Here is a 484,744-nt window from a genome sequence, read left to right as displayed (position 1 = left end):
ATCACCACCCCTGGTGCACTCTTAGGCTCCCAGGACCTATAATATGCCCACAGACAGTGGGCTTCAGTATGCATTTGTTCAGTGAATGAATGAATGAATGAATGCATGCACGCATGTGTACATGAACAAATTGCAGGCAGATCTATAAAGCAGCCGTAAAAACAAGGCCCACTGTTTCCGCAAGGAAAACAGTCTGGGCTGAAAAGAAATCACATGTTAAATAATATATTGGTAAAATGAGTGTTCCAGAACAGGTACCATTCTGAGAACATTTGGCCTGGAGAAGAGGACATTTCCGCCTTCGCAGATGGAACAGTTGTCCTGTAGAGCAAACACTAGACTAACCCGTGTGGCACACAGGGCAGTGTGACGGCCACGGGTGGGGATTACAGAAAGGCAGTCTTCAACCCAATCCAAGAAGAAGGCTGGAACACTGAGTGCTGCCTGGGGTGATAGTGCCACAAGAGACGTGAGTTCTGGACGGCATCACTCGTCAGCCTGCAGCAGGGGCGCTCCCGCGCCTTTGTGGTTTTGGACCTCACAGCCCTCATCTGGCAGCTGGACAGTCTATGATGCTGGAGGGCAGATGCAGGCAGATGGTGGAGGAACCACGACAAGTCACCCAGCCAGGGGCCAGAGCCATGGGCCAGAGAAGAGTGCTAGCCAGGTCCAGGTTCTGCTGCAAAACCCGGCAGAGAGAGGGGTCTGTCCCCATTCCAGCAGGGACTGAGAGGAGAGCCTGTGCCAGCCGTGCCTGGGGCCCCGAGCCCGAGGCAGGATTCAGAAAGGAGGAGGGAGGTGGTCTGCAACAACAAGACTTTCCTGGTTCCTCCTTTATTTGTGAACTCCATGTCCCACACCTCTCTGCCCAGACCTGAGCCTACCTATTGTCCCCTTAGCCCCAAGCCCCAGCGCCTAGAACCCCAGCTGCCACCTCCCCTTCCCTGTTCAGAAGCCTTCTAGAGGAGTCACAGAAGGTATCAAAGTGCTGCTCTGTGTCTCCTCCCCTCCTAGATGCTCTCTGTCAATGCCACCGTTTCCTAAAGTGGGATTTCAGGACTGCCTGGATTAGAGGCTCCAGAAGAACTCATCAACATGCTGATTTCTTCCCCATCCCCAACCCCACCCCCCAGACCCATTACTAATCAAAATCTCAGAAGGTGAAACTTGGGAATCTACACTGTCGACCATCCCCTCTCCCCACTCCAGGGGGTTGGAAGGTTATATGTACTAAAATTTGGAAGCCATAGGAGCCTGTACCCACCTGGGTGAGCTCACTAACTTGATCGGCGCACCTGGGCTAAAGGGAGAGGATTAGCAAGCTTCCATCCCAGGGGTGCGCCGCCCCTGCTGCACGCTGGCGTCACCTGGAGAGTGTTTAGATGCTGATGCCTGGGCTGCACCCCCAAGACATCCTGATTTACCCAGTCTGGGGTGGAGCTCGGGCACCACCAGGAGGTTTGTAAAGCTCTCAGGTGATGCTAATGTGCAGCCGAGTTGAGGATCACTGAGCTCCCTCCCCAGGTAACTGGGGTGTGCTGATCAGGAGACTTCGAGAGGCGTCACAGAAGATGCCACCTGCTAAAGGTGCCACCTGATGAAGGTGCACATGTACTCTCACCCAGAGGAAGGACTCTAAGGGGGACTTCCACATGGAGAGGAGAGGGTGGCTCAGGGACAGATGGAGAAGGACATCAGAGCTGCAATCTGCTCTCATCCCTTCCCTGAAGCCTGGGGCAGCTTTGTCCTGCCCTGCTCTTTGGAGCCACCCCAAGTCCCCACCAGGGGAAGGCATTTCTGGCCCGAAGCGTCATCACCCAGGAAAGATCAACTTCACCTCCTCCCCTGTTCTGCTGAGGAACAGCGCTCGAGTCAGCGCAAAGTCTGCATGAGGAATAGGAGCGAAGTTTAATTGTGGGTGACACGCGCCCCCTGCTGGCAGCATGTGGTTTGACTTCTTGTTAATTCTACATTTGGATTCTTCAGAAGACCTTAAAGATTACTGGGAAATTTCTAGGGAAATATCATTTTGCGTGAGGATCCATTCAGAGGAAAAATAAAACAAAGTACCCATTTTGCATGAGGGCCCATTCAGAGAAAAAACAATAAAATGTTTATTGGAATATTTTTTCAAAAAATTGAAATCAAGGTAATTTTAGAGACTCCCATGGCATTAAAACACAATGATTAAGAGAGCAGGGTCTGGAGCAACAGCAAGTGTTGACGGGAACATGGAGCAACTAGAATTCTTGTACTTCTGGTGGCAGTGTAAAATGGTACAGCCACTTTGGAAAAGAGTCCGGCACTTTCTCATAAAGCTAACCATACGTTTTCCCACACAACCCACAAATTCCACTCCTGGGTATTTACCTAAGAAAAATGAAAACATATGTCCACACAAAAGCTGCATGTGAACGTTCGTAGAAGCTTTATTCAAAATAGCCAGAAACTAGAAGCAACTCAGATGCCCATCAACTGGCCAATGGATGAACACATTGAGGTGCATCTTTGTGATGGAATGCTACTCAGCCATAAAAAAGAATGAAGTAGTGGTACATGTTATGACAGGGATGAACCTAAAAAGCATTATGCAAAGTGACATACTGTCTGATTACACTTGGGCAACATTCTAGAAGATATAAGACCAGACCAGCGGCCATAGGGCTGGGCATGGCGGGAGGGCACTGACCATAAGGGAGCACGAGGAGGCAGTGCCTTGCCTCAGGCCTCCACCATGTCTCTCCTGCTGACCCACCTCATCCACTGGCTTTCCATTTCCCTGTGAGAGCCTATCTGGGTCAGGCCCACACTGCAGACCTGACACTGACCTGACCCCCACCCCAGGATCTTTGGTGCGAGGATGCCGCACATGACTGGCTGGGGAAGGGTTCTCAGGGCACGCTTTGTAGACCCACTTCTCATCCCAGGCGGGGCCAAGGTCAGTGCCATCCAATCCTCCAGTCCAGGCTAGGCAGGAGGCCCTGAACTGTGTAGGGTGGTCACACACCCTAATTGATAAAGCTGACACGTGGATTCCCATCAGTTTCTTGATAAAAACAACAAAGGGCAGACAAGGTAATTATTGGGATCCCAAACCTCTGGTAATAGAAAAAGACCCATTTATCCCATTGACCATTTGCACGTGTGCACATGCGCTTACACACAAAATTATCTCCTTGCAAATGGTCTCCTCTCCCTTCAAGTGCATGCTCCTGCTGCTGAGTGAATTCCCCTGAAGCTCGCCTTTCGGTATGTCACTCTCCACTTCAAACACCGTCACTTACACCTCAGTGCAAACAAATGTTATCAGCCAGGATCCTGGATCACAAGCAACAGAAACTAACACTGGCTAGTTTAAGTAGGAAACATATTTATTTAAAGTTCATGTCACGGGTGGAAGGGATCTCAGAATTTCTGAGAAGACTAAGAACTATGCTTAGGGGCTGCACACTCGAAAGGATGCCTGGAATTGGGCTTGTCTGGTGAGGACCCCACTGCCACCAGCACTGGGCCTGGACATGCAGTTTGGCACCAAGCTTCAGCACTGGCTGCCGCTGCCCCTGCTGATGCCACCCTCATCAGAATGGACTCCGCTGCCTTCTGCCCATTCAGAGTCTGGGGCTTGTGCATCTGATTGGCTGAGCCTCAGTCATGTGCTCACATCTTGCTGCAAAGCAGGCTGGGAAAGTATTTGGCATTTTCAACTCTTACATTGGGAGCTATGCTCGGTTGCCAATAGAATGACAAACGTCCCTGATGCTAACAGAACTCAAGCTCCTCCAGCCGACCTTGGAGGCCCTCTGTAATCTGACCCAACCTCCCCTGTAGGAAATCCACACTGTAGTTAAACTGAGGAAGTCTCTGTTTTTTGTTTTTTTTTTTTAAAGAATGGCACCCGAGCTAACAACTGTTGCCGATCTTTTTCTTTTCTACTTTTTCTCCCCAAAATTCCCCCAGTACATAGTTGTATATTTTTTTTTAGTTGTGGGTCCTTCTAGTCGTGGCTGTGGATGCTGCATCAGCATGGTCTGACAAGCGGTGCCATGTCTGCCCGGTCCCATGTCTGGGATCTGAACCGGTGAAACCCTGGGGTGCCAAAGCGGAGCGCACGAACTTAACCACGCGGCCACAGGGCCGGCCCCAAGTCTCTGTTTTCTAAACACGCCTGGTGCTTTCCTCCTGCAAGCCTTAGTTCACTCTGACATTAGAGCTGGAGTGTGCATTCTTGAACTAGCCAGCTACTGCTACATAACAAGCAGCCACAGAAATCTCGGCGGCATGAGCCTTATTTCTCATGTCTGGGGCTCAACTGGCAGTGCTGCATCAAGCTACAGGACGGCTGCACGTGGCTGGGACAGCTCTGTGCTACATGGGTTCACTCTGGGGCCAGGTGGAAGGAGCAGCAGCTGCCCAGGGAAAGCTCTTCTCGTGGCCGTGGCAGAAGGGCAAGGAGGGTGGTCCTGGCCGTGCAGCTCCTTTGAGGCCTTCACTTCCATCACGTCTGCTAACATCCTTCTGCCAAGCAAAGCCACACACATGACTGAGCCCAGAGTCAGGGGCTGTAAAGGTATAGAGCAAAGGGTGTGGACACAGCAAGCGGTGAAGAACTGGAACCAATGATTCAATCTACCTGGATGACTTATCCCTCCCACCAGCCTGCGGTTCCTTCTGAGTCGGTCCTCTGTATCCCCAATGTCCAGGAGAGTGTGACTGTGACTCTCAAGAAATGTCAAGTGAATGAGCAAACTACTGGTGTGTGTGTGGTGGGAGAGGGGGCCTACGTAAGTGCCAAGAATATGAGGACGTGTCCTGACAGCTCTGGCTTCCACCTGCGGCCTGCCACCCACCAGTTTCTCCCCCAAGGTAACCAGCTGGTCTGGCATCTCAAAATGAGCTACCTCCTATTCTGGGAGCAGGGGGGTGATGCAGTGTTGTGAGGTTGGTGGCTTTCCTGTTTCATTGAAATGTTAGTGCCCACAGCCATTTCAGGCAAACCTTCTCCCTGGTTCCAGCTACCTGGGGTATTAGAAACAGCACACTTCCACCACTTCTGTCCCCTCCAATCCACTCTGCTCAGAGCAGCCAGAGGGATTTTACTTAAAAATAAATCAGATCATGTCACTCGCCAGCGTATATGCTCCAGCGGCTTCCTATGCCCTTGGAATAAAATCCTGACCCCCTCCTCAAGGCCCACGGGCTCTCACTTCCTCATCCTCTCTCCTCCTTCCCCATTCTCCAGCGACCTGGCTCCAACCCACCCCCATTTCCAACCAACCCTACTCCTCTTCCTGTCCAGATCAGAAAGCACACACACACCCCGTGGTCAAGGGCAAAACCCCTCACACCACATCTTTGGAGTCAGACCCCTCCTCTCTCTCCCCAGTGTCACTACCTTTGCTCCCCACCTTCTTCCTCTCACTGGGACCAAACCCCCTAGTTTGATGCCCAGCAAATATCCATCATCCTCACTGCACTCCTGCCAGCATCACTTTTTCAGAAAATTCATGCGGACACATTATTCCCTTGTTGCCCCGTCTCCTAGAAACCAAATTACCAATTCCTTGGCCCCATTTACAAGGGCTCCCCAAAATCTTGTGCCGTCTACTACTCCAGCCTGCTCCCAGTCCCCCGCACCCCACCCCACCCCGCCTGGCCACACTCACAAACTCCTTCATTCCTTGCTGACTTTCACACTCACACCCATCTCTGATGCCCTGCCCCTTCTCTGACTGGCAAGCCCCGATGCGTCATCAGGATCTGGTCCCTGGTCCCTTCTGTAAACCCCGCCTCCCTTTGCTCTTCTCTGGGTTATTGCACTCGGCTCACTGTTTTGTAATTAATTCTGTACAAGCAGGACTCGTGGCTGTGATAAAAAGCACCTTTCTTTGTGCTTGGTAAGGACAATCCTTCCCTTGACATTAAGATAAAATCTTGCACAGACCCTTGACTTTCCTGGTCACTAGCAGATCACTATAAGTGACAAACCCTGTCTCACGTCAGTAACCAGAACTGTGCGGTCCACCATGCAGTCTTCACGGAACTCAGACTTCTCCACTCCTCTCCCTGAGCCAGGCTGAGCTGCTGTCTATGGGGGAGGGGGCATCACATTCTGTCCTGCTCACCTCCTCCCTCCCTTTCTTGGATCTGAAGGTCTGACCCACCCCCCCATCCCACCCCACTGCAGGGTTAGGCCTCTCAGATGTTTAAGGCCCATGGGAACCTGTGTGGGTTTGCTCCCGGGCCCTACTCTGACTGGGCTCCCTTGACAGGGCCATGCCTCTCCTTCGAACGGACAGTTCCTAATCCAGCCTCAACTTCTGCCCCAGTGGTACACCTCACAGCCTCTTGCTGCCAAGGTCCCCTCGCCCTGGCACACCAGCCTCGTCAACAGAAATCCCTTCCTAAATGACCTCTGGCTGACCTTCCTACTACACATCCATCCCACCAGGAATCCATTGGAACTTTCCCAACTCAGCCCGATTCTGCTGCCCTGGGCCACTCTAGCTTCTCCAGGCCAGAGCGGGGCTCCAGTGCCCTGTGCCCCAACTGCAGGGAGTCCATAGCATGGCCTCTCGGTGGCTCCATGGAAGCCCATCCCACCAAGCCTGGGGTCAGGAGGTAGCACTGACCCCCATCCCACCCCTCTTCCTTGAGAATGGGGCTCACAGTTCTCTGCACTGCAAATCCTTTTCAGAAATAACTATTCCAGGCCAGCCTGGTGGAGCAGTAGTTAAGTTCGCATGCTCTGCTTTGACGGCCCAGGGTTCGTGGCTTCGGATCCTGGGCGTGGCCTACATACCGCTCATCAAATCATTCTGTGGCAGCATCCCACATAGAAAATAGAGGAAGATTGGCACAGATGTTAGCTCAGGGACAGTCTTCCTCAAGCAAAAAGAGGAAGATTGGCAATAGAGGTTAGCTCAGGGCCAATCTTCCTCACCAAAAAAAATAATCAACTATTCTATTAACTCTCTGCCACCTCTTTCACATCTTCAGTCTGCATGAAGGGCCCAAGAGCAGTTTACCTGGTTTTTAGCTAATTTATCTGAAAATTTTGTACATGGTCTAGTGCCTCCCTTGGGAAGCAGCCTCCTCTGTGGCTTGGTGCCTTGTTTGAAACCTCCGATTTCATATTTTCTGACCTCCACCAAGCAACCCCATCCTCAGGGCCAGGCTGGTGTCTCAGCCTTCTGCGCCTCTGCTGAGAAAGCGTCACCCTTGACACCTCCTTCCCTCCACCCCCAACACCCACCCAATACACGTCTGGGTCTGCTTTCTTGTCTGCTTATTCTGTTTATCTCCTCTGGAGCTCTCAACTCTGTCCCTTTGCTCCTTCGCCCCTGCACCCCCTGCCCCAGTCCTCATCACCATAAGTAGCCTCCTAACTGCTCCCCAGCGAGTCCACACTCCACGTCACAGCCAAGGGAGCTTTTTCAATGAAAACCTGACCGTGTCCTCTTCCTCCTTAAAATCCTTCAAGGGCGCCCCTATTCTCTTAGAATCAAAATCAACACCATTAACCCGGCCCCCCTCTTCCGCACAGGGTCTTGCTCCCATCCAGCCCTCCAGATCTATCCCCCACCATGTTGCCCCTCCCTTCCCTGGCAACAGCCTCTGTCTGGGATCCCAGGCTCTCTCCCCACACAGGGCCCTCTGCCTGGACATGCTTCCCCCATACCTCCACCCCTACCTTCACCTGGTTAACCTGTGCTCATCCCTCAGCTCTCATCTCAATGGTCTCTTCCTCAGAGGAGTGCTCCTTGGTGATCAACCTCAGGTCAGGGCAACCCACTGAGCCTCTCACAGCACTTATCTGCTCCTTTGTAGCAGTTTCTGATTAAACATTGAGCCATGATTTTTTTCTTTTTTTCTGTGAGGAAGATTGTCCCTGAGCTAACATCTGTTCTAATCTTCCTCTATTTTACATTTGGGACTCCGCCACAGCATGGCTTGATGAGCGGTGTGTAGGTCACACCCAGGATCCGAACCCACAAACTCCAGGCCATCGAAGCAGAGCGCACAAACTTAACTACTATGCAACCAGGCCAGCCCCAAGAGAAAGATGATTTTTTTTGGTGAGGAAGATTATCCCTGAGCTAACATCTGTGCCAATCTTCCTCTATTTTTTATGTGGGACACCACCACAGAATGGCTTGATGAGAAATGTATAGGTCTGTGCCTGGGACCAGAACCTGTGTACCTGGGGCCACTGAAGCAGAGCATGTGAATATAGCCACTATGCCACTGGGCAGGCCCCGAGCTGTGAAATTTTTTGATTACCTCTGTTTCTCTGGCCAGACTCTATGTCTTGTGAGAGGAGAGGCAGCGTATGCTTTGCTCATCCTTGTATTCCCAGCTCCCCAGATAGCCTGGTCCAAAGTCGGGGTTCAAGAAATACTTGTTGAACGAATGAATGAAGGGACAAATAGTGTGCATCTGCTAAGTGTTTATTAAATAAGTAAATGAAATACATTCAACTTCTGTCCTCCAGCTCATGGATACATTCATTCATTCATTCAAAATATCTATGGAAGTCCTCCTTCCCTGACCCTCAGCTATTTTTCCTGCAGTGATAAACTGGAACGCAATGCCTAGGTCCCAGGGCTGACCCTCGAACAGCATCCACAGGCCCCACAGTTACTTACTTAAGTGCCTGGCATTGTACAATTGTAATCAGGAAACGTCTTACAGCTGGTACTGAAATTTTCGAGGGTGGAAGGTGAGCCGAGATCCGGGCTCCCCTCCAGCAGGAGACCAAGCACACAGAGAACGCTTAAACTGCTCCAAAGAGAAAATGACAGACATGTGTTCTCCGTGGAGAGGGAGCTGGGGAGATGAGAACATGGAGGCAAGAAGGGCGATGAAGAGGGGAAGCCAGAGAGGCAGGCTGAGGCTAGGGCCACGGGGAGGCCACGGTGGGAGGTTGGCCAGGGGTTGGGCTGTCCAAGGACACGTCAGCCCGGAACACCAAACGTTCTGTTTGAGGTTGCTCATTTGGAAGTGATTTCCATCCCTTTCCCATCTCCTCCCAACATACTCTGGCATGCATTATGTGATCATCGATATCAAGGAAAGGGCCGCACCTAGTATCTGGGCGGTGGAGAGACATAAGACAGAAATGTGCTCCAAAGCGGCAATTTGAAGGCAGAGCGATCATGAAAACATCCCTGGGAATTTGCAGAAATCACAGGCAAGACTTTGGACTTCCCCACGGCACAGATTGAGGGCACCTAAGCCGTCTTAGCTACAGCTCCTGGGGCGGGCAGGCCCCAACCAGGGGTGGCTTGTGCATGAATTAAAAAAAAGGTTTTTTACGTAATCCTATTTTAAATAGAAAATTAGCATTGAAAAAACTTTTTTGTTTTGTGTTTATTTTAAATAAGAGGCTAATTAGTGCTCAGAGGCCTTGGATATGACTCTGGACCTTGACAGAGCTACTTTGCTTAAAGAGAGGCAGGTCTGTGTGGCTAATTGAGCCTGTTTCCGGGTAGGAACACATCTCAAACCCCACCTGCTCCTGCAGCCCTCCAGCCTTCAGGGGCCCTCCCCACCCCCATGAGCCTGTGGTCCCCTCTCCACATCCTCCCACACCCTGTGCACTGCCAATTCAGCACTCCACTAGATGTGGTCTGCATCTGGTCTCTGAGCCCTTCCTGCGAGCCACCTGCCTCCCTGCTTAGACTGTCACTCCTGCCGGACACAGACAGGCCTCTTGATCCTCACGTACCCCCGACACTGCCCAAAGATATGCCCAGGATGGCCGTGCGTTCCTCGAAAGACCTGGTGGCTTCCCCACATCGGGCTGTGCTGCGTCAGCCTCATCCGGCCCAATCCCCAAACACAAACACACACATGCCCACGTCCAAAGAGTTTGCTAGATGAACCATTCAACTGGTTTTATTGGGTGGAAATTGAGGGCTTTTCAAACACAGTGACAGATACAAATTACCCTGATTATGTTCTTAGGCATAAGTCACAGTTATCACTTCAGAATCACTCAAGGACAACCACACACAGGCTCGAATTATGCCGCAGGAGTTTGTATGAACCCTCCTCCCAGAACAACACTGCATGAACATACGATAAGGGCTGCAGCCCCACCTCCCCACACACACTCTTGGGAATGGTACAGAGCATCTCTCTCCAGGACGAAGGGAGGGAACAAATCAACAGAGCAAGAGAGGGATTTTTTTAAGCAATGCCCCAGCTCCACACACAGATAGAGTTTGTCCACATCCCAGCAAATGACATCTCGGTCTCCCTTTTCTTCTCCAGTGGGAAAGGCTCTACAGAGCGCAGTGCAGCGTGATTCAGCTCTTGGCAGAGGAAAGCAAGGGAGGGACGGGGCCGAGGAGCACCCGGACGTCATGACCATGTGCACTCCATCTTCACACATAGGAGGCCACTGAGGGATGAGTCAGTGCCACCAACCCATCAGGTACAAACTCCGCTGGCTGCCTTCACGTGAGCCCCTCCTGGAAACTGACATCAAGCCTGGTTGAAGCCACATGCAGGCGCAGGGCAGTGGGCACGTGGCTGCTGGGCAAAAGGTTTCTACAGTTCCTCTGCTGACGCCCACTGTCCGTCCTGTCTTCACTTTGGGAGCAAGGTGGCATGAGATTGACTCCAAACTGCAGCACTGAACAACCCACTGTATGCTCATTGAGTTAAAGTGTTAGTTCCAAAAAAAAATACATATACACATATTTCACAGTTCAAACAATACAGCTTTGAAGAAGAGTTATGGCTTTCTGAAGGGAGGTCAGTCCTGAAAGGGAGTCCGCAGGCCACCGAGCCCCCACCGCATTCTTAAAATGTGTGTGCAGAGTGTGGGAGCCCCAGGGAGGACCAGCTGCCCCACAAAGTGGCCTTGGGCAGAGGGACTTGTTCAGAAGCCAGCCACAGTGGGGGCCGAGGGTTCTGCTGGAGAAGATGCAGGAGGGCTGACTCCCAGGTAGGCTGTCAGGAGCTGCCACTGGGGAACCCACCAGCCTCCTCCCCAAGGGCCACAGCACCAGGGGGCTGGCATCACCAGGCCTGATGCCAACTCCCTCCACGCTCCCACTTTGCTCAGGCCTGTGGCCTTGGGTGACTCTCTGCCAAGTACAACTGCTTCCCCTCCCGCCCCACCAGGGACAGCCACCCAAGGCTGCTGGCTTTCGGTGCCCAGGGCCTGGGGCCCAGAGAGGAATGAATACCAACAGGCCCTTCCACACAGATGCTAGGCAGGGCGTGAGGCCAGGAGTAAAGCCCAGGCCTGGACCAGATTCCAAACAGCCCAACCACCATAGAGGGAAGAAAACAGAAGGGTCTCGGTGGCTCGAGCAGGACACTGGCCACCTCCCCTGCCCCCCGGGGAAGCATAGGCACCCAACCCCAGAGCTCCACGACCAACCCCGTGTGACCTGAGGCACACCACTGTCACCTTTCTGGCCCTCAGTCAAGTAGAGATGCCACCACCTGCCCCACCCTCCTCGTAGGGATACAGTGAGGCTGGGGGAGAAAATGGATGGTGAAGGTGTTTAGAAGGTAGAAGTATTTCCTGCAGGGGAAAGAAAGTCGTATCCTTAAATTCACAAATAAACTTAGGCCTGAGTACTGAGGGGCCGGCTCCAGCCCCCACGGAGGTCCCAATCCCCCCTCCCACGTGCCATAAGGAGGCCACAGGTGGAGGAAGGATGCAGAAAGGTTCCCCTGTCACCTCCATTGACCAGGCTGCACGTTCCTTTTAAGGTAGGAAGGGAGAAGGGGCACTTCCCCCTCCTCCTGTCTTTTTTCTCGGGGGAGGGGGGTAGCCAGAGAGAATCCCCAAAGCCAGAGGGAAAATGCAAGGCCAAAAGAGGGAGGTCACCCATCTCATTCATCCGGCATCAGCAGACACGAACTCTCTCACCCTCCTGAACTTCAAGATAATGGAGGGAGTCTTTTAAGCACCAAGATTTCTATGAAGGTCTTTTAAGTGTTTAGGGATGGAAATAATGCTCAAGGGGCTGAGATGCTCCTCTGGCTTCTCACACAGAACAGTGAACGCTGTTGGAGGGTTTTCGTACCTCTGTACGGCTGTGCACAGGGCAGGGTGAACTGACTTGAAATGCTTTGTTGAGACCTCGGCGTTGTTTGCCCCTCCACTAAACTATTTGCTCCTCCACTAAACGGCTCCAGATCACTTGGTGTTTTCTGAGATAGTTTTGGTCTTTTTAATGCCATTACTATTAGGCTATTAGCTGCCACTTCTTGCTCTATCTAGCACCTGTTATCAGTCTCTTAGTTTGCTTTATTATTAGGAACCAGAACCAAGTTCACTAGAATTAACTTTAAAATTAAAGTGACCACCGTGAGGGATCTGCTCTCAGCAAAATGTTTGGCCTTTGATACAGAGCTTTATAGCATCTATTTCAGGGGCTCAAAATTAATTTTCCTTCACCTGAGTCCCCAGCTCCCCCGGGGCTGAATGAACTTGCTGGATAAGTGGTCCTGGGAAGTGAGGGGTGCTCTGACCTTGTTTCGGTAAAATAGTAACGATTTTCTCCTTTATCAAGCCAAGATGTTCAGGGGTTCTTATAAACTTTGCGGCTGAATGCGTGATTCTGAGCTGCCGTGGGAATAAAGTTCTCACTGGGAACACACTTCTGGGGCGTCTTCAGAGGGAAGGGGCAGAGGATTTGCCTCCAGTTGGAGAGAGAAGAGATTGAGGCTGGAACCAGGTACTAACTAGCTGGTTTCAACGTGAGCCTTTTCCAAAGCAAGGTGGGAAAGGAGGGAAGTGTCGTCACAGGACCAGCATCAGCCTCGCTTGGGAGCTGGTGAGAAAGGTTCCACGCCAGGTTCACCAAATCAAAGATGGCGGGTGGGGTCCAGAATCAATGAGCTATCCCAGAGATGCGGACGCAGGTTCAAGTCTGAGAACTGCCGACCTAGAAGAGCGGGTCTCAACCTTGGATGCATGTTCGAATCACCCAGAGTTTGAAAAACCCTAATACCCGGGTCATACCTCAGACAAGCCAGGTCAGAACCTCTAGGGGTGGGGTCCAGGCACAAGGATTTCTTAAACCTCTTCAGATGACTCCAATGTGCAGCCTCAGGGCAATGAGTTGCAAGCAGTGTGCAAAGAACCACTTAAGGAGATTCTTAAAATAAGGATACAGGGCCCCAGCCCCAGGCCAACTGAGTCCGATCCCCTGGGAAAGTGAGGACCTAGCATGGGGGTTATTTTACAAAGATCCCCCGGTGACTCTAACATGCACACAGTGTTGAGAACCACAATTCTAGAAGAAATCAAACTTTTACCCCAAAGCTGAGCAAGTCATTTAGTTGAAGTAAATGAGTTACTTGGTTGCCAAGGGAACCATCCCCTGACTGGAAAGAGAGAGACAGTTACTTTTCTGGCTTTTGTGCCAAGAGCTAAGTCATGGTAATATATATTTCTCTCTTTCTCTTTTTTCTGAAATGAAAAACAGATGGTTCACAGAACAGACTACGCAGGGGAAATATGTAAAGACTTATAAAAGATGGGCAGGACTGCTGCCTCTCGGGGCACTGGCTGGCCAGGAGAGCTGAGCCCAGCTAGCAAAGCAAGACCAGGTCCGCTCTGGCCCGCAGCAAAGGGGCCAAGGTCGCCAGAAGCCAGGGACGGACCAAGGGCCCAGGACAACTGCTCCAGACAAAAACTAAAATCACAATTCTACTATAGGGACACTGAAAACAGTTAATGTCCTTTGAGAACAGCCTGTACATAAGTGATTCTATATGAAATAAGCCAGTCACAGAAAAATAGGTACTGTATGATTCCATATATATGAGGTACCCAGAATGGTCAAATCCACAGAGACAGAAAGTAGGACGGTGGTTGCCAGGTATGGGTGGAGGGGGAAGCGGGGAGTTGTCCTTTTAATGGGTATAGAGTTTTAGTTTTGCAAGATGAAAACGGTTCTGGAAAACTGGTTGCACAACAATGTGAATGTACCTAACACCACTGAACTGTACACTTAAAAAGGGTTAAGATGGTAAATTTTATGTGTATTTTGCCACAATTAAAAATAGAAAAAAAAAAACAGAATCTCTGAGTGTTGAGGCCTAAACAGATTTTGTAAATGTTAGAGATTCCTGAGCAGTTAATTTTTGTCGCTAGTTTAATAGCGGGTTATATTTTATATTCTTATTTATAGAAAACCCAGAAATTGGGTTATGTGCCAGATTCTTGTTTTCACTCCTTTCTCGCTTGAGGCTCTAGTCTGAATTTCAGGCCAGACATCACCACTCGCCTGGCAGCAGCCACTGAACCGCAGGCAGTGACGAGCGCGGCTCTCAGGCGGATGCGTGCTCCAGGACCACCCGGGGATGGCGCGCCTGCTGGTTCCAAGTCCAGAGGCTGGGGTTTAACAAGCTCCCCGGGATTCTGACACAGGGATCTACGGTCCACCCTTTAAAGACCACACCGCTTTATCAGGATGCCTCGGAGGACGCACTCAACCTCTACACACTGGCCTGGCTTGACCAGAGCTCCAAAGAACAAGGGAAGGCACACTCTGGCCATCGGCACACCCCTAGCCTGGCCTCTTCTGGCCCCTAAGCCACAACCAGCCTCCTGCGGGAGAGGTGCCCTGGCTGTAGTAAGAGAGGCCAAGGTGTGTGGTGAACTCAGAGCAGCACCATCCCCTCCCCACAAGGAAAGACCCCCCCCCCACCCAAGCTCCTGGCCTTCCACTGGGCATCTGGAGCAGATACCTTGCAAAGCTCAGCTCATCCGTTTCCCAGCCAATAAATACAGCATCTTCCACTTGTTTTTGTGACACTCTTGATAAGTCCCTGATATACTGCTACCCAGCCTGCAGCTCAGCACAGCAATACAAGATCCTGACGAATCTATATTGTTTTGAGGAAAGGAAGAAAAAAGGAAACCTTTCCCTGTTTTGTTTAAACTACAGAAAGAGGGTTGTTAGCGGGCAAGAAGCAGATACACGATGACAGTAGGGGGCGACTGGGGAGATAATGGGGGGAAACATAAGGGTATCAGAGACTGCGTGATGCAGCCAGCCAGACACCAGCCAGCCAGCCACAGAGCCCCAAGCCCCCTAAGGACAGGCAGGGGAGTCTTCACATAGTTCAGTGCTTCCCACATGGAAGATACTAGGCAAAAAAATAATCAACGGAGGACTCTCTTAAGCTAACAATTTCCCCAGGGTGTTACTCGGTTTATTAATGGGGTCTTCTGAACCGCTGGAGCCCACCAGGTAACCAGAGACCCCATTGCTATAGTAAACACGTGGCTCTGTGCCAGTGCTGGGGCACAAAGATAAGCCAGATACGGTGCTTTCCCTCAGTGAAAGGATGGACCCTCGGCCAAGGACACAGGGATGCCCATGTGTGAGCAATGAGGACGTCTCGACAGAAGTCAGTGATGGGTGCTACAGAAGCACAGAGGAGAGACTGCCCAGCCCAGGTTCACGGAGGGGAGGACACAGGGGCCAAACCTGACATCATCTGCAAAAGTGATAGGATGAAGGGGAGGAGAGAGGGAGGCAGGAGTAGGGGGCCATTCCAGACATTTCCACCAGCTTGTGCAAAGGCACAGCACCTGGAGGAGGATGAGGGGGCGGGGAGGTGGCAGGAGGGTCTCTTGGAAGGTGAGTGAGTCAGCTTGAGACATGCCTGCACGTCTGGGCAAGGCATCTAGACTATATGGTACAGATGGGCAATGGGCTCCTCCAAAGGTGTTTCCAGAAGGCAATTCTCTGGAAGCAGAAAGATCAGTCAGAAGGACCTGAGTTTAGGGCAGTGGGGATGCAGGTAGGGAATGGATTCAAGGGATATTTATGAGTCTGAATTAACGAGATTTGGTGCACAAATGGACATAGAAGGTGAAGAGGAGGAAGAGCCGAGCGTGACCCAGGTTTTGGGCTGAGAGGCCAGCGGTGCAATAGAGCCATCCACTGGGGGATGATGGGGGAGGGGGAGGGCAGAGGGAAGCTGCGCTCATTGGGTGTCTAGGATGTGCCAGGCACTGTGCAACCTTATCTCACTTAACCCTCGCCACAGCTGGTGGGGCTGGCACCCTGGCCTCACTCCTCAGATGATAAATCAGAGCCTCCAGGGGCTCTGGCAGCTCCCCCAAGGTCACCCAACTAGTTAGCGGCAGAAGGCAACTCTGAGTCCAGATTGTCCTTTTAACTCTACCAGTTGAGGACATGCTGAGGTTTGAGATGCTGTGCAGGTATAGGGTCCAGGAGGCCACCGTGAGCACGCTTCTGATGCTCCAAGGGAGAAGTGGCCTGCAGGTAAGGGGTTTAGATGCAAGGACAGGAGATATTTGAGGCTGTGATTAGATGAGATTTCTGCAGGAAGACTCCTAGAAAGAGAAGAGAACCCTGAGGAAGCTTCACAGAAGATGAATCAATTAAAGAGCCCGAGCAGGAGCATTCAGAGATAGGAGGCAAGTCGGGAGACGGTGGTTCGTTAGGAAACAAAAGAGGAGAGGACTCAAAAAGACCAGCAAGGTCACTCCCGTCACACGTCACAGGGATGTCAAGGATGAGGCCTGAGAAGTGTCCACTGCTTTGGCACAACCATCTTTCTCCTGCCCACCTTCAGAATTCAGGATTGACTCCTGCATGCCCTTGTCCACCTCACCCCATAATCGTCCCAGAGCTGGGACTTCCCAGCTCTCAGCACAGCTCCTATGTGCGCCTGTGGGACTGTTGGTTCAGTGTCTGGACACGCCCACCGCACCGCGAGCGCCAGGAGGACGCGGGCTACCTTGTGCTCATCACTAGTTCCCCCGCACCTAGCACAATGCCTGGCACAGGAGGAGAGCTCAATAAATATGTGTTGAACGCCTGGCTGAAGCCAGCTCTGTGCTCTCCCTCAACTGTCAGGAAACGCTGCCCCTGCCTCCTCCCCACGCTCAGCAAAGTCAAGGGCGATGAGATGCCCGTTCTCTGCGACACCAGGCGATCAGCGAGCACAGTTGCCGCAGCGGCATTGCTGAACCATCTCAGAGGCTGCATCTGACCTTGAGCCACCTTCCTTTCTGCTTGGCTAAGCACTGAGTCGTTTACTTGTTTTTGCTGCCTTTCAACCCTGGAGCAGTGGGTTTAGCACAGATGAAGACACGACGGCTGTTTTTTTTTGTGGGGAATCTATTTCCCTTAAATAAGAACTTAACTGGTAGTCTGCACTGCGTGGCGGGATGGTGACTGGGACTGCGAGGGACATGGTGGCAGCTTCTTGAGTCAATGCCCAGGTCTCTCTGAGCCTTTGAAAAAAGTTCTTCCTACAAACATTGGCTGCAGGAGCAAGGGAGCCTGGAAGTCAGGAGACTTCTGAGTCCCACTTGAGGCACTAGCTGGCCACGTGGCCTTGGGCAAGTCACTCAGCATGTTGTCATTTAACATGTACCCTTTCTGGGCATCTCTCCTCACCTGCAAAATGCGGAGATGGCCTCAGCTCCCCTCCAGTGCCAGAAGGGCACACATTCTACTGCGGGTGGGTTAGTGCTGCTCCCAGGGTGGGGTTGGGGGAGGACAAGCAGAGACTGCCTCCTGGACCCATGACAGCCTCCTAGAGCACTTGTCCCTAGAGCAGGGCCCCGCACCACCCTGCAGCGGCATCTCGGTCAGGATCCCTCTTGTTCCAGCCCTGGCGATGCTGGCTAGGAAGCAGCCAAGACAGAGGCTTGGAGCACGGGCTTTGGCGTTCTACAGACCCGGTGCAGTCTCTCCGTTGGGTGCCTGACCCTGGGCAATCACTCTGAGCCTCAGTCTCCTCACTTGGCCAGTGGGAGCTTTCTTACCTAAGGGGTCTTGTGATGACTACAGGAGATAATGCCAAGAAAGTGCTCAGTGTAGGGCCTGACACAGAATGAGAGTGTGTAAATCTTAGCTATTATAATAAATATTATTTATGGCTTAGATTCATACATCATGAATGCCTCAAAAAAATTTAGAAATTATAGAGACCCTAGAGATCTTTGCTAAGCTTCTAGTTGTAGAGATGAGGAAGCTGAGACCCTAAGGCAGAGGAAGGACTTGTCTTAAGGCCGGTAGGCAGACATAGGACCATGAGTCAGGAGTCCCAACTCCTACATGGGATGGATCCTTAGGCTCCATCCCAGCTCTTACGAGGGCCCTGGTTGGGGCAGATGCCTTCTCATGACACCCTCAGCCGTGAGAACCCTGAGGGCTGACTTAGCAAGGATCCTGTCCCCAACCACTGCCCCACCTGGAACGTAAACATCACCCAGAGGGCTTCCGGTAGAGGGGTCTGTCCACAGCAGCCACTCATTAGAGCCCCAGGCATGACTCGACCCAGGTCACCTCCCTGTTCTGGGCCTGTTTCCTTAAGTGTGACAAAATGGTCTTTAAGAGCCTTCCAGTTCTGGTATTCCATGGTCTCAAGAACTGGGTTCAATGAACCACAAATGGCTGGAAACCTCAGTTAACTAGAATCTTCCCCAGAAGCTCTTAGGACAAACAGGCAGAGCCCAAGAAAGCATAACCATCCGCAGTCCTTGCATACTTTTTCCTATTTTACCAAGTACTTGAGCCTATTTTGTCTCATTGGTTGCTTTCCTGCTCTTACAGACAAGCAGACTGAGACTCAGAGCAGCCTCAGGTTTTCCTAGTTGATATCAGGGCTCAGAGCAAAGGTGAAAGGTCAGCAGCTAGAACAGTGTTGTGCATGGAACACACATTCCTTAACAACCCACCAACATGAACCACAAATCAAGACGAAGAGGTTTTGCTAAGACAGGAGCCTGGGATGGGGAGCCCGGAGGCCGGGGACAGCACTCTCCTCTGTCTGTCGCTGGCTGGGGCTGTTGCTCTGCCTGTAAAGAGGTGATGGGATGGAAGTCCCCGCCCCCTGTTGTCCTCTCACAGTTCCTCCTCCTCCTCAGACCACCCAGCATGGGGGGCTGGAGTCTGTTTATGGTCAGCCCTCCACCCCGAGAAGACAGAGATTCTGCCTTTATTTGTCATCATGTCCCAGAGAAAAGCAGAAAAGGCTTCTGGAAATGTTTAAGAGAAGGACGGAAGAAAGGAGGGAGGGAAGAAGGGAGGGAGGGAAGAAAGGAGGGAAGGAGGGAGAGAGGGGACAGGAGGGGGCCAAAAGCCCTCCAGCAGAACATTCTATGATTCCACAAACCTAAGTTCTAAGGCAATTCACCATCAGGGTCTCTTAGGCACAGCCGCATTAATGGTGGAACCACCACGGGGGAAGCAAAGAGAATGAATGTCAGACGTGAAATGACATGTTAACCCATCAGCCTCGCTGAAATGACAGCTAACTTCCCAAAGTGCAGGCCTATGGGTCCACATGTTCAAGGCCGCCAGGCTGTGCCATGTGGGAAGTCCTGCCTTTCCAGCTGAACCCTCCGTGATGCTGGTGTCAGAGGCCATGAGGCGCTTCTATCTGCTACGCTCACCAGTTACATGTCAGCACTTTCCAGCCCGGAGCCTTACGGTTCCAATTCAGGAACACGACAGAGCAGGATTCTGCAGAGTTCAGGAACATAGAGGGGAACAGATCTTATAAATAACTCCTGGTTAAAACAGCTGAAAATAAGGAGACAGAAAAGGAAGCAAATCGCTAAGCACTTATTCAGTCAATAACATTGGCTTGAAAACCTTAGTGCAAATGGCTGGTCAGGTTTATTTCCTTCTCATCAGAAGATCAAATGCAGGATTGAACCTGGAGGCACCAAGACTGTGTGTCTGAGGATGTATTTGGAGGGTGTGGCTCTCCTCAGCTGATGGTCTCTCAGGGAAGATCCTACCACACAGGCCTTGCATTCGATCTCACTGCATCACTTAACAGACTCCGTCAGTTGGAGTGACCTTGGTCAATAAGTCCCTGGACCTCTCTGAGCCACTCCAGGAAGGTCTGGCTGCTGGCTTGGCCTCTAAGCTTTGAGATTCTAGATAGCAATTCATGGCTGAGGCCTCGGAAGAAACTCAGGAATCCAAAAGTCTGAATTAAATATTGACCATGCTCACAGGTTTGGTCTCCCTCTTTTCCATTCTCTGTAGGGCCTTCCTTTAGCTGCGACAAGGCCGTTACAGTTTGTGCTCTCTGGGATGCTAAAATTGAGTGGAAATGTGCTTTATTCACTTGCAATCCCCAGGGCTCAGATCGTGAGGCGTGGGCCAGCAGCATGCTACCTGTGGGCAGGGCAGAGACACAGGGCCCAGGCTGAGGCTCAGGACGCCTAGCGCAGAGCTCACTCTGCCCCAGCCGGATTCCTGCCTCCCGGCCCACAGGACCCAAGTACGGAACTGAACTACGGAGGGAGTGACAGCCTTACCGCCCGGCCCTGGCACTGCCGGGCGCAACAGTGAGAGGAGGAGAGAGGTTCTGTCTGCCGAGCACGGCTGGCCGCCCCGCCGCCCTCAGCAACAGCTGCAGGTGCCCGTGTGCACGCGGAGGATGCCGCGGCTGTGCAGGTGCAGGAAGTTGAAGATCTCCGAGGGCATGGCGTGGAAGCCCGGGCGGGGCTTGACGTTGTCATAGTAGTGGTGGGTGATGTAGAGGCCCGAGGGGTTCATGGGGAAGGCCCAGAAGCCGAACAGGTGCACCTCCTCGCAAAGCTCGAGGGCCGCCGTGGCCAGGATGAGGCCGGTGCTGATGCGCTTGGCGCGCACGCCCAGGCTGAGCCAGTAGCGCGACACGTTGACCAGGTACTGCGGGTGGAAGTAGTAGACGGCCTGCGGCGACTCAAAGTCGTCGAGCACGTACTTGACGCGGATGGACACGTCGGTGTTGCGCGTGTTGTAGAAGGCTGGCAGCAGCACCGACGCGTTCTCATATACCTGCAGCACGCGGTAGAACGGCCGCCGCCACTTCTCCAGCTTGTGGAACCTGCCGAGGGGCGGGGGCGCGAGTGAGAGGGTCGGCCGTCCTGCCCCGGGCTCTGTGCCCTCACTTCCCCCACCCCCCTACCCTAGGCTCTTTCCACTGGACACAGGGGACTCCTGTCACCTCAGCAGGTGAACGTCCCGCCTTCCTGGGGACCGTTAAATTTTTCTAAGAGGGTGTGGGAGAATGCAGTCTGGACCCAAAGGGACAAATATCTAGTGTGAGGTTGCAGGGGGAGGGCAGTGCTTAACCCAAAAGGTTGAGGGTGGACCAGGGTGGGCTCGGACGGGAGTGGCCAGGGAGTGAGGGCTTTCACCTGTACTGTCTTCCCCAAGATCCCCAATGAAGGACACCAAACACAGCTGCCTGTCCTCCCAGCCGTTCCTTCCCCCAGCCTCTCACTCACCTTCTTCTAAACAGCCCTCCGGTGGGCTCCTCTCATACCTGTCTGAATGCTCCTTCACTCCGCTGACTCTGGAAATGCTCCCTGGCATCTGACCCAACCTAACAACTCCCCTCCTGTCCTCTCCTGCGGTGCCCTCTCTTACCCTTCATCTGACCTGGAGGTGTGACTATGCCAGGGTTGGAGTTTTAACACATTAACCCCCTCCGCTGGGGCCTCGCAGACAGACTCTGGGAGGAGAGCCAGGGGCGGTGAGATCTTTGCATGCAGCTTCTCCCCAGTGCTGCCTGGACACACCCCTTAGGGAGCTGCCTGCCAGTCACACTCTAGAAAGCTCTCTGGTCCATCTCTAGTAAAGACAGTCTAGACCAGCGTTGTCCAAAAGAAATATAACGCAGGCCACATATGTAGTTTTAAATGTTCTAGTAGGCACATTTAAATAAGTAAAAAGAAATGGGTGAAATTAATTTTTATAATATATTTTATTTAACCTGATATACCCAAAATACTATCATTTATTTCATGTAATCAATATAAAAAATTAATGAGATATGGTTTATCCTCTTTTTCATATTAAGTCTTTGAAATCGGGTGTGCATTTTACGATTATAGACAGCACATCTCAATCTGGATACCCACATTGCCAATGCCCAGGAGACACATGTGATGAATGGCTACCATATTGAACAGCCTAGGTCTAGAAAGAGGGCCACTGACCTCTCTGTGATGATGCTGGGGTTCACAGTGACCACATCCGTCTTCACCCCGACATCCATGGTGTACTTCTCCGAGATGGGGGGTAGATTGCATCTGCAAAAGAGGCAAGGCAGCCTGACTGCATGTGGTGAGTCATTCTAGATGGAGCTGGGGAGTGGGCAAGGGTGAGGGTGCAGGGAGGGAAGGGATGGTGACCATTTGAGCAGAGGGATACAGAGGAAGCCAGCTGGGTTCTCTATGGCCTGAGCATGGAGGGGCAAGTTCGACCCCTTCCCCCACCAACCCTCAGTGGCCCAATGATTGTGGATCCGTGACCCATGAGATCCCATTGCAGCCTCAGCCCAAGTCTCTTGGCTTTAGGCTCTTATTTTCAACTCATCTTCTTTATCCAGGCTAAAGATGTAAGCAAGGATCCCCAAAGAGATAAGACGGGGCTCTACATAAGGAAGAAGAAATACAGGGACCAGTCTCTAGCTTAGTTAAACAGGGTGAAGTCAATACTGGTCAGCCATGAGCTGTCCTAGTTCCAAGCACTGCTTCTGGAAGGGTAGAACCCAACCAGGAAAGTGGCCACCCAGACATTCTCACCAACAGACCTGCACGGCCCCTGCGAGTCCTCAGGGTCTTCACATCTGTTATGTCATTTGCTCTCTACACACTTCCCATTCTGCAGATGTGGAGACTGAGGACCTGAGAGGTTCAACCACTTGCCCAAAGGGACAGGGCTGGAGAGGAAGGGACAATCCAGAGCCTGAGGGTCTGCAGGGGTGGGGAGTGGGGGACTGATCACTTGAAGGGCAGCATTAGGGCGGGGGGATGGGGCACCCCTTGGGGGAGGGGCACGGAGGAAGAGGGCCATGGGGGCAGAAGCGGCAGGTGCAGACCCACGGCGATTCTTTTACCGGAAGACAAAGTCGGCGCTGTTGATCTCCCTCCCGCAGCGACTGTTCTTCAGGATGCCCCCGTTGCCCACCACCGCACACTTCTTAAACTGGGACCGGTAGTAGGGCATGTCCTGGGGAGACAGGAGCACAGCTGTCAGAGGCAGTGCCACCCCAGCCTTCACCTGGTGCTCTCACCTCCATCCCCATGTCCACCTCTACTCCTCACGGCCCCCTGAGACAGCCTTGTAGGGAATGTGGGAGAAAAGTGGTTATTCCACTTTGCAGATGAGAAGAGAGGTCGAAAGACTTGTTCTCAGTTCCAGAGGCAATTACAAATGAGCTGGAACAGAAGCCCCGTCTCCACAGCCTTGTTCAATAAGCCCTGGGATGCCTTAGGTTCCCAGTAAGAAGAGTACAGGTCATGGCTAGCCCTGCTTGCACTGAAGCCCTCGGTTGTCCCAATTCTGGAAGCTCAGCTTCTTATGACTTCTGGTGTGCCTTTTTTAATGGTTAATGCAGATGTTCCGGGGAATGACAGCAGCAGAGATGGGGACAGGGCCACCCAGGACCAGGGCCCTAAATCTGGCCCTCACCGCTTTCAGCTCAGGGTGAGGTGTGGACCCTCTTCTCCTCCACAGGGAGGACACAGGCCTGGGACAGAAAGGTCATATGGACTGGGACAGGTGCCAGGACTTGGCAGCAATAGGGACAAGAGGCTGGGGGTGAGCAAGCAAGGCCACGTCAGGGGAGCAGTGAGAGGCGAGGACTTGGGGTCTCTGCAGAGAACGAGCTCTGAGTGCAGGGGAGCCAGCACTTACCCTGTGTGCTGATGGCATTCGAGAGAGCACCCAGGTGGCCACCTCACAGTGCTTTGTCTTTGTCAACCTTGGCTGGTGGGGTTACCTTGGTCTAGGCCCTGGCTGCCCACAGAGGCTCCCTGGGCATGCTTTCCAGGGGACCACAGGCAAGTTGGCAGGAAAGAGCAAATACTGGCTTGAGAGTTAGGAGACTTGGTTCCACCATGTCCCTATTCTCGGTCATAATCCCCTCCTAGGCAACCCACAGCAGGTGGAGCTGGGCAGCCACACGCACAGGACAGGAGCACAGACTTGGAGTCAAGGGTAGGGTGACCAAACATCCTGGTTTGCCCAGGTCTGGGGGACTTCACCCAGGATGCAGGACTCAAATTTGGTCAAACTGGGAAAGTCTGGGGCAAACCAGGACTGGGCACACTAGTCAAAAGACCCAAGTTTAACGCTGGTTTCCCCCTGTAATGGGGTGACAAGTTTTTTGAGCTCTCAGTGACTCGGTTTTTCCATCTGTAAAATTAGGAATAGTGACATGTGCGTGTCAACGAGAGGGTGTGAAGCAGTTTCTCAAGCTGGCACTATTGACATTTTGGACTAGATCATTCCTTGTCGTTGGGGGCTATCCTATACACTGTAGAATGTTTAGCAGCATCTTTGGCCTCTCCCCACTTGATGCCAAGAGTACGCCTCAGTCATGACAACAAAAATGTCTCCAGACATTGATAAATGTCTGCAAACAGCCCCTGGTTGAGAAGCACTGGTGTAAATGAAAAGCAGATCCAGTGCAGTGCTAGGCCCAGAGGTGTCTCAGCGCAGGGGACCAGGTGGTTACTAGATGGCCCGAAGGTCCCTCCCATCTCTGACACCCAGGAGGCCGCTGGGCATCTCTCCTCCCAGTGCACAGCAGCTGGCTAGCTCTGCACGAGAGCTGTCCCCATCAGCGCCTCAGGCTTCTCATGGGACCAACTGCCAGACGGAGTCTCATGGAAAATCACACCACGATGGGATCCTCAGGAAGCAGGCTACATCTGAAGGAGACGCTGCATCCATCTGTGGAGAATGTCCTTCTTCAGGGCCCATTTTCCCTGGAGGGACAGGCCCCGGGGCCACGACAGGGAGAGCAAGGGTGTCTCACGGCCAGTGGGGGAAACTAGACTGTTTGACTTTTACCACAGAAAGAAAAAAAACCAAAGTCACCCTTGAGAGCTCATCAAAGGCTTTTTCTATTCTGTTTCCCAAACTTCTGTAAATCAAAAACTACCTGGGGTACCTTCTGAAAATATACATTCCTGGGATCTACCCCAGAACCACAGACTCCGAACCTCTGGAATTGGGGTAGGAGACCGAGAAGCTGTACTTTTCACAAACCCAGAGAAACACTCAACTTTAGGGAGATTTGGGAAATACTTCTATGTCATATGCTCTAATTCAGGGGGTGGCAAATTACGGCCCACAGGCCACATCTGACGGGCTGCCTGTTTCTGTACAGCACGCAAGCTAAGAGTGGATTTTATATTTGTACATGCTTGGAAAAAAATCAAAAGAATATTTCGTGACATGTAAAAATTATATAAAATTCAAATTTCAGTGTCTAATAGGAACTAAACTGGGAACAGCCACACTCATTTGTTTATGCGTGTCTAAGGCTGCTTTGTGCTAGAAGGATGAGGGTGAGTAGTTGTGATAGAGACCATATGGCCTGCAGAGCCTAAAATATGTGCTCTCTGGCCTTTCCGGAGTACATTGGCAACCCCAGCTCTAATTCCTTGGTTCTCCGCGGTCCATACCCACAGCCCTCCTTGGACCCATATGTCATATCTGAGCTATGTGTACCCACTGGCAGTACCTGCGTGAAATGTAAGTTCACCCTCTGTCACCAGCCTCATGTTCCAGGCCTTGCAATACCTGCCTCGGAGACATGGCTCGTGTCCCATCGTCCTCCAGCACTGTGACGTGGGAGAGCATGTTTGAGAGCTCCCCACCTTCAGCTCCTCCCCAGGATGCCCCAGGATGCCCAGTCTCACCAGCACATTCTGGTGCGAGTACCAGAACACAGGGAAACCCAGGGCTTCGTTTCCTTGGCACTCCCTGGAGAAGCAGGGCAGCCCAGACCCTCAGATTTCATCCAGAAAGACCTGAACATGCCCCCGCTCAGAATTTCTACACACTGGACCCCCTAAGTCCTGCCCTGGGCCGGCTCTCTCCAGGAGGTGGTTGTGACCACATCCCACGGAGCCTTCCTCCCCTTCAGATGGCAACCATCAGGATCAGCTGAAAATGCAGGCTCCAGGGCTCCTCTCTGAGAGTCTGACGCAGCCACCAGGCCAGAAGTGAGTGCGTGTGCCTGAGCCTCAGTGATCTGAGCAGTTTGCTCATGCGGATCAGTTGCTCTGTGGTCCCTGTGACCAGGAAGCCGCCATGCTGGCCCTGAATGAACAGCCTACCTCCAGACTTCTTATATGTGACAGGAAAAGAATAAACGTCTATTTTCTTTAAGTCTCCGATATTTTAGATTTTCTGTTATAGGCAGCCAAACATATTCCCAGTCTAAAACCCAGTGTTAGAGACAGAGAGATGAGCCCTTGAAGGACATAATAATTGCCCAAGGTCATCCAATACGAGATCAATCTTTCGGTGCCTTGCTTTGTATTGGTTTGTGACTTCTTGTGCACACATTCTTTGCACATGTTTTTGCTCTTGTGCCTCCCCTGGGAGGGGGATAAACGCTTAATCACCCTCCCAGATAGCTTCAGGATGTCCTCTGCAAGCAATGCAATAACCAAAATTTTACAACCACTTTCTTGCCAAAAGCCATTCAAATACTAGCCAGTTGGCATTCACTGTGCTAGAAAGAACCCTAGGAACCCCAGAGGACAGTCTACTGAGCCTAAAAGAATAGCTAACCAGGGCCAGGACACCTGTGTGCAGAGGACACAGCGCAGTGATGCCAAATCCACGGGCATGGCCACAGAGGGCCACACTGGGTCAGCCCCACCGCCCCACCGAGACCGCCCTGCCCAAAGCGGCACCTTGGGAAACATGCGGAAGATCTCCTGGTTGATGTGGTAGATGCCGCTGGTGTCCACCTCGTACTTGAGCTTCGTCCCCAGGGGAGTGTTCTTCTGGGTGGTGAAGAGGAAGGAGGGGGCGTTACAGCACCTGGACAGAGTGGACCTGCAGGGCAGGAGACAGACGGGGAGAGACTGGTGACACCGGGCAGAGCAAAGCCTCTCAACAAGCAGAGGGGTCATGGAACCGAGGCCCCTAGGGGAGACCAGGGAACACCGTCCCCTCCCACTACCCCTAGGCACCCCCACTCCTCTGCTCATGCTGTCCCCTCCCCCTTTGCCCGCCCAATGCCCGGGCCTTTCCTCCTCTGCTGACACTGACCTCTCAGGGTCTAGCCAGGTTTCTCTCCTGAGCTCCCAGCCACCCCAGCCCCACCGATCACACTGGCCTCTGAAGGCCGGGAGCACAGACTGGGTCCCACCCGCTTCATCATCTGCCAACTCCCGCCCTGCCTGAATGAAAGCCCCTTGATGGCAGGGACCATGCCTCTCCTGGTCCCACACAATGTCAGTCACATGCACAAGTCTGTTTAACAAGCAGGTCCCCGCAAATTGTGGGATGAATAGCCCTCATTCAGGCTTTCCTCAGGATCTGCTAAGCATTCTACTACTTCCTGGAAACACGCTGTTTATCCAGCCCCGATGGAAATCCAGCAGGATGCAGAGTTCTTGCTTCGACTCAGCCCCCATGTTAGACTCTGACAGGCATCTACCCTGTCTGACGGGGTCACAAAACCAAGACACAAACGGTCAACAAAAACGTGCAATACTTCAATCATTTAGAAACTGTCTTAGGAATAGTGTAGGGTCAGAAGAAATAGGGATGGTGAGTTGATACTGAATGGCTTCCTACAGAAAGTGGAATCTAGCTTCCAAAAGAAATTTCCAGGAATTCATTATTTAAATCAGTAAAAAGATCCCTGTGGATGTCACTCACGAAAACACTCAAACATGAGCTACAGAAGGGTTAAAGCTCAGATGGTGCAAGCAGGCTTTAAAAAATATCTCCGAGAGAGAATGTGGCCGATGAGGCAGGCTTGGGAGTCAGCCAGGCCAACGAGCCTGACTTTTCTCTTCTCTGCAGCTGGGGTTCCACCCAGCAGTGCATTCTCCATGGCGTGCCGGCCAGGCTTGGTGATGGGCTCGGATCCTGGGGACCCAAAGCCATATGCCGTGGCTTCAGAGGACCTGGACTTGACAAAGGATGCAAACTGCCATCCTCTCATGTCAGGGCTTTGTGCCCATGAGGATCCACTTTCTCCAAAAACAGCAGCAGTGGGCTGAGTGCACAGTGGCCTTCTTTCCTCAACATCGTCTCCCAGCACAGTCACATCCAGTGTCCAGGTGGCCCTGGGAGGAATGGAACCTTCTCTGTGAAGCCCAGATGATGACCACTATCAAAGGCTGAAGAGGAGCTTTCTAGAAAGTTCACACCCAAAGTCTGGGATGGAAACTTGGCCTGCCAACTGTGGCAAGAGGACTGAGTTCTAGTTTCTGCTCTGTCCCCACCAGCCATGGGGCTCTGAGCAGGTCTCTTCCCCTCTCTGGGCCTCAGTTTCCTCACCTGTAGAATGCAGGTTTGGCTCCTCCACCTCTGACCCTCTGTAATTCTGTGACTCCAAGTTGCCAAAGCCAGGAAGGTTTTACAAATTATCTTTTATGACTTAATCTCTTACAGGGACCTCACTGGAGAGCTTAGCTGGCTGCTGGTCCCAGAAAGTGGTCTTTCCTGTGGATGGTTTCAGAATGTGACTGAGGCTTCCCAGAGGGGAGGCCAGAAGCCCGGCCAGGCAGGGGTCATGGGTCAGCATCACAAATTAGTAACTGGTCCATTTAGCTTTGCTGGTCCAGAAACTCAATCTTGTCAATCCACTGGAGAAAACCCCATTGAGGGAGACTGACTTATACTAGCCAAGCTCACAAGTGACTGATATATAAGCCAGAATGCCAATGTGTCTATTTGTAAGCAGGAAGGTGGCGGAATACTTCAGTTACAGGATTCCTTTCCTGTCACTGGAATACTCCTCCCTGTCTTCTGGCACGCTCTTCCACCCCATCCCACATCACTGCACCAGGTTCTTGAGAACCCGAATTAAGAATCTCATCATTGTTCAATGAACTAGTAATAAGAACAAAGGCAGGCAACCGACTAGCCTTAAAGGTCTTTCCATTTAGAGCTGACCTGATGTCAGCTCCCTTTCCCACACCTGAAACCGCTCCCAACCTCCACCCCCAGCTCCAGAAGGGTCTCCGCAAGCCCAAAGCCTCTCCCCCCGAGAGTGCTCACTGATCCCTGCCAAAGGCTCCCACCCTCATCCCTGTTTTCTCTTGCCACGTCATCTTCCTGTTGCTTCATTATTTCCTTATATACGTGAACCCCACCGATAAGGCCTCTCTCCAGCTCTCGGCCTGGACAACATCCTCTTGCGTCTCACTGACCTCGTCCATGCCGAGTGTCTGTCAGCCTCAGTGCGCTCAGGCCCCACGGGCCCCCAGGGGCATCTGCTGCACAGCCCCCACGGTGACACTCCTAAGGGGCGGATTCAGGGCTGCACTTGCCGCACAGATCTTGGACCTCTTCCCGCTCTTCCAGCACTTTGCTCAAGTTCACGTTCTACTTTTATGACAGATGGGTCTCTGCAAACTACTGTCAGGCCGTAGGTGGGTTTCCACAGTCTCACAGAGGCCTCTGGTTTGGGGCTGCTGGCACCTGCTCTTCAGGGGTCATCACCTTAAACACTCACATTTCTAAAAATGTACTTACTTTGGATGAAAGAGTAAAGAAGATGTGGTATACATATACAATGGAATACTACTCAGCCATAAAGAAGATGAAATCTTGCCATTTGCGACATGGGTGGACCTTGAGGGTGTTACGCTAAGCAAAATCAGTCAGATGGAGAAAGACAAATACTGTATGATCCCCCTCATGTGTGGAAGATAAACAAACAAACACAGAATAGACTGGTGGTTACCAGAGGGGAAGTGTGCAGGGGGAGAGCAAAAGGGGTAAAGGGGCGCATGTCTACGGTGACAGAGGGCAACTAGACTTTTGGTGGTAAACACACGGCAGTCTATACAGAAGTCAAAATATGATGATGTACACCTGAGACTTATATAATGTTATAAACCAATGTGACCTCAACAAAATAAATAAATACATAAAAATAAAAATAAAAACGTAGCACTTAAATCTATTACTCGGTCTCTAGACTCGGCCTGGAATTGCAGCAAACCGGAACAAATGACTAATGAAGAAAATACAAAATCCTTAGTGTGATTTGCTTTTCACAGCCTCCCGGGCAGGATTCCTTCAGGCTGAGAGCGCCCCAGTACATTTAAACTATGACCTGACTTGCCAAAATCCAGTTTACCCACACATTCCCAAGAGCCTACGAATTTCATTAAATAGGGTCTACCTGCACTAAATAATACCATAAACTCAGAGAATTTTAGAGATGGAGAGGACCCTCCGGTTCACCATTAATCAAAAAGAATTTCTGGGCTTCTGCTAGCTGCTTAGCTCTCAAAGACAGGAGAACTTTAACATACAGCTGTTGCTTCTTGGGCAAAAAATAATCTGCAGCAGGGCTCAAACATCCATATAGGCTGCAAGACCCCAAGTGGCCCGAGAAGGAAGGAGAGGGCTGCTGAGTGAGAGCCGCTGCCCCAGTGGTGGGCAGGGGAACGGGGTGAGACCATGCAAGGTGCTCCAGGTGCCTTAACATGCACAGACCTGCAGGAGACCTTGAGTCAATCACTGTTATGAGTCTCAGTCAACCTCAAATGTACTGGAGATGACACCACCAACCTTGCAAGGCTGCTGCAAGGACTAAGGGCGAGAAAGTAGGGGACAGCACCTAGCAGGTGCCACCTCAGCCTGTAGACTGAGCCAACACCTCCCCACGGCCCAGATGCCAAAGCCCAATTGGAACCAGCTCCTGGGAAGATGCGCCTAGGGGCTGGGCCTGGCAGGACAAGGAGGATCTGAAGAGGCGGCAAGAGGAGAACCCCACGAGTAGAAGGGCTGGGAAGGACAGACGTATCGCAGGTACTTGAACTGGTTGGCTTCAGAGATGTTCATCGCCCATTTGCACATCTGGAGGCTCTTCCACCTGTCGAACAGCTCCGACTGCTTCACCCTGTGGGAGGGGAAGACAGAAGAGTGCATGAAAGGCCAAGCTGGACTAGGTGTCCTCATTCCCAAACATGCTCCCGTCCTGCTCCCCCATATGCCAAATCCTGGGCTGGTCCTTTGTATTTTCTTATTTTCTATATTCTTGATGCTCTCACACCTGGGGCCTTGCTAATTCCTAGAGATAGCAAACAACTCTTCTGCAAGCACACCTTTCACAGGCAAGCCAACCAATTCAGAGGCCATGCTCTCAACCTCCTTTAACAACTGAGCCACTAGCCCCTGCCCTCCTCATCACACAACTAGGGGCAGTCCCTATGTCCCAGAGCCCTCCAAAATTATTCATCCCAACCAATCCTAAGCCTGTCTGCCCTGCTTTTCCCATTCCTTCCCACAAAAACCATAATAGAAGGCTCTCGCCTGTGCTTTTTTCTCCTCCTGGCCATCCCTGGTGCTTCCCCGTGTGGCCCTGCCTGGCCTGCCATGCCTCCTGTCTCTAGGGATCTGTGAGTATAAGAACTTCTTCCTTCTTGATATCATTTCTGTGTCTGTGCGTCTCACCATATCTGATTAAAACAAATCCCGGGTACACTTTAAAACATTCTTCCTCGCACGCCCACCGCCAAGGGCCTGCACAGTTCCCCCAGGAGCATCTGTCTATAAAGGGCGTGAGATCACTTCCCTAATGGGCTCATTGCAAGGGCACACCCTTCTCTGCTGCTAAAATGACAATTTCATATAGTTTAACCAAATTTTCTTTTGAAAAAGGGAGAACTCACAGTCACATATATTTGGAGAAAGCTGGGTTTAATAAAGTTAAGTGTTTTTCTTTACTGCAGAATTTCTCAGATCCTTTAGTATGTTCTCATATATTGTGAATTTCCAAGAAAGGATATCATATGCGTCATTTCCCAAAGGTATTGGATCATGGAACCCTTTCTCCATTGAATAGTTCATCAGACTGGGGTTCCTCGGAAACACAGGGAAATGCTGGACAGATCAGAATTTCCTTAAAGGACAGCCATGACTTCTCTCTCTTGACCACCCACAGTCCCCACCCCAGGGCCCAGCATTCTGTAACTGTGTAGGGTCACCTAGCTGTGGACCAGTTCAGAAGCTGGCTGGTCTTGGGCGCTGGGGCAGAGAGCAGCCCTTTAAAGAAGGTCATGAATGGGGAAGTGACCAGCCCCCAGGAGCTGAGCGTTATCAAAAACTATTATAACAATGGTTCTTACTCTGGATCCACTGAAGGGCTTAAGGGAACCCATGACTCTCAGAATTACAGGCAAAATCTCAAGTCTATCCACCCATGTGCACATCTTGGGGAGAATCTGAAGTTTTCATCAACTTCCCAAAGGCCTCCATGCTTCCAAAAAAAAGGTAAATACTCACTTAACTGTAAGGTAAAAACTAGGTTCATTCTGCAGAGCTGAGTCCCTGTGTTTAATTGGAGGGGAAAATAGTTGTTCCCAAACAGGGCAAGCCTCACCTCTGGAGGGAACACAGGACTGGTGTGGGAGGGCTGATTGCAGGAAGAGTCATACAGGACAGCGACTAAGTACATAGATTTTGGAAGCAGAGGGGAACTTGGGCCTTAGACCCAGTTCAGACACCTCCTAACTATGGGACCTGCTTGGCAGCTTTAAAGAGCTGGAAGGAGCCCTCCTCTCATCCTCACCCTTCGTCCTGGCTTTCCCAAACCTCCCACAGCAGCTCTCACCTCTCGAGCTCCCGTCACATGGAAGGAGAGGTGGCGTTCCACAGCAGGGCCCAGCTAACCCACCCCTTCCCTCCTCTGTTCCCTGCAACCCACAGGCCCCTGGAGCAGCACCCCACATGGCCAATGCTCAAACACCTCCTGGAAACACAGCCCTGGTAATACTGCAGGCCGGGCCCCAAGTTCGACTGTTACCAGTGTCTGGGTCACACACTGGACCAAGTTCGGGGCCTGGACACCCAGCATTGAATCCTGGCTCCAGCCCCAACTTGCAATGTGACCTTGAACAAGTCATTTAATCTCTCTGAGATCAGCTGCTTTATCTGTAAGATGGATACAATAACCTCTGCCTGCCAATCCCAAAGGTTGTCAGAAAGATCCAAAGAGATAGTATGTGTAAAAATATTTTACATTTTATAAATAGCTCTACAAATGCAGAGATCATCTTTAAAGATGAAGGGTTGACCCCAGACACTTATCTCCTTTCTCCCAAGATACCACTAACATTCCAGAAGAGGAATAAAAAAGGTATAAACCTACCAGCTGAAGAGAATGATGGGGGTGGGGGGGTCTCAGTGGAAGAGAGATTTCAACAAGTGTGTGGAAGGAGGGGGAGTGACAGAAGGAGGGATGACACGGCCCAGAGATAGAGCCGATCTGCATGGAAAATGTTAAAGGGGGGTGGAGGGTGGGGAAGGGACCTGGTGCTGAAAATGAGGATCAGTTTCAAGTCCATATCCAGAAGGGTCGAGCCCACCCCTTGAGCCAAATATATAAGCAGCCAAATATTTAACGTCCAGCAGAGGGAGAAGAAGGATTCAGTGAGACCTTCAGTTCTTCCTGCCTAAAAGAATTATCATCCCCAGTGAAAAGATCTGGGCATTCTAGCAGAAAAAGGGCCAGCAGCATGTTGAACAACCACTCTCAAGGAAGGCCTGCAGGCAGAGAGTTTCTATCAGCTTTGTATTGTTTAAATTTAAATAGATAGGATAGATAATCAAGGATCACCTGGCCAACCTGAAGGAAACAGACCAGGATAAACCATCAGACAAAATGACCACAGAGAAAACTATTGGAGGAACAAAATAGAACTTGAAAATATTCTACTTAGTGACCCCAGAGATAGTCAAGAAGCCATGACATCCTTAAAATAAGAAGAGACTGCTCTGAGAACAAAGAAAGAGCTCTGGGGGCAGGGGGGAAGTTCATGAGGAGCTGGAAGATAAAGTTAAGGAATTTTCTCAAAGAGTAGAAGCAAAGGACAAAGAGAGAGAAAAGATGAGACTAAAAGATATGAGTGCTAGAGGAGCGATCCAGCAGATCCAGTATACAACTCTTAAATGTACTAGAAAGAGAAGTTGAGAAAAATGGAGAGGAGGAAGTATAAAGAAATGCAAGAGTGAGTTCAAGACTTTGAACATGAGCCCCAGATTGAGAGGTCCTGAGGCACACCAGGGGGACATTTCAGAACTGTCATGATCTGAAAAGACTGCAGAAAGACAAAAACAGGTCACATCTAAGGAACAAGTAGAATCCTACTCATATAGCCCTGGACGCTAGAAGATGATGCAGAAGGTATTCAGCATTCCAGGGCAAAATGATTTTCACTTAAAATACCAACCCCACCAAACCAACAAACAAGTATAAGGGAAGAATTAAGTCATTTAGACACAGAAGGACTCAAAATCTTATCTCCTACCCATCATTTTGGGGGAATTTACTTGAAGATAGGTGGAAGCAAAATGAAGGAGTAAACCAAAAAAGAAGCAGCTATGGGTTCTAGCAGAGGTGAATCTGACTTAAGGAGCAGAGACGGAGGGCCAGGACAACGGCATGCGACCCACCAAGATGGTAGCCTGTCCAGGTTGGAGCAAGAGGATGACGGGAAACTCGTGGGGGAAATGCCTGGTCGACGGGGACGCAGGAAAAAAATAGGACATCATAGAGATAAAGTTTAATGAGAAAAAGATGTCTAGAAGCTCCAGAAAAAAAAATTACAAGAAAGGAGATGGAATCATTATTTTCTGATCTTCAAATTTTAGAGTAACCTATAGAGAAAACCCAAGAAAGACTTGCTATGCTTACAAATAGAATAATGCCAATGTTATCAGCCTTGACGTTTTAGAAGTAAACTCATGGATCACTGAAGCCAGAAGCTGGAACTAAAAGGTTGGAGTAATTTTAATAGCCTCATTTTACAAACCACAGGGTCAAGAGATACTGCCCATATTTGGCAGAACAAGACATAGGTTACTCAGGCAATCTATAGATACAGTCACTGAAAATAGCAATACCCCTCAACCGGGAAAAGTAGGGAGGGGAATGGCTATGGTAGAGGGAGTTGAATCCTCACTCGCAAAAGCAGAATGTCGGTGAACACTGTGTGAAAGCGGGAAGTCTAGAAACAGCAGCATGTGTGTGCTACTGAGATGTATGGAGGTACTCACCAGAGGAAACAGCTAATAGTTGAAAGGAGCAGGGCTGGGGGAGAAGGTGTGGGCAGGCGACTACTGCTTTTTATTAACGTCAGGGATACGTTCTGAGAAATGCATTGTTAAGCGATTTCATCATTGTGCGAACATCATAGTGTGCACTTACACAAACCTAGATGCTGTAGCCTACTACACACTAGGCTCTATGGTACTTATCTTATACGACCACCTTGGTATATGCCGTCCACCGTTGACTGAAACGTCATTATGTGGTGTTTGACTATATCATAAGCTTTTGTGGTCTACTTGATTTTTCTAGCCATGTGCAAGAGATGGTAACAAATTACCCTTCTTCTTTCTCCTTTTTCTTCCGTGGCCTCCTGTTTCCACCCAGGTCTCATCCACTTCCTCCATCCATTCATTCATTTAACAAAAGCATCCTGAAACTGTGCAGGGTGAGACTCTGGGACTCAGAGATGCCCGGGAATGAAGGGGCCTCCCAGCCTGGTGAGCACAGCCCAGCCGGCCTGGAGCCCAGCCTCTCTCCTAGTCTCAATGCCAGGCTCGGTGCATGGTTCTCTGCCCCAGAAAGACGGGGAAGGGATGGCAGGAGAGGCCCCGGGTGTGAGCACAGGTAGCAAGTGGGTTAAAAATAGAGGCTCTAGAATGATTAAAATTAAGCATAAATAAATTTGTTAAGCATTAGTGACAATGCGTTTTCATAACAAATCATCATAGAGTAATTCCTCATGTATCTGACATTGTCAGAGAAGGAGGCTTTTTCCATGTGGGCATTTTCTGCCCGACCGATCTTTACCACTGATTTGAGCATTTTGGATCAGAATCATTCCCAGATGAATAACACACCTCCCTATGTCCTCAGACAGAATGCCAGCTGACATCCGTGAGCCTGAAGGGCCTTGGGGCACATCCGTCCAGCCCCCTCCATTCACAGATGGGGATTTAACCTTTTCCTGATGACAGAGTCTCCAGCATGAGCACTGCTCACAGCTCTGGGCCGGAGCACAGCAAAGTCCACAGATGCCCAGGTGGTGTCAGAACCACTCAGATCAGAGGCCGGCCTCTGGGCTCTCTGATTTCAGCCCTGGAGGACCGAATGACCCTCAGCTTGAGGACTCACAAAAAAGGCACTGGGCTCGCCACTCCCGATGACCCACTAGGCTCACATGCCGATGCCCCGTAAGCAGGTCCAGCTTTTCCTCTCCTCTCAGACCCCCAACACCACCACTGCCCAGACTCCCATGGCCTGGGGACCACAGGGAGGGCCAGTGCCATGGAAGAGACAGGGTGGTGCAAGGCCCAGAAGTCACAGCAGGAATGGTTACTCAGCTCAGGAGCCCAGAGGGGCTGCCTGAAAGGCAGAGATGAGAACTAAAGACAAACATGCAGATGACCAAATGCCACCAACACGAGTGGGACAAGGGACAAAGGGTGGGCACAGATCATGGGGAAATATGAGGTTCTCCATCCCACCCCGCAATGTTTGTGATTAGGGCCCAGGTAATTTCTAACTTCATCCCTAAATGGAAGCTGTGATAGGGACTATTATGGGCTGAACTGTGGGTCCCTCAACATTCATAGGTTGAAGTCCTAACCCCCAATATCTCAGAAGGTGACTGTATTTGGAGAGCAGGTCTTTAAGGAGGTAGTCAAGATAAAATGACATCCTTAGAAGGGCTCTAATCCAATATGACTGATATCCTTATAACAAGAGGAAATTAGGACACAGACAGGTGCAGAAGGAAGTCCGCATGAAGGCAGATGGAGAAGGCAGCCGTCTGCAAGGCAAGGAGAGAGGCCTCAGGAGAAACCAACCTGCCGGCTCCTTCATCTCAGACTGCCAGCCTCTGGGAACTCTGAGAAAATAAAGTTCTGTTGTGTAAGTCCCCAGTCCGTGGTCCTCTGTCATGGCAGCCCTAGCAAACTAGCATAGGGACTAACACTGACATACAGAAAACACGTGCGTGGAGGTATGGGCAGGTACAAAGAAGGATGCCCTGTTTACGGCATCGCTCAGATCTTCCTGTCTAGACCTGGAAGTAACCATGGAGAAGCTATGTGCATTTTATAATTTGAAAAACTCTAAGGTATATGCTCAACGAGCATGCTCCGGCTTTCCACAGTGACACATGTAAGGGCCTGAGATCTTTGAATCCTGAGAAAAGATCAAGGCTGTCTGCTTATGAGCTTATGAATCTGGCTCCTGCCTGAGGTCCAGGTGGCCATCTTCATCACTAAGTCATAACTCCTCAGCGGAGTGTATGAAACTCCTGTCGCGTCACACCCTCCCACCACCACCCGCTTACAGCCCACCCACAGGTCCCCAGTGCCCTCAGATAAAGATAAAATCTATGGCCTGTCTGCACTGCAAGCCCACCACGTCTGGCCCTTGCCTGTCCCTCTAGCAACATGGCTTCTGTGTCCCTCTTCACGCTGGCATTCAAGCTGCCCTGGCCCTCAGAGCCTGGACACAGCAGGCTCCCCCCTGGCTCAGGGCCTTTGCACAAACTGTTCCCTCAGTCTGGGATCCTCCTAGCCTAGTTAACTCCTACGGCCCTTCAGATGGAGCTCCAGCATCCCTTCCTCAGAGGAGCCGTGCCTGACAACCCCTCCCCACCCCAGCCCTCGCGAAGGTCCCTGTCATCCCCTTGTCTCCACAGGGTGACTGGTTATTACTGTCCGCCTCCCGCGCTGGGCTGTAAGCTCCACGAGGGCTGAACGACGGTGTGTGCTCAGCCAGGGTTGGGCGGGGTTGGCGGGAGGGTGCGCTGTCCCACGTGTTTATCTCCAGACAACGTACAGAGACCCTGGGTCAGGACAGGGACCCCAAACAACGCAGCTAACCCTAGCTGGACATAGGTCTTATCCTTAGGGCTGTCCTGCAGCTGCTAAGCTTACAGATCTGAATGACAGCCCAGCAAAACTGCCGCTGCTGGTTCCAGAAAGGAAAGAACAGAGAAGGAAGGAGGGGAGGGAGGCATATCAGTATTTATTGAGCACCTGTTGTGCGTGCTGGTATGGATGTAGACTAGTGGGCTATCTGCTTTCACATACGCTATTGGAGCTAGTCTTTATGGCAACACTTAAAAGCTAGGTAATAGTGCCCCCATTTTTATAAAAAAGGAAAGGCTCAGAGAGGTTAAGCAATTAGGACAAAGATACAGAGCTGGTAAAGCCCAGAGTCAGCTGCGGATCCCAGGTTTGCCTGACTCCAAGGCCCACACTACCTGGAAATCATGCCAAATGTCTAAAGGAGCAACGGCTCCTGCCTGTGGGCCATGGACAGTGGTCCCAGGATCATGTCAGGGGCCCATGGACCCACGTGAGCACCCAAAACGGCCCGACCCTGAATAAGCTCTATTTCTTCCATATCTAGATATAACTGTTTTCAAATAAACACACGTTTTGTCATGATTAATACAACACAAATTCCTCTGAATGGGTTTCCTGAATTCCTGCCAGTCCTATGAGGGAGGGAAAGCTGGGGTAGGCGCACACACAGCTCGTAATGCACTCTTCCTCCCACAGACTGTAAAAGAGCCATAGGTGATATGATGCTGAGTGGGGAGGGGTGAGCACAGTGCTATTTGTGCAAAAAAAAAAAAAAAAAAAAAGTGGGGCCAGCCCCAGGGCATAGTGGTTAAGTTCTTGTGCTCTGCTTTGCTGGGCCCACATTCGTGGGTTCAGATCCCGGGTGTAGACCTACACCCATCAGCCACGCTGTGGCAGCAATCCACATACAAAATAGAGGAAGACTGGCATAGATGTTAGCTCAGGGCTAATTTTCCTTAAGCAAAAAAAGAGGAGGATTGGCAACTGACGTTAGCTCAGGGCGAATCTTCCTCAGCAAAAAAAAAAAAGTAAGGAATAGCCATACAAGGGTGCTGGCTTACGCATGGAGTCTCTGGAAGGATGCACGAGGATAGATCAGCTGCCTCTGAGAAGAAGTGGGGGGCTGTGGGAGGGGAATTTTCACTGTACACTTTTTTGTACCACTTGAATGTTGTATCATTTAAATAATTTATAAATTTTATTAAAAATTTACAAATTTTTAATGAATAACATTTTTAAAAGCGCATAGCAAGAGGATAGCGCTTAACCCTCAGCTGAAGTACTAAATTTCAGGTGAGATGCTCCTGTGCCCTCTTGGATTTCTGTACAAGAGGAACCCAGTGATGACTATCGCAGAGACTGGTAATTGAGCTGGGGGCTGAAATGCCCAGTCAGCAGAGGGGACCTTGCAAATCTGGCCCTTTTTCACAAAACACGCACAATCATCCTGCTCCAGCCCTCCAGGGCTTTCCAAATGCCAGGGCCCCGGGGGAAGCAGACCTAATTCTTGCTCTATCGGGATCCACCACGCTTTCCGTTTCCTTCTGCGCTGCCCCACCGGGTCCCCGCCCTGCCCAAGAGGACATGCACCACTGTGCACCCAGCCCCCAGCACCCACCCCAGCCACACTCACATGGACAGCACCTTCACTTCCAGGATTTCGTGCCTCAGCTCCAGGCATCTTGTGGAGTTGTATTCAAAGGGGCCCTCGTAAAAATCAAAGTACCTGGGAATCAACAGGGACAGAGGTTACTAGGCAGAGAAGCTGGCCGGACTTTCGGGAGCCTGCGAGGGCCCTTTGGAGGATCTGTTCTGGTCAAGTTAATAGAGCAAACCAGCCCTACCCCAGCAGATGACCTGGTGGGGGCTCTGGGACCGCTGTGGCCCTCTGGCTCCATCACTGGGGGCCACTTACCCACAGCACCCCACTACCCTGGGAGTGTAAGCCTTTACGGGGTGTGAACCATTTCAGCAAATCATGACATTCAGAAGAGGTCTGGTTCCAAGTTGGCGGCCGCGAAGGAGAGGGAAGGAGGAGGACCACCCCCCCCCACCTCCGTGCACGTTCCGGCTCTCGCTCTTCCCATGATCAGAGTCACCGAGGAGGCCGCCCTGGGAGTCGGGCAGTGGGGCGGCTGCCTTCAGCCGGTCCTGCCCTCTCCTGCCCTCTCCTCCTATCTCCTCCTCTTGGGAAAGCATCACACAGTGACAGCCACAAGCATAGCTGAGATTTCTACCGCTTCTCCTTCTGTACAAGCATTTCCATTTCCATTAGCTCCCCGGATCCTCATGCTCGCGCTGTGACTAGGTGAGACTGACATTTCCTTTGCCCCATTTGGCAGCTGAGAAAACTCAGGCTAAACTGATGGAGCTCCAGGTCACACTGTCAATGTAGGGCAGGGCCGGCTCGGTCCAGGTCCCGCTGCAGAGGAGCCCAAGCCCTTTCCCACTTCAGGGTCACTTCTGCAGCTCCATGCAGAAGAACAATACCAATTTCAGCCAACGCTTGCTGAGCCCTCACCACGGGCGAAGCACTTGACGTGGATGCCTTCACTTTTAATCTTTATAACCAGCCTACAAGGAAAGTGATCGTCATCGGCACCAGAACAGGTCCGGGAGTTAACTCACTTGCCCAGAGCCATACAGATGGCAGGTGGCAGAGCTGGGACGTGAACCTGCACATTGACTCAAGGCTGCTCTTGTCCACTCACTTACAAGAACAGCTGGCCTCCCACAGCCACATCTGACAGTTCGTACCAGCCTGGGGAAGGAGGAGCATCTGCCTGACTGGGAGGGTGGGTGGAGGGCTCCCTCAGACATAAAACACAGCAGTTCACGGCTGGGCTTGGGCACAGAGGTAGCGGGGGGCTTCCCAGGGCAGGAGCCAGGGGCACCCTCTCCTCACAGCCTCATTTTCTGGAGCTTGTTCGAAAGAGCCTGGGGCACACGAAGCTGGGAGGGTTGGATCCCATGACAGCCTCAACACCAGAGAATCAAGAAGCCTGCAGAGTCAAACCACCCCAAACTTGGGGTCATTGGCCTCGCGACAGATAGCCCTGGAGAATCTGAAGGGGGAGTGGCACCCTGCGAGTCATGACCAAGGATTCAAAATAAAGTCATTCCTCAAGCATTTCCCAGAAACCTTCCCCCAACGCGGTAGCAGCCCCTTCCCGTGAATTCTCACATGCCTGCCTTCATGTACAAACTCAAGTATGTGCTGCTTTAGAAACACAAAGACATTTTACCCAATAAATTGGCTGCTGTTAAAATATTTGTATTTTAAATAAACTTTTAAATTTCATGTTTAATACTTTTTTAAAACATTTTATTTATAAATATTTATTCTTAATAATTTTAACATAACATAATAGCTAATCTTTAAAGTATTGTAATTATATATTTAGGTAATTTGAAATAATATTTCAAAATATTAAAACATTTAAACAAGTTGGCTCCTATTTACAAAATAAGTTGGCTCCTTGTTCTTGTGTCACAAAAGAATTGAAATGGAGTTAATAAGAACTAGGCATTGAAGATCCCCAAAATATCACTGTCACCTTTTTCCCTATTCCCCTTGTGCTTTGGAACGCCTTTCTCTGTCTTTTTCACCTGGCAAACTCCTATTTGATCCTTCAGTACCTAGCTCAAATGCCTTCACTTCTGGGAAGTCTTCTCTGACCCCAACCTCAAGAGTCCCTCTGAACACTAGGTCTTAATTAGAGCAAATAATATTGCATTATAACAGTCTGTTTATATACCTGTCTCCCCTTCTAAACTGTGAGTATCTCAAACACAGCCACTCTCCCTTTGTTCTATCTGTACCTTCTCTTCCACAGAAGCTGGGAAGCTAAAACCTACATTTCCCAGACTCCCTTGCAGCTAGGGTTCTGGATGCAACTTAGGTTGAACCAGTCAGAAGCATTTGCATGAGACTTTGATTCAGAGCTGTGTTATAGAAGAAGAATGACAAGGCTTAAGGCATTGTTTTGCTGGTACAGAATGTGGCAGAGGTGGCATGACTCTTGGAAACTGCAGTGGTGGCAGCACCTTCCTGATGATATCAGAGGCAGAAGTGTTCACAGTGACCTCACTTCACAAGGCAGATGGGGGAGGTGTTCCTGGAAGCTCAGCCTAGGGTCTTTCTTCAACTTTCCGAAAGATTCTGAGCTAGCAGTACCTTTAATAAATCCCCTTCTGCTTTAACTAGCTAAAGTGGATTCTTTTATCTGCAGCTAGGAACAAGGGTCACCCTGGGGCCCCCCAAAAACCCCACGAGCTTGGCTCTAACTCATGTCGTTTTCCAGTCACACAACAGTGAGTGAGGTCTGGTGTCTTATCACAGAGATCATCTTTTGCAACCAGAATTTAAGCCCTTTGGAATCCACTGGGTCATCTGAAGCCATGACCTCAGGCTGCAACCAAGAAAAGCTCCAGATTCAAATGCTGCCAGAGAGAATTAGGAGAAGCCTTATCCTAGAGTTCTCAGGGAGTGGGGAGACTAGCAGACACACCTCAGATGTGCCTCTAAACCAGCTGTGTGACTTTGGGTAAATCACTTCCCCTCTCTGGGCCCCTTCTGTCTCCTCCTTGAAACAATCTGTTTGAACTAGGTGACATCTAAAGGCCCACCCAGCACTAAAATACAATCCCAAGGTTCCCTCAGGGCTTCCCACTGACTACCCAAGCCAGAAGGACACCATGAATTAATGATCCACAGCAAACAGAAGGAAGAAACTCTCAAAGGAAGTTAAAACCAAGCAGCACCTCCCTTCGATCAGCCAGCCCTCCACTGCCTCTGCAAGGCTGTCCCTGCCTTACCTCCGCCAGCCTCCACTCGGTCTGCCTTTCTCCTGAATCCCCAGCATCCCTCATATACCCTACTAGGCAGGACAGCGATTCCAGATGGCCCTGTGCTGTGTGTTTGGTGGCCATCATGTAGAGAGGCTTCCAGAACTGGGTTGACATCCCTTCTCTGCCCCTCATTAGCCACCTTAGGCCCATGATTTTTCTGAGCTTTAGTTTCCTCATCTGTAAAATCAGCATTAAAAAAGTAGTCCGTGTGAGACAGGGCTGAGACAGGATATTGATGAGAATTTCGGGGAAAGCACTAGCCCAGTGCCTGGCACACAGGAAGTGCCCAAGAAACGTTCATTCCCTTTTTTCCCCTTTCTCCTGTCATCAAAGGGCAAGAGCTGCCAGCAGATGCCCAGCGAGTCAGAGACTTGCTTACAGTCCCTCAGCTGGTTGCTGGCAGAGCTGAGTCAGCGATGAATAACTCAGGAAGTTTCTCCACCATCTGGATCGGCTGGCATCCTCCTTCTGCTACTATTAGTAAACCTCTCCCCTGCCACAATGTGATAAAGCCCACGCTGAGTTCTGCTCGGATGTGGGGATGTCCTTGATCACGTATCTCTGCTGCAGCTCCGTGGATTAACTGTGTGTTTCTGACGTTTTGACATCTGGGGCCTTGCTGACCCTGGAGAGACTGCCCCTCCCAGGGCTGGCCCATTCCAGAGATGGTAAATGACTCACTGGCCTGCGAGCACACCCTTCATATGCAAACCAACCAATCCAGAGCTTCCATTCCACCACCACCACCTCCTCGCACACTCAGGGCCACTCTCCCCATCCCTAATCACCCTAGGGCCAAGTGCAAGAAAACTAGGGACAGTTCCCACGCCCCAGAGTCCACTGAAATTATTCAAACGAGCCCCACCCAAGCCTGTTCACCTGCCACACCCATTCCTTCCACAGAAACCACAGTAAAGGCTCTTGCCCACCTTTCTCCTTTGCTCCCTCCACCTCCTGACCAACTCTGGTGCTTCCCCATGTGGCCCTAAAGAACACGGTGTGCCTCCTGTTTCTAGGGATCTGGGAGAATGAAAAGTCCTTCCTTCATGACAGGCATCTCCACGTCTGTGTGTCTTACTATACCTGATTATAAGAAATCCCAGGCACCCTGAAAACACTCCACATGGTACTTCAGTCAAGTCATCAAAACTGCTCCATGCCTGGGTCGAAAGCTTCAGTTTTCCCATCTGAAAACGGAGCTCGTAGCCCTTGCTTCCTTCTCCCTTCCTACTTGGGCTTTGCTTTTTTGGGCTGTACTCTCCATGTAGGTCTCTAGAGATGACTGACTTGAGGAAATAAGATTGCAAGAAGCACTGCCACACTGGGTCACCTCTAGATTCTGCTTCTGACAGGATGCCCAAGGACCGCAGCCTAGAAGAAGCCATGGAAATCCCTGCTTGGTCTGGATATAGACCATTATGCAGACATCAAAAATGATGCTTAAGTTTTTGTGCGTAATGACATGGGAAAATGCTCACAAGATAATGTTGAGCGGAAAATGCAAGTGACAAAACTGATCCCCCCCAAAATTATATATACGTACATGGATGCACGGAAAATGAGAAAGACTGTGACGAAACATTCATAGTGCAATTCTCTGAGTAATGGGATTATGATTTTAAAAACACTTTTCTGTATTTTTATAAGTTTTCTGTGATAGAGTCATGATTCCTTTACTATTGGAAATCACTAATAAATGCTCTTTTATTTTAAGTCACAGATCTCTCTCTCAATAGCTCAAGCTTCCCTTTAACCTGCTAGAAGATTGCCAGAAGCAATTTCTCCAACCTCCTTAATTCTGTGAGCTTTTCAAGGTGAGTTAGCCACTGTCTCTTCTTTCAATTCTGGAAAGATTATCTCTACCCAGCTCAAAGGGGAAGGGACCTTGGCTTCATGTTCAGGCATCTCACAGGTATAAATAGTTTCAGCTGGTCAGATCAGAAGCCCGGCTCATCTCAGATGCCACTTGACTTCCGGCAGCGGGGTCTGATGCTGGCGCCAGGCTGCACCCATCCTGCCTGCTGTCTCTGTGCCGTCAGGGACTGTGGAGGGCAGGGCGGGGCAGTCCTGGCAGCCTGATCAGCAGGTAACGGCCTCCACTAAGTGAAAAGACAAACACAGAAGTGACCGCGATGGTCCTGAACATCAGTTCCCCTCCTCCCACCCAGACTTGGGCTCTAGCTCTGCAGGCTGAGGAGACTACGTTTCAGGATGCCCGGGGGCTGGTGTGCAGAGAGTCAGGCTCTGTCATTCCTACCAGGCTTTCCCCACGAGCCTGCCCCACAGAGGCCTCCCCTGTTGTCCTGAAGACCCCATGGTCTTCCTTGGGGGGCACAGCACTTTGAGCCCGGGGCAGCCACTGGCTGGTACCAGATGAAACCCATGCACTCAGCTTTCTATCTAACAGGCCCCTTCCTCCCTAGGCGCTGATGGTGTTCAAGAGAACAGAAGCCTAGGGAGGTCCCTGTATCACGCCGGAGCATGCCTGTTAGGGCCTCACCAGCCCCCAGAAGCAGGGAGTTGCCCCAGCTCAGCCTGGGCTCCTGTCAAGCCTGGGGCAGAGAACCACAGAGTGGCTTATTTATTCCACACTGGGAAGGAACCCAGTGTGGCTATGGCACCTCTGTGCAAATTAGGAAGAAGCACCTTTTCTCCAGATGAATTAAGCCACATCGAGGTACATGGCTTATCAAGTGAGAGTGAGCTGGATTTCAGCCCCTCTTGAGCCCTTGGCTGGGTATCTTTGGTCAGTGCCCACCCTAGACATCCATATATGGCAGCCTGATACTAGACTTTTTAACTTTGTCTTGCTTAAGCCTCTCAACAGCCCTATGAGGCAGGCATTATGTCCCTGTTTTATACCTGAGACAGATGGCAAGAAGTAAAGTAACTTGTCCAAAGTCACTCAGCTAGTAGATGCTGGCCCCGGAAAGGGAACCTCAGGCTGGTACGAGCCCGGAACCCATGTTCTTAGTCACTTCAGCACACTCCCTCTCCCTGACTCTGACAAGCCTTGGTCATGGGGGGCAGGAGGGCGAGCGCTTCTCACTGAGCAGCCCCTCCCCCATCCAAGGCCGCCAGCCCTTCAGTGAGCTCAGCGCTATTTCTAGAGCCAGAACAGCTGCCACCTCGAGACAGCACACTATGAGAGCAAAGGCACAGGAATCAGAGTCTGAAAACCGCGGCCTGACAATTCAAAGGACTGGAGTGTCTTCCCAAAGAGGTGCGGAGACAGGCAGGAGGGGCTCGGTGGCAAACAACAGCAGGTCACAGCCATTGGGGGGACATACTGCCCCTCCCCGGTGGCCGAGAGATCTGGCTCGGACCCCTGCCTGGACCACAGCCCTCTCTGGGCCACGGTCTCCTCATCTGTCCCCAGGAATCCCCAGAGCTGTTTGGAGATATCACAACTGAAAGCTAAAAAGCCTGACGTTCTCAGTGCCTCCCTTGATAGTCTCGTGATTGATCTGCTCCCAGCGTAGACATCACTGGAGTGTCATGGGGTGGGGGTTGGGGGGTCAGGGGCAAACCCTAATGCGAGATCCACTCCTCCTTCCCCTACAGCAGTTCTGCATGGCCCCGGATGCAGTGTCCCGACATTCCCTGCAAGAGGACACATGTGGTGGCCTTATTTCTGGGCCAGACCAGGGAGCCCTGCCAAGCTCCCCTTGTAAAATTCAGTTCAACAGCCTGGAATGCCTCCAGGTGTCTGAGCACCGGTCAGTCTTCCACACTCGTGTCGTCCCTACTGCTCCTGGGGGGAGTGCCACCCCCCCCAGGTGCCCACGCCAAGAGCTGCATCCTAGTAGCTTCCTCCTGCTTCATCTCCTACCCAATCTTGCTTCTTCCAATTCCTTAGGAGGACTCCCCTCCATCCTTGTGCCAGGGATGTGTGTCGGTCTTCTTTTCCAATTCGCTCTTCTTAGCCTCTGTCTGGAATACTCTTCCTGGCTGAGTCTTCCTAGTTACTACCTGCTCATTCATCAGAGGTGAGCCCAAGGGCCAGCTTCCTTTGGCAGCCATCCCTGCCCTCCTTCCTCCACGCCCACAGCCCCAGGGAACACCTCCAGCCCAGTCCTGTGACACTGGATCACGCGCAACTCCTCCACTGCCTCGCTGTGCCCTCAACGCAGGGCTGTTTTCCTCTTTCATTCACCACAGATTTACTGATCCACTACTCTGTGCCAGGTACAGTTTTAGGCCAGGATACAGTGATGACCAAGCCAGACAAAATCTCCACCCTCATGGCCTTCCACGAGAGGAGACAAATAAAATATTAATTCAACAGAGTGCCAAGTAGCAATGAGCTCTGTAAAAGGTAAGGCAGGACAGGGGATGGAGGGTGCCTGGAAGAGTGGGGGAGGGGTCAAGGAAGACCTCTGTGAACAGAAGGCATGAATAGAGGGATGGAGCCCTCTACAGATGTGCAGGAAGAACATTCTACAGAGGGAACCGTGAATAAATGCAAATGTTCTGAGGAAAGAAAAAGCCTATGAGCTGCAGGGACAGCAGCCAATGGGCCCGGGGGGGGGGGGGGGTGTTGGTGGGAAGTGAGAGGATCGAGGTCAGAGAGGTGAGCAGTGCCAGGTCAAGCTGGCCTGTGGGCCACCCAATACAGCGGAGCATTGAAGCAGGGGAATAACAGCATCTGATTTAAAAGTTCCCTCTAGCTGCTGTAGGGAGAACGGCTTGTAAAGAGGGAGAGAAACACGGACACAGGAGACTATCACCATGTGAAAAGATGGTGGATTGTACCACATGGGAGCAAAGGAGGTGGGGAGGAGACAGACCCAGGAAATAGGTTAGGGCTAGAAGCAGCAGGACATGCTGATGCTAGGATTTAGAAAGTGAAAGAGAAAGAGAGAAATCAATGGTAACTCCTAGGATTTGGGCTTGGACAACTAGTTGGATCATGGAGCGTTTAAGGAGGTGAGAATGAAGGAGACGAACAGGTTTGGGTGTAAATCGGAGGTTCTTAGGCCATGGTAAGCTTGCAATGACTTTCGACATCCAAGAGGCGAGAACAGGTAGGCAGTTAGATACACACATGAAGCCCAGTGCAGAGGTCCAGGCTAGAGATACACATTCCAGTCAAGGGAGAAAGGACTCGAGGAGGTCCCCAGGAGAGACAGCACACAGAGGAGAGAAGAGGGCAGAGGACGAGCCTGTGGTCAGCTCTGACATTCAGATGGTGGCAGGGGAGAAGGAGTCAGCAGAGGAAGGTCTGTGGCTGGGAGGAAAACCCAGAGAGCCCCATGACGCAGACGCCGAGAGCAGAGACGGTTTCCAGGACAGAGGGTCAGCACTGTCCAAGGTCAAGGAGGTCAAGGAAGAGGAGGATGGAGATGGCCACACTGATCTAGCAACTAGGAGGTCTTCGGTGATCTTGACAAGAGCAGAGTCAAGGAGTGGGAAGGCAGAAGCCCCACTGGCATGGGTTGAGGCGAGACCAGAAGTGGGAGATGCTGGAGACGGTGACTGTGGAAATCTCAACGTGAAGGAGTGCTGAGTGAGCACAGTGGACTGAATGTCTGTGTCCCCCCCAGATTCACGTGCTGAAATCCTAACCCCCAATGTGACAGCATCTGGAGGGGGCGCCTTCAGGAAGTGATTAGATCATGAGCGTGGAGTCCTCATGAATGGGATTAGTGCCTTTATGAAAAGGACCCCAGAGAGCTCCCTCACCCTCCTTCCACCATGTGAGGACACAGCAAGACAATGACAGTCTGCAACTGGAAGCGGGCTGTCACCACAACTATGCTGGCACCCTGATCTCGGACTTGCAGCCTCCAGAACTATGAGAAATAGCCTGTTGTTTGTAAGCCTCTGGGTCTGTGGTACTTTGTTACAGCATCTGCACCATCTGAGGCAGCGAGCGTATAAAGACTCGGTCCTGGGTGGCGGGGAGAGAAGAGGATTCCTTGACACGTGAGGAACAGCTGGAGGAAGGAGGAACAGACTTAAGTGTTCTGTGAGGCTCCAAAAGGCAAACCTGGGAGCCCCAGTTGAGTGTGAGGGAGGGAAGGTTTATACACGGCCCAAGGAGGCCCTTGTTGGGGAGGAGGTCTCTTTACGAGGCTCGGTGAGCCCCATAGTCCACTGCCCCAGCACAGTCTTCACAGCCATCCAGGAAGGAGGTGTGGGCTGTGCATGGCTACAAGGAATGGAAATTGGGGGCAGCCTCAGGTGCCTTATCTGCTGGGTGTCCCCTAAACTGCTTATCAGGTGGATGCTTGGTCCTCCCAGCCTGACTCCAGGCCCCTTTTCTTTCCATCCTCCATTTCTTTTCCATCTGGGGAGCTGACCTGGGGTGAGGAAAGGGTGAGGCCCTGACAGGTGCCAATGATCGTCTGATCTGCAAACGAGGCCCGGAGAGGGAATGCCTCCTACCCAGGAGGTCCACTCCAGGACCCCATCAGTGACTGAACAAGGTGGGGGTTCTACAGATGAGGAAACTGAGGCACAGAAAGGTTCATGTAAGTGGTTATTTGCCCAGGAGACTCAATTCAGACCCAACTAAGGGCCTCAAAGCTCAGGGACCAGGGGAGTTCGGGGACCGATGCCATCTGAGGAATCTGAGGGCATCAACAACCCCGCCCACGGACAGCCTCCTCCGTCTGTCCGAGAGGGCCACGTCAGGTGCGTGGGAGGAGAGGCGGAAGCCATGCCATCTTTGTTTTGTTTTTCCAGCACCCGGTCCAGAACAGTCTGCCAAACCTGACTCTCCAAATTCTTCCCAGCTGGAAGGAGCCCAAGAGCTTCATCCCCTTTTTTTTTTGTCCTTTTCTGCAGGAGTGAACAGTGACCAGAAGGTTTATGCTAAGCCAGCCCACACACACAAGGCAGGCGTGCAGACCCACTGCCACCCCGGCCCTCAGCAGCTGTCACCACGCCTCAATGTCCACCATGGTAAAGTCTGTCCCTTGGGGTTACCTTGCCCCCGGGCTCCTCTTGGAAATGCAGAATCCCCAGGAGCAGGTGGAAGGAAGATTTTCTCAGGGATCACAATCAGGAAGGCCCTAAACACTGGGGCTGAGGGGGGGACACAGAAGATAAAAAGTGGGCAAGAGATAGGAGAGGGGGAGAGAAGAGACCATCTTGCCTAGAATATGCACCTAATTACCTACTTAAATCAATATGGCCATGTTATTATGGCCTCACAGCTAGGAGCAGAGGTCAGGAATAGATGGCATGAGAGGACGTGGGAGGGGAAGCTGAGGACACCCAACCTAACCCTGGATGATCTGTCCACAGCCCAGCAGGAATCCTTGTGGCCAGCACAGCCCATTCGTGCTGGGACTCCAGAATCACACTGAATGAGGTGTGTTCCAGCTCCACCCCTCACCAGCCGGAAGTGGTGACTCAGTGTCCTTGTCTGTATAATGGGGGCAACGACAGCAGCCACCTCCAAGGCTTGAGGGTGAGGATTAAATGCAGCAATACACGTCAGGTGCCCAGCAGAGTGCCTGGCACACAGTCAGCCCCCAAGAGCGCTCAGCCATGGGCATCGCGCATCGAGATCCCAGCCAAGTCTCGCCCCTCCACGGAAGCGCCTCTGACTCCTACACTGAGCTCTGCAAGCACTCGCCATCTGTATCACACGATTTATTACCTAATTATACACTGTCTTGAAACAATTAGGGAACAATTCAATACAGCATAATAAAGTGCTAAATTGAATTCAGTCAAGTTCCTTCCAGCTCTGCACTATGACGATTCCAAACCCCATCTTGCACAGTGCATGCTAGACGCACACACAGATCTCAGCCAGAGAGAAGGGCTCTGGCCCAGGCCCTCCACGCTCACTCAGCTCACTCTTCTGTGCAGCCAAGAAGCTCCTGTGTCATCAGCGAGGGGTTTGCTCTTTCTCCTGTGGCTGCTGCCACCCTCCCACCCGGGAAGTCCCCTGCACCCCAACCTGGAGCCCAGCAGCACAGGGAGACAGCCGTCCCAGGAACAAGTAGTTCAGGTGGGTGGCAGCCTGGGCCAGCTCTGCTCTAGATAGCTGAGTGTCTTTGCACACCGCCTCTTGCCATCCCATCCCAGACTGGGAGGGCCAAGGCTGTGCAGAGCCTCAGACACGGAGCCAATGAGGTCAGCCAGCCAGGCCACCTGTGGGCTGTGTCTGAAGCTAGAGGGTCTGGAGGACCCTGAAGATGCATGCACGGGTGGTCCAGCCCAGGGCTTGAGATTTGAGGAATACCTGAGCAAACCACAGAAAGGTTTATGTGCACTTGCTGGAGAGTTCTCTGTGTGTAAAGACAGAAAGAGCCTTTGGCCAGACACTTCCTACAGAACAGAGAGTTAAAGGGGCTATCAGGGAAAGCTTCAAGGAGGAGTTGGGGTGGGAGGTGGATACTGGCAGGAGGACAAGGACTTGGACGCGGAGCAGGATCAGGCTGGCAGAAGCTGAGTGAAGCCCTTCGTGCTGTGGCTGCGGGCCAGGCTGAGGGTCGGTGCCTGGGGACTCCTGCCTCAGCTGCCCTCAGCCCCTGTGACCGGGGGGCCTTTCCCTGGGACGTCGTGAGGCCGTGAACGCAGCACTGCCCACCCGCAGGATCAAGACCACCAGGGGTGGTGCTGACCCCCACAGCCCCACTGCCCCACTGTGGTCACTGGGCGGGCAGGTGGCTGGGCCAGGCCAGAGGGGTCGAGCACTGAGCTGGCCACAGAGGACAAGTGTTCTCCCTCCCTCTCCTCCCCATCTACCCTGCCCAGAACTGCAAGGCTCTGTGGGGAGGGTTTGCAGTCAGTCGGTTATTACAGAAGTACATAATCTGCCTCCACTGCCTTCTCTCTACTTATCCACCCCCTCCCCGCTCTTCAGTCTCCCTTTTCCCACTCTTCTACCCAGAACTCTCAGACCACCCTGCTACCTGCTCTTCTCAAGAGAGAATTCTGTGATCATTCCAAACTGTGAACGAGTTTATGATTCCAAAGTGTTTCCCTTTTCTGGGGATCAATTTCCAAGGACAGTGCCAAGAGAGGACAAGGTTTAATCCAAAGGAATAAATCTCTAAGGGGGAATTCAGGGACACTGACCTTTGCTTTCTTACCAATAGCCTTTACTGTGTCCCTGCTTAATTCATTCTTTTATTCAGTTAACATTTACTGAGCACCTACTTCGTGCCACACTACTACCACTTCCTGCTTGTTCAAAGCACCCACTTAAGTAGAAGCTGATTTAAAATTATTCCTATCTACTCATTAAAGCAGTTCCCTTGAGGATGCTTATGGGACAACATTTTTAGACCTAGACTTGAAATTAACAAAGCTATATGTCCATGTATATTTTATAACACACACACTTTCCAACTTGGCCTGGACTTCCCCCAGCTCACATCCAACGAGAAGACCTGACCACAGCCTTTATGAGCACGATCTGGCCCGGGTTTCCTTTGCGGTCCTGTTTGGAGTTTTCCAGACCTATCATTTGGACCTGCTCCTTCTCCTTGTGGCTCCGGGTTGAGTAGACAATTTGAGTCATTTGCTTTTATTGCCCCTCTTTATCCTCTGGTTATATATGGCACCTCCTGATTTCCCTTCCAATGCTGTTAACAATAAATGATAACAGGTTGTACCACACTCCAACACACCCCACAACTATAGATAGCAAAACATGCCCCACGCTGAATCATCCAGCAGGTGAGCAACACCCCGAAGCTCGTCACGTATTCCAGGCACAGAGAGGCGTCCACTGGGATGGTGACTTTCACTCTGCAGAGCACTTTCCGTGGCATCCTTGTTACACCCTCCCCCAACTCCTGTAAATCTGCTGCCAGGAGCTGTCCTACCTAAAGAAGGCTGAGGTGAAAAATCTCCAACATACGGATCAGTTATAACTATATTAACCATTATTTCCCACATGTGGGAACTACACACATTGTGGTTCCTCACGTATATGGGTACTTTTGGGGCCAACCAGAAATTGGGATCTAAAATTGGAATTGTCCCAGAAAAACTTGAGATGTGTGGTCATCACCTTTTTTTCTGGGACTAAGGGAGTTCTTGGTCAAATGGCAGCTCCCCAGAAGGAAATCAACTCAGCTGGTGATGGCGTTGAACAAAGGCTGCCTTAATTCCAAACCAAACTGACAGAGGCCAGCAGTGTCTCTGCCCACGACGGACCCCTGCTGACCTGTCGGGGGAAGGGGAGGCTGGCCTGAGTCACTGAGAGAGGGAGAGAGGAAGGGAAAATAAAGGGAAGGGAGACAAGAGAGGGAGGACGAGGGAGGGAAGTGGAGGAGAGAGGCCAGAACTGGGGACAGAGAAAGAAAAGTAGACCAAGAAAGGGTGGCAGGAAGAAAGGGAGAGAAGAGGTGGGGCGAGAGAGGCAGAGAAATTAGAGACAAAATTGTGGAAAGAGAGAGGAAAGAGAAAAGCTGCTGGCAGTAGAAACAGTTAGAAATGGAACTTGTGCAGTGGTCTCAGGCCAGGGTTGCCTGCCCAGAAATGGCCTCCCAGGGGCCTGTCCCGTCTTGCTTAGTTGATTAGCATTTCCTGGCCAAAACCTCTCAGTTACCTAGAACACCCCCCATCTGGGTGGGCGGGTCACTTGGCAAAAGGGCCAACATAGGAGGCTCAACATATGGAACAGACAGATTGGACTCCACACTCTCCCTGGGTGACACCCCAGGGGCCACACGGCTGGCCAGGGTTTCCACCGCACATAGATGGAAAGAACTATGCTTTTAAAAGGCCAGAATAAGACCCTGACCCCTGAGGCCTCACCCCACACTCCAAGGCCTGTCTGGGTTTCTGACATGGGAGCCACATCTTTTCTTTTTCAAAGCATTGAACAAAATCACATGTATTGGTGGACCCTGAAAAACACGTTTACTTCTCCTCTGTGGGATCAATTTAATGTTTTGGTGTCAAAACTAACAGCAATGAAAACTTGGGCCTCTTTCCCAAGGAAATAGATCTGAGAGTTAGCTCATATTTAGAAAAGCAAAAATTAAGGAACCAGTTTTTGGAACCCATCTGGCCACACCCAGCTCCAAGCAGACAGAACATTCTGCCTTGCCCCAAAAGTCCCCCACAATGCCCTCCCAGCAATGACTGTCCTTGTCTGAGAATAGTCCATTTTCGTTCATTCAACAAATATTTACTGAACTCCTACTCCTGAACATATAAAGTGTCCTTAATTACTGATTTTAGCTCCAAACACTATAGCAGACCAAGAAGAAACAACCACATGATTGTACGAAAGTCAAATCTCTTGGAAACGGTTCTTCCCAGCCAAAGTAAGCCTTGCCTGTGGGCAGAGTAGGAGCTGCCTGAGCAGTGGGATTGCAGAGGAGCAGGGAGCCCACGCCCAACACCCGCCCCCATGCCACCCGCCTCCGATGCCACCCACCCCCCGATGCTACCGCCCCCCCACACCTACACACTTGCGGGCTGAGATCCGAAATCCCTACAGTAGGAATGGAGCTAATGCCCCTACCTCAAATGGAGGCTTGAGACCCAGACTCCCCGCCTCCCTCAACCCCCACCCCCCACAGAGAGGGGTCAGTGAGTCCCTACTTTGTTGTGGCTGGGTCCCATCCCTCACCTCTCATGTCAAAGGAGATAAGTGGGATCCCAAAATGCAGTGAGTTCTGAGCCACTATGTGGAGCCTGCTTCTTCCCTGAGGGCAGCTCTGGGAGTGAGCCATGGGGCAAGGGCTGCAGGGTCACCCCAGGATGGGCTTCCTCCCTCCCTGGTCATTCGCCGGGGTCTGTACCTGGAGCTGCTGGAGTCACTGCCGCTCTGCACTCCTGGGTCGTCCGTGACATTAAAGAGCCCCGTCCAATTGGCCAGCTGGTCGCCACTCTGCCAACCAAACTGGAGGCCTCTGGCAAGAGAACGAGGCAGTCGGTACTCAACGCTCACGTGCTAGGTTCGGTCCGTCACCAGAGAGCCACGTTCTATCGTTGTGCCAAGTGACACATCCACCTCAATCACGCATTTAGTGCAGACGAAGGTGACATACAACCATGAGGATGAAGGTAATAAACCGGGCCCTTTACAACGTTCTCTGCTCATCCACATCCACCCCCTCATTTTGCTTTTCCCGCAGGCTGAGGTCATACTTGTACACCCAGGGAAACTGAGGCTTGGTGAGATCCAGGTCTTCTACCTCCTATGTGGCACATCCCTCAGTTCCCGCCTTAAAGACTCAGACAGACGAGTCATCGCCCGGCGGCACTTTGCGGTCCTCAGAGGCCCAGACACATGCAAAGCTTTGAAGGAAATCTAGTTTTCCCACACCTAAGGACCCTCCTCCTGGTTTAAGATGATGGACTCAACACACGTGGTTATGTCCGCTCCCTCCCCAAACTGACTGAAATGACAGCAAAGGAATAAGGGCAGAGCACGGGGAGGAAGAATAGGAGGGGGCTGGCGACAACATTCTGGAAGATGAAAAGCAGATGGGTAATTGCCTTAGACCAGAGAGAGTAGAATCCTGTCTACCTGTAAGAAGCAAATCTATCTGCCAGGCGCAGCTCAGGAAAGGTCAGGAATGGCGGGTACCTGGGACCACGGAAGGCAGGAGCACAAAATGGAGCTAGAAGCAGGAGGATTGTTCTAGGTTTGTATAAGGAGCAGTTTGACAGGCCCCCAACACACACACACCCAGGTCCCCATCCTTAAGGCCAAGCATTCTGGGCACTGCCCCCCACCACCGCCCAGCCCACAGATGTTAGGAGGTTCGCTCTGTGGGGTGTTGACCCAAAGAAGGTCTGCACGGTTGTCCTCATATATACAGAGACACTAAACTGAAAACAGCCGAGTTGACCTGAAAGTCAGCTTCCTGGGTGCACATGGCTTCAGAATGCTGGTCCCACCCATCGTGCCCTGCGGGATTGGCTAGGGAAGGGTTTCATTGGGGGCCGGATCACTGTTTGTTGTGGGGCTGTCCCGCGCACTGCGGGATGTGGAGCAGCATCCCGGGCCTCTACCTTCGAGATGCCAGTAGCACGTCATCTCCCACCCTCCCGCTGTGATGATCAAAAAAGGCTCCAGACACTGCCAGGTGTCCCCTGGGCAGCAAAATCTCCCCACTTAGGATGGAAGCACTGTTGTTAGACAATGCCCATTGCACAGAGCTCCAAGGAACCTTCTAGAGACTGGCTTACCCTTAAATATGAATGAGCCGTTAAAGACCCCTGACATGTAAGAAAAGCTTTAACTTGAAAGGCAGAGAATAAAACAAACGGGATAAAAAGGAACTCAGGGGAAAAGAGACAGATGAAAGGAAAAAAAATTTTAATAAAACCCTCATAATAAATAGCCTCTAAGCTAAGGGAACGGGACAGCGATGGTTGTCTGGCCCACCCATATCTGCCACAAAGGAGCTGAGGGACCTTCGGCAAGTCTCCACAACTCTCTGTTCCCATCTTTCAAGTGAGGAGAACTGGCCCATGTCTCGAGAGTCCTTGACTGAGAGGATCATGAGCTGAGCTGGCTCCTCGATGCCCACCCACCTCCCGCCTGGGAAGTCCAGATCACCTCCCAGGCCTGTGAGCCTGAGTTCCAGCCAGACTGGGCTGAGGAGGCCCCTTAGGGCCCATCTAGCCGAAGGCTGCTCACATGAGGTGCTTGATCGATGCTTTGCTGAGTGACCCTGATTCTCTTCTCACACTCTCCAGGCTCCATGGCAGAGGGGAGCTGGCCCAGGAGAGGAAGAGGCACAACTCACAGGACAGAGCCTGAAGCCAGAGCCAAATGTGTCCATTTCTTAGTCCATTCAGAAAACAGCAAGGCCCTTGCTTCCTCCTCCCTTTTTGTCCCATAGTCCTACGCTTTTTCCACAAAAAAAAAAAAAAAGACTTTTCCATTATCCAATATTTTTAATATTATTAGAGCTGCTGCCTTTGCTGTAGATCATTTAGCGATGAAGTTTTTATATAACACAAATCATGGACTATAGTAAAATGAAGGGGCTTGCCTAAAGAATCTCTGAGATCCTCTCCCATTTTGATTAAAGATCCAAAGTCACAGATTTCTAACATGGGACTTGTGGCACTGGAAGAGGCCAATAGAGATGATTTTATAGGGGTGCAGGGTGGTGGCTGCGTCTGGAGCTCTCCATTCACAGTGTGTGGGTAACTGCACCACCTGCCATTGCATATGGTGGGCCTGGGGACAGGCGTCAGCAAGTGCCCACTCAGATGTGGGAATCACCAGGCAGGTTGAGCCAAAGAGGCTGAATCTGTGGGTGTGGGGCACTGGGCACTGTGGACGCTTGGGTTTCCTCAAGAGCCAGAGCCCAGGACTCCAGGCACAGAGTGGGGCTCAGCGTGCAGCCCAGATCACCAGAGGACTGGCCAGGGGCCTCAGGATGAAATGGCATCTGCCTCCCATCCTCACAAGCCCCCTCCGAGGAAGGTCATGTGTCAGGCGGTGGCCTCCTCGGGCTCTGCAGGGGAGACTGAAGCCGCTGTCATTCCTACATTCTTCAGGTCAGTAGAGGACAGGAGGGCAGCCACCTCCTAGCTGTTTCCAGATCTTCATGCATTCCCTGCCCAGCCAGCCTGAACAGGGCCATCAGAGGGAGCTTCCTAAGAAGCATGCCAGTAACATCCCTCCTCTGCTTCAGAACCTTCCAAGAATCCCCAATGCCAAAGGACAAGGTTCCAAACCCTCAGCTCAGAGGCCCTTCCAGCAGCTGCCTGCAGCTCTGCCAGCACCCCAATGCAAACATCTGCTCCGTGAGCCACTGTGGCATTTCGACTCTCCCACCTTAGCTCTTAGCATTCCCACTCCCCTCACCCCATGCCCCCACTCACCTAAATCCCACCCAACCTTAAAGGCCAGCTAAAGTGCCTTCTCTCCCCTGAGCCCCCTGGGCCCGCTGCCTCGGAACCAAGTTAGAACTCTTCTCATAACTGCTCTGGCACAGCTCATTCTGCCCTGAGTCCCTGGTCTCCTTTGCCTACCTCTCTGTGAGTGTGTCATCCCTACCCACTTATAGTGCTCTCTAGAGAAGCAGCATATCTAAACCTGAGACAAAATTGCCTCACCCAACGTCCTTTAAGCAAGTGGAGTGAGGAAAAGGGGCTGACTCGGGCGCCTTTAGGTTCCAGAACTCTGGGATCCCCCCCTCCCCAGGGTCCCCCTTGAGGAAAATTAGAGCAGGAGGTTTTTGCTGTCCCAGGAAAGAGGCAGAAACAGGAGACAGGGCAGCTGGGCACACCCTGCAGATTGCTCACTGGGTCAAACCCTCCTAGGATGGGAGAACGGGTTGTGGACACAGAGCTATTCCCAAACTCTCACCCCAAGAGATGAGTTTCAGGATACAGAATTCTAGGAATGTTAGTAATGGGCACAGGGCAGGGAGGGGTGTGACGTGAAGGGCAACAGGGGCCTCTCCCTGCCCCCAAAATATCTTACCCATGATCTGTTACTCATACCTCCCAAAGAACGGCATTCTTTCAACCAACAGTTATACATGGTCTTCTTTAGGGCTAGCGGACTCTGCAGTCCTGAGGGCTCAAGAACTGACAGTCTGTTCATCTAAAATGGCCACTTGTGCCACAGGGGAGGCGGTGAGCACTGGCCAGGGGGTCTGAAGTGGCCTGGGGTGGGGTGTGAGGAGCCAGAAAAAGCAGAGAGCCAGAGGAGGCCAGGCCGAGGCTGGACTAGGTAGGGCTCCTCTCAGAAACTGCCAGTCCTCACTGAGGAGCCAGTGGTCCCCACTTGCTGAGCAGCCTTTGGGAGATTTCAGGCCGCAGCACCAGTTTGATGAGGGAGAAATTTCTGGATAAGTAGGCGTTCCCAGTGCCTCTCAGTCAGATGCGCCTGCAGCTGCCACATCCCTTTAACACTGGCCCAAAGGTGGCCACTTTCTCCAGAGCCTTCATAACCACACAGGCGGGTGCCTCCTCCCCAGCAGCACCTGTCTGCAAAGATTCCCCGATAGACAACCCCTCTCCCCAGAGCCTACATTCCACCATTCACTGCGTCACTCCTGGCATGTCACCTCCTGAAGCCTCAGTTTCCTCACCTGTCAAAGGAGAGGAACAACCTTTGACGTAAGGATATACACAGTGCACAAAAGCAGACCTATAAATGCTAACCAACGTATAAAAGCTTAAATCTAATAATATACAATTTCAAGGCATGTAACTCAATGTTCTCTTCCAAGAAGATAAGGACACAGTCGGCGGACAAGGTGAGCAGTCTTACTTTCCACTTCCACACCCTTTTGTGCTTTTTGAATCTTATACATGCATACACTACCTTTTCAAAAAATAATCATAAGAAAATTTTGGTGTGGGTTTAATCTCACTAGTAACAAAAGACATGCAAATGAAAGTAATGTAATCCTTATTTTTTAACCTATCAAGTTGACAAAATATGTCTAATGCTAATGCCTTGGGCTGGTCATTGGTGTCAAGCGCCTTTCTGGATGAGAATTTGGAACCACTGTGGTGGTACCAAACAATGGGTGGGTATGTGACTCCAAACATCATATCTATGAAGTCATTTTAAATGACATGGGGAAATCATTAACTTAAAGCAAAAAAAAAAAAAATTAGAATATATGTGTAAGTTCACTATGATTTTATTTCTTTAAAAAAATGCTTACAGCGGCTGGCCCAGTGGCACAGCAGTTAAGTTCGCATGTTCCGCTTCTCAGTAGCCCGGGGTTCGCCGGTTCGGATCCCGGGTACAGACAAGGCACCACTTGGCACGCCATGCTGTGGGAGGCGTCCCACATATAAAGTAGAGGAAGATGACGCAGATGTTGGCTCATGGCCAGGCTTCCTCAGCAAAAAAGAGGAGAACTGGCAGTAGTTAGCTCAGGGCTAATCTTCCTCAAAAAAAAAAATGCTTACAGGAAAACCTGGGAGAAAACACACCCAAAAGCGAATATCTCTCTGAGAGTGGTATAATGAGGGATTTTTTCCCTGCTTCTTTGTAGTTGGCTGTCCTCTCTAAAGCTTTACACGTATCATTGATTATACACGTATTACACGCATTAATGAACATGTACTATTTTTACAATCACATAAAAAATAGGAACAATCTAGCCTCAAAGCAACACAACAATAAAATAATCACAGACAACTTTATATACTGTTTGGAGAAGCATTAGCAAGTCCTCAGTATGGACCTACTGATGGACCAAATGATTCTTGAACTTTCTCAAGTAAGAAGATACTAGATGCAAAAGCCTCTGGTAACTCTGCAGGCTGCACAAACAGGAGGGATGGCGAGGATGGCAGCTGGTATCAAGACAAAAGGGAAACATGAGGAGGAGAAGAAGGCCAGGGCAGGTTTTCACAGTGAGATCTGAGGGGTGGAGTTGTTCCATAGGTTTTCACACCCTTGTCCCCAGTAACTGCTGCCACCCAAGCACCTCCAGGTGCTACTGACCTGCTGTGTGAGTCACCCAGACTGCAGCCCCCTCTCCTCCCCTAACCCCATGTGGAGGACGGGGACCCTAAGTAGCTGCAGCAGCTGGGCTGAAAGCCCTTCTTGACTCAAGTCTTGACCAAGAACAAAGCCAAACCCACCTCTTTTCCTTGAGTCAACTCCGTCTCAAGCCAGTGGGCCACCAAGAACAGGTGCCCTTACCTTCCCGATAGATCCCGCCCTGGCCATGAGAAGCCACTCTCATTCTATGATATTAACCTCTAAAGTCAGGCATGGTCCCATAAGGCCTCTACTGTCCCTCAACAAGTCATCACCTTCACTCTCCTTGGACCACTTAGACTGTAACACACCCTGGCTAAAACATCCAATAAAAATCCAATTAAAAAAGCATACATTAATACTTTATGTTCCCACAAAGCGCTTCACTTCCTCCAGGGAGCAAAGTCAAGCCTCTGGGGCCCAGAGAATGAGTGGAATGGAGGCAGCAAGAACTGGGGGTGTATGCTCTGCCTGCCAGGGCAGGTGCCCTGAGCTCCAGCCCACTGTCGCCATATGGGAAGGTAGACCCTGTGTTGCTGCTCTGTTCATTTTTCCAAGAGATGCTGGAAATCCAGACTTTTATTTTTAATTTTCTAATTTTTAAGTGCCGCCCATTAATTCAAACTTGAAACCCTGTACAGACCAAATACTCAATGCTGCAGGCTGCATGCAGCCTGGGGACCCCCAGTGGCAGCCCCGACTGAGATCATCTTACTCGATCCTGACCCTAGTCCTGTGAGGGAGGCCAAGCAGGGATCATCCACCACAGCGGAGGAAAGTGAGGCACAGAGCGGGAAGCTCCCACTCAGCCAGCTGTTGGCACAGCTAAGCCTGGAACCCAGGAGTCCTGACTCCAGTTCAGTCCTCTTGCCACCAAAGTTATGGATCCCATCTGTCGAGCCAACTGTGCACAACACATCTTGGGGTGGTCCATCTTGGGGGCTGGGTCAGCAACCCTCAGCCTTTTGCCTCATGCACTATAGACGTGCTCCCCATCGCAAAGGCACCCACAGAGGCAGCCGAAGTGAGAGCAATTCCAGAGCCCAGCCTGTAAACACCTCTTTCCCTCTCAGGTGACATGGCATATAACAGGAATGCAAATGACTGAGCTGCTATTCTTACAAGGATAACCTTGAGTCTGCTCTATTTGAAAAAACATAATAAAAGAAGAAAATCATTCACAAAACATCAGTGCTTAACTCTCCTGGGAGGATGATCTATTGAATTATTCATTTTTATTTCCCTCCCCCATTCCAAGAAGGTAGCTTGGCTTTTTTAGCCTCTTACTGTAGGGCCATGTGGGTTGTGGGGGCAGAAATCTTCGCAGTTCACTGAGGAAATTGTGCTAGGCTATCCTGGAGGAAGCGGGAGCGCCCTGGGGTCTGGGAAGGGATGTGCAAGTGGTGAGACCATGGCTGAGCAGATTCCTCAAGTCCAGGAAGCCCACTGTGGTGGTTTGCGGTTCCTCCTCCATGTCCTCCCTCTAAATGGACAGCAGGGCTGCAGAAAGCTCGCCAGTTGGGGCACCGCGGGAGCTGGACCCAGGGCTCCAGAAGCCTCCAGGGAGCAGGGAGCAGATTGGCTGGGGCGGGGTAGCTGGGGGAGTGCCCCCAACTCCTGTTCTATATAAGCCTCCAGGACCTTCACACAATCCTGGGCGAGTGGACGGAAGGCAACTCAATTGATAGACTCAATTTCCCACCACCTGGTGGATAAGGTTGATTCTTTTGCTTAATTAAAAGAAAATGAGGAAGTCAGCCATTTCTTTCACACCAAGCTTGTGAAATGAAATGTACAACCACTCGTCATTATTCGTCAGCAAATCACTTGCATTGTACCTCACAGCTGACTGAGGACATCTTTCCTTTATCAATTCATGCTATCTTTATTTTATTAAATATATGCATGCACATCCAATATTTATTTCATTATGTTATTCTATTCTTATCAAACAGCCATGCCAGGCTGCGTGCTGGGCTTCAACAGCGAACAAACCAGGAAAGGCCTTGCCTCAACGACACCTAATTTCTACCAGAAGGAGACAGATACAACAATGAACTCATAGGGACACAATATGCAAAGTGTCAGATGGTCAAAATGCTGTGAGAAAAAATAAAGGGAGGCGAGGGGGATAAGAATTTGGGTGGGTACGGCGTGCTGGTCCACAGAGGGGCTTCTCTCTGACAAGGTGACATCTGAGCAGGACAAGAAGTGGGTGATGAGGGGGCAGGTGGATCCTGGGCAAGAATGATCCAGGGGGGACCAGCACCTGCAGTGGCCCCGAGGCGTGAGTATGATGACTTCTTCTAGGGCTGGCTGGGTGGTCCATGCAGCTGGGGCCGAGTGAGCCAGGGGCAGGTGGCAGGTAATGTGGCATGAGTTCAGAGAAGCAGCGCCACCTCTCTTGGGTCCCTCAAAGCCATCTAGGAGGGAGGTCGGCCCAATGTCATCTTCTGAGGAGCAAAGGACTCAGCTGGGTCGCCTGGGAGTCCCTGAGCTAGGACCTTCCCGGGGTGTCCAGACTGCCCTCCTCCTCCCACAGTCCTCTGCCCTGCCCAGGTCCACATAAGGAGCCAGGGTGGGCAGTTAGGAAAGGCCTCCCAGAGAAGGTGCCCCCTTCCCGCCCAGATCAAAGCGGAAATGCCTGCTAGCTGGGAAGCCCTTTCAGCGGGATTAATGGGCACAACTACCAGGTTCCACGTTCCTCCTTGCCTGCCCTCGTTCCTGACTCACTAGTGACTCCCGTTATTTCCTGTGAAGCGCCAGACGGTAACGTTCCCCCCAGCGGAACCGCAGGGGGAAAGGGAGGTGGGTTCATTCCCCAGGGTTTGCCTGTGGGGCCTTTCATTTGGGGCAACAGAAAAGATGCTGCAGGTGGGAGCATCCCGAGGGAGGAGAGGAGTTTGGGGGGCTCCCCAGTCTAGCCCCCCCATGCTCTCCTCTCTCAGAGGGGAAAAGGGAGCGGGTGGCAGGCACTCAAATGGGTGGGGAAATCTATGGGTGGCAGAGGGTTGGCCCTGTTGAGAGCCCCCAGGCCTGGGACCCAGAGTCCCAGTGAGCAGAGGGAGCCTCCTGGATTCCAAGGCTGTCCACGGTTCTGCGGAGGTCACTAGCTAAGGAGTGGCTGGGGCAGGACCCAGAGGGGTCCAAGTACTGGCAGTACCAAGGCAAGGGCAGGAGAGGGTGCACACAGGGGCACCCGGCCATCGGAGGGGTCCAGAGAGAAACCAGACAAGCTCTAGGCACAGCTCTGAGACCACCTCACGGCCCCAGCCTCTGCACTGCAGGGGAGCCCGGGGCCCCCAGGCCGACCTCCAAATGGTCCTGCTGCCTAGCCTGGCATTCCAGACCTCCACTGCCTACCCTACCTTACCTCAGCACTAGGCCCAACAAGTGGGGACCTCAGGCCACCCAATAATGTCATGCCTCTTCCAACTACTCTTCATTAAATATTTGGTCAACATTTATATCAAGGAGGGGCTGCCTGCAGGAGCCTAGGGTAGCAGGGGAGCATGAGGGTACACACACTTTCCAGCTCTCCTCTAGCACTCAGGCCCCAAGCAGTGCACCCCAGCAAACAGAATGGGGACCCCTTCCTTCTTGGAGGGCAGTGAGTGATGTGGACATGGGTAGCAGTCCCCCAAAATACTCATCCCAGCATTCATTGCAACCGCTCTCGGTCAAGAGCTCCCACTCATTCTATTCTCTCCAACTTATCACATGTCTCTATTCTGCGTGTGCACGTGTGCCAAGGTTAGTCCCCACACTCTCCCTCAAGCCTTCAGAACCCAGTCCAGCTGAATTTCTCCAACCATTTCATTCCTGCCCTGGCCTTTGAGTGGCTAGTTCCTCTCACTGTTATGGGTTGAACTGTCTCCCCTGCAAAAGTCATATGTTGAAGTCCCAACTCCCAGCATATGTGACAGTGACCTTATTTGGAAATAGGGTCTTTACAGATGTAATTAGCCAAGATGAGGTCATATTGGAGTCGAGTGAGCCCCTAGTCTTATATGACTGATGTCCTTATAAAAAGGGAAAATTTGGGGCCAGCCCAGTAGCATAGTGGTTAAGTTCGTGTGCTGTGCTTTGGTGGCCCAGGGTTCATGGGTTCGGTTCCCAGGCACAGACCTACACACGGCTCATGGAGCCATGCCATGGTGGCATCCCACATACAAAATAAAAGGAAGATTGGCACAGATGTTAGGTCAGGGCCAATCTTCCTCAAGCAAAAAGAGGAAGATTTGCAACAGATGTTAGGTCAGGGCCAATCTTCCTCCCCCCAAATAAAAAAAAAATTAGAATAAATATAAAATATATTTTTGAAAAAAAAAGGGTGGGGGGAATTTGGACACAGACACATACCCAGGGAGAAGATAAAGGCATGTGAAGATGAAGGCAGAGATCTGTAAGGCAAGGAACACCAAAGATGAGGAGCAAACCACCAGCAGCTAGGGCAGAGGCATGGAACAGATTCTCCCTCACAGCCTCAGAAGGAACCAACCCTGCTGACACCTTGATCTTGGACTCCCAGCCTCCAGAACTGTGCAGCAGTAACTTTCTGTCGTTTCAGCCCCCAATCTGTGGTGCTTTGCTAGAGCAGTCCTAGCAAACTGATGCACCTGGAGTTGTCTCTTTAATCCTCTAGGGCAAAATCTTACTTTTCCTTCAAGACTCCACTTAAATCCTCACCCTTGTCCAGTGGTTCCCAAACTTGACTCTGTGGAACCCTGGGGCACCCTTTGAGCCTCTGCAGAGGAAGGGGGAGAAATGGTACAGGGTGGGGTTGAGGGAGAGGGAGCCAAGTGGGGAGGACCAGAGCCTTTACCCTGCTTCAAACGAGTAACCTTCTTTCTCGGTTTAAGACACACCTTTCTATTCAGTCCTAGGCCATAGCGATCTCTCTGTCTCAGCACTCCAGCCCATTGGCACTTAGTGTACTGGAGAGTTTGTAAACTTTTCACGTGTACTGGGTCCCTCTCCTCTGATGGCCCCTTGAGAGCAAAGCTGTTTCATACATCTTGGTAACCAGCGGTAGAGCTGTGCCATCCAACAGAAATATACCAGGAGCGACATACATAATTTACAATGTTCTAGAAGCCATATCATAAAAAAATAAAAACACGTAATAAAATCACACAGAACTAAATACACACAGACACACAAATGAGTGCATGAAAAACTGGGGAAATCTGATTAAGGTTGATGGATTGTATCAATGTTAATTTCCTGGTCGTGATGTTGGACTGCAGTTTTGCAAGATGTTACCACTTGGGGAAAGAGGAGAAGGTATACAGGTTCCCTCTGTATCATTTCTTACAACTGTGTGTGAATCTACATTTCTCAAAATAAAAAGTTTCTGAAGAAGTCAAAACAAACAGGGGAAATTAATTTTAATAATATATTTTTATTTAACCTAATATATCCAAAATATTATCATTTCAAAATGTAAAAACATAATGAGATATGCTATATATATATATATGTATATTTGTATTATGTCTTCGAATCTAGTGTGTATTTTGTACTTACAGACAGCACATCTCAGTTTAGACTAACCACACTTCCAGTGCTCAGGAGCTATAATGGCCAGTGGCTACTACAGTGGACACCACAGGTCTAGTGCATAAAGGGCACTCAGTCTATGCTTGCTGGATGAACGAATGAGTGAATGAAGGAGTGAGTGAGTCAATGAATGAACCAATTCATCAACCTGAACCAAGAAGGCAGAATGGCACTTCACTAGCTAGTGGGCCCTGGGTGGGGCCACAGTGTGGACATCAGCTCTGCAGGCACTGGTGTGGGACGGGGACCCAGAGCAGTGAGCTTGCATCAAAAGGACAGCAACATAGCCTGACAGGGAAGAAAGAGAAAACACTTGGAAATCCTTGCCTCCTTTAAGGCTTCTTTTGGAGGTGTGGTTTATTTTCAGGGAAGTTGCAACGGTGATCCTGGGAAACATGGATCCCTGGACCGATCTTGCAGGGGAGTGAGGGGGAGGCTGGGGCTTCGTTTGGTCAGAGACGGCATAGGCAGCGCCAATCAACAGGATCTCAGGCTGGAGTGAGTATGGATGTACTTTATTCTCCCAATAACCCTAGCACCCTCTATGCGTGGCATCCAACTCACATCTCCTGGCTTACCTGCCTCGTTTCCGTACGCTACGATCCAGGGGTTCTGCAGGACCTGTGGCCCCCTCTCAAAGGAGGCTGGCAAAGCCAGGCCCAAGCCATTCTCCTGAAGGGCTGGCCCCTGTGACCCACATCCTCAGAGCTGGGAGAGAGAAGAGCCATCTGGGCCACCCGTTCACATTGCATAAGAATATCTGAGACCAGAGAGGCCACTGGTCTCACAGAGCACTAGGGAATAAAAAGAAATTGAAAAGCCTTCGATGGCTTCCATCACCTGCTCCTCCAGCCTCAACACCCAAGCCTGTCCCCTGGATTCCCCCCAAATCCAGTCTCTGACACCCACTAGTTCTCTGAAGCCCACGTCAGATCACCCCTGGCTACTCACCACGCTGACGGCTGTCTCCTTAGAAACCTACAAGGTCACAGTCTATGCCACATGATTGCGAATTTATTCATACACTGTCTTACATATTTTTTGTCTTTTAAGTGTTTTGTAAGTTGCTCAAGGACATGTACCATACCTAATAATTCTTTAGTAACATCTCCTCTGCCCCAGCACAAAGCTGAATGAGTGTCTAATGGATGTTCATTGGTTGTTAGGAAAAAGTTTCAGGATTTGTATGCATCCGTGTATTCAACAGTTAATGTCAGGCACCGTGCTAGGTCCTGCCTGGGAATTCAGAGATGAATAAAACATCTGTTGAGTTGGCCCCGTGGTTGAGTGGCCTAGTGGTCAAGTTTGGCATGCTCCACTTCAGCGGCCCTGGCTCAGATCCTGGGCGTGTACCTATACACCATTTGTTGGTGGCCACACTATGGTGGTGACTCACATAGAAAACAGAGGAAGACTGGCATAGATGTTAACTCAGGGCAAATCTTCCTCAAGCAAAAAGAGGAAGATTAGCAACAGATGTTAGCTCAGGGTGAATCTTTCTCAGCAAAAAAGAAAACTGAGCCTGCCTGGTGGTGTAGTGGTTAAGTTTGCATGCTCCGCTTTGGTAGCCTGGGGTTGGCCAGTTCGGATCCCAGGCACACACTGCTTATCAAGCCATGCTGTGGCAGGCATCCCACATACAAAATAGAGGAAGATGAGCACAGATGTTCGTTCAGGGCCAATCTTCCTCAGCAAAAAAAAAAAGGACTATTGGTGGCAGATGTTACCTCAGGGCTAATCTGCCTCAAAGAAAAAAAAAATCTCTTACAGGGGTCTTACAAGCTGTGTGATCTTACACAAGTTACCCTCTCTGAGTGAGTATTAAATGAGCATGATTATATCTGTTTAACAGGACCAACGTGAGGATTATTTCATTTAAATTAGGAGAAATTAGATCCTCTAAGAGGTAAAATTTTCCTGGGAAGTACAAATGTCAAAAAGAAAAGGACTGGAGAGAGAGATGGGCAAAGGAGAAGAATGAGAGGGCAGCACTGTGTCCCTGAGGGACATCTGGGGAAGCGACAGGATGCTAACTTCTACCACCTAGTGCAGGCTGGGCAGCCAGCAGACCAGGGCCAGGACTAGGGTGAGGCAAGAAGGTGCCCAGGCCACAAAATTGAGGGTGGCCCCTCTCTCAGGCTCATGCAAGTGCAAGGTCGACACCTGAGAGGGAGGCCCCTTAAATTTTGTCCCCTGGATGCCTTGTTTGCCTCACCCTAGTCCCAGCCCTGCAGGAGGTGCTCGGCGAATACCTGCTCTGATCAGCAAAACTGTAGGTGTTCTGCCAGCATAGCACACACCCCCAGCGGCGGTCAGCGCAGCTCCTTCCTCCTCTCTAGGGCACCCTCCGCCTCCGCCCCATCCCACTAGGCACCCTCCCCCTCCAGAACCACCCCCTGGATAGATCCTCCAGTCCCCATGGTCCCCACCTCCTGGGGCTGTGCCTGTTTCTCTGGGCAGTTGAACAAGAGGCTTTGTCCCCCGGGTAGGGGGAGAGTTGGCTCCTCAACGAGCGCCTTCCAATCACACTTCGGATACAGCACAAAGTCAGGCTGTACTTTTCCTTGACCCAGTTTCATAGTCTCGAGTCTCAGGCCTGCACCAGCCACATGCAGGCAGCCCAGATCTGGATCCTCGAGGCTCAGGAGAGAGGCGGGCTGGAAGGAAGACAGAGGAGAGGAGAGTCCTCTCTACACAGGGCAGGACAAAACAGGCCCGGCGCCAGCTCCTGGCCGCTGTCCAGTCACAGAAAGCAACAGGACAGCGCTGGGCAGAACGTGCTGAGTACAAACAGCACAGCGCTGTGCATTCAGAGCAGGGGGAGAACACAGGGTGGAGAGTGGAAGGAGAAGCAGGATTTGGACTGGCAAAGAGGCAGCAGGAAGGCATGGCAGGTGGAGACACAGTGTGGGGAAAGGCACAGAGTCAGGGCAGACCTGATGTGTGTAAAAGTCCCTGGGTGGACCAGAGTGGGGCTTCAGGCACAGACTGATCCTAGGGGGTGAGACTTTTGTTTGGGGAAGGGGTTAGGGATGGAGACCTTCAAGGTCTTTCATTTCTGGCAAAACAGCAGACTAAAAATCCCTCTGTGGCAGGTGCCCCTTCAGGAAGGAAGGGTTTCTTCCCCACCTGCTGGGGATGCCAAGAGTTGACAGCCCCCCGACTCTCAGTCCCCTCTGGGAATTGCCTCAGGTGAGCAGAGCTGACTTGACCATGATTACATCCTCGTCCAGAGGCAGCCCACAGCCAACGACCGAAAATTCAACACAGAGGTATAAAGGCCGGCATTCTCACCCCTGAGGAGGCCTTAACTCAGGGCAACTCTCCAGGGCGCCCTCTAGGGTTGGCTCAGGCCTTCTCTGGACTGCACTGCAGCTCACTTTCTCCCTCAGCTCAATCTTACTTCTCCCGTCTTCAGGTATCGATACCAAGAACACATCTTCATAAACATCCTGCGCTCTAATCTCTGGCTCAGAATCTGCTTTCCAGGGAACCCAATCTGCAACATCTCTCTCTACAAAACACTAAAACAATGATTAAAATATGTATAAAATGCCTTCTAAAATGGACACGTGAGCTGGCAAGGAAAGAAGGAGTAGATGAGTTCTAAAGCCAGCAGCTGCCCTAAGGGCATCGGCCAAACCCCATGGATCACACTTCCCTTGTAAGGGCCACAGGGCCTACCCAAGGTGGAGGGTCTCATGAGGGTCTCCTCCTAAAGCCAGGAAAACACAAATAATCCCAAAAGCAGGACAGGAGAAAAAGCAGGATACATAAAAAACACAAAATATCATGGTAGAAACAAATCCTTATTCCCCAGTAATCACAATAAATGTAGATCCGCTAAACTTTCCAGGTAAAAGACAGAGATTGTCAAACTAAATATAAAAACTGTAACTATACACTAGCGACATAGACATGGAATCAAAAGTCATGGAAAGGTTGAAAGAAAGGATAGAGACAGTGATGACAAGCAAATACTTACCAAATGAAAGCTGTCTCACTATATTAATATCAGACAAAATAGACTTTAAGGCTCAAAGTATTACTAGAAATAAAGTCACTACATTATAACAAAAGATTCAGTTCACTAGGAAGATGATACACCTAAACTACTATGCATCTAATAACATCATTTCAATATGCATACAGTAAAAGTTGATAAGGAGAAACTGATAAATCCACTATCATGGAGAAAGATTTCAACACACATATTTTAGAAACTGATAGATCAAGCAGACTAAAAAATAAATCAACAAGAATACAGATGATTGAAGAATATAAAACCTCCTTATTTATTTATTTTTAAAGATTGGCACCTGAGCTAACATCTGTTGCTATTATTCTTTTTTTTTCTTCTTCTCCCCAAAGCCCCCCAGTACACACTTGTATAGTCTAGTTGTGAGTGCTTCTGATTGTGCTATGGGGGATGCCACCTCAGCATGGCCTGATGAGCGGTGCTGGGTCCACGCCCAGCATCTGAACCAGTGAAACCCTGGGCTGCCAAAGCAGAGCCCGCGAACTTAACCATTCGGACACGGGGCCAGCCCCCACTTTACTGAACATACATGTAAGAATACTGCATCTAATAATGAGAGAATCCCATTTTTTTTCAAGTATACACATAATACTCATGAAAATCAACCACATACTGGACCACAACGCAAATCTCAATAAATTTCAAGGAATCAACATCAAAGATACCACGTTCTCTTACCACAATGCATTTGAGTTAAAAATTCAAAAAAGTCAGTAAAAAAAGAAAGTATTTGGAAATTTTAAAACATTTCTAAATTTATGAGCAAAAAAAATAAACCATGACAGAAATTAGAAAATACTTGGAATTCAAGTAAAAAAAAATACTTCTGGTAGTACCTAGATGTATGACCTTAAACAAACTATTTAACCTCACTGTGCCTTAGTTCCCTCATCTATAAAATGAGAATAGTAATAGTATCTATTACTCGTTGTTAGAATTCAGTAAGGTAATAGATAAAGCACTTGGATGAGTACCTGGCACACAGTAAATGAGGTACAATTCTGAGTTGTTATCATCATCATCATTACCATCATCCCAAAACGTAAGGGATACAACCAGAGAAGCATTTAGAGGAAACTTCATAACCTTAAAGTTTACATTAGAAAACAAAAGAGACTGAAAATTAAAGAGATAAGTATCTAACTGAAGAAGTTAGAAAAAGAATCCTAAGAATAAAACCAAAGCATAAAAATTAATGAAATAGAAAGCAAAAATACAAGAGAAAAATGAACCGTCAAAAGCTGGTCATTTAATAAATAGCATTCAAAAATAGAAAAAAGAAACAAATAAACAATGTTAGGAATAAAAAAGGGGCCAAAACTCTAGATGTCATAGAGAATATTATGAACTTTGTATGAGTAAATCTGAAATTTTTCAAAAAATTTCTATAAAAATATAATTTGCCAAAATTAATTGAAGAAATAAAAAAAACCTAAATAATCTTTAACCATTAAAGAAATGCAATTAGTAACCTCAAGTCTGCCCACAAGGAAAACATTAGGTACAGATGGCTGTACAGGTGAGCTCTACCAAACTTTCATGGAATAGATGATCTCAAACTTGCATGAACCGTTCCAGAGAGTAACTAAGGAGGGAACATTCCCAACTCATTTTACAAGACTGGTTTTAAAACTAGACAAAGACAGCATTAAAAAAAGAAAATTACATGCCATTATCACTTAACAACATGAGATACGACATCCTAATTAACAATATTAGTCAACAAAATCTCACATCACGTAAAATAAATATCATGAACAAGCTGAGTTTATCCCTAAAATTATGTTTAATTACTATTAATGTAATTTACCACATCAAAAGATCAAAAGAGAAAAAGTACATGTTATCCAACAGATGTAGAAAAATCACTTGATAAAGTTAATACCCAAACACAATAAAACAACACAACAAAGCAAAACATTACAAGCACAGTCTACAAGGGAACTTTCTTTACCTATTAGGGGATAGCTACAAAAACAAACAAAAACCAAGCAGATACACTCAATGGTGACATTTTACCACCATTCCCTTTAAAATCAGGATTAATCACACCATATACAAAAATTAACTCAAAATGTATCAAAGACCTCAACACAAAAGCTAAAACTATAAAACTCTTAGAAGAAAACATACGGGTAAATCTTTGTGACACTGGACATTGGTCACAGGCAATGGTTTCTTACATATGATACCTAAAGCACAAGCAAACAACAACAACAGAAAACAGATGGATTAGAGCTCATCAAACCTGAAAACTTTCATGCTTCAAAGAACATCAAGAAAGTGAAAAGACAGCCCAAAAAAAGAGAGAAATGTTTTTCAAATCATGTATCTGATAAGGGACTTATATTTGGAATCTATAAAGAACTCTCACAACTCAATAATAAAAAGACAAATCATCCAATTTAAAAATGGGCAAAGGATCTGAATGGACATTTCTCCAAAGAATATATACAAATGGCCAATAATAAGCACACAAAAGGATGTGCTTCGGGGAAATGCAAACTGAAACCCACAATGAAATACCACTTCAAAACCACTATGATGACTATGATCAAAGACAGATAATAACGAGTGTTTTCAAGAATGTGGTGAAATTGGAATCCTTATACACTGCTGGAGGGAATGTAAAATGGTGTAACCATTTTGGAAAACAGTCTGGGAATTCCTCAAATGGTAAAACATAGACTTACCACATGACCCAGCAATTCCACTTGGTGGTATATTCCCAAGAGAAATAAAAACACATGTCCATACAAAAACTTGTACACAAATGCTGACCGCAGCCTTATTCATAATAGCAAAAGTATGGAAAGAACCCAATTCTATCAGCTGAATAATAGATAAATAAAATGTGGTATATGCATAAATGTATTATTATTCATCAATGAAAAGAAATGAAGTACTGACACATGCTACAACATGGATGAATCTCGAAAACATTATGCTTAGTGAATGATGCCAGTCACACAGGACCACATATTGTATGATTCCATTTATACGAAATGTCCAGAATAGACAAATCTATAGAGACAGAAAGTAGATTAGTGTATTTGTTGGTTCCTAGAGCTGGGAAGAATAGGAGCACTAGGGGGTGACGGCTAAGGGGTATAGGGTTTCTTTTTGGGGGTAAGGAAAATGTTCTAAAATTGATTGTGGTGATGGATGCATAACTGTGTGAATATACCAAAAGCTGTTTAATTGCACACTTCAAATGTATAAATTTTATGAATTTATGAATGGGTGGAATTTATGGGTGAATTATATTTTGATAAAGCTGTTTTTTAAAAAAAATTTAAGAAAGAAAAAAATCAGGATTATGGCTAGGATATTCAATATCACATTTTAATTGAATATTATATCAAAGGTCCTAGCCACCCCAATAAGACAAGAAAAATAAATTAAGGTATAAGGGTTGTAATGAAAGAAAGGAAAATGTCTGTGTAGAAATCCCAGAAGACTCTACAGATAAATTATTATTATTATGTTTATTATCAAGGTTGCTGATTATAAAATCAATATACAAAAAAAATCAAATTTATTCCTATATACTAGCCACAAATGGTTAGAAAATAAAATTTTAAAAAAGATACTTTTTACAATAGCAGTAAAAACCATGCAGCTAGAAATCAATCTAACAAAAATGTTCAAATTCTTCATGGAGAATTATAAAGCTCCACTGAAGGACATTAAAGGAGGACACACAAGGCCTATGACTATCTGGTCTTCCTCTGAGATTAAGTTTAAAAGCCACATTGAGACCAGATTATAAAAAATCTACAATGTCCTTTCTACTTTCCAAAAAAAAATTGCTCTTTCCCTCTCTGTTAAAGTATAAGTACTTGAAGTCCTTAACACTCTGGGGATGTGAGCTTATATGAAGATTTTAGCACAAAGGGGATGTGGGGCAGCAGAGAGCTTAAAGGAAGAGGAGACAATTTCCAAGCCCCTCATTCTAGAATAGCCTTCTTTTGACCCTGTCTCCCTCACGCTCCCCAAAACCATCCTTGCCTCTGTTGCTAAACCCAGGTAGCCCTTTCCTACCTGATCCCTCTGCAGTGCATGTCACAGTTGACCACTCTCTGCCTGGCAGCCTTATCCCTTGGTTTTCTTAGCACCTCTCTCTCCTCGTTCTCCTCCACCTCTCTGTAGCCTCAGTTTCCAGAGCCAGGTCTGCTCTCTCAGCCCCTTAGGTGCAGGCATCCCTCCGGGCTATCCTCCGTGCCCCTGCCCATCAGCATCTTCCACTGCGCTCTCTCCCGGGTGATTTCATCCAATTCCATCATACAGACCAGTGTTTTTCTAACTAAGGGTTTCAACCCTAAATCAATTCACTAGTTTGCCCCCACATTTTTTTTCTTTAACTTGTTTTATGTAGTAAAATATGCATAACATAAAATTTACCATTTTAACCATTTTTTAAATTTATTTTTTATTCTTCCTTCTTCTCTCCAAAGGCCCCCAGTACATAGTTGTGTGTTTTAGTTGTGGGTCCTTCTAGTTGTGGCATGTGGGATGCTGCCTCAACATGGCTTGATGAGCAGTGTTAGGTCTGCACCCAGGATCCGAACTGGTGAAACCCTGGGCCCCCAGAAGCAGAGCACGTGAACTTAGGCACTCGGCCACGGGCCGGCCCCTTAACCTTTTTAAGTATACAGTTCAGTGGCATTAAGAACATCCACTTTGTTGTGCAACCATCACCACTCTCTATTTCCAAAACTTTTTCATCTTCCCAAACTGCAACTCTGTACCCATTAAATTCTAACTCCCTATTCCCCTCAGTCTGCCCCCTCCAACTACTGGCAACCACCGTTCTACTTTGTGTCTCTATGAATTTGACCACTCTAGGTACCTCATGTAAGTGGAACCATACAATATTTGTCCTTTCCTGCCTGGCTTATTTCACTTCGTATAATGCCTTCAAGGTTCATTCATGTTGTAGCATGCATCAGAATCTCCTTCCTTTTTAAGGCTGAATTTATTTTTTAAATGAAGTAGAAGAGAATTTTTTTAATGCAGTAGAATACAAAATATTAAAGCACATTTCGCGTAATAAGGCCAAATATTTTTTCACAAAATACTGGCTTCAGATGGATGTGTATGTGAGTGTGTTCTAGATCCCTGGGTATAACATATTTCTTACTGTGGATAATGCTCATAAAACTTGGGAAAACACTGGTTTTGATGGTTGTTGACTCCAAAACCTCCATGGCTCGCCTGATTCTTCTCCACCCACAGTTCCGGAGCTCCTTTCCAATGAGCTTCTGGATAGCTCCAAGAGGACTGCCTTGCAGCGTCTGAGCAGATCTAGACTCAAACTTGTTACCCTCTTTCCTCCAGACATGCTCCTTCTTGTTTGTTTCCTACTTAGTTCTCCATAACCTGGCCCTGCCCGCCTCCCCCCACCCCCAGCTGTATAGCTGTAATACACAGCTTATGCAGAATTACACAACTGTCCCCTGCACTTTTCAGTTCTTGTTCAGGCTGTTTCATCCCCCTTCCTTCCACCTCCCCATGCCTATGGGTCACTCCCCTTCCCTTAAGACCCCCTTCAAATGCCTCCATGCACCTTGGAGACATCCTGGTTCACTATGACTGCCTCCTCATCCTTAGAGTCCCTCTTCCACATGTCCAGTGGCGCTTACGTATGCGTTGCATGGCTTTCTGTCTTCCCAACAGACTGCGAGCATGGGCCCAGGGACCACGGACTGTGTGCATCTTGCATACCATTGTCCTCAGCACTTAGTACGGTGTTCAGCATATAGTAAATCTTCATTAAGTATTTATTCAATCAAGAACAGACAAGGGAGCCAAGAAACATCAAGAGCAAATTTCACAGCTTTGTTTCTTGCTTTTCCTCCTAATCCACATAGTGTGCACTATCTCCAGCAGAGACACTGACCAACACAGGTGTTTGCAAGACAGATCCCCGGAGTTCTGATGGGCCTTCTGGAAGCGCCCACTGTACAGCACAGGGAGAGGTCAGGGGCCCAAAGAAAGAATGCACATTGACTCACATCCCCCACTTCCTTCTGGTGCCATCTGTCCCTAATTCTCACTGGAATAGCTTGCCATCTTTGTGCCCCCGAGCTCTTCATCTGGTGGTAAAAATGAAGGCTTTGCTGAGAACATCAACTCAGCTCAGCACAGAAGCAGAGAACGGCAGCCCCAAGCTCTGCAGTGCATCTGCCCCCTGCCCAGCTTCTCCTCACTTTTCACCAGGCTGTGACAATAGCCCCTCAGCCCCTCCCCGTCCCTAACCCTCCCTTACAAGGCCCAGACAACCTTCCTTCCTAGTGGCTTTTCTTATGTCACTACTCCGCTCAAGGACCACATGTGGCTCCCTATCGCCTAATGAACCAAGTTCAAACTGTCCTTCCCAAGCCACAATCCACAAAGCACTCCACTGCAGCCACTGACCCAGCATTACATCTGTCCCCCTTCTTCCCTGTATTCCCCCTTACACCAGTTGGATCCATTTCTTCACTGTCTCTTCCAATTATTATCCCTGTGAGCATGCACACAAGCACGCACGCACACACACACACACACACACACACACAACCACCTTCCATCTTTTCTTCATTATCCAATATTTATGGAGAACTTAGTATGTACCAGGCACCACATTTGGAGCTCAGGGTGCATCTGGGAACAAAAGAGAGTGAATCCTACCTGATGGAGCTTTCGGGCTACAGCAGGTCTTCTCTTGGTCAGCACTACTGACACTGTGGGCTGCATCACTCTTTGTTGGGGAAGGCAAGTATGCATCGCAGGATCTTTAGCAGCATCCCTGGCCTCTTCCCACTAGATGCCAGAGTACTCTCCTCTCCCAAATGTGACAACCAAATATGTCTCCGGACATTACCTGTGGGGCAACTTTGCCCTCGAGGGAGCTTGTTACAAATCACCTGGGGAGCTTGTTAAAAAGACAGGTTACTGGATCCCTCCCCCAGAGGGGGCCTAGGAATCTGCATTTTAATGGCCATGTAGGTGATTCTGACGCAGGCTGCCCCAAGACCTCTGCTTGAGGAACACTCAAGTGTTGGGTGTTTCTAGACAGGAGAGAGATCAATAACCACATCAAGTCAGTTCATTACAATTATGATATGTTGAGGAAACAAGTTAGGTGAACAGCCGCTATGGGTGCACCAACGTGGCAGCCGCAACCTGGTTCAAGGTCAGGGCAGGCTCCAGGAAGAACCAACCAATGGTTAAGCCAAGTGCTGCGGCTGGGTAGGGTCAGACATGGGAGAGGTGAGAGCAGGCGGGGCCACATCTCTGCACCTTCACTCCTGCCCTCTTTTTTTTTTTTTTAATTTTTTTTTCTTTCTGCTTTTTCTCCCCAAATCTCCCCAGCACATAGCTGTATATTTTAGTTGTGGGTCCTTCTAGTTGTGGCACATGGGACGCCTCCTCCGCGTGGTCTGACAAGCAGTGCCATGTCTGCACCCAGAATCCAAACCAGCGAAACCCCGGGCCGCCGCAGCGAAGCGTGCGAACTTAACCACTGGGCCACGGGGCCGGCACCCCCCAACTCCCCTCACTCCTGCCCTCTTCAGTTCTGCATGCGCACTTCTCCTCCACCTTCTCCACCTCTCCAAATCTTAGCCTGCCTTCCGTGGCCCACTCACTTCTAGGGCCACTTCCAGGTTCCACCTCCTCCAGGCAGTCTTCCCTGACTACTCCAGTCCAGTGGTGCCTCCCTCCTCAGTCATTTAAACACTTCCTTCCTAACTATCTCATTGGTGGCCATTTTGTTTCCCCAAACAGACTTCAAGCCCTGTGAACACCTGGACCATATCATCTTCTTTACAGACCCCACGGCGCCCTTCTAGGATCAGGTATATACAAGTTTTGCTTGCTCGATTGGATTAACTGAGTCTCTGGAGAGAGGCCTGTGAGGTGGCACCTTAGGGGGTCAGGGTGTCTGTCTGGGGGAGGATGGGAAGCAACTGGTATGCCTGCTGAACTCCAGCCAGCTAGCCAGGGAGGGCCTGCCAGAACAAGCAGGTAGCAGTGGAGCTGGCATTTGCCATGGGCACTGATACTCTCCCACTGTTGACAAGGCCACAGGGAACCTGCAGCCCCAGCAGCTCTGGGTTGGTGCCAGCAGGGGGCAGGAACCCAGAGCCACCCCGATGAGAAGCAAGTGCAGCAGGCGGAGGCCGGCCGGGCTGCAGCAGGCCCGTCTGGGGCCCAGCTGTCCTGCACAGGATCCTCTTGGGGGGCCACAGTAACCAAAAGGAGAGGCAGGCCCAGTGAGTCCCAGCAAGCCAGGCGACTCCCTGAAAATGTCCTTTAAAGCCACCAGCACAATGCAGAGCTCACCAGCTGCCTTCAACCAGGGAAGAACGCTGTCTGGGAAGGTCAGGAGCAGATGCTGGCTGGAAACCAATGTCCCAGACAAGGGGCCTTACACTCCCCAGCTCTCGGACAGGGAGGGGAAATAGCCTAACTGCTTGGCTTTCTTCCTACAAGCGCAAGTCCCAGCAGCCATCCTCACCCTCCCACCCCGTGTGCAGCCCAGACTCGGGGCACAAGGGACTGACATGCAACCCAAAGGACGAAAAGAGAGCAACTGTTTTATCACTGGGAAGTTTAGAGAAGAGGATGGGATGTTTATACCGCCAGAGTGGCATTTGGTGTTCCATCAGCCTGGGGGGAGGGGCGAGCGCAGAGAGACAATGGCAGCAAAGAAAAAACCTCCGGCAGCACGGAGAGGGGGCTCTTTCCAAAAGAGGCTCCGATATGGGAGTCTCTTAGGGCACAGCTCTCCCCACGCCCTGAAACCAGGCCGAGGAACCCAAAACGTTTCTCCTCAGCCAGCGGAGCGGGCAAAAGGAAACGGATGGCATTTCGGTTTATTTTCCGCACACACAGGGGCTGAGGATGTGCCTGAGTTTCTGAGCGACACCTCCTACTGCTCTTTCTCTTAATGGAGTTAGACCGTGTTTAGGGCGCGGGGAGAGCGCAATGAGGGGAGGCTTAACTTTTGCAGCGGCTCTGACCTGAGCAAGGATGAGAAAGAACCATGCTTCAGAAGGGGTCAGGCTGTGATTTTCACAGATCCAGTGGTTACTGGTTTACAAGAATTCACTACCCCTGTCGCATCATTCTAGCCCACTATCTGCACCACCTAACCCGACGCTCCTGGGGAAAAAAAAATATATGCTTTTTCCCCCAAGGGACCCCACAAAAGTTCAGGGGTCACAAGGGAATCCTATTCGGCTTTGAGCCCTCCACCCCCGGGAGCCTCCCCCCCAACCAAATGGCCATGGCACTGTAGATTTGGGGTCACCGATCTGCCCCCTGAGGCCGCTCGGGGCATTCAAATGGATTTATGGTCAACTTGGCCGCTCGGAATTCCAACCTGTCCCCCATTTTTCACAGCAGAGCAAAGTTGTCGGGCCCCTCTGGCCCGCGCTGGGCAGGCGCTCTCCTCCGGCTGGGAGGAGGGATAGATGCGCTTCCGAGCGCCGTGACCCAAACCTAATACGGTGGTGCTCGGAGCGACGCGCACAGCCCCCCGTCACTCACCCCGGAGACGCACGGGCCGATGCTGCGGCCGCCTCCCGGGGGCTCGCCCGCGGGCTCCGCGCACCCCCAGCGGCGCTCGGACTTTCTTACCTCTTGATGTAGTTTCTTCCATACAGGATCTGTTGCAGCAAGGTCACCAAGGCGAATGCGCAGATGAAGATGAAAAGCAAAGTTCGGTTCCCCAACAAATCCCGGTTTGCCGAGGGGTCCGCGTAGCGCATCCTGGCGGCCGCTCGCGCACTGCGGGGCGCGGCGGGCGCCGGACGCCTGGGGGCCCCCGCAATGACGCGGGGGGCTCCGGGGCCCCTGGGGGCGCGCAGCCAACCAGGCGCCTCTCCGCGCGGTCAGGCGGGCGGGGGACTTCGCCGGGCAAAGTTTGTGGCTGGCGCGGCGGGCGCAGCGGGCATCCGAGCGTCGCCGCGCCGGCGGGCAGAGCAGGGCCGGCCGCAAGGAACTCGGCCGCGGCCCCGGGCCTATCCTCCGGACGCCTTTACCTCCGGGCGCCTGTGCCCGGCATCCGCCGATTTCCCTGCGGAGGGGCGACGCCAGGTGCCCCGAGAGCCGGGCGGCCCCTCCCGCCGAGGAGGCGGCCAATGGGGAGCGGGGCCCCCGCGCCGTCCGCCCGTGCGCCCGAGAGCGCCGCGCACCGCCCCCTCCGGTCGGGCTTCGGCTCGCGGTCGGCGGGGAGGTGCCCTGCCGAGCGGGCCTCGTCCGAGGGCCGGGCCCGCAGCGAGGGAGCGCGAAGGTTGGCTTTCAGTTCTGCAGATGGGAGGTGGGGGACAAAACACCAGGACAGTCTGGCTAATGACAGGAGGGCGATGGAGAGGGGGAGGGGTGGAGCGGAAAACGCCGGGTTTGAATCGTGGAATTAAAAAAGGAGGCAGGAAAGGGAAATCGCGGCTGCGGAGCTGGGCTTGCTGGAGGGGAGTATTTGCATGCGGAGCTCAGGGCACTGAGTCACCGCCGTGGCCGCGTCCTCGCGTCTCCGGGAGGTTTCTCCGGAGAAAGCGGAGCAAGGTCAGCCGGGCAGCTCTTCAAGGACGACGCGCGCCACTCCTGCATGCTGATGGCCTGCGGGGCTGCCCGTCCGCGCCCCGGGGGCCCAACACGGCAGGGAGGTGCTCTCTCTCTCCGCCACGGGCCTCCTCCCCCTCCCCAACTGCAGCTCGCGGCTGTTCGTCAAAGCCCTTGTTGTCACTGAGACACTGGGACCTTGTCTCATCCTTGGAATCACTCGTAAATCTTAGGTCAGGCAGCTGGCCGCCTTCGGGTACCGCGGACCCCCAAAGCTTTAGTAAGTCGCTAAGTCTAGAAAGGTTTGTGCTTCAAGAGTGCACACCAGGGAATATAAACACAGAAATGCAACGCCAAGGTCGGGCCTCTTCAGAAATCCCAACCCCTAAATGTGCTCCCCCTTTCCTCCCACACCCCCCAACCCCCGCCCCGCGAGCCAAGCGACGGCCCTGTCGTCCTCACACCGCCGAGTCTCAGGACGCTTGTGAGTCACGTGCCGGCGGCGATCCCCACTGAGCCATCACTGGATGATTCTAGGGCGCCCCTTCCCAGGGCGCTCCAGCCGCTCAAGGAGGTTCGTGAGTCAGGTCAGGGATTCAGCTCAGAACTTAACAGAAACTCGAATCGCAGCAAGAAAAAGAACTTTATTGGGGAAGCGCCCAGACCCCAATACCCTGGCCTTGACGTTTTGCTCTTTGAACTGGAATGACCAAAGAAGGCACGGCTACATCTCATCATTAGGGGTCCACCAATAGCCTGGAATAGTTGTGTTAATGCACATGGTGGAAGGGGACCTGTGCTATCTATAGTTGATGTATGAAATAAATATTATCCACGAGGTCGCAGGTAGGCTTTTTAACCAAGTAAAGAAATAGCACATAAACATTTAGGTGGCACATTATGATAATAATACCCATATTTTTTTGGTGTCTTACACATGGGAAGTGCTTGCTCTTTCATATATGAATGAATAAGAGCCTCCTGGCCTCTGGCTAACCCATTTTACAATCCAAAGGCTCAAATCTCTAGTTACCCAAAGTAACTCGCTTAGCAAGAAGTCTTTGGAATCAGAGATGTGGCTGTTTCTCCCATACGTACAGGCAGGGCCGGCTTCCTGGGAGTGGGACCAGTGCCTGCCCCCGGGCCCCACCTTTGGCTTAATCTTCCACTCTTGCTGTCTTCTGACTGTGAATAATTTTTGAACAAGGAGGCCCTGTACTTCACTTTGCACTGGGTTACACAAATTGTGTATCGGCTCCTGCACACAGGTCCAAGCTGACAGATAGTAACCTTTCACCCAGTTGGCCCTCACCTGCGGAGTCCACGAGGTACCATCTTCATCACTGCAGGCAAGTTGCTCTCTTGTCTCCTTTCTTATTCTCCACCTCCATCAGGTACCCACCCTGATAGCTGTCTTTGGATGCATACTTCCTTGGAAAAATAGAACGAATCTATTATAAATTACTAAATCCAAATTATTCTAAAAATATACAGCTTGCTGAGTTTTCACAAGCCAAACACATCCGTGTAACCAGCGCACAGATCAAGAAACAGAAACATTATCAGCCCCCAAAACCCCTCTCCTTTCCATACTGTGTTCTCAAGAGTAATTACTATTCTCACCTCTAACACCAAAGATCGGTGCTTCCCGATCTTGTATTTTATACAAATGGAATCACACATTATGTATTCTTTCATGTCTGACTTCTTTCGCTCACCGTTGGTTGTGAGATTCATGTGTGTCATTGGGCGTGGTGGGCAGAATTCTGAGATGGCTCCTAAGATTCCTCATCCTCACTGGTACACACACCTTCTCCCAGTTATTCAGTCACACATTGGTGCAGGTGCTGCCGTAAAAGGATTTGCAGGTAGACTCAAGACCCCAATCAGTTGGCTTTAAGAGAGGGAGACTGTTCTTAGTGGGCCTGATCGCATGAGCCCTTAGAAGGAACTGGGCGCTTCCTGGCAAAAGTGATTTGAAGTATGAGAGGGACTGACACCAGGGAAGTTCTTCATCATTAGCTTTGAAGACAGAGGGGTCCACGTGGCAAGAGGTGTGGACGGCTTCCAGGAGTGGAGATTGGCTCCTGGCACACGGGTAGCAAGGAAACGGGGGACCTCAGTCCTCCAATCACACAGAAGACCCTGAATTCTGCCAACAACCGGAATGGACTTGGAAAGGATCCTGAGCTCCGGCCGCCTACATCGTCACTTTAGCCTGTGAGGCCCTTGGGAGAGAACCCAGGTATCCCGTGCCCAGATTTAAGACCTACACAGCTGTGAGCTGGTAAGTGTGTGTTGTTTTGTGCTCAGTTGGTGCTAATTTATTTCACAGTGATAGAAAACCAATCCCTTGCGTGTTGTAGTTTAGAGAGTGGATGCTTTATGGATGTGGTTGTAGTTTGTTCCAGGCTGTATAGTATGCCGTTGTTGGACTGTAGCACAACTTATTTATCCATCTTACTGTTGATGGACATCTGGGCAGTTGCCGCTGTGAACCTTCCAGTGCTTGTCTTTCATGAATACAAGCATGCATCTCCGCCAGTATCGGTATTCAGAGGTGGAATTACTGGGTCATAGAGTGTACCTATATTCAGTTTTAGCAACTACTGCCAAACAGTTATTTTTTCATAGGTATTTTATTCAGACTTGCCATGACCTAATAAGGCATTGGTCCCCACCCTAGCTGACACTAACATTAACTGGCTAATCTAAGCAAAAAGCCCGCTGAGCCAAGAGCCAAAATAGTTGAGGGAAAGTAAAGCTTTACACCCTGGCCACTGACTCTCCTCGATGGCCAGGTCACCTCATGAATTAGCAGTGAGGCAGACTGAGGCTGACGTGAGCCACAGTGAGAGCTCTGTGGCAGGATTCTAGGTGGGATGTACTGGATCACCTGATGCTCTGCAAATGATCAGCCCTAGTCCAGTGCGCCTCTGCTGACACTGCTTCTTTAATCCTAATGGTGTTTTAAGTCTGACTGCCTTCACAGCACGTTAAAGTGTCTTTGACATACACACGAACGCAAGCATCTGTGGTGGAGTCAGAGATGGAAGATCTTGAAACATGGAGGTCTGCGGACCCTGTCGTTGCTATTAATATGCATCTCGATTCCATTTTAAGCCGAATTGATATTCCGATTGTAGAGTTGCGGCAAACACTCAGAAGGCCTTGCAAACAAAAGAGGAAACACATGGATAACTGATCACGCTGCCAGATTCAGCAAACACCATTTTTATATCCTAATTGCCAGAAATGGGGACAGCTGCATCATTGTTTAAAACACACACTCACGCACAATTAAGCCAAGAACAAATGTCAACACTGGCACGATCTGCTAAATTACTGATAACTGATGGGCATTACTCATGCTGGGAGCATTGTCTCCGCTATCAAATGGAAAGATGCATTTTTAAAAAAAGACCTTAGAGGTTTCTACTGGTTTAAGAAAACCGAGTTTTGGATCATACAGCACAACTGCAACCTGCCAGATTATGTAAGTGACATTCCACCCATGCGTTCGAGGAGTTTGTGATAAGTACATGCTGTTCTGGTGCCTCTTTATATTTGTGTTAACAAGGCAGGCTTCAAGAGGCTGATTCTTGGTTTGGGGATGTTCTGTCTGTGGTGAGGGTGTCTTGTGGTCCCTGAGCAGAAATGCCCAGTGGAGACCTTGTAATCCAGAGACCCAGGGTTTGCCAGTGCGTGGTCAGCTGCAGATGCTGGACTCTACTTCATCTGTCTTGTTTTCAATTAATTATTTTTATAGAATAGAACTATAATTTAAACCCCTTGTTCTGTCCCCTTATGAAGCATGAGCTGTGTTCTAAATAACTTATTACATAATCTTGAACGTAGTTATGAAGTCGCCTTTTGGCCTTTACATCTCCAACCTGAGAAACGTCCTCCTTCTGTCTTAGCACCACCTCCCAGGCATTCCTCTCCTGCATTTGCCCCAGTTTATCCAGTTGGTTTCAAAGGGTAGAGACATTATTATTATTATTATTAATCTATAGTGGTTTGTGCATCCAATGCAACACAGTGCAGAAAGATTCATTTCTACTTTGGGTATGTCATACTCCCAGAGAAATCCAGAAACAGCTCCACTGTTCATAATAAGGTCACTCAGAACACATTTAGATGACATGGTGGCCAAAATGGACCTGGGATCTCTTTGCTCACCTTAAAGGCCGGGCCCTGCAGTAGAAACCCTGGGATCAGGCTCTGCTTTGAGGAAGAGCACTGACAAGTGCCGCTGAGAAATGTTTTTCATTTCCAATCCAGTGCAGGCCCCTGCACATGTTTTGTTGGTGGTCTGTATCATGCTAGGATTTCAAAAGAATGCCCTATAAATAAAGCTGCTTAGAAATGTTTAATGTTCCTTAGATGCCTGAGAAGAGAAAAGGGATGAGTGTTCCACTATGATCATCCTCTTCTAAAGCACCAGAGTCCCAATCCTAATGCCATGGCCACAGCATGTGTCATTGAACCGCTGTCCTAGGTTCTAAAAGCTCCAGGCATTCGGTAGCCACGGCAGGAGTGTCTACTCTGTGCTAGGTATTGCGTGAGATGACAGGGAAACGAGGACCAGTAATTCAGAGTCCGTGCCCTTATGGGAGTTTACATTGCAGTAAGAAAGACAGACAATACTCAATATTAGGATAAGTGTGACTCTAACCCAAATTGGACGTGGCAGGGGTGGGGAGGTGGGCAGGGAATTCACCTGCGGAATAGCAAGGCAGGTGTCCAGAGGAGGTGGTATTTGACCTGAATTGTGACAAGTAAGGTGGGTCAGCCAGGTAAAGGAGTGGGACGAGGGGTGCTGGACAGAGGAAGCAATGTGGGCAAAGGCTGGCACCGGGAATGGGGCACAGTCAGCTCAGTGTGGCTGCACAGATGAGGCTGGGTGGGTGGGCAGAGCCAGAGCGTAGGGAGTTGGGATTTTATCCGTGGAACCATTGCAAGATTTTAAGTAGGGAAATGATATGATCAGATTTGCATTTTAGACAAATCAACCTGTGGGTTGGTGGAGAACAGTTTGAGGGAGAAACGGCATGGATATGACAGCTTATCTGTCTTTTCTCTGACAGCATCAGACCCCCCACACATACCCCACTGATCTCTCATTATTGTACCAACTTGAGAATGAATTCTCTACCTCCCTCCAGGGCAGTAGGCAAGGAGTAGAGGCATAGGATTACTGTGTTATGAAAGCTGTCACTGTGTTAACTGCTTCATCATCAGTTCATTTGATATTCATGGAAGTCGTTTAAGCGTGATGAAGCCTGGTCCACTGCACACTGGTACCGTCTCAAGGCTTGTCTCTGGTACAGTCTTTTTGCTGCTTTCTCTCTGCTCCACAGGTTGCTGGTGCAAAAACACTCTCTTCCTCCCCCCTTTTAAAATCCTGCTCCTTGGAAAGACTCTGAAAGCTTTCATTTATATCCTAGGGTTCGTGCTAGAGAGACATTTAACCTGAAGCGTCATTTGTGCCTGTAATAAAGGTGATGTCCCACTTAGAACTGCACTCAGAACAGTGTAAAGAAACCTACAGGTGACCAACACCTTAACCACATCCTCAAACGTTTCCAATGCAGGCTAATGGGGAGTGGTTTTCTGGAGGAATACCTATCTGATATCATAATAGGAATTCGTGGAAGTAGGATTCATTTTAAAGAAAATTTCTTGTCATCCAATGATGTCAATACTCATATACGAAAAACAACAGGATTGATGTGTTCTGCCTGAACACAGATCATCGTCCATGAGTGTAGTCACCAATACGACAGCCTAGCCTTGCTATGTTGTAGGTTTGCCCAGATTGTCATTACTCCAGGCCAAGTAGACAGTGCTGTACACCACGGGTCAGCAAACTTTTTCTGAAAGAGCCAGATAGTAAATTCTGTGGCTTTGTGAGCCATATAATTTTGGTTGCATACAACTCCATTGTTGCAGTGTGAAAGTACAACACAGAAATGAATGAGCGTGACCAGAGTTAGCCCACAGGCTATAGTTTGCTCCCCCTGGTCCACACTGTGTGATATGCAGAGCCCCATGCAAAAAGTCCTACCCCACTGACCTAAAGAATCACCATAAAAGGCATTCCTCTGTGTTCAGACATTATATCTACAAAGGCCTGATAAATTATAACGTTAATCCCTTATCCACCATCAACATGTTAGCACAGATTCATTTATCCTTGCAGTGCAGCCTGGAGATCACAGGGTGACATTTCCATGCATAAAGTACCCTCGAACTTTGACCAGCTGTCTCATAAATACATGCCCCTGGTCACCGGGAACTACTGAGCATGTATATGGGTTGCTTGGTGAGACTCCATCTCACTTCTGGAAACAACAAAGTCTTGTGGCCGGAGATCAGTGTGTCAGCTAAGACCTTTCGACTAAAGTAACAGGAACCATGGAGAAATTTATTATCCCACATTTCAGAAAAGCTATGGGTGGAGTGTGCTCCACAATTGGCTACTCAGTATTTCTAGAACCCAGATTCTTTCCATCCTCTGCTCTGCCATCTAAAGTATAGGCTTCTTCCTAAGAGTGGCTATCCTCATGGTCATATATGATGGCTGCCAGCAGTAATTGGGACAATAGCAGGAGAGAGAAAGAGAAAGACGCTCTCCTCCAACCTGGGACCAATAATAATCACCAGAGGGATGCCATGCACTGATTGGCTTACGCCTGGGTCCCTGAACCAATCACTGACAAGGGGATGGTATTATCATAGTTGGCTTAGTCTACTAAGAACTCTCCCCAGGAGCTGGGGTCAATTCCAGAAACCACATTGCTGCTACACAGATGGAGATGGAATGGATGTTGGAGAGTCAACCCCCATGCCACTATCATCAAGAGCAGCAATTTTTTTTTCCACTTATGTTTCCCCTTTCCTCCTTTTAATGGAACTGTTGCTGTGATCAAGTAGAATTGATGGCAGAGAAACAAGAGAGAGGTGAGATGTGCCCCTCCACCATCCCAGAAATGTTGTTTCAGAACCATGTACAGCATCATCCATGGCCCTGTCTCCTGCCCATCCCACCCCCAACACACACACACACACGTTACTGGTTACTGGTGCTAGCACCTATGACCATAATCACCAAGCTCATAGTAAAGAAAGAAGCCTGGCAACAGGTCAGCCAACTTACAAGTATGGAAACGTTATGTCTGATGTCTAAATGCCTTGGTGTTTGGCTGCAAAGGCTGTGACAGGTGGAGAAAGCAGCTGACAGTGTCCTGGAGTGTGGGAGATGCTATAGGATGACGACAACGGGCAGTCAGAAAGAGATAAGTTTAGGGCACAGCTCTGCAAGTTCAGGAAAGACTCCTCCCTTCTCTGACCCACTGGCGTCCTCACATGTAAACAGAAAAATACAACACCTATCCCTCAAAGTAGGAGTTTGTGAAGATTTGATGTAAAAAGGTAAGAGCATTTTTGTGAACTACAAAGCTATACAACTCTAGGTAAACAACATGGTTTACTATGGCCTGAGACAGAGGGAGAGATTTCACAAATGCCGAGTCTCGACAAATTTGTGAAGGGGGTCAGGAATCCTCAGGGCTTCCCTCTGCCCCCATCAGCACTTGGCTATTCCAAGTGCCCAGGACTGTCTGGCCAGGACTCTCCAGCATCCCCACTTAGGCCCAGACCACGATCTGCCCCCTTCACTCACCTCCCACCAAAACTCACCCACCTTGACTCTCACTATGTGTCTCCTCAACACGCGCCTGAAGCTAACCTGAGGAAGCATGGATTAGTGGATAGAGCACAGTTTTGGAGTCAGAAACCTGAATTCTAGGTCTGGCTTTGCCACTAACTGCCCATCTGAATTCCAGCTTCATTAACCTATTGGCAACCTTTGACCTTTAGCCTATAAAATAAAAGAGAGGTGTGGTTTTTAAAACTTTTTCCAGCATCTAAACCCTGGCTTCGATGACAAGGGTGCCCCGTGTCCTCCATCTTCCTCTGTGCCCCTCTCAGCCTCAGTGGCAGCCCGTAGGCACCATCATGCAAGGGTTTGCTGAAGCACAGTTTGAAAAACGCTGGGCTAAATGATCCCCCAAAGTCCCAGTCATCTTTACAATTCTTTAGCTCAGTCTCTATTCTAAGACAAATGACTGCACGCTAATGCGGGAGGTAACGTAACATAGTACCCCTACCTAGAATCATTTGTATTTGAGTAGGATTCTCAGAGGAGTATAATCTTATGAATTGATATATAAAGATGGAATTTCAGGCACCACGTATGTGAAAGAAGTAGTTGGGAGACTCTCTGAATCCCCTAAAATCATACGACTTGGATTATCCATCCAGCTTTCACATAGGGCCTCATCTTTTGAGGCTGTTCATGGCATTTTTCAGGATGGTGAGTATCTCCTGGGCTCCCCAGTTTAAGGCCTGTCAAAGGGTGGTTTCCTATCAGATCTTTGGTTAACCATGAGGCCCAAGGAGGACAAGGAAAGGGCATCATGTCTTCCATGGGGGGAATATGAGTTAGAATGAGGCTCAACTCTGAGGGACAGGAATCCCCAAAATAACAAGACTTAATAACGATACATATGTTTTGTCTATTATATAACAGACATTCAGAGGTAAGCAATCCAAGGCTAGGAGAATGGCTCCATTCAAAAAAATCTTTGAAGATCCAGGCTCCTTCTAGCTCATTACTGTAACATTCCAAGGATGTAGCTCTTGTCCTCACATTCCAAGGTGGACACTAAGGCTCCAGCCATCATATCTAAGGTCCAGTTAACAAGATGGAGGAAGAGATAAAGAAAGGTAAGTCTTTCTCCCTTTAAGGACGTTTGTCAAAGTGTCACCTAACACTTCTGTTTACATCTCACTGGCTAAGCTGAGTCATGTAGTCAACCTAAATGCAAGGGAGGTTGAACAAAAGTCTTCTAGCTGGGCAGGAGAAGGAAGGAGGACCTCTGACCAATGGTGGGTTCCATGTCAGGAGCTAGTCAGCCACGAGGAGGGCTCAACAACTCCCAGGATTTCAGTTCTTGGATCCATACGTTGACCCAGACTCTTGGGAATTTTACCTGGATATCTTCAGCTTCTTAAACATAACTTCTAATGTCATTTGAATAGAGGCAGATGAGAGCTGCATAAGTAATAGTGAGTATGAACTTTAAAAATACATTTGTACTCAATCCCTGGATGCCACAGAGTTCCTATTTTCTTCCTAACCTTTTTAAAAAGTATAACATATTACAGAAAAGTGCACAGACCATGGTGTACAGCTCCACCCATCACCACAAAGTGAAGACACCCATGTAACTACCACTGAGGAAAACAGAAAGAAAGAAAGCAGCCCCAGAGCGTGCCTTGTGCTCCTCCCAATCTACTGTGCCATCTGGAAGCCTTTTCTTTTCTCCACTTTGCTTCCAGCTCTGTCCCAGCCCCATCTTCTCTTCTGCTCACTCACTTCCCAGTCCCCTGGGGGTGGTGACTTTTTGAGGCCCTCTTGCCCTCCGGCACAGTGGAAACATCGTGACCTTTGGAGTCACACTTCACAAGATCTGGATCTCAGCCCCTCTGCTCACTGGCTCCATGAATCCGGGCAAGAGACGTACCTCTCTGGTCCCTACCCCAGCACTGTCATGAGTACTGGCCGCCTGCCAGGTGCTCATACAGAGTGGCCCATATGACGATTACTGCCTTTTCATTTTTATTCTTTTGCTTGGGCCTTTTAAAATCTCTGTGATGCAACACTCATTGTTTCCATTCACAGACTGACACCATGATGCCCATGGAGGCAAAAGGACTTGCCCAGCATCACACAGTGGGGCTGCGGCAGAGCGAACACTAGGCCCTGGCTCTGAGGTTGGGCCAGCGCATGACCTAGAGCTGCAGCCCAGGGGTGCTGAAACCAGGGCCCAGCGGGGAGGGCAGGGTTTCGGACTTGCCTGTGGTCCCATGGCCATCCAGATGTTCGTTTGGCCCATGGGTGCCTGGTTCTTTAACAGATTCACTGTCATCCTCACTAATGCTTGTCGCAGCTTTGCCAGAAGGTTTCCTAAACAGACACACAAATGCCAACCTTATGACACTTACTAATAAAAACTCCCTCTGCAGGATTGGGTTCCAGTGGTGCCTAAGAATAACCACAGACACCAATGAGTAAATAGCTGGCCGTGCAAAGGGTGTGTGGGACCCTCCAGGACCAGATAGAATGTGGTGCATTCGAGGCCAAGGCAGCGTCTGCAGCCAGGGCAGGAACAGGGCCTGGAGCTGGCAAACAGGGCACCTGGCGGGACAAGGAGGGCAGTGAACCGGAGTCAGGCCCTGTCCTAGCTGCGTTGGCAAACTGGGGCAGTTCATGCCATCATCCAACAAATGCTGTTGGACAATGATGCTGGCACAGGTGCTGGGTGACACATGGGTATGTGTGGTTTAGGGGTTCAGAGGAAAACTCCTCACCCCTTCCTAAGATGTTCCGACATTTATTTAGAAGGGGGTGGGTCCTTATATTGGAAACATAAGACCAACTAGCAAGTCACCCTAGGAGAGGAGGCCTAGGGACGTGTCCAGAGGGATGTACCGAGGACCAGGATGAGAGCCTTCCCTGAGAGGTGGTGTGGCAAACCCTGTGGTCTCTCCTTGTCCACTCTGGAAGGCTCTCCTCATCATCTGCGCTCCTCATCTTGTTCCGCTCTGCCACAGCTCCTTACCTTCTCCACGAAGCTCTGTGAGACAGCATCATCAACAGTGTTGGACACTGTATGCAGGCGTTGTTCACAGTGCTTCCCTGCTGTTAATTCATTTAATCTTCCTGGTCTTATGAGCAGGAACTATTACCATGCCCACACACTGAGGCACAAAAAGTTGGTAACTTGTCCGAGGTGACACAGCTGGTAAGAGGTGGAAAGGGGATCGGAACCCAGGCCACGTGGTTCCAGAGCCCACTCTTCTTCAGCTTCGGCTGAAATCTAACCCCTGCTGCAGGTGCAGGTTCCCTAGACTCCTGAGTGGTCTTCCCAGCCCTTGGAACGCAGGCCCAGGGGCAGGGTCTGTGGCTCAGCATCTGGGATGGGGGCTCACTGCCTTCCCGCTCACCTCACCTCCTGCCACCATGCTGGGGAGTTTGGACGTCCATCCAGAAGACGCAGCCAGCCACCAGCTCATGGGCCTCACCTCCCTGTGCTTGCACGCTGCTCCTCGCACGGCCCCCAGGGCAGCACAGGGCAGACATGTGGGCATGCTGAAAGCTTGGGCCCGCAAGTCACAGCCTGAGTTCGAACGCCAACCCCACCAGTCACCTGTTTTGTCCCTTCAGATAAGTTCTTGACCTCTCTGAGCCTCAGTTTCTTTATTTATGAAATAGGCTAATAGAAGAAACTGCCTTCCAGAGTCATGGTGAGGAGCAAGAGTAGGTAGTCTATTACTTTAAAGGGAGCCAGTGGCATAGGGAGCAATCAGGAAATGTTAGCACTTACTACGACCACATCTTGTCAAGCAAACTCTGAAACCACAAAATTGGAAATTCCACTCTCTAACCATGACTTAGAGATCTTCTGCCCCCACTAACCTACTCTGCTGTGTTAGTACTCCAAGGGCTGCAGTCCCCATTCTCTGGTGTATCAGCCACCTTCTGGCTTCTCGTCCTTTCCTACTTTGTTAAGACCCCATGGTCAATCCCCTTACTGATATTCTTATAATTATCCACAATTTCCCTGCACTGGGTCTGTGTCTGCTAGGATTGGGTTCCATGGCATATAATAGAAAACTCAAAGTAACAGTTCTTAAAATCATTAGAGTTTATTTCTCTCCCACATAAAAGAAGTCCGGAGGTGGTTAGCCCAGGGGGAATGGTGGCTCTGAGTGCATCAGGGACCCATGCTCCTCCTCTCTTGCTGTTCACTCATTTTTAGCACATCGCCTCATAGTCCATGATGGCTGTTTGAGCTCCAGCCATGGTGTCTACCTTCCAGCATCACAGAGGAGGGAAGAACAAAAGGGAGAGCTCCAGCAGTCTATCCTCCTATTCTGGAGCCTTGCCTTCCAACATCTTTCTCCTACATCTCATCGGCCAGAACCCAGTCACAGAGCCACATCTAGTGGCTGCTAACTTCCTGTCCCAAATAGAGAAGAGGGGAGGACAGTCATGCTGCTGTACCTGCCTGGCCAATCCACAGCCAGTGATGACTTCACCATCCACTTCTGCTTCCAGGCAGCCCCCACTGCTAAAGAAAATAACACGATCATGCTGGCACGCAACTCTGCAGACTTGTGGCTTCCAGCCACTGAGCCCCCACACGCCTGGACCAGGCCTCTTCCTCCCTTTTGCATGCCCCATGGCAGTTATTCCAAGTATTCAACCACTTTCCTCAAACACTCTTCCCACCCCTACCCCCTCCCTCCCTCCCTCTCATCTGTCTTTAGACTTCCCTTTCATTTCACTGAAGCTGCTCGCAAGCAGGGGTTGACTGCTGTCCTCTCTCCCCTGAATCCCACAATAATACTCCACACAGAGCTGAGCACACAATCAACAGAAATAAACGGATGAGAGCTAAGGTGCTAATAACTAACAGCTTTGGCTATACTCTGCGCCCAGGCAATTCATTTTTAACCAGAGCGTCAATGCTTCACTCCAAAGAGGCTCCTGGGGGAATGGAAAGTCCCAGGCAGGCTGGCTAGGGGTGGTTTCAGGGACAGTGGCCCCCGCAGCAATCCATCCTCACGGCAGCTGATGGGCCTCAGACCGGAAGGCAGTTCCCCCTGAAGAAAGCTCAGCATCGTTTGGCTCCATCAGCCCCATCTTACGCCAGTTCCCACGGGCACTGGGCACACCATCCGCCTCCAAAAAGAAGAAAAATGACTCAGGAGAGAATGCTAGTATTTTCCACGTTAAGGGGACGGGGTCCATATTCTTACCAAAAACGTCCCTTTGCATTCCTGGCTGCTTCTGTGGAACAGTCTGGGTGCGAATGTCCCCGGGTATAGAGGTGGCTACCCCACTCTTCAATAAACGGAGGGGAAGCGAAAGAAGAGCTGGCAATGAAGGCCCACCGACCCCTTCCTGCACAAAGCCTTGGGGGGCTGCCCTCTGAGGGCTCTTGCTGGTCCTCAGGGCCCCCGTGGGTGGCATCCACCCTCCTCCGCTCCAGGGGGACGGACGCCGGCTCGGGTCAGGAAATCGCTCAGGAGCTAAGCGGTTCCTACTTAGTGTGAAAAGTCTAACTTAGAGGTTGCTATAAAAAGGAGCAAAAATAACAGATGTGCCTCTTCGTCTGTCTTTATGTTCCCTGTTTCATTTATCACACACATCTTGCAATAGCTACTCATTTTCACATTTTCCTCAGTCACTTCCTCCCTCCAACGTGAATTACTTAAAATAACCACCGCCACTCAGGGTCAGCCTCATAGCCATGCAGAGTGGGCAGCTGCTCCCGGAGTAGGACTGTGCCCGGAAGAAGCCTCAGGTGACCCCTTCCCTGTCACCATGCCTACAGACTCTCCAGCTTGTCAGCAACACCACAGCCTGTCCTTCCACAGCCAGAGTGGAGCTGAGTGAGGAGGCCTGAAAAATTTCCTGAGGACAACGTTGGGTAGGAGGGCAAGAGAAAACAGAAAACAGGCCACCTGGTGTGGAAGGAGCGCTGGGTTCTGATCCAATATATGCTGTCAGTATGCTGTGTGGCCAAGGGCAAGTTGCTTCCCCTCTCTGGGTCTCAGATGCCTCATCTGTAAAATAAGGCTGTATAAGGGCCCTTCTCCTGCTGGGTCCATGCTGGGAGCCTCTCCAACATTCTTTCCTGCCTCCTAAATCTCTCTCTCCACTCTATTCCCCGCCAGCTAGGCTTGCTGATGTCTTAGCCACCTACTTACGTCGTGCCTGGTCTCATGTCGCAGACTCTGGACTGTTGTTCCAGCCGGCCCTGTCAGCCCCTACAGTTTCTTCCCCACACTGCCACCTTCTCAACACTGACCTCATGTACTGTTTAACATCCAGCTTCATTCACAAATATTCATTGAGCACCCATAGGTGCCAAGTGCTGTCCTGGGAGCTCCCAGTACCCTTCAAGCAGCAGTAAACTTTCAAGAATCGTTCAATCATCACCTCCCCTGAAAGCCTTTGCCACTCCTCTCCCTCGTGCCCCACTGCAGGCGAACTCACTGCCTCCTGCTCTGTGTGCAAGCTGCTATCCTGGACCAGACTGAGGCAGCTGAGAACAGGAGCCCCTTCTCCTTCATTGCTGTATCACCAACGGGCATACCCAGGGAAGTTGGGGTTAGTTAATGTTCGCTGAGTGTGAGGCCTAATTTTATGAGTCAACTTGGCTAGGCCGTGGTACCCAGACATTTGATCAAACGCTATTCTACATGTTCCAGTGAAGGTGTTTTTTAGATGAGATTGTTTAACTCAAAGTAAACTTTGAGTAAAGCAGGTTACTCTTCATAATGTGGGTGGGCCTCATCCAATCAGTTGAAGACCCTAAGAGGAAAGAGACTGATCTTCCCTGAGGAAGAGGGAATTCTGCCTCCGGACTGCCTTTGGACTTGAGCTGCAACATTACCTCCTCCCTAGGTCTCCAGCCTAGCGCACTGCTCTGCAGATTTTGGACTGGCCAACCCCCACATTCATGAGAGCTGGTTCCTTAAACTCTCTCTCTATACACACATACACCCTATTGCTTTGGTTTCTCTGGAGAACGCTGACTAATACACTGAGTAGTTCTATCAGCTACCCCACCACACACACACACACACACACACACACACTTATCTGATACTTGTGGCTAGAGAAGGTGGAGGAGGAGGAGGAAGAGAAATGGATAGCTTTTTCATATGCTTATTAGCCATTTTTATGTCTTCCTTTATGAAGAGCCTATTGAGATCTTTTGTCCTTTTCAGAATGCTGTTTTTTTTTTTTATTGATTTGCAGGAAGTTTTTAAAATATATTTTGGATACATGTCCTTTGTTAGATTGGTAGCTTGTGAATATTTTCCCCAGGAATGTGATTGTGTTTTCACTTTTTTTTTTTTTGGTGAGGAAGATTGGCCCTGAGCGAACATCTGTGCCAATCTTCCTCTACTTTCTATGTGGGACACCGCCACAGCATGGCTTGATGAGCAGTGCATAGGTCCGTGCCTGGGATCTGAACTAGTGAATCCTGGAGGAGAGCACATGAACTTAACCACTACCCAACTAGGCCGGCCCCTGTTTTCACTGAATGTTGTCTTTTGATTATTAGAAATTTTTAATTTTGATGAAGTCAAATATATCAATGTTTTTCTTTCAGATCAGGGACTTTTGGTTCTAAGAATTCTTTTCCCACTCCAAGATTACAAAGGTATTTCCCTTCGTTTTCTTCTAGAAGCTTTATAGATTTTTGCATTTAAATTTATGATCCATGTCAAATTAATCTTTGTGTATGGTATGAGTTAGAGGTCAGGGTTCATTTCTGTTCCATGAAGACATTCAGTTCTTTCAATACCATTTATTGAAAAAGACATTCCTTTTCCCCGTTGAAATGCATTAGCACTTTTGAAAATCAAATTATACCTTATGTATGGGTTTACTTCTGGATTTGATATTCTATTCCATCGATCTATTAAATTATCCATATGCCAATAACATATTGTCTTATATTTTGTAACTTGACAGTATATCTTGAAATCTGGCAGCATAAATCCTCCAACTTCAATCTTTAAGATTGTTTTGCTTATTCGAGGTCCTTTTGCAATTTCATACATTTTAGAATCAGCTTATCAATGTCGACCAAACGTCAGATGGGATTATAATTGGGATGTCATCTTAACAGTGGGACATCTGAACTATTAAGTCTGCTAATCTGTGAACATAAAGCGCATCTCCGTTTCTTCATACCTTACTGATTTTCTCTCAGCAATGTTTGCTAGTTTTCAGCACAGAGGCCTGCCACATCTTTTGTTAAATTTCTTCCTAGGTATTTTATGTTTTGTTTTATGTTCTTGTAAATGGCGTTTTAAAAATAGACTCTATTTTTTAATAACAGTTTTTGATTTAAAGAAAAATTATGAAGATAGTACAGAGAGTTCCTATATACCCACCATCCGTTTCCCCTTTTGTCAACAACTTACATTAGTATGGTGCGTTTGTCACAATTAGTGAACCAATATTGATGCACTGCTGTTAACTAGAGTCCAGAGTTTATTCAGATTTTCTTAGTTTTTACCTAAAGTCCTTTTTTTGTTCCAGGACCCCATCCAGGTGCCACATTACATTTAGTCGCCACATCTCCTTAGGCTTCTCTTTGCTGTGACAGTTTCTTAGACTTTGTTTGTGATGACCTTGACAGTTTTGAAGACTACTGGTCAGGTATTTTGCAGGATGCCCCTCAATTGAGTTGTCTGTTTTTCTTGTGATTAGACTGGGGTTATGTGTTTTGGCAAGAAGACCACAGATGTAAAGTGCCATTTTCATCATATCCTATCAAGGTCACATACTATCAACCCGAACAATCACTGTTGATTTTGACCTTGATCACTTGGCTGAGGTACTGTGTGTTGGGCTTCTCCACTGCAAAGTTACTTTTTTCCCTGGAATAAATCCCACTTGATCATGGTGTATGATCTTTTTAATGTATTGTTGTACTCGACTTGCTAGTATTTTGTTGAGGATTTTTGCATCACTGTTCATCAGTGATACCGGCCTTTCTTTTTTTGTGTTGTCCTTGTCTGGTTTTGGTATCAGGGTAATGTTGGCCTCATAGAATGAGTTAGGAAGCCTCCCCTCCTCTTCAATTTTTTTGGAAGAGTTTGAGAAGGATAGGTATTAAATCTTCTTTGAATGTTTGGTAGAATTCACCATGGAAGCCATCTGGTCCTGGACTTTCTTTTTTTTTTTTTCTTAAAGATTGGCACCTAGGCTAACAACTGTTGCCAATCTTCTTTTTTTTTTTTTTTTTTTTTTAAGGATTGACACCTGGACTAACAACTGTTGCCTATCTTTTTTTTTTTCTGCTTTATCTCCCCAAACCCCCCCCTGTACACAGTTGTATATCTTAGTTGTAGGTCCTTCTAGTTGTGGGATGTGGGACGCCACCTCAACGTGGCCTGACGAGCGGTGCCACGTCCATGCCCAGGATCCGAACCCTGGGCTGCTGCAGCGGAGCATGCGAGTTTAACCACTCGGCCACGGAGCCGGCCCCTGGACTTTCATTTTTGGGGAGGTTTTTGATTACTGTTTCGATCTCCTTAATGGTAATTGGTCTATTCAAATTCTCTATTTCTTCTTGATTCAGTTTTGGAAGGTTGTTTGATTCTAAGAATTTATCCATTTCTTCTAGATTATCCAATTTTTTGGCATATAGTTTTTTGTAGTATTCTCTTATAATTTTGTATTTCTGAGGTGTCCATTGTAATTCTCCTCTTTCATTTCTGGTTTTATTTTGAGCCTTCATGTTTTTTTTTTCTTGATAAGTCTAGCTAAAGATTTCTCAAGTTCATTTATCTTTTCAAAGAACCAGCTCTTAGTTTCATTATTATTTTCTTTTCCTTTTTTTTTTTTAGTCTCTATTTCATTTATTTCTGCTCTGATTTTTATTATTTCCTTCCTTCTACTGACTTGGGTCTTTGTTTATTCTTTTTTCAGTTCCTTTAGGTGCACTTTTAGGTTGTCTATTTGGGATTTTTCTTCTTTGTTGAGGTAGGCCTGTATTGCTATAAACTTCCCTCTTAGAACCACTTTTGCTGTATCCTATAAATTTTGGCATGTTGTATTTTCATTTTCCTTTGTCTGCAGGTATTTTTTTATTTCTCCTTTGATTTCTTCATTGGTCTAATAGTTGTTCAGTAGCAGTTTGTTTAATCTCCACATACTTGTGGCTTTTCCAATTTTCTTCTTGTAGTTGATTTCTAGTTTCATACCATTGTGGTCAGAAAAGATGCTTGGTATTGTTTCAGTCTTCTTAAATTTATTGAGACTTGTTTTGTGGCCTAAAATGTGATCTGTCCTGGAGAATGTTCCATGTGTACTTGAAAAGAATGTGTATTCTGTGGTTTTGGGATGGAATGTTCTGTATGTATCTACTAAGCCCATCTGGTCCACTGTGTCATTTAAGGTCAATGTTTCCTTATTAATCTTCAGTTTGGATGTTCTATCCATTAGTGTAAGTGGAATGTTAAAATAAACAGTGTTACTATTTCTCCTTTTATGTCTGTTAATAATTGCTTTATATATATATATATATGTGCTCCTATGTTGGGTGCATGGATATTTACAAGTGTTATATCCTCATGTTGTATTGTTCCCTTTCTCATTATATAGTGTCCTTCTTTGTCTCTTGTTACAGTTTTTGTTTTAAAGTCTATTTCTTCTGATATAAGTATTGCTACCCCAGCTTTCTTTTCTTTGCCATTTGCATGGAGTATCTTTTTCCATTCTTTCACTTTCAGTTTGTGAAGGTCTTTGGGTCTGAAGTGTGTCTCTTGTATGCAGATGTTGGTGTACTTGATGTTGTCCCAGAAATCCCTTAGTCTGTTCTTGTTCTTTTTAATTCTTTTTTATCTGTTCAGCTCAATTGATTTCCTCTAGTCTTTTGTCCAGCTCGATGATCCATTCTTCTGTATCATCTACTCTGCTGCTGAGTCCCTATAGTGAATTTTTCATTTCCATTATTGTATTTTCCACTTCTGATTGGTTTTTTTTTAATATTTTCCAGTTCTTTGTTGAAGTTCTCACTGAATTCATCTATTCTTCTCCCAAGATAAGGGAGCATTCTTATGACTATTAGTTTATATTCTTTATCAGGTAGATTGTTTATTTCTGTTTCATTTAGTTCTTTTTCTGAGGATTTGTCCTTTTTCCTTACTTGAAACATACTCCTTTGTCGCCTCATTTTTTGCCTCTTTTCTGTGCTTATATCTATGTATTAAGTAGGTCAGCTATGCCTCTTAGCTTTGGAGAGGTGGCCTTATATAAGAGATGCCTTCTGAGGCCCAACAGTCTATTTCCCTCTTGTCATCAGTTCCAAATATTCCAGGTGTGTCCCCTGTGTGGGCTACGTGTGTCCTTCTGTTATGACAGGTTGCTCTTGCTGCAGTTGCACAGGGAGGCTAAGCTGTCCCCCTGGCTGGCTGGTTGTAATACTCAGCTGTGTGCAGCTACTATGGTCCCTTCAGTCACTTTATCAGGTGTGGGGAGCTCCAGCACAGTTGGCTTCAAAGTCTAATAGTACATTCCTGCTGCAGTTTTTCTGCAATGAGTAGTCTCCTAGTGTGGCTGGTTGCTAGGCTCAGGGGCCCACAATTGCTGTAGGCCTCTGGCCTGTAAGGCTGTTGTCAGCTATCTCAGGAGTGCAGCTGAATAAGGCCTGCCCCAGACATGGGAGCACCCCATTGTTTCAGACTTTGAAAGGTGGGGCCGATCCCCTGTGTGGCTGTTTGAGAAGTACAAGTCTGTTTCAGCTGACAAGCCCCACCACCTGCAGGCCCACACACCCTGTTAATGCAGTCCTGTCCCGTGTGCATGCCCTGACCAACTGAAGTGGACCCCCTCACCCCTCTACAGAGACCCCACCCACTCTGCCTATGCAGACCCACAAGTTGCCTGAGGGCTTGCTGTTGGGTGGGGCCAGTCCTTATGGTGGGCTACCTGCCTGGGCTGAGCTGGATGAAATCAGTGCTCTAGTGGCTGGGGCAGACACGTGTGCTAACAGGCCAGGGGAAGAACTCCAATGGTGTCTGCCAGGGTCTGTGTCAGCCCACCTGTACTAGGTCACAGTAATGGCTGTCACCAATGTCTCAGTCCCAGGGGAGGTGGTCCCAGCCTGTAGAGGTCTGGCCTCTCACTGAGATGTGCTCAGAGCCTATCAAGTCAGCCTCTTTTCACCAAAGGACTGTGCACCTTTCTTTCTGGTGATTTTAGGTTGCTTTCCGAAATGGATGAATTTGTACATGGGTCCTTTAGGAGCAGGCTTTTCTTTCCCCTTATGTTTGATAGCTTTTCTGGGGCTATTCTTTGTTGTAGTTAATAGCCAGCAAAGCCAGATTTATGACACTTGTCTCAGTTGTGCTGAGTCCAAAAGCTGCTTATTGCGGCAAAGCTCTCCTGCTCAGATCCCCTGCTCCTCCAGGGAAAGCTTCATAACTTAAGATCGCTCCTGGCTGTGAAGTGCCATGGCTAGAATGTGGCTTATTCCTCTCCAGGAAGGAATTTCTGCCTCTTCCACCTCAGTCAGCACTGTCCCTTGTTGTGGGGGTTCTTTTTATCAAGTTTTCAGTTGTCTCCCAGGGGTAATTTTTCCAAGGGCAGTTGTAAATTTGTTGTGTCCATGGGAGGAGGTGAGTTCAGAGTCCTCCTGTGCCGCCATCTTCCCAGTGTTCCCCAATGCATTTTTGACTTATGATATTTTCAACCTGCAGTGGGTTTATCAGAACGTAACCCCACCATAAATCAAGGAAGATCTGTATTATTTGCCATCTGTGTATCATCTTTGGTGAGGTGTCTGTTTATGCCTTTTGCTCATTTTTAATTGAGTTGTCTGCTTTCTTATTAAGTTTTAAGAGTTTTTTTTTGTATATTTAGAATAACAATCCTTCATTAGATATGCCTTTTGCTCCTTTGTCAAAGATCAGTTGACTGTATTTATGTGGGTCTATTTCTGGGCTCTCTATTCTGTTCCATTGATCTATTTGTCTATTCTTTTGCCAGTACCACACTGTATTGATTACTGTAGCTTTATAATAAGTTTTGAAGTCAGGCAGTCTTCTGGTTTTGTTCTTCTCCGTCAATACTGTGATGGCAGTATTGTATTCTGGGTCTTTTGTCTCTCCATATAAATTTATGAATCAGTTTGTCAATATCAAAAAAAAAAAATAACTTGCTAAGACTTTGATCGAGATTGCATTAAATCTATAGATCAAGTTGGGAAGAACTGACATCTTAACAATATTAAGTATTCCTATCCTATGAAGTTGGAATATCTCCCCATTTATTTAGGTTTTTCTTTGATTTCTTTCCTCAAAGTCTTGTCATGTTTCCTCACATAGATCTTGTACATATTTTATTAGATTTATACCTAAGTATTTCATTTTTAGGGGTGCTAAAACACTTTCAAAGTATATTGTTTAATTTCTAATTTTTGGATTTTCTAGTTATGTTATTATTATTGATTTTCTAGTTAAATTCCATTGTGATAAAAGAAGAACTCTGGATGAATTCAAGATTTTGAAGTTTACTAAGATTTGTTTTGTAGCTCAGTATATCATCTATATTGGTAAATATTTCATGTTTACTTGAAAATAATGTATATTCTACAGTTGTAAGTTGTAGGGTTCCATAAATGTAGATTAAGCTTCCTAACAGTGTTGTCCAAATTTTCTATATTCTTATTTTTTGTATTCTTGTCCTAACACAGAAGGGAGTGTGTTAAAATTGCTAGCTATGATCGTGGATTTGTCTATGTCTCCTTTTAGTTATGTCAATTCTTCACATATTTGCAGTTATTACATGCATACATATTCAAGAATGTTACATCTTCCTGATGAATTGACTCATTTAATAGTGTAAAATGTTCCTGTTTATCTCTGGTAGTAATGCTTTTCTTAAAGTCTACTCTGTTTGATATTAATATAGTAGTACCAGCTTTTCCTTTTGTTAGTGTTTGCACAATATAGCCTCTTTCATTCTTTTACTTTCAACCTTAATCTGCCCTTACATATAAAGTATGTCTCCTTAAACAGCATACAGTTGGATCTTGTTTCTTTATCCAGTATAACAATCTCTGTCTGTTAATTAGTGTGTCTAGCACATTTATAGTTTATATAATTACAGATATGGTTGAGTTTAAACCTATGATATTGCTATTTCTTTTCTTTTTTTCCCCCACTCAGTTTTATTCATTTTCACATCTTTTCCTATCTTAGTTGGATAAAGTATTTTTAGTATTCAATTTTGGTTTGCCTATTGAATTTTTAACTATACTTCTTTTTAAAAATTTTTCAGTGGGATAAAATATGCATCTTTATCTTATCACAATGCATTCTGTATTAATATTATAGCACTTTATATATAATCAAAAACAGTATAATTCCACTTGTCCCTCTCTATTCATTTGTGCTATTGTTGTCATAGACATATGTTGTTAGACATATGTCTACATGTGATTAATTCCATATGATATTTTTGTTTAAAACAGTCAATTATCTTTTATAAAAATTAAGAAAAAAAGGTGTTTAAATTTACCCATATATTTCTTTCTTCATCTGAATTTTCATTTGGCATCATTTTCCTTCAGTCTGAAGAATGTCCTTTAGCATTTCTTGAAATATGTGTCTGCTGGTGACAAGTTGTCTCAGCTTTTGATTGTCTGGAGATTGTTTCATTTCACCTTTATCTTTGAAGATACTGTTACTGGATACAGAATTCCTTTGACAGTGTTTTTCTCTCAGCACTTTAAATGTGTCATTCCATTGTCTAATGGCTCCCATTGTTTCTAATGAAAAGTCAGTCATCTTTCCTAGCATTGTTTCCTTGTACATAAAGTATATTTTTTCCTCTGATTGTCTTTAAGATTTTCTTTTTAGCTTTTTAAATTTTTTTTTAGCAGTTTGATTATTATGATATGCCTAAGTGTGATTTAATTTGCATTTATTCTGCTTGGGGATTTGCTAAGCTTATTGGATCATCAAATTTGGAAAATGTTTGTTTTTTTCTTAAAGGGTTATTTTCTGCCTCCTTCTCTTCTCTCCTCCCTGGACCCAAATTACATGTATGTTAGAATACTCAATGCCTGATGTTGTCCAACATGTCTCTGTTTCTTTGTGTTCTCTTCCTCTCTCATTCTTTATTCTCTTTGTGTTTCAGTTTGGATACTTTCAATGGATCTGTCTTTAAGTTAATTAATCCTTTTTCTGCTGTGTCTAGTCTTCTCTTAAGCTCACCCAATGAATTCTTCATTTCAGATATTACACTTGGTTCATTCTACAATTTCCATTTGGGTTCTTTTTAGAGTTTCTGTTTATTTGCTGAAATTCTCTATCTTTTCATCCATTCTGTCTATCTTTTTCTCTAAATCCTTTCATATATTTACGTTTTTAAAGTATTTGTTTGCTAAATCCAACATCTAGGTTATCTAAGATCTGCTTCTATTAACTTTTTAATTTAAGGTCGCATATTCCTTCTTCTTCCATTATTTCATTTTTTTTATTATATGCCAGATATTGTATATGCAAGTCCAGTATAGCCTAAAGTAGATAATAGTTTTCTCAGAAAAAGCTTGACTTTTCCTCTGTCCTGCAGCAAGGGTGAGGGCCTGAGTTATTTAATCTATCATGAATTTACCTGAATGGGTACTTGGTTACTGCTTCAGTTAGCTTCAGGTTATCTCTGGCTTCAAAGTCTGAAGGAGAGACCAGGCCCTCTCTCATCAGGCTAGGTGATCTCACCACCATGAGCCTACAAGATCTCTCTTGGCTTTGAAGCCCAGACTCTAGCTTCCTATGCCACTGCTTATTCAGAAAAGTCTCCCTGGGGAAAACAGTTCTCTATTTGAGACTCACCTAGATTCCAATATGCCAAGCTACCCAACATGTAGCTATTATTACAAAAGTTTTCTCCCCTATGACAGGCTCCATAGGGGAGCCTTTCTCCATCCAAGAATCATAGCATCCATTAGTCTCTGCTCAACTAGAAAAGTATCCTTTCCCCTCTTACATGTGTTTGTGTCAACACTTCTCCAGTGGCTTTCAAAACAATTATGATTTTAAAATTTATCCAGCATTGTCTCATGATTATGGCAGGAGCAATGGTCTTCAGCAGCCTTTTGCATCTAACCAGAAGTGGAAATTCTGCTTCACATATCTTGATGCTATGTTCTTAGGTACATATAAATTTATGATTGTCATATTCCCTTATATCATTTTTCAAATGTCCCCCTTTTTTGTAGTAATACTTCTTGTCTTAAAGTCTACTTTGATATTTTGCTTTCAACTTTTTTCTGTTCTTATATTTAAAGTGGTCTTTAGAAGTAGCATATTGCTAGTTTTTTCCAGTGTGACGATGTTTTATTTGAATTGCTTACTCCTTTTCTGTTTAATGTAGGTATATAGTTTACTAGCTTTTTATACATTCTTTCATTATTTTTATTTACCTTGATATTATAATATGTATCCTTGATTTATTACCGTATAACTTAAGTTAGTAATTTTATTGCTTCTCTCTTACCTGCAAGTTCCAGTAGCACCTGAAACTCACTTTCAATGGTGAGTTTCTCATTTACTTCTATCTTTGTGCGGTTGTCTGTTTCTCCATGAAATCATTAAAACCTTGAGGGAAGCGTTTTTTTAAATCTCTGTATGAGACCCAGCACCATGCATACAGTAGGTGCTCAATAAAATGATGGCTGAAGAAGAAACTTTGCTCACGAAGAAAAATGAAGTTTCTATAATCCGAGGCTACACTACATTTTTCTTGCTCAGCTCACTTCAGCCCACAGTTCTCTCTGTACACAAGCAGATAGAGAGATAATGACAACAAGAGACCACTACAAAATTGCGAAGTCCCCAGAGTCTTCTGCATACCTGCCCTCCCTTCCCTATGACCTTGACCCACTCAGTGGCCACCATGGTTTCCGCATCTTTTTGCTTGGTAGCTATCCATAGAAGAATGCATTCACATATGCTTGGAGAGGAGCTTATTCTCACTAATGCTTGCCAGTTTCTTATGTCCTGAAAGGATTTTTCTCTTGTGAAAGAAATGAGGGGCATTAAGAAGTACAGTCATGCATCACATAATGATGGGGCTATGTTCTGAAAGATGCGTTGTTAAGTGATTTCATTGTTGTGTGTACATCATAGACTGCACTTACACAAACTTAGATGGCATAGCCTACTATACACCTAGGCTCTATGGTACTGATCTTATGCGACCACTGTTGTTTATGCAGTTCCTCCTTCACCAAAACATTATGTGGCACATGACTGTAGATGAAGAAGGTCCTAAGGGGACCTTGCTCTGAAATCATGCCATGCCTAACACTAGTCCTGAGGGAGTATGGGGCAAGGTCTGTGTCTGCTCCCTGAGAAATGTGGGAGAGGTTGTCTGTGTGTGTGTGTGTGTGTGTGTGTGTGTGTGTGAGAGAGAGAGAGAGAGAGAGAGGAGAAATGAGACAGACATCAGGTAAGAGAATACTATTCATAGTAAATAGATTAGAGTGTTTACACAGTGAGAAGAGAAAAAAATTTTTAATGTGAGTTGTCAATATAAAAATAATATTAATTGCAGTTACTTAAAAGAACTGCTTGCCATTTCTAGCAAATTATCATGTGGCATGATAATAAGTACATAAGTTAGTGATTTTCAGACTGTTCTTCAAAACCATAGGTTTCTATGGCAATGCTTCCAGAGACAGGCTCCAGGGCCCCATCCATTGCACTTGGCCACTCTTCTTCATCTACCTATAAGATTTAATTTGAAAGAAAAAGTTTCAACAAAGATAAGGAAAAGAGGATAAGGACCAGGGGCAAAGAATTTGCAAACTCTTGACACGAAAGATTAAATCTAGGTTAGATGTAAACTTGTGACTTTGATTAAACTTTTTTCTCCAATTCTGAAAAAGAAGCACAATAAGAGGGAAAAACTTGACCAGATGTTAAAACATTATAAAACCTCAATAATTAAAACAGTATGGTAGTGGGGCTGGCCCCGTGGCAAAGTGGTTAAGTTCACGCGCTCTGCTTCGGTGGCCCAGGGTTTCGCCGGTTCGAATCCTGGGCGCAGATATGGCACCGCTCATCAAGCCATGCTGAGGCAGCATCCCACACATCATAACTAGAAGGACCCACAACTAAAAATACACAACTATGTACTGGAGAGCTTTGGGAGGAAAAGGAAAAATAAAATCTTAATAGAAAAAAAATTTTAAAAAAACACAGTATGGTAGTGATACTTGAATGGATAGGTTGCTAATAGAACAGAATAGAAAGTACAGAAATAGACCAAAACATGCACAGCAATTTGGTAAACAATGAAGATGTCTTAAAGTTAAAAGAAAACAGCTGGATTATGAAATGATCCGTGACAGGGAAACAAATGAGAAATCTCCCAAATTCTTGGAGGAGGCAGGCTCTGAATGGGGTCTTTCCTTTTTCTCCTTCTACCCATGGTTTTCAGTTTGCCTGAGCTACAGTAAAATACAGCACTCGCTGTAATCATGTGTTCCTTTCTAAACTCAGACAGTTTGGGGCAACTGGACAGCAGACTGAGTTCCCACTACATTGAGCCTCTGTTCACCAAAAGCTCTTCAAAGCCCCTGCACTCTGGCGCTCCTGCCTCAGGCTCTGCGTCCCTCCCACTGTGGCTAGCTCTTCCTCCCCAGTGATGCAGAGAACCTTCAGAGGCTCGACGCCCTTCCCAACCCTCTCCCAGGCCAAGGCCGGACACACATTCAAGAGGAAAGCAGCTCTACATGTGGCTGCCACTCCGCCTGGCTCCTAGCCCCTGAATTCTGATTGGCCTGGGGTGCGGCTTGGGCATCACGGAGTTTTAAAACTCCCCAGGTGTTTTGAATGTGTCGCTAAGGTTGAGAGTTAAATTGTAAGGTATCTTTCTTTCCATAAACGTTGGTAAATCATTCTCTGATGATGCATGATTGAATAGGAAAATATAAGTAAAAGTGCTTTCAAGCTACAGTGCTACCTAAGTGTTATCCATTAGCATCATCAGAACCTTCGGTGGGGGACAACAGGGTGAGTGTGACGAGGCTCTCTCTCTCAGGATGATCACAGTTTAGCTGCTATTTAGTGGCACATTTGTGCTGGGGAGCAGGGGGAGGCCTTTTGTTACAAATGTTGACTTCAGACTGATGCAGCGCCTCCGTGTTTTTTCTAATAGCTCTATTGCAGCAAAACACATAAGCTGTCGCTGGTCTCTCGTGGGCATTCCTAAGTGAGCAGGTTTCATGAGCAAAGAAGCGTCCTTGCTGCCTAGCCTGAGTCAGAAGTTTGTCATTGTTTCCTTCTCCACAACCCTCTCTCCCCAGTAAGCACAGGGAGACTGTCTGTGAATGGCCACCCTTTCCATTTCTGTATCTTAATGTTAAGAACACTGCTCAGCTGCTTACATTGCCTTGTGAGTCACCTTTCAAAAATATTTTTTTGTAGCCAACTTTGTTATATGTTGTAATTTTCTGCACTTTGTATTAACCTTTTACTAGTTTAAACCTGGCTTATTTTAAAATATAAGCACTATACACTTATTTTTATTCATTAGTTCATATATCAGTGTTTTTTTAGGTAGCTTCATCATAACACTAGCCTTTAGTATCCACAGTTTGTTTCATTTACCCATTAAATGCAAATAAACCAGTGTTCAATGATGGCTGAATTTTATGTTTCAATCTTGTTTTCTAAATAATTTTGGTAAAAAACTACCACATATGCTAAATGAAGTAGGAATTTGGATGTGAATTTTACAAAATTCGTTCTATTAGTAATAAGGAAGTTTCCTGATTTGTTGCTTTATCAGTGATCCCTCACTTTGCCCTCTGATTCTAAGTGGTCCTGGGTCATAGCTAATCTGAAGATTTGGACTCCAGGGGCGAGGGGCCTCAAGGAGGAAGTTTTGCAGACCTCCTGCTGTGGGCTGAATGTACCCCTCCCCAAATTCATATGTTGAAACCTAGCTCTCAATGGAATGGCTTTGGGAGGTGATTAGGTCATGAGGGTGGGACCCTCAGGCATGGGATTAGCGACTTTATAAGGGGATGAAGAGAGCAGAGCTCTCTCTTTCACCGCATGAGGATACAATGAGAAGTCAGTGTCTGCAACCCAGAAGCGGGCCCTCACCAGACCCCCACCGTGTTGGCACATTGATCTCAGATTTCCAGCCTCCAGAACGGTGAGAAACAAATTTCTGTTGTTTATAAGCCGCCCAGTCTATGGCACTTTGTTAAATCAGCCCAAACAGACTAAGACACCTAAGTTCTCCTGCGCCAGGATGTCAGTTTTGAGACAGTGACTGTGTTTCTTATTTGTGCAGTATTATGCTTGATTCTCCCTAACAGGACCCTCACAATCTGAGCAGGGGTCAGTGCAGGGTCTTCTCAGGTGCTCCCATCAAAACGCAGCTCCATGCTGGGTGCAGGGTAGAGTATCGGCACATAATTCTTGAACTCAGAGGAGGCTTTACTGTGAAGCAGCAGCTTACACTCCAGGGCCCCTTCAAAGGCCCCAGGAGGGCCCTAGCAATGTGGTCACCTGGTCATACGTAGGTTAAATTTGCAGATAATGCAACATATGCAATTACAAATGCACCATATGTTTTTTTAAAAATGGGAATAGTGAAAAATACAATATCACAATTACGTGTTTTTCAAGCACAAACCTGTTGTGGTACTACAAATAGTGGGTACATCTGTGAAATTGCATGCTTTATGCATCCCAACTATCAGCAATAAACAAATTCTAATCAACTTTTCTAGAAAACTGAATTATCTTTCTCTTCCTTCTATAAAAAATATTATAAAATATGAAGAGGTAATCAAATAATATGCAGTAATGTAGGAACAACGCTTTATAGAGGTATGTCAGACTATTAGTTAATAAAAACTATTTTTTCTGGACTTTTTGTGGTATTTGTCAGTGTGCAGTAAAGGGTTAAGTCAACAGGCTCAGCGGGTTTAAAGTCTGCACATTCCAAAGAAAGGAGGAGCCCTTGAGTGGCTCCTGGGAGATAACTTCTGAGCCCTTGGCCTATCCTGATAAGAGTTTGGGGGTTTTTTATGCCTGAGGCCTTGGGCCACATTGTATCTGTTTGACCAGATAGTTTGTGCTAACAATGAGTATGATGTGAATACCTGTTTTTGTATGCCCAATGCCCTAGGCCACGCTCTATCACTTTGACCTTGGGGGTGCTGGAGGCTGAGAAGGCTGCATGCTTCTATGACTGACCCTCCAGTGAAAACTCTACACATCAAGTCATTTGGTTGGTAACACTTGGCATATGTTGACACACATCGTTGCTGGGAGAATTAAGTGCTGTTCATGCACTTAAGTAGAAGTAGGAGCCCATACAGGGTCTCTCCTAGACTTTGCCCTAGGGGCCTTTCCCCTTTGCTGATTTTAATCTGAATCCTTTCACTGTAATAAACCATGACCAAGCACTTTACATAAGAGTTTTACAGTCCTTCGAGCTTATCATTGAGCCTAAGGGTAGTCTTGGGGACTCCCCAACACAGGCAGCTTTAAAATCTTTAAATTGCTATGATCTTTTTCATTCTCAGTAAATACTTACTTTCATACCTAACCTAATATCATATTTCTAATACTGTATTTTCCTAAAAAGGGACCCCAAAATTGTACAATTTCCAAACTCCACATAACCTGGATCTACCCTTGCTTGGCCCCTGTCCTCTCACTTCTTGGGCCTTTTCACGTGGAAATATCCTCACATGAGCTGAGTTGGCTGAGCCATCCACCTGAAAATTGCCTTCTTCCTTTGGTTCTCTGCCAGAACTTTGCCTCCCTTCTCTGAGGCAGAATAGTGACTCCGTCCCAAGTGCCCAGAAAACTTCATACAGAACTTTGTTGTAGCACCTATCACATAATGCAATTACTTACATCACAGATGCAGGTGTGTCTGCCCTGCTGGACCAGGCAAAGAGTGCCTCTAGCATCTTTATTTCCTTAGGAAGGGGAGACAGAAAGGTTGAGGCATCTGGCAGAGGCAACATGGTGAATTAGCAAGAATCTGTGTTTATCACCAGACAGACCTTGAGGCCACTGTTTACTAGCTCTGAAATGCTGGGAAAGTTTACCTCTGGGTGCTTAAGCCGCCTTGATGTAAAGTAGGTGAAATACCACTTGCCTTTAAAGGTTTTGAGGACTACGTGAGAAGATGTAGGTGAAAAGACTTGGCTAGCAATTTGAGTAAGGGGCTGGGATTAGGTGCCCTGAATTTGAACCTCATTTTCCTCACCTGCTAGCTGTGTGCAAGTTCTTTCACCTCACCTCCTCAATTTCTCCATTGTGTAATGGAGACAACAGTACCTCCCTCGTAAGGTTCACTGTGATGATTAAATGAGCTAACCAGTGTCTGGCACATAGCAAGGGGTCAATAAATGTTAGCTATTATTAGTCACTCGATGAAGGCTAATTCCTTTGTGTTTTGTGGCAGACATAGCAAAAATGAATCTGTTCATAGATGCAAGCATTTGTGTTTATTTCCTGTAAATAAATATAATCCTGCTATGAGGCCGGCCCCGTGGCTGAGTGGTTAAGTTCGTGTGCTCTGCTGCAGGTGGCCTAGTGTTTCATGGGTTCGAATCCTGGACACGGACATGGCATGGCTCATCGAGCCACGCTGAGGCGGCAACCCACATGCCACAACTAGAAGGACCCACAACTAAGAATATACAACTACTTACTGGGGGGCTTTGGGGAGAAAAAGGAAAAAAAATAAAAATCTTTAAATATAATCCTGCTTGTACTTCCACCACCACCTTGAACCCACGGAGCAGGCAGGTAATTTAGCCTCAGGCCTATGAAGAGCTTCCCCAACTCATACCCAAGAGGTGCTGGGGCCAGAGAGGTCCCACGTGGTGGTCATGGGCTCCTGCGGATTCTGCGAAGCGCTTTGGCTGCCCCTGGCAGTTCCACCCTACCACTTGGGCAGCAGCCATGGAGGGGTACCAGGTCGCTGTTAGAAAGCCACTGTCCTCTCTCCAAGTCTCAGAAGATTGTCTTAGTCTGGGTGGAGCATCCCTCCCTCTCCAAACTCTGCAAGGACCTGCAGCAATATTCCCTCAAAGGGCTGAAGGGCGAGTGCTGGGCAGCCAGGAAGGCCAGGGTGGCTTTCTAACTTAGCACCAGAGCCCCAAGGCTGGTACCCACTGGGGTGAACAGCTACACTGGGATGTAAGGGGAAGATGGAGTGAGTGAGAAGGAAAAGGAACCAGAGCCTCAATGTTCATTTCTCCTGCTACCCCTATTTTTGACTGCTGCATGCTTTCAATTGAGGCTAGGATTCTCTCACATAGACAGAAGCCTGGGAATAATTAACCCTCTACAGGCAGGTGACTGAGCCTCAGTGAGCTACAATTCCCTACAGGCCTATAGGTTCATTCACCTACTCATTCATTCCAGATAATTATCCTACTTCCAGGCACTCAGGTTCATAGCCCTGGTTGCACCTTAGAACCCCTCCCTCTCCCTCCCATGCTCAGAGCTTTTAAAAAGTGCCCATGCCAGACCCCCATCCTCCAGAAATCAACTTACTTGGTCTCAGGTGGGGCCCAGTCATAGGTTAAGTTTTAAAGCTTTCCAAGGGACTCTGATGTGCAGCCAGGGCTGGGACCCGCTGGATTACAGCTTGTGGATGTTGACAAAATGAAGCTACACTGTCCTTTGCAGACACCTGCCACTACCTCCTAAGCCTTATACACGATGGTTACTGCTCCTCCCAGAGACATGGGGGCCTGATGGGAAAGGTCTTGGGTTGGAAGTCAGTTTGGAGTCCTAACTGTTTGATCTTTGGTGAACAAACAGCTGTGGCTTCGTTTCCCTTTGGAAAATTAGAGAGAAAGAGAAAAGACTTCTGCTCTGTATTCCTCATAGGATTATGGGATATAGCTCTTTGAGGAAAAAAGTTACATAAAAGGCTATTTTTTAATATCCCTAATAAAGTCAGAACCCTAATAGAGGCAATGTTTTTATATCTCTTCTCCTCTTCAGAGCTTTGCAGTACTTTTGCCTCTAAGTTCCGAGGAGGACTTCAAAGAAAGAAATTGGTGGAGGTATTGCCAAATTAATAAGACCAATAAAATGTAAGCCTGGTACTAGTTACAAAGTAAGAAAAATGTAATAGGTTTATTATATGCAAAATATGTCCAATTAGAAAATATACTAAAGATCATTCAGTATTTTATCAGCTTGTATTGCTTCACTATGGTTTTTTTTTTTTTTTTTACTTTGCTTGCATTTGTGGTCCTCCTCCTAGGAAAAAAATGTTAATATTTGGGTTTAATTACAAGCTTGGCAAATGGAAGCCATTTATTCCAACCTGAGATTTAATAATTGGATAATTTTTGACCATTTCCACAAATTGAAAGGGAGTGGAATAATAGTACTTAATGAGACCTGGGTATTGCTCTGACAGCTTTGCATGTATTTTAATCCTCAAAAATGACAAACCCAAAAGGAAAGTACTCTTATCCTCTTTGTTTTACACAAGAGGAAACTGGACTGTAGAGTACGTAAGCAACTTTCCAGATCACACAAGTGGTAAATGGTAGAGACGGCGGCAGAATTCGAACTGAGGCAATCCAGCCCTGGAGCCCACACTCTTAACCACTGCAACAGGATCCTGCTAGACTTTGTTCAATTCCGAGTGACAGGGAATGTGTGATTTGGCTCCCATTGTGGTTCTTCTCCCTCCAGAAACCTCATCCCAAACCACGGAACATGCACCTTCTTTGTGCTCTGTTGGTATCAAAGAATATTGCCCCTCAACTACTACTAACAACACTACTAATAGCTGTAGGCATGTCCTGTACGAATTATTCAGCAATTATTCATTGAATGCTTATCAAAGCACTGAGGGTAAAAGAGCAAAGGAGGCAAGGTTCTTGCTTGCAAGAGGTTTACCTTCTGGTGAGAGAGACGGATAAGTAGACAGTCGTCTGTCCTGGGCTGCAGGATAATTGCTACAGTGGAGGGAAGCACAGGGTGCTAGGAGAGCTCCTCAGAGAGGGATGCACCCCAAGTTGGGAAGGCAGGGATTGTTGGAGAAGGTTTCCTGAAGAAGTGGCCCTTAACTTTGGTTGCATATTAGGAACACTTGAATATTTAAAAGATTGCCCAGCCCAGGCCACAGCCCAGGCTAATTCAATCAGAATCTCTTGGGCATTTTTTGAAAAGCCCCTAAAACAGCAATCTCTGAAAGAAGATCATTAACCTCCCCTGGGAACATCGTAGAAATCCCACCCCAGATCACCTAAATCAGCCCTCTAGGGGATTCTAACACAAACTCAAGTTTGAGCAGTGGTTCTCAAACCAGTAGGCATCAGAATGCCCGTGGAGGGCTCCTTAAAACACGATTGCTGGATACAGAGCATCAGAGGCCCAGATGGCTGAGCCTCACCCCCAGAGTCTTTGGTTCAGTGGGTCTGAACCAAAAAGTTGCATTTCTGACAAATTCCCAGAGTGCACACTTAGAGAACCATTGCCCTAGAGGAAGGGATGGCCAACCTGGAATCTGGAGGGTGAGAGTTAGCAAGGTGAAGAAGCGTGTGGGAGTGGGATGAAAATATTTTTCTATTTATTTCTACTCTTATTTTTTTCCTTCTATTTTTTTTGACTTATGATGTTACTCTTACTCTAACTTAATATGGATGTTTATCTCATCTGTTTCCAGCCTACCTTTTCTATTTTGCATGGAAAGATTCACCCTGAGCTAACATCTGTTGCCAATCTTCCTCTTTATATATTTTTCCCTCCCCAAAGCCCCAGTACACTGTTGTATATCCTAGTTGTAGGTCCTTCTAGTTCTTCCATGTGAGCCATTGCCACAGCATGGCAAGTGACATACAGGTGGTGTGGTTCCGCGATGGGGAAGCAAACCTGGGCTGCCAAAGCAGTGAGTGCCAATCTTTAACCACTAGCCATCAGGGCATGCTCCAGCTAGCTTTTCTAACACACATCTTTGAGGCTATAAACTTCCCTCTAAGTATTAGTCTAGCTGCATCTCAAAGGTTTTGATATATTGTGTTTCACCGTCATTCAATCCTAAATACTTTCTAATTTCCAATACAATTTCTTCTTGAATTCATGAGTTATTTAGAAGAATGTTTCTTAATTTCCAGACATGGAATTTTTTGAACAATCATTTTATCACTGATTTGTAGCTTAATTGCATTGTGGTCAAAGAACATACTTCTGTATTTCAACCCTTTGAAATTTGAAATTTATGGCCTAGTATTTGACAAATTTTTATGAAATGTCCCACCTGGGCTCAAAAGGAACGTGCCTTCTACAGTTGTTTGATGTAGTGTTCTATATATGTCCATTAAATCAAGTTGGTCAGAGTTCTTTAATTATGTACATTTCTAATTTTTTTATATGTATGTTTGATCCATTACAAAGAGAAGTATGTTACTATTTCCTGCAATGACTGGATTTTTTATTCTCCATGCAGTTCTAACATTTTCTGCAATATATATTTTGGCTTTGTTACTAGGTGCATATAACTTTCAAATTGCTGTAGCTAATAATTTTGTGGCTGTTTTGATATTAACACAGCTACATCAAAATTCTCTGGGTTAGAATTTGCCTGGTATGCCTTTTGCTATCTTTTTAAGTTCAACATTTCTTCACTCTTGTGTATCAAGTGTCTTTTGTAAACAGCATATTCTTTGATATCTGACTATCTTTGTCATATAAGTGGAGGATTTAGTTCATTTTCACCTAAATTTTTTTTTTGAGGAAGATTAGCCCTAACATCTACTGCCAATCTTTTTTTTTTTTTTTTTTTTTGCTGAAGACAACTGGCCCTGAGCTAACATCTGTGCCCATCTTCCTCTACTTTTTATATGTGGGATGCCTACCACAGCATGGCTTGACAAGCAGTGCATAGGTCTGCACCTGGGATCTGAACTGGTGAACCCTGGGCTGCCAAAGCATAACGTGCGAACTTAACCGCCACACCACCGGGTAGGCCCCTCACTGTCACTTAATTTTTGAGATCTGTGGATTTACATCAACTGTTTTATTTTTTGCTTTTCATTTATCCCAAGGTTTCAATGTTTCTATCTCTATCCTTTGCATCTATCATTTGAATTATTTGTTTTCAGCCCACTTATTTCCCTACCAGACTGGAAGTTGTTCAGTCTATCTCAAATGTTTTTTAGCAGTTATTCTAATAATGACAACATAAAATCCAAAGTAGATTGATATCTTTACCCTCTTCTTTACCAATAAAATGTCTCTTCACCACTTCCTACCCACTCATATGCTACTGACATGATTTTCATTCTTCTTTTTTTCTTTTTAAAATCACACAATTGTTAATTTACTTAGTCAACATTTGCTAATCAGGCACTTTCTGTGGTCTTTATTCTATCTCACATCTGAGCTCTTCCATGTAGGGTTTCTTCCTTCTATCCTATCTCATTTATATGTTCTTTTAGTGACGGTCTATTGGTGGCAAACTTCTGTTTTTGTTTAAATGAAAATATATTTATTTTACTCTCATACTTGAAAGATATTTTCACTTGGTACTGAGATCTAGGTTATTTTTCTTCCAGTGTCCATTTTTGGCTTGCATTGCTGCTGATGAGAAAGCATCTGTCAGTTTAACTGTCAACATCTGAAGATGTCTATTTTCTCTTTGATTTTATTAGTTTTCTCTTTTTGGCGTTCTGAAGTCTCACTCTGATATGTCAAGTGAATTTCTTATTTCTGTTTGTAATTTATTACCCTCCTGAATCTGTGCTATGATATCTTTCATCAGTTCTGAAAATTTCTCAGCCATGATCTCTTTGAGTATTGTCTCTTTCCCATTCTTTCTCTTCTTTTCTTATGGGACTCCAATTAGGAATATATTAGACTTTCTCACTCAATCACCCATGTCTCATAACCTCTCCTTTATATTTTCCATCTCATCGTATTTCTGAGTGGCATTTTAATTAATTTCTTCTAATTTACCCTGAAATTCCTTGTTATTCAAAGTGTGGTCCTTGAACCAGGAGAATACTTCTCACCTCTGAGCTTCTTAGAAATGCAGAGTGTCAGGCCCCACTCTACACCTGCAGAATTAGAATCTGCCTTTTAATATCACCCCCAGGTAATTTGCATGCACATTAAAATTTGCAAAGCACTTACCTAGTTCATTAATTGTCAGAGATGTCTCTAATCTGCAGCTAAACTTGTCTATAGAGTTTTCAATTTCAATTATTATATTTTCATTTCTACAAGTTCCACTTGGTACCTTTTAGTATTTGGTTGGATACACTTTATAATTCCTCATTCCTTGCATATACTTTTCAATCTTGTCTTTTATTTCACTAAATAAGCTAAGATGCTCATTTTATAGTCTCTGATAATTTCATTGTCTGAAGTCCATGAAGGTCTGTTTTTGTTTGTTGTTTCACTGGTTCTCCCTCTTGATGCACTGTAAACAGTGTAGTTTTTTGTTTTGCTTTGAGAAGCTCATTTACTTTGGAACTTTGTGTGTGTGGAAATTTTTTGCAATCTGGGGTGAAGTGAGTTATTCCAGAGAGAATTTGCATTTACATCTGCCAGGCACTGTGGGGCACTACCATGCAAATTCTCAACTTGAAGTTTCTGACAAACCATCCAATACTCTGCATTCAAGCTGCAAGACTGTGTGAAGGCTTGTGGTCCCCAATGTTTAGCAGTAATTTCCCCCCTTAGCTAATGCTAAAGTTCCTTGCATTTCCCTGGCAGAGTGGGGTTATTTCTACTTTGTCTTTATACTGAGGGCACAGCCTTTTGGGCTCTCTTTCTATGGGGAGATCACGTATTAGGATAACTTGGGAAGACTCTGAGATTTTCCTACTATCTTCACACCCCAGAGCCTGTGAAAAAAAAAGTCAAGTTCAGCAGGTTCGACAAATAGCCTGAAGTTGAAGCCAGCTGCAGCCATGCTCTGCTTTACTCTCTGGATCCCCTGACTTTTATTCAACTTATTCCTGAGAATTTCTTGATTTTCTGCTAGCTAATCAAAGCTTTAAAGCTTTTTATTTTCAAATATATATTTTTAAACCTAGGATTCTTGTTTGTTTTAGCAGGAGCTACCAACCTGGGTAGGGAGCTGTTTGAAACTAGCCAACTGGACAACAGCCAGTGTTGTCAGCCAGTGCTTTTCAAACTGGTGCTTGACGCTGTTTACTGTGTTAGGAAATCAATGTAGTGGTCATAATCAGCATTTTAAAATAATAGAAATAGGTAGTAGAAGTATCTATTGAAATAAATAGTAGGATAGAATACAAAATATCTACATGCAGCCCACAGACTCTTTGTGCAGCCCATGGTCTCTTTGCAAGAACTAGACTTGTTCCAATTTAATGTGTCAGGAAATTAATGTAGTGGGTCACAATCAGCATTTAAAAAAATAGATATTAGAAGTATCTACTGAAATAGATATTAGAATAGAAAATACCTAAATGAGAGGGCCCATGGACTCTCTGCAAGAACCAGACGTGTCTCAATAAACACTACAGCCAACTGAGACAAACAGTATAGGAAAAATAGTGAAGGGTATATGATAAATATATGATATGGAAGGAATAGGTGATTTCAACTTTTTGTACAATGGTGTTCCATTTGATCTTCTGGCTTTCAAAGGTCAATTTCCTAATGGGAAGGTAATTGCTGTACTATTTGAACTTTATGTTAACACAGTTTGTAGTTAGTTACGCTAAATGCATAAAAATATAATCCACTGTTGGTAAACATGTCAACACTCTGACAGTTTCAATGCTGATGAGTTTGTTTTTCAGAAAGAATATCATCAAGTATAGCATTTTCAAGTTGAAAGCAAGACTTAAAAGTTATCACTCTTTCATATTTCCTAACATCATTGGGAATGTGCATGTTTTATGATGACATTTTGAATGAAATAAAATTGGAGATAGTTATTATATCTCATTTCTCTGTCACAAACTTTTAATCATTACATTCTAGGAGAGAAATCTGAAACATTAAGAAAAATTTTAGTGACTTCCCTTCTACCCAGGAAGGGACTGGATTTATCCTTCTGCCTGCAACAATCAAAATATCCAAAATATACATGAAACAATTACTTCTAAGATACTGGACATCAGGCAACAAAGGACAGTGATGCCTTGTTGGGAAAAATGGGAAACAAATGAGGTGAGCCCTACAATTGCCCCAGCGTACTGCCTTGAGAGTTTCTAAGCTGCTGCACGGAGAACCCAGGCAGAGCCCAGCAGATCTCCCAGATTGAGGAAATGGAGCTGAGAATCCAGAGAGACCAGGTGGTGAGAATTTACAGGACAGAGTACCAGAGACAAACAGCTAAAGAGAGAAGGACCCCCTCAGGAATTCATCACAGTGGTTATCAATAAATACATGTGAGGAAATTATCTGAGGTTGAGGAAAGAACCATCTAAAAGAATTAGAGGGAACAATCTCTAGAACTCACATAGGGCCAGGAATAGCGCCCATCCCCAATAGCCAGAGTGTAAAACCTCATAATTCAAGGAGGATTGGGTACAATAACCAGGAAGGCCTTGGCTCAGTAGTGGGGAATAGTTATTCCTAGAGAGAGCACTGTTCTAGAGGTACCTAAAAAATCATAAAAGCAAGACCTGAAAGGATCAAATGTTTCTGAGTAACATAACTGCATCCCAGAACAATGCTCAATTATATTCATAGGAATACAAATATATCCAGCACCTGACAAGGTAAAATTTACAATGCCTGGCATCTAAACAAAGATTGCCAAGCATACAAAGAAGCAGGAAAACAAGACCCATAATGAGGAGAAATATCAGTCAATCAAAACCAAACCAGAACTGACCCAGATGTTAGAATTCACTGATAAGGACAGTAAAACAGTTACTATAGCGTTATTCCATATGTTCAAAAAATCAAATAGCAACTTGGAAGATACCAAAAATAGACCCCAGATGAATTTCTAGAGATGAAAAATATGCTGAATGAAATTACCAGATAATTAGTCATGCTGTATTTAAATGTTAATGGAGTCATATGCTTTTTAGACACATAAAGACAAATATCATTTCTTGAAACTTTTCTTTAAAAAAATATAGTGTATATTGAGATATATTGTAAAATATATTTCTTACTATGGTCTCAGTTGAAAGTTTTAGAATCACTAATGTAAGACATTGTAGGTCAGAGTAAAACATTGCAATTTACCCTGAGTGAGCCAGGGAAACATTAAGGAGAAGAGCAGATACAGGATGAGATTTGTTTAAAGAAGACAAACTTGTGCTGTGAGAAATAGCTATATAGAGGCAAGAATGAAGACGGCAAGACATGTTTCCTCCAGTTACAACAGTCCAAGTAAGAGAAGACACACGTGTAACATGACTCCCCTTGCAGCCAAACCACGTAATAACCTGCTGAGATAGAATGAGGATTTCCTCCAGAATTAAAAATCTGGGCTTCTGTATCCCAAACATACAAATCCTATGAATGACAGAGACAGCTAGTCAGCTCTGAAAATATGTAGTTTCTCCAAATCATTACATAAATCATCAAGAAACCAGTCTTAGTTCATATGCCACATCTTAAAAATTTTATTGAGGTCATAATAGTTTATAACATTGTGAAATTTCAGTTGTACATTATTATTTGTCAGTAACCATATAAATGTGCCCCTTTACCCTTTATGCTCACCCCCCAACCCCCTTCCTCTCTGGTAACTACTAATCTGTTCTCTTTGTCCATGTGTTTGTCTGTATTCCACATAAGAATGAAATCATACGGTGTTTGGCTTTCTCTGTCTGGTTTATTTTGTTTAACATAATACCCTCAAAGTCCATCCATGTTGTTGTGAATGGGATGATTTTGTCTTTTTTCATGGCTGAGTAGTATTCCATGGTATATATATAACACATCTTCTTTATCCAGTAATCAGTCTATGGGCACTTGGGTTGCATCCACGTCTTGGTTATTGTGAATAATGCTGCAGTGAACATAGGGGTGCATAAGTCTCTGAATTGCTGATTTCAAGTTCTTTGGATAAATACCCAGTAGTGTGGGAGATACCTGGGTTGTATGGTATTACTATTTTTAACTTTTTGAGAAATCTCCAAACTTCTTTCCATAATGGCTGCACCAGTTTGCATTCCTACCAGCAGTATATGATGGTTCCCTTTTCTAAACATCCTCTCCAACATTTGTTGTTTTTTGTCTTGGTGATTATAACCATTCTAATGGGTGTAGGGTGATATCTTAGTGTAGTTTGTTGTTTTCTAGTTTGTTTGTTCATTTGCTTTTGGTGAGGAAGACTGCCCCTGAGCTAACATCTGTTGCCAATCTTCCTCTTTTTGCTTGAGGAAGACTGTCCCTGAGCTAACATCTGTGCCAGTCTTCCTCTGTTTTGTATGAGGGACACCACCACAGCATGGCTTAATGAGTAGTGAATAGGTCTGTGCCTGGGATCCAAACCTGTGAACCCAGGGCTGCTGAAGCAGAGCGTGAGAAATTAACCACATGCCACTGGGCCAGCTCCATTAGTGTAGTTTTGATTTGCATTTCCCTGATGATTAGTGATGTTGAACATTTTTTCATGTGCCTCTTGGCCATCTGTAATATCTTCTTTGGAAAAATATCTGTTCATATCCTCTGCCCATTTTTTGATTGGTTTGTTTGTGTTTTTGTTGTTGAGTTGTGTGAGTTCATCATATATTTTGGAGATTAACCCCTTGTCAGATATATGACTTGCAAATATTTTCTCCCAGTTCTTGGGTGGTGTTTTTGTTTTGTTCCTTGTTTCCTTTGCCTTGCAGAGGCTCTTTATTCTGACGAAGCCCCACTTGTTTATTTTTTCTTTTGTTTCCCTCGCCCAAGGAGATGTGGTACTCGAAAAGATCCTTCTAAGAATGATGTCAAAGAGAGTACTGCCTATATTTTCTTCCAAGAGTTTTATGGTTTCAGGTCTTACCTACAAGTCTTTGACCGATTTTGAATTAATTTTTCTGTACAGTGAAAGATAATGGTCTCCTTTCATTCTTTTGCATGTGGCTGTCCAGTTTTTCTAACACCATTTATTGAAAAGACTCTCCTTTCTCCATTGTATGTTCTTAGCTCCTTTGTCAAAGATAAGCTGTAGATGTATGGTTTTATTTCTGAGCTTTCAATTGTGTTCCATTGACCTGTGTGTCTGTTTTTGTACCAGTACCATGCTGTTTTGATTACTATAGCTTTGTAGTATATTTTGAAGTCAGGGATTGTATTGTCCCCACCTTTGTTCTTTTTTCTCAGGATTGCTTTAGCTATTTGGGGTCTTTTGTTGCCCCATACGAATTGTAGGATTCTTTGTTCTATTTTCCTGAAGAATGTCATTGGGATTCTGATTGGGATTGTATTGAATCTGTAGATTGCTTTAGGTAGCATGAACATTTTAACTATATGTATTCTTCCAATCTATTTGAATGGAATATGTTTCCATTTCTTTATGTCATCACTGATTTCTTTCAATAATGTCTTCTAGTTTTCATTGTATAAGTCTTACACTTCCTTGGTTAAGTTTATTTCTAGGTATTTTATCCTTTTTGTTGTGATGGTAAATGGGATTGTATTCCTGAGTTTTCTTTCTCTTAGTGCATTATTGGAGTATAGAAATGCAACTGATATTTTAAGTTGATTTTGTAGCCTGCAACTTTGCTATAGTTGTTGATTATTTCCAATAGTTTCTCAATGGATTCTTTACAGTTTTCTATATATAAAATCATGTTATCGGGGCCAGCCTGGTGGTACAGTGGTTAAGTGCACACATTCCACTTCGGTGGCCTGGGGTTCACCGGTTCGGATCCCGGGTACAGATGTGGCACCACATGGCAAGCCATGCTGTGGTAGGCATCCCACATATAAAGTAAAGAAAGATGGGCATGGATGTTGGTTCAGGGCCAGTCTTCCTCATAAAAAAGAGGAGGATTGGCAGGTGTTAGCTCAGGGCTAATCTTCCTCAAAGGAAAAAAAAAAATCATGTTGTCTCCAAACAGTGAGTTTCACTTCTTCATTGCCTATTTGGATTCCTTTTATTTCTTTTTCTTGCCTAATTGCTCTGGCCAAAACCTCCAGTACTATGTTGAATAAGAGTGGTGAGAGTCAGCACCCTTGTCTTGTTCCAGTTCTCAGAGGAGTGGCTTTCAGTTTTTCCCCACTGAGTGTGATGTTGGCTGTGGGTTTCTCATATATGGCCTTTATTATGTTACTTTCCTTCTATACCCATTTTTATTGAGAGTTTTTATCATAAATGGATGTTGGATCTTGTCAAATGCTTTCTCTGCATCTATCCTGTGATTTTTATTCCTCATTTTGTTAATGTGGTGTATCACATTGATTTGTAGATGTTGAATCATCCCTACGTCCCTATCAAGTATAGATCCCACTTCATCATGGTGTATGATCCTTTTAATAAATTGCTGTATTTGGTTTGCCAATATTTTGTTGAGGATTTTTACATCTATGTTCATCAGCAATATTGGCCTGTGATTTTCCTTCTTTGTGTTGTCCTTGTCTAGCTTTGCAATCAGAGTGATGTTGGCCTCGTAACGTGTCAGGAAGCGTTCTATCTTCTTCAACTTTTTGGAATAGTTTGAGAAAGATAGGTATTAAATCTTCTTTCAATGTTTGGAAGAATTTTCCAGAGAAGTCATCTGGTTCTGGACTTTTCTCTTTTGGGAGGTTTTTGATTACTCTTTCAATCTCCTTCCTTGTGATTGACTCTTCAGATTCTCTATTTCTTCTTCTTTTTTTTTTTTTAAGATTTTATTTTTCCTTTTTCTCCCAAGGCCCCCCGGTACATAGTTGTGTATTTTTTTAGTTGTGGGTCCTTCTAGTTGTGGCATGTGGGACACCACCTCAGCGTGGCCTGACGAGCGGTGCCATCTCCACACCCAGGATTCGAACCAGTGAAACCCTGGGCCACTGAAGCAGAGCGCACGAACCCAACCACTTGGCCACAGGGCCGGCCCCTCTCTTTCTTCTTGATTCAGTTTTGGAAGGTTGTATGACTCTAAGAATTTGCCTGTTCCTTCCAGAGTGTCCAATTTATTGGCATATAGTTTTTCATGGTATTCTCTTATAATCCTTTGTATTTCTGTGGTATCTGTTGTAATTTTTCCTCTTCCTTTTCTAATTTATTTGAGCCTTCTCTCTTTTTGTTCTTAGTGAGTTCTGCTAAGGGTTTATCAATTTTTTTAATCTTCTCAAAGAACAAGCTCTTAGTTTCATTCATCCTTTTTACTGCTTTTTTGGTTTCAACTTCAATTTCAACCTCAATTTATTGAGGCTTGCCTTGTTGCCCAACATATAGTCTGTCCTTGAGAACGTTCCATGCGCACTTGAGCAGAATGTATGTTCTGCTGGTTTTGGATGCAGTGTTGCATATATATTTATTTAGCCCATCTGGTCTAGTGTTTCATTTAACTCCACTATTTCCTTGTTAACTTTCTGTCTGGATGATCTATCCATTGATGTAAGTGGGGTATTAAGATCCCCTACTATTATTGTGTTTTTGTTAATATCTCCTTTTAGGTTTGTTAATAGTTGCTTTATGCACTTTGGTGCCCCTGTGATGAGTGCATATATATTTATGTGTTATGTCTTCTTGGTGGAGTGTCCCTTTTATCATTATATACTGCCCCTCTTTGTCTCTCATTGCCTGTTTTGTCTTGAAGTCTACTTTGTCTCATATAAGTATGGCAACACCTGCTTTCTTTTGTTTGCCATTAGCTTGGAGTATCATTTTCAATCCCTTCACTCTGAGCCTGTCTTCAGAGCTCAGATTTGTTTCCTGGAGACATCATATTGTTAGGTCTTGTTTTTTGATCCATCCAGCCAATCTGTGTCTTTTGACTGGAGAATTCAATCCATTTACATTTAGAGTGATTATTGATATATGATGGCTTAATGCTGCTATCTTATCACTCATTTTCTGGTGGTTCTGTATTTCCCTTGTTTCTCATCTTGTGTATTTTGGACTTCAAATTCAGTTTGGTAGTCCTCTATGATGGTTCTCTCAGTTTTCTCTTTATCATTTGTGTCTCTGTTCTGATCATCGGTTTAGTGGTTACCATATCTGTATAAAAAATCTTGTAGATGAGATAGTCCATTTTCTGTTAGCCTCTTATTTTCTCAGTCTAAGCTGATTCCATTCCTTTCCTTTTCCCCTTCTAAGTTATTGTTGTCACAACTTATTCCATCTTGTGTTGTGAGTTTCTGGTTTAAATGACAAGATTATAGTTACTTTTGATTTCTTCCTTCCCTCTATCTGTAATGTTATAATTAAGTATTTGCTAACTGTTCTGATAGAGAGCTGCAATTTCGTGGTTTTGTCTGCCTATTTGTCTCCTTGCTCAAGGCTTTGTATGCCCTTTCTTTTTTGTTAGGTTTCAGGGCTTCTTAATCATTTCTTGTGCAGGGGTCTTGTGGTGATGAAATACCTCATCTTTTGTTTGTCTGGGAAAGTTTTTATTTCTCCATCATATCTCTAGGATATTTTCACTGGATAGAGTATTGTTGTCTGAAAGATTTTGTCCTTCAGAATTTTGAGTATCTCACTCCACTCTCTGCTAGCCTGTTAAGGTTTGTGGTGAAAATTCTGCTGAAAGCTTGCTGTGGGTACCCTTGTAAGTTATTTTCTTCTGCCTTGCTGTTCTTAATATTTTTTCTTTGTCATTGATTTTTGACAGTTTTACTACTATATACCGTAGCAAAGGTCTTTTTACATTGATATAATTGGGAGTTATATTAGCTTCTTTTACCTGTATTTCCAGCTCCTCCCCCAGGTTTGGGAAGTTCTCTACTTTTATTTCTTTGAACAAGCTTTCTGCTCCTTTCTTCCTCCCTTCTCCCTCTGGAATACCTATAATCTTTAAGTTGCATTTCTTCATTGAGTCAGATATTTTTTGGAGAATTTCTTCATTTCTTTTTAATCTTAGCTCTCTCTCTTCCATCTGAAGCATTTCTGTTTCTGTCTTCCAGATTGCTAATTCTGTCCTCCATAATATCAGCTCTGTTATCCAAGGACTCTAGATTTTTCTTTATCTCATTCACTATTTTTCATCTCCAACATTTCTGCTTGGTTTTTCTTTATAGTTTCAATTTGTTTTGTGAAGAATTCCCTCTGTTCATTAAGTTTGTTCCTGATTTCATTAAACTATCCTTATTTTCTTGTAACTTGTTGAGTTTCTTTATGATAGCTATTTTGAATTGTCATTTAGATTGTAAATTTCTGTGCCTTCAGGATTGATTGGCTGGGTGCTTGCCATTTTCCTTCTGGTCTGGAATATTAATATATTTCTTCATATTATTTGATGGGGTAGATTTGTGCCTTCACATAGTAAGAGTACCTGGTCTCAGATTCCACCTGCCACCACTGGCAGGGGAGGGGAGCAGGGAGTCAGGAGCTGTGTATACTGAGTCCGCCACCATCCCTAGTCTGTGCCTGCCCTTTGGAATCCATGCTGACACAGCCCATCTGTGATTGCCTTCTCACAGCTGCTGCTTTACTAAAGTATGCTCAGGCACTCTGGCAGGTGTCTCTTGCTTTGGCCGACCAGCCAAGCTGGTGTGCCAGGCAGGGGGAGGGGCACTTTCTTTTGTGTGCGCAGTCCTGGCAGTGTTCTTCCTCTGACATCACTATCTGCCCTCTTGGGGTGCTGGCTTGATGAAGACACTCCTGCAATAGCTTAGCCTCCTCTGTGTGGAGCTTTCACACAGGCTGTGAGGGAACTTTAAGAGTGAAGGCATTCCTTCAGAAAGCCGCCCATCCCTGCTCATTTCTCAGAGCTGCACATGATCCTGCACCCTAGATCACTGGTTGGGAAGGGAGATGAGGTCCCCTTACCTCTTGCCACTTCCTCCCAGGGGGGCCAGCACCTCCACCTTCAGATGTATGGCTGCGTGGATCTCTCAGATGTCTTTTGTGTTGTGTGAATGTCCTCTGTTGGTTTATGAATGTCCTTTTTGTCGTACCTTAGGGAGAAGAGTCTGAGGGAAGAGCACACTTGGCCAGGATGTTGATGTCCACATATTTTTTTTTTAAATCAAAGTTTACTTTTAACTTTATCTTTTAAAATAAGTAATACATTCACAGTTCAAAGTTCAAAAGATACAAAAAGATGCACATTAACAAAACTGCTTCCTCACTTCTCCCAGCCACCCAGCCTTATCTTTACATGTCTACCATGTAAATGGAGTGCTTCACTCCCTCATTAGTTCTCTCTGCTTTTTGCTAGAGGTAGGTGAATTTTCAGATAGACTTGAAGGACAAAAATGACAATTTCACAACATCCGTGATGATAGGAGCACTAGTGAAGGGGTATTTGTTTAATGACAGACACCAAACCAGATTCAAGAAGCTCTGAGAATACCACGCAGGATAAATACTAAAAAAAATCTACACTTAGGCATATCATATTCAAACTGCCAAAAATCAAAGACAAAGAGGAAATCTTGAAAGAAGCCAAAGGAAAAAGAAAATCTCACCTAGAGAAGCCAGGATAAGAATTACATTGGACTTCTGTTCAGAAACCATGTAAGCAATGAATAGAGTGAAATATATAAAGTGTTGGGGAATAAAACCCCCACTGACCTAGAATTCTCTATCTAGCAAAATTATCCTTCAAAAGTGAAGGAGAAATAAGGTCTTCCTCAGACAAAGAAAAATAAATGGAATTAGTTGACACTAGACCTGCCTTGCAAAAAATGTTAAAAGAAATTCTTCAGAAAGAAGGAAAATTGTATAGGTCAGGACCTCAGATCTGCATAAAGAAAGGAAGAACATTAGAGAAGGAATAAATGAAGGTAACATAAAATCTTTTGTTTTTCTTATTCTTATTGAATAGTATGTTCAAACTATAACAGCAACAAAATATTCAGTGATTATAGCTTACGGATAAGTTAAATGAATAACAGCAATACCATAAGGGGTGGAGGGAGGAATTGGGAATATTCTGTTATAAAATTCTTACATTGCCCATGCCGTGGTGTGTTATTTCAAAGAGGACATGGATTAGTTTATACATGTATATTGCAAACTCAAGGGCAATCACTAAAAAAAAGTTTAAAAAACCCAAAAGTATAATTGATATGCTAAGAAGAAAACAATGGAATCATATAAAATGCTCAATTAAAGCTACAGTAGACAGAAAAAGAGTAAAGGAAAAAACAAAGAACATGGCCAACAAATAGAAAACAGAAAAAAAGTATGGAATATATTAACCCACCTATATCAATAATCAATTTGAATGTCAATGGTGTAAATACACCAAGTAAAGACAGATGCTGTCAGAGTGGATCAAAAACAAAACCAAACCATATGTTGTCTATAAGAAACACACTTAAACATAAAGACACGGATAATGAAAAGTAAAGGAATGGAGAAAGATGTACCAGATGCTAACACTAATCAAAGAAAGCTGGAATAGCTATATTAATTTCAGACAAAGCAGACTTCAGAGAAAGGAAAATTATCAGGGATAAAGAGGAGCATTACACGAATTAAAAGGGTCAATTCTTCAAGAAGATATAGCAATCCTTAATGTGTTATGTACCTAACAGCCTGTCAATATATTTGAGGCAAACCTGATAGAATTTCAAGAAGAAAGAGACACATCCACTATATGGCTGGAGATTTCAACACCTCTCTATTAGTAATGGACAGATCCAGCAGGTACAAAATCAGTAAGGACATAGTGAAACTGTACAGCACCATCAATCAACTGGATCTAATTGACATCTATAGGATACTTCCTCCAACAACGCCAGACACATTCTTCTGAAGCTCACATAGAATATTTATCCAGACAGACCACATTCTGGGCCATAAAACACACCTTAACAAGTTTAAAAGAACAAAAAACATATAAGGTATGTTCTCAGACCACAACAGAATTAAACTACAAATCAGTAACAAAAAGATAGCAGAAAACCCCAAAATACTGGGAGATTAAACAACACACTTCTAAATAACACGAGTCAAAATACGTTCCAAAGAAATTTTAAAATATTTTTAATGAAATGAAAATGAGAATATCCCTTATCAAAATATGTGGGATGTAGCGAAAGCAAAGCTTAGAGGAAAATTTATACCACTCAAAGCATATATTAGAAAAGAAGAGTATCTAAAATCAATAATCTAAGCTTTCAACTTTGGTAAACTAGAAAAGGAAGAGCAAATTAAATACAAAGTAGAAGAAAAGAAAAGAAAAATTAGAGAAGAAATCAATGAAATTAACAAGATATCAGTAGAGAAAACCAATGAAACAAAAAAAAAAATCAGTAAAATTGATAAATCTTGGGGGCCAGCCCCATGGCTGTGTGGTTAAGTTCATGTGCTCCACTTTGGCAGCCCAGGATTTCGCCAGTGCAGATCCTGGGCATGGACCTAGCACTGCTCATCAGGCTATGCTGAGCCAGTGTCCCACATAGCACAACTAGAAGGAGCTGCAACTAGAATATACAACTAGGTACTGGAGAGCTTTGGGGAGAAGAAGAAAGGAAAGAAAATAAAAGAAGATTGGCAACAGATGTTAGCTCAGGTGCCAATTTAAAAAAAAAAAAAGGAAACTAAAAGAAAATTGATAAACCTATAGCCAGGCTAATTAAGAAAAAAAGAGAAGATGAACAACTAATATCAGAAATGAAAGAGGGGTCATCACTACTGATCCCATGAATATTAGCTGGATATTAAAGGAGCACTATGAACAACTCCATGCCGACAAATTTGGTAACCTACATGAAATGGACCAACTCTTTGAAAGACATAAACTACCACAATTCACACAAGAAGAAATAGATCATCTGAATAGGCCTATATCTACAAAAATTGAGTCAATAATTATTAACCTTCCCAAACAGAAAGCACCAGGCCCAGATGGCAGAAATTATACTAATTCTCTACAAACACTTACCCAAAACAGAAGCAGGTGGGATATTTCCTAACTTATTCTATGAGGTCAGTATTACTCTAATACCAAAACCAGATAAAGACATTACAAGAAAACTATAGACCAACATCTCTCATGAACATAGACGCAAAAATCCTTAACTAAGTATCAGCAAATCAAATCCAACAACGTATAAAAAGAATTACACACCACAACCAAGTGAGATTTATTGAGGTATCCACAGCTAGTTCAACATTGAAAAATCAATGAAAGTAATCCATCACATTAATAGGCTAAAGAAGAAAAATCACATCAATAGATACAGAAAAAGCATTTGACTGACTCCAACACCCATTCATGGGAAAATCACTCAGCAAACAGGGAATAGAGAGGAACTTCCTCAAACTGATAAAGAACATTTACTAAAAAAATACAGCTAACATCACACTTAGTGGTGAGTAACTTGAAGCTTTCCACTAAGATCAGGAATAAGGCAAGGACGTCACCTCTCACCACTCTCATTCAGTATTGTACTAGAAGTCCCAGCTAATGCAATAAGACCATAAGCGTATACAGATTGGGAAGGAAGAAATAAAACTGTCTTTGTTTGCAGGTGACAAGATTGTACAGAAAATCCCAAAGAATGGAGAAAAAAACCTCCTGGAATTAAGAAGTGATTATAGGAAGGTTGCAGGATACAAGGTTAATATACAAAAGTCAATTGCTTTCTTATATACCAGCAAGGAACAAAGGGAATTTGAAAGAAAAAAAAACACAATACCATTTACAGTAGCATCAAAAGAAAAAATTAAATATTTAGGTATAAATCTAACAAATTATATACAAGACCCATATGAGGAAAATTACAAAACCCTGATGAACAAAAATCAAAGAAGATAAATGGATAGATATTCCATGTTCATGGATAGGAATACTTTATATTCCTAAGATGTCTGTTTTTTCCAACTTGATCTCTAGACTCAACATAATCACAATCAAAATTTCAGCAAGTAATTTTTTGGATAGTGACAAACTCATTCTAAAGTTTACACAGAGAGGCAAGGGACCCAGAATAGCCAACACGATAGTGAAGGAGAAGAACAAAGACTTCACGACCTAATATAAACCCACAGTAATCAAGACAATGTGGTATTGGCAAGAGCAAAATAGGTCAAAGGAACAGAACAGGGAGCCCAGATACAGACCCACATGAATAAAGTCAACTGATCTTTGTCAAAGGAGCAAAAGCAATTCAATGGAGAAAAGATAATCTTTTCAACAAACAGTGCCAGAACAACTAGACATCCACGTGAAAAAAAAAAAAAAAAGAATCTAGACACAGCCTTAAACCCTTCACAAAAATTAACAGAAAATGGATTACAGACCTAAATGTAAAATGCAAAAGTATAAATCTCCTAGAATATAGGAGAAAATCTAAATGATGCTGGGTAAGGCAATTACTTTTTAGATACAACACCAAAAGCATGATCCATGAAAGAAAAAATTGCTAAGTTAGACTTCATTAAAATTAAAAACTGCTCTGCAAATGAGACTGTCAAGAGAATGAGAAGACAAGCCATAGACTGGGAGAAAATATTTACAATATACATATCTGATAAAGGACTGCATTCCAAAATATACAAACTCTTAAAACTCAATAATAAGAAAATGAACCGAATTAAAAATGAGCAAAATATCTGAACAGACATCTCACCAAAGATACACAGATGGCAAATAAGAATATGATACTCAACATTGTTCATCATCAGGGAATTGCAAATTAAAACAATGAGACACTGCTATACACCTATTAGAATAGATAAAATCCAAAACACTGACAATATCAAATGCTGACAAAGATGTGGAGCAACAGGACTTGAATTCACTGCTGGTGGAAATGCAAAATGACACAGACTCTTGCAGGCAGTTTAGCAACTTCTTACAAAACTAAATATACTCTTACCATAGTATAGAGGAACCTTAAATGCATATTATTACATGAAAGAAGCCAATCTGAAAAGACTACATACAATATGATCCCAACTACATGACATTTTGGAAAAGGCAAAACTATGGAGACAGTGAAAAGATCAGGTTGCGATGGGTTGAGGGGTGGTGGAGGGAGGGATGAAGTGGAACACAGAGGACTTTTAGAGCAGTAAAAATATTCTGTATGATACTATCATGATGGATACATATCATTATAGATTTGTCCAAACCTGTAGAATGTACTACACCAAGAGTGAACACTAACGTAAACTATGGACTTTGCATGATTATACTGTGTCAATGTAGGAAATGAACCTACATGTACGTCAATTATAACAAATGTACCACTTTGGTGGGGGATGTTGATAATGGGGAAGGTTATGCAAGTGTAGGGGCAGGGGGTATATGGGAAATCCCTGTACCTTCCCCTTAATTTTCCTATGAACCTAAAACTGCTCTAAAAAAATTAAGTCTAAAAAAAAATTGAGCAAAGGATCTGAACAGACACTTCTCCAAAGATACACAAATAACCAATTAGCACATGAAAAGATGGTTGACATCACTAATCATTAATCTAAATCAAAAACATAATCAGATAACATTTCAAACAGACTATGATGGCTACAATTAAAAGAAAGATAAATAATAAAAAAAAAACCAACATTGGTGAGGATGTGAAGAAATTGGAGCCCTGATACATTGTTGGTGGGAATTTAAAATGGTACAGCCACTTTGGAAAACAGTCTGGTAATTTCTCAAAGTGTTAAACATGCAGTTATCTTATGGCCCTGCATTTCCACTCCTAAGTATATACCCAAGAGAAATGAAATTATGTCTCTATATGAATACTTGTACACGAATGCTCATAGCAGTATTACAGTAGCCAAAAGGTGAAAACAACCCAAATGTTTATCAACTGGTGGATGGACGAGTATCATATATCTATATAGTGGAATATTATTTGGCCATAAAAAGGAATAAAGTACTGACATATGCCACAACGTGGATGAACCTTAAAAACAGGCTAACGGAAAGAAGCCAGTGACAAAAGACAACGTATCATATGATTTAAGTTTATATGAAATGCCTAGAATAGGCAAATATACAGACAGAAAGTAAACTAGTTGTTGCCTAGTGGTGGGGAGTGTGATAGATGGGGGAAATGCAGGTGACTGCTAATGGATATGGAGTTGTATGCATAAATTCAATCAAATATGATGTTTCTGAAATTAAAGTTTTTTAATAGCTACTTAATTTTTACATCAGGAGTTTTCAATTCCACTGACCACTCTCTTCTTGAAATACTTATTCTTTTGGCCTCTGTGATACCATTCCTGCTTTCCCTTCTATCTCAGCTATTCCTTCTCAATCTCCTTGTATTCCTTTTCTAGCTCTCTTCTTTTCTCACTCATTGATTTCTCCAGACAAGCCCTTCCATTTTCATGGTTTCAGTACTGCCCCTGTGTTGTAGGATAAGCCTGGAGCTGGTCTGATGGCTTGTGGGCATGACTTCCAGAGACATCAGGTTAACGTTCCATTTCCAAAGTACTGAGCCCAGTAATGACTCAGGTCAAGTTGTTTGCCTTGAGAGACTGAGGATCAGAAGTTAGAATGTTTACGCCTACAACTGTATTGTATAATTCAGTGTGGTGTACCTGACTCAGATGGAGTGGTCCTCACTATACAGAGTACATTACATGCGGAATTTCCAGTCTTACATATACAGTAGGCTGGGACTACAAGGGGTCACTTAGGTTTTCAGGTTTAATACAACGCTTGTTCACACATTATCATCCCCACTGTGTAATGCCCTACCAATGCCCCATTCTAAGCCCTTGCCCAGAAAGACTCGTGTCTAGGTCAGTGTGCTGACTTCCTCCCTACTCTCCAGCACCTTTCATTTCTACCACCTGCCCCAAACATGCACATCCTCTTGTTTTCCTCTCTTGGTGAATGCCTGCTGCTCAGGTATTAAATGATTTCCACAGTCAGCGTAAGTCAAATACAGTTACCCACCATTTCTTTGTTCACAAGTATTTATTGAGCACCTACTATGCACCACACACCATGTCAGGCTCTGGGATGCAAGTGAAGTAAGATCACCCCTGCCCTCGTGGAGCTTACAATCTAGTAGAGGAGACAGACAATACATAGTGAACCAATACATAAAATAAACACAGGTTGTAATAAGTGCCATATAGGATATAAACTGGGCGATGTGATCAGGATAGTTAGGAAACACTACTTTTTAGATAGAATGATCAGAGAAGGCCTCTCTGAGAAAGCAGTTAAAAGCTGAGATTGAAGCCTGGCTCCCCACTTACAAACTGCATGACCTTAAGCAAGTCACTTACCCTCTCAGAATCTGCTTCCTCATTTGTAAAATGGAAATACTCATACCAAACTCAACAAATGCTCATTACTGTTAATGATCATGAAAACTCTTCAATGCCTCTCACTGCTTTACAGGGCCCTTCATGATCTCTTATATAGTTCTCTTACTATTCCTTAGCAAATTTCCAGCTATTCTGAACATTTTCAGTCCTCATTTTGACAAACTTCCAATCAACACTCATGTTCCTACTTTTATGTTACTTCCATGAAATCTGTTAGTTGCCTCATCTGTGTTCCTGTCGCACCCTGTACTTCACCTTTTACCACTGCATTGTAATCTCCCTCTTTTACTCATTTGTATATTCTCCTGGAGTACAACTTTGGTGGAGGTATACAGCAATCTATCTTGTGTTCCGAGTGCCTGATAAAATGCCTGGCATGTAATAGGATCTCAAATATTTGACGACTGAGACTGTAAGCCAAAAGCAGCAGTAGAGAGGTGAAAGACGTGGAGGAAAGGAAAAGTGTGGTGGAGGAACGTCTTGAAGATGACAGGAGGAAACAGGAGTCAAAGGCCCACCTCAGCCTCTGAGACTGGAATTAAGAAGGAAGGATGAAGGGGGGCATAGGTGGAGAGAAATCACGCTGATGTACTCAATCTTCTGATTGAAGTAGGAAGCAAGATTACCTGCTGAGAAGGGTGTGATTTGAAAAGGAGTGGTAATATTTGTAATAATTGATGAGAATAGGCCAAAGAACCACATGATATTAGGTCAAGAGAGTGACAGGTGACTTGGAGGACATGTTTAAGGCTGTGATAATGAAGGAGCAGTGTTAAGTGGGACAGGCAGTATAGAGAAAACAGAAGTGGTGAGACAGTGGTAGGGAGTTTCAGTGGAAGAAAATGTTGGTGAGGTAACCAAAAATCGCACAGGCTAGACTGTTAGATGGGTCATCCATGAGAATGTTGAAGATGTTGAGAACAGCTACAGAATTAGAGATGGTAAGGAACGCTGTGAGTCACAAAGTGAAGCCTTCGCAAATCAAAGGGAGTGATCAACAGGTTACTTGATAAGAGCAGAGGCAGCTGACAGTAATACCCTCCTGTCAGGAGAAATTATTTAGAAATTACAATAGAGAGAAAGGGCAACTACCACCTCTTGAGATATGTGGAATGTGGACACAGCTCACACTGGTGGGAGCTGAGGGTATGGCAGGACTTCAGGTAACAGCCAAATTTGTTATGGCAAGGCAGTGAAGAGAAAAATCAAAAGAAAAGGTTGAGGGGTAGTGGAGCATGGTTTTGGGAGGAGAGACGGAGGGTGGGCAACTGGGAGTGGCTAAACTATACAGAAAGGAGACAAGTGAAGGTTAAAATGGAGAACAAGGGAATTTTGCATTTCTTGAAAGACAGCAGAAAAACAAGGATGAGCTTCATGGACACTTCCTTTCTGCTTAACATCAAACTCTTTACTGTCTTCACTAAATGACTAACCTCTATCCTAACTGCCTCCTGTCTCTGTAAACAGCACCATTATATCCTGGTTACCCAGGCTTGAGAAATGGACTCAGCCCTTACTCCTATATCCATTCAAACACTGAATCTTCAGTCTTCCTTTGAAATGGCTCCAATATTCACTCCTTCCTTATTCCTGTGGCCATGAGCTGAAATCAGTTCTCATCATTTTATGTCTAGATTCCCATATCAGTCTCCTCTTTAGTTTAAACTTCTGTTAAGTCAGAGAGCTTTTCAGGTAGGTCTGTTTTCAGACTCTCAAGTCCACTGTGAAACTTATCTGTTTCTTCATTTGTAAAACTGGGACAATACCACTTTCCTTTGACAGGCTGTCATAACGAATGAGACATTTTTGTAAAGTTCGTAGCACAATGACTGTTAACAGGGAAGAATTCTTGATTTTTGAAAACTTGATTATAAGCCCTTTGAAGTCTGGGACCAGATCTTTTATAATACTCCATCCCACATTCACTTACAAAACATACTGAGTATCTCTGGAGTAGTTTGATGAAGGCCAAAATGAGGCATATTCTATTTTATAGCACAGCAACATTCTTCTTCACTTGAAATACTTAAGCTTAGACGACACAAAATAAAGGAAGCTTTAAAAGCCATTCAGAAATAAAAAGCAGTCTGGGAAATAATGACTGTGGTATACCAATCAAGAAAATAGCACCTTGAACATCTGAAGACAGCAGTCTGTGTTTCTTTCCCCACAGCTGCCCTTAGAACACCAAGATCTGATGGGAAAGAGAATACCACCAACATAAACAGGCAAAGCTTGGCCCTGCTTTTGTTGTTTTAGCCTTACCACTTTTCCAGTTTCGGTTGGACTGCCTTTGGCTCACGAGATGCTACTGGCTTTGGGGAGCTCAGAAAGGCCAAAATGGAGCCTACAGGAAGAGGAAAAAAAAGAGAGCTGGCTACTAAGGGCTAGCCCTAGGCACAAATGGTTTAAAAAAAAAAGGGGTCAAGATTTTCTAACTAAAAATGGAAAATGTAGTCTGACGATGGGCTACTTCACAGTGCAAGTAAAACTATATGAAAAATCATTTAGCTATCCATATGTAGAAGTTTCTGGAACATGTCAGGTAGATATTTGAAAGTGAGACAGCCCAGGAAAATCTCTGCCAATTATCTCCAAACCAGCCCAGCTCACCAGGGTCAGCAGGGCAGAGGGTCTTTAGTGCAGATGGCTGCACAGAAATAAATGGTGCATATTCTATGAAAATATGGTCAGACCGTTGTTCTTATACCAAATTGTTGGATTATAAATTAGTAAAACCACTTGGACAAGTGGTATGAATCAAGAACTACAAAAGTAGTCCTTTCTTTGACCCAAAAATTCCACCTCTAGGAATTTATCCTAAGGAAACAATTTATGCACAAAGACATTCACTGTAACAATATGAGATGCAATCTAAAATGTCCAATGCGGAAAGATGACACAAAGCACAGCACATCCATAAAAATGGAACATAATGTAATTAATAAAGGCTGACATAGTTTGTAATGACATGGAATAATGCCTATAAATTGAGGGGAAAAACTCAAGATACAAATTATACTGAAAATGAATGAAACTGTAAAAACTCGCACAAGTAGCAGAGACTGGCAAGAAATATGCAAAAATATTAAAGTGGTTTTTTTCCCTGTGTGATAGAATTAGAGGCAATTATTTTTCTTTATACTTTTCTGTATTATCTAAATTTTCCACAATGAGCATGTTTTACTGACATAAACAAAAAACATTATTGAATCAGGCAAGCATCAAAGAAGAATGGGCATTTTTACATAGCTTTATTTGTTTCTACTAGGAACTGAAGTGTCGTTCCTAATAACAAAAAAAGGGGTCTTATAAACCAGTCATTTACTTGACAGGTGGATCAGACTCTTAAAAAGGCAGAGAAATTCTTAAATTCTTTTCCACAAGTTTCACCATATTCATGTAGAATTGTAGCAGAAAAGATGGTGACTCAGGTTGAATCATCAATCATTGATCTAAATCACAACTCCAAGCTGCCACACCACATGGATCCAGGGCCAGAAAATACAATGTGAGACCCAAGTTTAAATGGCATACCATTCTACATTTTCCAAGACAAAAAAATTAGGAAAATAAAAGTGCTTACTAAAAGAAAAAAGAAAAAGTGAAGTGCCTTTTTTTTTTTATACCACTTGGGGGCTGGAGAGAAATGAAATGTATACCTGAGAATTAAACTAATGCTTTGTAAAAATTGACTTTACTTAAAAAGACAAAATGTAACTCATGAATACTTTATTGGCAGAAGAAAAACAGACAACTTGGTTGCTAAATGACAAGTGTCCAGGACTGGTCCGAACCCAGAATGTCTGAAAGGTCTCAATCTCAAAGTCAGCACAGTCTCTGTTGAACACCACTTCACCTAAAATCCAACATTTTACCTTTCTTCAAATTTCTTAAGATTCTAACCTAGGGAAACTTGTTTTATACCAAAAGTTACGGATCAACTTATTTGGAGTATCTGTCACCTAACCATGGTATTTTCATTCTAGCTTTCCTGAAACACATTATCAGATAAATGCTCCATAACCTAAATTTACCTCTACTGTTTCATTTGGAGTTTATAATTATCCTATGATAGATGCCAAATATTTATACCTTCTGGGCAGAAATGGAAATAAAATCCTAAAGTGGCTCACCTAAGGGCCAGAACGTTAGTGAATGTAAGCAGACTGTAGGGGTAAAGCTATATTCAGCACCAATTACATTGTTGAGTTACCAAAGCAAGAAAAGCCCTCAACATTTCCATATGAATAAAGATGAAAATCTGGGTTGGCTAAGCGTTTATAAGAGACTAGTAACTGCAGTTCCTTTCCTTAAACAAGATATTCCATATAATCACCCGTTCGCTGACATCTAAATAACAGTTAAGATGACCTCCTCCTGAAACTGCATTATACCTGATTAAGTAGAAATATGGGCTAGTAAAATAAACTGCTAAAAAGTGAGGATCTTGGTAAAAACATTTAGTGACCGTACTGAAAAAAGGATAATGGCTTAATACTCATGCTGTTATCCTAAGGCCAAAGCCATAAAGAAAAGTACTCACTTTCAAAGATACATATACAACGTAAGCCCCAATTTTAAGATTATAAACTGAAAAATGTCGTTTTTAAAATGTTAGTAACCTCTATGAGATAAATTAAAAACTTACATGTAATTTCAGTGTAAAGCACCAAAAATGAACACTAAAACGGTTCACACAGAATAGTGAAAAGGAAACAAAGCACAACTATAAAAGCACAGACATACTGGTTACAAAAACCAAGTAAGTAAACTAATTTCTATTAATATTTTCATTTACCTTATAAAACTCTGTTGGTTAAACTGGGGGGGGGGGGGAGTCTCTGAGAATCTAAAGGGTAACAAAATGATAAATATACACCATTTCTTTATTAACAAATTATACCACACAAATCAGGTTACTTTTTCTATCTGATTACAGAGTTAACTGAAATTGCATCTGTATTTAGAGCAGCAACATAAAATTTTACTAGGAAGAAATTCTTTATCTCCTGGACCAAAGGTCTGTAACATGAACTGGAAATCTAATGACTAAGAAGGTAAAACTATGGTCTAACTACTGTGAGAAGATTCAGGTTGGTTTTCCACGTTTTAATAATCAGCAGCTCTCCAAAAGGGATAAATACGTCAAGGGGATGATGTAGAAAATCACAAAGTTAAATTGACACAAAGGGAGCACAGAGGCCATGAAAACTTGAGAAGGCATAAAAAACTTAAGCAGTGACGAGTCAGCCCCCTGGAGGTGCAGCAACCCTGAAGCAAGGAGTCCCGATTCTAACTGAAATTGGTAGAGTCTTCATGCGGGCACTTCAGTTTGAGAAATCAGTCATTTAGAAAAAAGGTTTTATTTTTAAAGTAGACACGGCTTAGGGAGAGACAGCTAGACATTAAGGAAGTATTAACTTCTTGAGAACTCAAAAATTATTTAGGAAGCCAAATGAAGCAAAGGAAAATATAAAATTTGGGCGAAAATGTTTCTCTAAGGGTAAAACTCAGTTTCCTGAGGGATTTAAAATCAAGGAACAGAGTGGTTTTCAAAATGGGCTTCAGGCCCATCCTCCTCAACCTTTCCTTACTTAAATACAAAGATTTTCTATTTCTGTTTTGTCTTTTGTGGGTTCAGGAAAGACTTCCTTTTAAAAAAAGAAAAAGAAATGTGATGCTGTCTCCACCCCTTGCTATTGTTTGTTTTTTCTTTAAGTTTGAAGATCATTACTGTGAGGCAGAAATTGAGAAATATGATCAGAGATCTAAAATGTATTTTGTCAATGTTACTAAAATCTGAAAAGTTTCAACTAAGACTTGTATATTATTCTTTAAAATAAATGAGCAAAAGAAGTTCGTAGGAAGAAACTAAACTTTGTTATTCCCACCTCCCCTAAATCTGTTCTTCCATTGCCTCCATCTCTCAATATTTTGGACAGTGCAAACAAAATTCTAAGGAACATCTCAGTCACACCTTACTCCAAAAAACATTTCATTCAACGGCTGCATAGAACTTCTTTTATGAGAAGGCAAGCCCCAAATTTACAGAAATCTCTAGAATGAGAATGTACAATTACCAAATATAATACACATTATGTCAGGGCAGAAACTGCATAGTGTTCTTCAACGTCATCACTAATAAAGAGCAGCCAAATCCCACAACTTCACTCTGCATTCATTAGCAAACAACGTCAAAGTGTAAATGACAACCAGGGAAAAATGCTTAACACAAAGGCCATTTTCTTTGATGGAATCAAGAAGAAAAGTGGAACCCAAGCTTTGGCCACATATCAAGATTTCATTACTTCAACAAAACAGAACAAATCTCCGTGGAAAGGACCCATTCAACAAACACTTCTTTCCATATATTTTTCCTTCACATCAGGTTAAAACAGAAGTTGCTATCATTTTAGAATCACTGCTTACATCTTTTTTTAATTAGAAAAAAGTTTACTTGAATATTAAAGTTTACTTGAATATTTACATAACTTTATTGCTGTTTATTACAACAAAAAAATTTTAACTTGTAGAATCCATCCAGTAACATATGAACTTGAAATCCACCTCTTAAGAAGATACAGTTATGGGTGAAAGTATCTGACGTTCAGAGTACAGCATGAATAAGAAAAATCCTTGCATGTCATTTGGTTCTTGCTGTAGTCATCTGTGTTCATCTCTCAGAAAGCAAAAGAATCCATTTGACGTTTCAATAAATATCAAAGTAATTGTTACCAAAAAAATAGTTTCCACGGACCAGAGATCCAAGAAAGAGCAGTTTTGATGATTCCTAGAATCGAGTAAGTCCTCCTTTAGTCCAATGAGATGATGTCAGGAATGTTACTTCCACTGCTGGTTATGACCCCTGTCTCACTCCTGCTGCTGGAGGAACTAACATGAGTACTGCTTTCATGGGGGCTGGTGGTGGTGACAGACGTACTGCTTGCTGTTAAGGGTGAGGTGAGACTATCCAAAAACATAGGAGGACAGTACTGCTTGAAACAAACAATGATGCCGATGAGGAACTGGCTACATGATTTTAAATAGAGACTAGAAATTGTTAGATATGCACAAGTGACAGCCACATATTTAAATTCCAGTGGGATTTAAAGATTTCTCAAAATTCACATCTTTAGATGGAAGGTGGCATGAATTTAGCTATTTTACATTATTTAGTGAATGCAACATATCCTTCATTCTCTCAAAACTTGTAGAATTTGTGTGTTGACCAAATACACAGGTACGAGTACAAAAATGTCAATAATAACTGAAGTTATTTAATAGTAAATATTGGCCCCACAATTATGACTCATAATCTCAAAAAGAATTTGCTCACTAAATATATTTACACAAAGTTTAAATCACACTATAAAAAGTTTACTTATTTTTAATAGTATTAAACAAAAATGCTAATGCAAAATTCAGCAATTCTTTCAAAATTTAGTATCAATCAGACTCTTTAGGAATGTTAAAAGACTGATCAGCTGAATAACAGCGTTTGACTCCTTTGTATGTACAGAAATAATCCTTGCATAATTAGAAGGATAGTATTCATTCTAAAATAGAGACTACATGGTAGCTAACTACCACAGGATGTTCAGAACAAAGAATTCTCTCATGTAATCACAAAATTTTGGAATAAATCTTAAAAGAGATTGAATCTAATCTTCCTTGTGATGCTCGCTTGACACCCTACTCCAAGAGTTCATATTTCAAGTTTCCTTACCATCTTGGTTGCTAAGTCCCAAACAAATTCAAACCTAAGTTTAATACTCTAATATTGACTAAGAGTAGAAGAGAGAGACAAGAGCTAAAAGCTTTATTTTATATCACTGTAGAATATTTTCTGTGAGAAACAACTGCACTGACTTTAGTAAAATAAGTGAGGTCCAGTATATAATGCAAGAGATGTCCTAAGTTTGTCTTTAGATTGACTGTATGAAAGAAGATCAGGAAGGATATCCAATCAATAGTATCAATTCTGTATATCAGTCAGCCTATCCTTAGAGACACTAAGTTACAGAACAGGAATTTAAAACTGAAGCTGTTTAGACTACATGAGCTTCAAAAAGATCATAAAATGGAAACGACAGCCCCAGGTTTAAGCTGCCGTCAAGGGAAAAGCAACAACTAAAATTCAGGCTGCCTTTTAAAAAAGTAATTTAACGTTTGGGATGGACAACTATCTTGGTTCATCAACTCAATGAACGCCATGCAAAGATCTTCCAGGGACACTGGTTAAGGGGGAGAAGGAATAGTTCTTAAAGAGCTTCTAAGGAGCTCTAAAGATAGTTGAATTGTCAGGTATTAAACTTCTTTAAAATCAAATCAATTTCCAACTTTCCACTAAAATTGGGAAAAGAACCTGGAAAAAGGCCCAGAAACTTCCATTTTGTTTTTGCTACCTCTCAGGCAGTGTTCACTACTAGTAGTAAAAGTATTCTTGTTCATTTATAAATGGATGCTAGCTACTATAGCCCTGCTATCAAAGACTCTATGCCTTGAGTTCTTCTAATACTCAAGTTGCAGCCATTTTACCTCTATGTATGCTTTATGTGTAACTGGCACATATCTGCACAAGGGATTAAGGGGGCAATATGGAGGTAAAGTAGAAGAAATCTAAGGATTCTAAGGAAAACTGAAGGCACAGCCTCACCCTTCTTACTGGCTGATCAAATAACTTGGCCTGACACTAAGCATGCCAAATAGGACTATGAAATCAAAATCCTCTAGGTTCCAAAACTTTTTTTTGAAAAGGATAATTCACATGAAAATCAGAATACTTTAAGCCTGAAAAATCCATTTTCTAGAAAAATATATGGATACTTTTGTTATAGAATCTATTGATGTAACAGAGTCAATTCAGGGTGAGAAGAAATTCCTCATTCTGCACATTACCTTGGGCCCAAATTCCCAGTGCTGTTTGTGTGATCGGACAGCGTATTGAAACAGGAGGCTGATACAAGATCTGTGCTTAGCTGATTCTGAGCAGCAAATGAAGCAGTGGTCCATGGTTCTTCCTCTCTCCCTCCCTACTCTCTACTCTCTTTCTGCTTCACTCTCCCATTACAGTTTTCCCATGCCTCTTCCTCCTCTACTCTGCCTCTTCTATAAGCCTGTCAGTGGAGTCCATGCTCACTGCAAGGTCTTCTTGTTGAGACTCTGGGATACTAGAGTTTCTTATCTCTGACAGAAAAAAACCAGGAATGATTGGTCTATACGCAACTTTAGATTGGGGCACCCCCAAAATGTGCATCTGACTGCCTTTAAAAACAAGGAAGAATCAAGCTAATGATTTAAGTCTGTTTAATCAGCTTCAGCTATTTTCTACGTATAGAACAAGTGTTTTACAAATTATCTTTGTAAAGTTTTAACTGCCAGCCATCTAACACTGCTTTCCCTCATTTTAATCACTCAAATGCTTGTAAAAAATGCCAACTAATTATTAAACTAAATAAAATATAATTAAAAACTCAGGTTTTGAGGCCAAAATATCGTACACTGAAAAACAGCAACTTTATTCCTCCATATAAAATTGTGAAATATTTATATAGTACTTCCTTTCCATCAATTTTAGTAACTGAGAATTGACTGTCCTGATTTTATGCAACTGGTCATTTTTAGATAGTATGACATAACCAATAATCAAATACAAATTAGTTGCTTAAATTCAGGATACATACCTGGGGATCAACTGGAATAAGGGAAAGAAAATCCAAACCTAAAACAAAAATGCTTTGTTAATAGTTGTCTCATATTTTGGAGACAAGAATTATTTCCCAAAATCACTTTGTATTTATCATAAGTCATAAAACATTTGGGGTAAGTCCTTACCATTCTGCCAAAGAGAAGTTCTATATCATAATCAGTCATATTTAATGTGCGTAAAACCCCAACATGAACAGATTCCCTGACAAAACAATTGGAAAAACCACCTCCCACCAACTCAGAGGAAGCAGTCCAAAAATTTCCAGATAAGTAGGACTAGTCCAAACAAACTTTTCCCCTTCATCGCTTAACAGAATGAGAAGCAATAAAAATGATGAGATAATGATCTGGATTCAGACCATTAAAAAAACATACTTAGGCTCTTAAGATACTTCACATTTATTTTTAAGAAATACACTACATTGAGCTTCATCTAAAATATTACTTCTTAAACAAATGTCTATTTCATGGATAGCTCTGTCCCTCTGCTCCCACATCAAGAATACACAGTCCAATGCTCTGCACAAAGCAAGCAGTTGGTAATTGCTGCTAACAAGCTAAATTTTATCAAGGTTTACTGGGTTATAAGCTAATGTAGTTTTCTAAACCAAAGATCTAGGACTCTCTAATTATGCTTTAGAAACAGGAATGTGTAAAACATTGCCCAGTAATACCATCTGAAGGATGAAAGTTCTAACAATTTTCAGGTCTGAAAAGTCTAGCAATAAATTTCAAAGTCTGTTCCCCTAGATCTCTCTGTTTGACTAAATTTCAAAACAATAAAAAAAGTCACACACCAAACAGGCCAATTTCTACTCAATCCTATGAAGTTTTATATGCTGGCATTCAATGTCATCTCAAATATAACAATCATACAGAATGAAGTCTGATACTAGACTGTTACTCAAAACAGAGAATATGAGTGGGGATATTTAAAATATTTAATAACCAGTATGAATAATTTATAACTCAAAAATTTAAAGTATATTCATTCCCTTATAATCTCTAAATAAGGGTATGATAAAAATTCTTATCAAGTGATACAAGCTGTAGCACCAGTCATTTGAGAGAAATCATTCAATTTCTAAAGCATTTTTTAAAACTGTTGATATTATTTTTCATTTTATATGCCTGTCACTAGCTATATGATACAACAGTTTGAGCTAACACTGGACAAAGGGAATCACAACAAACTCTTTCAAAGACTTCTCCATTAAGCTGATAATCAGTAGATGACATATCTCAGAGTTTCTCTTCACATTAATAGCATTGTTCAGTAAATCCTCTCTCTGCTTCTGATGAAGAGTAATTCAAAATTTGTCTCCTTATAATACTTTTTGAGAGTTTTCTATACTCAACATTTCTATTATTAAGTCACAAAAATAGTTTATTAGCTTGTCTTTAATTGGCTTAATTTTATTAACTTTGTTTTACTTGAAATGGTATATTTTTCTTTTTTAATAGCTATGCTTTTTATAGTTTATTTAATATGTTCAATAACTTTAAACATCTGTTGAATCACTCAGTCCATTTGAATAACTGAAACTTTTTAAATAAAGGTAAACAAAGTATTGATATGCCTGTTGCAATATTGTGTATTGAAGCCAAAACACTCAAAAATGCTCATTTTCTAAATATTTAACGATTCCCATCTCATAACTTCAATTTAAATAAACACACAGGCTTGATATAATTTTCAAACTGCTTTTACAGCTCTAGCACTGGAGGCTGCCCATCAAGGTGCAAAAACTATATTTTCATTATTTCAATTCCCAGCTCTTCAGATGTACTGTAAGTAATTCTCTTTGATTATAATTTCATGTGTCAGGAGATATACAGTCTATTGAGAAGAGATTTAAGAGATTTACTTGATCTATATCTTTTGACACCTCATCCAGGGATAACTGAATATGGTGACTTACACAATGCATAAAAAAATACCTAGAAATTTTTCTATATTTTCAGTTAAAACTCTAGAGTGTCTCCCTAGCATCACACAGATGCTGTCCATACAAAATCCAACAAGTTTTTAATGTAAAATATTTCTCACTGAAACCATTTTTTCTCAAACACTAACAGTGAAGTTTGATATAATATTTCAGATGTTATTGCTTCTAATAAAAATCTTTAAACTATTATCAAAGTCTTGCATTATACACTTTAGACTATTAAAACTCTTATATGATTCATGAATAGCGATTAAAATGTTACTGCCTTGTTTTATAAGTTTAGCAAAGTGCTGTTTTCTTATTTCACCATAAGTTTCAATTGCAATGATATGTGGTATTGATATATTTTATGCCCTCCTTAGTATTTTGTGGTTGGAAATTCTCAATTATTTTTAAAACTCAGGTAGTGTTAAAAATTCTGATGATACATTCTAAATGTTTTTGTTTTATTAACACTGATAAAATTGTAGTTTTTAGATTTTAAACACTTCTTTATGTGAAATTGACTCATTTAGTTTTTTCCTTACTAATAACAACACATTTTCCTTACTTGAGCCATGAACTTTAACAAAACATGATTGTAACACGATTAAATATGTAAATATTTAGCACTTCCAAATTTTAATGACACAACTTTTGAGCACCATTCGCACCTGACAATATGGCACTAGCAATAATAAGGCAGTCATATTTTTTCTTGAAATAATCAAGCTGTTTTCCATTCCATAAATATAAATTATTTTTTTATTTTGTATTCATTGTTGCACAGTATCAGAAGATGTTCCCAGCTGCAGTTCATTATTAATATCATTTCTTCTTTGTTCTCCTGCAGATTCAGAAGATTCATGTTTATGATGTTTAAAAGGAATGTTAAGAAATGTATTAAAACTTTGTCATCTCTCCATTCTTGGTGCTCTATTTAATATTTTATTATAAAGTATTAAACTTATAAATACCAAAACTGTACAGTATGGTTAATTACATAAAAATTATGCACAAAAATAAAACCAAAGTAATTAATAATTACAAAAGAGCACATTAACAATAAAACCAAAGTAAAAACTAAACTATTTGGATGTAGTAACTGCTACATAATTCATAGATGATGATAAACTGCTAATTCTTCTAAAGTACAACAGATCCTATTCTGTTCAGTTTATCAACTGGTAAGAAAGCATTTCAACATTTTAATAACCAGTATCACCATGGTTTATATAGGCTAAATATCAGCCATGGATATCAGTCTTATTTCCTTAATACGAGGTTGAAATGTATTTTACCAAATACACGGTTAACATATTTTTACATTTTTCTCTAATCTGCACATTTTATAAATAGTCTCACTTTATGCCAAATTTATGAAATAATCGAAGTTCTCACAAATTAAAAATTCATCTAGACTCACATAACTTGAAAACAGAGCAAATGATTTGTAAATTATGTCTATGCTATTAATAATGGCCAGGGTCACTTTAACAAACAGAATTTCATTATCTTTTTTTCAGGATTTTTAATTCAAGGTCTTTAGGAAACAAGTCCTTCTGGAATGCTTGTTTAAAACACATACTAAGATGACATGGACACTCTTCAACTTCACTTACAACTAGCCAAAATTAAAGCGAAACATAGCAGTTTGGAATTAAGAATCTCCAAGTTTCCATCTTTGTTATAGACCATGAAACCTCACCTGTACCTTAGCATCAAGCTTTGTACACAATAAATACTTTAAAACTGGTGCTAGATAGGTTTACAAACAATTTTTTAAACTCTAATTGCCAAGGTACGTACAGAGTTAGCATATTATTCTTAGTCTTTTTTTTTTCCATTAAGTTTTATTCAAATAATCTGAACAAATTCTAAGTGGCAAATTACACTAGGTCAGATAATACAACTATCAAATGTTTCAACAACACAAATTTTGCCCAAGAGAATAAATACTGTGCTTAAAATAAAGAACTCACTAAGAGGAGTAAGAAGAAAAAATAGGTGTAAATTAACTTCATAAACCTAGAAAAGAAAATTAACAACAGAAGGAGAGAATAAAAGGGCCCTTGAGAGAGAAGGAAGTCATGAATGTAAGAGACACTGCTTCTAACTTGCTCAAATTTGATTGATAAAAAAATGTCTGCAACAACAATAGCTATGGAGAGAGGGATACAAGAGTGAGGGGAGAAACAAGTTTACATTGGGGGCTGGCCCAGTGGCATAGCAGTTAAGTTTGCATGCTCTGCTTCGGTGGCCCAGGGTTGACCAGTTCAGATCCTAGGCGCAGACCTATGCACTGCTCATCAAGCCATGCCATGGCAGGTGTCCCACACATAAAATAGAGGAAGATGGGCACAGATGTTAACTCAGGGTCAATCTTCCTCAGGAAAAAGAGGAGGATTGGCAACAGATGTTAGACCAGAGCTAATCTTCCTCACCAAAGAAAAAAAGTTTACATTGTATAATATGGTCTTGGTTGCATAAATCTTGGTACTAAGGTAATACAAAAGCAGGCTTGAATTTTTTAAATGTTGAGCTAATATGCATATAAAAGATATCCCTAAATATTAAGCAGTACTCTAGGGAAACAGCTGTCAGATCCTACCTTTACAAGGGAACGAAATCCACAGGTAAAGCTGGTAGGCAATACTGACCCTACAATATACCAGTATATTCTGAAGTTCTGATGGGCTACTAAGAAGAGTATGAAAAACTACTCTCTCTAACCTGTGAAGCTTCTATGATAAGTAAGAAACGGTCTCTGAGTAGAAACTCTCTATGAGGGAGAATAAACTATAAAATTTTCCTACTATCTGACTATATTTCCTATCATCAGGATTCTATAGATTGCTCTCTAGTCAAAATGATAGGAATTGAATGTGATGTATTAAAACAGATACTACCTTTACAGGAAGCCTTCAAATTTTCTTAGCATTTCTATTTGAAATTTTAAAACTATTTTTGCTCTATGGATTCAAATTAAAAATAAATAATAAAACTTGGTAGAAACAAAACAAAACAAAAAACTCTTCACATACCTGGCAAATCTGATGACATGCTTGATATTGGCGTGTGGTGGAATGGTACTGAGTAGTCTGTTAATGAAGGCGGAATAGCAGCAGGATCAACCGAAGTCACACTGGGCACCCTTACAGAAGATGGCTGATACATGAGAACCCTGTTTTAAATAGCATGGGAAATTACAAATAATCTGGCTGTTAGTTCACAGGAGAGAAGGGCGGCACTGCTGGGCATTCTCAGTCGCAAGATTGCTAAGTTTCAACACAACTATATGGCAGCTACTCACTACACAGTACTCCACTCTACTCTCCTCTTTCATAACAGTCTTCATTTTAACATGAACGTATGTTGACTCTCAACTGCAGCTGTGACATAAGAGCAAGTTGGCATTAAAACATAATGTACAGTACTGAAGTAATACATAAAACTTTCATCCACAAATAGAAATGTACTTTACAAGTGCTTTGAATAATGTATGTGTAACATATATGTGGATATTAGTAATTTTATCTATAAATAAATTTAGAAATAGAGGACTCCTAAGATTTGATTTAAATCAGGACACCTTTATGAGTGAAGCTACTTACTATAACTTAACCAGAATTTCTTCTATTCTAACTTGAATTGTGTTAATTATTAGCAACCTCATCTGGGAATCACCTGAGCAAAGAAAGCCAATCCTAAAGCCAGCCAACCTGAAGATAATCAGCAGCAATCAGAAATCAGAATAACTACTCAAGATTTAAGATATAATATCCAGAAATAACACACCGGCTACCATGAGACGATCTACTCTTCTAATAGGAGTTTATGACTTTGAAATTAGCTGGTCATGCTACTAAACATACAAATTAAACACAGTTAAATACTTTATAATTGGTATTATATATATATACACAGTGCATACAATTATAACTTTATAATTTCAAGAAGCAGTATAATAAACATTTTTGAAAAAGTTCAGGCATAAAGATGATTTTGCATTCTTCCTATTTAACCTTCATTTTCTCTTAGCCCAAGGTAAACAGTTAGAACTTCACAAGAAAAACATCTTGAATTTATACAAGAAATAAGCAATGTTATGGACCCTATGGCTGACAGTGGCCATCTTTTGTTTGACATCTTAGCAGGGCCACAGTGGTCCCAGCTGCTGTCTGAGCTTCACGATGCCACCCAAGGACAAGAAGAAGAACATAAATGCCAGAAAGCTGGCCAAGAAAGATGAAGACCACGCGAAGACATCCTGGGGTAAGGCCAAAAAGAAGTGGTCCAAAGCCAAAGTTTGAGACAAGCTCAATAACCTAGTCTTGTTTGACAAAGCCACATATGCAAAACTCTGTAAGGAAGTTCCTAACTATAGGTTTATAACCTCAGCTGTTGTCTCTAAGAGACTGAAGATTCCCAGTTCCCTGACAAGGGTAGCCCTTCAGGAGCTCCTTAGTGAAGGACTCATTAAAGTGGTTTCAAAGCACAGAGCTCAGATAATTTACACCAAAAGGGCAGAAATGTCCCAGCTACTAGTAAAGACGCATGAGCAGGTCCCACCAACTGTACGTTTTGAAAAATAAAACTTTATTAAGTTAAAAAAAAGGGGGGCAGGGACATGGAGACATTAAGGTTAGCATCTCAAAGGGCTGACAGTAAACTACTGTAAGCTTAATGAGACAGGCACAGAATTCGGTAGCTGGATGGGACCATTAGAAAGATAAGAAAGTGAAACCGACAGAAACTTAAAGACAGACGATGGTCACAAAGCTAGACTGAGATGACAACTAGGACTTCTAGAGGTACTTTCCCTTGGTTCAAACACTTCCTCTTATTGCTCAGATTATTAAATACTAGTAATAAGAAATGATGACACAGTTGCATGACACTCTTCATACTCTAAATAACTGACAAACTGTTTCATACACTTTAAATCTCAAACCACTTAATCACAACTTCTTAAGACACTGGAGTTCTTCTAAAACTAGTTTGCATTATGACATGAGGATCTGGTCTAGCTGTTATTCTGTACTATTTGTCAAAAATATGGATGTCAGGGGCCAGCCCTGTGACTGAGTAGTTAAAGTTTCTCAAGGACCACTTCGGCGGCCTGGGATGGGGGATTCAGATCCTGATTACAGACCTACTCTGCTCATCAGCCATGCTGTGGAGGCATCCCACCAACAAAAAACAGGAAGACTGGCACAGATGTTAGCTCAGGGTGAATCTTCTCATAAAAAAAAAATATATAGATGTCACCAGAAATATGGAAAACAAAGTCATCTTGAGAGTTAGCAACTGTCTTAGTCTCAGAAAACTAAATAAATAACATAGGTCAGAGTTGAAAAATTTTAAAACCTGAACCATTTAGGAGGCATAGGAAATATAACATGCTTTAGACAATAACATAAGCCTAGTATTTCAAAACATATTTTCTAGAGGAAGATGAAGAGGGAAGGAAGTCATCTTCCACAGAGCAACCTGTCTAGCTTACAATCAGGAGGATGTTTCTTGGCCTTCCATGTTACCTAGAGACCTGAAACCACAAGCAGGAGGAGCAACGTTAGAAAAGGCAGACTCCAGAGGGGCAAAGAGAAAACCTGGGATGAGATCAAATGAGTTACATTGTATTAAAGCATATCTTTTTCTGGAGTTTTGAAAACAATAGTCCTCTCCAGGGATGACAGTAGAAGAATGGGAAATCACCAAAAGTGTTTTCAAATTACACATGATCCTACTTCTCACACAGGAATGCATATCAGAAATTAGGAAAGGGGCAAAGGCGGTAAGAAGGAGAAAGAGATTGGTGTGTTAGTGCTGAGGAGGGGGTTAAAAAAGTGGCTCTGTTTTTGTGTTTTTTTTTTTTTTTTAAAGATCGGCACCTGAGCTAACAACTTTGCCAATCTTTTTTTTTTTTTCCTTCTGCTTTATCTCCCCAAACCACCCCCCCCCCCCCCACCCAACCCCGTCCCGGTACATAGTTGTATACCTTAGTTGCATGTCCTTCTAGCTGTGTCATGTGGGACGCCACCTCAACGTGGCCTGACGAGCACTGCCATGTCCACGCCCAGGATCTGAACCAGGGAAACCCTGGGCCGCCACAGCGGAGAGCGCGAACTTAACCATGTGGCCACGGGGCTGGCCCCAAGGTTTTTTTTTTTTCCTTTTGCTTCCTCACAGCATTAACATCTTAATCATGTTTTTTAAAAAATCTAAGATGCAAGCTTCTGAAGACATATATATATACACACACACACACTATATATACACAAACATACATATATGATTTCATTTATTTTAAAAAATTCCTACTTAAAAGTACATTTAATCTATCTTTTTTCCTCTGACACCAAAGAAACTAAAAGAAAAATTTCAGGTTCACAAGAAAGAAACAATGCCAGCCTTCCTCCTGTTTCCCCATCTCTTCCTTTGATATCTCACAGGAGATTTTCTTTTGTCTTGATCTTGAATTGACCCTTCAATGTGGATCACATTTATAGGAAACAATAACAAGACTCACTTTCCTCTCCTGGCCACTTTCCTTACATCTGTACAGGAGTCAGGTCACTGTTCAACACGCTGTCTGTCATCATAGTAACAGATATCTAATTATTGCATATGTTCTGTTCTCATAACATTAAATTAAATAACTATTCCTTGTCTCTCCAATACAAAATGGTGACCATCACAACATGTGAAAACGGTAAAGTCCAATGAGGGTACAAATTATTAAATCAACATATAAAATCTCAGCAAAACATCTGAAAAACCAACTATTTAGGGTAGATTAATTTCTATTACCTGAACTTTGCAACCATTAACACAAATGCAACTTTAAATAGAATGAGTGAAATTAAACATTTGTTAGAATTATCAAACCATGTACTGGTAGCAGATTTTTGTTTTAACCAGAACCTTCACAAGGATCACATTCAGAAAGGTAAAATGAATCTAATGCCCATGCAAAAAATAGATCTATTTATAGATACGGAATAACAGGGACCATGGAGAAACGTAAATGTCTGATGGCTATGTCTGATGGAACTGTATGTATAAAAATGTGATGCTATAAAGTAATACAAGTTTTTAAAAAGCTTTTAACATTTGTTACTGCCTCCTCATAGGATTGAGAAATACACAAACAGGCAGACAGATACATTATGCATATGCACATATATATTTTTAACTTTTATAGCTTCATCCATAATATCACAGCATAAAAGTAAATTGCTGGTATTAGTATTAATAAATACTAATTAATTAATACTATTTACTACTTAGTATTAATATAGCAAGTATTAGTATTCTAGACTGTGTACTGGATTACTGAATTCATCTTAGTTGGCTCACACTTAGACATCTGGAAATGAGTTAACAATCCAATAACTTGAACTTTTACCCATAAACCTGAAATTCATTGTGTACTCCCACTTTACGATCATAAAAATATTTTTTAAAAGATTCAATTTTGCTACCAATTCCTAATGATTCTTAATCTAGAGAAATACATATTTTTCTCTATTCTTTCTTTCCCATCTTTAGAATACCTCCTTATTAATGACAAAGCAGTCATTCAATTTCCAGTGAATGGAGTAGGGGCATAATATTTACAATTGTCTTTCAATGTAGAAAAATATCTTAGATGAAAGTGCCAGCTTCTTCTGATAGGTACTATATGACTGCACTTAAAGACTAGAATAGGTATACAAGGAAAGGGGCTAGAAAGAGTACCATCAAAATGTTAACAGTGGTTACCTCTAGGCAGAATGCTTTTTACTTCTTGGTGCTTTATAAAATTGCTTCTAACAATAATTTTTACTAAAACAATACCTCTTGAAAAATAACTGTTCACATAATTTCTGGACAGTTACAGTAGTTTTCCTGGTTTCTGATTCTCTATTCTTTCTCATTTGCTTACTATCATTGACCAAGAAGTCCTACGACAAACTTACACAGCAGAGGAAAACCATAAAAATTCTAGATGCTGAGCCACAAGAGAGGATATGAAAAGGATGACCAGGAACAAAACCACAAAAGTTTAAGAGTTGAAAAAGGTTACAGAGATGATATAACCACAGCATAAGTCTCCACTATGACACTGTGACAGATGTCACACACTCTACCTTAACACAGAAAGTGTAATTTCAGCACTAGACATCAACTTTCTTAGTGTTCATAAACCTCAAATGGAACACGTTTCCATGTATCTTTCCTGCTTTGGTCTTAGATCTACCAAATGTTGTAACAAAGGATAAACTTAATCCAGTTAATCACAATGACTCCCTTTTAAGAACTACAAGATAACTACACCTTATATTCTCTTCTCCTGGCTTAACAGCTTCCATCCTGAGAGCCATTCACCCATCATGCTACAGTTTCCACTATTCACCATCCTGTTCCCCTCCTCTGGCTGCACTCATTTGTTTATACCCTTCTTGATGACCAGCACTAAGTAAAATGGTATAAGTGAAAGTCATCTAGCCCAAAATGTGACAAAACTGGCATGGTATGTTTTCCAGACACTATGCTTCTTTTATTAATGGAGACTAAGAACAAATCAGCTTAAGTGGTAAAGTCTTCAAACCATTAAGTGAATTCTAACATTTCAGAGAGTTTCTATCAGGAATGGCTATTAATTTACTGAATGCTTTTCCAGCATCTATTAAGATGACTACATAGTATTCCTTATGACAAGATCCATTTCATTAATATATTTCCTAATAATAAAGCATTCCTGGATAAACCCTACTTGGTGGTAATGAATGCCCTTTTAATATATAATTAAATAATTTCCTAATATTGAATTCAGAATTTTCATTTATCTTCCCACATTAGCCTATTTCATAAAGATTTTTCTGTATGACTGTTAACATATAAATCTACTTTGGGTATTAAGAGTTATATTGATTTCACAAAATGAGCTTGGTAGCTAACTTTTTAAACAAAAATTTTCATATGTTGCTGGTTTAGTCACTAATATCCAGCTGATGGTTACAATATTAATTTTTATTTTCTTTTTAACCTAGATGAGGAGTCTTGCATCTATCTCTATGGTAGCTGACCACAGGTATGAACTATCCTCTGCATATTGAAGCCATTTCAGATTCTGTCACCCCATGTACATGCCATTCTTCCAGTTTCATGTCTTCATCAAGTACTGATAAAATGTGCTAAAGGACAGATAGAGGGTGGTTCCTTATGGCATGCCACAAGAGACACCCTCCAAGACCACATCAATCCATAAGTTAGCATCACTATGCACAACCATTCAACCTGGCATGAATCCATCTAACTATAATACTGTGCAACTGATGTTTTCCAAGCATATTCTATAGGATATTATTAGAGAGTAAAATCTGGAAACACCACATCTAAGTATTCATTCTCATGATTCTCCACTCCGGTCAACATTCCAAAATTATAATTTCATTTTTTATCATTTAAATTCTAGACATGCCAAACAAATTGTCTGAAAGGAGCAATAAATGATCAGCATTCCAGAAAAAAACCCACTTGCAATACTTTTTGCATTTTCTGTTCCACCAAAAAAAGGTCTCATTCTGATTAAATGGATAAAAGAAAATATACACCCTTACTATTATGTGTAAATCATATCTAAAAATATAAATATTTTAACAGTGAAGAAGGCAACACAAAAGTTTTAATTCTCCTGGTTTCAAAAGTAACTATAAAAAAAGAATGTGACAGAAGTGCACTGACAGTATAATTCCATTTATATAAAATGTCTAGAACTTGGAAATTTCTAAACATGAAAAGAAGATCAATGGTTGCCTAGATCTGGGTGTGAATGGGGATTAAGTGCAAATGAACACGAGAGAAGTTTACTGGATGTTGGAAATATTCTACAACCGAATTTGTGATGATGACTGTACAAACTCAATAAATTTACTAAAATCACTGAATTGTGCAAGTGAATACTTAAGATGGGAGAATTTTATGGTATACAAATTATACCCCAATAAAACCATTAGAAGAAATAAAGTGCAGTGAGAAGCCAAAAAATCAAGACTGGCACACTCAAGTTTAAAAGAATGTGTTCACAGAATGCCAGATAAACCTCTGGTCCTTTCTTGCAGGTTCCAAAATCTCCAAGAAGCACCTATTGCTAAATACTCAAACCTGTCATTTACTATAGTTCAGCAATGCCTCTGCCAGATGAACCATAAACAATACATGCCAGAATGCATTTACTTGCCCATATTTTGCCCTGGAGAGGGTGAGAGGGGAAGGCAATCAATCTTTATTGAGAAACTAACATGTGCCCAACACTGAGGCTAAGCTCTTTTCATTATCTTATTGAAACCTGAAAATAATCTTATGAGGTAGGCATTACTTAACCCCATTTTACAGAACAGAAAAAGGAGGTTCAAACAAGTCCATCCAAGATCACAGAATGAGTAAGTAATGGTGTCAAAATTGGAATCCACAGTTGTTGGATTCCCAACTCTACACTCCATTACACCACGCTTCCTCATGTTGGTCTGTGATGACAAATTTCCTCCTTTCAGATGGGTTCAAGAAAATGACAAAAAGTATCAAATATGAAATAAATACTTAGACATGAGATCTTAACTCTCACTTCCCAAAGATGGGAGTATTTTCTTGATCAAAATTTGCTTTCCCATAACACTGCGCTCACCTGAAAATATTTCAACTGAACAAAGGCAAATAAAAATAGCCTTCTAGAGTTATGCAACTCTCAGAGACATTTACAAACCTATCCCAAGAACAGTTAGTCACAAGGGTAATAAACAATAGTGAACTATAAATTAACAAACCCTTTGGTTGGGCTGCTTTGTGTTTCTGACATAAAGATGCATTTCCTTTTGGCAGGAGGGTCTTCCTCTTCATCAGAAGAGCTTTCTATCGTTAGGTCAATAACATCCACTTTCTTCTTGCTTGCCTCACTGGCTACAGTTACTGAACAAGGCTTACTGAGGACACTTGAACCTGCATATAAGAACAAAAGGAAAATTTAAAAACCAAAGGTATAACATAAATAAACTCAAGCCACAAGAGCGTTAAATGTGTAGCATACCTGGGAGAATACACAGCCAGTAAAGCGACATACTCTGTCCCATGGACAGAGACCAACTCCCTAACCCCAGATATCTGTCTGTAAAATGACTGCTTACCTGGGGAGGAAAGATGAGCTCTACGCCTTGACAGAGGTTCAAAGGCCTCCTTCAGACAGCATGCTCTTAGTCATCTCCCCAGTACTGCCAATCAATTTGCGCAGATCCTGCTGCTCACGCTGTCTCCCCAGGTAAGCAGTCATTTTACAGACAGACTTCTGGAGTTAGGGGGCTGGTCTCTGGCCACGGACAAGAGTATGTGGCTTCACTGGCTGTGTATTCTCAAGGACGTGTGGCAGCATTAAGTCAAAATCAGATAATTAGATTCTAGCAAAGGAATCGTGTTTATATCAAAGAGTGTATAGGCTCTTCATCATAAGCCAGAACTTCATCATATGTTAACTCACCATTTCAGAGAAACTATATTATGCCCTGCAATCTATTTAGCAAAAAATGAATGCTAGTTGATAATGGAAAACCAGCAGCAACTAATCAATTAAGTCACTGTTTTTCTCAAAGATGAGGGAAATCTTAAATCATTCCACCAGGAGGTTCAGTAACAGTCACAGAAGAATAATTAATATTGACATAAATCCTTTACTTTTTCCTCTCTTCTTACTCTGAACATTTATTATTCATTACATTATTAGAATATCAAATATAGTCACCACAGAACGCAAATGCAGTGAGTGGACTATGTCAAATAAAAAGAAACCTTAAGTTCACACTTAAGGGTTTAAATTACTCAAACTGCCGTGGAGTTTCGCCACTCAGTTTGGACAGGTGCAAAGAGTTGAAGGCTGAGTCGTACATCTCAGGTCACCAAGGCAATGGTCAAATTCCTTCCCACAAAGAATGGCAACAGTTTGTGTACCACTTTTTTTAGCAACTAACATGTGACACCCCCCGCCCCCCCATTAATGGAGGATGCAGGTTCTCTAGCCACACCTCCACTTGGGGATCCTAAGTACAGGAACTCCAAAAACAATTCTGAAAAACCGCCTATAGAAATGTCATTTATAACTTTTCATTTTGTAACAAACACCATATATTAAAATGATCCTAGGTGACTGTTTCATTTACTTTACATATGTAAAACATACTGTGAAAAGGCTAATTATAGGAGGGTATAAACTTTAGCACATCTCTTATGGAAAGAATCAGTTGGGGGAAATTACACATGTAACAGATGATCAAATGATAAAGTCAGAAAACTGAGAATCAAATATAGTCCTAGTGGCCAAGGTTACTGAGAAAGACAATGCTGCATTAGTTCACTGCTAGCTATGCTCTCTGCTGCCACTCTGCACATACTTTCTATTTTTGTACACGGTTGGCTGGATACTTTCATAGCTTCTTTCTTCGGTCTCATTGGACACCAAGAACCATCTTCTTGGAATTTGATCTCATCCACATCAGAACAGTCATTGAGAATTTCCATAAAAAGCCTATAAAGCAATTAAGAAGTGCATAAATGTAGTCAATGGCTTTGTTAATAGGTGAAATAACAGTAATACACATTACCTTGGAGACAAAGTAATGCTACCTGACTTTTTTGTTTGTTTTGGCATTTCAATACTTCACACCTTACAATAACTATTATATTCTCTTCAGCCTAGGTTTTAACAGGCAACAAAAAAGTTACTTAGTGAGTATCATCTAAAAAGTCAGTGGCTAAACAGAAATAGAAACAGAGCCTCCTAGCTGAGATAGGCAATGAAGAACCACCTCTAACACACCACATAAAACAAACATAAGCAAACATAAAGGTTATTGTAGAAAAATGATTTATAAGTTATCAATGAAAAAGAATCATAGGGGTGGGGAAGGGAGGGAAGAATAGGGACAGAAAAGAAGTCTTAATAAATTTACAATAACTCAGAGCATATAAATTATGTTCTATGACCAAAAAGAAATTAAATTTGAAATCATCAGAAAAATATCTGAAAAATCCACAAATATTTGGAAACTAAACCAAATAATCTATGAAACAAAGAAAACAGAAGAGCAGAAATTAGAAAAGTATTCTGAACTGAATGAAAATGAAAATATAATAAAATTTGTGGAATGTAGCTAATGTAGTATTTAGATGAAAATTTACAGCAGTACTCTTCCTATATTAGAAAGACACAAATCAATAACCTCAGCTTCTAGCTAAATGAAACTGGAAAAAGAAAATCAAATTAAAGTGAAAGCAGACAAGAAAAGGAAAATAAGAAAGAATAGATATCAATGAAATAGAAAAAAATCAATGAAACCAGAAAGCTGATACTCTAAGATCAGTAAAATTGACAACCTTCTAGTCAGACTTAAGTTCACTCAAAAAGTAATAGAGAGGAGTGACATCAGCATCATGGTGGAGTGAGCTCTTCCCTTAGACTCTCCCCCCTAAGATACAACAAAAAGGATACCCATAAACCAACAGAGGACATTCACACAACACAACAGATGTCTGAGAGATACACACCGCCATATGTCTGAAGGTGGAGGTGGTGGACCCCCCGGGAGGCAGTGGAAGGAGTGCTGGAAGGTGGAATCCGCAATCAGATACTACTACTATGTGAAGACACAAATCCACCCAATCAAACAGTATCAAGATGTATATTAACACTCCAGACCAGAAGGAAAATGACAAGCACCTAGAAATCAACCCTGAAGGCAGAGAAATCTATCTACAATCTAAACGACAGAGAATTCAAAATAGCTATCAAAGAAAAACTCAATGAGTTACACAACTCAGGAAGACAGTTCAATGAAATTGGGAAGAAAATTAATGAACAGAGGGAATTCTTCACAAGAGATGGAAACCATTAAAAAAAAAATCAGACATGGTGGAGATGAAAAACACAATGAATGAGATAAAGAAAAATCTAGAGTCTTTGAATAACAGAGCTTATATTATGGAGGAGAGAATTAGCAAATGAAAGGACAGAAATATAGAAATGCTTCAGATGGAGGAGGAGCGAAAACTAAGACTAAAAAGAAATGAAGAAATTCTCCAAGAAATATCCAACTCAATTAGGAAATGCAACATAAGGATTATAGGTATTCCAGATGGAGAAGAAAGAGGTGCACAGAGCTTGGTCAAAGAAATAATAGTTGAAAACTTCCCAAGCCTGGAGAAGGAGCTGGAATTACAAGAAAAGAAGCTAATAGAATTCCTAATTATATCAATGTAAAAAAACCATCTTCAAGGCATACATTTGTAAAACTGGCAAAAGTCAACAACAAAGAACAAGTATTAAGGGCAGCAAGGCAGAAGAAAATACCTACAAAGAAAACTGTGTCAGGCTTTCAGCAGATTTCTCAGCAGAAACTTACAGGCAAGGACAGGGTAGAATGATATACTCAAAATTCTGAAAGACAAAACTTTCAGCCAACAATACTCTATCCAGAAAAAATATCCTTCACATATGATGGAGAAATAAAACCTTTCCCAGATTAAAGCTGAGGGAGCTCATTGCCACAAAACCCTCACACAGGAAATGATAAAGAAGGCCCTCATACCTGGAAAAAGAAAAAAGAAAAAGTATACAATGCCTTGAGCAAGGAGATAAACAGGCAGACAAAATCAGAAAATTGCAGCTCTTTAACAGAACATTAGTTAACAATTATAACACTAAAGATAGAGGGAAAGAAAACATCAAATATAATCATAATCATTTTAACCACAAACTCACAACACAAAGCACAGTAAGTTGTGACAACAATAACGTAGACAGGGATGAGGAAAGGGATGGAACCTGCTTAGACTAAGGAAATAAGAGCTATCAGAAAACGGACTATCTCATCTACGAGATTTTTTTATACAAACCTCATGGTAACCACTAAAGCAATAATCAGAAGAGAGACACAAACGATAAATAAAGAGAAAACCATCATGGAAAACTATGGAACTGAATTGACAGTCCAAAGTACATGGAACGAGAAACAAGGGAAATACAGAATAACTACAAAACGAGTGATAAAATGGCAGCGTTAAGCTGTCACATATCAATAATCACTCTAAATGTAAATAGACTGAATTCTCCTATCAAAAGACATAGAGTGGCTGGAGGGACTGAAAAACAAGATGCAACAATATCCTGCCTCCAGGAAACATTTCTCAGCTCTAAACACAAGCACAGGCTCACAGTTAAGGGACTGAAAATGATACTCTAAGCTAACGGCAAACAAAAGAAAGCAGGTGTTGCCATACTTATTTCAGACAAAGCAAACTTCAAGATAAAACAAGCAAGGAGAGACAAAGAGGGACAGTATATAATGATAAAAGGGACACTCCGCTAAGGAGACATAAGACTTAGAAATTTATATGCACCTAACACAGGAACACCAAAGTACATAAAGCAACTATTAAAAGGACATATTAACAGCAACATAGTAATAGTAGGGGACCTTAACACCCCACTTACATCAATGGATAGATCATCCGGACAGAAAGTCAACAAGCAAATAGTGGAATTAAATGAAACACTAGACCAGAAGAGGTTTATATCGAACACTCCATCCAAAAACAGCAGAATACACATTCTTTTCAAGTGCACATGGAAAATTCTCAAGGACAGACCACAGGTTGGGAAACAAGGCAAGCCTCCTAACTTTAGGAAGACTGAAATCATACCACGCCTCTTTTCTGACCATAACGCTATGAAACTAGAATCAACTACAAGAAAAAAGCTGAGAAAGTGACTAATATGTAGAGACTAAACAACATGCTACTCAAAAACCAACGGATCACTGAAGAAATTAAAGGAGAAATCAAAAATTATCTGGAGACGAAAATGAAAATACACCATATCAACTCATATGGGATGCAGGAAAAGTGGTCGTAAGATGAAAATTGATGGCAATACAGGCTCACATTAACAAACAAGAAAAACCTCAAATAAGCAATCAAACTATACCTAACAGAACTAGAAAAAGAACAAACAAAGCCCAAAGTCAGCAGAAGGAGAGAAATAATGAAAATTAGAGCAGAAATAAATGAAATTGAAACCAAAACAACAGTAGGAAGGATCAATGAAACTAACAGCTTGTTCCTTGAGAAGATTAACAAAACTGACAACACTTAGCTAGACTATGAAAAAAACAGAGAAGGCTCAAATAAATAAAATTAGAAATGAAAGAGAAGAAATTATAAGGGATACCACAGAAATACAATGGATTACAAGAGAATACTATGAAAAACTATATGCCAAAAATCGGACAATCTAGCAGAAGTGGATAAATTCTTAGACTCTACAACCTGCCAAAACTGAATCAAGAAGAAATAGAGAATCTGAGTAGCCCAATCACAAGTAAAGAGACTGAAAGAATAATCAAAAACCTCCCAAAAAAGAAACAGTTAATCTGAGGAATTCTATGTCTATTAAAGAAATTGAATTTGTAGCTAAAAACTTTACCACAAAGAAAACTCCAGGCTCAAATGTCTTCACTAGAGAATTCTACCAAATATTTGAGGAGCTTTATCACTCTTCCCAACTCACTGTGTAAGGCCAGCATTACTCCGATATGAAAACCAGACAAAGACATTACAAGAAAACAATAGATAATATCCCTCAAGTATTTAGAAACCAAACAATAAATCTAAAAGTTAACAAATCATGAACAAGTGGGATTTATCCCCAGAATGCAAGGTTAGTTTAGTATTGGAAAGTCAATCAATGTAAAACCCCATGGTACCAGACTAGACAGTGCAAAATGGCAGGACAAAAAAATAAAAGGCATCCAGTTTACAAAGGAAGTAGTAAAACTGTCTTTATTTACAAACAACATTAGTGTCCATTAGAATATCCAATGTAATCTACTATAAAGCTACTAGAACTACAAATTGACCTTAGTAAGGTTTCAAGATATGAGAGCAATATATAAAAAACTATATTTCGGGGCCAGCCTGGTGGCACAGTGGTTAAGTGTGCACATTCTGCTTCTCGGCGGCCCAGGGTTCGCCACTTCGGATCCCGGGTGTGGACATGGCACCGCTTGACAAAAGCCATGCTGTGGTAAGCATCCCACATATAAAGTAGAGGAAGATGGGCATGGCTGTTAGCTCAGGGCCAGTCTTCCTTAGCAAAAAGAGGAGGATTGGCAGCAGATGTTAGCTCAGGGCTAATTTTCCTCAAAAAAACAAAGAAACAAAAAACTATATTTCTATATACTAGCAACAACCAGAATTTTTTTTTAAATACCACATCAAAAGTATGAAATGCTTAGGGATAAATGTGACACAAGGCATATGAGACCTATATACGGAAAATCACAAAACATTACTAAGACATAACTAGAGATAAATCATGTTAATGGATCAGAAGACTCAATATTTTTAAGTCACTCTTAACTGATGTATAGATTCAACATGATACAAATAAAAATCCCAGCAGATGTTTTTCTACTTGACACGCTGACTCTAAAATTTGCATTGAGAAGCAAAAGATCTATAACAGCCAAAATAACTGTGAAAAAGAGCAAAGTTTGCAGAGGCACATTACACTGATTTGCAGACAGTGCAGTACTGACATAAATATAGACAAGTCCATGGAACAAAACAGAGTTCAGAGATAAATCCACACATACATGGCCAAGTGATTTTTGAAAAAGGTGCAAAGGCAATTCAATGACGAATAATAATCTTTTCAACAAGTGGGGTGAAACAACTGCATAGCCATATGCCAAAAAAAATCCACCTTGGCTCTTACTTTGTTCCATATACAAAAATTAACTTGATATGGATAATAGACCTAAATATAAAATTAAATCATAAAACTCCTAAGAGAAGCATAGAGAAAATCTTTGTGACCTTGGGTAAGGGAAAAATGTCTTAATATCGAAAGCATAATCCTTCAAAGAAACCCTTGATAAATTAGGCCTTCATCTAAATTAAGAACTTCTGCTCTTTGAAAGACACTATCAAGAGACTGAAAAGAAGAATGGCAGAAAATATTTGCAAATCACACATCTGATAACAGACTTGTATCCAGAATATATAAAGAATTATCAAAACTCAATAATATGAAAACAAACAATCCAATTTAAAAATGAGCAAAAGCTTAAACAGTTACTTTACCAAAGAAGATACACAGATGGTGAGTAAACACACAGACAGATGCTCAATATAATTAGTCATAAAGAAAATGCAAATTAAATCCACAGTGGGGTACTGCTATATACCAGCAAAATGTCTAAAATTACAAAGACTATACCAAATGTTGCTGAGAATGTGGAGCAACTGGAACTCTCATATACTGCTAGTGGGAATATAAAATAGTACAACCACTTTAGAAAACAGTTTGGTAACTTCTTTAAAAATTAAGCATACACATTGCCATGTGATCAGGGATTCCACTCCTAGGTACTGACCCAATGAAAACATCAGTCCACACAAAGACGTGGACATGAATGTTCACAGTAGCTTTATTTGCAGAAGCCCCAAACCAGAAACAATCCATTAACAAGTGAACTGATACACTGCGGTATATCTATACAATGGAATGCTATTTGGCAATAAAAATGAACTATTGGTATATGTAGCAATGTGGATGAATCTCAAAATAAGTATGCTGAATAAAATAAGCTAGACATACTTCATGATTCCATTCATATAAAATTGTAGAAAATCCAAACTAATCTACAGAAACAGAAAGTATATAAACAGTATTTGCCTAAAGACATAGTGGGAGGGAGAGATTAGAAAGAAACATGGAAAAACTCGGAGAGTGATAAATATGTTCATTATCTTGATTGTCTTGATCATTTCACAGGGGTATATATAGGTCAAAATGTATCAAATTGTACACTTTTCATATAGGCAGTTCCTAAACCTCATTAAAGCTGATAAAAATGAGTAAAAAGGGAAAAAAAAGCCTCCTTCATCAGAAGATGTAATACTTTAAATATGTTTATTTTCCCTAATTGTACTGAAAACGTTAACATAATTCCAATCAAAAACCAAACAGGATTGCTTTGTGTAATTTGAGAACTCTTTTATTCTGCCAGAGTAAACGTTAATAATGGCAAAACAAATTGTGAAAATAATCAAGAAATGCTGAAACATATGGCTTAAGCGATATTAACACATAACAGAAATCCAATAATTAAAATAGTTTTGTACTGGCCGCCTAATGCTTTGATCAACAGAGCAAACAGCAGTTCAGAAATTAACACTAGTATATGTAAGAATGTATTAAATGACGGAGGCAGTATCTTAAGTCCACAGGACAGATTAGTCTAGATATTGGTGAGACTACTGACTAACAATCAGCATGGTAGGGTAGGGTGACCCTACTTTAATGGGATCACCTACTCCCACCCTAAAGTTTCTTCCTCCTCCTCAATTTTCCTCACATAGCTCCATTCTTTACCTTTATAAGTACTTAACACTTAATATGTAATTCTTACTGTCTCTCACACTAGAAGTGCTCTGTTCACCACTTTAGACCCAGTATCTGACACACAGCAGGTGTTTAATAAGTATTATGTTGAATAAATTCATGAAGGAATGCATGATGGAATGAAGAACTGCACAACTAAAAGGAAAGAAAAAAAAAAACCATAAAAATACCTGACAAAAACAAGTGAATGTTCACATAAAATCTCTGGGACTTTCCAAACACATTAAAGACAGAAATCCAAAATGAAAAGACAGAGTTTTCGAAATAAAAATTTAAAGTTTTTGAATGAAAAAAGTCACAATAAATACAATTAGAAGGCAAACTAGGAAAATATATTTGGCACATGTGGACAGAGAAATTAACATCCTCAATATATACGACCACTTATGAATTAGTAAGAAAAAGACGAACCACCACAAAGAAAAATGAAAAAAAGAACACTCGGAGGCAATTTGTGAAAAGTTATTGTGACAACCAATATATGGATGAAGATTGTTTGATAACTCTTGTAATAGAAAAAACAGAAATCAGAACAGTAAGAAACCTTTCCAACTAGGAAATTGGTAAAGGTATTTTAAAAATAAGATTTAATACGATATATATGGTTGGTAAGAAGACAGAGAAGTGGGCTTCTAATACACTACTAGCAGAACAGTGAAGTGACCTGGTAGAGAGTAAAACAGTTTACTCCTTCTGGGAAGCATCTTTATAATAAATAGCAAAAGCCTTAAAATTATATATTCTCTTCGATTCAGCATTTCAATTTCTAAGAACTTTAAGAAAAAATCCATAGACATACACACACACACAAAACGCTTCAAAAATGTTCATATCACAAGGCAACTTAAAATAGAAAACGTAGAAGCAGACAATATAGGCAATAATAGAAAAAACATTTAAACAATTAGTAGTATACCCATATAATGGATATCAAGTATTTAGGAAACACATTCTAAAATATTAATGGACAAAGGAGTATGACATAAGCTACTTACTCTCCAAGAGTTCAAAAGAATTCTGAAAATAGTCATAATTATCATCTCTTTCTCTCTACACATACATGCACAAGCCAAAAATGTGTATACACATATATATTAAGAGGGAGTGTGATAAAACAAACATGGCAGAATGTCATCAACTGATGCATCTGAGTCAGAGTTACACAGGAGGCTCTTGGTGCTACTGTTGCAACTTCTATGGAAGTTTGAAATTATTTTAAAATGTTAAAAAGATTTAAAAAGTAAAAACCGGGGGCTGGCCCCGTGGCCTAGTGGTTAAGTTCGCGCCCTCCGCAGCAGGCGGCCCAGTGTTTCGTTAGTTCGAATCCTGGGCGCTGACGTGGCACTGCTCATCAGATCACGCTGAGGCAGCGTCCCACATGCCACAACTAGAAGAACCCACAACGAAGAATACACAACTATGTACCGGGGGGCTTTGGGGAGAAAAAGGAAAAAATAAAATCTTTAAAAAATAAATAAAAAGTAAAAACTCAGTTAAGTTTATAGAGAAAACTGAAAGTCCCATTCACTCTTCATTGCCTCATTCCTCTCTACACAGTAATACTTTTAAAACTTAGGGGAAAAAATGCTGTAAAACTATCTTTAAAGATCTAGGATATTTTTCAGTCTATAGTGAGCGAAAATCATATGCACATAAAAATCATTATGTAAAGTATGAGTTCAATCTTTTTACATCAATAACAAAGACATCACTATACGATGTAATGTTGATGATTTTATATTAATCTTTTCATTAATTGTATTTTCTAAATCTTACAGTGGTGCATAGACGATATATGCATTTTTTTAAAGCGTTATCCAAAAGAAAAGGTACCTCGTTTAGTGATAATTAGTTCATATTATTTTCTAAATTCTGAAATATGCAATATAAGATAATGCTTAAGAGTTTGCGGTCCACAGTCAGAAAAATCTGGGCGTGAATTCCAACTTTGAACTTACCGGCTTCGAAACACAACTCTACCTACCCTACCTCCTGTTGTGTGTTTTTATACAAACCCTAGTTGCTCCTTACAAAGTTCTATGTAAGCAAAATGACATCTCTAAGTGGACTTTCCCCTCTTCCCTATGGGCTATGAAATATGATCTATGAGAGCACAAAGAAAAGGAAGCTACACACTCTCTTGTCCCCAACAAAAATCATATTATAAAGACAAAAGGGCCACTAACCACAGTTTAAAAACAAGATTGAGAACAATTAAGCATAAAGCAGAAAACACAAATATCTAGACTTTAAGCTACAGTAGACTTTTTCTAAGGTTGTGCTGAATGGAGACACAGCTAATAGCTAGGTTGGGATATACTTACCCATCTAGAATTAGACTTTCATAGGCAGCTTTTTTGTCACACACAGGACAAATCCAGGTGGGCTTCTTCTCATTCATTTGCAGATAAAGGGCAGCATCAAAACACTGTAGATGTGTACAAGTCACTGCACGACACGGGATTGTCAGCCTCATCTTCCCTAACTACAGGACAGGGACAACAACATGGGAAACCACTTCAGAAAGAAGAACAAAGCCGCAAAGTGAACAGCCAGTCATCAAAGTCTGGAGAAGTCACACAAGATTAAAACGAAAAAGACATTCAAACCAGAATTTACTTCCATCAAGACCACTATGTATTTTATTTGTATTCATTGATTGCCCTAAGATTTTTAAGAGACCATCTCAGTTCTTGAAAATAGGTAACACATAAATTCAGACAGAAAAAGATAAATATACAATGAAAACATATCTCCTCACTTGTTCCCCTATTTAGAGGGAACCACTGCTGTCCATCTCTTCCACGTCCTCTCACGCATAATCAAATGTGTATTTTAAAAAACACGTTCCGACTAATGGCAGCACACAATATACACACAATTCTGCACCTTTTGTGACAAAATATAACTTGGTGATTATTTCACATGTACCAAAACATAAAGAGCTATTATGATATGAAGGTATCATGATTGATATGAAAGATTATTTACGTAACCAGTACCCTTCCTAGCGATGGACATTTAAATTCTTTCTAATCTTTTATTACAAATAATGCTGCAATAAATATCTATAGGACAAATTCCCAGAAGTGAAATTTTTGGGTCAAAGGTTTCGAAAGTGCATCTGTGATTTTTGTGACATTGACAATCTATCTTCCACAGAGGATATCTACTGATTTATGCATATACATGCATTAATGTGCTTGGTTACCCTCGACCCTGTCAATATAGTGCTACTGAATTCTTTCATCTCTGCCAATCTGATAAACACCCCATTACAGTTGTGATCTACATTTCTCTTATTATAAATAAAGCTGAGCCTCTTTTTTTTCACTTCTAAGAGTCATCTGTGTTTCCAAGAACTGTCTGTTCATAACCTTTTCTCATTTTCCATTTGGGTATTAATCTTAAGTACCTATTTATGGGAGCTCTATATTAATGAGCCTCGTGCATGCACGTTATACTAATTGCAAATATATTTTTCACTTATAAAAATTTTTCACTTTTCTATAACCACGTGTCAATGACTCAATATACTTTTGTGTAACTAAGGTCCTCTGCTTCAATTCTTATTCCAGTTGACGGAGGTATACTAACATCAAAACACACGCAATAGCCAGATTAGATCAGCCCACAGCTTCCTGGATAGCATTTCAAACCTCTCTTATATGTCCTTTACAGAAAAAAATCTTGGTTTATAACCAGCTCTGCCATAGAAAATCTGTTTCTCCCACTAGACTCTAAACTCCTCAAGGACAAGGCCTAGGTCGCTCTTCACCACTGTAATCCAAGTGTTACAGCACAGTACTTAGCATGCAGCATGTGCTCAGTATTTCTTGACCAGACAGCAGAATGAATGGAGAGACTGGAAAAGAGGCAAAAAGAAAGGAAGGGAAGTGGGAAGGACTTCTTCATATGCACTATAAAGTCTTTAGAATTAACAGAAAACTTGTAACAGTTAACTCTGCCTGAGGGGTAGGAATTTAGGATATTACTTTTTTTCCTTTTGGTTTACCTGTAATTTCTTTCTTCTAAAATGAATATTTGGTTATTTTGTAATTTAAAAAGAAAATAATTTAGCCAATTCATCATCATAGCAGTAATTAACACTTACATGGTTCTACCTACATGCAAAGCACAATGCTGAGTACTTTACATTAATGCTAGTAACACTTTACATTTAAACCTAACAACTGCACTATACAGAAGATATACGTTATCACCTCCCTTTTATACATGAGGAAACTGAGGCACAAAGAAGCTAAGTAACTTGACTAACATTACAAAGTCAGAAAGTGGCAGAGACAATATTTGAACTACGAAGCTCTGGCTCTAGGGTCCATACTCTTATCACTGAGCTATACCGCCTCTGCCTACGTGTCGAACTAGGTTTCTAAAAGGACCTTAGAAGTTATAGTGATTTATGCAAGTATCCAGCACAATATAACTCATTATTTAAGACAGACAAAAAAGTAAGAATGGAACCTGAAGCAACTTCTCTTCTTGCAATATTTGCTTCTATATTTTCCCTACCTTCAATAACAAATCATCCCTTAAGTAATGCAGACTTGTACAGTGTGCTGACTTTTATATAAACTTCATATAACTCTCATAACAACTCTACGACTCCAGAAGGACTACTCTCTATATTTCTACTTTTGAAATGAAGATGCTAAGGCTACAAGAGGCTAAAAACAACACACTCACTGAGATACAGCTGGTGGAGCTATAACACAAATCCAAATGTTTTTCACTTTCATGAGAACGCTCCTAGTTTTGTAACGTTATACCCGGTGCTAGTTTTTGGTCTTAATTCCCTACCTTTTCCTATTTGCTAAGAGTTTTTGTTCTATTAGGAATGGATAATGACTAAATACCTATTCGGCACCTAATGAGATGATCACGGGGGTTCCCCCCCTTTTAATTATTAATATAAAGTTTTAATACATTTTCTAAAGTCACACTATACTTGCATTATCCCTCTGTTACGACATATTAATCTTTTAAAATAGTACTGGGGGGCCGGCCCAGTGGCACAGCAGTTAAGTGTGCACGTTCCACATCTCGGTGGCCTGGGGTTCGCTGTTTCGGATCCTGGGTGCGGACATGGCACTGCTTGACAAAAGCCATGCTGTGGTAGGCGTCCCACATATAGAGTAGAGGAAGATGGGGGTGGATGTTAGCTCAGGGCCAGTATTCCTCAGCAAAAAGAGGAGGATTGGTAGTAGTTAGCTCAGGGCTAATCTTCCTCAAAAAAAATATATATATAGTACTGGATTTTACCGGCTGGTGCTTTATTTAGCAATTTTCCATCACTGCTTTTTTACACAATCAGTGTTTGGAAACAACCCAAATAATCACTAAAAAAGGGTGAATAAATAAGTTACATTGAACCCTTCAACAAAATGCCTACAATGATAAAAATAAGATAGATCTACATACATTAATACATTTAAGATATACTGTTAATTTAAAAAACAGTAAACCACAGAACAGTATATACAGCACAATACAATTTTTTCCTATAAGCACACATATGATTACGAATATAGAGTCAAATCTAAAAGATAAATCATACTATTAGTAATAATGTTACTAAAATGTTTCTAGAATAACAGACCTTAATTTAAATTTTTACTTTTGTTTCTTTTCTACTGAACAATTTTATAATAAAGTAGGTATTGTCAATTTTTGTAATTTGTTTCTTTAAAATAATGCTCTAACTCAGCCTACTATGGTTTTCTTAGGCTACTAGTTCTCAAACTTTTGGTTTCAGAATCCCTTTACATTCTTAAAGACTGAGAACCTAAAATAGGTTTTATGAATGTAGGCTGTATTTATCAGTATTTGCTGTATTAGAAATTAAAACAGACACTTTTAAAACAAAAGAATACACAAGTACCCATTCCATCAGCCATCAGAACAATGACATCACCATCTGTCAGGTAATCCCTGTTAAACATCACTGGCTACTCATGAGAGAATGAGGGCAAAAAAAGGAGAAACTGTGTTCTAGTAGGATTATAAAAATAGTTTTCACTTCATGGATCTCTTCCAAGAGTCTCAGGGACTCCCAGGTATTTCTGAGCCACACTCTGCAAACTGTTGCTTTTTTCTTCTTCTTCTATGCTATTTTCAGCTCTCCTGTCACTGCCTCAGAATTTCCACAGCATACAGAAATGACAACATTCAGGAATACAAAAGTTGCTGATCCTAAATTTAATCCTACTCTACTGTCTTAGAAGAATTAACGAGCATTTCCCAAATTAAGAAGGCACTTATTTCTAACTGGCAAATCTGATCAATTTCCTAATACTTATTATGGCATGTTAATTTGAATGTGCTAAAATCGATTTAGTCAGATGGTGGTGCTGTTTTGAAACATATCATTTTTATGAATGAAATGATGTCTAACCAATACACTTGTTTTTATTAAAATGTTAAGCAGGTAGTATCTAAATGGATTTTCACTTCAATGTAGACTAATTAGTATCTATCTAAATTAAGAGTTTATAAGTAAAAATGGCACAAATCAGTGGTTCTAAATTATTATTAGCCACAGAACCCCTCCTGACCCCCTTTTTAAAACATATTAGTCAGAATCGTAAGAGAAAAAATGAAACCTAGGTCCCTTTTCTAACCCTGGTCACCCAGCCATCCTCTGGAGGACAGACTGAAAATCACCAGCTGATATCACCAAAATACAACTCCTGTGTAAAATCCCGATGCTGTGTTTAGAAATAGAATTCTGCACACTTAATCAGATGCCTCTTCAACAAGTGCTGTAAAATCACCTTTCTTAGGTCCCAAGAACAGAGGCTTCGGACTGTGCTCCCTAACGAGACTCAGGTCTACTCTAAATCATTTCACAAACATGTTGTGAAATAAGATCATTTCTTTCACCACCATAAGCTATCATTTTCTCTCACTTTTGCCTAATAAACCCAAAGTTCATCTCTTATCCTTCCAAGTGCCAATCATCCATTTTTTTTTTCTCCATTTCCTATCACCGCACCAGATTCTGTGTTATTTCCAGTCAGCTGGCTGTACTTCCATTCTGCTTTCTTCAACTGACACTAGTACGGTCTCTTCCTCAAAAACTATTTTCATCACCTAACATCTGTCCTCCATCCATTAGATTTGATCAAAATACCTGTTTACTTTTCTAATTAACATGCATCATATTCTAGAGATACCCAACCTTATGTTAACACTACTATAGCCCAAAGAGCACCATTCATTCTTGTCTTAGAAAGTGCTCTGAGTACACCTGACATTTATAATGTTATAAACCAATGTTACTTCAATAAAAAACAAACAAAAAATCTTTGTGTTATCTATCATTGTCTTTCTTTCCATCCATCACCAACTTACTTCCAAAAAAAAAGGAAAGAAAGAAAGTGCTCTGAAAAAATCAGGTAGGATGAATACTAAAGAAAAACTCAAAGACAGTCTCAGAAACAGACCTGTTATCACTGGTAAGGCAGAGAATGAAAATATTTAACGAACTTAAAATAGGATCTTGTAGGGGCTGGCCCAGTGGTGGAACAGTTGAGTTCATGTGCTCCTGTTTTGGGGACCGGGATTTGCCAGTTCAGATCCCAGGTGCAGACGTACGCACCGCTCATCAAGCCATGCTGTGGCAGGTTACCCACATATAAAGTAGAGGAAGATGGGCACAGATGTTAGCTCAGGGCCAATCTTCCTCAGCAAAAAGAGAAGGATTGGCAGTGGATGTTAGCTCAGGGCTAATCTTCCTCAAAAAAAAAAAAAAAAAAAAAAGATCTTGTTACTTCATTTTGTCAAATAAGTGAAATGTTAATTTTCTTAAAACTGTCAATTTTATTAAAATTGTCACATTTAAAAGGAACTGCTCCCTATTCTTATATAGAAGCAATCCTAACCATTCTGATATACCACTTAAAATATTTTTAAAGTCGGGGAATCCATTAGTATGTTTAGCCATTGTGTTTTGTTTTGGTTGTTCTCATGTAGAATGGTACAGTGGTTGAAGAAAAAAAAGAGGTCCAAGAAAATAAGATTTACAGAAAATGGCACTGTGCAACTATAGAACTCCTCAGGTAAATTGTGTAGAAGCACTTTCTTCCTAACAGAATAGTCTGACATACTAAAACATGAAAAGTAACATGAGTTCCCCTCCCATACAGTGACTGTGACTAGAATATAGCTGGCAAATTAACATTTGCTGAATATACTAGGGGTTAAACCACAAGAAAGTGTCACTATCTGTTTTTGACCAACAAAATGGCAATTTCATGTATTTCAATTTAACACATGAAAGGGAGGAAAAAGGTAATGTGAAGACACTCAAAGAACTCACGCCTGAAGGTCTGCTCACAGCTTGTGAGCAGAGGGGGTCCTGGGTGCAAACATCCGCCCTCTTGGGCTCTGCCATGACCTCAGGGCATTCATGTCCTCCCCTGCTGAGACTGCAGACCTTCTCTCTGGGTTTGATAACCACAGGTTCCCAATTTCTAAACAGTCCCAATTTCATGTCATTCTATTCCTTTTCAATAAAGGTAAGTTAAAGTTAATAATGATAAAATATAAAGCTTCAGAAAGAAATCCATCTGCACTTTCTGGGGTGATAAGAAAGGTGGACTTATAACCAGGATATTTATCTTTTAGCCCAATCTGGCAATAATGTTATCCTGTTAAGAGAACTGGAATAATGTAAGAAGAGCAAAATTCTTATCCTTGTCCTCCTACTAACTAACTGTGAGATTTCAGTTAACCAGTCTCTTTCAGTGTCCGCGTTTCCTCATCTGCAAAATAGGAACTCCTCCTCCATACAGGTTTGCTAAGACAGTTAAATAAGGAGCATAAAGTAAGAACTCAACAAATTATTCCTTTCTCTCTCTGACACCAATCTCTCTCCATTTAAAAAACTGTTTATTTCTCACAATGGTGGCTGGTCACCAAATGCCTGCAAAGTACATCACAAACTCCTGATTCATAAAGTTCCTCTCATCTACAAAGGGTCCCCTCCAACGCTACTGATTTCAAAGCCTTCATGCACTATTCCTGACCTCTCCTGCCTCTTCTTTAGTACTCCAACAGCATGATTCTATGTGGTAAGTAGAGTCTGCTGCTTTTTCATGAGACTTAGTTTTACCTCTCAAACTAGATTATTAACTTTCTGACAACTTCTTATCAAGTCTTTAGTATTTTCTCCCACAATTAGCTCAGTACCAAACACACAGGAGGATCTCAGAGTTGCTGACTGATTTCTCCCCCCAGTCTCTATGTAAGGAGATATAAAATAAACATTACTGTGCAATTTAAAAGTACATTACAAACAGATTAAGGTATCTCACACATTTTAACTCATTTAACCAAAACCATCAACTAGCATTTATTAGGTCCTAGTAACGTTATTGTTATTTTTCAATACCGTTTATATTCTGATAAAAGGAGCCAACTCTCAATACATGTTTATTATGAGCTGTGGATTACTTATAGCAGTGACTGTGACAGATTACTCTGAACCTAAAGCTCTCTTTCCACTTCGATACAGTATCCTTTTAGGTCTCTTCTCAGTTAATCATTGCCTGAAGAATGTTTGCATTCTTTGGAATTACAATGCTTAATCATGAAGATTCCTTAATGGGAAAACAACAAAAGTTCAGAATTCTATCATAATATCCCCTTCATTCCCCACACTTACTTCTGTAGGAAAATTATTAATTTATAAAAAGTAAAACGTCCCAGAACGCTGTGTGGCTTTACTTACAGGGCACATCAAGGATACCCGAAGGCTAGTCGTGGCAATTTCACTATCAGGATCTGCAGTAAGTTTTTCTTTAACTTTAAAAAGAAGGAAAAATGATAATAAAAAATGTTTTTAATTAATTGTGACATCTGAACAGAATTATAAAATATATATCATCTTATTTAAAATGTCCCAAACACTTTGAATAGCACAAGAAACTACAAAAACAAAATGTTAAGTATTAATGTATTGAAAACATAATCATACTTCCACAATTAGGTTAAAGAATTACCAACTTGCATACTCTAGATGACACATGTTTAACTGAATTTTTAAATTTTCTTTTTAAAAGTAAAATTGCAGGTAAGGAAGAGTTTCAAAACAGAAAACTGTTTAAAGAACAATACAACAATTAGGAAAGGAATTGGAAGGCAGCAGTGCTCTGAGCTTGAGTACTTTCCTAAAACACAATCATGACTTTTTACTAGGGAGTACTGATGTGTCCAACAACTGTTAAATTTGCAAGTAGAAAAGGTAAAGATGTTCATACTCCCTTTGACAAGTGAAAACTACTACGGATGTGGTGTTATGTCTGTGATTTCATTCACCAGGTAGTGTACACAAGTTACTGCATATACAAGCTAATAAATATATACATCTCCTTCAGACGCCTGATTCTCATCTTACAGGGAGAATGGGACTGGAACTGGAGACAGCAGAACCAGAGCAGGGCAAGAAAAATTAGGGAAGAGCTTCCCTGGCTTTCAGCTCCAGGCAGGAAGATCACTACTGTGCTGTTTGAGGAGATTAGAAATGGTATGAGTATAAGAGACAAAATACCATTTCAATAGCCCTACTTGGCTCCCTTTCCAATCTATGGATCCTTTTCTCTTTTCTGGTTCAATCAGTGGTATGGCAGGTAACTAGGGGAAAAAAATATTCTCTTTCTCAGAAAAATGTCTTGTTCAATTAAATTCAGTAACTGATCTGAATTATTTACAGTTTGGGTCAGACTTTTTTCTCTACCTATTACTATACATTACAAAAGCAAAAGTGCAAAATAAAACATCTCAGAAGGCAAATATTATTGATAGGTATCAATATTTCTTTTGCAAAAAGAGCCTCTTATTTATATTTTTTAAAATGTACATTCTATTCCACACTGGAGGTTTTGAAGACTTGCAGTCCTTTTCTCAAGTCAATATATGCATCATAACTACCACCAAGCTGACATTTACGTAAGTTTTCACGAAGAGGCCAAAAATTAGACTAGTTGGGATTTAAAATTGATGCTCTTGGGAGTGGTTTTTAAGAGAAGGGTTTTTCAATTTACAGAGCTCCATTCTTAAGATTATTTTTAAACTCAAAATTCATTTTAGGTTTCTAATAATTGTTTCCAAATTGTTCCTGTGTTGATTGATGTACATGTGAGGCTTTTTCATTAGAGCATCTCATATGCTCAGTCTTACAAACATTACTTACTTAGTGCTCTGGAATGATCAGGGTTTCTAATACCTTTCATTTTTAATCTCTGCAATAACATGGCTGATGTGAGCTGTCGTACAAGATATACAGACATGGAGTAATTCTACAAAGAAAGATAATCTGTGTTAAAGACAAGAGATAATAGTCTCTGTTTATATAAAATACTTGTCTAAGAAACTCTGGTTTCTACAAATGACGTTCAAAATAACTTCCACAGGAAGGTCAATGACTGGGAAGGGAACAAAATCAATTCAGCTACTTTAGGGCAAATAACAGCTCAATCATATTAAACACATTTCTCAATCACATATCACTCTAAAACATCCATGTGAAAGACAACATAAGTTAGATCAGTGGTTTTCAAAAAGTGTTTCTAATTTAGCAAAACTGGTACATTAGGGGCCACCACAGTAGGAATGAGAACATACCCTTCCACGCCCACTTTTAACTAGAATTGTTCTGTTTTCATGTAACGTGGCTCTCACAATATTTTCATTGAAAAATGGGTTCCACTGCAGAAACCAAGTTCAAACACCAGTGGGCGGAACTAACACTTCAAATCCAGAGTTCTGAAGTTCTAATTCTGGGAAAAGAGACCACCTACTACACGGCCTTGAGCAAATCATTCAAATGAACCCAAAATCAGTTTTCTTCTGAGAAAACTTCAAGAAATTAACTCCTGTTCCCAAATGGGCATTTTACAGGGGAAGGGAGAGCTACTGTAATATGTAAGACACATGAAGAAATGATAAAAATCAAAAAGACAAGGCCAGGAAATAATAATGTCCAATCCTGTACCTCTTGGATCTGGCACAAAGAAAACTTCGTTAGCTATTTACAGAGCTATGAAGAGATGAAATATAATTTTACCTAAATGCTAAAACTCTGTCTTACCATTTCACTACGTATATTCATTCAATCAATCTACAATAAACAAAATACTTTTAACAGTTGCCAAACCAAATATTTTAAACACTGTTTTTTAATGTCCTGCAACAGTCCTTTTAAATATCTGAATATCCAACATATTGTGCAAATTTTAAGTCAACTAATCATTTTAATTACAAGGAAAGAAAACTATTCACATTATGTGGCAAAAAAACTAACAAGTCTTCAATGTCTACAATCACTTAATCAAAAATCTGTAAGATATACTCTTCTGTTCAAATTCCTCATGAAACTTTAAAAAATTAATACTTGCTCATTTAAAACGTCCCTTACATTTGTATACAAGACCCACTCTCAAGATTATACTTATTCTTTATAGAAAGTAGGCTTCAGAGAATTAAGCAACTTTGCCACAAACACACAATGGTCAACCTGGGACTAAGCCCAGATTTTCTGAATCCTTATCCAATGCTTTACCACTGCACATTCAGTTCATGCAAATACTGCATAGTGCCCTATGATAATACCAACAAGTTATAGCAAAAATTCAGAAATGAGTGCTCAAGAGAACAATAATCAAAGAAACTAATATTGTTATGGTCCAAAGATTAACACAAAAATATTCTTCTTTATGTCCAGCTCTGCAATTACGTTGGTGATCAAACCAAAAATTCCCTACTACAAAGGTATGTCTCAAACTCTCCATCCACAGAACAAGAATATTATCCTTTATTTCTATGAAATAGCAACATTAAAAGTTGATGTTCATAAATTAACTGGAATCTCCTGCCTTTCTATTATTTCAGTTATATAAGTAGTTCTAAAATGAAAATGCCTTGTTGCATTAATCACTAGTTCACAACTGCTGATGTTGAGACTAAGAATCAGCAGAAAGCCAGGTTCAGCAACCTGCAGGTATAGAGGAAATAATATAATTCTAAGGACATATTTTCACACAAGATGCCCATATGTTATCTGAAGTATCAGCTGTTTATGTAAAGGCTGGAACAGATTATTTCTTATCACAACCTGAGTACATTTAACCATTTTTCCTAAAACAGAATAATGCTTTCTCTCTTCCTCTTCATAAATACATAACATCACTAAAGTTTCCAGTTTCTTAAACTACTACTTAAACAAACATATAAACACCATTGTGATTAAATCATTACCTTCAGAAATATTGTAATTATACTTATTTCCTTTCCAGGAAAATAAAGAGATGACATTCAGAAAACTAAGCTTAAAGCTTTCAACCTTAAGAATCTCCACACCTTTAACCCAAAATGAAAATTACCACTTTTCAGAGATTACCACCAGAAAACTGAACAAGTTGGAGCTAGTAGCCTAAGAAAAACAAAATAAATCAACTCCTAGCAGGATCACTTTCCTGCTACCCAGAGGAGAGAATCTTTACCTTTCCAATTTCTGATGCCCAAGAAATGGAAATCTGGTTTGGCACAGCTGAAGATAACCTAACCAAAGAAGTAATATTCAAAGGGCGTCCCGGGCGCTTCTGTTCAATCCCGTTTTTAGGTGGTGGTGCGTAGCCCTATAACCATAAGAAAAGCAATAATTTTAAATTCTCTGTAGGGGATTAAATATTTCTCCAAGATCTCGCCTAATTTCAGTTACACTAAGTTACTTTTATTTTATCCTGGAAGTCACATAATCCTCATCTTAAGGTCACCAATACAAAAGAGGAAAATGACCTTTTCAAAAAGTTAGAAAATACACGTTCAGAAAAGTACAAAAGAAATAAATCCATGTTTCATCATTAAAATTAAAGATGCTGACACCCTGTCATATTGGTTATGAGTCATCTTCCTTTTTATAGGAAATCAGGCTTTACAGATAAAGCTGCACCTCTTTGTACTGATTCATCTTAGGAGCTCCCATTCAACATGCATTCAAATACCAGTGGTGGGAAGTGGGAGGACAAACTTTGGGAATTAAAAAAAAGAACAAATTAATGAATTTCAACAGGATTATTAAAAACTTGTGAGTAATAAAAATGCTCTCCACTGCCTTCTGAGTAGAACAGAGACTGTCATCTTTAAAGATATTACGTTACGTCATGTTAACATCTTTAAAGCTGTCATGTTATATTAACAAACAGGAATAATCAATATTTCAATTGGCATTAAATTACCTTGATGGCTATAATAATACCACTATTTATGCTGTATTTCACTTTTTGCCTACTCATCAAGTATTTGTTTTAAAAATAGCAAATGTACTCATTTTTGATTCACAGTACTTCCAATTCCCAATTACCACACTGTTCAGTTTGTGATTTTCAAAACAAAAATAATACATTTTCTAGAAAATTAAACTTTCTTAGCTGCAAAAACATCTATATATTGAAAAGGAGACACCATATTTCACTGAATCTAAGATGCCATTGATATAATTTAACTACACACCACTGAAAAGAAAAAAACACTTAAATAAACGATACAACCTAGTGGATCGTTACTTATTTCTGCATACATAGCAAGGAAATGTAAGCAAAATGAATCGGCTAACATATTCCTTTGGAATATTCAGGAGAATCTCCTGAATCACTTTTCACTTAATCATCAACGTATATTCTCCATATGATACTCTCCTATATGCCACCAAGAGCTCTGGAGATGAAAGTATTTCTTAAAATTGTATTCTATTCCACATTAATCAGATTTCCTTACAAGTCCCTGATACCCTTAAACTGCATGTGTTGATGTTGATACACTGTGGATCTAATGAGAATTTATTGATCAAAGGTTTTCCAACAACAGCCAGGATTTCAAGGTTCTTAAATCATCTGTTGACTGAAAAACTGAGGAAGCACAGCTAACCAGCCATGCCATGGGAATACTATCAAGGTTGTACAAGCATAGGCAATGACAATACATCATAGCTGCCATCTGGTCATCAGCAACTGTAAGACACATCCGGGTTTTAGAAATACTAAAATATGTACCTTGTTTCGAAACAATGAAATACAGTATTGGTGGTATTACACAGCAGAGGTAAAGAACATATTCTGTCTATCACAACTAGGGAACATTCTCCACTGCCTTGTAAGAGGTTGGAATAGTAATTTAAAGTGGGAATCCACATGATAATTTGTCATCTACAACTTGCAACAAAGCTTTGAAAATCATTAAAAACAGTTTGACCAGGGGAGAAGACACTTAAGTAACTTCCATTATAATAGAGAAAAGGGAAATGAGTGGAGGAGAGAATGTGTATGGAGGAGGGTTATGTCCATGTAAAGTTGTTCAAGTGAAATAAAAACAAGCAAAAAAACTCATTAAAAGAGTCCTCCTATAAAGACTCTAGGAACGTGTTCAATGAGAAACAAGCACAAGGAATATCAAAACCAACATCTGAGTAATTTTGAATGAAATGTTTTTTGCCTGTTTTGTTTTGTCTGTTTGGAGCCTGGAAGATAATTCTGTCTTCTGGTATGTCCACTGGGAGGTTAACCAGATAAAAACAATGGCACAGCCAGAGTCTGCCAAAATGATAAAAATAACTCATGAACTAGATAAATGGGAACTCTGTAAACTGGCATTTGAGATGCCAAGCAACAATGTTTTAAGATAGTTTGACATAGAAAGAGAGCAAAAGGAGGGGAGCAACAACAGTGAGTATAAGAATATAAGCAACTCAAAATCAAGTATGGTATGAGTCCTAATCTCCAAAAGTATTTTAAATCTATTTTCTACCCTACTTGGCTAGTTTGGTTTCATTGGTAATTCTGAGTTATCTGTTAACTTGAATCCTCCTTCTGACCATCAGCATCACCTCCACTCAATCATCAATTACCTGGTTATTGAGAATAAGATATAAGTGGAATTTCACAAAATTAAAATGCTTAGCCTACACATATTTCTAACAATTTCCTATATCTAATGCAAAAATAAAGTTCATTTGACAAAGGACCTCTGGAGCAAATCTAAAATCTTTGTGAATAAAGGCTGTTGGAGTGCACCAGCCTTAACTTAACATTTTAATAAAAACTATACTCTAAGAACCTTTTGTTATATGCTATGATGACATTCTATCCTACTTGTAATTGTGACAAAAGTTGATGCTGTTGTTCCTTTAACATTTCCCAAATTTACTAATTACCACTACTACTTGAATATTACCAATATAGATCTACTTTTTATACTTTGTATTATGAAAATTTTCAAATATACACAAAAATAGAGAGAACAATAAATACCTACCAACCAGCTTCAATAATTATCAAAAAGTTGCTAATCTTGCTTCATTTGCCTCCGGCCCTACCCTCAGCCTACCCAAAATACACACCCCACTCACATACACGTTTACTTTTACCCTTAGTTTTTAAATGCAAATTGGAGACATGCCATTTGACCCACACATACTTTTTATATGCATCTTTAATAAGACCTTTGTTTAAAAAAACAGTATCACAAGAGGTGACATCAGCAACATCGTGGAGTGAGCTGTTCCCTTTGTCTTTCCCGCTTCGAACTACAACTAAAGGGACATTCATTGATCAGCAGAGGATACCCACACAGCACATCAGGGGGCCTGAGAGACCTGCACAGCTCTATGTTAGAAAGTGGATGGACTACCACCGGGGAGGTGGTGGAGATAAGTGACTACTCTCTGGCCCCCCGGCAGCACCGTAGATGTGTGAGAATGCTCTCCAGGCTGGAGCACCGACAGCACCACTGTGGCCCCAAGGGTAGGAATGTGCCTTGGCACAACTGCAGGAACAGGTGACAGCAGCCCTAAGCCCCAGAGTGATTGCTTTCTCATCTAGTGGGAGAACCCACAATACCACTGCAGTCCCCAAGGAGTGGCCCAAGCTCAGACCCAGGGAGGAGGCCCCACTCACCAAGCACAATGGCTGGTGCAGCCTAGGAGGAGACAGCGGTGGATCTGCACACCAGAACAAACAACTTCCCAGCTGCCACGAATGCCCATAGTACTGTGGCAGCCCTGAAGGTGGGAGCACGTTTAGGCAGGACTGTGGGAACAAGGAGCAGCAGCCAAGAGACCCCACTTGATCGCTTTCACACACAGTGGGAGAGCCCACACTACCATCGCGGTCCCGGAGAGTAGCTCTGGGTCAGACCCAGTGGGGAGGCCTGCCCACCAAGCACAACACCTGGTGCAACCTAGAAGGAGATGGCAGTGGTTCTGTGGGCCCAGGCAAATGAGTTACCAGCTGTCACAAATACCCATAGTACTGCTGAAGCCCTGAAGGGACAAGCGTGTCTCTCTGGGACTGTGGGAGAAGGCAGTGGCAGCCTGAGCCCCCGTGTGATCACTTTCCCATTCAGTGAAAGAGCCTACAGGGACACTGCAGTACCAAGGAGTGGCTCAGGCTCAGACAGGCACAGGTAACAGGGATCGAGGTGGGCTCAGAATACACAGCTCCTGCCCCTGACACTCCCAGTGGCAGCAAGTGGAATCTGTGCCCAGATACTATCACTATGTGAAGGCACAGATCCACCCATCAAATAGTATAAAGAAATATATTAATACTCCAGAAGAAAACATTCCAACAACCAGAAATCAATCATGAAGGCACAGAAATCTACAATCTAAAGGACAGAGAAATCAGGGGCCAGCCCCGGGGGCTCAGCAGTTAAGTGTGCACGTTCCACTTCGTTGGCTCAGGGTTTGCTGGTTCGAATCCCAGGTGTGGACATGGCACTGCTTGGCAAGCCATGCTGTGGTAGGTGTCCACATATAAAGTAGAGGAAGATGGGCATGGATGTTAGCTCAGGGCCAGTCTTCCTCAGCAAAAAGAGGATCGGCAGTGGATGTTAGCTCAGGGCTAATCATACTCAAAAAAATAATAAAATAAAGGACAGAGAAATCAAAATAGCTATCACAACAAAGCTCAACAAGTTCAGAGAACTTAGACAGTTCAATGAAATCATGAACAAAATTAATGAAGAGGGAATTCTTTAAAACAGAGATTGAAACTACAAGAAAAATCAATCAAATGTTGGAGATGAAAAACACAGTCAATGAAATAAAGAAAAATCTAGAGTCCTTAAATAAGAGAGCTGATATTACGGAGGACAGAATTAGCAATTTAGAGGACAGGACTACAGAAATGCTTCAGATGGAGGAAGAGACAGAACTAAGACTAAAAAGAAATGAAGAAATATCCGACTCAATTAGGAAATGCAACATATGGATTATAGGTATTCCAGAGCGAGAAGAGAGGAAGAAAGGAGAAGAGAGCTTGTTCAAAGAAATAATACCTGAGAACTTCCCAAACCTGGGGAAGGAGTGAGAATTACAGGTAAAAGTAGCTAACAGAACTCCTAATTACATCAATGTAAAAAGACTCTTTCCAAGGCATATATTGGTAAAACTGAAAAAGTCAATGAGAAAAAAATATTAAGGGCAGTGGGCAGAAGAAAATAACCTACAAAGGAATCCTATTCAGGCTTTTGGCGGATTTCTCAACAGAAACCTTACAGGACAGGAGAGAGTGGAATGATATATTCAAAATTCTGAAAGTCAAACTCTTTCAGCCAACAATACTCTATCCAGCAAAAATATCCTTCAGATATGATGGAGAAATAAAAACTTTCCCAGATAAAGAAAAGATGAGAGAGTTCATCACCACAAAACCCCCCTACAAGAAATGATCAAGAAGGACCTCATAACTGAAAAAAAACAAAGAAAGGGTATACAAAGCCTTGGGCAAGGAGATAAAGAGGCAGACAAAAACAGAAACTGCAACTCACTATCAGAACAGATTAGCAAACACTTAATTATAACATTAAATAAAGGGAAGAAAAACATCAATAAATATAACCACTTCATTTTAACCACAAACTCACAAAACCAAACAGAATAAGTTGTGATAACATTAACTTAGACAGGAAAGAGGAAAGGGATGGAACCTGCTTAGGCTAAGGAAATAAGAGTCTGTCAGAAAATGGACTATTTCATCTACAAGATCTTTTATACAAACCTCACAGTAACCTCTAAACAAAAAATCAGACCAGAGGCACAAATGATAAATACTGAGAAAATATCATAGACAGCCACCAAACTGAACTGGCAGTCCAAAATACACAGGATGAGAAACAAGTGAAATATAGAACAACCAGAAAACAACTGATAAAATGGCAGCATTAAGCCATTGTATATCAATAATCATTCTAAAAATAAATGGACTGAATTCTCCAATCAAAAGACAGAGAGTGGCTAGATGGATCAAAAAAAAGACCCAATATGATGCCTCCAGGAAACACATCTCAGCTCTAAAGACAAACACAGGCTTAGAGTGAAGGGAGTGAAAATGATAATCCAAGCTAATGGCAAACAAAAGAAAGCAGATGCTGCCATACTTATATCAGACAAAGCAAACTTCAAGATAAAACAGGCAATGAGAGACAAAGAGGGGCAGTATATAATGATAAAAGGGACACTCCACCAAGAGGACATAAGACTTATAAATATATATGCACCCAACACAGGAGAAACAAAGTACATAAATCAACTATTAATCGACCCAAAAGGAGATATTAACAGCAACACAATAATAGTAGGGGACCTTAACACTCCACTTTCATCAATGGATAGATCAACCATACAGAAAGTCAACACAGAATAGCAGAACTAAGTGAAAAATTATACCAGACTTAATAGACATATAAAAAACACTCCATCCAAAATCAGCAAAATACACATTCTTCTCAAGTGCACATGGAAAATTCTCAAAGATAGACTATATGCTGGGAAAGAAGGCAAGCCTCATAAATTTAAGAAGACTGAAATCATACCAAGCCTCTTTTCCGACCATAACGCTATGAAACTAGAAATCAATTACAAGAAAAAAGCTGGGGAAGTGACAAATGTGGAGACTAAACAACATGCTATTAAACAACCAATGGATCATTCAAGAAATTAAAGGAGAAATCAAAAAAATATCTGGAGACAAACAAAAATGAAAATACAACATATCAACTCATATGGGATACAGCAAAAGCAGTCCATAGAGGGAAATTCATAGCAATTCAAGCCCACCTTAACAAACAAGAAAAATCTCAAATACACAACCTTAAACTACACCTAACAGAAGTAGAAAAAGAAGAAAAAACAAAGCCCAAAGTCAGCAGGAGGAGGGAAATAAAATTAGAGCAGAAATAAATGAAACTGAAACCAAAACAACAGTAGAAAGGATCAATGAAACTAAGCTGGTTCTTTGAGAAGATAAACAAAATTGACAAACCTTTAAGCAGACTCACTATGAAACAAAAGAGAAGATTCAAATAAGTAAAATTAGAAATGAAAGAGGAGAAACTGCAATAGATACCAAAGAAACACAAAAGATTGATTATAAGAGAACAGCATGAAAAACTATATGTCAACAAACTGGACAGTCTAGAAGAAACGGATAAATTCTTAAACTTACACAACCTTCCAAAACTGAACCAAAAAGAAACAGAGAATTTGAATAGACGAATCACAAATAAAGAGATTGAAACAGAAATTGAAAACCTCCCCAAAAATAAAAGTCCAGGACCAGATGGCTTCTCTGGAGAATTACACCAAACATTCAAAGAAGACTTAGTACCTACCCTTCTCAAACTATTCCTAAAAATTGAAGAAGACAGAACACTTCCTAACACATTTTACAAAGCCAACACCACCCTGATCCCAAAGCCAGACAAGGACAACACAAAGAAGGAAAATCACAGGCAAATATTGCTGATGAACATAGATGCAGAAATCCTCAAAATACTGCAAACCAAACAGCAATACATCAAGAGGATCATACGCCATGAACAAGTAGATTTATACCAGGGATGCAGGGATGGCTGAACATCCCTGCAGGGTTGTTAATATGATACACCACACTAACAAAATGAAGAATAAAAACCACATGATCATCTCAATAGACACTGAGAAAGCATTTGACAAGATCCAACACCCATTTACGACAAAAACTCTCAATAAAATGGGTAGAGAAGGAAGTACCTCAACATAAAAAAGCCATATATGACAGACCCACAGCCAACATCATACTCAATGGGGAAAAGCTGAAAGCCATCCCTCTGAGAACCAGAACAAGAAAAGGATGCACACCCTCGCCACTCTTATTCAACATAGTACTGGAGGTGTTGGCCACAGCAATTAGGCAAGACAGAAAAATAAATGGTATCCAAATTGGCAAGGAAGAAGTAAAATTCTGTTTGCAGACAACATGATTTTATATATAAAAAACCCTAAAGAATCTACTGGGAAACTATTAGAAATAATCATCAACTACAGCAAAGTTGCAGGATACAAAATCAACTTAAAAAATCAGTTGCATTTCTACACTCTAATAATGAACTAACCAAAAGAGAACTCAAGAATACAATCTCATTTACAATCACAACAAAAGAATACAATGTCTAGGAATAAATTTAAAAAAGGAGGTGAAAGACCTATACAATGAAAACTGTAAGATATTATTGAAAGAAATCAATGATGACATAAAGAACTGGAAAGATATTCCATGCACATGGATTGGAAGGATAAACATAGTTAAAATGTCTATACTACCTAAAGCAATGTACAGATTCAATGCAATGCCAATCAGAATCCCAACGACATTCTTCACAGAAACAGAACAAAGAATCCTAAAATTCTTATGGGGCAACAAAGACCCCAAATAGCTAAAGCAATCCTGAGAAAAAAGAACAAAGCTGGAGGCATCATAATCCCTGACTTCAAAATATACTACAAAGCTACAGTAATCAAAACAGCACAGTACTGGTACAAAAACAGACACACAGATCAATGGAACAGAATTGAAAGCTCGGAAATAAACCCATACATCTACTGACAGCCAGTTTCTGACAAAGGAGCTAAGAACATACAATGGAGAAATGAAAGTCTCTTCAATAAACAGTGTTGGGAAAAATGGACAGTCACATGTGAAAGAATGAAAGTAGACCATTATCTTTTGCCACACACAAAAATTAACTCAAAATGGATTAAAGATTGGAAGGTAAGACATGAAACTATAAAACTCCTAGAAGAAAATACAGGCAGTACACTCTCTGACACTGGTCTTTGAAAGATCTTTTCAAATACCATGTCTACTCAGGGAAGGTAAACAAAAGAAATAATAAACGAGTGGGACTTCATCAGACTAAAGAGCTTCTGCAAGGCAAAGAATACCCGGAACAAAACAAAAAGACAACCCACCCAGTGGGGGAAAATATTTGCAAATCATATATCTGACAAGGGGTTAATCTCCAAAATATATAAACAACTAATACAACAACAACAAAACAAACAACCCAATCAAAGAATGGGCAGAGGATACGAACAGACATTTTTCCAAAGAAGATATACAGATGGCTAACAGGCAAATGATAAGATGTTCAACATCATTAATCATCAGGGAAATGCAAATCAAAGCTACATTAAAATATCACCTTACACCCATTAGAATGGCTATAATTACCAAGACGAAAAACAACAAATGTTGCAAAAGATGTGGAGAAAAGGGAACCCTTATACACTGCTGGTGGGACTACAAACTGGTGCAGCCACTATGGAAAACAGTATGGAGATTTCTCAAAAAACTAAAAATAGCAATACCATATGACCCAGCTATTCCACTACTGGGTATTCATCCAAAGAACTTGAAATCAACAATTCAAAGAGACTTATGCACCTCTATATTCACTGCAGCATTATTTACAACAGCCAAGATGTGGAAGCAACCCAAGTGCCCATCAACTGATGAATGGCTACAGAAGATGTGGTGTGTGTATATATATATATATATATATACACAATGGAATACTCCTCAGCCATAAAAAAAGACAAAATTGTCCCATTTGCAACAACATGGATGGACCATGACGGTATTATGTTAAGCGAAATAAGCCAGACAGAGAAAGACAAACACCATATGATTTTACTCATATGTGGAAGATAAACAAACAAATGGACAGAGCCTAGATTAGTGGTTACCAGAGGGGAAGGGGAGGTGGGAGGCAGGCATAAGGGGTAAAGGGGCCCACATATATGGTGACTGACAAATAATCGTGTACAACTGAAATGTCACTTATGAACTATTATGACCTAATAATAAAAGAAAAATAACTAGAAAACAAAACCAAACAAAAAAGTATCACAATCTTACAAAATTAGCCGTAATTTTTAAAAAACTAATATCCAGTTTATATTCAAATTTCCTAACTACCTTACAGATGTCATATATCTTTTTATTACTAAAAATTTCAAATATAAAGAGAAGTACAATAAACTCCCATATACCCATCATCCAGTTCAATATTTTATTTACTCATAAACAGCCTTTACCCACTCTACCCCACCCCATGCCAGATTATTTTAAAGCAAATCCCAGACATATCTTTTTAACTTTTTATTGAGATTATAATAGTTTACAACCTTGTGAAATTTCAGTTGTACATTATTGTCAGTCATGTTGTAGGTGCACCACTTCACCCTTTGTGCCCACCCCCCACCCCGACATACCTTTTTTATCCATATACAGTTTGGTATTTTAAAAATGTCCTTTCACAGTTTGAATCAGAATCCAAAACTACAGCCTGATATTGTCCTTAGTTATGCCTCTGAACTCTTCTTCATTCTATAAACCTGCCCCCACCTCCCACCCCCCCACACACCCTTTTTCTTTTCCAATGCTATTGTTCTGTTGGAGCTACCAGGACTTTTGACCTGAAGAATGACTTCATCTTCTGAATTGGATAGATTGCTTCCTCATAGTAAGTTTTGTTGCTCATTCTCCCATATGTTTTAAACTAGTTATTAGTTGTACAGGCTTGACAAGACTCAGGTTCTAATCTTCAAACACAAAAATTTCCTAGGGAACATTACATACTTCCTATTGTACCACATTACGGGACACATAATGTTTGACCCATTTTCAGTGGTATCAAGATTGATCACGGGGCCGGCCCGGTGGCGCAGCGGTTAAGTTCATATGTTTCGCTTCTCGGTGGCCTGGGGTTCGCCGGTTCAGATCCTGGGTGTGGACACGGCACTGCTTGGCAAAAAAACATGCTGTGGTAGGCGTCCCACGTATAAAGCAGAGGAAGATGGGCATGGATGTTAGCTCAGGGCCAGTCTTCCTCAGCAAAAAGAGGGGGATTGGCAGTAGTTAGCTCAGGGCTAATCTTCCTCAAAAAAAAAAAAGATTGATCACGAGTTCAGCTGATATCAGCCTGATCCTTTTACCATAAAGTTCCCCATCAAGCTGTGACCTGATGGTTTTAGCATCCACTGATGATGGTTACCGAGATCCATTACGATTACGGATTGCAAAAATTACTTTGGTGTTGATTATTACTACGATGATTACATAGATCCATTACACGATTATGAGCTGAAATGTTTCCATAAAGAAGAACTTGACCACGTCAACATTTGGTTACCCTGAAATGAATGATTCTCTCCCTTTATTAATTTTCAAAGTAATGAATTGGTGCAATCTCCAGTAGTTTATTTTAGCATAATTATAAACTCACTTACATATTTGATGATTTTGAGTCCACTGCAGTAGTATTTTTTTAGATGCCAAAATTATCCCATCTTAGGCCAAGGGAGCTCGAGTGTGTGCGCACATGCACACGCCTGTGTCTATGTGTCTAAAAGAAAACCCTGACTTTACTTCAGTCCAGATTTACTCTGAGGCAGTCCACTGGTAAGACTAATACACAGCATCAGGAAACAGAAATCCATGAACTCAGAAACAGTATTTATTAGGATAACGAAGCTAGTACTGGTAAGTCTTCTGGCTGCACCAAGAGGGACTACTTGGAGATTTCCTGCCAGCTGAACTGTAGCACATATCCTCTCCTCTCTTTAGAATCTTTACAAGAAAATACTCCTCTCTGTCAACCCACTTCCACCACCCACCCCCCACCCTAGAATCTTACAGCTCCAGAGGTTTACAGAAATTTCTCACAATCTGTTTAAAAAGAAAAATAGTTCAGCCTCTCAAATAACTCTCTAAGCAAAGAGGTTCTTTCTTTTTTCCTTTTCTGCCCATAAAAAACATGGAATTTTCTCAGCTGGCTGTCAGTCTGTACACTGGCAGCCCTTGGAGTCAACAAGGGGGGCGGGAGGGGGGAAGGTGGGACAATAGTCTCTGAGGCAGTTTTGCTTGTGTCTGTCCATATATCATTCTGCAAGTCCGGCTATGAGCTGCTTACTATCATCCCCACATCAAGGGACTATGGAAAGTCAAGGCATGAAGGTGTCTTATAAAACTCATCATCTCAATGTGGGTAAAACAGTACATAAACTGTTTTCATCACTATCCAACCCTTAAGAATCCAGAACACGTTGCTATTATCAAAGTAATACCATTCCCATTTAGTTTACTCTTTGTACATGCAGTATAGTGGCCAAGTACCATGGTTCCATATGATTGGATACTGCAATAAGGTCACATACATAGGGACTTGTTCCAGGACATGAATTCGAATATATTCAGAACGCCAATGGGAAATTCCACGACAGTGTCAAGTTTATTCTCCAGGTTCTGTCGAGCCATAAATGAAGATCACGGGCAAGGACCACATGTCAAACTTCTCTGTGACTTGCTGATGCTTCTTAGAATTGGAAACAGTCCCTAAGGATCTCCATGGTGGTAAAGAGCTCAATATATTTACTCCCAGAGGGTCACTGGAGTTTATTCACATGATTCTCATAAACCTGCTTTATGCAGTAAAGGCTCCATATTTCATTACCCCAATCAATAGTAACTGTGGATCAAGTGGTAATTTAAGAAGTTTTCCATCAGTTGCATATAAACTTACGTCAGTTGTTCCATAAGAGTTCACAGCACTGAAGGTAAAAAGCCTCTTTGGAAAGACTGGTATTTGATCTTTGGGATGGCCCTACCAGGGTCAGGCAAGTCCCCCTCTGCCCTCATCATTTTCTGATTTTGAAATCTGTCTTTGCCTTTGTCCTAACGCTCCATCTGTTCACTTCCTTCATAAGTGTCCCTGGGGCCACTGGAGGCCCCTGGCTCCAGAGGTGAGTACCAGACTCAGCAGATAAAGGGTGTTTCACGTAGTAGCTGGTGTGTTCATGAACAGCCTAGTATAAGTACTCAAGGGTTAGCTGGTGCTTTGGGACAGAAACCAGCAGTGACTGTCTGAGTAACAACGTCCCAGAGAATGTGCTCAACCGGAGAATCTCCTCTCTCTTCAAAAGGACTGGAAGAGTGACAAATTCAGAGCTATCCACAGTGGTGCTACAGATCTCATGGACAAAGATATAACATGATACTGACTGGTCCATTCAGAAAATTTTGTGGAAATTGTGTATGTACACATCGGTAATCACCACAGTTTCTGCAGCAATACCAGAGAGTTTTGGTAGAGCCTCACACATTGCAGACACAGCCCTCATCACTGGCAGTCACATGACACTGGCCTAGTATTCAAGATGGGTCTGCAGACAGCAAGAAGATCTTCATAGTTAGATCTTTCTTCAAGGACAGTTAAATAGCAATGAGAGTCAAAGGTCAAAGAAATCTTAGCACATCTGGACAAAGAAAAGTGGATATAAAAGGCCACGGAAAGTGTGCACAGAGTAATTCCGTAATCTGATTTTCCCAGGTTTCCTTTGCCACACATCTGGCCACCCACTGGTATCGTTCAGCTCCAAGTAAGGCTACTTCTTCCCTTGGTTCAGACCTTTGTGTGATCCATCCAGATAAAGGACAGCTCCTGAGAATCAATTCTTGCTGGTAGCCAAAAATTTAAGAGGCAAAATGTCCCACGTGGGTTTTGAACATCCACAGGGCCATGTAAGCACTCCTCCCAATAATATCTATTCTGTCTCTGCAATTTCCTCTTTCATCCCCAGAGGACTACTCAAATGATTTCAGCCCCACAGACATCTTTCAAAAAGGGTTAGAGAGTGGTGCAGTTTTCTTCAACCCTTACAAAATTCATGAAATAGGTATTTCTCAGGTCTCTAAGTACACAGGCTGTGTAGGAGACAAATGGGACTTCTGAAAACCAAGTCAGAGCTCTGACTACAAGGGTTGACTTTGGCCATGGGTTCTTTTCACTTTGGGGTTCAATTACAACCACATGGCTCTGGTAGAGCCCAGAGTCCTAAACTATGTTGTCTGACTTGCTGCACCGCTCAGAGGTATTGCTCATATACTCATTCCAGAGCCAAGTCTCACGCTCAGCAGGGATACTAAACAGCTTCTCCATCTCCTTTTCAAGAGCCATAACAGTGTCTGCTTTGCTGAAACGGCAACTTAGCACACTGGTGGAATCACTGTTCTCACAGTACTTCAGTTAAATACACCATCACTTTGTCGTGTCTGACAGGCCATTCTCTACTACTTTTTTTGATTATGACTTTGCTGGCCTTCTACACAACTATACCAATTTAGTGGCTTATTCCAAGCCTAAGCAGAGGCAGATATATAACCCAGTTCAACAATTAAGTGTTACTTTAAGATCTAACAGGATTTGAAGAATCCAGGGCTATCTATCAGGCCAGAAACAGAAACCACACACCAGGTGCTGATGTCCATACAATGCTTCACTGCTTAAACAACAGGTTGTCAATCAAATACCACTGCATCCATCCCCCAGGTGTGTGCATCTAGGCCCTAGCTTGGAATCCTTGACCTCCATGTCCAGTCGCTCTCAGCAGTCTCTGCCTTTCACCATTTCATCCATGGCCCAGGCCCTGCTAATTCAGACAACAACCACAACATGCTGCCCTATATATCCAAGTCCTGCTCCTGTGCCATTTGATATGATCCCAAGAGTCTTCCACAGGTTCCCTGCTTTCTGACAGAAGATGTTCCAGGCTCATCTTTTCCATCTCCCCCAGACCTGGAATTAGCCATTTCTCCATGGAATCACAAATCTCTTTAGTGGAAAACAATATTTAATCTGGATGCTAGGACTGCTCATTGGTACTGAGCTGCCACTGTTTCTAAACCTTGTTAGTATTTATACTAAATTTACACGCAAGCCTGGTGAATAAAAAGCAACTTACAGGCAAAGGAAACAGCTTCCCATTTACTTTTATACATAGACTATTGGGATAGTTATCTTCTTGAGGGCAACTCGTCTCTGCCAGGCAAAGTCTGCATTGAAGAAGAAAAAAGAAATCATTATTAAACAGTGTACTCAAAAATTGCTTATATATTTGAAAATTCAAGACTATATGCATGTAGTCAGCAAGTAAAAAATTAAGGTAATAGAAAATTTCAAACTTGCCTCAGCTGAACTTGGACTGTGTAATCTCTCCTACCACCTGGCAAAAAATCCCTGTCAGAAAGAGAAAGAAATTAGGTTAAGAAGGCACAATGAGAATTCACAGGAATATTCTCACCAGAAAAAAGCATTATTTGTATTTTTATTCTTACTTCTTTAAAGATGAACACTAGTCTACCAATAGCACAAGCCTTAACCAAAACACTGTAATGACGATAACCCTCATTTACTCAATGTTTAGTCATGTCCTTACAGATATTTCAAAGTTTGTTTTTTTTTTTTTTTTTTTTGAGGAAGATTAGCCCTGAGCTAACTGCTGCCAATCCTCTTTTCACTGAGGAAGACTGGCCCCAAACTAACATCCATGCCCATCTTCCTCTACTTTATATGTGGGACACCTACCACAGCATGGTGTGCCAAGCGGTGCCATGTCCGCACCCGGGATCTGAACTGGCGAACCCCGGGCCACTGAAGCGGAACGTGCGCACTTAACCACTGCACCACTGGGCCGGCCCTCAAAGTATTTTCAGTACAATATTGGGAACTTTCACGAGACAATATTCATTTCAATGGGTAACAAATTTGTTTCACATGAAAAGAAGCATCTTAGGGTCTAAAAGAGTTTATAATAAATTAATTTGCTTGCTTATGGTGGTTCTTAACCTTGGCTGAGCATTCTAATCACTTGCAATTTTTCTTTAAATATAAGGTCCATTCACCAGATATTCTTATTGGTCTAGAGTGCAGCCTGAGCATTAGACTTTACAGCTACTCAAGTGATTCTATTACAGAACCAGGATAAAGAACTAGTGCCTAGAGTCTCAATATCTCTATACCATAGCAACTTCATAATTATGTATCCAATTAAGGACAAAGAATCTCTTAGAATTTCTAGATGAGAACCTAATAGAGTCCCATATAAAATATCTTTGGCAGTGAAATTTCCAAATCCTTGCCACTCAAAATAGAGTCCACAGTGAAGCAGTGTTGTTATTGTTGGGAGCTTGTTAGAAATGCAGAATCTCAGGCCCCATCCCAGACTACAGAATTAAAATCTGCATTTTAGCAAGATTCCCAGGTGACATATATGCACATCATGGTATAAAAGTATTATCCTTAGCCATTATAATAAATCTTGGACTTGTCAGAGAAAAGATTAGAGACTAGTCCTTTCTTGAGAGTACCTTTAGCCCTCATCTTGCTTTAACTAAGTCAGTCTTCTGTTTCCAGTTCTCGATGTTCAGCAGAAGGGAGTAAAGAATAGCAGTGACCAGCTTGAGCTCTAGAGTCCCAGCTGTATGACCTTGGGCAAACTACTTAACCTTCCTGTACCTCAGTTTTTACATCTGTCAAAGATGGAAAATGACTGCACCTACGTTATGGAGTTGTTGTGATGATTAAACATGTTAAATACATGAAAAGTGCCTGGATATAAGAAGTGTTCAACAAGTGTGAGCAGCTGGCTGCTATTATTGTTAACTCTGCTCTCACTGTTTTCCTTGCCAGTAGTAGTCTCCACCCTTCTCAAATGTCTACTCAAAACATCCCAATATCCTAGACAACACTTACCACTTGCAAGTAACCCATATCATTCCACTCAGTAAAATCAAGAAACATTTCAGTCTGGTCCCCAGAGCTTCAAAGGCAACTAAGACACAATATTTACTCTCAAAAGTCTTATAGGGGGGCTGGCCCCGTGGCCGAGTGGTTAAGTTCGCGCACTCCGCTGCAGGCGGCCCAGTGTTTCGTTGGTTCGAATCCTGGGCGCGGACATGGCACTGCTCATCAAGCCACGCTGAGGCAGCGTCCCACATGCCACAACTAGAAGGACCCACAACGAAGAATATACAAAACAACTATGTACGGGGGGCTTTGGGGAGAAAAAGGAAAAAATAAAATCTTAAAAAAAAAAAAAAAGTCTTATAGGCTAGTAGGTAAAAGATTTATACAACTAACATAAAATGTGGTAACTGCTATAGTATATTATGAAAAATAAGTGCTACAGAAAAAAGGGAAATTTAATTTTATCTTGAAAGTTCAAGCTATTTATCACAATTAGTCCAATCAAATTAGAACACAGGGTTTGTACAGCACTGGTTCTTTCTATTTCTACTTCGAGAGAGACACTTCCATCAGTAACAGAGGCTTCACTAGTGCCGTGATTCTAAACAAAAGGAAAGAGTGAGGATCAACCAGAGATACATAGCAGACTCTTGTTAGGTTGGGGAAATTACTTTGAAAAAAGAGAAATGAGAAAAGACAAACCTAGAAAAATAGATAGGAACATGTTATAAAGGGCTTTGAATAGCTAAAGATTTACACTTTATTCTAGTAAGAGAAATTAACATAAATTGGGAAATGCAATGTGCTAAGTATCTAAACAAACATTATGAATAATGACTAACCATCTTCTGACATTCCTTTTCCTCCAGTCACTGTTCTAGGAACTTTCACATGTTGCTCTCATTCATCCATCAGACATAAAGTAGGCATTTACTATATGCCAGGCACTGTGACAGGCTTTGAGAATATACAAGTGAGTAGGAGATGTTGCTTTCATCAAAAAGTTTGTAAATGCAAGTAGTCAAATAAATGCAACAATGCTCTGATAGAAAATAAGTACAGAGTACAGTGAGAGACAAAGGGTGTATTCGGGGAAATCTGAAAAGGCACCACAGAAGAGGTAAGACTTGATCTGGCCCTTAAAACATGACTAGGTTTGCCAAGCAAAGGAGGAAGGAGGAAGATGTGCGAAGATACAGAGCTGTGAAAGCCTAGTCAGAGTACAGGCTGCTGGGGAAGAGTGACAGGAGATGAGACAATAAAAAAGATGAGTAGAGCAAGATGTGGAAGAGAATTGCCAGGCAATGGAGAGTGGACTTCATGAGGTATCACCACAGGGTTTTTAAGCACAAGAGAGAAAAAACTAAATGGGCTTTAGAAAGACCACACAGTCAGCTGGGAGAGTTAGGAGACCATTACAATAGTATAGGCAAAAAATGAGGGCTTGAAAGCTATTTAAACGTGAATATCAGTGAATGATATTTAGGCACAAAAACTGAGAGCACTCAATGACTGACTAGATACAAGAAGGTAGGACAAGGCAAGGGGAGCATCTAGGATAGTGCCTAGGTTTTGGAATGGTGCAGGTGGAATGGTGATGCTACTCAACCAGGATAAGAGGAGACAGAGCAAGTTAGGGCATTCAATTCCCTCAACCACTGAGTGAGGTGGTGCTTATTTTTCAAATTTTACACACTGAGTAAATAAAATTCAATGGGCTTTACTACCTTACCCAGGGGCATATGGACCTGAGTGGTTGAGCCAGAATTCACATTCCAGTTGGTATTATTCTAAAGACCATGCTAGCTCCCTCAAAGATAGTTGCATCAAGTTTTAAATCTTGAGATATAAAAGAAGAATCAGTGGCATGCAGCAAACTGACGGGATGTGGTAGATGAAGTGTGGAATAATACGAAGAGGCAGGATAATACGTCCAGGCAAATCCCATGTCATCAATGAAATAAGCAATAGGAAGAAATATACCAAGCAAATACCTCCCTGAGGCCAGTTTATTTTTCAACTTTGCACCCCTGGTGGCTGGAACATTGTCTGTACTATAGTAGATAGTCAATAAATATATTCTGTGAGACTAAATGAATAAAAGACAAGCAAGTTAAGGAGGAAGCCAAGTTCAGTTCTGGATGTGCTGTGTTTGATGTGCCTGTGGGTCCTCAAAGTAGAGGCAGTGAGAAAGGACTCCAGAGGAAAGTCTTGGTGATTTTGCAGCCACAAATATAAAAATAAAGCACATTCACAGATACTATCACAGAGTAGTGAGAAGAGAATCACAGATTGATTCTTGGGAACAGGTAAGAGAAGTCAGTGTGAGAAACTGAGAGCATGATTACAGAGGCAGTAGTGCCAAATGGAAGGGGTAGTGATAAAACCAAGAAGAAAGCTGAACTCACTGATCAGTCTTCACAAGGTATAATAAAAAGAACAAAACCACCCAAACATCCATGTAGCCAAGCCTCTAGTTTAGACCTTACTACCATTACAGGCAAGGGAGAGAAGCTGGATGCACAGCAGTGGTTCTCAAATTTGCTGCAAACTGGAAACAAGTGGGGAGCTCTAAAAACTGCTACTGTTTGGCTTCCATCCTCAGAGATTCTAATTTAATTACTATGAATGAAACCTGGGTATTTGGATGCTTAAAAGCTCCCCAGCTGATTTTAGTATGTGGCAAAGTTTGAGAACCATGGGAACAGAAGTTAAATGACACCACAAGAAGTGAAATCATCAAAATCTAGAATGCATAATATGCTACACAGTCAAATGAACCACTTTTTCCAAAGCAAGTGGTAGCAAGTATTATAAGAGGAACTGCTTAGAGAAGTGATCAATTCCAGAACTGGGGCAGAGAAATTACAAGATGAGCCTTGAGCATCTTGTGGTGCCAAAAAGTAAAGCAGTGCTCAGAAATGGATGGTGATGTATCAAAAGAGCATATGAGGGGCTGGCCCCATGGCCTAGTGGCTGAGTTGAGCGCATTCCACTTTGGGCATGGACCTACACCACTCAACGGCTGCCATGATGTGGCCGCAACCCATGTACAAAATAGAGAAAGACTTGCTCAGATGTTAGCTCAGGGCAAATCTTCCTCAAGCAAAAAGAAGGAAAATTGGCAACAGATGTTAGCTCAGGGCAAATCTTCCTCAGCGGAAAAAAAAGGGGGGGCTTAGGGGGCACAGGAGCTAACCTGAAAGAACGTCCGATGGCCAAAGGTGGAACAGTTTGAGCAACAATATAAATTGCTATAGCAATGGATTACCCAGAGAACTCAACAGCCCACATGGATACAAATAAATAATTGAATAAATAAACAGGGGAGGAAGGGACAGCTCTTCCGTACAAAAGAATAACTCCAATGTGAAAAAGAATATGGATAACAGAAAATCACACAACTAGAACACAAGAGTGATTATGATGAAGTAATCGCTGAAGGCAAGATCCATGAGTGAACACTTAATTGGTGGGCAAAACTTTGAAGAGAAACAGAATATGTACCTAGTTTCAAAGTATCTCCCTCAAGATATCTATTAATAACAAAGGAAAAAGTCAACTTTACACTACAGAAATCTAGTAGACAGTACCTTACCCAAGTGATCAAGGCTGACATCATCAAAAATAAGATCTATCAACATCATGTAGCCCCTGATATGATACACTGAGAAGGGCATATAACTTGAGGTATTCTTGCCAAAAATGCATTACCTCAATCTAATCAAGATAAAATATCAGAGAAACCCAAACTGAGGGACATTCTACAAAATATCTGACCAGTATTCTTCAAAAGTATCAAAAGTTATGAAAGACAAGTAGAACCTAAGAAACTGTCACAGACTGAAAGAGACTAAAATGACACAACAAATGTGATTTGGGATCTTGGACTGGATCAAGACAGAAGTTCATTAGCAGAAAATCTGCTGAAATCCAAATAAAGTCTGTAGTTTAGTATACAGTATTGTACCAAGGTGAATTTCCTGGTGTTGGTAATTGCACTATGGTTATGCAAGATGTTAATATCAAGGGAAGCTAGGTGAAAAGCAAATCTACTATTTCTACAACTTTTCTATAAATCTGTAATTACTTCAAAGTTAAAAAGTTTTTTAAAAATCTTGAGACAAAAGTCAAAAGTAATACATAGGTCATGTTTGAATACTGAAACAACTGAGAATATCTAAATATGGACATTGTTTTATATCAAGGAATTATTAATTTTTTAGTGTGATTATGTTAAAAATTAATTAGAGATGCACCTGGAGGTATTTCTGGGTGAAATTATATGATGCTTGTGATTTGCTTTAAAATATTTCAGGAAAAAAGTGTTGGGGGGGGTCACATACAGACTGTAAACACGTTGGTAATTACTGAAGCTAGGCAACGAGTACCAAATTTTTACTTCTACTTATTAGGAAGAAGGAGATTTTTCATTATTTGATTACACAACTCTGAAAAGGCTGGGGTTTGTATGTACATGTATATGTGTGTTTTATTTTGTTTTTTTGGGAAGGATGACTGCAAACAACCTTACTTTTATAGTTAATTTATTTTAAGTGTTTTTATCGTAGTTAAATATACATTAGATAAAATTTATCACATAAACTGTTTTTAAGTGTATAGCTCTGTGGCATTAAGCACATTCACACTGCTGTGCAACCATCACCACTACCCATCTCCAGACATGATTAAAATTTTTAATTGAAAGCAATTATTTAAATTTTAGTCATTCATTTTTTGACTAGTTAATACACTCAGAGTTCAAACTTCAAAAAGATACAAAAAAGAATATAAAGTGAAAAGACTCCCCCAACTCTGACCCCAACCACCCAATTCCCCTCTCCAGAGGCAGCTAATCCTATCTGTCCAGACATATTTTATGCACTTAAGCAAATTACACACACACACATTTATATACCTTTTTAAGGCAACTGGTAGCATATTATTCATAATTCTGTGCCTTGCTTTGTTCACCTAAAAATATATCTTGAAACCTGTATCTTTAAATCTACTTACTCTAAATAATCTTCTTCCTTCAAAGGCCCACCCAATACCCTAGTGAAGCTTTCCCAGACTGCCGAGGTTAATAGTAATCTCCTCCTATAAATCAGCTCTTACTTGTCGTTACTGAATTGGCTCTTTTCATAACACCATGCAATGCCAATGATCACTGTATGCATATGAGCTGGTTCAGTGCAACTTGTAGAAAGGGGTCTTGTCATATAATATAGTGCTTTGTGCCCAATAAACATTTCGTAAACTTTCATCTCAAGCAAAGGATCATCACTGAATAACAAACAAAACTTAAGATTAATGATATGGTTTTAGATATAAAATTTTTAATTTATTCTATTTATTTGTTATTTGGTTTATTACTATCCCCAAGATTGAAAGTACTTCCAATTTACAAAGACTCACTGCAATGTCGTGGACATGAACTACATCAAGCTACATTCATTTTACTTCTTTGACAATTTCCTCCTCTAAATTTTCTCTATTTTTTCTGAAAGCCCAATTATTTGGCTATTGGGTCTTTTGGACTAATCCTTGTACTGTCTTTTTTCTCTTAATCTCATTTTTCAACTTTCTCTTTTTACCCCTTGTGGGAGAGCCAGTCTATTTATGCACTACTCTTTAAGAGCTGAGATTTTACAGGGTCAGATTATAAAGTCATTTTGAGATTTTAAGAGAGCTCTCTCTATATAGATATTATTAAGAGCGATCAGTGAAAAAACCTATGGCTGCATCCCAGACTCCTCCATATAACAAGAGTGCATCTTCAAGACGTCACGGTGTTTAAAAGAGACATGAAGCCCAAAACTTTGAATCCACCATCTTGGGAGACTGACAGTGCACATGAACATATTAAAGACGGAAAACTCTGGCTGTAAAAACCTTATGTAACTAATGTTGAATACAGAATTTTGAAAACAGCTGCAGAATCCTTATTTTTTAAAAACTCACATTAATATCTGAGATGAGCGTTCCAACAAACAGTGGATAGAAGGCAAAAGACCTCTCATCTGCTGAACCCTTTGTTCTACTTTTAACTCTACAATCCCGGAAAATCATTCAACCTCCAGATTCAACCTTCTTGTGTTAAATCTTTACGAATCAGTTTTAAAGAGCCATATAAGTAATATATTATTAATACTAAAGGTGACTATTTTTTAATTGGAAAAGTATACACCACAAATTTCCTTCTCTTTCCTCTTACATCTCTCAATTCATTTGCTCTTTATAAATCTGTATACGTTAAGCTTCTCCTATTTTTCTAAACAGCAAAGCTAAGAGTACCTTCCACTATTTTTTTCTTCTTCACTTTTTGGGGGTGAAGATTGGCCCTGAGCTAATATCCATGCCAATCTTCCTCCATTTTACTACGAGGGACGCCACCACAGTGTGGCTCGACAAGCAGTGTGTAGGTCCATGCCTGGGTTCCGAAACTGCAAACCCCAGGCCGCCAAAGCAGAGTGCACGAAGGTAACCACTACACCACCGGGCTGGCCCTCCATAACTGTTTTAATATTTCTACTAATTTTTTGGTCCAGGTGACAATACAGCTCATAACAGTCCTAGTTTATGATCTTATCCTAGAAAAATTATTAATAATGTCTACTTTCACTCTAAAATTGCCTCAGTTTTGATGATAAAGTATATGGTCATCCTATCTTTGGGTTGTTATCACAAATTCTTTTTTATGTTGCTAAATTTGAAATAAAAATTTCATTTAAAAAAAGTTATTGCCAAATGTGACAAAAAGTAATTCAAAAGGTACTCTGGGGTTTTATTCAAAGGTTAAAATCTTTTCCTAATACAGAGTATTTATTAAATATTTAACCTTAGTCAAAGTATACTACACTTTCTTAAGGAGAAATAGTCCAACTGTTACGGACTGAACTGTGCCCCCTAAAAACTCATATGTTGAACCCTTATCCCCAATGAGACTATATGTGGAGACGGGGAATTTACAGAGGCAATTAAGATTAAATGAGGTCATAAGGGTGCAGCCCTAATCCAATTTGACTGGTGTCCTTACAAGAAGAGGAGGAGACACCAAGGACGCACAGGCACACAAAGGAAAGGCCATGAGAGCACACAGAAAGAAGGCAGCCATCTGTAAGCCAAGGAGAGGCCTCAGCAGAAACCAAATCCACTGACTCTTAATTTTGGACTTCAAGCCTCATGAAATGTGAGAAAATAAATTTCTGTCGTTTAAACCACTCAGTCTGTGGTACCTTGTCATGGAGCCCTAGCAAACTAATACACCAACATTCACTGAGAAATATATTCCAAACATTCCTCTTACCTGGATATACATATCTCTCTAACTTGTTGAGGTGTCAGAGCAAAAATAAAAAACTTCTCTTGAAATCGTTGAATACTGCTTTGAACTGGGGAGAAAAAAAAAGAAAGATAATATTCCAATAACAAATTTAAGAATATAAGATTTATTATATCTTATATCAAGATCTGCAGTAACCAGGCACTTCCAATAAAGACTGTGCCAAATTCTGAAATTTTTGTGGTAAAAATACTCCAAAATAAAGTAGTACTAAACTCTATTCTTTTTGGAATCATGAAAGTAAAGTGACTCTACAGCAGGTTCAATTTTAAGCATTTATCATTCTTTATTCTAACACGCTAATTATAATATAGCCAAAATATAACACAACCCTCCAAAACTACATTTCATCCTTGACTACAGTATCAGCTACTGAAAATCTGAGGAAGCCAAAAACTCCCACCAGGAGAACGTTATCCAAGATTCATGTGTCTTTTTTGTTTGTTTTCTTGGTTGTGTTTTGTTTTCAATATTTATATTCAATTACACAGAGTATATAAGAGGAAATGTAAAACTTCTAAGTTGAGTTATTAAGATAGATAGAAATTTTGTTGTTGGTCAAGGTGATTCCGACTCCTAGCGCCCCTGTGCACAGCAGAGGGACAGGACTCTGCCTGGTCTTTTTCCGGCATCCTCTCACCTTCTGGCGCTCTACCAGCCAATGCTCCACTCCTATTCATAGAGTTTTCACGGCAAATTTTTTGGGAAGTAGGTGGGCCAGGTCCTTCTTCTTTGTCTTAGTCTGGAAGCTCTGCTGAAACCTGTCCACCATGAGGACCCCTGCGGGTATTTGAAATACTGGTGGCGTAGCATAGCTTTCAGCATGACAGCAACACACAGCCGCCACAGTATGACAACCGACAGACAGGTGGTATGGTTCCCTGACTCAGAAACGAAGCCAGGCCGTGGCAGTGAGAGCTGAGAGCACCAGATCTTAATCCCTAGACCACCAGAGCTGGCTACATAGTAATTATTTGCATACAATAGATTATCTAGTTAAAAAAAGATTACCTAAGGAAGTCATCCTTCTTAACCATATTATTAAAAATTGAAATGTATTCACTTCACAAAGAACTAACAGATTTACAGTGATGCAATACTCAATGGCGTTCTAGTGCTCATTAAAACAAAAGCTAATACAGAGGCTTCAAGCCTTCTGCTTCCTAACAAGTACTGCAACCACACGCAAGAGGACACAAAATGGCTCTTGTGTGTGTTACCAAACACAGTTTTCCCAATGCATAAAGTTAAATAACAAGATGCCAGTTGAATAATGTCAGAGGCCTTCAATCCACAAGTCACACCAAATAAGAAAAATATTAACTCATTGGGTAAAATACTTTTCTTTAAGCATAGCATTTATTGTAAGAATTAGGTTTCTAGCAATCATGTCATAAAGCGGTTCATATTTTCCCAGAACATTTAAACGTAGGGAGGGATGCTGTTTATGATGAAGGCCTAAAAATCAAACAAAACTACAAGTTGTAAACATAACTATGGGGCATAAAACACAAACACATAACTACAGTAGGAAGTCTCTCCATATCTTCAATTCCTCTTCACTCCAACTCTTCCTTGTGCAGATTCTACTTTCCACTTCTCCATCCATGGCTAAGGTCACCAACAACCTCTTAACTATCAAATTCAATAACCTATATTTTGAGATTAGAGGTGAACACACTGCATTTTCAATCTTAATTAACAGTATGAGCACCCAGTCTCTCCAGCGAGAAATTTCAAAAGGTCTAACACAGGTACAAATAAAGCCCCAGAAGGATGGAGCATTGAAAAAAAAAAAAAAAACTTGCAGAAATAACGAAAGAATATTCCATAACTTTGATGGAGGGGGGACAAACCCTTACAGATCAAACACCAAGCAAAATGAATACAAAGAAAACTACCTAGTCACATCAAAATCAAACTAATGTACTGAAAACTAATGATGACTAAAAAAATCTTAAAAGCAGTCACAGAAAAAAGAAACATTACATACAAGAGAACAAGAATACGAATAAAGGCTGACTTCTCATCAGAGGCAATCTAGGCCAGAAGTCATCTTAAAAGTAGTGAAAGGAAAAAAGTGCCAACTGAAAATTCAATATCCTTCAAAAATAGGGTGAAATAAAGACTTCTTTACTCCTCAATTAAAATAGGAATAACACTTTGCTCATCTGCCTTTTAAAGGCTGTTTTGTGAATCAAATGCAGTAACATACATGAAAGCATTCTAAAAACAATAAGGCACTACACATAAGTAATACATTTTGAATTTCAGAAGTCCTGCACAAAAGTCTCTGCTTTCTAAGAGACAGCAAAATTTCAGAAAAAGAGGGAAAAAGAAATCCAGCCCAACAGACGCATTTTCCAAATTATTTAATAACAACGACTTTTTCTTGGTAATATATTTAAGTAGAAAATATTTTCATATGCCTAAATGTTAAATATTTTAGTAAAATATGAAACCTCCCAAGTCCTTCCAGCCCAGGAAGTATTATATTGACAACTTTTGATAAACTGGTTTATATTTAGTCAAGAATGTTTCCTAGCAGTGAGTGCTTATAAAATGGCTCACTCAGGGAGGAGATAAACCAAGAGGTTTTATAGGCAGCTTTGTGGATTACCATGTTTCAGTCTAGCTAATCTACCAACAAAATAATTCATAAAGTAACAATGAATAAATCAGTTTATTACATTGCATTATCTAAGATCTCTACCCTGAGCTATTTGGTGCCCCATCACCCATCAATTAATTGTATCATCATCACCAATCAAAGACTACTCTTACAGTATTCCTTTTCCCATTGCATCCCTGCATCAAAAACAAGGGGCGGGGGGGATGACCCTCAAACATGTATAAACAAAAATACACCAAAACTAATATTCTTATAGTTATAATAGAAGAAATAAACATAAGTTCTGTTTTATATTAGGAAACTAGCTCATTTTTGATAACTTGTTTCTTAACACATTTGGAACTAAGAGGCACACACAGTGCTTTCAAAACACTTGACTGAATAATTCTATATTCCAATATTCAATTGTTTACAAATATAGTTATCATTGAACATTGCTTTACATGTACTTTTTTAAATGACAATCCTCCTATACGCACACCAAAAGTTTTCTAATTTAATGAGATTTACACAGAATGTAACAAACGCGTCATTTTTAAAGTTTTACCTATACAGAAACCATCACTATATTAATAATCATCAGTGATGTTTATTACCAAAATACTTTCTCCCCTATATAACAGCTGCGAAGATCATTTCGGGAGGGCAGAGTAGTGAGGTTTCACCCTTCTTGTAAAACAGTCACTTTAATTCAGAATTATGAAAGAGAATAGTTACCAATTGTCCAATCACTAGAAATCATTCATTTCCTTTACCTGAGTCCTCTTCTTCCTCCTCTATATCCAGTTAGTCATTAAGTGCTGTTTTCTAAAATTTTCTTATAGCCTGCTTCCTCTCCAGTTTTACTACTACCATCCTACTCACAACCAATTACCACTTTGTGCAAATGAAATAGCAACTCTGCCTCTCTGTCAGTCTCCCAACAGGATACAAGCGCAGAGCTGGTCATTCTTAGCACCACTTTCAGCACCATTCCTCTGCTCAAAAATGCTCAGCAGTTGGGGCCAGCCCTGTAGCAGAATGGTTAAGTTTGCGCACCTCGCTGCAGGCAGCCCAGTGTTTCATCAGTTTGAATCCTGGGCACGGACATGGTACCGCTCATCAAGCCACGGTGAGGCAGCATCCCTCATGCCACAACTAGAAGGACTGACAATTAAGAATATACAACTATGTACTGGGGAGCTTTGGAGAGAAAAAGGAAAAAAATAAAATCTTAAAAAAAAAATGCTCAGCAGTGTCCCATCTCTGAATGAAGCCAAGTCTAAACTCCTTTATCTCTAAGAGCCTCCATAACAATCGCCTCGCCTCTTTCCTAGCAAACCTACATTTCCAATGTCTCCCCAAGTCTTACTTAATTCAAAGTAGTTTCTTCACTGTCAGGCTTGATGAGCATGGCTTGATGAGTACTGCTAGGTCCATGCCCAGGATCTGAACTGGCAAACCCCAGGCCGCCGAAACCGAGTGCATGAACTTAACCACTCGGCCACGGGGCCGGCCCTTCAAGAAGTCTTTACTGACTTCCCTATTCAATAGGCCAATATGATATTTGAGTTTTATAGTGCTTCATCATACAAGCATATACCTGAATGTTACTTTTCTCCCATGTTAACATTATCTCACCAACTAGATAACAAACTTCCTAAGCCCATTCCATACTTCTGACTTCTCCACAATTAGACTACATAACCATATCCAAATTAAATCCTCATTATATACTTGTTAACTGAGTTAACAGAAATGATGCATACAGTGTCTGAATTTATCCAAATTCTTTAGAAGTGAAATATTTTAACGACTTTACATTAATGTGCATATCATTTTAAATCTGTTTAATTGTACCCAGAGGCTTAATGAGTATTTCCTAATATTCAGGAATTTAAGAATATAAAAAGATGTTGACTCACTAATTTTTCACCTTTCAGATTAGCAAAGATTAAAAGATCAAAAATACAATGCTGACGAGGATGTAGGGAAAATAATACATTCATCCACTATTGGAGTATAAAGTGGCACAACACTTTTGAAGCAACTGCCAAAACTCCCTCCAAAAGTTGAATATCAAAAATATTAAATGCTTATACTCTTTGACACAACTTCAAATCTAGGCATTTATACTTCATAAATTTGTACACAAGTGTTGAGAAACACATATGCAAAAAGGCTCACAGCAGCAATGTCTGTAAGACTAAGAATAATGCCTGACACATGCTATACAGTAAAATACTTCTGAATAAATAATAAAAACCTGAAAATGTACATCAACAGAATATTGGTTAAGTTATGGTATATCTACAAAATAACAGATCTACTGTAATCTACACATCTACAATACATTTCCAAGAAAGACTGTTATGGTACAAAACTCCAGGGGGCGCTATTGACAGAGGATACAAGTAGAGTAGTGTCCTCTCTCAGCAGAAATGTGGCACAGTGGCTCTGCAGTTGGAAAATGCTGTTTTTAATGGAGAAGAGAAAAAAGATGACATGGCATATGCAGAGAAACAGTTAACTACTGATATGACTAGCTGCGTGATACGAGAGAGTATGAGGGGCTTTTTCTGTTATATTCCTATGATGTTTAAATTTTCAAATACTAGCATAAATTACTTTTGTAATTTGAAGAGCACAATGAAGAAATTTTAAAGAATCAAAGGCTCAAAATACTTTGAAGTAATTTAAAAAATACCAAACAGCTAGACGTATCAATATACAGATGCTTATAAACAGAGTAAACAGAGAGCTAGTCACAGAAGAATGTATATAGTATACACCATTACAGAAATTTCAAAAGCAAGCCAATTAAACATTATTTTTTTTATACATATAAAATAAGCAAAGGAGAGGAACACAAAATTCAGGACAGTGATTTAACTCAGAAAGGAAAGGCAAGGAGATGGCTTAAAAGATAATGGCAACATTCCTTTTTTAAAAATTGGGTAGTGGTTTCACAGCTGTTCATTTCATTGATATTCTTTATAACTTAACATTCTATATTTATTCCTTTGAAAAGACTGAATATACAAAAAAAATTTTCAAATAGAAAATTCCCCAAGTATTTCACCTTCAAAAGAAATTATCTGAAAAAAGAAAAGAAGAAAATTGAAAATAAGAGAAAAAGACTGCCTGTGAGAGCAAATCAGAATAGCTATTTAAGGAAGGAGACCAGAGATTTTTGTTAGTTTGTTTTTAGACTAGGGGATGACCCATTTGTTACAGTAAACCCTTAGCTACAGAGAACCTCATGCCTTCTGGATGCCACAGTTTGTCATTTTAAATGCTAAAATATTTTTATTTTAACCATTTTGAATAGAAATAATTCCAAACTGAAAAACTATCCAATAATGCATGTTCTTAAACAGAATATACTCACCGTGGTGTTTTCTGGTTGGCTCGTTTTAGCATCAACACATGCGCGATGCTGTAACAGGGACTCCCTCAATACTAAAGGGCTATTGGTTTCAATATCCCAAGAGGTTTTGGAATAACAGATTTTGACCTGTTGTGTCTGTTCTTTTCTACAACTCTTCCAGTCTCTCCCATGAAGTCAATTAATTCCTGCTCAATAATATGTTGATGGCTTAGCAATCATCTAATCAACTGTATATAAAAATCGAGAATACACAGACTGGCTTGCAGACGTCAAGAACATGTGCTTTGAAATACGGACTTGATATCTTCTTTGACTCCTAAGGATTTTTAATTCTCATTTCCCAAATGTAAACAAGTTTCTCCATAGCAGTGTTTCAAATTAAATAGATTTTTCCAGGATTTTTATTTTCAACATCATAAAAACCATATCATTAAAAATTAAGGCATCTTCTGAATATCATTACATTGCTTTAGACATTTTGACACTAAAATTTTTCAAAGGTCATTACAGGAAATGATCAATTTTTTTCCACTTTTATCTGGCAGACTATATAGTACTATGTTGATTTTTTAACTTTCTACTTCAAAGTCTAAAAAGCACATTACTTAAATTACCGTTTTATCAATCAGACATAAGACTATATACATTAAGAAAATTCTTTTCTTTTCTCTTTAGGGAAGGCAGGATAAGGAAATGTTTAAGCCTTGTTTTAAAACAAGAATCAGTTATAAAGTTTATAAAAACAATGACAGGCGGGACTCCTAAAAAAACATATGAATAGTTTTTAGCTCAGGGGTCAAAAGCTGTTTTATAAGCCCTTAGGTTATACATATTTCTTACATTCTAATTTAAACTATGAGCAAAAGGCAGGTTTTTCTTAGTCACTCTTCAACACAAAATATCTATGGCATTATTTTACCTAAGCCAAATGAGACAAAAAGCTTTATTTTAGTAAACTTATAAAAAGCTTATACTTTCCTTTAACTTTGAGGTTAACGAAAAAGAAACTCTATGAGGAATACAGAAAAGCAAGAAAATTCCTATTTCTATTTCTGAACAAATAGGAAAGCAAGGAAAGAAAAAAGCACAAAGCCTCTCCAGGGTTTACCCCTCATCATACCACTGATGCTAATGAGTAGAGAAAACACTGCTGCATCTTCTCTCAGTCTCCAGTCTTCTTTCCAGCATTCAACCATGTCTCTGAAACATCTTCAACTGTAACCACACCCCACAGGCCCTCTTCTCTTCTCAGTCCCACCCCAACCATGCTCCTGAGGAGTCCCATGAGGTAGGGTCACCTAAGCACATCACCAGTCTGAATCTTTCTCAAAATACACACAAAGAAACTTGCAATAATTGCTGAGAAAGAAGTATGTGAATGAGTCATGATACTGTGCATTGGTATAAACCAAAAACTACGACAAGGGGAGAAATAAAAAAATTAATTATGGGGAACATTTTAACCAGATAAACCCGAACTTGTGAAAAATCAGTTAAAGATGAAAGTAAAATCATAAAAGAAAAGCAACTGAGTAATAAACATTTTAAATGTTTGCATCTGTTATTAATTTTAAAAATGAAAAATCTAAACAAGATACAAGTTTACACCTATCAAAAAATCCACAAAGATTTGTTTTTAATAACACCTAATAAAGGCAGGAAGTAAAGTGCAGTGAGAGACATTCACTCACTCTGTGTAATTTAAACTGGCACAGCTCTTCTGGAAACTAATTTAGCAATATGTTATCAAGAGTCTAAAACGTTCTTATTTTTTGATGCCATAATTCTACTCATAGGACTCTGTACAAATAATAAAATGTGAGCAAACACAGCATCCTTATTTCAGAATGACATACTCTACCTGCCTGGCTCAGTATTGCTAAATAAAAACAAAGCCAGGAGAAAGGGCCTGGGAAAAGCAGAGCCACCTTGTCAGCCACCAATCACACCATACTGATCCCATCAACTAGCCCTGTACCTCAAAATTTCCTTTTGACTCAACTAAGATGTACTGTGGTATAATCCTATACAAAAGGGGGAAAAAGCACATTGATACAGTTAGTTTTTTCAAATGACTTGAAAGAAAAAGGGTTTTCCCAGGATGGAAAAAAAAAATAATCTCCCAGATGAACAAACTTTTACTTAGGCTGATGACTTCTGTGTTGTAATGACAATTTATTACTGCCTAATGAAATTACTTACAGAAGTACTTGGATTTTTGATGACATAAATTGTCTGGGAAATGGCATTTCATAATTAAAGCCACACATATCAACTCTTAGTAATATGATAAAATTTATTAAATTTTCAGAGAAGTTGATGGATATTAAACAAAAGCTAAAAAATGTGTTAAACTCCCTGCACCACTTCATAAAAAAACTAAGTATAAAAGGTTTCTTTTAGTTTAAAAGCTATGTTACATATAAACTAAGTCTCTTTGTAAAAATATCAAAAAACAGAATCACACACAATAAGATTTCTGCCTGTTCCTATACACACAGAACCAATTTGAGTTCTACGCCATAAAAAGAGCACTCAAATGATGAATTAACAGTTTTATATTAGATTTCAGGCATAGTTGCCAATATGTTTTTATCAATTTAAACATTTGGCATTAATACCTCAATTTTATAATATTAACAGCAAAGCATTAATCAATAGTTGAAGGCCTCTTGCTTTATTTACTCCCTTGTCCAGAAGAAAGTGATTTCTCCAACACTTACCTAAACTTGTGGGCTTGATGAGAACATCAAGGACATCATAAAAGGGCAAGTTTTTTAACTGCACATCAGGATGGACAGGAGGAATTGGGGGAGATGGCTGCTGCATCTCAAATGTGGGCTTAGTATCTTGAAGCAGCACAGAACCAACAGGAGAGGACGGTGAGTGAGGTGTAACTGAAGTGGAAGGCAACGAGTGGATTCCAGCCACGGCCAAGTCAGGTTCTACAGGTGACGAGCTACCATCCAAATTGAAAACTGATGATTTGATTGTGGATAAATCAGACAGTCCTTCAAGAGTCCTTGGGTATCGGCGTCTATACAATTCTCGGATTTTAATCTGAACTGCAGGGCTGCAGCCACTCTTCAACAAATGCAACGCCCTCATCAGGAGGTCATGTTTGCGTCCACTTTTATTCCGTCCAGCGAAGCCTAGTAACACTTGTAGTTCAGAAACCCTAAAACTAGAAACCATATTCTAAAAGGAAAGGGAAAAAAAAAGGACATAAGCCAGTAGTCACCCTCAAGTATACAAAAACCCTATCTAAAATATACTGTAAAATCTGGTTTTTCCAGCAATCTATCAACTGGCATGTGCTAGTAACAGCATTTTCACATACCACTTAGAATCATTCCTGTTTACACAGGGAGCCCCCTCCCAAATTACATTCAAGTTATGATGTTATATTTTGTCCTCTTAATTTTGGCAATCTACAATCTATTAGTTTCTATTAACCACCTCATTATCTGACTGAGCTCAAGAGTAAAGCCATATTTGCTTTACAAATATGAAATTTATAACCAATGAAAATGTTCCTTTTCAAAACTAAGTTCTACCAACACATAATGTAATGTCTGTTACAATATTATCATCAATTAACCAAGCAAAAAATTAGATTTAGCCACGCTGTATGTGTAACTTCTGATGCTTAGTAAACCTACAAAATGAAGAAAGAATTGTCATCCAAAATCCAATGAATTTTTCACCCCATCTCAAATACTAAGGAACAGACAACGCAAGAAAATAAGGATATTTTTAAATATTAAAGCTAAAAAACACATACATCTTATTTAGCAAGCTTCTAACATGAATGAAATTCCCAGCTGAGTATCCAAGGAGAAAAAGACCTTTGAAGAGCAAGGAAATGGGTGGTCATAAATCTTAAAGGGCATGATTCCCTCCACAGCACTCTAACAACTTGTTCTTGGGTATACGATGAAGGTTATAAAGCAGTTCCTGCTTCATACCACACCATCTATTTACTCAACAGAACCTACTAAATACTTTTAAACACTTACTGCCTCATAAATCCACCTACTTAGTGATTTTCAGGCAACTGTGAACTCGGAGGTAAAGTACTCTTGGGTCAGATTTACTCATACACTCGTGAACCATCTGGCCAGAAAAAGGAGTAAGATCTGGAGCAGACCAAAATCTCTTTCAGAAATGGACCCTAATGAAACTTTTCCCACAGTGCTGCACCCTCCACCACTACCTGGGATTCCTTCTCAACCTGGCAGGTATGCAGTGGCAACACCTACAGCTAGCACTGATTCATAATAATTCCTCTGTTCTGCACTTTTAAGTCTCATGATAGCCCAGAAGTAAATCTTTAAAACTCTGCTTGCCTTTTTTTTTTTTTATGCTGAGGAAGATCTGCCCTGAGCTAACATCCGTTGCCAATCTTCCTCTTTCATTGCTTGAGGAAGATTAGCCTTGAGCTAACACCTGTGCAAATCTTCCTCTATTTTTTTTTTTGTACGTGGGACACCACCACAGCATGGCTGGTGAGTGGATTAGGTCTGTGCCCAGGATCCAAACCCGTGAACCTGTGCCACCAAAGTGGAGCGCATAGAACTTTAACCACTTAGCCTTGGGGCCAGGCCCCTGCTTGCCTTTTAAATAGTGTCGGAACAATACTTGCCGGTTTCCTAAAATGCAAACAAATTTAAATATATCAAAGTAATCTGCATATAAAAGCTGTACCATAATTCTAGTTCATATACTAAATGTCTCCATATTTCATATTGTACAAGTCAGAGAATATTAAAGTTGTAATCCTTGCAACCATTTTTTACACTCTCGATCAGTGCTGTCAAATAGAACTAGGAACTATATATATAATTCTAAATCTTCTAGTAGCCATACTAAAATAAAATTTCAATTAATTTTGATAATATGCTTTATTTAACTCAATAAATCAAAAGTATTATGTCAAGATGTAATCAATTTTTGTGACTTAAAAATAATTTTTTTAAGTGTCGAGATATTTTTGCATACTAAGTCTCAATATCCAGTGTGTATTTTACACTTACAGCACATCCCAATTTGGACTAACACTGCACAGTGCAGCTCTAAATCACACTCCAACAGCAACAAATATCACAATGCCATGGCCATCATACTTCAACTTGCTTCATTTCCTCCATATGTGAAGATGATGATTTATCTATCTTACCCTATGCAATGGACAACAAAGATGGAAAACAAGAAAATTCTTGGCCTACCTCATGACACACCAGCTACAGTTTACTCAAGGTTTCATGCATTAAAAAACTATGATGGGGCAGGACCAAGATGGCGGAGTGAGCGGTCTTGTCTCTCCCCCGTCAAATCCACAACTAATTGGACATTCACCGATTAACAAAGGATATCCAGATAGCATCTCAAGATGCCTAAGAGTTTTGTGCTACTATACAACGGAAGGCGGACGGAATTCCCTCCGGGAGGAGGTGGAAATAGGTGAAAACTCTCTGACCCCTGACCCCCGACCCCCGGACAGCCTAGTTCCTGCAGGAGGCTCTCTTCCAGCGGACTCCCCCATAGCATCGCCACACACCAAGGGCAGGAGTGTGCACTCACCAGCGGAGTGATGGTGGAAACAGGTGACAACAGCCGTACGCAAGCCCCCTGCGATTACACCTAAGCCCAGGCAGAATCCCCAGGGTCCCACACCCAGTGGCAGGGAAGGCCTCCGCTCGCCATTAGTAGGGAGGCCCCGCCCAGAATCCAGAATAAAGGGAAGCTCCCAGCGGGCAGATTCCCTGGCTGGCACCAGACCACAAGCTGCTGCCGGGTTCACAAGTCTCCAACGCACGGGTTGGTGCAGGGGGTGCCCAGACTTCCCGTAGACGTGCTTGGGGACACGATTGGAGCTCCAGCACCTGGCTCTGCGGCCCGGGGAGAGGCTCCAGGGTCCCACACCACCCACGGCAGGGAAAGCCTCTGCTCACCATTAGCTGGAAGGCCCCTCCCAGAATCCAGAACAAAGGGAAGCTCCTGGTGGGCGGATTCCCCAATACGGCATCAGACTGCAAGCTGCTGCTGGGCCCAGGGTCTCCAGAGCACAGGTTGGTGCAGGGGGTGCCCGGACTTCCCATAGACGTGCTTGGGGACACGGTTGGAGGCCCAGCGCCCGGCTCTGCGGCCCAGGGGGAGGCTCCGGGGTCCCGCACCTCCCCGGCACGGACAGCCTCTGCTCGCCATTAGCAGGGAGCCCCCGCCCAGCATTCGGAACACCAGGAAGCTCCCTAGAGCAGAATTCCCCACAAGGCAGCAGCTTACAAGCCAGCACCAGGCCCACGGACTCTGGCCATGTCCCAGATGAGGTAAACAGCTCCCAGAGATCCTGTGAGAGTGGAGTGGGGCACAGTGGAGCTCCAGTGAAACGGCTACATAGCCCAGGGGGGAACTCCAGGTTCCTACAGCAGCCTCAGCGAAAGCCTCTGCACAGCACTAGTGGAGAGGTCCCAACTGGCAATCGCAAGGCGGGAAGGCCCTGGCGCAAAAGTAGCACAGCTAGGTGAGCTAACGACAGACTGCAGAAGATACCCATAGCTCTGCTGGGACCTATAGTGGACAAGTGTGATCTTGTGGGCTCTGTTAGGGACAAAGCGGCAATTATAGGTGATCCTGCTACTGGCTGCTGGGAAAGCCCACAACACTGCTGCAGACCACAAGGAGGGAGCGCGTCCAAGTGGGCTGCAATAGTAGGCACCAGCAGCCTGAGGCCCCCTTGCGATTGCCCCCACAACCAACGAGGGACCCCACAGGACCACTGCGACTATGAGGAGGGGTCCAGGTCCAGTCAGTAACAGCTGACAGGGTTCCTGGTTGGTGCAGTCTAAACAGGTGCCCTCCCCCACACCAGTCGCAACAAGTGGAAGCAGTGACTAAACTCTATCTCTATGCGGAGGCACAAATCCACGCAAGCAGTATGAAAAAATATATTAAATCTCCAGAACAGAAGGAAAATGATAAGCACCCAGAAAACAATCCCAAAGACAATGAAATCTATAACCTAAATGACGACGATTTCAAAACTGCCATTCTTAAAAAACTCAACGAGTCAAAAGAGAATTCAGATAGACAACTCAATGAGTTCAGGAGCTATGTCACAAAAGAGCTTGACACTATAAAGAAGAACCAATTAGAAATACTGGAGATGAAGAACACAATGGAGGAGATTAAGAAAAATCTGGACTCTCTGAACAGTAGGGTCGATAATACGGAGGACAGAATTAGCAATTTGGAGGATAGGAATACAGAAATGCTGCAGACAGAGGAGGAGAGAGAACTAAGAGTAAAAAGAAACGAAGAAACTCTCTGAGAATTATCCAACTCAATTAGGAGATGCAACATAAGGATTATAGGTATACCAGAGGGAGAAGAGAAGGAGAAGGGGGCAGAAGGCCTATTCAAAGAAATAATAGCTGAGAACTTTCCAAACTTGGGAAGAGAGATGGAAGTTCATGTGACAGAAGCCAATAGATCTCCAAACTTTATTAACGCAAGAAGACCAACCCCAAGGCATATAGTAGGAAAACTAGCAAAAGTCAACGACAAAGAGAAAATACTAAGGGCAGCCAGGCAGAAGAAAATAACTTACAAAGGAAACCCCATAAGGCTATCAGCAGACTTCTCAGGAGAGAACTTACAGGCTAGAAGAGATTGGAATGAAATATTCAAAACTCTGAAGGACAAATACCTGCAGCCAAGAATACTCTACCCAGCAAAAATATCCTTCAAATACGATGGAGAAACAAAAACTTTCCCAGATAAACAAAAGTTAAGGGACTTCATCGCCACAAAACCTCCTCTTCAAGAAATGCTCAGGAAGAACCTCATTCCTGAAAAATCAAAAAAAGGAAGGGGGCTGCAAAATCCAGAAGAAAGAAGATAAGCAGAAGAACAATAACACAAAGTAACAGCTCTCCATCAGGACAAAATGCAAAAGAACCGGAAAACAAGTGATAAAATGGCAAGAGTAGGCCCCCACGTTTCAATAATCACTCTAAACGTGAATGGATTGAACTCTCCAATCAAAAAGCACAGAGTGGCAGGATGGATCAAAGAACAAGATCCAACAATATGCTGCCTCCAGGAAACGCACCTCAGCCCCAAAGACACACAGACTCAAAGTGAAGGGATGGAAGACAATACTCCAAGCTAATAATGAACAAAAGAAAGCAGGTATTGCCATACTTATATCAGACAAAGTAGACTTCAAAGCAAAACAGATAAAGAAAGACAAAGAGGTGCAGTATATAATGATAAAAGGGACGCTCCACTAAGATGACATAACACTTATAAATATATATGCACCTAACACAGGAGCACCAAAATTCATAAAGAAACTATTAACAAAACTAAAAGGAGACATCAACAGCAATACAATAATAGTAGGGGACCTCAACACCCCATTAACACAATGGACAGATCATCCAGACAGAAAATCAACAAGGAAATTATAGAATTAAATATAAAATTAGATCAGACGGACCTAATAGATATATATAGGACACTTCATCCAAAAACAGAAGGTTACACATTCTTCTCAAGCACGCATGGAACATTCTCAAGGATAGACCATATCTTGAGAAACAAAGCAAGCATCAATAAGTTCAAGAGGGTTGAAATAATATCAAGCATCTTTTTCTGATCATAATGCTATGAAACTAAAAATCAACTACAAGAATAACGCTGGGAAAGGGCCAAAAACGTGGAGACTAAACAACGTGCTACTAAACAAACAATGGATTATTGAAGAAATTAAAGAAGAAATCAAATATTATCTGGAGACAAATGAAAATGAAAACACACCATACCAAATTATTTGGGAAGCAGCAAAGGCAGTCCTAAGAGGGAAATTCATTGCAATACAGGCTCACCTCAATAAGCAAGAAAAATCCTACATAAATAACCTCAAACGACACCTAACGGAATTAGACAAAGAAGAACAAACAAAGCCGAAAGTTAGTAGAAGGAGGGAAATAATAAAAATTACAGCAGAAATAAATGATATTGAAACAAAAAAGACAGTAGAAAGGATCAATGAAACAAAGAGTTGGTTCTTCGAAAAAAATTAACAAAATCAACAAACCCTTAGCCAGACTCACTAAAAAAAAAAGAAAGAAGTCTCAAATAAATAAAATTAGAAATGAGAGAGGAGAAATCACAACAGATACCGAAGAAATACAAAGGATCATAAGAGAATACTATGAAAAACTATATGCCAACAAATTGAACAACCTAGAAGAAATGGATAAATTCCTAGACTCATACATCCTACCCAAACTGAATCAGGAAGAATTAGAGAATGTGAATAGACCAATCACAAGTAAAGAAATAGAAACAGTAATCAAAAACCACCCCAAAAATAAGAGTCCAGGGCCAGACGGCTTCTCTGGAAAATTCTACCAAACATTCAAAGAAGATTTAATACCTATCCTTCTCAAACTATTCCAGAAAATAGAGGAAAATGGAGCACTCCCTAATACATTCTATGAAGCCAACATCACCCTGATCCCCAAACCTGACAAGGACAACACAAATAACGAAAACTACAGGCCAATATCACTGATGAACATAGATGTGAAAATCCTCAACAAAATTTTGGCAAACCGAATACAGCAATACATGAAAAAGATTATACACCATGATCAAGTGGGATTTATACCAGGGACACAGGGATGGTTCAACATCCACAAGTCAATCAGCGTGATTCACTACATTAACAAAATGAAAAACAAAAACCACATGGTCATCTCAACAGATGCAGAGAAAGCATTCGACAAGATCCAACATCCATTGATGATAAAAACCCTCAATAAAATAGGTATAGAAGGAAAGCACCTCAACATAATAAAGGACATATATGACAAACCCACAGCCAACATCATACTCAGTGGACAAAAACTGAAACCCATCCCTCTCAGAACAAGAACAAGAGAAGGGTGCCCACTTTCACCACTCTTATTCAACATAGTACTGGAGGTTTTGGCCAGAGAAATTTGGCAGGAAAAAGAAATAAAAGGAATCCAAATAGGCAACGAAGAAGTAAAACTCTCGCTGTTTGCAGATGACATGATCTTATATATAGAAAACCCCAAAGAATCCATTGGAAAACTATTAGAAACAATCAACAACTACAGCAAAGTTGCAGGGTATAAAACCAACATACATAAATCAGTAGCATTTCTATATGCTAACAATGAACTAACAGAAAAAGATCTCAAGAACTCAATCCCATGCACAATCATAACAAAAAGAATAAAATACCTTGGGATAAATTTAACCAAGGAAGTGAAAGATCTATACAACGAAAACTACAAGACCTTCTTGAAAGAAATCGACGACGACATAAAGAGATGGAAAGACATTCCATGCACATGGACTGGAAGAATAAACATAGTTAAAATGTCCATACTACCTAAAGCAATCTACAGATTCAACACTATCCCAATCAGAATTCCAATGTCATTCTTTACAGAAATTGAACAAAGAATCCTAAAATTCATATTGGGCAACAAAAGACCCCGAATTGCTAAAGCAATCCTGAGAAAGAAGAACAAAGCTGGAGGCATCATAATCCCTGACTTCAAAACATACTACAAAGCTACAGTAATCAAATCAGCATGGTACTGGTACAAAAACAGATGCACAGATCAATGGAACAGAATTGAAAGCCCAGAAATAAAACCACACATCTATGGACAGCTAATCTTCGACAAAGGAGCTGAGGGCCTACAATGGAGGAAAGAAAGTCTCTTCAACAAATGGTGCTGGGAAAACTGGACAGCCACATGTAAAAGAATGAAAATTGACCATTCTTTTTCACCATTCACTAAAATAAACTCAAAATGGATCAAAGACCTAAAGATTAGGCCTGAAACAATAAGTCTTCCAGAAGAGAATATCGGCAGTACACTCTTTGACATCAGCTTCAAAAGAATCTTTTCGGACACCATAACCCCTCACATGAGAGAAACAAAAGAAAGAATAAACAAATGGGACTTCATCAGACTAAAGAGCTTCTTCAAGGCAAGGGAAAACAGGTTTGAAACAAAAAAAACAGCCCACTAATTGGGAAAAAATATTCACAAGTTATTTATCAGACAAATGGTTAATCTCCATAATATACAAAGAACTCACACAACTCAACAATAAAAAATCAAAGAACCCAATTACAAAATGGGCAGGGGACATGAACAGACATTTCTCCAAAGAAGATATACAAATGGCCAATAGACACATGAAAAGATGCTCATCATCACTAATCATCAGGGAAATGCAAATCAAAACTACACTAAGATATCACCTTACACCTGTCAGAATGGCAAAAACATCCAAAACCAAGAGTGACAAATGTTGGAGAGCCTGTGGTGAAAAGGGAACCCTCATACACTGTTGGTGGGAATGCAAACTGGTGCAGCCACTATGGAAAACAGTATGGAGATTCCTCAAAAAGTTAAGAATAGAAATACCTTATGACCCAGCCACCCCACTACTGGGTATCTATCCTAAGAACCTGAAATCAGCAATTCCAAAAGTTCCATGCACCCCTATGTTCACCGCAGCATTATTCACAATAGCCAACTCATGGAACCAACCTAAGTGCCCAGCAACTGATGACTGGATAAAGAAGATGTGGTATATATATATACAATGGAATACTACTCAGCCATAAAAAAGGACAAAGTCGTCCCATTCACAACAACATGGACAGACCTTGAGGGTATTATGTTGAGTGAAATACGCCAGACAGAGAAAGACGAACTCTGTATGACTCCACTCATAGGTGGTAGTTAACATATGGACAAAGAGAACTGATGGGTGGTTGCAAGGGGACGGGGGGGGGAGGGCACTAGGGGTGAAGTGGTGTACCTACAACAAGACTAATAATGATGTACAACTGTAATTTCACAAGGATGTTAACTTTCATAACCTTAATAAAAAATAAATAAATAAAAATGTAAAATATAAAGTCAAAATAAAAAGGATGTGAAAAAAAAAACTATAATAGCTTTTCAAGAAGTATCTTTCTAAGCAAGAAATTCAGTGCATCTTTCCCCAAGTCCCTGATCCTAATAAATACCTCAACTGAAGTTTGCTTACTTACAGTAGCATAAGCAACACTAAATCATGCAGAATACTAACACCAACAAAGACAGTCAGACACATATAAGATACCTCTGAGGCTTTCTAAAGAAATCCAACTAACTTAGAATTCATTACTGTGCTTCCCTCCTTCCTCTTATTTTCAGGTATTTCCCATTTTAAGGAAACTTATTTTACAGAAATGACAAGAGAACACAAAGTAACCCTAAAGCTGGCTGTCAAAAAGGAATTTCGAGCCAGCCCTGACAGCCTAGTGATTAAGTTCAACGTTCTCTGGGTTCAGTTCCCAGGTGTGGAACCACACCACTGTCAGTAGCCATGCTGTGGCAGCAGTTCACATAGATGAGAACTACAAGGACCTACAACAAGAATATACAACTATGTACTGGGGCTCTGGCGAAGGGGAAAAAAAAGAGAGAGAGAAGAAGATTGGCAACAGATGTTAGCTCAGGGTGAATCGTTCCCAGCAGGAAAAAAAAAAAAGGAATTTCTGGCAAGTCTCATATCACTTATTTCCAATGGTAACTTTATTTGGCAAAAAATGCTAATGCAATTGGTTCTATTAGCTATTGTAAATATAAAAGCAAAAGGAAGAAAGATAAAGGCTTGGAACTATGAATGTGGAATCATGAGTTTCTGAAGCAAAAAAGAAATCATCAGGTTTGGGAAAGAGCACAGGATACAACAGCAAACAGGTCAGTCTTTGCACTGCAAAATGCTGCAAAAATAAAGGACTGCCAAGCCCTGGCCCAAAGATGATGGCTTTGAGAGTCAATGGTGTGCTGTGGAAAACTTTACAACAGCAATCAGTAGTTGTATGTATGTCCTAGCACCAAGACCTCACGACATCAGCAAAGCCATTTCATTCCTCTGGTCATCAACTTCTATTTAAAAACAAACAACAAAAATTCCCCTCTATTTAGCATTTATTATTAAGATAGTCTCTAACGAGCTTACTAAGCCAAATTCTTGGCAAACCTTGCTAGGTACCATTTCTTCTTAAAGTGATGCCTATTTTTTTTAACTCAGTCTTCAACCAAGTTTCAGCTATTACCACGTAAGGTGAGCCTGCTATGAATACTACCAAGAATGATTTCAGCTATTGCTCTCCACCAACCTCTTAAGGCTACATCTTCAGTATAATTTTTTTTCAAGTAGGTTTTATCTAGCCCATCCTACCGTTAAATAAATTTTACTAAGCCTTCAAAGAAAAGACGGAATTTTGTTCCTTAAACTGTTAAGAGAATAAAAGCCATAAAGTCATATATGTTAGAAGACAAACATTAAAAAAAACCTGTTGAACACAAAACACAAAGTTTTTAAAATACGCAAATGATTACTTTCAAACTTCAACAGGGAATCCACTCATCCAACCAAAATTTTAGGCAAAAGCATAATGAATCAGGAGCCTAGTATATCACCTCCTCTTTCTCATTTCCCAATATGGACCGTAAGAAGTCTTTTTCTAACACATCAATGTTTCTTGTGAGTATATTACAAAAGCCCTCAATGTACCCAAATATAGTTTAATCTAGGAAAATAAAAATGGTGTAACATAAACTCAGTATATTATTTGGTTAAGATGATCTGTATCCTTAAGTCACATATTTAAATATTTATGGATAAAGTTATACACTATATGGGGTTTCCTTTAAAATCATTTGGGGGATCCCAAATAGCCAAAGCAATCTTGAGAAAAAAAAAGTTACAGGGATCATGCTCCCTGATTTCAAATTATATTACAGAGCTATAGTATCAAAACAGTAAGGTATCTGCAGAAAAAGAGACACACAGATCAATGGAACAAAATAGAGAGCCCAGAAATAAACCCATACACATATGGTCAATTAATTTACAATAAAAGAGCCAAGAATATACAACGGGAAAAGGACAGTCTCTTCAATAATGGTGCTGGAAAAACTGGACAACCACATGCAAAAGAATGAGACAGGACCACTGTCTTACATCATACACAAAAATTAACTAAAAATGGATGCAAGACTAGAATGGTAAGACCTGAAACCATAAACTCCTAGAGAAAACATAGGCAGTAAACTCTTCGACACAGGTCTTGGCGATTATTTTTTCAGTCTGACACCAAAAGCAAAAGCAACAAAAGCAAAAAACCAAGTTGGGACCAAATAAAACTAAAAAGCTTCTGCACAGCAAAGGAAACCATCAGCAAAATGAAAAGGCAACCTACTGACTGGGAGAAAACATGTGTAATTCATCTGTTAAGGGGTTCATATCCAAAATACATAAAGAACTCATATAATTGAATAGCATAAAACCAAACAATCCAAATAAAAAATGGGCAGAAGATCTAAACAGACATTTTTCCAAAGAATACACCCAGATGGCCAATGGGTACATGAAAAAATGCTCAACATCTCTAACCATCAGAGAAATGCAAATCAAAACCACAATAAGATATCATGTCACATCTGTTGGAATGTCTATTATCAAAAACACAAGAAATAACAAGTGTTGGCAAGGATATGGAGAAAAGGGAACCCTTTTGCACTGCTGGTGGGAATGTAATTTGTGCAGCCACTATGGGAACTGAACGGAGGTTCCTCAAAAAATTAAAAATAGAACTACCATATGACCCAGCAATTCTGCTTCTGGGTATTTATCTGAAGAAAACAAAAAACACTAACTTGAATAGATATATGCACTCCTATGTTCACTGCAATATTATTTACAATAACTAAGATATGGAAACAACCTAAGTGTCCATCAATGAAAGAATGGATAAAGAAGCTGTGAGATACACACATACACACACACACACACACACACACACACACACACACACACAGAATGGAATATTATTCAGCCATAAACAAAATGAAATGTTGCCACTTGTGGCAAAATGGATGGACCTCAAGGACATTACACTAAGTGAAATAAGTCAGTCAGAGAAAAACAAATACCATACGATCTCACTTATATGTGGAAGCTAAAAACAAAACCAAGAAAGATACAGAGAATCGACTGATAGTTTGGGGGGGGCCTGTTGGGGGGTAGGGAAAATGGTTGAAGGGAGTCAAAAGGTATAAACTTCCAGTTATAAAATGAGAAAGTCATGGGGATATAATGTACAGCACTATGACTATAGTTAATAATACTGTACTGCATATTTGAAAGTTGCTGACAGATTGATCTTAAAAGTTCTCATCAAAGGAAAAAAAATTCTTTGTAACTATGTAAAGTGACGGATGTTAATTAGACTTATTGTGGTGATCATTATGCAATATATACAAATATTGAATCATCACATTGTACACCTGAAACTAACATAACGTCAATTATACTTCAATTAAAAAAATAATAAAAAATAAAATATTTGAAATGAAAAAAAATCATTTGCGGGCAGTGAGTAGGGACATACATGAAAAAAGATCAGAGCTGGTAACTGCTGAAGCTGAGTATTGGGTACATGGGGAATTCTCTACCTTTGTAAGTCTAAGAATGTTTCCATGATTAAGAAGTTTGTTCAAATAGGGGAAACTAGTTGTGGGGTATATGGCAACTCTCTGTATTATCTTCCCATCTTCACTATAAACCTAAAAGTAGTCTATATTTAATTAACCAAAAATGCTCATTTGAAGGTAGGGAAAAAGATATTACAGCCTAAATACCATTTCCCACAAAAGGAACTCAGGCTCCTTGAGGAAACGACTAATTGCTCAAGTCTGGAGTAGAAAATGCACAAGATGAGCCTAGAACGTTCTTCATACCAGAAAGCAAAGAAGTTATCAAAGACTACTTCTTGTCAGAAAGACACAGAAAACAACCCAATAGCCCAAGACAAGACAATGTGAGCATTAAAAAGAACAATAATTACATCGAATTCAAACACAGCAAATATATTAAAAAATCATTTGTTCATGATTCTTAAAAAACAACTCCCTGATCTCCTTTAGAGGATACTGGGGAAGCAACTCACTATTAGTCTGAAAATTGATAAAGAAAAGAAAACAATACAAAAAGACTTATTGGTTCAGCCATATGATTACCTGGATAAACTTTAGAAGGGCATTTGATAAAATCCTATCCATTCCTGATAAAATCTCTCAATCAACAGGAATAGAAAGAAACTCAGCTAACATGATAAAGGGTATCTATCAGAAATCAATAGCAAATATCATACTTAAAGATGAAACAGCATATCATAAAGACCCATAAAATATATATTGTTTTGTCATTCCAAACTTCCCAAAGAATCTAGGCAGTAAAAATTTAAAAAGTTAACATTTGTAATTTACAAATAACAGGACTTTCTACATTGGAAATATAAGAGAATCAACTGAAAATTAGACCTAATAATAGTAAGTCAACAAAAGTTGAATTTTCTATACATTAAATAATTTTGAAATTACTGACAAGAAAAACAATATTTAAAAAAGTAATTTAAGTAACATAAAAATATAAAATGCAAAGGGATAAATTAAAAAATTTTGCAAGAGCTACATTAAAAAATCAGAGGACATAAAAGAACACGAATAAATTAAAGAAGATATCATATACGTTACTAGATAAAAACAGTAAATGCTGAAAAGATGTCAAATATCCCCAACTTAAGTTATAAACAAAATTCCAATGAATGGCTAATGAGTTAGCGAGCTTCACAGATGAAAACTTATAAAAAAGAATTAAACAAAATATATAATGTGGCAGCTGGTGACAAATACAATGGACAAAAATAAAGACAGAAAAGGAAACAGGGAGTGAAAAGGTGGAGGACTCGCAATTTTAAAGAGGGAAGATCTCACTGAGAAAGTAACTGAATAAGTAAGCGAAGGAGTAAGAAAGCACCCAATGGACATCTGAGGCAAAGCATTCCAAGGCAGAGGACAAAGCAGGTACAAAAGTCCTGGGGAAGAAAGCATGCCTAACACACTGAAGGAACAGTACAAGACCCATGACTGCTGAACCAGAGCACTCTAGAGAAATGAGTACCACGATAACAGAATGATGAGCAAAGACAATGACAAACCTGGCGAGGGAGGTGATTAGCCTATACAAACACTTCCTGTAAAAACTATAACATGAAACTGGTGAGGCTAAGAAAAAACAGAATAAAAATGCTAGGCAACAATGGCATGCACATAAGTTGGCAGGGCAGAGCAGTTTAAAGTATTCTACAAGTGAGAAAGGAAAAGATAATTTTAGATTTACATACATGAACTAAAATTTTAAGAGAAAATTCAAGAAAACTTCAAGAGCCTGTGAGAAAGCAAAAAAAGGTAAATAATTTCACAACTACTAAAATGGGGAGAGCATGAGAAAGAGAAGGAAAAAAAATCAACCCAAGAGGTGGCAAGAAAACAGATGGGGAGAAAAAACAAAGAAAAAGTAGAATAGCACAAAATGAAGGGGTAGAAATAAATGCAAATATATCCATAATCCTAACAAATAAAAATAAACTCTCCAATTAAAAGTGAAAGATTAGGGGATATCACTACAGAAACTGCAGGCACCAAAGATAATATGGGAATACTAAGAACAATTCTACACACATGAATTTGGCAACTCAGATGAAAAGGACCAATTCCTTGAAAAATACAAACTACCAAAACTCACTCAATACGAAACAGCTAATTTGAATAGCCCTCTAACTACTCAGGAAATTTAATTTATAATTTTAAAACTCCCAAAAAAAAGTATTACCAGGGCCAGATAATTTTACTGGAGAATTCTACCCAACATTTAAAGAAGAATTAACACCAACTCTACATAACCTCTTCCAGAAAATAGATGATGAGAGAATACTTCCAAATTAATTTTATGAAGCTAGTACAAGCCTGATACCAAAAACAAACACAGTACAAAAAATAAAACTACAAACCAATATCCCTCACAAATATATATGCTAAAATACTTAACAAAATATTAGTAAAAAGAATTCACCTATGTACAAAAAGAATTGTACACCATAACAAGTGAGGTTCACTCCAGGGATGCAAGGCTGGTGCAACGTCTGAAATCAATGTAGTACACACCTCATTAATAGATTAAAAAAAAAATCACATGATCATATCAATCAATGCAGAAAAAGCATTTGACAAATTCAGCACCTACTCCTGATAAAAATTCTCAGAAAAAGAGAAATAGAGGAGAACCTCCTCAACTTAATAGAAAGCACCTATAAAAAAAACTAGAGCTAACATTATACTTAATGGTAAAACACCGAATGCTTCCCCCTAAGATTGGGAATGAGGCAAAGATGTCTACTGTCACCCCTCTTAATCAGCATAGTGCTGGAAGTTCTAGCTAGTGGAAAGAAAGAAAAGGAAACAAAAGGCAGACACGTTGGAAACAAAAAAATACAACTGCCTGTATTTGCAGATACCAAGGAATCAACTCGTAGAAACTCCTAGAAAACAACTCCTAGAACTAACAACTGAATTCAGCAAGGTCGCAGGATACAAGACCAATACACAAATACCAATCACATCTCTATATACCAACAACATGTGGCCATAAGTTAAAAACACAACTCTGAAGAAAATGAAAATATGTATGTTTAATAATATAACAAAACACACACAGGACTTGTTATGCTGAAAACTACAAAATACTAATGAAAGAAGTCTAAGAAGATCTAAACAAATGGATTCTTCATCATTTGGAAGACTGAGCAAAGTAACACCATCAATTTTCCCTACACTGATATACAGATTTAACACAATTCCTACCCAAATCCCACCAAGACTTTTTATAGATATAGGTAAGATATCTCTAAAATTTATATGGAAAGGCAAAGGAACTAGACGAGCTAAAACAATTTTGGAAAAAAATAGAGAGGAATCGGTCTATCCCATTTCACAACCTGGCTGAATAATCAAGCTTCTGTGGTATAAGCAGAGAAACAGACACACAGGTCAATGGAACAGAATGGAGAACCCAAAAATAAACTTACACAAATACAAATAGTTTTTTTTTTTTCTTTTTTTGAGGAAGATTAGCCCTGAGCTACCATCTGCCACCAATCTTCCTCTTTTTTGCTGAGGAAGATGCCCATCTTTCTCTACTTTATGTGTGGGACACCTGCCACAGCATGGCTTGACAAGCAGTGCATATGTCCGCACTTGGGATCCAAACCGGCAAACCCTGGGGCACCAAAGCCGAACGTGCGAACTTAACTGCTGTGCCACTGGGCCAGCTCCTATACCCAAATAGTTTTTGACAAAGGTGCAAAAGTAACTCAGTGGAGGAAAGACAGACTTTCAAAAAATGGTGCCGGAGCAACAGCACATCTGTAACAAAAAAATGAACTTCCATCTAAGTCTCACATAGTATACAAAAATTAACTCGAGGGGCTAGCCCCGTGGCCAAATGGTTAAGTTTGTACACTCTGTTTTTTGGCAGCCAAGGGTTTCACCAGTTCGGACCCTGGGCACAGACATGGCACTGCTCCTCGGGCCATGCTGAGACAGCGTCTCACATAGCACAACCAGAGGCATTTACAACTAAAATATACAACTATGTACTGAGGGGATTTGGGAAGAAAAAAACAAAATAAAAAATGAAGATTGGCAACAGTTGTTAGTTCAGGTGCCAATCTTTAAAAAAAAAAATTAACTCGAAATGGACCACAGACTTAAATGTTAGAATAAAGCTACAAAAACTTTTAGGAAAAAACACACGTGAAAATCTTCAGGATCGAAGGCTAGGCAGAGTTCCTAGACTTGACACTCAAAGCAAGACTCACAAAAGGAACAAGGTTGTAATCTATCATAACATTAATAATAATAAAAAAAAAAAGACTCACAAAAGGAAAAATGATAGATTGGGCTTCACCAAAGTTCAAAACTTTTGCTCTGCAAGACCCTATTAAAAGGATGAAAAGGCAATCAATAGGCTTGGAGAAAATATTTGCAAACCACATATCCAACGAAGGACTAGTATCTAGAATATATCAAGAACTCTCAAAACTCAACAGAAAAAAAATCCAACTATAAAAAAGAAGAGAGGACACGAAGAGACATTCATCAATGGGATATAGACACGAAAAATAAGCATGTGAAAATATGTTCAGTATCATTAGCCACTAGGAGAATGCAAATTAAAACCTCACTGAGATATCACTAGATACATACCAGAATGGCTAAAATGAAAAACAGTGATAACACCAAATGCTGGCGAGGATGCAGAGAAACTGGATCACTCCATACATTGTTGGTAGGGATGTAAAATGGTACAGCCACTCTGGAAAACAGTGTGCAAGTTCTTAAAAACTATATAAAATAACCATACAACCCAGCAATTGTACTCCTGGGCATTTGTCCCAGAGAAATGAAAACACATGTTCACACAAAAAAACCAATGCACAAATCTTTATAGCACTTTTATTCATAATAGCCAAAAACTGTCAATAATCCGTATGTCTTTCAACAGGCAAATGGTTAAAAAAATTCATACCATGGAATACTCTCCTCAGTAAAAAGGGATGAACTATTAATGAATTTCCAGAAAATTCTGCTGAGTGAAAAAAATCAAATCCAAAAGGTAACATACTCTACGATGTCCTTTATATAACATTCTTGAAAAGACAAAATCATAAAAATGAAGAACAGGTGGCTGGGTCCCAGAGATTAAGAGGAAGGGAAGGCAGTGGGTATGGCTATAAAAACGACAATATCAGAGATCTTTGTTGTGATGGAAATGGTCTGTATCTCAATTGTTTCAATGTCAATATCCTGGTTGTGAGATTGTACTAGTTTTGCAAGATTTTTCCCACTAGGGGAAATTGAGTAAAGAGTACATGGGATGTCTCCGTACTATTTCTTTGAACTGTGAGTGAATTGACAATTATCTTAATAAAAAGTTTAATTTAAAATTATAAGACCAAGACTATCGGAGATTAAATTTTTTTAAATCCAATAGCAATGACAGTCACAAGAGAGAAAATTAAAACAAAAGAACACAAAAATGTAGGCGAAGGGGGAATTTTAAAAACTAGGCAAAATTCGGGCCAGCCCCAATGGTCTAGCAGTTAGGTTAGGCATGCTCTGCTTTGGCAGCTCAGGTTCAGTTTCCAGGCACAGAGCTACACCACTCATCAATGGCCAATGCTGGTGGTAGCTCACAAACAAAACAAGAGGAAGACTGGCAACAGATGTTAGCTCAGGCTGAATCTTCCTCAGCAAAAAAATTTTTTTAAATAAAAACCAGGCAAAAATAGCTGATCAAAAGAAAAATAGTATAGGTACATATGTATTATATACTAATACAAAGAGCATTACTAGACATAAAGTGTCACTACACAGTAAAAGTTTCAACTCAACAGGAAAATATAATAAATTTAAACTTTCATATACTAGTAACAATTTAAAAATGTATTTTAAAACTTGAGAGCCAGCCCCAGTGGCCTAGTGGTTAAATTCAGTGTACTCCACTTCAGTCACCCAGGTTCAGCTCCCAGGCATGGACCTACACCACTCTGTTAACAGCCATGCTGTGCTGGTGGCCCATGTACTAAAAAATACAAGAAGATTGGCATGAACGTTAGCTCAGGGCAAAGCTTCCTCAGCCAAAAAAAAAAAAAAAAAAATTGATATAACTACAAGGAAAAAGTGAAAAAAAAAAAACCTTTCCACTAAAAAAACATCTGCTCTCTAAAAATATAAAGATATAGGGGCTGGCCCCGTGGCCAAGTGGTTGGGTCCGTGCGCTCCGCTGCAGGCAGCCCAGTGTTTCGTTGGTTCGAATCCTGGGCACGGACATGGCACTGCTCATCGGACCACGCTGAGGCAGCGTCCCACATGCCACAACTGGAGGAACCCACAACGAAGAATACACAACTATGTACCGGGGGGATTTGGCGAGAAAAAGGAAAAAAAAAAAAATATATAAAGATATAAAACGTGAACATCAGAATTAACAAGCCTAACTACTGGACGTATATAAAACTTTGTGCCAACAACTGGAAAATACCCATTCTCTTAAGTGCAAACAAAAATTATAAAAACTGACCACAGTCTCAACAAATTTCAAAGGACGGCTATCACACAAATCATGCTGCCTAACCACAACACAATTACAAATCAGTAACTAAAGGAACTCCCATATGTTTGGAAACAAAAACTTTTAAATAACTCATAAATTAAAGAATTCACAGAGGAAAATAGAAAAATACTCATAAGTGGAAAATATTGAAAATCAAAACTCATGTGATTCAGGGAAAATAATACACAGAAGTTTACAGTCTTAAATGCCTTATGCTGAAAATTAATAAGCAAGGCATCCAACTTAAGAAATTAGGAAAAGAATAGAAATAAACCCAAAGGAAGCATAATGAAAGAAATGAAGAGCAGAAATTAATGAAATGGGGGAAGGATACATTAAAGAGCATAAAAAGACAAAAACTTGATTCTTATAAAAGTCTTTAAAAATTGGCAAACTTTTAGCTTTTAAAACCGATCAAGAAAAAGGCAGTAAAAAAAAAGATAAAAGAGACATGAACCACAGGTACTACAAAATTAGAGATTAACAACTTAATGCCATCAATTCAAACACGTGGATGAAATGGACAACTTTCTATAAGTATAACCTACCTAGTCTGAAAACTGAAAATATGAACAATCGAATAACCAAAGCAGTGGTTAAGAAGTGTTCCTCAAAGAAAACACCAGTAACAATTTCACAAGGAAGTTCTACCAAACACTTAAGAAACAGATCATTCTAATTTACATAAACTCTTTCAGAAAGAGGAAAAATACGTTTAAAAAAAATTATAGATCAGTATTACTCATTATGAGAGGCAAAAATTCTAAGTTGACTATCTTCAAACTAAGTGCAATAGTGAAAAAAAGAGACAGACAGATCAGGGTTGACTTTATACTTGGAACACAAGGTTGGTTTAAATATTAGAAAATCACTGTATTTCACCATATTAACAAGTTCAGATGAAAAACATATGATCCTCTCAAAAGATGTAGAAAAAGCTTTTCATAAAATTCAACATCCATTCATGATTTTTTCTAATTAACATACTAGTAAAAGAAAGGAACATCCTTAACCTGAAAAGATTATCTACAATAAACCTACAGCAAGCATCATACTTAACTGTGAAACTCTGAAAGCATTCCCTTTAAAATCAGGAACAAGATCAGGATGCCCCCATCATCGCTTCTATTCAACATTGTACTGGAGATCCTAGCCAGCACATTAAGACAAGAAAAAGAAAGAAAAAAAAAAAGCATAAGAATTGGAAAGGAGGAAACAAAGAGGTCATTATTCACAGACAGGTGTCTCTACAGAAAAAATCCAAAAGAATTCTACAGATAATTTATCACAATGAGGAGTATAGCAAGGTTGTTATACAAAGTCAAATTGTACTTCTATACACTAGCAAGGTAGAAAATATAATTATAAAAAGATACCATTTCTGATATGAAATAAGGTACTTAAATACTTGCAATAGTTTAGTTGAAAATTATAAAATTTTATTGAAAGACATTGTAAAAAGACCTAAATAAACAGAGATTACAGTGTTTATGGTTAAGAAAACTTAATAACAAAATGTTAGTTCTCTCCAAACTGGTTTATAGATTCAATGCATTTCCCACCAAAATTCCAAAAGGTTGTATGTGTTATCTACATAACTTAGAAAGATGATTCTAAAATTATATGGACGAGCAAACAGCCAAGTTCCTTGAAGAACTACAAGGCAGGAGGACTTGGCCTACTTCGATGTCCCTCAATGACTGACTAGACCATTTCAGACCAATCCTCCCTGTGACAACTTAAAAAACTAAGCACAATATAAAAACATCTGTCTGAAGGCATGAAGCACTACAAAGGCAGCAAGGACCTGAGAGACCAAGACTGTGGAAAGAAGCAAAGCCTGGAAAGTGGAATCCAACATTTGATGCCTCTTTTCCCCTAGAGATATGTGTCAATGGGTAAAGGGCAATGGAGAGGTTGAGAAGTCTTACAGGGCTGGGAAAACGAGAAGATATCTGCAAAATATAACCTGCCAGAGCTGGTATCCAGGATATATAATAACCTCCTAAAAATCAGTATGAAAAAGACAGACAGCCCAATATAAAAATGGGCAAAAAACTTGGCTAGACACGTCACGGATGATATACAAATAGCCAATAAGTACATTAAAAGCGGCTCAACATCATTACTCATTAGAGGAATGCAAATTAAAACCACTAAACGTGCACCAAAATGTCTAAAATTAGAAGGATGGACAAGAAAGGACACAAAACAACTGGAACTCTATTATTTTGCTAGTGGAAGAGAATGAACCAACTGCAATGACACACAATATGGATGAATCCCACGAACAAAATCAAGAAGAAACAAAGTCAGACACAAAATACATATATACTACACAGTTCCATTTATATGAGGTTCGAAAAACAGGCAAAACTAATCTAAGACATTCAAGTCAAGCCAGAAGGTATCTTTGAGGCAAAGGAGGTTAGTCACTGGGAGGAGACTCAAGGGGAGTCCCTAGGGTGCTGGTGATGTTCTACTTCCTGACCTGCATATGGTTATATTGAGAAAATTCATCCAGCTAGACTCTCATGATCTGTGTATTTTCTAAATGTAGGCCCTATATCAAAACAAGTTTGTTTTTATGTAAGTTGTTACAAAGTTACAGTAATCAAAACAGACTAGAATCCAGAAAATATAGATAGATCCAATTGCAGAACTATTACAAGTCAGTAAGAAAATTTGTTTTAAACCTAGTCCAAACATGGGCAAAAGACGTGAACAGAATCTCAAAAGAGGGAAGAACATGTTAGGTTGCACAGTAAAAGACGTTCAAACTCATTAGGCAAAAGGAAAAAACTAAAAACAAAAAGGTGTTATTCTATAGGCACTGGCAAAAGGTTTTAAAGTCTGATAAAAGCATTAGTAAGAAAGCTAAGCAACGAAAACTTCCGCATTGCTGGAGGGGGCAAATAGTGATACCACCCTCTTTGGAAAATATCTGACTATCCACTACTGCTGAAGATGCACACGTCCTAAAATCCCAGCAATTCTACTCCAATAATTTCTACCATGAAATATACAGGTATTCACACTAAATGAGATAAAAAAAATTACAAATAGTGTCACAACAGTGCAGGTTAAGTTTTTTCACAAAGTAAACTTGCTGATAATTTTTTTTTTTTTTTTTTGCATTTTCAGAGCTTTTGGATTTCAAAAGTGTGAATAAGGAATCTGGGGATCTATAACAGAACAAAAAAATGGAAACTACATTTCCAACAAGAGAATGAATAAACTGGTATTCATATAATGGAAAATCAAAACTGATGATTAAAAAAAAAACCCAAATACATACATTAGTATTCCATTTTCCAGAAACTTTAAAACACATAAAAATTTTTATGTATTTAATGTGAGATAGACAGACATACACACACATTATTAAATATCCATATAATGTAAGGGAGATCAGGAAAGGGCACCCTGCTGACCTAATGTAATGAACTATTTCTCAACTTGGGTGGTAGGTACACGCATGTTTGTTTATCTATACTTCACCTATTATAAATAATCTTCTGTACCTATTAAATAACTTCACTATTTAAAAAATAAAAACTTAGTCAGGGCCAGCCCTGTGGCCTAGTGGTTGAGTTTGGCACACTCCACTTTGGCAGCCCAGGTTTGGTTCCCAGGTGCAGACCTACACCACTTGTTGGCGGCCATGCGGTAGCAGCAACCCATACGTAAAACAAAGGAAGACTGGCACAGATGTTAGCTCAGGGCAAATCTTCCTCAAGCAAAAAGAGGAAGATTGGCAACACATGTTAGCTCAGGGTGAATCTTCCTCAGGATAAATAAATAAATAAAAAGAAAAAGTTAGTATGGTATACCCAAATGCATAAACCACTATTACAATAACTAATTTTGAGAACTTTCTCAAGAGAACTTTATGAAGGAATTAGCATCCTCAGGGAGTTCAAAGTATTTTCCCCCATAAATCAAAGACAGCTGCTATTAAAAAAAGAAAGGAAAAAGAAAAAGAGGACAAACTTCTTATAAATTAAAAATATAATTACTGAAGGGGCTGGCCCCATGGCCGAGTGGTTAAGTTCGTGTGCTCCGCTGCAGGCGGCCCAGTGTTCCGTTAGTTTGAATCCTGGGTGCGGACATGGCACTGCTCATCAAACCACACTGAGGCAGCGTCCCACATGCCACAACTAGAAGGACCCACAACGAAGAATATACAACTATGTACCGGGGGGCTTTGGGGAGAAAAAGGAAAAAAATAAAAAAATCTTAAAAAAAAATATATAATTACTGAAATAAATTCTATAGAAGAATTCAAAGTCAAGGAAATCTTCCAGAGTGTAAACAAATAAAAGGTCAACTCAAGGAGTCCAACATTCACCTGTCAAGAGTCTCAGAGAAAACAGACAAGAAGGGAAAGAAATTATCAAAGAAAAAAATAGTAATTCCCCAGACCTAATGAGTCTTAGAACTGAAAAGGTACCCACTAGGAGGAATGAAAAAGGGCTATGCCTAGATATATTTCACAATACCAAAGATAAAGAGATCACCATAAGGATTGTAAACAAGGTTTCTACAAAAGGATAACCATCAGATTTGCAATGGACCTCTATTACTGGATGTTTTAAATTCCTAGAGCCAAGTTTTCAAAGTTCTAAGGGAAAAACTATATTATTAATTTATAATTCTATATCTAAACTTCCACTCAGAAACAATGACAAGCCATTTTCAAATATTCAAGAAATTAGAGTATTTATCACCAGTATATCCCTAAAACAATTGCTGAAGATTATATTCTAGTAAAATCAAAAAGGAATTATAAAAGAGAAAGACATGGGATCCAAATAACAACAGACCTAACCCAGGAGTGCAATGTAAAGTAATCCCAGGATGACAGCTGTATAGCAGATCAAGCAAGCAAGCTGCCCAAATTAGAAAAGGAGGTTGAGACCTCCAGAAAGCCAATCTTCAAGACAAGCTGAATGGTTACAAGATGGGAGCACAGAACATATTGTACTATTAAATGTTAAACAATTTCCATGAGCGCTCCTCACTCAAGCAGGGCTTTGATAGATATCTCCTCTAAGGAGCACAAGTTTAAATCACAGAAGTTCTTGCACAGCTCCACACTACTTAGTTCTACAGTGACTAATACTTATAATACAGCCTACACATTACAAAGGCTGGTTATTAGGACTCAATTTCTAGAGCCTTCCTGCAGAAGCACAGAAAAGTTTAGAAGAGTTATAAATCATAATATAAATGCTATCAATCTTGACAATGTAATAAAAAATGAAGGCTGGAAGGAGAGGAACGGTGGAAGTAGGAGAAACAAAGGGAAGTGGATGGGTATTAAATCCTTCTCTGAAAGACTGGGAACTGAAGAGATATTGACTAAAATTAAGGGGCTGGCCCAGGGGCATAGTGGTTAAGTTCGCATGCTCCAGTGGCCCGAGGTTTGTTGGTTCAGACCCCGGGCACAGACCAACACACTACACATCAGGCCACACTGTGGCAGTGTCCCACATACAAAACAGAGGAAGACCGGCACAGATGTTAACTCAAGGACAACCTTCCTCAAGCAAAAAGAGGAAGATTGGCAACAGATGTTAGCTCGGGGACAATATTCCTCACAAAAATATAAGTAAGTAAAATAAAATTAATAGATCATGAAACAGAAATTTAACTATTACAGAAATAATAAGAATAGCAGAATTAGGAATGAAAATGTAACTGGTAGAAATCAAAGTGCTAGGACAGGTGGAAACTGTTAACGAGCTAAATTTCTTATCTACTAGAGAGTCAAGCAACAGATAGTATTTGGAGATGAAAGAAAAATCAAGACGTAGAAAGATATGTGGTATTTTTGAGTTTGGGAATTAACCTAAAAAACCGTTAAAAAAAGAAAGTTAAAGACAGTTATATTAGGAGTGGGACTTAATGGGAAAGAAGGACTTTTCAAATTTTTCTGCACTGTCACTATAAGTATTGCTTTCATTTAAAAAAAACAAGCAACGGAAATAAGTGAATAAAAAATGTTATTCAAACCATTTTCTTGGTTAAAGAAAAGGTCAAATAACTTGTCCAAGGTCATATAGTCGATACCACGTATCCCCAATGTTAATATCAAAAAAACACACCTTCTGTGACATAATCAAGATCTGCTTTTACTGACCTGTATGAATTACCAAATGGAGAGCTCTGAATGTCTACATTAAGCTTATATTGTTCTCTACAAACTCACAGAAAGTCTTGATTCAAATCATTTTCCAAAAAAACTCTAGAAAAAAGGCCATGTTATTGTGGGTTCAAAATGAACATTCACAGAAAATAGTTTGGACTATGATACCAACTGATTCCACATATTACTTTCACTTCAATTCAATTGTGCCATTTCTTAAACTCAGGGACCTGAATAAAAACCAAGTAACTATCAAGACAACTAAATGGGGAAAGAATTGTCTCTTCAACAAATAGTGCTGGGAAACCTGAATACCCACATGCCAAAGAAGCTGGATCCCTATTTCACACCATAAACAAAAATTAACTCAAAATGGATCAATGACCTAAAGGTAAAAACTAAAACTATAAACTCCTAGATAAAAACAGGTATAAATCTTTATGACATTGGATTAGCCAATGGTTTCTTGGACTTGACATCAAAATCACAAGAAACAAAAGAAAAATCAGATAAATTAAACTTCGTCAAAATTAAAAACTTCTGTGCTTCAAAGTACACTATCAAGAAAACGAAAAAACAGTCCACAAAAAGGAAGAAATATTTGCAAACCATCTATCTGATAAAGAACTTGTATCTAGAATACATAAAGAACCTAAACTTAATAATAAAAAAGAAACGAATTAAAAAATGGACAAAAGGTTTAAATAGACATTTCTCCAAAGATTTACAAATGGCCAATAAGGACATAAGAAGATGCTCAACATCATTAATCCACAGGGAAATGTAAATCAAAACCACAATGACATACCACTTTACACTCATGAGGGAGAGGATGTGGAGAAATCAGAATCCTTATACACTGCTGGTAGGAATGTAAATGTCGTAGTACTTTTGGAAAACAGTTCAGCAGTTCCTCAAAAACTTAAACAGAGAGTTATCACATGACTCAGCAATTCCACTCCTATGTATCTACCCAAGAGAACTGAAAACATATGTCCACACAAAAACTATACACTTATAGATGAATGCTCACACTAGTCAAAAAGTGGAAACAAACCAAATGTACATAAATTCACCAATGAAGGGGGCCAGCCCTGTGGCCCAGTGGTTAAGTTCATGCACCCCGCTTTGGTGGCCCGCAGTTTCACCAGTTTAGATCCTGGGCACGGACGTAGCACCGCTCATCAAGCCACGGCGAGGCAGTGTCCCACACAGCACAACCAGAAGGACCTACAACTAGAATATACAACTACATACTGGGGGGTTTTGGGGAGAAGAAGAAGAGAAAAAAAGAAAAAGATTGGCAACAGATGTTGGATCAGGTGCCAATCTTAAAAAAGAAAATTCATGAGTGGATAAACAAAATGTGGTAGGTATATTCCATACAATAGAATATTATTCAGTCATAAAAAGGAATGAAGTACTGATACATGCTACAACGTGAATGAATCTTGAAAAAGTTACGTTAAATGAAAGAAGCCAGATGCAAAAGGTCACATGTATAATTCTATTTCTATTAAATGTACAAAACAGGCAAATCCATAGAGACAGAAAACAGATTAGTGGATGCTGAGGGCTAGAGAAAAGAGGGAATAGGGAGTGACTGCTAAAGGGTAGGAGGTTTCTTCTGGGGTGATGAAAATGTTCTGGAATTAGATGGTTGCACAACTTTGTGAATAGATCGAGATCACTGAACTGAACACTTTAAAAGGCTGAGTTTTATGGTATGTAAATTATCTCTCAATAAAAAAGATTAAAAGTAGACAAAAAAAAAAATAGACTAGCTTAGATCCAATCCAGAAAAACAAAGGCAAAAATGCTGAGAAAAGAGAAATATCTGGAGAATACTATAGATAGAAAAACATCAGCTTTATCAGAAAAGATATTCATGTTTACCAGAGGAAGGGTAGAGACCTAAGGAGCAAACAAATGCAAAGGTGACTACTATAGCTAAGAATATCTTGCTTTACTATTAAAATTTATCTATTTCATTTTAAATTAAATACTTAGTTTTGAATGTGCTATCATAGACATGATCTCAAGTGAAGTCTTCCTGGAAATTTCAGTTGTGTCCACTAATAATAGTTTTGAATCACATGGTAGATTCTATTACATCTATCGTATCTATTAACCTACTTCTTGGCCCAATAGTTGGGGCGTAGGAGGGATAAGGACCTCTAGCCTAAATCCCCCATTAACTTCCCATTCTCCCTCTGCATGCCAACAGCACCTGAAGCTACCAGGACGGCAAGTCCTGTTAAGTGTAAGGAATCAAACACTCAAGCCTTCTACATAGAATACTGTTAGAGAATTACCTGAGCCTCTCAATATAAAAAGTTAAGAAAGTTATAATCACTGGCTCTTTCACTACCCCAAATATACACCAGACTCTTGCACTCACATTCACACTCGTTCCCTGACACACAGAGATAATAAACTCAGTGCACAAAAGGAACGGGATGAGGAATACAGGAGAGGATTCTTCAAAAAAAAAAAAAGAATGTTACTACAATAGATGCCCTCCTCCACCCCAACACTTGAGTGGAGAGAAGCAGGGAGAGTGGCTTAACCAGGTTAAATTGTAGCACGGACCTTTTTAAGAAGGACTGCACCAGCAGCCCAGAGTATGGAATTATCCAACCAGAGAAGAATGGGGTAAAAAAGCTGCTCTGGCTGAGGAAGAGATGAGGGACTTCAGAACCCCAACTATTCTGCCTCTTCTCCATCCCTGCGTTTGGCTTCACTAGAGACTATTTTGAAGAGAGAAAGCAGGCCAGTAGTAACAGAGGTCCAGACCATCAGATCTTATAAGCTTGTCCCAGGTTAACTGACAACTAGTTAGTTAATTCACAAACTCCTACCAACATAAATGCCGTAAGCAAGCAACTGGTGAATTGAATTATTTCTTCCCTCACACCTAGAAAGCTTCTAACACATGACGCATTATGATAATCATCTTTGACTGTACAGCCCACAATTTCCCTTCAGAGATGTTGCCCCTTCCTTTCCCTCAAGCTATCAGGATGATTTCATGAGTCAGGTTTGTGTGATGTGACTCTAACCTCCTGGCTATAGATGATTAGAAAAGAACTGGACCCTCACGGGAACTGGAAGAAAGAACTGGAAGAAAGGTGTGCTAGGATTCTACGGGTCACTTGAACTGAAAGCAGCCAAGTGTAGGGTTGCCATAATCGGCTAGGAGCGGACAAGATCTCTGCTACTGGCTCACACAGCAGTCTCAAAAACTGAAACTGTCAGGCCTCTTAAGATACTACAGGAGTTGCCTCATCAAATCACCCCCTCCCCCAAGCCTAAAAAGCAAAGGCACAGGAGTCACTAAAGAACAGTGAGGATGATCTTTCCCAAATTCCCAACCTCCAGTCCAGAAGAAGGCAGCACCAGCCAAAAGTGACCTGCTCTGATTATACATGCCCCTAAGGAGTGGCCCTGAATGACAACAAAGATAATGGAAATCTTCCCAGCAATATCAGTAGCCAAATCCGTGGCATCGGTCGGCTGACCATTACCTTTACAGCCAAGAAGTTAGCCAACAAACTAACACCCAAGATTTTTCCTCATCCTTTAACTTACTTTACTATCACTACGACCACCAGAATACATTCTGAAGTGAGATCACTTGGAAAGCCCTAGATGTTTCTTCCCGTTTTCCTCCTCTCTAATCAGATTTTTAGTCAGTTGTCCTGTTTTCCCCCAATATTATATGTCACCTAAGAAAGACGCTGGTTATTTATCATTCAATTTAGTCCACAGATGGCTAGGAGCCCACCTGGGCCAGATGGAAACTGAAAACACCAGTACAGCTCAGACTCTGAAAAGCACTGACTCTAAAGCTAGATGGTCAAAGTCTCAGGTCTTCCGGGCCCAGCTGTGTGATATAGGTCTGGTTACTTCATCTCTCAGTACCTCAATTTCTTCATAGAATTGTTGTGAGAACTAAATAAGTATATATATGAAGTGCTTAGACCAGAGTCAGGCATGTAATAAGGACTACATTATAATGGGTATCTGCCATCATCATTACTATCATCATCATTGTTTGCAATGGGGGGAGAGAGACAGTTCATCTTAAAATGTAAAAGATGCTCCTGAGCAGCTAAGGCAGAGACCGGGGTGGATAACTCTTGCAGCATCTACACAGCCCATACCCTCCCCTCCTCTGAAAACTCTTCCCAGTTAGTCTCTGTTGGTCACCTAATGTGAACTGTGGGGGGAGGGGGCCATCTTCTATCAAGTGCAGAGAGAAAGCAAAGACAGCTGATTTTCAGAAAGATATGATGAAGCTGACCCACAAAACAAAATGGAGGCGGGCAGAGAGGGAGAGATGGGGGCTAGACCAAAAAGAGAGGAAAAAGAAAAAGAGAGGAAACTAAAGGTTTCCAATCACTTTCCAGTTCCTGCTTCCACTCCAACCTAAACATCGTCCTTTCTGCCCCATACCAGTAAACACGTCCGCTTTTTGTTAAGCTTTGACCAACAAAATTTACAAAAGTCTAATACAGGTCTTGGGAAAGTTTTCATCAATAAAAAATCTTAGAAGAGGAAAAGTTGTGTTCATCTGTTACTACACAAAAATTAAAATGACATTGCAGGTAAAAATAAATTTAACTTCAAACTTCAGTCTTCTCAAGCTACCCTAAACCTAATGCATGAATTTATACAGGTGAGGCTTGGGCCTGGTTGCCTCTAAAGCTCCACAGGTGTTAAAAGCTCTATAGCTGGGGCTCTGAGATATTAAAAGCCTCACACTTATCAATATGAACACCCTTTACCTACTATCATGGTTCTCTTATTACACTAGTATAGGGCATAAAATGCATAATATATTTTTCTCTTTACTGGGAATTAACTCTTTTTGAAACAGGAGGGAAAATAGCAGGCATTAAGCAAACTATGCAACAATCTCCCTTTAGATCAGAATCATGAATATGTTCTTTTGCTGATGTCCACCATACCTGCCAAGTAACCTGCCAACATTCGTCCCCCACCCGGGCCCTCGCCGAAAATCAATAACATACAAAACTGTATCTTTTACCGGATTCCTCTTCCTCCTTATTCGGAAAAGCTAACCCTAACATTATACGTCTATGTTGTGCAAATTGGTTGCGGTTAATTTCAAGTTCACATTCATCTCTACTTTTTCTTTTTTTTTAAATCACAGTTTCTGTCTTTTAGGATCCCATTTACGTCGCCAGTAATTCAGCGACCCATAAAAAATAAATCCGGCTCGTTTATCACAGTTTTGTTTCAGTTGAGGACTCTGAAGGTTATCAGCCGGGGGAAAAATATCTTTTCCGTTCTACCCCCAGCACACCCATTTCAAACTTCCACTGTACAGAGGCATCAACAACAAAGTTGTGACCTTGTTCGAAGGCTAGGAAGAAAAAGGTTTTTCCTCAAGAGCAAAACGAGTTCACAAACCTCCTGACAACACGGACTTTGCGGATTTCTCGCCACGGCACTGAGAAAATGTCAAGGTGTGAGGCCGATTATCGAAGGCAGGGTCCCCAAAGACCACGCTTCTCTCCAAGATGCTGAGGAGGAAGCGCTGCCCGAGGAAGGGGCCTTTCTCCTGACAGGTCGGACTAACCGGCAGCATCAGCCATGGAGCAGAGAGAATTCCTAAACGCAACTTCACATTTCAGAAAACAGTCTCGCACCAAGTCAGGAGCATGTAGACTTCGGAGTCGCCACAGACACGTAGACCCCTCGCGAAGGCGGAGGAGCAAAGGCTGCTTCCCACCTCAGCTCTTAAAATAAACGGGGAAGACGGGTCCCCACGAGCCGCCCCCCCTCCCCGAGGGCGGCCCCGGCCCCTCGCGCCAGGTGTGCGGACCCCGCCGGCCGGACCCACCGGCCGCCGCGCCCGGGCCCAGGCCCGCCTCCGCCGCCCCGCCCGCCGGCGCCCGCTCGGACGCGGGCCGGGGCTCGGGGCTCCGCCAACCGGTCCCCGGGAAACAAGAAGGTGGCGGCCGGCGACGTTGCGGCTTCCCCGTCTCCCCTCCCCTCCCCCGCGGCCTCCGCTCTCCACTCCCGCGCCCCCGCTTACCCTCAACTCCTCGAAATCCGCCATTTTATACCACCCGCGGGCGCCGCCGCCGCCACAGCACCCCCTCCCGCTGCCGCCAAGGACGCCGCCGCCACCACGGCCGCCGCCGCCTCCAGCACCATCCTGCACTGGGCGCCGCTAAAGACGCCGCGGCCGCCGCCGCTGCCGCCGGGCCCGTCACGTGACCGGCGCGGGAGCTCCACCCCCGGCGCGCGCGGCCCCGCCCACGCGCCCCCCCCCCCCGCCCACGCGCCCCGCCACCTTCCGCCCGCGGCTTCCGTCCGCGCTCCCGGCGCGCGGCGTGAGTGTCGCCTGGGCTTCCCGCTCTCTCCCGCCGCCCAGCCCGGCGCCGTGCCCTCCGCTGTCCCCCGTGCTGCCTGCAGTCCCCGGCGCCGAGGCTCGGCCCGGCTCCCTGAAGCGGCGTCGCGATGGCAGCGTTCCCGGCGGCCCTGAGGGGGAGGCAGGCCCGGGGGAGCGGCGGAGAGGAAGAGGGGGGCCGGGACCCGTGACAGGAACGTTTCGGGAAAATTCTTACGGTGCCCTTCCCCGCTGTGGCTGTGGACGGAGGAAGCAGCCGCAAATAAAAGCATCCCCCGCGGCAGTTGGGGCGGAACAATCTAGATGTGGGTGTTGGGTAAGCTATTGTTCCGATCTCCTGGTGCGGGATTGGTGAGGCCTCTTAGATTGCTGACATCCTCAAAGTCCTCACCTGGCTGATTCTTTCTGACTTTGAAGGGCAACTGAATGTCACAGACTGCAGAGTTGGGGGCCGGGGATGGGCTGGGGGAGAACTGAAATAAGAGAGCACTCAGAAGGGCCCTGATGAAAAGTCTAGGGGTCGGGAAAGTCAGATAGCTAGGAAAGAATGAAATGCCAAAAGCGGAGAACGTGGAAGGATGCTCCATGGCACCCCTGACGTGCTGACAAAGGATGAGGGGAGATGCTGACTGCAGCTGGTCCAGAAATTCCCTGGACCAAGTCCAGGGTTCAAATTTCCTGGAAGAGGTGGATGGAACCCACCCACAAAAAGACTTTAAAACACAATACAATTTACAAGGCCCTGTTTAATCTGGTTCCTACCTACTGCCTTTTCCCACGCCCCATCTCTCCACCAACACTGCACTTGTTTCAGTGCCTCCATCACTCTCCCCTGGACCACCACTATTTAAGACCTCTGATTGTTGATCCCTGGGCCGAGAGTAATTTGCCGCTTTTTCCCTCTTCACCTCTCTAACTCTTGGTCGTTCTTCAGGTCTCAGTTTAAGTATCACTTCAGAAAGACCCGTAAACCCAGATGCCCCGTTTTAATTCAAGTCCCTCTTAATGACCGATCAGGCCCTGAACTTTTCCTTCATATTTTTCCATGGTAATTAGGTATTTGTGTGACTATTATATACATAATAATAATTGTTTGGAATTTATATCTCAAATTTTTTTTGAACCCACTAAACTGTAATGACTGATAAATGTCTCCTATTTGTTTGATGAATGAAAGAATGAATGAACAGTATCTAGAGTAGGTTTTAATTCTGGCTCTCCACCATTAACTTTGTGATCTTAGCTTGGCTTAGTCTTGGTCTTAACTTATTCTCCTTAGGCCTTGGTTTGCACTTCAGTAGAGTTTAACATTGTTCAACAGACATTAAGTGAAGGCCACTGTGGGCTAAGGACCAACCCATCTCATGGGCAAGAATCACCAAAAAATATCAGAATTAACTTTGACACCCACCCTACCTATGTACTTGTCAGTTTTCTTGAGCCAATAGCTTTCCTTTACTGTTTTAGATAGTATGAGATGAATTTTCTATTAGTTGCTACCAAAACAACTCTGAAATAAAATGCTTCTTTGTCTCCCCAGGCCAGATTACTAATTTGGCGTCTCTTCTAAACTATACTCCGTAATATTACTTCAATATTTGTTTAAAGGAAAGGTTAAGTGGTAAACGGTGAGAAAGGTGACTTTCTCTTTTCTGTCATGAGCAACGCAGCTCTGATCCAAGTTTATATATCCTACTCATCAAAAAGAAATCCCCAGGGGGCCGGCCTGGTCGTGCAGAGGTTAAGTTCGCACGTTCTGCTTCGGCGGCCCGGGGTTCACCTGTTCGAATCCCAGGTGCAGACCTGGTACCGCTTGGCAAGCCATGCTGTGGCAGGCATCCCACATATATAAAGTGGAGGAAGATGGGCACAGATGTTAGCTCAGGGCCAGTCTTCCTCAGCAAAAAGTGGAGGATTGGCGGTGGGTGTTAGCTCAGGGCTAATCTTCCTCAAAAAAAAAATAATAATTAAAAAAAAGAAATCCCTGCACTTACTTGCACCTTGCTTCCTTATAAAATGGCATAACATATCCCTGGAGGGGAGTGAGGAAGGAGGGAAGTACAGTAGTCTCACCACCACTCTAGGCCACATATCAAAGTACCACTCCAGCCACATACAGAATTCATTAAATACAATCTTCTCATTACATTCTCAATGATAAAATGTGTTAACAGTCTTTATGGATTGAGATTCTAGGCATTTACCTGGCTGGGCCACCCCCTTAGTCTGGCTGCAGTTAAAGAACATTATAAGTATTGTAATTAAAGTGTCTGAAGATCACATTACATGGAGTCAAAAGTCTCAGGAGTGGCTTTTCCACTTATTACCTGTGTAACTTTAGCAAAATCTCAACCCAGTTTTTGTAATCTATTTCTGATCTCAGGATGTTCGAGGGTTACATGAGATAAGGTATATGAGTGTACTTTATAAACTCATAGGGTGATAGTTGATAAAATTGTTTTGTATCTAAAGAGCTGATAAACACACACCAAAAAAAAATATTGAGTAGCATTCATATAACCATTTGATATATCCTAGTATGTTTAGAAAAGAGTATTCAACCTAGTTGGACCATGCATGAAATACTGAGTTTACTTTTGAGCACCTGTCTTGTTACTCCTTTCCCTTCCTATCTCTGAACCCTTCCATCTTCCCTGATCTCAACATCTTTTTCCTTTCCACTGATTTCCTCTTCTTTCCCTATAACTGTGTTCAAACCTCCTAGATAATTTCAAGCCAACTTTCTTCTTTTGCCAAGCATACATCTATTTTAATCACATTTCTTCATTCCTTCACACTTTGTAGGTAGTGTTTGGCCTTAACCTTTACCAAAACTAATAATCAAGGAAACTGAACAATGAATTTAACTTTTAATTTTATATCCCCAACTTTTTATTCCAAAATTTTTAAACACAAAGAAAAGTTGAAAGCATAATACAAGGAACACCTGTATACATTCCAACTAGATTTAATAATCATTAATATTTGAACAATATTATTGTTAAGGTATAATTTACATATAGTGAAATCCTCATATCTTTTTTATTCTTTTCTCTTTTTTTTTTTTTTGTTTTTGAGGAAGATTAGCCCTGAGCTAACATCTACTGCCCATCCTCCTCTTTTTGCTGAGGAAGACTGTCCCTGAGTTAACATCCGTGCCCATCTTCCTCTACTTTATATGTGAGATGCCTGCCACAGCATGGCTTGACAAGCAGTGTATAGGTCCACACCTGGGATCCAAACAGGTGAACCCCGGGCTGTGGAAGTGGAACGTGTGAACTTAATTGCTGCATCACCAGGCCAGCCCCAAAATCCTCATATTTTAAGCTCTTCAATTAGTTTTGAAAAATGCTTATCAAGATACAGAACATTTCCATAACCTTAGAGAGTTCCCTATTTCCCCTTCCCAGTCAAACTTCCCATTAAAAACAACAAATGATGTGATTTCTAATACTATAGAGAGAATTTTTAAATGAAGGAAAATTCTCTCCTTATTTTAAAATGCTATTATAACTTTGATGCCAAAACCAGACAAAAATTAGTTTCCCTATCTAACTTATAGGCAGATCTTACCCTAGTAATGCAGGGATGTTTTCACACTAGCATATATATTAAAGAACTTGGTAATTTGATCCAACTCTGAGAACCACCAAAAAATCTGGATTAGAAAATCAGAAGCAAATGCCTAATATAAGGAATTATCCAGCCAAAATCTTAGAAAGTAGTATTCCAGGCAGTTAAACCAAACATTTGTCCTGAAGGCATTTGGCAATCCAAAAGTAAAATCTATAAACTGAGCTATGACTTTTGCAAGATTGCTGAGCAAGAGAGAAATAAATCTAGTGCCACAGAAGATGGAAAGTCTAATAAACACCCCCATATTTAAGACAAGATCCCATAGGATAAAGATAAGCCAGAAATAAATCAACACTTCCTCAAATTGCAATCAGGATTTACAGTAATCAGGAAGTCTCACACTTTGAATGTTGAATAAACAGGTCCTAGAGTGGCACTCCACAGGCATCAGGCAGAAACAACAAAAATCCTCTCCAGTGACAAAGATAGCATCACTTCAAACTTCAAACTATCCTACAGATAATTTTCCAAGTGAAATGACCAGCATATAGTCAAAAATCAGCAAAAGACTGCAATAAAAGCATGCTTACACAAATAAATAAATGTTTGGAAAAAATAATAGAAACTCTAGAATTGAGAGGCTTAAGAACTCAATGGAGAGGTTTAATGGTATATTACACACAGTTTAAGAGGGAATTAATGACCAGACCATATGTTAGAAAACTATTTAGGATGAAGTGCAGGAAAACAAAAGGGTGAAAAATACATAAGAAAATATTAGAGACATAGATTTGAGACAGGGAAGATAATGTTGAAAAGGTCTAATAAATGTCTAATTGGAGTCCTTAAAAAGCAACAAAAAGGAGCAGAATGAGGCAGAAGTAATATGTGAAGAGATAAAGTTTGAGATTTTTCAGACTAAAGAAAAACACTAGGTAAAGGGTTAACAAAACTCTTTCCTATTCTGCATGAGAACTTGACCTGCAGTTAACCTTCTAGCTTTGTTCACTTGGAAACATAGAGGTTTATGATAAAAATGATCTCTGATTAGTAAATGGCCTCTGGACCAGAGGGAACTATAAATATCTGCTAGGGATGCCATACTTGGGACTTTCCTGAGTGAGTTCAATTCACCAGTAAAATATAGCAATCTTACATTTGTATGCACCTAATGACATGGCTTCAGTGTGTCATACAGAACTACATTGAGACATAGACAAAATCCACAAGTACAGTGAAGCATTTTACCATACCTAGCTCAATAATTGATACAAAAGGCAAACAAAAATATCATTAAAGATATACGTATTTTTTGAACAGCATACTTAAACAACCCAATAAATCTAATTAATGTGCAGAAAATTTATTATTTCAAGCACATATAGAACATTTACAAAAATTGAACATATACTGACAATAGAGTAAGTGTCAACAATTTTTAAAATTGTGTAAAATACACATGACATAAAATTTACCATCTTAACCGTTTTTAAGTGTACAGTTCAGTACCATTAAGAATAGTCACATCGTTGCAGAACCGTCACCACCGTCCATCTACAGAACTCTTTTCATCTTGCAAAACTGAAATTCTGTACTCATTAAACAACAACTCCCCATTCTCCCCTTCTCCCAGCCTCTAGCAACCACCATTCTGCTTTCTCCATGAATTTAACTACTCTAGGTACCTCATAAAAGTGGAATGATACAATATTCGTCTTTTGAAGACTAGCTTATTTCCCTTAGCGTAATGTCTTCAAAGTTCATCCACATTGTAGCATATGACAGAATTTACTTCATTTTTAAGGCTGAATAATATTCCATTGGATGTATGTACCATATTTTGTTTCTGCATTTATCTGTTCATGAACACTTAAGTTGTGTCTTAATCAGTTTGTGCCACTAAAAGAAAATACCACCGACTGGGTGGCTTAAGCAACAAACATTTATTTTTCACAGTTCTGGATGCTGAGAAGTCCAAGATCAAGGTGCCAGCAGATCTGATGTCTGATGAGGTTTGCTGGTTTGTCTGGTGATGTCTTCTTGGTTTGCAGATGGCCACCGTCTTGCTGTATCCTTACATGACTTGGAGAGAGCGCCCTGGTCTCTTCCTCTTCTTATAAGAGCATTATTGCCATCATGGGACCCCTACCCTCGTGACCTCAGCTAAACATAATTACCTCCCAAAGGCCTAACCTCCAAATATCATCACATTTTGGGGACTAGAGTTTCAGCATATAGGTTTTGGGGAGACACAGACATTCGGTCCATAGCAGGTTGCTTCCACCTTTTGGCTATTGTGAATAATGCTGCTATGAACATGTGTGTACAAATATCTCTTCTAGACCCTACTTTCAGTTCTTTTGGGTATATATGCAGAGTGGAATTGCTGGATCGTATGGTAATGCTATTTTTACTTTTTGAGGAACTGCCATACTGTTTTCCAAAGTGGCTGAACTATTTTATATTCCCACCAGCAGTACACAAGTGTTCCAATTTCTCCACATCCTCATCAACACTTGTTATTTCCTGGTTTTTAATAGGAGTCATCCCAATAGGTATCAGCTGGTATATTGTGGTTTTGATTTTCATTTCCCTAACAATTAGTGATGTTGAGCTTTTTTTCATGTGCTTATTGGCCGTTCGTGCATCTTCTTTGGAGAAATGTCTATTCAAGTCCTTTACCCATTTTTAATCAGCTTGTTTCAATTTTTGTTGCTAAGTTTCAACAAATTTTAGGATTGAAATCATACAGATTATGTTCTGTGCACAATTAAGCTAGAAATCAATAATAGATAACTATAAAATCACCACAGTTTTGGAAATTAAGCAATACACTTCTAAGTAATCTATGCGTCAAAGAAGAAATCACAATGAAAGTTTAAAAACTATTTACCTGAATGATAATTAAAACACTACATATCAAAATTTGTGAGTTGTACCTAAAGCCATGGTTACAGGGAATTTTATAACCTTAAATGTCTATGGTAGAAAAGGAAAAAAGCTGGCAATCAGTTGACCTAAACAACTTTAAGAAACAAAACAGGAAAATAAACCCAAGGAAAGTAATATGAAAGACATATTAAATATTAGAGAAGAAATTAATGAAAAGGAAAACTAACATATAATTCATACACAATGCTTGGCATTTACTCAAAAGTTACCAGACATACCAGGAAACATGATTAAATGACTAAAAACCAACATGGGATGTTTTTAGGAGCTGTTTACAAGTCTGTTTTTCATTTGCTTCTCTATCACAGAGATTGTCATGAGATAGTTTTTTATCACCTCCCAAGTTCTGATGAGAACTTGATAATAGTATATGCCCTTGAAATGATGTGATGAGAATGGCACTTTACCTCTGTGGTCTCCCTCTCAAAAACCCATAACCCTAGTTTAATCATGAGAAAAACATCAGACAAATCTCTTAACTTCAGCGGCATTCTACTAACTACCTGAGCAGTATTTCTTAAAAGTGTCAAGGTCATCAGAAACAAGGAAAGTCAGAAAAACCATCACAGCCAAGAGGACCCTACAGAGACATAACAACAAAATGTGATGTGGTATCCTGGCTGGTGTCCTGGTACAGAAACAGGACTTTAGGCAAGAACTAAGGAAATCTGAATAAAGTATGAACTTTATTTAATAAGTTTTGTTGGTGGTGCCATTGAGTTGATTCTGACTCCTAGCAAACCTGTGTACAGCAGAGTGGAACCCTGCCTGGTTTCTTTGCACCATCCTCTCTCCTTCCAGCGCTATATGGGACAATGCTCTGCTGCTATTCATAGGGTTTTCATGGCCAGGTTTTTCAGAAGTAGATAGCCACGTCCTTCTTCTTAGTCTGTCTTAGTCTGGAAGCTCTGCTGAAGCCTGTCCATCATGGTTGACCCTGCTGGTATTGAAATACGGATGGCATAGCTTTCAGCATCACAGCAAAATGCAGCCACCACAGTATGACAACCGACAGGTGGGTGGTATGCTTCCTTGACCAGGAAACAAACCCGAGACCATGGCATTGAGAGCCCCAAATCTTAACCACTAGACCACTTTAGTTAATCATAACGTATCAGTATTTGTTCATTAGCTATGACATATGTACCATGTTAATATAAGATGTTAATAATAAAGGAAACTGGGGTGTTTGGGAACTCTGTACTATCTAAACAACTGGAATCTACAACCTAATTTATCATTAAAAATTCCAAAATTATATTGGTCAGTCATAGAAAAGGAATGGCTAGTAGGTTTTTAATATATAATTTCAACTTTTGAATGATTGTAAAAATGTAACATTTCTTGTCAATTGTATCTACAAGAATTTGAAGACATTGTCATTTAAAATGTCTTGATCAGGACATATAAACATTTCAAACATTAAATTTTCTCATGGAAGTGCTCTCACGCTTTTCATTAAAACTCAAAATTTGTTATATAGAAGTTTTATACAAATTAAATATTTTATGATTTCCTTAATACTTTAGTATTCCATTTTTTCTTACAATTATAAGAAAAAAGTAATGAGCTTTTTCATCAAGCCCCATATAGATGTTCCTAAATCCACTCCAGTTTATCAACATGCCACAGAAATTTTATCATTTTCTCTGTGTGCTATGACCTGAAAAACATTAGGAAGCACTAACCTAGAGAAACTCATACATGTACATGTGCACCAGGGGATATGTATAAAGATATTTATTACATCACTGTTTGTAATAGTGAAAAATTGAAAACAACTTACTTGTACATCAAGAGGAGAGTAGATATATGCATTGTGGTTTGTTCCTGCAAAAGAATGCTACACATAGAGTAAGAAAAAAATGAATAAGCCAGAGCTACATATAAGAACATGGAAAAATCCCCAAAATGATGTTAAATGAAAAAATCAAGTTGGAAAAAAGTTATATACCCTTTATATACACTTTTCAAAGATATAAAACAATGCTGTATATTTATGGATAGATACATATGTGATAGAAGCTCAAAAACATACAAGTGAGTGATGAATATAAAAACCAGGACAGTAGGAACCTCTGAGAAGAAGAGAATGGGATCTGTGGGCTATTCTGGGGAGTTCCACTGTATTTACAAAGTTTTCTTTCTTTCTTTCTTTTTTTTTTTTTTTGGTGAGAAAGATTGGCCCTGAGCTAACATCTTTTGCCAATCTTCCTCTTTTTGCCTGAAGAAGAGTCACTGAGCTAACATCTGTCCCAATCCTCCTCTATTTTTTGTCCGTAAGACGCTGCCACAGCATGGCTTGGTGAGCAGTGTGTAGGTCCACACCCAGGATCCAGGCCCTGGAACCTCAGGCCACCAAAGTGGGGTGCACAAACTTAACTACTATGCCACTGGGCTGGCCTATAAAGTTTTCTTTCTTAATAAAAAAGATCTGAAGCAAATATGGCAAAATGTTAAGATATGATGGCACTGGAAGATGGATATACCAATCTATTATTCCCTATATTTGTATGCTTGAAATATTTCGTAATAAAACAAAACACAAAATCCATCCTAAATCTGATCATTCTTCAGTACTTCTCTGCTACTGCCACCATCATCCTGAAAGACTGCAGCAGTCTCCTGTCTTATTTCCTTGCTTTCTAGCTTGCTCTACTACAACCATTCTCTATATAACAGCCAGAGCGATGTTTTATAAATATGAATCTGATCTCACCATCCCTCTGTCCAAAACCTTTCAATGGGTTCACATCACTCTAAAAATAAAAATCAGGCTCCTCACTACGGTGCACAGACCCTCGTTTTATCTCCCACACTTAGGCCTGATTCTTCCTCCGCTATCATTATTTATCCCCTCAAACTGTTTTATTTTCCTTTTAGAACTTCTCACCACGTCCAGTTATATTAATTCATGGTGTGTGGGGACAATTATTCCTAAAGTCCCCAGCCGCCACTAGAATGGGAGTACCATGAAGGCAGGGACTTTGTTCTCCACTGTATCCCCATTGCCGAGAACATTGTCTGACTCATGTTATGTATGAAATAAATATTTTCCGCATGAATGAATAAATTAATGACTTCATTTTCATTCAAAAAGAAGAGGAATGACATTTCAGTGGTAAAAAAAAAATGGTGTAACGAAATGTAAGAAGGATGAAAATAACAGGGAACTCTATCAACAATAACAACAATAGCTAAGACTCATTAGGGGCTCATGAGGTGCCAGGCATTTCCAAGCACTGAAACCACACACTTTTTGGGGTGTGTGTCAGCCATGCTCTCCTTCTCACAGGCCCTGCAAACTTATTTGTGACGTGGGACCCTCCTCCCTAGCCACAGCTGATTATTGGATTTGGATGGAACACTGGCTGAGAAAAGACCCTCTGTTAGGTAGGGGGTAGCAATCAAATTCTTTTTCTTGAAAATTTGTGCTGAGTGATATGTGGGCTAAAGGAGTTTGAAGATGAGTCATGTTAATGGCAGGACATTTCTGAGCGATGGGGACAGCTGTTGAGGTCTCAGATGCTGCACTGATGTCTGCCCTTTCTGCACCTTGTTGTTCAATGTTTCCTTGGCTTAATGATTTAGGTTATCCCGCTATTCTTCCAGTAAAATCCACTCCCTTCATTTTTAAAACTAATATGGGTTGGTTTCTTTCTTTAGTTGATCATTCATTCTACAAACACAAAAAAGCTAACAATCTCTTAATCCAGGAGACTTGACTGAGGCAGTCTTTCCCATGCATTGTTTCCTGTATCTATTGCAACACTATGAGAGGGTATTACTGTTCCCATTTTACAGATGAGGCAATAAGGCTTGAACAGGTCCAATACCTTTCCTAAAATCACAGAGCAGTAAGTGACAGAGCAAGATTGCAGTCCTGGCCTGTGTGACTCTGAACCGCTAGATGTGGCTGCAGGAATGGCAGCAGGAGGACTGCTGTGGAGATGAAGATAAGAAGACGGACAAACATTTTGATACCATTAGGTAAACCGGAAACGACACTGATGACAGTGGGGGGGCAAAAACCAGATTTCATTCTGTTTCTGCACAAGATACAGTAAAAGCTCTTCATTCTTACATTTCAACAATTGTTGGCAGACAGATACTTATGCTAACACAGAATGTCTGTCTGATTAAAACTTTTTCTCTTCCCATTGACAGAGCTGACAGTTTTTAAAGAATGACAGGATACATTTTTTTTTAGCAACATAAAAAATGGAGTTTTAACAATACATAGTCAGAGATGACATAGTTGACTGTCACAGGCTTGCAGTTAGGCAGGTACGTTTCTTGTCATTCTTGAAAACTCCCCCTCATTTTTGCATGCCTAGAGAAGCTGAAGGTGGTTTGACATAAGCAAGGTCGTGAATCTTGAATTCCAAGGTGTTTACTTGGGGAGGGGCTAGTGGAGAGAAAGGAATCCGGGCTAATGGATTAACATATGATTTGAAGAGGGTAATCAATAAAACATAAAGCTTATGATTAAAAAACACTCAGGGGGCCTCCTGGTGGCACAGTGGTTAAGTGCTCATGTTCTGCCTTGGGGCCAGGGTTCGCTGGTTCCGATCCAGGGTGCGGACATGGCACCACTTAGCAAGCCATGCTGTGGTAGGCGTCCCACATATAACGCAGAGCAAGATGGGCACGGATGTCAGCTCAGGGCCAGCCTTCCTCAGCAAAAAGAAGAGGATTGGCGGTAGATGTTAGCTCAGGGCTAATCTTCCTCAAAAAAAAAAAAAAAACCACACTCAGAATTCACCCTATAAAGCATCTTTGCTGTAAGAGAAAGAAGTAGTGGAGTAACTCATTTGCTCCAATTGAAGTTGGATTGTTTTCAATCTTTTAGAAAATAATATGCCTTGAGACACCAGTGGTAAATTTGAGCTCTGTTTCACCTACTTCAAATGACACAACTTGGAGGCATCATTAATGTGCACACCAGGCACAATTTTGTTACTTGGTGATTATGTAAACAATGTTTTGAAATTCAAGCATCAGAAATTTTAACGTGTTTTATAAAAGGAGGGAAAAATAAAATTTTCTTGGAAAAACGGGAGTTTTTCTTTTCTCTGTAGATATTAATAGTTTAAGTCAACAATAAATTGATACACTAAAAAATTTAGTTCTGGGAGCGCGGAAGCTGCGCTGCGCGTGGGAAAGGAAGATGGGCTGGGCCACATTCTCTTCCCGCGGAGATGACTTTTCGTGTGCCAATTAAAGTCCTAACACGACGCTGAGGACCACATCGTGAATGTGACAAAAACTCCGGCGAGCTGTATCGTGAGACTAATGAGGCCAACAGGACCTGCCAGATTTCCAACATCCCGGTCCCCTACGGAGTCGTGGAGCGGCACAGCTGGAGTAGGTGAACATCCATGGCAGCGAGATCTGCTTTCTGATCTTGCCTGACGTGCTGAAGAACGCACCCATGATAAAAAGCATGAAAAAAAAAAAAAAAAAGTGGCCCCGAGAAGAAGAGGATGTGGAATGGGACAAGGAAACAACTTCCAGAAGCAGAGATAAATTTATGTGTTACACAGAACTTTGCCCTCCTTCTTTCTTTTAGATTATCTTGCTTAAGAACGGGGGAGTGCATGCTTATGTATACATCCTAGATTTTCTTTTGACATCTTTCTCTTTAGATCAGGAGAAATGTTAAACTAAATAAATATGGTGGGGTTTTCTTTCTTTTTGAGAAAAAAAGTAGTGCTAATCTAGAGGCAATTGGCATTTGGAAATGTCTGGAGACATTTTTGGTCGTCACAATTTTGGAGGTGCTACTGATACCTAGTGGATAGAGGTCAGGGATGCTGCTAAACATCCTACAATCCACAGGTCAGTCCCCCACAACAAAGAATTATTTAGCCAAAATGTCAATAGTGCCAAGTCTGAGAATCCCTGCTCTAGCCCAACAAATCTAGCTAGCAGAGAATTTCAGTGAAAAAAAATTGAATTCCTTTCTTAAAGGAAAAAACTCATGATTTTGCCTCTTCTTTTTCTTTCTAAAGTAGTGGCTTTGATTAAAACTAATTTTAAGACAGGGTGAGATGAGATTGGGGAGGGACACACATGTCAAGATGAGGGGTTGGGATGCTCTGGGACACCACACAGCATTTTGTAAGTAGCAGTGTGATAAGACCTCTATTCTAGAAAACTAACTCTAGGGGTAATTCAGTGGTCAGGTGATCTCCAAAGATCTCATCTGAGAGACTCCCCTTTCAGTCCTCATGGTCCCTGCCCCATTATCCCTCAGCTAGAATACTTCCATAGCCTCCGCTCTGACGTCCTAGCTCCTGGCAGTTACCCTTTCAAAGTCACCTTAATTTCTGAAGAATATTTTCACTGGATATAGAATTCTGAGTTAACAATATTTTTGTTTTCTTTCAGCACTTTAAAGACATATTTCTAAAATCATCTGGACTCAGGTTGTTTCCACATCTTGGCTATTGTAAACAATGCTGTAACGAACATGGGGGTGCGGATGTTTCTTCAAGATGTTGATTTCATTTCCTTCAGATATATATCCGGAAGTGGAATTACTGGGTCATATGGTAGTTCTATTTTTAATTTTTTGAGGAACCTCCATACTGTTTTCCACAGTGGCCACCCCAGTGTACATTCCCACCAACAGTGCACAAGAGTAGCCTTTGCTCCACCTCCTCCCCAGCATTTGTTACCTCTTATCTTCTTAATAATGGCCATTCTCACAGGTGTGAAATGATATCTTGTTGTGGTTTTGACTTGTATTTCCCTGATGGTTAGTGATGTTGAGCACCTTTCCATGTCCTTGTTGGTCATTTGTATGTCTTCTTTGGAAAAATGTCTATTCGAGTTCTCTGCCCATTTTTTATTTGGATTGTTTGGTTTTTTGCTATTGAGTTCCTTGTATTTTTTGGATATTAACCCCTTATCAGAAAGATGATTTCAAATATTTTCTTCCATTCCCTAGTTTGCCTTTTCATTTTGTTGATCATTTCTTTTGTTGAGCAGAAGCTTTTTAGTTTGATGTATTTCTGCTTACTGATTTTTGCTTTTGTTGCTTGTGCTTTTGGTGTCATATCCAAAAAAATCATTGCCAAGACCAACGTTAAGGAGCTTTTGTCCTGTGTTTTATTCTAGGAGTTTTATGATTTCAGGTCTTACCTTTAAGTGCATTTCAAGTTAATTTCAAGTTAACTTTTTCGAGTAGTGTAAGACGAGTCCAATGTCATTCTTTTGCATGTGAATATTCAGTTTTCCCAACACTATTTATTGAAGAGACTATCCTTTCTCCTTTGAGTACTCTTTCTCCCTTGTCAAATATTAGTTGACCAAAAATTTATTTCTTAATGTGGGTCTTGTTTAGAAAAGTGTGAAAGCCAGTGGTCATGTGAAGGAGATTCTTTAAAAAATATATATATATTAAATTTGGAAAAAAAAGCAAAACAGAGTATAGGACGTTCTTTCAATGTCATACTAAAGCAATGTTTAAGAGGCCCAACCATTTCCTAGAAGGACTTTCTGGGATGATGCAAATGTTCTATATATGAGCTGGCCAATATATTAGCCACTAGCTACATGTGACAATCGAATACTTGAAATGTGGCTAGTGTGAGTGAGGGACTGAATTTTTAACTTTACTGAATTTTATTTAGTTAAAATTTAAATGTAAATGGCCAAAACTAGAGGAATCTATGGCCTTTAGAAAAGAAAATTTCAAAGATTATGGTTTTGCTGCCTTGTAGAACATTAACCAGTTTGTATCTAACCTAGCAATCTTATTCTAACATTGCTTTCTTAAAATGCCTATAAATACCCAATTCCTCAAAATTCTCTTTAAACCAGCTTTAGTGTTTTACTGGCTCCCTCAATGAGGTAGGTAAAAGCTCTGAAACGTGTCCATTCATATCAAAGAAAATCATATTTTTAACTTTTTGAAAATCATGTCAACAAAACAATGAGATAAGTACAGCATGAAAGGTATGTAGGGGAATCAGGAACTGATTTTCTCTCCACCTAAGCTCTGCCTAGGGTAAGTGTGGAGACTGGAAAAACTCCATTGACTTGTCCTAGAAGGTAATTTCTGAGCTGAGTCTCAGTACCCGAAATAGGCTTTCATGAGGCAAATGAAATGAGAGTAATTTCCCAAGTAAAAGGAACTGCTCATGGTGGTTCACAAGCCTTGTAAGCAGTTCACGTATGCTGGTGTGTGTGCGGGGGTGGGGGGAGGAGGGTTGCCTGAGTCAGGGTGGAAATGACAGGTGAAACTGGACAGGGAGGGTGGCAGCATGGTGTAGTGGAAAGGAACACTGGCTTCAGTTAGGAGTCGCGGGTTTGCATCCTAACTCTATCTTGTTGGATAACTTAGAAGTGGTTAATTCGGCTCCTTGAGGCTGGTTCCACAATTGTAAATTGGGAGTGTTAGCATGGGGTGTTCGTATTAAATTAGATAACCACATAAATCACATTGTATGTTGTCTGGAGCTATAGATGCTTAATAAATTACACCTATTATTACTAATGAGAGAATGGTCAACAATTTCAAGTGATGCTAAGTTTAGATAAAGATAAAGAGTGGAAAACAAGTTGTAATTGGATTTCCTAATTAGGAAGTTATTGGCGACTCCAGCAAGAGCAGCTGCAAAGGAGAAGGGGCAGAATGTGTCGAGAAAAGGAAGTGAAGAAGAGGATAAGTCCTTTCCGAAAGCTTGAAGGGAATGGGAGAGAGGGGGTTCAATTCAACAATTATAACATGAGAGCTTTTTTTTAGACTGAGGAGACTCAAATATTTTTGTATCCGGAGGGGAGGGAAAGAATGAAAAAGGCCAAAGATAATGAAGAGGGGATGGTTTAGAATAGGATTCACGGCAAGAGAGACAGAAGGGAAAGACATTGGGGACACAGAGTAGTTAATAGACGAAGAAAATGGAGTGGAGGGAAATGTAAAGTCCCTTATTCCCACTTCTAATGAGAGTGGGTCTGATGTGGAGGAAGTTGCAGGAGAAGGGAAAGTTTCATGCACAGTTTGCATCCCAGAAAGCTTCTGACAGCCAAAGTCCACAGCAGATTCTTCCAGGCTAAATGGACCACGTACAAACAATTTCAAAATAAAGCAGGAAGGAACTTCCAAACCCATACCTTAACAGGGAGGAAGTGGGGGCCTGGAGAAGACGGGATGTCAAAGTATAGTCTTCGGAACATAAGCACTGGGTCACAAAGGCCTAAACAACTGCCGAAATCAAGGACACATACTATGGTACATAAACTTGGGTTAACTTGCATTTTAGAGAGAGAATTAAGAAAACCAAAACAATTGCAAGCCCCGCCTCAAGACCTGCCAATCATCCCCTCCCGGTCTCTTGATTGGTCAGTGCCATACAAATACTCTGGATTTAACGCTTATTTTAACATTGATTGGCATGATAAAGAATCTATCTCTGCCCAGTGATTGGCTGGCCTGTCTAGGCTCTGGCCAATCCTGAAAGGGGCGGGCTGGTTAAGCGTCAGATTTCCCTGAGCCACCTTCCTTGGATGTACTAGTCAGCCTAGTGACTGGCTCCTTTTCTCCCTTCTCTCCGGCCCTACACAGTGTCTGATGGAGCTTTCTTACCAGACTCTCAAATTCACCCATCAGGCGCGGGAAGCGGTAAGGAAAACATATACAAAAAAGAACTGTACGTACCAGGAACTCCTCTCCCCTTGTTGCCGCAGGCCAATGCGAGTGTCTCCGGTTGCTATGGCGACGGTCTGCTGGCCAAGTGGCGCAAGCGCAGTGAGTGCTCCTAAAGCCCCAGTGGCAAAGTCCGGGGGTTGGGCTTGAGGCTGTGATGGGGCTAGGATGGGTCCGCCTCAGAGGCGGGTTTGGGAGTGACTATGGGTTTGATGAAACGGACGGCAGGGCCGGCTTGTAACTGAGGAAATGGAGTGTTGAGAAGGAGGTATTATTAGACAGGCTGTCTTGATGGGTTTGGGGAGTGGTCAAAATGAAGATCGTTGAAAAGCACGACAGCTCTTACCCTGGAGTTGGGATACTGGGTTCTGGTCCTGATTCGCCACTACCAGGGCGGAGAGACCTTAGAAATGTAATTCCTCTCGAGCTTCAGTTCCCACTTTTGAAAGCAAGGTAATTGGACTGTAATCCTTTTCGCACGAAGATTGCATGGACTTCACAATACATATAGTGGTTTCCTGCTGTCAGTATCATCTGCTAAGTGGCCAGCAATACTTTCCACAACAACGAACAGGAATGGAGGACATCCTGTATGCCAGGAACTGGGGAAATAAAAATAATGCTTGGAGGAGGATAAAGAAAGATTAAAAACTGATATCTGGGCCTCATTTCCAGAGATTTTGATATACTGGTTTGGGATGGATCCTGTGCATCGATATTTTTAAAAACTCAGCAGGTGATTGTAATGTGTAGCCAAGGTTATGAAACACTGCTCTAGTGTCTCCTGCCTTTAAAGAAACTAATAATACAAAAAAGTAACCCTCTGTTTGGCCTCATATCCCCCTCTACCTACCCACCTCTCTATTTTTCTCTACAACTTCTGGAAAGCGTTGGCTATACTTGTTGCTACTTCTTCACTCTGGATTGTGCTTAAACCCATTCCAATCTGAACCTGAACTATTTTTATCACAATCTTTAGAGTTGATTTTTAGTAAGGCATATTCCTGGACCTCACCAAGACTTACTGAATCAGAACACTCTGGGATGGGGTCTTGAACATTACATTGCAAGCACACACTCCAGGTTTGAAAACCACTACCCTAAACAGTCTCATACATTTTCATGACTTCCACTGCCAACTGCTCCCCCAAACTGACTCTAGATAGGACTTCTGGGCTGAGCCACAAACCCATGTGGTGTCCTAGAACATGGTATTCAGAGAGGACAATGAATCAACTGATTACTTGACAAATCTAGTGGGGTATCTCAAGTATCTGCATCTTAATTTGTTCAATACCTATCTTTTAACCTTCCTCTCTGAAACCAGTACCTTCCCGTCTTCCTCCATCTGGGAATGTGAAACCACCATCCACTCAATTGCTCAAATCAGAATTCTGGGAGTCATTCTTAGCTCTTTCTTCTTCCTAGTCCTTCCGCCCATCCTCTACATAAGAAAGACATCAGCAAATCTTATTGATTCTATTTCTATAATTGGTCTTTAATCATCCATATCTCCGCAGCCGCAATTATGATCCAACCCACCATAATCTCTTACCTGAAAACTTCCATAGCCTTGTAACTATTCTCCCTGTTGTTTTTTGTCTCCCTCCAAGCCATTCTTCATCTAATGATCAGAGTGATCTTCTTAACAATATGTCACTCCAAGGCTGGGATCCTTTTTTTCCGTTTCCATTACACTTGGAATAAAACCCCCAAACCTTGACAATGACCTACAGAGCATTGCAATGATGTGACCCAACTTCCACATCCAGCCTCTTCTTTTCCACTCTCCGCTTTGCCTCCCACTGCTCCAGGCACATCTCTCTGGTCTGACTTGTCTCTGAACTCCATATCGTCTGTACTATACAAGTTAGTATTTAATTGTGATTAATGTGTATTATTATCTGTTTCCTGCATATACCATAGCCTCTCAAACAGAATTCATGTAAGTTGAAAGCAGAGGCCCAGTTTTATTTTTTGTTTTATTCCCTAAATTGCTCTGTGAGTGATATACTCATTGATGGCTTGATCTTTTGGAATCTAAGTGCAAGGAATTGTCCTAATTAGGGGTCTGGAGAAGGAAACAAGGCAGAGGTGGGTGTGGTGATCCAGAGAATGGATGTAAAGAGGATTGTGTGTCCACAAGGAATTTTGACCATCTACATCATCTACTGTATTAGGATTTCCAGAAGGCTTCCTTTTTAGTTGGTTGATTGTTATTGTTTCAAATTAATTATTTAGTTTTTCAAATTGACTTTTATTTTTAACACAGTAATATCAGCACATAGTTTAAATTTTTTCTTTTTTTTTGAGGAAGATTAGCCCTGAGCTAACATCTGCTGCCAATCCTCCTCTTTTTGCTGAAGAAGACTGGCCCTGAGCTAACATCTGTGCCCATCTTCCTCTACTTTATATGTGGGATGCCTGCCACAGCATGGCTTGCCAAGTGGTGCCATGTCCGCACCTGGGATCTGAACTGCCGATCCCCAGGCCACCAAAGTGAACATGCACACTTAACTGCTGTGCCACAGGGCCGGCCCCTAGTTTAAAAATTTCAATGGTTCTACAAAATGAATAAAAAAAAATCTCCTGCTTCACCTCACTCTGTCCTCAAGTACTGCCCCCCAGGAGCAATCACTTTCATCTCTTTTAGCAGCTTCTTCAAAATAACAAGTTTATACTTTTGAATTTTGATTTTTCATTTTCAGATGTAATCTACTCACTTCTATGGAAAATGAGCATTTGGCTTTCTTCTACCTATCTCACTCCTTCCCCTTCTTCTGCCGTCAGCTCATACTTCCATTCTTTCATTCCCCCAAGATACTTCTATCATAATATTTGGTTAAATAAATATTCAGCATTTATATAAATCTGACCATGTAAATATTATTCACAGCTGAGCCATATGGCAGACTATGGTTATATTTTATTTCTTATTTAACTTTTGGGACAGGACTCAGTCCTATCTTACTAATGCCTTCTTTCGCTTAGTTTTCTATATATTTGACACCACTTCCTTTCTAAACTTTCTGACAGGACTATAAAACTCCTCTCCATATGGTGAAGCACACCAGGAAATTTCTCAGTTCCATTTTTTTTTTTTTTCTTAAAGACCTCCTTTCTGGACCTCTTTCTTCTTCCTGCTGTGTGGACTGTTTGCTCTCTGGGCTTGCTATGCAGCTGTCTTCCTGGGAAATCCCTTCTTCCCCTCTTCCGTGTATCAGAAACCCTGTTTCCTTGATCCCGTGTCTTTCTGGTTCTTGTCCTATATCCCCGTTTTAGTGAAACACATCAACTGATAGCTACCTGAAAAAAGGTACATGGGAGGTAAAGTTTTTGAAACAATGTATATATACAACTCTCTCTTCTCTCAACTTGTTGATAGTTTGGGATTAATATTCTAGGTTGGAATTGATTTCATCTCAGTTGAGAAGGCATTGCTCCATTATCTTTTAGCTTCCAATGTGACTGTGACAGGCTAATGCCATTTTTTCTCTTTTTCTCTGAAAGTTTTTAGCAAATTTTCTCTTTAACATCCCTGGGTTCTGAATTTTCATGAAGATATTGAGTGTTTTTCATTCAACTGCTGGTATACAGTTATGAGCCATTTAGATCAGGAAATTCATACCCTCAATTCTGTAAAATACTCTTGCATTATTTCTTTAGATAATTTTGTCTCTTTTTTTTTGTATTTTTTCTTTTCTTTTTTTTCTGGAAGTTCTATTCATTGGACTTTTGACTTCCAAATGGAGCCTCTAATTGTATTATTTTGTTTTCTATTTTACATAATTTAATCTTCTTATTTTCCTTATCCAGAGATCTCCTCAACTTTTTAACCCATTTTATTGAATTTTCAATTTCTACTGTCATATTTTTATTTCCAGGTCCTTTCTCATTGTCTCCACATTCCTTTTTCACAGCATCCTGTTCTTGCAAAATGCCATGGCTGCTTTCATCTCCCTAAGGTGGTTTTATTTTTGTCTGTTTGCTTTTAGGGTTTTTTTTTCTTCTTTTGCTCCTAGCATTATGTCTGTTTCCCCTCAAGTTCCCTTGGGCTCTGTCTTTCATGTAGGTGGTTTGCCTTAAAAGTCTGGTGAACCTTGGCTTGGGTGAGACGTCTGAAAGCTGATTAGAATTTGTGTGTTTTAGAAAAGACTGTCTAATAAAGAGGGGTTTCTCTGTAGAATGATCAGGTAGCCAGGAGCCTTTTCATTGGTGATCTCCAAATGTCAGTATCTGTATGTCTTTGCTCTGAGGTCTTCAATTTCTTTACCCTCCTACATGGAATGAAGGCCAAATAAGCCTGATTGCCACCATTTTGGAGTTGAACAGGAAAGACAGTGGGGTGGGGTGGGGGGAGTGCTTTTCCTTACTGTTCAATGTATGGATTATACTTAATTACTCTTTCCTTAATTATTTGAGTACTTAATTACTCTTTCCTTCAGCAAGCCCTTGTGTCCTAAAGTCCAAAGTTTCTCTGGTTGAGTTTCTTCTAAGAGTGAATGTCCAGCCTTCTGCCAGGGTTGGGGACGGATTGTCACCTGATTGGGGTGAGGGAGGGAATCTGTCATACTGTGTTTGGCCTGTTCCTCACTTTTTGCTTCTGCCCTTAGAAGTGCCTGGTGACTCCGGAAGTACCTGGTGCCCTCAGTTCCTGTAACTTTCTGGGGCTCTGTTATACATATCTGCTTCTTGTTGACTACTTTCTCTATGGGTGTTGTCAGTTTTCTTTGATTTTGGTTCTTTGCTTTTGGCTTTCTTTGCTTTCCTAGGTCAGTTGGCATTTATCCATTTGCTTTCCACCTGTCAATTTTATTGTCATATCCGTCTATTGTCATCTCCTCTTCTAGAGTCTTTGTTTTTGATAGATCATAGCATTTTTATTCCTTTACCATCATTTAATATGGTTTTGAGAGGGAGCAGAGATAAACGGTCTCAAGAACACTTTTTATTTTACTGATATTTATTGAGTGCCTACGGAGTACAAAGAATCATACTAGTTGCTTCTGAAGGGAGTGGTTTCAGAGAAGTGACTATAAAAAAACTAATATATGGTTCAAGTCTAAAAGATAACTTTATTTTTTTGCTGACTTCAAGTTATGCATTTGTTATCCATATGTTTATGTGTTCGAATTTAGTTTTAAATTTGGTTATTCCTTTGGCTATGATAGGAGCTGGTGGCTGAGCATAAGAATGGGAGTTAGACACTTTTGAATTCATGTCTTGGTTTTTATTCAATGCTGAGATAAATATGCATTTATTCATCAACTCATACTGTAAACACTTACTTACTGCCTACTCTGTGTACAACATAGTGCTGGGGTTTTGAGATATCCATAAATGGGAGCGTTGACTGCTGATTATCCTTAGAAAATGCCTCTTCTCTTGGTTTTCGTGATACTATTGTTTCCTAGTGTTCGGCTCTCCTTCTTGGCCTTCTCGATGAGCTTCCCTTTCTCTGCCCCTTAAATTCTTGTTCTTTAGGATCTGAATTTGATCTTCTTGAGAAGCCTGCTTCCCAAACTTGATAAAAAGTGCCCCTCCTTGATGTAGTAAGTAGATATCACCACACCACCTTTATCCCAGGAAATTATAATTGAATTTTTCCTTGTTAGTTCCTTCCTCCTACCCCAGTAGACTATAAGCTCCTTGAGGGCAAGGATTCTAACAAGTTTCTTTCCTGACTAGTAAACTGGTCATGCTTTTGTAGTGCACCTCAGTCTTTAATGTATATACTAAACACCTGGGATGTTGTGAAAATTCAAATTCTGATCCAGTAGTTCTGGAATGGGGTGTGTGTCGTAAGCTCCCGTGAACTACTGATGCTGCTGGTGATCTTTGGATAGCAAAGATCTGGGAATGCAGAATTTTCTCCTATTCCATTTTAAATTTAGTGTTTAATTAAAATAAGACTACATCTAATCTGCAAACCTCTGCCACTTTTTTTTTTCAATTTGAATGTAAGATCCTCTCAAACGTGCTAAGGGCAAAGAAGCTCTGAAGAGCAACTGCTTCAGTGTTTTTAATTTGACACAAGTGAAAACAAAGAAACAAGCAGTAATTGGTATCAGTGCACAAGTGTGGTTTTTGGAAAGCCATAATTGAGGCACACATTCATGTCTATACACAAAATCATCCTGAAATGATGTTACTTTTATTTATTCTCATATGTCATTATATGTACTTTTCAAAAGTTGTGACTTTGCCTATGTGAGAATTTCATATTAAAGAATATCTGTTATAAGTGTTAGCTAATTAATGAGTGGTTGATTAGGTTTTTAAATGAATGTTGTTAAATGCCTTAGCTTTTATTAATTGCATGGGCCCCTAAAATAACAGAGTAATTGAAAATTTAATTACATCCATGTTTTTCTTCAAGGAACTAAGGCTTATTAAACTTTAAATGTTCAAACATTTAAGCGTCTATTGAAATACCAATAGCTATAAACAATATGCAGTTCTAAATACTAATTAAACAAACTCTAAATCACCACAAAGCTAAGCTGAATTTTAAGTAACTCTTCTGTTTTAGGTGCTCTGGTCTGCTCTCACATAAGGAAGATTAACCACTTCACTGCTGACCACTGCTGTGGCCTTGTGGGCATCTTTTGAAATGCTGTGGCTGCTATTGAACCACATTTTTCCCATACCTGGGCCAAGAGAGGGAGACTGATCAGACAAGCTGGAACACTTTGCTATTGTCACATTGCTGCTCTTGGGCTCTCTTCTTTTTGTTTTTCTTAACCACTAACTGAGAATATAAGTCTATACAGATGTGAATTTGTATACTTGATGTTTTGCGTTAAAAACATCCTTTCTTTCTTTTGTAAAACTAACATTTGTTAGGTTTTATTTTTAAATACAAAAAGTACATATCTCCCAGATAAATTTTGTAAACATTAAAAAAATTGATATATGGGGCCGGCCCCGTCACCAGGTGGTTAAGTTCGCATGCTCCACTTTGGCGGCCTGGGGTTTTGTTGGTTCAGATCCTGGGCACAGACATGGCATCACTCATCAAGCCATGCTGCGGCAGTATCCCACATAGCAGAGCCAGAAGGACCCACAACTAGAATATACAACTATATACTGGGGGGCTTTGGGGAGAAGAAGAAGAAGAAAAAAGAATGGGGGGAGATCTAAACCAAAAACAAATTCAGGGAATGGGTATAAAAATAAGAAAAAAATTGGTATAGACTTCTGCTTTCAAGGGTGATGGAATAACTAGTACGAGACTAACCTTTTAGTTGCTATATGCAACTAGAGAGCTGGACTGAATCTGTGAATAACCTGTTTGCAGACATTGGACAATGTGATCATGAGAGAAGACCCTCTGCCTCGAACCAGTAAGTGGTTCTGGCATGTGAGGGAGTATCTATGCAGAACACAGCAGTTTTGCTGAGATGAGACAGAGAGTAGAGTTTGGGAAGACTCAGGTGGTTAGAACTGGGAGAGAAGAGGACCAGAGAGGAGGCATCTATGCAAACAAATTGCTCCATAATTCTGAGTTTGGGGCTGAACACCAAGCTGTGCATACACAGAGTAAAAATGTATAAACCTGAGGAAAGACCAATTCCCAGGGAACTAGAAACTTAACAACTACTGGTGCTCACATCACATTGAGAGACATTTGAGTCCCAGACAACCTGAATGGAGAAATCCTGTGGAACAGCAGAGCAGTTAGTAGACAGTTCAGGAAGGCTGTGCTTTGAGACTAAGCTAAATTGGCCCTAGGATAGAGGCCACTTTCAACACCTCTTTCCCAACAAAGCTTAGAACAAGCCCTGATAGGATCAGACTCACCTGCAAATATCCACCTGACTATCTGCCAAAATAAAACTCAACACGCTTAAAAGAAGACAATACAATCCAGACATTCACAAAGACTGACATCCAATAAAAAATTACCAGTTGTTGTAGTAGGAAACAGGAGAATGTGACAAAACCAGGATAAAAATCAGTCAACAGAAATAGATCCAGAAATAGAAGAGAAGAAACAATTAGCAGGCAAGGAATAAAAATAAAAATAGCTATTATAAATATGCTCAAGGATTTAAGAAAAATATGATTGTAAAGAGGAGAAAAACAGAAGATGTAAGAAGAATACAATGGAATTTATAGAGTTGAAAAATACTGTATTTTCATTGGAAAAATTCACTGGATAGGCCTAACGAGTAGATTAGACACCACAGAAGAAAAGGTTAGTGAATTGAAGAAATCACACTAGAAACTATCTAAACTGAAGCACACAAAAAAAGTCTGAAGGAAAAAATGAACAAAGCTCAGTGACCTGAAGGACAATATCAAATAGTCTAACATACGTACGATTCATGTCCCAGAGTGGAGGTGGGGAGGAGAAAAAATATGAAGAAATAATGGCCAAGATTTTTCCCATAGATCCAAGAAACTCAAAAACTTCCAAGCAGGATGCACGTTTGTTGGCTTTGACAAAGCAAGCTGCTGTGTAATGCACCACCCTCTGGAGAGAGCCAGGTGACAAGAAACTGAAGGAAGCTTCCAGCCAACAGCCAATAAGAATCTGAGGCCTGCAGTCCTACAATTCAAAAAGAACTGAATTCTGCCAACAACCAAAGGGGTAGAAAGAACGTTTTTGGGTGATAGAAACATTCTAAATCCTGATTGGAGTGTTGATTAGATGTGTGCGTATGTTTGTCAAAACTCATGGAACTGGACACTTAAAATGGAGCTGGCCCTGTGGCCGAGTGGTTAAGTTCATGCGCTCTACTTCAGCTGCCCAGGGTTTTGCCAGTTCAGATCCTAGGCATAGACCTAGCACAAGCCACGCTGCAGCAGTGTCCCACAGAGCAAAGCCAGAAGGAACTACAACTAGAATATACAGCTGTGTACTGGGAGCCTCTGGGGAGAAGAACGAAAAAAAAAAAAAGAAGATTGGCAACGCTGTTAGCTCAGGTGCCAATCTTTAAAAAAAATAATAATAAATAAATAAATAAAATAAAATAAAATGGGGGCCAGCCTCGTGGCTGAGTGGTTAAGTTCCCACTGTCTGCTTTGGTGGCCCAGGGTTTTGCTGGTTTGGATCCTGGGTGCAGACACGGCACCACTCATCAGGCCGTGCTGAGGTGGCATCCCACATAGCACAGCCAGAGGCACCCACAACTAGAATATACAACTCGGTACTAGGGGGCTTTGGGGAAAGAAGAAGAAGAAAAAATAATAAAATAAAATAAAATAAAATAAAATGGATGTATTTATTTTATTTAAATGATACCTTAATAAATGACTTCAAAAATGGTATAAAAATTCAAGCAGTATTTAACAGAAAGGTGTACAATGAAAAGTAAATGCCTTCTTCCCTACTCTCTGCACCCTGCCCATCTCCAGTTTCTCACCCTATGAGAAACTATCATCAGTATTTCTTGTATATCTATTTAGAAATATATTTACATGTCCTAACTGCATATATATTTATGTATATATTTTCTAACAGAAAAGATCATTTTCTCCATTCTGTATTTCGCCTCTCACTTTATTACATGTCTTGAAAGTCTTTCCATACACTTTCATTCAACAAATATTTATGGAGTGCCTGAGTTAGGTACAGTAAGTACTGGAGATATAGTGGTGAAAAATGACACTGCTTCTGCCTTCATGGTGCTTACATTCTAGTAGGGAAGACAGCTAACAAGTAAACATACAGACCCAAGGAGTGGAATTGCTGGGACAGAGAATAGCCATAAGTCAACTTTAGTAGGTAATGCGAAACAATTTCCTACAGCGGACATATCAGTTTATATCGCCCTTGCTGTGCGTGAGGGTTCTCCCTGGGCCACATCCTCATCAACACTTGGTATTGTCAATCAGTATCTTTAATATTGTATTTCCTTGATTACAAACAAGGTCAAGTACCTTTTTGTTTGTTTATTAGCCATTTGGGGATCTCATTTTGCAAAGCGTCTATTTCTCTTGTCCATTTTTCTATTGGGTTAGTTTATCTTTTTTATTGATTTGTTGGAGTTCACTATTTGCATACTAGCCCTTTTAAGTGTTGATATTTGCAACATACGAATAAGTTCTCCCAATCTGTGCTAGGTCTTTTCTCTCTCTTTATGGCATCTTTTTGAACACAAATTCATAATTTTTTTTTTCAGATATTCTTCATTTGAGGCCATAGTGATTTTTTTTTTTTTAAGATTGGCACCTGGGCTAACAACTGTTGCCAATCTTTTTTGTTTCTGCTTTATCTCCCCAACCCCCCCCCCCCCCGCCCCAGGTACATAGTTGTATATCGTAGTTGCAGGTCCTTCTAGTTGTGGGATGTGGGACACTGCCTCAACGTGGCCTGACGAGCAGTGCCATGTCCGCGCCCAGGATCCGAACCCTGGGCCACCGCAGCGGAGCACGCGAACTTAACCACTCGGCCACAGAGCCGGCCCCCACAAATGCATAATTTTAATAAAGGTCACTTTATTTATTTTTTCCTTTACAGTTAATTTGTTTTGTGCCCTCAGAAAGTCTTTCCCTATTCTAAACTCATGAAGATACTCTCTTATATTATCTTCTAAAAATCTTATTGTGTTGTTTTCACATTTAGATTTACAATCTGTGTGAAACTGATTTGTGCATGGGTGTGGGCACGTGTATGTTTGTGTAAGGGATGAGGTAGGACATACAATTTTTCCAAAAACATTTATTGAAAAGATGTCCTTTCGCACACTGTCCATGTGTATGCAGAATTGTTTCTGGGCTCTCAAGTCTGTTCCACTGGTCTATTTGTCTATGTCCTATGACAATACTGCACTGTCTTAATAACTGTGGTTGTATAATAAGTCTTGAGATCCATTAAAGCAAAGACTTCTACTTGTTTCTTTTCGTCAAATGGTCCCTATTATTGACAACATGTATTTACATATTTTAGAATCAACTTGTCAAATTCCACAAAGATTGCTGGATTTTGATTGGGATGGCATTGAATCTGAAGATAAATTTGAGGAAAATTGACAATTTAAAAACAATGAGTCTTCCAATCAATGTATATAGTATCCCTTTTTATTTTGACTTCTTTAATATTTTTTAGTAGCAATTTAGATTTTTCCGCATAAAGATTTTGTCCTTCTTTTATTAGTCATAGTTTCAGTCTCTTGATGCCATTATGTTTTCACATCACTGTAAATGGTTTCTTTTTTTTTAAGCTTCATTTTGTGTTTATTACTGATATGTAGAAATACAATTGGTTTTTGTATATTGATCTTATTTGAGCAACATAACTAAATTTGTTTATTCATTTTAATAATTATTTGTGGATTCTTTTGCTTTCTTTACATACACAATCATCTTATCCATGAATAATGACAGAGTTAATTCTTTCTTTTCAATTCTTATGCCATTTATTTTTTTTCTTGCCTGAGTTACTGGTTAGGATCTCCAATAGGATATTGAATAGAAGTGGGGATGAGAGGCATGATCGTCTTTTTCCCAATCTCAAAGGGAAAGCTTTTAACATTTCACCCTCCAGTATGATGTTTACTGTAGGTTTTTTGGTGGATATATTTTTGTCAAGTTAAAGCAATTCTCCTATTCCTCGTCTGCCCAGAGTTTTTCGTTTTTTGTTTTTTTAATCAAGGAAAGGATGTTGAGTTTTATCACTCTCCTACATTTATTGAAGTGATCATATGATTTCTTTATTTTGGAATGTGGTACATTAACTAAATTGCTTGATTCGCTAATATTAAAACAAACTTGCCTTATTCCTGGGATACACTGATGTTGGATATTACATATTGCTGATTCAATTTGGTAATATTTTGCTGAGGATTTTTACATCTATATTAATGAGTGAGATTAGCCTATTATTTTCCTCTTTGGGATGAGCTTGTCAGGTTTTGGTATGAGAGATATGCTGTCCTCATAAAATGAATTAGGAAATGTACCTTCTTTTTCTATTCTGTAGAAAAAATTATGAAGATTGGCATTGTGTTTTCCTTGAATGTTTGGTAGAATTTGCCTTAAAAAATCTGAGGATGGATTTCCCATGGAAAGTTGGTTTTGGTTTTATTTTTTTAAAGATTCAAATTCTTTTCAACAAGACTATTGATACTTTTAAATTTCTTTTCGGTGTCGTTTTGGTATATTGTGTTTTCTCTTGGAATTTGTCCCCCTCCTCTACATTTTCACATTTATTAGCATAATTGTTCGTAATATCCTGTTATTTTTATATAAATATATACAGGATCTGTAACCATCTTCCCTTTTTATTCTTGACATTGGTTATTTGTGCCTTCTCTCCTTTTTTTCCTTCATCAGTCTCACCAAAGGTTTATCAATTTTGTTATTCTTTCAAAGAACCAACTTTTGTTTTGCTGATCCTGTCTACTGTAAGTTTGGTTTCTATTTCACTACTTTTACATTCTTAAAATTATTTTCTTCTGCTTTTCTTGGGTTTATTTTATTATTCTTTTTTCTAATTTCTTAAGATGGTTGTTTAATTCATCAATATTTTCCTTTTTTCTCTTCTAACAGATGCATTTAAGGATTTAAGTTCCCCTCTAATCACTACTTTGCCTGCTTCGCACATGTTTTAATATGTATCATTTTCATTTTCATTCAATTCTGAATATTTTCTAATTTCTGCTGGGATTTTACTCTAACCCATAAGTATTTAGAAGTGTATTATTTGCATACAGGATGTCTGCTGATGTCTTTTTGACATTGTTTTCTAGTTTAATTGCATTGTGTTCGTACAACAATATTCTGAATGATTTCAATCCTTTGACATTTGTTGAGAATTGTTTTATGGCTCAGTGAATGGTTAAGTTTGTTAATTGTGTTGTTCAAATCTTTTATATCCTAGAGTTTTTTTTTATCTTGTTCTATCAATTACTGAGGAACCATGTAAAAATCTCTCATTGTGACTGTATTTTTTGCCTATTTCTCCTTTTGATTTTGTCAATTTTTGCTTTATTTGTTTTGATGCCATGTTATTAGGTATATAGAAATTTAGGATTGTTATCTTCAATTAAGTTGTGTGTTTGATGTGAGAAGGGGTTAATTTACAGGTTTTTTTCCTAGTTGATTATTCAGTTGCTCTAGCACCTTTTTAAAAAAATTTCCAATTACATAGGCAACTTTGTAAAAAATCAAATTACCACATATTTCTAAGTCTATATCTGAATTTTCTGTTCTGTTCCATTGATAGCTTTATTTATCCCCATGCCAATATCAAACTATGTTAATTATTGTGGCTTTATATTAAGCCTTGAAAACTAGTAGTATAAAATCCTCTGACTTAGCTCTTTTTCAATGGTGTCTTGAGTATTCTAAATTTCCACATAGATTTTAGAATCAGATTTTCAGTTTATCCAAAAAGGCCTGCTGAGCTTTTCATGAGATTGCATTGAATCTATAGATCAATTTTCAGGAGAATTAATATCTTAACAATATTTATTTTTCCAATCCATAAACATTTACTTTCTTTAATTTCTCTTAGCCATACTTTGCAATTTTTAGCATAGAGGTTGTATTAGTTTTCTAGGACTGCCATAGCAAAATATCACAGACTGGATGGCTTAAAAACCAGAAATTTATTTTCTCACAGTTTTGGAGACTAGAAGTCCAAGATCAAAGTATTGGCAGGTTTGGTTTCTCCTGAGGCCTCTCTCCTTGGCTTGCAAACGGCTACCTTCTAGCTGTGTCCTCACATGGTCTTTCCTATATTGGAGAGCAGCCCTGGCATCTCTTTGCATGTCCAAATTTCCTCATCTTATAAGGACACCAGTCAGATTGGAATAGGGCCCACCCTAACGGCCTCATTTTACGTTAATCACCTCCTAAAGGTGCTATCTTCAAATACAGTCACATTCTGAGGTATTCAGGATTAGGACTTCAATGTATGAATTTGGGGAGGGGGAAAAATTTCAGCCCACAAAAGGAGTCTTAAACATCTTTCACTAATTTGTTCCTATTTGATTTTTACATATAGTAAATGGAATTGGTTAAAATAGTTTTTCTAAAGTCTGTGTCTAGTAGTTCTAATATCTTGAGTCCCAGGATCTGTTTCAATTGTCTGTTATGCCTGATGTTTCTCATTTATGTTGTTCTTATTTTAGACTGTGTGGGACAGCGTAGTTGATGATTGGTTTTTAGAAATAATTTGAGATGAAGGATGATGTTATCTTCCTCTAGAGGTGATTTAGGCTTGTTTCTGCCTCGTGCCTGGCGGGAGGTGCTAGTGACCCAGAAACATCTCAATCCAATTTCAGGAACTGAGATTTCTTTGGACCACATGGAGAATGGGACACTGAGCTTGGGTAGCTTAACTTGTCCTTTGTCCTTATTCCTAGGATCAAGCATTTCACAGGTTTTACCAGCATCCCCTATCTTGCTGGGTCCTAGATTCTAACTTTTGCACCTGTAGCACCTTGAGGTTGTCAAACACACTATTCAGCATCTTAGCCTCTTATAAGCAGGTGAATGTTCTTGGGAAAAAGTGGCTTCAAATGCCACGGTCATGTCTGTGCATTGATGACTATACACACATGCATGCACGCACGTATATCTGCAGGATAAAATGCTATAAGTGAAATTACTATATCAAAGAGTTTGTATGTGTGTATATTTGACACTGTATCTGTAGAATAAAATTCTTGTGATGAAACTAAATGAAAACCACCCAAATGAGAACAAACAGAGGCTATCTATCTAGAGCTTGCTGTAGCAAAGGAGTCAGCTGCCATCACTTGCATTGGCAGGAAATCAAAGGCAGGCCTGGGCGTGGGAAACCTTTATAATGAAAATAAGGGAGGGCTCCAGGCATTTTCTGATTGGAGATTGTTGACTCGGGAAGCTGGAGGCCAGCTAAGAGAAGCAGGGCATTTTATGTGATTGATTTGGAGAGCATATTTGGCTTTCTCTGGTTAGTCCTGACTTGGAAGCGAAGGGCAAAAATAGGGAGGCTGGCATTTGTTGACCAAATCCTGACAATTCTGGGCCAACTGACCCAGAGGCTGTGTTTTAGTTTCCTGGACTAATTGCTGTAGAGTTTGTGGTTTGGTTTTCTGGGATGGTTGCTGCAGAGTTTGTGGCTTGGCTTCCTGAGCTTATGTGGGTCTGGCCATTATCCATTTATATAGTCAGCCTTTCATCCTAAAAGTGATATTGCTGTACCAAAGAATATATACATTTAACATTTTGCCTATTAACTTCCATAGAAGTTGTATCAATTTATACATCTATTAGTAATGCATGAGAATCTGCTCCAACACAGCAGGCTATTACTCTTTTGAACTTTACTCACCTAATAGATGAAAATTTGTCACATTGTGTTTATTATTTGCATAAGACTGAATATTTCATATATTTAGGAGTCATTTGTGGGTTTTTTTTTTCTGTGAAACATCTTTTCCCATATTTGGCCCATTTTTCTAGTAAATTGTTAGTCTGTTTTTTCATTGACTTGTGGACACTCATTATATATACAGGGTATTGTCTTCTTGAATGTTAAGTGAGTTGTAAATATCTTTCCCACCTTATCTTTTGACCTTGTTTTTGACTATTTTTACATAGTCAAATGTATCAGTTTTTATACTTAATGAGTTCTAGGTTTGTGTCTAAGAAGGTCTTATCTACTCTGAGATTTAAAAAAAAAAACCATGTCAAGTACTTTCATTTATTTATTTATTAAGATAAACACAATCAGGGGATAATACTTATTAATTAACTATGTCTTACTGTTTACAAAGAGGCTAATAAACAACAAAAGTATAACTGATCCTAAAATCCTCAGTGAGACTGAAGCTTCCCATCTTTAGAATTCCAAAGTGTTCTCCCAGCGGGGAGGCAGTGCCTGTGGCATGTGGGTTTGCAAGTGTGACACCTGAAAACTACAGGAGTCAGAGTCCAAACGTTTCCACAAAGCAAAAGACGCTGGTCTCCTTTGGAAGTCCCACCACTGCCCTTGTATTCCTCCCCTCAAATTCCATCTCCAAGGCAAGGCCTCAGTTTATCGTCGGGAGAATCTCTTCTTGAAATCTTTGATTGTCTTGGCCATCAATGGGGCAATTTTCTTCCCAGGTTTCCTGCTGCTGACCACCTGCACCAGCTGGGCACTGGTGGTGCCTGGGCAGTCAGAGCCCAGCTTCTCAGAGATGAGGTTAATGCTGTTGCTGCTGGCACTGCGGGAGGGCGCAGGGCTGCTTCCTGTGGTGTCTGGGGCTGGCTTGATCAAGGCTTTTTCCCAGACAGCTGCTCCTCCTGTTCCAAACTTCTGCCTCCTTGGAACGCCAGAAGGCGGCTTGGCCACAGAGTTGAAAAGGACCATCTTTGTTTGTCGGCCTTTGGGCATATCAGCCTGTGCAGACCGGATGTTCACTGTCAGTTCTCGTAGCCGCTGCTCTCTGGCATCCTGAAGCCGCAGGTACATCTCCCGCCAGGACTCATGCTCTTCCTGCCTTTCTTTCTTGAAGGTTTGGCGACAATGAATTTTCCATAATTCATCTGTTTCTTCAACTAGTACGTGATTGTATTTCTCTATGCGATACAGCTGATCAGGGGTACAACTCTCCAAAACGGGTTCAAGAACGGAATACGGGACTCCTCCCACTTCAAAGATTGAGTCGAGGTTGTTTTTGAGTACCCGGATGCACTGCTGGCGCAAGGTCATCATTTTGGCGAGAGATGCACACTTGAAACCAGAAAACACCTGCATCTTGGAATTCGTTCTGCGGCCAGTAAAACCGGCTTCTTCCTCTTCCTTGGGGGAAGACAGTGCTTTTGGCTTTGGCTGGAAGGAGGGCATCCATTCAAAGGCAGGAAGCGCACGGCAACTGGCCTGGATGCTGGGCAATGGGAGGTCTGGCAACACTGGAAACGCATCAGTGGGGACCTTCTTCAGCTCTGCCCCGTCAGCTCCAGGCGGCTGCAGCTTCTCTGAGTTTTCATTCACCTTAGGTAATTCCTGAACTGAGTTCAAGTTTTCACTAGTGCTTTTAGAATCCTTCTTTTCAGGTCCCTTTTCTTTAAGACCAGTGGCTGAAGTTTTCATAGTCTTTTTCTTTTTCTTTGGGGGCTGATCGTAGTTGAGGTATGACTCAAAAGACCCGGTGGGCGGCTGGAATTCATCATCCATATCTGCCTCCTCAACTTCAGGGGGGGAGCCCACCGGCTTTCTATCCAAATGAGGCGTTTTGACTTTCCCATCTTGAGTCTTTAGGTTGCTAGAAACTTTCTCTTTTACCTTGGGCAACAGGCCTCCTGGCCCCTTTCCCACGTCTAAGGTGTCTAGACTTGGCTTGTTTTGGTCCGATTTGGGTTTCTCTGAGTCCCCGCGCTTTCGCTTTTTGAGGTGGTGGTCTGAAGCCACCTCGGAGGCGGGTGAGAACTTCCGGACACGGCGGCCCTCTCTCCCCTTCTCTTTCTCGAGGCCACTAGAGGGCGGCTTCTCCTTTGCGCTCTCCCGGAAGAGAGGCCTTGGGCTGTCCTCTCTGGGGAAGGCCTGCTGTGATTTCCGACTGATCAAAGCCGAGGACTTCTGTCCCTTGGCACCCACTGGGCGTTTGTCCTGGTGGGAAGATTGGTGCCCCTTGCTTTGACTCACAGCCGCTTCCCCCTGGGGTGCACCCGGGTGCCGTTCTTGGCTGAGTCGCCGTCTGTCCTGAGAGGCATCAGAGTGGCCTTCTCCAGGCCTCTGGCGTGCAATGTGGCCCTCGGCCGGGCGTCCGCGATGGTCCCTGGACGTCTGATGAGGACCGGCAGCCGATGGAGGAGACTGGCCATAACCAGAAAATTCCTGCTCCGAAGAATAAACTGGAGAAACTCTGTGGCACTTCTTTGTCTCCTCTGCCCTCTCACGACTGTGGGACTCTTGGTGGGGCCTCTCGAGCTCTGGGGGGTTTCTGTGTTTTCTCCGTCTGTGCTCAGAGCCGTCCGATGGGCCGCTGGAGGCTTTGCCGTGTGCTTGGTGGTCTCCTGGCATTTCCGCCTCCTTCTGAAGGGCGTCCCTGGGGCGCTTTCGGGGACCGCTCTTCTCCAAGACCCTTTCATTGGGCTCAGCGTTTCCTGCCACAGGAACCAGCTTCTTCCACTGGGCCACCAAGTCCCTGGCAAGGCTTCCGACCTGCTCGAGTTTGCACAGGCGATTGACTGTCTTGCCGACCCCGGTGTCGGCGAGAATGGCTACGGAGATAGGCATGGCGGAGAGTCTCTTCAGGTCTCTCCGCAACCGCTCCGGGTCGGGGCTGGTGGCCAGGCGCGCCTGCAGCTCCGCCACCACCTGACGCACCGACCCCGCCGCCATCGCCCGGGCTGGCTCGCGTCGTGGCCCCGTGCGTCCCGGTGGAGACCCAGGTGCCTCTGGCCCCTCGCGGGCGGGAATGGGGGCACGCGACTGGGCACGCCGGGAGCCCGCTTCTGGTCCTCGGCGTGCAGGCCACGGGGTGCAACGACCTCTCCTGCGAGCAGTCCAAGATGGAATGAAGCTCCAGCGCCGGAGCCTGGCCTTATAAGCACTCCTCCCTCCCCCACCCCCTACATCCTGTGCACCTCCCCGCCCCCCTGCGGTGGCTGCGAGCCACTCGCTGATTAGATTAACTCCAGTCGGTGGTCCGTGGGTCACCCTGCCCTGCTCCAGTCCCGAGAGTCTGCGGGAATCGATCAGCAGGGACCTAGCGCCGTGTGCCTGCTGTCGACCAACGAAATGAGTTGTATTGCCCCCATTTTACAGATGAGGAAACGGAAGTTTAGGGAAATCCAATTAACTTGCACTTGGTCACGTAACAGGAAGAGGTGAAGCTGGAATTTGAATCTAAGTAGTTTAGGTCCAGTGTAAGCACACCCCTCTGAAGAGGTTGAGGAATTGAGGCCTAGAGAGAGAAATGGATTTGTGTAGAGTCAAACAGCTCAGCCCTATGGGGGCATAATAGTCCCTGCATCTTGTTTGTCCCCAAAGCGGTGTCTGACATAGGCATCAAATAAATTCTTCTTGAATGAATGAATGGGTGTTTGCTCTGATCACCTGAACTTCAGCAGTAGGGCCTGAGTCAGATTAGCCCAAGGCACCCCAAGAATTCTCGAGGGCCCTTGCTCTTATCCTAGGAGGACTTAATTTTATTATTACTATTATTACTGCTAAAAATATCAACTTAATAGTCTCAACTTAAAATGTCAGCATTATTACACCTCGCTTGATTAGATTAGATCTGATTAGATTAGCGCCACATCTAGGGGAATGCACCTGGCCTGACCTTTTGCCTAAATCAGGAAAGTCTAGCGGTTGCTCTTCCTTTATTTAAATTTTTTGATCTTTTGAACAGTTCTATAGGTATACATTATGAGGAATTGTTCAACTTTTCCCTCAAATTTTTCCACTTGTCTTAAAATTTTTTATTGAGTAGTCTATATTTTCCCTCTCATCATAGGTTACAAAGATACCTCAAGTCTTAGAATTTATTAGATCTAAGAATTCCTGACAGTTATTATTGTTTTCAATATGCTCAATATATAAATTGGCAGTTCTAATATCGCATGATTACTTGCATAATCACAAAATCAAGTTTAAAGGAATGATAGGTAACAAATAGAGTAAATAAAATAAAAACGTTACATTCCCACAACCCACTAAGGTGTTAACCTTAGTGTGTATCTACGTATCCATATATCCTTTCAGATCCTTTCCTCTGTGTGTATATACACATACGTGCATGTACATGTGTGTTTTACCAGGATGAAGTTACATAAATCCTGTTCTTTAACCGACGAGGCTCTAAGCAGGGTCCAATCCAGGATCACGCATTGTATCTGCTTGTTGTATCCCTTAAGTCTCTTTGAATTAGCACAGCTTCCCCGACACCCTACCTTCTCTATTTTTATTTTATTTTACTTTTTATTTTTAATGACACTGACTTGTTCAAGAAGCCAATTGTTCTGCAGAACATCTCCCCTCCTAGATTTGTCTGATGGCTTCCTTGAGGTTTCACCTGCTGCTCTATCCCTGGTGAACTGAAGTCGCTTCTGACGGCTCGCTGGGTTTCAGTTAAACTCGTTCGCTTACCTCCTGGGTGATACTAAGAACTTCACACTGTGTACGCCATGCGTCTGTGATAGTGCCTTACCGTGATGGCAGTCTGATCTCTCCATCCTGCAGCTCTGTTGCAACTAGAAAGTAGCTGGTGTGAGCGTGGGCTTTTGAAAAGAACATCAGTATCATAATTCCATCATCTCGTTCAGTGTTTAAAAACAATGGTGTGCTGTGGAAATTCCCCTGTGTTTCAGTAGACTGTATACCTCTCTGAAATCCCAAATTCTATAACCAGTTCATACTCAGGATTAGCAACAAATGCTCCTCTTCATGCAACACTGTTCCTGAGCATAGTTCACCAGTTCTGACTTTGTATTAAATACAATAAATGCCTTTCCCGGGTCTGTAGACACTCCTTTGGCTAGTTCTAGCGCTTTGTCAAGTTGTACAGCATTTGAAACTTAGGAAGTTTCCTGGTAGAAGCAGGAGGTAATCAGGAAACAAACAAAAAACATATTAGAACCTTTGGGAACATATATTCAAGCTTTTAAGTGAATATTAGATGCAGGGACTGTAAAATAGAACTATACTAAAAACATTTGAAAGAAGAAATGTGTCCTTTTTAACTGTTTGTTTTTGAGATGGAAAACTTAATGCAAAATTTGTATCTTATTACAGAAATTGAAACGAGCTCATGCAAATTAATCTCCATTGTACCCGTAAAAAAGAAATTAAAAGCACTAATGTCGCATGTGGTATATACAGTAACATTTCCTAAATATCTTCTGGGTCTAAAACTAGGAATGATACTCAATGCTTCCTTTTCCTCGGGCTACAGTATCATAGGATTCAATTTTGAATCTGATAGTGGAGGCGTTTCTGTAGCACAATAGCCCACAGAGGAAATGGAGGAAGAAGAAAACAGCCAGATTACTGAAGCAGAGACAAACGAGACATTTCGGTTAGATGTTCATTTCTGGGGCTTCTTTCTTTGGTAGACAGAAATTAATTGAGCATCTAATTGTGTCCATTTCAGGGGCACACCATCTTTTACGGTTGAAATTGACCATTTGTTGATGGCCCATCCTTAGTTTTTTAATTCGGAGGACAATTTTCTAAGCTCATTTGAATGGCATGAGTAGAAATATATTACAGATCTAGCAAACTGTACACTTTTAATTAGCAGATTTATAAGACCCCATTCTGTGTTTCAAGTAACAGCACACCTTAAATATTTAACACTAGGTATTGAAATAGTGTTTTCTTATCCCTCTCTTCTATGCTTGTTAAATTTTGTATTTCCATCAAACTTATCTCAAAGAAAAAGCCGCATTATTATTTCAAGACGTGGAGACCTCAGGTACAAGCCGTTTCACAATCCGCATAGTAAGAAAGCCACTTTTGAAGCTCCCTCATTACCAGACGGGATTCTGAATCACTGAACCAAAGGGCGTCCCTCAACCGCCAGCATCTGCCGTAGAGATCAGGACTGTTTGCCAGACTTTCTGATTCCAGCCAAAAACCCTGGACATACTCTTGACTGGGGTTGGGACAGCTACCATTTTCCTGGAATGTAATGAAAACGTCTGATTTATCAGCCAAAGCCTCGGATAGGTTATTTATATTCTTTGAAGAATATGTCTGCCTTGCTCAGATCAGCTTAGGATCTGCAGGTCCCTCCGTCCCGAGAGTCGAGCTTGGCCTCCCTTTTCATCCTGATCTACAGCGAGTTCACTAGGTCAGGGGTTCGCTCTTTAAACAACTCTCCACGATTCTGAAAGGAATTTGAGGGAAATAATTCTAACAAATCCTCCAGCTCGAGTTTTGTTAGGGCAGCCGTGAAACTAAGGCCCTGCCTGCAGATAGTGGACAATCAGACTCCTAAGTTTCTCTGCCTCTGTGTATACACATGTGAAAGGAAGGAGGTTGGGGTTGGGGACACGGGGGTGGGAAGTGAGGTGTGGAGGAGGAGAGGCCGTTGAGTGACTTTGTATGGATCTTTCCCTCCTGGTGAATGAGGACACCTGAGGCCAGCATCAGTGTCGGGACTCCTGCCTCCACCCCACAGCTACTGAAGCTGGGGCAGGGAACTCCCATGTCCCAGTGGCTCATCTACCAAGGCCATGACGTAATTCCTTGGCCTGGAAATGTTCTGATCTGTGAACAGTTGAACCCAAGCCAAAGTGTTTGTTCGCTTTTCACTTGCCAAAGTATTAAATTGAAACAATACAGAAGTGCCTGGATTAAAACTTAAACTGCTGTCCCCCCATCCCATTCCTCTCCCCAAAGGTAACTACATATCTAGGTTTTTGTTTTGTTTTTTTTCAGATTGGCACCTGAGCTAACATCTGTTGCCAATCTTTTTTTTTTTCTTCTTCTTCTCCCCAAAGTCCCCCAGTAGATAGTTCTATATTCTAGTTGTAGGACCTTCTGGCTATGCTATCATATCTAGGTTTTTATTCCTTCCTTTTTCTATGTGTGAGAGAGTGTGGATGTGCATTTCTGTGATTTTTTTTTTTTTTTTGAGGAAGATTAGCCCTGAGCTAACTGCTGCCAATCCTCCTCTTTTCGCAGAGGAAGACTGGCCCTGAGCTAACATCCGTACCCATCTTCCTCTATTTTATACGTGGGACGCCTACCACAGCATGGCGTGCCAAGCGGTGCCACGTCCGCACCCAGGATCCGAACTGGCGAACTCCTGGCCACTGAAGCGGAACGTGCAAACTTAACTGCTGTGTCACCGGGCTGGCCCCTATTTCTGTGATTTTTCACTTTACAATATGTTTTAGAATTAGGTGGATCTGCGTATGCTTATATAGCAAGACTTTCAAGATATATTATTAAGTGGAAAAAAAGCAAGATATGCAGCAATATATACAAAATGATTCCATTTCTGTAAATTTAAAAAAGTTTGTGCATATATATGTTGAGATATTAATAAACCCCTTCCAGAGCTATTACACAAGAAATTAACAATAATTAAAGGGGAAAAAGAGAAACGTTTCCTTTTAAACTTTTTGTACTAAGTGAAGTTTTTCTTTGTCAAATTTAAGTATTACTTTTAATTCTAACTTTCTTTCCCTAATTCACATAATATTTGGGAGTGCGCAGTGAGTGGGTGGAGAGAAAACATGATGTCCTCAAAATCTTTCCTCCTTGGTGCATATCCATCCACCTCATTCTTTTTTTTTTCTCCCCAAAGCCCCAGGACGTAGTTGTATATCCTAGCTGTAGGTCATTCTAGTTCTTCCATGTGGGATGCTTCCTCTATTTTATACGTGGGATGCCTACCGCAGCATGGCCTGATGAGCTGTGCGTAAGTCTGTGTGCAGGATCTGAACCAGCAAACCCCAGGCCACCGATGTGGAGCATGTGAACTTAACTACTTGGCCACTGGGCTAGCCCCACACCTCATTCTTTTTATTGGTGCATAGTGCTCCATAGTAAGGCTGTACCATGATTTATTTAACCACTAATGGACATTTAGATTATATCTAATTTTTTGCGACTACAAATAATTCTGTGTTAAACATCATTGAACATTAATCATTATGCATATGTGGAGTATTTCTATAATATAGTGTAATTGATCTTCTGTAGTATAAATGGCCAGGAGTGAAATTGCTGGGTCAGTGGGTATGTGCATTTTTCATTTTGATAAATTTTGTCAATTTGCTCTATAAAAGGGTTGTATTAATTTACGTTTCCACAAATTAGATCTGAGTGCATATTCTTTTTTTTTTTTTAAAGATTTTATTTTTTCCTTTTTCTCCCCAAAGCACCCCGGTACATAGTTGTATATTCTTCGTTGTGGGTCCTTCTAGTTGTGGCATGTGAGACGCTGCCTCAGCGTGGTCTGATGAGCAGTGCCATGTCCGCGCCCAGGATTCGAACCAATGAAACACTGGGCCGCCTGCAGCAGAGCACGCGAACTTAACCACTCAGCCACGGGGCCAGCCCCCTGAGTGCATATTCTTTCACACCTTGCCAACTCTTGATAATATCTGGATAAAATTTTAAAAATTTCTGCATTTAAAAAATTTGAGAGGCAGTGCAGCAGTTAAGTTTGCACATTCTGCTTCAGTGGCCTGGGTTCACTGGTTTGGCTCCCAGGTGTGGACATGGCACTGCTTGTCAAGCCATGCTGTGGTAGGCGTCTCACATATAAAGTAGAGGAAGATGGGCACGGATGGTAGCTCAGGGCCAGCCATCCTCAGCAAAAAGAGGAGGATGGGCAGTAGATGTTAGCTCAGGGCTAATCTTCTTCAAGAAAAAAAAAAATTGAGATTCTCATCGAAAGAAGCTTATTTTTGTCCAAATGACCTGAAGAAATATTAACAAAACTTAAGGTGATTTCTTCAACTTTTATGTGCATTTGCAAATTATGATAAAACCAAAAAGAAAAAATATAAAGGGAAATAAATGTCTACCTAGATAGTTTTGTGTTTTCTTTTCTGTCTGGCGAGTCTATCCTGTAGTCACATTGACTCACCAAGCTTGTTATAGCTGATCCAATAGAGCAAGTAAAGAAGCGTCATTGCCACATCCCAAGACGTGACCAGGCTCTGCTATCAGGATGGTGAACAGGCTTCACCGTGCTGTGGATGATATGCAGCTCTTTCCCCCACACCATTTCCGGTTTAAATAATCAAAATATTGCGTGGAATTATTTCTATTTTCAGTCAGACCATTTATTTTACATATCAGGTCAAAAAAAATTACGCAAATTGTTTACATTCATTTTAGCCTTCTTTTCTCTACCTTTCCCCATGTTTTGCATTTTAAAACAGACTTATTGAGATATAATTTGCATACCATGCAACTCACCAATTTCAAATGTGCATTTAAAATTCAATGGCTCTTAATATATTTGCAGAGTTCTGCAACCATCACCTTGATAAATTTAGAACATTTTCATTACCCCCAAAAGAAACTCTGGATCCATTAACTGTCACCTCCCCCATCCTCCCCAGCCCTCTCTTCCTCCTCCCCTCCCCTTTTTTTGTTTTTAAAGATTTTTTATTTTTCCTTTTTCTCCCAAAGCCCCCTGGTACATAGTTGTGTATTTTTCGTTGTGGGTCCTTCTAGTTGTGGTACGTGGGATGCCGCCTCAGCATGGCTTGATAAGCAGTGCCATGTCCGCACCCAGGATTTGAGCTGGCGAAACCCTGGGCTGCTGAAGCAGAGCGCACGAACTTAACTACTCAGCCACAGGGCCGGCCCTCCCTCCCCTTTTTAAGACATCTCTCCCAAGATCTTTTTCTATTTCTCTAATGAGTTTTCTGGATTTACCCAGACCCTCATCTTTAGGAAATTCAGAACTATCAGTCAAACCCAGTGTAGTGTGCGTGGTACTGAGGAACATAAGCAAAACACCCCTTGGTTATTTTTCTTCAGTATCCTAGTCATGAGAGAATATTTGCATCAGTGCATGTTTAGATTAGGAAGAAGCACATGTTTCCAGAGTGAAGGATGGAGAGACTCTGAAATACAAGATCAAAGCAACTAACAGCTGTTGGGCACCACCAAACACTGCCCCTGATATTGGCACAGCACCCCACAGTTTGCAAAGCACTGCCCAGTTGGGAATGGCACCAGTCAGTGTCCAGTGCTGTCCCTCTGAGAATGTACATGGCTTTCATAGCTCTTTAATTCAAATCCTTTTGTTCTCAAAGAACTTTATGTACCAATGAGATGGATTAGCTTCATTTACAGCAGGTCTGTGACTATTCAGAAATTAAAAAGCATAATCTCCTATGAGACACACCACTCCTGCTGCAGCAGGGTGAGTAAATTCTTGAAGGAGGTCTAGCCAGTAATTGCTTTGAAATGGCCACTAAAACTGTGGGATATTAGGTTTGAGGGATCATAAGAGACACCACTCACTTGTTACTATGTGAGGTCGGCTAAGGAAGACTGGCTGGGAACCACAGTTGTTAGATTTGGCAGATTTGGCGCACAGTTTTGGCAAATTACAAGAGGAGCTTCTCTGGCCTGGAGTGAATGTGTGGGGGGTGGGGGTGGAGATTGACGAGGAGGGGTCAAATCAGGGGAGGAGTGGGACGAGCATTGGCCTGGGAGCCAGGAGACCTGGCTTCTGCTCCCGACTCTTTGCAGACTTTTGAGCAAATCTCTTAATTCTTCTGGATCTCAGATTCCTGAGATGCAGTGATCTCCAGGTACCTTCTAGCCTCCTAATATTCCGAGTCAAAATCCCAAGCATGAGTTTGAGAATTTGTACGTTTAGAAACATATCCCATAAATTTCATTACTGCTTGTTTAATATGCGGTTATATTTTTATTTTGCAAACTTGATTTGGATGGAGTTTTGTGATGATTGTCGTCATTATTATGCAAATGATCATTTGGAACTACCTGAATTCATGACGTGCTTCCTCCTCCTAATACACTAGATGGCACTATAGGCGAGGCAAATCAAGTTAGAACAGGGAGAAACTGACTACATTGCTAATTTTGGTAATCAGAAAGACTTCAGTCTTCTCCAAGAGTTGCTGTTGTCAACATCTCCAGAAAGATGAGTGAAAACTGCCAGTGTCAGACATCAGGATAATGTCATTTTGTATAGTAGCTTTCAAACTTTGTTATTGTCACCAACTTGTAAGACATCTTAGACTGAGATCCAGTACACACACACACACACACACACACACACACGCAAATGCAACTAAATTTCACGAAGCAATACTAAACCTTCTTACCTGTTACGCATTTTGTGATAATTCTACTGCATTAAACTGTACTGCTTGTAACCTAAGTTGATTTCACGACCTGCAGTTTGAAAAAAAACAACTATCTAGTGAACCTATCAAGATATATCAGTCTCTACTTAGCACTTGGCACCATGGCAGGTACTCTGGGCGACTTAAAGAAATATTTAATGATACTTCCATCTTCTGGGAAAGAGAAGAGTTACTTTGCAAGACATTCGAGAGCGGCCTGTAAGACACTGTGAAATTATGCCCACGGACTAGAAAGCAGTGGAAGCAGATGATTAAAGTAGAGATTGTATGGAACAGCTGGATCATATGGAAGCCTTTGCTCTGATGTGAACTTTTGTTGGGGAAATTACACAGTGTGGAACAAAAGTAGTTACAAAAAATAAAGCATATTCTATTAATATAGAATTCAAAAATGTGAAAACTAAACAATATGTTTTAAAGGAGGCATACACAGTTGGTAAAACCATAAGAAAAAGGGAATGATTAGTATAAAAGTGAGAATGGCAGTTCCTTCTGGTGGGAGGGAGAGAAACCTCTGAGAGGAGCATGTGAGGGAATTTTGAAGATACTGAAGGTGCTTGGGGTCTTTCCCAGGGTGGTGTTTGTTTTTATTATTATTATTATTAAAAATGAATGGATGTTTTATACACTCTTCTATATGAATTATATGTTCATAATAACAAATACGAAATAGCAAAGAAGATTACTGTAATTGCCTTCTCGATCTTTATTTCTTCTTGGTAATTCGCTTTCTGGCGTGGTAACCCTCCCTAACTAAAGGGGTGTCATCAAAGACAGAGGGAGAAATGTACCCTGTGTCATTTTTTCAGAATGGGCTGTTATACATTTTAAAGCTCTCCTGATGTTGTCAGATCTGTCCGTGAGGATGAATTTCGATTTTAGAAATAGTCATATCTGCTAATAAAGTGTGTTCTTAAATTGGATGAGGCATAACTTCAAATAACAGGACTATCCAAAAACAGAGAGTTGATGAAGTTTTTGTACATTATCTGCGGTCATTAATTAATGAAGTTATGTTTTAAAAAACTTTTAATTACTTGGAAAAATACTTACAAAGTGTTTTTAAGAAAAAGAACACAGGTTATCAAAACACATGGGAAGCTTATTTAGTAAGAAGACGGAAGGAATGTGACCAAAATGTTTCGTTTTTTTCTTATGTCTCTGTGCATTGTCCTAGTTTTCTACAGTGGCCACATACTATTTTTGTAAATGTGGCCTGGAGGAAGACTGTGGTTATTAATCTACACTGAAGACAATTTTTTTCTCAAAGATTGGCCCTGAGCTAGTATCTGTTGCTGATCTTTCTTTTTCTACTTCTCCTTCTCCCCAAAGCCCCCCAGTACATAGTTGTATATTCTAGTTGTGGCATGTGGGGCGCTGCCTCAGCATGGCCTGAGGAGCGGTGCTAGGTCCACGCCCAGGATTCAAAGTGGTGAAGCCCTGGGCCACCAAAGTGGAGCACGTGGACTTAACCACTTGGCCACTGGACTGGCCCAATGAAGACAATTTTAAATGTTTTGAGTGATGGAATAAAAGCATGGCCTGCCAACATGACTGCTTTGAAGAGTGACTCCATTTAAATACATCGGGTCTGACATATTTGTTTAACAATCGGTCACTACTTTAAAAAAATTAGACATTATTTTTTAGAGCAGTTTTAGGTTCGCAGCAAAGTTGAGTGGAAAAGACAGAGAATTCCCATATTTCCTCTGCCCGTACTCGTGCACAAGCTCCTCCACTATCAATATCCCACATCGGATGAACCTCATTGACACATCATTATCACCCAAAGTCTATAGTTTACATTAGAGTTCACTTTTGGTGGTGTACATTCTATGGATTTGACAAATGTATAATGATGTGTATCCACCATTATAATATCATGCAGAAGAGTTTCACTGCCCTAAAAATCTTCTGGCTCTGCTTCCCTCCCTCTCCTCTAACCCCTGGCCACAACTCATCTTTTTATTGTCTTCACAGTTTTGCCTTTTCCAGAATGTCATATAGTTGGAATCAGACAGTATATAACCTTTTCAGACTGGCTTCTTTCACCTAGTAATATGCATCTAAGTTTCCCCCAAGTGTTTTCATGGCTTGATGTGTAGACATAAATTTTCAACTCTTTTGGGTAAATACTGAGGAGCATGACTGTTGGGTCCTATGGCAAGAGTATGTTTACTTTTGCAAAAAATCACCAAACTGTCTTCCAAAGTGGTTGTACCATTTTGCATCCTCACTAGCAATTAACGTTGTTAGTGTTTTGGATTTTCACCATTCCAACAGGTGTGTAGTGATATCTTGTTGTTTTAATTTGCCATATCCTGATGACATATGATGTTAAGTATCTTTTCATATGTTTATTGTCATCTGTATATTTTCTTTTGTGAAGTGTCTGTTCATGTCTTTTGCCACTTTTAATTGGATTATTCGCTTTTTATTGTTGAATCTTAAGAGCTCTTCATATATTTTGGATAACAGCCCTTTATCAGATGTGTCTTGTAAATATTTTCTCCTAGTCTAAGTCACTAGTGTTTATGTTACATATTTTATTGCTTTGAAGATTGTAATTTTCCTTTAATCTCCTTTTCTGTTGGACTTCTGAGAACACTGATTTTTATTTATTTTAGACTAAATTCAAAGCAAAACTTTTAACTAACAGCATCAATAAAACAACAAATGTGTGTAAAGCTGTGTAATAAATAAAATGCAAATTCATTTTTAAAAACAATAACTACCTTTTGAATGGCAGAAAACAACATAAGTTTTGGTTGAATAAGTGATACTTTGTTTTACTTGCCGTGTTTTCTAGCAATCTGAGTAAAAGCTTATCACCTTAAGCATCAACATTTTATTTGAATTGTTTTGGATGGATATCTTTATAAAATAGGTTTAGAGTGTTTTACATGCCTCCTTAAACAGCAAATATTGAACGTAATTGAACCTCTTCATTATGACTTTGAAGTGAGAGAATAGTGCATTCAAAAAACAAGAAGCAAACGATGTGAAAAAGGAACAATCAGAGAATAAGAACAAACTCTTGGAAATTAAAAATACGGTAGTCTAACTAAATTCTGTAGAATGGTTCAAAGACAAGGTGAAGGAAATTGCCCAAAAAAATAGAAAAAAGAAACAAAGAAATGGGACACTATAGGAAAAAAAAAAAAGAATCCTAAAAGATTAATCTGGGATACGCCCCATTCAATTAATAGAAGTTCTTAAAAAAAGGAAAAGAAAACGTAGAGGAGTGATTTATCAAAGAAATAAAAGAAATTTTCTAAGAATGGGACCGTGGGAATGTCCCGCTTGACAACAGCCAGCACAGTGAATGGAAAAAGACCCGCACCAAGGAAGTTGTATAATTTAGAACACCAGAGTTCAAAATAAGATGCTAAAGGCTGCCTAGGCAGAAAATACACATTACATGCAAAGGAATAAGAATTGCAATGCTATGCCCTTTCAAACTATCAAATTTAAAGTAGAATCAAGACACTTTTGGCCGTGCAAATTCTCAACCACATTTATCTCTGTGTACCTTTACTCAAGAGGATGGAACTACTAAATGAAGCGAGTGAGCAGTAAAGGAGAAGACTCCATTTCTAGGGGATCCAATGCAGGGAAATCTCAAAGACTCTAGACCCTAGAGGGAGGGGGATGTGTAATTGACACACTATTCGGTGTATTTGGTAGTGTAGAAAGTGATATGAGGGACTTTTACAAATGTGTTGGTGTTTGAAAATTAGCTATAGGTATATAGAAAGTTAGCCAAATTTAAAAAATGAGGCAATTATTCTTCTCAGAAAGATAATTTTGTACAGAAGTGGAAAAGTAACCACAGTACTTTTTGAACATTAATATACCATCATAATAATGTCATCACTGAATATTGATATAACTGTATGAGGAGGGGTGGGTGAGAATTGTGTAAGACAGTTTAATCCTCATCTACCTTAACAGAAAGTGAAGAGTTAATGTCTAGTATTCATATATCATGAAACAGTGGTATATTTAGAAACGTGGAGGTAAATAGCAGAAACAGAGAACGTAATTAAGGTTGTTGCTTCCAAGGAGTGAGTGGGGGGTCGAGTAATGGAGTGGGGCAGAAGACCATTTTTTAAAAAAAATTTATAGTACTATATTATTCAGCCTTAAAAAGGAAGAGATTTTGACACACTGTGACATGGGTGAAACTTGATGACATTATGATGAGCGAAATAAGCCAGACACAAAAGGACAAATACTGTGTGAGTCCACTTATATGGGTTCCTGGAATAGGCAAATTCATGGAGGCAGAGAGTAGAATGGGGGTTGCCAGCGATTGGGGGGAGGGGAACAGAGGTGAGGAGTTATTGTTTAATGAATACAGAGTTTCAGTTGGGGAAGATAAAAAAGTTCTGAAGATGGATGGTAGTGATGGTTGCATAATAATTTGAATGTACTTAGTGCCACTAAACTGTACACTGGAAAATGGTCAAAATGGTAAATTTTATGCTATATATATTTTATCACAGTAAAAATGCAACTTAAGGGGCCAGTCCCCTGGCCGAGTGGTTAAGTTCACACGCTCCGCTTCGGTGGCCTGGGTTCGCTGGTTTGAATCCTGGGCAGGGACCTAGCACTGCTCTTCAATCCATACTGAGGCGGCATCCCACACAGCACAACTAGAAGCACCTACGACTAGAATATACAACTATGTACTGGGGGGCTTTGAGGAGAAGAAGAAAAAAAACAGGAAGATTGGCAACAGATGTTAGCTCAAGGCCAGTCTTCCTCAAAAACAAACAAATAAACAAAAAGAAAGTTAAGTTAAAAAAAAAAAGCAACTTAAAAAGAAAAAAATTATAATGCTATTTGATTTTTAAATAACTGTACATATGGTTTGTTTGTTCTTTTAAAGATTGGCACCTGAGCTAATAATTATTGCCAATCTTCTTTTTTTTTTCTGCTTTTTCCCCCCAAATGCCCCCCAGTACATAGTTGCATATTTTAGTTGTGGGTCCTTCTAGTTGTGGCATGTGGGACAGCGCCTCAGCATGGCCTGACCAGCTGTGCTATGTGGGCCCCCAGGATATGACAGGCGAAACCTTGGGCCACCGAAGCCGGGCACATGAACTTAACCACTCGGCCACAGGGCCGGCCCCTTTACGTATGTTTTAATTTTATTACGTTAAATTTTAGAAAGCTTTGGACGAATGCCTGTAAAGTTTTTATATGTGTCACGAGCGTGAGTGTCTGTGCATAGATTGTATGATGAAATCTGGGCCACTCAGGGGTCTTTTTTACTTTTATCCAGTTCTTACCTGTGTTCTCCTTAGACGAAGATGTTAGGTGAGTTATTTTCAAATAAGGGAAGTATTATTGAAAGTAAGTGTTTTATGAATACATTTCAGGGGAATTTGAGATCTCAGATAAGTAAACACAGCACAATGTACAAATTCATCCAGTTTGAATAAGGACGTTATTACGCAGGAATGTCCCTTTTATGGCCTCTGCTGCTCTCAGGGTATATTCTAAACGCTGGGCTGTGCAGTCTCCCTGGGTGGTCTGTTGGAACTGTCTCCACGTTTGTGCAGAGACTGGGTGGGACTCTGAGTGGACCTAAGATGTAGCAGCAGGTAAGTACCTGTGAAGTCAGAGCTGATCTCTGGCTCATGAGTTTATCTTTACCATCACTTCCTTAACCTGGTCCATGTAGGAATGTGTGTGTTCATTTCTTTGTGGTTACCAGCAATAAAGTGCCAATTAGCTTGGCAGTAAGAGGTTAACTAGTAAAGCACAATCCTAACTTAATTCATTATGTCTTCAGTTTATAATCGAGAAGGCAGCTCCAAGAAGAAAATAACAATGGAAAACAACTTTATATGTCCTTCGAGACCTCAAAATGCCTTCCAGCCTTTAAGTCAGGCTTCTTGGTTTTGACAGGTTACATTACCTTCAGGGGTTTATTGCTATAAAAGGAATGTTATATCTCATTGTCGTCCCATCTAAATTTTCCTTTTTGTTCACAGTACGAGATGAGGACAGAAGCACGGCGAAAAAATCTTCTTATTTTGATTTTGCATTATTTAACACAAGAAGGGTATGTTACCTTACAAATATTTACAGAGAGGATTCCTCTTTGACCTCTACTTTTCCAGACACATGCTTTTTGAAACAATTAATAGACTTTATTTTTTAGAGAAGTTTTATAGTTACAGAGAAATTGAGCAGAAAGTACAGAGAGTTCTCATTTACTGGCAACTCCCTACCCCCACACAGTCACCCCTATTATTAACGTCTTACGTTGGTGGGGTACGTTTGTTACAATTGATGAACCAAAATCAATATATCATTATTAGCTAGAGTCCACAGTTTACATCAAGGTTCACTCTTGTACAGTTCTCCGAGTTTTGACAAATGCATAATGTCCTCCATCCACCATTGTAGTCATATCACACAGAATAGCTTCACTGTCCTGGAAATCCCCTCCGCCCACCTATCCTTGCCCCGCCCCCACAACAGAGACCCAGACTTGTACTGCCTCGTTTACCTAGATATTTTCCACGTGATGCATTTGAAAACTTTATCAGCAAAGCCACCCAGCTCATGAGATACTTTCCCTTTGTTCAGGTTTGAAGAGAGCGTAGGTCTTTCAAATGAGGTTCCTGGCTCCCATTGCTGGCTCTGCACACAGAAATAATGCTCCTATTCCTCAATTTTCCGTCCCTCAAAATAAAAGTGTTACATTTACCTGGACCATCTATGCTCAGTTCTGTTTTCCGTGCGATGCCCGTTCTATAACTGGCAAGAGGAGGAAATTGGAAGGCACTTGAGTTTGGCTACCTACCTCCTTTAAAAAGGAGCAAGCCCTTACAATGAAGGCTGCTGACATGCTGGGTATTGTGAGAGGAAGAGAACTGATCCACAGTGTCTGAAGGGCACTGTTTAGAGCTTCCTTTCTTTTCAAGTTTCAGCCAGGAAGAAAATATTTAGGTTGCAGGTTTAGGGCTTAAAACTTTTGAGTTAGAGCAGTGCTCTCAACTGGAGTGATTTTTGCCCCTGGGGGGTCATTTCGTGATTCTGGAAAACTTTTTGGCTGTCACACTGGCTTCCAGTGGGTAGAGGCCAGGGATACTGCTAAATATCCTTCAACGTGTGGGACAGCCCCCACAACAAAGAGTTATTTGGCCCCAAATGCCAATCATGCCAAGATGGAGAAATCCTTCGTTAGAGCATGAAGAATCAACCAGCTACTGGCATTTTCCCAAAAGGTTGAATGAGCATCTCTTCTTCCGAGACACAGAGTAGCTGCTAGTGAATCAGGGAGCTGCTGTGACTAAAAGTCAGATCTGAGAGCCCACTAGCCCTAGTGTTGGGGCGGAAGGGAGGAAAGAGATGAGGCGGGCCGGAGGCAGCTGAGAAGGAAGTGAGAGTTCATCGTTGTTTCTCAGAACCAGCCAGCAACAGCTGTTTTCAATAAACCTATCTCCCTCTCCAGGGGAATGAGCATTCGAGAGACCTCGAGGAACTTTTAAATTTTACGGGGAGTATTAAGGTCCCCATTTTACACTTGAAGAAACTGAGGCCTAGGGGAGTCAAGGAGCTCACTAAAAGTCAGCTGGCTCTAAGTGGGGGCACTTTCTAGGCCTGTCTCCCTCCAGAAGCCTTCTAGGGTCCTGTTCCTTTGCTCCAACGTGGAAGATCTGATTTTCTCTGAGGATCACCTCAGGAAGATCAAAATGTGGGTGGGCCATATTTCTTGAGGTTTTTTTATTTTTTTAAATATGGCGTTTTAAAGTCAGAAAATGAAATCTCTGCAACTGTACTTAAGCATTCTTTTATTACTCAAGTCATTAAAGGATTTGAGTTTTTCGCCAAAATTTCGGATGCATGCGTTTTGGGGACTAATTATAACACTGCACCTTTGAGCAAACTTTGTTAGTGAGTAACCTGATTTATTTTCTCCCCCTGACTGATCATGCAAGATCTTTAATTACAAAATGTGGCCTTTCTCATAACACTTCAATATCACAATTTTGGAAATGGCTTTTTTCCACTATAAATGTGATGAACTGCATCATCTTTAACATAAAAACATTTCTCAGTCCGCTTACTTTGAAACACACAGTTCTATCAAACACTTCTCTTTTTGGTGTTGGGGATTTAAATTTTGCTTAAATAATAAACAACTTATTCTTTCCTCGTCACCACCAGTCTCAGACTAGAGAAATGAGTGCTTCCTCTCAAATGGTTAGCAGGCAGACCAGTCAACTGATGCTCAACTGCTAAAGCTCTGTGTCCACACACACAAGTGGGGTGGAACCGAAAGCCCAAGCAGAGCAAGGCTGACTTTGGTCCTCTCTGTGCCTCTGTTTCTCCATCTGGAAAAAGAGGATCTTCTTGAAATTGATGACCCAGGCGGTGGGTTGTTCCTCACCATTCACCACCCATCTATGGAAAGCAATTGCAAGGGCAGCATGGTGCCAGGTGTCTGCTTTGAGATAAGGGCTGGTGGGTTAGCCTGGTAGGAAGGGCTTCCTGGATAGGCACATGGTCTTGGGAACCAGACTGCCTTGGTTCAAATGCCCACTCTACTCCTTGGTAACCAGTGACCTTGTGCAAGTTACTTATTCTCTTTTTTCCTTAGTTCCCTTGCCTATAAAATGGAGTAATGGGAGATGGTGTTCAAGTATCAGGTAGATGCTGTTAGTATGAGAACTAAATATGTGACATGCTTAGTATAGTGCCTGACACAAGGTAAGCACGTATGAGCACTTGCTCATTTTACTATGGAGGATGTGGAATTTGGATTTTATGCTTTTAATACCGAACCTGGTTCAGCAAAGAACTTAAAGCAACTGGAATGTGGGTTTGGCCCATTTTGCTTTATCTTTTTATTAAATCTCAGCTCCATTCAAATAATCCTGGGCTAAAACACCTCAAGGCTGTGTTTTCTAAGTGTGTGGAACAGTGGTTCTACAGAATGTTAATAGATGTTACTTTAAGAGAGTTTTGTGATCAAATAAGCTTGGCAAACATTGGGTAAAACTAATTTAAACAGATTCCCTTATTTCAGGACTTCTCAGATCATCTGCTTGACTAATGTGCAATGGGAACATCTGTGCTAACGTCACAGTATTCAGGGTTTTGCAAACCAGTTTGAACAAGGAACACATTTTTTCACAGGCCATCTTTAGGGACAAGTTTTCCATGGAAAACTTCGAGAAATGTTGCCTTCATAGATTAATCGACTCTTATAAAACTTGAACTCATCTTACAAGAGCCCAGGACTGTAAGCATAGTATTAATAGATGCTCAGTACATGTCGTTTGAATAGCCACTGAGGAACTTACTGGCATGTAGATGGGTAGAATAATTAGAAAGCAAGGCACAGTCGTTTACACAGATAATTCTTGATTTTTATTGTAATATATTTTGTATTCCAGAAACTATATCAGAAAGTAGAACTGTAAAAACAAAAAGCCAGAAAAACAAAAGTCAGACTAGCTATCCCTTTTCCTGCAGGTGCTGTTACGGCCTAGAGAGCTTACCGCGTGTTTACAAAGCATGCATTTCCCCTTTCTGCCACAAGATGGCCCCTTGCATCTCGAGTCAATGTGAATTCTGCTAGAGTTGCATTTTCCTGAGACCTGCTGGGAAAGGGACTTATGAGTGAGTTATCAAGATGAAAAGCGAACTATGGGTGTTTTTAAGGACATATCAGTGGCAGAAAAATAGACCGCCTTTAACAAAATACTAAGAATTTAGCAAAGAAGATAGATGATTGTGGATTGGAATAAACAATTAGAGAAAGCTTTGTAGAGAAGGCGATGTGAGCTGGTCTTGAAAGATGTGTAGAATGTGGGTAGACAGATGTGATGGACGAGGACATTCTAGGCAGGGGCAGAGAGAGAAGGGGTGTGGCATGAGCGGACAGTTAGGGAAACACAAAGAGCAGAGTTTGGATGCGTGGGGGAGAGTTGGTAAAATCAGACAGTGGATGGTTATGGATGCTGGCTCTTGTAAGACTACAGGTGCATCTCTCTGGCCTGAGTGCTTGTTAAGAGCTTTCCCATCTCCTGCCATGCTCTGCTCATTACTGCTCGCTCCTCTTCCTGGAGTCCTGTCCTGTCTGTTGGTTAAGAACCTCTAGCGGCTGCTCTTGCCAAGCCTCTTAAGTTCAGACCTCATTCAAGCTCAAACAGGGTAACAGAAACATACAGAAGCAATCTATGCTTATTCCCCAGATCAATTAGTTTAGGAAATACGGGGCCTGCCATCACCTATTCTTGTAATTTTTGTTTAAGTGAAAACTCCGTGATCCTGGAAAGAGTTCAGAATATAATGTGATGTGAGTAAAGACCACAAGTAATAGTGTGTGTTCCCATCTTCCGTCATTTTTTTTCCTGCTTTACCAGTGCAGATATGTAAATCTATGTGCATTTAGTCATTGAAAAGTGTTTGGAAAAATAGAGAAAATGTTGATAGTCATTATCTCTGACTGGTTGAATTTTCTTTTGACTTATGGGTATTTTTTAGGTTTTTCTTAAGTGAGCATGTATTACTTCATGCTAAACACAAATTATTAATAAAAAAATTGATTTAGTTTTTCTCTCTGTAAAATGGGGATTAAGACGTAATGCAGAAGCCTAATGAGCCATCAATAAGTACAGAAGCTGACTGACTACAGTTCATTGACGTTTGCAAATTCTTTAAAATTAGCAAGGTCGTTGGACATAATCTCTTTTAAGAAACCTCTTTTAAGAAAGTTCAATCTTCCAACTGGCCTGAATCTGGGCCAGGGAAGAGAGCACAATGAAAAAAAAAAAAAAAGGTTTTCTCCTTCTATCTTCCCAAGATTCAAATCAAACAGATAGAAATCCGACCTGCAGCAGGAATTCTTAATCTGAGATCCTTGGATGAGCCCCTGAAATTGTGTGCTAATTTGTACATATTGGCGCATGTGCACATTTCTCAGTCCTTGATTTTAAAAAGAAGTTAAGAACCAGGATTAAGACCTGGAGAGTCTTTCCACTTTCAGAGGACTGTGAGAGAAGGCCTCTGCTTTTATCGCTAAGCTCACTTAAGTAGGACAGTCTTTACGAACAAATAAGTTGAAAATGACAGCGAAGAACCCACGGTGAAAACACTACTTACGTACAGAGGCACCTGGTAGTGTAATGTGTGACTGATGAAAAGATTACCGGAAATAATACATCCAGGTGGATGATGTCTTCTTAGGCTAAACTTCCTCGATGATGTTGACCAACATATTTTTGGAATTTCCTTCAGAGCTTATGATATATTCTTTTGAATTGCCTCACTTTTGAATTTCCACCACCTCAGTGGTGGTAAATCATACCTTTTGGGGTTGAATTTGGGTTTTAGCAGTTGCCAAATGTTACCTAAAATGAATCCTGGTAAATAAAGAGGTAATCAAGTTGGGCAAATACTCATTTTTGGTTACTAATGGGTAAAGGTAAATCACAAGACTTCTTTGATTTACTTATTTGACTTTTAATTACTCCCCAAAACATTTTGAACAATCATGATGTCATTGGAATAAATATGTAGCTTCCAGAGGCAACCTCTTTGAAAGACAATGTTTGGCTACGTTTGATGTATATGGGCTCCTTACTCTACAGGCAAACCTCACATATTTTAGTTTTCATCTAATGTACTATTTAATATAAGCATACACTTTGTATTGAATCTCTTTGGATTTTTAATGCTGTTAGCCTTTATTCTTTTTACCCAGTTAATTTTCTTGTTTTTTTTCTTTTGTGAAACGGTCAGATATATTGATACAGCCAATGCTTTGGAGCAAGAAACTAAACTGGGCTTACGACGCTTTGAAGTCTGTGACAACGTTGATCTTGAAACTATTCTGATGGAATACGAGAGCTATTACTTTGTAAAATTCCAGAAATACCCAAAAATTGTCAAAAAGGCATCAGACCCAGGTATTTGGCTATTTTCTAGAAATTAGGCTCTATCTCGTCTTTAAGATTAGTGTTTCTTCCTCATTTTATTCCCAGATAGATGGTGCCCTCCCGTCCTGCACTGAAAGAGTAGACCAGGAAGATTATTTGGCTTCTCTTAGATCCAGTGCAGACAATTTAAACATGATCTTCTGGACATTGACGTCCCTTTATTCGTGTTGGCATTTATTTGAGGAATGTGTGTTTTAGGGCAATGAAAGCAAAACCCCAGCGTATCACAGGTACTTTTTAGAAGAACGACATTACTTTCATTTCTTTAGAGGTGGAAAGAGCTGTTAGAAGAGGATAAATGACAGAAGACTTTTTTCTTGCTAGGAAGACCTATTATCTATCTTGAAAACAACATGAAAATGAGTATTGGTGAAGCTAATAGCTCATGTATAGATAATGAAATGCTTCTGAAAGCCATCAATCCAGATAATGATCAATATAATGCAAAGACCCAGTATAGGTTAGCAGTCAAGGAGGCTGGCTGGAGGAAAGATCTAAAGTGAGGGCCCTATGTTTTGTAGTAACATTGACTTGGAAGTCTGTAAGTGGGGGAAGTAATTATAAACCAAGGGAGATCATTGTCCTGTTTACAAGGCACTTGTTAAGCCACAGACTTTAACATTTCATGTGGGGACCAGGAAACCAAGAGGAACGTCAATTAAAAATAGCCAGGGCCGAGTCTCAGAGCTGGAAGGGGTCTGAGAAAGAAGTATTTTATCTGAGCTCCCTTTCAATGCAGGATTCAGAGCTTGGCGTCCTTGGCTGGTTTTTGCATCCAGGTGTTGGTAGAGACAGCACTGAATCCTAACCACTGGGCCACCAGGACTATTACTGACATGATCTGATTTCTAGATTGCACATTTCTAGAACCACATTCTCCTGGGATATTGGATATAATGTCTTTATTTTAAGGTAAACTGGCAGAGTATGACTGATAAGTGTTCTCTGCCAGACTCATGCAATCACCCTGTTGTCCCACAGATCATAGCAAAATGGTGTCAAGTTTATGAAAACTTAATGAAATGGTAATTATAAAGCTAGCCCACATTGGAGTTGCCACTAGGTCCATAGTCTCCAACATGTTTAATATCTGAGGCCTTTGGGGCCCTGTAGGAAACGCTCATAAGGTCCTGTCCAAAATGCTCATAAGACTTTGGGTCCAAACCAAAAGGTCCTTAATATTTGGTCTTCTCCAAAACGCCCGTGGAGACATTTGGTTCACGCCAAAAGGTCCTCGATATTTGGTCCTGTCTAAAATCATTTGGCATGGGCCAAATATGCTCATGGACATTTTGGACAGGACCAAATGTCAAGGACCTTTTGGCATCTACCAAATGTCTTATGGAAGTTTTGGGCAGGACCAAATGTCTGCTAATCGAAAAATCACTTCCTCTTAAAAATAAAATTCTTTCCTTTTCTCCCAATATTTGTTTTGCTACAGCAGAAAATAATTTGCCACAAAGAAGTGGAGGAAAGACCAGAAGGTAAAGTGAATAGTAACTCAACTTGACCAACTCAGCTCTGGGAATTTATGGGATCCCTTTCCAGAAGATTCTCCAGTGCAGCCCTGTGACTGTCTACCAGCAATACCAGACTGTGGTCATGTGACCTTGGTGGGCCCAGTCATGGTTTCCTCTCATATTACAGATGGGCCAGAGTCTGTTGGTTCTCCTGGTTTTGCCACAAATAATTTTATCCAGTGATGCTCTGTCTTTCTAAGCTGTGTGGTATGAAAAGCATGGACTTAAGAGATTAAAAGACCCAGGGTCAATTCCTGGCTTTGCTACTTATAAGCTTGGAACAAGTTTCTGACACATAACGAGTTCCAAGCACATAGTGAGCACCCAAGAAGTACTATGTTCCCTTTTTAAATCATACCTGTCATTTCTTTGTGCACTCCCAAATCACATGTTCCGATTGTCTAAGGAGAATCGGGTGTTTCTTTTCCCCTCCTTTTCTCATGCTCATCTTATATTCCTTTCTCCAGCTTCTCAAATCCAAATCTCCTTTGGGACTTGTAGCATCTGATTGGAGCCCTTCTGTCTCCTGACCATTCTGGGTAGACACAAGCCCCCCCATTCTTGCCTCAGTGTCCTCCCCATTCCTCTCTTCCTGCTCCCGACCAACAGCCCTATTGTCAGAACCTGTTCAGAAATGATCAAGAATGCAAGGGCGCTGTTGCCGAGGATGGCACAGCTCTGGGGCATCAAGCCTGTGGATTTTTGCTATTATAATAAAGCCCAAACCTCAGGGGAAAGTTAAAGTGGGGTTCCAGTAGGGGCCACACAACTCTTCAATCAGTAAATAAAATTTTTAAAAATCTTACAATGTAATTGAAAGAAGAAAACTCAGATTGTGGGCATAAGCAACTCATCAGGTCCTCAAGAGGTGTGGTGAATTCTGCGGCCCTGATAAGTTCCCTGCTCTTGCGACTCCAGTCCTGTGTCTGCAGCCTAAGAAGGAAGGGGCAGAGGCATGTCACCTTTTATAAGCGACGCCATCTGGAATCGTTTATGAAGTAGTCGTGGAGCCCGTGCATGCTTCATGATCACACGCACAGTAATGCTCTGCCCCAGGCTCCCTGTGCTTTGTGCTGTTCTTTAGGAACAGTTTTATTGTTTTGACCAGAGTGCTATTTTTTTATTTATAGTTTCCATAAAACTAGTCAAACTCTGGTAATAAATGATAACTACTTGTGAATAGAAACAGTGAGGAGCATTTTAAGAGGCCAGCTTTGGAACGCATTTGGGTTCTGAGTATTTTTCAGCCGTGCATTCACGCCTGGAATTTCCTCAGCGTTTCTCACCCGGCAGAGCCGTTCTGTGAGCGAAGGTCCCTGGACGGCTTTGCTTCCCTTTGCAGATGGAGCCTGTGCAACAGCTGGGCTTTCCTCAGCTCCTCTCTGAGTAGATGTTTGCACATGGCAGGCATAAAGGTTGGAAAGCAAGTGGTTGGAGTCAGGAAGGATAACTAGGAAAATAATGAATGGAGTTTGTTTATAATTTTACCCTCAAAGATAGTTATTGAGATGAGAGGTTGTGTCATGAGACTGGCTATTAGCAAATGAAAGTGCCTTTTCATAATTCTTGCATCCCACACCAGAGAGCAAGCTCACAGTTTACAGATTTGCAGATAACCCAAAGGAGGAAAGGTTATTTAATGTGATGGATGACAGAATTAAGGTGCCAAAAGATCTTGACAGTTTGGGAGATGGGCCCAAAATAACAAGATGAAATTTAATGAAATAAGGTTTAAGCTCTAACCAGATTCACAACAAATAGCTCCCCCATTACAAAATCAGAGATTTAGAAATTAGAGTTAATTGCAGATGCAATGAGAGTCAACAATGTGATGTGATTGCTGATGTGGTCTCGTGTCTTATCAATAGAAAGAAGGAGGTGACTCTATTGGTCAGAAGACAGTGGACAAAGGGAAGGTGACCAGGATGAGGAAGAATCTGGGAGCCAGTACCTTAGGAATGAGTGGAGCAACCGGAGATGCTTAGCTTGAAGAACAGAAGACTTAGGGTTGGGGGGTGGGGGTGTGTGTGGTTGGAACAATGTAATAGTGGTCTTCACTCTCTAAAGGGAGATGAGTTGAGCCAGCCCTGATGGCCTGGTGGTTAAAGTTCCATGCTCATCACTTCGGCGGCCTAGGTTCACTTCTTGATCATGGAACCATGTCACCCGTCTGTTGGTTACCATGCTGTGGTGGTGGCTTACATGGAGCTGCTGGAACAACTTGCAGCTGGGATGTGCAACCTTGCACTGGGGCTTTGGGGAGGAAAGAAAAAAAGAGCTAAAGGGGGATGGGGCCTTCTTTGCAGAATTCCACAGGGCACATCTAGGACTGGTGACTACAGTTAAAACAGGGTGAACTTGGTTCCATATTAGGAAAAATCATTTACATTACAATCATTACATTTACAATCATTAGAGCTGACTGGAAATTAATTGCATTGCTTTACACATTAGTGCACTTATCTTTGGTCATGTTAAAGCAAATCTTTTTATTAGTTGCTTCCAATGGGAAATCAAAGTGGGAAAATAGAGTCCTCATTCCCTGCCAGCCCCACAAGGACATAGAGGAAAATTTAGCAATATATAACCTCACTCCATTTCTTTTCTTCTTTTTCTTTTAAAGATTGGCCCTGAGCTAACATCTGTTGCCAATCTTTGTCTTTTTTCTCCCCAAAGGCCTAGTACCTAGTTGTACATCCTAGTTGTAAGTCCTTCTAGTTCTTCTATGTGGATGCTGCCACAGCACGGCTTGATGAGCAGTGTGAGGGTCTGCGCCCAGGATCCAAACCTGAGAACCCCAGGCCGCCGAAGTGGAGCGTGCAAACTGAACCACTCAGCCACGGGGCTGGCCCTTAACATCACTTCATTTAAAACAATGCTATTCATAAGGGTTTGTCCTTGTAAAATGCTTGGTATTCATTTTGTAGTTATTTCATTTTTTTTGTCAGCAAAAGGCCTGAGGGACAGACATTCTTATCCCCAGTTTACAGATGAAAAACAGATGCCCTGAGAAAGTGTTAGTTGTCCACTCTTAGGACACTCACCCCAGTGGGCCCAAAACAGGGGGCACCACGTGCAGACATTTGTGGTATTGTTGGTGTGGATCGTCTTTCTGGCCAAATAGCTATGTGTTTATATTAGACACGAACAAACTTTTTCTTTCCCACAAAGAAATGGAGTTGAAATAGCAGCCCTCTGAGCCTACTTAGAATGTGGGGAGAAATAAGTCTAGCAAACCTCCTGCAAATGTTAGGACAAAAGAACTGAGAGAACCAAACAATTGATGATGTGGGGGTTCATGTTCTGCCCCCCAAGCAGGTCCTGTCACTCTCTGGATGTCATCTCCTATCTAAAAACATTCCATTATTGAATTGTATGTCTACTTATGAGGATGTCGTGAACACGTTTATTTTACATTTGTATTGATGTATACCATATATACAATGCACATATACTCCTGAAACCCCACTGCCACTCCCTTCCCAGTCAATACTCCCCATCTCCACCAGAGTTAGCAACTATGCTGACTTCCAGCTCCCTCAATTTGTTTTGCCTGAAGTGAACAATATTTGATGAAATTTTTTTTTGTTAATATGAATAATCTGTGACAACGGAGATGAGGTAAGGTTTGCTTTTTTTCCCCCAGCCCCCCTTGATGTCGATCATATGTGGCACGATGAGAGGTATTTTAAGTAGGCAGGTACACCTGGATTAAAGTTCCGGTCCGATCCCTAGGTTTTCTAATGTTTCTTAATGGGAGCAGGACTCCTTCCTCCCTCATACCTTCCCCTTGACCTGCGAGCTGCTCTTTAAGGAAGGTGAGAAGAAACAATGGGAGAATGCTTGTAAAGAATGTCTTCTTGGGGACAGAGAGCTCTTTGCAGAAGGGCTGGAGCCAGGTGGTATGAAGGGGAAATGAAGAGGGAGAGTTGGGGGCTCCAGGAGGAGGCGGACCCTCTAGTCTGGAAGAACCCAGTGGGTAGACTGGAGGGAGTCAGCACCAGGATGGACAGGGTGGGAGGATGGTGCAGATAGAATGACCCTATTGTGGTGCATCTGCATATGTTTCCAGAACTTTCTTTAAGTGTGTGACACAAGTTGTTCAGTTACCTCAAATTAATTGGTTACAATAATTTCCTCCAAGGTCTTTGTTCCTTTCCCTAGGGTGATGAGTGACAGCTGTCAAAATCTTCCCAGGATCAATCAGCAGAGGCCTCGGTCCAAAAGCTCAGTGGGGAAGCCAGGGGACACCAAGCCCCTCCATAAGGAGCATCCTAAGCAGGTTGGGATGGCTTTGCTTGGCGTCGGTAAAATCACAGGTGGCTGAGAAATAGCCCCAAGAACATTTATTTATTTTTTGAGGACCATGTTTTCAAATTGTTGTGTAATTTTGGCAGATTATAGATTTCTTCCTGTATGCTGGATTAAAACCACAGGCAAATCCCTAGGCTTTCTTGTTTCTTAATTTGAGCAAGAGGCCTCCTTTCCCCCCAGAACCCTTCCTTGGTCTGAGCGCTGGGTGGCGGGCCTCGAGGGGTGGCTGGGCCCAGTGAGAGCAGGAGTGCCTGGCGGCTGTAGAGCTTGCTCTGCCCATTGGAGGTAATTCTAGGCGGCAGGTCTTCCCGTCCTGAAGCACATCCCTGGGTTCCTAAGAGTAGGCCAGGGGTGGTGTTGAGTGTGGCTGGGCCTCAGAGTCTCCTGTTGGGTTTCTCCAACGCACTCCTGGTTGATCCCCACTCCAGACCTCCACACTGGACTTTCTGGGGGAGGAGATGAGCAGCAAGAGCAGAGAGCCCAGCAGGCGGTGAAACCGATGGCTCCTGACTCAGGAGATCCAGGAGATGCGAGAACCTTCTGGTTTAGGACAAAACATACCAGCTTTCAAAGGAAAGAGAACCAATGGAAATTGTGAAAAAGAATGGAAAGAATGAACGTGAAAGATGTCGTTAGAAAGCAAGAACCACGAAACTCAATTAGTCAAAAAGAACCTCTCACCCTCATGGAGGTTGTATGGTTCTGGCGGTTGCAGTCTGACTCAATGGAAGGGAGACGAGTCCCACAGGAGGCTGGTTGACTCTGCTGCTTCTGCAAACTCAGCCACCCCTGGCCACAAACACCTCTGTCACAGGAGAAAGACAAGCCAGCGAGTGGGGATGGGTTAAAGCACAGCTGTTTCCTCTGCTGGAAAAGCTGTTCGGAGCCCAAGGATTCCAGGGACGGCTCCTTCCACACGGTCCAGGCAGATAGTTCATCTTGTTGGGTCTGCACAGAAGTGGCCAAATTACATGTGGGGTTCCCCAGTTACAGCAGTTAATTTGGGGTGATGGAATAGGCAATTACAACCAGCATCTCTAAGTTGCTTTCTGCAGCTGACTTCTCACTGTCTTCCTCTTTCTTCAGGAGGTTGACAATAACACCCACGTAGTGAGTACTGACTTTGGCTTAAGTATATCAGGAATCAACAGAGGCGGCGGAGAAGACAGCGTCTGCCCGCAAAAAGTACGTTGGACTCACGAACCTGACACTGGAAGGGGAGATACATTTTTCTTTTTAAAAATGAAAATTAAAAAGCGTTATTTTTGTCAAACAGAAGAGTTAATAAGTCATGATCAAAGGGTGGCTATGAGGTGAACTGGGAAGAGCACTGAATGAGGATGAGAACCCCGGGTTCTGGTCTGAATCTCCTTTCTGGATGGAGGGACTTGAAGGAGCTCAATTTCCCCATTTGCAATTGAGGGGTTTAGAAGGGATGGCTTCTAATGTCCCTTTCAGCTTGAAAATTCTGTGATTAAATGAATAAACATTGGTGTGACTGTTCTGCATTAATTAGGGAGTCATGGCCTCATACTCATTCTTTTCTGCCCCGTTGGTGGAAGTTGATAAGTGTGGTCACCTTTCTCCTTGGAGGTAAGTCTCCGGGCTTAAACATAATTTCACATGAACCGTGAAACCTCAATAGATAGAAGGTTGATCTCATCCTTCATAGACATTTTTACCCCTTTCATAATGAACCTTATGTCCTGATTCGTAAAAAAATAGTTTTTCAAACAGGAAAGACGCCGATTGGGTGGACGTAGGCAAAAAGTAGTTAAAACATGTCATTTGGAATGAACAGCGGCACCCACACCAACATATTCTCTTGATTGTAACCTCCAAAGCTGTGCTTATTTGAGAGTCTTCTTTCTTTCTTTGATCAAGTTCTCAAAGCAGAGGACCGCTGACTTAGCTCTGGCCAGCTCTTCTCGGGCAAACCAAACTCTGGGTGTGTGTGTTTGGAGAGGAAATAAGAGCATCTCCCTGGAAATCAAGGGGAGCTGCCTTGCTAGCCCGAACTGGCTCCTTTAAGGGCCTCAGTTATATGTAATTGCTGTAGATGATGCCATTTGAATCAGTGTCTCCCATGGAGAATTATTTTCCTGTTCACCTTCACTACTTTCGCCATGTTTTCAGTCACTTTTCTGCCTAGCAATTTGTGGCTTAAGTTTCTCTCATGAAGGTCTCAGGTTGATAAGAATGGATGCTTCTGATCAGGTCACAAGGAAGGGACTCTTTAACCCAGCACTTAACCTTTGAAAGAGCCTGGCTATCAATTCTCTTTCCAGCAGAAATGTCCTCAGAGTAAAATGTGGGCCGTTTTCTCTCTAGCATTTCAAATGTTCGTCAGATGAATGAGGGTGTACAGCCAGGGGCCCATCTCCACAAGGAGTCTGTCATTGCCTTGTTAGGGGCCCTGGCTTCAGGGTTCTCAAGTCCCCTGCAAATTTAGGAGGGGTGTTGCTCTTAAAGGCACCGGCTTTGGAGTCCACCTACCTGGGTTCAAACCCCGGCTCAGGCCTTTCCAGCTGTGTAGCCTTGAGCAAGTTGTTTAATCTCTCTGAGCCTCATTTCTCTCATCTGTAAAATGGAAACAATCACAGTGCCCACTGTAAATGTTACAGTGAATAGAGAGCCTTTGTGCTTACTGTGCCTCACACGTAGTAAACCCTCAGTAAACGCTGGCTACTGTTATTGTTACTTGTTTTTGCACACATTCTTGCTTTTTCCTTCTGCCTCTAGGAGAGACAAGGTGGCATTGGAAGGAGTATGGGAGACAAATATCTGAGTTTGAATCTTGGCCTTAAGTCATTTAGCTGTGTGACCCTGGGCAGATTGCTTAACTTCTCTGGCCTTACTTCCACATCTATGAGACTAAGATGCCAGGCCCGACTAGCAGAGGTGTTCTAAGAATTGTAAATAATCCTCACAAAGTAGCTTGTACACCTATTTTGTGCCAGGCACTCTCCTGAGTGGTGAGTGTACATGATAGTCACTAAATAGGAACTAGGGTTCCTCTTGCGCCAGTGAGTTCTTCCTGTGTGTGGAGTGTTTTAAAAGGACAAGACAATATGGGGGAAGTAGACATATACGGAAGCAGATGATATGTGTCAGGAACTGAAAACGCTTGTGAATTTTTATTCAAATTCAACTTCATCCTGAAGAATTTATTTACAGCTTGTCTTTTTTAGACACCCCAACTTGAGGAACTCATCCTGTTCATTATTAGTACAGGTTCTTTTTAAAGCTTCACTTGAAGTTTGCCCTGCATACCAAGGTCCATAAACGTGTCTTGATTTAATGAAGCTGAGCCATTAAGGGTAGTCTTCCCTCATGTTTCAATGGCGTAAATAACCATCCCTCCCTTTCAGGGCCACATCATTGACTTCCGAGGGCTGCTCACAGACGCCATCAAAGGAGCAAGCAGCGAGCTCGGCTTCAACAGCTTCGACTGTAACCCAGACCCCTCAGTAAGTGGCTAAGATGTGACAATCATCTCACAAACTGCCAAAATCTAGATGACTTTAGAAAGATAATTTTGAGTCCAGAGAAACCTTGAGATCAAGTGGAAGGTCACAGCACCCTGCCACCATTTGTGTCACCGAGATCTGTGCCCTGTTTTTCTCCCTGAATTATGGAGCAATATTGTAACGTGAGGCTTTCTGTTCCCGTCCCCAGGAACGACTGCTGAAGCCTCTGAGTGCATTTATTGGCATGAACAGTGAGATGCGAGAACTGGCAGCCGTGGTGAGCCGGGTAAGATCTGATATTCAATTCACAAATTTACGGAGGCGGATTGGGGCTCCTGGAGCATTGCGGGCTGCTTCTTTTATTAATAACAATAAATATGATCATTTATTTATAAAGTGCCCCCACTTGCGAAGGCACTCATATTGTTTAGAGGCACAATAATGCATGATAAATAAATTATAGAATCATAAAATTACAATATAAAAAGCCCACCAGCTCACTATAGAGGCCAAGAAAACCAAAAGAGAAAAAGCCTTGGAGAGGAAGGGACAGGTGAAAGGTTTTAGAGCAGAGCCTAGAGTCAAGGAAAGAAGCCTCTTAGGGCAGGAAAGAGCATGTCTGCGTCTTGTTTAAACAGTCAAAGCCTAGAAATAGAGATGTCAGGAGCCGATGATCGCATAATTGGAAATTTCCATAAAACACAAGATTACTAGGAAATATCTTACCATCCAGACTACTGAGTTTTCAAGCTCTCCCCCAGATTCTAAAGGCAGTGCAGTCTAATGGTTAACGACCCAGGCTCTGGGATTGGTTGGCCTGGATTTGATTTCTAGATCCTCCTCTTTCTTGCTGAGTGACTTTGGGCAAGTTCCTTGGGAATAGAATAGATTCCTGAGTTAGAACATACTTTTCTGATATCCAGAGATCTCATATTTAATGAAAGACTGAAACCTAGGCATGCTAAGAACGATATTTATAATGATCCCCACAATGCACAGATACTCTGAGGTAAGGAAGGGTCCCCTAGCCTCTCTGTTCAGTTCAGCAGCTGTTTACTGCACGCCTATTATGTGTCAAGGGTGTGCTGGGGGCTGGAGACACAAAGGGGAATGAATCAGACATAGTCACTGCCCGAAAAAGTTTCTCATCCCACGGGCAAGGTGCACTCTGATAGCATAAAGGAGAAGTATTTTGCACCAAAAGGTGGGGAAGGTGTCAGGGAAGAAGATACGCAGGAAACTGTTATGTGACAAAGAGTAGAAAAGGGAGAGTGGAGGTATTCTGGAGGTGTATGTACCTGTGAAATTGTATGGCTTGTGCAGGGTTTCTACTGAGCCAAGTAAGGTGCAAGGAGTGGTGGGAAAGGGGGCGGGAGAGAGAGACCAGGCTCCTGAGTAAGGGCTCTGTGAACAGGATCCAGGGCTGGGGACCAGCCTGTAGGAGATGGGCATCTTTGACAGGTGCCCATTGGGAGAGTGGAAAGATCCAATGTGCTTTTAGATAGCGTGTTCTAATGACAGTGTGGTGGGTGACTGTCAAAGAAATGAGATAGGCAGACCAGCTCTGGAGTTATCACCAGTGAGAGAGGCTGAGGGATTGAGCCAGGCTGTGGTCACTGGGATGCATAAGAGAGCAGAGAAAAATATTTTTTATACACACAAAAGTCAATAGTTACATTACTGTTTTTGCAAAAGGATAACATGACTAGTGATGATAGAGTTGTAGAGAGGAAGTGGCCTGAAATGATTCCATCTGGAAACCTTTCTATAGAACTCCAGGCTCTGCTTGAATGCTTACGGTGATGGGGAGCTCCCCATCTCATGAGGCAGTCCTATTGAGTTCTGACTGATAACTTTTGATTGATGTAAGGAGGAACTATCTGTCGGGAAATTAAACACGACCATATGGAACTCAATGTCAACTCTAGAAGAGGGCAAGAAATACTGCTATTATCTATGGATGCTTTGACTTCCAAGGGAGATGAATCCCTATTATGTGTGAAGCTTTTCCTAAGAATGTGTGGTAATAAGAATGTGAGTGGCTGGTGGGCCAGCACGCAAATCCATCCTTTAAAGACAGGCTGAGTTTCTCCAAGATTTTGGGAGACTGAGTCCTTTCTCTGTCATTCCATCCAGGAATGGATCGTGCATATTATGCACTGCCAAAATCACTTGTATAAATAGTTTCTCTAAAAGAAATTGTCACCTGTGGTGGAGGGACCTGGGAGGATGGGGGACAGGAGCGGAAGCATAATATCTCACCAGTATTTTAAAAATGTATTTTTATATTTTTGTACCGTGTGCGTGTATTACTTATTTAAAAATTAAATAAATACAAAAATATTTTCCAGATTGTTCTCTAGTCACTCAGAATGACTTTGGAAAGGAGGCTTTCTTTCTTTCTTTCTTTTTTTGATGTGGCATCTAGATTTTCAGTTTGCCTGAAACAGCTCCTACTGAGAAAGGCCCCTGAGTGACTGTTCTGAGGCGTCTTGTGAAATTGAAGTTTGGAAACTGTAAATTAGTTATCAGTAAAAGCTACCTTAATTGATTACCCTGGATGGTTGCCACAGGGCTCTACTCTGAGACGGGAAAACTGCACTTCTGCCTGGTTCTTGGCTTCTTTGAATTTCGTAGAAGCAATTGTTCCTGATGGAAGTAGGCAGCGATCACCAGGGAAAAAAAAAGAAATTGGTTTCAGAGGAGCATTATTTCTTTTATGCAACAAATTAAGAAAGTGTTTGCGAGATCAAGGAGCGAGAGAGAGGCCAGGCACCAGCTAGGAACCATGTTTCGCGGTAAAAGCTAATGTAATTTGAAGGCATGTTCTGTAGCTCCTCTGATGAGGGTCGTAAATCAGTCTGGTTTGCTATTGACTGAAGGCAGGTACAGTCCATTGTTAGGAGATTTTTTTTCTTCCCCCTAAAAGTACCATATTATATCATCAATATCTTCTTTAGGGAAAAATCACTGAATATTTTCACAGCATCCCTTTAGTGAACTAGCCCCAAATTACAGTGTGTATATATACATATATCTAATACGAAAAGTTTTATCACCAGCACTTTATGTCCTTTTGTAAGTCAAGTCTTTTGCTGCTCCTGTGTTTATTACAGCTGTGGAGGAAAACATTAGTTTTAACAAAATGATCAAACGTGCATTGCAGGACATCTATCTCCATAATCCAAACATAAAGTGGAGTGACATTATTGGACTCGATGCAGCCAAGCAGTTAGTCAAAGAAGCTGTCGTGTATCCTATAAGGGTAAGGACGGGGAGCCTCTCGGGAGCTGTTTCTGTTCATTATCCATCGGACAAGCTGTATGTCACGTACCCATCAGGAAGAGAAGGGGAGGATGATTTTCTGTCCACAAGTTAACTTTTTGTCTGTGTCTCAATACTTTGTCAACACTGGAGGACCAAGGCCAGTCCATCCTAGGTAATTTGAAATCATGTTACATATTGGTTCAAGGCAGGTGTCTGCTCTAAGTGATAATTTAAGATCTAGACTCTGTAGTATATATGATTTGTCAGTTACTATAGATTGGTTCAAATAAGCCTGCCTCCCTAAAAATATACTTATAGTAGAAATGCCTCCCGTAGGAGAGGGCCTCTCACTTTGTTTCCATAGCTCTTCCCCTCCCCCCGCCCCCACCATCTGGGGCTTTGCTTTTGGCTGGTTGTAAAGGCTAGACCGCCCCTCCCAGGGCACTGGACGATAGCGCCAGCATGTTACACTCATTGCTTATTCCCGACAAGCCTTAGTGCAGAGTGGCTCACTAAACAGCAAGAAAAATAGAAAAACAAGACTCTTCCTCTTTGGTTTACGAATGTGATGATGAGAAGGTCAGTGTATCACATAGCTTTTGCTGTGTAACAGACCATCCCAAAACTTAGTGCCTTAAAACAACAATCATTTATTTGTTTGTGATTCTGTGGGTAGGCAGTTTGGGCTGGGCTCAGCTGGGCCAGCTCATCTCTTTTCCACGTGATGTTGGCTGGGCTCACTCATACATCTGGGGCATCAGCCAGGGTGGCTGGAAAAGATGGAGAGGCTGGGAAAGCTGGGACAAACAAGACAGCTGAGGTCTCTCTCCAAGTGCCTCTCATCCTCTAGTGGACAAGCCCGGTCTTGTCCACATGGTGGCAGAGACTTCCCAGACAGATGCAAGAAAGGGCAGGTCCTAATCCATGAGCATTTCCCATGTCTCTTCTTATACTTCTCATATTTGCTAGTCTTATATTTTCAAATCTCTTCTTATATTTGCTAATGTCCCTTTGGCCAAAGTCACAAGGCCAAGCCCAGATTCAAGTGGTGGAGAAATAGGCTGTGCCTCTTGGTAGAAGGAGCTGCAAATAATTTGTGGCCATTTTCCGTAATCTCCCTCAGTTGGGATTACAAATTTATTTTATTGAATAACCTACTTATTCTTACCACAGAGCCCATGGAGCCCTTGATTTTGGGATGCTTCTATTCTAATGAGACAAAATCAATAAATTTGGATTGTCTTTTCCCCCTTTCTTCCTGTGTTCAAACATGGGGGTAAGAACTATACTGGTGTTCAGAAGTAGTAGAAATTTACTCACCATTTCCTCTATGTGGCTCTACAGTTGAAGACTTCTAGAAAGGATAGAACATCTCATTGAAACTCTCTGGATGTGTTATCTCCACGATATTATAAATTCTGTATGTGATGGCATTGAGATTTTGACATTAGTATCAGCAAGAAACTAATAGCTAGTTATAATTTTATTATTATTTTTCCTTCTCCCTTGTTCTCTACCAACCCCACCCACCCTCCAGATTGTTTGAATTTGAACTAACAGGACAGACTTATTGAAGTCCATCACGTCCTGTGGGAGTCAGGGTCTCACAATGCGTTCAGCAGCGAGTGTTCCCACCTTCGAAACCAGGCTTCCCCATAGCTTTGTGCTTTGTGCATACACCTTCATTTATTGGTTCCAGCATTCCTCTTAAAGTTCGTCCCTGCTTTAGGACATTTGAAAGATTGCCAAATGCTCTGAATATGCAACTCTTGGGGGAAATGATGCCATGTATGTAAGAAATAACCATTGTAATGGAGAGGAAGAGTACCTACATATGCCTTTCTTTTCCTTAAAAAATTCCTCCCTTAAAAAGCCACAAAAATCAAGCCACACATTCCTATCAAGTGTGAAAGTAAAATTGGGATAGATAATATATATATAGAAGCAGGTGGCCTTAAAAAAGGAAGACCTGACTCTTAGCGTTGTGCTGTTTCATGCCAGCATCACTGGCTGGCCTGTGCTAAGGGTGTGTAGGCTGGCGTACTGACACCAAAGCTCATCGTTGTTCCTTTTACCTGTAGTACCCACAGCTGTTCACGGGAATTCTTTCTCCCTGGAAAGGACTGCTGCTCTACGGCCCTCCAGGTAAACGAGTCTTCCTGTTTGGGTCCTGATATTAAGTGGGTATGCAGAGGACGGGCCGCCCCGTCTGTCCTCACTTCAGGTCGGGGCAAGTGAGAGCTGAGTCACCACCTCCTTTGTCTCTTGTGAGAGTGACTTCTGCCTGTCAGCAGAGGAATGGACTTCAAGTGCCGCTCACATTTATCCACCTGTGTCTCTAGGTACGGGAAAGACTTTACTGGCCAAAGCTGTGGCCACAGAATGCAAAACAACCTTCTTCAACATTTCTGCATCTACCATTGTCAGCAAATGGAGAGGGGATTCAGAAAAGCTTGTTCGGGTAGGAATTCTTGATCTGGATTTTTAAGAATAAGTTCCAGCAGAATACAGTGGTAGAAAATGATGTTAGACCTTAATTGTTTTTAAGTGATTTATGTGTTAGAATTTATCCTGGATCTTGATTACCAAAGGCTGGGAGATGGATTGGCTGCTGTATGCAGATATTAATCATGTCCCATCAGCAAAACATGAGCTCCCTTCCTTTGGGAATTTGACTAACAGGTTTTTTAATTTTTTTTTTTTTAGGAAGATTGGCCCTGAGCTGACATCTGTGCCAATCTTCCTCTGTTTTGTATGTGGGATGCTGCCACAGCATGGTTGACAAACAGCATGTAGGTCCACGCCAGGGATCCAAACCTGTGAACCCTGGGCTGCCGAAGCAGAGTGTGTGAATTTAACTACTATGCCATTGGGCTGGCCCCAACTAACAGTTGTTTTTTGATTCATGCAACTTAGGAATGGAAGCTGGGAAAAAATTGTCCTAAAATGACCTATTTTTTCCTTCATTCCAGAAGCATTTATTATTAAGCATATACAGTATATTCAGTTAATGTTTGTTGAGAGGCTACCACTGTATCCTAGTCCTTATAACTAGATACTGTAAGGAAGAATCTAGAAACGTAAAACTTCATTATTCTTTCAGATGCCCTGTGGCACTTTCCTCCACAGGGCCCATAGCCTATAGGGGTTTTTTTGTTCCCTGAAGAGATCATTTCCACCTTTACAAAATCTCCTTCACAGGCCACGGTGTATTTTATATTGTAAAATTTTCCTATATCATCCGGTCACCTTATGAGAACACCTACTGTGATTTATGCCTCAGTGTAAGCTGGGGAGTCCTTCTCAGAAACCCTGTCAAACTGTTACACTCTGTAGGATGACTGATAAGTGATTGATACTAAGTGAGTATAAACACTATATATTTTCTGAAAAGAAATTCCTCAAAAATATTATGCTTAAAATACATTCCCTCGGATGTCTCATTTTAAAAACATTATGGCTTATTTGGAAGGTATAATAGAATATTTTTAAAGGATTGATTTACCTAAAATAACCTAGGACTTATTACTTCGATATTGTTCTCAAGCTGTTTCAAATGTGTACATTTTTATAAATTCTTATCGCTCCTTCAGGATCGCAATTCGTGGAAATCTGTGTGACATCTTTTGTTTCTTTGTTCTTCATCTTGAGGCTGACTCAGTGCCAGGTCCAAAGATGGGGCTTGAATTTCACTGCTCCTAAATTTGTGAGTTCCATGTGATTCTAGTTTCAGCTAATTGAAATCCAACTAACTAGAATGCTTATCAGCCTGAAGACTTTTGTTTTAAACCTTCCATTGCTGTGTGCTAAGAACAATAAAGCTCTTACAGGATGCCCGCAGAGTCAGTGTAGCTTCATCTCCTGTCGTGACAAGTGGTGTTGAGAGCTATGAACACAAGACACCGCAAGGTGCTCAGAGAAAGGTTACGTCATGTTCCCTGGACGGGACTGACCCACACAGAAGAGCAAATTCAGCTATTTTCTGAATATTCTTAATAAACGTTGAAACTAAGTGGATTTCTTGTTTCATGTTGAATAGCCGGAGAAGTCCTTGAACAAAAACTCTCTATTCTGTGAGAGCAATTTACTGAACTGGAGTTTTCCTCTGCTTCAGTGTTATTTTGTTAGAATTCTAAGAATGAGGAAATTTCTCCCCTTCCTTTACAGTATATTTAAAAAGTAACTAGTCTTTTTGAAAAAAAAAAATAGTACAAAGGGTATATAGACCCGTGAGCCCTCTCCCCAGAGGCAGCTACTACAGTTGCTGGTGTAGCTATCCAAAACATTTCTCTATATCTAGAGAACCCCTGGTGGGCTAGTGGTTAAAATTTGGTGCTTTCACTGCCTGCCAGGCTTAATTTCTGGGTCAGGGAACCACACCACCTCTCTGTTGGTTGTCACATTGTGGTGGTTGCTGTGATGCTGAAAGTTATACCACTGGTATTTCAAATACCAGCAAGGCCACCCATGGCAGACAGGTTTCAGAGGAGCTTCCTGATGAAGAGACGAGGAAGCAGGACCTGGCCACCCACTTCTGAAAAATTGCCCAAGAAAACCCATGAATAGCAGCGGAGCATTTTCTGATATAGCACAGGGGGGTGAGAGGATGGCACAAAGACGGGGCAGGGTTCCACTCTGCTGTACACGGGGTCGCTGGGAGTCAGAATCCACTACGTGGCCCTAACAACAAAAACATTAACAGCAACAACTGAATCTATGTCTCATTTTCTTTTTAAACACAGTAGAAACATACAACACAAACCCTTCCGTACTTTGTGTTTTTTCTTCCACACTTAACAATATAACTTGGATATTCCACACTATTGTAGACAGAGTATATTTTTTATATGTTTGCATAGCCTTTCATCGCATGGGTGTGTCCCCAAATGTATTTAACCAGGCTTTTCTTAGTAGACATTTAGGTTGCTTCCAGTGTCTTGCTGTTATGAACAAAGCTACAGTGAACAGTCTTACTACATGCGTCTTGGCATATATCATAGTGTAGGACAATTTCTTTGAAGTAGACTTGCTGGGTCGGAGGGAATGAAAATCACTGATTGCCAAATTGCCTGCCCACAAGGTTGCACCAGCTTACACTTCTCTCAACGGTGTGTGTGTTTGCTCCCCACACCCTGGCCAACACTGCATAGTACCCAAATTTAAAATCCTCTGCCAATCTCATAGTGAAAGTAATATGTCAGTGCTCAAATATGCATTTCTTTAATTCTGATTGAACTTGTACATCTTTTTACAGGTTTAAAAAATATTTATATTTCTTTTTTTCTGTGAAATGCATTTTTATTTTGGATGTTTAAAGAAATAATTCCAGAGGATAACAACCTCCGCTAACCTTGAAGGATCTCATCTCATACCCTTTCAGAAATTACTTAATTTTCTCAGCTCTTGGAAAGATCCTTGCCTGGAAAATCTTGGTCAGGCTATCAAGCTCCTGACTGTGAAGCTTTCAGATAAAGAAAAGTCTTCAGGACCTTCCCCTAAATCAGAGAAGCTTTCCTACCATTTGTTTCTCTTTCTATTCCAATTAAAGAGTTATTTATAGGGAGCCCTTGGGTCCCCCCTCCCCTCCTAATGTTCTTGCCTCTTAGGAGTTGATGCTATTGAATAGTTGAGTGGTCTCTTTAGCAAATGTACACACCTGTTGGTGCTTACATCTTTCAACACCCCCCTGCCCAATTGTATGATTAACTTCCTCCAAGTACTTTTGAAAATTTTAGACTAATGCTTCCAGAGCACTCACCCAGGATTCTGTACATTCTCTGGCAGTGGGAAGAGCAGCGGCATGGTCAATATGGAGACATAGGCCCCAGATGTGGTTCTTCTTTCAACTGGATGTTTAGTTTTGTCCTGCCCCTTGGTCTCTCTGCACCTTAGGGAGCTCCTTAAAAAGTGTACAGTTCTAATATTCCATTTTTCATTGGGTAGATTGCTGCTGTTGTAATCATCCTTAATATCAGGTATATTTGGCCTTTTCTTTTTGTGACAAGGAAGACAAGGTATCTGCTTCTAATGAGGTGATCTCTATTGTGTCTAAAAGGCATTTGTGATGAGTGTCCCAGCATTGACACTGTTCTCTCAGTTCATTAGGCTGAGCCAATTGTCTTGGCCGAATGGAATAGGATTCTGTACAGGGAAATACTTGAGCATGAGCGTGGATGCACCACACACACGCGAGCAGTGGTGAAGGTGAGCACCTCGCCATTCAGCGATGGGGAGATCTGTGAGCGACAACCTGCCGCTGCTCGTGGAAACCACCATCTGGCCTTTCCTGAGCCCTTCCCCTCTTAGTTGTTCTGTGATGCCCTGCTAGCACTAAGTGACACGGAGAATAAATCCCCTATGCCTATTAAAGAACCTCTATCCTTTTCTAAATCTCTCCTGTTTTCTCCGATCAACCAGTGAAGAATTGTATATGGTGCTCAAGAGATCAGTTTCAGCGTTAAAAAAAAAAAGGCTTTTGTTTTTTATACTCTTTTCATCACGACCGCATCTCCCTTTAGAGCTCTTTATTTTGTTTTTATATGTCTGTTCTTTTGCTGCTTGCTTTCCTGTTCTTGTTCAGTCTATAATATTTTATTCTGGAATGGAACGTTTTATTCGATCAGGGATTGCCTTTAAGTACCTGAACCTATTAAATGACAGTGTTGAGGTGGTGGGGGGACCCCATGGAGTAATTTGGGGAGCAGAGAGGAGCAAAATTCTTTAGTCTTGTACTCGTGACTGGAACCTATCCTTTGCCTACAATTCCTCCTTCTGAGAATAACTCTCCCATTGTCTCTAAGGTTAAGGGAAAATCATCAAATGATTTTACATATGCCAAGGCTTTTGTGTCCGATGGAACATGTTATCGGCAGGGGTCTCTGGGATTAACTAACCCACTGAAAGCTTGGTAACTGAGTTTTGTCTTAAGCTTTCTCGCTTATGATTAGTAACCTTGAGCTAACCACTTACTCTGGCTCTAATTTTACCAAATGATAAATGGAAATAATTGGACCATCCAACCCCATGGGGTGGTGCTAGAGAGAAATAATTGTAACAATTACAAAGTTATTGTGAAATAACAGAGTGCAGCATAAATGCTTAATATTGCAGCCATCCTAAACTTTTGATCTCTGGGAGCATCTGAGAACTTTAATGTAAGTATATGAATTTGACCATGTGGTTGCTTTTCTCCCACCCAGGTGTTATTTGAACTTGCCCGCTATCACGCCCCCTCCACCATCTTCCTGGACGAGCTGGAGTCAGTGATGAGTCAGAGAGGCACGGCTCCCGGGTAACAGACAGGGGTTTTTTTTTTGGCATCACTTCTCCCCTCTTGTAAGTGTGTTTGATGGTCGGAAGCCCATCGACATTTACCAGCAGAATGAGCCTATTAATAAGCCCACAAATTTTCTGCAGACACATGGAAAGGTCTTTAAATTAGATCCTGTTAACTGAATAGCTGATTTAAGTAGTTTTTATAACCGGAGGAAATGTCATCCTCCCTTCCCCACAGAGTGGTTCTCAGGCCTGAAGATCGCCCAGCCCCACGATCCCAGGCTGCCATAACGGTCCTGCCGGCTCAAAATAGCCACCTGTGACCACCTCCTCTGGAGCCAGGGGTGCTGCCTGTGGGGAATGGGACTGCAAAGGGCTAGGTCCCAAGAGGAAGTCCTTGACAAAGTGTGTGGGGTCAGGGAAGCCACCGGTTCTCTGTGACATCGGGTTGTGGCTCAGCCTGTCCGATTTTTAATATGTCACGTATGTTATCTCTAAAGATTAAGTGTCCAGTAATGTCCGAAGCAGGAAAGAACACATCTCAGACTGTAATAAACCTTGTGTGTGTGTGTGTGTTTTAAGAACGCCTGTCTGTCTTCATCAGGGATAGTTTTCTTTGAAACTTTTTACTAGACTTGGTACCCCTGGCTTGAAAGCACAGGTCCCCAGGAAATCTCAACACAGCTGCATTTGTTAATGGCCTCTAATGGTCTCTCATCAAGACAGAACTAATAGTAATAATTAAATGATTAGCTTGTTGGAAGTACAGCTAGGAATTAATTTCTGAAATTTTACTTATTGAAAACCATTTTCCCAGTAGGGAAAAACAACCATCAAGTTGTACCCAAGATGCATGGGATTCATGCCGTTGATTGAAATGGGATGATTTTCATGGCTTAACGGGTGCTGGCCAGCGCAGGCTGGGGCGCTCTGCCTCTCTCTGGGGCCTGACAGGACCAGACAACTGCACAGGCGTCCAGGTGGGAATCCACCAGACCACCCTAGCAGTCATTCCTTCTGCAAAGACCTGCCCTGGCTGGCCTCCCTTACCGCAGTGACCTGTGCATGCGTTCTGACATTTGCTTTGTCTGTCTCCATCCCCAGGGTTCCCCGTAGCTTTGGTTGGGCTAACTGGGAAACTCTTCATCTCCTATCCTTGAGTGTGCTCCAGGTTTTCCACTGACTGTCAGCTTCCTTCTCTGGAACTTTGAACTTAAAACTAGACTCTTCAAAGGGTCAGAAAGTAAGGCCAGGTGCTCGGGAGACTTCCTGGGTCATATTATGTTGAAAGAATAATAATTACGAGGGAATGCCAAATAAATATATAACTCCACCGTGAGAGTGTCTTCTCTCATATGAAAAGGTAGCTGGATAGTCAGGGGCAGAGTTCCTAAAAAGACACATACCTAATTTGGGCTGCACCACATACTCGCGGAGACGAGAAGTTGAATGTCATGTTGTTCCAGAAAGGCATCTTTTGTCCTTTTAACTCGATGTGTACAAGTGAAGAGGAAGCAGAGCCTGCGGAATGCAGTCAGTGTTTAGAGCCAGTTTGCACTGTTCAGGCCTGTAGTGAGCCCCTTCTTGGTGGGAGGGTCTCTGGCAGGGGAGAGGCGAGGGGGGCAGGCTGGAAGATGAATTTGCACAGAAAACTGTCTCCAGCCCGCTGTGCAAGGAAAGCATAGTTTCCACGCATTCTCTTGCCTCATATTAGAAGAGAGTGAAACAGATTCAGTGTGGTAGTTCATCCCTCTTCTCTGACAGTTTATATCTGTCAATTATATTAAGGAAAATACTGTGTGTACAAGTACTTTCATGCCTGCTATATGAATGAAAAGGATTACCCTCAATTATGCCATTTTTAAGAAGGGTAAATGATACTGCAGGCAGACACCGCCAGGCTGCGTTTCATCTGTGAGAGGCCCTGTCCAGCCTTCAGTTACTTTCTAGTTTGCTGCCACCCTTTGGTTTTCTTTCCAGTATGATCATTATATTCATTTCCTTCCTCTCTATTCCTTTCTATGTGAAAATAGTACGAAAGTGCTTGTTTCCTGCAACTCTAGTCTGAGTGGCTCCTAGACATGAGGTAGGGAAGGGGTGAGCTGTCAGAAGGGCCCCTGTGCTGTGGTCACTGAGTCACTGTCGTGAGTGCCACTCCTGTCATGGGAGCAAAGGCTCTGCCTGGGGACAGTCTTACCTCCTTGTCCCTCTCCAGGGGAGAGCACGAAGGAAGCCTTCGGATGAAGACAGAATTACTGGTGCAGATGGATGGGCTGGCTCGCTCAGAAGATCTCGTGTTTGTCTTAGCAGCTTCTAACCTGCCATGGTAAGGGATCCAGAGTGCACACTTTGAATACATTTTCATGAGCCACTGAGCACAGATGAAGACATTATATTGACCACTTCGGGCAAAGCCTTGTTGCTTGAGTCCAGCCCTGGAAGATAAATCTGAAGCCCTTCCTGGTCCAGTCCTCAGTCCTTGCTATCCATACCATGAAAGAATCTGCCTCAATAGAAGAAACGTAGGCCAGGGCTATCACTGACAATATTTAAAATGCACATTTTGAGTTTAAGGTCAAGTTGTTTAGTATGTTAAACAGGGCTTTGGCAGAGAACTGTAAAATGCTAAAATCTCCAGGACTCAAGGAACATTCCAGAAATAATGTTTGGATTTTAACAGTATTAAAATTTAACTTTTTTTCAGTTAGGAGGAAAATCTTTAATGTTGCACAGTAAATAGGAAGCTAAATAATCTCTAATTGAAAATATAATCTACTCGCAGAGTCTTTTATTCAAACTGTATCCCAGAGTGGTTTAAGATCAATTCTAGAAGTGGCAATGGGAAATAAGAGGTGTTGACAAGGGAAAAACACTATTTACATGGAAAATATATTTAAAAAATATAATCCCTTTATAATTCCAGGAATATTTTCACAGCCATTATTTCTTTTGAGCTACAGGTAAGAGAGGAGACAGGGAAGGAAATGCTGCTCTTCCCCTTGGCAGAGGGGAACGAAGGTCAAGGGAGGTCAGTCGACCCCAAATCAACAGCTCTGCAACAGAGCTGGGAATTGTGATGCCTTCCCCCAACCCCGACCACATCCATTTCTGTTTCCACATTCAAAGATGAAATGAGAAACTCTTCTGTGGTACATGCTGATCGTCTGGGCTCCCAAAGGAGTCACTGAAAAGAGATCATGATGTTCACGCATAATCATGCGTGGTTCCACCTCTCCTCAACTTTAGGCTAAGGTGATCAGCATTTTACATTTTGAAGATACCGGTGTTTATACACAGTATTAAGTGGGGTCCAAACAGAGAACATCATTTAAGTGTGATTGTAGAATCCTCTAGAGAAAGAGTCTCTGTTCCTTTATCTATTTGAAACAGGGTTGATCACAACCGCTTTACTTTGTCCCAGGGACACTGTGAGAGTCAGCTGGGGAGGGTGTGTGAAAACTGTACAGCTTCGTGCACGGCTCTGGGACGGTCCCTGCCCCCAGGAGACTACACAGTTTCTGGAGGAATAGAGAGCCCCCGCTCCCGGCGCATGCCCAGGACTCTGTAGAGGCAGTTACTATGCGGTCGTAATTTCCCTAAGATGACCAATTTTTGGTAAGCCCTAGAAACGATGGTTCAGAGGAGCCAAAAAAATAAAGCTAGCAAACAATCCAAAATGAAAGAAGCTTAGAAGGGCTTTTCTGAAAGAGTTGCCTCTCAACACGTCAAATGGCAAAGACGTGTGCTTTTGAGCTTGGATTCGTTTATATACAGATTGCTTCGCTACAATGAACCTTGCAACCAATATGTTCTAAGCCATGCATCCTCGAGCGTTGCTGAGATTTAAAAAAATTTTTATTTTGAAAAATTCCAAGCAAACTCTGAAGAAGAGAAAAAAGCACAACGAATCCGCCATTTGTCAGCTTCAATAACTAACAATCTTGCCGAGTTGATTTCATCTATTCCTGCTCCCCATTTTTGCTGCAATATCTTAAATTACATCCCAGATTATCGTGTTATTTCTCACATAAATACGTCAGTATACGTCTTTTAAAAATAAGGACATTTTCGTACATTGCCACGATGCCATTAATACCCCCAAGAAAATTAAGATTAATTCCTTAATACCATTTAATACCCAGTTTATATTCAGATTTCCCATATTGTTCCAGAAATGTCTTTTTACAATTGGTTTACTGAACTGGTATCCAAATAAGGTTTGCATTTTGTAATTGGTTGTTCTCTTTGGTGTCTTTAATCTAGAACAGATTCCTTCCCTTTTTTTTCCCTACTTGACATGACATTGACTTGGTTGCCAGGGAAATTGTGCTGTAGAATGTCTAAACTTTCTGGATTTGGCTCATTGTATCCTCATGATTGTATTTAGCTCGTTCTTCTTACCCCTATAATTACTTTAGACTAAAAGTTAGACTGATTGGATTCAGGATCAATATAATTTTTTGGCAAACATACTTCATAGTTGATGCTGTGTACATCACATTGCATTGCATTCAGATGTATGTCATGTCCTGTTGTCCTGCTTGAGATGATGCCGGGGTTTCTCAGTGGGTTCAAGTCTGTCATCCTGGTTCCTCCACTCTATGGTTCCCATCAGTAGTTTGAGCATCCATTGATAAGTCACTTATTTCACTAGGAGTGTGACTGTATTATTCCTTCTGATTGACAGCTGGAATTATTCTGTATAATAGAACTTCTCTCATTCAAGAGGGTTATTTGGTTATCCTGAAATCTAGTTCATACTAGAAAGGTAGGATTCTTTCTTTTGGATTTTTAGAGTCATGAGTTGATGCCCTAGCAACCTCCAGTGGTAACCAACGAGTCAGTCTCTCTCTCACTATGATCTAATGACTCAGTATGACTTCATTAGTTTTTTTTTAAAAAGCTCTGTTGAGATATAACTTGCATACCACAAAATTCACCCATTTGAAGTGTACAATTCAATGGTTTTAACTATATTTATTTCATTGTACAACCATCAACACAATCAATTTTGGAACATTTTTCTTTGTCCCCCAAAGAAACTCTATACCCATTAGCAATCCCCCAGACCCCCAGCACTAGGCAATCACTAATCTATTTTCTGTTTCTATAGGTTTGCCTATTCTTATACCTACGAGTAGAATTATTATGGTAACTCTATGTTTAATCATTTAAGAAACTGCCAAACTGTTTTCCAAAGCAGCTGCATCATTTTACATTCCTTCCAGCAGTGGATGAAGTTTCCAATTTCTCCGCATCCTCATCAACACTTGTTATTATTTGTCTTTTTGACTACAGCCATCCTAGTGGATGAGAAGTGGCATCTGTAGTTTTGATTTGCGTTCCTATGGTGACTAATGATACTGAATATCTTCTCATGTGCTTATTGGCCAACTGCCTATCTTCCTTGGAGAAATGTCTTTCAAATCCTTTGTCCATTTAAATACTTGTCTTTTTATTATTGTTGTGAGATTTGTTTTATATAGTCTGTCTTTTATATGTACAAGTCCTCTGTCAGATATTTGATCTGTAGATATTTTCTCCCATTCCACGGTCACTAGTCCTTCCTTCCTCCCTCCCTCCTTCCTTCTCTCTCTTCCCTCCCTCCCTTTCTCCCTTTCTGAACTTTTTGGTTCTTCTTTCTCTCTTTCTGCCCTTGCTAAACTTCCCCTGTCAGTCCCACTTCCCAAGCCTGCAGACTCTCAGAAGACCTTGTAACTGGTTATTCTACAGCAGCGCTGTCTAAAAGAAGTATAATGTGAGCCATACGTGCACTTTTAAATATTTTAGTAGCCACATTAAAAAAAATAAAAAGAAACAGATAAAATTAATTTTAACGTATTTTATTTAACCCAATATCTCCAAAAATATTATCATTTTAACATGTAATTAATATAAAAATTATTGCAATTTTTTAATTTATTTTTTTATACTAAATCTTTGAAATCTGGGGGGCCGGTCCCATGGTGGAGTGGTTAAGTTGGTGCTCTGCTTCCGCGGCCCACGGTTTCACCAGTTCGAATCCTGGGTGCAGACATGGCACCGCTCATCAAGCCACACTGAGGTGGCATCCCACATGCCACAACTAGAAGGACCCACAACTAAAAATACACCACAACTATGTGCTGGGGGGCTTTGGGAGGAAAAGGAAAAATAAAAAAAAAATCTTTGAAATTCAGTGTAATATTTTACACTTATGGCATATTTAATTTGGACTAGCCAATTTCAAGTGCTCAGTAGCTACATGTGGTTGGTGGCTACCATATTGGACAGTGCAGATCCAGACACTAATTTGTCTGCCCCCGTGCTGCTGTGGCAGAGATCGATAAGTACCTCCCCATATTCATTTCACCCTTCTAATTTAATAACAGAACCCCAATTGTGGAGTTCTATTTTTTAGTCTCCTCTGCTGTTAGGTGTGGCCAAGGCTAAGCTTCTTTGTTATTTTCCCAAGATGACCCAGGCTCTGTTTGCACATTCTGCTCCAGACCTGGAATCAACCATTGATTCACAGAGCCCTGCTTCCCTTTAATGGGAAATGATATTTGGAGATGACAGTCTCGCAGTTAGGGCTGCTCCTGGCTACTGGGTTATAATTGCTTCTTGGCCTTTTGATTGGGCAGAGCTGGGAAATGCATTAATTTTTTTTTTCTATTGGTAAGGAGATTGGCCCTAAGCTAACATCTTTTGCCAATCTTCCTCTTTTTTTTTTTTCTCCCCAAAGCCCCAGTATATAGTTGTATATCCTAGTTGTAGGTCATTCTAGTTCCTCTATGTGGGGTGCCACCACACCATGGCTTAATGAGTGGTGTCAGGTCCGTGCCCAGGATCGGAACCAGTGAACCCTGGGCCACCGAAGCGGAGAGCGTGAACTTAACCACTTAGCCATGGGGCCTGCCCCCAGAAATGCATAATTTTAAAAAGAGGCAAATAATGAGTTTATACTAGTATTTCCCATCAAATTTAAGAGAATAAGGTTTTCAGTTAAATTATTTGATTTTAAGAGATTTTATTTTTTCCTTTTTCTCCCCAAAGCCCCCTGGTACGTAGTTGTGTATTTTCACTTGTGGGTCCTTCTAGTTGTGGTATGTGGGGACGCCGCCTCAGCATGGCCTGGTGAGCGGCACCATGTCTACACCTAGGATCCGAAATGGCGAAACCCGGGGCCGCCGAAGCGGAGTGCACAAACTTAACCACTTGGTCATGGGCCAGGCCCGAATCATTTGATTTTATATTTGTATCTTTTCTCTAATTGTGAAATATTAGTTCTTAACAACATTTACATAATTAACATTCACTTTATCCTAATATGTAAATATAGTTTATGTTTGTGTAGATAACAGAGTTTCTCAGTAATAACACCAATACTACCGTGACAGTAACATTTTGATGAGGAAAACGGCACAGATCTGGCCCAAGATGGAAGAGCTGATTCAGGGTTTCTCAACCTTAGCACTGTTGTCATTTGGGGCCAGATGACTTTTTGCTGTGAAGGGCTGTGCTGTGCATTGTATGCTGCTGAGCAGCATCTCTGGCCTCTCCACACTAGGTGCCAACAGCACCTCCCCACCTCCCCAAGATGTGACAACTGAAGTATGTCTCCAGATATTGCCAGATGTTTCCCGGGGGGCAAAATCACCCCCAGTTGAGACTCACTGGACTAATGGATGGAACTGACAGACATTATATAGAGACAGGCTGTCATGTGCTCCACAGCTAAACTCAAGGTTTTATTTTAAAACTCCATAAAATAACTGAACTTGCTTTGCTTACTCAAAAGGTCCATATGATATAATTGTTCGTGTCTTGATTTTTTTTTCTTAACAAAATATTTTGGAGATCTTTCCAAATAAGTACAGAAAGTTCTTTCTTACTCCCTTTATAGCTGCTTATGTTCCATTTTGTGCATATGATAATCTATCCCAATCACCTAATGATGGGCATTTGGGTTATTCCTACTCTTTTGCTATTAAAAATAATGCTGCAGTGAGTAACAGTGTCCATATATCACTTTGTGTATTTGCCAGTGTATCTTTGGGGTAGGTTCCTGGAAGTAGAATTGTCGTGTCAAAGGATTTTTTTTTTTGAGGAAGATTAGCCCTGAGCTAACTGCTGCCAATCCTCCTCTTTTTGCTGAGGAAGACTGGCCCTGAGCTAACATCCGTGCCCATCTTCCTCTACTTTATATGTGGGACGCCTACCACAGCATGGCTTTTCCAAGCGGTGCCATGTCCACACCCGGATCCAAACCAGCGAACCCCGGGCCACTGAAGCGGAATGTGAGAACTCAACCGCTGTGCCACTGGGCCGGCCCCATGTGTCAAAGGGTTAGTGTGCATGAAATTATAATGGAGATTGCCAAATTTCCCTCCATAGAGGTTGTATATTTTGTATTCCCACTAGAGTCCTACTTTCATTAGTTAACATTATAGTAAGAACATTTCCATCGTCATTAAATATTCGTTGAAAATTGGATTTTGTAATGGCTGCCTAAAATTCCCACATGTGAATGCACCATACCTTAGTTAGTCATTCCTTTCCTGTTGAACATATATGATGCTCCCAACTTTTCTCTATTATAAATAACACTGAAATGGACTTCCTCGAATAAAAATCTTTGACTAAAATCTGGATATTTCCCTTGGACAGATTTTTCGAAGTAGGAATACCATATCAAAGGCTTTTTAAGTCCCTGGCTACATCTCGCCCAAGTCCTCCTGTGAGGAAATAGTGTATTTTTATCAAGAATGTTGGGACTTCAGAAGAATATTGGCCTTCAGGGTCTTTATCTGATTGAAGCAGTTTGTCCTTCTGGAGGAAATAAGTAAATCATATCAAACTGTGTAAAAACCCAGTTCTAAAATCCCAAAAGAAATTCTTTTTTTTTTTTTTTTGAGGAAGATTAGCCCTGAGCTAACATCTGCTGCCAACCCTCTTCTTGCTGAGGAAGCCTGGCCCTGAGCTAACATCTGTGCCTGTCTTCCTCTACTTTATATGTGGGACGCCTGCCACAGCATGGCTTGCCAAGTGGTGCCATGCCCGCACCCAGGATCCAAGCCGGCCACCAAAGCAGAATGTGTGCACTTAACTGCTGTGCCACTGGGCCGGCCCCAACCAAAAGAAATTCTTTGATTGGGTAGTGGTAGTTCTCATTTGTAGCATCTTTCAGGGCACTAAGCTATTGTTTACTGCCTGTTAATTTATCATTTTCCCTAGACAATCCATTCTGTCTCAAAGGGGCGGCCACTTTCTCCCTTCTTATCAGTGAGATGGCATGCAGCATCTTTGTTTATTCAGTGCATCTCCTCTGAGGAGCGCCTTCCCTGGTCACTAGCATCACAGAGAGGACAAGAAGGAGGCAAGAAATAACAGCTCATCTGTGTCATTTGATGTGTAAATAAGCAACGAGAACAATAACAAATGTTGCATCTTTAATATTACCACTTAAAATAATAGCCATGGAAGAAATGTTTAGCGAGCACAATTAGGGCTAATTTGACCCGCCTCGATTGTTGAGTATTCACAAGCTCAGGCCGAGGAGTCCAGAGGGAAACTAAATACTGAACACGGCCATTAAGGCAAATGCCGTCTTTAGATGTCTATTTAACTTAATGGTAGTTTGTACAAATAAGATGTGAAAATTGTATGTGTGAAGCATGTTGAAACTCATCTTTTCCTTACTATTTGAAAAAGGTCTAGAAATTTCACTATCCCTCTTAAAAATCAGACACCTGGGATGACTAAACTCTGGATTAAAAACACCCCTAAAATCCTGATATTTAGAAGAAAGTATACGCTCCAGGAGATTTTTGCACTGGGAATGTGCAAAAATGTACCTGTGTAAACTCACCTTCCCATGTGAACTCTCCCCTGTCTGGTGTGGTATTTCTATAGAAGTGTATGCATGTGATGGAAGAGCTCAGGAGACATAACCCCAGCTCTTTCCACAATAACTCCATGCAGGTCCTGGGCTCCAGGGAGAAGCTGTGCTATCTGAGGTCTACCTTTGGGCTCATGCCTTGACTATCATCATCTTCTAGATCAACATTTCTCTAAGAGTAGTCTGCCACAGGTCAGTAAGCATTATCCAAAAAATGGGATCTAGTGGTCTACTAAGTTCAGGAGATACTGAGTTAAGGACAGTTCAACTGGTTTCCCCCATGGTAGGACTTCTCAGTGTCTTTAAGATGCTATGTGTGTTGTGACTCTCCAAGAGAAGATATGAGAAAGCAGTGATTTCCACCCTTATTGGACTCCAGAATCCTTTCCTCAGGGAGCATCTCACAAGACCAGTGTTCATTTGAAAACCCTTTGGGAAATAGTGGTTTGCATGAACTCACTCTGATCTGATGATTGCATCTTTCATTGCAATCACATTCAGTCATGCTTGCAGACTTTTTAAATCTTTTGTAGCATTTTTGTGCCTACCAGCGTCAAATTGTTTTGCCTGAAATTGCTTTTCTCCATACAGAACTTCACTATCCCATGCAATAATATCAAATCCATGATCCTGCACATGTGGTTGATATGGGATTCTGATACAACCAGGAAAGCACTGTGTGATGCAGAATTTGGTAGGTGCAATGGGGCAGGCACACGACTGACTGAGCAGGAGTTACTAGTCGTGACCTTGCCCTTGCCCCATTCACACCTTACTCTGTTTGTTCCATCAGACGTAAATCACTTCCAAGCCGGCCTACCATGGCATTACTTTTTCTTCTTAATAGGGTGCAGGTTGATGTTTGAACTATAATTTTGAAACCAAATTTTAAAAAGTATAAAATTAATATACCCATGTTATAGAAAATTTGAGAAATAGAAAAAAACTACTCATAATTTCACCACTGTGACACAAATATTTTCATCTTTGTATACACTCTCTTGGTGAAAATAGTTTGGTTATTTGTTATCATTTGTTGCCTGTGTATCATCCTGTGTCATTTTTTCCCCCAAGAAGGAATTAATTTTATCATTTTAGCTATTTAGAAAACTAATACATGTTCATTATAAAAATCACATTTCATATGCTTTGGTATTGCTTGAAAATGAACAGTCCCTACAACTGTACACACACACAACACACACACACAGAAACAAAAATGTGATCATCCTATGGATGCATGTTATTTTTTTCTATGACCTGTTTTTCTTTTCTTTCACTTATATTGTAGACAACTTTGAAAATCTACCTAATCTCATATAGAATTACATAATTTATTTGACTTTGCTTTTTCTTGAGGGTTTTAATATGGCACCAGCCTTTTGCCCCTGCTCCTTCCGCCATGACTCGGCTCCCAGCTTGGCCCCAAGGCCACTGTGAGATGAGAATGCAGTTTTCCCTTTGGTGTTTGGCTGGAGTAGGGCAGGTATCATCCCAAAGTTCTTCTGTCCTGGTAGCCCTCCTTTTCCCAGACCTTTGGCTAGGGAGAACGGGCTTTTGTCAGCGCGTGTTAGCAGGTTTCTGCAGCGCCCCACTGAGGGTATATGGGAGCCAAAGAGAAAACCCTGAGAATATTGCCATGTCATTCCTCAAGTCCTGAGATCCCAACCAGTCCTCCTCCTTCTTTCCACCTTTCAGTGTCCCCCTGTGTTTATCTGTTCCCTGATATCCAGGGATTTTGGTTGTAAGAGGGTGGATGAGAGAGGAACGGGCTACTCCATCTTGGCCAGAAGTGCAAATCCTTTGCTCATATTTTCGATTCCCTCTTTTATCTCTTTATACATCTTTCACACAATTATTTTATCCTCTGTATCAGCAGAGTCTGTTGTTAGTTATTTCTGCTGGCTCTCATTCACGGTGGTTTGTTATATGTTTCGTAATTTTAGATGATGAGTTTGCATTTAACAAGGGGGACTCTATCTGTGGGAGTCTTGCATGTGTCCCTCCAGAGAAAATTTATGTTTGACTGTGTCAGACTTTGAACCACTTTAAGATAATTTCTCAGCTTGGGGTTTCTTCGACCATGCCAACAAGGGTAGGTCTGTGGTTCTGAATGATCAGTGATGACTTTTTCACATTTTCCCACCCCAAAGTGCAAGACAGACCAATTTCCTTGGTTCCTTCCATTGCCTGTGGGGAGGTTTTTCTAACCCACCCTTCCATAGAGGATGTACCCTCTGGTTCTTTTATGTGATGGGTCTTGACTCCCCCTCTCATCTTGAATGGGCCCAAGGCTTTCTATGCTATCCCCCATGTAGACTTCCAAATCCAAACCTTTTTGTAACCAAGGGGCAAACACCCCCAAATCAGCCACAGCTTCAACTTCAACTGCCCTGTCTTGAGTTTTAGCTTCCTCTTCATTTTCAGTCTTTGAGAATTTTGGCACTGCTTCCTTGTGGACGCATTTCTTGTGTATTCAGAAAGTGTTTCCTGATTCATCAAGCTTTTTAACGGGCTTTATAGCAAGAGATTTCTGGATATCTAGTTCATCATTTTGCTGGAAACAGAACCTTCCTTTTTTTTTTTTCTCAATTATTGGTAATATATTTTCTGGCAAGAGTAATGGGAATATATCTTGTTTGTTGGTATTGTAGTAATTAGAAGTAATTTTCATTCTGTATTATAAAGCAATGATGTTCTTAACGTACTCATCAGTAGGACATAAACTGAACTGATTGCTCCAGACTCGCCTGCTAGATCCCCTTGTCTCATGCTTGGGAGCTCATGCCTCAGAATGAGAAGTGGAGTCTCTGGAGATGCGAGGCCCCACGTGGAGACTACAGCTTTCAGTTCATCTTCACAAGCACTGCTCACCCAAGTGAGTTGGATGAATCATCCTTTAAAATCATTGTTTCTCTTGTTTTCACTATAGATGAAAATAAAATGTTTTATTCCCATTGCCCAAGTTGATGCTGATGTTCTCTATTAATTAGAGCTAATGTTGATTATAAAATGCTAATTTTCAACAAAGCATATTCACCTTCATACTGGGCTTTAAGGAAGCAGGCCATTTGACATGAAGCCAATAGCCCTACACCAAAAGTTCATTCATCCATCCAAGTAGGATCTATTGAGTACCTATTGTGAGCATTCTGCATGATGGAGGGAGGGGGACCCTGAGACATATGGTCCACGGTCCTTGGCCTCTAGAAGCTGGCTATCTGATGGGACAATGGATGAGATATAAACACAAATAACTATGAAGTGAGGATATAGCCAGCACCATGTAACTGGTACAGACAAGAAGTAGAATAAAATTGTATAGGGAAGAGGCAATTTTTTATGACAGATGTTTAAAAGAAAAAACAAAGGGAAAGGCTGTCTAGGGTAGAGAGCACCCGGACTAGACCTGTAAAGATGACATGGCTCTTGGTAGACAAAGTAGAAGTTCCACGTAAAGAAAATGGCATAAGAAGCAGCTCAACTGGGATGGCAAAAGGTAGGTTCAGAGAAGGAAATGTAGGTAGGAGTCAGCTTATGCAGGGCTCCCTGTGGGAGACAAGGTAACCTTCTTTATTCATTGGCTCCTCGTCATCTGCCAAAGATTACTACAATTCCTTCATCTGCTCTTCAAGGATTGTTACGATCACTAGCTTCATGTTGCTACGGACATACTGGAAAGACTTTGCTTACAAAACCGAAGGCTGCTTTTCTCTTACCACGCTGAGAGAGTTTGAACTTAATGTTTAAACTATTGAATGAATGAACTAGAATTATGTTTGGTTTCCACATTCTGTAAAATTCGGAATGATCACTGTCCCCAGAACCATATGGTTTATCAGAGAAGACAGGCCGAGGGGCTGAGGAAGGGCCCTGAAGGTTTGGCGCAGGAGCCCAGTGCTCAGGTCAAGCCAAGGTAAACTGACCAGGTGGCCAGTGGGCACTGCCACCTTGTATATAGCAGTGGGCATAGGTCCAGTGGCCAGGCTCTGGGATCTGTGAGCCTTTGCTGTGTCACATGTCACTCTCACTAGTTGCTTTTGACCTTTGAGATGATGGAAGTACCAAATGACCAAAATAAGGGAGACATGAGAACAGAATAACTAGTCAAAAATCAAAGTGTAAGAGCTAACAGTGAGTGTTTTCTAGTTGCCACAGGTTAAATGTTTTTACAAGTATATTGGCATAAAGAATGATTCCTGGGTGCATTCCATTTGTCCTTTGTTTCCTCCCTTGTATGATTATATTATTATTGATGTCATTAAAAGTGCATTCATCAGGGCTGGCTGTCAGAGAGTTGCACTTGTTTTGTGCCCACAAGCAGTTCTGAGGTGAATCTCTTGCTTTAGGGCATTAGCTGATCAATACAGACATCTATAGTGAGGAATTGTTTTCCCACCTCCCTCTGCATGGCTCTACTTTCCTAGGGCATTCTGGGACATGGTCTTCCTTTCAGTCAGAAGTCACTCTGGATGGGATAGGGAGACCCAGAAGAAGGTGTCCCTACAAAGGAATCTTCCTTCTGCAATCCCCTGGCAGAGGGCAGCTGGTCCAAGGAAAGTCCTTGGAAGAATTACGGCAACTGCTCGCCTCTCCTAGCGCTGACACTTCTTCAGCTTATTCTCCCTTCCTTCCTGGTTTGCAGTCTGATCTCAAGTCTTCCTCTATCTTTGAAGTTCCCAGGACAACGTTCCTACAGTCCAAGGCCAAAACCTCCCTGTTATTGCCTTTCGTTACCTGTAAGTAGGGAATTTGTCTTACTCATTTCTGCCTATTGGAGACTTAGCAGCGGCAATACGCCTGGCAGGTGGTCCATACTGCTGCACTGAACTGAATTTCCAAAATGTGAGTTTACTGATTTCGCTTCTTTCCCCTCTCTCCTTTCCTTCCCCACGCCCTTCACCGTCTCCTCCCACTAATCAGTCACAACCCTCTGCTAACTGTCTAGATTGACTCTGCACTCATTCGGAAACACTAGGTACTCTACCAATTTCATCTTCTTGGAGACATGTCTTCTAGAACCTTCTTACCAACTCCAAACTGAACCAGTTGTCCTCTGCCCCCAGTAGATAAGGAAACCTGGGACCTCACCTCCCCGTCCTGCAGATCTCCTTCTCGTTCTGTGCCTGAGACTCCGTCCTTGGGTCCATCTAGCCCTTTGGTTTGTTTACTCTCCCTTTGGTCCTCCAGGACTTTCCTGATAAAGGGTACACGGCAGGTATAGTTTTTTAGGCTTTGCATGTTGAAAATATCTTTATTCTAATCTCCAACTTACTTGTTTGATCAAGATATGGATTTCTACATTGGAAATTATTTTTCCTCAGAACTTTGAAGGCATTGTTCTATTTTCTTTTAATCTCTCACATTGCTGATGAGAAGTCTTGCTCTTAATCCATTGTATGTAACCTGGTTTTCCTCTCTGGAAGCTCTTATGATCCTCTCTTCGTTCTCAGGGTTCTGAAATTTCACCGCGATGTGACGTGGGCTCTGCTTACAGACACTGCGCTGGCGTCACACCAATGACTGAGGCACAGGCTCCAGAGTCTCACTGTTTGGGTTCAAGTCCAGTGCCACCATTCACTAGCTTTCTGGCCTCAAGCAAGCTCCCGAACCTCTGAGCCTCAGTTTCCACATTTTAAAATGGAGATAATAGTAGTACCTACCTCACAGGGTTGTTGTGAGAGTTAAACGAATTAGGATCTGTAAAATGTTTAAAACAGTGCCTGCCACGTAGTGAGTGCTATTTAAGCATTAACCTTCATTAATATTTCAAATATGGAAAGTAACCTCCTAGAGGTCTGCAGTTTCCGTGACCCTGTGCCTGGAATGCGAATGTTGGCCTTGAGAGGGGGGGATGGTTGTGAAGGGGAAGAGGCGGCTGAGTCTCTGATGTGAGACTGAGAAAGAACAAGGTGGATGTACAACAGAATTAGGCTCATAAAGAAAAAAGCAAATGCGAAAAAGAAATAGGGTAATTGTTATTGCTGGTAAGGCACCCCTGGACTAGGGATTCTCAGACCAGGATTGGAGGAATAATAGGTAAAGAGAAGACACAGTCTTTAAAGAAATCTGGTCACTCCAACTTAGGATTCAGATATGCTCCCCAGAAGGGTGTTTTCATTTTTCAATTTAAAAGGAAATATGACATAGATTCAAAATGAGAGTAAGAAAAATGGGGGGATGCTTTAGAAATTCTCGGTGTCGTTATGAATGGGAAATATCTGATGATGACGTTTTCACTTATCAGAGGTTAAGCTGGACAAGCACAGGCACTTCCTAATTGATATACTAGAAAAACAAACAGATGTTTCCCTCCCTGGTAGGAACTTGAAATTTTAACACTAAAGATTTCACAGACTTACACTCAAAATGATCTATTGATAACAGGACTGGTAATTCAGGGTAATCAAAGAGTCCCAGGTAATGAGGGAAAGCTCTACTTTACATAATAATTCCAAATAATACATTTGGAATGAAAAAACTTTTTTAAATCACCATTTTTTTACTCTTGTGAAATAATTGATTCAATGATCATTAACAGATGCTAAAACCACTAATTGAAAGGGGATGGGAAATGGGGGTATTCACATGATGCCGAAGTGTAGTCATGTGTCTCTTAACGACAGGGATATGTTCTGAGAAATGCATCGTTAGGTGATTTTGTCGCTGTGTGAATATCATAGCATGTGCTTACACAAACCCAGATGGTATAAGCAACTACATACCTAGGCTCTATGGTACTAATCTTCTGGGACCACCATCAAATATGCAGTCCATCGTCAACCATAAAGCCGTTATGCAGCACATGACTGTATTGTACACAGGATACTTACTACTTGCAAAGAGATGTTTTCTTTACAGTGGAGAGATCCGTGGTCACCAGATGATCCCAGTAATTAAACATCACATTGCTAATAGTAAGACACCAACATGTGGATCCCGATGTAATGAATATGAAGAAACATCATCATCTATGAAATATACTTGCCAAAAATGTTTACCCTGATTCTAATTAAGCTTTTAGATCTAATGTCCATCTTAGAGGACAGGGGATAGAGGAACCAGCTACCTGATAGCATGAGGAAAATACCAGGTGAATCTAAATTGTTAGGACATTCTACAATTGGCCTTATCTTTTCAAAAAGGGGTGAGTATAAGGAGCCTGGCCTAAATTAAAAGAGATTTAAGAAACATAACCATATGTAATGCATAATCCTTGATTGGATTTTGGTGGGAAAAACTCTGAAAGATATTTTTGGGACAGAGAGATTTGAATATGGAATGAGCATTAGACGTATTATGCAATCAGTGTTAATTCTGTTAGGTGTCATAGTGGTATTGTAGCTATGTAAGAAAGTGTCCCTTATTTGGGAAAAGCATGCTGAAGCATTTAGGGGTGGGCTTTCATGATGTGACTTACTCTGGAATAATTTAGCTAGATAAATAGAAATGAAGCAGATATGGCAAAAAGTTAACTGTTGTTGAATCAAGATGGAACGTGCATGGAGATGGATATTCATTGTTTTATTCTACTTTTCTATGTGTTTGAAAATTTTATATTAAGAAATTTGGGCGAATGGCCTGCAGATGCAAAATTGCATAAACTTGGCTGATGGTGTTATGGGAGGAGCGGGAGTGAGTGTCTCAAAGGACCACTTTTGCATCGGGCACCCTGGAAGGAGCATCCGCTCTTTGAGTTCACCAGAGCAAAGGAGTGAGATGGTCATTCGCTCCAGAATGTATGCGAGTTTGAGGAGAATTAGTGTACCTCCCCGAGTACCCAAGTTATTGTCAGGAATAATTTACTCACTAGCAGGATCAGAGTGAATAATTCATGTTATGACTGCAATGGGAATGCTCATATGTTTGGTTGTTGTTAGCTGGATTTTTTTCCCCAAAATTAGGTGACCTAAAATTACCTCCTTTACATGAGGTATTTTGGGGATATCTTTTCTTTTCTTTTTTTAACCACTTCTTTCTTCCAAACAACATGAAGTAACTGCCCTATCCACACAGGCACAGATGTAGACTAACAGTCAAAATGCAGAATTGCTTCCTGCAATGCTAAATTGTTCTTAAAATACAGTTGTTGCTTAGGAAGTGAGTTTACTGCCCCAACTGAACCCTCTGTTTCTGATGTAATTTCAGGGAGCTGGACTGCGCCATGTTACGCCGCCTGGAGAAGAGGATTCTGGTTGATCTCCCCAGCCGGGAGGCCAGGCAGGCCATGATCCACCACTGGCTGCCCCCTGTGAGCAAGAGCAGAGCCCTGGAACTGCGCACAGAGCTGGAGTACAGTGTGCTGAGCCGGGTAAGCTGCCTGGATCTGCGGGCCAAGCGGCCACACATGGCAGTCTTCTAGGCCAGCTCTTCTCATAAGCTGTTTGGAGCATCTTCCTTGAGTCACTTAGAAAAGATCCAAGCTGCCCAGCAATGCAATGGGCCTCTTGTTCCAGAAAGAGTGAGCTTTGTCACTTGGAAACAACCAAGCAGAGGGAAACAACGTGATGTAGTGGGCATAGCATAGGGTTTAGACCCAGACAACCCACGGTCAAATCCTGGCCCTGCCCCTCATTAGCTGTGTGGCCTCAGGACAGTCACTTACTCTCTGAGCCTCGGCTTCTTCATCTGTAAAATGGGTAACAGAAATGCCACAAAGGATTGCTGTGATGACTAAATGAAAGTCTTCCACAAACGGAAAAGCCCTAGGTACATGTCTTATTCCCATTGTCCCTGGACACTTGAACCTGATGTTCTCTGAGGTTCCTCAAAGGCAGGTGTGATGTTATTTACAAGAACAAAAGTGTCTACCAAGTTTGATCATCCTGATTTGGGCACGAGGGGCCCATTAGGCTAACTTGGGTGGTCTAGGCCTTCCCCAGCATCTTCCAACATACATTTGGATGGTGTTAGGAAGTGATTTATTGCCCAGCTTCACAGGTCATCCAAATGTGTTAGCAGTCTCTCTTCCCCCAAGCATAACATACCTGGGAATCTCTGTATGGTGTTCATGGGGGCTAGGTAGAGAATCCAAACAGGGGCTCTGAGGCTGGGTCCTGGCTACAAGAATGTAATCCCCACCAGCATTCTGCCTGCTAACCAACGGCTGGGGTTGTGGCTGTTTCAGGAGACTGAGGGCTACTCGGGCTCAGACATTAAGCTAGTCTGCAGGGAAGCAGCCATGCGGCCTGTGAGGAAGATCTTTCACGCACTTGAAAATCACCAGTCAGGTATGCTGGGATCACAGCAACGGGGCACTGGGAGAAATTGTTTAAAAAAAAAAAAATCCAACTTCCACCAGCAGAGGGAGCCTGGCTCCTGTTCTTAACGGCTCTTTACACTTAGAACATTGGTCAAATCGTCTCTCTTGCACTCAACTCATTCCTCCTCTGGTGTTCTGATTTGGATTGACTTTGCCTCCAGAGGATAAACTCCTGAGAGCTTGAGCTTTTATTTCTCTGGCACACTATGACGCTGCGCTGGATCCATTTGAGGCAATATATAAATATTAAATAATACTTGAATAATGATACATTTAAGTCACATTTTTTGTCGGGGCTTCAGGGGCCGAGTTGCACATTAAAGAAATTTTTCCCTAGCCCTCTTTAGTCTTGCCTTTTGCTGCATTAACCATTAAGAATGCTGCATTATGCATTGTCTGGAAAGAAGGTCTATTAGCATTTCAAGAGCATTGATCACCATGAGGTCAATTGTTGTGCTGTTACTCTTTCTTTTTATCTAGAGAGCAGCAATTTACCTGGGATCCAGCTGGATACAGTGACCACTGCCGACTTTCTGGATGTGTTAGCTCACACCAAGCCTTCAGCAAAGAATCTGACTCAGAGATACTCAGCCTGGCAAAGTGAGTTCGAGTCTGTTTGAAATCACATTTACCCTGACCCGGCCACAAAGACAACCATAGAGGCCTCCTGGTTTATTAGTGTAAGGGAAAGAAGAACATGATTGGAATAGACAAAAGAAACTTATTCTTGAAGACTGGATAAAGTTGGACAACTGGATTGTTAACATGAGATATTTTGGCTAATTTTTCATGACTGATGCCAGCAAAATATGAAGATTTCAATTACAGGTACATGTGCCAGTAGGTCAGGCAACGGAGACTTTTCTCACAATTAGACTCCATAAAATTTTCACGAACAATTTCTTGTAGTGTTCCTCATTTGTGAACTGGTCTTTTCATTTGAAGAAAAAGATGTATGTAGTTAGGAAAGTTGTGTTGGAATGCACAGGGTGGTTCTCAGTTGGGGAGCCGATTAGAAGCTAAGCTTGGGGGCCGGCCCCGGGGCCGAGTGGTTAAGTTCGCGCGCTCCGCTGTGGCGGCCCAGGGTTTTGCTGGTTCGGATCCTGGGCGCTGACATGGCACCGCTCATCAGGCCATGCTGAGGCAGTGTCCCACGTGCCATAACTAGAAGGAACCACAACTAGAATACACAACTATGTAGTGGAGGGATTTGGGGAGAAAAAGCAGAAAGGAAAAAAAAAGATTGGCAAGAGTTGTTAGCTCAGGTGCCAATCTTTAAAAAAAAAAAAAAGCAGCTAAGCTTGACAGACCATCTGACCAGCTCACAGTTCAAGGCTGGATAAGGATGGGAGCAGAGAAGCAAAATACTCTGTTTCTTTTGACAATATTCTGACTCATCAGCTCTCCCTAATTCTGACCCCTACCAGACTAGGCTCCACTAGGAAATGTCACTGACAGATCTCTAGAGATGAGCGTTTTGAGTCTAGAGTTAACAGCAATGGTGACTAGCACACCACCAGCACCAGCTACCAGCTTGTTTTAAGTTCTGGCCCCTAATAACATCTTTTAACTCTCCACATTTCACGTCCCTTGTGCTCTGGCCCTCCTTTCCATTGCCACAGCTCCTTGTTGGATCCAAAGCTTAGGATGGGGTACCTGAGCTTCTACAACAGTCATCCTGAGTATTCTCTGCTTTAGGCTCCTCCTCATCTCCTTATGGGGTTACAAATAGCCAGAAGCATCTCCCTCAGAAACCCACAATCTGAGGCATCTACTTTCAACTCCTGATAAATTTTGAAGGCTTCCATTAAGTAATGCCACTCCTCTCCCCAACTAGAACTTAGCTATGGTAAGTCACCTTTTCTCTTTCTTGCCTTGTTTTCTTCATCCTTGCAAGGCAGACTCCTCCAGAGGAGAAAAAATTCCAGGAAAAGAGACATTTTGGATAGGTAAATATTCCAAAGGATTTTACCCTTTTAAGGTAAACAAAGCATTTTCGGGGTACTAACTATTTTGAGCAGAATACTCTCAAATGCCTTTTGAAATGTCATTTCATGGAAAATGAAGTCAAATTAAAAATATACCTTATATAATCAATTTAAAATAAAAAGATATTTCATCTTAGTGTATGCTAAACAAACTTTTCCGTGATCATCAGGTATTACCCTATGCAGCAAGAGTGATACGGTAGACGTACAGATCTCTAAATGGCCTCAGACAGCTGTACTGGTCAATTCCCAACATCTGCTTTCTGTGCTTTTGGGTTCTTTTCTTTGTTAGGCTTTCAGCTGACATTTCTTGTAGCTGTGAGTTCATTGGCTCGTGGCCACTACCATCCTAATTTCATAAAATCTCAATGGGATGGAACCTCAACTGTTGTTGCTAATTTGCTGTGGTTGGAAAGCAGGTAAGTTTGCCTTGTATGCGTACTTAAGAGCAAACAGGTAAAGGGGCAGAGGAGACGCTCCTGTGGATAGCGTGCTTTGTGACAACATATTTGGGCCCTTTTAACTTACTGCCCAGCCAGCCCTGGTGGTCTAGTGGTTAAGATTTGGCATTTCCACCATGACCCAGGTTCGCTCCTGGGTCAAGGAACCACATCACCTGTCCGTCGGGTATCATACTGTGGCAGCTGCATGTTGCTATGATGCTGAAAGCTACGCCACCAGGATTTCAAATACCAGCAGGCCACCCATAGTGGAGGGGTTTCAGTGGAGCTTCCAGACTAGACAGACTAGGAAGAAGGACCTGGCCACCACTTTCAAAACATTGGCCATGAAAACTCTATGAATAGCAGTGGAGCATTGTCTGATACAGCACTGGAAGGTGAGAGGATGGCACAAAAAGACCAGGCAGGTTTCTCCAAAGAAGATATATGGATGGCCAATAGACACATGAAAAGATGCTCATCATCACTAACAATCAGGGAAATGCAAATCAAAACTACACTAAGATATCCCCTTACACCTGTTAGAATGGCAAAAATAAACAAAACAAAAAGTGACAAATGTTGGAGAGGTTGTGGAGAAAAAGGAATCCTCATACACTGTTGGTGGGAATGCAAACTGGTGCAGCCTCTATGGAAAACAGTACGGAGATTTCTCAAAAAATTAAAAATAGAAATACCTTAGGACCCAGCCATCCCACTACTGGGTATCTATCCAAAGAACTTGAAATCAGCAATTCCAAAAATCCTATGCACCCCTATGTTCATTGCAGCATTATTTACAATAGCCAAGACATGGACGCAACCTAAGTGCCCATCAACTGATGATTGGATAAAGAAGATATGGTATATATATATTTTATATATATATATACACACAATGGAATACTACTCAGCTATAAAAAAGGATAAAATCGTCCCATTCACAACAACATGGATGGACCTTGAGGGTATTATGTTAAGAGAAATAAGCCAGATAGAGAAAGACGAAGTCTGTATGACTCCACTCATAGGTGGAAGTTAAACATGTAGACAAAGAGAACTGATTGGTGGGCACCAGGGGAAAGGGGGCGTGGGGGGAGGGCATAAAGGGTGAAGTGGTGTACCTACAACATGACTAACAATAACGTACAACTGAAATTTCACAAGGTTGTAAACTATCATAATCTTAATAAAAAGTTTAAAAAAAAAAAAAAAAAACGACCAGTCAGGATTCCCTCTGTTGTACACAGGGTCCCTAGGCGTCAGAATCAAGTAGCAATAAAAGCTTTCTTCCCACTCCTGACTCCAATCAGGGTAAGTGTGGTTTTGCCATCCCTCAATACACGTAACCTTCTTCCAGTCTACCACGTGCTTGACACACCTCCACATCCTTCCTCCATTCCTTTTAAGAATTTCCAAGTTCATCTTTTTAATACTCCCATCTATATTCAATCACATATTCAATCATCCTCTCGTCTTTCTCTTGGAAAGGCTGTCTCTGAATAGTTATGCATGTATGTTTTTAGGTTATGCTTTTATTTTTGTGGGCTTTTCTTTATCAGTTTTATATATTATCAAATGACTTCTTGCTTTGGAAGAAATGAAATGTAGCTCTTTCATCCCCCTGCCCTGTCATTCCCAAATAGTTATACTATGATTTTAGGTTAACTCAATAACCAGAATTTTTAGAACTGTCCATTGTTCACTGCAGAGCCAACTAGTCTATCAGGATTCATTTCCTTTTTTCTTTTGTCATTCCTGGAATTAACAACTGCCTTTTCATTTGCTTAATTTTCTAAGTACCTATTCTTTTTTTTTTTTTTTGCAACACCTTCTTAGATCTGTCAAATACCCATCAGTATTATTTCCCAAATGACCAAAGATGAGGTCAATTTTCAGTTCACCCACACCCTCTGGTTCTGGTGTTGTAAGGAAAGGGAACCGGAGGACCACTGCAGGGCAAGCAGGTTGCACTAATCCTCGTTTTCAGCCTGCATCCCACCCTGGCCCACCACCATGCCCACTGTCCCAAGGCCTTAACTTTGATGGTTCTACTTTTCCAGAGAAGAAGCCTCCATTCTCCTGTCTTGACTGGGGGTGCTGATCTGGCTGCTCAGGGTGGGGAGGGTTTCTGAAGCTCTAACCATTTTATCAGCTTTGAACCAATTCCTCGCTTCTCAACCCTGCCTCACACCTCACTTCCTCTCTACCTACTGTCTCCAAGCCTTGAGTCTTTGAGGTTGCTCTACAGGACGAATTTCAGTTGTCTTTTCTTTACACTGATTTTAGCCATTACACTCCATCCACTTTCCATTTCCCAAGTTATTGTACCTTCTTGTCCACTGACGTCTCCTCTACCATTCTCTTGTGGGTCGTCCTTATGGGTTTATACCTCTATTCCTTTCCTTACTTTAGTGGGGCTTTGAGAAACCAACCAACTCATTTGACTAATCTGTCATTTGACTAATTCAAGTCTGTATGATTATTTTTTAAATAGCAGATTAAAAGTACATCTAAGTCTACATGGATATAGGAGATTGGCCTGTCAGTTGCTGGAGGAAAATTTAACTTAATCCAACATGTGGTATTTTCTTCTAACGCAGAGGTCTCAACTCAAATGCCTATAGGAACTTGGAACGTAATAACAGGAGTAGAGTAAGCTGGGTCTAAGACAAGAAAGAGGTGGGACTGCGGTGAAGTAGAGAGGGCTAGAACCATCTGGACACAGCAGTGACTCAGCTGCAACTGAACATGGAAATTCGAACCTACCATTGCCAGATCTTCCAATCTGCCGAGGAAAACCAGTCATCGATTTGCATTTGAAATCTCCTGATACTCAGATGTTGGCAACTAAGGTTAGCTATCTACATCTCCCACAGCTTGCTCCCTGACTTCATTCAGGTCACCATCCTGGATGGTCCGTCATCCCTGGATAACCATACTTACCTAAATTAACTCCAACCTCACTCTTCTTGGCTTTCTTTGTCTTTATCGCTTATCGATAGCTCTACTGTATTGAGTCCTTGTGTGCACGTCCTATTAGTCTGGGCTACCCTACTCAAACCTAAGCACCATGGTTATGGGACTGTTTTCACTGCTACTGAATGAATGAAACACTCTCTAGTGACGTAGACCAAAGGCTATCTGAGCACTGTATCTGCTCCACAGGCTGGAATTTGATTCCTGTCCCAAAGCACTTAGCTCACTGTACACGGCCTCTTTCCTGAAAGGACTGATACAACCATTTGGAACCTGCCAGAGCTCTGTGACTGTTAGGTATATTTTTATATGCTTCAATTTCCCAACTAGATCTGTATCTTAGGATTGGAGCTACATTCTGCTCTGTCTTCCTCAGTGCTTTACCCTCAGTAGGCATTTAATAAATAGTCTGATTTTCTCAGGCACATCAGCCAGTGAAACAAACAGGAGTTGAGATGTGTGACATGAAGGTAAGCAATGGGAAAAGGTGTTAAAAATGGCTTGATTTTAACAGATATGCAATTTAAGTTATGATAAACGATTTCTGGTGCACTGGTACCTTGCTCTGGTTGCCTCTTAAAGAGAGCAGCAGGCTCTAGGGTAGGAGATCTTGATGGCTGGCATAATAAAATGTCAGCAAAAGCCTGTGTATTTACGCCAAAAAAAGGCTTTTCTGACTTATGTCAAAGAAACCTGATAATGCAAACACAGCTCTATGCAAACAACTGCTAATGTGAAAAAGGGATTCTATTTCTTGAGGCAGAGTGTTTTAGTGAAACAGATTAGTGAAGTTTTAAAAATTCTTTATTATAAGTACTCAAGGACTTCAGTTTCACCCTACACGAACAACTATTGATCCAAAACCAACTAAACACCAATACAAGTGTGTTTTTCACTTACGTGTCCAACATTGTAATTTTTAAATGTGGGATTAAGAGTGAGGCGATGACACTGTCATTCCAAGGGAATGTTTGACATCCCCAACTACAGGTGTTTGATGGGGCCATCACTTAGAGTGAGGTGGGCTAGCCCCCTTTTCTTTCCCAGGCATTAACAGCAGCTCTGACAGGTGCAGAACGGTAGGTAGAGCTACTGCATAACTAGCTGATTCTGGAGGTTTGAGAGTGAAGTGGGGGCAAGAGCATCTGTGTCCTCCACTGGACCGGTGCTTCACCCTCCTCCACACCTGCCATGCACCTGGCTCACAGCAGGCTGCTCAACGGCCATTTCCTGACAATGGGTCTTCTCTAACACCCTTTCCAGTGCTAAGATGCCACTTGGTCCTTTCTGGGCCCAGGACAGGATTACAGTAAAACTGATGCAACCACTTCTTTGAGGTCAAGGTCAATACCACAAGACAACCCTTTAAATGGGATGGCTGGAAACTGAAGTCCTTTAGATACTTCAGTTATTAAATTTCCACAAGGCCCAAGGCAGACCAACCAGATGAGCTGGGAATGTTTATAATAACATGAATCTAAACCAAGATTCTCCTTTATCCTCATGAACCTCACTGTGGACAGGTCATTTAGTAAGCCCTATAAATGTTTGTTAAATAAATAAAATATCAAACTAAGATTTTAATGGCCCACAGGGCCAAACTAGATGGGAGGAAAGTAGGGCAGCCGTTTCTCTTGGCTGGGAACATTATACTCAGGTGATCTTACCTGTTCCTGCCCTTCTGTTTAACTCCTGACCCATCAGTGATGTCTGCTTCTTTGCTTTACCGCTAACCTGTCTCCAGAGCATCTGATCCTTTATTTCCAAGCGTCTAATGGGCGTCCCCTGTGGGCAACAAGTCTAAATCGAAACATTTTCTCCTCCCTACCTACAGATATACCTTCTACCATTCAATTCCCATAAGATTTACAGCTAGTTTTTATTGGTTCATCGACCATCTGACTGACTACCTGTGTTGAGCAGATATAAAAAGAATGAGACACAGTCCTGTCTGGTGGGGACAAGAGACGTGAAGATCGAAGTGTAATCTAACAAGTGCTAGGTGGGCACTAAGGAGGGAACACCCTACTCCACCCTGCAGTCAGGACGACATCACAAGGTGGGGGGACACTGGAGTCTTCATGTCTTGTGTATTCTCCTTAGTTCCTTAACTAGTAAGGGTCCTCAAGGCAAAATCTTTTTCTTATATGCTTACTTCCTGGCATGGCACTTAGCCTGTAGCAATGAGTAAACACTTGATAACACTTGGGCCAAGGAATCACTCGCCCAGGTGCCTGGGTGACAGGCCACAGCTCAATGTAGCCCACCGCGGGCACCAAGCAGCGCTCTCTACCTGCATGTGAGCTCCCTTCTCATGTGGCTTTGTCCTGAGGGAGTCTAAATATAGGAGAATGTCTCTCTGTTTGAATCTCAGGAAGACTTGCCCCAGTGGACTGACTGGAGAGATGGCTCCACCAACCCTTCTGAGATTGTTAAATGTGACGCTCCTGCTGCATCTGCACCACCATCATCGCAAACGCACAGCACTTAGCATTTGCCTGATTCTCTTCTAAGTACTTAATACATGGGTCATGCGTTTAACCCCCACAACAAGCCTATGTGGTGGGAACTATCGTTATTATCTGCATTCTACACACAAGGAAAAGGCGGTATAAGAGGCTAGATGACTTGTGCAAGGTCACAGAGGTGGTGAAGTGCTGGCGAGGCTCCCAAATCTAGGCTCTCTGCCACTCCACTAAGCCATCCAGTCTGGGGTGGGAGGCCTGTCACATCTGCTTTTGGGCTCTAGGCTGTGTGAGTACTAAGTTGGGGCATCTGCAGGAACAAGAACGGTGTTCACCAAACTACCAAAAGGAGCGGGAGCTACCACTCACTTAGGTTTGCTCCCTCCCATCCAAGGCCGAGCTGATCTCTAAACAAGCATCAAAACCCGAAGCTCATTACCATCAGCGTGCGATGCTAGAAGGTGAACACTACAATGATGTACAATTACATGCTAATAATTCAATGCCCAAGAGCCCTGTAAAACAATTGCAAAGGCCCAGGATTATCACAGTATGCAAATGCTCTAGGAAAATCATTACCTCCTTAGTCCCCTTCATTTTGGTGGGTTTAACATGAGAAGAATAATCCATGCTACAAGATGAGATTTCATTTTACAGCTGTAGTAACCAAGTACATAAAAGCTTGAATCTGTCCCAATAGCTTCTAAAAGATTTTTCCCATAGTGTCAGAGGCAAAAATAATGAAATCTTGCAAATGTACAGTTAATAGGACCCTGGTGGACACTAACGTCAAAAATGCATGGTCTATAAGACATTAAAGGCTTGATTTTAGTTTCTGCACTGTTCCTGTTAATAACAATGTCTAATTAAAACATCTGTAAAATACTGATAGTTTTAATTTTACATAAAATTTCCAAAACAACTGTTACACAGTATAATAGGTATCTGCAATGAATAGGTTATTAATGGAAATATTATTTTAAATTAAAATCAGGTTCTAAATTTAAATTAGTCATCTCTGGCTAATGAAGAGAAAAAGAAGTCATCCGTGCTGGGAATAACACAGCAGATAATCTAGTTTTCAACATTCGTTACAGCAAATTCACTCGCTCACTTGGGCGAAAGGACAATCTATTTCGCTGCTTCTGTCTTGTACTCCACTTGGTTCTTCTGACGGATTTCACAGTTGAACTCAATATTAAAATTATGGCCTAATGCACCTTTCAACACATTATTTTACAATTTAAAAAACAACACTCAACTTTATTCACAATCTGAATCCCCCTTGCTCCCAATTTTCTAGTGAGCAGACAGCAGAGAACAGGACTCCCCACGGCAGATTCTCCCCCAGCCCTGCCGAACCCCATGAATATTTTAACAGCAATGGCATAAAACCTCAGCTTTCCCTTTCTTCGGGTCTCATCTTCTTTTGTGAAATAAAACAAAAGGGATTAGCAAAGCTTAGGGGCTGCAATTCAATACCTTTCTTTCTGATTAATGCACAGTAAAAGAAGGTTACACCGTCAGCAGCACTGGCTGTCTATCTACGCTGGCACCGAGCTGGTGAGGGATTCATGCCCGACGATGAAAAGCTGCGTTTCAAGTTGCTTCTGATTCACATAACAGTTGACAGTAGGTGCTGCAGAATGTGGTCCACAGCATGAGGGAAGCTCTCACAAGTTAAGTAAGGAGGTGGATTAATTTTTTCTTCATCTCCTGCTCGATACTTGCCTGAAATAAAAGTAAAGTCAGTGAACAAAGGCCACTGCTAGGATGCCACCTTCACCACACCCGAGGGCACCCGGGCCACCACAGAACCACCCTTTCAATTACCAGAGAGAATCAGGGACTCCACACCCCCAAAACCACCTCTTACTGAGGCTTCAGGATGCATGAGACAATTCAGAGAGAGATCATTTTCAGCATTTTCCCAGGCCCTCTGGTCTTTCAGGATGGACAGTCACAGGGGCTGGGAAACCTGACAGGTAAGGTGTCCTTCAAATCCCGAGGGCTGTGGAATCATTTTCTCCCCCACCAGCCCTAAAGACAGGAATGGTGATTAAATCAATGCTTCTAAATGGAGGCCCAGACCCCACAGGGCAGAGACCTTGCCAGCTCCTGGGGGTGACTGGAAACAGCATGTGCGGCTGCCACGCAGGGACCCTGTGAGCCTGGCAAATGGAGCACCTGGGGCTGGGGAGGGAAAGAGTGATGGATGCTCACAGGCCTGGGCCAGGCGGGACAGGCCACCAAGGGGCAGGCACGCTGCCTAACTCTCCGCAGACTCTGGAACTCAAGACACACAACTGAACACCCCAACACAGCAGAGGAACCATTCCACAGAGTGGTCAGAGAGAGCTTTTACAAATGTAAATCAGATAATGCATGTCCCTATTTACATACCCTTAATGGGTCCCAGTGCCCTTCAGAAAGAACCCCGAATCTCTATCCTTGCCTACCAGGCCTTCTGTCCTCAGCCCCAGCACCCCTCTCCCCTTACTACAGGCTGCAGACCCAGCTGTGTTCCTACACTGGACCTGGGTCTTTTGAGGACCTTCACACCTGCCATTCCCTTTGCCTGGAACATTCTTCTCACCTGACTACCTCCTTCACACTTCAGGTCAGACCTACCTTCTTATCCAAATTAGATCCCCTCTCTGTTTTTCTCTCTTAGCACTCTGTTCTTTGCCTCCACAACATGTCCAAGAGCAAAAATAGTTATCTGAGGATTTCATCAATGACCAGAAAATAAAATGGTGAATAGGAGGAATTTTAAAATTAAGACACAGGCTGGGGCCGGCCCGGTGGCGCAGCGGTTAAGTTCACATGTTCTGCTTCGCTGGCATGGGGGCGGTTCAGATCCTGGGTGTGGACATGGCACCGCTTGGCAAGCCATGCTGTGGTAGGCATCCCACGTATAAAGTAGAGGAAGATGGGCACAGAGAATGATGAGTGTGGCTATTTTTCTTAACTTTATCTAATGCTTCCTCTTTTTTGCTTACATCAAAGGGCAGTAATGTTCCTGGGAACGTGATGATCATTTTGACTGAGAAATTTGAAAAACAACCACACTGTTAATTCCAGAGTGACTGGTGTCACCATCTGCAAGGCTCTGATGGTCCACCCCAGATCCCAAGCACGAGCAGAGTGTGTTTCCACTCTTTGTTCATACAGGGCCTTGCCAAATACTTCTTATTCAACTGTAGCTACAACTACATTTTCTTGTTTCTATTTTAAAATTATTCAAAATAACTTTTATGCAACTATATTTTCTTGAATGTTACAGTCATGAGTAAAGGTACTTTTCTAAAGTTTCCCAGTAGCAGCTCTTCTGTGACTTTGTTTAAATCTTCCCTTTTATGAACAGCCTATTAAATAGTTTCACTATCATTAAATGAAACCAGGCAAACGGGCTCACAGAACCACTTATAGAACCATTTATCTGCTATTTGATTTTTAAGAGCCCAATGACAATTCTTGGACAAGACTTCTGGCTGTCATCCTTAAACATGTGCTATTAGTTCCAAGCTCAGCAGGTGCCACTTGGGTGTGAGGGGGACTTTTTCATTACACCTGGAGAGGCTCATTAAGTTCCCAGTGCAACAGTATTCACCTCCACACATAGCTCTCATGCCTGTTCTTTCTTTACCTTGAAAGGACTTTATTAATCACACTCCATTTGGAAAGTTGCACAGAATCACATACTGTGAGAGCTAGAAGGGACCAATCCAACCCCATCATTCTTAAAGGGCCCAAAGGGGTGAAGAGCCTTGACCAGGGTCTTGCACAGCTGGTCAGTGTAGACCTGAGACAAGGACACAGGACACCTAACCAGTCCACTATAGTCATTAATAGTCTATTAGCTGAGTCCTCCCCATTAAGTTCTTTCCGTTTCCTTAAATTTATTTCAGGGACCACACAGAGTATACCTCATCTTGGTATAGGAAATAGTTCCTAAAACAGTTAAGTGAAAAGACAAGAAAAAAGCTTTTATGTGTGTTTTTTAAAAAACGCAAACATTAACAAAAGGTATCAGATCACTTAGCTGGCCAGTTCATAATGAGATGAACTTCATCATCTTACAGCTGGCACAAAAAGAAGAGATATTTTTACAGAGCACCACAATTCACGGTCTTTTGGTCCACTGCAATCTGATGACCTGTATATTCAGAAAATCATATAAATGCTAATTGTTAACTGTATATGGTTACCTCTGGGTAAATATTAAAATACCTCTGAACTCTCATCTTCCAGTTTTGTATAGCATGGGCCCTCCCACACTGTCTTTTTCCCCTGCGATCCTAAGCCCATTTTATTTTTGCTTTGTGGTAGAAAGAGAATTAAAGTGCCCAGTGGGTTTCACCGTTTCTGCAGACTGTTCTTTAAGCAATTGTGTAGTCCACCGTGCTATTTTAGAGAAGGCTTATAGAAGGTACATACCAGTTTTCACTAAGATGCCCAGCATGCCGACATTCTGAGCCCCACCAACATCATCCCTGCAATCCTAGAAAAGCATAAAGGAAGCATTTAGTCCAGTGCCTTCAGTAGCTTGTGAACAAACCCCTACTCAATGATTTGATTTAGGCTGGGATGGCCAACTGTAATCCCACGATTTTTTCTTAAAATGAAAGAAAGGAAGGTGTAAAAAAGAGGTAATCCACATGTAGTAGTGTAAGGAAGCATCCTCCTGGAAAGGGAAGCGTCACAGAGGCGGAAGGTGTACCACAGAGCAGAAATCCTTGGACCCAAACACAAAGAGCAGCCACAGTTCTTCATGCTTTGCCACGTGCGTCTACCTCCTCTTAAAATAGGTCATGGAAAAAAACATTCTACTTGGCAGCTTTTAAGGTGGATGATCCAACTGCACAGAGTGAAGGAACTAGAGTCAGAAGTCAGCTTTTCCGCCGCCCATGTCATCTCCTTACTTCCCATCCTTTCGTCCCTAACAGGTGGAATCAAGACCAATCAGTACACTTGAACAGATTCTGTGACTGATATTCGCTTCACACTTGGGGACAAGAGATCAGTTAGAAAAGGGAGCTCCTCTTTCCAATTCTTACTCAAGATAGGGATGAATATACTTGGTTGATTGTGATGATAAATGCAAGGTAATAAAAATCCAAGGACTAGACAAATATCAAGAAAAATCAATCCTGCTATCTCATTCAGACTGTGCCTGAAGAAAAGTTTTTTCCTTAAAAATCATTAAAATTATTCAACAAAGGCCCTGAGAAATGAGTTTTAGAATGTCAAAATCTTCACTTAAGGTCTAACTTTGAAACCTTTTCTGCTGCATCTAAACTTGCCCTGATGAAGCGGCAGGGATGGGGGAGACGGACGAAAGGAAGAAGGGAGGTGGGTAACAGTGGACAAGGAAAGGAAGGGAAAAACCTGCCACTCTCTTGGATAACAAGCAACCCTCCATGCAGCCGAGGATCCTGTCACATGCCCTTCCCACCTCCCACTCGGTCCCAATGCCAGTATCTCCGGGGATAAGAATTCTGAAGTCTCCAGGCTAAGACGACCAGCTTTCAAACACACGTTCGCCTAGGAAAGTCAGCTAAAGGCTTGCCAAGAGAAAAAGGTTTCTCTAAATAGTGTCAAGTTCAATGATTATTCTATTCAGTTTATGTGAATAAGTATGCAAGTGGAAGATGAAATCAGGAGGACTGTGACACTTCTGCACCATCCCAAGTTAAGAAAGCAAGAGATCTACAGTTTGCTTTGGAGGGAGTCCAGAGCCTCGAGTTCAGCTTCCAGCTGTGCCACTAATTAGCTAAGGGAATTGAGGCATGGAGATTTACCTCTCCGGGCTTCAGTTTCCCAGTCTATAGAGGAGGTTTGGACCAGACATTCTCAATGGTCCCTTCCAGTCTAATGCGTTATTATTTAAAAACTGAAATATAATCCTTGCCACCTACTTACCATGAGGCAGTGTGCTTTCCAGCTCTTTTCCCATCATGGCACATATGCAAAATAATGTTTGCCCAGTACACTGGGGTAAACTGAGAAGGTGTCATGGCCAGAGGCGACCGGCTAGGGCCTCCAATCCATCAGATTCAACCCTGCCACCCAAAGGGCTGAGGCAATCGATATCTTTAGCTATTTGTGGCACAGTGATTGGGAAGTTCTTCCATAAAGCATATACTAAGAAAAAAATCATTAATGGTAGAATTCTCTGGGTATGGGTTTTTTGCCTGCATAATATTTTAAAAAAATCTAAATTTGTGTAGAGGTTTTCTTCAAAAGACACATAAAGCATTTAATTGATTTGCTTTTAATGGTCTTTTGAATAGTATATATCTCATCATACTATGAAGAATGTCAGAAATACTCAAAATTTCAGTTCTTTCGAAGAATACCTCTAAACACCTAGCAGAAAGCCTGCTTTATAGGCAGCCACTTACTACCATCTGATATCATCAGAAATAGAGTACGCCTGGTTTTGAAGCAGCACTTTCAAGTCAGCTCCTCCCAGTGTGACAGGCGAGCTCGGCACGTTTCCTGGCTCTTCTACTTACATCTCCTATCATGACAGTCTCCTCCGGTTCGCAGCCAGTGCCCCGCAATGCTTCCAAAAAGAACGTTTTTTCTGGTTTTCCTACCACTGTGGCTTTGATGTCTGTGGCATACTCTAAAGCAGTCACGAATGGTCCAGGTCCCAGGGCTAGGCCATCTTTCCTCTTGTAATACCTGGCTTTGTGGATTGCTATCAGAGGCGCCCCATCTAGGAGTAACCTAGAGAGACAGAGAAAATGGAAACTGGCTAAAAGCAAGGCTTTTATGACTGGAAAGAATGTCAGACTTACAAAGAGATTTTATTCACACTCACAGAAACAAACAGTTTCTTATTAACTTTTAATGACTTGCTGTCTTCTAATGAATTTGCTAAGAACTGCTGGGAATTACACTCAGATATACGAAAGAAAGGTGATAAGATTATTAAATTTGGGACTGCTTCAACCTTTTACCTTTAGTGGTTTCAGACACTTTAACCAAATCACCAGGGAAAGAGAATGAAGAGAAGTAAAGCTAAATAAGACACTCAGGGGAAGAAGCTTAACTTAATGAGACAAGTTGTTCCAGCCGTCCCTGCTGGTAAGCAGGAGGCTCGCGAGCCTTTCATAACACGACACGACTGCTGCTGCAGTGACATATTCAGCTAACTCCTAAAATACCTGAATTCCTCTGTCCTCTACTCCAGAATGTAAGCTTCTTTCTAACTCAGAAATGTGATAGGGCATTTTACAATACTTTCTGCTCATGCCTTTACCTCTTCCTTCCACCTTTGACTGCTTCTGACACTTCGCACATCAGGCCATCTTCCCTGAAGAAATGCCAACATGGTTTAACGGAAAGCCTTTACTGTCAAATCCTTTCCTTTGTCCTGAGATGGGACGATTACTCTCATACCAAACAAAAGGGCATAAAGAGTTTTCCCATTAGTTTGAGAACAAACTCTACATATAGCTAAGGATTCTCATTAGTGACTCAGTCAAGCATAACAAAACAGGTCCAAAAACCCCCACCAACTTCTTAACACTCACCTCCCAACCCCCATCCAAAAAAATCCACTGTCCGTCCCAACAGTGCAGCCCATAGTCACACAGCACAAACAGTCCCGCACACGTTATCATCTAATGGAATGTGGGACATGATGTATTTCTTAAACTGCTTTTAACCAATGTAATAAATGATCTCACAAGCTTAATTTACTTTAAGTCATCTCTATAGTTAAAATATTTAGTACGTCCATCAAGGAAAAATTCATCACATCTTACCCTTCACAATTATGAGTAATTAAGTGCTCAACTATGAAACTGCTAAATTATTCTTGTCAGTGGGCATGGAAACGTCTTCCTGTGGGAGATGCAGAATTCAGACATTTATGATTAAATATTTTATTAAGTAAAAACCAATACTGGACTATTACAGGGACTTATTGTTAGTTACTACAAATTGCTCACAGCACAGGCTAGCTCCTTCAAATTTATTCACTAATATTAATACAAATTTATTTCTTAAAGCAGATTTTGAAATTCAACTGTTAGGAAACCTGGTAAAGCCACTATGTTGGCCTTAAAGGACCACAGCTGAGAGCAATGAGATAACGGCAGGTGATTTATCTATCTCCCCTCTTGTCACCCTGCCCCCAATCCCATTTATTTGCTCCTCTACCACGGAACTGGAATTCTTTATGCAACAGACCTCAAAATTGCTTTCCACTTACATAGCTAAACTAAAAACTCATTTGATTTAGCTTTGTTAATATTTTATTATATATTAACTGGGGATAAGACTTATCAGCTTGATTGATGTGTGTACTTAATTCCCAGGCAGTACTTTAGTGCCTTCCCTGGAAGGGCTCAGGCTGTGGGTTCCTCCACATTTCTCTAAATGGGAACTGGTTCTACACTAGGCTGGAGAAGATGGGCCTCTCTCAGGGAAGTGGTTCCTGCTTCTATCATTCTTCTCTGCACAGCATAAGCTTTACTGAATCTTTGAAGAGCCAAGGCATATTTGGGATGGATTAAAAGGTAAAAGGTTTTCTAGGACACAGATTAAAAGATCTTTTACAAACATTTAAAAAAAATAAAAAATAGACACCCCAATACTTGCTGTGTTTTTACACTTACTAAACAGGGCAACAAAAGGTTGGTTGTTTTTACCAGAAATAATGCATCAGCAGGAAATCTGATAATTTTGCATCCGTATCTAACTAAAAGCCCACTGAGGTGCAAGAAGCGAGGGAAAAAAAGGGACAAATAAGGCCTGATGCAAAAATCTCTGGCTGTAAATTCCCTGAAGGCAAAGGAAAAATCTAAAAATTCCGAGCCAGGGAGCAGCCCTACACTATAAAAATCTTAGGCAGAGCAGTGAAAGAAAAGCCAAGGGTATAACTTAAATTCAGAGCCACAAAATGTCAGTGAAAGGGACCTTAAGGAACAAAGTCCAACATGCCCCATTTTATAGATGAGGAGCTCACCCACAAATGCTGGCCAAAATCAATCACACCACCAAGGAGAGCCAGTACCCAGAACTTCTGAAGTACTTCAACATAATACAGGCCATATATGACAAACCCACAGCTAATATCATACTCGGCGGAGAAAAACTGAAAGCTCTCCCTCTAAGAACAGAAATCAGACAAGGATGCCCACTGTCACCACTCTTATTTAACACAGTGTTGGAAGTCCTAGCCAGAACAATCAGGCAAGAAAAAGAAATAAAAGGGATCCAAATTGGAAAGGAAAAAGAGAAATTGTCACAATTTTCCGATGACATGATTTTATACATAGAAAACCCTAAAGAACCCACCAAAAAACTTAGAAATAACAAATGGATATGGTAAAGTTGCAGGATAAAAAATCGACATACAAAAATCAGCTGCGTTTCTATATACCAACAATGAAGTAGCAGACAGAGAAATTAAGGATACAATCCCATTTACAATTGCAACAAAAAGAATAAAATACCTAGGAATAAACCGAAGAGGTAAAAGACTTGTACACTGAAAACTGTAAAACATTGGTGAAAGAAATTGAAGAAGACACGAAGAAATAGAAAGATATTCCATGCTCTTGGATTGGAAGAATTAACAGTTAAAATGTCCTTACTTCCTAAAGCAATCTACAGATTCAATGCAATCCCTATCAAAGTTCCAAAGACATCTTTCACAGAAATAGAACAAAGAATCCTAAAATTTATATGGGACAACAATAGCCAAAGGAATCCTGAGAAAAAAGAACAAAGCTGGAGGCATCACAATCCCTGATTTCAAAATATACTACAAAGCTACAGTAATCAAAACAGCACGGTACTGGCACAAAAACAGGCACACAGATCAACGGAACGGAATCGAGAGCCCCGAAATAAACCCATACATCTAGGGACAACTAATTTTCAACAAGGTAGCCAAGAACACAGAATGGAGAAAGGAAAGTTTCTTCAATGGTGCTGGGAAAACCGACAGTCACATGCAAAAGAATGAAAGTAGACCATTATCTTACACCATACACAAAAATTAACTCAAAATGGATTGAAGACTTGAATATAAGACCTGAAACCATAAAACTTCTAAAAGAACACACAGGCAGTATGCTCTTCGACATTGTTTTAGCAGCTTATTTTCAAACACTATGTCCGACCAGGCAAGGGAAACAAAAGAAAAAATAAACAAATGGGACTACATCACACTAAAAAGTTCTGCACAGCAAAGAAAATCATCAACAAAACGAAAAGACCATCTAACAACTGGGAGAAGATATTTGCAAACCATACATCTGATAAGGGGTTAATATCCAAAATATATAAAGAACTCATACATCTCAACAACAAAAAACCTAACAACCCAATTGAGGTTGTGGAGAAAAAGGAACCCTCATACACTGCTGGTGGGAATGCAAACTGGTGCAGCCACTATGGAAAACAGTATGGAGATTGCTCAAAAAATTAAAAATAGAACTACCATACGACCCAGCCATTCCACTACTGGGTATCTATCCAAAGAGCTTGAAGTCAGCAATTCCAAAAGTCCTATGCACCCCCATGTTCACTGAAGCATTATTTACAATAGCCAAGACATGGAAGCAACCTAAGTGCCCATCAACAGATGACTGGATAAAGAAGATGTGGTATATATATACAATGGAATACTACTCAGCCATAAAAAAGAACAAAACTGTCCCATTTGCAACAACATGGATGGACCTTGAGGGAATTATGTTAAGTGACATAAGACAGATAGAGAAGGACAATCTCTGTATGACTCCACTCATATGAGGAATTTAAAAATGTAGACAAAGAGAATAGATTAGTGGCTACCAGGGGAAAGGTGGGGTGGGGGGTGGGCACAAAGGGTGAAGGGGTGCACCTACAACACGACTGACAAACAATAATGTACAACTGAAATTTCACAAGATTGCCAACCTATCATTAACTCAATAAAAATTAAAAAAAAAAAAAAGAACGAAATCTTGCTATTTGTCATGACATGGATGGACCTAGAGGGTATTACGCTAAATGAAATAAACCAGACAGAAAGACAAATACTGTGTGATTTCACTTATGTGTGGGATCTAAAAAACAAAAAAAAGAAGAAACAAAACAGAAACAGTCTCACAGATACAGAGAACCAACTGGTGGTTGCCAGAGGGGAGGCAGGTGGGGAGCTGGGCAAAATAGGTGAAGTAGATTAAGAGGTACAAACTTCCAGTTACAAAATAAATGTCATGGGGATGTAATATATAGCATAGAGAATATAGTCCATAATATTCTAACAGCTTTGTACGGTGCCAGATGGTTACTAGACTTATCATGGTGATCATTTGGTAATGTGTCTAATAAATGTCAAACCACCATGTTGTACACGTGAAGCTAACATACTATTGTACGTCAACTATACTTCAATAACAAAATAATAGAAGATTCTAGACCTAACTGTTAAAGGTCAAACAATAAAGCTTGCAGAAGAAAACACAAGAGAACACTTTCACGACCGTGGGGTGGGCAAAGATTTCTTAAGCAGAACAGAAGAAAATACTGGCAAATTCGACTCCAACAAAATTAAGAACTTCATGTTCTCAAACTATCAAGAGAGTGAAAAAGCAAACCACAGACAGGGATAAGATATCTGCAGTACATATATCCAACCAAAGACTTGTATACATAACACATAAACAGCTCCTACAAATCACTAAGAAAAACAGAACCCAATCAGAAAAGGTAAACCATTAGAATGGGCACATCACAAAGAAGTTACCCAATGGCCAATAAGTATAGGAGAGGTTTCAACAACATAACTCCTCAGGGAAATACAAACTGAAACTCAGTAAGATACCGGTATACACACACCAAACAGAATACAGTCATGTGTCTCTTAACGACGGGAATACATTCTGAGAAATGTGTTGTTAGGCGATTTTGTCATTGTGCAAACATCATAGAGTGGATTTACACAAACCTAGATGGTATAGCCTACTATACACCTAGGTCAATATGGTACTAATCGTATGAGACCACCGTCATATATGCAGCCTATTGTTACCAAAATGTCATTATGCAGCACATGACTGTAGCTATAATTACATAGACTGGCAAGAGATTGGTGAGAATGCAGAGCATTGGAACTCTCATTTACAGCTAGCAAGAACTTATGACTCGGTACAATCACTTGGGAAACTGTTTAGCAACATTTACTAAAACTAAAGTACCTATTTTCCAGTAATTTTACTTCTAGATACTGACCCAGATGAATGAGTGCATATGTCCCCCAAAAGACTTGCAGAAGAATGTTCACAGAAGCTTTGTTCTTAACAGCCCAAACTGGAAACAATCCAAATGCCCATTAACAGCAGAATGAATAAATAAATTGTGGAATATTCATACAATAGACTGCAACAACAAAAATTTAAAAAGAAGAAACAAAACAGAAACAAAGTACAGCTACCTGCAACAACTTGCATAAAACTCAAAAGCAGACAGAAAATGCTACAAGTGTATGATTTCATTCATGTGAGGATCAAAAACTGGCAATACTGACAGAAGTCAGACTAGTGGCTGCCTTGAGGAAGAGGTGGTATTGACTGGCATAGGGAGCCTTCTGGGGGCCGGAAATGTTCTATATTCCTACCAGAGTGGGGGTTACATAGGTATATTTATGTGTAAAACTCTACTGAGTTATACACAGACAATTTGTATACCTTACTGTGCATGTTATACATCAAACTAAAAAAACCAGTAACAGAATATATTTATGTGGCTTATTCACCTGAAATTTTTATTTAGAGTTGCAAGAATTGCCTTGATCGTAAAACAATCTCCCCAAATTGAAACATGTAACAGCACTTACTGACGATATTTACCTCAATTCTGTATTCTACGATTTTCAAACTGGCATATAAAATTGTTCTCCTGCATACACTAATGGAACACTTTAAATAACTCAAGTTCTTAAGTCTTGAACAATTTCTCATCTCCAAAGCATCTTATTTTTATAGTCTGGACTTTAATTAAAAAGATTGCGTAGCAGTCAGTCCATTCAAAATGGAAAAAGCCCAGAGAAATATTTCTAATTTGAGCCCTGCTGCCACACTGTTCTGGAATTACTCATGCCCAGGGCTCTAAATACTTAGAAAAGATTCATGTGTTAGAGTAAAAATGCAATAATAAGTGAGGCCATTATTGTTGATTTTTTTTTCTCTTTCTCTTCTTCCCTTTATAAGCAATTGAATACACTGGAGTAATTAAACTTTTTATTTTTTCTTAAGGAGATGGGGAAAAGAAAGCAATCCAATATTCAACAGAAACCATTCATAGTGTTAAGAATCTCCCCCCCAAAACAAAAAAAACTCATTTCTGAGCATCTCTAACACTTCTGGAGGATTCTTGCACCTTGCAATGGCTGTAGGAAAGAAGTCTTTAACAAAGCTTCAAAACATTCTTCTAAGCAGCCTTTGCCTCTGCATTTACACATGGAAGTCATGATGTCACTTATCTTCAGCTACAATGACATTTTAATAAGCACCTCAGATGGAGAGCAGATGCTTTTAATTTAGAAAAAAACCTTAAACTTTTCCTAGGTTAAGTAATTCCATGCAGTTTTTCCTCAAAATTCCTTTGACCCAATAACTATACTTCTGAGAAAAATCTTGAGGAAAAAACATAAATATTGCTTAACAAACATTTTCTCAGAAGTTTTTTTAAAACTAACTTCAAAAACTTGGAAATAACCAACCATAGGAAACACATGGATACACAATTTATTGTACTTCTTAAAGTGGAATATGTTGTGGGAATCAAATGTGTTTTTAGAAGAATATGGCAGAATACAGAAAAACATGCACAATATATTGTTGGGTTTTAAAAAAAGCACATTATCACACAGTATATATACATTCTCATTTTTGTCTAAGTATATATGTGCACAGATCAAACTAATTTACATGCTAAAATGTTGACTGTGGTTCTCTTTAGGTGGAAGGATTACAGGCAATTTTGTTTATTCTTTTTTGAGCATTGAAAATTTTCCACAATAAAGACATATTATTTTTGTGCTTGGATACTTTTTAGTCTTCTTGATACTCAGTTCAAGTTAGATTATTAAGTGATCTGCTTGCCAGGTAGCCTTTCTCCTAATAGATATGATCAAATTTTATTATAATTGGTCCATTACTAGAATGCTCTAGCTTTGGGTTTCTAACTCAAGTCAGAAGATCAAAAAAGACTTTGCTACAAGCTAGTACTATAGTAAAAATGAATGACCTGGAGCTATGGATACTCAGATTGATGAACCATACAATAGAGGTAAGAAAGAAACTAATGAATATATAAAGTATAAAACATGCAAAATAATACTATGTACTGTCTAGGAACACCTACAAGTGTATTCCAACTATAAAGAAATTCATGAACACGATAAATTAAAACTCATAATCCTAAGTACTTCTGGGTCTTGAGGGTCAAAATTGGGGAGCAATACGCAGGCGATATGAAATGTGCTGATAATCTGTATTTCTTAAACTGGTTGATAGGCATATGGGTGGGTGTTCATTATATTAATCCTTGTCTCTTTTAGTAGTAGGTAAAAGGAAAAAAGCCATTAATTGCTTTTAGAATTTGAATGTTTTATAGAACCCAAACCCAAATCATGTCTAATCCCTATAAAACCAGTCCATAGCCTTCTCCAAAACCAAATCTTTAAAATTCAGCATCCTCAACTTTATTCAGATATTTAAGACCTATCTGTAGACAGACTGTACTATGCATTTGGGGGTGGGAGTGGGGTCTACCCATCCAAAACACAGTAAGTAAGAGGCAGTGCCATGTAGATGGTTGATTATCTGCCTGAGGGCAATGTGCCCCAAAGCTGGTATTCAAGGCAGCTACCCAACGGGGTTTAAAATCCAATGTTTATTCTCATTATCAACCTGAATAGTAATTTAACTAATTGGTGGTTCATTTGAGATGTCTATATGTGCCACACACAATCCAAACAGCTGTACTCCTTGGTTGGAAGGCACGGTCTCTGTGGAGACATCAATATGCAAAGAAGGGTAAGACCTAAAATCCTGTTAACTCTCCACCCAGCTGTTAAGTGCATTTGTGAAATTAGAGTTGACCTTTAAGTGCACTGTAATGCTTTAAAATGTAGTGTTTAAAAAATCAATATGGTTAGGGAAGTGTACTAATTAGACAGGATCCAAGCAATTACAAAGCCAGCATTATGTCAGCATACCTTTTTGTTAACCTGGGTCTAGTATTCATCTAACACAGAGACCTCCCAACCTCCTATTAAATATGTCCTTCCCAAATTACCAGCTAAAATCAATCAACTCCTTCTCCTTGAATTCTGTGGTTAAAGAAATGAATAAACGGTAGTAGGGGTAAATTCGGAAGTAAGAAATAGTAGCAGGTTCTCTACTTCAAATGAAAACTGACGCTGGTATAGTTGTCATCCTTACTTAAGGGAGCAGGTGAGATAATCCCCCCGCCCCCCAGAAGCTAAAGTAGGATAATAAAAGTAGGTGAAGCAAAAGAAATTTTAACACCATATACCCTGAAGTACATCTTCAAGGAATCTGGCATAGCAGTGGATCTCCAGGAAAAAACTACAGTAAATGGATACTGAGTAACTATAAAAAGTGAGTTTGTTCCTTTTAAACAAAGACTTGACTACCGCAGCGAGTGAAAGAGTCACAAATAAAAGTGCATTACATAGCCATAGTTTCCATTAACCGAGGATGGAAAATTGATGTGCACACAGGAAAAAAAGGTGACTGTTCCCAAAGTGCTATTTCTGGCCACAAAGACTATATATGAGAATAGCCATTTTCAAGATCAACAGTAAATAACGTGCCCAGATGTGTGAAGCTTGTAGTGAGTTTTAAAATTTCCTAAAAACATTCTGATTCTAGCACATATACATCAAGAAATGAATTCTACATCAAGTATAAGTTAGAATGATTCTTGTAGATCCTTGTACTGGTAAGAAAATGACTTTCTTATAGCATTCTTGCAGTTAACTACCAAATTTTTTTTTTAAGTTAGTTCAACGTATCCCTATGTAATATTTTGAACTACCTGTCACAAATTCAAAGGCAAACTATTCTGTTTAATGGTTTGACAAGAAGCAAAAGGCAAGATAAAAAATGAAAAATGCAAGGGAAAAAGCCACAGTCTCACTCTAGAGCAGATTTGCAGGTAAACTCTGATCCAATTTCTGTTAGGAAGTACAAGAACCAGTATGCAGCCTTCCTTTTGGAAAGAGCAGCAAAAACTTCCTATCAGTAAAATGCACACATGACTGAAGGTTTATAACATTTTATGTGTTAGTTGTATTTCCCCAAATTTCTACCAACAGACATTGGAACGTCTCTACTTAGATATCCCACAGGCCAAACAGCCCCAACCAAAACTTACCACCTTCTGAAGCCCTGAGCAGGGAGTGTCCTCTATCACACGTGCTCAGGTTAGAAACCCAGATGTCCTCCTTGATGCACTGTTCTTCACCCAGTAAACCCAATCATCCATCAAGTCGTGTTGATGTTACCTGAACCTGGTTTTCTTCACCCTACTGCCACTATCCCAGTTCAGAGTGTCATTACCATTCATTGAATAATTTCTTTGAAAATGTGATCAAATGTGTCACTTTTTCCCGTAGCCTGGATCCTCCTTGGAGGAAGAATCGGATTTACTGTTTTTTGTGCATTAGCCTGCCTGCTGTTTTCCATCAGAAATTGGCATAGTTAGTTAAGAATCACAGGAATGATAATAAAAGAAATCTGCTAACTTTAAGAGCTGCAATTTTATTATGAATTTCTACTCCAGAATATTGATTCTATAAATGAGAAAAACCCTAACGATCATCACATTTTTAACATATTGATCACTTTTTAAAAACACTACACAAGATGGAAATAAATACTATCTGATGGTCATCTTGAGGTGATCTTGAAGATGTCTGTCCTCATGTATAATCTAGGTGGCCAGAAAGTAAAACAGTATAACCTCACACGAGAAAAACACAGGAAGGGAACAAGGGGAGTGGAAGATCAGGTGAGAAACAAACAGGTACAGACTTACCGGAATGCCTGATTCAGAATTTGATAATGAAAACGTTCTGGTGCCAATCCTACGACCACAGCATTAGGATCACTTGTTTGTATTCCTGAGAATGAAAAAGTATATACAATTGTTGAAAAATGCAATTAAAAGTAATGTCACACTTTATAATAAAGTAGTTTTAATCAATCAAGTCCAAATTTTTGCTGTAGCCATAATCTGAAGTTTAAGAGATTATCCTGCCCAGTGTACTTTGGAAACAGAAGAGATACTTAAAAGAAAAAAAAGAAAAAAACATCTCCTAGTATTTTCGCATATTCTTTTTACAAGGTCTGAGAGCTACTCAGTAACTAGGAGACCTAAAGTGAAACTTGGAACCTGATGTTCTCCAACAAGTAACAATTTCTAACTTCAAAAAGCTCTACTGATTACAATCAACAGGAACAGCCATGAGTTCCCTATGAGCTATCAGATCAATAGCAACTGATGCGGGACTGAAAATCTAAGAGGCAAGGGAAATGAGACTCTCTAATTGACACAGCTGAGGTTAACACATTCACGATAAATACGGACTGTGCTGTGCATTCTACAGTTCCCTACATAACGCCTAATCTACTTGTAGTTTTACAAATATTATTCTATAATTAAAGCACGTTTTAAGAGCTTGGTACCTGGTAACAGCACTTTAGATGCAACACCCAAACAGGGACATTCACTGTCACAGTTATTAAAACTCTGATTAAAGGTTCTATGGATTATCCATATGCCAATTCCTATTTGCCTCTCTTATTGCCTGCCTTTATGAATTTTCATGATCAAGTCCACTAAAATGTGAGAGGAAGAAATAGGAAGGGCAGATATCCAAGATTCCCAATTTCCTCCTTAGCAGCAGCCCTAAGTATTGAGTAATTGGTTAAAGTTTGTTGAAGGAAGAAAATAAAATTGTTGGCTACAGTAAGAGTTGAAGTTTTTTGTGTTCTTTTTATTATCTCCATCTACCATTAGCAAGGATAGTCAAAATTAGCGAAGATATTTCCATTCCTTTCAAAAACCCCTCCACTTTGGGTATTTTCATGTATATAAAGATGGCACAAGTATAGCTCCAGACTGAATGGCAAAGATTTCTTCCACACCAGGGACTCTGCCTATATATCCCAACTCCAGCTCACTGCTGATACAACTAAAATCTTAACCTTCTTCAAATAAAGTCAAAAGAGAAAAATCTGATTAAAAACTTGTTTTGTAGTACTTCAACTAACCCAGAAACATAAATTCGTTGACTATAGAGTGCATTTGTCATTATTTTTGGTTGCCCCGTTTCTGAACACCATTCTCATAATTAGGGGATTCACCAGCTCATAAGGCTTGCTGAGAGGCAGAGCTCCCTCTCTCATTAGAGAGGCTGAAAACACCAAAGACTTTCCCAGCCTCTCTTGCAGCTATGGGTGCTGCCTTGAGACAGAGGCTCTGCCAATCAAAAGCAGCCACCCTGGGCTCTGAACTGGGAACTTGTAACACAAAGAAGCAGGGAGAACGTCCTGTGTAAGAGGTGACGGTTGCAGCCTCAGATTCTAAGGCAGCAGTGCTAGCTGGAGCATCCAGTCTCCAGTGCCACTGGGCAGGGCAAGCTGCAGACATCAATGCTCAGCAGGGCTATCGGTGGCATGTTCAGTTTTGTGCTATGATACTGCACCTTGCTCCTGGCTGCACAGCCACTAAGGCTAACTCTCCTGCTCTCCTTGACAGTTCTGTAAGCTACCCAAGCAGCCTGTTTTCTTTTTGTCATGGGAATTTTCAAAAATACATAAAAGTACAAACACTAGCATAATGAGCCCTGATGTACCCATCATCCAGCTTTTGCAACCATCAACATTTTCCCAATCTTATCTATAACCCCTTACATTTTTTTGAAAGTCTTTTTAAGGCAAATCCCAGATATTGTGTCATTTCACCCCTTCATACTTCAGTATGTCTCTTTGATAAAGATTTTTTAAAAATTACCACTTTAACATTATTATACCAACAAAGTTAATAATTCTTTAATATCACTCAAAACCTGGTCCACATTTGAATCTCCCCAAATGTCTTTTTTACATCTGACATGTAATTGGCACCCAACAAGGTCCATACATTGCATCTCACTGTTATTTCCTGCGTCTCACTCTATAACAGCACTCCTCTCCACTTAGGGAAGCAACTAGATGATAATCCCTGGAAAATGTCTTACATTCTGGATTTGGCTGACTGCTTATAATAATATTTAATTTGTTCTTTTACCTTTATATTTCTTCCAAACTGGTAATTAGATCTAGAGGTTTCATAGGTTCACATTCAACTTTTAGGAAAGATTATTTCATAGGTAATGGTATAAGTTTCCTATTATATCACATCATGAAGCACAAGAATTCTGGCTGTTCAACTTCTAGTGATAAGATTGATCAGTGGGTTTAAGTGGTATCGACTTGATGCCTCCATTCTGAAGTTCCCCATCAGCACTTCACCTAATGTGTTTAAAATCTATTGTTGTTGTTGCTTGTTTCACTAGAGCTTGCCAAATGGTGATTTCCTAATTCTGCCATTCCTTTTACGTTTACTAGCTGGAATTCACCTACAAAGAATTTACCCTCATCAAATATCCGATTACTCTATGATACAGTTCAAATAGGAAAGGCAGGATAAATGCTTGTTTCACTCCCTTAATTTAGCCATTTTCAGAATAATGAGTTACAGCCCTAACCACCTCCAATAGTAATCAATGAGTTCTGTGGGGCTGAGCACCATTTTGAACTCATGGTTTTTTTATGTATATGATGCGCTATCTATTGCAATCTTTTTTTTTTTTTTGATCCTCAAATTATGCCTTCAAATTGGCCCCAGGGTCCTTCAGACATGACCTCATTAGTCTTCGATAGTTTCCCTGCTAACACAGTTATCCCAGGCTCATCTTATACAATGCCTGCCCAGATCTGGAAGCAGCCATTTCTCCAAGGAACTAAAGCGGGAAATGGTAGAAGACACCAGTCTGAGCACCGGGTTGTCACTGCTTCTGGGCCTTTTCAGTGGAAGATCTAGATAATGTATATTTTAAGAGAACAAAGGAGCTGATAATGGTATTTTCAATCCAAAACTAATAATATACAGCTTTTAATTAACTTATTTGATCTTCATATTTGTATCTCTTTTCACTTACACTTGAAATCTTGGATCCTAACAATATTAGCATAATTATTACTTTGTTTTATCCTGTGTCTATAATTTTAAATTAACAATACCAACATTACTAGTAACAGTAAGATTTCTGAATGCAGTTCTTTTATCCTTAGAATTTATTTCGCTATGAACAAACAGTCAAAATACCATATTTTTTGTGTGTGTGAGGAAGCTTTGCCCTGAGCTAACATCCATTGCCAATCCTCCTTTTTTTTTTTTTGCTTGAGGAAGACTCGCCCTGAACTGACATCGGTGCCAGTCTTGCTCTACTTTGTATGTCAGATGCCTCCACAGCATGGCTGATGAGTGGAGTAGCTTCACACCCAGGATCTGAACCTGTGAACCTGGGCCGCCGAAGCAGAGCATGTGGAACGTTAACCACTCAGCCACAGGGTTGGCCCCCAAAATACTATATTTTCAAGTCATCTGAAGTAATTCTTTTCTTTGAGTGGTTATGTCACCAACTTGATATAAAGTAAAGTTCTTTAGTTTTTTTTTTTCCTTAGTTTTCAGGGACTGGTTTGTTTTTTACTTTTTAATTGTCTTTTACTAAATACATCAAACATTTACACGGATCCAAAGTCAAAACTAAATATAACAAGGTACTTGTTATATAGAGAGAAGAGATGTCTTCTCTCCTGGCCCTCCCTCCTCCCTCCCTCATCCTTTAGATAACCATTTTTATTAGTCTTTCACTTATCTTTCTTTAGCTTCCTTTTACAAATATAAGACATATATATCCATTTCCCTCTCATTTTCTTACATAGAAAATGTGTAGGATTTTCTACACCTTTTTTCATTTAATATATTTTATGAAAATCACTCATCAGGAGATAGAATTCTTCAGCATTACTTATTTTTTAGTTACAAACCATCCCATTTTGTGGATATCATAGTTTAATTAATCAGTCCCTTCCAATGAACATTCAGGTTGTTTCCAGTCTTTTATTATTAAAAATAAGGCCATAATGAATAACCCTCTTCATATGTCATGCATTTCTGTAACTATGTCTTGGAGATAGATTCCTACAAATAGCATTACTGCTTCATATGCAATTTTTCTAGCTATTGCAAAATCCCTCTCCACAGGAGATGTACCATTTTACATTCCTGTCAGCACTCAGATCTTTTTAATAAATTTATTTTCTGTTAAATTCAGACAAAATTGGTTTCTGTTTCTTACAGATAATAATTCTGATTGATATACTGGTATATTTCCTGATTGTACAAGTTTTGAAGTTCTGCCCAATGGTGGGCATGCTGAACTTACCTAATCATTATTTGTAAAGCCATTACAAGGTTTTACGACAATGTATTTATACCCATTTTCCTATACTGTGTCATTTCACTCTGAGTACCACCTACAAAAAGAAGCAATGTAGCAAAGCTTCATAAAATGAGGATATTTTTCCAGAGTCCGTTAATTTTGCCAAAGAGAAAACAGTTTTATTTTCTCTTGATTAAAAATATTTCATGGTCAATGCAAAAACTTCACACTATACAAAATGACATCTATTTTTAAATAAAGAGATCTTGGCTTATCTCATTTAATCAAATTAATACAGTGGCTCCTAGATTGAGGATTATAAAACTTACTCCAAGTAATTTTGACCTGTGTTTTTTCAAACCACGGGTCATGACCCATTAGTATACTGTGAAACTATTTTGGAGGGCTCTAAGCAGCATCAAAATCAAACAGACAATTAAGTAAACCAAATAGAAAATTGAGTACTTCTCACACAGTAAGAGTAAGTACTGTTTAGTGCATATGTACTAAGTTACTGTGCAATGTGTTTCACTTACTGTGGAGCGGGGTGAAAAAGGGTTTGGGAAAAACCAATTTAAATTCAAACTGTTGATCATTTCAATAATAACAGGAGGAAATCTAAATAAACATTTCTTAACATCCAGCTTTAAGAATGACTTATAAGAAGATACAAAGAACCAATTTTCAAATCTTTCCAAATTCCCCCACCGTTGAAATCAGGTAGTGCCCGATCATCAACTAGCAGCATGGGTCGGACTTGTTTCTGCTCCACTAAACTTCTGGCAGCAGTCAGAGAAGTGAATATTTCATCTTCAGAGATATCAAACTCCAATTTTTTCAACCTTTCCAATAGGTCTCGTTTGCTCTCTTTGGTGGTGTTGGTCACAAACCTAACCACTACGGAAGCGCTACGTAACCTGGAAAAGGAAAATTCAGATGTCAATAGGCAGCTTTTATACTCTAGTTCCATAAAACCTCCTAATTTGGTAGCACTTGCCAAAAGTCGGAAAAGGAAGGACAGTCACTGAGAATGGTCAATAAGCTTTTTAAAAATCTACCCAGAATTGCCTAAATATTATCCACACCTTATGGGCTGTTTCATCTCCAAAGGCTGCAAAGTCAAATTATAAAAGCTATTTCTACCTTTTGGAGGGCCTTCTATACCTTAACCAAATTTTACTGCAAGGTTTTAGTAAAAAAGAAAAAAAACAAAGCTTAGAAACCACCATCCTCAGAGAATATGAGAGGTGAAAGTCATCTTAGAGATCATCTACTAGTGCAAGCCTCTTGTCTTAAAGATGAGTAAACCGAGGCCTAGAGGAGTTCAGTGACTTGCTCAGCTTTATACAGCCGGGTGGCAGTAGGGGTGAGACAAGAACTCCAATCTATGTCCTGGTACAGGGTTTGATCTCCTGTAGTAGGAGAACAGAGGACACCTCGGGATGTTGTTCTTTCTGTCTAGCCAATTAGAGACTGGCTAAGCCCTAATGTGTTACTGAGTTTATAAACAGGAACTCCTCAACAGCTCAAAGAAACACTCCACTTTTATAGACTGAAATGTATTTTCTCCTTGAACTACTTACAAGATTCTTTTGATTCCATGATCTGCTTTTGGAACCTAAACTGGCAATCAGGTATTAAAGAAAGAATTCATGATAGTTTAGCTTTCTTTAAAAATAAAAATTATTTCTGAGAATAAAGAACAAAGCTGGAGGCATCACAATCCCTGACTTCAAAATGTACTACAAAGCCATAGTAATGAGAACAGCATGGTACTGGTACAAAAACAGGCACACAGATCAATGGAACAGAACTGAAAGCCCAGAAACAAAATCGTACATGTACGGACAGCTAATCTTCAACAAAGGTGCCAAGAACATACAATGGAGTAAAGATAGTCTCTTCAATAAATGGTGTTGGGAAAACTGGACAGCCACATGCAAAAAAATGGAAGTAGACCATTATCTCATGTCATACACAAAAATAAACTCAAACTGGATCAAAGACTTGAAGATAAGTCCTGAAACCATAAAACTCCTGGAAGACAATATAGGGAGTACACTCTTTGACATCGAACTTAAAAGGATCTTTTCAGTACCATGTCTTCCCAGACAAAGGAAACAAAAGAAAAATAAACAAGTGGGACTTCGTCAGACTACAGAGCTTCTGCAAGGCAAATGAAACCAGGATGAAAAAAAAAAGACAACCCACCAATTGGGAGAAAATAGTTGGAAATCATATATCTGACAAGGGGTTAATCTCCGTAATACATAAGCAACTCACACAACTGAACAACAAAAAAACAAACAGCCCAACCAAAAAATGGGCAGAGGATATGAACAGACATTTTCCCAAAGAAGATATACAGACGGCCAATAAATACAAGAAAAGAAGTTCAACATCACTAATCATCAGGGAAATGCAAATCAAAACTACACTAAGATACCACCTTATACCTATTAAAATGGCTATAATCACTAAGACTAAAAATAACAAATGTTGGAGAGGGTGTGGAGAAAAGGGAACCCTCACACACTGCTGGTGGGAATGCAAACTGGTGCAGCCACTATGGAAAACAGTATGGAGATTCCTCAAAAAACTAAAAATAGACCTACCATGTGGCCCAGCTATCCCACTACTGGGTATCTACCCAAAGAACTTGAAATCAACAATCCAAAGTAACATATGGGCTCCTATGTTCAACACAGCACTATTTACAATCGCCAAGACAGGGAAACAATCCAAGTACCCATTAACCGATGATTGGATAAAGAAGATGTGGTATATATATATACAATGGAATACTACTCAGCTATAAAAAAAAGACAAAATCATCCCATTTGCAACAACATGAATGGACCCGGAGGGTATTATGCTAAGTGAAATAAGCCAGACTGACAAAGACAAACACCAGGTGATTTCACTCATATGTGGAATATAAACAAACACATGGACAACGAAAACAGTTCAGTGGTTACCAGGGGAAGGGGGCTGGGGGTGGGCACAGGGGGTGAAGGAGAGCACTTATGTGGTGACAGACAGGAAATGATATACAACTGAAATTTTACAATGATGTAAACTATTATGAACTCAATAAAAAAAATGAAGTCAGAGAAAAAAATAATAAAATAAAAATTATTTTCTGGGTCCTATAGTATTTTAATCCAAAATCTAAAAATAATTTTAGTTTAGCTACAATTTAAAATTTTATATTAATGCCCTGTTGCTTTTTATATTATGCCTGCCCCAAAAGGATACAAGGCATAAAAAGCACTAATCTCAACTTAAAACAAGAAAGCAAATAAAACAGAAAAGAGATTTTTAAGTATTCACCCAAAGAATAGTCAATAAATTTATATGATTAAATAATTCACTGTAGTCATGACTACTTCTATAACATCTGTTTGGTAGCTTTTCTGCAAAACATTAAATTTGATGATTTATCTCTCAAAAGAAATTGATTACTTCAACACAACTATTATCCTAAAAATGAACAAGTATGAGTGTTGAAATAACCACATCATTTTTAATGAGTTTTTTTTTTAAACTTTTCTTTTTACTAGTCCCTCAACTTCCCCTAGTCTGTTTCTATAGAAACCAAAACTGGCAGTGCCAGTATAGGGAGTTCTCCAGGATGGAAACCCACCAGTGCCAGTAAGAGAACAATTCGTAGGCTCCCGTCCCTCCAGAATGGCAGGCTCACAGTTTATTAGAGCTACTTAGACGTGTCATTGTTTGCTAAAAATAAAAAGTTTTTTTTCAATCCAGAGTAGAAAGTTCATTTTTATAGAAGTAGAAGGTCCTGTCCAATGCTACTTATTCCACAGACTTCACACTTCCTTAAGGAGCTTACTTTCCATTTGAGGAATCAACAAATATAAAGAGACTTTATCTGGTAGGCATCAGCTGGAAGCTATCAATTTAGTCAGGAGTCAGGATGTTCACTTGTAGGTGGAGAAATGGTGGACAACATATCCTTTAACGTCAACAGAAAATCAGTCGCAGAGCTGGACTTCTCCTGACTCCTTGACACAGTCTCTCTTACTTAGGTACTGTGATACTAGTCACTGATTTTCTGAATAACAGGATACTATGAATATTTTAAGGTTGGAAAATGATAAGCACCACAATGCTAAGCATTGCTGATTTTGTAAACTTCTCTAAATTATTTCAGGGTGAAGGTGCTTAATACTGATAATTAGTTCTTTTGTGTTGATGAGTATTTTTTTCAGGACACCCAGAAGCACACATCCACATTCAGTTCGCTTTAACCATCTTTTACTACGTATCTCTGGTTTGTATCCAGACTTGTGTTTAATCCTGTGGTTGGTATATCAGAAATATAAGACAGTCTCTAACCTTCGAAAGCATTAAATTTAGTTGATGGAAATAATTCTAAAATTTCAAATCCCTTAATTAAATCTTATTTGAGCAGCTGCACATTCAAGGCTAGACGTTGGTGAAGGGGGAGAGGGTGGAACTAGGACTCTGTGTATGCGCATGTTTCCTTTTGTGATTCCAGGATTCACTTGTGATTTTTCCCATGCTATTCATTCCACGTTTTTGAATTTTGAGTTTTCATTCCCAAATTTAGATTACTGACTTAGAAAAAGACACATACAAAGAACAAAAAGACTAGATCAAAAGGCCAAACCTAATAAAGGCTTAGAGAACAATGTTTGGAGGATATTACAATGCATACATCTTCTAGCTAAACCCAAGGCAGTTCCTGTATATATGGTAAGCTGGTGAAATGCCATCCATTTAGCTAATGATCTGCCTTGGCAAAATGGCACTTACAAACATATTTGTCAGCTGAACCTGGAGGATAGCTTGCCTTTTAAGAGCTTCCTGCGCGCCTGGCACAGCTGCATCTTCAATGTGAAGTGTGCCACTGAGATCTACCAAAACAGCTTTTAATGCACGGCGTGCTGCCATCCTTCATTCCCTAGGAGAGAGCAAATGAAATTAAAAATACAGTTTAGGAAACAATGGACAATTAAAAACTGGTAAGTCTTCAAAAATATCATTCATATCCAGAAAGATCCTGCACAGTGTTAAGCTGCTTCTCTTCTGGAAAAAAATGTTTTTAAAAATAAAAAATCCACAATTTGATCCATAAAATTTTTATAATGCTTAGTTTAAAAAAAAATCTTGAATTAAAACCATAGGAAGGGAAATGCTGAAAGAGAAGTTAATATTTACTTCCAGGTTTCTTAAAATAACTCTTTGATAGAACAATTCATTCATTTATTTTATTTTAAAACATGAGAATAACATACTCTGCAGAATGGGTGGTTGGAAGCACTAAATCACTGGCAGAATCTTTTTCATCTTTGGCTACATAGAACGAAAATGTTTTAATTGCCCATTTCCACTGTTATATCCTGAAATAGCACAGCTGGTAAAGGAGCTCCCAGTATTTACAGGTCACTGAGGAGGAAATTTCAAGTTCTACAGTAACTTCCAAGTCAGGAGATAGTTTTCTTACCTTACAATGTACAGCTTTCCTTTTGCATATTTTCCCTTTAAAATTTGTTTATTATGAGTTATATCATATATACAGTGGAGTAATAAGCTATACGTACAGTTTAACGATAATAAAGGAGTGGGTAAGAAGAGTATGAAAGCTAAAGAGAAGGGGATGGGACTTCATTTTTAGTTTTTCTTAAACATTCATTCATTTCTTCTTTCCTTTTTTTTAATAATGAAATATTTTCGACACATAAAAAGGTATGAAGAATAATACCTACCATTCAGCTTCAGAAATAAAACACCACAGACAGAGCTGGAGCCCTCTGTGTACCCTCTCTGATCCGATTCTCCTTCTTCCCCTCTCCAAGGTAGCTACTCTTCTGATTTTGATGTGGTGAAAGCTTTGCATTAATGTTAATATATGTATACTTAGCAACTTGCTTTACTACTCCACATTATGTTTGTGAGAATATATCCATGTTAACACATGCAGCCATAGTTCATTCACTGTCACTGCTGTATGGTATTCCATTGTATGAATACACTATTTACCTGTTCCCCTGATCACGAACATTCAGGTAATTTTGCACATTTTATTATAACAAAGAGTGCCTCTGTGAACATCCTGGTACATGTCTCCTGGCGGATGTGCATGTGAACGTTTCTCTTGGGTCTTGCTGGGTCTGAAGAGCTGTGCTCATCTTCACACCCCACAGGAGGTTGCCAAGTTGCCCTATTCATCTGCACACGTTGACCGAGCACTTAGTAAGTGTCAGGCCCTTATGTGAGTGGCAGAGCTAGAGGGACTATCTCCTTTAACGTGAGAAGTGGCAGGAAAGGGGAAAGGACCTGGGGAGCTGTAAGTAGGCAATTACCAAGAATTTGCGGAGAACTTCAGGGGAAGAGCTTCCAGGTGGCTTATGGCATCTTACCTTGGGACAGATGGCAGGTAGGGGGAAGACCTCTCCCTCCTAGCTAGCTCCCTATGAGACGCAATTGTGAGAGCTCGGGACTGGCAGTCAGCAGGCTCGGTGGTGGTCTTGGTTCTGCCTCAAATTCATTCTGTGACCTTGGCCAAGCGCATTCCCCTCTGTGGTCCTAAGTTTCTCCTCCATTTGTAGGGCAGGGAGGCAAGATCTTTCTCTACCGCCTATAGTCAGGAGATCTGGGCTGAAAGAATCAATGTATCACACTACCCCTCCCCCAGAGCCTTGACTCCCCTTCAACACGGGCCTGCTAATCCCTGCTGGGTCCACCTCCCAAAGCTGCCAGGAATACTCTAGACTGTCCAGTACTATCTTTTTAAGTGTTGTTCTCCCTTAGGTGCATTCCTGTCAGGAGGCAAAGATGACCCCTAAACTCCCTCCCAGCTTCTAGCTTTTAGCTCCTTTGCTCCTTCCATTTCCCAGACCCTGCTCCCACTCCAAGCCAGCCATCTCTGCAAACAAGGTATAAGTATAAAATATAAATAAACCCAGAGTGAGTCCCAGAACTGAAGCCAATTGCTGGCAAGTGCTGGCCAGTGATTAGAATAGTGGACATGCACCTGGGCCTATCAGAGAACTGCATTTCCCCACAGGACAGAGCTGTTGGCATGGTCTGCCCTAGGGGGGGGAAGCAGAGGCAGGGGGACCCAGAAACGGTGCTCTGGATGGACCCAGGGAGCCCATCAGCCAGCAGGGCCCCAGGTCTGCTGTGTTCCCTATACATGCTCCCCACACCTGAGCAGCGGTTTTCCCAAGCAAGCTAGAACCTGGGGCCTAAGTGAGGGAGATGCAGAAGGTGGGGGAAGTGGAGCCAGGTGATGAGGGTCACATGGGTCCAGGATCTAGGGTCAGCTGAGGGACCTTGGAATACGCCTCCATTTCCTCATCTGTAAAAGGGGAAGAATAATAGGGAATGGTTGCAGGACTGTGAGGGTTCAGTGAGTTAAGGAGAATGCCTAGAAGTGATGAGCACATAGTAGGACCATAAAAGATGTGAGTTGTCTTCCTTCCCAATCATCACTATGTAACAGGGACCTCCCTGCCCCCTGCAATGTATGGCCTGGGGTCACAGACCAGGAAAAGTAAGGAACAAGAGCGGTGACTCAGGAATCCACCGAGAAAGGAGAAGAAAAGCAAAACCAGCTCACAATTATGGGATGCTGTATGCCGTTCTGCATGTGCTAAGCTCTGTGCAATCTTTATCACTTCATTGAAACTTCTCAGCAATCCTACACAGATGAGGAAATTGAGACACTGAGAAATTATTAACTTGCCCACACTTTGAGTTTTGACTTTGAACCATGTTAATGATTTATATATTCAAATTTAAATTAAACCAGTCCTAAAATGGAATACAAACAGAAACAAACTAACCTAGCTATGATGACCTTTGCAGAGTACTCTGACTCTAGTCCTTCCTAGGATACAATCAAAAGACTAAAGAACAGCAAGGAAATCTTGATCTTTACTTGGTAGGTTTGTTGGTGGTTAACGCTAGTGGTATGAGTTCCAAAACCATTCTGTCTATTGTAGGACTCAGCAAATGAGTAAATATATTGAGGCAGGTATTATTGAGGATCTTAAAAAAAATCAAGGCTCCCAAGTGGGAGAAAACAGTTATAAACATGGAGTGGGAGGAGAGGAAGAACCCTGTGGTGTTGCTTTGGAATTGGAGGTGTCATTCTGAATTCATGATTTAAAAAATATATATTCTTCTTAGTGCTGTCCACTAAAAAGACCAAGAAGCAACAACACTCCAACAGCTATAAGCACAGCTAAAGTGCACGAAACAGAACCAGGGCCGGGCAGAGAAAGTACAAGGTGAGCCTGGAACATATCGTTTCACCAGATCACAGGTGGGGACACAGGAAAACAGGACACAGAAGCTAGTTCGAGGGGGTTCCCACTGGCCAAATCTGGGGCAATTTGAGCACCAAAATTAAAAAAACAGGAATGAATAATAAGTTGAATTAAAAAACAAATTCATGAGTCCATGCTAATGCTAAAAATATTTTAAAGGAATGGGAAAGGTAAAGTCTTCGACAGAAGAATGCCAACTAAAAAATGTAGAAGCAATGCTGGAAATAGAAAATCAACATTTTACAACTACCATAAGTAATAACTGATTAAGGGAGGAATCATCAATGAATGCTAAAACCGCTGGATGAAAAAATTGTTGAGGGATAGTATATTCACCCAGGCTCAAAGAATCACTTGCAAATTAAGAATCCCCATTAATTATAGAGGAGAAACCTGCCAGGCACCACCTTAACCAAAGGATCAAATTAACACTATTAATAACGGGACAAATTGACATCATGTGCTTCCTGAAAAGGCGACAACATCATCTATGTAGTATTCCTGCCAAAAATGTTTAACCTGACTCAATCATAAGGAGAACATCAGACAATTCCAAACTGAGGAAAAACTGTACAAAACAATTGGCTTGAACTTTTCAAAAATATCAAGGTCATAGAAAACAAAAAAAAGCTGGGAACTGTTTCATAAAGAAGGAGTGTGAAAAGACAAAACAACTAAGTGCAAAGCATGAGAGAAACAGAAAACAGAAAATATCAACAGTTAGCGAATTCTGGTGAAAAGTATATAGTTTTCATCACACTATTCTTACAAATTTTCAACATAAAAGTTGGAGGAAAATAAATTAAAGGGATCTTTTTTAAAAATGGGCTGAAGGCAAAAGAAAGATATTTTCATACCTAGTATAATAGTAATAGTTATAAAAAATGAAACTTGTGTATCTACCCAGCCCCCAGCTTACTAGAACATTGCCAATACTGTTGAAGTCTTCTAAACGAGCCTGCTCAGTTACGTTCCCTTCCTACCACTTAGAGTAGTTAATATATTGAATTTTGTGATAGTCATTGTCTTGCTTTTCTTTACATTTTTACCTATTGCTTATTTTTAATGTATTATAACTTTATAAAAATGAAATCATAATGTACACATTCCTTTGCAACTTTCACATTTTACTCAACATTTTATTTCTGAGATTCATCCATGTTGATGCCTGCCATTCTCCATTAGAACAAAAACAACCCACCTTTGGGATTCTGACTAGAATTGCATTAAATCTATAGAGCAATATTGGGAGAACTGAGATCTTTATTATACTGAGTCACCCTATCCAGCAATATGGTACATCTCTCCATTTATGTAAGTTTTCTTATACAGTTTATAAATGTCCACATAAATGTCTCGCATATATTTGGAGACATATCCCTAACATTGCTATAGTAAATGGCACTTTATTTTAAACTACAGTTTCTAACAGTTTGGTGTGGGTGTATTAAAATATAATAAATTTTTTTTTAAGGATTTTATTTTTTTTCCTTTTTCTCCCCAAAGCCCCCAGGCACATAGTTGTATATTCTTAGTTGTGGGTCCTTCTAGTTGTGGTATGTGGGATGCCGCCTCAGCATGGCTCAATGAGCAGTGCCATGTCCGCACCCAGGATTCGAACCAACAAAACCCTGGGCCGCCTGCAGTGGAGCGCACGAACTTAACCACTCGGCCATGGGGCCAGCCCCATAATAAATTTTTTATCTTATATCCTTTAACTATTCTAAACTCTCTCATTAATTATAATAATTAGCCTGTAGATTCTCTTGCATTTTCTACAGACACTATATTATCAACTGCAAAAGATAATTTTGTTTCTTTCTTTCCGAGCCTTTTCTCTCCCGTTTTCTTTTCCTGTTTTATTACTCTGGTTAGGAACTCCATTACAACTGAACAGAAGTAGTGCAACATGCATCCTTATTCTGTTCCTGATTTTAAAGGGAATGATTTTAATATTTAACCATTACACATGCTTACTGTAGGATTCTTTGTAGCTACTTCAGCTGGTTAAGGAAATTCTCTTTTAGTGCCAATTCTCTTCTAGTGTTAAGAATTTCTGTCACAAATGGCTCTTGAATTTTATCTACTACTTTTCCCATATTCAATGAGATGATCATATTCTTCCTCTTTAAGTTGTTAATGTGGTTAATTAAGTTAATGTTGAACCAATTCTGCACAAAATCCAACTTGGTCCTGATGCATTACCTTTTTTTCATTCATTACAAGATTCAAATAGCACAAGATTAGAAACAACCTACATGACAATCAACAGGAGGCTAGTTAAATAAATTATGGTGTTTGCCAGGTTTCTCCACATTTACTCTTTTTCCCTTTCAGTATTGTATTCTTTGGAAGAGAGTCACTATAGGGGGTACTAGCTCTACCTCCTGGAGAGGGGAGTATCCTCAGATATTATTTGGAATTCTTCTGTAAGGAAGACTTCTCTCTTCCCCATTTATTTATTCAGTCACTTATTTATATAATCAGTATGGGCTCACAGATACTTATTCTTTGTTTATTTGCAACTTCCCTCTCAGAGGGTCTGAAATCTGGCTCACACCATCCATCATGCACTCACTTACTTGTTCATCTCTGGTAAACTCATACAGCAGTTTCAGGACTGCTAACTCTTATCCTCATGGAAAACAAATTACTAGAGGACTGTGTTTATGTTCAGTTCATTTTGTCTCTATCCTTAGAGTTTTCAGTCATAACACAATTTTCCAAAGTTACTTAGGTCAGCTTCTCCCCACAGCCTTCAGTGTCCTTATGTCATATATTTGTAACATAGTTCGATTCATTTGTCATGGTCTGCTTCCCATCCAGGGATCTCCCAGTCAATTTCTTTTTAAGTTTACAGACACTGAAGTTCATTCTCTGTGACGTAGTTCTATGGGTTTGCACAGAATTAGGAATCTACCACCCCAGTACTACAGAGAATGGTTCCATCACCCTAAAAATTCCCGTGTACCTCATTTGTAGTCAACTGCTCTCCCTTCACTAACTCCTGGCAAACACTGATGTTTTTCTGTCCCTACAGTTTTGTCTTCTTCAGAATGTCATATAAATAGATTCATAAAATGTGTAGCCTTTGGGCTGGGCTTCCTTCACTTAGTAAAATGCATTTAAGATTCATCCATGTTTTTCCCTGAGTCAACAAGTCATTCCTTTTGTTACTGAACAGTAGCCCTCTGTATGGACGTACCACAGTTTGTTTATCCATTCCCCTGTTGAATTTCATCTTAGTGTTTCCAGTTTTCAGTAATTACAAATAAAGCAGCTATAAACATTCATGCACAGGTTTCTGTGTTAAAATAGGTTTTCAATTCATTTGGGTCAACATCTAGGAGAGTGACTGTTGGATCCTAGGGTAAGTCTATGGTTAATTTTATAAGAAACTGCCAAACTGTCTTCCAAAGGCCACCACCTGTTTTCGTAGGACCTGCAAGCTGAGACTGGTTTACATTTTTAGATGGTTGAAAAAATAATCAAAGAATAATAATATTTTGTGACACATTAAAAGAATATGAAATTGAAATTTCAGTTTCATAAATAAAGTGTTTCATTTTTTCAAAAAAAGGTCTGAAGAAAAAAATTTTTCTTCCCTGTTATATATGCACCTACATAACATTTTCAATTCTGCCTCTTGGTCTGCAAAACCTAAAATATTTACTACCTGGCCTCTTACAGGAAAAGTCTGCTGATCTCTGTGTTAAAGGAAGGGATTCATATCGGGGAAGAAATGGCAAAAAAATCCCTCGAACAAAAAACAAAACAAAAACCTAGCAGGTTAAACATCCTAATTCCACTTAAAGGGACATATATATAACATAATGCCCTGTAGGGCCACAGAATATGAGTACATGTGTTCCCAGGAAGAAAAACTTGTATATGCTTTTATCAAAAGTGTGGGGAGAAAAGGTGAGCTTTAAGGAGAAAGAAGGATAACGAGGAAAATATACATGAGTATATAAGACTAAGACAGCAGACCATACGTAAGCATTTAAGTAACGAAGGGAGAAGAATGTTACAGCTGGGAAGGATCTTCAAGATCACCAGCTCTAGAACCACCTCCTGTCCCTCTCTGTAGAAACGCCAGTTTTAGACGTGGGAAAATCAACACCCAGCTACTCTCTGTATGGATATTACCTTCCCTTCAGGATGATGGTACCAGATGAAGAAATTACCAACACAAATACTTGTTCCTAAGTTGCCTTCTCCCTGCTTTTAAATGTTCAATGTGCCTGACAAACTACTCTTTAGTGAAACAGACTTTGCCTCCGCTATACAGAACGTTATCAGATACACCACACAAATATTAAACGGAACTTTTGACACATTATTTATAAGGCACGTATTATGTCAATGCAAAGAATTATGTTATTAATGCTGTATGAAATTAGACATCCAAAAGGAATAAAACGTTAATGAAAAAATTTGAGGGCACCTGTTCAACAAGCTACTTTTCTCTTTTAAAAGACTGTCAAATACCTTTTAATAATAAATATTTCCTCACTGCAATAAACACACAACTATTCACAATGCTTAGGAATGCAGTGTTCTAGTAAAGTTTTTTCTAGTTTCCTGAAGGTTTATTTCAAACAACTATTACTCAAAGTATTTGGAGGTTTTCCCTTTAGGAATCATCCTCAGCACCAGTATATGAGCCACACATGAAAATCAGCCTCATTAACTGACGGCTCCACTTTATTTTTTTTAAAGATTTTTTATTTTTTTCCTTTTTCTCCCCAAAGCCCCCCAGTACATAGTTGTATATTCTTCGTTGTGGGTCCTTCTAGTTGTAGCATGTGGGATGCTGCCTCAGCGTGGTTTGATGAGCAGTGCCATATCCATGCCCAGGATTCGAACCAACGAAACACTGGGCCGCCTGCAGCGGAGCGCACAGACTTAACCACTCGGCCACGGGGCCAGCCCTGGCTCCACTTTATTTTTAACCTCAAGTAGCATTACTCTCCTTGACTACTCATCTCATTCAGCTGGCTTTACTCTTACACTTTCAAAATTATATCCATCTTTAAAGGATGAAAAGTGTAGCCAATAAAGATATTCAAAAGAATATGCTACCAGTTCTCAAAGCAGTTCCAAAATAGGAGTTCCAAAAATGTCCTGAGCGATGGCAGAAGCTTCTAGTCTTCTACATTGACTAATTTGAAAAGTAAACATTTATGGAGGAACAAACTCTGGTATGCTTATTTTAAAAAATCACTCTTGGACTGGGCTTCCATTAATATAGCAGGCTAAGTAACCAAATTAACTCTCCAAATAAAACCTAACAATACTAGATTTAAAAAAATACATATGAAATATACACTTATAAGAAAAAATATATACATATATGAAGCTTCAAGGAGCAAGGAAGAAAATAAGGAATTCTTAGATCTGAAAAAAGCAAGAAAAGAGGAGATGAACAGGACACTGCAGCCTGTTTTGGCCCCACGAGCATCTGCCACACTAGGTAAACTAGAGTTTTAGGGGTTTCTTCCCTTTGGCCCCTTCAGGGAATAAAAGATAAAACTCAGGGCCCACCTGAAGAGAGAGATCCTCCCAACCTAAAAGCTGGAACTTCACTGAAGGGATGAGCCAGAACTGGCACCCCTACCCCACCTTGTTTCAGTCGACTACAAGAAAATCAATTGCTTTGAAATTTGGCCCAAGGGGTGGAAGGAAGACAGTGCTACAAAGAATTTGGAACCATAAACCAGCCCTGGATCCAGTTTGCAGACTAAATTCCCATTACCTAAGATAAGTCCTCAGAAAAACCTCAAGATTTTAATTAGAGTGACCTTGACTAGCAGGTGCCTGGCTGAAGCAAATGCAAACCCTCCCCAAGATATCAGATATTAGTTTCAGCCCAAACAGCAAAGAAATCTCACAAATAAAATCAAATAAGGGGCTGGCCCGGTGGCGCAGCAGTTAAGTTCGCCCGTTCTGCTTCTCGGCGGCGGCCCAGGGTTCGCCGGTTTGGATCCTGGGTGCGGACACGGCACCGCTTGGCAAAAGCCATGCTGTGGTAGGCGTCCCACGTATAAAGCACAGGAAGATGGGCATGGATGTTAGCTCAGGGCTGGTCTTCCTCAGCAAAAAGAAGAGGATTGGCAGTAGTTAGCCCAGGGCTAATCTCTCTCTCAAAAAAAAAAAATCAAATAAAATTCTAAGAACAATGACCCAGTAACCTAAAGAAACAAGGCACCAGAAGGGAGATCCTACAGAAACAACAGTGCACAGAGCAGTCCTGTAAGGGCTCCTGATAATGGAATTATCAGGTTACTGTAAAATGCCTACGTGTTTAAGAATAAAAGACAAGATTGAAAATGTATGCAGAAAACATGAAAGAGTACCCATGTACAGATTCAGAAAGCCCAAAGAATTCTAGGCAAGATAAACAAAAAGAAACCCATCTTTAAACCTTTGTTGTACAGTGAAGACAAAAAGAAGACCCTGAAGGCAGCCAAGTGAAAGAACAGATTACTTCAAAGGAGCAAGAGTTAGACTGATTAGAATAATATTTTCAAAGCATTTTGATTTTTAAATAAACCCCTGTTTCTGTTTGTCTTTTATAACGTATCCGTCGTAAAAGAAAAAGTGCAGAGGCAAAAAAAAGATATTAAGAGTTCTGGTTAGTCACGGTTCCACTGCAAAGTCCTCCCCTTTCTAGCAGTCCTCATACGTTATTCTATTTCTGATCTTTATTGTGACCCTGAAATGGAGGATCACATCAACAATAGCATCAACTAATACCTACTCGAGAGAGGAAACAGTTTGTTAGTCAAAAGACTAGACCATTCCTAGAGACTCATATCTGGGTGTAGATCAGTTAAAGGAGTCTGTAATTGAAAATACACTGCAAGGTAAGGCTATGCAGAATGAAGACAAAGCATTCTCTTTTTCTATACAGAGGAAGCTCAAATCACTTCTCTCAAAACCCAGCTTTCATGAGACATCTAATATTCAATAAAAATGTTAACTCAAGGTGATGAAAGAAAATATAAACAAGACTGGAAAAACAACAAAAGAATTGTACTTAAAAAAAATGTCCAACTAGAGCTAGCCAGTGGTGATAATAAATATTGATAATTTTAATCCTGATTGAAGCATTCATACAGGCTTAATATTACCAAGGCATTTAAGAAGCCTATATTTTTGCTTTCATCAGTTCCATAGAACATACCTTCTAAACTCTAAAATGCTCTTCTGGAGCATTACATATCTGAGAGTGATTACTTGAGGCCTAGAACATAACTGAAGTGCCCCAGGCAAACCTCAAAATATACTTCTTCAGTTAGCCCCACTACAGGCCTTGGCCACTTCTGTCATGATCTCTTTCCTTGTGTGAACATTTACAATACCTGTTACCTGACCTAGAAGTTAGTACTTGATAAAATGTAATTGTAAAATGTTAGTACCGCCCCCAGAACTGTCAAGGCTTCGAAGGTAATCCACGTTTCTTTAGCTTGCCATGTCCCACCATCTCCCATGGTTTGAACAAGTTTCATAGGATATGCTTTAGAAGAGTCATAAACTGATACTGGTACTTATTCAAAGTAAAGAAGAAAAGTAAGTTCTCTCTCATTCCAACAGGATGCTTTGAGATACTTCAGAGGACATCTCCCCTTGTAAATCCCAGTAGCATCTCATCCAACAAGTCCTTGTTACCCTCAAAGCTGCTCTTTTTCCTGCGATCCTTAAGAGTGAATGGCAGCACCATCAACCCAACTGCACCCACCAGGCTCTCCCACTCCTTCCTCCCATCCACGACTGCCAAATCATGTCAGTTCTACCATCTTTACAGTCTAGAATCCACTCCCTTCTCTTCATCGTTACGAAAACTATCTTAGTTTTGAAATCATCATCTCTCATCTAGCCTATTTCAACAACTTCCTAATGTTCCCTCTGCTTTGAATCCTGTTTCCAGCCCAAAATCCACTCCCTGAAATGCAACCCTGCAGTTGTGAAGTACAAGAACTAAAGAGTTGTACATGCCTGGGTTTGAATCCCAACTCACTAGGTGAGTGAACTTAGGCGATTTTCTTAATCTCTCAGCCTCAGTTTCTTCACTGCCAAAGTAGAAAGAATAACACCCACTTCTAATGGCTGATAGGAGGATTAACGAAAGTAGTACATGTGAAGTATCGTGAACAGTGTTCCACACAGAGAAAGGCTGGGTTATCTATGTGTGGGGGGAGAGAGGAAGGAGGGGAGGGTACATGATGGATGTGTCAAAGGCTACAAAAATCACAGGATAAATATGACTCAACGCCCTAAAGTAAAGCATTAATATAACGAGAATTTGAGAACATATTTTATATCAAAACAAGGATATGTTGTCATACGTAATTAAAAACTTGCATAAATGTTTAAGATAAAACAAGAGATTTCATCCAAAATTTTCTCCTGGGAGGTTGAGGCTCCTCAGAATATGCCTCTCAGACCCCCTGGAAAGTACAAATTCTCTTTTCTTCCCTATGTGCTTCCCGTGGAAAAGTCTGGAACCACTGTTTGCACGCAACAAGTGATGTTATAATTCAGTCAGTCTCCAATTAAGTGTTCCAGGGACTCCCCAGTGCCCCCGGGAGAAAGTCTGACCAATGAACACTGGCGTTCACAGCCCGGCTTTGCCTCTCCAACTCGTCTGTCTGCACTCCCGCACCAAAGGTCCATGGCCCTGCAGTCCTACAGTTTACCTCCCTCATCGTTGCCACTTTTGTCTGAAACCATTTTTGCTCCTCGCATTCTCCCACTCCCGCCGCCTACATCCTCCTTTTCCCGGGCCAACTCCTTCAGTCCTCGGGTCTCAGATAAACATGACTTCCTCTGGCATTCCCGAGTCCAACTCCCTTTCTCCCGGGGCTGGGCCAGGATTCCCCAGCGCGCTCCCATAAGGGCACCTGTCACTCTGTGCAAACTGTTAAGCTCTGTGAGTTAAAGGGCTGTGTTGCCTTTTCCACTGTTTAGCGCTCAATAGAGACTTCCGAACTAACTAAACTCATGAATCCCGGTCTCTATAACTGGAAGGATTCCAAGAACAAGGATCTTTCAACACTAACTCAACAGCGATCTCCTCCATCTGCCGGATGGGAAGGGACCTCAAGACGAGCCACAGCCCTCTGACCCAGCCCAGGTCCCAGGACCTGGCAAACGCCAGACTGACTGGAAGGGACGCCAGCTTCGAAATATCGTCCAGGGGCACGTTTCGAAAAATGACTAACACACGAGACCAGCGGTCTGCCCTGGGCGACGAACAGCCCCGCGCACCCCAAGTTCTGGCGGAAGCGCCTCGCTCCGCGCACGCGCAGTAGCGCCGCGGCCGAGGGGGCGGGCCCCTCCCAGAATGCGGGGGGGGGAGGGGGGGCGCAGTCTTCACGGATGGAGCACGCGGGTTGGTCCGTGCCCCCGGAGGGGGTGGCCTAGAAACGCAACCGGTATGTCCCCGAGCCCTCTTCACAAAGCAATGCAGCCTCCAGAAAAGCGGACGGTCACCCGTCCCAGAGCGGCTCCTCACCCTCGCTCCGCACGCTGTCCTCAGCAAAAGCCCCGCCACAGGAAAGGCAGCACAGCGCAGCGGCCCACGACGTCCTCAGGCCCGGCCCTGCAGCTGTCCGATCGAGGCCGGAAACTGGGCCCGGCGCCGCAGCGGAAGTCCCGCCTCCCTCTTTCCATCTCCGCCTCCTCTGCCTAGGGTTACCTACTAGTTTCCGGTACGTGGTACTGGGTCTAATCCTGCTGCTTCACCGCCGTCGAGCGGAACGGGAAGATGTTCTTGAGACCTGCTCCCTGAGGGGTGCGGCCTGCTGGGCCCAGAGGCAAGAGGGAAACAAAAACCTCTGAGTTGCTTGTAGCTGTTGCCCATTCCACAGCGCCACTGTTGAACCAAGAATCATTGACTAACTTTCTTTGCCGCTACCCTCCCTCACGCCACCACTTATCGTCCATTCTCGAGGAGTAATCAGAAGTCATCTCCTTGCTATTTTCCTTGAAACACTCAGTCTCTGAAGTCGTCATTTCCTGCTTTGCTATTTGAATAGCATCTGACAGTATCGCTGTCTTTATTAAACACTACCTCAGGCAGCGAGGTCCCTCCTTTCCTGCATCAGTTGTTCCAAGCCCTTACGCCGTCAAGTTTCCCACCCTGCCTCTCTGTCTCTCGTTAGAGAGCTACCACAGGCTTGCCCATCGTCCCTAGGGGAGCAATATCTTGGGTTACGTGGAACCTCCTCCCACCCCTCCCCGTTGAGAGTCCCTACTTGTCTCCCTTTGATCCAAATAAGTTAAACTCCTTGAGGGCAGAGGTGGTCATCCTATTGCACTCTCTATGAAAACGGCTTGATGAAAAACTTTCTGAAGCAGTGTGACATAATAGGATACACTTTGGTTTACACACATGGAACCCCTTGAAAAACTGCTGCTCTTGCCCTTGACTGGGGACGCATATGCTGCTGGAACCGTCCGACATCCCCTCTGCCAGTGCTGCAGTCAACCGTGTTGTGAGCAATAACCCTTTCTGTCCCCTGGACTAGGGACCCTCTGCTTTCCTCTCCACTGGGTCTGGAGATTGTTTTTGTCTTCTTCGTGTTTGTTAAATCCAAATTCTTTGTGTGAGGGGCCTACTTGGTTGAAGGCAAAGGAACCTGTTTTTAGTTTCCCCTTCAGAACTAGGAGCTGTGGCTTTGACCAGATTAAAACGCCACTGAAGGATTTTAAGCAAGTGGGTAATATTAAGGCACGCGTTTTTCTAAATGCTTACTGTGGATGCAATATGGAGAAATGGATGGGAGAGGCAAAAATGTATGTGGAGACCAGAAAAGAAGCTACTGCAGGGCTACAAGAGAGATGCTTAAACTAAAATGTTTGGAAACAAACCAAAGGCAAATTGAAGAGATTTTAGGAGGTAAAATAGAAATTGGTGATAGATTAGATTGAGAGTAAGGGAAAGGAAGGAAGGCAACAAGAACTAGGTTTCAGGTTTGGGCAGTTAGGTAGTATAACTGGTGGTGTCATTCACTATGATGGGAATAACAGAACAAAACTAACGGCTTCCTCCTCAAAAGACTCAAGTGTCTTTGCTTGCCAAAGGGCAAGATGAATAAAGAAGAGATGGGACATCAAAAAGGAGGGGCTGAATTTGGGAAAGAAAAGGGGCAAAAACTCAAAGGAGGAATGGACACATAAAGCAGTCTCAGAATGGAAACAAAAAAAGCAGGATTCCAAAACTTATCTTGATCATTAATCCTCTTGGGCATTGCCCATTATGTGTCCCAGGGCCTTGCACAGAATGTTTTCACAGTATTTGACATCTAATGACCAATCAGGAGCCAAGGAAAATTTTAGCAAGAAATAATTCCACTTTGATTATCAAAATTTTATTATTGGTAATAACTTTGAAACTTTAAGGTAATGAGAAAGTGTTTTATTTCACCAAGAACACTTTACTTTGGGAGAACTCTGGTGGAGCTATGTCTAGAATCAAAGGTTAGTGACCTGAAAAAGATATACATAAATCATCTAGACCAGATTTCTGTTCTGAAGGTTATTGACCAATTTTACAGATGAAGCAATCAAAAACAATTGAGGTCTTAGGAAGTTTAAGTCACATAATAAAAAGTTTTTCTTGGCTTACTAGAACTATCCTGCCTCCTACTCTTTTTACTACTCAAATATATTGCTTTCTCTCAAGTCATTTCATGAGTATACACACAGACACACAAGTGATTGCATATACCTATAGAGCACCGATCATATTGCCTACTCTAGCTAAAGCAGGCATTTTTTAAAAAGGTACCTTTTAACCATGTTTTTGAAAACTTGTAGAACGGCCTTAGGAAGCTTGACAAAATGAGGTGGAGGTTGAACAGGGGCCTTGTGCCTGTTTCAACCAAAAACAAATGGATGTTTTGCAACAACAGGATGGACCTGAAGGGTATTACGTTAAGTGAAATAAGCCAAAGAAAGATAAACACCTATGATTTCACTCATGTGGCAAATAAACAAATACATGGACAAAGAGAACAGATTAGTGGTTGCCAGAGGGGAATGGGGTTGGGACGTGGGCATAAGGGGCAGAGGGGCACATATATATGGTGACTGACAAATAATAATGTGCAACTGAAATTGCACAATGTTATAAACTATTATGACTTCCACTAAATAAATAAATAAACATAGGACCTGTTTTGAAAATCTGGTTCTGCTGTTAACGAAGTTTAAAAACTACCGTACTTAAGGGTTAGGACATGAATTTCGTTAATATCTATGGACTAGAGTCAAGATCCTTCCCAAGAGGCCAGAGGCATACAGATGCAGGGTCAGAATACATAAGGACCATCAACATCATGGATATTTGGAGTCCGGAATGATCACAAAGCGTTAATCCTCAGAATGGCTAAGGGAGAGGATGCGGGGAGGTAAGCAGGCACTTAAGTTATGGCATCACAACTGCTCTGGGGAAACCTGGGCTAACCTGTGAAAGCTTACAGACCTCCCTTCAGGCACATTAAAGCTAGAAGTGTGTAAGTGGCTTCCAGAGATGAAATACTTTCATGTTCAGTGCTTCACTTTCCTCGGAACTGCTTTGCTACAGAATCCTGCCCTGCTGTGACTGCTGCCCATCAGAGTGAACTTGGACAGGATCCCAACACTAAATGAACATGAAGGTGAGTTATATGTTTGACATGAAAACAGCATTAGGTCAATGTCTCTCTTTTCTTTCTTTTTAAAATTCTGTAGGGCTCACAGGCTCTGGAGAAATGGGACTACTCTCAATTAATGGCTGCTTTTTAATCTGTTCAGTGGCTTAAACTCAGATTCATGCATCAGATCTTTGTAAGGTGAAAAGAACATTGCCTCTAAGTGTCAAATATGTTAGTTGCTCACATGAGCCAAGTAATCACCTAAGAATCCCCAGTACATTTCTTTGGTTCAGTTGCAAAGCCATGGCCCAGAGATCATCCATCTCTAGCTCAGGCACGGCCCATAGGCATTCAATACCTGCCTCAAAATTTTAGAAGTAACTTAAGTCACAGAATAAAGCTGCTCATACTTTTTTTTTTTTTTTTTTTTTGCTGAGGAAGATCCACCCTCACCTAACATCTGTTGCCAATCTTCTTCTTTTTGTATGTGAGATGCACCACAGCATGGCCACTGACAGACAAATGGTGTAGACCCACAGCCAGGATCTGAACCCAGGCCACTGAAGCAGAGCATGCCAAACTTAATCACTAGGCCACCAGGGCTCGCCCTCCTGAGTCTTCCTGATGTATGTCAGCAACTCGGTTAATTCACTGAAGAGAGAAAATGGATTGTGAATGTTTACTTTCATTAAATCTATGCTCATTGATTGTACAGCAAAGAACATATATAAGAAGTGTTACACACAAAATGAGATTAATTCATTTAAGACTGACAGGTATATACTAAGGTACAAAAACAAGTGCTTGACTTGGAAATTTAACTTTATTTAGAAATGTTCTCCTATAAACAAAGATGCCATTCCACACCCTTTAAAGTGTTATAACTGATAATTTTCAGAAAAACCATTTACATAGTTTTAATCTCTCTGCATAAAATTGTATTATGGGATGAGCAAATGTGGAATGGTCTGAGACATAAAAACAAAACAAAAACAACTTATCCAGCATGAATGCTCTATTGACAGAGAGAATGAGGAAATAAGAATCATACCCCTTCATGTGCTCCTCAGAGATGGAAACGTGGTAATTTTGGGAGAGGGAAATGCTTCACAATAAAGGCTTCTTATGTAGCATAGTTTTAATTGTGATTGTTTCGGATTGCTCTTGCAGGCTAATATTTATGCTGATGTAAAAAAATAAGTCATCACTGTAAAAAGGGCATAGACTTTTCTACATAGATTTTTCTACCAATGAAAATACGTAAATACTGATCTGGTCTCATCATTCAGGCCAATTAATAAAATAACAAATGCATGAAAAGAACTTAAAACAAAAACACAATCATCATGTTACTATCTGACTTACAAAATTAGAATTCTCCCTGAGATCAGAGAGTACTGCTTCTCAATAGTTACCATAAATCTGAATTTTTCATAGCCGAGACAATATATAGACAAAATATTTAATCAAACAGTTCAAAATAAAATTATCCAAATTACCTAGTTATCATTTTATATGTAGTAATTACTCTTTAAAAATTCTTTAAATTCTATCTAGGAGGATAATCACTCTCATATCATAGCTAACTCATAAGGAACTTCAAAACTGAAAAAAAATTCATCCCTGAGAAGTGAGAGAGAAAAATCGCTAAAGACATAGAAGTGACAGTCCGGTACCCTTTTAACAATTATTAGCATAGCATGAACTTTTATTAACAGTCAGCAATCAAATGTAATTCCAGTCCTGGATAGTTACTGCCTCTGATGATCTGATCTTTTTGTAATGAAACTATAAGTGCAACATTTAAAAAAATCAGATAAATAGGGACTCTGGTTTTATTGTCAGGATTACATTTTTGTCAAGTCCAAGGACAGCCAGCTAAGATATGTATGTTCCAATAAAGACTGAAGTAATAACTTCTGCTGGCAGCTCTTCTTCTGAGTCTCCATTTCCTCCACTGATCTTCATCCAAACAGTAAAAGCAAAACAATTGCAACTGAGTTTACTATTATCAACGGCACTGCAAGGAAAACAAACAGTTTGTTACTGTAAAGAAAATAGAAAAAAACTAAGTCATAGTTACTAGCATTCAGGATAGATGAAAATACCTAACAATATGTCATCATAATCATGTTGCAAATACTTGTAACAGAGCAACATTCAAACATGCACTGGATCATAAAATCCAAAACAACTTCTAAAGAGGGCTTGTGTGACTGGGGATGAGGGTCACATTCGCACAACTAGATCCGTACGAAAACATCTGTGGATAGTGCTGGTGCAGCCCTGGGAACAGAGAAGCACACTGGACCCAGGCAGAAGTAGACCCACATTCTACTGCTGGAGACACTCCACATTAGAAATAAAGTGCAAAGAAGATTCTGTAGCTTCATTATGAAGTTTAAAATGAACTTATTTATCATTCTATCCAAAGTTGTGAGTTGTGATTAAAGCAGCTAACAAAGAAAGAGGGAGACAGAGAGAGAGAGAGATCCTAATTTTCACGGTTTTAAATAAAAGGTTTTAAACTCTTCTTTCTTGAGTTGCTCTAATATTTTCTAACAAAAGAGCAAACAGGGGAGCTTTATTTTTCTTCTGAAAGCCTTACAAGACTCTAGATGACTTTACTACTTGGCAGCAAGAGAGTTTCCAAAGGCAAAAACATCAGTCTTTTAACTCTGAGAGGTAACACACAGACTATAGCACTGAGCATCCTATTTGCATCGACTAACTTAGACAGAAAGAAGAGGCAAACTAAGACAGAAACCAATAACTATTAAGCAGTAAAGCCAGGTTAAAGAGAAAAAAAATCCCACTACAAAAATGGAATGTGATAGTATTCACACTCGGAAATTTTGCTACTTAATTCAAACCACAAAATTAAAACTTAAGAGTGTTCCACTCGTTTTTCTTCTTACCTCTCATCACGGTTCTTACAGATCGGATAAGGTTCGTTAGCTGAGATTTAATTCCTGGCTCCTCTCCAAATCCACCAATTCCCTGGTCTGTTCCCCAGCCAACTGCAAATAAAGATGATTACCTGTGTTAAAATTTATGATGCACTCACCTTGCTCCCTCATTAGCCATCTTCTGAAAAATTATGTTGAGCCTTTGTTAAAAACATAGTCATATGACTTATCTTTAGAGTATAATTTTTACTTTTGATAAGCAGCAAAAACTCATTCCATTTCTACTTTGATTTTATAAAATAAATCACAATCTAGTAAATTATTCCATGGCATTTAATTCAGTAAAGATGACTGTTGCGACACCCTGATTGGTTTCTTTCCCTGTTTATAAATGAACACACAAAACACTTTCAGGTCAGAACTGAAAACCAAAGCATACTATCAAGTTGAATAATTAATTAGCTCAATTCAGAATTTTATATAACCGAACGTAATTATTGGTATAAAAATGTTGTAGCTGGGATTCACTATCTACATTACTTGGGGAAATTTTAACATAAACCTGGTCACAGCTTGGTTAGGCCTTCACAGCATGCTCCACCCTGCCAGCAGGGGCGTATGTTTTTTTTAACCTGATCGTTCCTCCTCATTTCTCAATTCTGAGGTGAGGAATTTAGCCCACTATCCCACTTATTTTCTGTAAATGAGTCTTTTACTTTCTTCTATGTCATTTTCCTGATATTGTAAAGCATTATTTCTTAACCTTTATCTGCTAGTTCTTTTTTATTGCCTTACACATTCTTCTGGAGACTTATATGTCCTCATTTTTGCAATGTGTCCTTCTTTTGTCCTCATTTCAGGTCCACTTTTCATATCTCACATGACTATGAATTTTTTTTTATTTCATATGACTATAGGGCTTAATTAATTCCTGCCATGCTAACCCTTAAACTTGAAGACAGAGAGCAAGTCTTTATTTTACAAATGAAAGAACCAAGTATCAGGAAACAAGACCTCACTTTGCCTACTCAACTTTTATTTGGTTGAATTAAAGTTTGCTTGCTTTGTCACATCAGCGCTGAGATATGTTGTGGTATAAAACTAATTTAAAATTCAATTTCACAACAGAGCTGATGTATTTTGGCTCCCAGCCACCCTTCAAGACCTAGCTCACATTGTGCTTACAGCCTTCCCAGTCCACGGGGTGTCACTCTTTTTTGAGTGCCCATGGTATAACCACCACTATCACAGTGATTACTACCACAGCCTCTACTACTTCCTGTGAGACTCTTCAATACACGGCTCTAAAATCTCACTGTCTCAACCCCTTGAGTTTTCTCTCTTAATATTTCTCCTATTAATCTTTGTCAGTTTAATTTTCAGACCCAGCCAGGGGTAGCATGTCCTGAACCCCATCAATGGATATACACTTTTATCTTAGCTTTCTCCTGAAACTCTACTAAAAATGACAATAAAAGAATAAGTTCACAAGAGGGAAGTCTCCAGGAAAGAGAAATCGATCAAAATTTGGACAATAAAAAATAAATGGAAGAGTAACTGACTTAGCAGAGAAAGCTGAAACCCAAACTTTCAGGAAACACACAATAAAAAACTAAGGTGAATTGTGCTGAGAACCCGGGAAAAGTGAGAGAAGCCTCAAACAGCCAGTGTGGGTGAGAGGGATGGAAAACAGGAGGATGAACTAAGTCTATATAAGAGCAGTTAGTGCTGCTCCCCCCTCCTCCCACCCCCTTGCTAGACTGAACTCATGGGAAGATTATCCCTCTCTTACCCCATCGGAGGACAGGAGGTTTACTCTCAGCAGAGACAGACTGAGAAGCTGTGGACCTGGGGATATCCAGGGAGGGGACTGAATGAAAGTCTGAACACCAAAGTGTAAGACTCCTGCCCGTTTCCCTTGTTGTCTCTCATGTAAGTCTGGACATGTACACTTACATTCTGCAGACAGAACTTAGAAAATTATTCTGGAAATTGGCCAGCTGCCTAGGAAGAGACTTCAGATATAGACATTTGGGGGGTCTCAACAAAACAGCTTAATCACTTTACAGTGAGGCCCACCAGTAAACAAGCCCCAACCACATACACAGAGCTTCCAATGAGCCTCTCAGTGCCTATAATTAAAAATGAACTGACAGTCAAGAAGGAATAATTCTTAACATGAAAAGATAGAGCAAAAACCAGAAAAGGAGACTTTGCAGAAGTAGAAGTAGAAGATGACATTTAAAAAAAATGAACATCCTTAGAGGGAGCAAAGCTACTGTAGCTATGAAACAAGAACAGGATGCCACAAAAAAAAAGAGAACATTCAGGAATCAAGAAGCTCTTGTTCTTGCTATATTACCATAAAAAGTTCAAAAGAAATTGTTGACAGATTGAGGAAATCTAGAAAAGGCAAAATTAAAGAAAAAACAAGAGTATCAATCTGTCAAAATAACTGAAGTTCCAGAAAGAGAGAAGAAAAAATAGGAAGAAACTATTAAATAAATATTAAGAGATGATATCCCAGAACTGCGGAACATGAGCATTTAGGCCAAAAGGGCCCAATGAAAGCACAGCCCAAAGAACGGAAAGAGACCCATAAGTTGCCACATTAGCCTAACATTTCAGACCCCTAAGGATAAACAGAATATCCTAAAGGCTTTCAGAGAGACAAGCTAGGTTGCCCACAAAGAATCAGGAAACGGAATGGCATTAGATTTCTTAACAGCAACAGTGGAAATGAGAAAATGAAATGGAACAATGTCTTTAAAACTCTGAATAAAAATTAGTTCTCAATCTAGAATTCTATACCCAAGCCACAAATCAGCTGGAATGAAAAATAAGTCACTATTTTTTTCTTGTTCAGCTGAAAGCAATATTCACAGTGATAATAATGTAAATATGGAATACTGACATTACCAATAACTGGTTGGAGAAGGCAGAGATGGGGGAGGGGAAGTAAGTGTGTACTGGTGCTTACACAACCATGAGTGTGCTGCTGATGGCAAAATTGTGCTAAACCCTTCCATAGTAGAAAGTCAATGACTCACAGCTTGGAAGAGTTGAAAACAATGCTTTTCAGGAACAGGCTCAGGTTGAGGAGAAATGGGATAGCAGGCTTCTATCTCTCTTTATTAAACTGAAGAACTGTTTGACTTTGAAAACCACAAATAGGTACATTGCTTTGATAAAAAGAAAAAAGACATTTAAAAAGCAAGCCTGTAAAGATGCTCGTCTCTTGGAGAAACCCCTCTGCAATTAGGCCTTTCTCTTCAGAGAATGAACATCCTCAGGACAGGAATGAGTTCTGTAAGAGGAGGGGCTTCATCCATGAGTCATTCTGAATATTTAAAATTATGCTTTAAAACAACCTTTAAATGGTATTGTTGGTTTTATTTTCTATACTTGGTTTTTTGAAATTTATCATTGCCAAAATCATCAGTCCTTTCCACCCATAGCCAAAATGTCTTAGATAGTAAAAAGAACTTGTTTAAGTACTTTACAGATCAAGTACTCAATTTTTACCAAAAACCATAATTTCCAACAGTCTTCTTTTATACTTGTTCCAAAAAGATGTTTAAATATGTTTTTACATAATGAGAGGAGTGACTCCCTGGAAAAACATATTTTCCAACACTAAACTGACACAAACCAATGAGACAGGATAAAACTCTAAAATAATGGGAGTATCATAATTTAAGCATCAGCATTGAAATAATGTAAAAAAATAGTAAGTTCTCAGTTGATTTTAGCCTGGCTTCTATTCATATGCTACTAGAATGAAAAAGAAAACTGAATTTTGCATAGCGAGCGTAAATGATTTGTCTATTCCATGGACAAACACAAAGGCAACAAGTAAAAGACGAGGTGCCAGGGATTATCTTTACTATAACAAATAGTTTTCCCTCCAGCTGCTACTTAGGGAGTCTCAGTTGTTTTTCTAAGGAAACTGGCCAAAGCTTTAAAGAGCTTTGCTCTTTTTTAAGGAGAAAGATTTAATTCTGCAGCTTTCTTGTCACTTCATAGCTAGAGGGCCTAGCAGACAACAAATGATAAACCAGCAAGTAGTAGTTGCTGCCATAATTTCAGGAATGAACTTAAAAAGTTAGTAATTGCAAACACCAAACATATTCTTCTGCTGTCCAGACTTCAAAAAAAATCACACACAAAATGGCAATGCACCCAGGTTCAGTCACAACCTTCAGCTAGACAACATTTTCAAGAAAAAGTATTAGCTACAGTTTTGAGGGCTGGCTGACCATGGGCTAATCTCAGCCTCTCTGAGATTAGTTTCTCTATCCATAAAAGAGAATGAATGTAGTTGACTTTGTCAACGTCTTCCAACTTTGCAAGTGAACTGAATGCTATCATAAATGTGAAAGTACCTAATAAACTACACAAAGAACACTGCTAACATAAATTTTTAAAAACTACCTTGATCAAAAATATCAATGCTGATATAAATGATCTAGTACACTTAGACTAGTCTCTCTTGGTTCAATATAATTCTCAGTTCAACACAATAATTTCCATTTAATCCCTGATGAAATTCAACAAATGCTTTTTAGGAGTAAATATTTAAAGAGAAACTTACATGTCCATGTGTTTTCCTCAACGTTCTATAAACTGCCATGCTCATACTATATCTACAATACCAGGCCTTTGGAATGCCTTGCTCATTTCTCTCTACATATTTATGCAAACCTGATTAACTGTTTAAGATTCACCCCTTTCAGGACTTCTCCCTCTATTACTTAGGCTCACACAGCTCTCACTATTCTAAACTCCAATATTAAATTGATCTGGAGCAGTCATTTAAACCTTGAATCAAATAATAGCTTGTATTATTTTACCTGTTTGCTATGGACTGAATTGTGTTCCTCTCAGACTCATACGTTGAAGCCCTAACTCCTAAGGAGACTGTACCTGGAGATAGGGTGTGTAGGTGGTAATTAAGGTTACATGCGATCATAAGGGTAGGGTCCTAATCTGACAGAACTGTCGCCTTACAAAAAAGGGAAAAGGATAGATCTTGATTCCCTCCCTCCCTCCCTCCTCCTGTCCCTCTGCCCGGCCATGTGGGGATACAGTGAGAAGGCAGCCATCCATAAGCCAGGAATAGAGTCCTCACCAGAACTGAGACCACGCTGGCAGCCTCATCTTAGACTTCTAGCCTCCAGAACCATGAGAAAATAAATTTCTGTTGTTTAAGCCGCCCAGGCTGTGATATTTTGTTATGGCAGCCTAAGCTGACTAACACACTGTTTCACGTGTGAAATGTTTCTTTTGTATCACTCATAACTAGTACTAGACATCACAAATACTTGTCAAATTGATACTGGGCACCACAAACAAAACTAGTAAGAGCAATTTTGGCAGGTATTAAAATCCACTGGGTTGTTTTTCTCTTGTACAAAACGGAAATTAGTATCATTGTGGAACACTAGAAGAAACAACACATTCCCTGCTCTATATTCAAAACACTGGCTAAACTATTTGTATAAATATGTAGCTTTCAAATCAGGAATTGCAAGAAATGATAGTGTAACATTATTCAGTTATTTAGAAAACATTCATTGATGGAATATAAAGATAAGAGGATTCTTGTCACCTGTCTACTTACTGGAGAGACAGAAAAGAAAGTGCACTGATGCTATGACCCATGAAATGGGTCAGAGATGATTTCTGAGAGAGGCAAATGCCAGAGGTACACCTTAAAGGATAGGCTGAGGAGTTAGCCAGCCAAAGAAAGGAGGTAAGTCAAGGTCATTGCGGGCAGAGAAGAGTGAGTAAAGGGTCTGCAGTGAGAAAGAGCATCAGCGTAAGAATGGCACACATGGTAAACGTTGGGGAAGCATAAAAGAAGGGGAAGGATGGGGGTGGGGCACAGGACACATTATGGTAGGCTTATAAGTCACACGAGGAAGTTTGAATTTTATATTGAAGGCTATGGAGAGTGAAGAACTCAAGAATTTCAAACCATGAAGGAACACGCTCAGCTTCTCATGGAAGGGAGAAGAAAAGAGAAGCAAATCTGGAGGCAGGGTAACCAGTGAGGAGGTTACTATAAAATCTAGGCAAGAAGAGTTAAGAGCCTACATAAACAATATTTAACAAATACTTAAAACATTTCAAAATTCTTTTAAAAAACATATTTAGATATTTTAAAACAACATCTTACCACCTAGACAAGCCAATGTGGTGTTTTCTCTTAGTTCTGGGACCATATTCAAAACACATGCTCAGATAAAATATTTCTGTAATAGGACAGGAAGAGGAAATGTGGAAGACAAAGTTCTGGAGGGCAAAGTACTAACATTTCTGGGCCATTCCAATAGTTTGTGGGAGTTTTCATTTAGGAGCACAAATCTCAATCACTTGCAGAAATTCTGGAAAGGACACACTACTGATCTTCACTTCTAGGAAACTGGAACGCAGGTCTGAAGTAAGGTCTGGGCACTGTATTCTCTTTCAAGATTGTTCTGGCTATTCTGGGTCCCCTGCATTTCCTTTAGGATCGACTTGTCAGTTTCTGCAGAAAAGCCAAGTGGGATTTTGATAGACAGTGCATTACGTCTGTAAATCACTAATACTGTTAAGTATTGTCATCTCAACAATATTAAGTCTTCTGATCCATGAACATGGGATGTCATTATTTTCTTTATCTTTAAAAATATCTCTATTCTTCAATTTCATTCAACAATGCCTTGTAGTTTTTATAGTATGAGACTTGCATGTCTTCTGTCAAGTTTATTCCTAAGTATTTTATTCTTTTTGATATTGTTGAGACTGTTTCCTTAATTTCATTTTTGATTGTTCATGTCACAAAAACAATTGATTTTTGTTACTGATCTTGTATCTTGCAACCAAACTAAACTCATTTATTAGTTCTAATAGTTTTTTAGTGACTCCTTGGGATTTTCTATATACAAGATTATGTCATCTGCAAACAAGAGATAGTTTTACTTTTTCAAATTCACAAGCTAGATGTCTTCTACTTTCTTTTTCTCATCTAATTGCCCTGGCTAGAATCTCCAGTACAATGTTAAACAGAAGTGCCAAGAGAAGACATCTTTTTTTACTCCTAATTAGGGAAAGCAACCTTTCACCATTAAGTATGTTGGGGGCAGGGGAGAGTGTTCTTTATCAGACTGAGGAAATTCCCTCCTATTTCTAGTTTTTTTTTATCATGTTTTTACCATGAAAGAACGTTGGATTTTGTCAGATTCTTTTTTGCATCTATTATGATGATGTGATTTTTGTTTATTTTATTAGTATGATGAATTACATTAATCAAATGTTAAACCAGCCCTGCATTCCCAGGGTAAATTCCATTTGGTTTAGTTTGCTAGTATTTTTGTTAAGAATTTTTGTGTCTATATTCATAAGAGATATCAGGGGGCCAGCCCTGTGGCTGAGTGGTTAAGTTTCCATGCTCCACTTCCAGGGTTTCACGGGTTTGGATCCTTGGCATGGTCACGGCACCACTCATCAGGCCATACTGAGGTGGCGTCCCACATAGCACAGCCAGGGGCACTCATAACTAGAATATACAATTATGTACTGGGGGGCCTTGGGAAGAAAAAAAAAAGACTGACAACAGTTGTCAGCTCAGGTGCCAATCTTTAAAAAAAAAAAGAGAGAAAGAGAGATTGGTCTGTAGTTTCTTTTCTTGTGATGTCTCTGTCTGGTTTGCATACCAGGTTAATGCATGAGTTAGGAAGTACTTCCTCCTATTTTTTTGGAAGAGTTTGTGAAGAACTGGAATTAAGTCTTCTTTAAGTGTTTCGTAGAATCCAGCATTGAAGCCTGGGCTTTTCTTTGTTACAAGTCTTTAAATTACTAACTCAATCTCTTTACATGTTATAGGTCTAATCAGATTTCTTATTTCTTAAATCAGTTCAACAGTTCGTATCTTTCTAGGAATTTGTCCCTTTCACGTAAGTTATGTAATCTGCTGGCATACAGTTGTCCATAGTATTCCCTTACAATCCTCTTCACTTCTCTAAGGTCACTAGTGTCATCTCCCTTCTTTCATTCTGGATTTTAGTAATTTGAGTCTTCTTTCCTTTTTTCTTGGTCTAGCTAAAGGTTTGCCAATTTTGTTGATCTTTTCAAGGAACCAGCTTTTGGTTTTGTTGATTCTTTCTATTGTTTTTCTACTTTGTACTTCATTAATTTTCAGTGTAATCTTGATCATTTCCTTCTTTTTCCTTTTTTTTGGGGGGGGGGGGGAGAGCAGGTTGTGTCTCAAATCAGAGATTCTCACTGTTCTTACTGAGATTTAATAGATTTTCTTGAAAAAAAAAGTTTCTCCATTTGCTGTATGCTCTCATGACAATCCCCAGAGTCTTTATTTATTTTTTTCTAAGTTTTTAAAACTTTTTTTTATTGCTTTTCCTCCCCAAATCCCCCCAGTACGTGTTGTATATTTTAGTTGTGGGTCCTTCTAGTTGTGGCATGTGGGACACCGCCTCAGCATGGCCTGATGAGTGGTGCCATGTCTGCGCCCAGGATCTGAACTGGCAAAACCCTGGGCCTCCGAAGCGGAGTGTGCAAACTTAACCACGTAGCCACAGGGCCGGCCCCCCCAGAGACTTTAAATGTTTGCTTTTTAAATAATTTTCACTAGCTATAGTTGTTTCATTGGAAAGAGGATCCATGGAGGTCCCCACGCCACCATTCTGGAAGTGTTCTCCATTAACAATCATATTCCAAACAACCCAATTAAAAATGGGTAGAGGACTTGAATAGATATTTTTCCAATGAAGATATAAAAATGGCCAATAAGGGGGCTGGCCTCGTGGCTGAGTGGTTAAGTTCGTGCGCTCCGCTGCAGGCGGCCCAGTGTTTCATTGGTTCGAATCCCGGGCTCGGACATGGCACTGCTCATCAAACCACGCTGAGGCAGCGTCCCACATGCCACAACTAGAAGGACCCACAACGAAGAATATACAACTATGTACCGGGGGGCTTTGGGGAGAAAAAGGAAAAAATAAAATCTTTAAAAAAAAAAAAATGGCCAATAAGTGCATGAAAAGGTGCTCAACATCACTAATCATCAGAGAAATGCAAATCAAAACCACAATGAGATATCACCTCACACCTATTAGAATGGCTGTTATCAAAAAGACAAGAGATAATAAATGTTGACAAGGATGTGGAAAAAAGGGAACCCTTGTACACTGTTGATGGGAATGGAAATTGGTGCAGCCACTATGGAAAACAGTGTGGGGATTCCTCAAAACCATCATATAAGATCCAGCAATCCCACTTCTGTGTTTTATCCAAAAGAGATGAAATCACTATCTCGAATAGAAACTTGCACTCCCATGTTCACTGTAGCATTATTCACAATAGCCATGACATGGAAACAACCTAAGTGTTCAGTGACAGACGAATGGAAAAAGATGTGGGGTGTATATACATACATACAATAGAGTATTATTCAGCCATAAGAAAGAAGGAAAGGCCTGCCCTTTGTGACAATATGAATGGACCTTGAGGGCATTATGCTAAGTAAAATAAGTCAGACTGAGAAAGACAAATACTGCACTAACTCACTTATATGTGGAATCTAAAAACAGCAAACTCACAGAAACAGAAAGTAGTACGGTGGTTATCAGGGGTTGAGTGGTGGGGAAAATGGGGAGATGCTGGTCAAAAGGCACAGACTTTCAGCTATAAGATGAGTAAGTTCCAGGGATCTAATTTCTAGCATGGTCTCTATAGTTAAAAGTACTGTACTGTATACTTGAAAGTTGCTTCAGAGTAGATCTTAAATGTTCTCACCCTAATAACAGCAACAACAAAATGATAACTATATGAGCTGAAGATGTCTTAATCAACCTTACTGTGGTAAGCATTTCGCAATACATGTGTATCAAATCATCACATTGTACATCTTAAACTTACACAATGCTATATGTCAATTCAATCTTAATAAAGCTGAGAAAAAATGAATGGTTTTTCACATTTTTAAATGGTTATATAAATATCTACCTAACAGTTTCAATTTTGCCTCTTGGCCCACAAAGCCCAAATTTATAATATGGCCCTTTCAGAAAAAGTTTGTTTTCTTTCAGCTTTGTTTTACCTTTCCCATTTAGATCTACAATGCTCTAGCAATTGACTTTTGTGTTTAGTGTGAAGTAGAGGGTCAAGACTAATTTATTTCTTTTTGGATATCCAGTTAACCTTTGAAGGGTTGAAGGACCATCCTTTCTATGGTGCTATGCTGTGTTATCTTTATCATAAATTAAGCATCCAAATAAATATGGGTCTGTATTTGGATTCTCCACTCTGTTCCACTGTTCTACTTGTCCAATAACCTTTTAGTAAATTTCTTTTGGCTTAATCAGCCAGAATCAGCTTTGTTCCTTGCAACCAAGAACTGTGACAGGAATGAATAATTTCAGGATTCAATCCTTGAACCTCTTCTCTCTCTGAGAGACAGCCTACATTCCAATGGTTTCAAACTAAGAGCCAATACCAAAAGTCCTCACATGTCAATCCTTCCCAGAACCTCCCTTCTGAGCACTAGACCTGTATAGCAACTGCCTACACGACATCTCCACTCAGAAGTCTTAAAGGTACCTTAAAATAGGCCAATTCCTATCCCTATTTCAGGACGCAGCTTTAAATGTATTTCCTCAGAAACTGACACTGTCCTGATTCAACTGGGAGTTACATTCCCATGGTTCTCACCCAGTTCTCTTTCTCCAAAGCATTTATCCTAGACTCAAGGAACTGTTTGTATATTTATTTTTAAATATCTGTTCTACCATTAGACTGTAGATATACGAGAACAGACACACTGTGTCACGTTCACTCCTACATCTTTTCCACGACCTCACAGTGATTGGCCCATTTGCTATTAGGAATTAAGAAAAACTTGCTGCCACTAAATCTAGGAACTTCCTGCTTCTCCAGCTAATCCCTTCTCTTTTTTCAACGAAGACAGTAACCTACCTCCTACTTAATGTCATCTCCTCCATCTGTGCCTCAGAACCCATCCCCTTCTACTTTCTCAGAATCCTTGAGCTACGAATTGCCTCAGTTTTCTCCTGTGTCTTTTTCTCTCTCATTATTAGATCCTTTCCATCAGCGATTCTTTCTTTTTTTGCATTTAATTATGAAAGTTTTAAAACATATCTGTCACTCAGATTTAATCACTGTTAATTTTTTGCTATACATATGTCATCGTTTTTCTGCCTGAATACTTTAAAAGTAAATTACTGGTACTATAATATTTCAGTCCTAAATATTTCAGTATGCATTTGTGAAAAATAAGGATATTTTCCTACATAACTATAATACCATTATCACACTAACAAAATTTATAGTGATTCCTTAATATCATCTAGTATCTAGTCCATATCCAAATTTCAACAAATGTTCCCAAAATGTTTTTTACAGTTAATATGTTCGAACTAGAATTCAATCAAGGTTCACCTGCTGCACAGGATATCTCCCTTATATCACTCTTTTTTTGTCCTTCTTATATTTTGTATATTTGCCTCAGTGGTCACTCCCTCCCCGCTGTTTTCACGGCACTGACTTGTCCAAGAGACCTCGCTAGTTCTCATCGTCACTGCTGAAGACATGCTTAAGCCTCTCCTATCTAAAAACAAAACCACCACCATAAAACATATCCCTGCATCTCCTTCTAGTTACCTTTCTTCACGTTCTCCAACTTAGTGATAGCACTGGATAATTTTGCTGTCTTCATCTTATCACTTTCCACTCATTTCTCAACCCATTCCAATCTGGATTTTACCCACTGTTGTAACTGGTCTTCCAAAATCACCAAAGACCTCTACTATCCTGAATCCTTAGGACACTTTTCAGTCCTTGTCTTACTTGGCTTCTCTGAATATTCCACTGTTGTACTCTTTCTCCTTCTTCAAACACTCCTTGGCTTCTGTGAAACCCCAGGGTCTAGATTTTCCCCTCTCTCTGTTTTGCTCACTCATCTATTTCTCCTGTCACCTCTTCCATCTATTTCTCCCGTCTGCTCTTCGATCTCTACCTAAACTTTAAATACTGGAAGAAATTCTAGGACTGTCCGAGTCGCCAATACTCTCTGTACTCTATTCCTTCCCTAAGCAATTTCATCTCTTCACATGGCTTCATTTATCATCTGTGGCTGACAAACTCAATTTTCACTCTCCACTCTGGCTCTTGCTTCTCTTCTACAGACTTTAGTCCAACTGACTAGTCCACATCTCCACTTGCACATCTCACAGAAATCTCAAACTCAGCATGTCCAAAACTTCTTTCATTATCTCGTCACCTTCTTACTGCACCCCCGCCCCCCCGCCCAATTTTCCTCCAGTGCCTTCTAATTCAGAAAAGGTACTGCCCTTCACTCAGTGGCTTAAGCCAGAAAATCAAGAGACATCTTTGACTTTTTCCTCTCTCCCTCATTCCCAACGTCCAAACAGTATATTCTGCCTTTCCTACCTTTAAAAGATCTTCTGATTTGTATTAGTTTCCTGGGGCTGCCGTAAAAAAGCACCACAATTGGGCATCTTAACACAACAGAAACTTATTTTCTCACCGTTCTGGAGGCCAGAAGTCCAAAAGCAAGGTGCTGGCAGGGTTGGTTCTTTTTGGGAACTCTGAGGGATAATCTTGTTTATGCCTCCCTCCTAGCTTCTGGTAGTTACTGGCAATCCTTGGTATTCTTTGGCTTGTAGTTTCATGACTTCAATTTCTCTGTCTCTGTTGTCACACGGCCTTCTTGTCCCTGTGTGTCTCTGCATCTCTCTCTCCTTATATGGACACCTCATTGGATCTAGGGCCTATCCTAATCCAGCGTGACCTCATCTTAACTTGATTACATCTGCAAAGACCCTATTACCAAATAAGGTCACATTCACAGGTACCAAAGGTTAGAACTTCAATATATCTTTTGGGAGGACACAATTCAACCCTTTCTACTTTTCTATATAGTATAGCGATGAAAAGATGGACTGCTGTGTCAGGCTGCCTAAGATGAATCCTAGTTCCACCATTTTCTAGCTGTGGGATCTTAGAAAAGTTACCTACTCTCCTTTGTGCTTCAGGTTCCCCATTGTAACGGTACCTATCTCACTGGGTCGTTGTGAGTGTTACACGTTAATATGCGTAAAGCACTTGATACAGATCCTAGTACCTGGTGTTAAGTGTTAGTTATTGTTATTATACCCACTCAATTGACATTATACCACCATCTCTACTTGCCCTATTTGGAATGGTACTTCCCACATCCACTTTTCTACCCTTCCAATCTGTTCTTCCCATGGTAGTCAGAAAGATCTTGCAAATAATACAGATGCCGTCATGTCACTGCTCTGCTTAAAACCTTCTTTTCACACCAGCTCTTACTCCACACCCTCCCAACTTCTGCCAATCCTTCATCTTCACCTAGTTAACGTTTACTGACTTATCAGATTTCAGGTTAGATGCACCTCCTCCAAGAAGTTTTCAAAGATTCACAAGTTAGTATCCGCCTGCACTTCTCTTTCACAACATTCTGCATATTTGTTATTGTTACTTGTTCAGTTTTTATTTAGATCAACTTCCATTAGAAGGGCAGGGTAACCGCTGTAACCTCAGCTCCTATTACATGGAGCTGGCACATAATTTGTGCTCAATAAATCTCTTCTGAAGGAATAAACGAAATGAATCAATCTTATTCATGGGTTTGAGTTTCAGTGAGTCACAAAGACATATTTGAGAAATGATACACATCATGCAGTATCCTGCCTTAACTCTGCCTCATACAGCAAGAAGCGGCCTGCGCAGGATGGCACGGAGATCCCTCGGTTGTGAGGTCCCGGCAGGCATAACTAGTGTCTTCATCTTCGTATTCTTAGATTTCAGCCTGGCACATCGTGGGCACCCAGTAAGCTGCACCGAACAAACTTTTCTCGGAATGTGGGCGGCTGGATGTCGTGACAGTCCCAACATTTTCCCTTTTCTCTTTTCCCCAAAACCCAGGAACCCCTGAGGCCCTCCATCAGTTCATTCTTCTAATTACCTATGCTCCCAAAGGAGCCACGCCCCTCCCTCTTTAACTAAAAATGCAGGCCCCAAGTTTTTGACTATTAAAAGCGGTCACAGAGAAGTGCATTAAATTACTAAACTGACTGCAGGCAGGGGCGTCCCTGGCTCATCTCTGTATCCCCCCATCCCGACCCCAGGGTCCAGCACAGTGGGCGTCCGCTGAACAATCTTCACCCCGCTGCTGAGTTCAAACCCGGCGAGATGAAAGTGGCTCGGCAACCCCCCAAGGCAGGGCCCCAAGAGCAGAGCCCTCGGCCGCTCGGCCGTCCCGGCCCAGGGTGCCCTCGCATGCGGCCGGCTGGGGTCCGCGCCCCCGGGATCCCACCGCCGCCGCCGCCTCGACGCGCCCGCAGCCCCACTCACTGTTCTTGAGGAAGCGCTCCTCGTGCAGCACGGCGATGGCATTGACGCAGAGCAGGGCGGCCTGCAGCAGCGAGTACAAAGTAAAGGCCATGGCCGCCCGGAACCTCCCGGAGGCCCTACCGATCCCTCTCCTGCCGCCGGAGCGGACGTGGCGCCGCCACGGCCGGCGCTCTCCTACGGGAGCCGGTGAGGCCCACAACGCGCTCTCCGAGAAGCTCCGCCCCCGTCCGGCTAAGACCCGCGCCACGCTTACGTCCGCAAGGCTGGTCTACTTAGTTGTCTGCTGCAGACCTGTGAGGTCCAAAGCGGTAGCCACGTGTGGCTATTGGAAACCTGAAATGTGGGTGGGCCGAATTGAGATGCTGTAAGGGTAAAATACTACACACTGGATTCCAAAGAAAGGACGACACAAGGACGTAAAATCTTCCAATAATTTTTAAATGTTGATTACATGTTGAAAGGATATTTTGAATATAATTAGGTAAATAAAAGAAATTGCTAACATTTATTTCTACTGTTTATTTCTACTTTTTAAAAATGTAGCTATAAGGACATCGATAATGATATGTGAGCAAAATACACCGGAAGAGCAGTATATTTCTATTGGGCGGCAGTGTCCTAGATGCTCGCAAGAGCTGTATGTGATGTTAATATTCCTGTCTTACAGAGGAAGAAACGGAGGCTTTGGCAAATATTTTTTTTTTATTACAATAAAATAGCATGTCTTAAAATTACTCAGTGAGAAACATTCTCTTCTTGATCAAACTCTAGCCAGGCTCCTTAGAGCCCTCTTCTTGACTGGGCCTCCACCTTGGCCCATAAAAACTACAAGTTTGGGCTGGCCTGGTGGTGCAGTGGTTAAGTTTGCCCACTCTGCCTTGGTGGCCTGGGGTTCGCTGGTTCAGATCCTGGGCGCTGACCTATGCACCACTTATCAAGGCACACTGTGGCAGGCGTCCAACGTATAGAATAGAGGAAGATGGGCACGGATGTTAACTCAGGGCTAATCTTCCTCAACAAAAACCCAAAAAACTACTAGTTCTCAACACAGATGATTCCATCCACTCCCCACCTCCATGCCCACATTAAAAGACTTGTACAAACACTAACATAGTTTCTAAGAGCTCAAGGCTGCATGCCTAGGATGACCCCAGCCCCTCCTTAAAGTGCCCGCCTGAGAAAGCTCGAGGCTGCCGAAAGAATTTACAGTTTGTTCTAGCCAACACCTAAAAATAGGCTCCTGAACATCCTTTCTTAGAGTTTACTAAAAAGGGCTTACAGTTATGAATCCTTCCTGGGTCCCTTCGGGGTGTATATGCATCTCCTACAGCTCAGGAGCGTCTTTCTCAAGGACCTGAGAGCCATTCCTTTAAAACGTAATCATCAGGAAGGACAAGGCCTCTGTCTCCCAGTCTCTGTGGGAGGATAGAATCCTAACTTCGATAACTGCCAGCCGAGAGACACAGCTGGCCTAGGCAACGTTTACACTGACCACCCTGTTGTGATTTTTCACATCCCTGACTCTATGAAGCCTCTGCTCACCTCCCTTTCTACTCCCTCATTCTCCCTTTAAAATACCCAGTTACCTCTGTACAAATCGAAGTTGACTTCAGTTCACACTTGACCTTCTTCGCTACTGCAATAGTATGTTACTGATTAAAATCTGTCTTTACCACTCTAACTGGTGTCCAGCTTTATTTATCTTTGACAGGAGTAGAAAGAGGCTGAGTTCAATCACTTTAAATTTTAGATATTGTTTGAGAGCAAGTATGCAAAGTAATCACTTCTTGAACTTCTCAGGGTCCCTTAAAATACAAAAAGGAAAAGCAGCAGATTCGGTTCTGGAAAGGATTTTGGAAGCCCATGTGTTACTGCTGCTGGAAGAGACACTAGCAAAAAAAAAAAAAAAAAAAAAAAGAAAAGAATAATTAGTTAAACTCCCAAGAAGAAATTAAGCTTAAATAGGCCAACTAGTTAGTGCCTACAGGGAAGAAGAGATGTATCATTTCCTACAGATATACATCTCCAAACACTATCTCCAAAATCAGCCCTAAGTGCAAATCAGGTAGGGAGAGACACAGGAAGATAAAGTGAAGTGAGTAAAAGAAACAACAGGAAATCCCAACAAATCCTCCAGTTTTTCAAGGCCCACAAAACTCTAGACATTGGTGACAGTGAAGGAAGGTGGTTCCAGTAAGTGGACAGTGACCGCTCCAGGATTTCTACACTGGGCTGGGTGTGGGAAGGGGAAGCTTTGGTTGAGCAGCAAATCACAGTCTTTACTAAACTGTACATTTACTGAGAAGAAGGGTAAAGGGGGTTGGATGGAATGGAGGTGAGAATAAAGCCTCCCACAGTTAACCTTTTGTGTCACCCACCACTGGGTTCCAACTCATATGACCCAGTTCTATTTTTTTTAAGATTTTAGTATTATTTTTAAATTATTATTATTATTTTTATTTTTCCTTCTTCTCCCCAAAGCCCCCCAGTACATAGTTATATATTTTTTAGTTGTGGGTCCTTCTAGTTGTGGCATGTGAGATGCCACCTCAGCTTGGCTTGATGAACAGTGCTAGGTCCGCACTCAGGATCTGAACCGGTGAAACCCTGGGCTGTTGAAGCAGAGCTCGAGAACTTAACCACTGGGCCACAGGGCCAGCCCATGACCAAATTATTTTATTGTCAAAAGAATCAGTCCCAAAGACCTCTCTGGGCCTCTGTTACTTCATCTATACAATTAGGGCTCCTTCAGCCCCTCAAATCTCTAGAGCTTGCAAAAGCAGATTAAAATATAAGATAGTATACAAGTACTGGTACCACATTATCTGATTCATTATTTTTCAAAAACCCAAACTTGTAGCCTAAGCTGATAACAGTAAGTTATTAGCTGTAGAAAGAATTGTTCCTCTGACATCTTTACATTCAAAGAAATTTAAAAGCCTGGAATTTTAAAATATATTTATAAAATAGTTGTCTCAGGCAAACAAAAATCTGCCTCCAGACTAAGAACTGGGTAATATGCATAGTCTGCATTTTAGCAGCTTGAAAAAAAATTACTGGCTATGGTCTATTTAAAATTAGGACGTGCCGCTTGGTGCTGAGCTTCTTATGTCTGTGTGATACATTTTCGTGCATTTCTATAAGATATCCTATCAGACACTACTGTTGAGAATGAAAGAGTTTTTTCAATTTCAGACACAGATGTTTCCTTATCATTTGCTTCTTCAATCTTGTTTTACTTTTTTTCTCTTCAGACTCTTAGATGGCACACTTTGGCATGTTAAACCATCTTGCCACAGATTTTCTTTGTAACTGGTAATGTGGAGTCAATATTTTCATTCCTTTGACAAGAATCAAAGAATGGGTGCCTTCCCATAGGCATGGGAGAGCAACGGTTAAGATTACGTCTAGGGTAACCTTTATGTTTGGCTCTTGATTAGATACAGGGAGCAGGGTAGGTATAGAAGTCAAACTTACCTTTCCAAGTGGTTAAAATGCCCCAGATGGACTCAGTCCATGGACTTACGAGGGATTGTGTTATTGAAGTCAGATTTTTACCCTTCTCTGTAGCAGTGCCTCTGACTTATCATTTTGCTGATCCTTGACCTTGGGTTCAGCTGTATGACTTGCTTTGGTCAACAGAATGAGGAGGAAGGGAGGCTGTGCCAGCTCTGAACCTAGACCTTGAGAGTCCTTATGTGTTTCTGCTTTCTTTCTTGTGCTTTCTGACACTGCCATGAAAAAAATTGCCTGAGCTAGTGCACTGGTTCTAGGAGAAGGGTGAGAGACACTTGGAGCAGAACCAAATCACTCCAGTCAAGCCCAGCCTAGATTGGCAAACCCTCATCAATCACAGATTCACGAGCATAAATGATTATTGTTTTCAGTCACTAAATTTTGGGTTTGTTTGTGCCACAGTGTTTTTGAAGCAACAGATCTCTTCTCTACTCTACCTGTAGTCCTTGCTTTGGTGATCTAATTTATTCTAATGGCTTGAAAACGTTTATATACTCTGACGACTCCAAAATTGTATCTCTTACCCAGAACTCACCCATGAACTCTTAGCTGATATTTCCAGCTGAGTACCACTTGAGTGTCTAACAGATGTCTCAAACTTACCCTGCCTGAAACTGAACTCTTGATTTCCCTCTGAAACCAACCTCTCCTGCAGTCATCCCATTTCGGTCAATGGCAACTCCCTCCTTCCAGTGGTTCAGGGAAAAATCCTCGGACTGTCCTTGGCTTTATCTCCTTCTCTCACACCCTATATACAATCTATCAGCAAATCTTTTGACTTTAACTTCGACATATATCCGAATCTGACCACTTCCCGCCTTCTCTACCACTAAAACTCTGGTCCAACCCACCATCACCTCTTGTATAGATTAGCGCACTAGCTTCTACCGGGTCTCTATAGTCCGCTTTTGCCTCTCTACAGTTTATTCCCCCTAGAGAAGCACAAGTACTTCTTTTAAAGCTAAGTGAGGAAAGCAATTTATTTGTTGAGAGAACTGGGTTATTTGTCCTATGGAACTTCCCACATTCTGGGTTTTGCTAACTGCACCCCCATGGCTGACTTAAATGCTATGTACAGTACCTGAATCATCAGCAAAAAATAAAACTCTTGCTGATTGAAGAAAAAAAATAGTCACTATTTTTTTTTTGTTTTTTGATGAGGAAGCTTGGCCCTGAGCCAACATCTGTTGCCAATCTTCCTCTTTTCTTTTTCCTCCCCGAAGCCCCAGTACATAGTTGTATATCCTCGTTGTAAGTCCTTCTAGTTCTTCTGTGTGGGATGCTGCCACAGCATGGCTTAATGAGCAATGTGTGTAGGTCTGCACCCAGGATCCGAACCAGCAAACCCTGGCCCTGAAGCAGAGTGCACAAGCTTAACCACTATGCCACCCGGCCGGCCCCCAGTAGTCACTATTTAAATTGACTAAAACTTTTTACTAACTCAGTGAAAAATATGAGATACGTGGTAAAGAAAAAATTTTCACAAGTCAGATCTTAGAATAATTCTTCAATACATCTGTTGGCTCCTCTCTTTCCATTCTTATTTTTAAATCTCAGCATTTCTATTCCTGCATTCATTAAAAAAGAGTTCATTAAGGTAAGGATTATGCATGTTATTTGCTAAAAATTTAGAGACACCTTGAAGAGTGATAAAAATGGACTGTTGGATTTTATCATTTTTATCCTAATATGTTTTAATAGATATATTTATTTTATTGTCTATGTCTGAGACATGAATCAATGATGAGTGAGGTATGTTTGCTTTTAATCCTGTTATTTACAATAACAACTCTGAGTTTAAAGGGGTTTATGGCAGCAGAATTCACCCAAATGGATTCTATTTGAGGTAAGCATTGAACTAAAATAGGAAAATCCCACAAGAAGAGCCTCATTCATGTTTATGGATTCATGCAAGCTATTCCTGGTATGAACCTCAAATGAAACCATTTGCAAAGTGGAAAGCTTTTGCATTAAGAAATGTTTCTGGAAATAGGGCTCTTGGAAATGGAAAGTTTCTTTAAAAAACAAAAATGAGTCACTGTATCTATTTTTAAAGGGAATTAATCCTGAATGGCTACATATAGCTGACTAGTTTTATTTCAAAAACATACCCCCTGAGTAAATAAAAGCAGAACAAAAAAACTGGAGAAACCGCTTACTCGAATGCATATCATTCCTTCACTCACTCATTCATTTGTTCCTTCTTTTACTCAAGGAAAACTTCTAAGATGTGCCTTACATTGTGCAAGAGGTTGGGTGAGGTGCCATAAGCTAAGCACACATAATAATCAGATATGCTCCTTCCGTAATGAAAATTATCAACTAGTAAGGAAAATGAGCCATAGGATGCAAGGAGTGACAAAGCAGTAAATGCTCAGTGCTTAAAACAAAGGGAAAGTAAGAACAAAAGATAGTTTGGAACAAGGTCTCCCAAAGTTGGCTGATCATCAGAATCACCTGGCAGCTTCTAAATATATATACTTTTCTTCTAGTTCAAGATGACGCATCAAGTACATGTGTTTCTACTCACTGCTTCCTGGGACTCCATTAAATTATAAAAAAAGGAAATGCATTTCTAATAGTAAAGATATGGAGGAACATTAGAAATTTCAACAATCCCTGGAAGACAAACATGGAAGCATATTGATGGATGACACTCAGTGGGTAAAGCTGTAGCCCAGAAGGAACCATGAAGGGGTTGCCGTGGAGGTGGAAGTCATTGTCCTGAAGAATTTCTTGACTCAGAGTCAGAGGTACAACAGAGATCCCAAAGGAGAAGCAGGGCTGGAAACAGGTGGATTGATCAATGATCTCTATTGAAATAGTCAATTTTCCCAGCCCTGGCTCCCAAACTGCTTGGACGATATAGCAAACAGGACTTTCCTCTTAGGAAAGTAAACTACTTATCTGAGGAGAGCTAAGGCTTCTAATGTGCATCTTGCTGCTCTAGGGTAGGGCTGTTTTTATTCTGGCATTTGAGGAGCTGTTAGCTTGACTACGGCTTCCCTACCAGTTCCATCTACAGCCAAGCTGCTGATTTCGTACTTTCCCAAGTACACAGAGCTTCCAGTTAGATATTGCTCCTCACACCAATTATGTAAATATCCACTCAAGTTCATTATTATTAAATAGAAACAGGCAACCCGGGCACATGATGAAAATCAGCAACATAAAGGAGAAGACGAAGATGAAAAATCAGTACAACTCACCTCAGATGGGACAGAGACAATTCAGAAATAAAAGGCTAATTAGTGATAATAAAAGTGATTTGAGGCATTTAAACACGTTTTCCCCCCAGAAATTTCTATACAAAAGGAACGGTCAGAGAAAAAGAATGGATTCTTAAAATTAAAAACATGATATGGGGGCCGGCCTGATGGCCTAGCGGTTAAGATAGCGCGCTCTGCTTTGGCAGCCCAGGGTAGATCCTGGGCGCTGACCTATGCACCGCTTATCAAGCCACGCTGTGACAGGTGTCTCATATGTAAAATAGAGGAAGATGAGCACGGATGTTAGCTCAGGGCCAAGCTTCCTCAGGAAGAAGAGGAGGATTGGTAGCAGATGCTAGCTTAGGGCTAATCTTCCTCAAAAAATAAAAAAAATAAAGACATGATAGCCTTCCAAAAAAGTTCATTGGGAGATAAAGTTGAGGGACTATCCAAGAATATAGAAAAAAACCATAGAGATAGAAAATATGAGACAGAAAGATAGAAAACATTAAAAAATGTGAGTTTTACAAGGACGGAAATGCAGGACGGGAAATAATAATAGAAAATAAATATTCCCAGAGATGAAAAGTGCATGAGTGTTCAAACTGAAAAAACTTACTGTGTACTGAGTAAGATAAATGGTTCAAAAAAAAATTCATTACCTGGACCCATCATCATGAAATTTCAAAGCTTATTAAATCTTAAATTTCGAAACCTATTAAAGAGAAGATTCTAAAAGATTCAAGGAAGGAAAAATGTTATCTATAAAGAAATAAGAAACTGATTAGCACTAAATGTAGAAGACAATGGTGCATTTCTTTCAAGGTTTTGAAAAAAAATGATTTTGGACTAAAATTCTATAGCCAATCAAACTATCTATTAATGCTGAGGGTAAAACAAAGATTTGTAAGAAAAAAAAGGCAAAACTAACCTTTTCTAAATGAAATTATTTTATAAGAAGATCTTTAAATGCACAAAAGACTCAGAAAGTTTTTGCCTATTTATTGAATGCTTATTCTGGCGTTATTTTAGGCAATAGTGATACAACAATAAGCATAGAACAGAGTTTCTGCCTTCAAGAAACTTAGGTTCTAATGGAGATAAGTTGCAAGCATCCTTTCGGAGAAAGTTATTCGAAGTTGTCCTCCAGCAACATATTGGTAAAAAGCAAGAAGTTATAAGAAATGACAGAACTAAACTAAGCAGTCAATGAAAAAAATCTAAGGTGAGTGGTATGCCATAGTCCTAAAAAGCATGCATCCAAATTAGGACGAGAAGTCAGTGTGTTCCATGAAGACTCTCTTACAGAAGAAAAGAAATAAAAATAGATTCCATGTAACGGATAACATGAGAATCAGTGGGAAGGTAGCAGTGATAAGGTGTGGTGTGGATCCTTAGTGTTCAGGAATATTCAGTTCAATCCTTGCTGGGTACAGGAGATCTCTGCATTTCTTAGTGCTCCTAACAGTTAGGTGGGATTGTGTAATTGACTCCTGGCTAACAGAATGTGAATTTCATTTTCAGGCCAAGTAAGTTAAGAAGCAGTGGATTTTCTGTTTGATCTTTTTTTCCCCTTTGTTAAGCTGGCTGGATGGACTGGATCCAGTGGAAAACTCCAAAGATCTCAGGGTTGTCAGAGCCACAGCATGGAAGGAAACTTTCTCCTGATCTACAGTGGATTGTGATATGATCAAGAAATACACTTTTACAATGTTAAGCCACTGAGTGACTGAGATTTCAGGGTTTTAATTGTTACTGCAGCGTTTCTTAATCTACTCTAACTACAAACATGGTGAAAGAAAGAAAGGAAGGAAGGAAGGAAGGGAAGAAAGAAAGAAAGAAAAAGAAAGAAAGAAAGGAAAAAGAAAGAAATAAGAAAGAAGAAGAAAGAAAGAAAGAGAAAAGGAAAGAAAGAAAAAGGCACCTTGTCCTCGTAACAAAAAACCAAGAACTATAATCAGGACTTAACAAAATAAAATGAAGAACAACAAACTCATGATTCAAGGTAAAGTCAGATTAAATATGGCCATCTGGGAGGGCAGAAACTAGGTTCCAGGGAGCAAATAAGTCTATGAAGAATTAAGAAAAAAGAGTTGCCAGTGGCAGGAAAGAGAAAGGGAACAGCAGCTCGAGGAGAAGGCACGGTTCAAGAATGGCTATGGCAGGCTCATTTATTCTTAAACCCAGTGGCAATGTACAAACCACTGCCAGAGTCATCTACTGGTATTGGTGGAGTTAACCCACTTTGGATATGGAGCAAAGCCTCCTAATACATGGAAATTTGAAAGTCAAGAAGCATCTGTAAGAATAAGCAGAGGACAGATAGAGACTCTGAAGGGGAGGGGTGGGACGTAGGGAGGAGTAGTGATAATGACTGGAGCATGGCTTAGAAAGAAGATTAGCTTGGTTGGCCACATTTCTGTATATTGAATCTTCCCCACATTCTGACAGTTCTGTACAAATCTGTATACAAGTTTAGAGCATTCAACGCATCCAAGTCATCATTAGGAAACACTCATGGAGCAGCTGCATGTATCCAGCCAAAAGCAGTGCAATGTAGGACCAGGACTATTTGTCCCTGCCCTAAACAAGTTTACAGTCTCGCTGGGCACAGGTGAGATGGAGAGAGCAACAGGAAACCCAAGGCAGCACATAGATGGGCCAAGTGACTGATGCAGAGAACCAAGTACCTTTATAGGGCTTAGACGAAGGAGAAAATCTGAGGTATCAGAGAGCCAGATCTAAGCTCCTGAGTCTTGAGGGTTGGTCACAGCTTAGGCAAAAAGAGAGGAAGGAAGGAGAATCTTTCAAGTGGAGAAATGGTGTCAGCAAAGGCAAGAAGGTAAGAATTGAGGGAAAGAGTCCTGCTATGAAGTGGCAAATGTCGGTTGGGTCCTAATTATATATAGGGCCTTGAACAACAGGTAAGGATTTGGGATTTATTTTTTAGACAGTAGGTAACATCACAAATTTGCAAGGTAAAAGTGGTGGTACAAAACCTTAGACCACATTTATTCTTCTAGTATTAGTTTTTAAGCCTTCAGATATGTGAGAATACCGTCCCAATTCAGTTTGGTTCTGGAGCTGCTACAAGAGTCAATTAGCTTTGGCTTTTGGAGAGTTAAGAATAAAAAGTTCTGTTCCAGAAGATGGAACAGCCATCTCTTGTTGCCAAGATTTTTCCTTCCTTGTTATTTAATGTTAAAGGAAGGAAATGTCTTAGGAGTTCTGAGAATTAATTAGTATCTTCCAAGGGACTTTCTTTTGTCTGTTGTTATTTATGTAGCTTATTAAAGAAAATATCTCTTTACAAACATTACCTTATTAATCTTTGTTGAATTAACCTCATACACTCAGGAAAGTTGGGGCTGGGGGTACGTGGCATAGGGTAGCCAAAGTAAATCAGGAAGGATGCCTATAGACGTTTCAAAGGATTTGGGGACAGGAAAGGATCTGACCAGGAACAGGTGAAAACATTGACAGGTGGAGCTAAGAGCTAAGCTCTGAGACTAGGTGGGACCAATCTGCCAGTCCCTCTGGATTATGTAATTTCTTCGTGATTTTGTGATTTCAGCCTTGCCCAATCCTCCCACCCTCTAGGTACGAATGATGGAGTCAGGTGAGAGGAGAGCTCAGGAGGTCAATCACTTGCACTGAAAGAGAAGAAAGGTTAGGAAAAGGCTGGGAAGATGGAGAGGTCAGGGACCAGAAATGTTAAAGAGGCTGAAACAAGTACAGAAAGAATGGATGATTGAGGTTAGAAAGGACATTTGAATGACATGAGCTAGATTTCAGAGGTGATGCCATGTGTGGCATATGTGCTAGATTAAATCAGGCCACAACTTTTTCGCAGCTCTTCTTTCCTCACCGAGTCATAGTTGGCTTGGGACTTGCTTTGACTAACAGAACATAGAAGAAGGGATGTAGCGCCGGCTCTAGAGCCTTCTCCTTGGAACACTGTCCTGGGGCCACAATGGCATGAAAAAGCCCAGGATGAAAGACCATGGAAAGAGAGGCCCAGCCATCCCAGATGTTTCAGTTGAGCCCATACCCACCTACCTGCCAGCCAAATGCAGCCACTAGAGTGAGCCAAATGGAGACCGATAGAACTGCCCAATCAGCCCACAGACTCACAAAAAATAATAAGTCATTGTTAAGCCACTAAGTTTTAGAAAGGTTTATTCCAGCAATGGTTAACTGATACCCCTGGTAGTGCCATAATGGGATGTTGCTTCCTCTGCCTAGAACGTTCTCCCCCCAATCCTTGCCATTCCATTATCCTGCACTCATGCTTCAGTGGCCAACTTTTCATTCTTTTAGGCTCAGTTCATGTATCACCTCCTCCAGCCAGAGTGTGATAGGGAGGATTCAAATGAGATGTTAGAAAGAAGTCTCTCCTTAGCCTCCAGTCTAGGTCAGGTGTCCTTTATGTTCCCAGAGCATCCTGTGAGTATCTCCACCACAGCACTTCTACTGCATTGTAAATGTTTGCATCCTTCACTAAACAGCAGTATCTTGAGAGCAGGGGTTTCGTCCAGTACCTTGCACCGTGCTTGGCACATTCAGGTGTTTGTTGATAGGATGACACAATATTTTACCCTTCAGATGAAACCTTTCTTCTTCACTTACAGAGAAATAGCCTTGCCAGTAGGATAACATGATGATGATCATGCTATCCATACCTGAGAAGTCACTCATAGAGTAATGGCAGAGATGACTGCTCATCAATGCTTTCCTCTCCTTCTTGCTCATTGAGGTCTCGTTCGTGCAGCTTAAATCTCACGTCCTCCGTGAAGTCTCGCCTGCTAGCGCTAGCCTGCACAGATTTCTCACTCACTCTGTTGCACTCCCATAGCACTTAGCAGCTGCCTGGATTCAGTGAATGGGTTTGAGAATGAGAGGGCCTCAGGTTCAAATCCCAGCTGGGTTATTTACTAACCGGATTTACCACTTGAACCTTCTGACACCCTGTTTCTGAATCTGTAAAATGATAAGAATCCCTACCTCACAGGGTTGTTGTATTATATGATAATGCATTTAGTACTTGGCACATAGCAAGTTGTTAGTGAATGGTAGCTGTTATTAGTGATCAATAATAAAAAGAAAGAGTATAACTGAAGGGCTACAGTTCAACACACTCTTCCTGGAAGGAGTTACGGGGAGGCCTGTGTATTTCATGGCTCTTAGAACCACATTCATGCCATCATGCAGCACTGCCCTTAGCATCTTAGGGAAGGGTTCTTGGCAAGATGGCACAGTTTCAGAATCTGTCTCATGGGAAGTCCCTCCTAATTTGTAGGGAATAATAACAAGCCAGAGTTTGCCTGAGAATTGTCATTAGTTGAAGAGGTGACACTTTCGGGACATTTACCTGGATTTCTTTAGTAGTTGCTCTGAGGAAGGCTTCCTCTCTGCAATTCAACAACTATTCTCTATTGATACATTATCTGGGCTGTCATGGCTGGAAAAATTGGTAGCCCAATCAGTTGACATTTGCCGATTCTCACAGCTCACATTACATTATTGTGGGAGAATGTGGAGAAATGGAGATGAAGTACAGTGAAAAGCAGGTCTGCTGGACCCTCAGAGGGGGAAGCTGTCATCATGAGGTCATCTCATGACGTCACGTGTGGCTGAAAGATACAGGGACCACTGAGCTGATGGAATGAGGGGCTCTAAGCTTTCCTTTATGGACCAAGAAGGGGAGCTGAGGAGCAGAGTAGCTCTTTCCTGGGTGGATTAGCTTCAATTTTTCAGATGAAGGAGAGAAAAAGGAGTGGGGGGAGGGAGAGAGACAAATAGTTGGGAAAGGCAAAGGAAGAAGGGGAGGAGGAGGAGAAGTTGACTAGTTGATTAAATGCTGGGCATTTTTGAGAAGGGTAATGCAAAATCATGCATAAAATGATGGTGGTGGTGTGTCTCAACTGAGATTCTGTGTGCTTTTATGGTTGGTGCATCCTTTAAAATGGGATGATGGACATGGAGAAAGTCTAACTATTAGTTCTTAACCTTAGGTGCACATTGGAATCACCTGTGGAGCTTATAACAATTTGGATGCCCAGGCTGTACTCCAGACCCATCAAATCAGTCACTAGGGGTGAAATCCAGGCATCATTAAACCTTCCTAGGTGATTCCAATGTGCATTTAATATTGAGAACCACCGGTGTGAACATACAACTAAAATGATTGATGTCACGAGGGCCACAAAGGAGAGTATTTTGATTCTTGGTGAAACAGAGGTAAGTTTGGAATAATATGACAACTATACATTTATGGAATTTATTTTACAAACTTCTTATTTATAGCTTTAAGCTTGAACAGAGTAGTTGCAATGCCCATATGCATGAGATGAAGCCTGCACAATATGCTCTTCTGATCAGAGCAGATCTTGGTGATAAATTCATTGGACATCAATCTGAATGTGGATCTGATATGGTATTGCCTCCTTGAAGCACAGATTTAACACTTATAACAATTCACTTAGGGACGCTGTGAAAGAGAAAATTCCCAACCCTGCCTAACATTAGCAGAAGAAACATCTGTTAGGGACCATTTTTATGACTTCTAACCACCAACGTGGAAGAAGATATCCAGAGGAATATCAGGAAAATTAAAATATGTGTGGAGAACAGCAAGGAGCATGCAAGTAACTCCTAACTGGCATACACAGGACTTTGTGGCTACCCTGTACTATCTCATCTTTGTTTATTCCCCAGCTCTTGATTATGAAAATTTCAAACATGTTGCAAAGTTGAAAGAATTTACAGTGAATACCACCTAGATTTTACCTTTAAGATTTTATTATACTTGCTTTATCACATATCTATCCTTCTATCCATCGACTAATCCATCTTATTTTGGGTTCACTTCAAAGTAAATTGCATACATTACTACATTTCCTGCTAAATACTGGAACATGCATATCATTAACTAGAGTTCAATATTTGTTTATATTTTTCCTTTGATATAAAATTTACATATAATAAAATGCACAAATCTTAAGCATATATTTTCTGAGTTTTGATAAACGCATACACCTGTGTAACCCAAATCCTTATCAAGATTTAGACCATTACCATCATCCAATAGAGTTCTCTCTTGCCCTGTCCCATTGAATCCCTATCCCCACTCTCCCAGAGGCAACCACTGTTGTGACTTTTAACCTGTGTAGATTGGCTAGAACCATTCTAAAATTTCAAATAATTGTAATCAAATAATTACAGAATATACTCTTGTGTAAGATTTCTTTCACTCAGCAAAATGTTTTTGAGATTCACCCACGATATTGGATGTATCAGTAATTCATTTCTTTATATCGCTGAGTAAAATTCTATCATATGAATATACCAGATTTTTTTTAATCCATTCTCCTGTTGCTAGAGACGTGAGTGTTTCCACTTCTTGGTTATTAAGAATAAAGCTGCTATGAACGTTCTTGCACCAGTCTTTGTATACAAATATTTTCATTTCTCTTGGCTAAATACCTAGGAGTGGAAGTGCTGTGTCATATGGCAAGTGCATGTTTAGTTTTGTAAAAAGCTGCCAGACTTTTCCCTAAAGAGTTTATAGTATTTTACATTCCCATCAACGATGTCTGAAAGCTCTGCTTGCTCCATAACCTCGTCAGCATTTGGTGTTGTCAGTCTTTTAAATGTTAGTCATTCTAGTGGGTGAGCAGTGGTATCTCATTGCGACTTTAATTTCCATTTCCTGATGACTAATGATGTTGAGCACTTTTTCGTATATTTATTATTTGTATATTTTCTTTTGTGAAATGTCTGTTCAATTCTTTTGCTCATGTGAAAAAATGGATTGCTTCTTATTTTTATTAAGTTGAATGAGTTATTTATATGCCCTGGATGTGAATTCTTTGTCAGATATATGTTTGCAAATATAGTCTCCTGGCCGTGGCTTGCAAGTTCATTTTCTTATTGGTGTCTTATGATGAGCAGAAGTTTTAAATTTTGATGAAATCCAATTTATCAGGGTTGGTTTTTTGACTTTTGGTGGTTCTTTGTATGTCTAAGAAATCTTTGCCTGACCCCTAGTCATGAAGATAGTCTCCTGTGTTTTGTTCTGAAATGTTTATGGTTTCAAGTTTTACATATTGTCGTCCGTCTCATATTAAGTTTTGTATATGGCGTGAGGTAGGAGTTGAAGTTCATTTTTTTATATGGATACAGTATTATTCCAGCACCATCTTGTTAAAAAGACTTTCTTTTCTCCATTGCTTAGGCACCTTTGTCAAAAATCAAATGACCGTGTAAGTGTGGTCTATTTCTGGGCTCTCTATTCAGTTACACTGATGTGTTTGTCACTCCTTAAGCCAGAACCACACGCTGTTATGATTGCTCTGGCTTTATAGTAAGTTTTGAAATCAGGTAGTACAAATTCCCGAAATCTTGCTCTTCTTTTTCAAAATTGCTTTGGGTATCCTAGGACTTTTGCACTTGTGTTTATTTATAGAGTCATATTACCAGTTTCTCCCAAAAGTCTGTCTGGGAGTTTGAAATTGTGTCGAATCTATAAACACATTTGAGGATAATTGACATCTTAACAATAAAGACTCTTCCAATCCATGTACATAGTATATTTCTCAAGTTTTTAAAGTCTTTTAAATTTCTCTCAGCAATTTTTTGAGGTTTTCAGTGTAAAAGTCTTACGTATCTTTTGACAAATTTATTCTTGGGTTTTTATATTGAGGTGAAATTCACATAACATGAAATTAACCATTTTAAAGCGACATTTCGGTGGCATTTAAGACACTCAAAATTTTGTGAAAATGCTACCTCTATTTAGTTCCAAAACATTTTCATCACTCAAAAGAAAATCCTTTACCTATAGAGCAGTCTCTCCCAATTCTCCTTTCCCTGTAGCCCCTAAAAACCACCAATCTGATTTCTGTCTCTGTGGATTTACCTATTCTAGGTATTTCATATAAACGGAATCATGCAGTATGTGATATTTTATGTTTGGCTTCTTTCACTTGGCATAATGTTTTCAAGGTTCATCTATGTCGTTGCATGTGTCAGTACTTCAGTTCTCCTTATAGTTGAAAAATATTCCATTCTATGTATCTACCACACTTTGTTTATCTATTCATCCATTGATGGACATTTGGGTTGTTTCTACATTTTGACTATTGTGAATAGTACTGCTATGAACATTCGTATACAAATACTTGTTTGACTATCTGTTTTCAATACTTTTGGGTATATACCTAGGAGTGGAATTGTTGGGTGATATGATTTTTTGAGGAACAGCTAAACAGTTTTTCACAGTGCTTGAACCCTTTTACATTCCCACTAGCCATGTACAAGGATTCCGTTTTCCCCCACATCGTCACCAACACTGTTATTGTCTGTCTTTTAGTAATAGTCATTCTAGTGGATGTGAAGTGGTTTTTGAAGTGAAAGGAAGTGGGTTCATTGTGGTTTTCATTTGCATTTCCCTGATGACTCATGATGTTGAGCATTTTTTCATGTGTTAACTGGATGTTTGTATATCTTCTCTGGCAAAATGTCTATTCAAATCCTTTGCCCATTCTTGTTTGGGTTATTTGTCTCTTTATTATCAAGTTGTAAGAGTTCTTTATATATGCTGGGTACAAATCCCTTATCAGGCATATGATTTGCAAATATTTTCTCCCATTCTGTAAGCTATCTTTTCACTTTCTTGATGGTATTGTCTCCAGCAAGAAAGTTTGTAACTTTGATGAAGCCCAATTTATCTATTTTTTTCTTTTCTCTTGTGCTTTTGGTGTTATATCTAAGAAACCATTGTCTAACCCAAGACAGTAAAGATGTACTCCTGTTTTCTTCTGAGTTTTATTGTTTTAGCTCTTTGACAGACCATGGTTCAAATAACACTGTCAGAATGTTTATCTTTCCAGGAACATATAATACTTTAGTCAAAGGAATTATGCTAATGGAATTTCAGCTTCAAGTGAGGCTGGTGAGGGGAGATATTTTTGTTTAAGAGAGGTCTCTAGCACTCTTCAAATTATGTCAATCAGGGGACTGCCATTCAGCTATGTGTACAAGGGGTCTTGCTTGGCTCACCTGGCAGGGAGCGGTGGAGTTTAGTGGTTAAAAGCAGAGATTTTGGGGGCTGGCCCCGTGGCTGAGTGGTTAAGTTCGCGCGCTCCGCTGCAGGCGGCCCAGTGTTTCGTTAGTTCGAATCCTGGGCGCGGACATGGCACTGCTCATCAGACCACGCTGAGGCGGCGTCCCACATGCCACAGCTGGAGGAACCCACAACGAAGAATATACAACTATGTACCGGGGGGCTTTGGGGAGAAAAAGGAAAAAAAAATAAAATCTTTATAAAAAAAAAAAAAAAAGCAGAGATTTTGAAGTCACAGTGGCTGAAGGTTCAAATTCCTGATTTTCCACTTATCAGCTGAGTGACTTAACTCCGTCAAGTTTCAAATAGCCCCCGCCTCATAGGGTTGTTGAGGGGATTAAATGAAATAATGCATGAAGACACTTAGCACAATGTCCAGTTTATTGTAATCACGTGATGAAAGTTGGCTGCTGTTTTATTATTCTTATTATTGGTGAGGAAGATTGTCCCTGAGGTAACATCTGTTGCCAATTTTGATCTTTTTGCTTGAGGAAGACTGTCCCTGAGCTAACATCTGAGCCAATCTTCCTCTTTTTTGTATGTGGGACGCTGCCACATACACACAGTGTGACCTGATGAGCAGTGTGTAAGTCCACACGTGGGATCTGAACCTGCGAACCCCGGGCTGCTGAAACAGAGAGTGCCAACTTAACCACTACACCACGGGGCCAGCCCCATGGTTGCTGTTATTATTATTGGCTACCAAGTAATTGGATGATACTACCACATAAGTAGAGGGCTGAGAAAGCAACTACATATAAAATCACAGTTTCACCAATGATGGTTTAGTACTGAATTCAAACAGTATTTAACCATGTTTTAAAGCACACGGTTTGGGGGAAATGTTGACTTCTTTAAAAAGTCAATCTCTAGAGAGCCATAAAAGCTAGTTTAATCACTACAACTAATTACAAGGAAGTATAAATCAATAAACTTTGCTAAATGGTCTAAAATATAACAAAGAAAACCATCATTAACAATCATCCAGGAAGCCACTGTCCTTAATAGTGAGATGATGTAAAAGTTGGATGAGAAGAATGCATGTTATTATTTGAAAACTCCAGACATTAACGTTGCTTTCAGGGAAGTTCTTAATTTAGTACAGAGTCTTGGCTTTTCAGATGATTATTTACTTTAGGCAACTTGAGTTTATTACTTCTAAATTATATGTATATTAGGCCTGGTATGGAAATAAGCAGTCATTTGCAGAAAGTCATTCTCAGCTCTTAACATTTTTCAGATCCTTTCTCAGGTCAAAACCAGCCCTCTTTCATTCCTCCTCTTAAAGCTGCAACACTGTTTCAGAGCCCAAACCAAAACTGGAGTCAAACCGCATTTACACAGCCTTAGCTCTCTTCTAGTCCTGCATGGGGACTATTGGCCCAAGTCAGAGAGTTCCAGGGCTACGCCTGATTTCCCAAGCTTACCTTACTGTCCTCTTGTCTAGGAGAGCCAATACTCACATGGGTTCTGAGCCAAATTCCTCTCTGCCCGTCACATCCCCGAGTCTAGGACTTGCCTTGCTTCTTGCCACCCTATTTATTTTCAGTGGTGTGTTTTCCCCAGGCTGAAACCTGTCCATGAATGCCAAGCAAGCAGCAAGGGGCTGTTATCATAGATAATGATGACTGACAACCTCCTGCTCTTGAGATGCCTGTACTGCTGAACATTAGTCCCTTGTGGGTCCTGGCTACACACCTGGTCACAGCTTGGCTTGCATCAAACTGGAATCTACAAGGCCTTTTGGACAGTGTACTTTTCCAACCCAGCTCCCCATCTTCACATGTTTATACTACAACGGGGGATATCAGAGATGTATAGACTGGCTCAGCTGTGACAGTGAGGCCAAAAGATTAAGCAGGAAAAGTTTGTCATGGCAGTAAGAATAACCGGATTTGAGGCTTGACTCTGTAAAACCAGCATTCATATCTATTGACCTCCTTTAGCTAAATCAAAGGGCTAATGAGAATATAAAATGACATAAGCAGCGTAACTGTGCATTAGAAAGTTGTCATACAAAAAAGAAGTTGTTTTGCTGTTGGCTGATCAGAGTCCCAAATAGAAAAAAGTGTTTGTAATCAGTTAGTGTTAACAGAAAATCTAAAATAACAGTGGTTAAACAAGACAGAATGTCATTTCTGTCTGATATAAAGGAAGTTTGGAAGCGGGCAGTCCAGAGTTGGCTGTCAGGGACCCAGGCTTCTCTTATCCTTCTGTGCCATATTAACGTATGGCTTCCATCTGCAAAGTCACCTCATGGCCCAGGATGGCTTCTGGGGCTCCATCCAATTACAGACATCAGAAAAGAAGGAAAGAGAAGGGAAAAGAGAAACACCTCCTAATTAAGTCAAGCTCTTTTGAAGCGACCTCCCTAAAAGTTCCACATATTTCTACCTGCCATCCATTGGCCAGAACACAGTCACATGCCAACATCTAACTGCAAGTAAGCCTGGGAAATGTAGTCTTTTATTTGGATATATTTTCACCTGAAAGCAACTACATATAAACTACATTCTTCCATGGAGAATGGATACTATTGGACAGCAACTGGAAATTTGCCAATATGGTGATTTAAAAACAAACAAAATGTCAACATTCTTTGAGAGAGAAAGTCTGAAATGACAGGAGTGAAGTGATTGGCTCTTGGGATTGGCTCAAATAAAATAAATGGAATCCACTCACTCACTCAGCAAAAATGCTTATGTAGCTACTACATGCTCAGCACTAGGGAGATGGGAGTGAGCTGAAATGAACACCACCTGCCCTCATGAAGTTTACAGTGCACATCTCTCCCACAAAAGGAAGAGTGAATAATTACAAACTGCAGTGTGGGTTGTCTATGGGGAACCTTGTAAGATGGTCAGACTTAGTGTGCTCAACTCTGAGAGACAAAGGAGCTCTCTTCACTAGGCCTGGAGTTGCCTGGAAGTGCCCTATTAAATGATGTGGTTACACATCCTTAGCAGGCCATCCAGACTAAGGCTGTCTTAATTCTTACCCTTAAATGAAAGAGAACTTATCTGCTTGATTATATTCCCTCTAGCTAAGAGAGAGTTCTCCCTCTATTTTCGACAGAGCTGAAGCTAGACTCACTGCTCAATCTAAGGAAATTGGGATGTGATGTCCCACTCTCCTTGCCTGTGGCAAGTGGATGAGCAATTGCTCAGGCATTCTGAGGATCAAAAGCATCTGTCTGAAATGTCTGCTCTATCCCAACAGGAAATACTTTATGGTTCAGCTGGGATTTCTGCTTTGATTTACTATGGTCCTTTCTGATCTTAGAATTTCATTTAGAATTAAAATAGAGAATTTTATTTGCATTGCTCATATTCTTCATTAACTAACATTTGGGTTGACCTTGGAATTTTGACATGATAAAACAGTCAAAGAAAAGAGCACAGAATTTTTCTGCTGTCATTTTGTGGAGCAAAGAATTTTTCTTTGTCCTTCTGAAAAGTGGCTTTATTTTTAGCCCCATGCAGTGCTGTAGATGGATGTCCTGTCTGTTTCCACAAAGCAGGTCAGATAACCTGATCACATCCAGCTTTAGGGACAAATGCTTTTTGTTCCAATTTAGAAGCATCAAGCATTGCTAGAATAGAGAAGAGATTTCACTCCCCTTAATGAGAAAATATATGGATTAATGGTGTTTCCATATCATATGTTGGATTTCCTTGACTCTTTTTCTCTGAAGATTTTGGGTTTTGGTGATTAACTTCACAGTTGCATGGAGGATTGTTGGGTTCTACCTCATAAGGAATAGACCCAGTTTGATAAAATACCATGATAAATGGGGAGACTCTAAGGCCTTGAGGATAAGGACAACAGGAATCTCCTAACGTTCAGGGAGAGATGTACGGCTGGGCTTCTATGGAGCCTGGAGTTTGGGTGGAGAACTTGAAGGCACCATTGTAGTTTCAGTGCTCCCAGCAGCAGAGGTCAACCATCTTCCACAGTGAGCTTGGCCATTAACTCAAATCAGAGCTACGCCATGGTTGATAACTCCAGGCTGTCAGACATATTTGTCAAATTATCTGGCTCTAATTTCTCTTTCGCTACAAAATCATTTGCTGATATTTTGGCACTAGTAACTCTGAGACCTTTAAAGCTGCAATTGGAAAGAAAAGAATGACGTGTCAAGCTTGTTTACACTGCCAGCTGATACAGCTGCAGGACAAAGACCTTAAATTCATCTGCAAGTCTTGTTAGCTACTTCTCCCTCTGGACTCCCCGGCTGAGCTGCTCCTCTTGCTCTGAGAAGCTATCTCGTCTCAGTTTGCACTGGGTTCTACAGAAAATGACCTCTGCTGTCCCCTGGTGGCTGGTCGTGAAGCCAGGTTTGTGTTCTTCTCCCAGAAAATTTTGTCACCTCTGGTGTTCTTGGCTTAAAGTACAAAGCTAAGGACACTGGGCTTCCATCCTCATGTGTAATTTAAAGTTTATACAGAAGAAAATGCTCCACCAACCTTACTGCCCAGTTAGTCCCCTAAGCACAGCTGCCAGTTTCAGAAACGTGTGCCACGTCTGAAGAGCTGTGTGAGCCCCATGCCCAGCCTCAGGCCCCTCCTGAAAGACCACCTCTAAGAGAGCATCCTGCCCTCCATGGTCAGTTGCAGCATCTTCATATTATTTCCCACTAGTGGTTGCTGGGGACCTGCCCTCAGACTGCAGGACTTGGTTTACATCCCTTGTCTGACCTGGCTTCCCATCCTTCAAGGGCTGGGAAGAAAATCACTAATCAGTATCCCTCCTTTGGCTTCTTAATGTGTAAGAAGATTTATCTCAGGGGTAAATTGTGAAGCTGTTTTGGATAGTTCATGATAATGGAGACAGTGAGAGAAAATTATCAAATATCATGGTGAAGCATTTTAAACCTCTTCTGAAATCTGTTGAGGGATGCCATTGATGAGATGCCTCTTCAGTGAGGACGGTCTTTGGCAACTTCAGGGTAGGAGGTCATCCACAGTAGACTTCTGTGTACCCAGCACTACCTTAGAAATCCTGGCCCAAAAGAGGTCACCATTTTGGCCTTTCTATCTCTCTCAGCTGAGAGGCAAAATTTGGGGCATTAAATGATCTCATGGACTTTGATTCAACATCGCAGTAAGGAGGAAGGCACAACATCAACTCCATCACCAACACTGTCAGAGACCTAGCAGGAAGTTAGAACCCTCCCTTACCCATACAAAGATCCTAACATGATGGCAGGGGATGAGGGGGAAACTCCAGCTGATGACAATGGCCAAAGGCTACCTTAGACTTTAATAATCATTTTTGAAGGAATTCCATTTTCAAAAATAATTTATTCAAATATTTTATGCCAAAATAATTCTAAAAAGTATTATTTTCTATTACTTGCCCCCAAGCAAATGTGCATTTAACTACATGAACACAACGATTACTTCATAGTTTTTTTTATTATAGACTTTTTTATCCACATGAATGTTAAAGAAACTACAACAGAGTTAAATACCATTTTTGATAACATGATTATATTCTTAATTACACTCAATATTAAACTGTAAAATATTTCCAGAGGAATACAATCTTCATTCATACAGCAGGCAAAGTACCAGAGAGGAGGGGGCCACGCGTAAGTCTGTCCAGTTTGTTATGAAAGGCAGGTTTGTACGGCTGATGCCATCCTGGCTGTCAAAACGTGATCCCCACTCCTAGGACAGGTCTTGTGTTTTCTTTCCACCAAGAATCACTTCTTCCAACGTAAAAGACAGTCTTATGGAGCTACTCTCTCCAAGTGTGCAACACTGAGATCACTTGGGACCAACCATGGATTTCCCACCCCAGTTGGCTAACAGCACTCCCATGCTCTGTGTTCAGCTGGCCTTTAAAAACACAAAGACTCAAACTTTGGTTCCACCAAAAGATGCGACAAGCATTGACTGCTCTGGTTGGCTCCCCCCTCCCCCCACTAATCAATGGCCGCTACAGTCTATTTTACATGGTTGTCCATGCTGCTTTGAGGTCACTTGTCCTTGGGTTCTCCTGAACCTGATTTTGTGTTTGATTCCCAAGCCCTTTCAATTTGCAGTCTTTATGTGGGTCAGAAGCGCTCAGTGGCAGGCTGTATCTTACAAGACAACAAGAGTAAGTGGTTCTGTGCACCTGGGATAAGACAAAAAGCACAGGATGACAACCTCAGCATGATACAATCAGGTAATTTAAAAACATTTAAGGTAATATTTAGTATAGTCTTAAGAGGAGACATTTTTAGTACAGTTTCGATAAAAATTTTTAAACAGCAACCATGAAGGTATCTTCCTTTTTACATATGTTTGCCTGCTATCTTAGGTTATATATCTCTGATGACACTGAGCCAGACTAGAACTATTAAATCAGAGTGTGCTGGTTTGCTATGCCTTCTTTACAGTAAAGGCATTTTCCTGGGTTCTAGGAGCCCTGGCTTGTCATTGGGCAAATGTTAAGACAGCCGGCGGAGAAAGAGGCAGACAGACTTTCATGCTCTGGTGACCTGCTGGCTTTGGCTGGATGGCACAAGTTACATCTATTTTTCTTGTCCTGAGGTGTTAGGGCAACTATAGATGTGTGACTTGAGGTTTTGTGATTCACCATCAATGAAACCATTGGATCAGTTATTAATTGCATATTTATAACTGATAATAGGAGATGTGAATTAGGCCAGGATTTCAGGTTACGAGCGGATGAAGTGTGGGCTGCACAGCCAGGAGGCCTGGCTCAAATCCTGCCACTTGCTAGCAGTGAGACCACAGACAACTCACTCCTCTCTCTGCATTTCAGTTTTCTAAGCTGTAGAATGGTGAAAGTAGCAGTATTTCTCTCAATGATTGTTTTGAAGATTAAATGATTGACATAAAGTGCTTAGAACAGTGGGGGCACATTGTCATTCTCAGCCGAGACTCTTGAAACTAACTGATCCTTGAAACTGACTCTTGAAATCTGGTCCTCTTATGTCTGACTAGAGATGAGAGAAATGGATGCGCCATTCCCTCTCTTTACCTGTGATCTATACAAAAGGAAGACACAGAGTATTCCACTACAATCCCCCTACATCTTTTTAAGACCTTTTCTCTTGTTTTTATTTTTACAGGAATTATTCCAGAAATGAAATAAAAATAACAGGAGTTTACCAAAGGGGTAGATACTGTTAACACAGGGAAAAAGTCATATTTTCAAACTCTCCAGAAGAATGCAAAGTAGTAATTAGTGATGAAGAAAATGCAGGCAAAAGTAGGAGGGTCATGCCCTCGGGTATTACATATGGTTCAGTCAGACTTTAATAAAAGCAGCCCCTTTGTGGGAAAGGAGAGAACATATGGCAGAAGGTCGGCATGCAAGAGTGAGAGTGGAAACCTTAGAGCTGGCAGGGACTCTGACTGGGTTTGGCCACCTACATTTTACAGATGAGAGAGAACCTCAAAGAGATTAAGTTAACATAGGGAGGTAGTGTCAGATTTGGAAGCCAAACTCCCTAAAAACCAGCCCAATGATCCTAGGAGGACAGAGAAGTTGCTGAGAGCCTAATAGACCTGGATCGAATTCTGGCTCTGTCACTTGCTAGCTAAGTGACCTCACTGAGCCTCAGGGTTCTCATGTATGAACTGGGGATAATAACAGGATCTACCTTATAGAGTTGTAAAGATCAAAAGAAACGACGGGGCAAAGAATTTAGCCCAGTATCTGGCATAGTTAGTGTTCAATAAATGATAGTTGTTATTATTTCTGGCTTGCTCAATGAGTTTCCATACGACTATGAACAAGCCATTTCCCTGATTCACTTCCCACTCACTTAAAATGATTCAGTTTTCTGCGAAAGACACGGGTGTTTCAACTAGTCACATGGATGACATCTGCATAATGTTAAAAGGTGCTTGGAAAAAAAGAATGTAAAGTATAACTAAATTAGTGGTAACATCATGGTATTTTTATTTGGGGTGCAGATTTCACACGGATTATACTGGGGTGTCTGTGCAGGAATTGGGGCACAGAAACTACCAAAGTTAAGGAAGACCATTAGGAATAATTCTGGTGTTAAAAATGGTCCCAGACAAAAGGATAATACATACAACATTTTGAGATATTTTTCAAACCATTTCCATTCTACTCGTAAGCTCACAATGAAACAAATATGCATTAAGTGTGCACGTTCCGCTTCTCAGTGGTCTGGGGTTCGCCGGTTTGGATCCCGGGTGTGGACATGGCACCACTTGGCACGCCATGCTGTGGTAGGCGTCCCACATATAAAATAGAGGCAGATGGGCACGGATGTTAGCTCAAGGCCAGGCTTCCTCAACAAAAAGAGGAGGACTGGCAGTAGTTAGCTCAGGGCTAATCTTCCTCGAAAAAGAAAAAAAAAAAAGAAACAAATATGCAGAGCAGTATAGTGTCTAATCTACTAGGCCTTGTTTTAGGAGGTAGTTTGAAGATAAATAAAATAAACTACACTTTACACAGCTGGTAGCTAAGCAAATAGAATTCATTGCCCCAAAGGGGACTATGCCTTGGTTGAAGAAAGCTTTAGATAAATCCATGGGTTATGGATCTTTAAGGAGTTATTAAGGGAAAGTTAAGAGTATTCAGTATATATGCCTAAATTTTGAGGTTGGTACTCTTAAGAACAACAATTTGGCTCTTCTAACAGAATTAGACAGTATCCTGGTCTGGGTGGACCTTTATTTTGACTCAATATGGAATTTCTTATGTTCTAATGTAGAGCAAAAAAGATGTGTAGAGAAGTGATATGTGGCAGTACTTGCTCAGCTTATTAAGTGGATTGCCTGTGGTTTTGAAAAGCTTCCTCCTCTTAATAGTCATATTGGAATCCACTGGGTAACAAGAATGCAGCATACTACCTTAAGGGTCACTCTTGCATAAGACATTAATGCATCAGTCCCTAATTTGGAAACCTGTGGTCACTCAGCAAGACAGAATTTGTCTCTCTCCCTTGGTGTAATGATTTTTATTTTGTAATCTCTCTTGGGGTAATTCCTTGCAGGCTTGGCATGTTGAGAATCAAATACTGCCTCTAACAATATGGTCGTGATTCTCTGCTTGGCTGATTTAGCTCAGCATTTAAGTAACCACTAATCTTCTGAAAGCACCAGGGTCTACTTAGAGAAATCCCTGTTGTCTGCAAGGATGGAAACAAAATCAGCATGGAGGAAGCATTAGTTACTAAACACAAATCAATCTCTTTTTCTCCACCGAGCTGTACGCTGTCACCATCAGAGGTGTGGTTTCTGGGCAGTGAGTCTTCCTTTTGCAGATGCAAGAGCAGCTCATGGCTGATAAGCAGGGAAGATGAGTTGGGAAAGTGAAAGGAGTGAAAAGAGAGTTCATTAAGCTCCTACGTGTAAATCAAACTACATTCTGATGGATGACTCTTGCAGACACAGAGTAAAAAAAGTCAGATGTGAGAGAATGTTCTGTACAACATCCTTTACTAAAGTTCAAAACATAGGCAAAACTAACCTTGTTGGATGGGGGAGTAATAAGGCAGGGATTCAAGGTGGTTACTGGGTGCTGAAAACCTAAGTGAGTTTATCTTGTGAAAATCCTCTGAGTTTTGATTTGCAGACTTCATGACTCGTGTGGCTTGATGATTTGTAGACTTTGCTGAACGTGTGTTATACTTCAATAAAATGGTTACTTTAAAAAACACATCCTACTATGTTCTCTTTCATTTGAAAGAAAATTAGTTTGACATTTTCAAACTATGATACATATGGGTTTATCAGCATTGATTTGGATGATTGTTGCATTGATTACCTTGATATTCTGAGATAAGATTTACTGGAGTCTGAATGTTCTAAAATTATTCATTTCACAGTGGTGGTGCAAACCTGGTCTACTATAATGAGAAGAAATCACCCAAAATCAACTTCAGACTTAAGAAAAATACTTGAATATATAGAACGGAGCCAAACACACAGGCTCATTTGCGTATGACTTCATGGAGATGGAAACAGAATGACTTATTGCTTGAGCATCTTTGTTGCAGAAACATCTGATGACAGAGGACAGGAAGTGCATGTATTAGGAGCTCTAGTATCTCTTCCTGGCTTTGCAACACAGACATAAAACATCACATCTCTCTTCTCCGTACCTCGGTTTCCTGTGTGTAAAATTAAGGGAAACCATATGAACAAGAGACTGTCTTGAGAAGAGTTTTGAACTCCTAATGGAATGTGACATAAACATGATTATTTAAGACAAATACTGAAGATTATCACTACTAAAGATGATGGCAAGAAGTAGGATTGTCATGTGCATATGGTAGAGGAGGCTTGTGACATGCAGAAGAGAGGCATGAAGGAAAGAAAAGGAACAAAGAGCCTGAATTGTATGGAATTCTTTTTGCCCAAAATTCTGTTGAGTTGAAAATATGTTTCAAAAGGAAGGAGTGGAAAGAATCATTCTGATGGGAATGGATCAAATTGATAAATGACCACAATCCTAGTTGGCTATGAGCACTTACAAATGCCACCTCTGAGATCCGAGTTTTTTCTTGATTGTTAGCTCATCCTAATGCATTGTTACAGAAACAACAAAATCCTAGTTTTTGCATTCCTTCAATTTTAGTTAAGTATATATGTCTTCTTCCATATAATCAAAGAGTTGCTTTTGAAACGTCTAGGTATGTTCCAAATAAAGACATTTAATTTTTATTGTCTTCTTTCCCTTAGGAGTCCAGAATATCTGTCTTTAAAATTGTTGTCAGGGATGTGACCTTGAATCTGGCTTAGGCTGCAGAGAAACAATGATTGGTTTAGGGAAACAATGAATGACTATTCCTACAGCAGAAGTTTTCGAAGGTCTACGTTGCCCACAGTTGTTCCTATTACCATCTGTCAGTAACTCATGGAAAGTCAGATTTCAGGAAGACATTTTGGAAGCAAAGGTGAGACAGAGAAGATGCAACATAATCAGCATGGCTCCTGACACTTGTTTCACTTAGAGAGGCAGTAAAGGGGCTGTCAGAAAGAACCAGAAAACCTCAAAACAGAATGAAGAGCACTTCTGTAGACTGAATTGAGAATTTCCTTAGTTTTAGGAATTTTCCGTGAAATGGAATGTGACACAAATATGATTATGTTTTATAAGACGTACTTTGCCATTCATTTAGGAAGTCTCATGTCCAGATATAACAAAGTTCATCAGTATATTGGCTTAAACATGGGATGCAACTTCACCAATCCCTCAGTCTATTTCAAATACATCAGTAAAGAACACAGCTGAGCAACAATTCAGAGAGTTAAGGAAAATCTCTTTCCTCTGGTGAGCTCACCTTTTAGCTTTTACTGAGATGGGCACCAAGCTTTTCTTTCCTGATCAAGCTTGCTGCATAGGGGATCTGTAAGATAAAAATAAGCAAAACTATTCAGGTAAGTTAAATCTGAAGACAGATGCGTAATGGAGACCCTTCATCACGCCTAACAATTGGAATGCCAATGGATCCTCCCTGAGGAGAAAAGGTCTCCACCTGCTCGGCAGTATGGGGCTTCTGGGTTACAGCATTTCTAACGCATCTTAAAAAACATATCAAGTTCAGAACAGGTGATCACACTGGGCTGTTGGTACAGCTAGTCTCTGAGGTTAATATGTGACATTTCACTTAAAGAAGTTTTTAAAATTTTGCATTTAATAACATGGTATTCTTTTTATTTAGGTACGAAAACTAAGTTATGATGTTAAAAGGTATGTGCAAGGTCACAAAACAAGAATGTGACTACAAACTAGTTCAATGTAATCTTTCATTTAATTATAGTGATGAAATATGCTATCATTGTAAATCATAAATAAGATGAACTAACTAAACGCAAACTATTATTCTGGGTAATTTCTCAATAACTACCAAGAAGCAACAGAAATAACTGCACTGAATGGAAAATATGACCCTGGGAATTCTACCTGGATAAACTTGAAAAGTACTTTTCAATACTGAAGCTTTGAATGAAAGCCTATCACATTTGATATGCTACTTTTCATTAGAAAATTCAAATGGTTGAAATTGGACTACCTGTATTGTTTAGATTTGTCTCTCCAGTAAGCCCAGTTAAGGTATCCTATCGTTACGTTACTTACTTTCATCATTACAGGGCTGACCTCAGGGCTCTAGAGACTTGAATCTATTTTACATTTAAAGTAAATATTTAGCCTTCTGGAATGTAACGTGAAATGTGGCCGTTATGTAAAAGCAGAGAGGGAAACAAAATTATTTTCATTCAATTAGGCAATGTTTTTGAATACTTTTATATACATTCCCCACATTTCCAGCATACTTATGTTTTGCTCTCCTGACCCACCAGCCATAAACATGAGCCTGTATTAACAGGAAGGAGCCACGAATCTACAGTGACTCCAGTGACTAAGATCAGCTGAATCTTTTTGCCATAATAACTGATCAGTTGGGTCAAAGAGTCTTTTTAATGGAAAAAAGAGAGAAGACTAAAGTACCCATCTCACTATTTTGATACACAACCATGACACTGATGTAACTGACAGATACACATCTGATAAAGGGCATACATAGCAGTATTGAAATGAATGATTCATAAAGGACCATAAAAAGCTCAGCATCCTAATCTCGTATTTTAGGATGTGAGCTGAGATCAGCTAGATAACCATGACAAGCACAGCTACACAGGGATCTACTCTAGTTACCTCTTCTTTTCACACTAGGTTATGCTACACCTGCTATTAACAGAGATACACTTGAATCTTGATTTTCCATTATGGCGTATGCTGCAATATACTGAAACACATGGATGACCTCTCTCTTTAGATGCACAATATAACAGAGCCTTGAATGGAATTCTGTTATTTAGGATTACAAGTAGAAACGATGTAAACCTTGGGGTATGAGAAATTACCTAATAAAATGTGTTTGTGCCACTCTCACATTTAGAAAGAGTCCTCAACATCAAGATTAGACGCCACAAAGATTAAGTAAGTGTCTGTTCTGTGCTAGGCATTACACAAGATAAGTTGACATCACCATAGGCCATCTCATCAAGTCCAGTAAACTAGTCATCCTAAACCAAGGAAAACTGCCTGAAGGGTACCGCTTTCAGATGGAAGTCAGAATGTCTTTTACTTTCTCTCTTTCTTTTTATTTTTTTCAGAAACAACAATGTAGCATTACATTAAGATGGGAAGCTGAGAGGAAAAGCAAAAAGGACTCAGAAAAAAAGGCCATTTCCAAATAAGCACATTTGATCCCCAAACCTCCAGACTGGAATTTAAATCTGTGTGAATTATCCCCACTCAAACATTGGTTGTTGAGTTTATTTCATTAAAACAAAATGAAATAAAAGCTGATGAACAACAAGAGAAAAAACAAAAGGTTGTGAGTTGAGATTCAGTAATTCTACATCCTAAATCATGAATGATAAACAAAGACTATATTAGCGCATGGCCCAGTTGTTCAGGGAAACTACCCTACGTCATTGATTCTAAGACGCACTTTTTTCCCCTGACATTTTAATATCTCAGAAATTAGGTGTATTATAATTGATGGTATCAAAATAATAGTTGGAAGCTTCTTTTCTTATGATACATCAAGTAATGGTGCTTCTTACAATTGACGATGTGTCAGATTCCATGAAACGCAATATTGGATTTACAGAGACCTCAGCAAATACTCCTCCTAGTTTGGGAGCTCAGGATCCTAGAGGCCCCATTTAAGTTAATTATTTCATGTAAATCTCCTAAGGTAGAACTTATAAAAGCTTTCTTCTTATTTTGACCAACTTGGAAATCACCAAGATTGGCATGGACAAAAAAACCTCTCAAAGTTATTATACAATAACTTCTAAATTACCTGGTGGCTCTAGTCTATGAAAAGTACTGGGGTTTTACCAAAAAAGATAACTTCCTATTTTGTACCCAGGGAGAGTTATCCTGAGCTCAGACACTCTGGTGGGTCAACATTTCAAAAGGAGAAGGATGAAAAGAAGGCTTTATAACCAAGGAACAAGTGATTGCATTGTCAAGACTCACGGCAATAGATCAATCATTGGAAAAGGACCACTGCAGTCAAAGTCTGTCTACTCGTGAATCTTAAGGCAGCTCCCAGGCAAGTTCAGGCTTGCATCAAGTCCTCTGACTTACAGGGACTTTTGTTGCGTATTTAGCGACAAAATCAAAATCCTTTAGGTAGCTCAGGAATCTTTTTCTAAATATGTAGTGCAAAACAGCAACTGTTCTATCTACTTTTAAAAAAATCTGTAAAACATATTGTAAAAACTCTCTAGGTTCAGATGGTAGAAGTCTGGGTAAGTTCCCATCCTAAAGAATACTGGAGAATCTCCAGGAAAAGACCATATCACCGAAGAGCTGAGCCCTTGCCAAAGAGGGAGGGTTCCTCCAGCAATAATAAAGACCTCTCTCTCCTTTCCATGCAAGGATGCACAGTGCTCCCACCATCAGGAAGTTGCAAACTGCTCTTTTACAAGTCCACAGTGAATGAAACATTAGTACTAAATCTATTGATTGAGCGTTATTTTAATTGAGGCTTTTAATGAAGAACTTTGAGACTGGTTCCCCCCCTCCCCCCCCACCCCCCGCCTGCGTGTGACTGCAGCGTTCTGGAAAAACAGCAGAGGGCACTTCAAGACTAGCACATTTTCTTGATCTACAACACCTCTTGGTAGCGATCCAGTAAGTTCAAAGGATACGAATGGGATCTAGCCATTTATTATGTGCTTTCTGTTGCAGCACACCCTTCAAGAACTATGACTAAAAAAGAGCACGTCTTCAACAAACCTTCAGTAGCAACTTATACATGGATGCACTTGCTTTGAAACATTCTTGCCAAATTAGCAATGAGAAAAAAAAAGTTTATCAAGGCATCATAGTAGCCTCAGTTCATGTTGTAAATTGATTATATTCCAGTCCTTGGAAAAACTTTAGCCAAAAGGTTATACACTGAGTAAAATATCTTCATCCGCTTTTTTTTTATTTTTTAAAAAACTGAGATACGATTGACATATAACTTTGTATTAGTTTCTTCACCTTCTTCTGAACCCTAAGAGATAGTGGATTTTATTATCAAAATTGAACAAAGTTTTCCTAAAATCACGATTCACTTGTGAACGAGAAATCTTTTGCTCTTTATTATACTAACCGCTAACATTTTCATGAACTTGCTAAATTTTAAACTTTTTTATTTGGTTCATAGTGAGGGGAATATATTTCTTTACTTGTATAAATAAATCTGGTTTAGTAATGAAAATGTGTTAAGGATTTGAAAAGCCAGGGCATGGGTAAGGGACTTTAACACAAGCTGTGTTAAGTGCTATAAAACTCTAATTTTAAACTATTTTTTTTAAAAGTTAGCTTGTGGCCATGTATAAATGTTAAATGAACTGCATATGCTTTAAATCTCACATTGAGATAAATGCACATTCATTTATAAATGCACAGAGAGTGTCAATCATTTGACTCTGTAGTCATCACAACTTTGCATTTAACAAATAGGAAAAGGAAGCAATGGTACAGAAATTATAGTCAGTGGAGAATCTAAAAATGCAAGAGCCAAAGAAATTCATAAGTTTTCTTTCTACAGCAATGATACCCAAGATGCTTGCGATGTAATCTTTTGAATAAGAACACTGTGTAACAGCATAGGATAAATGCATTGTGGGTCTATGGGAATTGTTACAAAATATGACGGTTTTAATATGCTTGAATTCTCCATGATTGTAGGTTAGGCTGGGTTTTTATTTCATCTAAAGGAAAATAATGTCTATTCTGTAGGCAAATGACTATTCTGTAATATATGCTCTGTAAACTTTAAATATAAAGTAATAAAATAATTTTGAGCGAATTGTTTGGTTCTCAGGGAGCAAAGCATGTAACCATATTTACTGATGAATTAGATCATTCAACTAAAATTATTGAGAAAGTCAATAATTGTGATACCTAACAACTTCCTGATCATCTTTAGATCGAATTTTCTAAAGACATTTCCCCCCAGGCATGTTAGCAAATACAATAAGCTGAATAAGGAACTAGATAAATTTCTCTTCAAGTAACCTTAAGTCTGCTGCCTCAGTTCTAAAGCAGATGGTATCATGTGAACACAGGTCCTTCCTGCACAAAAATGTCTCTAGCCGCCAGAGCTTGCATATTTCCACTATTAGAGGTACTAGCTTGAAAAGGGGCATGCCATGAAATTGATTACTCATATAGCATTTTATGACATGCATGTACATTTCATGTTTATTACACACCTGTCCCTTGCAATATCTCTATTGGGGCACTAAGTTAGACCTTACAACAGGTCCCTTTGGTTGAGGAACTGGCACTTAATGAACTATGTGGGATGCGTTTTGAACTCAAGTTTGCAGACCTTAAAGCTTGCGTCTGTTAGTCACAAGGACGGTGCAGTGATACACAAGCTCCTTGTAATTCACTAGCACGCCCTCCTTTAGTAGTTTTAGTAGTAGTTACTTAGCACAAAAGAATATCTGAGGAAATCAGGACTAAGGGAAATTTGGAGAAGAATTAAGAGGACTGCTTTTGAGAGAATCAGAGTTGCGTCAGGGGGCATCCAAAGGTGGGGAATCATTCTCGAATGTTTACTTACAGCTATTTGATGTTAGACACTGTGCTAGGTGCTAGCGGCAGCATGAAAACTCTGGGCATCTTATGGTAGGGGATACAAAAGAAGGGGAAGAAGCAGGAGGGACAAATCATGTCTATTTCACCAATTTTCTATTGTTAGCCTGGATGTACCTTTGTCCAAGATTTCAGGAATTACAGGGTACCTACATGGCTGGGGGAAAAAATTTTAGCTTCTCCCACAGAATTTAATTTGTGACCAGGAATAATTTACTATCTATGGGAATGTGAATTAACAACAGTTGTCTAGATAAATGAATACATGATGATAAAATATTTTGCAATACAGTATAACAAAAATGTTTAGTAATACCAATTTGCATCTTCCATGTACCAAATATCCCAAAAGACATGAGACATTTTTTCTTTTATCAAGCTTATCACATGGATGTGATATCATTTCCTCTTTTACTAAAGGAACCAAATGTCAAAGAAAACTAAGACATTAAAGTTACATAACGGGCCTTAAATAGGGGCACTGAAATAAATACTTAGTTTCTTTTCCTAATGCCTATTTTACTATACTCACCACTAGCCTGAAATCACAAATTTTTGCTTGCATGTGTGACAATTTTTAAGAGTCTGAAAATGATGTCCGTACTGATGTATAAAATCAGTAAAGTCTTAAAATTTTATATCCTTCTACCTCCAATTCTACATTTAAATTCTTTCTTTGGACAACGAAAATAATAAGTAAATACACAGCAAGTAATTAGTACCTCCCATTATCTAGGTATCAAAACCTAAGGATGGTAAATACATTTTTTTTAAATCTCTGTGGGGATTGGCTGTCAATCGGTTAAGAAAATCCTTCTGCTCCCCAATGAATTTAGGTGCAAAGAAAACCAAAACAAGAAGAAAAATCCCGTTTAAGACGCCTCTTATGTTGAGGTGTTTTTCAGAACTGAGAGTTGTTAACCAGCCCTTGAGATCAAGGAAAACCTGGGCGGGAGTGTTAGAGTCACAAGCAGCACTTTTAACAGAGCCCCCAAATGGAGAAAAACATCATGAAATACAAGCTTGCTTTAAAAATGACTCTCAGCAATCTCCACTAATGCAAGCATGACTTCTCCCACGCAGAAAGGAAAAATTAATAACCATCTTTCTTACATAAGCCTGACAGAGAGCTAGATACCTGGCTCTCTAGACAAGATAGGTGGGCACACATAGATATGTGCTTCATGGTATAAGGACCAGCTCAAAAATGTCGAGCTACTCAAAGTATAATAATCATGCTGTGAATATCACTACGAATCAGTGTATGTCTTTATCCAGGTGATTAAAAATATCTTACAAATATTGAGAAGAACTTATCTTCCCCATTTTAGTTATGAAAATGAAGAAGCTTGGGAAACTGCTTTAAAAGCACGAATGAATAACACCAGCTATATTTGCATGGAGACAAAGGGTGAGTAATTCAGAAAAAAAAACAACCACCCACTACATTTATTTATCAGACATCTTCCTGTTTCCTCGTTTCCATATAAATAGATTTTAGTCAGTGTCCACTTTTAGACCTGATTAGGATAGTGTGAATAACACACTTCATCTGGAAATAATTCGTTTCTTTTCATTGTCTTTCAAGTGAATTTAGTTGATTAATTGTGTTTATACTAAGTTCTGTTGACAGTGGAGGGCCTGGCTCAGGTCTGGGTAATGAAAGGAGAGAAAGATGGAAGACCAATTGCCCTTCACTGAGCTTCTAGTGTCCTAGCACTACGTTCGGAAGTTTGCACAGTGGAAGACAACGCAGGTACCCCTGGTTCGCCCACAGAGACAATTTACACATCTATTAACACATGGTAGGTAGTTACATTTAGAGGAAGCGTACAGACACATCTGTTTATCCTGTGTCTAAGTAAATCTCTTGGTAATTAGCATCTAAACCAACTGAGAGGTAAGTGGACCAAAGGATTTCACGGCAAAAATGCGAACAGTCACACATATTGGGCGGTTTGAAAACAAACCCACCAAGTTGCATTTATTTTAAGAAGAAATGCATCTTACAATTTGTAACTGTTGCACCATTTCTTCTCGGTAGGCTAGTTCCCTTTTCATCTGATCCTGGAAATTATCTGGTAGGAGAGAGAAATACAGAAAGAAATTAAAGTGCAAAATCTGCTTTTAGTATATTTAGGAAAAATCTTACTGACAGTCCCGTAGAAGTCCTCTCCTCCTTTTTGATTTTTTTTTTTAAGTAAATAATATGGTTGTTTGAAGGAATTTTTCAAGACTATAATTTAATCAAATTAGACAGTAAATTCTGAGAGGGCAAGGTCTATATTTTATAGTCATGTGCTACATAATGACATTTCAGTCAATGACAGACTGCATATATGATAATCGTCCCATAAGATTAATGCCATAGAGCCTAGGTGTGTGGTAGGCTCACCATCTAGGTTTGTGTAAGTATACTCTATGAGGTTTGCATCGCAACGAAATCACCTAAGGACACCTTTCTCAGAATGTATCCCCATCATTAAGCGATGCATAACTGTATTTCACAGTATCTCATAGCCCATCTAGTATAATCCCTTGTATAGAATGACTACTCAGGAATGTCTGGTGTGCAATTGTGTTCTATAACCTTCGCACACTTGAGCAAGTCACAGGTGTCGAGATCTTCCACTGTCTTCAGAAGTCTAGTGTGAGTGAGGGGGTGAACCTCAGAGAGAGCTGATCATAGGAAATGCAGAAACTTGAGCATGTAATGCCTTCTAGGTGATAAGATGTAGGTCCATAGATATGCCTGCCTGCTTCACTGCCACTCATCTCACTCCTAAGAGAGTGATAAATGTACTCTGGGCTGACTCTCCCAACGTGCAAACTCTCTCACTCTATATCACCTCATCTTATGGTCCTCCTTGGGGCCGGTGTGGTTCTACAGTCCTACCTCAATCTGAGAAGGGGGGAACGTTCAGAGATATTGTTGTGCAAAATATCTTTGCCATTCTACACATCGATCATTTTTATTGCATTTACAGAAAGAAAGACTTCCCAATGTATATCACGTCATTGGATCTTCTCCATGTGACCTTTTTTAAAATGCGGACTTGGCTAACTTGGGCTATTTCTGCTTTAAATGAGAAATTAACATGCTTTCATACTGAATCTGTGGTGGACAGTCAGGGCAGTAGCTTGGAGAAACCAGAAACTTTGTCTCCATCTTTTCCTTTCCTCTTCCTTTCACCTCTACAGCCAACTGGTGTGTGGGTCCTATACATTCTATCTCCATCCTCTCCTCTCTTTGCCATTGTTACCTCCCAAATGCGGACATCTCTTCCCTGAATAGTTTCCCACTGACTATCTGGCTTCCACTTCCTTCCTCTCCAAATCCCTTTCATTCTCGTGCTTAAAAATCTGTGATGGCTTCCCATCGCTTTCAAGATGGTAAATCCTCTACCATTCATGAGATTCTGGGTACGTAGAAGTTAAAACCATTGTTCTTTTAATTTTTTGGACTTATACCATTCTATACTATTTGAATTCCTTTCCCAATCCCAAGCATGTAATTTAAAAATTTATTTATTTATAAAGACGTTTTTTAGAGAAGTTTTAGGTTCATAACAAAATTAAGAGGAAGGTACAGAGATTTCTCATATACTCCCCAGCCCCTACACATGCATAGCCTCCTCCATTATCAACACCCCCCACTAGAGTGGTATGCTTGTTACAACGGATGAACCCACATTGACACATCATAATCATCCAAAGTCCATAGCTTACATTACAGTTCATTCTTGGTCTTGTACATTCTATGGGTTTGAACAAACATACGACATGTATCCATCATTATAATACCATACAGAGTATTTTCACTACCCTAAATCTTCTACGCTCTGCCTATTCATCCCTCCCCTCCACCCCCAGCAACCACTTATCTTTTTATTGTCTCCATAGTTTTGCCCTTTATAATTAATTTTTTTAAAAAGACTCATTCCCTACTCTCACTTCTGAATTTGATATGAAAGGTACTGCAACAGAGGTAAGTACACGGCACAATGCAAGGAGGAGCCCTCATTCTCTTGGGGATTTAGTGGGAGGACATTCCTGAGTAAAGATGTGGAGAACAGCATTCTACACAAAGACATGGAAGGAGAGGGCATAGCAAGTGGCTCAGCTGGCTCCAGCAGAGGGTGTGGAGGAAAACCCATCACCCATCAAACCCACTCTCCAGTCTTCACACACACATTGTACTTCCAGCCTCTGCGTATTTGCCACTGCTGTGTTTACCCCTGCTGTGGTCTTGCCCTTACAGCAAACATCTCCCTTTCTTAAAATCCAGCTCAAGTGTTATCTCTTCCAGAAAATTCTCTCTGATTTTCCTGCTCCCTCCTGCCAGAATTAATCATCCTTTTCTTGTACGCCTCCAGCATTCTATACATGCCTCTAGGAATGCATCTACAATACGTACTATGATTAGTTGTCCTGTATCCATCTCCCAGCTACATAGTGATATTTCAGAGAACAGGAAAAATTTTAGACGGTTTTTAAATTTTAGACATTTTTTAAATTTCGAAAGCCCACTACAGTGCTTGGCACACAGCAGGGGCTAGTTAATGAATGAGGAGTGAAAAGAGCACTGAAAAACCCACCAGAAGGTCTAGATTCTACATGGACAGTAATTACCCAACTCTGGGGGCTCAGACCTTTATCTGAACTAACAAGGGTATGGAGAACGATGTGCTCTGTAAGGTCCTTTCTCACTCTCGTGCTTTAAGATTTGATAACAAGGTAAACTGGTTTGGTTGGGCTCCAGCACCCAGTTCTGTCTTTCCTGTGCTGGGGAAGGGGTGGTGGGTGATTTTGATTCTCACTGATAACAACTAGGGGTGAGGTGCTATATGAGGGCTTGGCACCAAACCCGCCACCTCAGGATGCTCTGGAGGTGGGTCAAAGTCCACAGCCTGGGCTCAGGGCAACAGGCGACCCAGCCATCCATGAATTGCCCCCGTTCCAATGCTGTTGGCCCCATACCTGGGCCTGAATACCTGCAGGAAGATTGATGTGTTTTCCAGACATCAGAGCACATCCCAAGCAGGTCTCCCTCTGGGAAGGAGAGACTGTCCCCTGAGCCTCGGCAGCTTCCTCTGTCCCTCTAGGGTCTGAGGAGCCTCTGACCAGGGTGGTAAATTGAGATGGATTAGGAATGAGGGGCTGCCTGAAGCTGACCTTGCTGGTGCACCTCCCTGGGATCCCAGAAGATTCTGATTTTGGAGGAGGAAATAGCTAAGGGCAATTCAGAGTGGAACAATCATATCTACTCCTTACTTAATTCATGCTCATCGCTCTACGATGATGCACTCAACACAATTATTCAAGTTAAAACGAAAAAAAAAATATGAAGCCATGGAAGTGATAGAAAAACTGGTGAAGATTTTTATAAGATTGAGATGGGGAAGGGCATCAAGGACAAAAACCAAAAAGGAAAGGATTGATAGATTTGATTAGACAAAAATGTAAAACTTTGGTATGACAATAAACTACAAACAAATTAAGCTCCCCAAACACAAAACACCATAGTCAACATTTAAAAGTATTGATACAAATGAAAGAATATTAGTGACATGACACAGAATTAATACTTTAGTGTATAAAGCATTCATATAAATCAATAAGAAAATGAACACATCAAAAGAAATATGGGGAGAGAATATAAGGAGCAGTCACAAAACACACAGAAGGACCATAGACATGTGAAAAGTGTTCAACATCCCTAGCAATGAAAGAAAAGGAAATAAGATGAGGTACCATTTTTTTCCATTTAAATTAGCAAAGATTAAAAGAAAAGATGATATGTAGTGTTCCAGGGATGGGAGTATAAATGAGTACAACCTTTCTGGAAAGCAACTTGAAATTACGTATCAAGAGCTTTAAAAAATTCATACTCTTTCACAAAGCAATTCTTTCAAGAGTTTATCCTAAGGAAATAGTCACGGATATGTGCAAAGATTTAGTTCCAATGATGTCCATTATCTAAAACTTGGATAAACTTTAATGTCCATCTTAAAAGTACATTTATGGACTGCTGTGTAGTAATGGAAAGAGGCTCGTGTTAAGCGAAAAGAAGGAAGGTAAAAAATTGTGTGTTTAATATTTCATTCTGTTAAAAAAAAGGATTTAATATGCATTAAAAAGGCTGAAACCCCAAAACGTTAACATTGGTTATCTCCACGTGACAAGATAACGGGTGACTTTTGTTTTCTTCCCTTCATGTTTCTGTATATTTTAGATTTTCTGTAACTAGCAAGTATATAACTTTTGAGATATAAAGATTGTTAACTGGCAAAAGAAAAAAACCCTAAAATTTTTGCTATGCTCTAAAGGTTGATGAAGGTACAATTTAACTGGAGATGAAAAAATCATTAAGCTGATTTCTCTAATGAGAATCACTTAAAACCTAACTATTTTTGGAAACGATAGCATGAAAGGAGGTAGCAGAGAAACGCAATGGAGCGCAGTCTGCCAGCCAACACAGTGGCGCGGGCCGGGCTCTGCCAAAGCAGACAGTTTGAAAAGCCAAAGGGGTTTCACACAGCAATAAAAAGTAGCCAGCCTATATTCCTGGGACCAGAAATAAGAAAAGAACCCGTATGGTAGATCCTACTCATCAAGCGACAGGCTTTGGGACTCATTCCGTTTACACAGTCTTCATTTTGTTATCACTGCTTTTAAACAAGTACTGAGACTTTTGATCTATATGTGTTTTAAAATTCCTCCATCTCTGGGGCGGGCCCCGTGGCTGAGTGGTTAAGTTCATGCGCTCCACTTCCGCAGCCCAGGGTTTTTCCGGTTCAGATCCTGGGCGTGGACATGGCCCTGCTCATCAAGCCATGCTGAGGCAGCATCCCACAAAGCAGAGCCAGAAGGACCTACAGCTAGAATATACAACTATGTACCGGGGGGCTTTGGGGAGAAGAAGAAGGAAAAAAAAGATTGGCAACAGATGTTAGCTCAGGTGCCAATCTTTAAGGAAAAAAAAAAATCCCCCATCTCTCCTTCTCCAGAGGATGCTACACAAAGAGAGAGGAAGGAAAGACAGAAACTACTGAACAGAGAATGAATCCAGTAACCACCACAGGTGAAAGCTGGGGCGACCATATTCGGGTAGATGAAATGTAGTTGGTTTTTAATAGAAGTAACTTGAACAGTAACTTGGGAGAGTAATTTTTGATAAAAATCTAAAATGACGACATGGTTAAAATCTGCTACTTAAGTTTTTCATAGAGCTCCAGTCATTAGGCCTTCTGTGTCATGCACAACTGACCTTTCCACCCAGCTCTCTCAAGTGCCACAAATTTGTCATCATCTCTGCACATCCAAGGACGCGACTCATGAGCCCTCACTAATCTCCTTTGTACAACAGTTCTCAGTGATACGATCTCATCCTTCATTGTCAGTTTTAATCCCTTTGAATACGACATCAAAATTTATATCAACTATTTACTGAGAGGATGTCATGTGCCCACTGTATGCCAGGTGCTGTGTGGGCAGCAAGAGAAGAACACCTGTTCCTGAACGTACTTACAACGCTATAGGAGAGAGGAGGGTAGCGCGGGTGAAGCAATCAGAAAGGAGTCGCAAAAATACCTGTGGAACTAGAAATAAACAAGCAGGACTTCAGCAAAGTGTGCCGTCTCCAAAAGTGGGAAGGCTTCGTGGACGTGGCGGAACTTGAGCTGTGTCCCAAATGATGAGAAGCACCTAGATGAGGGGAGGCATTCCGGACTAGAGACAGCCGGTATGCAGAGGTGGAAAGCTAGAGGAGAGAGCGTTCTGTAGGGTACCTGGAGCTGAGCAGAGGGAGAAGCAGAAATAAGGTGGAGGAGGCAGGGTGGGCCAATTATGGAAGGTTTTGAGAGTCGGTCAGGAGTTAAATTAGATACAATATGCTCAGGAGTAGGGAATCACAATAGCTTCTTGAGTGGAAGACTTGGAGCCAAAGGTAGAGTTTTAGGAAGACTGGGCTAAGGGCAGTGGGCAGCAAGGGCTGGAGTGGGGAAGGGAGGTGAGGACCCAGGACATCCCACTGCAGTGACATAGGAGGCGGGAGGTGAGGGTCTTCTCCATTCGTGGCCTCATCCAGCCAGCCTTTAGGAGGTCAGGGCTGGGCTCTGAGGTTATACTGATGGCTGGTGGCAAGTGAGGAAAAAGAATGAAAAACTACAGCAAATGAATGATATAAGAAAGGAAGGTATAGGATGTTAGAGGAGAAGGGAGGAAGAAGAGACAGATTCACTAGGGGACGTGGACACAGAGTGACGGCAAAAATGACTTCCGGATCTACAGCTGCAAAAATGACCAGACCAGTCATTAGTGGGGGAGTTTGGAAGGGTGGCATGTTAGGGGCAGAGTCTCTAACCATTTACTCCTGTCCAATTAAACATGCCTGCCATTGCAGGATGCTTGACCAGCTGTCCTACTGTCACCTCAAAGTGACCTCGATAAGGGTGAAGCTCCTGCTATCGAACGCCTATTTCCACTCAATTCTAGATAACCTTTCTCCCTCCTTTCCTTACGATGCCCTCCGTACCTCTCTTCTCATGTTCTACCCAGTTTGTCAAGTAAACGTATTGTCAAGTATCAAACCAAGTTTCACTACCTGTTCCACCCTCTGTAACTACAGCCCAATAAACCTCCAGAAGCCCTGGTTTGCTGTAAAGCCCCTGCAGGAATGGAAGCATCAGGTAATACTATTACCCCATGGTAATAGTAGCAACAACTCACATGACTCTGGGTCAGTTACTATGAGAAACACTTCATACATTTCACTCATTTAAACCTCTCAGCAGCCCCATGAGGTAGGTAGTAGTACTGTTTTACAGTTGAAAAAGAGTTTAGGTAACTTGCCTGAGGTTACTCAGTGGGGGAGTTGGTGTCCAATCCAGGAGCCCTCCTACTAACCGCCACGCCATGCTTCTCTGCCTCCGCCCTAATGGTGAATGCGTGCCTTGCCCTGCTGTTTTAGCTCCTTTCCTCCTCCCTGTGTTCCCCCCATCAGGGGCATGCAGAAGTATTGATGCAGAGGAGCTCTGGAAGCCTCTGTCCCAGCAAGTGGAGAGACTTGCTTGTTCTTCCTCTCCTCCCAACCTCTGCTCCCCAAGTATGGAGTCTTGCTTTGTCCTCTTTCCTCCTCTTCTTTTTCCTTCTCCTCTTCCTTCCTCCTTCTCCTCATCCTTCCTCTAATCTTTATCTTTACCCTCTCCATGCCCAGGATTCATTCCTGTGGTCCTCAGCAACCCTCAGAACCACAAGAAGAAGCCCAAGAGAAAGTCAGAAATTGGGACTCAATTTTTAGAAATGAGCTCCATGCTAATAATTTCCTCTTCCTCCTCCTGCGACACTATCACCATCATCATGGCAGCTGACATTACTGAGCACTTCTCCTGTGCTAGGGATGTGGGCAGCACTCCACATGGATCCTCTCATTTAGTCATCTCATCCTCCTGCCCGATGGGAATTATCTGGCCCATTTTACAATTTCCAAGGCCATCCAACTAGGAAGCGGGAGATCCCAAAAGGGAACTCAGCTCTGGTCAGTGTTGAGCCTGGATTCCTAATTGTCACACACTGCTGTGTAGCCTCGGTGCTCTGTGTTCTAAGTGAACTGGATTTTAGTTGTTGTGACTGTGTCTGTCCACCTCCCAGTAAAAAACTCTGCCAAACTGGCCGGGATTCCTCTCTGATTCCTTCTGATGTGGCTTCATGAAGTTCCATTCGCCCCTTTGCATCTGAGTGAATCTAAATCTGTCCGCCAGCCTCACGGCCTCTCACATGTAGTTAACAAGCACATAATGTGCATTTGCTATTTTCATAGGTGTGAAATTAACTGCCACTTTGTGGTGTGTCTAAACCACGCATTATTCAAACTTGGGCACACACACACCACTTCCTTGGTCAGTGGAGTACACAGCAGATAAAAAAGAGAAAAAACTTTCATTGTTGCTTAATTGCAGTGTTTCATACATCCGGCAATCACAGAGGATTCATTTTAATTCACATCAAAAGGACGAATAATAGGTTTCAATCGAAACTGGTCAGTTGTACCATAACATTCTTTTTTTTTTTTTTAACAGAAACATATACATGTTGTATGGTAGAGCAGGTAATAAGGAAAATGTATAAATTATTATAAATTACTTAATTCCTTAAAATGATTAATTCGCTTTCATTAATGGGATAAATCACGGCTACACCAGCTTCATGGGGAGTCAGGTGGGCACTGTAAGGATTTGATGGGACTTCCACCCACTCTGCTGGATCGAAAAGCAGGGATCTGCAAACTCAACAATCAGGTAAACATCAACTTACAGGGGAAACCGATCATTCAATGTCTACTTATTGCTGCAAAGAACCCCGCAGTCTTTCTTACGATACAGTTTTGGAAATTAGAGAGCCCTGGATCCTTCGGAAGTGCCTGGTTTTTAAGGTTTCAAAGATATTTTTAATATGTTTCTCTTTTTCTTGAAGCTACAAATGTCATGTGATCCTAATACACTATCAAAAGCTATCGGCCATTCTCCCCTCCATCTTATTCTGCACCTCAGCAGGCATTCCCCAAACTCAAAATCCTGAAGCATGGTGAGCTCCAAACCTCCCTGGCCAAGACTCTATTGCTCCTTGCTGTCAGCGCTCTCTTCCGTCTCGCATCTCCTTCATGTTTACCTCGCTAAGCGTTCTGCTGCAACTCAGTTTGACACATTACCAGGAACCCAATACTATTCAAAAACGCCATCCGAGGGGGCACGTCTTTCAATCGTGCTGACGATTACACTGGAGAAGCCCTGGGGAATGCAGACCCTCCCGCTCATATTATCAAAATTGTCACAATTCCTGAAAACTCTTTTTGCAGATGCTGGTCTATGCTCTAGCACAGGAATTGCCAACACGAGTTTTGTGACGCCCAGATTAATAAACAAGGGGCATGCTGACATCCTAAAAAAGTGTGCCCCTAAAATTATTATGAAATTTAGATAATTCAAAATACAAGTTTACATACTATTTTCTTTCCCACTTTCCTTTCTCTGGAGAGAGGAATATGATTAAATGAAACTCCAAAAAGTTTCAAAAAAACACTACTGTGATGGATTTGTCCAAATGTGACCCAGAGCAGGGCTGGGGAAGCATGGACACCTGTCACGATGTCTTTCTGAGATTCCGGGACTCAGGGAGCAGAACCACTAGTTTTTACACTACAATGTCTCCTGCCACCACATTTGGAATGGAATTTTAACATTAAATATGGATGGAAAATCCAAAACTACCAAAATTATGTTAATTTCAATTAATAAAATACATGGGAACATTGAATTGTTGGATTTTAAATCTTCAGATTTATACATATCTCAAGCACTAGGCAGCTCTCCAGCCAGCATGATCTGAGAATAAAAATTAATCGCTCTTTTGTTTTTCCTGCCTTAGAAAACAAAAATGCCTGAGTAATTTCTTTGTTTAAAAACACATAATCTAAATATGTCTGAATATTTAAATATATCGACATATTGTTGGTATATTTCTGTACATATTTTAAATATACACGGTACCTACACACAGATACACATACACCAATACAATAAATAGCAAAAGGTTTTTGTAAGAAATTTTATCTGTGAGCTGATTCAAAGCATAAACAACAGACTAAAATTTCTGAATATTTAGACGGAGGCCACGGGAACACCGTGTGATGCTTTACACCATCACTTAACACTTAGAAGCATATTTTTAAGCCTAATAATAGAAATGTCGTCAAATATCATAATGCAATGAAATAAAAGTGATTGCTTACTGAATACTGGGAAAGATGTATTTCCTTTCAACACTTGGAATTCTTGTTCTAGTCGTCTCCGTAAATCTATTTGTTCAAATAAAACTTTCTGAAGTTCTTCTAATAAAGAAAAAAAGAAGAATCATTTTACTAATCTTTACAAATAACTCTCCAGAGAACTGTTATATATGCCAATTTATTATTATAAGATAAAATATTTTACCAGTTTAAAAAGTGTTGCATAGACATAGGATAGATTTTGTGCAGAAATCCATGAATATAAATCAATGTAATATATTATTTTAAAGTATTATATTACAGTGTCATGTATTGATTGATATGTATGCATTAATCTCAATTATATCCACCCAATGGTCCATATATTATTCATATGTTGCTTGTCAACTTAAAATATGGTGTAGAACAAAAATCTCCTCCTATTATCTCTATACTCTTTTAAAGCTAAGAGAACTTCTACAGAATTAAAACTTTTCTTTACCTTTTCCCATATTTTCTACATCCTTTTTGAGTGAATGAGGTGAATTCATTTCTTGTGTGTGTTCACCTTAAAAAAAAAAAAAGGAGAAAAAAATATTAGTTTTGGGCAGGCTATTTCCTTAAAGTCTTTCTTTTCATTTTCGTTTAATATCTACAAAAGAACTTATTTAATATAGCTTGAAAGTGGATGTCCTCAGATCCAAATGTTGCCCTCATGTACGATTTCCCTGAAACATGGCAGGGAGCTAAAGAAAATGGGAGCCCAGTTTACCCAGCCTGTGACGGCAGCTCCCTGGAAGCAGATTCCTGAAGTCAGCCCCCTTCCAGCCCCCACCACTACTCATCCTTTACAATGAAGGTAATTGCTAGAATGGGCAAAAGAGAAGGTTGAACAGTCAACATTTCTGGAAGAAATCCAATCAGAGTCTCTCTCCTTCCAGAAGTGAAGAAGCCTGGTATCAACTGGAAGGCCCTCAAGACCATGGAAGCGGAAGCCTCTTGTCTTCTTCAGCTGCCAAAATTTGGGGCAGTGAAAAAGAAGTGGGAGGAAGCTTTAGCTGTCCTTGGGAGAGAATTTATAAGCCTGGAGCGATTTTTTAATAATTGATCTTTTTTTAAAAAAATCAACCTAAAACAGAGATGTGAAATAAGTTGTCTTATGTTACCTTGTAATATTCACATGCTTGCTGATAGTTTCTTAACTACCTGTCTTCAGCCAGTAAAAACTATATTGTGGATAAAGGTTAGATTGTTGTCCTTACCTATTTTGCTTATGTGATAACTAGAACAATGGTAAGTTAAGAAAATGTATTTATCTACAGTCATAAATCGAGTCTACATAATCCAGAAAACATAAATAAACCAATGAAATCCAATCATTCAGCTAACTAGAAATTTTTTTGTTTCCAAATTTCAACCTGCTATCTGCAACTATCTACATGATGTAATTGGATTTCCATTTTTACCTAAAGAGGTGTAGCAGGACCGACAAAGCTGCTCTAAGGCGTCATGGATTTCCCTTTCCCTTCTCACCTCCCCAATTCCCCCACCTCCCATCCCTCTGAGCTCCCTCCTTCTGTGTCAGTGGTGCTTTTTTCTTACTGGCCTTATGCACCCACTAGGCGGTGTGCTACTTGAGGTAGGGGTTCTATCTTTCCTGCATGGCCAGTGCCTAGCCCAGAGCTGGACACGTAATAGGTATTCAATAAAGTGTTTTCAGTTGTCACTGAAAGGAACCCCAAGAGGTCATAAATTCTAAATTATAGCATGGACAGAATGCATCATTTCAGTTCTCTCCTCTATATTTGTTCATTTCCCTTCCTCAGCAAGAAATGGAATGTAATGGCCCCAGGCACTTGCAGGAATACTGAGAGATTTCACTGTCAAGGCGAAAATTCCTGCAAAAAAGGAAACAGAATTTCTCCCCAGAGTAGCGGCCTGCAGCATCAAGGACAGACAGGAAAATCCTTAACATATTATCAATGGCGATTCTGCATTCCACCTGATGTCTGCTGGGAGCATGCGTGTGCATGTATGAGTAATTGCACAGTGTGTAAATACACATATATGCAAATATTCCTGCACATGTGCAGAGTTATGGGAAGGTGCTTCCCCTGGCTTCCCATCATTAGGACAATACTATCTTTGGCATCCCTGAGTTCCTTAATGGCAGGCATCTTCTCTACTATCCAGATCACAACCTCATTCCTTCTCTCATCTTGGACATGACCTCTCTCTGTAGGCTTCTGAACATTAATACCTTGACTTTCTTCTCCATATAATAAAATAATGAGGTAAGATCTGTGACGCATTTCACATATAGACCTCAATATAATTCCCACAAAACATTACTATCTAAAAGAAGAGTACCATGAAGGTTGATAACAAATCATCAATATGTATACCAAGAATAATGATATTTTAAAATGAAGATAAATGCACATTATATGCAGTTTGCCCAACTGACTCTAATTTCAGTTAACCAGTTGAATGGGTAGACGTTTCATAGTTACACACAATATTGAGTTTGAACAAGAGAAGAAACAAGTGGGCATGTATCTCTCCATCTATCTACAGGGCATAATGAGACTTTATCATTCTATAACTTTCTCAATCACTCAAAACATGATTCAGAGGAGACAGTCTGTTTCTGAATAGGCAACTGTAGGAGCCATGTCCTCATCACAGTATAGACCAGATTCTTTCTGATTCATTAGCGTATTCTGTGGGCTGTTTATCTTATATTACATTTCAATTAGATAATTAAATTTTAAAAATGAAAATGTGATACGTAAAAAGGCATTTCTTTTCCACTTCACAACTAGGAGGTTTACATAGGTAAGAAACCATTAAACAAATGGCTAGTAAATGGAAACTATATTAACCACAGACAAATCTACTGATGACATTAATAATAAGCTTTTCTTTTCATCAGCTTTGTGGAGGTTTTATTAATATTTTACATCAGTGTCTCTTTCAAACAGATATTCTGCTGCAACTTCTCAGTAAAATCTGCCAATTTTCAGAAGATTCAAATGTCTTACCGACAAAGCGTTTTAAAAAAATAGTTAAATATTAGGTAAATAAGGGAGCACAGAAGCTTCAGCTGCCTTTTGTGTATCTTTTACTGGCCCGCTGCCTTTTGTATATTACTAATTTGTGAAAACCAGATTGTTAATGGTGGTTAAAAATGACCTCTGGGAGCCTGGAAATGTTTGTTCACTATTACTGGTAATGTTTTCCATCTGTGGTTAAAAAAAAAAAAAGGCAGTCTAATACTAGATTAAATAAATGAGATTTAGTTGACAATGAGCTTCCAATTTTTATAAATATTCCATCAGGTTAAATGCATTTTACTTTTCCAAAGTTAATGAATGGATTTGGACACATCCAAAAATTTAAGTGCTTACTTTCCTTCCCTATATTCCCCCTTTTAAAAAAAGTTACCAAAAGGCAGGAGCGGAGGCATAGAGATCTTAAGTGTGTAGTTATAGGAAAGAAAACTATAACTTGGAAGGAATAGCTTTCTTGGAGGGCTGGCCTAAAACATTATCACGAGTCAGACTGTAAAAGAAAATAGTTGGGTGGCTTCAAGTTGTAGAGTAATGCATAATTAGGGCATAAAATACATCCCGTGGGCTGACATGACCGGAAGCTGCTGCTCAGGGTTGCGTCTGCACCAGTGCTCCATGACTGCAGGTTCATGGGGCCAGGTCACTGTGACCTGTATTGTCACCCGTGAATCCTGCTTGCCCCGGGAAGGTACAGGCAGCATCACGCTACATCAGAGAAACTACACCTCTGCCAAGTGTGGCAGAGGCCAGAGAGCTGGGGGTCAGGTGGTCCCTGCTTCCCTGGGCTCTCCAGGGTCCTCCAGCACCAGGTGGTCCCATATTCCAGGTGAATGTTCCACCTCACCCAAGTTCTGCCCTCACATAGTCATCAGAAACTGGAAGTACAAGAGGGATGGATGTAAGAATAATGTATGCCGAAGGAGAGATGCGCAGTAAATAGCAAGTGAAGAGGAGACTGGACTATCCAAAGGAAAAAAACCCCCAAACATCCAATAGAGTCATTAGCACTTTAAAGGCACGAGAGTAACTACTTCCTCTTAAATATCATGGCACACCTCTGCTCAAGGACCTGCAAGCTTCCCATGGTCTACACTGCAGAATCCACTCTAAATTCCTACCCTGGAGCCTCCATGTGCTCCCATAACCTTGTTCCATCCGGCTGAGACAAGCTGTCTTTCTCTGTCACCGAACACAAACCTCTTCCTCTAGCTGGGCGTTTATTTCTCACATCTGCTGGCTCTGCTTCGTGTTGTTTACCTTGCCTAAGTGCCCTCCACCCCACCCCACGCCATCCATCCAAAATCAGAATACCATCCAAGTCCCGGCTCTTCCGAAAGCCTTTCCCCACTTCTGCAAATGCCGCTGATCCATTCCTTCCTGGGCTGAATTTCCACGTGCTTGTCATCTTTACTCTGCCACTTTGTACCCGACATTCTGGCATCTCACCTATGCCAGTCTGGTCTCCCCCTGCTAGAAAAATCTGCTTTCTGAGGGCATGGAGATCCTGCCCTACAGGTAACACCATCACCTCTCCCCTAGAGAGGGGTACAAACACGTTCCACGAATACTTGCTGTATTTCATTTAACTCAATCCAGTTTGTGACAGAAATACCAACTAATGTTACTGTAACTCCTCTGTTGCCATAAGGGGTTTTTAAGCACTAACTCATTCCTATGAATGAAAAAGCACATTCTGATCTATTTGTATATTCTAAGACTCACTCTCTATTTTCAGTTTATGGGGGAAGTTTGTGATGGTCCCATTTTTGTTTCTATCTGACATTTTGAAAATTTCTTTTAGAGACAAACAAAACTGTAGCACTGAATTTTAACAGAGCCATGAAAATGTGAATGTATATGTCCGCTGTGGCCTCCAACAGCAAAAATACCTTGCATTTTTAGAGCTCATTTAATTTGAAGAGCCAAATGAGTGGGTCAGAGGACCTGTCCTGTTGGTAGTCATGGGACAGGAGAAGCTCTAAATAGATATTATTTTTCTCAAGCTAAACTCGAATTCAGTCAATAAGATCATTTAAACATTCTACCCGGTGCGTATATACAGTATACTAAGTACGCAGAGTACAATATGAAATGCCTGACATTTGGATGATGATTAAAAATTTAGCATTCATCCATCCTTTCTGTGGAAATACATTCTCTCTCCTTCCCTCTCCTTTCATCCCCACTCAGCTTCTCATTCCTCGTCTTGGCTGTCTCCCTTTTAAATTCTCCCTGGAGCCAGCAACCAGCACTCAGAGGTGCTGCGCCAGCCTGCAGCCCCAGGGGGAGCAAGTTGCTTATCACTGAAAGGGCCTCCATGTTCCAGGACTATTGTTGACAACACTCGATGAAAAATATTTGGAGAAAATGTTCCCTTTTATAGAAAGTAAGCGTGTTATTGTGTTGCACACTCAAGGGTAAATTTAGTCAATGAAACTATTTGGGTTTGGGGCCATGTCTATAAACGAGATACACATGCACTTGAACATTTGGATGAAGAATAAAAAATTTCAGTGAAATATCCAGATGTTTCCATAGTTTGTGTGGACTCACGTGCTCCCACATGTGTCCTGGTGCAGGGGAGCAGACCCTGGAAGGGAGGACATGATCTGCATGTGAAGCTGCAGTCTCTGTATGCAGTTCCCAATGCACTGTCATGCCCCCAGGGCCGGCCTGAGGTTCCGCCCTCTCACCTCCAGCAGCCTCAGCACAGGGCCTGGCCTCTGTTGAACACACTCCATTTATACATATTTAACTCCTAAATCAATCAACTCTGAACTTTAATAGCTAATCTTAGTCTTATAATCTGGCTTTAATTTAGATTTTCTGGAATTTTTAGTTTCTCTTTCCCTAACAATCCATCTTAGAGGTACAATTCGGATGGGGTCAAACTTAATCTGCCATTAGTATAACTAGTACATTTAACAATAACCAAAATTTAGTACGATAAATGGTTTAGAGGGGTTTTTAAGAATACTTTGCTTTAAGGCTTTAAAAAATCAATTCCTGTACAACAGAAAGCAAGGTTAAATAATTTTCTTCTCCATCAGTGGGACATAGACTTCTGCTATTTCTTGGTGTTAAATTCTACATTAAACTCTTCCCTTGTGACATTTGGCACTTTAGTGAGGTCACAGAACAGAAGCGAAAAGAAAATCAATACCACTGGGGAGGTGATGGTACAGAATGAACTAACTAAATATTAACTCCATTAGCAAAGAAAAGGAGAAAGAGCAAGATTAATACCAGTGGGATTATAATAACTAAGAGTTACAGCAAACTTCACAATTTATGACCAAAATTTATTGCGAGTTGCATGCAGATTGCTTCTTGATTCAGTATATCAAACCTTTTCGATTAGCGAACCTTGAGTTCATTTTGAATTCACTCGAGTTTTGGAACTTCTGTTGTCAATTAATGCTACTTAATTTTTTTCTGTAGAGTTTTTGATTGTCCTTCTCTATCTCCTTGAGTTTCATATAAATGTTTAAAAATTATAAGTAGTAAGGGAAATTATTCCTAAGTAAAAAGAAACTGATATCTGAAATATGGGCATTACTTAATTTTGAATACATATATTGAAAAACCTCAAAATTCATTGTTCATAAAAATGTCAGTAGTAATGTAAAAGTGGGAGGCTTTATTAAATTTTACAGGCGGATAAACTGAGGCACAAAGTAGTCAAAGGTCTTACCCAAAGGCATCTAGAGAGAGAATGAAAACTCAGATCTACTAGTCTGTGCTTTTTAGAATTTTTCTTCTTCTTTTCCTTTTTTTTTAAATCATAAGCATGTTCTAAAATAGAATGGAATAATAAATCAGAGTGCTTCATTCGCTATATATTCATGAGAAGTGTAACTGCTTCTTACTATTCTCAGAAATCCGTCCATAGCATATTAAGTACACTAGAGAATTATACCAGTGAAAATCAAATTGATTTTAAAACTTCCATACATATAACAAGATGCAGCCGCGCTCAGAGTCCGATGGTGCTGGCGTTTCTACAATGAAAGGGATTGAAATCTGGGATGACTCCACTTTACGGGATTTCCTTGACCTGCAATAGCTTTGAGCTGTCTCACCAGCTGACCCCACTGCATTCAATTTCAAATCACTTAACTTCACTAAAGTTATTCAAAATGGATATGCAAAACCTTACTCTGGGACTGCAAGCAAATTTATATTTTTGAGCAGGCAATATATTGACCAAACTGCCATCCCCCTAATCTATATTATTTGATTTTAAGTCATGGGTCTAATTTTAAAGAAACCTATAGATAAAAGTTCTATTGGCTTCTGGGGAATCTTGGCTTCTTAAAAATTTCATGTTTAGTCCTTCTGATTATACAGAAATACAATATCCGCGGTGTGTAAGGTTAATGACCATGAACAGGAAAGTTTAAAAAAAATTATTTAAAAATGTAATCTTTGAAATTGCTGAAAAGGAACAGTTACCAATAAGGCTGAAAGGTTGAAGGAAGACTAAACTTAACTAAAATGATAAACTAAAAAATCAACTGGAACTAAGTATTGTTGCTAAACTGAATTTGTGTTAGGGATCAACGAAAGTAAGTGCCTATCATTTAAAGATATGTCTATATCCTTATTTATTTAGAGAAAAGTCATAGAAATTTCTTGATAAAGTACATTTATAATTGCCACGGGAGTGAAAAATTCATATAAAAATAAAAAATTGCATACTGACTTACTGAGTAGTTTGACAAGATGTTTCATTCTTCTATGTTATACTGCATATGTGCTGAAACAAAATATTGATATTTCCCAATAGTAATTATTAAATTAAACACTGGCTAATGGGACACATGATTATATAAACCTTACTGGATGGTATGATGTGTGGAACACCATTACAGTATTCACACTGCCTTACCGCTTATCTGTCCCCTCCTTTTGACTGGAAGCAATTTGAGAGCAGGGACTGCTGTTGATTCTCTCTCTGAGTCCCCAGAGCCTAGCAAATGCCTAGCACACAGTAGGCATTCTGAAATACTTGGGGAATCATTGAGTAAATAAACAAATGAACGCTGTTACGACTACGTGGAAGTTAACAGTTGTTACATGGGGAGAAATAACTGTATTAACAAGCAGAGTTCTCTGGATAAAGCATTCTACTGGAACCAACCCAAGGCAGCTAATCACCAGTCTTCATAGTCTTTTTGGCTCATCTAGATTTTCGACACTTTGTTAAACAAATGGATTCTTGGATTCTGACCACAAGTAAATACATTAATACCAAAACACAGGCCTCATTCCCACTCTGGGATTTTCTCAAATGTGCATTCTAACATGAAGACAATGAGCTAATATTTCTTACAAGCAAGGACAGCTGAAGGTAGGTCATCTCCCACAAACTCCTTACCCCAAACTCCTTAACACTTTTTGGTGTTTAAAACATCATCTCCACATGCTCAGCAAAGGAACCAGGAGGATGAAGTTCTCGTGACCCAAGATTCCGAGATAAATTTCACAAAATATACTCGTCACCTGAACATTTGTTCATTTCAATAATATGTTTCGCTCCTTTCCACATCCTACCTGTCTCCCATTCAATACAGGATAATAATATGATATAGCCTACTACCTACATACTTTCCTGACTAATGTGAGAATGAAATTGTAATATGGAAAATCAATGCAGAGCAAGTTTCTCTGGGAATCTGTATCAAATTAATTATTGTGAGAAAGGGACTAGTAATATATCAATAGCATGACTAGGTGTTATTACCAACATAACTATTGACTGTACTGCCCTGAGCTCCAGGGCTGTGGAATTTTTATATGAACACTGATCGTGGCTACATGTTTACTTACTTCCTTTTGGCATTTGAATTTCCGTCTGAATATCAAACCACAGTGGATTCTGTGGTTTCCATCCACTCTGGTTATCATCCTTAGTGCTCTGATGGCATTTCAGGGTTTAGTGAACGCACTAAGTGTGTGGAAACCAAACCCCTTACAAGGCCAGGAGGAACTGGTTTCCACATTGAACCAGACCAGCCATCCAAATCAGAGGAAGATGAAGAAGAGAAATTTATGTTTTAACAGACCTACAGAGAGTATCAATATACAGGGAATGAAGGGAATATAACTCTGTGAAGGAATCAGTATGTTCTAAAACATTTAGATTTCTAATGGGTATGCACATTTGTTGAAATGTTAACTTCAAATTTTTATAAAAATTATGAATACTAGTTGTTAAGCACAACATAGGAAAGTAAAGTTCCTAAAAAGAAAAGATTTCAGATTGTGGAATTTGGATTTTCTCATTAAATCTACAGAAACTCTTTTAATTTAACAATTTAAACATCAAATTATCCCATAGTTTTGTACAAGTCATTACTACCCCTTAAAAAGCTATGCACATTTTAGATCTTTTATAGAATATTTATAAAATTTTATTTTTATTTCCTTCAAAATTTGCACCTGAATAGAGTAGAGTTTGGCACAAGCAGACTTATGATGATTTATGGTTTACCTAAATGAAGTGTAAGGTCTGGTGTGAATTATTCTCCAAATATGTTACTTTATAGTAAATACATATTCTATAATTTGAACTTCAGTATCACCAATAGCCAACTCCAAAATAAAACTCTCCAAATTTAGGCAGTCAAAAACAACTTTAAAATTAAGGCGTATAAATTACAAAGTACTAATTTTACAAGCAACCCTAAATTAAAATCTGTCTTAAGATTAGTAAGTGACAAGTGGGATCCGTGTCCTGCCTCTATTGGTTACATTACTCTGCCTCTGAATGGGTTACATTACTAAAAGAATCCACAGTCACTGATACATGTAAGTTTTCTTATTTTATTGGACTTTGGGCTTCATGGGGCCTGCTCGCAAAATGGGGTCATACATAAAATAAAACAAAAACAAAAATTTCCCCCAAATTAGCTTATGGACAGTGCCACTAGGCTGTGACACTACTTTTAAACTCTCTTTCCAAGCTTTGTCTATTTTGGTAGAGAGCAATAGGAATCCTCTAAGTGCTCTTGGGCTGTACAACACAGACCTAGCAAAGGGCTCCATCCACTTCAGCTGTTGAAACAGCCCGAGTTAATCTGCATTCACTAGAGTACACAGAGACTTCCATCTGTGGTTTCCAGGCATGGGAGAAATTGGGCTACTTTTAAATCTATTTTTAGCTATACGGAGCTGCTAAATATCCTTTGATCTGGGGCTGAGGAATGTTTCTAAAATTGTTTTTTCATAGTCATGAATGTATTGTTTCCAGTGGCTATTAATTTCTACACATATCCAACAAACGAAAGCACTTGACTACCTAGAAATATCTGGGAAATGGCTAGATATTACAGAATCAATCGAACAGAATTGTAAACCTTTTTTTTGTGTATGTGTGCAAGCCCATTAGAAATTCCTTGGTCGCAATCCTTTCCATTTCAGGCCTCAATTTTGTGAAATATCACACTAGGGAGGAGCAGTTCCTGAGCAAAAATCATTGCCTTTGTGACTTTATATTGTACTTTTGGATTGTAACAGAAAATCCACCTTTAGCAATTTTATCATATTAGACACTTAGGGCAAATTTGTGAAAGGTGATTTTCTGAATTTTCAAAGGGCATAAAGCTTTAATGTATGGAAGTGATAATAATAAAAACATTTAAAACATGCTGACAAGCAGGTAAAGCTACAAAAAGCCAGCATTGTATATTTCATGTAGACTTGATGTGGCCACTCACCAATGATGTACCACAAAATTATTCTTAGTAACTCCTTAGCATTGTCAACCAAAACTGGGTGTTGATCACTATTTATAGAATATACTCATGAGATAATTTGGAAATATCTCCCGATATACAAAGCCTTCTTCCTATGATATATAAAGCCATTCTTTTTCCATTAAAATAGGTATTTGCATTTTGCCATTTAAAATATTGAGACGTTTCCTTTATGAAAAATTAAAAACAAAGGTTTGGAGACCTTTTTCATTGTACTTTGCTGTTATATAAGATTCCTTTAAGATCCTATTTTCTTTATTTCTGCTCCCCACACCACTCTTTCTCCCTCTCCCTTACTTCCTAGCTTGCTCTCTCTGTCTCATTTGACAGGCAAATTTGCAGACATTGCCGCAGGATAACAACCTCGTTTGACAGTCAATTAACCGTGAATAGTCAAAGCCAAGGCAGTTTGCATTACATAAATGGAAAATTAGATTCCTTTTTCCCAAGAAACAAAACCCTCTCCTTAAGACACTGCAATAGACAACTTAGTATCAAAACTTCTAATCACGTCTTTCCCAAACCCCTTGGAGACATTTAGCAATCAGTAAAAGGTGGTTTCATTTAATTTGTATAATGTAATTTTTGTAAATGTATTATACATTTTGTGTAGAGATCATTATCATGGAGATAATATAAATGTTGGCATAGATGTCATAAAACACCTTTAATGTCTTTCTGACAGATATTAAAAGCAATAAGCTGTGATCCTTTTTAATGGAAGGTTTCTAAGAGAACATTTCAATTATTGTCATTTTATGCTTTTCCAGCCTGTTTCATTGTGTAACCTGATATATTTCTGAATTTTCTTCTGAAATATGCCCAGCGATTAATAATCTTATTGCTATTAATGTCACTGCTTTCCCATTTGTGTTTTTCTTAGTTATATCTACTAGGAATTGTTTTTTATCTTTACCCTTGTACTAAATATTCAGTCTTTTGATTATGAATTTCAGGTCCTCTCTCTGTCGTCTGCCTCTTCCTTCCTCCCATCTGTGCCAGCCTACCTGATCTTTCTCTCCAAAAATCTCCTCCGGAAGCGTCGGGATCTGTGATGAAAAAGCTATGTTCCTTGTTCTTATCTAGAATCAAACAAAACAAAATCTACAAGTGATCATACTGACAAGCGGAAAACAAAGACATCCAAGAGTTTTAACACATATTTCTGTATTTGTGTGTGTTTAGAGTGCTGACATCACTTAAATGCAAAGAGGAATGTTGAAATTGGGGGCTATTTGGAAAATTACCATTGCTTGGAAATTACAGAAATGCTGCCCTTTAAAATATATGCTGTAATATCCAAAAAAAAAAAAAAAAAAGCAAAAAAAGCATAAAATTCAACAGATGAAAACCCACAGAATGGTAGTGGGGCCAGGAGGTGCTGGGTGTGTCTCATAGAAATGGTTAAAGGTAGGAGAGAAAACTGGTGGTTAATTTTTCTTTTACCTGAAAAGTCGTTGTTGTCCTTTGTAGATAAAATAACTTGGTTATTTTCCTTAGTTTTCTGATTCTGCGTGGGGAAGAATTAGACACACAAATCAATGCCTGGATCAAACCATATGTTAATGTCAACAGTCAGCAGGAAGAAGCATCAATAAAAGTGACTCCATGGGGCCTCAGGAGACATCATTTTTTGATGATTATCTTCTTTGAATAGTTGTTGCACTTCAATACATGTGTACGACTACACGTACCTGAGCTACTTTTTAAGTAATATGTTAATTAAATACACACCTATTATATGCTCTGTAAATAAACACGCCACGCTATTTGTCAAATCTACACTGCATTAGGACAGTCACCTCACTCTGAAGTCCTTGAGAGTGTCTTCTAGGCACACTCGAGTGAACCCTGAATGCTGAGCCATTTAAATGTAACTCTGTCTTTAGGGCTCACAGGTAGCACTGTCACGTGGATGGACATTGGTTTGGGAGACCAGGTCTTGCTGGAGAATCTTTTGTTTTACTGGACACAATATCTTACAGATGTGTCCATTACGGCAAGAGGGCTCTGGCCTTCAAACCTTGATTAAATCAAAGCAGTTCAAACAAAACTGAATTTAACTTTTGAAGTTAATGTATTTTCAACCCTTTTTGGGTCATGGTGGAGGGAGGTGCTGAATTATAGAGAAAAAAGGGGACAGGATTATTCAGACTGCTCCAGTTTTGTGGTCCCACTGCTTTCTGGGGAACAATTGTGCTTAACTGGCAGGAAGCAAAGGCTGGAGTAGAGAAAGGACTAGGTCAACTATGGGGTCTTTCCCAACTTCTACAAGCAGCAACTTAAATATAGGAGGGAATAGAGACCCCAAAGCCTCTCAAAGGCTTTGTAAGAGAGAGACCAGAAACCACATTTTTATGGAGGACCGCTGGCAGGAAAGAAGCCCTCCTAAACACACTGAATATTTCATTTCTGTGGGGAAATCTGGTGATTCATCTTTCCTGCGCATATGTAACCGATTCAGCCTAAAGGTGCATTTAAATAATAATAATTAGCTTGAAGGAGCCTAAAGGGGATATTTACATCTTTGTAGGAGGGCTGCTCCTCCAGTGATGGATGGTGGACCGGGCTGCCCGGGCTGCTGCTACTGCCGCCGCTCGCTTTCTGGGAGGCCAGGGGCGGAGGCGGGGGCGGGGGCAGGTCCGAGCCGCCGGGGTCACCCAGTTTCCCGTCCTCCTGCAGCAGCCTGGAGGAGTTCAGGGCGAGTGGGAAAGCGCCCGAGGCGGCCGGCGCGCGGTCCCGGCTGCTCCCCTTCTCCGACAGCCCTCGGTTCTGGAGGAACCGGCCGCCCCCGACTAAGGGGTCCCCTAGTAGGACCCTCGTCTCCTCGTCTTCCTCCTCGTCGTCGTCGGGATCTCGACCTTCCTCCTCTTCTTCCTCGCCCTCTGGGGGCTTGTGGCCCTCCACGTCCACCTCCTGCTCTTCTTCTTCATCCTCCTCGTCCTCGGAGCTGTCCTCGCTGGGGTAGCTGCAGCTGGTGCCTCCGGGGGACAGAAGGCCTCGGTGGTGCGGCTGCGGGGCCAGTGGGGGCGGCGGAGGAGGGGGTGGCGGCGGGGCGGGGTGGTGGCGCTCAGAACCCGGCTCGTCGGGCTGCGGGGGCAACAGCAGTAGCGGTGACGGCGGCTGCGGGGGATGATGGTGGTGGTGGTGGTGCGGGTGGTGATGGTGATGGTGGTGATGCGCTGGGGTCGAGTGCGGCGCGCCCGCTGACGCCCCGTGCAGCTTGGCTAGGCTCTCTGCGTCGTCCTTGCCTCCCACCGGCCGGAAGGCGCTCGAATGATGGTAGCTGCCTCCGCCCGCCTTGCGCCCCTCCAGGAGGTGCGAATGGTGGGGCCCCGGCACTCGGGAGCCCGCCGGGCCCGCTCCGGCGACTGCGGCCCCTGCTCCCGGCACAGCGCCGGGGTCGGCTGGCGGCGTGGAGCCTGCGCTGCAGTCCCCGCCGCTGCCGCCCGGGGGCGACTCGAAGAGCGCGTCGCGAGCGCCCGCGCCCCCCGCAGGAGGCTGTGGGCCGGAGCCCGGGCCGTTGGCCACGACCGGAGGGGGCTGACCCGGTGGGGGCGCAGCATCTGCGCTCCCACCCGCGCCCCCGGGCTCGGCCAGGTCCAGGAAGGCCTGGCGCAGCAGGGTAGGGCTTTCTCCAAGTGCGCAGCCGAGCGCCGAGGGCGGCTGCGGTGGAGGCTGAAGGTAGGTGGGCACGGGAAGGCCTCCTGGGGTCCGCGGAGGCCAGAACATGCAGAAGGGCGGGTAGAAGGCGTCCTTACGGCCCGCGGGCCAGAAGAGGCCCGACAAGCCGGCTTTGGGCGCTGCGCCCGCGCCGCCCGCAGCTCCCAGGGCCTCGGCCGCCGCGCCTGCGTCCTCCTTCTTGTGGCACAAGCCGAAAGCAGCAGCTGCGGCCGGGAAGGTATAGGGATGCGGGAAGAGCCCCCCGCAGCCCGGGAACTTCTGCAGCATGCCCCCGAACGAGCCCTTGCTGGGCACCGGGATGACCGGGTAGCTGCGTGGGCCTTTGGCGCCAGCTGCTGAGCCAGCGCCCGCGCCGGCGCCAACGCCGGTCACGCAGCCGCCCCCGGCGCCACCCCCGCCCACCCCGGCGCCGCCCGAGGCTGCGGCCACCGAGAGGCTGGCGGCGGCGGCCGAAAGACTGGCGGCGGCCACGACGGCTGCCTCTTGTAGCGAGTCGTCGTCGTCGTCGAAACGCGGCCGCTTGTGATGGGCGTGCGGCGCGCCCGCCAGCTCGGTCAGGGGTGGCGGCGGCGGCGGCGGCGGGGGTGCCCCCAGCAGGTGCGGGCCCAGCAGTCCCCCACCTCCAGCCACGGCAGCTGCCGCTGCCACAGCGGCCGCCTTGACCGAGCTGAGCGGGTGGCAGGCAGGGTGCGCGCCTGGCTGGGGCAGCGCGCGCTTGCGGCTACCGCCGTTGAACATGGCCTTGACATCCTCCCAGGCGAAGACTAGCTCGTCCTGGGGGCTCTTGTCAGTGAGCTTGAGATGACGGCGCCACGAGTTGAAGTTGGCTGCGTCCGGCTGCGTGTACTTGGCGTCGGGCGTGCGGTGGGAGTGGAAGATGAACTTGTTGGGCGAGAAGTACATGTTGCAGTAGCTGCATTTGATGCACTTGGCGCGGGAGCTGTTGTAGCGCGCCGGGATGAAGCTGCCGCGGCAGCCCCAGGCGCACTCGTGGGACACGTCGAAGGCGAAATTGTCTGGCAGCTTGGGCGGCCTGTTTTCGCCTAGGAAAGACTTGCACAAGCGCTCGGCTTCACGCTTAGTGATCATGCCGCAGCGGCGCGATGAGATGGGCATAGCCCCGGCGCGGCGCAGGATCTCCAGCTGCACCGGCGTGCACTGTACGCACGTGATGCCCAGCGCCACGCGGCGGTTGTGGATCTCGTTGTAGCTGAAGTTCTTGAGGAGAGTGTTGGAGATCTGCGCCAGGCACAGGCGCTCCTGCCCGTCGATCACCAACGACACGATGGGAATGCCGTAGAGGATCACCTGGCCCACCTGGTTGGGTTTCAGGTTGGCGTGGCCTGGCCGCGGCTGGCTCAGCGCATCGGGCTGGAAGGCGCTCGACGGCGATGCCAGCAGGATGTCGTTGGGCCCCGGCAACGGGCTGGAAGCCATTTCCTCCGCCGCGGAAGCCCGGGCCGAGCCCTCCGGGTCTGCCTTGGAGACTGGAAGGGAAAGGAGAAAGCGTTGACTAGAGCCTTTTCAGTCTAAAACGGAGGGATGGGTTGAGTTGCAAACGAAAGAATTGTAATAACTTCCTTGCTCTTGCTTTGGTTAAGACATCATTATCACCCGGCAAAGGGACCAAGTTTCAGACACAAGGAAGTCATCTCTCAATATTCTTCAAGGTCACCCTTTGGAAATGCAGGGATTTGGAAGTACTTTTTTTCTGTTCTAAACATCCAAAGTAAATCAATTATATGTTTTAAAAAAAAGCAATCATTTCCTAAGAAATTCAAGACCTTATTCCCGATTTATAGCTCTTAGAATAATATGGCATGCCCGCTAGAAATTAGGAAGTAATAATGATAGTCGTAACTAGTACAGATGATAAAAGTTATGGAAAACTGAGGTTTGGCCATTGAAACCCAAATTTAAAAAGAGAGAGCATTGGCATTTGCTTGAAAATAGATTGATTTTGGTTAAAAAAAATAAACCCAAAGCTTTTAAAAAGTGATTTTTGTGGTATCTGTGGTTTCCTTGGGGGAAATTCGCGACTGGTTGAGACACAGCTCATTAAAGCGAAACGAAATCCCTTCTCCCTCATCTTTGCCATTAGATAGTTTGATACTATAATTAGAATTTTTTTTGAAAGATGGAAAAATGCACAAGGCCATATGCATGATTGCACCAAAATAGGGCGTTTCACTTTCAATTTTTCAAAAAGCCACTTGTCGAACTGAGCGGTTCTGGTTCCAGACAGGTAGATTAAAAGGTGAAGTTGTACACTTGTAGACATTCAAGAGCTGTTTTCCTGTCATTTCCATGGCAATGAGCAACTAAGTACAGACAAGTGTGTTAAGCTTTGAAACAGGGCAAAGAAACGAACAATTCTTGGGGATCATTCTTGGCGGGCTTTGAAAGGCAAATTTAGTTGTAAGGTGAACCACTTTTTGTGACATTTCTCTTTCTGATCTATGTAGATATCTCTATATGGGGGAAAAGATACTCCACGGTAGAGATAATCCACTGACTAAGAAATCTGTGGAAGCGTTAAAATCGGAAGCCCGGAGTTAGGCCTGTGGTAACATTGCTATCATCTCCAGTCAACGGGATACCTTAATGGGGGAAAATATCCAGTAAATTGAAAATACAGAAAAAGCAAGTGAAAGAAACCTTTGAGACAAACGCTGCTAAGTCGAAACAAGTAAAGTGGCTCATTCCCAAGGAAAACAGACAGTGACCTTTCCACAGCTACATGTCATGTGAGGTGCAGCGGCTAAGACTATCCTTTGCCCTGGAAAATCACCGGTGGCCAGTAGCATCGCCACTCTTGGCCCAGCACAGTGGAATTGGTTATTAGAGCGATTTCAGAGGATACACAATCCTACCCAAATTGTCACATCCTTGCCCTCTCTGAGCCCCTGCGGCGTCTATCCCCTACACCTTTGCCCTGCTGCCCCCTGGATCCTCAGCTCTCCTTACGCTCAGCGGCCTCCAGGAAGATGGAACAAATCTCCACGCGATCAAACGAGAGGAGAGTCTGGCGTGTCACTTCGGATGGATCAGAGACAATATTTCCAGGGGAGAGGGCGTTAAATGGCAGTTCAATGCACGACCAGCCCTAGCTTCGCCAAATAGTCCTTCAGTGCTCATTGCCCTCCCAAACAAGATTCTTATTATCTTAATAAGACCCTGGGATAACGGGAACTCTCGCTCTGGAGCAGCGCGCTCAGCGGGCCTGGCCCTGGCGGGGAGCTGGCTTTACGTTAGAGACCGGCAGCCTTAGCAGTTGTAGCCCGGGCAGAAATGCCTCCTCCTGGGTGTCCTCCACTTGCACCCAAGCCATCCCAGAAACTCCTGTCAGAGCAGAGTCACAAATAAGGTTTAGGTTGGGGTTTTTTTAAGCGAGTGAGGGGAGGAGAGAATTAAAAGTTAGTTGAACTGAGAAATGAAGCTGGGGAACTTGCTTATCCGACTCCCGAGCCAACGGACCCCTAATTTAACTCTCCTGGCTCCCCAACCAATCGCCACCGAAGCCCGCCGCTGCCCTTCAATTTCTAACACGGAAAATCCCACGACCAGAGACCTCAGATAGTGAAGCGCGAGCTGTGTGCCGAGTCAGGGCCGGCCGGTCCTGGCAGTACCTGGTAACCCCTAGGTGTCTTTACGCGCGTGGCTGGCGGCCCATCTTCCGAGGGCGCTCGGAGGCGAAGCATCCAAGCGGGTCCTTGAATCCAGCGGGCAGGACTCGCGAGGGCTCTGCGTGAAGATCCAGGCGCTCGGCGGCTCTAGTGGCGCTCGAACCCGGGCCGGGGGAGAATGACAGCCTGAATTGCGGCGGGCGTCCCCTGGACCGCAGAAATTGTGGGTGTGCGGAAACCCGCGGCAGGCGAGCCCCAGGTGGAGCGCAGTCTGACGGCGCCTTTCTCTGTCTCTGAACTCGTGTCGGACCGAGGGGACGCCACCCAGCGGGCAAGGTGACGTCACCGTCTCCCTGACACTCCACATTAAAGGGCTGGCATGTTACAGGGAGGGAGGAGGAGAGCGAAAGCGGGAGCGAACAACATCGAGATCCTTTCTCAGCAGTCACGAAAGCTAATACCTAACCAACCTGCAGTTGACAAAAACCTCTCCAATCCCGGAGCAAAACGCAGCAGCGGTTGCTGGAGTCGCAGATCTGATTTAGGAGTGGAAAGCAAAAATAGTCTGGGTGCCTCTCAGAGAGCTGAATTTGGGAGGCCCCGTATTCTAGAAGGACCCCTCCAAATTGATTGTATCCCTGCCCGTTATTGTCCCCTCCCTCATTTCTCTGAGTTACCCTCCTCCATGGAATGATCCCTCTGGTACGCGATGCAAACCAGTAGCCTCACTGTGCCCCCGAAGATATAGAAACCACAGTCAGCCCGGTAATAGAACAGCTTCAGCGCCTCGCTGGAAACACTGTGAAATGAGCAAAAAGGGAGAAGTTTCCACACAGGGTGCCCAATCTAAAAACTTGGAAGGAAGCATGGAGAGTGTCCTCACTTTCGAATATAGGTGTGCTCTTTAGGACAATTACAGGGGGTCAGTGAAGCATTCTCTGTTTTACAAAGTGTACAATTAAGAATGAGTGCATATGAGCATTTGTCAACTTCATTCAGAATAGTTCTCTAACCCATTTTTAAAGATCCATGCAGGCCACATCAGCACAAGGAAAAGATGATACAGGAAAGCAAGGAGGCCCCCAGCCCTGACCCACCCTTAAGCAAGTTGCCAATTCTCCCTGAGAGGTAGATTTTTCAGGGAACTATGTAGGAGCATGCCCTAAAAAATAATACAATAAAATAAAGACAACTGGGACAAGGAAGAACCATTCCCCTTAGCTTCCCCAAAGTGAGGCACACCCTAGGACATAGTGAAGCGTCAGTATATTGCCTCCTAATTGATCAGCTGTTAGGAGTCAAAATGACCCCCCCCCCCCAGTTTATCAGAAAGGGAAGAAGTTATCTATTTAGAGGAAATTCTAGAAAACGATCCCTGCAGGGGAAGGGATGGAGGGATCTTTTAAGTTTTTCCTTTACTATCATAGCTGAATTTTCAATTGCCACCTGGTGAAACACACAGGCTCAGAGTTGGGCAGTCACACTGTGGAAATGATTGAACAACTTCCACTCACCCGGAAGCCCAACCAGACTCCATTATAGCATCAACATCAAACCATCACTAAATACAAGAGTGAAAATGTGAAATTTTAACACTTTATCAAAGGTCAATAAAACCAAGGAGAGTCAATCAAACAGAAAAGTGAGGGATACAAGATTTGCAGCTGTTTTAAATTAATATACTGAAAACAGTTTTAGAGCTATGAAAATTGTAGTGTTTGTTTGGGCATAAGTCTCAAATGGCAGTGAAATAATTTTTCACCCATCTCTTAGTTTCCAAAGGTCTTGGGGGCACAAATTAGACTCTGTCGTTAAGGGGCTGAAGTCAACCAAGCGCTCCCTCCCCAGTGCCCTCCAAGACTCCCATCCTAAAAAGGAGGACTACTCAGCTTTGAGCCTGCCCAGCCCATTTGCCAAAAGAGATCATTGTCGTTCACAAATCCCTTCCGGCAGAAGGCTGAGGCTCTTGCTCTCCTCCGAAGGTTGCAGGACCAGACTTAGTTCTTTCCACCTTCCCTGCCTCCTCTCTGGGGTCAAGGGGTCCCACAAAGCGAGGTCAAGGCTTACTCACTGTTAGAGCTCAGGCTGCTAGAAAAAAAGCGTGAGCTGCATTGAAAAAAATCCTGGAAATGCGGCAGATTTTAAGACTGAAAAGGATAGGAATCGAAAAGTCCTGTCACGTCATTAACGTAGCACAGGGAAATGCCTGGTCACTGCCGAGGAGAAAGCACCACTGGGTATTCACTTTTTACTGTGATGTTTCCACCTTTGCCCCCAAAAGATTCCTCTTCTCCTTACTCATCCCTACTTTTTTTTAAAAAAAAGTCTTCAAAAATATTGCTCTTTGAAAAGAGAAATGGGTCGAATCTTTGTCTTTCCTTTCATCTCAGGTTACCCTGAGGAGTGAATTCACACCCGGGTGGTACCTGTAGCCACCTCCTCACCAGATAATTAAACATTTATACATTGCTTTGGGAGCTTTCTGCCATACAAACCTGTGATTTTATTTTAATGCAAAAGAAGTTTCACTGGAAAGAGAAATGTGTGATGTTAGGCTAAATACTTGTACCCAAATAATTCTAAGAATAGCACAATATTTTATTTCCCCAATGAATCTGGGGTGCCTGTTTGAGCTGTCAGACCAATTACATTTTTGGAGGGTGAAGGTGGAGAACAGATGTCCAAAGCAAGACTCTGCTCCAGAGAATCCTCGCCTTGAGTCCTGATCTGGACAGTAGAATTATAGCCTTTTATACCTTTTGAATCTGTGAGCAACCTTCTGCCACCCACTATCTCTCTGATCCTTTGCTTTCTCCTCAGTTTGAACAAGTCTTCTGATGGTCCTCCACCGCCCTTCCATTTTCCTCTCCTGGACCAGAGATGCCTGTTCCTTGTCAGTCCCTGTCCTGGCCCCTGGGACCCTGGCAGGCTTAAGGAGGAGCCAGTGGTGGCGGGAGGCGGCGGGTCGGGGCCGAGTTAATCAATGCTTTCTTATTGTAGCTGACATGCATTTTACACGTCGGGACTCTCCTCAGCCGGCTAATTGATTCAAATTGTTTTATTGGTTAAACTGGTGTCACCCGTTTGCATGATCTATCACCGCACGGAGGAGAGCATTTCCACTCTCATCTCCGTTCCGGGCGGCTGCGGTTCACCCAGGCCAGGGACAGGTAAAGGAGCCCAGACACCGGACCCAAAGGAAAACCACAAACCGAGCTGGGCCCCTCGGAACTGGAGAGGCGACTCCTCGATGCAGGCGTACGCGGCAGGCGCGGCAGCGTGCAGAGAGGTTTCCAGCTAAAGCTTTTAACAATTGTTGAAGCGAACCCACAACTGGCCTCGGCGTCCTCTACTTTGGAAGCTGTTTGTTTCCGAGCTGCGGCCCAGGATCCTGCGGGCTGGAGCTCAAAGCCAAAGCAGAGGCGGGAGCTGTCCGCGGTGCTGACGCGAATGCATCGCTCCGAGGGGTAGCAGATCCCACTGCGTTCAAGACCCTCCCGGAAGAAGCCTCCTAGCCTGTAATTATTGGAGCCATAGATTAGGTTCCGGGCTCGGGCACGGCCTCCTAGACTTACGAGGCAGGCAGGAGGCGACTCATAGACACTCTCTACTTCTGCCACACCTGCCCCATCTCCAGGGATGGAGAAATCCAGCCACTCCCCACCCCAACTCCTGTTTTTGTATTGACCTGGAAAAAAAAAAAAGATGAAGACCTTAATATAAATTTATTACAATAAGAAACATTGGGTATTCCCTCTCCTCTCGCTCCTGGCCTGGGTATTGGAGAACCCATGATAGTTACAGATCAAAGAAACAGTTTCTATCCCTCTCACTTATTCCCTCTTACTCCATTCTCAGCTCTTAGGCAGAAATACTGCTCCTGTGTCCCTGGTAGAGGTGTTCCTGGCATTGGTATTTCTGCATCAGGTAGGGCAAGAAGTGGTTTCCTTGTTAGTCCCAAGTCTACAAAAGGAGATCTGTATGGCCTAGAAAGAAACTGGTAGACAGGCGGAACTGGCAGGGACAGAAGAATTCCAGTACATCAGAAAGTACAGGAGATTCAAAGTCATATGAAACTGGGTATAAATTTCTCCTTGATCACTTACTAGCTGTGGAATCATGCTTTGATTCCTAACCTCCCCAAGCCCCAGTGTCTTCATCTGCAAAATGAGGAGATTGATATGTAGCCCACAGGGGTGTTGTGAGAATTAAATAAGATAATATGTGTAAAGTGCTTGGCACATAGTAGTCATTTAATACATGGTAGATTAAAAAGCACCTTCCTCAGAGAGTGGGGACCAGAGCTAGTCCTGTGCTGCTATAAGCCATGTTAGAAATCTTCAATGTCTCCAGAATAAAAGACATCAAAGGCATTTTAATTTAGTGGTGGGCAGAGAGGGAACAAAGTTCCCTGGAAGAACCTGAGTTCTTTTCATTAAAACTTTATCCTGCCCCTAATTGGTATAGTGTTTGTTTTGTATACAGGTGGCCAGAACCCCAGCTACTGTTTGCTTAACCTATTTTAAATAAGTTAATGATAAAAATTAGCATTGATAATGGCCATAATGATAATGATTGTTGGTAGCCTTCAGTTTTCCCTTTCTACCCAAAAGAGCTTTCTGCAATCTGGCAAGCCCAGCCCAGACTCCCTGGCTTTTCCTCCATTGCTCTATCTAGAGTTACATGAAGCAAACCAAGGACTAGGCGCAAACCGAAGACTCATCATGATGGAAATCATAGAAGAAATGAGAAAGGACTCTGAGCATGCTGAGCTGGCTCTTAATCTTTGAGCCTTCTCTAAAATCTTCTTCTATAAATGAGGACCCTTTTTCCCGAGGCTAGTACAGTCCAAGAGAAGTACAATGAGTGTGCAGGCCTAAAGATCTAAATCAGAATTGGGGAAGGGAAGGGAAAATTAGCACATTTTGCAGGACCTGTATCCCTGCCTCAGTGATCCCTGGAGATCCTCATGCACCAATGACTATGGGAATAGTGAGAGTCCTTATTATCCTCTAAACAAATGCCTTTGTAAGAAATAGAGGTTGTGAGAGGTGGAACCAAGGCTTAATTCCATTTAATCAGAGGAAACCATTTTCACAAGAAAACTTGCCCTTGGGTAAGTGGCAGAGAAGGCTTTTACCCTACCAGTTCACAGAGGCCAGGGACTAATGGAAACATTTGCTACTGGACTTTCTTTTTTATATCAAAGAATTAATATTTCTTCACAAGTCCTCACAAACTTGTAAACACCGCAAGGTACACACGTGCACATAGTTTACATGAGGTAGTAAAATCCAGACTGGAACATGAACTTGGTGTACTTGGTGGTTGCTTAGCAAATATTAGTTGACCAAGATAAAATTCAAAGGCACACAGAACGCCTGAGGACACACGTAAGCCTTTGGATGCATTTTCCCTAAACACACCTACAAATGTGCATGGAAGGGGGACACTAGCACAAGGAATAGCCCACTAGGCTCTCTCCCTTCCCTCTCTTCTCTTTTCTCTCTTTCTGTGCATGCATACACATATGTACCCACCCCCTCCATCCCCTCCTCCCCATATTGGAAAGGAGGGGGTCCTTTGAAATGGAGGTGGTCCCAGCTGGAAAACCCCAGAGCTCATTTAGATCACATCACTTCAGGCTTTTGTCTCTGCTCCTGAATAACCTATGCTGCTACAACAAAAGGATAGGCATCTACATGGAGTTTTCATTGGCAAAGATGCATCTCAAAGATGCTGCTATAATAATGAATAACTAGGCAAGATGCTTCCCTTTTTTGATTGCCACTCCTAAAGAGAGAGGAGAAAAAGGGAGAAAGGGAGAGGGAGAAAGTGGAGCAAGAAATAGAGATTTTGAGAGAGAAAACCAAGGCAAGTATTTGGGTGGATTTATGCAAAAGAGTCTTTAATTGTATGGTGACTCCAACTACCACTAAGAATAAGAAATGTGGTTTGGGGCTTTTTTTTTTTTTTTTTAAATATAACTGACTCTTTTGTTTCAGGAAACCAATTTAAGAAGTAACTGAGGCTGAGGTGCAGAAAGGGTGTGGAGCAGGACTTTTTAATGCTTAGGGAGGGGAGGCAGAGGAGTGGGAATGGGGGAGGGTGTGTAGATTGTCTGTTGACATGTCACTAGAGAGAAAATGACATAGATATACATTTAACATCTCCCCAGCTGACGCTGGTAGAGGAACATTGGATTTTATTTCCTGGGGAAATGAAGGCATTTTTTTTCTCTTTCCTGTTCTCTCCCCCCCTCCCTGACTCCCTTCTCATCTGAAAATTTTGTACTTTGCCATCAAGCTTGATCCCATTAGCTAATACACTATTAAACTATCATGTGCTCTCTAGCTGCCCAATAAGCATCATGCCTTCAGCTTTTCTCCTGCCTGCAGTCGTTAACTCAGTGGTAGCAAAAGGTGAAATTAGATATTAGCAAAATAAATCCCAGGGAAGATGGGGGTAGAAATCTGAGTCATTGATTTTTTTTTCCTGAAAAAAATAGAAACCAGTGAATATCGGGAGAGAATATTGAGAGATATTGAGAGGAATTTTCTATTTTCATGTATTTAAAAGTAATATATATATATATATATATATTTAACAAAAAACACTTTCCTCCGTGAGATTAGGGGTTCAAAGTGAAACCATAGCTAATCAGACCAAAGGCAATACCAATCCCAAACTTTTTCAAGATGCATTATGATATCATTGACAAACTCTTAATGTTGGCAAATAATTAAATTTTCCATCTTTTAGAACTGTGTAACCTTGGGTGTCTTAGAAACAAATTGTACAAACAAACCGCGGAGATGAGCACTGAGAGTTTCAGAGGAGATATAATGAACCAACTTTAATTACTAACTTGAAATTAAAAATGTAATATACAGATTTAAATTTATTTTCACCTAAATTGTGTATAAAATTATATGGCTTTGCAGGCTAAGAAATGCTTTCTAACCAGCCATGCTACTAAAAAGTCTGAAGTAGTTTCCAAAACCGAGTTCCCAGACTCACACAGTAATAATGATACATTTATCATTACTGATGACCACCTACTGGGTAATTATTGCTTTGTTACTACTATTACAATCAAGAGATTTCTTTATTTACTGTTAACATTCACTTAAAACTGAATGTTAATGACTGTTCTGAATTCACCAAAGAGAGTTTTCTGTTATATTTCAGAAGTACTTACGTTCTGGTTCAGAAATGGAAAACCATATTATAACAGAGTGGAGGCTGGGGGAGAGCTTGGCTCTCACCCTCTCTTGAGAATGACAATGGCATTCTGAGGAATTCTGGAGCAAAATTTTCCAGCTCAGAGTTGCAAAAGGTTAACATAATGCAACCACTTGACTTGCGCTAATTATGTAAGTATTTTATTACAGGAGATTCATTCATTATTGATACTTGTTTGCAGTAACTTCCTGCTTGGGGGAGTTATATTTTATATGAGAAGTAAACAACCCATGGCTCCAGGGCTACCCTTCCCCCCAGATCTGATTTCCTCCCACCATTTTGTCTAGTTTCACAATCCTCCTGGGTTGTGATGTCCCTACTGAGGCAGAGAAACGATTTCCTAAAATCTTCCTATTCTCTCTCCATTTCCCTTCCCTATTCAGAACTTTCCAGTTCCTACAAAAGGTGAGAACTCAGGGTTTGGAGAGTATTGGAGTAGGGATGAAGTGGGTGAGAAAATAAAACTGAATTTAGTGTTTTATTTTTATAGCATATAAAGAGAAGAGAGAATTTTCATAAAAACTCTAGGCTCCTTGAGGCTTGGCCATCAACTTTCCTCTTTGGAAGGTACTCTTAGCTCCCATCCAGAAAAGCTAGGTTGGCCTTTGGCATATGAAGAGGTCAGCAGCAGGTCGTTAGGGAGTGGGCATGGTGGAAGCTGTTTAACCAATGGAAAGGTCAGAAAGAGGCTCCTGCCCATCCTTAAGTCAGAATCCAATCTTACAGCCGGTGGTGGTTGGAGCAGTCTACAGTATCTTCTTCCCAGGGCCTATGCCAAGTTGCACTAAGAAAAGACAAGGCTTTGCTCTGGGATTGCCTCAGCAAGCACCTGTGAAGAGTTGTGCTGGCTGTTTGGTTTAGAGGCCCTCAGGAATTTCACTCCAAAAACATGCACTGGTCATCTGAAGCTGGCTGTCTGGTGAGAGGCCAGTGTTTCCTGGAGGGGCCAAAAGGCCCTGGTATAGGCCTCCAGCCTAAGAGCAAGGGTTTCCTCTAGGGCTTTCTTCCAGCTTCTGAGACTCCTCTCTAAGAATCTCAGTTCAGAGCTGGCATGGATGCAAGGTGCCAGAGGTCAGCATGCTTGAGACCCTTAGAAGAAGTCTAAGAGGAACTGGAGATGGTGGAGGGACAGTGGAAGAGCATGGAGCAGTCTATGCGTGTGTGTGTAAATACCCTGTTCTTGCAGGTTCTGGTGTGGCCCGATGAGAAAGAACCAATTGGAGTCCCAAAACTTTGGACAAGTTTGAAAAGAAAGAAATGGTATGATCTGAAATGTGAGTGAGGGGTGGCTTTGGGGAGATGCCTGCAAATTAGTTAGGTTTGGGCAAGACTTGCCACAGACCAGGGGAGAACTGACAGAGCTCAAAGAACAAGTCCATCCATGGGCCTCTTCTGTCTAGCCTAGAACTTCTGCACTTTTGGTGTGGGCGCGGGCTTGGGGATAAAGGATGACTAGAGGTTTGGAGGGCTCTGGGAAGGTGAGTCCTGGCTGGAGGATATAGGATCGGGAAAGTGCTAAGATTGGTTCTTGAATGGGTGATCCAGGCTTGGTCAGCATAACCCCTGCTCCCATGGGCGACTCACTTCCTTGCTTTTACCCTACGTCTGTGTAGAACCGCTCTGCGTGATCTACGGAGGAACGCCGTTCCCAGCAAGGCTTCCTTAATGGTCCTTTAACAAACTCTTCGATCTCTCTTTGGCCGCCCTGGCTCTCGCCCGCCTCCTCCCTTTTCCCTTCTCTACTGCCTCCATCAGTTATTTATGACCAGCGTTAATTATTCACGAAAAGAGAAAACTCCAGCTTTGGGAACTTTTCTCGGTGCGCTGGGGGGTTTCTCCCTTTCCCACCACTTGGTAGGTTTGAGCATTGGGATTTTCGGGAACTCTATTTGGCCGGATCCTGTTTTGAAGAGGGGAGAGGGAAGCCCAATGGTTGGGCAGCGGACAGAGTGGCGTGAGGGGGTACCCTTGGCCCTGGGCAGCTCCTGTCTCTGCCTCAGAGGTGTAGATCCGGAAGTTACAAGGCGAGCTCGCAGGAGTCGCTGTCCGGGCTGAGAGGTGCTGAAACGTCGGCGTGGGCTCTGGGGCTGCGGGCTGCTGGGGTTAGGTGGCCGCAGTCCCAGGAGGGGTAGCCTCTTTCTAAGGCTTCTCCAAAAAGTCTCGTTTCCCTTCTCTCTCTCTCTCTCTCTCTATCGTCCCTCTCTCTCCCACACAAGTGACACTAGAACGCTGTAACCAAAGATTAATTGCCTTAATCAAATTGACCCACCCTCTGCAATTAATCTTTTAGCAACAAATTAGACACAATTTACCTCAACCTCCAGGGTCAAGCAGAGAGAGGAGGTGGGAGACTGACAAAATCCACAGATGAGGCGGAGTGGGGACTTGGGAATGGGTGTGTGTTTAAGGCGGGAGGGGAGAGGAAGAGGTAGGGGTCAGCCATGGGGTTGTGCCCGGGCCGGAAGTTCCTGGAGTCCCTTTTAACCCAGTTTTCTCCAAAGGAGGGGAGGCCGAGGGCGGAGGACGAGGCCACTTACCTGTCTGTGCCGCCCTCGCGGTCTCCAGCCCTCCGCGCTCGGTCCTCCCCGCCTTCCTCGCGCTCCGCGGCTCCACCGCCGCTCTCTGCCTCCCGCGGCGCCTGCCGCCTCTCCCGCGCGGGATCCGCCGCCGCCCGCCGCCCGCGGTCCTCTGCACTCCTGCTTGCGGTCGGGTCTTCCGCCGCGGCTCTGTCCCGTCCCGCCTCTCCCCTTCTCGGCGGTTTCCCGCAGCCACCCAGCTCTTCCCACTCCAATCCTGGGCAAGTTCGTAAGTTTGGGGTGAGGGTCGCTCTCCTCGCTCCCAGCTTCTCGGCTTAGCTTCCTCAGATCCGCACCCCCCACTCCCCAGCTCAGACCTAAGTCTCTGACGCCCCCTGTTGGTCAGGCAGGGCAGGGCATGGCGAGGAGCGCAGTGCCAGCCCCAGCCCCCAACCCCTCACCCTTCCACACCCAGTGGTCCAAACAGGAGAGAAAGGAGGCGAGGGTTGGAGGCCTGATAACTGGAATGGGGCCAGGGGCAAGAGGGAGCAATTTGCCTTGGGGGCATGCAGCCCGGGCTGGCAGCTTGGGCTCCCTGCCAGGAGAAGGATTATCCCAGGGCGGGCAGGTGTGCCTCTCTCGTGCCGCCCTTGGGCAGTCCACTAAGTGCGGGAGCCCCTCTCCTAGTCCCCCGGGGAATGACCACCTGAGGCGAGGTCGAGTCGGGAGGGCAGAGTCCATAGGAAGCGCTGGTCATGGGCACCGAAGGAGGGGGTGCTGGGAAAACTGGAGACGGGAGAGCGAGTCCTTCTCAGCACCACCAGGGAGGAACGCTTTAGGGCCAAACTCATAACGCTGTTTTTAAAAGAAAAGTTAGCCGAATCTGTCTCATCATGAAGTGTCAGGCCGCAGGGCGGGGCGAGTGTCGGCCAGGGCTTCCAGCTGGAGTCCAGCCCTCTGGCCTGGCATGGTGGGAATACTGGCCGAGCTCTGGAGGACTGAGTGCGTTACAAAGGCAGCCTTTTGGGCTCCGGCCTGGTCCCTCCGTTGGCAACTTCCCAAGCGCCGGCGGCGGGCTCACCAGGTCACTCCACCGTTGGAACTTCTTGGGAAGCCTCGGACTAGCTCTGGCTCTGCCAAGACATCTGCGGAATGGAGGTTGTATTCCCCTCCCCATTCTCATCTTGTCTTTTTCATTGAAAGAATTGATGGACTGTTTCTCTCCTACCCCCTCCTTCTCTAATAAATGCTTCCCATAGATTATTCGAGGCAGAGAAGGAAGGCGGCTGCTTAAAAAACAAAAAGCCATAGCCCTAATGAGTTCAATTACAATGTGGTAAACACATTGCCTCTACGCTTTAATTAAGCCTGCTGCCCAATTTTAACTCATTAGTAATTCATTAAGAGAACAGTCCCGTGCTGGCGGGTGGAAGGCACCGAAGACCGACTGTGCGCTGCGCAGTCCACACACGCGCGAGCCGCTGCCGGCCCTAGCGTTGTGTGTGGGCAGGTCAGGTTTGCGACCCGGTTACTTCAGTATCCAAGAATACTGGAGTCCCCTCTCCCAGATGCGCGGGGCTCTGCCTCTCTGAGACCCAGAGATGACCTTTCCTGGCTCGAGTTCCTCAGGCTTGAAATAGGGTTTGCAAACCTGTTGGGTGGGTGATGGTGGTGTCGGGCTGGGCCACAGTTGGGGAGAAAGTCTCAGGATTAAACTCGCCTTTCATCCCCAAGGTCAAGTCTAGTTTTCTCGGTTCGGTGCACCCTCCCTTCAGCTTTCTTTCACTTTGCACTAGTTTCTAGAGAAAAATCTAGGTCCGGCCTTAGCGCCTAGCTGGGGCTGCGCGCTGCGAGCTTCGTGACCATCTGCCCCAGAGAGGCTTCAATATAAATCAGACCGTGATTTTTTCTTGCGGGTGGGGGGTGGGGGTGTTGGGGCGGGAGAGAAGAAGACTGTTGGCTAGGGAAGTGGTGATCTGCTTGGGGAGTTCAGACCTCTTCGCTTCCCTCTTTCGATCTCTAGTCCACTGTTTGGGAGCAGGGCTGGGCTGATGGCCACGTTTGTAACTGTGTCACTTGAGACCAGCCTGCTTTATGGAAAACAAATGGAGACAGAATTGCAGAGTGAATCACGCACAGGCAACGAGAGAATTATTATGGCCTCTCCATTTAATAATAGAGGGAGAGAGTGCAAGCAGTTCAAACTCGAGCCGTCTGTCCCCTCTCCTCCAGCTCCTGCTTGGCGGGTTCTCCGAAGCGTCTGCGCGTTCTGAGCGTCCCATGGTTTGGATAGGACGCAACGCGTAGGTCCCCAGCCTCCAGTGTGGAGTTTCCAAAAAGAAGGGAAGGGCCACTGTTAAGGGGGTGAGGCTTTGGCTTAAGAAAAGGACAATACGCCCCCTTCGTACCCCAACTCTGGCGCTTTCTTTCGCTAGGAGGAAAAATTCATCATGCGCCGCGTCCCACCCCGCCCCCTAGGAAACGTCTCCCGCGGGGCAGCGGCTGCCTGGGCTCCGCCTCCCGCAGGGGTATGGGGACTCTCAATACCGTCAACACTCACCCCTCGGCCCTGCCCCTGGGGCTCGAGGAAATGACAGAGGCCACTTGCCCTCACTTCATCCTGAAGCCCCCTCTCAGGGTTGCCAGTTGCCTCTGCAGGCCCCAGGCCCTCCCTTCCCTCTCCTAAGCGGCAATTCCTCCTGGAAGCAAGTGGACAGACGGGATTTCATCTCCGCAGAGGGTATTGGATCCCGCAGCGCAACCAGTCGTCCCCCAAGAGCGCAGGGTGCTCATCGCAGCTTCTCCGACTCGTTTGTGTGCGGTTCGGAACCTTAGGAGGAAGGAGGAGAAAGTCTCTAAGTTTCAGTCCACCCCCCACCCCTTCCCTGTCTCAACCTGGAGGCAGGAAATGCTGCGGGATCAGATTGGATACACTGAGGACGGGGTCATGCCCAGCTTCGCCGTCCCTGGGTTCCCCAGAGTCGGCTGGGCAGATGCGGCGGCCCAGCGCGTCCCGGCACTCGCTCGTCTAGTAATTCGCGGTGGATGGATGGGTCAGAGGAGGGGAGAGGCGGGGCGGGAGCTTTCTGGCGGGTGTTGCGCAGAGCGCCGCGGACCCAGGTCCTTGATCCGAGGCTCAGCCGAGAGTTTCCTGGGTGTTGCTAGCCGCTTTTCACTATCCGGATCCGCGCGGGTCTCGCCCTCCTCCCGCGGCAGGGCTCTGCGGCGACAGCGCCTTCTCGCGCCCCGAGGATTGGCCGCGCGGGTCTTGCCTGGAAAAGGTCCTCTCTCCAGCCCGGAGTGCTATGAAAGTATAAAAATCGGATCCCTACCATAGGCAAGCAGGACGCCTGAAATGATGGAGGCCAGCGATGGAATCAGAAATGCGCTCAAGTTGACAGCCTCGCATGAAACCACCTCTTTCCCGGGGTTTCTGGGTTCGGAATCCAGTTAGATGTCTGCGGGGGAACTCTAAGCCTCTCACCTGATGGGGGCGTTTTTATCCCCTGGGGCGGGGGCAAAGTTGCTGGGGCAAACATTTCGGAAAGGTCCCTCGTGCCCGACGTTACTTACAACTGAACTAGATTACTTTCCTTCCTTTTTTCCTTCTCTAATGCAAGGACAGCGGGACATGGTGTCATTTATTTCTGTTAACAGTGGAATAAAGAAGTCCATTTTTGGATTACTAACTATTGGTTGATGGGGGAGGATGGCCTCCCAACGTTATCAGATGGAGGTTTTAGAATTGGCTCTGGGACAAGGAGGTGGGCTTGTCAAGTGCTTTTATCCAACTTCCACGCCTAAGAGCCCCTACCGTCTTCTTTCCTGACCTGGGATGTTGATAACAAGAGTGAAGGAGGCCAGTTTAGGGGGCACAGCTGCTGGAGACTTGCCAGGATCACTTTAAGCCCAGCTTTTGGTTTCATTCAGTTTGCTTTTCCTTTATTTCTTTTGCAACCTTCCAAAGCACCAGCAGCTGTGAACGTGTAGCTTAGATATCAACTGTCTGTTAACATGCTAAAAATATTTTTAGCTTTCTTGAAGGGTGGCTATAGGGGTAGAGCTCTTACTCCATAATTTAGGTCTGCAAATTGAGAGAGAAGATATGGAGTGGGGGAAAATAGAAGAGTATCAACTATTTGGAACTGCACAGAAAGCAAAGATACCAATTTATTAGTTCCAAATAAGCAGGCTAGTAGCTTTTTACAAGCCTGTCTTAAGAGGAACCCAAAATGCCTGGGCACTTGCTTATGAAAGGCAAGACTTAAGACCAAGTTGGGAAGTTCTGTGGGAAAAGCATCAAGAGACTCACTTCGTAACAAGACAGGAAGTACTCTCATTCAGGTTTGAGACATTTTCTGAAGAGGAGGAAAAATGTGCCCATGATTAAAATACCTTCTATGCGCTAGGCACACATGAAGCATTTTATGTACATGCTTTCATTTAATCCTCATATGATTCCCATGATCTAGGTATTATTAGCCACATTTTGCAGATCATGAAAAATGAGGCTCAGAGAGGATAACTTTTCTCAAGACCACATAGTTGGTAAGTGGCAAAACCAGATTTCAAGGACACATCTGTTTGGATCCCAAATGTGCTTTTAATCAATAAGTGGACTATGTACTATTTTACGTACTCCATACCATTTTGCTCCTTCTAAGAGTCTCATTAAGTATACATGGCCTGTGTTGGTCCATTTGACAGATAATAATCCCGAGTCCTTAGACCATGGTTCTCAAGCGTAAGTGTGGCTCACTCCTAGAGACTGATTCTGCCAGCCGGCCTGGGATGGGGCCCAGATCTGTAGCAGGTGGTTCTGAATCTGGTATTCTAGGGATATATTTTGAGAAAAACTGTCATAGAGATTGGTAACTTGCTCAAGGTCATCAGGATTGGGCTGAACTGGCGCCAGATCCCTGTTCTCCATTCCTCTCCATCAAGGTGTCAGTGGAAGGTGATGACTTCTTTATTGAAATCCTCATAATCAGAACCCAGAGGCTGGGTCGGGGTGGGAAAAGAAGGCTGTGGCCATGGCAGCAGGTTGTACCTCTCCTTGACCTCCCAGGAGCTACCAGTCTAGGCTTCATGGAAGTCAGCGTCCTGAAGTTTCCTAAAATCACACACGTTCAGCCCCATAGAGAGGCAGATGCTGGTACTCCAGGAAGCCAGGGCTACCCTACCGCTGGGTCTCAGCAACACGCTCTAAAGGAAGCATTGAATAGAGAGGAATGAACCACAGACATGAGCTTGTCTTTCTCCATAAGGGTATGGCTTGGAAGCGAGTGAGAAGCATAGTCAAAGAAGACAAATGTCTGGACCCAAGTGACACATACAAGTTAAGAGAAAGTAAATCAGGGGCTGCAGGAACATGCATCTGACCTGGTCCGTTGTGACAGGTTTCGGCTTTCTAGGTGTATCTGGGGCCTGAGCTGCACCCAGAGCTCTATGCAGGGAAGCCAACGGACTCTTGGCCCCCTGGGTACCAATAACCCTGTTGGTTGATGGCCCTTGTTTCCTTCTGTCACACTAAACTCTGTGAACATTTTAACAGAAACCTCCCAGGAGCAATACCCCCACTGATCTCTGTTTTTAGGCTGATGCAAATGTTTGTCACCAAGATTAAACAAAATCACTTTCTTAACCCTTGGAAAATGGGATCTGTGAGAGCAGACAGGAGGAGAATCTTACCACCAAGTCGTTCCTATGGGGTTATGGCAGAAACCCACACATTTTAGACTCATAATCTAGCTTGGCCCTTAGGCATTTCAAGACTGTCCTAGTCTGTTCAGGCTGCTATAACAAACTACACAGATTGGGTAGCTTATAAACCATAGAAATTTATTTCTCATAATTCTGGAGGCTTGGAAGTCCAAGATCAAGGTGTCAGCATGGCCAGGGGAGGGTCCTCTTTCTAGTTCATAGCTGTCATCTTTTTGCTGTGTCCTCACATGGTGGAAGGGGCTAGGCATCTCTTTGGAGCCTCTTTTATAAGGCACTAATCCCATTCATGAGAGCTCTACCCTCATGATTTAAGCACCTCCCAAATGTCCCCACCTACTAACACCATTGCCTTCCGGGGTTAAAATTTCAACATATGAATTTTGGGGGGCATTCAAACCATAGTACTGTCCTAACTGTGATATATGTTTGCATTATGCATGAAATAGTTTGATACATGTAGTTTTAATAGCACATTATTAACTCCAAATGGAATACTTATCTTCCCTGCCTTTTGGATGACACACATTCTGTATTTATCTGGCTAGCCCAGCAGCAGAAATATATTTAATATAGTAATGAAAAGGCCAGATTTGTCAACACTCTTCCATTATTATATCCTACGGTGTGAACTTATTTGATAATTGAGTCATTCCACTGCAATAAGGCACTTGAAGGAGGGGCTGACATAGTTTCAATCTCTTTTTTCTTGCCCAGGAAGACAGTAAATATCCCACAGATTTCTTTTCTTTCTTTCTTTTTTTTTTAAAGCTGGCTATAAGCAGGAAGTAGGAAATAGTGAGAATTTATGGAAAGGAGCTCCTGGGGGAGACAAGATTAACACTAACATTACAGAGGACCAGACAGGACAGCATGCACTCAAGGCTAACTTGTCTGATCCCAAATAAAAACAATATAGGAGTGTTGTTTGTGCTGAAGTTCTGGGGCAGAGGGTTGGGAGACTTCTGTGGTTCCAACAGAACAAGTGTGATACTAAGAAACACCAAAAACCAAACCAAACAGACATTTTCTGGATTCTACATTTCTTGTTGCAGAAATCTCTGAAGAAATGAGTCTCCCCAATGTGGTAGAGAAAGAAACATGGAGTAATATACAAGCAAGGTGTCAACATTAGCAATTATTGCACCTACCATCAAGAACCAGTGAAGGCAGGGGCTGGCCCTGTGGTCTAGTGGTTAAGTTCGGCATGATCCACTTTGGCGGCCTGGGTTCGGGACCTACACCATCCATCAGCAGCCATGCAGTGGTGGTGACCCACATACAAAATAGAGGAAGATTGTCACAGATGTTAGCTCAGGGTGAATCTTCCTCAGGAAAAAAAAAAAGAACCAATGAAGGCAGGGACTCATCAGTCCCTTGTTGCCAGTCCTGACTCTCATCTTTTAGTGGAAGCCTCTTATGACTCTTGTACTTAGTGATGTGTGGCCCACTTGGTATTTAGTGCTCAGGAGTTCATTCCTATACTCCTCCCTTCTTCTTAAGGAAAAGGAATGCTAATCTAATTGATTAGATTTGGGGAAGCTGATAGGATCATATTTGCTAGAGGAAGATGCTGTGCCATAAAAGGTCAGTGCAGGGCGGGTAGGCATTGCTCTACCTTTTATAATAGGAATATAGTAAGATTTGTCATTTGCGTATGGGCATTGGCAGAAGTGGAACTGAGCAGAAGGGCTGCCTGGTATACTTTAGTTGGAGGCTTGAACAACTTAGGAAAAAGAGTGGGCCACCTGGCCTAACCTCTTGCTAGAGTATTTTACTGGGGATTTGGGGCCCAAACTGAGGTGGTAATAAGGTGTTACTTTGTGGGACATTTTCTTCTGCTCCTCCCTGTGTCACATTCTTTGGGACCCTCCTGGGGAGGCTTTGTTCATGTTGCTCCCACCTTTTGCAAAAATTTTCTATCTCTTCTCCAAGAATAATCTTGTTATCCTTTGATGTTCAGCACTTGTTCCCCTTCCTTC

General features: G+C 41.8%; 7 protein-coding genes and 3 long non-coding RNA genes across 31 annotated transcripts; 3 read left to right on the top strand and 7 right to left on the bottom strand.

Moving 5' to 3' along the window:
- Positions 1-17,068: 17,068 nt before the first annotated feature.
- Positions 17,069-79,949, bottom strand: ST8SIA5 (ST8 alpha-N-acetyl-neuraminide alpha-2,8-sialyltransferase 5). Of its 2 annotated transcripts, XM_070513113.1 has the most exons (8): positions 79,358-79,921; positions 54,446-54,556; positions 39,502-39,594; positions 30,787-30,873; positions 26,693-26,837; positions 22,873-22,985; positions 21,971-22,063; positions 17,069-20,853 (listed from the first exon to the last, which is right to left on the bottom strand). In XM_070513113.1, the coding sequence occupies exons 1-8, from the start codon at positions 79,486-79,488 to the stop codon at positions 20,385-20,387; spliced, it is 1,242 nt and encodes a 413-aa protein (XP_070369214.1). In that variant the 5' UTR covers positions 79,489-79,921; the 3' UTR covers positions 17,069-20,384. The 2 variants fall into 2 exon arrangements, with proteins under 2 accessions (XP_070369214.1, XP_070369215.1); XM_070513114.1 differs by lacking the exon at positions 54,446-54,556 and having other exon boundaries at positions 79,358-79,949.
- LOC139045766 (uncharacterized) lies at positions 46,803-50,394 on the top strand. The gene is made up of 3 exons (XR_011504855.1): positions 46,803-47,037; positions 49,512-49,628; positions 49,974-50,394. It is a non-coding gene; the product is annotated as an uncharacterized lncRNA (long non-coding RNA).
- A 1,766-nt stretch (positions 79,950-81,715) lies between the features above and the next one.
- On the top strand, positions 81,716-154,048 carry LOC139045647 (uncharacterized). The gene is made up of 3 exons (XR_011504431.1): positions 81,716-82,568; positions 149,032-149,152; positions 153,916-154,048. It is a non-coding gene; the product is annotated as an uncharacterized lncRNA (long non-coding RNA).
- PIAS2 (protein inhibitor of activated STAT 2) lies at positions 105,454-242,212 on the bottom strand. Of its 18 annotated transcripts, none has more exons than XR_011504427.1 (17): positions 241,997-242,172; positions 230,839-230,927; positions 227,870-227,978; positions 210,365-210,839; positions 201,604-201,688; positions 192,735-192,785; positions 192,511-192,601; positions 177,896-178,030; positions 175,588-175,693; positions 174,127-174,200; positions 166,697-166,857; positions 157,300-157,433; positions 155,689-155,860; positions 147,922-148,061; positions 145,552-145,724; positions 142,925-142,962; positions 136,954-140,233 (listed from the first exon to the last, which is right to left on the bottom strand). XR_011504427.1 is itself a non-coding variant. In XM_070513107.1 (16 exons), the coding sequence occupies exons 4-16, from the start codon at positions 210,834-210,836 to the stop codon at positions 140,054-140,056; spliced, it is 1,839 nt and encodes a 612-aa protein (XP_070369208.1). In that variant the 5' UTR covers positions 210,837-210,839; positions 227,870-227,978; positions 230,839-230,927; positions 241,997-242,191; the 3' UTR covers positions 132,860-140,053. The 18 variants fall into 18 exon arrangements, 12 of the variants coding, with proteins under 12 accessions (XP_070369213.1, XP_070369212.1, XP_070369208.1 ...); XR_011504428.1 differs by having other exon boundaries at positions 139,785-140,233; positions 230,834-230,927; positions 241,997-242,151; XM_070513107.1 differs by lacking the exon at positions 145,552-145,724 and having other exon boundaries at positions 132,860-140,233; positions 241,997-242,191.
- Positions 242,213-247,239: 5,027 nt separating this feature from the next.
- LOC139045646 (uncharacterized) lies at positions 247,240-258,575 on the bottom strand. The gene is made up of 3 exons (XR_011504423.1): positions 258,510-258,575; positions 250,629-250,685; positions 247,240-249,782 (listed from the first exon to the last, which is right to left on the bottom strand). It is a non-coding gene; the product is annotated as an uncharacterized lncRNA (long non-coding RNA).
- Positions 258,302-337,096, top strand: KATNAL2 (katanin catalytic subunit A1 like 2). 3 transcript variants are annotated; one of them, XM_044774677.2, is made up of 16 exons: positions 258,302-258,473; positions 291,251-291,321; positions 297,018-297,184; positions 298,659-298,698; positions 302,899-303,016; positions 304,135-304,233; positions 306,420-306,518; positions 306,727-306,804; positions 309,685-309,783; positions 311,867-311,930; positions 312,128-312,246; positions 316,985-317,076; positions 319,276-319,386; positions 335,089-335,251; positions 336,068-336,170; positions 336,683-337,096. In XM_044774677.2, the coding sequence occupies exons 1-16, from the start codon at positions 258,423-258,425 to the stop codon at positions 336,820-336,822; spliced, it is 1,614 nt and encodes a 537-aa protein (XP_044630612.1). In that variant the 5' UTR covers positions 258,302-258,422; the 3' UTR covers positions 336,823-337,096. The 3 variants fall into 3 exon arrangements, with proteins under 3 accessions (XP_044630612.1, XP_014696785.1, XP_044630613.1); XM_014841299.3 differs by having other exon boundaries at positions 258,303-258,473; positions 298,656-298,698; XM_044774678.2 differs by lacking the exon at positions 291,251-291,321 and having other exon boundaries at positions 258,335-258,473; positions 298,656-298,698.
- Positions 273,951-276,765, bottom strand: ELOA2 (elongin A2). Its single transcript, XM_014841295.3, has one exon. It carries the CDS (start codon positions 276,763-276,765, stop codon positions 274,474-274,476), a length of 2,292 nt encoding a protein of 763 aa, XP_014696781.3. The 3' UTR covers positions 273,951-274,473.
- Positions 337,097-344,946: 7,850 nt separating the features above from the next.
- HDHD2 (haloacid dehalogenase like hydrolase domain containing 2) lies at positions 344,947-383,609 on the bottom strand. Of its 2 annotated transcripts, XM_014841294.3 has the most exons (8): positions 383,454-383,586; positions 372,020-372,237; positions 370,450-370,560; positions 366,321-366,529; positions 361,157-361,241; positions 350,596-350,812; positions 348,515-348,578; positions 344,947-345,805 (listed from the first exon to the last, which is right to left on the bottom strand). In XM_014841294.3, exons 3-8 carry the CDS (start codon positions 370,548-370,550, stop codon positions 345,690-345,692), a joined length of 792 nt encoding a protein of 263 aa, XP_014696780.2. In that variant the 5' UTR covers positions 370,551-370,560; positions 372,020-372,237; positions 383,454-383,586; the 3' UTR covers positions 344,947-345,689. The 2 variants fall into 2 exon arrangements, with proteins under 2 accessions (XP_014696780.2, XP_014696779.2); XM_014841293.3 differs by lacking the exon at positions 372,020-372,237 and having other exon boundaries at positions 383,454-383,609.
- Positions 383,610-387,381: 3,772 nt separating this feature from the next.
- Positions 387,382-404,212, bottom strand: IER3IP1 (immediate early response 3 interacting protein 1). The gene is made up of 3 exons (XM_014841292.3): positions 403,902-404,212; positions 389,496-389,597; positions 387,382-388,597 (listed from the first exon to the last, which is right to left on the bottom strand). Exons 1-3 carry the CDS (start codon positions 403,990-403,992, stop codon positions 388,542-388,544), a joined length of 249 nt encoding a protein of 82 aa, XP_014696778.1. The 5' UTR covers positions 403,993-404,212; the 3' UTR covers positions 387,382-388,541.
- A 21,940-nt stretch (positions 404,213-426,152) lies between these two features.
- Positions 426,153-465,119, bottom strand: SKOR2 (SKI family transcriptional corepressor 2). Its single transcript, XM_044774683.2, has 8 exons — positions 462,494-465,119; positions 461,417-461,480; positions 460,978-461,052; positions 449,639-449,704; positions 449,161-449,259; positions 439,383-439,450; positions 432,037-432,102; positions 426,153-426,875 (listed from the first exon to the last, which is right to left on the bottom strand). The coding sequence occupies exons 1-7, from the start codon at positions 465,089-465,091 to the stop codon at positions 432,040-432,042; spliced, it is 3,033 nt and encodes a 1,010-aa protein (XP_044630618.2). The 5' UTR covers positions 465,092-465,119; the 3' UTR covers positions 426,153-426,875; positions 432,037-432,039.
- Positions 465,120-484,744: the final 19,625 nt, after the last annotated feature.

This window comes from Equus asinus, chromosome 7 (assembly GCF_041296235.1).
Source record: "Equus asinus isolate D_3611 breed Donkey chromosome 7, EquAss-T2T_v2, whole genome shotgun sequence".
Classification (NCBI taxonomy): Eukaryota; Metazoa; Chordata; class Mammalia; order Perissodactyla; family Equidae; genus Equus; species Equus asinus.
This window is presented reverse-complemented; position numbering and strand designations above follow the sequence as displayed.

Excerpts from the sequence above, each read along its gene's own strand:
- ST8SIA5 (XM_070513113.1), bottom strand. The coding sequence starts at position 79,488 with ATGCGCTACGCGGACCCCTCGGCAAACCGGGATTTGTTGGGGAACCGA. Across the intron at positions 22,986-26,692 it reads TCTTCCGCATGTTTCCCAAG|GACATGCCCTACTACCGGTC; the intron begins GTGCCGCTTTGG and ends CTGTCTCCCCAG. Across the intron at positions 20,854-21,970 it reads CCCAGCATCATCACAGAGAG|GTTCCACAAGCTGGAGAAGT; the intron begins GTCAGTGGCCCT and ends GCCCCTCGGCAG.
- PIAS2 (XM_044774672.2), bottom strand. The coding sequence starts at position 242,020 with ATGGCGGATTTCGAGGAGTTGAGG. Across the intron at positions 192,602-192,734 it reads ACAGTCCAAGTTCAGCTGAG|ACTTTGCCTGGCAGAGACGA; the intron begins GCAAGTTTGAAA and ends TCTTCAATGCAG. Across the intron at positions 142,963-147,921 it reads CATGTCATCAGATTTGCCAG|GTTTGGATTTTCTTTCCCTT; the intron begins GTATGTGAAGAG and ends TTTTTGTTTTAG.
- HDHD2 (XM_014841293.3), bottom strand. The coding sequence starts at position 370,550 with ATGGCAGCACGCCGTGCATTAAAAGCTGTTTTGGTAGATCTCAGTGGC. Across the intron at positions 361,242-366,320 it reads GGCACTACCTGATTTCAACG|GAATACAAACAAGTGATCCT; the intron begins GTGGGGGAATTT and ends TTTCATTCTCAG. Across the intron at positions 350,813-361,156 it reads ATTCTGAATCAGGCATTCCG|GTTACTCCTAGATGGGGCGC; the intron begins GTAAGTCTGTAC and ends CTGTCTCTCTAG.
- ELOA2 (XM_014841295.3), bottom strand. The coding sequence starts at position 276,765 with ATGGCGGCGGGGTCGGTGCGTCAGGTGGTGGCGGAGCTGCAGGCGCGC.
- SKOR2 (XM_044774683.2), bottom strand. The coding sequence starts at position 465,091 with ATGGCTTCCAGCCCGTTGCCGGGGCCCAACGACATCCTGCTGGCATCG. Across the intron at positions 461,053-461,416 it reads GGACAACAACGACTTTTCAG|ATAAGAACAAGGAACATAGC; the intron begins GTAAAAGAAAAA and ends GTTTGATTCTAG. Across the intron at positions 439,451-449,160 it reads TACATCTTTCCCAGTATTCA|ATAATTTCCAGGATCAGATG; the intron begins GTAAGCAATCAC and ends CTCTCCTACCAG.
- KATNAL2 (XM_014841299.3), top strand. The coding sequence starts at position 258,423 with ATGGAGCTTTCTTACCAGACTCTCAAATTCACCCATCAGGCGCGGGAA. Across the intron at positions 312,247-316,984 it reads ATTCAGAAAAGCTTGTTCGG|GTGTTATTTGAACTTGCCCG; the intron begins GTAGGAATTCTT and ends TCTCCCACCCAG. Across the intron at positions 319,387-335,088 it reads GCAGCTTCTAACCTGCCATG|GGAGCTGGACTGCGCCATGT; the intron begins GTAAGGGATCCA and ends ATGTAATTTCAG.
- IER3IP1 (XM_014841292.3), bottom strand. The coding sequence starts at position 403,992 with ATGGCCTTTACTTTGTACTCGCTGCTGCAGGCCGCCCTGCTCTGCGTC. Across the intron at positions 389,598-403,901 it reads GGAGCGCTTCCTCAAGAACA|TTGGCTGGGGAACAGACCAG; the intron begins GTGAGTGGGGCT and ends CTTTATTTGCAG. Across the intron at positions 388,598-389,495 it reads TGTAAGAACCGTGATGAGAG|TGCCGTTGATAATAGTAAAC; the intron begins GTAAGAAGAAAA and ends TTTTCCTTGCAG.